Genomic DNA, 576,716 nt, shown 5'->3' with positions numbered 1-576,716 from the left:
CCCCTCCAGGTTTCACTTATCACCTTGTGTTTCTCTCTCCCCTCCCCCACCTTTTAAACCTACTCCATCTTTTTTTCTCCAGTCCTGCCAAAGGACTGAAACGTCGACTGTACTTTTTTCCACAGATGCTGCCTGGCCTGCTGAGTTCCTCCAGCATTTTGTACGTTTTGCTTAGATTTCCAGTATCTGCAGGTTTTCTCGTTTGTGGCCTATAATCTTCAAGATGTCGGTCCACCTCCTCCTCTACTCAAGCTGGAGGAGCAACACCTTATATTCCAATCACAAACAAGATTGTGATTGGAATCAAACAAGAATAGGTTGAGTGAACTCAGCCTTTTCTCCTTGGAGCGACAGAGGATGAGAGGTGACCTGATAGAGGTGTATAAGATGATGAGAGGCATTGATCGTGTGGATAGTCAGAGGCCTTTTCCCAGGGCTGAAATGACTAGCACAAGAGAGCACAGTTTTAAGGTGCTTGGAAGGAGGTACAGAGGAGATGTCAGCGGTAAGCTTTTTTACACAGAGAGAGGTGAGTGCGTGGAATGGGCTGCCAACAGCGGTAGTGGAGGCAGATACAATAGGGTCTTTTAAGAGACTCCTGGACAGGTACATGGAGCTCAGGAAAAAAAGAGGGCTATGGGTAACCCTAGGTAACTTCCAAGGTAAGGACATGTTTGGCACAGCTTTGTGGGCTGAAGGGCCTGTATTATGCTGAAGGTTTTCTATGTTTCTAAGAGAAAATCTGCAGATGCTGGAAATTGGAGCAACACACCCAAAATGCTGGAGGAATTCAGCAGGCCAGGCAGCATCTAGGAAAAGAGTACAGTCGATGTTTATTTTGTATTTTGTTTTTGTCTGAAACAAAACACATCACAATGTCTGTGCCCTGTACTGTCTTAGTGAGAACCCTGAGCCTATAAATTGTTTTACAAGTGATGGAAGTGTTGGCGTTATGTTGCTAAGAGCACCCACAATCATAGCGCACATTCAGTTTATTGTGAGCATTTGTTTTGATGTCAAAAATGCACAAACTGTGATTTCTAACTGATAAACAATCAGGAAAGGAAGAGATACTATTAGTTGCTAAGTTAATTTAGGGGAAACATTTGGTCTGTTAATAAACAGAGATTTTTGTATCCATGCCCTGAAACACAACTCAAGGACCATGTTCTGAAGTTTAACTTCACAGTTCAGTGAAACAACATCTTCTAACTTCGGAAGAAATGGGATCCAAATCCCACCTATGCCTGGCAAAAAAGTCATCATCACAAAATTCAGGTTTCAACTCCTATTTAAGTCGTTTCACATAGTTCACAGCAGGGAAAACTGAGCAACATGCAAGATGCTGCACATTGGCTCTTTATTCCTCTCCATAGATGCTGCCTGACCTGCTGAGTTCCTCCAGATTTCCAGCATCTGCAGGATCTCTTGTGTTTATGATCTACAGCAGGTCAGGCAGCATCTGTAGAGGAAAAAGGACAGTTGTGTTTTGTATCGAGAGCCTTTATCAGGACCCTCTGCTGTTTCTGTTCTCATTAAAAGTCCACCTGCACTTCAAAATCCTCCTTTACACCACATTGCTAGATGAATAGAAAGGATAAGATCAGAATTGGGTTTGTTATGACTGGCATATGTCATGAAATTTGTTACCTTGTGGCAGCAGAACAGTGCAATACATAAAATTACTTTTAATTACAACAAGAATATATAAAAATAGATAAATAAGTAAACAGATAAGTAGATAGATAAATAATAAATAAACAAACAGAAAATAAGTAGATCGATAGATGCAGAAAGAGAGCAAAATAGGCCATTTTACCCATGAACCCTTGAATCTTACCTTACTGCCAAAACAAGGAATGATGTGGAGGATGCAGCAGGTTGTTCTTTCACAGAACAGTCCAACAAGGAGCTGTGGAATAGAGTCACAGTCATAGGACTTTACAGCATAGTATGCTCAACCTTTGAGCATACTATGATGCCTCTCCACTCTCACCCCATTTGCCTTGTATATTTAAGTACCTGTCCAAGTGCCTCCACCACTTCCACTGTCAGCTCATTCCAGATAACTACCAACCTTGGTGTGAAAAACTTGCTCCTCACATCTCCTTGAAGAGCACATACAGTACCACCAGTCTCAAGGACAGCTTCTTGCCCACTGTTATTAGACTATTGAATAGTCCACTATTATGACAGGATAACTCTTGACCTCCCAATCAACCTCGCTTTGATGTTGTACCTTATTGTCTGTCTGCAGTGCTCTTTCTCTGTAACTGTAGCACTTTATTCTGCATTCTGTTATATTTTCCCTTGCATTACTTTAATGCATGGATATACTGAAATGATCTGTATGGATGGCATACAAAACAAAATTTTCACTGTACATGTGACAATAATAAACCAACTCATCATTTATCAATTTAAATTTCTCCCCGTTCACCTTCAACCTATGTGCCAGACTCCTCCTCACTGGCTAAAGGACCCTGACTATCTACTCTATTAATGCTCCTCATAATCTTATAAATCTCTGTCAGCACTCTAATGAGAAAAAAATCTTTCTAGTCTCCCCTTCATTCCAAGTAACATCTGAGTAAAGCTCTTCTGTTACCACATTGCTCCTGTAGTGTGGAGACCAGAACTTTATACAATGAGGCCCTCCTTTGTTCAGGGTTGACCATGGATGTTGTGTGCCAAGTGACTATGTGATATGTGAGCCAGGACAGTATGATATGGAGAGCAAACTGTCCCCCTTGTGGAAGGCTCCCCCTCTCCACACAGCTGATGAATCAAAAGGAACGGCAGAAACTGACACAGTTTGGCCCCAGTGGCATCACACGAGTTGCCAGCTAGCGTTGAACTCAAGTGTTGGACTGCCTTAGGGACTCCAGCTCTGGATTTTTCCTCGGGGTTTACTCCTGAAGCTTTCCCCGTGAGTGGGTATAGCCGCAAGGCAGTGGAGGTTTGAGACCAGAGTTTTCCTTCTCCTAGGTGAGCTGCCAAGCATCTGACAAGCCCGATCTGCCTGAAGCGACTGGTCTTAAGGCACCACTAACGCGCCTTTGCCCTTTCTCCTGTCAGTAGTAGTTCAGCCACACGTGAAGGCCAGGAGGTGGACTTGGTTGTCAGAGGCTATTTGAGATGTACGCTATTTAATAGGTAATGGGAGCTTATCCCCACTAACACCCCCAGCTGTAACAACCTTAAGGAACCCTTACACAATACACACAAGGGATTCTGCAGATGCTGGAGACCTTGAGCAACACACACAAAAGGTGCTGGAGAAATACAGCAGGTCAGGCAGCATCTATGGAGGGCGATAAACAGTCGATGTTTCAGGCCAAGACCCTTCATCAAAATCTTGATGAAAGGGCTCGGTTCAAAATGCGATATTTCAAGCATAGACTGACCAATGTTTTGTAGGGCTGCAACATGGAATCCCAACTCTTAGACCCAAAACCTTATCCTCTGAAGGTAAAGATACCTTCTTCACTACTACCTGTGTCACTATATTCAGGGAAGGAAATAAATAATAAATAATACTGAGATCATGAATTGTAGAGTCCTTCAAAATAAGTCTGTAGGTCATGGAATCAGTTGAGAGTAGTGTTGAGTGAAATTATCCACACTGATTCAGGAGTATAATGCTTGAAGGGTAATAGAACACAGAACAGTACAGCACATTACAGGCCCTTTCGACCCACAATGTTGTGCCGACCCTCAAACCCTGCCTCCCATATAAGCCCCCACCTTAGATTCCTCCATATACCTGTCTAGTAGTCTCTTAAATTTCACTAGTGTATCTGCCTCCACCACTGACTCAGGCAGTGCATTCCACACACGAACCACTCTCCGAGTAAAAAACCTTCCTCTAATATCCCCCTTGAACTTCCCACCCCTTATCTTAAAGCCATGTCCCCTTGTATTGAGCAGTGGTGACCTGGGGAAGAGGCGCTGGCTGTCCACTTTATCTATTCCTCTTATTATCTTGTACATCTCTATCATGTCTCCTCTCATCCTCCTTCTCTCCAAAGAGTAAAGCCCTAGCTCCCTTAATCTCTGATCATAATGCATACTCTCTAAACCAGGCAGCATCCTGGTAAATCTCCTCTGTACCCTTTCCAATGCTTCCATATCCTTCCTATAGTGAGGTGACCAGAACTGGACACAGTGCTCCAAGTGTGGCCTAACCAGAGTTTTATAGAGCTGCATCATTACATCGCGACTCTTAAACTCTATCCCTCGACTTATGAAAGCCAACACCCCACAAGCTTTCTTAACTACCCTATCTGCCTGTGAGGCAACTTTCAAGGAAAGTTGTAATAGCTGTTCCTAAACCTGGGGGTGTGTGACCTAAGGCTCCTGTACCTCCTTCCTGGTGGTAGTAGTGAGAAGGGCACGTGGCCTGGATGGTTGGGGTCTTTGATGATGGATGCTGCTTTCCTGTGGCACTGCTCCATGCAAATGCACTCGGTGGTGGAGAGGGCTTTGCCTGTGATGGACTGGGCTGTATCCATCACTTTCTGTCACCTTTTTCATTCCTGGGCATTGGTGTTTCCATAGCAGGCCTTTGTGCACCTTAAAAGTTTAAAATATGTGATCACTTGGTCATAAGATTCAGTCTCTGAATATAAATGCAAAAACAAATCTATTCAAAACATAATGCCCATCGCCTCCCTCTGGTGCTCCTCCCCCTTTTCTTTCTTCCATGGCCTTCTGTCCTCTCCTATCGGACTCCCCCTTCTCCAGCCCAGTATCTCCTTCACCAATCAACTTCCCAGTTCTTTATTTCACCCTTCCCCTTCAGGTTTCACCTATTACCTTGTGTTTCTCTCTCCACTCCCTCCACCTTTTAAATTTACTCCTCAGCTTTTTCTCCTCTGGTCCTGCTGAAGGATCTCAGTCCAAAACGTTGACTGTACTTTTTTTCATAGGTGCTGCCTGGCCTGTGGAGTTCCTCCAGCATTTTGTGTGTGTTGCTTGGATTTCCGGCATCTGCAGATTTTCTCTTGTTTGTGATCAGATGAGGACCATTCTGTCTCACCAGTGTTTACCTGCCATCATGACCCCTTAAAGAAAGTGGGCCCCTAGAGTAATTGAAGCTGAAGGAAAGATTTCAAATTTTCAATGTTGGCCAATTTGTTTTTGACTTCAATCAGTGTTTTGCATAGTGGGACTGATGTGGTAGGGGAGGAAATCAGGGAAGCCAGGAAAGCTAGGATCCTTTTCAGGAACATCTGGAATTCTCTGGGGAGCCTCAAAATAACTCTTAGAGAGGTGCAATTTCCTGGAGGAGGGGAAATTTAGTCACTGCTTTAATGCTTTCCTTGACTTTTATATGCGGTTTTGTACAGAGCTGTGCTTGCTGACAGTTAAATTGAATGCATTATTATTTTCAACAAGGTGAATCATTACTTGTTTGAGAAGCAAAAAAAAAGGTTTCTTCATCCACATGGAGACAGCATCATTCCCAGAGAATCACGTTTACTCTTACAGAGTAAATGGAGACCGTTCAGTGTTTGGTGTAATTATAAGTGCACCGAGTTCTGCACGCCTTCGCTCTCAGAAGAAAATGCTGCATTTAGAAGGAGTCATTTAATGTCCTAAACATCCAATTAATATTCAAAGATCAAAGTAAATTTATTAATAAAGTACGTATATGTCACCATGAACTACCCTGAGATTCATTTCCTTGCAGGCATTCACAGTGGAACAAAGGAATACAAGAGAATCAATGAGAAGCTGCACACAAACAGCTAATGTGCAAAAAGATGTCTGTGATTAAAAATGAAAAAATCTGCAGACGCTGGAAATCCAGAGTAACACACACAAAATGCTGGAGGAACTCAGCAGGTTAGACAGGCAGCATCTGGGGAGGGGGCATAAGCAGTTGATGTTTTGGACCGAGATCCTTCATCGAGATTGGAAAGGAAGGAGGAAGAAGCCAGAATAATAAATCACAAAATGCTGGAGGAACTCCTTCCATCTTTCTTTCCAGTCTGGATGAAGGGTCTCACCTAAAAAGTTGACTCTTTATTCCCCTCCGCAGATGCAGCTTGACCTGCTGAATTACTCCAATTTATATGGCTCACATTTTTCAAAATACATTTCAGTTAGGATTTTTTTAACATTTGGGGAATTAAAGATAAGTCATACACCCAGTGGCTATTTTATCAGGTACCTCCTGTATCTAATAAAGTGGCCACTCAGTATATGTTCATGGTCTTCTGCCGCTGTACCTATCCACTTCAAGGTTCAATGTGTTGTTCACTCGGAGATGCTCTTCTGCACACCACTGTTGTAATGTGTGATTATTTGAGTTACTGTCACCTTCCTGTCAGCTTGAACCAGTCTGACCATTCTCCTCTGACCTCTCTCATTAACAAGATGTTTTCACCCACAGAACTGCCGCTCACTGGATGTTTTTTGTTTTTCACACCATTCTCTGTAAACTCTAGAAACTGTTGTGTGTGAAAATCCCAGGGAATCTCAATTTCTGAGATACTCAAACCACTCTGTCTGGCACCAACAATCATTCCACAGTCAAAGTCACTGAGATAGCATTTCTTCTCTATTCTGACATTTGGTCTGAACAGCAACTGAACCTCTTGACCATGTCTGCATGCTTTTATGCATTGAGTTGCTGTCACATGATTGGCTGATAAGATATTTGCATTAATGAGCAGGTGTACAGGTGTACCTAATAAAGTGGCCACTGAGTGTAAATGCAAACACAAGGAAATCTGCAGATGCTGGAAATTCAAGCAACACACACAAAATGTTAGTGAAACACAGCAGGCCAGGCAGCATCTATGGGAAGAAGCACAGTCAACGTCTCGGCCTGAAATGTTGACTGTACTTCTTCCTATGGATGCTGCCTTGCCTGCTGCGTTCCATTGAGTGTAGATCTTCCTTTTCAATGTATTTCTACTTAAAGTAACAGAGTGTATGTTCATAAAACCCCCATAAATCTCCTTCCATACAGCTGAAGCCAGACTCTTCCCCACAGGTACTCACTGACTCAGATGTGGTTGCCTGCATCCACACCTTAATGCCCTCCTTCCTTAAGTAGCAAAAAATATGCACTGCATGTCCATAGGTTCCCACAGTCGTCTTGACTATATTTCTACCTACTTTGCCTTCTGCAAGAATGCCACTCCATTCTCCCACTTACCCCACCTCCATCAAGCCTCTGAGATGCCATAGTGCCGAAGAGCTGAAAGCAGATCCCCAACAACCAGTGGCCCATCGACACTAATGCCCGCACTGTGTCCATATCCTTTGTAGTGGTTGTATCTCCTCTGGCAGCATATTCCTGACCTCTGTGTAAAAGAAATAATTCTATCAGATCCTTTTCAAAAGTTCCTCTCACCTTCAACCTATGCCCTGTTACATAGAGTCAGCAAAGAAACAGGCCCTTCGGCCCACCAACTCTACGCCAGCCCGCATGATTATCTATACTAATCTCATTGGCCTGTATTAATTCCATTTCAGAATGAGAAACAGGTCTGTCATCACTGACATACGTCTCTGCATTCCAAAGGCATACAGTTAAGGTTAGTTGGTTCTGGGCCTGCTATATTGGCACTGGAAGCATGGTGATATTTCTGGCTGCCCCTAGCACATCATCGGACTGTGCCAGTCGTTGACGCAAAACGATGCATCTCACTGTATGATGTGCATGTTACAAATAAAGCTGATCTTTAAAGTCTTAAAATCTTTTGTTCCTCTCATCAACTACCTCATCTTATAGCTTTGTTTCTTTGTCTTAGTTCTTTCTAGCTGCCTTGATTATTCTATCAACTAATGACTAAACTAGTCATTGATCATCAAAGATTTTATCCTCATGGCAATCTTGATCTTGTACTATCAGTGATATTTCCTGTGTCCTCTCCATCGCTTCCCCACCTTCTCTGAAACTTAAAACTAGCTCTTTTTCTTTCTTTCTTTCCCAGTTCTGAAGGATCTTCCATATGAAATGTTAATTCTGTTTTTCTACTCCTAGATGCTGCCTGACCTGCCGAGTTCCTCCAGTGTTTTTGGATTTCCAGCATCTGCAGAATCTCTTGTGCTTATCTCTATATCATTAGCCTTTGGGTTACCAGTCCAGTAATTTAACCTCCACATGACAGTACCATCAGTCAAGGAGAGCTATGGCAGTGTTGAAAAACAAACTACATTCCTACAAAATGGAAGAATGGATCATATTCATGCAGAACTTTACCACATTGTACAGTGATGTCTCCAAATGCTTCAGATATGATAAATAATCCCTCACAGCAGCAATTCTTTCCCTGGGCAAAGCGACAGCTATTTAGTGTAGAGAACATTGCATAACTCTATTTGTGGTTTGTTTTGGCTACCTTCAGGTGGATATCAGTCAAAGCACCAGGGATCATCTCCTTGAATATTGCGGCAGAATCCAAAGATCTTGAGTCAGCAGAAAGAGAGGTCTCATCGAGCTCAGTCGGATAAAGATGATAGCTTTCCTTCCCTAAATATTGAGAACTCAAATATATTTAAAAAATTTAATATTTAAAGTAAATGAAAAATAATTTTCCCAGTTCCGGGCTGCACCTCAGAGGTGGGAGTCAATGGAATGAGGAGGTCACTGAAGATTATGGAAGGGGAGGGGTGGCATTAATAAAATCAAAGTGATTTATTTAAAAAGAGCAAAAAAAAGTGAAAATGTATAAAAATATCAGCCTGCTTTTTACTCCTGTCCTGCGATTCCTGGCAGTCTTCTGAATCACTGGAGAGCCCCAGCTCCTTAATAGGAGTGAAGAATGACACACTTGAGCATTTATTTGTGGGAGGTGGGAACGATGCATGTTTTACAGGGTATGGTATGGGCACAATGGGACTGTTGTTGTCAAGGCCCAATGGCCGAAGCCCACACTGGGCCTGTGAGTCTGTGAGTCTACTGGAGGTGGCCTGCCCTGGGATTGGAGGACTGTGTGTGTGTGTGTGTGTGTGTGTGTGAGAGAGAGGGAAAGAGAGAGTTGGGGGTGTGTGTGTGTGTGTGAGAGAGGGAAAGAGAGAGTTGGGTGTGTGTGTGTGTGTGTGTGTGTGTGTGTGTGTGTGTGTGTGTGTGTGTGTGTGTGTGTGTGTGTGTGTGTGTGTGTGTGTGTGTGAGAGAGGGAGTGTGTATGTATGTGAGAGTGAGTTGGTGTGTATGTGCATGTGTGAGAGTGAGAGTGTGTGACAGAAAGTGTGTGTTGGTCTGTGTGTGTGTGCATGTATATGTGAGAGAGTGTGTTGGTCTGTGTGTGAGTATTTGAGTGTGTGTGTGTGTGTGTGTGTGTGTGTGTGAGAGTGTGTGTGTTGGTCTGTGTGTGTGAGTATTTGAGTGTGTGTGTGTATGTGTGTGTGCGTGTGAGAGAGCGAGTGTGTGTTGGTCTGTGTGTGTGAGTATTTGAGTGTGTGTGTGTTTATGTGTGTGTGCGTGTGAGAGAGCGAGTGTGTGTTGGTCTGTGTGTGAGTATTTGAGAGAGAGAGAGAGAGAGAGAGAGAGAGAGTGTGTGTGTGTGTGTGTGTGAGAGAGAGAGTGTGTCTTGGTCTGTGTGTGTGAGAGAGTGTGTGTGTTGGTCTGTGTGTGAGAGAGAGAGGGAGTGTGTTGGTCTGTGTGTGTGTGAGTATTTGAGAGTGTATGTGCGTGTGTGAGAGAGACAGTGTGTATGTGGGAGGGAGGTTGGGAAAGCGACTTGTTTTGCTGTTGTTGTTGTTTGTGTTGTTCTGCTGAACATTGTGGATATGCTATGTTGGTGCGGAATGTGTGGTGACACTTGCGGGCTGCCCTCAGCACACCCTTAGGTGTGTTGGTTGTCAACACAAATGATGCTCTGGCAGGATAGATTAGAGGGCTAGTCTAGGGAGGCTATTTGGTGGAATTCAGGAATGGGAAAGGTGTAGTAACACTTATAGGGGTGTATTATAGACCACCTAATGGGGAGTGAGAATTGGAGGAGCAAATTTGTAAGGAGATAGCAGATATTTGCAGTAAGCACAAGGTCGTGATTGTGGGAGATTTTAATTTTCCACACATAGACTGGGAAGCCCATTCTGTAAAAGGGCTGGATGGTTTGGCGTTTGTAAAATGTGTGCAGGATAGTTTTTTGCAGCAATACATAGAGGTACCAACTAGAGAAGGGGCAGTGTTGGATCTCCTGTTAGGGAATGAGATAGGTCAGGTAATGGAGGTTTGTGCTGGGGAGCACTTCGGGTCCAGTGATCATAATGCCATTAATTTCAATATAATTATGGAGAAGGATAGGTCTGGACCCAGGGTTGAGATTTTTGATTGGAGAAAGGCTAACTTTGAGGAGATGCGAAAGGATTTAGAAGGAGTGGATTGGGACAATTTGTTTTATGGGAAGGATGTAATAGAGAAATGGAGGACATTTAAAGGTGAAATTTTGAGGGTACAGAATCTTTATGTTCCTGTTAGGTTGAAAGGAAAGGTTAAAAGTTTGAGAGAGCCATGGTTTTCAAGAGATATTGGAAACTTGGTTCGGAAAAAGAGAGATATCTACAATAAATATAGGCAGCATGGAGTAAATGAGGTACTCGAGGAATATAAAGAATGTAAAAAGAATCTTAAGAAAGAAATTAGAAAAGCTAAAAGAAAATACGAGGTTGCTTTGGCAAGTAAGGTGAAAATAAATCCAAAGGGTTTCTACAGTTATATTAATAGCAAAAGGATAGTGAAGGATAAAATTGGTCCCTTAGAGAATCAGAGTGGACAGCTATGTGTGGAACCAAAAGAGATGGGGGAGGTTTTGAACAATTTCTTTTCTTCGGTATTCACTAAGGGGAAGAATATTGAATTGTGTAAGGTAAGGGAAACAGGTAGGGAAGTTATGGAAACTATGATGATTGAAGAAGAGGAAGTACTGGAGCTTTTAAGGAATATAAAAGTGGATAAGTCTCTGGGTCCTGACAGGATATTCACTAGGAACTTGAGGGAAGTTAGTGTAGAAATAGCAGGGGCTCTGACAGAAATATTTCAAATGTCATTAGAAACGGGGATGGTGCCCGAGGATTGGTGTATTGCTCATGTTGTTCCATTGTTAAAAAAGGGTTCTAAGAGTAAACTTAGCAATTATCGGTCTGTGAGTTTGACGTCAGTGGTGGGTAAATTGATGGAAAGTATTCTTAGAGATGGTATATATAATTATCTGGATAGACAGGGTCTGACTAGGAACAGTCAACATGGATTTGTGCGTGGAAGGTCATGTTTGACAAATCTTATTGAATTTTTTGAAGAGGTTACTAGGAAAGTTGACCAGGGTAAAGTGGTGGATGTTGTCTATATGGACTTCAGTAAGGCCTTTGACAAGGTTCCACACAGAAGGTTAGTTAGAAAGGTTCAATTGTTAGGCATTAATATCGAAATAGTAAAATGGATTCAGCAGTGGCTGGATGGGAGACGCCAGAGAGTAGTGGTGGATAACTGTTGGTCAGATTGGAGGATGGTGTCTAGTGGTGTGCTTCAGGGATCTGTACTGGGTCCAGTGTTGTTTGTCATATATATTAATGAGCTGGATGATGGGGTGGTAAATTGGATGAGTAAGCATGCAGATGATACTAAGATAGGTGGAGTTGTGGATAATGAAGTAGGTTTTCAAAGCTTGCAGAGAGATTTAGACCACTTAGAAGAGTGGGCTGAAAGATGGCCAATGGAGTTTAATGCTGATAAATGTGAGGTGCTACATTTTGGTAGGACTAATCAAAATAGGACATACATGGTAAATGGTAGGGCATTGAAGAATGCAGTAGAACAGAGGGATCTAGGAATAATGGTGCATAGTTCCCTGAAGATGGAATCTCATGTGGATAGGGTGGTGAAGAAAGCTTTTGGTACGCTGGCTTTTATAAATCAGAGCATTGAGTATAGGAGTTGGGATGTAATGTTGAAATTGTACAAGGCGTTGGTAAGGCCAAATTTGGAGTATTGTGTACAGTTCTGGAAACCGAATTATAGGAAAAATGTCAACAAAATAGAGAGAGTACAGAGGAGATTTACTAGAATGTTACCTGGGTTTCATCACCTAAGTTACATAGGAAGGTTGAAGAAGTTAGGTCTTTATTCTTTGGAGCGTAGAAGGTTGAGCGGGGACTTAATATAGATATTTAAAATTATGAGGGGGATAGATAGAGTTGACGTGGATAGGCTTTTTCCATTGAGGGTAGGGGAGATTCAAACAAGAGGACATGAGTTGAGAGTTAAAGGGCAAAAGTTTAGAGGTAACATGAGGGGGAACTTCTTCACTCAGAGAGTGGTAGCTGTGTGGAACGAGCTTCCAGTAGAAGTGGTTGAGGCAGGTTTGATGTTGTTGTTTAAAGTTAAATTGGATAGGTATATGGACAGGAAAGGAATGGAGGGTTATGGGCTGAGTGCAGGTCAGTGGGACTAGGTGAGAGTAAGCGTTTGGCATGGACTAGAAGGGCCGAGATGGCCTGTTTATATGCTGTAATTGTTATATGGTTATATAATATCACAGTGTGCACAGTACTGGGTCTGCGATTGGATCCCTGCTCCAGTGTCCTGACAGTTAATTTAGTTTACCTAAACTTTTACCAGTGAAACACACTGATTCAGAGGGATGCCACATTCAGTCAGCATTTCCCAGCATCCCAAGATCTGAGTCACGTTTATGTAGTGAAAGGGATCTTTCATAAATGCAGAATTGGCTTTTTATTCAAACAAAATCAGTAAATAAACAGAACTAAATCAGATTTAAATGTGAAAGCTTGTGTTATTTTAGAAGTACAATGAAGCAAAGGTGGCGTGATAGCATAGCTATTACAGTGCCAGTGACCAGTGGTTCAATTCCCACCGCTGCCTGTACATTCTCCCCGTGACCAAGTGGATTTCCCCCTCCCCACCCCACATTCAAAAGATGTACTGGTTAGTAGGTTAATTGGACACAAGTTGTGTAGTACGGGCTCATTGGGCTGGAAGGGTCTGGTAACGTGCTGTTTCCCTAAATATAAAAAAAGTCAATGGTGGATAATGAATTTTTGAGATTGATGTTCATTCTTAAGTGTTCCTGCATGAACACAACTTTGAAGATAGTATTAGTAGAATGGCTCCACAAAGGGAATTTCTGCTGCCTAGTAGCTATTTGCAATGTTTAACTCAGATCATCAGGGTCACAGAGGGTGAGAGAAAATGACTGTATACCTTCAAAAACAATGTTCATAGTCATTTTGTTGTTTCATACTTCTGATTCTTGGAACAATAAAAAAGGCCTGTTGCTAATGTAGCACTTCTCATGATCTCAGTAGATCCAAGGTGTTGTAAAATCCTTTTGTAACTATCTCAATTGTGGTATAAGAAATATAAGCCCCTATGACAACAAGTTGATAATAACCAGATAATGCTTTCAGTAAGGATGAATATGAACCAGGCACAAATAACATAAATACTATGGGATCTTCTGCGTGAGAAAGCAGTCAGATCTCACTTTAATATTTCATTCAATTGCTACCTTATCTCAGTACTGTCATGGAGTGGAGTCAATTTTGGCTTTGCAGAATAAAGTGTAACAGTTAGAGAGTGCAGTGCTGGTAGAGAATAAGGTGCAAGACCACAAGATGGATGATTGACCTCACAATCTACCTTATCAAAGTTAAGACAAAATTTATTATCAAAGTACATATGTTACCATATAATACCTTCAGATTCATTTTCTTGCAGAAATGTACAGGAAAAAGATTCATGTACTAGGGAACCATTCAAGTCTTACAACAATGGGACAGAAGTTGTCCTCGGAGCCTGGTGGTCTGGACTTTCAGCCTTTTGTATGCTGTGCTCAATGGGAGGGGGAGAATGTCTAGGGTGGGTGGGGTCTTTGTTATGCTACTGCTTTTGTGAGGCACTAAGAAGTACAGACAGAATCCACTAAAGACAGTAGCCCTGAAATACAACATGGAGCTTTGTTAGCTTTGGTGTATATGGTTGGACGCTACTTGAGCAGAAAGAAAAAAGCCGGATTGGATATCCAAGATCTCAAAGAATCAGAAGTTCAGACCCTCTGGAAGACCAGTTACTCAAATCAACAACAAACAATTAGTAATTAACTTAAAATATCATTCAGCTTTGTTTCCTTGTGTTTGTGTTTATTTAGTTTTTCATAAGTATAAATTAAGGTGTTATACTTAAATGCACGCAGCACAAGGAATAAGGTGGATGATCTTGTCGTACAGCTACAGATTGGCAGGTATGATATTGTGGCCATCACTGAGACGTGGCTAAAGGATGCATGTCTCTGGGAGCTGAACGTCTAAGGATACACGGTGTATCGGAAGGATAAGAAGGTAGGCAGAGGGGGAGGCGTGGCTTTATTGGTAAGAAATGATATTAAATCATTAGAAGGAGGTGATATAGGATCGGAAGGTGCAGAATCTTTATGGGTTGAGCTAAGAAATCGCAGGGGTAAAAGGACCCTGATGGCAGTTATTTATAGGCCTCCAGACAGCTGCAGTGATGTGGACTACAAATTACAACAGGAAATAGAAAAGGCTTGTCAGAAGGGCAGTGTTATGATAATTGTGGGGGATTTTAACGTGTGAGTGGATTGGGAAAATGATGTTGGCGCTGGATCTCGAGAGAGAATTTGTAGAATGTCTGCGAAATGGCTTTTTAGAACAGCTTGTTGTTGAGCCCACTAGGGGATGGGCTGTACTGGATTGGGTATTGTGTAATGAACCGGAGGTGATTAGAGAGATTGAGGTGAAGGAACCCTTAGGAGGCAGTGATCATAACATGATTGAGTTCACTGTGAAATTTGAGAAAGAGAAGCCGAAATCTGATGTGTCGGTATTTCAGTGGAGTAAAGGAAATTACAATGGCATGACAGAGGAACTGGCCAAAGTTGACTGGAAAGGGATGCTAGCAGGAAAGACAGCAGAGCAGCAGTGGCTGGAGTTTATGTGAGAAGTGAGGAAGGTGCAAGACAGATATATTCCAAAAAAGAAATAATTTTCGAATGGAAAAAGGATGCAACCGTGGTTGACAAGAGAAGTTAACGCCAAAGTTAAAGCAAAGGACAGGGCATACAAGGAAGCAAAAATTAGTGGGAAGACAGAGGATTGGGAAGTTTTTAAAAGCTTACAAAAGGAAACTAAGAGGGAAAAGATGAACTATGGAAGACAGCTAGCAAATAATATCAAAGAGGATACTAAAAGCTTTTTCAAGTACTGTATATAAGGAGTAAAAGACAGGTGAGAGTAGATATAGGACCGATAGAAAATGATGCTGGAGAAATTGTAATGGAAGATAAGGAGATGGTGGAGGAACTGAACAAGTATTTTGTATCAGTCTTCGCTGAGGAAGACATCAGCAGTATACCAGACACTCAAGGGTGTCAGGGAAGAGAAGCGTGCGCAGTCACAATTACGACAGAGAAAGTACTCAGGAAGCTGAATAGTCTAAAGGTAGATAAATTTCCCAGACCAGATGGAATGCACCCTCGTGTTCTGAAGGAAGTAGCTGTGGAGATTGCGGAGGCATTCGCAATGTTCTTTAAAAAGTCAATAGATTCTGGCATGGTTCCGGAGGACTGGAAGATTTCAAATGTCACTCTGCTATTTAAGAAGGGGGCAAGGAAGCAAAAAGGAAATTATAGACCTGTTAGCTTGACATCGGTGGTTGGGAAGTTGTTGGAGTCGATTGTCAAGGATGAGGTTACAGAGTACCTGGAGGCATATGACAAGATAGGCAGAACTCAGCATGGATTCCTTAAAGGAAAATCCTGCCTGACAAACCTATTACAATTTCTTGAGGAAATTACCAGTAGGCTAGACAAGGGAGATGCTGTGGATGCTGTATATTTGGATTTTCAGAAGGCCTTTGACAAGGTGCTGCACATGAGGCTACTTAACAAGATAAGAGCCCATGGAATTACGGGAAAGTTACATACGTGGATAGAGCGTTGGCTGATTGGCAGGAAACAGAGAGTGGGAGTAAAGGGATCCTATTCTGGTTGGCTGCCAGTTACCAGTGGTGTTCCACAGGGGTCCGTGTTGGGGCCACTTCTTTTTACATTGTACATCAATGATTTGGATTATGGAATAGATGGCTTTGTGGCTAAGTTTGCTGACGATATGAAGATAGGTGGAGGGGCCGGTAGTGCTGAGGAAACAGAGAGTCTGCAGAGAGACTTGGATAGATTGGAAGAATGGGCAAAGAAGCAGCAAATGACATACAATGTTGGAAAGTGTATGGTTATGCACTTTGGTAGAAGAAATAAACGGCAGACTATTATTTAAATGGGGAGGGGAATTCAAAGTTCTGAGATGCAATGGGACTTGGGAGTCCTCGTGCAGGATTCCCTTAAAGTTAACCTCCAGGTTGAGTCAGTGGTGAAGAAGGCGAATGCAATGTTGACATTCATTTCTAGAGGAATACAGTATAGGAGCAGGGATGTGATATTGAGGCTCTATAAGGCACTGGTTAGACCTCACTTGGAATACTGTGTGCAGTTTTGGGCTCCTTACTTAAGAGAAGATGTGCTGATGTTGGAGAGGGTTCAGAGAAGATTTACTAGAATGATTCTGGGAATGAGAGGGTTAACGTATGAGGAACGTTTGTCCGCTCTTGGACTGTATTCCTTGGAGTTTAGAAGAATGAGGAGGGACCTCATAGAAACATTTCGAATGTTGAAAGGCATGGACAGAGTGAATATGGCAAAGTTGTTTCCCATGGTGGGGGAGTCTAGTACGAGACGGCATGACTTAAGGATGGAAGGCCTCCCATTCAGAACAGAGATATGAAGAAATTTTTTTAACCAGGGGTGGTGAATCTGTGGAATTTGTTGCCACGGGTGGCAGTGGAGGCCAAGTCATTGGATGTATTTAAGGCAGAGATTGATAGGTATCTGAGTAGCCAGGGCATCAAAGGTTATGGTGAGAAGGCGGGGGAGTGGGATTAAATGGGAGAATGGATCAGCTCATGATAAAATGGCGGAGCAGACTCGATGGGCCGAATGGCCGACTTCTGCTCCTTTGTCTTATGGTCTTATGGTCTAACAGCACCTAATCAAACTCTTCTGTACTTGTGAATGTTCTGGTTATGTTTCTAAAGTATTTTCAGTAAGTGAAATTTGCAATGAAGCTTTCTGTTTTACAATGTTAAATTATTTTTGAAAGATTTTGTGTTTCTTTTTATGAGACCGCAAGAAAAACTCTTAGTGTGGCATTGTTCAGCAGTATAAACAATGGCCTGCTTAACACACCTGAATAAGTCTGAAAGACGTAACAATAGAAATTTTAAGTTGCCTTTGAGGAAAGAAACACAATTGAACTTTCGAAATGGAGTTCGTTGCCTACCACGTTGCAAGCCTAGAACACTAAGATTGGAGGCACTGTGGACAGCGAGGAAGGCTTTCAAAGCTTGCAGAGGGATCTGGACCAACTGGAAAAATGGGCCAGAAAATGGCAGATGGAATTTAATGCAGACAAGTGTGAGGTGTGCATTTTGGAAGGACAAATCAAGGTAGGCCATACACAGTAAATGGTAGGGCACTGAGGAGTGTGGAGGAACAAAGAGATCTGGGAGTTAAGATACATAATTCCCTGAAAGTGGCGTCACAGGTAGACAGGGTTGTAAAGAAGGCTTTTGGCATCCTGGCATTCATAAATCAAAGTATTGAGTACAGAAGTTGGGATGTTATGGGGAGGTTGTATAGGACATTGGTGAGGCCAAATTTGGAGTATTGTGTATAGTTCTGGTCACCTAACTATAGGAAGGATATCAGTAAGATTGAAAGAGTGCAGAGAAGATTTACTAGGATGTTGCCGGGTCTTCAGGAGTTGAGTTACAGGGAAAGATTGAACAGGTTAGGACTTTATTCCTTGGAGCGTAGAAAAATGAGGGGAGATTTGATAGAGGTTTACAAATTATGAGGGGTATGGACAGAGTAAATGTGAATAGGCTCTTTCCACTTAGATAAATACGAGAGGACATGGCTTTAGGGTGAAAAGGGGAAAGGTTTAGGGGGAACATTAAGGGGAACTTCTTCACTCAGAGTGGTGGGAGTATGGAACGAGCTGTCATCTGACGTGGTAAATGCGGGTTCACTCTCAAGTTTTAAGAATCCATGGAGGGGCAGCTGGTTCCAGTGATGTTAGAGGCTCAAAGGTTTCAGCTACAAACTCAAAGGGTGGGAGTGTTACACTGTGCCCCAATTGCAAATGAATTATGGACTTCACATAAGCGTATTAAAGATGATGCTTGGGTGTAGTTCAAGACTTTCCTTCTTTCTTCAATCATATGTTTTTTTTCTTTGTGAGATGATTTCCTTCTGCCATCCACCAGAGTTGTGTTGGGACCAATGACTGAAGATAGTGCAGTGGACTGAAGTGAATCTCACTCCCAGTCTTGTTGCTGGAGACATTGTTGGACTCATGTTACAGGATGGAAATTAATTGGCATGAACCATTTTCCGGTCCGGTGTGATAATACCCTCTACCTTCAATATGGCACAACAATGAGGCAATTGGAAGAATTTTTTTGTTTTTGTTCCATCTGCTTAAGGCTTTAACAAAGTAAAGTGGTATCAATAATCTGTACAAAATCATTACTGTGCAGTAAAGAGTCAAATATCAAAAACAAGCTCAAACCAAAGGTATCTTAGTGGGTAAGCAGGTGAACGCAGTGTGGGAGCAGAGGTGTATCAGTTCAATTCCTACTTATGCAAATGATGCATGAAGCCAAACCATCTTGGACTCAGCAAGCAATCTTGTAAAAAGGCTCTGCTAAACTGTCTACTTGTCATGGTCTGGTCCGTGAAGTCCACATTCCGGTTCACGGTTCGGTCCGTGGACTCAGGATTCTGGGTCTTCCAGCTGACTCTTGTTTTGTTTGAGTTAATCATAGGCACCTGATTCCCATCTTGGGGCTTGGAATATAAGTAGTCTTGGGGTTGAGTGTGGGTGGTTGGTTGGTTTGTCTTGTCAAGATTTCCTGGGAGCAATTTGCTGGTGGAAAGCTAGAGTGGCCACTTGCCATCTTTAGGCTGTGTTGGAGAACCATTGCTTCATGGAACCTTGCTGTCAGTATTTGGAGCTGTCTTTGTGGTATGGATTTGGCTGTTTCTGTAGCCAGCTGAGGTTGCTGGTTGAACTGAGACTTGGAGTAACCCTGAAGCAGAGATGGAACTGTCTGTTGTTCTTTGATGTTTGTCTCTTCTTGTCCTTGCCTCTGTGGGGTAAGTCAGGCTGTACTGCTTTTGCCCTGTGGGGGGATCTGTCTTGTCTTGTCCTTACCTCCATGGGGTAAGTCAGACTGTTCTGCTGTAGCCCCACAGGGGGTCCTGTCTTGTCTTTGCCTCTGTTGGGTAAGTCTGGCTGTTCTGCTGTTACCTGATAGAGGGACCTGTCCCACCTTGGTGTGGAGATGAAGTTGAGTCCTGGCTTGTCTAAGGATAAGTCCTGGCTCTATGTCTATGTACTGTCAAGTCTCATGTTAGTGTCATGTTAAAGATGAGTCCTGGCTTTTTGAAGGATAAGTCCCGGCTCTATGTTGATGTACAGTTCCCAGTCTGTCTTTGAGCCCCAGCCTGCAAGCCTCAAGAGCCAAGACTCCAGCCTGTTTCCAAGCTCAGGCCTCTAGACCACAGACACGTCTTGTCCTGAAGCCATGTCATGTCCTTGCTTGGTTCTGGGGTCCAAGTTCGAGGCAAGACCCAGGTTCTGGGTCCTTGTCCAGTCTCTGGCTCTGAGTCCAAGCCTTGTCTCCTAGTCTGTTTTGTAGTCCTGGTCCTGCTCTCCCTAGCCCAGGCTCCTGGTTCTTAGTTCCTTGTCTGGGTTCCCTGTCTAGTCCATGTCCTAGCCCAAGTCTGTGTTCTTGTCCCTGCTCCTTGTCTGTATCCTGTCACGTCCCTACTCTAGTCAAGTCCTGTTCCTTGTACTTCAGTGTCTGTGTCTTGCATTTGGGTCCACCCTTGCTCCCAGCACTCCCCCATTGTGACACTACTCACCTCTGATTGCATCTTTTGTGACCAGGTTGGGAAATGGCTGTGTATGGAGAAATAGATAAGTACAAATCTCAAAAGTTGCTGGTGAATGCAGCAGGCCAGGCAGCATCTCTAGGAAGAGGTACAGTCGACGTTGGCATGAACATTGACTTAAACTTCTGCTAATGTCCCACCTCCCCCTCGTACCCCATCTGTTTATTTATTTATATACACATTCTTTCTATCACTCTCCTTTTTCTCCCTCTGTCCCTCTGACTATACCCCTTGCCCATCCTCTGGGTTTCCCCCCCCTCCCCCTTTTCCTTCTCCCTGGGCCTCCTGTCCCATGATCCTCTCAAATCCCTTTTGCCAATCACCTGTCCAGCTCTTGGCTCCATCCCTCCCCCTCCCATCTTCTCCTATCATTTTGGATCTCCCCCTCCCCCTCCCACTTTCAAATCTCTTACTAACTCTTCTTTCAGTTAGTCCTGACGAAGGGTCCTGGCCTGAAACGTCGACTGTACCTCTTCCTAGAGATGCTGCCTGGCCTGCTGCATTCACCAGCAATTTTTGTGTGTTGCTTGAAATTCCAGCATCTGCAGATTTCCTCGTGTTTGCGCAAGTACAAATCTTATTACCCCATAGACTTGATTTTCCAGTGCACTCTTGTCTTGCTTTCTTTGTTCCCCCTCAAGAACATGAGGACATCTAAAATCAACCTAGCTCCATGTTAGTTCACATCAAGCCTATTCAGCTCATCTCTAACCTTGTTGACCTTGAAGGCTCTTGGTTAAACCACCAATCTCCCCCTCCTACCTTCCATATTATAATTCCCATCCTGATTTTGAAGTTTGCCAATGGTCTTTTTCCTCCATATCTGTGATCTCCAACAGCTCAACAGCCCTCTGAGATGTCTGCACTTCTCCAGTGCTGAACTTCAGTCCATCCCAGAAGTGGAAAGAAATATAAAGGTAAACTTTAATTGTCACATACATGGAAATACATAGTGAAATGCATTGTTTGCATCATCGACCAACACAGTCTGAAGATGTGCTGGGGGCAGCCCACAAGTGTTGCTGTGCTTCTTGTACCAACATAGCATTGCCACAACTCACTAACCTCAACTCGTCTTTCAAATATGGGAGGAACCCCAAGCACCCAGAGGAAAGCCACATGTTCATGGGAAGAGCATCCAAACTCCTTACAGCCAGTGATGGGAACTGAATCCTGATTGATGGCGTTGTAAAGTGTTCTGCCAACTTCTACACTACTGTGCCTGTGAAGCTGTGTCTTCAGCTGCCACACCTGGAAATTACTTCCCAAAACTTCTCCACTTCACCCTCTCCACTCCTCCTTTTGTCAACCTTTTGGACATCTTAATATCCCTCGATTGACTCAACAATTTATTTTCATAACTTTCCCACAAATCCCCTTAATAAATTTAAGCTGAGTTAATACAAATGGAATATCATTGTTGTAGGGGATTTTTATCATCTTTGATACATTAATAAAAAATATCAGTGGGAGAAACAGACTGCGGTAAATTATCACTGCAAACACACACATATCACCAAAATGGTTACCATGGACACCAAAAGCACTTCCAGTGAGATGAATGTAGAAATACACCTGAAAATGGCACGAAAGAAATTCACTGGTTCAGAGAAAACAAGACAGTAAACAACAAATGTAAAGGCAGCCCTCAGAAAATCAGGAAAATAAATCCAAAATTTCAATTATTTAGTATACAACTGAGGGGAAGAAAATAATACCAAGAAGGCACAAGGAGGAATGACATTTGTTGTTTTAGTATTGATGCACACAATCAGAAGTGGATTTTGTGAGACATGTTGCCAGGAAAGGTCGAACAGGTTCAGACTTTATTCCCCAGAGCGTAAAAAATTGAGAGGAGATTTGATAGAGGTATACAAAGTTATAAGGTGTAGAGATAGGGTAAATGCAAGCAGGCTTTTTTCACTGAGGTTGGGTAGGACTACAACCAGATGCCATGGTTTTGGGTGAAAGGTGAAATATTTAAGGGGAACATGAGGGGAAAATTCTTCACTTAGAGGATGGTGAGAGTGTGGAACTGGTTGTCGGTGGAAGTGGTGGATGCATAAGACCATAAGATATAGGAGTAGAAGCAGGCCATTTGGCCCATCAAGTCTGCTCCGCTATTCAGTCATGGGCTGATCCAATTCTTCCAGTCATCCCCACTCCCCTGCTTTCACCCCATACCCTTTGATGCCCTGGCTAATCAAAAACCTATCTATCTCTGCCTTAAATACACCCAATGACTTGCCCTCCACAGCTGCTCATGGCAACACATTCCACAGATTCACCACCCTCTGACTAAAGTAATTTCTCCACATCTCAGTTCTAAATGGATGTCTTTCAATCCTGAAGATGTGCCTTCTTGTCCTGGACTCCCCTACCATGGGAAATACTTTTGCCATATCTAATCTGTTCAGGCCTTTTAACATTCAGAATGTTTCTATGAGATTTCCCCCCTCATTCTCCTGAACTCCAGGGAATACAGCCCAAGAGCTGCCAGACATTCCAAGAATCATTCTTGTTAATCTTCTCTGAACCCTCTCCAATGTCAGTATATCCTTTCTAAAATATGGAGCCCAAAACTGCACACAATGCTCTAAGTGTGTTCTCACAAGTGCCTTATAGAGCCTCAACATCACATCCCTGCTCTTATATTCTATACCTCTAGAAATGAATGCCAACATTGCATTCGCCTTCTTCACCACCGATTCAACATGGAGATTAACCTTAAGGGTATCCTGCACAAGGACTCCCAAGTCCTTTTACATCTCTGCATTTTGAATTCTCTCCCCATCTAAATAATAGTCTGCCCATTTATTTCTTCCACCAGAGTGCATGACCATACACTTTCCAACATTGTATTTCATTTGCCACTCCATTCCCTAAACTATCTAAGTCTCCCTGCAGGATCTCTGTTTCCTCAACACTACCTGCTCCTCCACTTATCTTTGTATCATCAGCAAATTTAGCCACAAATCCATTAATACCATAGTCAAATCATTGACATACATCGTAAAAAGTAGCGGCCCCAACACCAACCCCTCTGGAACTCCACTGGTAACCGGCAGCCAGCCAGAATAGGATCCCTTTATTCCCACTCTATGTTTTCTGCCGATCAGCCAATGCTCCACCCATGCTTGTAACTTCCCTGTAATTCCATGGGGTCTTATCTTGCTAAGCAGCTTCATGTGCGGCACCTTGTCAAAAGCCTTCTGAAAATCCAAGTACACCACATCCACTGCATCTCCTTTGTCTACCCTGCTTGTAATTTCCTCAAATAATTGCAGCAGGTTAGTCAGGCAGGATTTTCCTTTCAGGAAACTATGCTGGCTTTGGCCTATCTCGTCATATGTCTCCAGGTACTCCGTAATCTCATCCCTAATAATTGATTCCAACAACTTCCCAACCGCTGATGTCAGGCTAACAGGTCTATAGTTTCCTTTCTGCTGCCTCCCACCCTTCTTAAATAGCAGAGTAACATTTGCAATTTTCCAGTCAGCCAGTACAATGCCAGAATCTATTGAATCCTGAAAGATCATTGCTAATGCCTCTGCAATCTCTCCAGCTACTTCCTTCAGAACCCGAGGATGCATTCCATCAGGTCCAGGAGATTTATCCATTAAGCTTCCTGAGCACCTTCTCAGTCATAATTTTCACTGCACAAACTTCACTTCCCTGACGCTCTTGAATGTCCGGTATACTGCAGATATCTTCCACTGTGAAGAATGATGCAAAATACAAAAAGATGAAGCTTTAGAGTAAAGAATAAACAATGGAAACTGAAATGGTTATCAAGCAGCAAATTGAACTGGATATCTCTGAGTAAACAGGATTTGCATACACCTACACTGCAGACTTTGCTAATATGTCAGGCAGCACACCTACCTACGAGACAGTCAGCATACGGGGCACTCAAGAGGCTGTTTTGCATTTTTTTATGCCACTGTTAAGTCAAGGGAAATTTAGTGGAGGGGCAAAAGTTTTCACTGACATGGTTCTTCAGACAAGAACACCATAAACAGTCAGTGCAGTGTCCTTGTCATAAGGCACAGGAGCAGAATTAAGTCACTTGGCCCAATGGGTCTGCTGTGCCATTCCATCATGGCTGATTTATTATCCATCTGAACCCCATTCCTCTGCCTTCTCCCCGTAACCTTTGACACCCTGACTAACCAAGAACATAGCAACCTCTGCTTTAAATATACCCAACGACTTGGCCTCCACAGCCACCTGTGGCAATGAATTCCACAGATTCTCCACCCTCTAGCTAAAGAAATTCCTCATTATCTTCATTCTAAATGGACGTCTCTCTATTCTGAGTTTGTGCCCTCTGGTCCTAGACTCCTGCACTGTAGGAAACATCCTCTCCACATTCACTCTATCAAGGCCTTTCAATATTTAGTAGGTTTCAATTAGATCCTCTGCCTAATATTCTGCTAAACTCCAGTGAGTATAGACCCAGAGCCATCAAACACTTCTCACACATTAACCCTTTCATCCTGGAATAATTCTCATGAACCTCCTCTGGACCCTCTCCAATGCTAGCACAAGCACACCTTTTCTTTGATAAGGTCCCAAAAGTCCAAATGTGGTCTTGACCAGTGCCTTATAAAGCATCAGCATCACATCCTTGTTCTCATATTCTAGTCCTTTCAAAATGAATACAAAGATTACATTTGCCTTCCTCACCACAGACTCAACCTGTAATTTAACCCTTATGGAATTCTGCACAAGGACTCCCAAGTTCCTTTGCACTTCCGGTTTTTGAATTTTCTCCCCCTTTTTTCTATGCTTTATTCCTTTTATTCAAGTGCATAACCATACACTTCCGAGCACTTTAATCAATCTGTCATTTCTTTGCCCATTCTCCCAATCTGTCCAAGTCTTTCTGCTGACTCCCTGCTTCTTCAACACTGCCTGCCCCTCCACCTATTTTTGTATTGTCAGCAGACCTGGCTACCAAGTAGTCAATACTGTCTCCAAATCTCAAAGCATTCCAACAGATTTGTCAGGCAAGATTTTCCCTTGAGGAAACCATACTGACTTCAGCCTACTGTATCATGCGCCTCCAAGTATCCCAAAACTCATCCTTGATAATTGACTCCATCATCTTCCCTCCCACTGAAGTCAGGCTAACTGGCCTATAATTTTCTTTCCCCTGCCTCCCTCCTTTAAAGAGCGGAGTGACTTTTGCAATTTTCCAGTCTTCCAGAACTATCATGCAACTACCTGACATTTACTCCAAGAGGCAGGAGCCTTAAAGCAGCAAATACCACTATGATTGCCCTGTGCCTGATGTCCTGATCTGTATGAAGTAGATAACCAAGGATGTTTCAGGAGAAATAAAATTGGTAAATTCATCATTTATTATTCTCACATGGTCCAAGGTACAGTAAAAAACTTGTCTTGCCCACTGTTCAGAGAGATCAAATCATTATAACAGTGCAGAATCAGAACCATTGAGGAGTTACAAGGGAAAGCAGTAACTGAATGAAGTGTTACTTGTGAGACCCTGTGAATGTCTGAAAGCAAGGGGGACTCACACATGGGCATGGTTGGTTGAGTAAAGGTGACACAAAATGATGCAGAAGTGGACATTATTGTGTTTCATTCCGACAGTCCAATCAGCAGCAAAAGCAGGCCACAGCGATGAGGTTTCTCGCAGGTTGGCGACGCTTGTTTAAAAGTACAGAAGGGATAGGTGGGGCAGCCATTGTTGGAGCGGCCAGTGGTGAGAGTAGGAGTGACAGGCTTTGGCTCAAAAGAGGTGTGGGCTCTGGGTAAGCTTCTGTTAAGGTTCCTTTTTCTCTCTCCTCTTACCTAGTGTACCTAGTGTAGTAAATGGCTGTTCAGTGTTCTTCGTGCCAGATGTTGGAGTCCTGGGAAACCCAGAGTCTCCCAGGGAACTACATCTGCATTGAGTGCATCTGGCTGCAGCTCCTTAAACACCATGTTAGGGATCTGGAGCAGCAACTAGATGACCTTTGGCTTGTACGGGAGAGTGAGGAGATAATTGATCAGAGTAACAGGGAAGTAGTCACCCTGAAGTTGCAGGAGGCGAGAAGCTGGGTGACTGTGAGGAGAAGGGATGGGAAAGTGAATAGGCAGTTAGTGTAGAGCACCCCTGTGGCCATTCCCCTCAATATTAAGTAGACAGTTTAGGATACTGTTATGGGGTTGACCTCCCAGGGGAATGCCACGGAGACCAGGTTACAGACACTGAGCGTGGGTCCGTGGTGCAGAAGGGAAAGAGGGAGAAGAGGGAAGCGGTAGTGATAGGGGACTCGATAGTAAGGGGAACAGACAGGAGATTCTGTGGATGTGAATGGGACACGTGGATAGTATGTTGCTCCCTGGTGCCAGGGTCAGAGGTGTCTCAGATCACGTCCACAACATTTAGGAGAGGGAGGGGGAGCAGCCAGATGTCTTGGTAATGTTGGTACCGATGACATTGGAAGGAAAAGCAAAGAGGTCCTGAAGAGAGAATTTAGAGAGCTAGGTGGGAAGCTGAGAAGCAGGACCTCCAGGGTAGTAATTTCTGGATTGCTGCCTGTGCCACACACCAGTGAGGGTAGAAACAGAATGACTTGGCAGATAAATATGTGGCTGAGAAGCTCGTGCAGAGGGCAGGGCTTCAGGTTCTTGGATCATTGGGATCTCTTCTGGGGGAGGTATGACCTGTTCAAAAGTGACGGGTTGCACCTGAACCCAAGGGGGACCAATATTCTCACAGGCAGGTTTGTTAGAGCTGTTGGGGAAGGTTTAAGCTAATTCGGCAAGGGTGTGGGAAACAGAGTGAGGGGACTCAGGATAGAACGGATGGTAAAAAAGCAAAGATAGCGTGCAGTCAGACTGTCAGGAAGGGCAGGCAGGTGATAGGGCAAAATTGCAGCCAGCCGGGTGAGTATCAGTGCATTAGGGATGTAGAATCAAAAAGGGTAGCAAATGCAGTATCCAAAGTGTTATATCTCAATGTACAGAGTATAAGAAATAAGGTGGATGATCTTGTTGCACTATTACAGATTGTCAGGTATGATGTTGTGGCCATCACTGAATTGTGGCTGAAGGATGGTTGTAGTTGGGAGCTGAATGTCCAAGGTTACATGTTTTATCGGAGGGGTAGGAAGGAAGGCGAGGGGATGGTGTGGCTCTACTGGTAAAGAATGGCATCAAATCAGTAGAAGGATGTGACATCGGATCGGAAGATGTTGAATCCTTGTGGGTTGAGTTAAGAAACTGCAAGAGTAAAAGGCGAGTCAAAAGGGCAATGTTATTGTAGTCATGGGAGATTCCAACATGCAGGTCAATTGGTAAAACCAGGTTGGTGATGGATCTCAAGAGAGTGAGTTTGTTGAATGCCTATGAGATAGCTTTTTAGAGCAGTTTGTCATTGAGCCTACTAGGGGATCAGCTATACTCGATTGGATGTTATGTAATGAACCAGAGGTGATCAGGGAGCTTAAGGTAAAATAACCCTTAGGAACTAGTGATCACAATATGATTGAGTTCAACTTGAAATCTCATAGGGAGAAAGTAAAGTGTGATACAGCAGTATTTCAGTGGAGTAAGGGAAATTACAGTGGTATGAGAGAGGAGTTGGCCAAAGTAAATTGGAAAGAGTTGCTGGCAGGGATGTCAGCAGAGCAGCAATGGTGTGCGTTTCCGGAAAAATGAGGAAGGTGCAGGACGTGTGTATTCCAAAAATGAAAAAAAATTCAAATGTTAAAATAGTTTAACCATGGCTGACAAGGGAGGTCAAAGCTATTGTAAAGGCAAAAGAAAGGGCATACAACAAAGCAAAAATTAGCAGGAAGATAGAAGATTGGGAAGTTTTTAAAAACCTACAGAGAGCAACTAAAAGAATCATTAGGAGGGAAAAGATGAAATATGAATGCAAGCTAGCAAATAATATCCAAGTGGATAGTGAAAGCTTTTTCAAGTATTTAAAAAATAAAAGAGAGATGAGAGTGGATATAGGACCATTAGAAAATGAGGTCGGAAAGATAATAACGGGACACAAGGAGATGGCAGATGAACTAAATGAGTATTCTGCATCAGTCCTCACTATGGAAGACACTAGCACTGTGCCAGGTGTTATAGGGTGTGAGGGAAGAGAAGTGAGTGCAGTTACTGTTACAAGGGAGAAGGTGCTCAAAAAGGTACATAAATCACCCAGACCAGATGAACTGCACCCTAGGGTCCTGAAAGAGATAGTGTTAGAGATTGTGGTGGCATTAGTAATGTTTTTTCAAAAATCATTAGACTCTGGCATTGTGTCTGAGGACTGGAACATTGCAAATGTCACTCCACTCTTTAAGAAAAGAGGATGGCAACAGAAAGGGATTTATAGACATTTAGCCTGACCTCAGTGGTTGGGAAGATGTTGGAGTCAATTGTTAAAGTCATAGTCATAGTCATAGTCATACTTTATTGATCCCGGGGGAAATTGGTTTTCGTTACAGTTGCGCCATAAATAATAAATAGTAATAAAACCATAAATAGTTAAATAGTAATATGTAAATTATGCCAGGAAATAAGTCCAGGACCAGCCTATTGGCTCAGGGTGTCTGACCCTCCAAGGAAGGAGTTGTAAAGTTTGATGGCCACAGGCAGGAATGACTTCCTATGACGCTCTGTGTTGCATCTCGGTGGAATGAGTCTCTGGCTGAATGTACTCCTGTGCCCAACCAGTCCATTATGTAGTGGATGGGAGACATTGTCCAAGATGGCATGCAACTTGGACAGCATCCTCTTTTCAGACACCGCCATGAGAGAGTCCAGTTCCATCCCCACAACATCACTGGTCTTACGAATGAGTTTGTTGATTCTATTGGTGTCTGCTACCCTCAGCCTGCTGCCCCAGCACACAACAGCAAACATGATAGCACTGGCCACCACAGACTCGTAGAACATCCTCAACATCCTCAGCAAAGGATGAGGTTATGGAGTACTTAGTGACACAAGACAAGATAGGACAAAGTCAACATGGTTTCCTTCAGGGAAAATCCTGCCTGATGAACCTGTTGGAATTCTTTGAGGAGATTACAAGTAGGATAGGTAAAAGGGATGCAGTGGGTGTTGTATATTTGGACTTTCAGAAGGCCTTTGACAAGGTACCATACATGAGGCTGCTTACCAAGTTAAGAGCAAATGGCATTACAGGAAATTTACTGGCACAGTTAGGGCATTGGCTGATTGGAAGGAGGCGGTGAGTGGGAATAAAAGGATCCTTTTCTGGGTGGCTATCAGTGACTAGTGGTGTTCCGCAGGGGTCAGTGTTGGGACCGATTCTTTTTAGGCTGTATATCAATGATTTAGAAGATGGAATAGATGGCTTTGTTGTCAAGTTTGCAGATGATACGAAGATTGGTGGAAGGGCAGATAGTGTTGAGGAAACAGGTAGGATGCAGAAGGACTTAGACAGATTAGGAGAATGGGCAAGGAAGTGGCAAATGAAATACAATGATAGAAAATGCATGGTCATGCACTTTGGTAGTAGAAATAAAGGTGCAGACTTTTTTCTAAATGGGGGGGGAAATTAAAAAATCTGAGATGCAAAGGGACTTGGGAGTCCTTGTGAAGAATACCCTAAAGGTTAACTTACAGGTTGAGTCAGCGGTGAGGAATGCAAATGCCATGTTAGCATTCATTTCAAGGGGTCTAGAATACAAGAGCAGGGATGTGATGCTGAGGCTTTATAAGGCACTGGTGAGGCTCACCTTGAGTATTGTGAACAGTTTTGGTCCCCTCATCGAAAAAAAGATGTGCTGGCATTGGAGGGGGTTCAGATGAGGTTCACAAAGATGATTCCGGGAATGAAAGGATTATCGTAGGAAGAATGTTTGATGGCTCTGGGTCTATACTCACTGGAATTTAGAAGAATAAGGAGGGATCTCATTGAAACCTTTCGAATGTTGAAAGGCCGAGACCAAGTAGATGTGGAAAGGATGTTTCCAATGGTGGGAGAGCCTAGGACAAAAGGGCACAACCTCAGGATAAAGGGGCATCCATTTAAAACAGAGATACAGAGAAATTTCTTTAGCCAGAGTGTGGTGAATTTGTGGAATTTGTTGCCACATGCAGCTGTGGAGGCCAGGTCGTTGGGTGTATTTAAGGTAGAGATCAATAGGTTCTTGATTGGACATGGCTTCAAAGATTACAGGGAGAAGGCCAGGAACTGGGGTTGAGGAAGGGAAAGTGGATCAGCATGATTGAATGGTGGAATGGACTCAATGGGCCAAATGGCCTGATTCTGCTCCTGTGTCTTATGGTCTCATGGTCTTATTCCAGTAGGGAAAAACAATCAGATCTCAAATCGAAATCCTGAAAAAAATATGAGGTAATTGAATTTCTCAGCAACACTTTTCATGTAAGTTGCACATAAGTACCTCATCACATCACAGTGTTCTCCCTTCCCTCAGTGAAATTATTCTGTCAAAGTCAGCATGTGCATGCATTAAAATAAGCTTGAGTGTCTGTTGTACAGATAAGGTGCAATGTAGAAAACAGATAAGGAATATTGCACTTGCACAAAGAGGTAAGGGTTTGCCACTGTAATTCCTCCTGGAGCCGATAATCAGGCTGAGTTCTGCACTCTGTGCTTGCACAGAAATGGACTGACCTTATGGAAGCATAAGGTCATTGGGCTGTGGGCTTTCCATGCATGAGAAGCTGGGTCATGTAGTTTATGGTAATGGTTTAGACACAGATAACTATATTCCTTCACCAAAACAAATGAGAGGATGGGTTTAATGGCGAACATATGAAAGACGAGTAGTTTTACTATCCTGCCCCCACCACACAGCATCACTCTGCAGCAACTCAATGAATTTTTTCTTGTTCTAATTAGAACATAAAACTGTATAGCACAGTCCAGGCCCTTCAACCCGCGATGTTGTGCCGACATTTTAACCTACTCTAAGATCAATCTAACCCTTCCCCCTATGTTTCTTTCATCTCTCTCTTGTGTAATTTATGTCTAATTTATCGTCTGAGTATTAGCTGTGATGCTGTTGTAAGCATATTCTTCATTGTACCTGTACCTCACCACCTGTGCACCAGGCAATCAACTCGACTTGACTTGGTCGACGCTGTAAGTGCATGGAACAGGCTGCCAGGGCTGGTGGTAGAGGCAGATACATTAGGGACATTTAAGGCAATCTTAAGAGGTATATGGTTGAAAGAAAAATGGAGGGCTATGTGGGAGGGAAGGGTTTGATTGACCTTGGAGTAGGTTAAAAGATCAGCACAACATCGTGGGCTGAAGGGCCTGAACTGTTCTATACTGCTCTATGTTCGTCTAGACTTTCATGAAACCTCTCAAATCCATCAGAAGATAGATAAACCAACATCAATTCTCTGTCCCAAGCCAAGAAGCCTGTTATTAGAATCCCCACTTCACACTGAAAACGATTACACTGAGGACCAAGAGAATAGAAATCTTTCAAGGACTGCAAGATTCCATTGTTCCTCCTGGAGAGCCGTTGATGCAGATCCCATTAACACCTCACGGCTATGAAGGCCAGATTGCATAGTCTGCATATCTAGAACCAGAATCCTGATACAAGCAATGCACTCAGAGCTAAAGGAAGGTAGAGAAAACACTTTAATAACACACTCAAAGCCTCCTTGAAAGAAGTGTCACATCCTCACTGACTCCGTGGCCTGAAACAGTTCAAAAAGGTGGGAAAGCATTCAAGAATGCTCTCTGATAGGTACACATAGTGGTCAGGCCAACCAGAGGTTATAGCTCTATTTACGTCCTGTGAGACTTCCATACATAAACCAGGCTAATACTCTGCAGTACCAGGTGAGATCTGCATTATCAGAGAGGCTGTCTTTTGAATAAGAATTTAAGCCCCTGCCTCACCTGCTCTCAAGTGAGCAGAAATGACCATATAGCGCAAACTCAAAAATATCCCTGATGCCTGGTCTTTCCATCATTATCAAGAATGCGGATTGGAAGAAGCCAGATGTTCACGATCCAGTCCTCATTAGGGGATCAGAGGTGGAGAGGATTAGTAGCTTTAAATTCCTTGGCATTCTCATATCAGAGAATTTGTCCTGCGACCAGAACATAAGTGTCATCACAAAGAAGATACAACAGAGCCTCTATTTTCTTTGAAGTTTACATAGATTTGGCATGTCTTCTAAAACTTTGACAAACTTCTGTAGATACACAGTGGAGAGTATCCTAATTGGTAGCATTACAGCTTGGTATGGGAACACCAATGCCAGGAATGGAAAAGGCAACAGAAAGTGATGGATACAGCCCAGTTCATCACGCGAAAAGCCTTCCCCACCATTCAGCACATTTACAAGGAGCGCTGACACAAGAAAGCAGCATCCATCATCAAGGATCCCCACCATCCAGACCATGCTCTCTTCTCGCTACTACCATCAGGCAGGAGGTACTGAAGACTTGGGTACCACACCACCAGTTTCAGGAAGAGGAACAGTTATTACCCTACAACGACCAGGCTCCTGATGTGGCATGGATAACTTCAATCACCGCAACTCTGAACTGATTCTACAACCTACAGACTCTAATTCAAGGACTGCTTACAATTTATGCTCTTAGTATTTTTATATTTGCACAATTTGTCTTCTTTTGCACATTAGCTGTTTGTCAGTCTTTGTTCATGTATAGTTTTGTGAATTCTATTGTATTTCTTTATTTTCATGTAAATGCCTGCAAGAAAATGAATATCAAGGTAGCATATGGTAGTATAATAAACTTGGTTTGAACTTTAGTTTTATACTTTTTTGCCATGATAAGGATCTAAGAAAATCTGCCCCGTTGAGAGCCCAATTTCTTGCCATTTTACAAATAGCCCTCTTTTCTGTTATGGGGATAATTTCACGTTTTTTTTTACATTATATTCCATCTGCCTTGTTCTCACCCACTCATTCAGCTTGTCTGGGTCCCCTTGAAGCCACTTTTCATCCTCCTCCACACTCACAATCCCACCTAGTTTAATATTGTTGTATCATTAAAACAGCATTGTGAATCACTCTAACACCATTTGTGAAAGTCACTAAAATGAGTGAGAACTTCAATTGTGAGGTTCACGGAATGACTTTGTTGGGTTTAGCTATATAAGTGCTATGCTGAAGTTGTTGGTTTCAGTGCGGAGTTCTCTAGTGATATAGAACACTACAGCAAAGTACAGGCCATTCAACCCACCATGTTCTGTCGATATTTTAACCTACTCTAGGATCAACCTAACTCTTCCTTCCTACATAGCTCTCCATTTTCCTATAATCCATGTGCTTATCTAAGGATCACAACAATAGAGAATCTGCAGATGCTGGAAATCCAAACAACACACACAAAATGCTGGAGGAACTCAGCAGGCCAGGCAGCATCTAGGAAAAGAGCACAGTTGATGTGTCTAGCCGAAACATTTCGGCAGAACTGGAGGGAAAAAAGCTGAGGAGTAGGTTTAAAAGGTGGAGGGAGTGGAGAGAGAAACACAAGGTAATAGGTGAAACCTGAAGGGGAAGGGTGAAATAAAGAACTGGGAAGTTGATTGGTGAAGGAGATACTGGGCTGGAGAAGGGGGAGTCCGATAGGAGAGGACAGAAGGCCATGGAAGAAAGAAAAGGGGGAGGAGCACCAGAGGGAGGCGATGGGCATTATGTTTTGAATAGATTTGTTTTTGCATTTATATTCAGAGACTGAATCTTATGACCAAGTGATCACATATTTTAAACTTTTAAGGTGCACAAAGGCCTGCTATGGAAACACCAATGCCCAGGAATGAAAACGGTGACAGAAAGTGATGGATACAGCCCAGTCCATCACAGGCAAAGCCCTCTCCACCACCGAGTGCATTTGCATGGAGCAGTGCCACAGGAAAGCAGCATCCATCATCAAAGACCCCAACCATCCAGGCCACGTGCCCTTCTCACTACTACCACCAGGAAGGAGGTACAGGAGCCTTAGGTCACACACCCCCAGGTTTAGGAACAGCTATTACAACTTTCCTTGAAAGTTGCCTCACAGGCAGATAGGGTAGTTAAGAAAGCTTGTGGGGTGTTGGCTTTCATAAGTCGAGGGATAGAGTTTAAGAGTCGCGATGTAATGATGCAGCTCTATAAAACTCTGGTTAGGCCACACTTGGAGCACTGTGTCCAGTTCTGGTCACCTCACTATAGGAAGGATATGGAAGCATTGGAAAGGGTACAGAGGAGATTTACCAGGATGCTGCCTGGTTTAGAGAGTATGCATTATGATCAGAGATTAAGGGAGCTAGGGCTTTACTCTTTGGAGAGAAGGAGGATGAGAGGAGACATGATAGAGATGTACAAGATAATAAGAGGAATAGATAAAGTGGACAGCCAGCGCCTCTTCCCCAGGTCACCACTGCTCAATACAAGGGGACATGGCTTTAAGATAAGGGGTGGGAAGTTCAAGGGGGATATTAGAGGAAGGTTTTTTACTCGGAGAGTGGTTCGTGTGTGGAATGCACTGCCTGAGTCAGTGGTGGAGGCAGATACACTAGTGAAGTTTAAGAGACTGCTAGACAGGTATATGGAGGAATCTAAGGTGGGGGCTTATATGGGAGGCAGGGTTTGAGGGTCGGCACAACATTGTGGGTCGAAAGGGCCTGTAATGTGCTGTACTGTTCTGTGTTCTATTACCCTTCAAGCATTATACTCCTGAATCAGTGTGGATAATTTCACTCAACACTACTCTCAACTGATTCCATGACCTACAGACTTATTTTGAAGGACTCTACAATTCATGATCTCAGTATTATTTATTATTTATTTCCTTCCCTGAATATAGTGACACAGGTAGTAGTGAAGAAGGTATCTTTACCTTCAGAGGATAAGGTTTTGGGTCTAAGAGTTGGGATTCCATGTTGCAGCCCTACAAAACATTGGTCAGTCTACGCTTGAAATATCGCATTTTGAACCGAGCCCTTTCATCAAGATTTTGATGAAGGGTCTTGGCCTGAAACATCGACTGTTTATCGCCCTCCATAGATGCTGCCTGACCTGCTGTATTTCTCCAGCACCTTTTGTGTGTGTTGCTCAAGGTCTCCAGCATCTGCAGAATCCCTTGTGTGTATTGTGTAAGGGTTCCTTAAGGTTGTTACAGCTGGGGGTGTTAGTGGGGATAAGCTCCCATTACCTATTAAATAGCGTACATCTCAAATAGCCTCTGACAACCAAGTCCACCTCCTGGCCTTCACGTGTGGCTGAACTACTACTGACAGGAGAAAGGGCAAAGGCGCGTTAGTGGTGCCTTAAGACCAGTCGCTTCAGGCAGATCGGGCTTGTCAGATGCTTGGCAGCTCACCTAGGAGAAGGAAAACTCTGGTCTCAAACCTCCACTGCCTTGCGGCTATACCCACTCACGGGGAAAGCTTCAGGAGTAAACCCCGAGGAAAAATCCAGAGCTGGAGTCCCTAAGGCAGTCCAACACTTGAGTTCAACGCTAGCTGGCAACTCGTGTGATGCCACTGGGGCCAAACTGTGTCAGTTTCTGCCGTTCCTTTTGATTCATCAGCTGTGTGGAGAGGGGGAGCCTTCCACAAGGGGGACAGTTTGCTCTCCATATCATACTGTCCTGGCTCACATATCACATAGTCACTTGGCACACAACATCCATGGTCAACCCTGAACAAAGGAGGGCCTCATTGTATAAAGTTCTGGTCTCCACACTACAGGAGCAATGTGGTAACAGAAGAGCTTTACTCAGATGTTACTTGGAATGAAGGGGAGACTAGAAAGATTTTTTTCTCATTAGAGTGCTGACAGAGATTTATAAGATTATGAGGAGCATTAATAGAGTAGATAGTCAGGGTCCTTTAGCCAGTGAGGAGGAGTCTGGCACATAGGTTGAAGGTGAACGGGGAGAAATTTAAATTGATAAATGATGAGTTGGTTTATTATTGTCACATGTACAGTGAAAATTTTGTTTTGTATGCCATCCATACAGATCATTTCAGTATATCCATGCATTAAAGTAATGCAAGGGAAAATATAACAGAATGCAGAATAAAGTGCTACAGTTACAGAGAAAGAGCACTGCAGACAGACAATAAGGTACAACATCAAAGCGAGGTTGATTGGGAGGTCAAGAGTTATCCTGTCATAATAGTGGACTATTCAATAGTCTAATAACAGTGGGCAAGAAGCTGTCCTTGAGACTGGTGGTACTGTATGTGCTCTTCAAGGAGATGTGAGGAGCAAGTTTTTCACACCAAGGTTGGTAGTTATCTGGAATGAGCTGACAGTGGAAGTGGTGGAGGCACTTGGACAGGTACTTAAATATACAAGGCAAATGGGGTGAGAGTGGAGAGGCATCATAGTATGCTCAAAGGTTGAGCATACTATGCTGTAAAGTCCTATGACTGTGACTCTATTCCACAGCTCCTTGTTGGACTGTTCTGTGAAAGAACAACCTGCTGCATCCTCCACATCATTCCTTGTTTTGGCAGTAAGGTAAGATTCAAGGGTTCATGGGTAAAATGGCCTATTTTGCTCTCTTTCTGCATCTATCGATCTACTTATTTTCTGTTTGTTTATTTATTATTTATCTATCTACTTATCTGTTTACTTATTTATCTATTTTTATATATTCTTGTTGTAATTAAAAGTAATTTTATGTATTGCACTGTTCTGCTGCCACAAGGTAACAAATTTCATGACATATGCCAGTCATAACAAACCCAATTCTGATCTTATCCTTTCTATTCATCTAGCAATGTGGTGTAAAGGAGGATTTTGAAGTGCAGGTGGACTTTTAATGAGAACAGAAACAGCAGAGGGTCCTGATAAAGGCTCTCGATACAAAACACAACTGTCCTTTTTCCTCTACAGATGCTGCCTGACCTGCTGTAGATCATAAACACAAGAGATCCTGCAGATGCTGGAAATCTGGAGGAACTCAGCAGGTCAGGCAGCATCTATGGAGAGGAATAAAGAGCCAATGTGCAGCATCTTGCATGTTGCTCAGTTTTCCCTGCTGTGAACTATGTGAAACGACTTAAATAGGAGTTGAAACCTGAATTTTGTGATGATGACTTTTTTGCCAGGCATAGGTGGGATTTGGATCCCATTTCTTCCGAAGTTAGAAGATGTTGTTTCACTGAACTGTGAAGTTAAACTTCAGAACATGGTCCTTGAGTTGTGTTTCAGGGCATGGATACAAAAATCTCTGTTTATTAACAGACCAAATGTTTCCCCTAAATTAACTTAGCAACTAATAGTATCTCTTCCTTTCCTGATTGTTTATCAGTTAGAAATCACAGTTTGTGCATTTTTGACATCAAAACAAATGCTCACAATAAACTGAATGTGCGCTATGATTGTGGGTGCTCTTAGCAACATAACGCCAACACTTCCATCACTTGTAAAACAATTTATAGGCTCAGGGTTCTCACTAAGACAGTACAGGGCACAGACATTGTGATGTGTTTTGTTTCAGACAAAAACAAAATACAAAATAAACATCGACTGTACTCTTTTCCTAGATGCTGCCTGGCCTGCTGAATTCCTCCAGCATTTTGGGTGTGTTGCTCCAATTTCCAGCATCTGCAGATTTTCTCTTAGAAACATAGAAAACCTTCAGCATAATACAGGCCCTTCAGCCCACAAAGCTGTGCCAAACATGTCCTTACCTTGGAAGTTACCTAGGGTTACCCATAGCCCTCTTTTTTTCCTGAGCTCCATGTACCTGTCCAGGAGTCTCTTAAAAGACCCTATTGTATCTGCCTCCACTACCGCTGTTGGCAGCCCATTCCACGCACTCACCTCTCTCTGTGTAAAAAAGCTTACCCCTGACATCTCCTCTGTACCTCCTTCCAAGCACCTTAAAACTGTGCTCTCTTGTGCTAGTCATTTCAGCCCTGGGAAAAGGCCTCTGACTATCCACACGATCAATGCCTCTCATCATCTTATACACCTCTATCAGGTCACCTCTCATCCTCTGTCGCTCCAAGGAGAAAAGGCTGAGTTCACTCAACCTATTCTTGTTTGATTCCAATCACAATCTTGTTTGTGATTGGAATATAAGGTGTTGCTCCTCCAGCTTGAGTAGAGGAGGAGGTGGACCGATATCTTGGACTGGGAATTGGGATTGGAATTAAAATGGTTGGCCACTGGGAAATTCTGCTTTTTGCAGATGGGTCATGGGTGCTCAACAAAATGGTTCTTGGGTAATGATGAGTTTGAGTACAGAGGGGAAATTAAGAACCTGGTGGCATGGTGCGAAGACAATAACCTATCCCTCAACGTCAGCAAGACGAAGGAATTGGTTGTTGACTTCAGAAGAAGTAGCGGACCGCACGACCCAATTTACGTCGGCGGTGCGCAAGTGGAACAGGTCAAAAGCTTTAAGTTCCTCGGGGTCAATATCACAAATGACCTGACTTGGTCCAACCAAGCAGAGTTCACTGCCAAGAGGGCCCACCAGCGCCTTTACTTTCTGAGAAAACTAAAGAAATTTGGCCTGTCCCCTAAAACCCTCACTAATTTTTATAGATGCACCGTAGAAAGCATTCTTCTAGGGTGCAACACAACCTGGTATGGAAGTTGTCCTGTCCAAGACTGGAAGAAGCTGCAGAAGATCGTGAACACGACGCAGCACATCACACAAACCAATCTTCTGTCCTTGGACTCACTTTACATCGCACGCTGTCGGAGCAGTGCTGCCAGGATAATCAAGGACACGACCCACCCACCCAACATACTTTTCGTCCCTCTTCCCTCTGGGAGAAGGCTCAGGAGCTTGAAGACTCGTACGGCCAGATTTGGGAACAGCTTCTTTCCAACTGTGTTAAGACTGCTGAATGGATCCTGACCCGGATCTGGGCCATAACCTCCAAATATCCGGACTTGCCTCTCCGTTTTTTTGTACTACCTTACTTTCCCTTTTTCTATCTTCTAGTTATGATTTATAATTTAAATTTTTAATATTTACTATTGATTTGTAATCCAGGGAGCGGGAAACGCAGAATCAAATATCGCCGTGACGATTGTACGCTCAGGTATCAATTGTCTGGCGACAATAAAGTATAAAGTACATCGGGTGTCACCAATGTAGTGGAGGCTGTCGTCATCTGGTTGCTGCTTGATCCTGAGTTCCTCCAGCAATTTGTTTGACATTTTGGGTCAAGACCCTTACCAAAATGCTGACTGTTTATTCCTCTCCATGGATGCTGTCTGAGCTGCTGAGTTCCTCCTGCATTTTGTGTGTGTTACTCTGGATTTCCAGCATCTGCAGAATCTCTTGTGTTTCTGTGTGTTGTTCCAGATTCCAGTATTTGCAGTCTCTTGTGCCTCTGTTGTAATATTAGGCTCTTTCTTCTAAACCTCTCTACTTAGTAAGTGAGTGGCATTTAACAAAATTCCATTTCAAAAGTTACCAGAGATCCTTGAGTAGCTTGGGTTTTTGAAATATATTTTTATGTAGCACTGAAGACAAATACCAAGGAAATTGATCCTTACAAGGGGTAGGTAGGAAGGCAAACTGAAATGTGAAAGAATAAGACAAAGACTTATGGGATGGCAGAGATCAAAAGGGTCCCGTAGATGAGCCATACAGAATGGGCTGATAGAAATCATTAGACAAAAACTAACTTAATTTTATGCCAATAATTGTTTTACAATCACGCCATCACAATTTTAGTGAGATTTAGTGATACTCTTGCATTGTAACAACTTGAACAATAGGAGCTGACATTGAGAGTCACTTTGCTCTATTGATAGGGCGATATTTAAAGGGGATTGCATTGTTAAGATCTTCCTGTTTACAAGAATCACGGTTGCAGCATTGCATCACTGCCTTAATGTCAGAGACAGAGGGCAGGCTGTTTCAAATACTTTTCATGTTTAATAGGTTTTAGATTGTAGGTGTCAAATTGTTACTGTAATAAGCACAGCAAAGTAGAGTTAACATTTAATGTGACAGTATCAGATTGACTGGTGTGTAAATTACCTGAGAGAAGCAGAAGTCTATATTCACTCATTATGAGTGACAAATGAAACAAAAAGGTTTTAGGAAGAACTTGACAAGTTCATCATTTCAAGCTTAACGTGTGAAAACTAACTACAAAGAAATAACCTTCCAATAAACTTATTGTATTTGTGTTCGATGTGGAATTTTTTTTTAAATGGGCACTATTTGTGAAGTTTGATAAAACAGAATATATTCTTAAAACCACCACTTTTTTTGCCTTAGAGAAGCATAACCCTATATTCACTTATTATGAGTGAATGTTGAAGAATAAAAGGAGACTAAAATAATTAAGGAAGAACTCAATTTGTTCCAAAAATTTCAAAGCTTAACGTGTGGAAACAAATTATCTACAGATAAAACACATTCTAATAAACTTGTTATTGTGTTTATGTTCAATTTGGAATAAAAATATCTGTGGTCACTATTTTATAATAGAGAGTACATTCTATTTTTCGACATTTGCTCTGCAGTCGAATTGTCCTACAGGAGTATAATTACTGATAATGTTTAATTTACTTTTAATCTACTTTTTGGTAGTGTATTTCTGAAAAATGCAGAGAAGGAAATATCATCAGAATTTCTATATTATGAACAATTCTACATTTTAAAACTTCATTTACCTTGTAAGGAGGGTTTTATGACCCATCCCCATCCCAGTTTGTGAAAGGTGGATATATAGGCCAGTCTCAGCATGGAGAAACAACAGTTCAATGCACCAAGTGAAGTTCCTTTCATGAACACTAGCAGGTGGTTCCTTTCCTGTGCTTTGCCAACATGACTGCAAGCAGAGAACAAGGTGTCTCTTCCTACGGCTGGCAGGCAGAAGCAGAGGTGAGCCTTAGTCTCATGTGTTCTCCAGCAGCAAGTTGTTTGATGTCTCTGGGTTCCTTGAGGTGATGCACCAGTATGCAACTCCTTTCATGGCGAGACAAAGGGACAAAAGTGCTACTGCTAACGAAGGCCATGCGACCAAGAAAAATTCACAATAACTATTGATTTTTAAAAATATATACAAACTGCTGGAGGAACTCAGCAGGTCAGAGGAATAAAGAATCGATGCTTCTGGCTAAGAACCTTCATCAGGACTGGAAAAGAAGGGTATATTTTAATTGACTTTTCATAACATATCTCATTAAATTGATGGCATCATATAACATGGACAAAAAAGCCTTGGGCCCACCATGCCTGTGCTATCCATCAAACACCCACCTATGCACCACCTTATTCTGGATTCTTCCTCCTTCCTCTCCAGACCTGATGAAGGGTCTCGACCCAAAATGTCAACTCTTTACCCCCCACCATACATGCTGCCTGACCTGTTGAGTTCCTCCAGAAAGTTGTGTGTATTTTTGGGATTTCCAGCATCTGCAGAATCTCTTGTGTTTCTGATTTTTGTTAAACCTGTAGTTTTGTGGGCTTTCTGTATAACATTACTCAGAATCAGCTTTTTCCTATTTCTCTGATCAGGTTCATTGGGGGCAGTTGCAGCCATGGCTTTATTTATTCATCCAGGCTGCAATGTACCCCATTCCCATGCCCTTCTCAGACTCCCGAAATAGGTACAACACTAAGGACCACCTCGGACTGTGTTGGTCATTGACTCAAACAACCCATTTCACTGTATGTTTCAATATACATACGACAAATAAAACTAATCATTAAAAAGTTCTATCTTTAATCTTTGTTCGCTGCAGTCTTTTTTCTCTCTTCACTGTCTGGAGTATTATGTGTGTTCTCTCTACCTAAGTGCCCATAATGTTGCTACAAGGAGATTTTTTTGTTGCACCTGTCCCTCCCGTACTTGTGGGCTTGACAATAAACTCAACTTGACATAAGACTATAAGACCAGAAGACACAGGTGCAGAATTAGGCCATTCAGCCCATTGAGCCTGCTCTAGCATGTGAAGAGTTTATCCAAACGACAGAGGAAAACATTCAATAAGACCATGAGACCATGAGACACAGGAGCAGAATTAGGCTGTTTGGCTCATCAAGTCTGCTCTGCCATTCTATCATGACTGATCTATTATCCCTCTCTATCCCATTCTCCTGCCTTCTCCCTGTAATCTTTGACATACTTACTAATCAAGAACCTATCAAACTCTGCTTTAAATATAGCCAATTACTTGGCCTCCACAGCCACCTCTGGCAATGAATTCCACACATTCACCACAATCTAGCCAAAGAAATTTCTCCTCACATTTAACTGTCATTCATTCTTTGGAGCACTCCTCTGATCTCGTGGATGTTTGCGAAGAAAAAGAATTTCAGGATGCACGTATATTGTATACATTTCTCTGACATTAAATGTACCTATTGAACCTATCAAACCTATTGATCTCTGTTCTAAATAGACATCCTAGACTCGCCAACTACAGGAAACATCCTCTCCACATCCACTCTATCTTGGTTTCTCAATATTTGATTCCATTGTACCTCTTTGTTCTACTTTGAATGCCTGTAAGAAAATGAATCTCAAGGTAGTAGATGGTTACATGTACGCACTTTGATAATGAATGTGCTTTAAACTTGGAAAGTCACAGCAGGCTTCTCTGCTATTTTCCACCTCATATGCTTTTGGAAAATGCTGTCTGTGAGGTCTACCCAAGACCATTTTCTTCCCACACAGATCTTAGTATCTCAAATGATGGAAAACTATTTCTTTTTGGAGTGAAGCCACATGTTTACAAACTTTCAAAGAAAGTTGATTTATAATAAACCAACAAAGTATGAGAGATCTGAAGATTCTGTTGGATACAGTTCAAAAACTGTTTAATAACTTTCATTAAACTCCTTATCAGGGAAGGGCTATTGTAATGATGTCAGAACCCCCCCCCCCTCCCAATTTTCAAAGTGACAGAGAAATTCCTTTTATGGCTTACATGGTCACAGCAATCATGCCGAACTTTCTGAAAATGAACTGTCAGATTAGGCCACAATGACCAATTTTCAGGAGTTTAATAACGGATTTCAAGAAAATAACACCATTAAATGAGTGCTCAAAAACTTGATGAATGTCTTCCTGTTCCATTTTACCTCACATATAAGTGAATCTCATTTACACTCAGTGGCCATTTTATTAGGTACTCCATTACACCTGCTTGTTAATTCAAACATCTAATCAGCCAATCACATGGCAGCAACTCGATGTATAAAAACATGCAGACATGGTCAAGAGGTTCAGTTGTTGTTCAGACCAAACATCAGAATGGGGAAGAAATGTGATCTAAGTGACTTTGAATGTGGAATGATTGTTAGTGTGAGATGGGGTGGTTTGAGTATCCTAGAAACTGCTGATCTCCTGAGATTTTCAGGCATAACAGTCTCTAGAGTTTACAGAGAATGGTGTGAAAAACAAAACATTCAGTGAGTGGCAGTTCTGTGGATGAAAACACCTTGTTAATGAGAGAGGTCAGAGGAGAATGGCCAGACTGGTTCAAGCTGACAGGAAGGTGACAGTAACTCAAATAACCACAACAGTGATGTGCAGAAGAGCATCTCTGAATGTACAACATGTCAAACCTTGAAGTGGATGGGCTACAGCAGCAGAAGACCACAGACATACACTCAACAGTTACTTGTACGTTGTGCTTTTTGGATTACTTTTACATTAATTGTGTTTTTTTATGGTGCATCGAATCCAGAGTAACAATCATTTTATTCTCTTTTACACTTGTGTACTGAAGAATGACAATAAACAATCTTGGATCTTAAATCTTGAAACTTGAACACAAAAAAGAGTATTTTTATATAAAAAATATTTAGAAAAGAGCAGGTGACCCGTTGAGGCCAATAATACAGGTCACAACTGAGGATTCAACAGATTTGGAGTTAGTTGAGCCAAGGAGCAATGAATCAGATACAACACAATGTTGTGAAGTGTAAATTTTAAATGTAGTTTTAGGAGATATTGAAGGAAATCAGAAATTCCAGAGACTTGAAATTTTAGTTATGTATTTTTTTGCATCACAGTCTGGTATGGAAACACCAATGCCCTTGAATGGAAAATCCTACAAAAAGTAGTGGATACAGCTCAGTCCATGATAGGTAAAGCCCTCCCTACCATTCAGCACATCTACATGGAGCATTATCACAGGAAAGCAGCATCCATCATCAAGGACCCCACCACCCAGGCCATGCTCTCTTCTCACTGTCACCATTGGGAAAGTGATGTGGGTCCTGAAGCTCCTGGCAGCTTCAGGCAGTTTGAAAGAGATCTCTAAAAACTCTAATTTCTAATACATACTGTATATCCTTGCAGTTTATGGAGAAAACATTGATCCCATGGTACTGCTCCACTGCACATCTCTGTTGAGATTAATTACACAAATGGAGCATTCATTAAATTCACTAATTCAGTCATTTCCTTTAGTAAATATGATCATGACGTCAGATAATGAAAGTTCAGTTAAATGCATTTGTACTCAGTGACATTCTTTCCTAATGATAATGAACACTCAGTAAGATCACATCATTGAGACAGAATGACATTCTGACTGGAAGCAAAGTTTAACCTTGTTAATTGCATCTGTTACTGTCCAGATGGTGAAATTTATTGTGTGAACAATGCGACTTAACCAGGCTCTAACTGTATTTCTAGATCCTACCAACTTCTGACTTGTTTTGGCACAAAGGTTTTTGAATTTCTTGAACAATACAGCTTCCTCCTGCCAATAACAATTTCTCAGAAAATAATTCATTCAATTTAGGTTAAAAACATCCAGAAAAAGATTACTGCTTGTAATGCTATGGAAATAAAAACCTGTTGTGTAACTGTAACCAAGGGAACAGCCTCCACAATTGTCTTGAAACCCCAAAGCACTTGTACTCTCTAATTTTCCAAATGGTGCACCCCTCTGTTAAAAGTTCAGCTTGTGTTCCAGTGTTGACCTCAGTCAGAAGTGGAGCTAACGTGAACCATGAACGTGAACATGAACTAAAAGCACAATGTTCCCAATTTCACAATGAGGAAGGCTGAATTTTAGGTACATGGGTTCAGATTGAGATGGATGATGGGAAGAGAAAGTTGCAAAAACAAGAACCAAAGAGTGGGGTGTAGCAGTTGGGAATGGAAGAACAGATCAGAGAGTGTACAGAGAGGAATGGAATCTCTTCAAAATGGGAAAGGGAGGGTGTTGGGAATTTGTTTGAATCGGCATAAATTGCAAAGTAACACCTGCAAGATGCAAGAGGAATTCGACAGGTCGGGCAGCACCTATGGTAAGGAATAAACAGTTGACATTGTGGGCTGAGACCCTTCATTGTGAGTCCTGATGAAGAGTCTTGGCCTGAAATGTCGACTGTTTATTCATTTCCATGGATGCTGCCTGGCCTCCTGAGTTCCTCCAGCATTTTCTGTGTGTTGTTCTGGATTTCCAGCATCTGCAGAATCTCTTGTGTTTAGACGTTTTAAAGGGTGATTTGTTAAATACAGAAGCTGTGGACAATGGTGTAGAACTAGAGGAGGTGTGAGCAAGGACTCTCTTTGGTATGGTAGAGGGACAGTGGCAGGTCAGGAAGAAAGAAAGCATTTCAGATCAGATTCAGATTCAGATTAATTTATCACATATACATGGAAACATACAGTGAAGTATATCATTCGTGCTAACAACCAACACAACGTAAGGATGTGCTGGAGGAAGCCCTCAAGTGTAACCATACATTCTGGTGACAACATAGTACACCCACAATGCTCGGCAGAACAACATGGAACACAACAGCAAAACAAGCCCCTTTGCTTATTCCCACCCACAGCTCCAGGGCAGAACAACACAGGTTGTTCCAGCCATTTATCCAGATTGCACTTTCAGGAAGGAAACCTGCTGGGTCTCTTCACTCAAAATTTAGTCAGATGTTCCTTCAATGAAGAAACGTAACACACCAGAGGAGCACCAGAATCATCTCATTCCACGTACAATCGAACGTGGTTTATGCAAGCAGCAGATTCAAATCACTTTCCCACTATTCCATTATTGCTTAAGCCCTTTGTATCCTGTTGTTGGCACACGATGGTACTGCATTGTTTTGGAAAAGATTCAAATTGTTTCTCAGATATTGGTGAATGATTGGAACCAATGTCAACATATTGTTGCAATCACAAAGAAGGCAAGCTTCATGAAGAGTTTGAGGAGGTTTGTTACGTCAGTGATAATAAACCTGACTCTGAGTCTTGTATGTCTAGCAAATTTCTACAGATGTACCATGGAGAGCTCTCTGACTGATTGCATCTCCTTCTGGTTTGGAGGCTCCAAAGCATAGGATTGAAAGAGGCTCTACCAGAGGATTGTAAATTCAGCCAGCTCCATCATTGTCACAACCCTCCCCACCATCAAGGACATCTTCATAAGGCAATGCCTCAAGAGGGTGGCATCTAACATTGATGACCCTCACCACCCAGGACATGCCTTCTTCTCATTACTGCCATCAGAGTGTCATGGTCCGGTCCGTGAGGTCCACGTTCCGGTTCACAGTCCGGTCTGTGGACTCTGGACTTCGGGTCTTCCGGCTGTCCCTTGTTTCAGTTGAGCTTAATCATAGGCACCTGATGCTCGTCTTGGGGCTGGGAATATAAGTGGCCCTGGGTTGGAGTGTGGTGGGGTGTTTGTTTTGTCAGTATCTTGTCCTTGGCTCTGTGGGGTAAGTCAGGCTGTCTTTTCTGTTACCCTGAGGCTTGACTGTTCCCTTCCCTCCTTCCCTCCTTCCCCCCTTCCCCCCTTCCCCCCTTCCCCCCGAAGCCTTGCCTGTAACCTGTGTCTGGAGCCTTTGCCCTGCAACCCTGTCAAGTTCAACCACTGGAGTGCAACTGGAGCCTTACTGTGTCAAGATAAGGAACTGTCTGTTGTTGAGTTGGAACCGTCTCTGTGTCCATGCCTTTGCTAGGTAGGTCTGGCTGTTTGCCGTTACCTAGTGTTGGGAACTGTCTCATTGTGTTCAGCATTCTGTGTAGAACCCTGGCCCCAAGTCCTGTTCCCAAGGAGGGGTCCTGGCTCTGCATTCTGTGTATGAGTCCCAGCCCTAAGTCCTATTCCCAAGGAGGGGTCCTGACTCTGTGTTCCATGTCCCTGTGTTCCTGTCTCTCAAGTCCAAGGCTCCAAGTTCCTGTGCTCTAGACCAAGGCTCTATGTTCCTGTCCTCCCCAAGACCAAGTCAAGGCTTCTGGCTTTGTGTTCTGAGGTTCCTCTTGTCCCAAGTCCAAGGCTTGGCTGTTCCTGAGTACCAAGTCAAGGCTTTGTGTTCTCATCCTGTCCATGTGCCTTGTCCTGTCCACGTGCTTTGTCCTGTGCTGGGGTACCCTCATCCTGTACTGGAGTTCCCTCGCCCTGCCCAGGAGTCTCTTGTTCTGTCCTGTAGCCTCGCCTAGTCCTGTCTCCCAAGACCACGTCATGTCTTCGCCTAGTTCTGGAGTCCGAGCCCAAGTCTAGACCCAGATTCTGGGTCCTTGTCCAGTCTCTGGCTTGGAGTCCGAAACCAAGTCTCGTCATGTCCTCGCCTCGAAGAGCTCAAGTCTTGGAGTCCAAGCCCAGGCTCCTAGTTCCCAGTTCCTTGTCCTGGTCCCGCTTGCCTAGCCAATGTCCTAGCCCAAGTCTGTGTTCTTGTCCCAGCTCTCCAGTCAAGTCCTGTTCCTAGTACTTCAGTGTCTGTGTCTTGCATTTGGGTCCACCATCAATGACGCCCCCATATGACACAGAGAGGGGGTGCAGGAGTCTGAAAACAGTAGTAGGCAGCCGTTGATCCCAGGGGATCATGGGTTTGCGCCTCTGGTGGACTGTGCCCTTTCCCAGTGCAAGCTTGGGCAGGAAGATTTGAAGAACTGGCTGTTGCCCATGCAGTGGGACCTCCCTCTCCACGTCACTGATGTAGTCCAAGGGGCAAGCACTTCTACAGCTTGGCACCAGTGTTGTCGCAGAAGTTGCCAGAGTGAAGTTGTAAACAACATCAAACTGCCTTAGGGACCCTGGCTCCGGATTTCTTCCTTGGGATTTACTCCTGAAGCCTTTCTCATGGGTGGGTGAGGCTGCAAGGTAGCAGAGGTTTAAAATCAGAGTTTTCCTTCTCTTAGGCGGGCTGCCGCCCAAGGCTGACAATCTCCACCTGCCCGGAGCAACTGGTTTTAAGGTGCCAGCGGTCCACATTTGCTCCTTCTCTTGTCAGTAGAAACTGTTCCGCCCGGCCTAGTAGCTAAGCCACACGTGAAGGCCAAGAGTTGGTCTTGGTTGTCAGAGGCTATAAGAGATGCACACCATTGGGAGCACTTCATAGGTAGTGGGAGCTTAACCCCACTACCACCCTGGCTATGACAACCTTAGGAACCATATACTCATATTTTAGGATCAGCTTGTTCCCTTACGCTCTCAGATTTCTGAATGGACAATGAACCAACCTATGAACACTACTTCATTTTTTTACTATTTACTGTTTTAAATTTATTATTGTTTTATTATTATTTATTACTGATTGGGGGATACGGCAGCTCTCAGGTCAGCAAGAGCTACATTTTCCAGTGCCATCAGGAAGAGAAAATACAACCCTTTCTGTGACACCAAAGACACGAGGCACATGTGGGAGGGCATTCAGACCATTATGGACTACAAGTTCTACTGCATGCAATTCATGTGAGGAAGACCCTAGCCAGGATCAACCCATTGAAACGGTGGGGCTTGATAGTCAGGTGCTGAGTGACTGGACAGCCCAGTTAACAGAGGTTCTAACAGATATCTTCAACATCTCTCATGAACAGTGCACTGTCCCCTCAGGCTTCAAGGCAGCCATCATCACCCTGGTGCCCAAGCGGGCAAGGGTAACCTGCCTTAACAACTACCATCCAGTGGCACGGACCCCAACAATAGTGGAGTCCTTTGAGCAGGTGGTTATGGATCACATTAAACCCCGTCTTCCTGCTATATTGGACCTTTCCCAGTTCGTTTATCACTCAAATCGGCCCACTGATGATGCCTTAGCCACTGCACTTCACTTCATCCTGTCCCACTTGGAAAATAGTGCCTCATATGCCAGAATGCTGTTTATGGATTTCAGCTCGGAATTTAATAGGATCATCCCTCGGAAGCTGGTGGGTAAACTGTCCTTGTTGGATCTCAACATTTCTCTCTGTAGAACTGGATTGTGGACTACTTGACAGAAAGACCAGCGTCAGTCTGTGTTGACAGAAACCTCTCTAGCCCATGCCGCTAACATTGCTAGATCCAGTTCAAGCTGAATCATCAGGTTTGCTGATGACACAACAGTGGTTGGCTTCATGAATAACTTTGACATGAGAGTGTACGGAGAGAAGGTACAGCGGCTGGTAGAATGGTGTGTGCACAGCAACTTGAGTCTCAATGTGGGCGAGATCAAAGTGGTGAAGGTGCAGGCTCACCCTTACTCACTGCATGTACACGGTTCCTACGTGGAGTGAATCAGGAGGACTAAGTTTCTGGGAGTGCAGTAATGGACGATCTCATCCAGTCCCTCAACACAGCTTCTTTGGTCAAGAAAGCACAGCAGCGTCTCCACTTCCTGAGGAGGTTGAGATGAGTGAAGCTTCCCACCCCATTCTAATCAATTTTTACAGGAGCATCGTTGAGAGTGTCCTGACCATCTACATCACGGTCTGGTACGGGAATTGCAAGGCATCTGACCGCAAGTCCCTACAAAGGATTGCGGGGACTGTTGAGAGGATTATCAGGGTCTCTCTTCCATCCATTAGAGATATTTATCAGGTGTTATACTATTTACTTTTTAACTTGCAATCCTCTGCAGCTTATTCTGATCCTACATGTTGGTATCTCCATACCAGACAGTGGTGCAAGCTGTCAGAACACAGTGTATCTGTAAAAATGTGCTAGAGTCTTTAGTGACACACCAAATCTCCTCAAATTCCTAACTAATTATCACCGCTGGCATGCCTTCATCCTACTTGCATCATCAATCGTAATTGTTTCCTTTTAACAGCAGGTAGAGTACAAACCCATTTTATTATGGAGACCAAGATGGAGGCATAGTTATACATTCAGGTTCCACTGGCAGCAATATTCAAGTTGTCCAAGGTGCCCATCTTAACCCTTTGGCCTGTACACCATGTGAAATATAACTGGTACTAGTGTGAGTTATTGGGGGAACGGTGCTCAAAGGTCAGAGCTTTCTTTCTTCCTCTCTGGGTGGTTTACAATAGGCAACTCAGTAGACATGTCGATGAAGCGTCCAAATGTTAACCCAAAATATTAACCCTTTTTCCTTCCACTGAGTTCCTCCACCATTTTATACTTACTGCAGCACAGTGGATTCTGGCTAATGAGGCCATCGGTTAACTGGTGCAGCTGTTTATTTGGGACAACTCTTAAAGAACAAAAACTAATTGAGAAAATAACTGGGGTTCCCTTTGTTTATTTGGGACATTGTGCCCCTTAATTAGGACAGGAGATTGTTGCTGAACAGTTTGTAACTCGTGTCAGTCGTGTGTGCTTGTGTGGCTGTTAAACACTACACCATACATTCATTAGGGCAAACAGTTTTTTAAATAGTGTCAGAAGCATGTGTTTGTGTTCAAAAAGCAGTGATTATTATCACTGATAGCTGGTCAGAAATAAGCAGAAGACAATTCAGAACTGTTCCGCTCACTACGGTCAAGCATTCAGCCTTGGAGATGCCTGAAATGGCTGGAAATGAAAATGAAACGATCTCACTACTTCAAGTTAGAAACTAGGCCCAAAAAGTCAACTGTATTCTTTTCCATAGATGCTGCCTGGCCTGCTTAGTTCCTCCAGCATTTTGTGTGTGTTGCTTGGCTTTCCAGCATCTGCAGATTTTCCCTTGCCTGTGGTTGCAAATTCTGTTGGGAAGAGTCCCACACGAGTTCCAAATTAATTTTATGTATTTATTTAGAGATACAGTGTGGAACAGGTCCTTCTGGCCCACTGAGCCGCGCTGCCCAGCAACCCAGCGCGTTAACCCCTAGCCGGATCACAGGACAATTTACAATGACCAATTAACCTACTAATCAGTATTACATCTTTGGACTGTGGGAGAAAACTGGAGCACCCAGAGGAAACACCAACATATACGGGAAGAATGCACAAAATTACTTACAGAGGAAGCCAGAATTGATCTCTGAATTCCAATGCCCCAAACTATGCTCCCATGTGCACAAAGTTCCAATCGAGAATGGTGGTGCCAACAGGAGTGTGGATTGGCACAAAGTCCCAGCTTTGTTCAAGGAAATTATTTCACCAATCACCTCACTTCCTCTTGCATGCACCAATAGGAATGCTGGAAGATCAGCCTATCGAAGCAGCATTTGTAGAAAAGAGGCAAGTTAACATTTCAGGCCATTCTGCCCATTGAATCTGCCTTCCCTTTCCACCATGGCCGATTTATTATCCCTCTCAACCCCATTTTCCTGCCTTCTCCCCGTAACCTTTGATGGCCTGACTAATCAAGAACCTATCAATCTCCACATTAAATATACCAATGACTTGGCCTCCTCAGCCATAAGTGACAATAAATTCCATAGATTCACCACCCTGTGGCTGAAGAAATTCCTCCTCAACCTTGGGCCCTTGGCCTCAATAGGCTTTTCTTTCTACAGATACCACTGGACATGTTGCTCTGTTCTTCCACCATTTCTTTAATTATATAATAGAGTTTAAAAAAATACACATGGACAAAGATGTTAACTGTCCTGTGTTATCACCAGTGGGATCATCAGTTGATCTGCCACCTGTCTTCAGGAGTTTTGGCCCACTTATGATCAAGACTCCCTCGAGGTGGTGGGCCAGCAGTATTTCACTTATCTACCTCTTCCACCATACAAGTCCTGATGAAGGGTCTCGGCCAGAAATGTCAACTGTTTATAGATACTGCCTGACCTGCTGAGTTCCTTTAGAATCTCCTGATTCCAGCACATGCCATTTTTGTCCCTCTCCGCAATGTTGTTCACAGTGGTGATGGCTTCTCCATTCTAATGGGTGCACACTCGCTGCTCCTGGAGTTCTTACAATGCCTCCTGTTTCACATGGAACATCCACCACTCATTGGATTTCAGCAACACTCCCTCCACCATAGCCCAGATTTCCACCGTTTGCAATTTCTCCACAGAGAGAAATTAAACGAGTTAATGCACAATGTATATGAAAAACAGGAACATTCAGGGTGAGCAAACCAGTGCCAATGAGAAAGATTCATAAGGGGCACGGGAAACCTCTTCTTCAGTAATGTAATAAGTTAATTGCATTTGACAATCTGTTAGCGCATCACGTAACGGTTCTGTATTCCATTGTGTAGTGCAGTGCAATCACTCGAGTCGAGTATGCTGTTCTCCTCGGGGGTTGTGTATCAGTGATTCCTCAGGTGTCTCCAGAGGCCGATCCGGGATCCATGTATTCTGGTGCCGTGTGGGCAAGAGTAAGCGGTGGTTGTGTATTCACACCCAAAGAGTGGAAAGGATTGACTTCAACATCTGATCTTTAAACCACATAATACAAATAAACACCAGCCCCTACTCCCTCACACTCACACACCCAGACTCAGACTCACACTCACATTCGCAGACCCAGACTCACACTCGCAGACCCGCACACACAGTATGCAGTTACATGCAGACACTCACTCATACACACACGCACACAGTATGCAGTTACACGCAGACACTCAATCATACACACACACAGTAGGCAGTTACACGCAGACACTCACTGACAGAACCACACACAGTATGCACAGTTACACGCACTCATTCACTCACACACACAGTATGCACAGTTACACGCAGACACTCACTCGCAGACACACACACAGTATGCACAGTTACACGCAGACACTCACTCGCAGACGCACACACACAGTTACACGCAGGCACTCACTCGCAGACACGCACACACACAGTTACACGCAGACACACAAACACATAGTATGCACAGTCACACGCACTCACTGACAGAACCACACACACACTGCACAGTTACATGCACTCACTCGCAAATACACACACACACACACACACACACTCAGTATGCAGTTTCACGCACTCACTTGCAGACACACACACACACAGTTACACGCAGACACTCACTCATACACACACTCAGTATGCAGTTACACGCACTCACTCGCAGACACACACACACACACAGTATGCACAGTCACACGCAGACACTCACTCGCAGACTCACACATTCACAGACAGATTCACTCACATACATACTCACACAGACACACACACACTTGCACACTCCCAGACACACAGTCACACATTGTCACTCACACACACACACTCTCATGCACACATACACGGACACACACTCAGAAACACACATACAGACACACACACTCACATTCTCACTCATGGACATACAGTTACACACGCATACTCGGAGACACACACTCATACATTCACCCACAGACACACACACACATACAGTCACTCACAGACACACAGTCACAGAGTCACTCACACACGCACTCAGACAAACTCACACTAACACCCACAAGCACTCACACTCTCACACACAGAGACACAGTCATTCACTCACACTCATACACTCACAGTCACTAACATACACAAACACACACTGTCAGACTCACACACTCACACTCACATAAACACAATCACTCACATTCAGAAGCAGTCACTCACTCACAGACACATAAAACCACACACACAATTACTCACACACACTCACTCACAGACACACGCACACAGACTCATATACAATCACACACTCACACATACTTACTCACAGGCACCCCCACATACACTCTCACCCACAAACACCCACACACAGACTCACTTTCAGAGACGCAAACCATCATTCACACAAACACACTCAGACATACATACACACCCACTCACTCAGACACACACAGAGTCACACTCACACACTCACTAACATACACACACAAACACCCGCTGTCAATCACACACACATTCACTCACACACTCAGACAGACACAAAAACACATACTCACACACGCGCTCACTGGCACACAGTCACCCTCACACACTCTCACTCACATGCACACAGAGACTCACACACACACACGCACAGACACATACAGTCAGTCACTCACACACACTCACACATACACAGAAACACGAACACTCACACAGTGTCTCGCACACGCACACTCACACAGACACACACACAGATACAGACATGCACCCACACACACAGTCACTCACAAGCACACTGTTACACACAGAGTCACTTACACTCACACAGACACACAGAGGTACTCACATTCACACACACACTGTCACAGACACACACAAACACAGACACACCCCTTCTCTCTCTCTTTCACACACACACACACACACACACACATATCACCAATTTCCCTCTCTGTCTAATTCATTTTCTGGCACTCTATTTGTCAGTGGTATATTTGCCACATTTGCTTTTATGACGCAGGTTGCCCTGGGTAACTGTGAAATTAACCTGAATAATTTAGTTGTTACTCATAGCAACTAACTGCATTAATTTCAGTGGGGAAAGAGTCCAAAGGAAGAAAAAAATCCAATAATCAACATGTCCCAAGTACTGTTTTAATATTGAGAGAAAAATAAGCAACTAGGCAGTTTCAATCTAATATTTGTTATATGATTAAAAATCAAAATGTTCCAAATGAAATACAGTAGAGTTGGTGTCACTTTCTCAAGTGAGGCCTGTACCTAATGAGGTGACCAGTGAGTGGATGTTCATGGGCTTCTGCTGCTTTAGCTCATCCAACCTCCACGTTTGACGCGTGTTCAGAAATGCTCTTCTGCACACCACATCTGCTGCTCACTATTTGACAAAACAATTCACAACATTGGAAGTTTGCATTTGTGAAGCTGTACCCTGATTCCATGCCTCTACATCTATTGTGCTTGTTGCTGTGGTGGTAGAGTAACACTGTTTCACTGCCATAGAAGCATTTGTGAAGGAAAGATAATTTTATTAGCCAGGACGGTTAATAGGGCAAAGGTTTTCAGCCTGAAATGTTGATGGTTTGATCCTTTCCATGGATTCTGCCCTGGCCTACTCAGTTCCTCCTGCACTTTGTGTCTGTTACTCACCATGGTCGCTATGGGCATGCACAGTCATTCGTGCAATGCTTTACAGCACCAGTAATTGGAGCTTCAATTCAAACATAGAACATAGAATAGTACAGCACAGTACACGCCATTTGGTGCCGACCCTTAAACCCTGCCTCCCATATAACCCTCCCACCTTAAATTCCTCCATATACCTGTCTAGCAGTCTCTTAAATCCCTCCGTATATCCTTTTATTGAATAAGATCATGGCTGATCCTATGTCTCATCCACTTTGCTGTCCAATCCTCAGATGAAATGGTTTCCTCAGTGACCAGAAACGTATTCCACTCCACCTTAATTATTCTCAGTAACTGAACAGCCAAAGTGGGGAATTCCAAAGCTTCACAGCCCTCTGCTTGGAGTAATTTCTGCAAATCTCTATTCTTAATGGGCAACTGTTCTCACTCACCTCAACACTGAACTGTTCCACAATCTGTGGGCTCACTGTCTATGACTCTACAACTCATGTTCTCAATACTGTTTCTTATTTATTTTTGATTATTATTATTCTTATTTGCCTTTTCTGTATTTGCACAGTTTGTATTTTTTTGCACGTCAGTAGTTTGTGTGTAGTTTTTCATTGATTCTATTATATTTCTTTGTTCTACAGTGAATGCCTGCAAGGAAATGAATCTCAAGGCAGTGTGTAGTACCTTGATAATAAATTTACTTTGAACTTTTTAACTTTGAATCCCTCTGAGAATTGCTGAGTTACTGGTAAACTTCCTCAGACTGTGGCTTCCTGGTTAGCAAATGGGCATGGCAGCTGTGAGGTTTGTAGCAATATTTGAATTCCACCTGCTTAACATGAAGAGCTTTCACTTGGCATTGAAAAATGAAGAGAAGTGCTGGTGGAAACTATTAAATTCTTTCATCTGAATGCATCTTTTTCATCTTCAGGTGTTCCAAAGAACCCAATGTCTGAATTGTAGTCAGTTTTGTCAGGTCAAACACCTAGCAGCCAGTTTGCATAAAGCAGGGAACAAAGAATGATGTAGTAATACACACAAAATGCAAGTCAGGTAGCATCAATGAGGGGACTAAATAGTTGATGTTTCAAGCTAAACCCTTCATCGGGACTGATTTCCAGCATCTGCAGGATCTCTTGTGCTTCTTCAAAATATCATTTACGTCCCACGATTGTTCACTAGTTGTCAGTATTCAAGGTTGTGTGCACTAGGTTTCTGGGCACTGAGAGTCTAAAGCTGCAAACTTTCTTTCATATCTGACACAAAAAGCAGCATCACTAAAAGCATTACACACCTCCAGTGCTACACTGCAACACCAGCTGAGGATCTCAGCTTGAGCACTAAGCACTCTGACTCAGAGAGGAAAGTGATGCAAACTGATTCATGGCTAAGACTTTCAAAGTAAGTATCAGGTAATATGGAGGTCGAGAGTGAATCAGACAGTGGTAATGGGTGGGTGGGAGTATTTACAGAAAAAGCACAAAAAAAAACTAATCAAGAGATTCCAGGAAAATCATCAAACCTAAGATACCCACTCAAACTCACTTGGTAATTTTAGTACCTATTACAGTTTTTGATATTTACAGGTTTTTGATACTAACATTCTAAATGACTGAGAACGCATGTTCTCAATATTATTTATTTACTTATTTTTTATTTGCACAGTTTGTCTTTTTTTTTGCACATTGGTTGTTTGTCAGTCTTTGTGTGTAGTTTTTCATTGATTCTGTTGTATTTTTCTGTTCTACTGTGGACGCCAGCAAGAAAATGAATCTCAGGGTTGCATATGGCGACATATACGCACTTTGATAATAAATTTACTTTGAACTTTGAAATTTAAACTTGTCACATCCCTGGTGCAAATTGATGGGAACTTAGGCTGGGCTAAATTATTGGTAATTTTATTCACAGTTTTGATTTGGAGTTCACTGGTTTCCAGGACAGTGCTTTTGTCAATTCAAAACTGTGATGGCTACATAAATCTCCAACAAAAACAATTTTAAAAGCCATTGAGTTTTAGATTCATCATACTGGAAATATTTTCATTAACTTTTATTTGATTTTTAAAGTGCCAGCCTGCAGAGATAAAAGGACTCTTCTGGATATGGAAGACATAGTTTACCAAAATTTCCCTCATTCATGCACCTGAAACACTAGTACAAGATGCCATTTGAACTACGTTGCCTACGTTGACCCATATCCTTTTAAACCTTTCATATCCATTACCTATCCCAGAGTCTTTTAAATGTTGTTGTTGTTGTACCTGCCTCAACCACTTTCCCTGGCAGCCTGTTCCACGTATGGACCACCATCTGGGTGAAGATGTTGCCTTCCCAGTTCATATTAAATCGCTCTCCTCTCACTCTAAACCTATGTCCTCCATTTCTTGATTCTCCATCCCTGAGATGAAGACTGTGTGCATTAACTCTATCCATGCCCCTCACGATTTCATACAAGGTCCTGGTACACTTTCTTATGCTCCCAACCTCTTGCCTGTACATCAGAGTATCGTGTGCTGGCAACAGCCTCATTAATCTCCTCTGCACTCTTCCCAGTTCATTCACAGCCATGAGGAAAGTTTGGACAAACTTTGGTGATTCTTCCTAAAGCATCAGGGGATGAGGTAAGACTTGATAGAGGTTTTAAAATTATGAGAAGCTGAGAAAGGATAGACAGTTATAATTCTTTCTCCCCAGGGTAGAAGTATCAAGCACCAGGTAACATGCTAGGGTTGGGAGTGGAAGCTTAAAAGCGACGTGAGGGCCAGTTTTTCCCCACACAGAAGTGCCTGGAATGGGTTAGAAGGGATAGTAGTGGTATCAGGCAGTTTGATATAGACACAGGAATATGAAGGGAATGGACAGATATGGATGACACAGGACTTTTAGTATAAACTGGCACAACATCGTGGGCCAAATGGCCTGTCCTATGTTTACTATTCTCAGATTGTGTTGGTTGTTAACACAAATGAGGCACTTCCCTGTATATTTTGGTATACATGTGATTAATAAATCAATGTATTTTAATCAAATATAATTTATCTGTCCAACAGCAGGGTGAACAAATTTGAACACAGTGTTCCAAAACATCCTGTATTAGTGTTTCAGGTGCGTGAATGAGGGAGCAGTGTCTGTTGACTGCTCTGTCTTCTGAAGTGACAGAGTCTGGAGCAGATCATAAACACGTGAGGTTCTGCAGCTGTTGGAAATCTAGAGCATCACACACAAACTACTGGAGTCTATTATTAAGGATGAGGTTTTGGGATACTTGGAGACTAGTGATAAAATATGTCAAAGCCAGCATGGTTTCTGTTAGTTCTTCGAGGAAGTAACAAGCAGGGTGGACAAAGGAGAGGCAGCAGATGTCATTTACTTCGATTTTCAGAAGGCATTTGATAAGGTGCCACATATGATTCTGCTTAACAAGATAAATCCTATGGCATTACAAGAAAGATGCTGACATGGATAGCGGAATGGCTGACAGGCAGCAAGCAGTGAGTGGGAATAAAAGGGGCCTTTTCTGGTTGGCTGCCAGTGACTAGTGGTGTTCCACAGGGGTCAGTATTAGGACTGCTGCTTTTCATATTGTTTGTCAATGATTTACATAGTGGAATTGATGGCTTTGTGGAAAAGTTTGCGGATGATACAAACTTAGGTGGAGGGGTAGGTAGGGCTGAGGAACCAATGCAATGAAATTGCAGGAATGGACAAAAAAGTGGCAGATGGAATATAGTGTTGGGAACTGTATGAAAATGCATTTTGGTAAAAGGAACAATAGTGCAGAATATTATCTAAATGGGGAGAAAGTTCAATCATCAGAGGTGCAAAGGGACTTAGAAGTCCTCGTGCAAGACTCCTAGAAGATTAATTCACAGGTTGAGTCTGTGGTAAAGAAAGCAAATGCAGTGTTGGCATTTATTTCAAGGGGAATAAAATATAAAAGTAAGGAGATGATGCTGAGGCTTTATAAATCACCAGTGAGGCCGTACTTGGAGTTTCGTCAACAGCTTTGAGCTCCATATCACAGAAAGGATGTGTTGTCATTGGAGAGAGCCCAGAGGAGGTTCACGAGGATGATTCCAGGAATGAAGGGGTTAACATATAAAGAGCGATTGGCAGCTTTGTGCCTGTACTCACTGGAATTTAGAAGAATGCATGTGGATCTCATTGAAACCTACCGGATGTTGAAATGACTAGATAGGGTGGATGTGGAGAGGATCTTTCCTATGGTGGGGGGATCCAGAACTAGGGCGCACAGTCTCAGAATTGAGGGGTGACCTTTTAGGTAAGGAGGGATTTTTTATCCAGAGAGTAGTGAATCTGTGGAATGCTCTGTCACAGACCGCAGTGGAGGCCAAGTCCATAGGTATATTTAAGGTGGAAACTGATAGTTTCCTGATTGGTCAGGGTATCAAGGGATGTGGTGAGAGGACAGGTGTACAGGGTTGAATGGGATCCAGGATCAGCTATGATGGCAGAGTGGACTCAATGGGCTGAATGGCCTAATTCTGCTCCTATGTCTTATGGCCCTATGGTCTAAGAGAACATGGTCTGGATGATGGGAGTCCTCTATGATGGATGCTGCTTTCCTGCAACAGCGCTCCATGTAGATGTGCACAATGGTGGAGAAGGCTGTATGTGTGATGGACTGGGCTGTATCCACTACTCCTTGAAGGATTCTCTGTTCAAGGGCATTGGTGTTTCCATACCAAGCTGTGATGAGGTCAATCAATATACTCTCCACTACATATCAGTGGGAGTGAAGTTTGTCAAAGTTTGAGATGTCACGCTGAATCTTTGTGAACTCCTCAGGAAGTAGAGGTGCTGTCGTCCTTTCTTCGTAATTACACTTTGTTGCTGGGCCCAGGACAGGTCCTCTGACATGATAACACCCAGGAATTTAAAGTTGCTGAATCTTTCCACCTCTGATCCTCTGATGAGGTCTGGCTCATGGACCTATGGCTTCCTCCTCCGGTAGTCAGTAGTCAGCCCTTCCTTGTTGCTGATGTTGAATGAGAGGTGGTTGTTGTGAGAATGAGAGCATGGCCCAGATGGTGAGGGTCCTTCAGACCTTTAAACAGGACTCATCTCTCTCTCACTGTCCTGGTGCTGAACATCAGACATTCCAGCTACTTAACGATTTGTCCTTCAATGCATTTTTCTGCCAGACTCTTCATCGAACAACTCTAAATTCATTTTTACTGTGGGTGATCCTTTCAACTCCTGTAGATATTAAGAAATTAAAATGACGAGGGAGGCATTGGAACCATGATTCCAATGCCATTTGCAAATAATTTAAACTTCATTGCCAGTTTCAGATGTAAGCGTGTGATGCAGGCAGAGTCGTGGCTTTGTGATACGGATTTCTGCTATTTTTACCTCTGTCAAATGCTGCCATATGTTCATCAAAGTAAAAAGAGCTTCAAGTGTCATACACAACATCAATTGGGAATGATCATTCCACGTAGGCAGATCTCAACTTTCTCCTTTTCATTTACATGAGCAACAAAACACATATAGGTATACAATATTTATTTTACAAGTCTTATTCCTCCAACCCAAGCAGATGATGGAATGAAGATTTATTTCAAGATACAGTGTGGAACAAGCCCTTCCATCCTGATGAGTCACAGCGTCCCAAGCCTGATCACAGGATAACTTCCAATGACCAACTGGCTGGTACGACTTCGGACTGTGAAAGGAAACCGGAGTCCCCGGAGGAAAGCCACGCACACACAGGAAGAACAAACAAACAGAGGAAGCCGGAATTGAACTCCAAACTGTAATTACACTATGCTACTGTGGCACTCCCACTCTGTTTAGATAATAATCCCTTGCATGGATCAAGAGACGTTTTATTCCCATTCTCTTGTAGCTTGGAGATTTGGGGTTGGATACTTGCCACACTCCTCAATGAATATTTTCCATAAGACCTAGGAGCAGAATTAGGCCATTTGGCTCATGGAGTTTGCTCCGCTGTTTCATCATGGCTGTTTTATTATCACTCACCACCCCATTCTCCTGCCTTCTCACTGCAACCTTTGGCACCATGATTCGTCAGGAACCTATCAACCTCTGTTTTAAATATACCCAATCGCTTGGACTTCACAACCGTCTGTGGCAATGAATTCCACTGATTCACCACTCTCTGGCTAAAGAAATTCCTCCTCATTTCTGTTCTAAAGGGACATCTCTCTATTCTGAGGCCGTGCCCTCTGGTACTAGGTTCCCCCACTTCTGAAACATCCTCTCCACATTGACTCTATTTGATATAGTTCCAATGAGATCATCCTTGTTTGTCTAAACTCCAGTGACTACATGCCCAGAGCCATCAATTGTTAACCTTTTCATTCCCAGAGTCATTCTTGTGAACTTCCTCTGGACCTTCTCCAATGCCAGTATTTTTCTTGCCAATGGCTTTTCTAACATAAGAGGCCCAAAACTTCTCACAATACTCCAAGTGCAGTCTGACCAATGCCTTGTAAAGCCTCTGCATCACATCCTTCCTTTTGTGTTCTAGTCTTCTCGAAATAAAGGCTAACATTGCATTTACCTTCCTTACCACCAATTCAACCTGTAAGCTAACTTTTAAGGAATCTTTCATGAGGACTCCCAAGTCAGTTTCAAACTAAACATGCAATGGTGTGTCACAGGTAGATAGGGTCATGAAGCGAGCTTTTGACATGTTGGCCTTCACAAATCAAGATATTAAGTACAAGAGTTGAAATATTGAAGTTGTATAATACATTGGTAAACCCAAATTTGGAGTATTGTATGCAGTTAAGGTCACCTACCTTCAGGAATGATATCAATAAGACTGAAAAAGTACAGAGATGTTACCAGGACTTAAGGACCTGAGATATAGGGAAACATTGAAAAGGTTAAGAATTTATTCCCTGGAGAACGAAGGGAGATTTGATAGAGGTATGCAAAATTATGAGGGGTATAGATAGGGTAAATACAAGAAGGACTTTTTCCACTGAGGTTGGATTAGAACGAGAGGTCATGGATTAAGGGTGAAAGGTGAAAAGTTTAAGGGGAACATGACAGGGTGGAATGAGCTGCCGGTGGAAGTTGTGGATGTGGGATTGTCTGTAACATTTAAGAGAAGTTTGAATAGGTACATGGATGGGAGGGATATGGAGGCCTATGGAGGCCTGTGGAGGCCTATGGTCCGGGTGCAGGTTGATCGGACTATGTAGTTTAAATGGTTTGGCACAGACTAGATGGACCAAATGGCTTGTGCTGTAGCACTTTGTGACTCTATAGTATAACAGTAAATGTGGGCATGCTATATTGGCTCCAGAATGTGCAGTGACACTTGCAGGCTGCCCCCAGTGCTGCCTTGGGTGTGTTGGTTCTTAATGCAAACAACACTTTTCACTCTATGATTCAATGTACACATGATAAATAATCTTCAATGTAGATAAACTCTTGAAGGGAACTGATTATGGTTTTGGTGGTTGCTTCCTCTTGAGTCTCTGATCTGTCAAATGAAGGGATAGAGGCTCCTGTGGAACGTAAATGGTGTCAAAGGGCAGTTGGTCTCTGCCCCACAGTTCACTTTACCTGTGGAGGGTGATGAATAATTAATCCATCACCACTAACTCTATAGTGGGCAACACACATAAAAGTTGCTGGTGAACGCAGCAGGCCAGGCAGCATCTCTAGGAAGAGGTACAGTCGACGTTTCGGGCGGAGACCCTTCGTCAGGACTAACTAAAAGAAGAGCTAGTAAGAGATTTGAAAGTGGGAGGGAGAGGGGGAGATCCAAAATGACAGAAGACAGGAGGGGAAGGGATGGAGCCAAGAGCTGGACAGGTGATTGGCAAAAGGGATATGAGAGGATCACGGGACAGGAGGTCCAGGAAGAAGGAAAAGGGGGGGGGGGAAACCCAGAGGATGGGCAAGGGGTATAGTCAGAGGGACAGAGGGAGAAACAAGAGAGAGAGAGAGAGAGAAAGAATGTGTGTATATAAATAAATAAATAACGGATCGGGTACGAGGGGGAGGTGGGGCATTAGCGGAAGTTTGAGAAGTCAATGTTCATGCCATCAGGTTGGAGGCTACCCAGACGGAATATAAGGTGTTGTTCCTCCAACCTGAGTGTGGCTTCATCTTGACAGTAGAGGAAGCCGTGGATAGACATATCAGAATGGGAATGGGACGTGGAATTAAAATGTGTGGCCACTGGGAGATCCTGCTTTCTCCGGCAGACAGAGCGTAGGTGTTCAGCGAAACAATCTCCCAGCCTGCATCGGGTCTTGCCAATATATATAATAATAACAAATAAATAACGGATGGGGTACGAAGGGGAGGTGGGGCATTAACGGAAGTTAGAGAAGTCAATATTCATGCCATGAGGTTGGAGGCTACCCAGACGGAATATAAGGTGTTGTTCCTTCAATCTGAGTGTGGCTTCATCTTATATTCCATCTGGGTAGGAACAACACCTTATATTCCGTCTGGGTTGGAACAATGCCTTATATTCCGTCTGGGTAAAAGATGAAGCCACACTCAGGTTGGAGGAACCTGTGTGAATTCTTTAAAACAAGCAGCAATTACTGTGGCCACACCATTGACACACGAGCATTGCTGAAAAAATTCAAGAAGTGGTGATTGCCCCAATGCCAAAGGGTGTGTCACAGTTGTCGTCCTTTTTAGGATTTGTCAATTGCTAAAGCAGGTTCCTGCCAAACCTGGCTACTGTGCTCCACCCCTTGAACTCATTACTACAGATTGGGAAAAAATGGCAATGGACGGTGGCTTTCAAAAAGGGAAACCTGGAACCTCCAGGTTGAGGCGGTGGTGAAGAAGGCGAATGCAATGTTGGCATTCATTTCTAGAGGAATAGAGTATAAGAGCAGGGATGTGATGTTGAGGCTCTATAAGGCGCTGGTGAGACCTCACTTGGAGTACTGTGGGCAGTTTTGGGCTCCTTATTTAAGAAAGGATGTGCTGACTTTGGAGAGGGTACAGACACGATTCACTAGAATGATTCCAGGAATGAGAGGGTTAACATATGAGGAACGTTTGTCCGCACTTGGACTGTATTCCTTGGAGTTTAGAAGAATGAGGGGAGACCTCATAGAAACATTTCGAAAGTTGAAAGGCATGGACAGAGTGGATATGGCAAAGTTATTTCCCATGGTGGGGGAGTCTAGTACGAGAGGGCATGACTTAAGGATTGAAGGATGCCCATTCAGAACAGAGATGCGAAGAAATTTTTTTAGCCAGAGGGTGGTGAATCTGTGGAATTTGTTGCCACGGGCAGCAGTGGAGGCCAAGTCATTGGGTGTATTTAAGGCAGAGTTTGATAGGTATCTGAGTAGCCAGGGTATCAAAGGTTATGGTGAGAAGGCGGGGGAGTGGGACTAAATGGGAGAATGGATCAGCTCATGATAAAATGTCGGAGCAGACTCGATGGGCTGAATGGCTGACTTCTGCTCCTTTGTCTTATGGTCTTATGGAAATAGTGACGTCAGATACAGTACTCACACGTTATGATCCACATCATCCAGTGAAGTTTACCTTTGACGCCTTGCCTTATGGTATAGGTGCGGTCATGTTATGAGTGATGAAAGTGAACACCCTATAGTCTTTGCATCACATTCCCTTACCGCTGCAGAGAAAAATTAGGCACAGATTTACAGAGAGGCATTGAGTCTGGTTTTGGGTGTGAAACATTTCAATCAGTACTTGTATGAGGGAGAGTTTACCCTCATTATTGATCATCAACCGTTAGGGTCCATTTTCAATCCAGAGAATGGTGTTCCACCAACAGCAGCAGCACGAATGTAGAGATGGGTTCTGTTTCTGGAAGACACAATTACAAGATCAAATTCAAGAGGACAACTAATCATGGAAATGCATATGGATTGCCCCGTTCGCCCTTGGAAAAGGAAATACTTGAAAAATTTACAAAAGAGGACACTCTTCTTGACATATTCTTCCCAATGCGAATCAAAAGTCTCCCTATTACGGCAGAGATAACCCAAAGGGAAATCAGAAAAGACCCCACATTGTCTCAGGTCTATGTGGCAACCCAAAATGGCTGGAAGGTGTGGCAGAAATTCCAGTTCCCCAATATTTACCAGCGCCAGGATAATCTTGATGGAGAATTTGTAGAATGTCTAAGGGATGGCTTTTTATAACAGTTTGTTGTTGAGCCCACTAGGGGATCGACTGTGCTGGATTGGGTGTTGTGCAATGATCCAGAGGTGGTAAGAGAGCTTAAGGTTAAGGAACCCCTAGGGAACAGTGATCGCAATATGATCGAGTTCACATTGAAATTTGGAGGGAAAAAATATAATCCAATGGGTCGGTATTTGAGTAGAATAAAGGAAATTACAATGGCATGAGAGGGGAACTGGCCAAAGTTGACTGGAAAGGGACATTTGCAGGAAGGACAGCAGAGCAGCAATGGCTGGAGTTTCTGTGAAAAATGAGGGAAGTGCAAGACAGATATATTCCAAATAAGAAGAAATTTTCCAAGGGAAGAAGTACACTACTGTGGCTGACAAGCGAAGTCAGAGCCAAAGTAAAACCAAAAGAGAGGGCATACAAGGAAGCCAAATCTACTGGGAAGATAGAGGATTGGGAAGCTTTTAAAAACTTGCAGAAGGAAACTAAGAAGGTCATTAGGAAGTAAAAGATGAATGATGAAAGGAAGCTGGCGACTAATATCAAAGAAGATACTAAAAGCTTTTTTAAGTATATAAAGGGTAAAAGAGAGTTGAGGGTAGAGGACCAATACAAAATAACGCTGGAGATATTGTGATGAGAGAGGCAGGGATGGAGGAGGAACTGAATGAGTGTTTTCCATCAGTCTTCACAGTTGAAGACATCTGCAGTATACCGGACATTCAAGAGTATCAGGGAAGTGAAGTATGTGCAGTGAAAATTACGACTGAGAAGGTGCTCAGGAAGCTTAATGGTCTGAGGGTGGATAAATCTCCTGGACCTGATGGAATGCACCCCCGGGTTCTGAAGGAAGTAGCTGGAGAGATTGCGGAGGCATTAACAATGATCTTTCAACAATCGATAGATTCTGGCATTATACCGGATGACTGGAAAATTGCAAATGTTACTCTGCTATTTAAGAAGGGTGGGGAGCAGCAGAAAGGAAACTATAGACTTGTTATCCTGACATCAGTGGTTGGGAAGTTGTTGGAATCGATTGTTAGGGATGAGATTACGGAGTACCTGGAGGCATTTGACAAGATAGGCCGAGGCCAGCATGGTTTCCTGAAAGGAAAATCCTGCCTGACAAACTTACTGCAATTCTTTGAGGAAATTACAAGCAGAGTAGACAAAGGAGATGCAGTAGATGTGGTGCATTTGGATTTTCAAAAGGCCTTTGACAAGGTGCCGCACATGAAGCAGTTCAGCAAGATAAGATCCTATGGAATTACAGGGAAGTTACTAGCATGGGTGGAGCATTGGCTGGTCGGCAGAAAACAGAGAGTGGGAATAAAGGGATCCTATTCTGACTGGCTGCCAGTTACCAGTGGAGTTCCACAGGGGTCGGTGTTGGGACCGCTGCTTTTTATGATGTAAGTCAATGATTTGAATTATGGGATTAATGGTTTTGTGGCTAAATTTGCCGATGATACAAAGATAGGTGGAATGTTCAGGAAACAGAGAGCCTGCAGAGAGACAAAGATAGTTTAGGGGAATGGGCAAAGAAGTGGCAAATGAAATACAATGTTGGAAAGTGTATGGTCATGCACTCTGGTGGATGAAATAAATGGGCAGACTATTATTTGGATGGGGAGAGAATTCAAAATGTGGAGATGCAAAGGGATTTGGGAGTCCTTGTGCAAGATACCCTAAAGGCTAACCTCCAGGTTGAATCAGGGGTGAAGAAGGCCAATGCAATGTTGGCATTTATTTCTAGAGGTATAGAATATAAGAGCAGGGGTGTGATGTTGAGGCTCTATAAGGCACTCGTGAGACCACACTTGGAGTATTGTGCGCAGTTTCAGGCTCCTTATTTTAGAAAGGATATACTGACATTGGAGAGGGTTCAGAGAAGGTTCACGAGAATGATTCCAGGAATGAAAGGGTTACCGTATGAGGAATTTCTGGCAGCTCTTGGGTTGTATTCCCTGGGGTTCAGGAGAATGAGGGGGGATCTCATAGAAACATTCCAAATGTTAAAAGGCCTGAACAGATTAGATATGGCAAAGTTATTTCCCATGGTAGGGGAGTCCAGGACAAGAGGGCATGACTTCAGGATTGAAGGACATCCTTTTAGAACTGATATATGGAGAAATTACTTTAGTCAGAGGGTGGTAAACCTGTGGAATTTGTTGCCATGAGTGGCTGTGGAGGCCAAGTCATTGGATGCATTTAAGGCAGAGATAGATAGGTTCTTGATTAGCCAGGGCATCAAAGGGTATGGGGTGAAAGCAGGGGAGTGGGGATGACTGGAAGAATTGGATCAGCTCATGATTGAATAGCGGAGCAGATTCGATGGGCCAAATGGCCTACTTCTGCTCCTATAGCTTATGGTCTTATAGTCTTATTGCCTTATGTGGGGATTGAGATCCAGGCGGAGAGCTAAAGTGTTGGAGCTACATGCTGGTCATCCAAACGTGGTCAAAATGAAAGCGTTGGCTCAAAGCTTTGCTGCTGTCCTGGGATAGATCGGCAGATTGAGCAGCTTGCCACGCACTGTTCGGGATACCAACACGTCCCGAAGAAAGTTGTCCAGGGATCCAAGAACCACTTCCTGCAGTCCCAGAGTCAACTCCTGCAACCACCACGGAGGAGGCCCCCGAACCTGAGATTGTTTCACAGCCACAACTCTCACCTGCCAAGCAGAGTGATTCCCTTTGTCAGGAAGGATGTTATCCCACAAGAGTAAGAAATCCTCCACAGGGATTAAATCTTTAGGCCTGAATGGGACAAATAAAAATTTCCTGTGCTGTGGATGTCTATATAGTGTAGTAGTTGTATTATATAGTTTGCTGTGTGTACACAGTGACCAGAGAGCAATAAGTTACACATTTGAGTGGAGATGCATTCTATATTGAGCTGGAGCATATAGATAAGCAGGGAAAAGCATTGTGTATTTAAAATTTCAGTAATATTGTAAATATATTGTTTGATTAAGTATATTGTTTGAATGCTGCATGGTGGGGTTTAAACTAGAGTTGCTGGGGAATGAGAACCAAAGTGCCAGAATAGTTAGTGGAGAGATGGTGGAGGCAGATGTTGATAAGACCTCACACAAAGTCAGGAATCAAAAGTTGAGCATGGTGTGACTGGGGTCCCGAGCTGCGTATATTTCAATGCAAGAAGAATCGTAGGAAAGGCAGATGATAGTGCTGAAGATGAGGTAGCTGGATTACAAACAGAGGCAATGTGTAGCGAGGAGAGGCTGTTGACGAGGCAAAATTGCAGTCGACAGGATGAGTTGCAATGTAAAAGGCAGAAAAAATCAAAACCGGTGAATACAGGACTGAAAGTGTTATATTTGTGCGCAGTGTATGGTATAAGGTAGATGAACTTGCAGCACAGTTGCAGATTGGCAGGTATGATATTGTAGGCATAACTGAATCATGGCTGAAAAACATTAAGCTGGGAACTTAATGTCCAAGGATACACATTATATCGCAAGGACAGGTAGGAAGGCAGAGATGCTGGCGTTGCTCTGCTGGTAAAAAATGAAATCAAATCATTAGAAAAAGGAAACATTGGATCAGCCAAGGAACTGCAAGGGTAAAAAGACCCTGGTGGGAGTTGTATACAGACCCCCATGGAGTAGCAAGGACGTGATCTACAAATTACAACGGGAGATAGAAAATGCATGCCAAAAGGGCAATGTTACAGTAGTCATGGGGAACTTCAATATGCGGGTATTTTGGGAAAATCAGGTTGATGCTGAATTCCAGGAGGGGGGGATTTCTGGAGTGCCTATCAAATGGCTTTTTGAGCAGCTCATGGTTGAGCCCAGTGGAGGATCAGCTGTTCTGTATTGGGTGTTGTGTAATGAACCGGAATTGATTAGAGACCTTAAGGTAAAAGAACCATTAGGAGGAGGATTAATGGTGTCTAATGGCAACTCCTTTGTTTGCATCTTCAGAAACAGCTGGATTTCCATATTTCATATCTCTATTTTTCCCTTTCAGGGTTCTTTTGAAGACCCTGACTTGGAGTTACACGCTGACTACGGTTCTTTGCTGGAATGGGACCCACTCTAGGGGTTTCATGACTGTCTGTTATTCAACATGCCAAAGGCACAGCCTAATAGCTTCGCTCACCTTTGGAGGTTCAAGATTCTGTGGCTCTGGAGACAGGGGTTGGGGTCCGGGCAGGAGATCAGTGTGTCATGGGAGATGGAAGATCTAAGGCTGTGTGCCCAGAGACCCGAGATCTTTGGGCACAGAGCTCAGAAAAAGTGTCACCATGGACTTTTAACATCATAAACCAGCGAGTTGTTTGTTATGTTTCCCACTCTCTGTGAAAACGGAGACACCTGGAGAGAGGGAGCCTGTGGTATGTCGAATGCCGGGTCAACAATGTAGTCTTTGGAGTACTGCAAGTCTGTGTCTTTGCTGTTGCCTTGCTCACACTTGAGTGCCCGGTGGTGGGTGCCGATGCTTTTTTTTGCCAGTGAGGGGAGGGGGGATCGTTGCTTGCTGCCACTTATATGCAGGAGGAAGGGGAGCAGGGGGGAATTTGGGGTTCTAACATTTAACTATCATTCATCCTTTGAGGGCACTCCTCTGTTTTTCATGGATGGTTGCAAAGAAAAAGCATTTCAGAATGTATATTGTACACATTTCTCTGACATTAAATGTACCTTTGAAACCTTTGAAGTGATCATAACATGATTAAATTCACTCTGAAATTTGAGAAGGAGAGGCTAAAGTCAGATGTATAAGAGTGGAGTAAAGGGAATTACAAAGGCATGAGAGAGGAGTTGGCCAGAATTGATAGGAAAAGAACACTGGCAAAGATGATGGCAGTGCAGCAATGGCTGGACTTTCTGGAAGCAATTTGGAAGGCACAGGATATATACATCCCAAAGTGGAAGAAGTATGCTAAAGGAAAGATGACACAACCATGGTGAAGAAGAGAAGTCAAAGCCAACATAAAAGCCAAAGAGAGGGCATATGATAGAGCAAAAATTAGTATTTAGTAAGAGGATTGGGAAGGTTTAAAAACCAACAAAAGGCAACTAAAAAAGTCATTAAGGTAAAGATGAAATACCAAAGTAAGCTAATCAATAATATTAAAGATACCAAAAGTTTCTTCAGATACATAAAGTGTAAAAGAGAGGCAAGAGTCGATTTTGGACTGCTGGAAAACAATGCTGGAGAGATGTTAATGTGGAATACACTAGCAGTATGCCGGAAGTTTCAGGTGTCAGGGGTCATGAAGTGTGTGAAGTTACCATAACTGAGAGAAGGTTCTTGGGAAGCTGGAAGGTCTGAAGGTAGATAAGTCACCTGGACCAGATGGTGTACACCCCAGGGTTCTGAAAGAGGTGGCTGAAGAGATTGTGGAAGCATTAATAATGATCTTTCAAGAATTACTTGATTCTGGAATGGTTCTGGAAGACTGGAAAATTGCAAATATCATTCTACTCTTCAAGAAGGGAGACAGGCAGAAGAAAGGAAACTATAGGCCAGTTAGCCTGACCTCAGTAGTTGGGAAGATGTTGGAGTTGATTATTAAGGGTGAGGTCTCAGGGTACTTGGAGGCACATGATAAAATAGGCCATAGTCAGCATGGTTTCCTCAAAGGAAAATTTTGTCTGACAAATCTGTTGGAATTCTTTGATGAATTAACAAGCAGGATAGACAAAGGAGAATTGGTTGATGTTGTGTACTTGGATTTTCAGAAGGTCTTTAGCAAGATGCCACACATGAGGCTGCTTCACAAGCTACGAGCCCATGGTATTACAGGAAAGGTTCAAGCATGGATAAAGCAGTGGCTGATTGGCAAAGAGTGGGAAGCAAAGAGTGGGAATAAAGGGAGCCTTTTCTGTTTGGCTGCCAGTGACTAGTGGTGTTCCACAGGGGGCTGTGTTGGGACCGATTCTTTTTCCATTATATGTCAATGATTTGGTTGATGAAATTGATGGCTTTGTGCAAAGTTTGCAGACAATATGAAGATTGGTGGAGGAGCAGGTAGTTTTGAGAAAGTAGAGAGGCTTCAGAAGGACTTAAACAGATTAGGAGAATGACAGATGGAATACAGTGTCAAAAAGTGTTTGGTCATGCACTTTGGTAGAAGAAATGAAAGGGTAGACCACTTTCTAAATGGAGAGAAAATACAAAAATCTGAGGTGCAAAGGGACTTGAGAGTCCTTGTGCAGCATTCCCTGAAGGTTCATTTGCAGATTGAGCCTGTGGTGAGGAAGGCAAATGCAATGTTAGCATTCATTTTGAGAGGACTAGAATATAAAAGCAAGGATGTAATGTTGAGACTTTATAAAGCACTGGTGAGGCCTCACTGAATATTGTGAGCAGTTTTGGGCCTCTTATCTTCAAAAGGATGTGCTGACACTGGCAAGGTTTCAAAGGAGGTTCACAAAAATTATTCCAGGATTGAATGGGTTGTCATATGAAGAGCGTTTGATGGTTCTGGGCCAGTATTCATTAGAATTCAGAAGAATGAGGGGTGACCTCATTGAAACCTATCAAATGGTGAAAGACCTTGATAGAGTGGATGTGGAGAAGATGTTTCCAATGGTGGAAGAGTCTAAGACCAGAGGACACAGCCTCAGAATAGATTGTTGTACTTTTAGAATGGAGATGAGGAGCAATTTCTTCCACCAGAGAGTGGTGCATCTGTGGGATTCTTACCACAGGCAGCTTGTGGAGGTCAAGTCATTATGTATGTTTAAGGCAAAGGTTGATAGATTCTTGATTTATCAGGTCATGAAGAGATACGGGGAGAAGGAAGGAGATTAGGACTAAGAGGATCAGCCACAATGAAATGGCAGAGCAGACTTGATGGGCCAAATGGCCTTGTTATAACCCTATATCGTATTAGGCATTCTTTGTTTTTCTTTCAATTAGTTTTATGTTTTGGAGTTCATAAGATTGGATGGCATAAACTCAATGGGTCAGATGGTCCTCCTTGCATTGAAAGGAAAAATTCAAATATTCTGGTCGTCAGGTTTCTTGGGAACTGTGTAACAGACTAAAAGTTGATATCTCAGAGTGGGAATGGGATGGGGAATGGAAGTGTAGGCAGAGGAAGCTCAGGGGCACCCTGCACACTGACGTATTGAGCCAATATGCACTGGCTTTTCCAGTGGACCACATCAAGTGCTGTATGAAATGGAAATCAATATGCTCAGAGGTCAAAGTCATGCTGCAAGGTCTGGGAGCAACTCACTTCATTTCTGACTTCAACTGTTCTTGTTACTCAAACAGAAAGTTGTCATTGTTGAAGCAACAGAAGCTGCTTGCTCATCTAAATACCAAAACACAGGAAGCACTTGGAGCTTTAGGAGCTGAGGAGTTCTTTTGTGCTAGACTGTTTCCAAGTTAAAGAATAATTCTCCCTTTACTTTATAACCTGCAAGTTAACTTTTGCAGATTTCTCTTTAACACACTGGTTGCTTGTAAGTCTGCTGTAAATTCAGCTTTAGATTTATTTATCACATGTATATCAAAACATGCAGTGAAATTAGTCATTTGCATTAACAATCAACACAATCCAAGGGTGAGGGTAGACCAAAGCTGTTGCCACACATCCTGGCACCAACATAGTATGCCCACCATGCTTAGCAGAACAACTCAGAACAACAGCTAAATAAGGTCTGTTCCTTCCTCACTCCCAAATGGTTGAGAAATTGTACCATTGACACAAATGTTCAGTACCAATCCCCTGGCCACTACCCAAAATCCTTTCTTGTTTCCTAGAAAAGGCACAAAAGTTAATAAGTGTTGGATTCCAGGAGCTTCTGTAACTGTTAGTGCTTTGATTGGAAGTTTCTGAGCACCTTTGAACTTGACGCAACAAATAATGTTTTGGATCAACATATTCAGTGGTGAGTCAGCATTTTCATCCAAGCAGTGTTTGTGTTGGTTCTTAACGTAAATGACACATTTCACTGTATATTTCCATGTACACACGATAAATAAATCAATCTAAATCTAATCCTCTTCCTCAGAATATATTCCAGTAACTTCCCTGCTCCTGATATTAGGCTCAGAGATTGTTAACTCCATGTTCGTCCATCATCGTCGTTGATGAGGACCTCGACACCATGCTGATGGTGTCGAGACTAGTGCGTGATTTGGATTTAAGTGAGGGAGAGTTGCGCAGCGTCAGCCTCACTCTCTCTTCCCAATTCCCATCTGGATCCAGTGGCAAGACAGAGTCGAGACAGCTGGAGATGGGACTAGGCACAGTGGATGACCAGGACGTCTTCTGTGTCTTGTCCTGCTCTACACGTTCCACGACGCTTGCAGAGACCACCTTCTTGACCGTTGGACCTTCCATTGGTCTCGTCCACCCCTCCCTGACACCCCATACACCCCGATTGTTAACTACCAGGCTTGAAAAGGACAACCACATAGAGGTCCTCCAGTCATCTTGTAACTTGCTTGTGACCAGCTACTGGGTAGAACTTATATTAAATGAGATGCAGCCACTAATACAGATGTGCCTCCCTATTCTTCAGCCTCTCCCACTGCCCGGGATTGTGTAAACCAAGCCTTCCTTGTCAGCATTAAGCCAAGAGATTCTAATCACATCTCCTATAGAGCTGTATAAAGACACTGTTTGCATTATTCCTGGCATGTGGATGAATCATTGTAATTATTGTGGGGAAGTGTACGATGACTCAAGACTTCAGGACAAAACTTGATTGAACTGAAATTGTAGAATTAACCCACAATTTCATTTATTGTATAGATTCTCCTGATGTCTTAGTAGGGAGATGGTGGGGTGAAGGAGTATGATGAGGGCGGGGAGGTTTCAGACCACCTACAGACATTGTTCTCATTGACAATGCAACTGCATCCCACCCTGCTCCAATGATGATTCTGCTTTCTCTGAAGGACACATCAGTCAGCAATGGTCTCTGGAGTCTCACCATTTTCAGAGGAAAAAAGGTGGTGCCTCATTGGAGACACAAGAGATGGCAGATTCTGCAATCTGCAGCAACAAACAATCTGATGGAAAATCTCATCAGATCAAGCAGGGTCTGTGAATTGTGAATGTTTTGGTTGAAACCCTGCATCAGGACTGAGACCGGGGAGGGGAGATGGCCAGTGTGATGACTAGAGGGGGCATTGTGAGACAGGACCCCAGGGTGACTCGTGATTGGTGGACTGAGGAGGGGTGGATGATGAAGGGCAGGGACGGGAGGGGAGGGGGTAAGAGTTGGAAGAGAGCAGCAGGCGTGATACATGGTGGCAGGTAAAGAGAAATACAAATGGAGAGAGACAGAGTGTGTGTGAAACTGGGGAGGAGGACATTGGAGATGGGGATGAGGAGTAGGAAAAGGGACAGAAATGTGTGAGCAACACACATAAAAGTTGCTGGTGAACGCAGCAGGCCAGGCAGCATCTCTAGGAAGAGGTACAGTCGACGTTTCGGGCGGAGACCCTTCGTCAGGACTAACTGAAGGAAGAGTGAGTAAGAGATTAGAAAGTGGGTGGAGGAGGGGGAGATCCAAAATGATAGGAGAAGACAGGAGGGGGAGGGATGGAGCCAAGAGCTGGACAGGTGATTGGCAAAGGGGATATGAGAGGATCATGGGACAGGAGGCCCAGGGAGAAGGAAAGGTGGGGGGGGGGGAACCCAGAGGATCGGCAAGGGGTATAGTCAGAGGGACAGAAGGAGAAAAAGGAGAGACAGAGAGAGAGAGAGAGAGAAAAAATTAATAATAATATTGAATAAATAAATAACGGATGGGGTACGAAGGGGAGGTGAGCCATTAACGGAAGTTAGAGAAGTCAATGTTCATGCCATCAGGTTGCAGGCTTCCCACACGGAATATAAGGTGTTGTTCCTCCAACCTGAGTGTGGCTTCATCTTTACAGTAGAGGAGGCAGTGGATAGACATGTCAGAATGGGAATGGGATGTGGAATTAAAATGTGTGGCCACTGGGAGATCCTGCTTTCTCTGGCGGACAGAGCGTAGGTGTTCAGCAAAACGATCTCCCAGTCTGCGTCGGGTCTCGCCAATATATAGAAGGCCACATCGGGAGCACCGGACGCAGTATATCACCCCAGCCGACTCACAGGTGAAGTGTCGCCTCACCTGGAAGGACGGTTTGGGGCCCTGAATGGTGGTGAGGGAGGAAGTGTAAGGGCATGTGTAGCACTTGTTCCGCTTACAAGGATAAATGCTGGGAGGGAGATCGGTGGGGAGGGATGGGGGGGGGACGAATGGACAAGGGAGTCGTGTAGGGAGCGATCCTGCGGAAAGCCGGGGGGGGGGGGGGGGGAATGTGAGAGGTTCAGAGGCGGAGTGTTAAGTAATTCCCGAACTGACCATATGTATGCTCATCAAGCAGGGTCTGTGAATTGTGAATGTTTTGGTTGAAACCCTGCATCAGGACTGAGACCGGGGAGGGGAGATGGCCAGTGTGATGACTAGAGGGGGCATTGTGAGACAGGACCCCAGGGTGACTCGTGATTGGTGGACTGAGGAGGGGTGGATGATGAAGGGCAGGGACGGGAGGGGAGGGGGTAAGAGTTGGAAGAGAGCAGCAGGCGTGATACATGGTGGCAGGTAAAGAGAAATACAAATGGAGAGAGACAGTGTGTGTGAAAGAGAGAGAGAGAGAGAGGGAGACAGAGAGAGAGAGAGAGGGAGAGAGAGCGAGAGGAGAGAGAGAGAGAGAGACAGACAGACAGACACACACACACACACACCGACCGACCGACTGAGGGAGGGGGACATTGGAGATGAGTGATGGGGAGTAGGAAAAGGGACAGAAATATGAGAGTTTCAGAGGCCGAGGGTTAAGTAATTCCCGTACTCACCATATATACTATACTTTAAATCTCCATCTCTTGCCTTCCCAAGATATTGTTATATAATATGGGTTATTCATTATGTGAAATATTTTGAATTGATGCATTGTTGTAGAACGAGTCATCTTTACTAAAAGGACCTCAAGACCAATGTCATATTGAAGGTGACACTCCCACTCCCACACCAAAACAATACATGCCTGTACTCCATGTTTCTTGAATGACAAGGTTGTAAATTAGCCATGACAAAATTTAAGCCAAGGTTGGATAGATTTTTGTATAGTCAGGGAAATAAAGGTGATGGGGAAAAGGCAGGCAGGTGGAGATGATTCCACGGCCAGATCAGCCATGTTCTTATTGAATGGCGGAGCAGGATTGATGGGCTAGATGGCCGACTCCTGCTCCAATTTCTGATGTTCTTATGAAAATTGGCCCATTTTAAATGCCCTAATATATCTTTCTTGTTTAAAGTTCATTAGTAGAAGGGAGGGTGTTACCTTTAACTAATATTTCATAATGAGGTTTTGTAAATTAATCTGTGATTGAATGGGGAAGATTCAGTAATTGCAGTGTATTCCTTGTTCTTCTGTGAGTAGTTATCTGATCTACAGGATGACTAAATGTCCTAAAAAGAGCATATGACCATAAAATATAAGAGCAGAATTAGGCCATTCGGCCCATTGAGTCTGTTCCATCATTCCATCATGGCTGATTTATTATCCCTCTCAACCCCATTCACCTGCCTTCTCCCTGTAACCTTTGACACCCTGACTAATCAAGAACCTATCAATCTCCTATCAATATACCCAATAATTTGGCTTCCACGACCTTCTGTGGCAATGAATTCCACAGATTCACTGCCCTCTGGCTAAAGAAATAGTATAAGTGTAGTATAGGAAATAAGGTGGATGATTCTGTTGCACTATTACAGATTGCCAGGTTTGATGTTGTGGCCATCACTGAATCGTGGCTGAAAGATGGTTGTAGTTGTGTGGTCTGTTCATCGCTTAGGCGAGTGAATCCTGTCCAGGAGCACGATGGCTGCAGGGCAATGGCTGTTGGTGCAGGACCCAAGAATCCTGTAGCTCCTGCTCAATGGTAGTAGCCAAAAGAGAGGGAGATGGGTCAAATACAGGTGCACAGTGCTGGACACGTTCATTTTCCGCTCTGGGGGAAACTCAGAGCTAAATCTGTTTTTGGTATTAGCTGAGAGACAAATATCAATCAGGTTTTCAAACAAGCTCGCCAGATTATTATTCTAAAAATGCTTTGGAATCTTCCAGCATGCATTGGAGTTTTATGTCTCATAGAACCTTTACAATTCCAAAGGAAACAGTTCCATACAGCATGTGCAAGTATCTGAAAGCATCACACTTAGTGGTGTAGCAATTCTTCTGCATGATCGGGGACTGCCATCTTCTGCTGCAATTTTTCTACTTGAACTCACAACCATCTGGAGATGACAATGGTGCCTTCTAAGCCACACCTATAGTGAGACTTTATACCTTGAACCAGAGCTTCAGAAAAATCACCATTAAGGAAGTATGCAATATTAGTTTATCTTCTCCATACCTGCCATAGTGGAAGTACTGACCACAAGCAGCCCCACAATCCCTGTCGCCACTGGATTGTGGGATGGGTGTCAAACATCTCTGAAAGGAAGGGACCTTGGAGAGATGTGCTCTCCACACATCCACAACATTCACTGAACCTATAACCAATGCATTACCTTTTCCCACATTTCCCATTTCCCACAATGATGACATAGATTCAGATAAGATTAACTTTATTTGTCACAAGTACAGTGCATCAAAACATGGTGAAATATATTATTTTGCATCAAGGATATACTGGAAGTGGCTTGCAAGTGTCGTCGTGCTTCTGGTGGCAATATAGCATGCCCACAACTCACTAACCCTAACCTGAACATCTCTGGAATGTGGGAAAAATGAGAGCACCCAGAAGAAATCCACGTGGTCACAGGGAGAACGTGCAAACTCCTTACAGGCAGCGTCAGAATTGAATCTGAATCTTACTGTAAAGTGTTTACACTATTGTGCCGCCCTCTACTATGACCAATCAGCATCCCTAGGCAAAAGCTGCTGTCTTCTGCCAACCAGTCTTGCTGCTGTTGGGTTCGAGTACTTCATCCAGCATTAACATCATTTTTTGCCTACAGATCAGAGTTTCTTACAGGATGAAGAAGCGGAAAGGAAAAATCATTGTGGACCCTACCCAGCCAGGAATCTGCCTTTTCCAAAAGCTCCCTTTTGGAAACAAAAACTTCATGCTATTTTAAAAGTTTCTCCCCCAGGCAGTCAATCTGATCAACCATTCTAGTTATTTCTCCCCCTCTATCTCTTACCCCCGTCACTACAGCACACTGTGAACACTTTAAACCACTGTTTACATTGCAGATACATCCTGGTATTTGTGCACATTTTATTCCATATCTGTACTTTAACTTTATTTTTATATGAGTCTGTATTCTTTACAAGTGTTGAATTGTTTTCTGCTGCATCTCACACCCTGACCAACATACCACAACAAATTCCTAATACATGGAAATGTGTACAGCAAATAAAGTTGATCCTTGGTTCTAATGGAGAATGGAAAGCTGCTATCAAACTGAGCCTCTTGGCAGTGTCACTGGAAAGTCAGAGAGAGAAGAAAGATTCCTTACTTCACTTTCAACAAAATAAAAACTGGCACCAAATATTCTCATCTCAAGAGGGAATTCCCTTTCAGCTTTGATACCAGAATACTGGAGGTGATGGGATGGTAATTGACTATGTTCCTCCCTCCTCAAACACCTGTGACTTGAGGCACATTTTTTGCTTCCTTTCAGGCAGTGTTTTTTTCCCCATCGACCACCCTCGAGGAAATGAGTTTTCACAGTGGTTAGTGTGCTGACTGGCAGACCTGAGTTCCTGGACAAGAATTAGAAATGGACACCCACCTTTTTCAGATGGTTATTAATCTCAGATTATGGGAACCTTTCTGAATCATAATGACTATTAACTGTGGGTTTAGCCATGGTTCCTGAACACATTGAGTTCTGATAATCTCAAATCAATACACTGAAACCTGTAAATCCCCCATAATTTTGTTTACTCATAAAAGGATAATTTCAATACATTGATTTTCCCTTAACCACACACCTCCACTGACCTCAGACAATAGGAGAGACTGAGAGAAAAGACTTGTCACCTCCCTCCAGTGGATGGGATCATGAGCAATACACGCAAAATGCTGGAGAAACTCTGCAGGTCAGGCAGCATCGATGGAAATAAACGGACAGTCAATGTTTCGGACCAAGACCCTTCTTTAGGACTGGAAAGGAAGGAGGAAGAAGCCAGAATAGGAAGGTGGGGGCAGGGGACCAAATTTCACAACATATGCCAGTGATAATAAATCTGATTCTGATTCTGAGAAGTTGGCAGGTGATAGGTGAGGAGGGTAAGTGAATGGGTTGGGGAGAGAGAATAGATGGAAAATGGTGATCCAGGGGTCAGAGGGAATGGGCTAGAGATATGCCAATCTTCTGCAACTTAAGTGTCAATCTTCTGGAATATAGTTTATTATTTGTTAATTTATTATAGTAATATTACTTTCTGTGTTGTGTGTGTGAGTTACGTGACCTGTGTTTTGCATCTTGGCCCAGAGGAACGATGTTTCGTTTGGTGGTATACATGTATATGGTTGCATGACAATAAACTGAACTTGATGTAGATCCAGTGAAGAGAGAGAAAAGGGTCAGACAGGGAATTGGTTACATGAAATTGGAGAATTCAATGATCGTGAACTAAGCAGTCTTCTTCACAATCAAGAACAGAGGCAAAACTATAAAATGCAGCAGAGTAATTGAATTTTACTGTGTTACCTGGGTGATGATCTGACAGAACATTGCAGAATCCAATAGAATTTACTTCGCCGATCATTAGATGGAAAACTAATTTGACATGTTCACTGATGGCAACTTTTCACCACGTGCTTTAGAATAGAACCAGAGGATCTACTATAGATGTAGAATAGTGCAGAGACAATAAACCTCTAACAGCACGCAAAGTAAGATGGTGCACATCCATAGCGGGGCACCAAAGTTTGGTTTTCACATCTGTTCCAATGGTTTCTGAGCTCTCCCCCCATCTTCTGGTGGAATGCAGAACTGCAAGGTCTGCAGTTTGCCTTCACAGTATGAACCATGTCTGCTTGCTGGAACTGACTCGTTTAGATGTACTGTAATATGGTGCTTGGCAAAAGTGGAGACAGTTTAGATATCACATAAATTTAAAAAAAAACACTAACTGGAATGAAAAATTTGTTGTAAGTGCACAATTGTATATGTTACCCAGAAAGGAGCAGACAGTGTGAAGTTGTGCATTGTTAGCAAGAGCCAACATTGTTACTTTGGGGATCCTTGTGGAAATCTGGACAGGCCTCTCGTCTCTCCTTGGTGGCACAGACCTGCTCCAGGATAGGCTGTCCTAGGTAGGAGGAAACATGGCAATCTGAGAGTGTGTGTGTGAGCACGATCATATCTAACTATCTCACTCTGAGTTTGTGAATGCCTTGAAATTTGTGACAAGGCTAGCAGATTAGTGTCAGAAGGCCATTAATTCACATTTCCATGGTGATCTTCAGTGCAGTTTGCTTTGATCTTGTTTTTATGTCTCTCAAGTGACATAAGTCCTCTTAATGGGAGGAGATCCAGTTGCAGCCATAAGGGCTGAAAGAGGTCATGTGGAAATTTGGACATCACAAGTACGTATAGTATGATGTAAGTATTAAACGTGTGCATATGGTACAACGTAAGTGTTAGATATTTATCTGAGTGTATAAGCCATAGGAGAAGAATGAGGCCATTTGGCCCATCGAGTCTGTTCTGCCATTTCATCATGGCTGATCCTTTTTTTCCTCTTAGCCCTAATCTCCTGCCTTCTCCCCATATCCCTTCATGTCCTGATCAATCAAGAATCTATCAGCCTCTGCCTTAAACATACATAAAGATTCAGCCTCCACAGCTGCCTGTGCTAAAGAATTCCATCAGAGCCATCAAACTCTCTTCATATGACAAGCCATTCAATCCTGGAATCATTTTTGTGAAACTCCTTTGAACCCTCTCCAGTTTCAGCACATCCTTTTCAAGATAAGGGGTCCAAAACTGCTCACAATATTCCAACTGAGGCCTCACCAGTGCTTTACAAGGTCTTAAAATGCTTTATAAAATGCTAAAATTGCACTTGCCTTCCTCACCACAGACTCCACTTGCAAATCAACCTTCAGGTAATCCTGCACAAGGACTCCCAAGTCCCTTTGCACCTCAGATTTTTGTATTTTCTCTCTTTGCAACAAAGCTATCAATTCCATCATCCAAATCATTGACATATAACGTAAAAAGATTCCGTCCCAACACAGACCCTTGTGACCAGCAGCCAGTCAGAAAAGGCTTCCTTTATTCCCACTCTTTGCCTCCTGCCAATCAGCCACTGCTTTATCCATGCCAGAATCTCTCCTGTAATACCATGGGCTCGTAGCTTGTTAAGCAGCCTCGTGTGTGGCACCTTGTCAAAGGCCTTCTGAAAATCCAAATACACAACATCAATAAATTCTAAAACAACAGGAATTCTGCAGATGCTGGAAATTCAAGCAACACACATCAAAGTTGCTGGTGAACGCAGCAGGCCAGGCAGCATCTCTAGGAAGAGGTACAGACGATGTTTCAGGCCAAGACCCTGACGAAGGGTCGACTGTACCTCTTCCTAGAGATGCTGCCTGGCCTGCTGCGTTCACCAGCAACTTTGATCAATAAGTTCTCCTTTGTCTATCCTGCTTGTTATTTCTTCAAAGAATTAGCCTATCAGTGGCGTCAACAGAGCTCTACAAAGAGGTGTTTCTCGCAGGTTGGCGGTGATTATTTAAAAAGAGAGCTTCAAGGGTGTTTGTCCATTGTACGGGGCCTATCAGTGGCGTCAACGGAGTTCTGAAAACTATATAAAAGTACAGAAGGGATGACTGGAGCAGCCATTGTCAGGAGTAGGTCAGCGGCGATAGTAGAAGCGACAGGCTTTGGCTCAAAGGAGGCTTCGGCTCAGAGGAGGTGTCGGCTCTGTGTAAAGCATCTGTTAAGGTTTCTTTCTGGTTTTTTTTCTCTCTCTCTCTCTCACTGTACCATTTAAATGCCTTCGTGCCAGATGTTGGAGTAGTGGAAGACCCAGAGTCTCCCAGGGAACTACATCTGTGTGAGATACATCTGGCTGCAGCTCCTTGAAGACCGTGTTAGGGATCTGGAGCAGCAGCTGGATGACCTTCGGCTTACACAGGAGAGAGAGGAGATAATTGATCAAAGTTACAGGGAAGTAGCCACCCTGTAGTTGTAGGAGGTGAGTAACTGGGTGACTGTCAGGAGAAATGGAAATAGACATTTAGAGCAGAGCACCCCTGTGGCTATTCTCCTCAAAAATAAGTATACCGCTATGGACAATTTTGTGGGGAATGACCTCCTGGGTGAATGCCACAGGCGACCAGGTTACAGACACTGAGCATGGTTCCATGGTGCAAAAGGGAAAGAGAGAGAAGAAGGGAGCGGTAGTGATAGGGGGCTCAATAGTGAGGGGAACAGACAAGAGATTCTGTAGACATGATGGTATGTCGTCTCCCAGGTACCAGAGTCAGGGGTGTCTCGGATCGTGTTCGCAACGTTTTGGAGAGCAGCCAGATGTTGTGGTACATATTGGTACCTATGACATAGGAAGGAAAAGCAATGAATTCCTGAAAAAAGAATTGAGAGAGCTAAGTAGAAAGCTGAGAAGCAGGACTCCGAGATGGATTCTTAGATCAGCTTGTACTGGAGCCTACCAGAGAGAAACGCAATTCTAGATTTAGTGTTGTGCAATGAACCGGATTTGATCAGGGACCTCGAGGTAAAGGAGCCATTAGGAGGTAGTGACCATAATATGATAAGTTTTAATCTACAATTTGAGAGGGAGAAGGGAAACTCGGAAGTGTCAATATTACAGTTGAACAAAGGGAACTATGGTGCTATGAGGGAGGAGCTGGCCAAAGTTCAATGGAACAATACCCTAGCAGGGATGACAGTGGAACAGCAATGGCAAGTGTTTCTGGGAATAATGCAGAAGGTGCAGGATCAGTTCGTTCCAAAGAGGAAGAAAGACCCTAAGGGGAGTAAGGGGAGGCCGTGGCTGACAAGGGAAGTAATGGACAGTATAAAAATAAAAGAAAAGAAGTATAACATAGCAAAGACAAATGGGAAGCCGGAGGATTGGGAAACTTTTAAAGAGCAACAGAAGGTAACTAAAAAGGCAATACGCGGAGAAAAAATGAGGTACGAAGGTAAACTAGCCAAGAATATAAAGGAGGATAGTAAAAGCTTCTTTAGGTATTTGAAAAGGAAAAAAAATAGTTAAGACCAAAATTGGGCCCTTGAAGACAGAAACGGGTGAATTTATTATGGGGAACAAGGAAATGGCAGACGAGTTGAACAGGTACTTTGGACCTGTCTTCACTAGGGAAGACACAAACAATATCCCAGATGTAATAGTGGCCAAAGGACCAAGGGTAATAGATAAATTGAAGGAAATTTATATTAGGCAGGAAATGGTGTTGGATAGGCTGTTGGGTCTGAAGGCTGATAAGTCCCCGGGACCTGATGGTCTGCATCCCAGGGTACTTAAGGAGGTGGCTTTAGAAATCGTGGACGCATTGGTAATCATTTTCCAATGTTCTATAGATTCAGGATCAGTTCCTGTGGATTGGAGGGTGGCTAATGTTGTCCCTCTCTTCAAGAAGGGAGGAAGAGAGAAACGGTTAGCCTGACATCGGTGGTGGGAAAGATGCTGGAGTCAATTATAAAAGATGAAATTACGACACATCTGGATAGTAGTAACAGGATTGGTCCGAGTCAGCATGGATTTACAAAGGGGAAATCGTGCTTGACTAATCTTCTGGAATTTTTTGAGGATGTAACTATGAAAATGGACAAGGGAGAGCCAGTGGATGTAGTGTACCTGGACTTTCAGAAAGCCTTTGATAAAGTCCCACATAGGAGATTAGTGGACAAAATTTGGGCACATGGTATTGGGGGCAGAGTACTGACATGGATTGAAAATTGGCTGGCCGACAGAAAACAAAGAGTAGCGATTAACGGCTCCCTTTCGGAATGGCAGGCGGTGACCAGTGGGGTACCACAAGGTTCAGTGCTGGGACCGCAGCTGTTTATAACATATATTTATGATTTAGATGAGGGAATTAAAAGTAACATTAGGAAATTTGCTGATGACACAAAGCTGGGTGGCAGTGTGAAATGTGAGGAGGATGTTATGAGAATGCAGGGTGACTTGGACATGCTGGGTGAGTGGGCAGATGCATGGCAGATGCAGTTTAATGTGGATAAATGTGAGGTTATCCACTTTGGTGGTAAGAATGGGAAGGCAGATTATTATCTAAATGGCGTCAAGTTAGGAAAAGGGGAAGCACAACGAGATCTAGGTGTTCTTGTACATCAGTCACTGAAAGCAAGCATGCAAGTACAGCAGGCAGTGAAGAAAGCTAATGGCATGCTGGCCTTCATAACAAGGGGAATTGAGAATAAGAGCAAGGAGGTCCTTCTGCAGCTGTACAGGGCCCTGGTGAGACCACACCTGGAGTACTGTGTGCAGTTTTGGTCTCCAAATTTGAGGAAGGACATTCTTGCTATTCAGGGAGTGCAACGTAGGTTCACAAGGTTAATTCCCGGGATGGCGGGACTGTCGTATGTCAATAGATTGGAGTGACTGGGCTTTTATACTCTGGAATTTAGAAGGCTGAGAGGGGATCTTATTGAAACATATAAGGTTATTAAGAGATTGGACACGCTGAAGGCAGGAAGCATGTTCCCACTGATGGGTGAGTCCAGAACCAGAGGCCACAGTTTAAGAATAAGGGGTAGGCCATTTAGAAGGGAGTTGAGGAAAAACTTTTTCCACCCAGAGAGTGGTGGATATATGGAATGCTCTGCCCCAGAAGGCTGTAGAGGCCAAGTCTCTGGATGCTTTCAAGAAAGAGATGGATAGAGCTCTTAAAGATAGTGGAATCAAAGGTTATGGGGATAAGGCAGGAACTGGATACTGATAGTGGATGATCAGCCATGATCACAGTGAATGGCGGTGCTGGCTCGAAGGGCCAAATGGCCTACTCCTGCACCTATTGCCTATTGTCTATTAACTTCCAGGGTAGTAATTTCTGGATTGCTACCTCTGCCACCTGCCAGTGAGGGTAGAAACAGGATGATTTGGCAGATAAATGTGTGGCTGAGAAGCTGGTGTAGGGGGCAGGGCTTCAGGTTCCTGGATCATCGGGATCTCTTCTGGGGGAGGTGGTGGTGGCATCCGTTAGTCTCGCGAGAGCATGGATCTGCGTCAGAGCAGCGCCTGTTGTGGCTGTAGAGTCCCACACAGGAGTGACAGTCTCGGCTGCAGCGACTGCACTTGAAGGCGCTGTCCTCCAGTGTTGTCTTGGTGCTGTTTTCCCAACGAGTGTGCTTTTCTTCAGCAGCAAGCCTCAGCTTCTCTTCTCCTCTTTTTAGACCTCTGCGTAGTTCCAGCCTCCAGTGAGAGCGATCGCTTGCAATGTCCTCCCACCTCTCAACGTTCATTTTCAGTGACTTCATGTCTCTCTCTTTGAAACGAAGATGGGGCCACCCTTGTGCTCTCTTGCCGGAGGCCAGTTCCCCGTACAGCAGGTCTTTCGGGAACCTCCCGTCTGACATGCGGTGTACATGGCCCAGCCAGCGGAGACGGTGTTGTTGGAGCAGGGTGAAGAGGCTGGGTATCTGGGCACGGGCCAGGACCTCATTGTTGGTGACTCGGTCAGTCCACGTGATGTCCAGGATGCATCTCAGGCTGCGAAGGTGGAAGGCGTTGAGACACCACTCTTGTCTTTAGTAGAGGCTCCAGGTCTCGCTGCCGTAAAACAGTGTGCTGAGGACGCAGGCCCTGTAGACTGCAACCTTGGTGTGCGTTGTCAGCTTTCTGTTCTCCCAGACTCTCTTTGTCAGCTTGGCGAATGTTGAGGCCGCTCGTCCGATCCGTCTATTGATCTCGGGGTCTAGGGAGAGGCTGTCCGTGATGGTGGAGCCAAGGTATGTAAACTCGTGAACTACATAGTTGTTGATGGTATTGGCAGGGGGGTGCTCAACGCCTTGGCCCAACACGTTGGTCTTCTTCAGGCTGATGGTCAAGCTGAAGTCCTGGCAGGCTCTTGGGAAGCTGTCCATGAGGTGCTGCAGTTGCTCTTCAGAGTGTGTTGCCAGTGCCGCATCATCTGCAAACAACATGTCCCTGATGAGTACTTCACGAACCTTGGTTTTCCCCCTCAGCCGGAACAGACTGAACAGCCTCCCGTCCGATCTGGTGTGGAGGTAGACACCATCAGTTGATGTTCCAAAGGCGTGCTTCAGCGTGACTGTGAAGAAGATGCTGAACAGGGTGGGGGCAAGCACACAGCCCTGCTTCACACCGCTGCGGATATTGAAGGCCTCTGAAGAAGAGCCATCGAACTGAACAACACCCTTCATGTCTGTGTGGAATGACTGAACTATCCTGAGGAGCCTCGGGGGACAACCAATCCTGGCAAGGATTTTGAACAGACCGTCTCTGCTCACGAGGTCGAAGGCCTTCGTAAGGTCAATGAAAGCAACGTAGAGTGGTTGTCTTTGCTCTCTGCATTTCTCTTGTAGCTGTCAGAGGGAGAAGATCATGTCGATTGTGGGGCGTTCGGACCTGAAACCGCACTGAGACTCGGGATATACCCTTTCGGCTATTTTCTGCAGTCTGTTCAGGACCACGCGGGCGAAGACCTTCCCAACGATGCTCAGCAAGGAGATTCCCCTGTAGTTGTTACAGTCGCTTCTGTCCCCTTTGTTCTTATATATGGTGACAATGTTGCAGTGTCTCATGTCTTGCGGCACTGCTCCCTCTGTCCAGCACCGGCACAGTAGTTCATACAGGTGGTTTAGCAGGATGCCCTTTGCACATTTGATGGCCTCTGGTGGAATGCTATCCAACCCTGGTGCCTTCCCAGTGGGCAGGCTGTCGATGGCTTTACTCAGCTCTTCGGCAGTTGGCAATGCATCAAGTTCCTCCATGACAGGCAGGCATTCCACGGCGTCTGAGCACTGCCCGAGATGCTGTTTTCTCTGAAGAAGAGTTCAGAGTAATGCTCCACCCATCTCTCCATCTGCTTGCCTTTGTCTCGGATGGTCTCGGCTGTCATGGTTTTCAATGGTGCTGTCTTGCTCTGGGTTGGCCCGATGGCTTTCTTGATCCCCTCGTACACTCCACGGATGTCGCCTGTGTCAAATGATGACTGAATGCTTTTGCATAGTTGTAGCCAGTAGTCATTTGCACAGCGTCTGGCTGTTTCCTGGGCCCTGCTTCTTGCTGTCCTTAGCGCTTGCAGTTTGCCTGGATGGGGTGGTGTTTGTGCTCTAGTAGTGCAACACGCTTCACCTTGATGACAGCGGTGAGCTTACTTGAGCTCACTTCAAACCAGTCCTGTGTCTTGCCCCGTTTCTTCCCGAAGGCGTTGAGTGCAGTGCTGTGGATAGTGTCCCTGAGAGAGTCCCATCTCTGCTGAGCATCTCCTTCTGGTGGGTCTGCAAGGAGAGCATCCTCCAGTGACTTGATGAGCTCTGCAGCTTTGTCTGGGTGTTGTGTCTTACTGGCATCGATGCGCTGCTTGCCTGGAGGCTTGGCGCAGTGCATCTTCTTTGGCCGAAGTCTGATCTTGCAGCAAACCAGAGAGTGATCGGTGTCATAGTCGGCACTCTGAAAGGAGCGAGTCATGAGCACGTTTCTCAGGTGACGGCGTCTTGTGATTATCAGGTCTAGCTGGTGCCAGTGTTTGGAGCGGGGATGCCGCCAAGACACTTTGTGCTGAGCTTTGGTCTGGAAGTAGGTGTTGGTGACACACAATTCGTGGAGCATGCAAAGCTCGAGCAGTCGTTGCCCATTGTCATTCATGCTGCCAATCCCATACCGCCCCAGGCAGCTTGGCCAGGAGTCGTGGTCAGCGCCCACTCTGGCGTTGAAGTCGCCAAGTAGCAGCAACTGTTCCTGACTTGGGATCTCCTGTATCATCGTTGAGAGCTGGTCGTAGAACTTGTCCTTTGTGTCTTGTGTAGAGTAGAGGGTTGGGGCATAGACGCTGACAAGGTTGACAGACCCGTCGGATGTGTGGAGTCGGTGAGAAAATCCACTCTGTCCCTTTCTCTCTAGGCTCTACCATCTTCAGCAGCGAGTTCTTCACGGCAAAGCCGACACCATGCTCTCTGGTCTCGTCTGAGCCCTTCCCCTGCCAGAAGAAGGTATAGTCTCTTTCATGTAGGGCTCTCGATTCTGCGAGACGTGTCTCTTGGAGCGTTGCGATGTCCACTTGGAGTCTCGACAGTTCATTGTTAATCACTGCTGTCTTGCGTGTGACGCTGATCTCACGAAGGTCATCTGAGATACGACCTGTTCAAAAGTGACGGGTTGCACCTGGACCCAAGGGGGACCAAAATTCTCACAGGCAGGTTTGTTAGAGCTGTTGGGGGAGGGTTTAAACTAATTTAGCAGTGGGTGGGAACTGGAGTGAAGGGACTCAGGAAAGGACAGATAGTAAAAAAGGTAGCATGCAATCAGATTGTCAGGAAGGGCAGGCAGGTGATGGGGCTTATTTGCAGCCAGCACGCTGAGTATCAAATCATTAGGGATGCAGAAACAGAAAGGACAGCAAATACAATACTCAAGATGTTATATCTAAGTGCGCATAGTATAAGAAACAAGGTGGACAATCTTGTTGCTTTTTTACAGATGGTTGTAGCCATCACTGAATCATGGCTGAAGGATGGTTGTAGTTGGGAGCTGAATGTCCAAGGTTACATGTTGTATCGGAGGGGTAGGAAGGAAGGCGAGGGGATGGTGTGGCTCTACTGGTAAAGAATGGCATCAAATCAGTAGAAGGATGTGACATCGGATCAGAAGATGTTGAATCCTTGTGGGTTGAGTTAAGAAACTGCAAGAGTAAAAGGACCCTGATGTCAGTTATATACAGGCCTCCCAACAGTATCTGGGATATGGACCACAGGTTACAACAGGAAATAGAAAAGGTGAGTCAAAAGGGCAATGTTATTGTAGCCATGGGAGATTTTAACATGCAGGTTGATTGGGAAAATCAGGTTGGTAATGGATCTCAATAGAATGAGTTTGTTGAATGCCTATGAGACAGCTTTTTATAGCAATTTGCCGGTGAGCCTACTAGGGGATCAGCTACACTGGATTGGGTGTTATGTAATGAACTGGAGGCGATCAGGGAGCTTAAGGTAAAAGAACCCTTAGGAACTAGTGATCACAATATGATTAAGTTCAACTTGAAATTTGATTGGGAGAAAGTAAAGTCTTATGTAGCAGTATTTCAGTAGAGTAAGGGAAATTACAGTGGTATGAGAGAGGAGTTGGCCAAAGTAAATTGGAAGGAGCTGCTGGCGGGGATGTCAGGAAGGTGCAGGACATGGTGTGCTAGCAAATAACATCAAAGTGGATAGTAAAAGCTTTTTCAAGTATGGTAAAAATAAAAGAGAAATGATAGTGGATATAGGACCATTAGAAAATGAGGCAGGAGAAATAATAACAGGGGACAAGGAGATGGCTGATGAACTAAATAAATATTTTGTATCCGTCTTCACTGTGGAAGGCACTAGCAGTGTGCCAGGTGTTGAAGGGTGTGAGGGAAGAGAAGTGAGTGCAGTTACTATGACAAGGGAGAAGGTGCTCAAAAAGCTGAAAGACCTAAAGGTACATAAGTCACCCGGACCAGATGAACTGCACCCTTGGGTTCTGAAAGAGGTAGCAATATAGATTGTGGGGACATTAGCAATCATCTTTCAAAAATCATTCGACTGGCATGGTGCCAGAGGACTGGACAATTGCAAATGTTACTCCACTCTTTAAGAAACGAGGGAGGCAGTAGAAAGGAAATTATAGACCAGTTAGCCTGACCTCAGTAGTTGGAAAGATGTTAAGAGTCAACTGTTAAGGATGAGGTGATGGAGTACTTGGTGACATAGGACAAAGTCAGCATGATTTCCTTCAGGGAAAATCCTGCCTGATGAACCTGTTGGAATTCTTCGAGATTACAAGTGGGATAGATATAGGAAATGCAGTGGATGTTGTACATTTGGACTTTTAGAAGTCCTTTGACAAGGTGCCACACGAGGCTGCTTACCAAGTTAAGAGCCCATGGTGTTACAGGAAAGCTGTTGGAATGGTTAGAGCATTGGTTGATTGGTAGGAGGCAGTGAGTGGGAATAAAAGGATCCTTTTCTGGTTGGCTACCAGTGACTAGTGGTGTTCCGCAGGGGTTGGTGTTGGGACCACTTCTTTTTATGCTGTATATAAATGATTTAGATGATGGAAACTTTGATGCAAACTTTGTTGTCAAATTTGCAGATGATACAAAGATTGGTGGAGGGGCAGGTAGAGTTGAGGAAACAAGTAGGATGCAGAAGGACTTGGACAAATTAGGAGAATGGGCAAAAAGTGGAAAATGAAATACAACGTTGGAAAATGCATGGTCATGCACTTTGGTAGTGGAAATAAATCTGCAGACTATTTTCTAAATGGTAAGAAAATCCAGGAATCTAAGATTGAGGTACTTGGGATTCCTTGTGTAGAACATCCTGAAGGTTAACTTGCAGGTTGAGTCGGTGGTGAGGAAGGCAAATGCCATGTTAGCATTAATTTCAAGAGGTCTAGAATACAAGAGCAAGGATGTGATGCTGAGGCTTTATAAGGCTCTGGTGAGGCCTCACCTTGAGTATTGTGAACAGTTTTGGTCCCCTCATCTTAGAAAAGATGTGCTGGCATTGGAGAGGGTCCAGAGGAGGTTCACAAGGATGATTCCAGGAATGAAAGGGTTATTGTACGAGGAACGTTTGATGGCTCTGGGTCTGTACTCGCTGGAATTCAGAAGGTTGAGGGGGGGATCTTATTGAAACCTTTTGAATGTTGAAAGGCCTAGATGTGGAAAGGATGTTTCCCATGGTGGAAGAGTTTAGGACAAGAGGGCTCAACCTCTGGATAGAGGGGCGTCCATTTAAAACAGAGATGCAGAGAAATTTCTTTAGCTAGAGGGTGGTGAATTTCTGGAATTTGTTGCCATGTGTACATGTGGGGGCCAGGTCGTTGGGTGTATTTAAGGCAGAGATTGACAGGTTCTTGATTGGACATGGCATCAAAGGTTACGGGGAGAAGGCCGAAGAATGGGGTTGAGGAGGAGGATAAAAGGGAGCGGAGCAGACTCGATGGGCCAAATAGCCTTATTCTGCTCCCATATCTTATGGTCTCATAAAAACAAGGAGATAATGCTGACGCTTTATAAGACACTAGTCAGGCCACACTTGGAGTACTGTCAATGGTTTTGGGCCCCTTATCTCAGAAGGGATATGTTGTCATTGGAGAGAGGATGATATGGATGATTCCGGGAATGAAGGGGTTAACATATGAGGAGCGTTTGTCAGCTTTGGGCCTGTACTCACTGGAATTTGGAAGAATGCGTAGGCACTATTTTTAATATGAAGAAATCCATTCAAAAATGCTTGAGTACAATGATGTGTGTTTTAAGCTTATTTATCTTCTACTGATAGGAGGGGGAGATAAGAGAACTCATCTTTACAATCTACTCCATATCATAGTCCATGTATCTTATTGTCTACCAGCAATGCACTTTCTCTGTATCTGTAGTCATAGCACTATCATTTACATTCTGGTTGGGTGGGATCTTTGATTTTACTGGTTGCTTTACTGAGAAAGGAAGAAGTGTAGACAGAGTCCATGGAGGGGAGGGTGATGGACTGAGTTGTGCCCACAACTTTACAATTTCTTCTGGCCTTGGGCAGTTACCATACCAAGGCATTATACATCAAGCACTAGGGATTTGTGTATGGGACAGGGATGTTGCCTGGATTGGGGAGCATGCCTTATGAGAATAGGTTGAGTGAACTTGGCCTTTTCTCCTTGGAGTGACGGAGGATGAGAGGTGACCTGATAGAGGTGTATATGATGATGAGAGGCATTGATCGTGTGGATAGTCAGAAGCTTTTTCCCAGGGCTGAAATGTCTAGCACGAGAGGGCATAGTTTTAAGGTGCTTGGAAGTAGGTACAGGAGAGATGTCAGGGGTAAGTTTTTTTACACAGAGAGTGGTGAGTGCGTGGAATGGGCTGCCAGCAACGGTGGTGGAGGCGGATACGATAGGGTCTTTTAGAGACTTCTGGATAGGTACATGGAGCTTGGAAAAATAGAGGGCTACGGGTAAGCCTAGGTAGTTCTAAAGTAAGGACATGTTTGGCACAGCTTTGTGGGCCAAAGGGGCTGTAATGTGCTCTTAGGTTTCTATGTTCAGTTGAACATGTAAAAGGGGCCTGAAATAACTCAGTGAATCTGCAGGATACACCTGCTCTGCCCTCCCAGTCAGACAGCTCTAATAGATGCATCATTTACACTTCTGATCTCTTCCTGCAATGAGTCACAGAGCTGGCATTAATCAGAGTTCTATGACTCAATGCTAACAGAGACAAATAAAAAATTACATATATCATGAAACATTGTTCAAGGGTAAAGCTTGTGGTTTTGGCTTCCATTCCACACCAGCAACTGCGAACATGGAATGAAAATTTGTCAAGAGATCTTATCAGAGAATTTTAGGAGATGATTTGGCCCATCAGATGTAGGTTAACCCAATCAGAATCAGGTTTATTCTCACTGATTTATGTTGTGACCCACGCGGTCACAGGGAGAGCTTACAATGGGATTGTGATAGGTATTCTAACCCTCTTTAGTCAATATCTCTATTATCCTCAGTATATTTATGGTAGTAAATTGTCCACTTCCAGCCAATTCTGTTTCACAAGTTGAACTTCTCCAAGTACTGTAATCATTATTTCTGTCATGAGAGATTCTTCAGTTACATAGACATGGAGTTGTACACGAGTGAACATGTCCTTTGCCCCATACCGTCTACACCAACTGTTGCAGAATCAGAATCGGGTTTACTTATCACCGGTATGTGACGTGAAATTTGTTATGCATCCATCTGTACTAATGCCAGTTACCCCCCACAATAGATGCACGGCCTTCAGTGTCTTGGAGATTCAGCTGCTTGATGAGATGTTTCTTAAATGTGTCTGTAGGGGGGAAGAGAGAGCAAGAGTGAAGTGTGAGTGAGAGAGAGGGAGTGAGAAAACATACGGGGTGGGAAGAAAGAGAGAGAACAACTGTAATCCAGTTGGTCTGATATCAGTAGCAGTGAGAATGGTATGAAATGTAACAAGGCACCTGGAAGATAAGGGTCTCGGCCCGAAACGTCGACTGTACTTTTTTCCCCACAGACGCTGCCTGGCCTGCGGAGTTCCTCCAGCAATTTGTGTGTGTTGCTCGAATTTCCAGCATCTGCAGATTTTCTCGTGTTTGGTCACAATCGTCCGGTGCTGTACACATTGATCCTGCTCGGTACAATTCGTGTCATCTGCAAATTTACTAACCCACCTTTCCAAGTCACTTAGAAAATTGACAAAGAGCAGGAGTCCCGGAGTCCTCATATCTCCTGCCAGCACTTCATCTTCAGAACGCTTCAGCTTTCACGAGGATGCAGCCTGCTCGCACCAGGAGACGCGCGCTTGCACCGCCAGAGGGCCGAGCAATCCGCGCATGTGCATAGGCCGCCACGCAAAAGATAGAAATAGAAAACTTTAAAATTAAGTCTGTATTTCCCCATCCTCTACAACATTTGCAATGCACTGAATGGATATGGCAAAATGAAACATGACCAGCAACAGGCGATCGCATACAAACTCTGTCTTCATTGAAAACAGATCCTTCTATGATTGACAGCCTATCCCATCAATCACACATCGGAGGTCCAGCAGTGAGGACAGGTGATAGGCCACGGGGGAAAAGGAGGAACAGCGGCCAATGAGAGACGCAGTGAAGGCGGGACTTTTGCCGGTTGATTGACGGGATCGGGCGGAAGTTGGTTGAACGTTGCGACGTCCCCGGGAGGCTGGGTCTGGCGGCGGACACGGTGAAGGCGGGGTTTGTGCCGGTTGATTGACGGGTTCGGGCGGAAGTCGGTGGAACGTTGCGTCGTCCTCTGGAGGCTGGGTCTGGCCGCGGGCTCAACGGGACCGGAGGAGCGGCTGTAGCCCCCGGCGGCTCGGCTCGCAGGTACCTCTTCCACCGCAAACCGAGCGATGCATACCCCTTCACCACTGCATACTCTCCAAACCCGGCCTGCTACTACTTCTTATAACGTTGCTGTCCCTGGCCTGTGTTTGTAGGATGCACATTTTTGCAATGATGTTTCTCCGCAACCTTTCTGTCTTTACGCCTTTTGCTCTCAATGCGCCGCCTGTATCAGCAGCCCGTGCATCCACTGTTCGGGTGGGGAATAGCTGGGGCTTTGGAGTCCAGCGGAAAACCCTTTTCGGAGGGGGCGGGTAAAATTGATGCCATGGAATATGCCTGCAGGTTCAGGAGGCCCGAGAGGGAGCAGCCACCCCACATCCCATAGTCTCGTTAGGTTTCCTTTCGCAGAAGGCTCGTTTTTAATTCGCAAAACCAATGGAAATATTTTGAGAAATTGGATGCTGTTCCGCTGGTGCGACGCTGTGGTTGGGCCGTGGGACCAGTGTTGGGCCAATCGAGAGAGAACTTCACTCCCAAATGTGCTGCCCCATATCTGGGAATACTTGATCCTGACAGTGTGGCATGAGAAAGTATTCAATACCTAGTACTAATCCGAACCCTCGTGGAATTGGTCTATTTGATTAATAAGCCAATTCCACGCAATAAAATAGTATAATACCTAATGCTAATCCTCACCTGCGATTGGTCTATTATTGTTCTGTGCTATAAATTATTATAATACTTAATGCTAACCTACTTTTTGAGGGGTTTTGATAAATAAAGTTAACTCTGGTTTCTTTAAGAGTGCGTTATTGTGAATCCTACCTTGTATTGGGGGTAAATTCACTCACGTTCACCCAGAATCCTTACTGACCTACATTAGGTTCTGATTCTGCAGTGACTCAAGTTTAAAATGTTCATGCTTGCTTTCAAATCACGTGCTTGACTCCCTAACTCTGACCCCACCTCGGCTATGCAGCGTTGACCCTCTGGAACCACAGGCCATTCGTTCAGCTGCTGGAACAGAAATAGAACCTGCTGAAATAAAAACTGGAAATGCTGGAAAGACACAACAGATCAGACCATGTCTCTGGAGAAAAAAAAAGTTATATTTTGGGTCAGTAATTCTACTGTTGTTGGTTTGCACTGTCAGCAATATTGTGTAATCACACAGGATTCCCTAAAAATGAGGCTAATTAAAGACTGGTACTTTGTTGGAACGCGGGAAGAAACAGGAGCATCTAGAGAAAGGCCACGTGGTCATGGGGAGAATGTACAAATTCCTTGCAGACAGCGGTGGGAATTGAACCTGGGAAACTAGCGCTAACCAGTACACTACTATGCCACCCCGACCTTAATTCCCTCAAACGGTTAGGAAATCTAAAGACTGGATGATGATAATGGCCCTGAAAACTTGGTTTCTTGCAATTTATATTCTTTGCTGTGAAGATTAATTTCTAATAACCACTTTTTCCTATCTCAATACTATTATTTAAACAGTGACATCGGCAGGAAAACGTTGGTGGGTCCAAAAAGAACTGAACTGGAATAAGATCGACACAGATCGTCGTTGACACTTGGGTAATTGACTATCATTTCACACATAAGAACATAAGAAATAGGAGCAGGAGTCGGCCATCCAGCCCATCAAGCCTGCCCTGCCATTCAATAAGATCATGGCTGATTTGACCATGGACTCATCTCCACCTCACTGCCTTTTCCCCATCACCTTTAATTCCCCTACTATGCAAAAATCTAGCCAACCTTGTTTTAAATATATTTACTGAGGTAGCCTCCATTGCCTCATTGGGCAGAGAATTCCACAGATTCACCACTCTCTGGGAAAAGCAGTTCCTCCTCATCTCCGTCCTAAATCTACTCCCCCGAACCCTGAGGCTATGCCTCCTTGTTCTAGTCTTACTTACCAGTGGAAACAACTTTCCTGCCTCTATCTTATCTACCCCTTTCATAATTTTATATGTTTCTATAAGATCTCCTCTCATTCTCCTGAATTCCAGTGAGTATAGTCCCAGGTGACTCAATCTCTCCTCATAGGTTAACCCCTCCATCCCTGGAATCAACCTGGTGAACCTCCTCTGCACTGCCTCCAAAGCCAGTATATCTTTCCTCAAGTATGGAGACCAGAACTACACACAATACTCCAGGTGCAGCCTCACCAGTACCCTGTACAGCTGCAGCATGACCTCCCTGCTCTTCAATTCAATCCCTGTAGCAATGAAGACCAACATTCCATTTGCCTTCTTTATAACCTGTTGTACCTGCAAAGCAACCTTTTGTGATTCATGAACAAGCACTCCCAAGTCCCTCTGCACAACAGCATGCTGCAATCTTTCACCATTTAAATAATTGCTCTTTCATTTATCCTTCCAAAGTGGATAATCTCACATTTACCAACATTGTACACCATCTGCCAGACCTTTGCCCACTCACTTATCCTATCTATATCTTTCTGCAGACTCTGCGTATCCTCTGTACAATTTGCTTTTCCACTCAATTTAGTGTCATCAGAAAACTTAGATGCACTACACTCGGTCCCTGCCTCCAGATTGTTAATGTATATCGTGAACAGTTGCGAGTCCAGAACCGACCCTTGCGGCACACCGCTCACCACTGAAGATGATATTTTACATTGAATGCTTAGAGATTATTGGTGCAATAAAGCAGTGGTTCGAGCTACTACCTGGCAGCTCCATTGATGCAGGTTCCCTGCCAACCGTCTCTGTGGAGTTTGCATGTTCTCCCTCTGACTGCCGGTTTTCCCCGGTGCCCTTGTTTCGTCCCACACCCCAAAGGTGTGCAGGTTGGTAGGTTGGCCAGTGTGAGTGGGTGGTTGGGAAATTAGGGTGGAACTGATAGATTACAGGGGATTAAGTGAGGGGATCAAAGTTCAAAGTAAATTTATCACAGTGTGTATCTGCTACCATATACAACCTTGTGATTCATTTTCTGAAAGGTATTTTGTAGGGGGAGGAAAAACAACAATTTATGAAAAACTATTAAGTAATGAGACAGACAAACAACCAACGTACAAAAGAAGACAAACTGCAAATAAAACATAATATTGGGAACATGAGTCTGTAGGTCTTAGTTCAGAGTAATGGTGAGTGAAGTTAGCCACACTGTTTCAGGAGCCTGATGGCTGAGGGGTAATAACTGTTCCTGAACCTGGTGGTGTGGGACCTGGGGCTCCTTTACTGAGAAACTGCAAGGATAAAAAAAACTATTATGGGAGTCATATACAAGCCTCCAAGTAGTAGCCAAAATGTGGGGTTCAGATTCCAAAGGGAGCTGGAAAGCGCATGTAATAAGGGTAATGATACAATTGTATGGGGAACTTCAATATGCAAGGGAATTGGGAAAATCAGGTTCGTGTCGGATTGCAAGAAAGGGAATTTGTTGAATGCCCACGAGATGGCTTTTTAGAGCAGCTTGTGCTTGAGCCTACTTGGGGAAAGGCTATCTTAGATTGGGTATTGTTTAATAACCCAGATCTTATTCGGGAGTTTAATGTAAAGGAACTCTTAGGAGGCAGTGATCATAATATGTCCCACGGAAGAAGTTGTTTGCAAATGGCAGGGGTAGTCAACCGTTGCTGACAAGGGAAGTTAAGGACTGGATAAAAGCCAAGGAAAGGGCACATAAGGTAGCAAAAGTGAGTGGAAAGTTGGATGATTAGGAGGTTTTAAAAGTTCAACAAAAAGGCAACTGAAGTAGCTATAAGGGAAAAGATGAAACATGAGGGCAGAGTAGTCAATAATTATATAGCAGGATGCTAAAAGTTTTCTCAGTTATAGAAAGAGTGAAATGGAGGTGAGAGTTGATATTGGACCACTGGAAAATGATGTTGGTGAGGCAGTAATGGGGGACAAAGAAATGGCAGATGAACTTAATGGGTACTTGGCATCCGTCTTCACTGTGGAAGACACAAGCACTATGCCAGAGATCTGTGAATATCAGGGAGCAGGAGTGAGTGCCATTGCTATTACAAAGGAAAAAGTGCGAGGCAAACTGAGAGGTCTTAAGGTGGATAAGTCACCTGGACCAGATGGACTACATCCCAGAGTGCTGAGAGAGGTTGCTGAAGAGATAACAGATGCACTGGTCATGATCTTTCAAGAATCGTTTGATTCTGATATGGTCCTGGAGGACTGGAAGACTATAAATGTCACTCCATTCTTTAAGAAAGGAAGACAAAAGAAAGAAGATTATAGGCCACAAACAAGAAAACCTGCAGATACTGGAAATCTAAGCAAAACGTACAAAATGCTGGAGGAACTCAGCAGGCCAGGCAGCATCTGTGGAAAAAAAGTACAGTCGACGTTTCAGTCCTTTGGCAGGACTGGAGAAAAAAAAGATGGAGTAGGTTTAAAATGTGGAGGGAGTGGAGAGAGAAACACAAGGTAATAGGTGAAACCTGAAGGGGAAGGGTGAAATAAAGAACTGGGAAGTTGATTGGTGAAGGAGATACTGGGCTGGAGAAGGGGGAGTCTGATAGGAGAGGACAGAAGGCCATGGAAGAAAGAAAAGGGGGAGGAGCACCAGAGGGAGGCAATGGGCAGAAAGGAGATAAGGTGAGAAGGAAAAGGGGATTGGGAAGTGGTGAAGGAGGGGGAGGAGTGGAGGGCATTACTGGAAATTTGAGAAATCAATGTTCATGCCATCAATTATAGGCCAGTTAGCCTAACCTCAGTGGTTGGGAAAGTGTTGGCCCCGGAGGAGTGCTGTTTGTCTGAATTTACAAACGTTTGTATGTGGTATGGTTGAATGACAGTTAAACTTGAACTTGATATCTTCAATAGGAATACAAGGCACCATTTCAAAGTTCCCCAAAATATGGTCCTCAGGGGTCAGTATTGGAAATATATGATAATGCATTCTGGTAAAAGGAACAATGGTGCAGCATCGGTCGCAGGGAATGAACAGTCAGTGTTTCAGGCCAAGATCCTGGTCATTCATTGCCATAGATGCTGCCTGACCTGCTGAGTTCCTCCAGCATTTTGTGTGTCTTGCTCTGCATTTCCAGCTTCTGTGGAATCTCTAGTGTCTCTGATGGTATGTGTTTCCTCTAGGTGTTCCGGTGCACTCCCGCGTTCCAAAGGTTACAATTGGTCTCTGTTCCTGACCTGAGCGCATTGTGCCCAAGAGCAGAAGGTAACTGTTCCAGCATTTTAACTTTAACTTGCTAGTGGTGCTTGAGGTAAAAGTGCTAATGTTGTTCAAGTGTCTGATGATGTTTTAAGGCTTGGATTTCTCTCAGTGGTCAGAAAATGCAGCAGCCAAAATTCTTTGTGAGATGGCTGTGGAGATCTGGAGGGTTTTTACATATAAAGGGATTGTGTCAGGTCGTGAAGCGTTGGTGTTGAGGATAGTGATTTAAACTGCGAGTTGTAGATGATGGTGCCAAGTGAGAGCTGGGTTCCTATTATCTGCTGTTAAAATAATGGGGTAGTTGTCCCTTATGGTGCCTTTGTCAGGTTAATATTGAGCCCTGACCCAGGTCATATTTGAATCAATTTCTCTGATGACTTCTCGTGCTATTCACTTGTTAAATATTCAGTTCTGAAAACATGACAAATATTGTGGACATGGAGAGGAGTCTAGAACCAGAGCCAAATAGCCTCTGACAACCAAGTCCAGCTCCTGGCCTTCACGTGTAGCTTAGCTACGAAGCCCGGAGGAACTGTTTTTACTTACAGGAGAAGGGGCAAAGGCAGGTCACTGGCACCTTAAAACCAGTCGCTTCAGACAGGTGGGGCTTGTCAGCGATGGTGCTAGCTCATCTAGGAGAAGGAAAACTCTTGACCTCGCGGTAATACCCATTCACGTGGAAAGCTTTCGGGAGTAAACCCTGATGAAAAATCTGGAGCTGGAGTCTCTAGAACGGTCCTGCGTTGAGATTAACACTGATTGGCATCTCCTGTGACGCTGTTGGTAGCAAACTGTATCGGTCTCTGCCACTCCTTTGGGTTCATCAGATATGTGGAGCTTGCTACCTGGGCCACAGCTTGCTCTCCATATCATACTGCCCAGGTTGCCTAGCTAGACAACTAGGACGCAATATCCATGGGGGACTCGCTGGGACCAGAGGGCACAACCTCAGAATGGAGCAGGAGCAGGCCATCTGGCCCATCGATCCTGCTCCACCATTCAATAAGAAATAGAGGGAAGTCCCTTTAGAATAGAGAAGAGGAGGAATTACTTCAGCCAGGGGGTGTTGAGTCTGTGGAGTTCATTGCCACAAAGAGTAGTGGAGACAAGTCAGTGGGTATATGTACAGTCGAGATTGATAGGTTCCAGATTGGTAAGGGGTCAAGGGTTATGGGGCAAAGGCAGAAGAATAAGGTTGGGAAGAGGACAGAAAGGGCATTGAGTGAATGGCTCAGTAGACGTGATGGGCTGAATGTCCTGCTTGGACTCCTATATCTTCTGAGCAACGTCTAGTGAGATGGCCAGCACACTTGCGCACACGGTCAGACACCAATCCATCCCATCTGTGTAGTCGACCTCCTCATCCTGCTGAGCTTGAGGTGGTATTGTTGTTGGGTTACTGTAGCAAGCTACAGTGAAAAGCATTTGTTTTGCCTGCCATCTAGACTGATCATTCCATGTAGAGGTACATCAAACCAGCAACAAACAAAAAGATACAGTGTCTAGTGTTACATTTACACAGAGAGTGCACTACAGGAAGGCACAGGCCCCAATAAGGTAGATTTGGAGATCAAGAGTTCACCTTTTAGTGTTTGAGAGGTCCATTCAAGAGTCTGATAACTGTGGGACAGAAGCTGTCCTTGTGCTTTCAGGCTTTTGTATCTTCTGCCCAATTGTGAAGGGGGTGGGGGTGTATAGGTCCTTGATTACGTTGGCCGTTTTCCTGAAGTAGTGGGAAATGTCATCAGACTTAGTAGAGGGGAGGTTGGGTTTTGTGATAGATTGGGCTGTGTTCACAGCTCAGCGATTCCTTGAGGCCTTGAACACTTGCCACGCCGAGCAATGATGCATCTGAATAGGATGCTTTCAATGATGCATCAGTAAGAGTTGGGCTTTGCTCCAACTGTATCTATGGAGTGCAGTGTGTTCCCAGTGTACCTCAACCACACAGATGCTGACCCAGTAAAAGTCAATCGAGTACTCTGCCTCCTGTTAAGTTTCACACTGTATGGAGTACCCAGACTGACTGTGCCTCCCTTGAGTTATGAAAATATACAAAAACCTACAGTGCAATACAGGCCCTTCGGCCCACAGTGCTGTGCCAAACATGTACTTACTTTAGAAATTACCTGGGGTTATCCATAGCCCTCTATTTTTCTAAGCTCCATGTACCTATCCAAAAGTCTCTTAAAAGACCCCATTGTATCTGCCTCCACCATCGTCACCGGCAGCCCATTCCACGCACTCACCACTCTCTGCATAAAAACTTACCCCTGACATCTCCTCTGTACCTACTCCCCAGCACCTTAAACCTGTGCCCTCTTATGGCAGCCATTTCAGCCCTGGGAAAAAGCCTCTGTCTATCCACACAATCAATGCCTCTCATCATCTTATATACCTGTATCAGGTCACCTCTCATCCTCTGTCGCTCCAAGGAAAAAAGGCCGAGTTCACTCAACCTATTCTCATAAGGCATGCTCCCCAATCCAGGCAACATCCTTGTAACTCTCCTCTGCACCCTTTCTATGATTTCCATGTCCTTCCTGTAGTGAGACGACCAGAACTGAGCACAGTACTCCAAGTGGGGTCTGACCAGGGTCCTATATAGCTGTAACATTACCTCCCTGCTCCTAAATTCAATCCCACGATTGATGAAAGCCAATACACCATATGCTTTCTTAACCACAGAGTCAACCTGTACAGCAGCTTTGAGTGCCCTATGGACTCAGACCCCAAGATCCCTCTGATCCTCCACACTGCCAAGTGTCTTACCATTAATACTATATTCTGCCATCTTATTTGACCTACCAAAATGAACCACTTCACACTTTTTTGGGTTGAACTCCATCTGCCATGCATGGGGTACCTTATCAAATGCCTTGCTGAAATCCATATACACTACATTTAGTGTATACTTGGGGGTATGGTATTGATGTGGATAGAGAATTGGTTGGCAGACAGGAAGCAAAGAGTGGGAATAAACGGGACCTTTTCAGAATGGCAGGCAGTGACTAGTGGGGTACCGCAAGGCTCAGTGCTGGGACCCCAGTTGTTTACAATATGTATTAATGACTTAGACGAGGGAATTAAATTCAGCATCTCCAAGTTTGCGGATGACATGAAGCTGGGCAGTAGTGTAGCTGTGAGGAGGACGCTAAGAGGATGCAGGGTGACTTGGATAGGTTAGGTGAGTGGGCAAATTCATGGCAGATGCAATTTAATGTGGATAAATGTGAGGTTATCCACTTTGGTGGCAAGAACAGGAAAACAGATTATTATCTGAATGGTGGCCAATTAGGAGAAGGAGACGTGCAATGAGATCTGGGTGTCATTATACACCAGTTATTGAAAGTGGGCATGCAGGTACAGCAGGCGGTGAAAAAGGCGAATGGTATGCTGGCATTTATAGCGAGAGGATTCGAGTACAGGAGCAGGGAGGTACTACTGCAGTTGTACAAGTCCTTAGTGAGACCACATCTGGAGTATTGTGTGCAGTTTTGGTCCCCTAATCTGAGGAAAGACATTCTTGCCATAGAGGGAGTACAAAGAAGGTTCACCAGATTGATTCCTGGGATGGCAGGACTTTCATATGATGAAGGACTGGATCGACTAGGCTTATACTCTCTGGCATTTAGAAGATTGAGGGGGGATCTTATTGAAACGTATAAAATCCTAAAGGGATTGGACAGGCTAGATGTAGGAAGATTGTTCCCGATGTTGGGGAAGTCCAGAAAGAGGGGTCACAGTTTGAGGATAAAGGGGAAGCCTTTTAGGACCGAGATGAGGAAAAACTTCTTCACACAGAGAGTGGTGAATCTGTGGAATTCTCTGCCACAGGAAACAGTTGAGGCCAGTTCATTGGCCATATTTAAGAGGGAGTTAGATAAGGCCCTTGTGGCTAAAGGGATCAGGGGGTATGGAGAGAAGGCAGGTACAGGGTTCTGAGTTGGATGATCAGCCATGATCGTACTGAATGGTGGTGCAGGCTCGAAGGGCTGAATGGCCTGCTCCTGCACCTATTTTCTATGTCTCTATCTACTGCTCTACCTTCATCAACGTGTTTAGTCACATCCTCTTTCTTAATGTTTAGATGCTCAAGCTTTTCAATCTGCTGTAAGTCATCCCTACAATCACCAAGATCCTTTTCCATAGTGAATACTGAAGCAAAGTATTCATTAAGTACATCTGCTATCTCCTCCGGTTCCATACACACTTTCCCACTGTCACACTTGATGAGTCTGATTCTTTCATGTGTTACCCTCTTGGTCTTCAGATACTAGTAGAATAGCTTGGGGTTTTCTTTACTCCTGCTGGCCAAGGCCTTCTCATGGCCCCTTCTGGCTCTCTTAATTTCATTTCCAGACTCCTTCGTGCTAGCCTTATAATCTTCCAGATCTCTGTCACTACCTAGTATTTTGAACCTCGCATAAGCTTTTCTTCTTGATGAGGTTTTCAACAGCCTTTGTACACCACGGTCCCTGTACCCAACCATCCTTTCCCTGTCTCATTGGAACATACCTATGCAGAACGCCACGCAAGTATCCCCTGAACGTTTGCCACATTTCAGCCGTACATTTCTGCATCACTGTCTGGTATGGAGGAGCTACTGCACAGGACTGAAAGAAGCTGCAGAAGGTTGTAAATCTAGTCAGCTCAATCTTAGGTACTAGCCTGCAAAGTACCCAGGACATCTTTAGGGAGCGGTGTCTCAGAAAGGCAGCACGTAATACATGCCCTTTTCTCACTGTTACCATCGGGTAGGAGATACAGAAGCCTGAAGGCACACACTCAGCGATTTAGGAACAGCTTCTTCCTCTCTGCCACCCGATTCCTGAATGGACATTGAAGCTTTGGACACTACCTCACTTTTTTTTAATATACAGTATTTCTGTTTTTACACATTTTTAATAATCTATTCAATATACATAATTGATTTACTTGTTTATTTATTATTGTTTTATTTTATTTTTTTTCTCTCTGCTAGATTATCTATTGCATTGAACTGCTGCTGCTAAGTAAACAAATTTCACGTCACATGCCGCTGATGATAAATCTGATTCTGAGAACATCTGTTACCAATTTTTGCTTTCAAGTTCCTGCCTGATTGCTTCATATTTCCCCTTACTCCAATTAAATGCTTTCCTAACTTGTTTGTTCCTATCCCTCTCCAATGCTATGGTAAAGTAGATAGAATTAAGACCATAAGATATAGGAGCTGAAGTAGGCCATTTGGTCCATTGAGTCTGCTCTGCCATTCAGTCATGGGCTGATCCAATTCTTCCAGTCATCCCCAATCCCCTGCCTTCTCCCCATACCCTTTGATGCCCTGGCTAATCAAGAACCTATCTATCTTTGCCTTAAATGCATCCAATGACTTGGCCTCCACAGCCGCTCGTGGCAACAAATTGCACAGGTTTACCACCCTCTGACTAAAGTAATTTCTCTGCATCTCTGTTCTAAATGGATGTCCTTCAATCCTGAAGTCATGCTGTCTTGTCCTGGACTCCCCTACCACGGGAAATACCTTTGCCATATCTAATCTGTTCAGGCCTTTTAACATTCGGAATGTTTCTATGAGATCCCCCCTCATTCTCCTGAACTCCAGGGAATACAGCCCAAGAGCTGCCAGATGTTCCTCATACGGTAATCCTTTTATTCCTGGAATCATTCTCGTAAATCTTCTCTGAACCCTCTCCAATGTCAGTATATCCTTTCTAAAATAAGGAGCCCAAAACTGCACACAATACTCCCAAGTGTGGTCTCACGAGTGCCTTATAGAGCCTCAACATCACATCCCTGCTCTTATATTCTATACCTCTAGAAATGAATGCCACTAGAAATTGTGATCACCATCTCCAAAATGTTCTCCCACTGAGAGATCTGACACCTTAACCAGGTTCATTTCCCAATACCAGATCAAGTACAACCTCTCCTCTAGTTGGCTTAATTACATATTATGTCAGGAAACCTTCCTGAACACACCAAACAAACTTCACCCCATCTAAACCCCTTGCTCCAGGAAGATGTCAGTCGATATTTGGGAAATTAAAATCTCCCACCACGACAACCCTGTTATTATTATACCTTTCTAGAATCTGTCTCCCGATCTGCTCCTCGAATTCCCTGTTACTATTGGGTGGTCTATAAAAAAAACACCCAGTAGAGTTATTGACTCCTTCCTGTTTCTAACTTTCATCCACAGAGACTCAGTAGACAATCCCTCCATGGCTTCCTCCTTTTCTGCAGCTGTGACACTATCCCTGATCGGCAGTGCCATGCCCCCACCTCTTTTGCCTCCCTCCCTGTCCTTTCTGAAACATCTAAAGCCTGGTACTCTGAGTAACCATTCCTGCCCCTGAGCCATCCAAGTCTCTGTAATGGCCACAACATCATAACTCCAAGTACTAATCCATGCTCTAAGCTCATCCACTTTGTTCATGATGCTTCTTGCATTACAATAGACACATCTCAAACCATCCGTCTGAGCATATCCCTTCTCTATCACCTGTCTGTCTTCCCTTTTGCACGGTCTCCAAGCCTTCTCAAAATGTGAGCCATCCGCCTCTTCCCCAGTCTCTTAAGTTCGGTCCCCCCCCCCCCACCAGCAATTCTAGTTTAATCTCTCCCCAGTAGCCTTAGCAAACATCCCTGCCAGGATATTGGTCCCCCTCGGATTCAAGTGCAACCCATCCTTTTTGTACAGGTCACTCCTGCCCCAAAAGAGGTCCCAATGATCCAGAAATCTGAATCCCTGCCCCCTGCTCCAATCCCTCAGCCACGCATTTACCCTCCACCTTACTCTTCTTATACTCACTGTCACGTGGCACAGGCAGTAATCCCAAGATTACTACCTTTGAGGTCCTGCTTCTCAACTTCCTTCTTAACTCCCTGTAGTCTGTTTTCAGGACCCCTTTCCTTTTCCTACCTTTGTCGTTGGTACCAATATGTACCACGACCTCTGGCTGTTCACCTTCCCACTTCAGAATATCATGGACACAATCAGAAACATCCCAGACCCTGGCACCGGGGAGGCAACTACCATCTGAGTTTCTTTCCTGCGTCCACAGAATCGCCTGTCTGACCCCCTAACTATAGAGTCCCCTATCACTGCTGCCATCCTCTTCCTTTCCCTACCCTTCTGAGCCACAGGGTCAGTGCCAGAGGTGGGCTGTCCCCCCACAATAGTACTCAAACAGGAGTACTTATTGTCAAGGGGCACAGCCACTGGGATACTCTCTAGTACCTGACATTCCCCCTTCCCTCTCCGGACTGTGACCCACTTGTCTGTCTCCTGTGGACCACCTGCCTATAGCTCCTTTCTATCAGCTCCTCGCTCTCCCTGACCAGGCGAAGGTCATCGAGCTGCATCTCCAGTTCCCTAACGCGGTCCCTCAGGAGCTGCATCTCGACACACCAGGTGCAGATATGGCCTTCCGGGAAGCTGGGAGACTCCAGGACCTCCCACATCTGACACCGAGCACAGAAAACCGGCCTCACACACATACTTCTTCCTATCCGCAATTAACACAGGTAGACCTACTTCGCCTCGTTACCGCCAAAGCCCTATCACTCTGCTACCTCTCACCTTGCTGCCCGCTGGATAAGGCGGTCTTTTTAAACATTTCCCGCTCTACTGCCTGATATCACGCACCTGCGTAGCCTTCCCTCTCTTTACCCCGAGTAGTAAAACCACCTTCACTCGGGATATCCTAAGCCGTTCACCCGCAGCCTTCTTGCTCCGAATCAAAACACTGACACTCGACACCTCACACCGACACTGACACAATCCTCAACACAGGCCCTCACCACCCCCTTCATCCCCCATTCACTGTCACTGTACACTGACACTCCACACCTCATACCCACACTGACACACTCCCCTCCACAGTCCCTCACCACCCCCTTCATCCCCCATTCACTGTCACTGTACACTGATACTCCACACCTCATACCCACACTGACACACTCCTCTCCACAGTCCCTCACCACCCCCTTCATCCCCCATTCACTGTCACTTTACACTGACACTCCACACCTCATACCCACACTGACACACTCCTCTCCACAGTCCCTCACCACCCCCTTCATCCCCCATTCACTGTCACTTCACACTGACACTCCACACCTCATACCCACACTGACACACTCCTCTCCACAGTCCATCACCACCCCCTTCATCCCCCCATTCACTGTCACTGTACACTGACACTCCACACCTCATACCCACACTGACACACTCCTCTCCACAGTCCCTCACCACCCCCTTCATCCCCCATTCACTGTCACTTTACACTGACACTCCACACCTCATACCCACACTGACACAATCCTCAACACAGTCCCACACCACCCCCTTCATCCCCAATTCACTGTCACTCCACACCTCATACCCACACTGACACAATCCTCTCCACAGTCCCTCACCACCCACTTCATCCCCCATTCACTGTCACTCCACACTGACACTCCACACCTCATACCCACACTGACACACTCCTCTCCACAGTCCCTCACCACCACCTTCATCCCCCATTCACTGTCACTTTACACTGACACCCCACAGCTCATACCCACACTGACACACTCCTCTCCACAGTCCCACACCACCACCTTCATCCCCCATTCACTGTCATTTCACACCGTCAGTCTGAGCGCGTCCATTCTCTATCGCCTGCCTATCCTCCCTCACACACTGTCTCCAAGCTTTCTCTATTTGTGAGCCCACCGCCTCTTCCTCCATCCCTTCATTTCGGTTCCCACCCCCCAGCAATTCTAGTTTAAACTCTCCCCAATAGCCTTAGCAAACCTCCTCGCCAGGACATTGGTCCCCCTGGGATTCAAGTGCAACCTGTCCGTTTTGCACAGGTGACACCTGCCCCAAAAGAGGTCCCCATGATCCAGAAATCTGAATCCCTTCCCCCTGCTCCAATCCCTCAGCCACGCATTTATCCTCCACCTCATTCTATTCCTTTTCCTACTGTGGCGTGGCACAGGCAGTAATTCCGAGATTACTACCTTTGTGGTCCTGCTTTTCGACTTCCTTCCTAACTCCATAAAGTCTTTTTTCAGGACTTCTTCCCTTTTCCTACCTCGGTCATTGGTACCAATATGTACCACGACTTCTGGCTGTTCCCCTTATCGTGGACGCGATTTGAAACATCCTGGACCCTGGCACCTGGGAGGCAAACTACCATCCGAGTTTCTTTCCTGCGTCCACAGAATCGCCTGTCTGACCACTTAACTATAGAGTCCCCTATCACTACTGCCATCCTCTTCCTTTCCCTACCCTTCTGAGCCACAGGGTCAGACTCTGTGCCAGAGGCACGGCCACTGTTGCTTCCCCCAGGTGGGCTGTCCCCCCACAACAGTACTCAAACAGGAGTACTTATTGTCAAGGGGCACAGCCACTGGGATACTCTCTAGTACCTGACATTCCCCCTTCCCTCTCCGGACTGTGACCCACTTCTCTGTCTCCTGTGGACCACCTGCCTATAGCTCCTTTCTATCAGCTCCTCGCTCTCCCTGACCAGGCGAAGGTCATCGAGCTGCATCTCCAGTTCCCTAATGCGTTTTCCTCTTCCTTTCCCTACCCTTCTGAGCCACAGGATCAGACTCTGTGCCAGAGGTGCGGCCACTGTTGCTTCCCCCAGGTAGGCCATCTCCCCCCAACAGTACTCAAACATAAGACCATAAGACAAAGGAGCAGAAATCAGCCATTCGGCCCATCGAGTCTGCTCCATCATTTTATCGTGAGCTGATCCATTCTCCCATTTAGTCCCACTCCCCCGCCTTCTCACCATAACCTTTGATGCCCTGGCTACTCAGATACCTATCAATCTCTGCCTTAAATACACACAATGACTTGGCCTCCACTGCCGCCCTTGGCAACAAATTCCACAGATTCACCACCCTCTGACTAAAAAAATTTCTTCGCATTTCTGTTCTGAATGGGTGCCCTTCAATCCTTAAATCATGCCCGCTCGTACTAGACTCCCCCATCATGGGAAACAACTTTGCCACATTCACTCTGTCCATGTCTTTCAACATTCGAAATGTTTCTATGAGGTCCCCCCTCATTCTTCTAAACTCCAAGGAATACAGTCCAAGAGCGGACAAACGTTCCCCATATGTTAACCCTCTCATTCCCGGAATCATTCTAGTGAATCTTCTCTGTACCCTCTCCAACATCAGCACATCCTTTCTTAAATAAGGAGCCCAAAACTGCCCACAGTACTCCAAGTGAGGTCTTACCAGCGCCTTATAGAGCCTCAACATCACATCCCTGCTCCTATACTCTATTCCTCTACAAATGAATGCCAACATTGCATTCGCCTTCTTCACCACTGATTCAACCTGGAGGTTAACCTTAAGGGTATCCTGCACGAGGACTCCCAAGTCCCGTTGCATCTCAGAACTTTGAATTCCCTCCCCATTTAAATAATAGTCTGCCCGTTTATTTCTTCTGCCAAAGTGCATAACCATACACTTTCCAACATTGTACTTCATTTGCCACTTCTTTGCCCATTCTCCCAATCCACCCAAGTCTCTCTGCAGACTCTCTGTTTCCTCAGCACTACCGGCCCCTCCACCTATCTTCATATCATCAGCAAACTTAGCCACAAAGCCATCTATTCCATAATCCAAATCGTTATGTACAACGTAAAAAGAAGCGGCCCCAACACGGACCCCTGTGGAACACCACTGGTAACCAGCAGCCAACCAGAATAGGATCCCTTTATTCCCACTCTCTGTTTCCTGCCAATCAGCCAACGCTCTATCCACATATGTGACTTTCCTGTAACAACCAGAGAGCCACCAAAACCATAAGACCATAAGATATAGACCATAAGACAAAGGAGCAGAAGCCGGCCATTCGGCCCATCGAGTCTGCTCCGCCACATTATCATGAGCTGATCCATTCTCCCATTTAGTCCCACTCCCCCGCCTTCTCACACCATAACCTTTGATGCCTGGCTACTCAGATACCTATCAATCTCTGCCTTAAATACACCCAATGACTTGGCCTCCACTGCCACCCGTGGCAACAAATTCTGTAGATTCACCACCTTCTGGCTAAAAAAATTTCTTTGCAGGAGTACTTATTGTTAGGGGTACAGCCACAGGGGTGCTCTCTTGCATCTGACTCCTGCCCTTCCCTCTCCTGACTGACGCCCACCTATCTGTCTCCTGAGGCCCTGGTTGTGACTACCTGCCTGTGGCTCCTCTCTATCACTTCCCCACTTGCCCTGACCAGACAAAGATCATCGAGCTGTATCTCCAGTTTCCTAACACGTATCTCCCTAAGGAGCTGCAGCTCAACGCACCTGGCACAGATGTGGCCGTCCGGGAGGCTGGGAGTCTCCTGGACTTCCCACATCTGACACCCAGTACAGAACACCGGCTTCACAGACATACTTCCTGTTCCTATTCCTCACAGGTAACTTACCTGGCCTTAACCTGTTATTGCGGAAGCCCAGAGCCCTACCACTCTGTCTCAGATCTCTCCGTCGATGACCACTCTGCTAGGCAGTGTCTCCCTTTTATGCCTGAACCTTCCCTGCTATCTAACTCAGGACTGGTGCTCTGGTTATAGCTACTGATAGGCCACATACAATGGCCTAGCACTCTCAAATCTCCCTTTTTAAATAACTGCCACCAACCTGCAAGCAATCCCTCAGTGCGTGAACTAACGTAGGTCGTGGTAGGGCTGAGACAACTGTTTTTCTGTTTGGTTTAGCAGAGCTTTATCTCCTTCCTTTTACTTTTCTGCTGATTTGCTCCTCTCCCACCCCGTTAGACTATTGTGGCCTTTGGCTGAGGTTGACTACCAGTGATAGTTTCCCCAGCAGTGCAGTGCCTCATGCCATTAAATGACAGAATAATTTAATTGTTGGCTGCATACCAAACGCACACCAGAGAGACTTCTGGAGATGGCAATCTCCAGAGTAGACAGTCAACATTTTGGGTTGAGACCCTTCATCGGGATGGGAAAGGAAGGGGGAAGAAGCCAGATGCCCTCTTCCTTTCTCGTCATGATGAAGGATTCTCGGCCTGTTTACTCTTTTCCATAGATGCTGTCTGACCTGCTGAATTCCTCCAGCATTTTGTGTGTGATTTCTTTCTGAATCTCATTTTAATGTTTACATCTTGTCCTGTTTTCAGGTTGTTTGTAACTGAGCAGCACAAATTCTACAGGGACTTTTGAGTGCTGGTTCCTCATCAGAGTTGCAACTACCAGCTTCGCTCCTGGTCTTTCTCACCAGGGAGACAATGAGTCAGGAGGAATTTAACTCAGCCGCTGTACCTCTTTGTGCGGAGGACGTGCAGGGAGATGGTCGTTGGAAATCATTGGTAAGGATGGCTAACCCCTTTCCATGGACAGGTGGGGCTTTGAACGGAGCTCAGTCTGTCCACCACGCACAAGTAATTCTTTGGAATACTTAGTCAGCTGCAGGAATGGAGTGGGGGTGGGCCATTCAGGCCTTGAAGCCCATTCTTCCATTCAATATGACCTCCTGCTGCTTCTTTGCCCTACTGGGTCCCTCACTTACTCAAACTTGCAGATTAAGGAGATCAGATCTTATCTATTGGCTGTGGTTCCCCATAACTCCTCTCATAAACTTGTGTTCTTCTCTGCCCTGCAAGGTTGTGAGCCTCAGTCACTGAGTTCATTCAGACCAGAGATCGAAAACTTTCTGGATATTAAAGGAATCAGGCAGAATAGGGAATGGAAAATGGATAGATCTGCAATAAGTAACACACACAAAATACTGGAGGATCTGAGCAGGTCTGGCAGCATCTGTGGAAATGAATAACAGTTGATGTTTTGGGCCAAGACTAATGAGACCTAATGAAGGGTGTCTATCTGAAATATAGACTATTTATTTCTCTCCATATATGCTTTCTGACCTGCTGAGTTCCTCCAGCACTTTGTGTGTGTGTGTGTGTCTCTCAAGATTTCCAGCATCTTCAGAATCACTTACATTTCAAGTTTATCATCATCTGACTGTACATATATACAAACAAATGAAACAATGTTCCTCTGGACCACAGTGCACCCACAATACATATATCACAGACAGCACAATAAATAAAATTACCATAAATATGTGAATAAAATATAATTCAAAATGCTTGCAGCATAGGTAAACAAATCAATCATGATTGTGTTGAGTGTCTGGACTGATGAGGGGACCAAGTGGTCGACTGCTGACATTATTTTCTTACAGCACCCTTGGCCTTGTGCAGCTGAGGACTTAGTGAATTAACCTCTCTTCTTTTTGGTGACTTGAAGATAATTTTAAAGCCTTTATGTTGGTGTTGCAATTTCAGTGAGTTTCTTTCCCGTTGCAGCACAGTCGGTTTGTCTTGGACTGCAAGGACAAGGAACCAGATGTTCTGTTTGTGGGGGACTCCATGGTACAGCTGTTACAGCAATACGAGGTGTGTATCTCCACTCTGCCGTCCTGTCCCGAGAATGTGGTCTGAGAACTAAAAGTCCAAAGTGTAGTCTGACATCTGCACGAGTCCGTGTGTTCCCACCTGCCACTTCTCAGCCCAGTTCATTCAGGAGAACTTCTTCGGGCAGTATTTTAACAAATGCAGCAGACGGAACAGGGTTGCAGTTCAGGATTTGAGTTGAGGGAAAGATTTTTTTTTGTGGCAGTTTTCATTGCTGTGCCATGATTGAACTTAATTATGTAAAAGTGCTCGATAAAGTAGCAGAAATTATACATTGGAGTAAGGGCAATTTTGCAGAACAGAAATGATTTAACAAAACAAAATGGAAGTGGCTTCCTTGAGGCAGGAGAGGCAGTTATGGAAATTCAGGGGATTTGTGCTAAATGATCCCACTTGTGGTAAACATTGATATTTTCCTCCTTTGAGTACAGGTACCTGGTATCACCTTCCTGCAGGGACATGCAGACTTTGGTTGGAGTGAGAAGAATTGAACTCTATTTTGCTTCAAATTAAATATTTCTTCTTGCTGCTTACCAAAGAATAATCTAGCAGAGGGTGTACATCTCAAATGAGTTTCCAGATTTGGGAACAGCTTCCTTCCAACTGTGATAAGACTGCTGAACGGATCCTGACCCGAATCTGGGCCGCACCCTCCAAATATCCGGAACTGCCGCTCGTTTTTTTTGCACTACCTTACTTTCCCTTTTCTATTTATGATAAATAATTTACATTTTTAATATTTACTATCGATTTGTACTCCAGGGAGCACGAAACGCAGAATCAAATATCGCTGTGATGATTGTACGCTCTAGTTTCAATTGTTTGGTGACAATAAAGTAAAGTAAAATGCAGCAGGTGCAGGAAGTCCAACATCAAAAAAGAAAATGCCTTTAGTTTCAGCATGTTAGACAGTATCTTTGGAGATAGAAATAGCCGGTATTTTGTGTATCTATTTGATATGAAAAGCGATTGACCTGCAAGTTGACTCTTTTGCTCTGTCCATGGGTAGTGCCTGGCATGCTGAATATTTCTTTTTAGTGCAATATTTGTACTTTTATTCCACTATTCCTCATTCAGAGGGTAGTGCAAGTGTGAATCAAGGTACCAGCGGAAGCGGTGGAGGCCATTTTGATTACAACAATTAAAAGAAGATCGAAAGATGGATGGGAGGGGCATGGTATGATCCAGGTGCTGGTCAGTGTGACTAGGCAGAAAAAGTTTGTCATGGACTAGATGGGCTGAAGAGCCTTTATTTGTGCTTTAGTGCTTTATGATGCTGTTTCCATTTCTAGTGCTATGGAGTAACTCCATTGAGCAAAGAGAACACAAGTTTAAGCACCTCTTTAGTGGTACATCCTGCTGGCTTTGTTTCAAGTAATTCAGACTTACTCAGCTCTTGTCTGACATGGCATGCATTTAAGTTGATCCACAAACCAGCAGATTGAACTGCTGTGCTCTCTGTCTGTTGCAATAGATCTGGAGGGAGCTGTTCTCACCACTTCATGCCCTCAACTTTGGCATTGGTGGAGATACCACAAGGCACGTTCTGTGGAGGTTGGAGAATGGGGAATTGGAAAACATTAAACCTAAGGTAAGGGGGAGAGAAATAATCCCAACCAGTTCAAACCCACCTGGAAGCTCATGGAATTATATTAAAGAGTTTAGCAACTTTTGAGCTTAATGACTGCTTGCAAAATGCTGCTGTGCAAACAACACACATAAAAGTTGCTGGTGAACACAGCAGGCCAGGCAGCATCTCTAGGAAGAGGTGCAGTCGACGTTTCAGGCTAACGTCCTGACAAAGGGTCTTGGCCTGAAACGTCGACTGTACCTCTTCCTAGAGATGCTGCCTGGCCTGCTGCGTTCACCAGCAACTTTGATGTGTGTTGCTTGAATTTCCAGCATCTGCAGAATTCCTCGTGTTTGCTGCTGTGCAAACATTAGTTTCTTATGCTAATCTCTGTGAAGTCAGAGGCACACATCACGGAAATAGGGCTTTTGGCTCTACTGGACCATGCTCAACAAGATTGCCACTGTTGACCTATGTATGGTCCATATCCCCATATCCTTCTAACCTGGTGACATGATACAGCATAGAAACAAGCCCTTTGGTCCAACTCCTCCGTGCTGACCAAGATCCCCATCTAAGGGAGTTGTGTTTGACCCATATCTATCTCAACCTTTTCTTTTTAAAGATTAGCTTTATTTGTCAAATGTACACCAAAACATACATTGTTTTGTGTCAACAACCAACACAGTCTGAGGATGTGCTGGGGGTAGCCCACAGGTGTTACCGTGCATCCAGTGCCAACATACATGCCCAAAACTTCCCAAACCTAACTGTACTTATTTTAGAATGTGGGAAGAAACCGATGCGGTCACAGGGAGAATGTACAAACTCCTTACAGACAGCAGTGGGAATTGAACACAGAGCAGTGACTCTGCAAAGCATTACGCTAACCACTGTTACCATACTGCCCGTTCCTATCAATGTACCAGTCCACTGTGGTTGATTCGTAATTGCTTCCTCAATTAGGAATGGACAGTAAATGCTAACATTACTTGTGAAGTCTGTATCCTGTATGTTCTGTGTTTTATTATTGGTTCCTTTTATACCACATTGATGTACTAAAGTACAGGATGATCTGTCTGCAGGTTATGCAGATAAAAGCTTTTCACTCTTGGTATGCATCAGTTTCAACATTTTAAGACGAATTTGGATAAGTACATGGATGGGAGGGGTTCGGAGGGCTACGGTCCAGGTGTGGGTCGATGGGACCAAGCAGATTAACCGTTTGGCATGGACTAGATGGGCCAAAGAGCCTGTTTCTGTTTTGTAGTTTTCTATGACTCTGTGACAATGACATACTAAGTACCAGATAGAATAGATAGAAACATAGAAAACCTACAGCACAATACAGGCCCTTCGGCCCACAAAGTTGTGCTGAACATGTCCCTACCTTAGAAATTACTAGGCTTACCTATAGCCCTCTATTTATCTAAGCTCCATGTACCTATCCAAAAGTCTCTTAAAAGACCCTATTGTATCCACCTCCACCACTGTTGCTGGTAGCCCATTCCATGCACTCACCACTCTGAGTAAAAAACTTACTCCTGACATCTCCTCTGTACCTACTCCCCAGCGCCTTAAACCTGTGTCCTCTTGTGGCAACCATTTCAGCCCTGGGAAAAAGCCTCTGTCTATCCACACGATCAATGCCTCTCATCATCTTATACACCTCTATCAGGTCACCTCTCATCCTCCGTCACTCCAAGGAGAAAAGGCTGAGTTCACTCAACCTATTCTCCAAAGTCATGCTCCCCAATCCAGGCAACATCCTTTTAAATCTCCTCTGCACCCTTTCTATGCCTTCCACATCCTTCCTGTAGTGAGGCGACCAGAACTGAGCACAGTACTCCCAAGTGTGGTCTGACCAGGGTCCTATATAACTGCAATATTACCTCTCGGCTCCTAAATTCAATTCCACGATTGATGAAGGCCAATACACCGTATGCCTTCTTAATCACAGAGTCAACCTGCGCAGCTGCTTTGAGTGTCCTATGGACTCAGAACCCAAGATCCCTCTGATCCTCCACACTGCCATATTCTGCTATCATATTTGACCTACCAAAATGAACCACTTCACACTTATCTGGGTTGAACTCCATCTGCCACTTCTCAGCCCAGTTTCGCATCCTATCAATGTCCCGCTGTAACCTCTGACAGCCCTCCACACTATCCACAACACCTCCAACCTTTGTGTCATCAGCAAACTTACTAACCCATCCTTCCACTTCCTCATCCAGGTCATTTATAAAAATCACAAAGAGTAGTGGTCCCAGAACAGATCCCTGAGGCACACCACTGGTCATTGACCTCTATGCAGAATATGATCCATCTACAACCATTCTTTGCCTTCTGTGGGCAAGCCAGTTCTGGATCCACAAAGCAATGTCCCCTTGGATCCCATGCCTCCTTACTTTCTCAATAAGCCTTGCAGGGGGTACCTTATCAAGTGCCTTGCTAAAATACACTACATCTATTGCTCTTCCTTCATCAATATGTTTAGTCACATCCTCAAAAAATTCAATCAGGCTTGTAAGGCACGACCTGGCCTTGACAAAGTCATGCTGACTATTCCTAATCACATTATACCTCTCCAAATGTTCATAAATCCTGCCTCTCAGGATCTTCTCCATCAACTTACCAACCACTGAAGTAAGACTCACTGGTCTATAATTTCCTGGGCTATCTCTACTCCCTTTCTTGAATAAAGGAACAACATCTGCAACCCTCCAATCCTCCGGAACCTCTCCCGTCCTCGTTGATAATGTAAAGATCATCACCAGAGGCTCAGCAATCTCCTCCCTTGCCTCCCACAGTAGCCTGGGGTACATCTCATCTGGTCCCGGTGACTTATCCAACTTGATGCTTTCCAAAAGCTCCAGCACATCCTCTTTCTTAATATCTACATGCTCAAGCTTTTCAGTCTGCTGCAAGTCATCACTACAATCACCAAGATCCTTTTTGGTAGTGAATACTGAAGCAAAGTATTCATTAAGTACCTCTGCTATCTCCTCCGGTTCCATACACACTTCTCCACTATCACACTTGATAGGTCCTATTCTTTCACGTCTTATTCTCTTGCTCTTCACATACTTGTGGAATGCCTTGGAGTTTTCCTTAATCCTGCTCACCAAGGCCTTCTCATGGCCCCTTCTGGCTTTCCTAATTTCCTCCTTAAGCTCCTTCCTATTGGCCTTCTAATCTTCTAGATCTGTAACATTACCTCGCTGTCTGAACCTTTTGTAAGCTCTTCTTTTCTTCTTGACTAGGTTTATTACAACCTTTGTACACCACGGTTCCTGTACCCTACCATAACTTCCCTGTCTTCCCAGGGTTTAGATGGGGCAGAGTTTGTTAAGTGTGTCCAGGACGGATTCCTGTCACAGTATGTGGACAGGCCGACTAGGGGGAATGCCATAGATCTAGTACTAGGTAATGAACCAGGTCAGGTCACAGATCTCTCAGTGGGTGAACATCTGGGGGACAGTGACCATCACTCCCTGGCCTTTAGCATTATCATGGAAAAGGATAGAATCAGAGAGGACAGGAAAATTTTTAATTGGGGAAGGGCAAATTATGAGGCTATAAGGCTAGAACTTGCAGGTGTGAATTGGGATGGTGTTTTTGCAGGGAAATGGACTATGGACATGTGGTCGATGTTTAGAGATCTCTTGCAGGATGGAAGGGATAAATTTGTCCCGGTGAGGAAGATAAAGAATGGTAGGGTGAAGGAACCATGGGTGACAAGTGAGGTGGAAAATCTAGTCAGCTGGAAGAAGGCAGCATACATGAGGTTTAGGAAGCAAGGATCAGATGGGTCTATTGAGGAATATAGGGTAGCAAGAAAGGAGCTTAAGGAGGGGCTGAAAAGAGCAAGAAGGGGGCATGAGAAGGCCTTGGTGAGTAGGGTAAAGGAAAACCCCAAGGCATTCTTCAATTATGTGAAGAACAAAAGGATGACAGGAGTGAAAGTAGGACTGATTAGAGATAAAGGTGGGAAGATGTGCCTGGAGGCTGTGGAAGTGAGTGAGGTCCTCAATGAATACTTCTCTTCGGTATTCACCAATGAGAGGGAACTTGATGATGGTGAGGACAATATGAGTGAGGTTGATGTTCTGGAGCATGTTGATATTAAGGGAGAGGAGGTGTTGGAGTTGTTAAAATACATTAAGACGGATAAGTCCCCGGGGCCTGATGGAATATTCCCCAGGCTGCTCCACGAGGCTAGGGAAGAGATTGCTGAGCCTCTGGCTAGGATCTTTATGTCCTCGTTGTCCACGGGAATGGTACCGGAGGATTGGAGGGAGGCGAATGTTGTCCCCTTGTTCAAAAAAGGTAGTAGGGATAGTCTGGGTAATTATAGACCAGTGAGCCTTACGTCTGTGGTGGGAAAGCTGTTGGAAAAGATTCTTAGAGGTAGGATCTCTGAGCATTTAGAGAATCATGGTCTGATCAGAGACAGTCAGCATGGCTTTGTGAAGGGCAGATTGTGTCTAACAAGCCTGATAGAGTTCTTTGAGGAGGTGACCAGGCATATAGATGAGGGTAGTGCAGTGGATGTGATCTATATGGATTTTAGTAAGGCATTTGACAAGGTTTCACACGGTAGGCTTATTCAGAAAGTCAGAAGGCATGGGATCCAGGGAAGTTTGGCCAGGTGGATTCAGAATTGGCTTGCCTGCAGAAGGCAGAGGGTGGTGGTGGAGGGAGTACATTCAGATTGGAGGATTGTGACTAGTGGTGTCCCACAAAGATCTGTTCTGGAACCTCTGCTTTTCATGATTTTTATTAACAACCTGGATGTGGGGGTAGAGAGGTGGGTTGGCAAGTTTGCAGATGACACAAAGGTTGGTGGTGTTGTAGATAGTGTAGAGGATTGTCAAAGATTGCAGAGAGACATTGATAGGATGCAGAAGTGGGCTGAGAAGTGGCAGATGGAGTTCAACCCGGAGAAGTGTGAGGTGGTACACTTTGGAAGGACAAACTCCAAGGCAGAGTACAAAGTAAATGGCAGGATACTTGGTAGTGTGGAGGAGCAGAGGGATCTGGGGGTACATGTCCACAGATCCCTGAAAGTTGCCTCACAGGTGGATAGGGTAGTTAAGAAAGCTTATGGGGTGTTAGCTTTCATAAGTCAAGGGATAGAGTTTAAGAGTCGCGATGTAATGATGCAGCTCTATAAAACTCTGGTTAGGCCACACTTGGAGAACTGTGTCCAGTTCTGGTCGCCTCACTATAGGAAGGATGTGGAAGCATTGGAAAGGGTACAGAGGAGATTTACCAGGATGCTGCCTGGTTTAGAGAGTATACATTATGATCGGAGATTAAGGGAGCTAGGGCTTTACTGTTTGGAGAGATGGAGGATGAGAGGAAACATGATAGAGGTGTACAAGATAATAAGAGGAATAGATAGAGTGGATAGCCAGTGCCTCTTCCCCAGAGCACCACTGCTCAATACAAGAGGACATGGCTTTAAGGTGAGAGGTGGGAAGTTCAAGGGGGATATTAGAGGAAGGTTTTTTACTCAGAGAGTGGTTGGTGCGTGGAATGCACTGCCTGAGTCAGTGGTGGAGGCAGATACACTAGTGTAGTTTAATAGACTACTAGACAGGTATATGGAGGAATTTAAGGTGGGGGGTTATATGGGAGGCAGGGTTTGATGGTCGGCACAACATTGTGGGCTGAAGGGCCTGTACTGTGCTGTACTATTCTATGTTCTGTCTCATTGGAACGTACCTATGCAGAACTCCACACAAATATCCCCTGAATATTTGCCATATTTCTTCCGTATTTTGCCCTGAGAACATCTGTTTCCAATTTAAGTTTCCAAGTTCCTGCCTGATGGCCTCATATTTCCCCCTACTCCAATTAAACGCTTTTCTAACTTATCTGTTCCTATCTTTCCCCAATGCTATGGTAAAGGAGATAGAATTATGATCACTGTCTCCAAAATGCTCTCCCACTGAGAGATCTGACACCTGACCAGATCCATTTCTCAATACCAGACCAAATACAGTCTCTCCTCTTGTTGGCTTATTTACATATTGTGTCAGGAAACCTTCCTGAACACACCTAACAAACTCCACCCCATCTAAACCCCTCACTCTAGGGAAATGCCAATCGATATTTGGGAAATTAAAATCTCCCATCAGGACAACTCTGTTATTATTACACCTTTCCAGGATCTGTTTCCCTGTCTGCCCCTCAATATCCATTTTACTATTGGTCGGCCTATCAAGAACACCCAGTAAAGTTATTGACCCCTTCCTGTTCCTAACCTCCACCCACAGAGACGCCATAGACAATCCCTCCATGGTGTCCACCTTCTCTGCAGCCGTGACACTATCTCTGATCAACAGTGCCACACCCCCACCTCTCTTGCCTCCCTCCCTGTCCTTTCCGAAACATCTGAAGCCTGGCACTTGAAGTAACCATTCCTGCCCCTGAGCCATCCAAGTCTCTGTAATGGCCACAACATCATAGCTCCAAGTACTGATCCAGACAAATAAGTTTGGTCTATATTTGGATTTTGGGGTTATTGAGATTATTATAATGTACATTCAGTACTTCCTCTACTTAATGAACTGGGCACTGAGTGTTTGTTTGTGGCCTTCTCCTGTATCCGATCCATTTCAAGGTTCGACATGTTGTACATTCAGAGATGCTCTTCTGCACACCACTGTTGTGGTTATTTGAGTTACTGTCACCTTCCTGTCAGCTTGAACTAGTCAGGTCATTCTCCTCTGACCTCTCTCATTAACAAGGTGTTTTCACCCACAGAACTGCCACTCACTGAATGTTTTTGTGTTTTTCACACCATTCTCTGTAAACTCTAGAACTGTTATGTGTGAACATCTGAGGTACTCAAACTACCCCATCTCGCACCAACAATCATTCCACAGACAAAGTCATTTAGATCACATTTCTTCCCCATTCTGATGTTTGGTCTGAACAACAACTGAGCCTCTTGATCATGTTTGCATGCTTTTATGCATTGAGTTGCTGTTACATAATTGGCTGATTAGATACTTAGTGTACAGGTATACTTAATAAAGTGACTGCTGAGTCTATGTCGAATGCAACTAATCCAAATTCAAACTTCTTTCAGGTGATTGTCCTGTGGGTGGGGACCAACAATCATGAGCACACGGCTGAGGAGGTGGTCGGTGGGATTGAGGCCATCATTCAGCTCGTTAGTGCACGGCAGCCTCAGGCTAAGGTGGTGGTTTTGGTAAGTGTGTGTTTCTTCTCTTCCTGTACAAAACCTGCTTTTCTTCTGCTTTGGTTAAACTGTTCAAGTGGGATGGCCTATGTATGGTTATGCACAGGCTATTATTTAAATGGGAAAGAATTCAAAGTTCTGAGATGCAACGGGACTTGGGAGTCCTCGTACAGGATACCCTTAAGGTTAACCTTCAGGTTGAGTCGGTGGTGAAGAAGGCGAATGCAATGTTGGCATTCATTTCTAGAGGAATAGAGTATAGGAGCAGGGATGTGATGTTGAGGCTCCAGAAGGCACTGGTGAGACCTCACTTGGAGTACTGTGGGCAGTTTTGGTCTCCTTATTTAAGAAAGGACGTGCTGACGTTGGAGAGGGTTCAGAGAAGATTCACTAGAATGATTCTGGGAATGAGAGGGTTAACATATGAGGAACATTTATCCGCTCTTGGACTGTACTCCTTGGAATTTAGAAGAATGAGGGGGGACCTCATAGAAACATTTCGAATGTTGAAAGGCATGGACAGAGTGGATGTGGCAAAGTTGTTTCCCATGATGGGGGAGTCTAGTACGAGAGGGCATGACTGAAGGATTGAAGGGCACCCGTTCAGAACAGAAATGCAAAGAAATTTTTTTAGTCAGAGTGTGGTGAATCTATGGAATTTGTTGCCACAGGCAGCAGTGGAGGCCAAGTCATTGGGTGTATTTAAGGCAGAGATTGATCTGAGTAGCCAGGGCATCAAAGGTTATGGTGACACACATCAAAGTTGCTGGTGAACGCAGCAGGCCAGGCAGCATCTCTAGGAAAAGGTTATGGTGAGAAGATGGGGGAGTGGGACTAAATGGGAGAATAGATCAGCTCATGATAAAATGGTGGAGCAGACTCGATGGGCCGAATGGCTGACTTCTGCTCCTTTGTTTTATGGTCTTATATTAGCTAAATGCCTCTTTTGTGGTGATGTCCTCTATCAGAGTCTGCTGCCTCGAGGAGAGAAGCCCAACCCACTGCGAGAGAAGAATGCACAAGTCAACACATTGCTGAAGAGGTCCCTGGCGAGATTTCCCAAAATGCAGTTCCTGAACATCGATGCCGACTTTGTGCACTCGGACGGCACCATTTCCCACCATGACATGTTTGATTACTTGCACCTCACCCACATCGGCTATGCCAAAGTCTGCAAACCTGTCTATGAACTGCTCGTTCAGCTGCTGGAGGAGACACCCGAGGAAAAGCAAGCCATCCTGGCGTGATGGGTAATAGACCCCGTTACCTGCCCTCACTACGATCTGAGTGAAGCCATCTGTAGAATCCTGCAACAACCTTGCCTGGCACACCCAAGTAGAGGCACATTTGTATTATGAATTGTAGGGTTCTTACCAAATTGGATGCATTAATTTTCCACAGCAAAGCAGCCCATTCTTTCTGCTAATAGAAACATTGTTCTTTCACAGTGATTAGACAGAATGTCTTTCCTGTTAAATATGGTGTGCGCCTGCTGTAATTGGCCAGTTGTTTGCATATATTAGGAATAAACACTCATTGCTCTCATTCATGTTAGAGCTGCCTTGAATTAATGGACTTGCATACAGCCAACTCTTTTAAACATAGTGCAACCAGAGCAGTTAAAATATTTTTTTGGTATAGTCCAGGCATCCTGTCTCTGCCCCTTTTGCACAACTGGGTTTCAATAATTGGCATTGCCTTGTGGGGTCAGAAGACCTCTAGTGGTAGTGAGTGGAATACACGAGGCAACCTCACCATTTTGGATGTTGCCTCAGGCATGTAATGCAAAATGACACTGAGCAACTTTATTTCCTTTTCCTTTTTTTAAATTTCCTTTTCCCAGATTATTGGGAGAAGAGAGAATTTTGAGTAATTTAGGCTTTGGCCCTCCTGAGGGAGAATAAACTCCTATCATTCTTGCCGACATGCTGAATCCATGGCATTTGCCTGGGTTCAGTCTGAGCAATGGTACAAGGAGGGGCCACGGTTTACAACACTGGGGGGAGGGGTTCTATGTGCAAGTGATTGAGAGAAAGGTGCTGGAGCATCTTGCATTATAATTGGAATTATATGAGGCCTGTTTATAGGTGCGAGTATGGCCTGATTTTAGAACTTTTTTTAGTTTAATCCCATTTCACTCCATCACTGCTTTTTCCAAGAATGCAGGTAGAGACCACTGGAGTGTAGTGGTTACGTTATTCGATCATCAGTCCAGAGGCACGAGTTCAAATCCCACTGTGACAGCTAAATTAAACAAAATAAAATAAATCTGGAATTTGTTGAACAAAAACAGGTCTCAGGAAATATTGCAATCAAAACCCATCCTTCTGAAGGTGAGAGGTTTTCCTTGGCCAGTATGCCCTTCACTACAGTGCCATTAGGCAGCATTCACGTCCCCTGAGTAATGCAAAACAAAATATGGGCCCTTTGTTCCCAGATCTCTGCTGAAACCAGGTGGCCCGGTAATCTCAGTAGGTAAGGAGACACAAGGCAAGGTAGAGAGAGCAGCCCCAGGGATTTTAAGGTGGTGGGGAAGACAGTGTAAGTGAATTTTCCTCAGCGTTTTACTTGACAAGAAGTTATTGAACTGTAGTCTGTTGTTCAGCCTGAATCCATTCCCTATTATAAGCACCAAGCTGTTACAGTTGGGTTGCATTGTTCATAGACAAAAACTGGGCACTCTCGACATTTAACTCTACCTTCTCTTTACTGTACTGTGACTTTGCTAATCTGTTAGCTACTGACTCACCATTCACTCTGAATTTTAATTGAGCAACATTTTAATTAGTTGACTCTTGATGAGATATAGACCAGTCTGTTTAGATGTATGAGTGCTCCTATTTGAAGTTAGGTGTCCACAATTCAGGGACAATTTTTGTTAGCGAATCTGAAATCCAACCCAAATATGCAGAGATGTTCAAGAAGAAATTAATTACTGTCTGAAGCAGCACTGTTTCAACTGTATTGACACAAAACCAGTGATCCTATGCTAGCTGAATTTTTTTCACACCAACCAGTTTTTTTTGACATTCTAAGAAAAGTTCTTAGATTGTCCATTTTTTAAATGATTGAAATCATCATTTGTAACCAAATGAACACGGCTGAAGGATGCTGCAAGGCATTGATTGCAGGGTTCTTTATGATGTTGCAGAGACTCAGCTCTCCCAGGACCTAACTACACCACTCCACCTTGAAGTGTATAAGTTATCAAGTATTAACATTGGCTGGTTACTCCATTAACACTGCATAAAACAGATACCCAAGTGTATCTGAAAATGCCTGCAGTAATGGTATTTTTATATTTTACTTCCAACCCCTTTCAGGTTGCAGGTTTGTTTGGTTATGGAGTTGTTGTAATAAACAGACTTTGGCAGTGGGTACTCACTGTAGGGATAACTTTACACCTGTGTTCCACACCTTTGGAAATATTTACACATTAGAAGGGGACTGATGCACAGGATCTGGACCGAGCAGAGTGAGCGCTATCATTTGCTCAGGTGGTCGGGATTAGCTTATGGGGGGGGGGGGGTCAGAAGCTTGGGAGAAGTCTTAAACACATACAGACCACTGTCTGAATAAAAACTTCACTTAAATGCTTCACTTATACAGGAAAGTAGACTGTAATAAGTAAAATTCTTTTCAATTAAAGGTTCACCAGAAGCCAACTTTATAGTTACCTGGAATGCAGTAATTATGACTTTCATTTAAGAGGTTAATTACATTGAAAAGAACCATGTTAACTTTATTCTGGCAAATTATGCCATTTTGGGCACCACATTCTCATGTATAAAATATTTGGTTAGGGGACAAGATGGATTAGTGTTGCAGAGAGGAAGAAGAATTGTGCTCTGTTGTGGCATCTACCCAGAATTCTAAAGAGAAAATTATCCAACAACTTCCTCAACCCGAACATTCCAGCTAAACAGTGGGGGCTAGTAGAGAGTCACTTTAGTGAAAGGCATCCTATTCCAATTTGCAGTTTATTTTTCTGAATTGGATGTTGAATCATCTGAATCAGAGGGGCTGAGCCAGTTCCTGTGTATGTGAAGCCTGAACGAGTCAGTGTGCAAGAGGCGTAATGCAGCAGCTGCCTGTACTTTATAACTGCCCATTTACTTTGAATGTATCTAAAATAGTTTAAAATGTATTTCCTCACTTACCCTGCAGCTTGGAAAGAGACTGCTTTGACTTTACAATATCATCTGAAATCCTTTTCTTGAAATTATCAGGGATTTTCACACTTGCTTCCCTCCCAGTCATTGTGTAGTCTCCTATATTTGCAACAGGAGGCCATTCAGCCCATTGTACTCCTACCTAATCCCACCTTCCAAATACTTGGTCCACAGTCCTGCAGTTGATGTCTCACTTCATATACATCCAAATTCTCTGTCTTGAATTCAGGTAATAATGAATTAATTGCAATAGTATATAAAGTACATTGTGTGAAACCAGAAGCTCAAAGTACAGGTGAATGTTTTTTGTGGGCGAGAAATGTTTGTTTCTGCTCATGTCACGAGGTATCTTGCTCCTCTTCCCACCCTCATCAAAAATGAAGCTACATTATTTTTTCAATGTATGATTATGAAGGGATTTCTAAAACACAGGACCATGTTTTGTCAACTGTTGACACACTACATGGATTGGGAAAAATAAACCCTCAATTGTTCCCTCCATCCTCATATTTTCCTATCAGCATGTATGATCTCAGCATAAAATTATGCTTCCAGAAACACATTGTATAGTAATGCTTGATAAAACCGTGCTGTAGCCAAATATATCCAGGAGTGAAGAAAGCGTACAGTACTCTTTGTGTCTTGTTTGGGTGACTTGCAGAATGGTAGTATATAAGCTTATTTAATAAACATGAATGTGTAACTGTCATCAGATATCTGAGCAGTGATGTGTTGTGCTTAAATGTACTGTAATTTATGCTTTAATGTACTGTAATATTAAAAACAGTTTGAAACTTTTCAGTTGTTCCTGATGTATAATAGAGATAATCTCAATTTTCTGCATTAATGAACAATTATGTTTCATTGAACTCTGCACCACTGTGTTCAGTTCTGTTGGCTGGAGAAACAAGCTACATCATTAATGATCCATTAAAATGTGCACAAGCCCTCAGTTAATTTATTATTATTATATGTCATCATATACAACCCTGAGATTCATTTTCTTGTGGGTATTCACAGTAAATACAAAAAAATGCAATAAATATCAAGAGCATGAGATGAAGACTCCTTGAAAGTGAGTCCGTTGATTCCGGGAACATTTCAATGATGGGGCAAATGAAGTTATCACCTTTGGTTCAAGAGCCTGATGGTTGAGGGGTAGTAACTATTCCTGAACCTGGTGGTGTGGATCCTCAGGCTCCTGTACCTCCTCGATAGAAGTAATGAGAAGAGAGCATGGTCTGGATGGTGGGGGTCACTGATGATGGAGGCTGCTTTCCTACACCAGTTTCGTTCCATCCTTGAAGCACACACCCATTCCCCCAGTGCCATTGTCCCTGCAACTTAAAACACAATGTCAGGTTGTCATCTTAAAACAATCCATACAGTTCTTCTGCAGGTTTTACTGTCAGTGAGTGTGCCCACCCTCCTCACTCCCCGCACCTTCGTTCCTCTGCTTTTCAAGGAATCTGGTGGCAGCAGCGAGAAAAGCTGCAAATAGGCATTGGGACAATTGGACACGTGGATCATGGTAAATCTATGCTAACAGTTGCCATTAACAAAGGTAGAAGTGTTTCTTAAGACCATAAGATGTAGAAGTACAATTAGGCCATTTGGCCCATTAAGTCTGTTCTGTCATTTCGTCATGGCTGATCTATTTTTTCCTCTCAACCCCATTCCTCTGCCTTCTCTCTCCTTCACCTTTCACACCCAGAACCTATCGAGGGGAATAGAATATAAAAACAAGGAGATAATGCTGAGGCTTTATAAGACACTAGTCAGGCCGCACTTGAGTATTGTCAACAGTTTTGGGTCAGTATCTCAGGAAAGACGTGTTGTCATTGGAGATGGTTCACGACGATGATTCCAGGAACAAAGGGGTTAACATATGAGGAGCATTTTGCAGCTTTGGGCCTGTACTCACTGGAATAAGAAGAATGTGTGGGGATCTCATTGAAACCTATGGAATGCTGAAAGGACTAGATAGGGTGGATGTGGAGAGGATGTTACCTCTGGTGGGGGTATCCAGAACTAGAGGGCATCGCCTCAAAACTGGGTGACCCTTTTAGAACAGAGGTAAGGAGGAATTTTTTATATATCAGAATCAGGTTTATTATCACCGACCTGTGACGTGAAATTTGTTAACTTAGCAACAGTTCAATGCAATACATAATATAGAAGAAGAAAAATAAAATAATAATAAATAACTAAATCAATTACACTATACATATGTTGAATAGATTAAAATTGTACAAAAAAATAGAAATACTGTATATTAAAAAAGTGAGGTAGTGTCCAAAGATTCAATGTTCATTTAGGAATCAGATGGCAGAGGGGAAGAAGCTGTTCCTGAATCGCTGAGTGATGCCTTCAGGCTTCTGTACCTCCTACCTGATGGTAACAGTGAGAAAAGGGCATGCCTTGGTTGCTGGAGGTCCTTCATAATGGACGCTGCCTTTCTGAGACACCGCTCCCTAAGGATGTCCTGGGTACTTTGTAGGCTAGTGCCCAAGATGGAGCTGACTAAATTTACAACCCTCTGCAGCTTCTTTTGGTCCTGTGCAGTAGACCCCCCCCCACCTCTCCATACCAGACAATGATGCAGCCTGTCAGAATGCTCTCCATGGTACAACTATAGAAGATTTTGAGAGTATTTGTTGACATACCAAATGTCTTCAAACTCCTAATATATTCGCTGTCTTGCCTTCTTTATTACTACATCGATATGTTGGGACCAGGTTAGATCCTCAGAGATCTTGACACCCAGGAACTTGAAACTGCTCACTCTCTCCACTTCTGATCCCTCTATGAGGATTGGTATGTGTTCCTTTGTTTTACCCTTCCTGAAGTCCACAATCAGCTCTTTCATCTTACTGACATTGAGTGCCAGGTTGTTGCTGTGGCACCATTCCACTAGTTGGCATATCTCACTCCTGTACACCCTCTCATCACCACCTGAGATTCTACCAACAATGGTTGTATCGTCAGCAAATTTATAGATGGCATTTGAGCTATGCCTAGCCACACAGTCATGTGTATACAGAGAGTAGAGCAGTGGGCTAAGCACACACCCCTGAGGTGTGCCAGTGTTGATCGTCAGTGAGGAGGAGATGTTATCACCAATCCGCACAGATTGTGGTCTTCCGGTTAGGAAGTCGAGGATCCAATTGCAGAGGGAGGTACAGAGGCCCAGGTTCTGCAGCTTCTCAATCAGGATTGTGGGAATGATGGTATTAAATGCTGAGCTATGGTCGATGAACAGCATCCTGACATAGGTGTTTGTGTTGTCCAGGTGGTCTAAAGTCTTGTGAAGAGCCATTGAGATTGCATCTGCCATTGACCTATTGTGGCAATAGGCATATTGCAATGGGTCCAGGTGCTTGCTGAGGCAGGAGCTCAGTCTAGACACGACCAACCTCTCAAAGCATTTCATCACTGTCGATGTGAGTGCTACTGCCGGGCGATAGTCATTAAGGCAGCTCACATTATTTTTCTTCAGCACGGGTATAATTGTTGCCTTTTTGAAGCAAGTGGGAACCTCTGCTCGTAGCAGTGAGAGGTTGAAAATGTCCTTGAATACTCCTGTTAGTTGGTTGGCACAGATTTTCAGAGCCTTACCAGATACTCCGTCAGGATCTCTGCCTTGCGAAGGTTCACTCTCTTTAAAGACAGCCTAACATCGGTTTCTGAGACGGAGATTACAGGGTCATCAGGTGCAGCAGGGATCTTCACAGATGTAGTTATATTCTCCCTTTCAAAGCCTGCATAGAAGGCGTTGAGTTTATCTGGTAGTGAAGCATCGCTGCCATTCATGCTATTGGGTTTCGCTTTGTTGGAAGTAATGTCTTGTAAACCCTGCCAGGGTTGTCATGCATCTAATGTCGCCTCCAACCTCATTCAAAATTATCCCTTCGTCCTTGAAATAGCCCTCCGCAAATCATACCCGATTTTCTGGGTCGCCAGACTTGAATGGCACAGATCTAGCTTTCAGCAGATGGTGTACCTCCTGGTTCATCCACTGCTTTTGGTTTGGGAATGTACAGCAAGTCTTTGTGGGCACACATTCATCCACACAGGTTTTAGTGAAGTCAGTAATAACTGCAGCATACTCATCACCAGGTTTGAAGATGAATCCCTGAATACAGTCCAGTCCACCAATTCAAAGCAGTCCTGTAGACACTCCTGTGCCTCCCTTGTCCAAATCTTCTTGGTCCTCACGACTGGTGCTGCAGTCTTCAGTCTCTGCCTATACTCAGGGAGTAGAAGTACAGCCAGGTGATCAGACTTCCCAAAGTGAGGGCATGGAATAGCACGGTAGGCATTCTTGATGGTGGTGTAGCAATGGCTCAGTGTGTTGTTTCCTCTGGTATTACAAGTGATCTGTTGATGGTAATTGCTTAGTGATTTTTTTCAAACTGGCCTGGTTAAAATCTCCCAAAACGATGGTGAAGGCATTAGGGTGCGCTGTTTCATGCACGTTGATCCCATTGCTCAGATCATCTAAAGCCCGAATGACATTAGCCTGAGGTGGAATGTATACTGCTACCAAAATGACCCCAGAGAACTCCCGTGGTAGTAAAAAGGACGGCACTTAACTGCTAGATATTCCAGGCCTGGTGAGCAGAATCGGGACAGCACTGATACATTTATGCACCAAGAAGAGTTGAACATGAGGCATACTCCTCCACCCCTGCTTTTGAGAGACTCTATAGATCTATCCTGATGGTGTATCGTCAACCTGTAGATCTGAAGCATTGCATCCAGTACGGAAGGGGTTAACCAGGATTCCGTAAAACAAAGGACACACGTGGTCCTAATGTCCCTCTGAATCAGCACCAAAGTTCTGAGGTCATCGATTTTATTCACCAGAGACTGCACGTTTGCCAGCAAGATAGTCAGTACTGGCAGTTTAAAACCCCGTTTCCTTAAACGCACTTGTATCCATGATGTACAGCCACGTTTCCTCCATGGAATCCTACGCTTCCGTCCACAATCAGTGTTTGTTTAGCCAGAGAGTAGTGAATCTGTGGCGTGCTCTGCCACAGACTGCGGTGGCGGCCAAGTCTGTGGGTGTATTTAAGGTGGAAACTGATGGTTTCCTGATTGGTCAGGGCATCAAACGTTAGAAGGGAATGTATGGGGTTGAGTGGGATCCGGGCTCAGCCGTGATGAAATGGTGGAGCAGACTCCATGGGCTGAATGGCCTAATTCTGCTCCTATGTCTTATGGTCTATCAACCCCCACCACAAATACACCCAATCCAGAATAGTTTTTCCCCTAGTGGGCTCAACCACAAGCTGCTCTGAAAAGCCATCTCATAGGCATTCTACAAATTCACTCTCTTGGGATCCAGCACCAACCTGATTTTCCCAATCTACCTGCATTTTGAAATCCCCCATGGCTATCATAACATTTCCTTCACATTGCACTTCACCTCATCCCATTGACTGCAATTTTGCCCTATCATCTGCTTGTCCTTCCTCACAGTCTGCCTTGTTACAGTTGAATTTATTGTCAAATACTCAAATGGTAGGTTGAATGTCAGCACAATAACGTGGGCTAAATGGCCTGTATTGTGTTGTACTGTTCTATGTTCTGAATTTCCCATTAATATGGTAGACCAAAGGATCGGATCAGATCAGATCTGTGATTATGAGTGACTTTGAATCGGTTTGCCATTGTCTTCTGGGCAGTGCCTTTACAAGACAGGTGACCCCAACCTTTATCAAAACTCTTCAGAGATTGTCTGCCTGGTGTCAGTGGTCACATAACCAGGACTTGTGATATGCACAGTTACGACCATCCACTACCTGCTCATATGGCTTCATATGACCCTGATTGAGGGGCTAAGCAGATGCTACATCTTGCCTGAGGGTATCTTGCAGGCTAGCGGAGGGAAGGAGCACCCTACACCTCCTTTGTTAGAGATGTATCTTTAACCCGCCACCCACCCTGTAAAGTGCACATCAAAAAAATTACTATAGTTTGCAATAAGAAATGCTATATATGAAAACAAAAGGTGCAAAAAGGTAAGATAATTGTGAGGTGGTGTTCGAGGACCCTTCAGAAATCTAATTGGAGAAGGGTAAAAGCTGTTCCTAATTAATTGAAAGTAGGCCTTCAGGTTCCTGTACCTCCTTCCTGATGGTAGCAATGCAAAGACAGCATATTCTGGATGGTGAGGGTCCTTAATTGATAAATGCCACCTTCTTGACACATTGCCTGAATAGTGAGGAAGCTGATACCCATGAGCTGGCTGGGTCTGGGAGTAACTGCAACTTTTTCTGATTCTGTGCATTGGATCCTCGGTGCTCCACTGCTCTCCACAGGAATTTACTAGAATGCTGCAGTAACCAAAGAGTCACAGAGTAGTGGGTTAATTGGTCACATGCATAATTGAGCGGCACAGGGTCATTGGGCCAGAAGGGGCCCATTACCGTGCTGTATCTCTAAACAAATAAAATATAAATAAATAAATAAATAATACTGAGAGCATGAGTTGTGGAATCCTTGAAAGTGAGTCCATAGGGTGTGGAGCTAGTTCACTGTTGAGGAAAGAGTTGCCCATGCTGGTTCAGGACCCTGATGGATGTAGGATAATAACTTGCTGAACCTACTGGTGTGGGTCCTAAAGCTCTTGTACCTCCTGCCTGAAGGCAGCAGTGAGAAGAGAGCATTAGATTAGATTAGATTAGATTAGATTCAACTTTATTGTCATTGTGCTGAGTACAGATACAAAGCCAATGAAATGCAGTTAGCATCTGACCAGAAATGCAAAGAATAGTGTTATTTACAAAATAACTGCAAATAAAAAGTAAGTGCTACAGCACACAAATATAAAAGTACTGAGACAGTACAATACGGGTGCAATACTGCTTAGTGCTGTGATGAGAGGTTCAGCAGTGTCACAGCCTCAGGGAAGAAGCTCTTCCTGTGCCTGCTGGTGCGGGAGCAGAGGCTCCTGTAGCGCCTACCAGATGGGAGGAGAGTAAAAAGTCCATGGTTAGGGTGAGATGCATCCCTGATAATGCTTTTCACCCTGCCCAGGCAGCGTTTATGGTAGATGTTCTCAATGGTGGGCAATTGGGTGCCGATAATCCGCTGGGCAGTTTTCACCACACACTGGAGTGCTTTGCGGTCCGTTACGGGACAATTGCCATACCACACTGAGATGCAGTTGGTGAGTATGCTCTCAATGGTACAGCGGTAAAAGTCCGTCAGTATCCTGGGACAGAGGTGAGCTTTCCTGATGCTCCGCAGGAAATAAAGGCGCTGTTGCGCCTTTTTGATCAGGATGGAGGAGTTCAGGGACCAGGTGAGATCCTCGGAAATGTGGACACCAAGGAATTTGAAGCTTGCTACACACTCCACTAGTTCCATTGATGTAGATGGGGACGTGAGTGTGACTCCTGGTGTGCCTGAAGCCCACAATGATCTCCTTGGTCTTCTGGGTGTTAAGGGCCAGATTGTTGTTGGCACACCATGCAGCCAGGTGCTGGACCTTGTCCCTGTAGACCGTCTCGTCATCCCCTCTGATCAGACCAACCACCGTGGTGTCGTCTGCGAACTTGATTATGGAGTTAGAACCATGTACAGGAACGCAGTCATAGGTGAAAAGGGAGTACAGAAGAGGGCTCAGCACACAGCCTTGAGGCACGCCGGTGTTCAGGGTGAGAGTGGAGGAGGAGAGGTTGTCTAAATTAACTGATTGGGGTCTGTTGGTCAGAAAATCCGAGGTCCAATTGCAGAGGGATACACTAATACCAAGCTGGCAAAGTTTAACGATCAGCTTGGAAGGGATCACATCATTGAATGCCGAACTAAAGTCAATGAACAGCATTCTGATGTAAGAGTTGGGGCTGTCCAGGTGGGTCAGGGCAGAGTGAAGTGCCATGGAGATGGCATCCTCTGTTGACCTGTTGGTGCAATAGGCAAATTGATGAGGGTCCAGGGTAGAGGGCAGACAGGATTTCAGATGTGATAGAACCAGTCTCTCAAAGCACTTGGCCTGGATAGTGGGGGTCCTTGATGCTGGATGTCAGTTCGGTAGTGCTTCACATGAGCTGAAGTGGAACCATGAAAGCTGAATGTTGCAGTTGGTATAAAGAAGGGATTGCAGTGAGCCTGTATCCCTGCTGCTGCTGTGTATAATTGCATTGTTTTCTGCTCCAGGTAGTTACTGTGATCATTTCCACAGTGGCTCTTTCTTCCATTTTTATATGAGGAACTGAAGCAGAGGTATGTTCAAAGTTTGAAATAAATTCATTATCTAAGTATGTAGTATATAGTATCACCATATGCTATCTTGAAATTCTTTTTCTTGCAGGCATTTACAGGGAAATAAAGAAATACAATAATTTATGAAAAACTATTGTTGGTCAAAAAGAATAACCTGCAAATCAGTGAACAGGAATAAAACAAGGGTGGTGGAAAATGGTGTATATTAAAAGTTTTTGTTCTTGCCATGTGATGACAGGAAAGTAGGTGGCCATTTTGTGAACTATTCAGTGAATTGATTCTTGCTATGGGATAACTTAATCAGAGCAGTTGAATGTAAACACAAGGAGTTTCTGTTAATGATATGCTAAACCTGAGGCCATCCTCAGATAAGAAGCTGTTTATTATGCATGGCAAGTTTGCAGAAGGACCAGCTTGTGATCTGACCAGCTGGGCCTGCTGTTTGGATGACCTGGTTGAACTGATTTGAACAAGTCTGAGTTGGACAGAACAAAAGAAATCACCCAAGGCAAGAGCCATGAAAAAAACTGCTTGTAGCCCTGGGCTAAATCTGAATCAGAATCAGGTTTATTATCACTGGCATGTGTCATGAGATTTGTTAACTTAGCTGTTTAATGCAATGCATGATAATATAGAAGAAAAAAATAATAATAAATAAGTAAATCAATTACAGTATACATATAATGAATAGATTAAAAAACATGCAAAAAACAGAAATAGTGTATATTTAAAAAAATGAGGTAGTGGCCAAGGGTTCAATGTCCATTTAGGGATCTAATGGCAGAGGGGAAGAAGCTGTTCCTGAATCACTGAGTGTGTGCCTTCAGACTTCTGTACCTCCTACCTGATGGTAACAGCAAGAAAAGGGCATGCCCTGGGTGCTGGAGATCCTTAATAATGGACGCTGCCTTTCTGAGACACCGCTCCCTAAAGATGTCCTGGGTACTTTGTAGGCTAGTGCCCAAGATGGAGCTGAATAGATTTACAACCTTCTGCAGCTCCTTTCGGTCCTGTGCAGTAGACCCTCCCCCACCCCCACCATACCAGACATAATTGACACAATACCAATGAGAACATGCACACATCAGTCAGATGACCTCGAGGCAACAAAATTGATAAAGAAAATAATAAGAATGGAGATTTCGGAAGCACAGGCAGTGACAAATCTGTGGAGACAAACAATCACAGAAGTGGATGATCCCACATTGGAAACATGGAGAATCCAACTGCAATTTGCCTAGCACAATAGTTCTACAGCAGATGCAATCTGCTTTGGATCACCTGGGCAATAGTAATACCTACGTCTGGCTATTGACTACAACTTGGCATTCAATGCAATCATACCCTCAGTTCTAATCAAAAAGCTCCAGAACCCTGGGTCTCTGCAACCGGATCCTTGACTTCCTCACCAAGAGACCACAGTCAGTGTGGATCAGAAATAGCATCTCCTCCTCACTGACACACCTCAAGGATGCATGCCCACTACTCTACTCTCTCTACACCCACGGCTGTGTGGCTAGACAGCTCAAAGGCTATTTGTCAACGACACAACTATTGTTGGCAGAATTTCAGATGGTGACAAGGAGGTGCACAGGAGTGAGATAGATCAGCTGGTTGAGTGGTGTTGCAACAACAACAATGTCAGTAAGAACAAGGAATTGTTTGTGGATTTCAGAAAAGGGGAGTCAAGGGAACACTCCCCAGTCCTCACTGGGGGAACCAGAAGTGGAAAGGGTGAGTAGTTTCAAATTCCAGGTGTCAACATCTCTGAAAATCTGTTCTGGGCCCAACACAGTGATTCAATTACAAAGAAGGTGCATCAGCGCCTGTATTTCATTAGGTGTTTGAGGAGACTTGGCATGTCACCAAAAACACTCGCAAATTTCTACAAATATGCTGTGGAGAGCATTCTAACTGGTTGCATCACCATCTGGAAAGGAGGGGCTACTGCACAGGATCGGAAAAAATTGCAGAAAGTTGTAAACTCAGCCAGCTTCATCATGGACACCAGCCTCACCAGCATCAAGGACACCTTAAAAAGGCAATGCCTCAAAAAGGCAGTGTCCATCATTGAGGACCTCCATCACGCAGGACATGCCCTCTTCTCATTGCTACCATCAAGGTGGAGATAAGAATGGTAACATTCTGGTGAACCTGTTTTTGCATCCTCTCCAAAGCCTCCACACCCTTCCTATAAAAGGACAACCAGAACTGAATCCAATACTCCAGATATGGTCTATAACCAGTTTTATAAAAGCTGCAAAATAACTCCCAGACTCTTCAATCAGTGCCTCAGCTAATAAAGACCATAAGATAAAGGATCAGAATTGGGCCATTTGGCCCATCGAGTCTGCTCTGCCATTTCATCATGGCTGATCTAATTTTCCTCTCAGCCCCAATCTTCTGACCTTCTCCCGATATCCCTTCATGCCCTCACCAATCAAAAATCTATCAACCTCTGCCATAAATATACATAAAGACTTGGCCCCTACAACCGCCTGTGGCGAGGAATTCCACAGATTAGAATGTGTATACCAATATACACTCATGACTGTCATGGACCAGTTGAGCTGAAGGCCTGTTTCCGTGTAGTGAGACCGTATGATCACCGTGCAAGGCTGCGGGTAGGAACGTAACTGCTCGTTCCTACATTGGACATACTTCAGTTGTACAAAATGGTGTTTTTCCATCAACGTGGGAATGTGGGGCAGGACCTCCGTTTAACGTCTGATAATACAGCGCTCTCTCAGTATTGCCAGAATAGTTTTTTTTGTGCAAATGACTCTGGACAACATTTTCTGCACACTACTATTGGAACCGAGACAGAGTTGACAATGTCGATCGTTCTTTTCCATAGGTGCTGTCTGACCTGCTGAGTTCCTCCAGCATTTTGTATGTGTTGCTCTAGATTTCCAGCATCTGCACAATCTCTAGTGTTTAAACCAAGGAAATTGTTTTTTAATGCATTAAAATTTTGCAAATCTTTGTCCCGCTGTAAAGGAATTAAGCCCCGGGGAAAAATAACAGGCCGGCTCTTCGCGATGGTTGGAACAGGGCTGGCGGATGACGTCAACCCAGCTCAGTCAGCATTTGTTTACACGGGCCCGCTTGTTGCTGCAGCCCGGAGATGCGACGTGTGACCTCAACATTTAATCGGAGGGAGAGGGCTGGACAGCCGAGAACCTCAGAGGCGAGCAGGAGATAAGAGACAGACAAGCAACGGGTCTGAAACTGAGTGGTTTCATTGACTTCCTGGTTAGAGCGCAAGGACCATTGTCTCTGACCAGAGTCTGAACATGATTGGTCCAGGCTAGAATGATACATTCTCCAGTCGGTGTAGCAGTTTTTTATGACTCCGTTTTCAGTCGCTGGCAATATTTTGCCTCGCTGTTTGTGGGGTTTCTTCGCTGCTAATGGTTGAGGACACGGCTCCTCACCGCCCTGAAGGCTAGGGAAGCTGCCGGGCGGAGAGAGGCATTGCTTCGGCGCCACTGCTTGCGCAATGCCGCTGGATAATTCGGCATTGCAAGGCAGCATTATGCGACGGTTCTGGAGCCAAACTCGTTGCCGGTTAGGCTGGACTTTTTTAATGAATGTATTTCTGCTGGGCTCCTTCGTGCCTTCAGATGTTGGAAAGGGAGTTCTAGGCCAAGAAATTATCCAAGTGAACGGTGCTTTCGACAAAGTCTATCTCGTGGTCGTCAATAACAGCGTCCAAAACATATTCGCTTTCAATCACACGGTTTCTCGGGACAAGGTATTTGTATGTTGTTTAACTTGTTGTAGTTACTATTTCCATCTGTCTGAAGTTTTGCAGCCCTCCCCCAACCTTCCTGTGCTGAAATCACAAGACGTGGACCGATTCTATATCGTGACAGTAGCGGCGGCCTGGAAGCTGCGCGTTGGCCGGTCGCTGTGTCAACCCGGATCCGGTAGGATCGGACCCGACTCAGCGGCAAAGCCTTGCAACATTTCCCTACAACCGCTACACGCAGTTGGTTTTTGGTGGGTACTGGTGAAAACATACAGAGTAGGGAAACGACCTAGTCTCCTGCACTGTACTTCCAATAGTCCCTGCTCATTAATATTCCAATTTGTTGAAAACGAGGATTGAAGCTTCCGCCGCCCTTGCACAAAGTTTTTTTTTAAAAAATCCGTGTCCTATGTTTATAGACAATTGAAACGGTTTCTGATTAGTCATTTAGTTTAAGCCTCTGATGCGAAATGCTGCCTGCGGAGAGAACTGCTTCCACACAGCTGAAAGCATTCTGGTAAAATTTCCCAGCAACCACACGAGAGCCTTCCCATCATTTCTAAAGCGCAAAGTAATCCCCAGTTGTTGGGAAAACGCTATTTAAATAAAGACCATAAAATATAGGGGCAGAATTAGGCCAGTCGGTCCCTCGAGTCTGCTCCGCCAGTAAAAAAAAAATGGCTGATTTATTTTCCCCTTCTACCCCATTCTCGGGCTTTGATGGCCCTGGGCCTGTACTTGCTGAAGTTTAGAAGAATGAGGGGGATCTCATTGAAACCTATCGAATGTTGAAAGGCTTAGAGTGAATGTGGAGAGGATCTTTCCAAAGGTGGGGAAAGTCTAGGATCAAGAGTGCACAGCTTCAGACTAGAGAGATGAAGCACTTCTTTAGCCAGAGGGTGGTAAATCTATGAAATTCATTACCACAGATAGCTGTGGAGACTAAGTCTTTGGGTATGTTTAAAGCAGAGATTTGTAGGTTCTTGATTAGTAAGGGTGTCAATGGTTATAGAGAGAAGCCTTATGTTGGATTTAACACTAGAAAGAATAGGGGGTACGTCGACAGAGCCAGTGTTCTGTTCTGGGTATCAGATGTGGGATTTCCAGGAGACTTCCAGCCTCCCCAATGGCCACATCTGCTCCAGGTGCATCGAAATGCAGCTCCTTAGAGACTGTGTTAGGGATCTAGAGGTGCAGCTCGATGCTTCAGCTTGTTAGGGAAAGTGAAGCAGTACTAGACAGGAGCTACAGGCAAGTAGTCACCCCAGGGCCACAGGAGACAGATAAGTGGGTGACTGTCAGGGAGGGGGAAGGGAGAATGTCAGATAGTGGAGAGCACCACTGTGGCTGTCCCCCTCAAGTACTCCATTTTGAGTACTGTTGGGGGGTGGGGAACCTACTCAGGGGAAGCAACTGCAGCCATGCCTCTGGCACAGAGTCTGGCCCTGTGGCTCAGAAGGGAAGAGGATGGCAGCGGTAACATGGGACTCCATAGTTAGGGAGACAGATAGGTGATTCTGTAGATGGGAAAAAGAAACATGGATGGTAGTTTGCCTCCCAGGTACCAGGGTCTGCGATTTTTCTGTACACATCTACAATATCCTGAGAAGGGAGGGTGAGCAGCTAGGAGTCATGGTACATATTGGTACCAATGGCATAGATAGAAAAAGGGAGGAGGTCCTGAAAAAAGAATACAAGGAGTTGGAAAAGAAGCTGAGAAGCAGGACCACAAGGGTAGTAATCTCAGGATTGCTGCCTGTGCCACGCGACAGTGAGGATAGGAATAGAATGAGGTGGCAGATAAATGTGTGGCTGAAGAATTGGAGCAGGGATTCAGATTTCTGGATCATTGGGACCTCTTCTGGGGCAGGTGTGACCTGTATGAAAGGGATGGGTTGCATTTGAGTCCGAGGAGGACCAATATCCTTGCGGGCAGGTTTGCTAGAGCTGTTGGGAGTGGTTTAAACTAACATGACAGGGGGATGGGAACCAGTGTGATAGAGCTGAGGATGAGCCAGCAGGTTTACAAGTAGATGATGGGTGTAACATGAATGTAAGGAAGGACAAGCCAATGACTGAGTATAAATGCAGACAGAGCAGAGAGTTCGATTGTACCACAGAGGCAAAATTCAAAAGGGTGAAGAATGCAGGACTGAAGGTGCAGGAAGGCATAGGCGGTGGTGTGGCTTTATCGGTAAGAGATGGAATTATGTCTTTAGACAGGTCAGAAAATGTTGAATATTTGTGGATGAGTTAAGAAACTGCAAGTGTTTTAAAAAAAAAACACATGGGAATCATATGTAGACCTCCAAAAAGTAGCCAAGATGTGGGGTTGAGATTGCAAAGGAAGCTGGAAAGGGCTTGTAATAAGGGTAATGCCACAATTGTAATGGGGGGCTTCAATATACAGGAGGATTGGGAAAATCAGTTTAGTGTTGGATTGCAAGAGAGAGAATTTGTTGAAGGCCTGTGATCAGCTTTTTAGAGCAGCTTGTGCTTGAGCCTACTTGGGGAAAGACTATCTTAGACTGGATGCTCTGTAATAACCCAGATCTCATTAGGGAGTTGAACGTGAAAGAACCCTTAGGAGGCAGCGATCATAGTATGATTGACTTCATACTGCAGTTTGAGAGGGAGAAGCATAACTGACATGTATCAGTATTGCAAATGCAATAAAGGGAATTACAGAGGCATGAGAGAGGAGCTTGCCCAGGTGGATTGGAGGGGGATACTGGCGGGGATGATGGCAGAGCAGAGACGGTTGAAGTTTCTGGGAATAGTTCACAAGGTGTAGGTTAGGTATGCCCCACAGAGGAAGTAGTTCTCAAATGGCAGGGGTAGGTGACAGTGGCTGACAAAGGAAGTTAAGGACTGCATAAAAGCCAAGGAAAGGGTAGCAAAAATGAGTAGGAAGTTGGATGATTGGGAAGCTTTAAAAATCCAACAAAAGGCAACTAAAAAAGCTATAAGAAGGGAAAAGATGAAATATGAGGGCAAACTAGCCAATAATATAAAGCAGGATACTAAAAGTTTTTTCAGTTATATAAAGAGTAAAAGGAAGATGAGAGTTGATATTGGACCACTGGAAAATGATGCTGGTGAGGTAGTAATAGGGGACAAAGAAATGGCAGATGAACTTAATGGGTACTTTGCATCAGCCTTCACTGTGGAAGACACAAGCAGTGTGCCAGAGATCCATGAGTGTCAGGGAGCAGGAGTGAGAGCCATTGCTATTACAAAGGAAAAAGTGCTAGGAAAACTCAAAAGTTTTCAGCTGGGTAAGTTACCTGGGCCAGATGGACTACATCCCAGAGTCCTGAGAGAGGTTGCTGAAGAGATAATGGATGTATTGGTCATGATCTTTCAAGAATCACTTGATGCTGACATTGTCCCGGAGGACTGGAAGATCGCAAATGTCACTCCATTCTTTAAAAAGAGAGGAAGGCAAAAGGAAGGAAATGATTGGCTAGTTAGCCTAACCTCGGTGGCTGGGAAAGTGTTAGAAATATAGAAAGCCTACAGCACAATACAGGCCCTTCAGCCCATAATGCTGTGCCGAACATGTACTTACTTTAGAAATTACCTAGGGTTACCCATAGCCCTCCATGTTGGAGTCCATTATTAAGGATGAGGTTTTGGGGTACTTGGAGACTAATGATAAAATAAGTCAAAGTCAGCATGGTTTCTGTAAAGGGAAGTCTTGCCTGACAAATTTGTTGGAGTTCTTCAAGGAAGTAACAAGCAGGGTGGACAAAGGAGAGGCAGTGGATGTCATTTACTTGGATTTTCAGAAGGCATTTGATAAGGTGCCACACATGATGTTGCTTAACAAGATTAAATCCTACGGTGTTACAGGAAAGATACTGACATCGATAGAGGAATGGCTGACAGGCAGGAGGCAGCAAGTGGGATGAAAAGGGGCCTTTTCTAGTTGGCTGCCAGTGACTAGTGGTGTTCCTCAGGGGTCAGTATTCAGACCGCTACTTTTCACATTGTTTGTCAAGGATTTGGATAATGAAATTGATGGTTTTGTGGCAAAGTTTGTGGATGATACGACGATAGGTGGAGGGGTAGGTAGTGCTGAGGAAGCAATGTGATTGCAGCAGGACCTAGACAAATTGAAAGAATGGGCAAAAAGGTAGCAGATGGAATACAGTGTTGGGAAATGTATGATAATGCATTTTGGTAAAAGGAACAATAGTGCAGACTATTATCTAAATGGGGAGAAAGTTCAAACATCAGGGGTGCAAAGGGAGCGAGGAGTTGGCCAGAATTGAATTAGAAAAGAACACTGCCAGGGATGACGGCAGAACAGCAATGGCTGAAATTTCTAGAAGCAATTTAGAAGGCACAGGATATATACATCCCGAAAGTAGAAGTAGTATTCTAAAGGGGAAATGACACAACCGTGCCAAACAAGGGAGGTCAAAGCCAACATAAAACCCAAAGAGAGGGCATATGATAGAGCAAAAATTACTGGAAAGTTAGAGGATTGGGAAGCTTTTAAAAACCAACAGAAGGCAACCAAAAATATCATTAAGGTAAAGATGGAATAGGAAAGTAAGCTAGCCAATAGTATTAAAGAGGATACCAAAAGTTTCTTTAGATACATAGTGTAAAAGAGAGGCAAGAGTGGATATTGGACTGCTGGAAAATGATGCTGGAGAGGTAATAATGGGGGACAAGGAAATGGCAGACGAACTGAATAAGTATTTTGCATCAGTCTTCACTGGAGTACACGAGCAGTATGGTGGAAGTTCCAGGTGTCAGGGGTCATGAAGTGTGTGAAGTTACCATTACTGGAGAGAAGGTTCTTGGGAAGCTGAAAGGTCTGAAGGTAGATAAGTCACCTGGACCAGATGGTCTACACCCCAGCGTTCTGAAAGAGGTGGCTGAAGAGATTGTGGAGGCATTAATAATGATCTTTCAAGAATCACTTGATTCTGGAATGGTTCTGGAAGACTGGAAAATTGCAAATATCATTCTACTCTTCAAGAAAGGAGACAGGCAGGAGAAAGGAAACTATAGGCCAGTTAGCCTGACCTCAGTAGTTGGGAAGATGTTGGAGTTGATTATTAAGGGTGAGGTCTCAGGGTACTTGGAGGCACATGATAAAATAGGCCATAGTCAGCATGGTTTCCTCAAGGGAAAATCTTGCCTGACAAATCTGTTGGAATTCTTTGAAGAAATAACAAGCAGCACAGACAAAGGAGAATTGGTTGATGTTGTGTACTTGGATTTTCAGAAGGGCATTGACAAGATGCCACACATGAGACTGTTTAACAGGCTAAGAGCCCATGGTATTACAGGAAAGGTTCTGACATGGATAAAGCAGTGGCTGATTGACAAAGGCAAAGAGTGGGAATAAAGGGAGACTTTTTTGGTTGGCTGCCAGTGACTAGTGGTGTTCCACAGGGGTCTGTGTTGAGACCGATTATTTTTACGTTATATCTCAATGATTTGGATGATGGAATTGATGGCTTTAGACTTTTAGTAATAGACAAAGACAACTGTGCTGCTCCAAAGAGCGCTTAATGAGGTCATTCTTACCTCTCGGCTATTAGGCTCAATAATGAGTCAACCTATAGCGGGGGAAGTGATGACCCCGCCCCCCCACCCCGTTAGACTGTTTGAGATAACATTTTTTAAGATAAGATAAAACTGTATTTATCCAGAAGGAAGTTATTGTTGCAAGGTTGCTCAGTCAGAAATGTATACTTTAAAATACAAAATGTAACCATTGAGGTACCAAAAAAACAAAATGTTTATTAAAAAGTAATAGTACAAAATAGCGATTTGCAATGAAACCATATACTTATATACTCAAGGAGGAGGATTTGTGGAGTCTTATAGCCAGAGGGAGAGAGGATCTCCTGTGTTGTTCATGGTGCACCTCAGTGGAGTCAGTCAGTTACTAAAGGTGCTCCTCTGTTTGTCTAGTATGTCATGGAGGGGGTGAGAGGGATTGTCCATAATGCTCTGTAGCTTCTGCAGCATCCTTCTCTGAGACACAGCCACCAGGGAATCCAGTTCCACCCCCAGAGCAGAACCAGCCTTCCTGACGGGTTATCAATGGTCTTGGCGTCAGCTGCTGTCACCCTGCTGCCCCAGCAGACGACGCCGTAGAACAGAATGCTGGCTCCCGCTGAGCTGCAGCATAGCACTGGAGACCTTGAATGACCGGAGCCTCCCCAGGAAGTACAGTCATCTCTGTCCGTTCTTGTACAGTGCCCCTGTATTTTTAGTCCAGTCCAATTTATTGTCCAGGGGAGTTCCCAGGCATTTGTAGTTTTGGACGACTTCCAAATCTATTGCTTTTCTTACTTCTCTTCTAATATTTGTATGTTTGTCTACTTGTGCACTTGCAATGCTACTGTGTCACTGTAATTTCCTTTGGGATCAATAAAGTATCTATATCACCACATTTAAAAGACATTTGGACATGGATAGGACGGTTTTGAGGGAGATGGGTTCAATGCAGGCAAATGGGTCTAGCTTAGTTAGACAAATTGGGCTGCATGGATGAATTTGGCTGAAGGAGCTATTTCTGTGCACATCACTCTGTGATGCTGCCTGTGTACTGTATATTTAGGGCTGAGATTTAGTATAATGGAGATGGTGGCCATCCTGTGGAACTTTATTTTTACAAGTGTCTGTGGAGGGTGAGCAGCTTGGGGTTTGGGAGAGAATGGGGGTGACACAGTAGCATAGTGGTTAGCATAACACTGTTCCAGCACCAGTGACCCCGGTTCAGTTCCACCGCTGTCTGTAAGGAGTTTGTACATTCTCCCTGTGACCGTGTGGGTTTCCTCCGGGTGCTCTGGTTTCCTCCCACATTCCAAAGACATACGGGTTAGTAGGTTAATTGGTCACACGGGGGTAATTGGGTGGTGTGGGCTCATTGGGCTGGAAGGGCCTGTTACTGTGCTCTATCTAAATAATTAACATAAAAATAACTAAATAAACAATTGAATTGAGTGGAACAACAGGTTGGCAAGGGCTGAATGGCTGTTCCTATTTTCTCTGCTTGCATGTTTCTAGCTGGTAGCAATTACTTCAGCCAGGGGGTGGTGAGTCTGTGGAGTTCATTGCCACAAAGAGTGGTGGAGACAAGTCAGTGGGTATATGTACAGTCGAGATTGATAGGTTCCAGATTGGTAAGGGGTCAAGGGTTATGGGGCAAAGGCAGAAGAATAAGGTTGGGAAGAGGACAGAAAGGGCATTGAGTGAATGGCTCAGTAGACGTGATGGGCTGAATGTCCTGCTTGGACTCCTATATCTTCTGAGCAAAGTCTAGTGAGATGGCCAGCACACTTGCGCACACGGTCAGACACCAATCCATCCCATCTGTGTAGTCGACCTCCTCATCCTGCTGAGGTGTTGGGTCACTGTAGCAAGCTACAGTGAAAAGCATTTTAACCAATTTCCCCCGGGATCAATAAAGTATGACTATGACTATTTGCTTTGCCTGCCATCTAGACAGAAAGGCAGAACATTGTGGGCCAAAGGTGTAATGTGTTGTAGATTTCTATGTTCTATTTTCTAGACCAATCATTCTATGTAGAAGAACATCAAGGCAGCAACAAACAAAATGATCTGGATAGAGTTGATGTGGAGAGGATTTTTCCTATGGGGGGGAAGTCTAGGACTAGAGAGCACAGCCTCAGAATGAGGAGGAATTTCTTTAGCCAGAGGGTGGTGAATCTGTGGAATTCATTGCCACAGTCGCCTGTGGAGGCCAAGTCATTGGGTATATTTAAGGGGTTGATGGGTTTTTGATTAGTCGGGGCATCGAAGGTTACAGGGAGAAGGCGGGAGAATGGGAGTGAGAGGGATAATAAATCAGTCATGATGGAATTGCATGAGCAGACTTGATGGACCGAATGGCCTAATTCTGCTCCTATGTCTTATGATCTTTTATTATCCATCCCTCATTGTCTACCGTACCTGTTGCAAAAGGCACTTGAAGCAACCATAGAGTGCTGGGTCAGAGGTCAGGTTAGCAGAAAGGTATCAACAAAACTTGATTTTTTTTTGGTAACAATCCAGTAAGCCTTTAGTCCTTTTTTAATGAATCCATTTTTAGGTGTGATTTCAAAATTATTTGTGTTCTACAACAGCCACTTGTTTTCTTTTATCGGGGATTGGAATTGCTAAATGATTAATTTAATCGGTAATATTTTCTACTTTCCAAAACTGCAGCATTGCATACACCCTGACACTGCAAGGTCAGATCTTGTGTTCAGATTCAGGTTTATTTATTGCGCGTAGTTGAAACATTCAGTGAAATGTGTTGTCTGCGTTAACAGTCAGCACACCCAAGAATGTGCTGGGGACAGCCCACAAGTGTCACCACTCATTTCAGCAACAGCATAACATGTCCTCAGTGTTCAGCAGAACAACACGATGACCATAACAATAATACCCTTTCTCTCACATACACAGGCCTCCAATCCCAGCACGGGTCCTGCACTCGCAGACTCTCAGTCATCAGGCCTCTGGCTTCCAGACTATCTGACCCAGCAGCTTGTTTGGGAAGAAAACTTATTTATTGAATTTTGAAAAGTTTATCCAATCATTATTTGATATGTTTCTCAGCCATTTGAAAAGTTACATATTTGCAATTCCATTTGACTAAAGTAAAGATACTTACTACTTATTTGCATTTTAACTTTGTACATTAACATGTCGAACTGGAAATGTGGGTTGGGATTATTTAAACCGAGCACTTTAATGTATTGAACAATGAAGAGAGTTTAACAATGCGCAGATGTTGTGTTGCTGGACTTGTATTCCAGTCTATTGATTTTGTGACATGAATCAAAGTCAAGTTTATTGTCATATGCACAAGGAGTGCAAATTGGCTGGTACTCCTTCCCCTCCCCCTACCTCCTTCCAGCATCTTCCCCCTTCCTTTCCAGTCCTGACAAAGAATCTTGGCCCAAAACATCAACTATTGATTCCTCTCCATAGATGCTGCCTGACCTGCTGAGCTCCTCCAGCATTTTGTGTGTGTTACTCTGCATTTCCAGTATCTCTTGTGGTACATATAAGCACACTCATAGTCCCCTGCCCAGGGAGAGTTCGTGGGATTCTGGATCACGGGTGAAGATCAGAAACCTGCAGATACTAGATATCTGAAAGTCTTGGTTGTGCTCAGCAGGTCAAGTAGTGTCTACAGGTGCTTGATCTATGTACATTTTTATTATGGCAACAGAGAGATTTATTGTTTTTTCAGCAGGGTGTGGAAGATGCTCATTCCAAAGGTTTGTTTATTTTTTCTGCAGAGGTGGCCCTTCCAAAATTTGAGGCTAGGATTTCTATCATTGAGCTTGGATTTCTGCTTAAAATCATTTTAATCGTGACCTACAAACTTTCAGGGTCACTTTAAGGAATTTCTCCCGATGGGGTATAACAGTAGTGTAGTGGTTAGGGTAATGCTGTTGCAGGACCAGTGACCCAGGTTCAATTGTGTCACCGCTGTCTGTACGTTCTCCCTGTGACCATGTGGGTTTCCTCTGGGTGCTCCGGTTTCCTCCCACATTTCAGAAATGTGCAGCTTAGGTTCATTACTCACATGGGTGTAAATGGGCAGCACGGGCTTGTTGGGCTGGAAGAACCTGTTAGCATGTTGTATCTCTAAATAAAACTGCCACTTACTGAAGGCTGGTGGAACGCAGCAGGCCAGGCAGCATCTATAGGAAGAGGTACAGTTGACATTTCGGGCTGAGACCCCTCATCAGGTCTTGGCCAGAAACATCGACTGTACCGCTTCCTAGAGTTGCTGCCTGGCCTGCTGCGTTCACCAGCATTTTGTGTGTGTTGCCTGAATTTCCAGCATCTGCAGATTTCCTCCTGTGTGCCACTCACTGAATGTTTTGTTTCTCGCACCATTCTCTGTAAACTCTAGAGACTGTTGTGTGTGAAAATCCCAGGAGATCAGCAGTTTCTGAGATACTCGAACCACCCTGTCTGGCACCGACAATCATTCCATAGTCAAAGTCACTTAGATTAAATTTCTTCCCCGTTCTGATGTTTGAACTGAACAACAACTGAACCTCTTGACCGTGTCTGCATGCTTTTATGTATTGAGTTGCTGCCACATGATTTGCTAACTGGATACTCACATTAACAAGAGGGTGTACAGGTATACCTAATGAAGTGGTTACTGAGTATATATGTGTGCACAGGTGCAATTAAGAACCTGTAGCAGTGTCACACATCACATCAGATACATAACAATCAGAAGAGAAACATAAATTAATGGTGTAAATTATACAAGAAAGAACACAATTAGAATCAAAGTCCATTGTTGTATGTGTGGAAAAAGTGGGGCTTTCATTCAGAAAGATGGGAGCTGCTGTTCCAGCTGAATTGAATGTAAAACTAACACTAGCCTCTGAAAGGATTAATTCTCCGTCTGTCTGAATTAACAGTGTTTTGTCCTTTCTGCAGACTGAGGGAGTGCGTGTCCACGTAAATGTTCTCTCCGAGCAAGCCAAAAGTCCGGTTCTCTTTGTGATCCGACAGCAGAAAGCGGTGGTCTCCTTCCAGGCACCGCTGATGCTCAGGGGACTGTGAGTATTGCTGGAGTTCCTCATTTCATCCTACTCCCAGTGGCTTGTAAACCCAGCCGTGCTGCGCCTCTTTTCCCGCTATCTCCCACGTTACTGCATTGGTTCAGTATGGACACACTGGCCTTCCAGTGATGGCAAGGAAACAACAGACACAGGAGTCTGTGAATGGTGAAATCTAATGCAAAACAGAACAAATTGCTGGAGGAACTCCCATCAAAATTCAGGCAGCATCTGTGGATCAACGCCCTGATGCAGAATTGTGTCCTGAACCATCAAATATCTGACTCCCTCTACAGATGCTGTTTGATGTGTTGTCATCCTCCAGCAGTTTTTTTTAAAGAAAATAACATCAGTTTGTATCAACACGTCAAGCAGCACCTACGACGGGGAATACACAATTGATGTTTCGGGCCTGCTGAGTTCCTACAGCATTTTGTGAGTGTGAATCTGGATTTCCTGCATCTGTAGAATCTCCCATGTTTATGAAATGCATTTAAATAGTTTATTTTACAGCCTCAGGATGTTCTGGCTTTCAGTCACCTTATTGAGTACAGGGTTTGGAATGTTATGTTGTTGTGTATGAGACATTTGTGAGGCTTAGAGTATTGTCTACAGTTTTGGTCACCTTGTTATAGGAAAGACGTCAAGTTACGAAGAGTGCAAAGAAGATTTACCAGAATGTTGCCAGGACTCGAGGCTCTAAGTTAAAGGCAGAGGTTGGAAAGGCTGTGTCCTGTTGAAGGGCCTTGGCCCGAAATGTCGACTGTTTATTCCCCCTCCATAGATGCTGCCTGACCTGTGAGCTCCTCCAGCATTTTGTGTGTGCGTGCTTGGGAAGGCTCAGATTTTATTCCTTGAAGAGTGGGAGACCCTTATAGATGTGTATTTAAAAAAACACATGAGGGCACAGACTTAGTGAAAGCACACAGTTTTTTTCCCAGGGTAAGAGAATCAAAAATAGAGGGCATGGGTCTGGGGGTGAGAATAGAGGGATTGACGTGCACTCGTACAGCTTGAGGCATTCCGCAGTTCAGAGTTCAATGTCAGTGCTGTCTGTAAGGAGTTTGTATGTTCTCCCCGTAACTGCCTGGCTTTCCTCCCACAATCCAAAGGACGTGCGGGTTAGTAGGTTAATTGGTCACTGTAAATTGTTCAGTGATTAGGCTAGGGTTAAATCGGTGGGTTGCTGGGTAGTGTGGGCTTCTTGGGCTGGAAGAGCCAGTTCCACACTGTATTTCTAAATAAAAATAACAGGGACCGAGGGGGTGATAATTTCATATAGAGGAGTGATTTGCCAGAGACAGTGGCCAAGGCAGGTACGACAGCATTTGGAGGGGTACGTGGATAAGAACGATATCGAGGGGTATGAGCTGAACGTGGACAAATACGACTATCTTAGTTGGGTAGCTTGATTGGGCTGAAGGGCCTGTACTTGTTTGAAACCACTCCCTGGCCAGTGAAACACCTTTCGAAGCGTGATCAAGGAAAGAGAGCAAAGCACTGCTGAATCCTCACTTCAGCAGTTTGAAAATCTGAATTTAATTCATGAACTGAATTTGTGAAAGGTCAGATTGTCATGAGCAGAAGTGAAAGTTTCGAACTGGCCAACAGAAGAAGTGTTGCCTCTTTGCATGTAATGGATACCCGGGCACTTTGCAATATGGAAGGTATGCGAAACAGATACTAGTATTGGATAAGCAGTGCAGTGATGTAGTGGTTAGCACAACGCTCTACACCATGTTGGCCATCTGCGGCAATAATTTCCACAAAAGAGATTCCTCCTCATCCCTGTGCTAAAGAGACATCTCTCTATTCTGAGCCTGTGTCCTCTGGTCTTTGACTCCCCACTATAAGAAACATCCTCTCCACATCCACTCTATCTAGACCTTTCAATATTTGAAATGTTTCAGTGAGATTCCTACCTCATTCTCCTAAACTCCAGTGGGTACAGACCCAGTCGTCAAACAGTCCTCATATGTTAACCCTTTCATTCCTGGGATCATTCTCATGAACCTCCTCTGGACCCTCTCCTGTGCCAGCACGTCTTTTCTTAGATAAGGGGCCCAAAACTGCTCAAAATACTCCTAAGTGCAGTCTGATCAATGCCTTGTAAAGCCTTAGCATTAAAGTTCAAAGCAAGTCTTTTATCAAAGTACATATACTCCCGTGTAGGCCTCTACAGCCACAACAGGCGCTGCTGTACCAACACAGACTGAAGCAAGACTTTCCAGGCGCAGATCCATGGTCTTGCGAGACTAACGAATGCCACCACATACTGTATGTCATCATATACAACCCTGAGATTAATTTTCTTGAGGGCATGCTCAATAAATCTACAGAATAATAATTAACAGAATCAGTGAAAGACCGCACTAACTTGGGCACTCAACCAGAATGCAGAAGACAACAAACTGTGCAAATACATAAAGAAAGAAATAATAATAAGTAAGCAATAAATACCAAGAACTTGAGATGAAGAGTCCTTGAAAGTGAGTCCATAGGTTGTGGGAACAGTTCAGTGATGGGACAAGTGAAGTTATCCCCTCTGGTTCAAGAACCTGGAGGTATGAGTCCTGAGGCTGCTGTATCTTTTTCCTGATGGCATCAGTGAGAAGAGAGCCTGGCCCAGGTGGTGGGGTCCCTGGTGATGGATGCTGCTTTCCTGAGACAGTGTTTCGTGTAGATGTGCTCAATGGTGGGGAGGGCTTCACCTGTGATGGACTGGACCATATCCATTATTTTTTGTAGGGTTTTCTGTTCAAGGGCATTCGTGTTTCCATACCAGACTGTGATGCAGCCAGTTAGTATACTCCTGGACCCAGGACAGATCCTCAGAAATGATAACGCTGAGGAATTTAAAGTTCCTGACCCTCTTTACCTCTGATCTCCTGATGGGGACTGGCTCGTGGACCTCTGGTTTCCTCCACTTGAACTCAATAATCAGTGTCTTGGTCTTGCTGACATTGAGTAAGAGGTTGTTGTTGTGAACCACTCAGCCAGATTTTCAATCTCCCTCTTGTATGCTGGTTCCTCACCGCCTTTGATTCAGTGAATGACAGTGGTGTCATCGGCAAACTTAAATAAAGCATTGAAGCTATGCGTAGCCACACGGTCATAAGTGTAAAGCGAGTAGAACAGGGAGCTAAGCACACAGCCGTGTGGTACGCCTGTGCTGATGGAGATTGTGGAGGAGATGTTGTTGCCAATCCAACTGACTAGGGTGAGGAAATCAAGGATCCAATTATATAAGGAGGTATTGAGGCCAAGGCCTTGAAGCTTATTGATTAGTCTTGAGGGAATGATGGTATTGAATGCCGAAATATTACATCCTTTTATATTGTAGTCATCTCAAAATGAATGCTAATGTCACATTTGTCTCCCTCACCACAGACTCAACCTGAAAGTTAACCTTCAGGGAATCCTGCACAAGGACTCACAAGTCCCTTTGCACCTCTGATGTTTTAATTTTCGCCCCATCTATAAAGTAGTTGCTGTGGGATTGAAATTGGCCATCACAGATCGAGAGAGAAATAATGGATGCTGAGATGCAGGGACTTGCTTTCTCTGCAGTTTGAGTGTGTGTAGGCCCTGAGAATTGAAAGTTGTGTTAAATTTCATGCTGTGTTGTTTTTTTTTTTGAAAACTGGATGGCAGCCCAGGCATGTAGAGATGCCTTCCTGCTGTGTGTCTTCAATTGTTATTCGTTTTCCTGTATGTGTGTGACGCAAGGCAAGGCAATCTGATATCATCCATCTTGAACTGCCTTTGAGAAGGTGATGCTGGTCACTGACTAGGTTTCGAGGTGAAGGTCCCCTCAGCACTTTGACACAAAGAGGTGAAGGAAAGCTGTGATGGGACATGATTTGTTGACATCGGGGAGGTGCTGATGTTATTATATACCTGCTGCTCAGATCCATTGAAGTAGTTTGTGTTTAAGAGTTTCTACCAGACATGTAAACAAGAAACTTCTGAAAATGAAGTAATCTGTTAAAGGTGTACAGTATATTTAAGCCAGATACATAGCACTGGAAGAACCCAGCATCTAAAGATAAAGATTAGCTTTCTTTGTCACATGTACATCAAAATATACGGTGCAATGCATTGTTTTGAATCAACGACCAACACAGTCCAATGATTGTGCAATGATTGACCAACGCAGTCCAATGATTGACCAACGCAGTCCAATGATTGACCAATGCAGTCCAATGATTGACCAACGCAGTCCAATGATTGTGCAATGATTGACCAACGCAGTCCAATGATTGTGCAATGATTGACCAACGCAGTCCAATGATTGTGCAATGATTGACCAACGCAGTCCAATGATTGTGCAATGATTGACCAACGCAGTCCAATGATTGTGCAATGATTGACCAACGCAGTCCAATGATTGTGCAATGATTGACCAACGCAGTCCAATGATTGACCAACGCAGTCCAATGATTGTGCAGTGATTGACCAACGCAGTCCAATGATTGTGCAGAGGGAGACTGCGAGTGTCGCCACACTTCCAGTGCCAAGTTAGTGTGCCCACAACAGATAGTGGGGCAAAATGGACATAAAAACATTTCGGTTTGAAACCCTTCATCTTGCCCACAGGGAACGAATATCAGAACTTTGTGACTTAATCAAACATTTCCATTTATTATGTGTCCCAGCACATAAAGCTTCCTGTTGGTCGTTCGTAAGATGAATCTATATTAACTTTCCTACAAAATAAGGACTTGTTCATTAAAAATTAAGGTGTGATGAAATTTCTTTATTGGGGTGAATCTCTGGAATTCTCTGACCTCGAGTAGTGGAGCCACATCATTAGAGACCTTTCAGGAAGAGTTAATAAATATTAGGGTGCCACAGTAGCGTAATGGATAACACAGTGCTATTACAGTTCACGGTTTCAGAGTTCAGAGTTCAATTCCGATGCTGTTTGTACGTTCCTTCCCGAGACTGTGTGGGTTTCCTCCAGGTGCTCCGGTTTCCTCCCACAATCCAAAGATGTACTGGTTAATTGGTCATTGTGAATTAGGCTAGTGTTAAATCAGTGGGCTGCTGGTGGTTTGGCTCATTGGGTCGGAAGGGTTTGTTCTGTGCTATATCTCTAAATAAAATAAAATATTTGAAAGGTTTAGGCAGTTTGGGGTTATGGGTAACTGGTAATATTTACTAGCAGTGCCGCCCAATTAACCTCCGGAACGTGGGAGCACCCAAAGAAAACCCACATAGCCACGGAAAAGCCTACAAACTCCTTACAGTGGTGGGAATTGAACCTGGATCACTGGCGCTGTGATAGTGCTACCCTAATTATTAAATAAGGTTAACTGGCTCCTGGTGTGCAGATGGAAGCTGATTTGAAATTTGGGGAGAATACTATCAGATGAGTGTGGGATTACTGTAAATGTGTGCGTGATGGTTGTCATGAGCTTGCTGGGCTGAAGGACCTGTGTCTGTGCTGGATAACGCTCATACTCTGGAACCAAATGCCTGAGATATCCTCACACTGATCCAACACGGAAAACCGGAATGGACTTTCTCCCCAGTGAATTCCACACAACACTATACAGAACTACTTGCTCCCAAGGTAAAGAGATTAGCTAATTTACTTACTGCCTGTTATACCACCAGTGTTTTGGGCAACAATGAAGGTCCTTCATCTCTCTGTTCTTGGCTACTTCGATGTAGAAGGATTCTTCATTGCTGTATCGGTAACTAATTTGTTTGACCAGTTGGGGTTGTTCATCCTGAGCTGAACCCCTGAACCCAGAGGACCGGTGGACCACTCTTAGTCTGGCCTCTGCCCTTTGACCTATTTGACATGGGTGACCCTACCAAGAGCCAAAGCATAAAGCAAACACAGCTCTCTGGGTCATTGAGGCATGCAAGTCTCTAAGCCCTACAACAAGGTTGTGGCCCTCTTGGAGAGGGTAAAGAGATTAAGGGTCAGCTTTATTTGTCATCTGTACATCGAAGCACACAGTGAAATGCGTGGCTTGCCCCAATCCAATCAATGAGGATCGTACTGGTTAGCTCGGATGTGTGGACATGCTTTCAGCACCAACGTAGCATGCCCACGACTCACCAACCCTAACCCGTACGTCTTTGGACTGTGGGAAGAAACCGGAGCACCCGGGGAAAACCCACACAGTCCACGGGGAAGACGCACAGACTCCTTACTGGGGATGATGGGATTGAACTCTGAACCCCGACACCCTGAGCTATAATAGTGTTTGTCGCAGTACGGCACCCTCTTGCACAGAGCAATCTGGTGAAGTGGAAAGACAGGAGAGACTGGTGTCAGTCTCCTTGGTATCAAAAACAAGATCAACGTTGTAGCCAACAGTGAGATTTGGTTGCAGGACTGGCAGCTCAACACCCCAAGGTTCCATAGTTTTAGACGTGACAGGGTGGGAGGCATTGAAGGAGGAGAGGTGGCCTTTCGAGTCAGGGCAGTGCTCAAGTCAGGACAGACTGGAGAACTCAACTAGTGAGGTGTTTTGGGAGGAACTGGGAAGTAGGAAAGTTATGACCACAGTAATGGGGCTGTATTACAGACCACCCAAAAGTCTGAGGGATGTAGAGGAACAAGTTTGTAAAGCGATCACAGACTGTTGCAAGGAACACAGGTTTGTTATAGTAGGTGTTTCTAACTTTCCACATATTGACTGGGACTCCCATACTGTAAAAGGACTAGATGGGATAGAGTTTGTCAAATGTATTCAGGAAAGTTTCTTTCATTAGTATGTAGAAGTCCCTGTGAGAGAGTGTGATACTGGATCTGTTATTAGGGAATGAGACAGGGCAGGTGATGTGCATCTTGTGACCATAATGCCATTAGTTTCAAAGTAAATATGCTAAAAAGATAAGTTTGAGATTCTAAATGGGAGAAAGGCCAGTTTCGATGGTATCAGAAATGATCAGGCAAGTGGGACAGGCTGCCTAATGACAAAGGTGTAGTTGGTAAGTGAGAGGCCCTCAAAAGCGAATTTTTGAGAGTACAAAGCTTGTATGTGCCTGTCAGAATAAAAGGTAAAGATAACAGAATTAGGAAATGTTGCTTTTCAAGAGATATTGAGGCAGTGGTTTTTAAAAAAAAAAAGGAGATGCATTGCAGGTATAGGCAGGTAGGAACAAATGAGGTGCTTATGGAGTACAAGAAATTCAAGAAAATACAAGAAATCAGGAGGGCTAAAAGGAGGCATGAAGTTTCCCTGGCAGACAAGGTGAAGGAGAATCCTAGGGGATTCTACAGATATGTTGAGAACAAAAGGATTGCAAGGGACAAAATGGTCCTCTGGAAGGTCAGAATGGTAATCCATGTGTGGAGCCAAAAGAGATGGGGGAGATCGTAAATGTATTTTTTGCATCTGTATTTTCTTGGGAGACGGACACTGAGTCTACAGGTGAGGCAAAGTGGCATCAACTTCAAGGACCCTGGACAAATTACAGAGGAGGAGGAGGGATCTCATTGAAACCTTTTGAATGTTGAATGGCCTAGACAGATTAGATATGGAAAGGATGTTTCCCATGGTGGGAGAGTCTAGGACAAGAGTGCACAGCCTCAGGATAGAGGGGGTATCTATTTAAAACAGAGATGTGGAGAAATTTGTTTCGCTAGAGGGTGATGAATTTGTTACCACAGGCAGCTGTGGAGTACAGGTCGTTGGGTGTATTTAAGGCAGAGATTGATAGGTTCTTGATTGGACATGGCATCAAAGGTTACGGGGAGAAGGCCGGGGAATGGGGTTGAGGAGGGGATAAAAGGATCAGCCATGATCAAATGGTGGAGTAAATTCGATGGGCCAGATGGCCTAAATCTGCTCCTATGTCTTATGGGATCACACGGACAGTTGGCACGCAACATCCATGGTTGACCCTGACCAGTGGAGGGCCTCAGTTAATCTGCTCTACTTTTGATCTATGGTAGTTCTGTGTACTGTTCATAATAGACCAGTTAGTCTGCCCTCAGTGGTTGGGAAGATGTTGGAGCCAATTATCAAGGATGTGGTTTCAGTGTACTTGAAGGCACATGAAAAAATAGACCATAGTCAGCATGGTTTTCTCAAGGGGAGGTCTTGCCTGAGAAGTCTGTTGGAATTCTTTGAAGAGATAACAAACAGGAGAGACAAAGGAGAATCGGTTGATGTTGTGTACTTGGATTTTCAGAAAGCCTTTGACAAGGTACCACACAAGGCTGATTAACAAGCTACAAGCCCATGGTATTGCAGGGAAGATTCTGGCATGGATAAAGCAGTGGTTGATGGGCGGGAGGCAAAGAGTGGGAATAAAGGAAGCCTTTTCTGACTGGCTGCTGGTGACTAGTGATGTTCCACAGAGGTCTGTGTTGGGACAGATTCATTTTATGTTATATGTCAATGATTTGAATGATGGAATTTTTGGCTTTGTTGCAAAGTTTGCAGATGATATGAAGACGGGTGGGGGGACAGGTAGTTTTGAGGAAGTAGAGTGACCACAGAAGGACTTAGACAGATGAGGAGAATGGGCAAAGAAGTGGCAGATGGAATACAGTGTTGGGAAATGTATGGTCATGCACTTTGGCAGAAGAAATGAAAGGGTTGACTATTTTCTAAATGGAGAGAAAATACAAAAATCTGAGGAAGGAATGTGCTGAAATTGGAGAGGATTCAAAGGAGGCTTGTGAAACTGATTCTGGGATTGAATGGCTTGTCATATGAAGAGCATTGATGGCTCTGGGCCTGTGTTCACTAGAATTCTGAGGAATGAGGGGTGACCTCATTGAAACCTTTCGAATGGTGAAAGGCCTTGATAGAGTGGATGTGGAGAGGATGTTTCCTATGGTGGGAGAGTCTAAGACCAGAGGACGCAGCCTCAGAATAGAGTGGTGTCCTTTTAGAACAGAGATGAAGAGGAATTTCTTTAGCCAGAGAGTAGTGAATCTGTGGAATTCTTTGCCGCAGGAAGCTGTGGAGGCCAAGTCTTTATGTATATTTAAGGCAGATTCTTGACTCATCGGGGCATGAAGGGATATAAGGGGAAGACAGGAGACTGGGGCTGAGAGGAAAATTGGATCAGCCATGCTGAAATAGTGCAGATTTGATGGGCCGAATGGCCTGATTCTGCTCCTATATCTTATGGTTTTATAATACCTTGAGGCACTGAGACCTTTCGAGTGCTTTCCAAGAAGCAGAGGAGAGATTTGTGTTGGAGATGAGCAAGACTTTAGAAAAGTGGCAAAGCAGGAAACAGAGAGGGTTGAGACCTTTAAAGGAAGAGGAAATGACATCAACGCTGAACGGTTCAGGAAAGTTGAGAATGGGAAAATTGTTCCACCGTTCCAATGGTTAAGAGACGAAATTTGAACAAAGAGCCAGATTTGGATCCCTGATCACGGTGGGTTGTGATAGATAAGGTTCAGATGTTTGCATTAAGTTGTGATTAGGGTTCTTAACGAGGCATTGCCTTTTGAAGATGTCCTCAGTGGTGGCGAGGTGAGTGCCAATGACTCAGGGTTTCTTTTCCTGAGGTACTTTCTAACTCACTGGTTATTTTCAACATTCTCTTACTTCAGTTTTCCAACAGCACGTTCTACAGCTCACAATTCCAGCATTCCCTCCTCCTCCCCACTTAAACTTTCTCAGTGCTGATGTGAGGTCACTGCCTGCCAGTAGTCTATATATGGAACCAACAGCCAAAGGGAAAGGTTGAGCGAGCTATTTCTTCTCTTTGGAGAGAAGATGCAGAGCTATGTTGGAGGGAAGTATTTGATTACTCTAACAATCAACCTAACCCTGAGAGTGGGTTAAAATGTTGACACAACAACATGAGTCAAAGGGCTTGTACTGTTCTATGTAATGGATGGACTAACTCTGTAATGGGTCCTTCCTTCCCCTTTGAATTTAGCTGAACCAATTTGGTAGGAATTGCTTGGCTCCTGACCTTGCTGGTAGCAGTGTGCTGCTGATCTGTCCAGGCGGCAGACAAATGCTTTATCACTTGAACTTTATTAGGCCTGTCAGGAGTACAAATGCAAGTCACCAACCTTTGCAGTGAAGCTCTGTAAGGAATGATTCTGACCTCGTCATAGTCATACTTTATTGATCCTGGGGGAAATTGGTTTTCGTTACAGTTGCTCCATAAATAATAAATAGTAATAGAACCATAAATAGTTAAATAGTAATATGTAAATTATGCCAGTAAATTATGAAATAAATCCAGGACCAGCCTATTGGCTCAGGGTGTCTGACCCTCCAAGGGAGGAGTTGTAAAGTTTGATGGCCAACCTCATTTTATAGACAAAAGCTGTTTCAATAGTCCACTGAGCAAATATGCGGCTGTTCAGAGTCCAGTTCTTGCCTCCAAACCTGAGAGAGAGAATTGTAAAAAAAAAATAAATCATCTGGTGCAGATCCAAGTTTCTGAGAAACTTCACTCTGTCTTGTTATCAGGCCAAGTGCATATTCCTCTGTTACCTTCCTCGCTCCTGTTTACCTGGCTGCCATTGATTTATTATTGTCACATCAGACTAGATGGGCTGACGGGCCTGCTTCTGTGCTGTAGTGGTTTATGACAGATTTGGGAGGGGTATAGAGGACTACGGTCTAGCTGTGGGCCGATGGGACTAGGCAGAATAGCAGTTCAGCATGAACTAGATGGGCTGAAGGGCCTATTTCTGTGTTGTACTGCAATACAGTGAAATCTTTGTTTTGCCTGCCATCTATACAAATCGTTCAAAGCATCTGTGCATTAAAGAGGAAAGCAATAACAATGTAGAATATAATGTTATGGTTACAGAGAGTGCAGTACAGGTAGTCATAAGGTGCAAGAGCCATGACAAGGTAGATTCACAGATCAAGAGTTATCTTTATTGTACAAGAGGTCTTACAACAGTGGAGTGGAAGCTGTCCTTGAGCCTCCTGTTATGTTTTCAAGCTTTTGTACCTTCTGCCCAATGGAAGTGAAGAAATCAGAGTGTCTTTGATTACATTGGCTACTTTCCCGAGGCAGCAGGAAGCGTAGACCGAGTCAGCGGAGGAGTAGCTGGTTTTCATGAATGTCCAGCCATGTCCACAGTCTCTTGCGGTCTTGGGCAGAGCAGTTGTCATAATTCCTTTGTAGAGAACCTTCTCCAGAGTTCCTAATTGGATCTAGTACTGGGTTTTATCTCTGCCATGTTGTCTCTCAGTCGAGACACTAGATCATTAGATTTAAAAAGGGAGATGTGGGGACACAGGGTTTAACAATAGCCTGTTAGCTTTTTCCTGATTATGGTCTGTTAATGGTGCTGGGCTCATTTGTGATATTCACAAGATTGAGGAGCTTGCTGGCATTCTTTGCATGAGCAAACAGCTGAAGGGCAGGGTGGGAGCTTCTCTCAGTGTGTTTAGGAAGGAACAAGTGATGTCGAGCTAATTATTTTCTAATTGGATGATTCTCTCTCCAATATTTCTACTGCAGTACCCACACTGTACCCACACTGTTTGCTCCAGCTGTTAATGCTTTATTAGAGATAAGCTGTACTTATCACATGTACATGGAAATATACAGTGAAATGTGTTGTTTGAGTCAAGGACCAGCAGAGTTCGAGAATGTGCTGGGGCCAGTCCAAAGGGGTCGCTAAGCTTCCGACAACAGCTCACTCACCCTAACCTGTACACTTTTGGAGTGTGGGAGGGAACTGGAGCACCTGGAGGAAGCCCACGGTCATGGGGACAGCGTGCAGTGGGGACTGAACCCAGCTTGCTGGTGTTGTTGTCACGCTGCCATGCACGATGGAAGTGTAACGTAATCTGCCTGTACCTCTCCACAGGTATCAGAGGAAATACATCTATCAGGATGTGAGTCGCACACTTTGTCAGCCAGAAGTTAAAAGTGAATCGAAGATGCAGTATTTCTATGTGGATGTCTCAACACTGTCGGAAAAGAACGCCTCGGTCCAACTCTACGTGAAACGCATCCAGCACTTTGTCCTAAGGTGGGTGATAATGATTCAGCATTATTGCCTATGCTTCAAGGAAGGTTTAGAGCTCCTGTTATCTTCCTGTGTTCTCCAGGCACAATACTGCTTCATCAATTGTGGATAAGTATAGTTTGCTTGGTTAAGTATTGTGGTTTTGCCTTTGATGTACAGAAGGAAAACATTTTGGGTCAATGACCCTGTCCTCGGTCACAACCTGTACCACTCTTTGTTTCGAGCACCCTGTCTAGTTTAGATTTCTAACATCTGTGCTTTTCTGATTTCCCATTTGACCTGCACTCGTGCAGCTATTGTATATCTGTGCTGAGAGTTCCTCAGAACGTGGCTATCTGTTTATTGTTAAGAGTCCAGCAGCATAGAAACAGGCCACTTGGCCCGTCCCATCCATGCTGTATCTATACTAGCCCCACTCATGGCCTTCATGCCTTGGATTTATAAATAGAGTGCTTGTCTAGACACACGGTAAACTTACCTTCTCAGCCCGCAATCACTCTCTCGTACCTTGTCTATATCCTTCATTAACTTGTCTCTTGGAGCAGAGGTGTAATTTGTGTGGTTCTTTGTACTTTTGTGTGGAAGATGGGGTGAATTAGTCTAGCTCCTCTCATTTGAATTTTTATTTATTTAAAGATGCAGCATGGTAACAGGCCCTTCTGACCTAATGATCTGCACTGCCAAATTAGACCCATGTGACTTGCTTTGAAATGTGGGAGGAAACCAGAGCACCCTGAGGAAATCAATGTGGTCACGGGGAGAATGTATATACACATATAGCAACAGAATTGAGCTGGCACTGTAGTAGCTACACTACCTCCTAACTCAAAGTGTAAAGTAAATTTATTATCAAAATACATATGTGTCACCATATGCAACTGTGAGATTCATTTTCTTATGGGCATTCTCAACAATCTTTAGAATAGTAACTATAACAGAATCAATGAACGACTGCCAAACTAGGGCTTCAACCAGAGGGCAGAAGGCAACAAGCTGTGCAAATGCAAAAAGAAGAAACTGTAATATAAATAAGCAGTAAATATCGAGAACATGATAAAGAGCCTTGAAAGTGAGTCAATAGATTGTGGGAACATGATGGGGCAAGTGAAGTTATCCCATTTGGTTCAGGAGCCTGATGGTTGAGGGGTAATAACTGTTTCTGAACCTGGTGGTGTGAGTCCCAAGGCTCCTGTACCTCCTTCCTGATGGCAGCAGCAAGAAGAGAGCACGTCCTGGGTGGTGGGGTCCCTGATAATAGTTGCAGCTTTCCTGCGACAGTGTTTCATGTAGATGTGCTGAATGGTGGAGAAGGCTTTACCCATAGTTCAACTTGCATATACAGTTAAGATCTCTATCTAGTTAGCCACTCATGGAATCAATAAACAGAATCAGAATCCTTTATTATCACCAAGTATGTGGACACATACAGGGAATTTGATGCCGGTTTCTCTGAGCTCTTGCTGTACAGAATCAAAAAGCAAACAAAACAATAGTGCAAGTAATCGTGAACTATATACAATGAGGTATACCTGTGTATGTACAGGTGGACTTGGTTTATAATAGACTAAAATTCAAGTGTTCATAAGACTGATGGCATACGGAAAGAAACTGTTCTTGTACCTATTTGTCCTGGCATTCAGTGGTCTAAAGCGTCTACCAGAAAGAAGGAGTTGGAGCAGTATAATATTTTGACCAGCAAAGGTGCTGACAGCCTCCACTATTTGATCTATTTCACACCCTGCATTTGGCAATTTACGAGAGATCGACTCATGATTGCCCTGTGTTCTTGATTCACTGTTTACCTTCTACGTGGCTACACCCACAGAGTGAATAAGTAAACTATTAAATTTCATAGAACAGCCAGAGATTGTGAAGTTCTAATTGCACATTAATCACCTGTGGGCAGTATGGTAACAATTAACCGAGCTAGTGACTGGGTTCAATTCTGCAGCTGTCTAAGGAGTTTGCACTCTCCCCATGACCACATGGGTTTTCTCCAGGTGCTCCAGTTTCCACCCGCATTCCAAAGACGTACACGATAGCGTTAGTAAGTTGCACGCATACTGTGTTGCCACTGGAAGCACAGTGACATTTACAGGCTGCCCCCAGCACATCCTCGGACTGTGTTGGTCACTGATGCAATGTTGCGTTTCACTCTGTTTCAATATACGTGTGACAAATAAAGCTAATCTTTAAAATCTGTCATTTTACATTTTTTTTATTTATCAAACAGAACTGCCGAACCGTTCAGATTTAATGCAACGCCTTCTCAACCTCAGGTAAGGACAGACGTTTAACATTTTAAGGAGCTGTACTGAGAAGCTTTCAAAGGGAATTTCCCCTCTGTTCTCGCCTTTGAGCATGTGACGTGTAGACATCTTCCCTGCCCACCATGAGCAAAGCCTCCAGAATTTTGGTTGTATTGACATCTGCAGAACAGAATGTCGGGTGAATACACCAGCACCCATGTTCAGCACTAATGACTCAGCTAGCGTTTCCCCTCAGGAAAGGGGCAAAATAAGGAACCAGGTGATGGTGCGTGGGAGTGAAATGGGGAACTGAACCCCATTTCTTAATATTGTCTGAGAAGAGCTTGAGAGGGTCACGGCCTCCTGTGAAGAATGGAATAGAGTCCTTACAGGAAGTGGAACATAGAACAGAAAAAGGCTCTTCGGCCCACCACGGTGCCAAGCTAACTAACCCATCTGCTCTATATCCCTCCATTCCCTGCTGCTCAGAGCCCTCCATTTTACTTTCATCCACTGTGAGTCTCTTAAATGACCCTAATGTATCTACCTCTACTACCAACCCTGGAAATGTGTTCCAGGTACCCAGCACGCTGCATTTTTTTTTTAAAAGTACCTCTGACACTCTGCACTCACCCACCTTCCTTCAATCACTTTAAGATTAAGCGGCCTACAGTATATTTGGCCATTTCCACCCTGTCCTCGCTATCAAGTCACCTTTCATCCTCCTTTGCTCCAATGAGTAAAGCCTTAGTTTACTCAACCTTTCCTTATCAGGCATGCTGTCTAATCCAGGCAGCATCCTGGATTAAATCTCCTCTGCACCTTCTCCAAAGCTTCCACATCCTTCCTATAATGAGGCGACCCAAATTGAACAGTTGCGTAGCAGTTAGCATGACACTATTGCAGCTCGGGGCGTTGGAGTTCGGAGTTCAGTTCTACTGTCCTGCCCGTGGAATGTGTGGGCTTCCTTTGAGTGCTCCAATCAACTGTTTATTCCCCTCCATTGATGCTGCCTGACCTGCTGAGTTCCTCCAGCATTTTGTGTGTGTGTGTGTTACTCAAGACTTCCAGCATCTGCAGAATCTCTTGCGTCTCATCCTCTATAATGTGTGCTTGCTAATGTCTGTAAAATGATGTACCTGAGGTTGAAAAGTCTCGGTAGTTTATGATGTCTTCATTGTTTTCCTGTTGTCCCTCCTCAGTACTTCAGATACAAGTTCTCCGATGGAGAAGAGTCTGTAATAGTTAAAGTGAGCTCGGATTCTGCATTTCCTTGTTCTGTGGTCTCAATTCAGGATGTCCTGGTAAGTGAGGAACATCGGCTTGGGAGGTCCATGTGAGCGTTGTATGTTTGGCATGGAACTGCAGCAATTTAGACATTTTGTCAACCGTGCTGAGGAAATTTAGCAAGTAAGTGAGTTAGTAGCCATGATAATTGTTCCAAGAGAGTTAACAGTCAAACATGAAGCAGAGAATAGATTGATGGTGATCTGAAGCAAAAAACCCTTCATCAGCCTCACTGTTTCAGTCCTTGCATGATCCTGTGCTCCCAAAGCTAGTTTGCACACCTACTCCAGAGCAATCTCTGTTCCTTTCCAATACCAATGAATGAGAGAGAAGGATAAACATTGCAGGTTTTGTGCAAGGAATTGTTCAGAAACCTGATTTTACATTTTGCCGATCTCCCAGTTATTTCTTTGTGTGTCCAACCGTCTCCACACTTGGAGTGTTGAACTATTCCAAGGTGTGGAGAATTTTGCATAAAATCAGTCAGGAGAGAGCAGGATCCTGGATTGTTTGGATTCTCTGCATTATGTTAATGTATAGTGTCACACCATAAAGTATAAGGGCAGAATGAGGCCATTTCAGCCTATCGAATCTGCTCTGTCTTTCAATCATGGCTGATTTATTATCCCTCTCAACCCCATTTTCCTGCCTTCTTCCTGTAACTTTTGACACTCTGACTATTCAAGAACCCATTAAACTCAATTTTAAATATACCCAATGGCTTGTCCTCCACAACCATCTATGACATTCACCATCCTCTGCTAAAGAAATTCCTCTTCATCTCTGTTCTAAACGAGCATCCCTCTATTCTGAGGCTGAGCCATCCTTAGATAAGGGGCCTGATGGGTGTTGTCTTTCAGCAAAGCTCAGTGCCACCATGTTGATGGTGGTGCCTTTAGCAAACATTTTGAACAGTAGGTAGTGCTGCGGTCTGGTCCCTCAGCTCCAGGGACGGAGCCTCCTGTGAAGTTTGTATATTCTCCCTGTGACAATGTGGGTTTCCTTCAGTTCTCCTCATGTCTCAAAGATGTGTTGGTAGGTTAACCGATTACTCTAAATTTCCCCTTGTAGATGGGGCAACACAGCAACATCTTGTGCTGTACTGTTTTATGTTCATAGTTAATAGTCAGGAGTTGTGGACCTTCATTTAAAAGCTTGAACTGATCTGCAGTGTGAGCTTGTTTACTGATGCTACTTGTATTTCTTCCAGTGCCCTGTCAATGATTTGGACAACAATGTTGCATTTAGTGGTACCTATCAAACTATGACAAAGAAAGCAGCCATTACTGTACAGGTAAGCAGCACTGCAGTGCTCTGTCCAGTGTGTACTGAGAACCAATGTGCTTGACTTCTGTCAGTGTCTGCTTCACCGTGGCTCAGTTGGTAGTTGGTAGAAGGTTGTGAAAAGAAACATGGCATTTGTCTCTGAGTTCCAGCTCTAAATCCTGAGGCACTATGCAGTATCAGGAGAGCCATCTGAGGAATGAGTTGTTGGATCATAAGATCATAAGACATAGGAGCAAAATTAGACCATTTGGCCCATCGTGTCAGCTCTGTATTTCTATCATTTATTATCCCTCTCAACCCCATTCTCCTGCCTTCTCCCTGTAACCTTTGGCACCCTGATTAATCAAGAACCTATCAACCCCCACTTTAAAAATACCCAATGATTTCACCGCCACAGCCATCTGTGGCAATGAATTCCACAGATTCACCACCCTCTGGCTAAAGAAGTTCCTCCCCCTCTTCATTCTAAATAGATGTTCTATTCTGAGGCTGTGCTCTCTGGTCCTAGACTCCCCCACTATAGGAAACATCATCTCCACATCCACTCTATCTAGGCCTTTCAATATTTGAAAGTTTTCAATGAGATCCCCCCCCCTCATTTTTCTAAACTCCAGTGGGTACAGGCCCAACATCATCAAATGCTCCCCGTACGTTAACCCTTTCATTCCTGGGATCATTCTTGTGAACCTCCTCTGGATCCGCTCCAATGGCAGCACATCCTTTCTTAATATGGGGCCCAAAACAGGTCACACTACTCTTTGGTGCAGTCTAACCAGTGCTTTATAAAGCCTCAGCATTACATGCTTGATTTTATATTCTAGTTCTCTCGAAATGAATGCTAGAGTTATTGTTTATCACCAGGACAGATTTTATTTTTGAAATTCCATCTCTGCATTTTAATGTGCAATGGAGGAGCAAGCCAGACAATTTCACTAAAAGTCAGAAGTCAAAGTTCAAAAGTCAAGAAGTTATGTTGCAGCTTTATAAAACTCTGGTTAGGCCGCATCTGGAGTATTGCGTACGGTTCTGGTTGCCTCACTATCTGAACAATGTCAAGGCTTTGAAGAGGGTGCAGATGAGGTTTACCAGGATACTGCCTGGATGTGCTATCACGTGAGGTTGGACAAACTTGGGTTGTTTTCTCTGGAGTGGCAGGGACTGAGGGGAGATCTGATGGAGGTTTATAGGATTAGGAGAGGCATAGATAGAGTAGACAGGCAGTATCTTTTTCCCAGGGTTGAAATGGCTGATACCAGAGGGTGTGCATTTAGGGTGAGAGGGGATAATTTCAAAGAAGATGCTGGGGATAAGTTTTTTTCCACAGAGACTGATGGGTGCCTGGGGTGGTGGTAGAGGCAGGTATATTATTAGGCTTTGAAGAGACCTTTAGATAGGCACAAGAATGTGAGGAAAATGGAAGGATATGGGCATTGTGTAGGCATGTCCTATGTTCTAAAACTTTGGTCACTCATGTCAACAGCTCTATTCTATACACAGGTACCTGACAGAGCTCAACAGTGGATAGGCACAATCCTTTCTTTCCCATTGATAATTAATTTTCTTACTGCCTGCTGAGCTGGACATGAATGATCCCATGACACCAGTGTAGAAAGAGCAGGGAAGTTTCCCAGTTTCCAACCAGGACATTGCTTTCTCAATCAGCACTATCAAAAGAACTGGATGTTCCTTCATTTGTTGTGAGTGGCATCTTCCTGTGTATAAATTGTGTGTGGGCTTCATCTAAAGAATAAAGTTGTGTAGATATGAAAGCTGCAGTTCACTGGATAAGGTGTTATGTGGGTCCAGTTTTGGTTGTTTATTTCCCCATCACATACAGAAGTGTTGATCTTCACCTTCGGCTATTGGCATTGACCACCGACTTACCTCTTGGCATTCAAAACCATTGATATCTGATTTATTGTTTTACCCCTCCTGTGCCTTAGACCATTAGACACAGAGCCCATCGAGAATGTTCCGCCATTCAATCGTGGCTGACTTATTATCCCTCTCAACCTCATTCTCCTGCCTGCTTCCTGTAACTTTTGATGTCCTGACTAATCAAGAACCTATCGACCTCTGCTTCAAATATACTCAATGACTTGGCTTCCACAACAGTGTCTCACCACCCTCTGGCAAAAGAAATTCCTCCTCATCTCTTCTAAAACGACGTCCTTCTACTCTGAGGTTGTGCCCTCTGTCCTAGACCCCCCCACTAATGGAAACATCCTCTCCACGTCCAGTTTATCTAGGCCTCTTAATATTCGGTACTGGCAATGAATATTGCAATATTGTTGGATTGTGTCCAAGTCGTCCTCTGTGGGACCCTGGGTTCTGCAGTGTAATCCTATTTGTTTGGTCTTGATTGAAAGGCGTAGAGGTAAACATTGCCAAAAATGGTGTCAAAATTTGCTGTCAATCTCTCTGTTCTGAAATAACTATCAGAATCAGGTTTATTATCACCAGCATGTGTTGTGAAATTTGTTAACTTAGCAGCAGCAGTTCAATGCAATATAGAAAGTATAAAAATAAACAAGTAAATCAATTACAGTAAGTGTATATATGTATATTAAATAGATTAAAAATAATGCAAAAACTGAAGTAAAAAAAAATATATATTTTTTAAAAAAAAAAGTGAGGTAGTGTCCAAGGGTTCAATGTCCATTTAGAAATCGGATGGCAGAGGGGAAGAAGCTGTTCCTGAATCGCTGAGTGTGTGCCTTCAGGCTTCTGTACCTCCTACCTGATGGTAACAATGAGAAAAGGGCATTCCCTGGGTGCTGGAGATCCTTAATAATGGACGCTGCCTTTCTGAGACACCACTCCCTAAAGATGTCCTGGGTACTTTGTAGGCTAGTACCCAAGATGGAGCTGACTAGATTTACAACCTTCTGCAGCTCCTTTCGGTCCTGTGCTGTAGCCCCTCCATACCAGACAGTGATACAGCCTGTCAGAATGCCCTCCACGATACATCTATAGAAGTTTTCGCGTGATTTAGGTGACAAACCAAATCTATTCAAACTCCTAATGAAGTATAGCTGCTGTCTTGCAGAGATTCTGTCAAAAGATTTCTCAGTACTTGATGAAAAGGAAGGTAGAGATAACAACAGACTTTTATAACCTGAACCTTGTAGAAGGTGGAAAGGCTCTGGTGAGTGTTAAAATGTCTGGCTTGGTTGAATTGCTGGTCAGTGGTGACCCCTGGAGTAATGGGTTCAGGCTTGTGTATGTCAAGAGGAGATGATCGGACTCTCTCTTGTTGGGGATGGTTGTGTGGGGTGAATGCTCCTTCCAGTTTATCAGCTCAAACTAATACAAGGCAGCAGATGTTCAACTCAGCAGCTGAATTCAACAGATAAGCTCCACAGTCCTCCACATTGCAACAGAATCCTCAGACTCAGAATCACGTTTATTATCACTGACATATGTTGTGAAAATCGTTGTTTTGTGGCAGCAGTGCAGTCCCTCGTACGTTGAGCAGTCCGTCCTCCCATTGCGACACCTGAAGAAGTCAGACTTGAGCTGATCCTTCACTGGTGTCTGAGAAGCTCTGTTAATTATGTCAAGGCAGACTGCTTTTTGACGTCCATTTCTACCATTGTAAATGTTCACAACTTCCACCACTGATGTCTCAATGCACCTTCCAAACACACACTCCACCACCTAGTAGGCCAAGGAGAGCAGTCACATGGGACATCAGGCTTACATCACTGGTGATCAACTAGAGCTCAAGAAAAGCAGCTACAATCTGTGCAAAGCTATCAAGACTGCGAAACAACAATACAGGGACAAGACTGAGTCAAGATTCATAACGACTAGCACACGTGACTTGTGGTGAGGACTGCATACCATCTCAGACTTCAAAGTCAAACGTCGTGGTGCTGCCAACATCACAACCTCTCTCCCAGATGAACTCAATCGCTTTTACGCTCGTTTCGATGTCGCTAACTCTGAGCCTCCGAGGAAACCCACCGCCACAACCTACAACCGGTCATCTCTGAGGCTGAGGTACTCAGATGTTTCCAACGGGTGGACAGTCGCTAGGCTGCGGGACCGGACAGCATCCCAGGGCGAGTACTCAGGATGTGCACAGCACAACTGGCAGGTGTGTTTACAGACATTTTTAATCTCTTCCTCTCCCAGTGTAAAGTGCCCTCCTACTTCAAACATCCACCATTGTCCTTGTACCAAAAAAGGCCAAGGTAACATGTCAAGACCAAGGCGTCCTGTCACACTCACCTCAATAATAAGCAAATGCTTTGAGAGGCTGGTCAAGGACTACATCTGCGGCTTGCTACCATCCAAACTGGACCCCCTACAATTCACCTACTGATACAACCGATCTACTGACCGATCGACAGCCACTGCTCTACTTACCATCTTTACACATCTGGAGAAGAAGGATGCTTACGTGAGAATGCTGTTCTTGGACTACAGTTCAGCATTCAACACCATAATTCCATCCAGGCTTGTCCAGAAGCTCAGAGACCTCGGCCTTCACCCTGCCTGGATCCTGGACTTCCTGTCAGATCGCCGGCAGGTGGTAAGAGTGGGCTCCCTCACCTCTGCCCCTCTGACTCTCAACACAGGAGCCCCTCAGGGCTGTGTCCGAAGCCCCCTCCTTTTCTTTCTGTCCACCCACGACTGTGTCACCACCCTCAGCTCTAATCTGCTAATTAAATTTGCGGACGATACTATATTGATTGGCCTCATCTCAAATTATAATGAGGTGGCCTACAGGGAAGAAGTCATCTCTCTGACACAGTGGTGTCAAGAAAACAACCTCTCCCTCAATGCCACAAAAACAAAGGAGCTGGTTGTGGATTACAGGAGGAATGGAGACGGGCTAACCCCTATTGACATCAATGGATCTGGGGTTGAGAGGGGGAACAGCTTTAAGTCCTCGACATAAACATCACCGAGGACCTCATGTGGTCTGTGCACACCAGCAGTGTGGTGAAAAAGACACAACAGCACCTCTTTCACCTCAGACGGTTGAGGAAGTTGGGTATGGGCCCCCAAATCCTTAAAAACTTTCGACAGGGTCACAATTGAGAGCATCCTGACTGGCTGCACACTGCCTGGTATGGGAACTGTACCTCCTTTAATCGCAGGACTCTGTAGAGAGTGGTGCAGACAGCCCAGCGCATCTGTAGTTGTGAAATTCCCATGATTCAGGACATTTACAAAGACAGGTGTGTAAAAAGGGCCCGTAGGATCATTGGGGACCCAAGTCTCCCCAACCACAATCTATTCCAGCTGCTACCATCTGGGAAGCAGTACTGCAGCATAAAAGCCAGGACCACCAGGCTCCGGGACAGCTTCTTCCACCAGGCCATCAGACTGATGAACTTATGCTGATTTGAGTGTACTCTATATTACACTGCCTGTTCTATTTATTATAAATTACTGTGATTGCACATTCACATGGAGATGTAATGAAAAGATTTTTACTCATGTATGTGAAGGATATAAGAAATAAAGTCAATTTAATAATTGTACATGAGTGCAAACTATTGGTGTGTGTATATATATATATATATATATATATATATATATATACACACACACACACACACACACACACACACACACACACACACACACACACAGCTGGTTGTATGTACGTGTGTGGGCACGTGGCCAAGTAGTTACGGCCATTGGACTAGTGACCTGAAGGTCATGAGTTCGAGCCCCAGCTGAGGGAGCGTGTTGTGTCCTTGAGCAAGACACTTAGTCACACATTGCTCTGCGACGACACTGGTGCCAAGCTGTATGGGTCCTAATGCCCTTCCCTTGGACAACATCGGTGTCGTGGAGAGGGTCTTCCATACAACCTTGCCCAGGCCTGTGAAGACTTCCAGGCGCAGATCCATGGTCTCGCAAGATGGACACGGACACACACACACACACACACACACACACACACACACACACACTCTCCCTCTCTCTCTCCTCTCCGAGGGTCGACTTGGAATTTTCCTCGTGGTAGTTCCTCATTCGGATTTCGGGAGACTTAAGACTTTCCTCTGGGGCAGAGTAGAGTAAAGGTGGGCTTCCTTCCCCCACCTCCTCCCTCAGCGAGGGGCTTAGACTGGAGGTGTTTGCTAATCAGCTGGGGAAGGGGATATATTGAGTACTTTATACTTTATTGTCGCTAAACAATTGATACTAGAACGTACAATCATCACAGCGATATTTGATTCTGTGCTTCCTGCTCCCTGGATTACAAATCTATAGTAAATAGTAAAAATTTAAATTATAAATCATAAATAGAAAATCGAAAAGGGAAAGTAAGGTAGTGCAAAAAAACCGAGAGACAGGTCCGGATATTTGGAGGGTACGGCCCAGATCCGGGTCAGGATCCGTTCAGCAGTCTTATCACAGTTGGAAAGAAGCTGTTCCCAAATCTGGCCGTACGAGTCTTCAAGCTCCTGAGCCTTCTCCCGGAGGGAAGAGGGACGAAAAGTGTGCTGGCTGGGTGGGTTGTGTCCTTGATTATCCCGGCAGCACTGCTCCGACAGCGTGCGGTGTAAAGTGAGTCCAAGGATGGAAGATTGGTTTGTGTGATGTGCTGCACCGTGTTCACGATCTTCTGCAGCTTCTTCCGGTCTTGGACAGGACAACTTCCATACCAGGTTGTGATGCACCCTAAAAGAATGCTTTCTACGGTACATCTATAAAAATTAGTGAGGGTTTTAGGGGACAGGCCAAATTTCTTTAGTTTCTCAGGAAGTAAAGGCGCTGGTGGGCCTTCTTGGCAGTGAACTCTGCTTGGTTGGACCAAGTCATTTGTGATTGACCCCGAGGAACTTAAATCTTTTGACCTGTTCCACTTGCGCACCACCGATGTAAATTGGGTCGTGCAGTCCACTACTCCTGAAGTCAACAACCAATTCCTTCGTCTTGCTGACGTTGAGGGATAGGTTATTGTCTTCGCACCATGTCACCAGGTTCTTAATTTCCTCTCTGTACTCAAACTCATCATTACCCGAGATACGGCCTACAATTGTTGTGGCATCAGCAAACTTATACATTGAGAGAGAGGAGAAGAAAGGATGGAGTTTGAATTTGATTGCTGATGTTTAACAACTATGTGAGTATCAGGCATGGGATGAACCCTCACTCATACACTCTCATTCATTTTGCCGAAGCTGACTGTGCTTATTAAAGTAGTCAGTGGCAAGACCTGCAGAAGTGACCCAAGGAGAATTTCAGAATCAGGTTTATTATCACCGGCATGTTACGTGAAATTTGTTAACTTAGTAGCAGCAGTTCAATGCAATACATAATCTAGAAAAAAAAAGTAAATCAAATACAGTACAATAGATTAAAAATCGTGCAAAAAAACAGAAATTATATATATTAAAAAGTGAGGTCGTGTTCACGGATTCAATGTCCATTTAGAAATCAGATGGCAGAGGGGAAGAAGCTGTTCCTGAATCACTGAGTGTGTGCCTTCAGGTTTCTGTACCTCCTACCTGATGGTAACAGTGAGAAAAGGGCATTCCCTGGGTGCTGGAGGGCTCCTCTCTTTCTCTCCCCCCACCCTGCCCCCCAAATATTAAAAGACTATTTTCTGTTTCTATCAAGGTTGTCTAGGGCAGTGAACTGCGTGATAGTCAGCACCTTTGTGATAATCAAGCGTGTCTTGTTTCGTCCTAACAGCGGAAGGATTTCCGAAACAGCAGTTTTTATGTGGTGGTGGTGGTGAAGACTGAGGACGAGGCGTGTGGTGGTGCCCTGCCCTTCTACCCACTGAAAGAAGGTACGAACGGGGGCGCTGTGTAAGGAAGGTGGGGTGGCGGTGATAAACACAAGGGTTTGTCTTCTGGAAGAAGGCAGAGAAGGGCAAAGAGCACCTCCAGCTATTGTGGAAGTAGGTAACAGGCACCTGACTAAACCAGACTGTCCGGGGGGAAGGGGCCATACCCCAGCACTCTGACTCAACAATATATCGCACTCAAAAGCTTCAGTTGTTGTTCAGACCAAACATCAGAATGGGGAAGAAATGAGATTGAAGTGACTTTGACTGTGGAATGATTGTTGGTGCCAGACAGGGTGGTTTGAGTATCTCAGAAACTGCTGATCTCCTGGGAGTTTCACACACAACAGTCTCTAGAGTTTACAGAGAATAGTGCAAAAAAACAAAAAAAAACATCCAGTGAGCAGCAGTTGTGTGGGTGAAAATGCCTTGTTAATGAGAGAGGTCAGAGGAGAATGGCAGGACTGGTTCAAGCTGACAGGAAGGTGACAGTAACTCAAATAACCACACGTTACAACAGTGGTGTGCAGAAGAACATCTCTGAATGCACAACATGTTGAACCTTGAAGTGGACGGGCTACAGCAGCAGAAGACCATGAACACACACTCAGTGGCCATTTTATTAGGTACCGGAGGTATCTGATAATGTGGCTACTGGATGTATATCATTGGTAATAAACCTGACTCTGATTCAGCCATTTCTTAGGTACTATGTGACTCAGATTACAAAGTGAGGGGGAAGGGCCAGCACTTCGGCAACTTAAACTGGATGTCTGTGACCTTTTACTGGAGACAGTTCAGAGAAGGTTCACCAGGATGATTTATGAGCTGGTGGGAGGGTGTGCCCTTTCTGCACTCTCCGTCTCCCCATTCCTTACACACTCCCCTGAAGTCTGGACAATAAGAATGATTGAAAACCTAATAAATGAAGTCTGCAGTGGAAGGGAATTCTGTTTTTCTTCCCTCAGATGCTGCCCGACCAGTTGAGTGTTTCTAGCACTCAATGTTTTTATTTGATGCCCAACATCTGCAGTTTCTTAAAAATTATTTCTGTCTGCTGCTTGGAGTTTGTTTTTATTTAGATAGAGTCATAGAGTAATATTGCACAGAAACAGGCTCTTCTGCCAATCTAGGCCATGCCAAACTTATTCTGCCTTTTCCTATCAACTAAACACAAGGAAAAGGGATTTGTTCAGGTAGGCACCTTGACTAGCTTGGACCAGTTTGGTCAAAGGACTATATAACTCAGTGACTGAACTTGCAGATTTTCTATTGTTGAATGTCTCAATCTGATGTTAGAATATATTTCTTTTTTTCTCTCTTTCCAGATGAGCCGATGGGTTTGGGGAATCGAACTAAAATCCTGAATGTGACTGTGGTGCCAGCTGTGAATTGTGAGCATTTCAGCTTGGAGAAAGTTGTGTAACCAGTTCTCAAGGGCAACCAAAGTGCCAGAGAATTTGTGTTCAACTAAATCTCTAATATTCAAAACTCCTTGTGTCCCCATACACAGCTTGTATGAACAACACAGATATCATTTACACATAGTTAATGCTGCTCTCTGTGTCCTCAAGCCCTGCCTCATTGGGATATGGTGTTCCATTTTGTGAATTCATTCACAAGGTTGCTGGCATAGCTTGTAGTTTCAACCCTACCTTGATGTCTTTTCTCTGGACTGATGGCTTTCTTGGCTGCTGGTCTGGAGTTATACACAGACCAGACCAGGTAAGGGTGCGAGATGGAAATGGATTTAACACTGCAGGTCCAGTGCCCTTCCTCATATCTTGGACCTGAAACATTATCTCTATTTCTTCTTTCCAGAGATGCTGCTTGACCTGCTAAGTGTTTCCAAAATTTTCTGCTTTTTATTTTAAATTTCCAGTAACTGCAGTTTTTTTTTATTTTTCAAGGATAGGAGAGTTCCCTTCCTGAGGGACTTCAGTGAAGCAGATGGGATTTTCCTCCCCTGCACAATGTCGAGATTTGAGTTCCTGACAGTCCTTCAGGAATTATTAGCCCTGACCTCTCATCTCATCTCGGTGACATACTGTTGTGATAGCATGCTATTCTTGTTGCCTTTGACTGAAATGTATGGTGTTCTGCCTCTTGAACTCAATCCCCCAACTAATGAAGGCTGTGAGGTGATGTTACAGCTCTATAAAAGTCTGGTTAGACCACACATACAATATTATGTTCATTTCTGGTCATCTCATTATAGGAAGGATGTGGAAGCTTCAGAGAGGGAGCAGAGGAGATTTACCAGGATGCTGTCTGGATTAGAGAGGGTGCAGAGGAGATTTACCAGGATTCTGCCTGGATTAGAGAGGGTGCAGAGGAGATTCACCAGGATGCTGCCTGGATTAGAGAGGGTGCAGAGGAGATTCACCAGGATGCTGCCTGGATTAGAGAGGGTGCAGAGGAGATTTACCAGGATTCTGCCTGGATTAGAGAGGGTGCAGAGGAGATTCACCAGGATGCTGCCTGGATTAGAGAGGGTGCAGAGGAGATTCACCAGGATGCTGCCTGGATTAGAGAGGGTGCAGAGGAAATTTACCAGGATTCTGCCTGGATTAGAGAGGGTGCGGAGGAGATTCACCAGGATGCTGCCTGGATTAGAGAGGGTGCAGAGGAGATTCACCAGGATGCTGCCTGGATTAGAGAGCATGTTTTATGAGTAGAAGTTGAGTGAACTAGGGCTTTTCTCTTTGGAGCGAAGGAGAATGAGAGGTGACTTGATGAAGATGTATAGGTGGACAGCCAGCACCTTTTCCCCAAGATGGTGATGGCCAATACCAGAGCACATCCATTTAAAGTGACTTGAGGAAGATTTAGGGGAGAAATCAGAGGTGTGTTCTTTCTACAGAGACTGGTAAGTGCCTGTAAAGTACTGTCGGGACTGATGGTAGAGACTGATACAATGGAGACATCTAAAAGACTTAAGCACATGGATATAAGGAAAATGGAGGGTTGTGCGCTGTTTAAGGGGGAATGGTTACACCAAGTTGATATAGGTTGGCACAAGGACCTTTACTGTTCTGTTCTGAAAAGACAATAGGGAGGTGAGATCTGACAACTCAGCAGAAGCATCAATCATTGTCTCTGTCACTGTTTATTCCTGCAAGTTCTTGGGCTGCTTCAACTTGTCTACCAAATGCAGGAGTAATGATCAGCAACAGTTGTTGCATGTTGGCCATGGCATGGTGTGAATTGTTTGTCTAGAATAATTCTCAATATCTTCGATGCTATTGAGAAGATATAACCTCCAATGCCTCATATGGACATAGGCATATAACCATAGAGTAGTATAATCCAGAATCTTGGATTATCAGTATTCCCTTCATTGATGAAGACTTTGATCTCTGTAATATCATACTCTTGGGAAGATTTTCAGTGCTGAATCAGTCCTCTTCTGTTTCCTCTTATAGCAGTGGCCTACGTCAATGGGGTGCTCTTCAGTCTGGGGATTTTCCTGGCATTTTACCTGCTCACACTTCTCATTGCATGCTGGGAGCATAGAAGGTAAGTGTATTGGCACTTCAAATGTTTTGAGGAGAAGGAGACTTTGAAAGGGATCAGTGGTCCTTATTTGGAAGATTTGCCTCTGTCACTGCATCCACAGTTTTGTAATCTCTGTTCTTGCTGTGTTGATCTCTTTACTTGATTATTGGAGACTTGGAAAGGAGGTGCTCTCTGCTTACAATGGATAACACAATAGAAAAGTACGTGTTATTGCAGCCTTCCCATTCCTCACTTCCAACCTCCTATTCCTCCTGCACACTGGGTTATGACGATATTGGACAAGGAACTAACTTCCGTGACTGGAAGTTTGATGAGCTGTAGGTGCCTAAGCACTGTCCACCGTACTGGAACAGGTAAAAATTTAGGTGTTTAAAGCAAATGCCTGCACCTGGAGTTAAACACTTTGTAATAGCAGATAGGGGCCCAGATCCTCTATATTTGCTTAGATTGACATAGGAAAGCAATGTTTTTCATGTGGCCTGGTGAAGTGACTGCAGGCATTGGCTCTGAATGCCAACATTTGAGGTTTTAAAGCATCCTGTTTTAACAGTTAGCCACTCAAACTAAGGGTTCTTGTCAACAGCTGATCATCAGATTCGGCCACCATTGCCATCTTCTTGTTTTAAAGTCCTCACCTCCACGCCTGGTGTTGGAGATCTTCTTCATCAGGGTCCACGGACTTATCCTGCTTCCCCAAAGCAGGAGGAAAATAACTCAAGCAACACACATCAAAGTTGCTGGTGAACGCAGCAGGCCAGGCAGCATCTGTAGGAAGAGGTGCAGTCGACGTTTCAGGCCGAGACCCTTTGTCAGGACCACACATACAATATTATGTTCATTGTTATGTCCTGACGAAGGGTCTCGGCCTGAAATGTCGACTGCACCTCTTCCTACAGATGCTGCCTGGCCTGCTGCGTTCACCAGCAACTTTGATGTGTGTTGCTTGAATTTCCAGCATCTGCAGAATTCCTGTTGTTTGAGGAAAATAACTCGCTATTTTTACTCCTCATTTGCAAAGTGTTTCGAGTCACAGAGTGCTACAGCTCAGAACCAGGCCCTTTGGCCCGTCCAGTCTGTGCCGACCTGATCTTCTGCCTCGTCCCGTTGACCTGCACCCAGGCCACAGCCCTCCAAACCCCTCCCATCCATGTACCTGTCCAAACTTCTCTTAAATATTGCAATCGAACCCGCATCCACCACTTCTGCTGGCAGCTCATTCCACACTCTCGCCACTCTCTGAGTGAAGACGTTCTCTTTCAATGTTTCACCTTTCACCCTTAATCAAGGACCTTTAGTTCAAGTCTCACCCAACCTGAGGTTAAAAAGCCCATCCTATCTATACTCATCATTTTGTATACCTCCCCTCATTCTCCTGCGCTCCAGAGGATAAAGTCCTAATTTATTCCACCTATCCCTGTAACTTGAATCCTCAAGTCCCGGCAACGTCCTTGTAAATTTTCTCTGTACTCTTAGAATCTTATTGAATTGACTTTATTTTTCTTACATCCTTCACATACATGAGGAGTAAAAATCTTTACATCTCCATCTAAATGTGCAATCATAGTAATATATAATAAATAGAACAGTCAATGTAATATACAGTACACTCAAATCAGCGTGAGTTCATCAGTCTGATGGCCTGGTGGAAGAAGCTGTCCCGGAGCCTGTTGGTCCTGGCGGTCCTGGCTTTTATGCTGCTATACCGTTTCCTGGATGGTAGCAGCTGGAATAGATTGTGGTTGGGGTGACTTGGGTCCCCAATGATCCTTCGGCCCTTTTTACACACCTGTCTTTGTAAATGTCCTGAATCATGGGAAGTTCACAACTACAGATGCGCTGGGCTGTCCGCACCACTCTCTGCAGAGTCCTGAGATTGAGGGAAGTACAGTTCCCATACCAGGCAGTGATGCAGCCAGTCAGGATGCTCTCAATTGTGCCCCTGTAGAAAGTTCCTAGGAGTTGGGGGCCCAAACCAAACTTCCTCAACTGTCTGAGGTGAAAGAGGTGTTGTTGTGCTTTTCTCACCACACTGCTGGTGTGTACAGACCACGTGAGATCCACGGTGATGTGGATACCAAGGAACTTAAAGCTGTTCACCCTCTCAGCCCCAGATCCATCGATGTCAATAGGGGTTAGCCCGTCTCCATTCCTCCTGTAATCCACAACCAGCTCCTTTGTTTTTGTGACATTGAGGGAGAGGTTGTTTTCTTGACACCACTGTGTCAGAGAGATGACTTCTTCCCTGTAGGCCACCTCATTATAATTTGAGATGAGGCCAATCAATATAGTATCGTCCGCAAATTTAATTAGCAGATTAGAGCTGAGGGTGGTGACACAGTCGTGGGTGGACAGAAAGAAAAGGAGGGGGCTTCGGACACAGCCCTGAGGGGCTCCTGTGTTGAGGGTCAGAGGTGTGGAGATGAGGAGCCCACTCTTACCACCTGCTGACGATCTGACAGGAAGTCCAGGATCCAGCTGCACAAGGCAGAGTCAAGGCTGTGGTCTCTGAGCTCCTTGTTGAGCCTGGATGGAATTATGGTGTTGAATGCTGAACTGTAGTCCAAGAACAGCATTTTCACATCAGCATCCTTCTTCTCCAGATGTGTAAGGACGGTGTGTAGAGTTATGGCTATTGCATCATCTGTTGATCGGTTGTATCAGTAGGTGAATTGTAGGGGTCTAGTGTGGGTGGTAGCAAGCTGCAGATGTAGTCCTTGACCAGCCTCTCAAAGCATTTGCTTATGATTGAGCTGAGTGTGACAGGATGCCCTCATTCAGATATTTTTCCTGTGGGTAGGTGACCAGAACTGTACACAATAGTCAGTGATTTTCTGCCTAACCAGCCTATTACTGACTGGAAGAGATTGAAGCTTTGTATTATTTGTCACATGTACATTGAAACCTACAGTGAAATGCATCATTTTTTTGCCAACACATTCCAAAGATTTTGCTGGGGGCAGCTCACAAGTTTGGCTGTATTTCCGGTGCAAACATAACATGCCTGTAGTTAACTGTACGTCTTTGGAATGTGGGAGAGATCCCAAGCGGTCACAGGGAGAACATGCAGACTCCTTACAGACAGTGGTGGGAATGGAACCCCAATCGGTGATCGCTGGTGCTGTCAAGTCATTGTGCCGTGACGACAAACAAGTTATCAGAAGATTGATGCTGATGAGAGAGATAAGGGAGACAATGGAGAAACATTCAAAATGCTAATAAGAGAGAAGAGAGAGTTTAATGAGAAAGAAACACATTTGAGCGTATTGACAGGCTGGTTGCTTTGAACCGGAACTGTTTGAAGTTTGATGGACAGGCGATACCCCAGCAGGGGGTAAAAAGAACAGGTTCGCTAAGGCATGACACACACCACGAGATCACGAGATAACAAGACCCTGGAAGAGCGGTGTGCCCCCACAAGTTGGTGGGAGTTTGGAGGTCTGATCGCGGGAACCGACCATAGACACACAGGGTGAAAAGGTACGATCGGCGGGAACCTGGTGTGTGTGTCCGCCCTTGCCTGGGTGCCAGGTTCACCGCGGAAGAACGGTCGTATCGGGAACGGAGGGGTCACAGTCGGTGACCACAGAAGACATTAAAAGGGTTCGCCCGAAAGCAAACTGCGAAGAACATCAAAGGTCTGTCTGAATCAGATTTGCATATTTTCCCCCTCTCCTCCCCCCTCTCCTCCCCCCTCTCCCCCCCCTCTCCCCCCCCTCTCCCCCCCCTCTCCCCCCCCTCTCCCCCCCTCTCCCCCCCTCTCCCCCCCTCTCCCCCCCTCTCCCCCCCTCTCCCCCCCTCTCCCCCCCTCTCCCCCCCTCTCCCCCCTCTCCCCCCCTCTCCCCCCCCTCCCCCCCCCTCCCCCCCTCTCCCCCCCCTCTCCCCCCCCTCTCCCCCCCCTCTCCCCCCCCTCTCCCCCCCCTCTCCCCCCCCTCTCCCCCCCCTCTCCCCCCCCTCTCCCCCCCCTCTCCCCCCCTCCCCCCCTCCCCCCCTCCCCCCCCTCCCCCCCCTCCCCCCCTCCCCCCCCTCCCCCCCTCCCCCCCCCTCCCCCCCCCCTCCCCCCCCCCTCCCCCCCCCTCCCCCCCCCTCCCCCCCCTCCCCCCTCCTCCCCCCCCCTCCCCCCCCCTCCCCCCCCCTCCCCCCCCCTCCCCCCCCCTCTCCCCCCCTCTCCTCCCCCCTCTCCCCCCCCCAACGGCACAACAGCGATTACTGCGAACTGTACTAAGCTGAACTGAACTCTGCGTCACTTGAGACTGATCATTTTACCCCTAGACTGCGATAGAGCTTGGGCAATTCCTATTACCCTAGTTCTGTGTACATGTGTGTTTTATCATTGCTAACCTGTTGCATTTATATCCTTATGATTAGAATACTGTGTTGCTTATTTCTTTAATAAAACCTTATTAGGTTCTGTTAAACCAGACTCCAACTAAGTGGTCCATTTCTGCTGGTTTGGCAACCCAGTTACGGGGTACGTAACATAAGTGGGGATCTCGTCCGCGATTTTGAACGCCAAATTTGGGACTGGGTAAATTGATTGGGTTAAAATTCCCGAAAGAAAGGAAGGGCAAACAGCAGAAATGGAGATTGAGGAATTTATAAAGGTGCCGACCTTGGAGGCATTAGAGGATGCCAGGAAATTAGAATTGGCAACTGTGGCCAAACGGTTGAATCTTTTTAAGGGGAAGTCGACAATGAGGACAGCGGAGATGCACAGAGCTATCATTGAGCATTATGTATCTAAAGGTGTGTTTCCCCACGGGGAGCTGGAGGTTGTATCTATGGGCAAACCTGGTGGAGAAGCAGTACAACCGCAGATTGAAAAATTGAGGCTTGAGCACGAGTTCCGGGTAAAACAGTTAGAACAAGAAGAGGAGCAGTTAGAACGACAAGAGAGAGAGAGATACAGAGGGAAAGGGAATTTGAGCTGGAGAAGTTAAGGATGAGGCTAGCGCAGGGGCCCATGCTGAACCAAGGTGGAGGGTTCCGGGCAACCCAGGAGGTTAGGCTGGTTCCCCCATTTGACGAGACCGATGTTGATCGGTACTTTCTCCACTTTGAAAAAGTCGTTGCAGGTCAGGACTGGCTGAGGGATAAGTGGGCTGTTTTGCTTCAGAGCGTACTTAAAGGAAAAGCTCAGCAAGCTCACTTGGCATTGTCTGCAGAAGATGCCCAGAGGATGAATGAGGTGGTGAAAGAGACCATCCTCAGGATTTATGAGTTGGTCCCGGAGGCATACCGGCAGAGGTTCCGGAATGCGAGGAAGCAGTGGGACCGCACGTATTTAGAGTTTGCCTGTGAGATGCAGATGTATTGTGAGCATTGGTGTGCCTCGAAAGGGGTCAAAGGGGATCAGGACAGGCTGCTACAGCTAATACTGATTGAGCAGTTTAAAGGTTGTGTCCCTGAAGGTATGAGGCCCTATCTAGATGAGAAAGAGGCAGAAACCTTGGCCGCAACTGCTAAGTTTGCGGATGAATACGCGTTAACGCACAAAGCGAAGTTTACCCCGAGTAAAAGCTACCAGAAGGGTAGTCAAGAGGGCGGAGACTAGTAAGCCAGGGACTAGTGAGAAGGATAAGGTAGACCGGGAGCAGTTTGGTAGGAAGTCTCCTGGGGTCATATGCTATAATTGTGGGAAAGCCGGTCACTTTGCGTCCAGGTGCTTTGCCCCAAAGAAGGAGACGGGGAAAGGAAAAACTACGGTTCTGACTGGCTGTATTGAGCTGGCAAACAAACCGCTAGGGGAGAAGAGGTCTGATAAAGTTCAGGAAGGGCGCGAGAAGTTTATCTCGGCCAGATTGGTGTCGATGAAGGAGGAGTTAAACCCAGTTCCAGTGTGGATCTGGAGAGACACTGGAGCTTGTCAGTCATTGATCTTAAAGAGTGTGTTAGACTTTAGTTCAGAGACCCAGACTAGGGAGGTCAGGGTGATAAAAGGCATTGGGAAAGGGACTGAAGCAGTACCTTTGCACCAGATACACCTAAAAAGCGACTTGGTCTCCGGACCGGTCACGATCGGGGTGAGGCCCGAACTACCGATGGAAGACGTGGAAGTCTTACTCGGTAATGACCTCGCCGGCGGAAATGTGTTCTCAGCAGTAAAACTGACAGGCCAGCCTGCCAGCATTGAGGCCCCGCCCATGGACTCACAGGTTTATCCCGTTTGCGCAGTGACTCGGCGCATGTCCAGAAAGGCTGCCGAAGCGAATATAGATTTAGCTGAGACGTTTTTACCAGCCTCATACCAGGAGGGGTTAGAAAGTGAGAAGGGGCATAGTGAAACAGAAGGAAGTAAGGGAGTTGAGGTAGATTTATCATTAGCGAGGAAGGAATTTGTACAGACACAGGAGCGAGACGAGGATCTGATGGTTTTGATGGAGACAGCTCTCTCTGAAGCAGAATTAAAAAGGGAGCCAGTGGGCTATTATGTGGAGGAGGGAGTACTAAGGAGGAAATGGAGACCAAGTACCGTGCCCACAGATGAGGAATGGGGGGTGGTGCCGAAAATTTATGGGGATGAGATTTTTAACCTCGCCCACAAGATACCCCTCGGTGGACAGTTTGGGGTAAGGAAGACAGTCGATAGAATCATGAAAGAGTTTTACTGGCTGCACAGGAGGAAGGATGTTATTGACTATTGTAGACGTGAGCTAACACAGTTACAGTCTATTAACATGTTAAAAGCTTACCATGATCAGAAAACAGATCTAGTTGGTGTTATCACGAAAATTAATGAGGCTAGGGTGCCACCTGATAAGGGGAAAACCCATTTTGAAAAGATAAGTATGGTGCCGACCAGATGGGAGAACTCTATTGTTTTGGCCAACTTTGCTGACGAGTTCTCTCAGTTAACCCCCGAACAAAGCGAGCCGCTGAGAAAGCTAATTAACCGACACACACACGTATGTCCGGATGTCCCGAGGCGATGCAAAGAGCCGGGACATGGTGTTGTTGTCACATCAGGTCAGCCTAGTGAGCAACACCCCTATAGGATGATTAATTCAGTGACAAAAGGGCTAAAGAACACAGAAGTGTATATTGGCGATTTAGTAGTCTGGAGTGACATGTGGGAGGGGCACATTGTGGCAGTAGAGGAACTGTTTAAAAAGCTGTTTGAAGCCAGCCTGACAGTGAACCTCGCAAGAAGTGAATTCGGCCGCGCGAAGGTCACTTATCTGGGATTTGTGGTAGGACAGGGGCAGCTGGCTCTGATGCAGGCTAAGGTGCGGACTATCTCTGAAGCCCCCACCCCGACAGACAAGAGAGCCCTGAGAAGGTTCTTGGGGATGGTGGGGTACTATCAGAAGTTTGCAAAAAAAAAACTTTGCAGATATTACCCTCCCTCTTACTAAGCTCTTGCAAAAGAATGCGAAGTTTGTGTGGGACGACCTTTGTAGTATCTGTCCGGCACGGAAACCACTAATAATTTACACTGATCACAACCCATTAGTGTTTTTGGCCACTATGAAGGATAAAAACAAAAGGTTGCTAAGTTGGAGCCTGGTCTTAGAGGGACTTGATATTCAAATAAAACATATAAAAGGAACGGAAAATGTGATTGCTGACTGTCTGTCAAGGTGTTGACAACTTTAAGTTCTCTGTATTAGCCGAATAGCTGATGACCCTGTATATTAGTGTGTATCGAATAATGTATTCATGCCTATAATTTTTACCCCGGTAAAAATCCTTTGAAGGATAGGGGTCTGACGACAAACCAAGTTATCAGAAGATTGATGCTGATGAGAGAGATAAGGGAGACAATAGAGAAACATTCAAAATGCTAATAAGAGAGAAGAGAGAGTTTAATGAGAAAGAAACACATTTGAGAGTATTGACAGATCGGTTGCTTTGAACCTGAACTGTTTGAAGTTTGATGGACAGGCGATACCCCAGCAGGGGGATAAAAAGAACAGGTTCGCTAAGGCATGACACACACCACGAGATCACGAGATAACAAGACCCTGGAAGAGCGGTGTGCCCCCACAAGTTGGTGGGAGTTTGGAGGTCTGGTCGCGGGAACCGACCATAGACACACAGGGTGAAAAGGTACGATCGGCGGGAACCTGGTGTGTGTGTCCGCCCTTGCCTGGGTGCCAGGTTCACCGTGGAAGAACGGTCGTATCGGGAACGGAGGGGTCACAGTTGGTGACCACAGAAGGCATTAAAAAGGTTCGCCCGAAAGCTAACTACGAAGAACATCAAAGGTCTGTTTGAATCAGATTTGCATATTATCTCTCTCTCTCTTTCTCTCTCTCTTCCCCCCCCCCCAACGGCACAACAGTGATTACTGCGAACTGAACTGAACTCTGCGTCACTTGAGACTGATCGTTTTACCCCTAGACTGCGATAGAGCTTGATTGATCCTATTATCCTAGTTCTGTGTACGTGTGTGTTTTATCATGGCTAACCTGTTGCATTTATATCCATACGATTAGAATACTGTGTTGCTTATTTCTTTAATAAAACTTTATTAGCTTCTGTTAACCAGACTCCAACTAAGTGGTCCATTTATGCTGGTTTGACAACCCAGTAACGGGGTACGTAACAGTGCTAACTTCTATGCTACCGTGCCTGTCTACTTTGAACAGTTTATTAATCTGTTCCACCATGTTACAAGTGACTGGTTGTTAACTCCTGAGAATGTTGTATCCACTAATAGAGTGAGTGGTGGAAAGACATCTTGTTCTGTCGGGATATGTGACCGTTGTAATGATTGCTTTAAACAAGCCCCATTATTGTGTTTCCTGATCCTGCTCTCTCTACTTTCCCTCCTCAGGCAGCAAAGGAAAAGAGAGAGACTCTTGGGGAAAAGCATCTCATCTCCGGATCAGTGTGGTAACTAAGGAGATAAATTTACTCTTTGGAAAATGAACCTGATCATTTTGGGTTCCCAAGTTTCCACAGAAAAGCAGCCATTATTAGATTGCTTTTGTAATTCTCCACACCTGGTGCGCAGCCCATTGTGTCTCGCGTGTTATACAATATATCAAACTCTACAGCACACTACAGAGCCTTCAGCCCACGATGTTGTGCCAACTCTTTAATCAAATCTAAAGTCATTCTAACCCTTCCCTCCATCTTTCTGTTATCCATGTTCCTATCTAAGAGTTTCTTAAATGTTCCTAATCTTATCTGCCTTTGCCACCGCCCTGGCAGGGTGTTCCATGCACCCACTGCTCTCCATGTTTTGAAAAAAAAAACTACCCATGACATCTCTCCCCCCCCCCCCCGTACTTTCCTCTCATCACCTTAAAATGATGTCCCTTTGTATTTGCCATTTCTGCCCTGGAAAAAGGTCTTTTATCACAAAAGTTATTGCTTGTGGTAACAAGCCGGTGTGTCTGGATGCTAATAACTGTAGCCGCTTCACTTTGCAGGAGTGAAATGCCAGTATTTTGGTCCATTCTAGGCATGGAGACACAACAGACTGCAGATGCAACACAGTTTGCTGGGGGAAACCAAATTGTTGATTGTTTGCGTCAAAACCTTGCATCAGGAGCTTGGCCTGACTTTAGGATTGTTGTCCTGATGCAGGATTTCAACTCAAAATGTCAACAGTTCCTCCCCCCACCCCCAGAATTTTCTCAACTCACTTAGTTCCTCCCCTCGGTTCTTTGTTGCTCTTTGTGCTTGGCTTGGCCTGGACTGGCCTGGTTGAGGATTTTGCCGTGTATAGAGAGGCAACCCCAGCAACAGGGCCTGATCTGTATACATCTGGAGTTACTTCAGAGAACGTGAGGCTCTGGTCTTGAGGTCCCACTGCTGTCCTGGGGCAGAGCTTGCTCTGAGGTGCCATCTTTTTGAGAAGTTACTACACATCTTAAGTAGATAACTACCTTACACAGCTTCCTTAAGGATTTAATGCTGAGGCTTTATAAGGCACTGATTAGGCCTCAGTTGGAGTATTGTGAGCAGCTTTGGGCCCCATATCTAAGAAAGGATGTGCTGATATTGGAGAGGATTATGATTCTGGGAATGAAAGGGTTAACGTACGAGGAGTGTTTGATGGCCCTGTTCCTGTACCTGCTGGAGTTTTGAAGAATGAGGTGGGGGACGGATCTCATTGAAAGGCCTAGATAGAATGGATGTGGAGAGGATGTTTCCTATAGTGGGAGAGTCGAGGACCAGAGGGCACAACCTCAGAATTGAGGGACGTCCCTTTAGAACAAAGATGAGGAGGAATTTCTTTAGCCAGAGGGTGGAGAATCTGTGAAATTCATTGCCACAGGCAGCTGTGGAGGCCAAGTCCGTGGGTAGATTTAATGCAGAGGTTGATAGGTTCTTGATTAGTCAGGGTGTCAAAGGTTACAAAGAGAATGCAGGAGTATAGGGTTGAGAGGGATAATAAATTAACCATGATAGAATGGTGGACCAGGCTTGCTGGGCCATATGGCCTAATTCTGCTCCTATATCTTATGGTCTTAACATTGTAAAAGGTCTACAGGCATACACAGGAGCATTATCACAGAAGCATTCTTTGGCATAAGGCCTAGATAGAGTAGACATGGAGAGGGTGTTTCCTATAGTGGGAGAGTACAAGAGCAGGCATGAAATTTGTTGTTTTGTGGAAGCAGTACAGTGCAAAACATAAAATATACTCTAAATTATTTTATATATCAAACCTAGTGGAGTATGGTTCATTGTCTATTCAGAAATCTGATGGTGGAGGGGAAGAAGTTGTTCCTAAACCAATGTGTGTGTGTCTTCTGGTTCCTGTCCCTCCTTGATGGTAGCAAGGAGAAGAGGCCATGTCCAGGATGGTGAGTGGCCTAAATGATGGATGCTGCCTCTCTGAGGCATTGTGTTTTGAAGACGTCCTTGATGCTGGGGAGGCTAGTGCCAATGATACAGCTCTTAAAAGATTGATCTTAGAGTAGGTTAAAAGATGAGTACAATGTCGTGGACAGAAGGCCCTGTACTGTACTGTGCTGTGCTATCTCTGTTTTACATTTCTACACTCAATGTGGAATTGCACCACCATATTGTAATTCTCATTCTCCCCAATTCTGCTGTTCCACTACATCTTATGCTAACTTATGACTTAAATACTTGGGTTTGTTTCTGTGTTCCAAGTAAATTTCTTCTTCCCTCTGACAATTCTGAACAATAATCCTTCTCTCTTTGTATTTTGTGGCTGCTGATCTCTCTGGCTACAGATCCATTACTCGGTAAGATTTGTTTCTCAGTCACTTTATGGCAAAGCACGGTGGATGGAAAGAAGGACTTGGGCTGGTTCACATTCAGATATCATGTTGAAGATAAGAGCAGCCCATCATGTCTGCTCCATCATTCCATCTTGGCTGATTTATTTTTCCTCTCAACCCCATTCTCCTGCCTTCTTCCAGTAACCTTTGACACCCTGAGTAATTAAAGGAACTGTCAACTTCTGCTTTAAATATACCCAGTGACTAGACCTCCACAGCCGGTTGTGACAATGAATTCCACAGACTCTCCATCCTTTGGCTAAAGAAATTCCCTTTCATCTCTGTCGGAAGATGCAGCAGATTTGGCCTTTTGCCTCACTCCTTGACATATCATGACACAAATGGAGAGACTTGCTAAAGACTTGCCTGTAATGGGGAGCTCTCCATTTGTTTGGATGAGTACAGCACCATGTTCACTCACGGATTGAATGGAGTGCTGTCCATTTGTTTGAATGAGTGCAGGGATGGAGTGTCTTCATCTACAACACTTACTCATCCAGGCAATTACCACCTCCAAGAAGCAGCGGGGGGGGGGGGGCAGGCACCTGGAAATCTGAAGGTTCCATCCCCCTTGTCACAACCAACCTGGTTTAGAAATGTATCGCCATTCCTCTATCCTCACTGATTCCTGGAACCGCATCCCCAACAGCCCTTTCACCAGTCACTATACCATTAGAACTGAATTCCAGTTTGTGCTTCTGTTGCTGGCATTCTCACTTTTTGCAGTCTGATTGTACATTGTGGTCTTTAATGCCTTCCCTATAACACTATCAGATGTCAGAGCTCAAACCCATTTAAAGCTTTCCATACCTTCTGTTTTGCTTTTATGTTGGTTTTGACTTCTCTTGTAGCCATGGTTGTGTCACTTTTCCTTTAAAATACTCCTTCCTCTTTGGGATGTGTATATATCCTATGCCTTCTGAATTGCTTCCAGAAATTCCAGCCATTGTTGCTCTGCTGTCATCCCTGCCAGCGTTCTTTTCCAATCTACTCTGGCCAGCTCCTCTCTCATGCCTCTGTAATTCCCTTTACTCCACTCTAATACTGATACATCTGACTTTAGCTGCTCCTTCTCAAATTTCAGGGTGAACTCAAACATGTTATGATCACTTACCCCTAACGGTTCTTTTACCTTAACCTCTCTGATCAATTCCGGTTCATTGCACAACACCCAATCCAGAATAGCTGATCCCCTAAGAATAGTTGATCCCCTGTTGGGATCAACCATGAGCTGCTCTAAAAAGCCATCTCGTAGGCATTCTAGAAAGTCCCCCCTTGTGATCCAGCACCAACCTGATTTTTTTTCCCCAATCTTTTTGCGTATTGAAATCCCCCATGACTATTGTAACATTACCCTTTTGACATGTATTTTGTAATTTGTAGGCCATATCCTTACAACTGTTTGGGGGTCTGCATACAACTCCCATCAGGGTCTTTTTACCCCTGCAGTTCCTTAGCTGTACCCACACTGATTCAACACCTTCTGACCCTACGCCACTTCTTTCTAATGATTTGATTTGATATTTTACCAACAGAGCAATGCCACCTCCTCTGCCTTCCTGCCTGTCCTTTTGTTACAATGTGTATCCTTGGACATTAAGCTCTCAGCTGTAATCTTTCAGCCATGGTTCTGTGATGTCTACAACATCATACATGCCAATCTGCTATTATGCTGCAAGTTCATCTACCTTATACCATATACTGCACACAAATACAACACCTTCAGTCCTGTATTCACCCTTTTTGATTTTGTCTGCCTTTTACTTTGCAACTCGTCCTGTTGACTGCAATTTTTCCCTATCAGCAGCCTCTCCTCACTACACACTGCCTGTTTGTAAACCAGCTGCCTCATCTTCAGCACTATCATCCGCCTTTCCTACGATACTTCCTGCATTGAAATATACACAGCTCAGGACGCTAGTCACACCATGCTCAACCTTTTGATTCCTGACTTTGTCTGAGGTCTTAATAACATCTGTCTCCACAACCTCTCCACTAACTGTTCTGGCACTCTGGTTCCCATTCCCCAGCAACTCTAGTTTAAACCCCATCATGCAGTATTAACAAACTTTCCCACTAGGATATTAGTCTCCCTCCAGTTCAGGTGCAAATTATCCCTTCTGTACAGGTCCCACCTTCCCTGGAAAAGTGCCCAATGATCCAAAAATCTAAAGCCTCCCTCCTACACCAACACCTTAGCCATGTTGTTAAACTGTATAATCTTCTTAGTTCTGGCCTCACTAGCACGTGGCATGGGTAGCAATCCTGAGATCACAACCCTGGAGGTCCTGCCCTTCAACTTAATACCTAACTTCCTGAACTCACTTTTCAGAACCTCGTCACTTGTTTACCATGTCATTGGTACCTATGTGGACCATGACCTCTGGCTGTTCACCCTTCCAGTTAAGAATGCTGAGGGCTTGATCCGAGATGTCCCGGACCATACAGGAATTTTGTTCTCGCTCACAGAACTTGCTATCTATTCCCCTAACAAATCCTCTATCACCACAGCTCGCCTCTTCTCCCCCCTTCCCTTCTGAGTCACAGAGGCAGACTCAGTGCCAGAGACCCGACCACTGTGACTTTCCTCTGCTAGGTCATTCTGTAAGACCCTGGGAGGGTGTAGGTGAATCTCAGCTGACTTATTGGTGTCTGCCCATAGTTATGGCTATTAGATTTACTCTCTCCACGAGAAGAAACAACACCACTGTGTCTATCGTATCAGATCCTCTCATGACCTGAAGGGCTTCCAATATCAGTCCAAGTCTCATTCTTCAGCTGCCCTGTGTCAATGTTGAATGTCTGATGCACGAGAGAGACCTGCAAAAGATTTCTCATTGAGAATGTGTTAGGTACCTAATAAAATGGCCACTGAGATTTGGAAACATTGGCCAAGTCTTTTCCTCTTGACATGTTTTGGAATGGGTAATCGGTGATCCATCCCAAACCAGCCAATGATAAATCTTGTTACAGGTACACCTACTTGTTAATACAAATATCTAATTAGAAAGTCATGTGGCAGCAACTCAATGCATAAAAGCATGCAGACATGGTCAAGCAGTTCAGCTGTTGTTTAGACCAAACATCAGAATGTGTAAGAAATGTGATCTAAGTGACTTTGACCATGGAATGATTGTTGGTGCCAGACGGGGTGGTTTGAGTATCTCAGAAACTGCTGACCTCCTGGGATGTTCACACATAACAGTCTCTAGAGTTTACAGAGAATGATGTGAAAAACACAAAGACATCCAGTGAGTGGCAGTTCTGTGGGTGAAAATACCTTGTTAATGAGAGAGGTCAGAGGAGAATGGCCAGGCTGGTTCAAGCTGACAGGAAGGTGACAGTAACTCAACTAACCATACGTTACAACAGTAGTGTGCAGAAGAACACCTCTGAATGAACAACATGTTGAACCTTGAAATGGGTGGGTACAGCAGCAGAAGACCACGAACGTACACTCAGTGGCCACTTTATTAGGTGCAGGAGACTCCTAATAAAGTGGCCACTGAGTTATTTTTGTAAAGTGACAATCCAGGTTGTTTTGGTCGGGGCCCATTTTTGATTCCCCACTATTTCACCAACGTTCACTGTTTGTTAAAATGGTTGAATATCTGGTATCGGAAACTGAGTCACCCTTGCTAATGGATTTATTGGAGAAAATTAAATTTGTTGCTGAGTCTAAGTGGTTCCACATAGACCTACCTCGTGTCTTTTTCATCTGTTCCATGCTGGCAAAGCAGTAACCTCCTTTCCACTGGCCAATTAAATTACTCAATAGGAAATCCGTTATATCAAAATCCAGCTAAGCCAAGTCATGTGCCAATGAGATATTTAATAAGTCCATCAAGTTTATATTCTCTCTGGGTCAACGTTGTTTTTGTTTTCCGTGAGAAATGTTGCTAGGGAATGGGAGTGCTTCATTTCAGGGAGTAAAAGGAACGACATGGTTTATTTCAAGATACAGCACGGTAACAGAGCCTACGTTGCCCAGTTTCACCCATGTGACTAATTAACCTACTATCCTATGTGTCTTTGCAATGTTGGTGGAACCCCACGTGGTCATGGGATGAACGTACAAACTGCTTACAGACAGCAGCAAGAATTGAACCCAGGACACTGGTGTTGTAAAGTGTTATGGTGGCCACTACGCTACCGTGTTATAAAGTCGTACGGTAGCCGCTACGCTACTGTGTTGTCCATCTTGCCCACGATCAAGGGAACTCTTCCAGTCTGAAACGTTCCCCTATGCCCAGCCTCATTTCACACGCCAGCACAACAATCATGATAGCTGTATTCTGACCTCTCTTTGGAGAGGAAGAGGAGGAGAGGTGACTTGGTACAAGATGATAAGAGGTATAGATAGAGTGGACAGCCAGCACCTTTTCCCATGCTAATGGCTGATATGACAGGGAATACCTTTAAGGGTTGGGAGGAGGGTAGAGGGGGAGTATCAGGGATAGGTTTTATCACAGAGAGTGATTGGTTCATGGAACATACTGCCAGGGGTGCTGGCAAGGACAATTAAGAGATCCTTAGATAGGTACAATAGTGCTGGAAAGTTTATGAACCTTGCAGAATTTTCTCTATTTCTGCATAAATATGACCTAAAATGTGATCAGATCTTCACGTGTCCTAAAAATAAAGAGAACCCAATTAAATAAATAACACAAAAACATTATACTTGTTCATTTAGTTATTGAGAAAAATGATCCAGTATGACATGTATTTCTTGGAAAAAGTATGTGAACCCTTGCTCTCAGTAACTGGTGTGACCCCCTTCTACAGCAATAACTTCAACCAAGCATTTCCGGTAACTGTTGATCAGTCCTGCACATCAGCTTGGAGGAATTTTAGGCCATTCCTCTGTACAAAGCTGTTTCAGTTCATCAATATTTCTGGGATACCTTGCATGAACAGCCCTCTTCAGGTCATGCCACAATACCTCAACTGGGTTAAGGTCTGGATTCTGACTTGGTCATTCCAAAACACAAATTTTCTTCTTTTTAAACCATTCTGTTATTGATTTACTCTTGTCTTTTGGATCATTGTCTTGTTGCATCATCCACCTTCTAATAAGCTTCAGGTGACAGACTGCTACCCTGACATTCTCCTGTAAAACGTCTTGATAGAATTTTGAATTCACTGTTCCCTCAACGATTGCAGGCTGACCAGGCCCTGAGGCAGCAAAGCAACCCCAGACCATGATGCTCCTTCCACTGTGCTTCACAGTTGGGATGAGATTATGGTGTTGGTGTGCAGTGCCCTTTTCCCTCCAAATATAGCAGTGCGCATTTCTGCCAAAAAGTTCAACTTTTGTCTCTGTCCACAGAACAATGTCCCAGAAGCATTGTAGAACATCCAGGTGGTCTTTTGCAAACTTGAGACGCGCAGCAATGCTTTTTTTTTAAGAGAGTAGTGGTTTCCTCCGTGGTGTCCTTCCATGAACACCATTCTTGTTCAGTGTTTTTCTGATAGTAGACACATGAACAGAGACTTTAGCAAGTTCTCGAGATTTCTGCAGGGCTTTTACTGTTACCCTTGGGTTCTTATTCAACTCCTTCAGCATTGCACGTTGTGCTCTTGGTGTGACCTTTGTAGGACACCCACTCCTAGGGAGAGTAGCAATAGTACTGAATTTTCTCCATTTGTAGGCAATTTCTCTTACTGTGGACTGATGAAGACTCAGGTCTTTAAAAATGCTTCTGTAACCTTTTCCAGCTTCCTGCATCTCTACAATCCTTCTAAGGTCCCCTGAAGGTTGTTTTGATAGGGACATCGTGCCCATAAAGAGATCTTTCTTAAGAAGAGCAGGCTCTGTCAGTAACCTGACTTTGTGTGTCTTTTTTTTTATAGGACAGGTCATCTCTACAACCCACACCTCCAATCTCATCTCATCTCATTTGAATACCCGATCCAAATAGCTTTTGTAGAAAGCATTATCCCAGAGGTTCACAGACTTTTTTTGTGTGTTTATTAGTTTAGGCAGATGGTGTTAGTCTATTATTGTGACTTAGATGAAGATCAGACCACATTTTATGAGTAATTAATACAGAAAACCAGGTCATTGTAAAGGGTTCACAAACTTTTTCTTGCAGCTGTACGTGAATGAATGAAAAATGGAGGGCTTTGTTGGAGGGAAGGGTTAGAATGACTTTGAGTAGATTAAGCGGTTGTAACACTCAATGGCCTGTATTCAGCTGTAATGTTCTGTGTTCCAAGGGCAACTTTTCTGACATCTGACACTTCTGTAGTACTCTCCTTTCAGTAGACCAAGTCCTGGACTATTATCGGTCTGAGTGGAGTTAGCACCATACTCCCACGTGAATTTATATGAAATTATTCATGCATTCCTTCAAACTTAGTACTGTATTCTATTTCAGCTGGTGGTTATACTCCCCAGAGTCCTGACTTCTACACTGGAAGCTCAGCTTGTCAAAGCTATGGATCCTTTGGTGAGTCTCACTATTAATGATGTATTAAGGGGTGCAATAGAACAGCGACTTGCTGCATTAGTAACCCAGAAACTAATTGTTGATTAATCCAGATACATGAGTTCAAATCCTATGTGTGAAAATTAGCTGGGGAATTTTAGCTAAGGAAACTAGATTTATGTGATAACTTCACTTGCCCCATCACTGAAATGTTCCCACAACCAATGGACTCACTTTCAAGGACTCTTCGTCACATGTTCTCTAGTTATTTCTTATTTATTTATTATTATTATTTCTTTCTTTTGGTATTTGTACACTTTGTTGTCTTTTGCACACTAGTTGAATGCCCAAGTTGTGATTATTCTATGGATTTATTGATTGCACCCACAAGAAAATGAATCTCCGGTACATAGTAACATATCTGTACTTTGATAATGACATTTACTTTGAACTTTGAATTTTTAAAAAGCTACCTGTGGCAACCACAAAACATCCTGTAAAATACATGTGCTTTATTGACACTTAAGGAAGGAAATCTATCTCTTACCTGCTGTGCCTTCAGAATTTCTCAGCAAGCTTTGTGATATCATTCTACACTTTCTGATCCAAGCCCCCACTGGGGAAACTCAGCAAAGTGTCCCACAACTCAGGATCCTAATCGGTTGATTCTCTGGCTATGCATCTCTTGATGAATTGTGCAGCTGAGAGCTGGCCATTATTTTGGTTTGTGTATTTTTGATTTGGCAAAGATCTGGTTCACAACCAGGATCAGGCAGGAGTCAGACTCATCAGTGTGCACGATGGGAGTCACACATCACTCCAAATCAGTGGTTCCCAAACTTTTTTGGGTTACCGCCCCCTTGGCTCCCAGACCACATCCCCAGCAACCCCTCTCTTCCTTTCTGGTCATTACATAAAAGCTATAAAGAATTTTGATTTACGATGCACAGTGAAAGCGTGTAGGAACTGCAAATTCAAAGCAGTGATACATAATTGCAAAAATTATTCAAATCTAGTAAAGCTACAAATAAAATTATTTCTTACAGTAAAAACAATTTTCATCAATAATTTTAGAGTCAATAATTTTTTTATTGCTCTGAGAAAGTTGGGCAATGGTAATAAAACTGTGCTCTGCTAAATGTGATGTTGGAAAGGCAATAAACAACATTTTGACCTTTTTTTCCCACAGTGCAGGATAGTGTTCAGAGATTCCTTTCTGCAAACAAAAGACTTTATGATTTTTTTTGAATCTCGGCTTCAGCTCAAAGTCATTTTGTAGCGAGATCCGTCTTTCCTCCATCCTTCCTGTTAATTCCTCATTACAAGAGTTCAAGAATGGATTTGTTAATCTCAAATTTGGATCAAGCGAAGATTCTGAAATCTTTCTGACATGTCTTTATGCAGCTCACCCAGATGGGCACAGTATACCTGAAGATCATCATCTGGTATTCTTTCTTTCTCCTCCAACTCAGCGAGGCTTGGAAATTGGAAAAGGTCATGACGGCCAGTGTTGCACTTAAATAGGGTTAATTGGACAGAGATGTGGAGACAAGCAACTCTCACAAAAAGCTGGATGAACTCAGCAGGCCAGGCAGCATCTATGGAACGGAGTACAGTCGACGTTTCGAGCCGAGGTCCCTTGATAGGACTGGAGAAAAAAGATAAGGAGTAGAGTTAAAAGGTGGGGGTGGGAGAAACACAAAGTGATAGGTGAAACCGTGAGGGGGAGGTGTGAAGTAAAGAACTGGGAAGCTGATTGGTGAAAGAGATACAGGGCTGGAGTAGCGGGAGTCTAATACAAGAGGATAGGAGGCCATGAAAGGGGAAAAAAGGGAGGAGCAACAGAAGGAGGCGATGGGCAGGCAAGGAGATGAGGCACTTATCCTCCCTAAACCCCGTCCTCTCACCCTCTCCCACGCATGCACACACAGGCCTCCTGCCCCAGGCCAGGCTGTCTCCAGGCCTCTGGTTCAGGTTAATTGGCCACTGTAAATGTACCTTGTGATGGGAATGTGGGATTATTGGCTGATGGTCAGCATGGACTAAACAGGCTCAAAGGCCTGTTTCTTTGCTGTATAAGCAACTTTTATGTGTGTTGCTTGAATTTCCAGCATCTGCAGAATTCCTGTTCTTTGCTGTATAGTCTATTATCAAACGTCATTGATATAGTGCAGCTAGAAAGTTTGTGAACCCTGTAGGCTTTCTACAGGCTTCACAAACACTCTGGCACCACTGAAGTGCCTTTTATTAAACTAACACTCTCGTCGTAGTCCAAGGCAGTGGGGTGGTCTGCTGAACTCAGCTTGTGCATTACTGTTCTGAGAGAGCCCTTGTACAGGTGATGGCAGGTTCAAAGTGAATTTATTATTGAAGTATGTTAACTGTGTGTCACCATATACAACTCTGAGATTCATTTTTTGCAGGCATTTACAGTAGACCAGAAAAATACAATAGAACTAATGAAAAACTACACATAACTAAAGCCTGACAAAGAACCAATGTGCAAAAGAAGACAAACTCTGCAAATCGTAAATAACTAATACTGAGAGCATGAGTTGTAGAGTTCTTGCAAGTGAGTCAGTAGTAGGTTGTGGAATCAGTTCAGTATTGGGGTGAGTGAAGTTATCTACGCTGGTTCAGAACTCTTCCTGAAGCTGGTGGTGTGGGTCCTGAGGCTCCTGTACCTCCTTCCTGATGGTTGAGGGGTAATAACTGTTCCTAAATCTGGTGGTGTGGGTCCTGAGGCTTCTGTACCTTCTTCCTGATGGCAGCAGCAAAAGGAGAGCATGGTCTGGATGAATTGTCTTGTTTTCAACCCTCCTTTAATGTTCCCCAACTATGACTCAATGCTTTGCAACCCTGCTGCAACTTCTCTGCCACTTTCCAACCCACTGGGGCCCATGTGGGAGGGAGAGTTTGCAGTTACTTGAGATTTAACTCTGCGGCTTCTGCCTTCATTGTGTGTTGCAGAGAATGGCTCCGTTCTTGGGTCAGAGGCTGTTACAGACAGCATGGAGTCTGATTCCACCTGTGGATATATGGGTAAGACGATGACTGTTTCCCTGTGCCCTAGATTAACACACACAGCCAGGTGATCACAGTGTACACGTGTGGTCCCGGTGGAAAGACTAAATTAGAGCCAGTGGTGCAAAAATTAAAAAAAGTCCTTTTCTTCAAATGGTTGTATTTCAATTTACCAGGACTCTTGGAAATAACCAAAAAACAAATTCTACTGGAAGATAACATGCACAAAGTGCTGGAGGAACTCAGCATCTGTGGAGGGAAATAGTCGACATTTTGGGCCAAGGCCCCTCATCAGGACTGGAAAGGAAGGGGGCAGAAGCCAGAATAAGAAGGCGGGGGAGAGGAAGAAGGACAAACTGGCAGGTGATAGGTGAGACCAGGTGAGAGGGAAGGTGGGTGGGTGGTGGAGGGGAGATGAAATAAGACTGGACTGGAGAGTTGATAAGTGACGTAATCCTGCAACTGTATAGGTTTACCTGCACCTCAGTAACTGCAGCAGTTCAAGAAGGCAGCTCTCCACCTCCTTGGCCGAAAATGTCGACTGTTTATTCATTTCCATAGATGCTGCCTGACCTGCTAAATTCCTCCAGCATTTTGTGTGTTACTCTGGTTTTCCAGCATCTGTAGAATTCACCATCACCTTACAGTTTGGACTGGCTCAGGCTGCAAAGCCCACGTCCCTGCTATGAACACAATGTGGCATTGAACACGTCCGCCCCAAGGTGATACTTGTGTTTCTGAGGTGCAGCCGGTTAAGTTGTTAGAATATTGATGACCAGGAACAGTAAGGATTCTTTCACCTCAGCCATGGCCTGTACCTGCCACACTGATTTTAAAATGATTGTGAAGCTTTTCCAGCAGTCGTTTATTTGTATCCTTTAATGATCAAGCAGGGTAACTGATTTTAAAGCTGTGGGTAGAAATTTGTCCTTGTTTTCTATGTATGTCCGTTGAACTCTTTTTCTCAGATGGGAGATTACTGTGAGGAAGAGGTTGCCAGGAGACAAGCGTCTGTTGAACTGAAAAAAGTTCACATTGGGCAAGAGCAGCCACACACCCTGCCTGTGTTCACTGTCTTATATGCAACAAAAAGACTGGATGATACCTTTGGATTAGTTCCCCGGTTACCGAGTTAGCATAGCGACACCTCACGTGTGTCTGTCTCTGGGCAATATGAACAAATTTAGAGCTTTTGTTGAGCCTGCAGTTTATAGAGAGGAAGAAATTTATATTACAGAGGATACTATAACGAGTGTCACAGTAGTGTAATGGTTAGCATAGCGCTCTTACAGCGTCAACAACCAGTTTCAATTCCTACTGGTGTCAGTAAGGAGTTTGTACATTCTCCCAGTGACTGCTTGAAGTTCCCCTGAAAGCTCCGGGTTCCTCCCACATTCCAAAAATATGCAGGTTTAGGAGGTGAATTGCTCACATGGGTGTAATTGGGCAGTGCAGGAGGATAGTAGGGCCAGAATGGCCTGTTACCACACTGTATCTCTAAATCAAGTGTTGTGAATGTGGCCTGGTTACACAACAATGCTATTAATGAAAACGCTGCAGATGGGAGCTAAGTTTCATGGTTCTTTACTGGCATAATCCGAACTCGACGCACACATACAGATCAATGCATGCCTAATAGTGCATACTCAATATATGCGTCTAATAGCGCATTCAACGATGTGTTACTGAAACATAAAGTCGTCCCTTATTATACTGTAGGCTATACGGTACATAAAGTAAAATTCTGCCCACACCAGCTGTAAAATAAGTCTACCCAGAATAATCCTACTTGCCAATCATTAGCTCATAATCATCAGTGCAATGTCTATCCTGTCTGTTTCCTCAATCCTTCTGAGGTCAGATCCTGGCAACCCTGCAACACCAAAGGTCGTCCTTACATTCTCCATTCCTCTTTCCTTAACTCTATGGATCCTGCCAGTGACACTATTGCTAAAGAAAACAGATTTTCACTCTCTCACCCATCTGGACCTTTGAAACTTTACATGCTGCATCCTCAGTCATCTGAGAATATTGTATTTGCACCTTTACCCTCTTGCCCTGTTCTTCACAGAGAAACCACTGGACAATGTGATCCGACCTCGCCTCGATTCTCTCAGCTCCATTGAAGAAGACGAGTATGACACACTGGCAGACATTGATTCCGATAAAAACGTTATCAGAACCAAGGTAAGTGAGCTGAAATCCAGCAGGTAGTTTTAGCTGGGTATTCATGCTGAGGAAGCGGATGCCGCTGGAGAGATGAGTATTCATTATTTCAGCTGAAGCCCTTGTACTCTGTCTACCTGCACTGTGGCTTGAAATACTATCCATTGATGTACTTGAGTGCAGAGCAATCTATCTGGATGACACTGGAGCAAAAGCTTTTCACTGTATCTTGGCACATGTGACAATAATGAACCAATTATCAAATAAAGTAAAGCAAAAATTACCTTGGAACTTGGAGAAGAATTTACACTTTTGTATTGTGCTTTTCTGTACAGGACATATAGCAGGCAAGCTTTACTGAAACTGTATCATTTCAGTTTTGGGTGATTTACTTATTGTTATTTTAGGTGATACACTTTGCAAAGATCAGTCGATGAGCTTTTTTATAGAGTAGCTCCTCCCCAACGCCTTACAATTATTTGCATTTTGGTTCTAAGTAAGTGACTCAGGCTGCGTCCACACTAGACCGGATAAATCCGTAACCGAAGCTTTTTCTCTTTGTTTTGACCCTCCGTCCACATTGAAACGGCATTTTCCTCCCCTGAAAACGGAGCTTTTTCAGAAACACACCCCAGAGTGTTTAAATCTGAAAACGCTGGTTGGGCATTGTACTGCGTACGGGGTAACTGGCTATTTTTAAAACGCTGTCATGACGTGCCGGAACAAATGGTGGCGGCAGCGCAACATTTCATTGTTTTCTTGAACGCAACCTCCAACACCATAACAACAGTATCTGACAATGGATGTGTAACAGCCTAATGTAACATTGTATGGAAATACAAGGTAACACTGATGCAGACATGTTTTATACATTTAACAAGGTGCTTTAGTAACGTATTGCTTGTGCAAACATTCAATAGATGCAGTTGTCACTTTTGCCCAGTAACTCGTTTTATTGCACATGTTAAATACAGCAAAATAATACACAAAGACTCGGCAAAAGTAAAGGCAAACGAATGAGGTAACAGCAAATTTCACTTTCGCCCAGTAACAAGCCTTATTGCATTTAGTTGTAGCTGTCGTCCCTTTCATCGGTGAAGAGACTGTGGCTGTAGGAAATGTTTCTGGACAAACACGCACCAAGTCTTTCGTTTGGCAATTTCCTTAAGTTTTTCTAGTCTGTAACTGGACAAACGCGCACCAAGTATACCGTTTCCTCCTCGCTTGTTTTCTGTGTGTCCTGTGCATGCCCAGTAGGAGGAGATTTGCCCAAATATCTGTTTTAATGTGGACAGAGGTATTTTTAAAAACGCCTGGTGTGGATGCCTGTTGTTTTTACGCAAAACCGGCATTTTCAATATTATCCGGTCTAGTGTGGACGTAGCCTGAGTTACTGTACTGACCAGCATTATATTTTTCACACTGTGTAGGGGATGAGGTTTTGTTTGACATGCCTGGGAAATGACAAGGCACAAAGAAAGAGCAACAGACCTTTTTTAAAAAAAGATGTTTCTCTCTGTCCTGTTTGCAGAAGTTTCTCTATGTCTCTGACCTTGCAAGGAAGGACAAGCGAGTTCTCAGCAAAAAATACAAGATCTACTTCTGGTTAGTTGGTTTTCTAATGTGGGGGTGGGTGCCAAATGTTTTATTGTGGTCCTGGTGTTTCACCTCTCTCCTCTGCCAAAACCTGAGGAAAAGACATTTGGTTGTATAGTGTGTTAAATACATAGAGTAATGTAGCATGGAATCAGGCCTTTCGGCCCCACTCATCCATGCTGACCAAGTTAGTTTCATTAGCAAATATTTGGCCCATATTCCTCTCAATCCCTCCTGTCCATGTACTTATTTAAATGTCCTTTAAATATCATAATTGTACCTGCCTCAACCACTCTCTCTGGTAGCTCATTCCATATACGGACCACCCTCTGTGTGAAGAAGTTCCAGATTCAGATTCAGACTTATTTTTTGAGTGTATGTGGAAACATGCAGTGAAATGCATCATTTGCATTAACAACCAACACAGCCATGATGTGCCGGGGGGCAGGCCACAAGTGTCACCACACATTCTGGTGTCAGCAACACTCCCACACTGCTCAGCAGAACAACACAGAACTCAATATGTGATAAGAGGTCTCCTTTGATCTCTTTTAAATGTTTCCACTCTCGCCTTAAACCCTTTAGTTTTCAGTCCCCCTTCCCTGGAAAGGCTGTGCATTCACCCTATCTAAAGATAAAGATTAGCTTTATTTGTCACCTGTACATTGAAACATACAGTAAAATGCATCATTTGCACCAAATCAAATCATTGAGGATTGTGCTGGGCAGCCCCAGATCTGACGCCAACATAGCATGCCACAACTCATTAACCCTTAATGTACAACTTTAAAATGTGGAAGGCTGCATTACGGGAACACCAATGCCTTTGAGCAGAAAATCCTACAAAATGTAGTGGATTTGGCCCAGTACATCACGGGTAAAACCCTCCCAACCGCTGAACACATCTACATGAAACCTTGCTGTAGAAAAGCAGCATCCATCATCAAAGATCTTCACCACCCAGGCCATGCTCTTTTCTCACTGTTACCATCAGGTAGAAGGTACAGGTGCCTCAGGACTCGCACCACCAGGTTCAAGAACAGTTACGACCCCACAACCATCAGGCTCTTCAACAAAAGGGGATAGCTTCACTCATTTAAGGACCCTTTTATCTTGTTACTTCATGCTCGTTATTTATTGCTATTTATTTATTATCTGCACTTGCGCAATTTGTTCACAGTTCCTGATGTTTTTAGTTTACAGATCCTGTTTACAGTTACTATTCTATAGATTTGCTAAGTGTGCCCACAGAAAAAGAATCTCAGGGTTGTATGTGGGGACATGTATGTACTCTGATAATAAATTTTACTTTGAACTTTTTGAAGAAAACCTGAGCATCTAGAGGAATTGCACACAGTCACAGGGAGAACGTACAAATTCCTTACAGGCAGCAGTGGGAATTGAACATGGCTTGCTGGCACTGAAATAGCGTTGTGCTAGCCGCTATACTACCATGCCTCCCCTTATGCCTTTATACTACCTAAGCCCCTCATGATTTTATACACCCCTCAGTCTCCTAGACTCCAAGGAATAGAGTGGATAGCCAGCGCCTCTTCCCCAGGGCACCACTGCTCAATACAAGAGGACGTGGCTTTAAGGTAAGGGGTGGGAAGTTCAAGGGGGATAATAGAGGAAGGTTTTTTACTCAGAGTGGTTGGTGCGTGGAATGCACTGCCTGAGTCAGTGGTGGAGGCAGATACACGAGTTAAGTTTAAGAGACTACTAGACAGGTATATGGAGGAATTTAAGGTGGGGGCTTATATGGGAGGCAGGGTTTGAGGGTCAGCACAACATTGTGGGCCGAAGGGCCTGTACTGTGCTGTACTGTTCTATGTTCTATGAATAAAGTACATGCCTGCCAAAGTCTCTCTGTAACTCAGGTCCTTGAGTCCTGAGAAATGTTTCACAGACAGGAGGTAGTGAAGCTCGATCTGATTTGGTAAGTAACATCAGGAGCTTCAAATAAGCAACTTGAGTGACACTTGGTGATGTGGAAGTGATGGGTCTGCCCTCTTCTACACCTGTGGGGAGCCATGACATCTAACACACAGAACAACACAGGAACAGGCCCTTTGGCACACAGTGTTGTGCTCATATCACCAAATTATTTCTTTCTGCACGTAATCTCTTGAAAGAGGTGTCACGGGTAGGAAGGCTGATAAAGAGAGGTTTTGGCACACTGGCCTTCATAAGTCAAAGTAATAAGTACAGGAGGTAGCATGTTGAAGTTGTATCAGACATTGGTGAGGCCTAATTTTGAGTATTGTGTGCAGTTTTGGTCACCTACCTCCAGGAAAGATGTAAATAAGGTTGAAGGAGTACAGAGAAAATTTACAAGGATGTTGCGGGGTCTGGAGGACCTGAGCTATAAAGAAAGATTGAATAGGTTAGGACTGTATTCCTTAGAATGTAGAAGACTGAGGAGAGATTTGATAGAGGTATACAAAATTATGAGGGGTATAGATAGGGTTAATGCAAGCAAGCTTTTTCCACTGAGGTTGGGTGGGACTACGGCCAGAGGTCATGGTCAAGGGTGAAAGGTGACAAGTTTAAGGTGAACCTTAGGGGAAGCTTCTTCACTCAGAAGGCCATGTGAGCATGGAATGAGCTGCGGTGGATACAGGTTCAATTACAACATTTAAGACGGGCATGGATAAGCACATGGATGGGAGGGGTATGGAGGGCTGTGGTCTGGGTGCAATACGATGGGAGTAGGCAGAATAACATTGGCATGGAATAGATGGGCCACAAGGCCTGTTTCTGTGCTGTAGAGCTCAATGACTCTAAGACTTGGCATTTTGATATGATTCTGTTTTCTTTCAGGAAGTACTAGAGAGGGATTACAAGCCCTTACTTCCAATTTGGTAGATTAGGAAGAAAGTATCAGACATTCATGATCTTTCCTCTCGTGATGTTACTGGAGTGTGTTGGTTCACAGGAATTGACTTTGTCGCCTTATTTTTATGTGCCAGGAATATTGCAACTATCGCAGTTTTCTATGCCCTGCCGGTGATTCAGCTGGTTATCACATATCAGACGGTAAGAAGCTGAATTATTAAAGACTGATTGATTAATTTGATTAGCTTTACTTGTCAATTGTGCATGGAAACATGCAGTTAAGTGCATCGTTTGCATCACATCAATTCAGCGACGATACGCTGAGGGTAGCCACGTTTCTGGTGCTAACATAACATGGCCACAGCTCTCTAACCTTGACCTCTATGTCTTTGGGACGTGAGAGGAGACTGGAGCACCTTTAGGAAATCCATGGGGTCATGGGGAGAATGTACAAGTGACAGGTTGCTAGCACTCTAATAATGTTACAATAATGCTACGCTACTGTGCCAAGCGTAGTTTAAGTAGAGAAGTTGGTTAGGGCAAATGAGTGAAGCTCCTTTACCTGGTAGTGTTGTGGGAATGCTATTTTGGCATCAGAAGTGCTAACACTTGCCCAGCACAATCGACACTGATATGGAATGTACAAAGAGATCTCGTTATCCTTTCACGCTAATCACTGAAAGCAAATTTATGGGTGCAAAAAGCAGTTGGGGAGGTAAATAGTGTGATGGTCTTCAAAGCATACACACAAGTGAATCTGCAGATGCTGTAACACACAAAATGCTGGGGGAACTCATCAGGTCAGGCAGCACCTATGGAAATGAACAGACAGTTGACATGTCAGGCCGAGACCCTCCATCAGGACTGGAAAGGAAAGGAGCAGAAGCCAGAATAAGAAGGGGGGGGGGGGGGGAAGGTGATGGGTGAGAAAGGTAAAGGCCTGAAGAAGGAATCTGATAGAAGAGAAGAGTGGACCGGGGAGAAAGGGAAGCTGGGGGGGGGGGGGGGGCGCAGAAGTGGGGAACACCAGTTGGAGGACTTCATCACAAGAGAACTTCAGTACCTCAGCAAGATGTCTAGCTACAATTATGTAAGATTTTTTTTGGTGGGAGCACACTTAGGGTTTTGTATACAGTTCCTGTCTCCTTACCTGAGAAAGCACTTACTGGTGATAGAGTGTAGCCAAGGTTTAACATATTGATTCCTGGAATGACAGCATGACTCTGTGGTTGACTATGTATTCACAAAAGTGAAGGGATTTAATTGATACTTAAAAATTCCAACAAAGCTGAGACAGGTCGGATGTTTCGACTGAGAGATTACTATTCTGGGTTAAGGGGCAAGAGGTTTAGGACACAGATAAAAGTGTGATTGATAATTTTCCCCCTCCCCCTTCCCTCTTCCATTCTCCACTCTGGCTCCCCTCTCACCCCTTCTCTTCTCACCTGCCCATCACCTCCCCTGGTGCCCCTCCTCCTTCCCTTTCTCCCACTCTTCTCTCCTATTAAATTCCTTTACCTTTCCCACCCATCTGGCTTTACCTATCACCTAGCTATCCTTCCCCTCTTCCCACCTTTTATTCTGGCATCTTCCCCCTTCCTTTTCAGTCCTGAAGAAGGGTCTCGGCCTCAAATGTTGGCTGTGTATTCATTTCCGTAGACGCTGCCTGATCTGCTGGGTTCCTCCAGTGTTTTGTGAGTGTTGCTCTGGATTTCCAGCACCTGCAGAATCTCTTGTGTTTATCATTAAGAAAAAGGCTCTTCACACGTTGGGTGACTCTCACAGAGAGAGAGAGAGAGAGAGAACACACATTGGCCACCATTGCATTGAATGCATAGATTGAGCTTGGGGGGTCAAGTAGTCTACTCTTGCTTCTATTTACCAGGTTTACAGGTCTGGGAAGTGGAATTTAATTTATAGTCCATTTTTGGTGGCTTGGAATGAAGGGTAGAATGGCTTCTGTTCTGACCCGTCTTCTTCACAGCTTTGTCAGTCTGGGATTTAATAAAAGTGGTTTTGTCTTTGTAGTCGATTGAGGCTCATTAGGTGGCTTTGTGTTTATAGCTGACTGGTTCAACAGTTGCCCTGTACACTGCTTGTTTTGAGCCTGGAGGTTAAATGTTCCAGTTGTGAATTTTTGAGTCCTGCTGGCTTCTGTGTCTTGTGTGATTCCGGGGAGCTGACCTCACTGACAAATGATCTGATGACGTTATGAGCAAGTGTTTTCTGCTAGTCACATTCATTGTCTTCCTCTGACAGGTTTTCAATATCACAGGGAACCAGGATATCTGTTACTACAACTTCCTGTGTGCTCATCCCCTGGGAGTGCTGAGGTTAGTCATCACCCCCACTCTGCCATGACAGCCTGTTTGATGTGGTTTTCTCTGTCGGTGAAAGGTATCCGCTTGATGGTGACAAGAAGGCAAAGCTCTCCTGGTTTGGACCAATTGTTCTTTGCCTTTGTTGTGGTTGTATCGCAGGGAATAATTAGAGGTCTCAGGAGAACAGGCCCTTTCGAATCTTGCCTTCACATGCAGGAACTCAGTAACCCTCCTTGCCAGTGTTGAGCCGTGAACAGAAGTACTGTCATCTACGTATTCACAGTGCAAGACCAGAGCTGTTGGATCCTGATACTTCTGTGATTCACTTTCCAAAAAATTAAATGTTAGAGAAATGTGTATATTTTGTTAAAGAAAGTAAGATATTAAATAATAGACCATTTATGGGATAAAAAACTTGATGACTTTGCAGGTATATAACCCAGTACATGATTAAACAGAGATAACAAGCAGGAGGCGAATGGTCAATGACATAATGAGTTGAATGAACTAAACAGAAATGGGTGGAGAAGGAATCAAACTGCACAAAGGACAACCAAACTAAAAAGGTGAAGGTGTGACGAAGGGTCTTCAAATCATCAATTCTTACACCATGGCAAAAGTGAGCAGAGCAACAAGACACAAGGTGGTCACCCTGCATTAGCAAGGTCTCTCCCAAGCAGAAATTTCATGGCAGACAGGAGTTTCGTTTCAAGATCAAAGGGATAATCTGCAAATGCTGGAAATCCAGGTAACACACACAAAATGCTGGAGGAGCTCAGCAGGCCAGGCAGCATTTATGGAAAAGAGTACAGTTGACGTTTTGGGCTGAGACCCTTCAGTGAGACTAGAGAAAAACATGAGAGGTCAGAGTCAGAGGGGAGAGAGAAACACAAGGTGATAGGTAAAACCTGAAGCGAGAGGGTGAAGTAAAGAACTGGGGAGTTGATTGGTCAAAGAGATACAGGGCTGGAGCAAGGGGCATCTGATAGGAGAGGACAGAAGGCCATGCAAGAAAGAAAAGGGGGAGGGGAAGCACCAGAGGGAGATCATGGACAGGCAAGGAGATAAAGTGACAGAGGGAAAAGGGGATGGGGAATAGAGAAAGGGGGGGGGCATTACTGGACATTCGAGAAATTGATGTTCATGCCATCAGGTTGGAGGCTACCCAGATGGAACATAAGGTGTTTTTCCTCCAACCTGAGTGTAGCCTCATCGCGACAATAAAGGACACCATGGATGGACTTGTCGGAATGGGAACGGGAAGTGGAATTAAAATGGGTGGCCATTGAGAGACCCCACTTTTTTTTGCAGACGGTGCATAAAGCAGTCGTCCAATCTACGTCTGGTAGAAAGATGTAACAGTTACTTATAAAAATGCCATCCCCCTTCTCTCAATTACTCCATCTCTGCTGCATCGGCTCTCAGGATGAGGCTTTTCGTTCTAGAGTGAAAGAGATGTCCTCCTCCTTCAAAGAAAAGGGCTTCTCCTCCTCCACCATCAACGCTACCCTCAATCGCAACTCTTCCATTTCATGCACGTCTGCCCTCACTCTATCCTCCTGCCACCCCACCCAGGATAGGGTTCCTTTTATCCTCACCTACCACCCCAACAGCCTCCATGTCCAGCAAATAATTTTCCGTAACGTCCGCCATCTCCAACAGGATCTCACCACCGAGCACATCTTTCCCTCCCACAAACCTTCTGCTTTCTGCAGGGATCGCCCCTTACGCAACTCCCTTTTCCATTCATCCCTTCCCACTGATCCTCCTCCTGGCACTTATCCTTGCAAGCGGAACAAATGCTACACCTACCCCTACACCTCTTCCCTCACTAGCATTCAGGGCCCCAGACAGTCCTTCCAGGTGAGGCGACACTTCACCTGTGAGTCTGTTGGGGTCATATACGGTGTCAAGTCAAGTTTATTGTCACTTTGACTGTAAGCTGCTGGTATAGTACACAGTAAAAACAAAACAATGTTCCTCCAGGACCATGGTGCTACATCAAACAACACAAAACTACACCAGACTATGTGAGACAGCACAAGGCTACACTAGACTATGTAAAACAACATAAAAACTTCACTAGACTACAGACCTGCACAGGGCTACATAAAGTGCACAAAACAGTGCAGGACAGTACAATAATTAATAAACAAGACAATAGGCACAGTAGAGGACAAATTACAATATAATAATAAATGATGTAGATGTCAGTCTAGACTCTGGGTATTGAGGAGTCTGATGACTTGGGGGAAGAAACTGTTGCACAGTCTGGTCGTGAGAGCCCGAATGCTTTGGTACCTTTTGCCAGATGGCAGGAGGGAGAAGAGTTTGTGTGAGGGGTGCGTGGAGTCCTTCACAATACTGTTAGCTTTGCGGGTGCAGCGTGTGGTGTAAATGTCTGTGATGGCGGGAAGAGAGACCCCGATGATCTTCTCAGCTGACCTCACTATCCGCTGCAGGGTCTTGCGATCCGAGACAGTGCAATTCCCGAACCAGGCAGTGATGCAGCTGCTCAGGATGCTCTCAATACATCCTCTGTAGAATGTGGTGAGGATGGGGTTCCTGGTGTGGTCTCTTGTACATCAGTGAGACCTGACATAGACTGGGAGACCACTTCGCTGAGCACCTACGTTCCATCTACTAAAAAAAGCGGGATCTCCCAGTGGCCATCTGTTTTAATTCCACCTCCCATTCCCATCCCAATATGCCAGTCCATGGCCTCCTCTACTGTCATAATGAGGTCATATTCAGGGTGGAGGAGCAACACCTTATATTCCGTCTGGGTAGCCTCCTACCTGATGGCATGAACATCAATTTCTCAAACTTCCAGTAATGGCTCCTCCTTCTCTATTCCCCATCCCCTTTCACCAATCAAGTGGTGGAGGCAGATACACTAGTGAAATTTAAGAGACTACTAGACAGGTATATGGAGGAATTTAAGGTGGGGGTTTATATGGGAGGCAGGGTTTGAGGGTCAGCACAACATTGTGGGCTGAAGGGCCTGTACTGTGCTGTACTGTGTTCTATGTAATCAACTTCGCAGCTCTTTACTTCACCCCTCCTCATCTCCCAGTTTCCCCTATCACATTGTGTTTCTTCCTCTCCTCCCCTCCACCTTCTAGCTCTGACACCTCATCTTGCTGAAGGGTCTCGGCCCGAAACATCTGCTGCACTCTTGTTCATAGATGCTGCCTGGCCTGTTGAGTTCCTCCAGCATTTTGAGTGTGTTGTTAGGAGCCTCAAGATGTGCTGTCCAAGCTCTTTTGAAGAAGCACAAAGAAACTGTCAAGGTTGAGGACCAGAAATGCAGTGGTCAGCCACGGAAATGTAGTGCAGCAGACGAGAGATACATGAAACTGACGTCCCTCCTCAATCGGAAGCAGTACAGCACTGCTATCAGCTCTGAACTCACAGAAACCACTGGAACCCAAGTACACCCCTCTTCAGTCCGGAGAAGTCTTGTCAGAAGTAGTCTTCATGGAAGAGTTGCTGCCAAAAAGCCATTTCCCTGAAGTGGAAACAAAGCCAAGAGACTCACGTACGCACAAAAACAAAGGACTGGGGTGCTGAAGAATGGCAGCAGGTGCTCTGGACTGAAGAGTGTAAATGTTTGGCTCAAACAGGAGGCAGTTTGCCCTCAGAAGAGCTGGAGAGGACTACGTGGATGAGTGTCTGCAGCCAACAGTGAAGAACGGAGGAGGTTCCCTGCAGGTTTGGGGCTGCATTTCTCTAAATAGAGTTGGTGATCTGGTCAGAATTAATGGAATCCTCAATCCTCTCATCCATCACACAATACCATCAGGGAGACATCTGATCTGTCCCAACTTCATTCTGCAGCAGGACAATGATCCCAAACACAGGGCCAAGGCCAAAGAACTACCTTCAGTGAAAAGAACAAGGATTTCTGCAATAGATGGCACAGCCTCCACAGAGCCCTGATCTCAACATCACCAGGCTGTCTGGGATTACCTGGAGAGACAGAAGCAAGTGAGGCAGCCAGCTTCTGCAGAACTGTGGCAAGTTCTCCAGGATGCTTGGAACAACCTGCCAACTGATTTTCTTATTAACCTGCATGACAGTGAACCTTAGAGAATTGAGGCAGTTTCAAAGGTAAAGGGCAGTCACAACAAATATTGATTTGATTTGCTGTTTACTGCTCTTTATAGTAAATTCTTGGATATTTAGAAATTTCATTTTTATTTTTGAAAGCACATTGGCTTTATAAATTTTTTTTTACATGTGCCTAAGACTTACAAAGTACTGTATATAGGTGATTATGTAAAACTACAAGAAAAATAATTCTCTATCACTATCGAACAGAGCCCAGGTTTAACATGAGAAGTAAGTTTTTCCAAGGGAATACAAGAACACTTCCATTTCAGAGTTCATTGCTGGTTATAGTGGTCGTCAAAAGATGAGCACGTTAGAAGTCCATGCTGACCATCAAGTACCCATTTCTACTAATCCTGCTTCCTAGCATGTATGTTGGTGATCCAAATGAACATCTAGGTCATGTTCAGTGTCCATCTCCACCATCTTATCCAGCAGTACACTCTAAACACCAAGTACCCTTGCAAACCCTGGAAGCTGCTTACTCCTCGCCTTAAACTCGGGCTCTCTGGTTTTAAACCATGAATGTATAAACCACCAGGTTCAGGGACAGTTATTACCCTATAACCATCAGGCTCCTCAACCAACATGGATAACTTCACTCACCTCACCACAGAACTGATTCCATAGCCTATTGACTTGCTTTCATGTTCTCAGTATTATTCATTGCACAGTTTGCCTTTTTTTTTTTTGCAAATTGGTTGTTTGTCAGTCTTTGTGTGTAGTTTTTCATTGATTCTGTTGTGTTTCTCTGATCTACTGTGGATGCCTGCAAGAAAATTGATCCCACACATTTGTGACACACATGTTCTTTGATAATAAATTCACTTTGAAGTTTTTGAACTTGGATAGTTAAATTCTTGGGTCAAGAACAGATCCAATATAATGTCCCATTCATGACTCCACACAGTTACCTGAACCCCAGTATGGTGGAGGAGTTTACTCCGGCAATAATGTTCACAAGTGGGATGTGGCAAAGGGGATCCAGGTCAGCAGTTAGCACCCAAAGCAGAGGACCCTTATTAAAGTGGTAGTGCATCACCTGACGAAACCACTGTAGTTTGCTTGGGTACGTGTCCAAGCATGGTATATGAATTTGGAGTTGATGGAATTTCCAGTTTAACTGCTGTTATGGAGTCATATGGGTGTGGAATCAGGCCCTTTGTCCAACTGGGTCTGTGCCAGCCATCAGCCGCCCAGTTACACTAACCCCCATTTTATTCTCCCCAAGTTTCATTCAGTTCTACCCAGATTCTACTGCTCGTCTGTTGAGACCCTCCATTGGTCAGGGTCAACCGTGGATGTTGCATCCTAGCTATCTATGTGATACATGAGCCAGGGCAGTACCTCTTCACGCAGCCGATGAACCCAAAGGAACGGCAGAGACGGATGTACTTTGGCACCAGCAGCATAGCAGGAGTTGCCAGTCAGTGTTGAACTCAACGCAGGACTGTCTTGGGAACTCCAGCTCCAGATTTCCTCCTGAAGCCTTCCCTATGAGTGGGTACAGCTGCAAGGCAGAGGAGGTTTGAGATCAGGGTTTCCCTTCTAGATGAACTGCCAACACAGCTGGTAAGTCCCATCTGCCCAAAGTGGCTGGTTTTAAGGCACCAGTAACCTGCCTTTGTCCCATCTCCTATCAGTAGAAACTGTTCCACCGGGCTTAGTAGCTAAGCCACACATGAAGGCCAGGAGCTGGACTTCGGTGTCAGAAGCTATCTGAGATGCATGCCATTGGGAGCATTTAATAGGTAGTGGGAGCTTATCCCCCCTACACCTCACAACTCTCACCCCCATCCCCTGTCCCAGTTATGACACCATGCATACCTTTAGGGGAACACAAAACCCAGAAAAAACCCTGCATTTTTTTTTAAATTTAGAGATACAGCACGGTAGCCGTGCCTTCTGGCCCAGGGTGCCCATGTCGTCCAATCACACTGCTGTGACCTATTACCCTACTAACCCATATGTAGAAATGCACACGGTCACGGTGAGAACGTGCAAACACCTTACAGACTGCAACAGGAATTGAACCTGAGGCACCGGGGCTGTACTAACTGTGATGCCCTTTTAGGAGAAGGGACAAACTACCCAGACAGCGCTGGAGGGTGAAATTGAACCCAGGCTGCTGGAGCAGAAAGGTAGCAGGCCTTTTAGCTGGGCTTGTACCGTCCATTGTTCGTGGTGCGTATGTGAAACTGTAGTGTGGAAATTATCCACATACATTCTGTTGGTTCATCATTTTCTCCTGCTTGCCCAATTGGAGTTGATAATCTCCTCTTCCACCAACAGTGCATTTAACAACATCCTGAGTAACCTTGGATACCTGATGCTGGGACTGCTTTTCCTGCTGATTGTCCTGCAACGTGAGATTCTGCACAAACGAGCCCTGATGCGGAATGACGTCTATGCTCTGGTACAAATCCAGCCAACTCTTTTCTGTGTGTTTCGTTACTGATTGATCTTTAACAGGGCTGCAGTAAACGAACAGTTTTGGGATGATGTTGGTGTTGGAGAACCACAAGGCTGTGTTCAACCACCTTTCAATTAATGAAATTGTGCTGTGCCACATTATCATCAAACGATGTTTGTAACGGCTTTGCATAAATGAAAATGTACCTGTGTACATTATGGGGATAAAAAGATGAGGTGAAGCCATTGGGATTTGGTGTTAAAAATGTATTGGCATAGTACCTAAGACACATCTGAGTTCTTTCAATTTATTTATTTTATTTTTATTTAGAGATACAGCATGGTGACAGGTCCTTCTGGGCCAGTGAGCCCACTCCAGCCAATTACACCCACGTGACCAATTAACCTACTAACCCGTACATCTCTGGAATGTGGGAGGAAACTGGAGCACCCAGAGGAAACCCACACTTTCCTGGGGAGAGCATGCAAACTCCTTACAGACAGCAGTGGGAGTCGAATCTGGGTTGCTGGGGCTAAATGCTATGCTACCGTGCTGTCCCACTTAATGCTCTGGGTGATGTGGGTTTGATCCTGGTCACAGGTCTGTGTGCTTGTTATCCCTGTGAACCCCTGGGTACTCCAGTTTGATCCCACACCTCAGTGATATGCTGGTAGTTTAATTATCCACTGTATGCTGAGTGGCCACTTTATTAGGTACACCTGTACACTTGTTTGTTAATGCAAATATCTAATCAGCCAATCATGTGGCAGCAACTCAATGCATAAAAGCATGCAGACATGGTCAAGAGGTTCAGTTGCTGTTCAGACCAAATGTCAGAATAGAGAAGAAATGCGATCTCAGTGACTTTGACTGTGGAATGATTGTTGGTGCCAGACGAGGTTGTTTCAGTATCTCAGAAACTGCAGATCTCCTGGGATTTTCCCGCACAACATTCTCTAGAGTTTACAGAGAATGATACAAAAAAAACATCCAGTGAGCGGCAGATCTGTGGATGAAAATGCCTTATTAATGAGAGAGGTCAGAGGAGAATGACCAGACTGGTTCAAGGTGACATTAACTCAAATAACCACGTGTTACAACAGTGGTGTGCAGAAGAGCATCTCTGAATGCAAAACGTGTCGAACCTTGAACTGGGTGGGCTACTTGCTGGCCACTGAATGTATATTACACCTCAGTTTTGGTAAATGGCAAAAAGACTTGAAGGGGAGTTTATGCATATATCATTGAGTCATACAGCATGGAACAGACCCTTTAACCCAACTGGTCCATGCCAACCAAGATATCTTGATGAGCTAGCCCCATTTGCTTGCATTTGTCCCATTTCTCTTACCGTCCATGTCCCTGTCCAAATGTCTCCTCAACATTGTACCTACCACTACCGCTTCCTCTGGCAGTGAGAAGGAATCGCAAGGGAATGAACAGAGGAAATTAGAACACTTGAGATTGCTCTGTTGTGTACTGGATTGGACTTCAGTCTGCCTCCTCATAAATAATGGCTGTGAGCTTAACGTCAATTGGAACTTGAACAAGAAAGAGGTTTTAAGCAAGTGCAGGAACTAGGAAAGGACAAGAGGCTATAAGACCATAAGATATAGGAGCAGATTAGGCCATTTAGCCCATTGAATCTGCTCTGCCATTTCATCATGGCTGATCCAGTTTCCTCTTAGCCTCAATCTCTTGCTTCCCACACACCCCCATATCCCTTCATGCCCTGACCGATCAAGAATCTACCAACCTCTGCCTTAAATATACATAAAGATTTGGCCTCCACAGCTGCCTGTGGCCAAGAATTCCACAGATTCACCACTCTCCGGCTAAATAAATTCCTCATCTCCATTCTAAAAGGACGCCCATTCATTCTGAGGCTGTGTCCTCTGGTCTTAGACTCTCCCACCATAGGGAACATCTTCCCCACATGCACTCTATCAAGGCCTTTCACCATTCGATAGTTTTCAATGAGGAGGAGAAAAAAAACAATTACAACAGTAAAGAAGGGATTAAGCAAACACCAGAGCTGGTGCAAGCATCTGCCATCTGTGATAGAGGGAGAGTGGTTCGAAACACAAGAGAATCTGCAGATGCTGCAAATCTTGCACAACATGCACAAAATGCTGGAGGAACTCAGTAGGTCAGGCAGCATCTGTGGAAAAGAGTAAACAGTTGATGCCTCAGGCCAAGCATCCTGATGCTGGAGCTTGGCCCGAAATGTCAACTGTTTATTCTCCTCCATAGCTGCTGCCTGACCTGCTGAGTGCTTATAAAATTGCTGGTGACAAATGGTGATGTTTTGATCTTAACTTCCATTGAGCTTTGAGGCGATAAAGAGTGTGTTGTGGAGTATTAAACCAGTAGGCAGCCCAAGGCTGAGGTTCTGCAGGTAAGTAGTGCAAAAGAAGAGCAGAAATAGTGAGGTAGTGTTCATGGGTTGGTTCATTATCCATTTAGAAATCTGATGGTGGAGAGGAAGAAGCTGTTCCTAAAACATTGACTGTGGGTCTTCAGGTTCCTGTACCTCCTCCCTAATGGTGGCAATGAGAAGAGTGGTGGGGCTCTTTAATGATGGATGCTGTCTTTTAGATGCATTGCCTTTTGAAGAGGCCCTCAGTGAAGGGGAGGCTGGTGCCCATGATGGAGCTGGCTGAGTTTACAACTTTCTGCAGCTTTTTCCAATCCTGTGCAGCGGCCCCTCTGTACTAGACAGTGATGTAGCAGTTAGAATGCTCCCCATGGTACATCTGTAGAAATTTGCAAGTGTGTTTGGTGACAGACCAAATCTTTTCAAATTCCAAATGAAATATTGAAATGCAGGAGCGGGTTGGAAGGGAAATAGAGAATGTTTGAGCACTGATTCATTTCAGGGCTAGTGAAGGGACCAGAATTGCTCAAGTGCAGATACCTCTGAGATACACAGATCTCCAAGGGTTATAGAGTTAACCCTTAGAGTCAATGGAGGAACAACAACAATGCCATGGGAAATTGGACAATGTGGGATTGAACCTGATCTTGGGGGCAACAGGTATTAGTCATTCAGAGTCAAGTAGTCAGTGGCAGCAGTTTATTACATTTCAATCAGTATTTTATCCCTCTGCCCTTGTAGGAGTGTGGAATTCCGAAGCACTTTGGATTATTTTACGCAATGGGAACTGCGCTCATGATGGAAGGTCTCCTCAGTGCCTGTTACCATGTGTGCCCGAACTACACCAATTTCCAGTTTGGTGAGTCTACTTGTCACATCCAAGGACAATGATCAATGGGTCTAGGATCTGGGATTGGGCTCAGGCCATTCCATAGTTGAAGCCTATTCAAACTGCAAAAATGTCGAGCAGTTCAACAGCACGAGATGCAGAAATAAAACAAACCTGCTGCTGGGGAACTCACTGGGTCAAAGTTCAAAGTAAATTTATGTATATGTCACTATATACAACCCTGAGATTCACTTGCAGGCATTCATAAAGAAATACAATGGAATCAATGAAAAATTGCACACAAAAATATTGACAAACAATTGATGTGCAAAAGAAGGCAAACTGTGCAACTACAAATAAAGAATAACAGTGAGAACATGAGTTGTAGAGTCATTGTAAGTGAGCCCATAGGTGAGTGAAGTTATCCACACTGGTTCAGGAGCCTGATGGTCAGGCTGAATGTTTAGAAGCAAAGGAATAGTTGACATTTCAGATTGAGACACCACATCAGAACAGCTGCTTGACCCACTGGCTCCCTCCAGTCGTTAATTGTTTGCTCCAGTCACATAAACATTATTCTGGATCAGTGGTAATCTCAAGGTGCTTTAAGAGCAGAACACATTGGAGGGAGTCACTGAGAGAGAAAAGACAGCAAGGAGGCTTCAGTAGGAGTATGAAGAATCAATCTGACTGCTCTCAAACCTCCTCAGGTCCACAAGAAATAATGCCTTGCCATTTAGACAACAAATGTTTTATTATTTCGGGCGGCACGGTAGCACAACACTTCACAGGTCAATTCCTGCCACTGTCTGTAAGGCGTTTGTACTGTGCGCTCTCCCCGTGACCATGTGGGTTTCCTTTGGGTGCTCTGGTTTCCTCCCACAGTCCAAAGATGTACTGGTTAGTCATACGACATACGTTGCATCTTATGGAGCCGACTTAATGAGCCAAATGGCCTGATTCTGTTCCTATGTCTTGTGCTGTAGCAGCTTAATTGGTTACATGGGTGTAATTGGGTAGCGTGGGTTCGTTGGGCCAGAAAGGCCTGAGGCCTGTTACCGTGCTGTATCTCCAAAATAAATGGTGTGTGCATGTAGGGATCAAAATCCAAAGATGGTCTCAAAGCAGAAATAGTTTTCACACCAGTGACAAACTACTTAGTAGTTGATCTATCCCTGTTTTAACTCCTTTAGACCAAACCAATTATACAGTTGCTCATACAACCTGAAGAGCTAACTCCACAGATGCTGACCATCTCCAGCATTCTTTTTCTTTCAGATTTATAACATCTGCAGTCTTTCACTTTTCAGTAACTGGGGAGAAGTCAGATTCAACCTCCCAGTGAAATTGGAGTTGATTTCCCACTTCTAGCATAATCACTGAACTTCTATAGAAAAATAATTCCAATAATCGGGTTGTTCCTTACTGTCCCCTGCACTCAGAGGGTTTTTTGAGGACAAAAGTGACTACAGATGCTGGAACCTGGGGGAGCTCAGCAGGTCAGGTAACATCTGTGGAGGCAATGGGATGGTTGATGTTCTGGGTCATGACCCTGCATCAGAACCAGAGGAATTTTTGATTGTTCCCAATTCAGTGTCAGTTTGGTTCTGACAATGGCCATTGTACAGGCTCATTTTAAGTATTGATGGAGGAACCTTGTCCCCGTTCTGATGCCTCGTTCTGTTTGGTGCACAGACACGTCGTTCATGTACATGATAGCTGGCCTCTGTATGCTGAAACTCTACCAGAAGCGCCACCCAGACATTAATGCCAGTGCCTACTCTGCCTACGCCAGCCTTGCCTTGGTCATATTCATCTCCGTATTGGGAGTGGTGAGTTCAGCTTCTCTTTGAAATACTCTTCTGGTTAAAGGAAACAAACTTGTTCATAACGGCTGTAATGTCATGAGAATGAAGTTCAATTTATTGTCATAGTTACATAGGGTATAAATGCCATGAAATTCAGCTTTTTGCAGATAATTATAAGGGCAAGACAAGTTAGCATAAACCTAAATTAACACATAAGTAACTTCCACAAAAATAAGTAACAAGATAAACATAATGACAATAGTGCAAGAAATTACAGCACCAATGACCTGGGTTCAAATCCCACCGCTGCCTGTAAGGAGTTTGTATGTTCTCCCCATGACCGCGTGGGTTTCCTCCCACAGTCCAAAGACATGTGGGTTAGTAGGTTAATTGGTCACATGGGGTAATTGGGTGGCGCGGCTTGTTAGGCCAGAAGGGCCTGTCACCGTTCCATATGCCTAAGTAAAAATAAATGTCCTCTGACCAGTGCTGAAAGAACTTACCAAGTAAGTCAGCATCTATGGAGAGGAATAAACAGATGACAACAGGATTGATGAAGTCTTGGCCTGAAACATTGGCTGTTTATTCCCCTCCGTAGATGCTGCCTGACCTGTTGAGTTCCTCTAGCATTTTGTGTGTGTTACTCTGAATTTCCAGCATCTGCAGAATCTCTTGTGTTTATGATCCCGATTTTTTTTTTTTTTGTCCTCCTTTCTCTCCAGGTCTTTGGAAAGGATTACATTGTATTCTGGGCTGTTTTCTCCTTTATTCACATCCTTTCAACGCTTCTGCTCAGTATCCAGCTCTATTACGTGGGCCGCTGGAAACTGGGTAAGTTCTCTGCGGCAGTTCCATCTCCCTGCTTATTTGGTGTTCTTGACTAACGTCTTGGGCTTGCTTCCAAAGCTGTACACCTTGGACCTCCATCTCACAGCAGCCACGGCTGTGAAGAAGGGATTGCATTTCTAATGCACCGTTCACATTCCAAATGACAGCACTGTTGAATTAGTCTTTCCCTGGCTTGGGAGTGGGAGCCCATTGCAGGCATTGTCCTTCCTCAGTTTTGTTCAGGATATTTATGTATTTGTGGCAGCTATAACCTGTAGACTTGGTGGTTCCTCACTGCACACAAACAGCTCTTTCATGGAGAGAGTTAGGAGCACCAAGTTTCTTGGAGTGCACATAATGGACAATCTCACCTGGTCCCTCAACACCACTTCCTTAGTCAAGAAAGTACAGCAGCATCTCCACTTCCTGAGGAGGTTGAGGCAAGTGAGGCTCCTCTCCTCCCCCCCCCCCGCCCCCATTCTAAGCAGTCTTTACAGGAGCTCCATCGAGAGTGTCCTCACCAGCTGCATTTTGCTGATTTTCTGTCTGCCCTTTCTGAGAGTCTCACTGCACACTGCATCGACTTGTATACCAACTGCCCCATCCTCAGCCCTATCACTCTCATTCCCATCCTCTTGCCTACTATCTGATAGCAAGGGACAAAATTGGCCCATTTGAAGATCAGTGTGGTCATTTGTGTGTGGAGCCAAAAGAGATGGCAGTGAGTTGAAATGGATTTTTTTGCTGGGAGATGGGCACAGAATCTATTGCCTCTATGTCTCTCAACTCTTCTAATGCCTAAACAGCAGGTCAACAATGGCTGTAACTATCCCCCACCCTATCCAACACAGTCTGTTAGCCCCAACTCCCAGCAATGATGAAGTCCTGCCATGAACTGATTCTCCCCAGCTTCTGGCATCGGAGAGCATTTTAAATGGTGCATCTTTTCTTTTGCAGATGCAGGAATATTCAGAAGGATAATTCATGTAATTTATACTGACCATGTCAGACAGTGCAGTGGTCCTGCCTACATAGTAAGTGCTCCTTTGTTGCTTCACAGTCTACAGCCAAGACATTTTTTTTAAAGATTAGGTTTATTTGTCACATGTACATTGAAACATCCGGTGAAATGCGTTGTTTGCGTCAATGAACAACACACAGGCCGAGGAAGTGCTGGGAACAGTCCGCAAGTGTTGCCATGCTTCTGACACCAACATAGCGGGCCCACAACTCATTAACCCTAACCTGCACATCTTTTGGAATGTGGGAGGTAACCAGAGCATGCTGGGAAAACCTACAGGGAGAACTCCTTACAGACAACGGCAGGAATTGAACCCTGATCCAGATTGCTGGCACTGTAAAGCATTACACTAACTGCTACACTACTGCCGAGTTCTGACATTGGTAGTGTTCTTCAAGTATTTCCCCATGGTTTTTAATTCCTGGTCTGTCCCTCTGATTCTATCATTTCTACACCTCTGACTCCCAACCTGAGCCCTCTTTTAGCCAGTGTGTGGTAACTTTCCTGACATGATGTTTCAACACAAACATATTAAATAATTAACTACAGTTTCACCTGCTATATTTTAACATTTGGAATATAGTCATTTGGAATATTTACAGAATAACATATTTACAATGGCAGCACATCCCAATTAGCAGAATCCCTTTGAATTTTCAATATTGGTGTTTGTTCCTAAAGCCAAGCATGCAAAATATAATCTGTTTTACTGACCCTCGCTCTCACACTCACTCTCGCACACACAAAATGCTGGAGGAACTCAGCAGGTCAGGCAGCATCTATGGAAATGAATGAACAGTTGACGTTTCAGGTTGAGACCCTTCACCTACTCCCTTCAGACTCCCCATTTGTTCAAGTTCCACATGAATTTACAACTAACTAGAATGTTAATTGACAGAACAGGTGACTGAATTGTGTATTGAGTGGCGGGGATACACATTTAACAATGTGCTAATAGCAGGAGCATTCAGCTATTGTCTTCCCTTGTGTAGACAGAGATGTCCCACACCCAGTAATTGGTTTCACTAACCACCACAAAACATCAGTTCAAAGTTAAATTGTGTACAGTAAGGTTTTATTTCTGAAGACTGGTTCTCATTTTAGTCAATCCATAATTTCATAACTAGAATGACCCCCAACTCTCTCCCAGCCATGTCCAGTGTTGTGATTGTGTGGAAGCAAATAAACACTAAATATGATCATGATTCACGATAATGTTGTGTGCTCTGATTCACTGACTTGTGGCAGTCATGTCGGCTTCTTTTGGACATGTTCTATTAAAGTCCTCTGCTTTCTGCTCTCAGGATCGAATGGTGTTGCTGATCATGGGGAACATTGTGAATTGGTCATTGTGAGTACTTGACAGCTCCACCTCTACCAGTACATGTCTGTCCCTCCTGTCATCTTGCAGCTCTCAGACCGTCTAGCCCATTCCTTTTGGGGGTGGGGGGGGACAGAGACTGAAGATATCATGATATTCGTTGAGTACCTGGTTGGGTCAGGTGCCTGGAAATTAGATTAGGCAGCATCAGGTTGCTACGGTTGTGATTTAATTCCTTAAGAAAGTTTTTTAAAACTTAACTGTAAATCACAAACTTGCAGTGTGTGTGATGGTTCTGTTTCTCTTCTGGGTGTGGAGCATAATGCAGAAGAATGTGGGCGTGCCTAAACATCACACTCTGGGTACAGTGTTGTCAAGTGATACCTCTTCTGTAAATTACATTGATGGCCTACAGGTGTACAGCTCAGAGCAGAGCTCTCTGAGCCATAACCTGCCAGCTGATATGAATCTGACCCAGGGAGGTCCCCTTTAAGTAATTGATATAAAGATGAAGATTTGTTTTATTTATCAAAGGTTCAAAAGTTAATTTATTATCAAGGTATACAACTCTGAAATCCTTCTTCTCCAGATAGCCACGAAACCAAGAAAGAAAAGATCATCAACCCCCAAATCCCCTTCCCCTGCACACAAAAAAACGAGAAAGATCAGGCGAAAAATACAGAATACAAAAATAAACATAAGACTGCGGGGAGGAAACAATTCACATCCAAAATGCAGAAAACCTGGGCTATATTCTCCCTGGATCATGGTTTATAATTAGTTTTCTGGGCTCTGGACGGCAAACATCAATGTAATTGTGTGAGAACACTGTGCAAACCTTGGGGAGACTGTTGTTCAACAGGTTGTGTTTTGAGTTGCCCCTCCTAGTTTAATGCAGTACGAGCTAAATTGATCTGCCTGTTGTTTTTCAGAGCTGCGTATGGGCTTATTCTGAGACCCAAAGATTTTGCCTCTTATCTGCTGGCAATTGGGATCTGCAACTTGCTGCTGTATTTTGCTTTTTACATCATCATGAAGGTAAGAGTACAACTCTTTATAAACACTCTATTAACTTCTGAGAGCTCAGAAAGAAGCCATTCAGCCCCAGGAATCTGTTCCAAAGGGTTATGCTCCACAGAAGTCTCCATTCACCACCTGTTCTTCATCCAACTCCTTTTGCACTGCTCAGTTATTTATCTTTGTGTATATGTATCGTAACTTCGAGAATGTTTTGTGTATTGCTCTGTGCTGTTGCCCCAAAATAACAGATTCCACAATGTATGTCAGGGCTAAATCAGATTCTGCTTTGTTAGTGAGGCATTGTGTGTGGACAGTCAATGAAGGGGAGGGGAGGCAGGATTTTGGTGTGATTTAATGACTGTTTGCTGTTTGTGCCCCCAGTTGAGGAGTGGTGAGCAGATCAGACCGATTCCACTGATCTGCATTATCTGCACAGCTGTGGTCTGGGGTTTTGCTCTCTTTTTCTTCTTTCAAGGTCTCAGCACGTGGCAGGTAAGACCATTGTTATCAAACCAGTGGACTGAGATTCAGTCTGCCACTTATTCAATAGCACCCTGAAATGGTTTCTTCTTCCACCTATGTCGATCCTGTTAACGCCACAACCTTCCTTTAGCCAGAGATCACCTGACCCATCGAATTAGAACATAGAAACACAGAAAACCTACAGCACAATACAGGCCCTTTGGCCCACAAAGCTGTGCCAAACATGTACTTACTTTAGAAATTACCTAGAGTTACCCATAGCCCTCTTTTTTTTCTAAGATCCATGTACCTATCCAGGAGTCTCTTAAAAGATCCTATCGTATCCACCTCCACCACCGTTGCTGGCAGCCCATTCCACGCACTCACCACTCTCTGCATTTAAAAAAAAAACTTACCCCTGACATCTCCTCTGTACCTACTTCCAAGCACCTTAAAACTGTGCCCTCTTGTGGCAGCCATTTCAGCCCCGGGAAAAAGCCTCTGACTATCCACACGATCAATGCCTCTTATTATCTTATACACCTCTATCAGGTCACCTCTCATCCTAGCAATTGTTGGTCTGTGAGTTTTATGTCAGTGGTGGATAAATTGATGGAAAGTATTCTTAGGGATGGTATATATAATTATCTGGATAGACAGGGTCTGATTAGGAACAGTCAACATGGATTTGTGCGTGGAAGGTCATGTTTGACAAATCTTATTGAATTTTTTGATGAGGTTACTAGGAAAGTTGACGAGGGTAAAGTGGTGCATGTTGTCTATATGGACTTCAGTAAGGCCTTTGACAAGATTCCACACGGAAGGTTAGTTAGGAAGGTTCAATCGTTAGGCATTAATATCGAAGTAGTAAAATGGATTCAGCAGTGGCTGGATGGGAGACGCCAGAGAGTAGTGGTGGATAACTGTGTGTCAGATTGGAGGCCGGTGACTAGTGGTGTGCCTCAGGGATCTGTACTGGGTCCAATATTGTTTGTCATATATATTAATGATCTGGATGATGGGGTGGTAAATTGGATGAGTAAGTATGCAGATGATACTAAGATAGGTGGAGTTGTGGATAATGAAGTAGGTTTTCAAAGCTTGCAGAGACATTTAGTCTGGTTAGAAGAGTGGGCTGAAAGACGGCAGATGGAGTTTAATGCTGATAACTGTGAGGTGCTACATTTTGGTAGGACTAATCAAAATAGGACATACATGGTAAATGGTAGGGCATTGAAGAACAGAGGGGATCTAGGAATAATGGTACATAGTTTCCTGATGGTGGAATCTCATGTGGATAGGGTGGTGAAGAAAGCTTTTGGTATGCTGGCCTTTATAAATCAGAGCATTGGGTATAGGAGTTGGGATGTAATGTTGAAATTGTACAAGGCATTGGTGAGGCCAAATTTGGAGTATTGTGTACTGTTCTGGTCACTGAATTATAGGAAAGATGTCAACCAAATAGAGAGAGTACAGAGAAGATTTACTAGAATATTGCCTGGGTTTCATCACCTAAGTTACAGAGAAAGGTTGAACAAGTTAGGTCTTTATTCTTTGGAGTGTAGAAGGTTGAGGGGGGACTTGATAGAGGTGTTTAAAATTATGATGGGGATAGATGGAGTTGACGTGGATAGGCTTTTTCCATTGAGAGTGGGAGAGATTCAAACAAAAGGACATGAGTTGAGAGTTAAAGGGCAAAAGTTTAGGGGTAACATGAGGGGGATCTTCTTTACTCAGAGAGTGGTAGCTGTGTGGAACGAGCTTCCAGCAGAAGTGGTTGAGGCAGGTTCGATGTTGTCATTTAAAGTTAAATTGGATAGCTATATGGACAGGAAAGGAATGGAGGGTTATGGGCTGAGTGCAGGTCGGTGGGACTAGGTGAGAGAAGAGTTCGGCACGAACTAGAAGGGCCGAGATGGCCTGTTTCCGTGCTGTAATTGTTATATGGTTACGTGGTTATATAAGGTCGTTGTGAGAATTGGATGGGAAATTAAAGTGACAGGAGGTTCGAAGTTAAAGGTTACTCTTGCAAATTGAACATGGGTCTTTGGGCCCTCCGTATCATGAGCATCAATACAATACACAGAATATTGAGTGCAGGAGTTGTGATGTCATGTTGAAGTTGTATAAGATGTTGGTGAGGCTAAATTTGAAGCATTGCGTGCAATTCTGCTCACCAACCTACAGGAGAGAGATCAACATGCTTGAAAGAGTGCAGAGAAAATTTATAAGGATGTTGCTGGGACTTGAGCACCTGAGTAATAGGGAAAGAATGAATAGGTTAGGACTTTTTTTCCCACCTTGAGCATATGAAAATGAGAGGAGATTCGATAGTGGTATACAAAACTATGAGGGATATAGATGAGGTAAATGCTAGTTGGCTTTGTTGTTGGGTGAGACTAGAACTAGAGGTCATGGGTGAAAGGTGAAATATTTAAAGGGAGCCTGAGGGTGGTATGACACTGGAATGAGCTGCCAGCACTAGTGGTGGATATCCAATCTGCCTTTGAGCTCTCCATATCACGAGCACCAATGCAACACACTAAATGATTCCTGGCACATCAGCCTTCATAAATCAGAGCATTGAGTACAGAAGTTCAGATGTTGTGTTGAAGTAGTATAAGACATTAATGAGGTCGATGGGACCAGGCAAAATAGTTTAGCACGCAGTAGATAAGAGCTTGTTTCCAAACCACAGTGCCTCCTAGATAAACCTCTTCCCCGCTCTGCATTTGATAAATTCCAATGTACTCTTCACTTCCTGTCTAGCTTGGTATCAATAGCCTGCCTGTGAAGCGCATTGGGTCATTTTATCTCGTTTAATATAAATACATCTTTGACCATAAGTTATAGGAGCAGAATTAGGCCATTTGGCCCATTGAGTCTGCTCTGCCATTTCATCATGGCTGATCCATTTTCCTCTCAGCTTCAGTCTCCTGCCTTCTCCCCATATCCCTCCATGCCCTGACCAATCACAAATTTATCAACCTCTGCCTTAAAAATAACCAATGACTTGGCCTCCTCTTTCTCCTGACCATCACCCAGTCACCTGTCTCCTGCACCCTAGGGGTGACAACCTCCCTGTAGCTCCTGTCTATCACATCCTCATTCTCCCGTATGAGTCGAAGGTCATCGAGCTGCAGCTCCAGTTCCTTATACACGTTCTCTCAGGAGCTGGAGCTTGGTACACCTGGTACAGATGTGGTTATCTGGGAGGCTGGTGGTTTCTCAGAGTTCCTCATCTTAGACACAGAACAAGACACAACCCCTGGAGCCATTCTCACTGCGCTAACTGTGCCCCTACAGACAAGGGATGAGGAATAACGAAGAAGAAACTTACCAGACACTTGCCTCACCCAAGCCTGATGAGCCAAAACCACTCCTACACTGGCCCTCTCACATAATGGCCCTTCCACTTGCCCCACCTTATTTTTATTTGCCCTTTCTAATGAATCCCGCTGTCTGTTTAACTCTTCAGCCGTGGACCTAAGTGAAATCGCTGCTTCTTATGGTGCTCCTGCTCACTGATTGGGTGTCGTCTGACTCTGAAAACTGCCGCAAAGCGCTCCCATTTTTAATCTTCAGCCCGGATCTAAGTGAAATTGCCGCTTCTTCTCATCCTCCCGCTCACTGGGCTCAGTCCAACTCCAAAAACTGCCGCAAAGTGCTGCTGCTTTTAATCTTCAACCGCAAATCTAAATGAAATTGCCACTTTTACTCGTGTCCCCGCTCACTGATTAGGCGCAGTCCAACTCTGAGAACTGCCGCAAAGCGTTGCCTTTTTTAAAAAAAAAAATCTTCAGCTGCGAACCGAAGTAAAATTGCTGCTTCTACTCGTACCCCCGCTCACTGGGCACAGTCCAACTCTGAAAACTGTCGCAAAGTGCTGCCTTTTTTAATCTTCAGCTGTGAAATCACCGCTTCTACTCGTGCTCCCGTTCATGGATTGGACACAGTCCAATTTTGTTGTTATTTAATTGCAATATCTACAATAGCAGCTCGTTTAACATTCTGAGTAAACGTCTGCTTCCTTTCCCGTTTTCAAGAAAACTCCTGCCGAGTCCAGAGAGCACAACAGAGAATGCATCCTGCTCCAGTTCTTTGATGATCACGACATTTGGCACTTCCTATCCTCCATCGCGCTGTTTGGCTCGTTCCTTGTAAGTAAACGTCTCCGCTGTCTTGCTGCCCATTTGAGTTTTCAACCATCTTCCCAAAGCCCCCTTCATGTGCCTTGGTGTCAAATTTTGGTAATTCTCCAGTCGGCATTGTTGAATCCTGATGCTTTTGCAATCCAAAAGTTCTTCATAGGTTAAGAATGATTGTCATATTAAGCATTACAAGAACAAAGAATAGAAAGGAGAGGCAGGGGAAGAGAGTGAGCAAAGGTGGTCTGGTCATCTTAGACCACTGATTCCAACTGATAACAGTCAACCAATTAAATAGCCAGATTCAAGTTGCCACCAAAACCAAGAAGTTTTCAGAAAAAGAGGCAACTGTAACCTGTGAAAATTTCATATATACTATATATATATATTTATACTGTAGGTGATTTTATAAAAATACAAACAAGCATATAGAAGTTAAACTACAAGGAAAATTACAATTCTACAATCCAACAGCATTCTGCATAGTACAGCACAGGATCAAGTCCTTCGCCTACAAAGACTGTGCTGAACATAATGCTGAGTTAGACTAAATCTCTTCCTCCTGCACATGAACAAGATTCCTCCATATTCACGTGTCTAACAGCTTCTTAAATGCCACAGTCATATCTACTTCTACCACTACCCTGGCAATCTGTTCCAGGCACCCATCACTCTGTGTGTTTAAGAACACATCACCCCCTCACATTTACTTTAAATTTCCCCCCTCTCACCTTAAATGCATGGCCTCTAGTATTTGACATTTCCATACTGGACTGTCCACCCTATCATTGCCTCATAATTTTAATAAGCTTTTATTGGTTCTCCCCTCAGCCTCAAATGCTCTAGAGAGCAACTCGACCCAAGTTTGTCCAAGCTCCCTTTACAGCTCATACCCGAAATCCAGGCAGCATCCTGGCGAACCTCTTCGGTACCCTCTGCAAAGCTTCCACATATTTCCTGTAATGGAGTGAGCAGAAATGCGCACAACATTAAAAGGTGTTTTATGCCTTTTGGTTGTTGAAATGGTTTAACTGTTCTGAAGAAAGTCCAAAAAAGCAAACAAAGAAAGGACCTCTTTTGAAGGCCTTGGAGAAGTTGAAGAAGAGGTTTAAACTAACCAAAAAATAAATAAATTAACATAGATGCTGTAAATCTTAAATAAAGACAGCAAACTTTGTAAATAGAGCCTGTCCCTGTTTATTACCTGAACTGGTCATAAGTTGGAGATGAACACCCCCAATGGTTGAGAGGGTCACAGAACCAGCAGTGATGGGGGAGCATGCTGAGGATGTTCTACGAGTCTGTGGTGGCCAGTGCTATCATGTTTGCTGTTGAGTGCTGGGGCAGCAGGCTGAGGGTAGCAGACACCAACAGAATCAACAAACTCATTCGTAAGGCCATTGATGTTGTGGGGATGGAACTGGACTCTCTGACGGTGGTGTCTGAAAAGAGGATGCTGTCCAAGTTGCATGCCATCTTGGTCAATGTCTCCCATCCACTACATAATGTACTGGGTGGGCACAGGAGTACATTCAGCCAGAGACTCATTCCACCGAGATGCAACACAGAGCGTCATAGGAAGTCATTCCTGCCTGTGGCCATCAAACTTTACAACTCCTTCCTTGGAGGGTCAGACACCCTGAGCCAATAGGCTGGTCTTGGACTTATTTCCTGTCATAATTTACATATTACTATTTAACTATTTATGGTTTTATTACTATTTAATTATTTATGGTGCAACTGTAACGAAAACCAATTTCCCCCGGGATCAATAAAGTATGACTATGAAGAATGGCCAGCAGCTGTCCTCAGTGACTTGGTCAGTGACGGAGTTGCCTCAGCGATCCCAGCTCTGTGGGGCTCGGACAGGGGGAGGGATGTTCTGGTGAGCTGAAATTCTCCAGTGTGTGGTTCTTTTGAGAAAGGCTGCAGTTTCCAGCACTGTTACAGTTCAGCTGAGTGGACATAGGATTAACAACCATCATATGGGGTGGGGGTGCAGAAATACTGAAGAAAAGAAGTTTATGTTTCAACTCAATCAGCGCAGTCCATCACAGGAAAATCCCTCCCCACCACTAAGCACATCTACAAGGAGTGCTGCCACAAGAAAGCAGCATTTGTTGTCGAGGACTCCTCGCCCCCACCCCCCTCACCACTCAGACCATGCTGCTGCCATTGAGGCATCTCATGTTCCACCCCACCAGGTTCAGCAAGAGTTATTACTCTTCAACCAGCAGGCTCCTGAACCGACATGGATAATTCCACTCACCTCAACTCTAAAATACCTATGGACTCACTTTCAAGTACTCTACAACTCGCGTTCTCAATATTACTTATTTTTTTTTACATTTTCAGTTTGTCTTTTGCACATTGGTTGTTAATATTTGTGTGCAGACTTTCATTGACTCTATTGTATTTCTTTGTACCGACTGTGAATATCTGCAAGAAAATGTAACTCAGGGTAGTATATAGTGACATATATGTACTTCAATAATAAATTTACTTTGAACTGCAGATCAGTGTTCTGTCATCAACTTTGAAAGAGCAACTCTCTCCTCGGCTGCTGCCTGAGTACCGGTCCTTCCCAGGATGCAAACCCCTGATTTATGGCCACCCTGAAAATATGGAGCGTTTGGAGACCAACAGGATGGATGGGGAGGGATTTGACAGCTGCTGTGGGCATCCTCTGCTATTCAATCTCTCCTGGTAATTATAACCATCCAGTTGTATTATCATCCTTGTGAATGTTATATGTCTCTTCCTCAGATCTTGCTGACCCTGGATGAAGACCTGGATGATGTACCAAGAGACAAGATCTACGTGTTCTAATCCCTGTTCAGCTAATGGACGGTAACAGACACTGTACTGCAGACCCTCTGCCTCCATCCTCTTTGGTTCACTCCTTTTGAGCCAAAAGAAGAGAAACAGAACTCACAGGGCAGTTGCAAGCAAGCCCGACGCAGTGGAAGCAGTTGCGACCCATATGCCCAAGAGCTGCCTTGTTTTTGCGTTTCAAGCAACGAGTTTTTGTTGTTGATCCTGGTCACTTTGCATGGACCTTCAGCTCAAGACAGACAGATGTCGGCTTCTCCAGTGTTGATGGGTGCCCAGTCTTTTAAGACTCAACATCATTGTCATCCGGTTTTACAATTTTACTTTCAATAGATGACTAGAGTTTGAAGAATTCGATTTTTATGCAGAAATTTTGGAATAAATTCAGGCTGTGGCAGAAAATGTGGAAACAATATTTTTCAATGGCAACATATTTATCACCAATTTTTTCACTATTTGAGTCCTAACCAAAGCTCTATAGCCATCAGGAGAGGAAGATAACAGAAAACAACATGCCTGGTTTTAAAAGTAAACTAGCCTTTTTGTGTTCTGTCACAACCTTGCTAATGGAAAGCTACAAATAATATGTTTGTATATTCATATATTGGTCTAGGTGGTGGCTTAATATTGTATCCTGCCTGTTGGAGGTCATGAAGCAAGTGTAACACAAAGATTCATTGTAGTCTATTTGTCTTTGAGTTCCTGGTGACCAATCTGTGGGGCACAGTTGGCTTTAGAAGTTTTGTCAAAACCCAAGGCCAGTGCATTGGTTTAGCCTCAGTGTAGACACTAGAGAAAGTAAAATTAGACAATTTGCAGAGATGAAGTGATCATAGGAAAAGTTAGTCTCAATACAGAATCTAGCACAAAACTGGCACTAATTATTGTACCTTGTCAAAGGGGATAATGAAATAATGATTAACTTGGTGCTTTGCTATGCTGATGGTTTAGAATTGGAGTTGTGGTGCACTGTACGGGGAACTCTGTATTCAATTAGCACATGCACAAATTATATTTGATACCTGCCCAATGTGCAAATAGATGAGCCCTAAAAATTGATCCCTGGTTGCTCATTTTACAGAACTGAATTTCAAGGGCATAGTGCAAAATGCTGTTTTGCTGCACATTGGTAACCGTGTTACAAATTGGGATTGAATTTCTAAGCAATTTTACTTTTGCTAGGCATAATGTGGAAATTATCTCTCCCTCACCTTTATGTTATGCTGTGAAGAAATGTCCCCAAAGGAGAGTTTATGTGTTACTCTTTTTCCCAAAGGATCAGTTTTAAACTCTATTTTACGTTGTAAGCTCTGTTATGGATTGTATCAGGGTTAAATTTTGCCTACAGCTGATGTGCTGAGTTGGTGTTAATCTATGCCTTGTCATTGTGGTCCCTTTAATGTCCTCAGGTTAATTTTTGCTGAGTTTCCAAAAACCTATCTGGGAGATGGCCACATGGGTCAATGTGATATCACATAGTGGGCATTTCCAGTGTATTGCATCTGTTAGACCCTCAACACTTGATGTCTGTGCACTTACTCACAAAGGCTTGTAGCTGTTTGGCATTCATGGCTATACAGTAATGGTGTGCCTGATAATTTCAAGGGTGCAGTTCTAATCCACAGAGATCACTTCAAATTGTGACACTGATGACAGTATCCTTTTTGAGGACCTTACCGGTTGAAAATGTGGCGAGTCTCCATAATGATTGATGTATAAATTTTCATTTTAATATTTTTCATTTTAATAATTGTTCTTTGTGGGTGAGGTGACAGAATTTTTGCATGAATTCGCCCCCCCCCCCCACTACCGTCAAGATATACAAAGTACAGTATGTAATTTACAAGGTTTATCAAATCCCATTTTCTGCAATAGGACCTCTTATAGAAACATACTAGCTCTCATTATAGCACAATCCCCATACTTGTTATGCACAAAAGATGTTTGAATAGAATGCTAAATCTTTACAAAGTTCCAGTGCTGTTTAATCCTCTATTAATTGGATAGCCAGAATGCACCTTTTTAAAAAGCAGTAATCACCATTTGTTGATGTAAACTATATAAAGTCTACATGCTATGGTTGGGGTTAGAATTATAATGTGCCTAAATTTCTAGCAGTAAACTCTGATCTTAGCTGGCTCAGGAAATTGTATTATATTTTAAGAAAAAATAGTTAATTAAACAGCAAACTTTTGTTTTGATACTTTATAGTTACAAACACTGGTAGTGAGTTAATTTCATTGGTATTGTATGTGAAGAGTTTGTTGGGCACTGGAAGAGAGTGAATCCGTGGGTCATAAGGTGCTTCGTAGCAAGGCCCAATTTCTGGAAATGTTGGCTGCTACTACTAGGTAGGACTGTTGAACCTTTGGGTATATGGTCATTGGTCTGTTTCTGATTTTCATCTGGATAAGTGGGCCTCACTGCCTTTCTACTGTGGGGTAGGGGGTAAATTGAATATCTCTGTTAAAATTATTAAAAGTGAGAAGGGGCAAAGTCAGAAACCATTGATCAGACCGCATGAGATCAGAAAAAAATCTCTTGTACCCAGAAGTGCAGAGATGTGAAACTTGTTTCTACAGCAAGGGAGAGGAGGATACAGGATTGTACTGATTTAACTTGAAACAAGGTTCAGGTAATCACTGGGCTGCTCACACAGATTTCTCTCTGCAGAGTTATATATATGATGTAATTCTGTAGAGATGTACCAACCTTGCTGCTCTCAGTTGTTAGTCAACTGCTTGGGAATAAATTGTGCTAGCTCATTTTAAAATTTCACTGGCCAAATCCCACCCAATACCGTCTGCAATATTGGGCTATAAAATGGCAAACTGTAGAGAAATGCTGAAACAGTAGAACTCCACCTCAGGCTGGCCTTAGTTCATGGTTTCCACACCCCACAGCGATGCAGGCTGCACAGGCAGATTGGGAAAGTCTAGCTCTCTGTGAAACTGTGACATTTTAGTTTCTCACCACATCTGGCAAAAACTCTGGCTAATGGTAATCCTTTAGAGAATCAGAATATGTCCACTAGCCAGAGGGTGGAGATGAACTGATAGTTACGTTGTATCAATGTGGTACTGTAACTTAAACCCACTGAGACTGGAACATTGCCTACAAACATTATCTTACAGAGATTGCCAAGGGAAAAGGGATGAGGATTATCCCACTTAATGTACGATGCAGAAAACTACAGAATAATGTATAATGGTTTTAGCTGTGTTTTAGTCCAATAACTCTGGGAATGTGACATTGCCATTTAATGCTACCCTTCTTTAGACAGGAAGGACAGGAATTATAATGCCCCTATTCAAAATTAAAGAAGCAATCTTTTATGAAATATATTAAACATTTTCTTAAAGAAACAAATCTAAATGATTTCCAAATTACTAAAAATATTACAGAAAATACAAATGATAATTTAATTATATAACACTGAGTTCAAATCCAAGTGAGGGAAAAATGGCTAAGGATCAGACCATTTCAGCAAAGATTAATAGTGATGTGAACAGCAATTTTAGATTCTGCTCATTTCCAAGCAATTCAGTTGTTCAGCCATGTGGTGAATTTATAGCAACACACACAAAATGCTGGTGGAACGCAGCAGGCTAGGCAGCATCTATAGGAAGCAGTACAGTCGACAGCCAGTAGTCCTGCCGAAGGTTCCCAGCCCAAAACGTCCACTGTACTACTTCCTATAGATGCTGCCTGGCCTGCTGCGTTCACCAGCATTTTGTGTGTGCTGCTTGAATTTCCAGCATCTGCAGATTTATAGATTGTTGCTATTGGTGTGGCTCATCAGCAATGGGGGCATTAAACTATCATTAAGGTGATGGGCACTCCATACTGTACTATACTGTTTAATTCCAAGCTATTGGCAGACAGATTTCTCAAAGTGGAGGTGTTTAAAACACTTTCAATTAATGATATGAAACCCTGAATCAGGCTAGTTTAAAAATTACAGATGCATCTCAGCCACCCAGAGGTAGTTCAGACTGTGTTAACTGTAATCAAGTTTGTGCATAACTGTCTTCAATCTTCCAGGCCTAGTGAAGGCTAAAGGTTGAGGGGCTCATTTTGTTAATAAAAACCTCAAAGAATGATCTGGCCTTTGTTGAGAAGTGGCTCAGATTTTCAACTTTTTACAAAATATTTGTCCAATTCATTTACTGTTAACTTTACAACTTGCTGTGCGGCATTGTTACAGTAAAGCATATGATGTCATAGAAAATCGTTACAATAAATCTTAAAGCCTATTTTGTGTTTTAGAGCCTTGTGTTTTATTTTTCCTATTAGATCCATGGCAGCAACATTCATTTCAGTGTCTTGGCAGCTGATCCTTGTTTGACCCAGTGAACCTGTACCATGTTTATTTATGAAACACCATTTTACTGGGCATCTCTGGAAATGCAGCTCGTTAGACCCCCACTAACAGCCCCTGGACACTGCAGCGAGAAACCCACCTTTCTCAGGCTCTGTACATTGAGGGTGGATACGACCTTGGTCCCACCAAACCCTAGACTGTGTGAATACAATAGGACTTACTATCTCCTGTCCCCCCGCAATCACCCGTCGGCAAGAAATAACACATCATACAAGTATAGTTATGAACGTTAACTTAACCAAAGAGTTATTAAAGAAAAGAAAGGACTCATTATAATTAAACAAGTCAAATGTGCACATAGGTTGGAGCTGATCTCCAACTTGTCTGTCACTCACGTGCTGGATCTTTGGTCTGCATGAAATAACTCACCACCTTCTGAATGTCGCTCAAATTCCATCTTGAACAAACCTACTCCCCATGGTCAATCCTCCTTGAAAGCCATTCATTTGCACAAAGCAACAGGACCAACCTCCTTAGCCATCTTCCTTCACTTTTCCCAGATTCCACCAAAAAAGACCTCAACATACAGCAGTGTCCCTCACAAAACCTCTCCGCCCAGTGTTCTCCAGAACCTTCTCTCATTTCCACCATACTGACTGGATGATAATCACATTCCTAAATTGAACAACTAAGTCTCTTATCTCAGCTTAAACCCAACCAGGCTGAAAGCAGAACAGACTGCTGTTATAGAACTGCTAAAATGAAGTAACTACAGCACAGCAGTAATAATCTTATAGTCTTTAAAAATTCTAGATTATGTATTGCATTGCGCTGCTGCTAAGTTAACAAGTTCCACAACACATGCTGGTGATAATTAACCTGATTCTGATCATTGATACAAAGCTGTGGGTGGATTCAATGCAAAAAGCACAGCATGTCCACTTTACCTCTCTCTAGAGCATTAACAGTTCCTGCTTGAAGGCCTGGGACCAATGGCCAGTGTCTGATTTTGAATGTACATTTTCCATGGCAAGTCATAATAGGATGAAGGCTCCTACAGGAAATATCAAATGATCTGAAAAGCAGCCTTGCTTAACACCAATGGCAGCAAACACAGAACATGAAGCTAGGTTGAGCAAGTGAGCGCTTTCCACTTAGGAGCAAGGGAGGATGAGAGGTGACTTGATAGAGGTGTGTAAGATGATAAGAGGCATAGACTGAGTGGACAGACAGGGTGGAAATGGCTAATAAAGAGGGGACATAACTTTGCAGGAAGGTATAGGAGAGATGCCACAGGTAGAATTTTCTTTTTACAGAGTGGTAAGTGCATTGTATTCGCTGCCAGGGGGTGGTGGTAGAAAGAGATTTATACAGGTAGATGGATGAAAGAAAATTCGAGGGTTAGATTGATCTTGGAAAAGGTCAAAGGTTTGGTACATCATGGACTGAAGGGCCTGTACTGTGTTACATTCTGTATTTTAAGTACAGCACAGAAACAGGCCCTTTGGCCCATGCCCAAACCATTAAACTGCCTACTCCCATTGACCTGCACCAGGAACATAGCCCTCCATATCCATACCCCTACCTATCTCAACTTCTCTTAAACTTTGAAATCAAGCTTGCATGCACCATGTATGCTGGTAGCCCATTCTACACTCTCATGACCCTCAGTGAAGTAGTTTACCCTCCTGTTCCCCTTAAACTTTTCACCTTTCCCCCATAACCCATGACCTCTGGTTGTAATTCCATCCAACTTCAGGGGAAAAAGCTGCTTGAATTTACCCCATCTAGACCATTCATAATGTTGTATGCCTCCATCAAATCTCCTCTCCATCTTCTACATTCCAAGGAATAAAGTCCTAACCTATTCAATCTTTCCTTATAACTCAGGTCCTCCAGATCCAGCAACATCCCTGTAAATTTTCTCTGTACTCTTTCAACCTTATTTACATCTTTCCTGTAGGTAGGTGACCAAAACTGCACACAATACTCCAAATTAGGCCTCACCAACGTCCTATACAACTTCAACATCACATCCCATTTCCTGTACTCAATACTTTGACTTAAGGCCAATGTGCCAAAAGCTTTCTTTCTAACCCTATCTACCTATGATGCCATTTTCAGCAAATTATGGACCTGCATTCCCAGATCCCTTTGTCTACCACATTCCTCAGTGTCCTACCTTTCACTGTGTAAGACCTATCCTGGTTGGTCCTATCAAAGTGCAAAATCTCACACTTATCTGCATTAAGTTCCACCTGCCAGTTTACAGCCCATTTTTTCAGCTGATGCAGATCCCTCTAAAAGCCATGTTAGCCTTCTTCACTGTCCACTACACCCCCAATCTTGGTGTTATGTGCAAATTTGCTGATCCAGTTAACCACATTATCATCCCAATCATTGATATAGATGACAAATAACAATGGACCCAGCACTGATCCCTGCAGCACTCCACCAGTCACAGGCCTCCAGTCAGGGAGACAACCATCTACTACCACTCTCTGGCTGCTCCCACAAAGCCAATGTCCAATCCAATTTACTACCTCATCTTGAATACTGAGCAACTGAATCTTCTCGACTAACCTCCCATGCAGGACCTTGTCAAATGCCTTGCTAAAGTCCATGTAGACAACATCTACTACCTTGCCTTCGTCCACTTTCATGGTTACTTCCTCTAAAAACTCTGGTTAGACATGACCTACCACGCACAAAGCCATGCTGACTATCCTTAATCAGTCCATATCTATCCAAATACTCATATCCAGTCCCTCAGAATATCTTCCAATAACTTTCCCACAACTGATAATTCCCTGGTTTATGTTTAGAGCCTTTTTTAAACAGCAGAACAACATTGGCTATTGTCCAGTCCTCTGGTACCTCTCCTGTAGCCAAGGATGATATAAATATCTCTGCGAGGGCCCTAGCAATTTCTGCACTTGCCTCATAGGGTCTGCGGGAACACCTCGTCAGGCCCTGGGGATTTATCCACCCTAATCTGCCTCAAAACAGCAAACATCTCCTTCTCCATAATGTGTAGAGGGTCCATGAAGTCGATGTTGCTTTGCCTCACTTCTATAGACTCTGTGTCTATCTGCATCTCCATTCATTGCACAGTCCATGCAGTTCCCCCAGAAACTAAATGAAGCACATTAGCTTCAGTCCATTTGTGTAAATCTGCCATAGAATTCTTTGCAAACAAGTGCAACATTCCTAGTTCTAATCAATCACTATGGATTCATTCACTGAAGAGGCAAGTAATAAATCCCACCTGCTTTGTTGATAAAACAAATTCTTTCTCTGTGAATCCAGTTCACCATGCAATATGATACCAGGAGCATAAATACAATTTTCATTTTCTCATACTAACCTATACTGTTCCAAGTCCAACAAGCTTGAGGAACTATGCTTCACCTTTCAAATAGATGTATTACAACTTTCAGGACTCAACAGAAAGTATAATGATTTCAGATAATGATTCTGCTATTACTGTTTACACCCATCGGCAGGTTCTTTACATCTCACTGCCTCCCACTTGGCGCTATCTATCTTCTTTGGTCATTTAATATATTCTCTCATCAGTTTATTCCAACTTAAAAGATCATTACTAATGCCTCCACAAACTCTTCAGCTACCTCTCAGAACCTGGGGTGCATTCCATCTTTTAATCTTTCTGCAACCACCTACTCAAACAGCACTGAACCACCAACATTCACTGCCATCTTCTCTAGGGTAATAATGAATAGACAGCAAGTACTGGCCTTGTCGAATACTATGAACATGAAATACAATTACCTTGAATACTTGATCAGAAGGAGAAATATTCCCAACTGTTCTGCAGGAACAAACATCAACTGTGCATTCCTCTCCATTGTTGATAGCTGACCTGCTGAGCTCCTCCAGCATTTTGTAAGTGTTACACAGTCCAGCTTTATGTTTTCACATCCCAGAACTGAAACAAACTGCTGATGGTCAGTAATCAAAGGCCTATAAATACAAATGGTACATAATGTCCCTTTAGAACAGAAATGAGCCAGAATTTTTTCAGCCAAAGGGTGGTGAATCTGTGTGATTCATTGCCACAGATAGCTATGGAGGACGTCATTGGATATGTTTAACACTAAGGTTCATATGTTCTTGATTAGTCAGCGCGTTAAAGGTTATAGGTTGCCACCCTGGTGCCAGCGTCAGGGATGTCTCAGATCGGGTCCATGGCATTCTCAAGGGCGAGGGTGAGCAGTCAGAAGCCTTGGTACATATTGGCACCGATGACATAGGTAGACAAGGTGAGGCCCCGAAGAGAGATTTTGAGGAGCTCAATAGAAAGCTGAAAAGCACAAATTCCAGGGTAGTAGTCTCTGGATTGCTGCCTATGCTACGTGCCAGTGAGGGTAAGAATACAATAATTTGGCAGATGAATGCATTGCTGAGGAACTGGTGCAGGGGGCAGGGATTCAGATTTATGGGTCATTGGGTTATCTTCTGGGGAAGGTATGACCTGTATAATAAAGACAGGTTACACTAAATCCAAAGGTGTCCAATATCCTTGCAGGTAGGTTGGCTAGAGTTGTTCGGGTGGGTTTAAACTAATTTGGCAGGGGGATGGGAAATGGAATGATTGTGCTGAAGATGAGGTTGTTCGTTTACAGAGGTAATGTGTGGTGAGACTGCTAGAAAGGAGAGGCTGGTGATGGGGCAAAATTGCAGTCAACAGGATGAGTTGTAATGTAAAATGTGGACAAAATCGAAAAGGGTGAATACAGGACTGAAGGTATTATATTTGAATGTGTACAGTATACAGAATAAGACTGATGAATTTGTAGCAGGTAGGCACGTATGATGTAGACATCACTGAATCATGTCCAAGGATACACATTGTATTGAAAGGACAAGCAGAAAGGCAGAGTGGATGACATTGCTCTGTTGCTGAAGAATGAAATCAAATCATTAGAAAGAGGTGACACAGAGCTGGAAAGCATTGAATCACAGTGGATGGAGCTAAGGAGCTGCAAGGATTAAAAGACCCTGATGGGAGTTGTATACAGACCCCAAAGAGTAGTAAGGATTTGGCCTACAAATTACAACGGGAGATAAAAAATGCATGTCAAAAGGGCAATGTTACAATAGTCAAACGGGATTTCAATATGCAGGTAGATTGGGGAAATCAGGTTGGTGCTGGATTCCAAGAGGAGGAATCTCCAGATTGCCTACAAGATGGCTTTTTACAACAGCTCCTGGTTGAGCCCACTAGGAGATCAGCTATTCTGAATTAGGTGTTGTGCAATGAACTAGAACTGATTAGAGAGTGTAAGGTAAAAGAACCCTTAGGAGCAAGAGATCTTTATATGATCAAATTTAAACTGAAATTTGAGGAGAAGCTAAAGTCAGATGCAGTGTTATAGCATAGTAAAGGGAATTATAGAGACACAAGTGAGGAGTTGGGCAGAATTGATTGGAAAAGAACACTGGCAGGGATGACAACAGAGCCAAAATGGCTGGAATTTCTGGAAGCAACTTGGAAAGCAGAGGGAGTAGGGGGCAGAGATTCAGATTTCTTGGTTATTGGGACCTCTTTTGGGGCAGGCATGACCTGTACAAAAAGGACGGGTTGCACTTGAATCCGAGGGGGACCAATATCCTGGCAGAGAGGTTTGCTAAAGCTATTGGGAAGAGTTTAAGTTCGCAGACAACACCACGGTAGTTGGTCAGAGGGGATGATGAGACGGCCTACAGGGACGAGATCCAGCACCTGGCCACGTGGTGTGCCAACAACAATCTGGCCCTTAACACCCAGAAGACCAAGGAGATCATTGTGGACTTCAGGCATGCTAGGAGTCACACTCACGTCCCCATGTACATCAATGGAGCTGTAGCAGAGCGTGTATCAAGCTTCAAATTCCTTGGTGCCCACATTTCCGAGGATCTCACCTGGTCCCTGAACTCCTCCATCCTGATCAAAAAGGCGCAACAGTGCCTTTATTTCCTGCTGAGCATCAAGAAAGCTCACCTCTGTTCCAGGATACTGACGGACTTTTATCGCTGTACCATTCAGAGCATACTCACCAACTGCATCTCAGTGTGGTACTGCAATTGTCCCGTATCGGACCGCAAAGCATTCCAGCGTGTGGTGAAAACTGCCCGGCGGCTTATCGGCACCCAAATGCCCACCATTGAGAACATCCACCATAAATGCTGCCTGGGTAGAACGAAAAGCATTATCAAAGATGCATCTCACCCTAACCATGGATTTTTTACTCTCCTCCCATCCAGTAGGCGCTACAGGAGCCTCCGCTCCCACACCAACAGGCATAGGAAGAGCTTCTTCCCGGAGGCTGTGACCCTGCTGAACCTCACATCACAGTGTTAAGCATAATTGCACCCACATTGCACTGTCTCAGTATTCAGTTATTTTGTAAATAACACTATTCTTTGCATTTCTGGTCAGATGCTAACTGCATTTCATTGGCTTTGTATCTGTACTCGGCACAATGACAATAAAGTTGAATCTGATCTAATCTTTCTTTCTTTTTAAATCTTTTTATTAATTTTCCAAAGTTATAAACAAAATAACAATGTTGATAGAGATTGGAATAATCGTATTGCTAATAAGCATATACGAAAAAGATTTCAAATAATACAAGTATAATAGACTTCCAAACTCATGATGTAATTAATCATAGAGAAAAAAGAAATAAGAAGAAAAAATATAAAGAAAACCCCCAAAAAGAAACAACAAAAAAAACTAAATACTAAACCCGAAAAAAGCAAATGGAACAAAACAAGGCTAGACCATTATCTAAAAACGAACACGTTCAATTATACCATGCTGCCTACCTTCCCGACCTCATACCCTACTGATATCATCGATAAAATTTTAGGTTTAAATCCTCTTCAGAAGGGATTAATAGCATCCATCTGTGATATAATTATGAAATTACAGCCAGGTATATCTGATAAAATTAAAAATGAATGGGAAAGGGAACTTCAACTTTGCTTACCTATAGAGAAATGGGATAAAATTTTTCAGTTAGTCAGTACTTCCTCTATATGTGCTAAACGTACATTAATACAATTTAAAGTAGTGCATAGGGCCCATATGTCTAAAGATAAACTAGCCCGTTTTTATTCCCGAATCTAATCTAATCTAATTAAACTAGAATTGCTGCGGGGTGGGAACCGAACTGAAGAGACGGAGGAAGAGGCAGTTGGTTCACAAATAGAGAAAGCTTGGAGACAGTGTGAGAGGGAGGATAGGCAGGTGATAGAGAAGGGATAAGCTCAGATCGATGGTTTGAGATGTGTCTATTTTAATGCAAGAAGCATCATGAACAAAGCAGATGAGCTTAGAGCGTGGATCAGTACTTGGAGCTATGATGTTGTGGCCATTACAGAGACTTGGATAGCTCAGGGGCAGGAATGGTTACCTACAGTGCCAGGCTTTAGATGCTTCAGAAAGGACAGGGAGAGAGGCAAAAGAGGTGGGGGCATGGCACTGTTGATCAGAGATAGTGTCATGGCTGCCGAAAAGGAGGAAGTCACGGAGGGATTGTCTACTGAGTCTCTGTGGATGAAAGTTAGAAACAGGAAGGAGTCAATAACTCTACTGGGTGTTTTTTTGTAGTCCACCCAATAGTAACAGGGACATCGAGGAGCAGATAGGGAGACAGATTCTGGAAAAGTGTAAAAATAACAGGGTTGTCGTGGTGGGAGAGGGATAGGAACAGACAAGTTAGGGAAGTGTTTAATTGGAGTAAGGGGAAATATGAGGCAATCAGGCAGGAACTTAGAAGCATAAATTAGAAACAGATGTTCTCAGGGAAATGTATGGCAGAAATGTGGCAAATATTCAGGGGATATTTGCGTGGCATTCTGCATAGGCACGTTTCAATGAGCCAGGGAAAGGATGCTAGGGTACAGGAACCGTGGTGCACAAAGGCTGTAGAAAATCTAGTCAAGAGGAAAAGCTTACGAAAGATTCAAAAAACTAGATAATGATAGAGATCTAGAAGATTATAAGGCTAGCAGGAAGGAGCTTAAGAATGAAATTAGGAGAGCCAGAAGGGACCATGAGAAGGCCTTGGCGGACAGGATTAAGGAAAACCCCAAGGCATTCTACAAGTATGTGAAGAGCAAGAAGATAAGACGTGAGAGAATAGGACCAATCAAGTGTGACAGTGGAAAAGTGTGTTTGGAATTGGAGGAGATAGCAAAGATACATAATGAATACTTTGCTTCAGTATTAACTACATAAAAGGATCTTGGCGGTTGTAGGCATGACTTACAGTGGATTGAAAAGTTTGAGCACATAGATATTAAGAAAGAGGATGTGCTGGAGCTTTTGGAAAGCATCAAGTTGGATAAGTCTCTGGGACCGGATGAGATAGAAACATAGAAAATAGGTGCAGGAGTAGGCCATTCGGCCCTTCGAGCCTGCACCATTTATTATGATCATGGCTGATCATCCAACTCAGAACCCCGCCCCAGCCTTCCCTCCATACCCCCTGATCCCCGTAGCCACAAGGGCCATATCTAACTCCCTCTTAAATATAGCCAATGTACTGGCCTCAACTGCTTCCTGTGGCAGAGAAATCCACAGATTCACCACTCTCTGAGTGAAGAAGTTTTTCCTAATCTCGGTCCTAAAAGGCTTCCCCTTTATCCTCAAACTGTGATCCCTTGTTCTGGACTTCCCCAACATCGGGAACAATCTTTCTGCATCTAGCCTGTCCAATCCCTTTAGGATTTTATACGTTTCAATCAGATCCCCCCTCAATCTTCTAAATTCCAACGAGTACAAGCCCAGTTCATCCAGTCTTTCTTCATATGAAAGTCCTGCCATCCCAGGAATCAATCTGGTGAACCTTCTTTGTACTCCCTCTATGGCAAGGATGTCTTTCCTCAGATTAGGGGACCAAAACTGCACACAATACTCCAGGTGTGGTCTCACCAAGGCCTTGTACAACTGCAGTAGTACCTCCCTGCTCCTGTACTCCAATCCTCTCGCTATAAATGCCAGCATACCATTCGCCTTTTTCACCGCCTGCTGTACCTGCATGCCCACTTTCAATGACTGGTGTATAATGACACCCAGGTCTCATTGCACCTCCCCTTTTCCTAATCGGCCACCATTCAGATAATAATCTGTTTTCCTATTTTTGCTACCAAAGTGGATAACTTCACATTTATCCACATTAAATTGCATCTGCCATGAATTTGCCCACTCACCCAACCTATCCAAGTCACTCTGCATCCTCCTCACAGCTAACACTGCCGCCCAGCTTCGTGTCATCCGCAAACTTGGAGATGCTGCATTTAATTCCCTCATCCAAGTCATTAATATATATTGTAAACAACTGGGGTCCCAGCACTGAGCCTTGCGGTACCCCACTAGTCACCGCCTGCCATTCTGAAAAGGTCCCGTTTATTCCCACTCTTTGCTTCCTGTCTGCTAACCAATTCTCCATCCACATCAATACCTTACCCCCAATACCGTGTGCTTTAAGTTTGCACACTAATCTCCTGTGTGGGACCTTGTCAAAAGCCTTTTGAAAATCCAAATATACCACATCCACTGGTTCTCCCCTATCCACTCTACTAGTTACATCCTCAAAAAATTCTATGAGATTCGTCAGACATGATTTTACCTTCACAAATCCATGTTGACTTTGTCCAATGATTTCACCGCTTTCCAAATGTGCTGTTATCACATCTTTGATAACTGACTCCAGCAGTTTCCCCACCACCGACGTTAGGCTAACTGGTCTATAATTCCCCGGTTTCTCTCTCCCTCCTTTTTCAAAAAGTGGGGTTACATTAGCCACCCTCCAATCCTCAGGAACTAGTCCAGAATCTAACGAGTTTTGAAAAATTATCACTAATGCATCCACTATTTCTTGGGCTACTTCCTTAAGCACTCTAGGATGCAGACCATCTGGCCCTGGGGATTTATCTGCCTTCAATCCCTTCAATTTACCTAACACCACTTCCCTACTAACAAGTATTTCGCTCAGTTCCTCCATCTCACTGGACCCTCTGTCCCCTACTATTTCTGTAAGATTATTTATGTCCTCCTTAGTGAAGACAGAACCAAAGTAATTATTCAATTGGTCTGCCATGTCCTTGCTCCCCATAATCAATTCACCTGTTTCTGTCTGTAGGGGACCTACATTTGTCTTTACCAGTCTTTTCCTTTTTACATACCTATAAAAGCTTTTACAGTCAGTTTTTATGTTCCCTGCCAGTTTTCTCTCATAATCTTTTCTCCCCTTCTTTTAAGCCCTTTGTCCTCCTCTGCTGAACTCTGAATTTCTCCCAGTCCTCAGGTGAGCCACTTTCTATGGCCAATTTGTATGCTGCTTCTTTGGAATTGATACTATCCCTAATTTCTCTTGTCAGCCACGGGTGCACTACCTTCCTTGATTTATTCTTTTGCAAAACTGGGATGAACAATTGTTGTAGTTCATCCATGCAACCTTTAAATGCTTGCCATTGCATATCCACCGTCAATCCTTTAAGTGTCATTTGCTAGTCTATCTTAGCTAATTCACGTCTCATACCTTCAAAGTTACCCCTCTTTAAGTTCAGAACCTTTGTTTCTGAATTAACTATGTCACTCTCCATCTTAATGAAGAATTCCACCATATTATGGTCACTCTTACCCAAAGGGCCTCTCACGACAAGATTGCTAATTAACCCTTCCTCATTGCTCAAAACCCAGTCCAGAATAGCCTGCTCTCTAGTTGGTTCCTCGACATGTTGGTTCCAAAAACCATCCCGCATACATTCCAAGAAATCCTCTTCCTCAGCACCTTTACCAATTTGGTTCACCCAATCTACATGTAGATTGAAGTCACCCATTATAACTGCTGTTCCTTTATTGCACACATTTCTAATTTCCTGCTTAATACCATCTCCGACCTCACTACTACTGTTAGGTGGCCTGTACATGGCTCCCACCAGCGTCTTCTGCCCCTTAGTGTTACGCAGGCTCTACCCATATCGATTCCACATCTTCCCAGCTTATGTCCTTCCTTTCTATTGCGTTAGTCTCTTCTTTAACCAGCAACGCCACCCCACCTCCCCTCCCTTCATGTCTATCCCTCCTGAATATTGAATATCCCTGAACGTTGAGCTCCCATCCTTGGTCACCCTGGAGCCATGTCTCTGTGATCCCAACTATATCATAATCATTAATAACAATCTGCACTTTCAATTCATCCACCTTATTACGAATGCTCCTTGCATTGATACACAAAGCCTTCAGGCGCTCTTTTACAACTCTCTTAGCCCTTATACAATTATGTTGAAAAGTGGCCCTTTTTGATGCTTGCCCTGGATTTGTCGGCCTGCCACTTTTACTCTTCTTCTTAGTACTTTTTGCTTCTACCCTCACTTTACACCCCCATCTCTCTGCACTGGTTCCCATCCCCCTGTTGTGAACTAACCTCCTCACGCCTAGCCTCTTTAATTGAGATGTACCCAAGGTTACTGTTGGAGGCGAGGGAGGAGATTGCTGAACCTCTGACAATGATCTTTGCATCATCAATGGGGACAGGAGAGGTTCTGGAGGATTGCAAGATTGCAGATGTTGTTCCCTTATTCAAGAAAGGGAGTAGAGATAGCCCAAGAAATTATAGACCAGTGAGTCTGACTTCAGTGGTTGGTAAGTCGATGGAGAAAATCCTGAGAGGCAGGATTTATGAATATTTGGAGAGGCATAATATGATTAGGAATAGTCAGCATAGCTTTGTCAAAGGTAGATCGTGCCTTACGAGCCTGATTGCATTTTTTGAGGATGTGAATAAACACATGGGATCCAAGGGGACCTTGCTTTGTGGATCCAGAGCTGGCTTGCCCACAGAAGGCAAAGAGTGGTTGCAGATGGGTCATATTGTGCATGGAGGTTGGACACCAGTGGTGTGCCTCAGGGATCTGTTCTGGGACCCCTACTCTTTGTGATTTTTATAAATGACCTGGATGAGGAAGTGGAGGGATGGGTTAGTAAATTTGCTGATGACACAAAGGTTGGGGGTGTTGTGGATAGTGTGGAGGGCTGTCAGAGGTTACAGCGGGACATCAATAGAATGCAAAACTGGGCTGAGAAGTGGCAGATGGAGTTCAACCCAGATAAGTGTGAGGTGGTTCATTTTGGTAGGTTAAATATGATGGCAGAATATAGTAGTAATGGTAAGACTCTTGGCAGTGTGGAGGATCAGAGGGATCTTGGGGTCCGAGTCCATAGGACACTCAAAGCTGCTGCGCAGGTTGACTATGTGGTTAAGGCGGCTTACAGTGTATTGGCCTTCATCAACCGTAGGATTGAGTTTAAGAACCGAGAGATAATGTTACAGCTTTATACGACCCTGGTCAGACCCCACTTGGAGTACTGTGCTCAGTTCTGGTCACTACAGGAAGGATGTGGAAGTTATAGAAAGGGTGCAGAGGAAATTTACAAGGAAGTGCCTGGATTCGGGAGCATGCCTTATGAGAATAGGTTGAGTGAACTTGGCCTTTTCTCCTTGGAGTGACAGAGGATGAGAGGTGACCTGATAGAGGTGTATAAGATGATGAGAGGCATTGATTGTGTGAGTAGTCAGAGGTTTTTTCTCAGGGTTCAAATGAGGACATGTCAGGGGTAAGTAGTCATTGCTGTTGTTGTTTTAAAAAAAAACGCAGAGAGTGGTGAGAGCGTGGAATGGGCTGCCGGCTACGGTGGTGGAGGCGAATATGATAGGGTCTTTTAAGAGACTCCTGGATAGGTACATGGAGCTTAGAAAAATAGAGGGCTATGGGTAACTCTAGGTAATTTCTAAAGTAAGTACACGTTCGGCACAGCATTGTGGGCTGAAGGGTCTGTGTTGTGCTGTAGGTTTTCTATGTTTCTATATACACTTCCCAAACAGGAAGAAGCATTCTAAAGGAAAGATGACATAATCGTGGCTGACAAGAGAAGTCAAAGCCAACATAAAAGCCAAAGAGAGGACATAGAAAAGAACAAATATTATGGGGAAGTTAGAAGATTGGCAAGCTTTTAAAAACCAACAGAAGGCAAATAAAAAAGTAATTAAAAAGGTAAAGATGGAATATGAAAGCAAGCTACCCATATTAAAGAGAATACCAAAAGTTTCTTCAGGTACATAAAGTGTAAAAGAGAGGCAAGAGCGAATATTGGCCCGCTGGAGAGGTAGAAATGGGGGACAATGAAATAGTAAACAAACTGAATAGGTATTTTGCATCAATCTTCACTGTAGAAGACACTAGCAATATGGTAGAAGTTCTAGGTGTCAGGGGTCATGAAGTGTGTAAAATTACCATAACTAGAGACAGGGTTCTTGGGAAACTGAAAGGTCTGAAAGTATGCAAATCAGCTGGACCAGATGGACTACACCCCAGAGTTCTGAAAGAGATGGCTGAAGAGATCGTGGAGGCATCAGTAATGATCTTTCAAGAATCACTAGATTATGGAACGGTTCCGGAAGACTGGAAAACCGCAAATGTCACTCCACTCTTCAAGAAGGGAGAAAATTAGAAGAAAGGAAATTATAGGCCAGTTAAGCCTGACCTCAGTGATTGGAAAGATGTTGGAGTTGACAGTTAAGGATGTGGTTTCGGGGTACTTGGAGGCATATTTTAAAATAGACCGTAGTCAGCAAGGTTTCCTCAAGGGAAAATCTTGCCTGACAAACCTGTTGGAAATCTATAAAGAAATAACAAGCAGGATAAACAGCTTCTGGACACATATTCAGTGATGTCCCTGGAATCATCGGGTGTTTCGGGTCTTTCAACATCATACAACCTCCTCCAGGTGACCCAGCCGGGGCTGATCAGACCCTAGCTTGTGTCCAGATGGCTAGCTACTTATGACTCCATGACTCCCCTCTTTTGAGCCACAGCCATCTCGAGGCCCTCTCTGCCACATCGGTGGTACTGCGGATGGCTCTCCTCTTCCTCTCCCCCTCGATGCCCAAATTACTGAAAATCAGTTGATGCTGTGTACTTGGATTTTCAGAAGACCTTTGACAAAGTGCCATATACGAGACTGCAGTGATCACAATATGATTGAGTTCAACTTGAAATTTGATGGGGAGAAGTAAAGTCTGACGTAGCAGTGTTTCAGTAGAGTAAGGGAAATTACAGTGGTATGAGAGAGGAGTTGGCAAAAGTAAGTTGGAAGGAGCTGCGGCAGGGATGTCAGCAGAGCAGCAATGGTGTGCGTTTCTGGGAAAAATGAGGAAGGTGCAGAACATGTGTATTCCAAAAATGAAAAAATATTCAAATGGTAAAATAGTACAACAGTGGCTGACAAGGGAAACCAAAGTTAATGTAAAAGCAAAAATTAGCAGGAAGATAGAGGATTCAGAAGCTTTTAAAAACCTACAGAAAACAACTTAAAGAATCCTTAGGAGGGAAAAGATGAAATATGAAATCAGGCTAGTAAACAATATCAAAGTGGATAGTAAAAGCTTTTTCAAGTATGTAACAAATAAGAGAGATGAGTGTGAATATAGGACCACCAGAAAATGAGGCCGGAGAAATAATAACGGTTGATAAGGAGATGGCAGATGAACTAAATAAGCATTTTGCATCAGTCTTCACTGTGGAAGACACTCGTGGCATGCCAGGTATTGAAGGGTGTGAGGGAAGAGAAGTGGGTGCAGTTACTATTTAAAGGGAGAAGGTGCTCAAAAAGCTGAAAGAACCAAGGGTACATAAATCACCCGGACCAGATGAACTGCAGGCTAGGGTTCTTAAAGAGGTAGCGGTAGCGATTGTGAAAGATTAGTAATGTTTTTTAAAAAATCATTGGACTCTGGCATGGTGCCAGAGGACTGGAAAATTGCAAATGTCATTCCACTCTTAAAGAAAGGAGGAAGGCAGCAAAAGGGGAATTACGGACTAGTTAGCCTGACCTCAGTGGTTGGGAGGATGTTAGAGTTAATTGTTAAGGATGAGGTTATGGAGTACTTGGTGACACAGGACAAGATAGGACAAAGTCAACATGGTTTCCTTCAGGGAATATCCTGCCTGACAAACCTGTTGGAATTCTTTGAGGAAATTACATGTAGGACAGATAAAGGGGATGCAGTGCATGTTGTATATTTGGACTTTCAGTAGGTCTTTGACAAGGTGCCAGAAATGCCAAGTTAAGTTGCTAACATTAGGAGGCAGCAATTGGGAATAAAATGATCTTTTTCTGGTTGGCTGCCAATGACTAGTGGTGTTCTGCAGGGGTCGGTGTTGGGACTGCTCCTTTTTATGCTGTGTATCAATGATTTAGATGATGGAATAGATGGCTTTGTTGCCAAGTTTGCAGATGATATGAAGATTGGTGGAGGGGCAGGTGGTGTTGAGGAAACGGGTGGGTTGCAGAAGGACCTAGACAGATTAGGAGAATGGGAAGAGAGTGGCAATTGAAATAAAATGTTGGAAAATGCACAGTCATGCTCTTTGGTAGTAGAAATAAATGTGCAGATTATTTTCTAAACAGGGAGAAAATCCAAAATTCTGAGATGTAAAGGGACTTGGGAGTCCTTGTGCAGAATTAACTTGCAGGTTGAGTCAGCGGTGAGGAAGGCAAATGCAATGTTAGCATTCATTTCAAGGGGTCTAGAATACAAGAGCAGGGATGTGATGCTGAGGCTTTATAAGGCACTGGTGAGGCCTCACCTTGAGTATTATGTACAGTTTTGGGCCCCTCATCTTAGAAAAGATGTGCTGGCATTGGAGAGGGTCCAGAGGAAGTTCACAAGGATGATTCTGGGAATGAAAAGGTTATCATACGAGGAGCATCTGATAGCTCTGAGTCTGTACTTGCTGAAATTTAGAAGGATGAGGGGGTTGGGGGGGATCTTATTGAAAGCTTTTGAATGTTGAAAGGCCTAGACAGGGTAGATGTGGAAAGAATGTTTCCCATGGTGGGGGAGTCTGTGAGAAGAGGGCACAGCCTCAGGATAGAGGGGTATCCATTTAAAACAGTGATGCGGAGAAATTTCTTTAGCCAGAGGGTGGTGAATTTGTGGAATTTGTTGCTATATGCAGCTGCGCAGGCAAAGTCGTTGGGTGTACTTAAGGCAGAGCTGTCAGTGAAAGTGGTGGATGTGGGTTTGATTTCAACATTTAAGTTTGGATATGTACATGGATGGGAGGGGTATGGTGGGCTGTGCTCCAGGTGCGGGTGGATGGGACTATAAAGAATAACAGTTCAGCACAGACTAGATAGGCTATAGTGATCTATGACTTTACAACTCTAGAAGGGAAATTCATCCCATGAGATACAAACTCCACACAAGTAGGACCCGAGGTCCGGATTGAATGTGGATCACTGCAACTCCAAGGCAGGGCTAGTCACTTCAGATCTTTCTTTGTTAACTTGTGCAGAAGGTCGTCAACGACAGCAACAAGCAGCTTCAAGTCATCAGGCTGTGACAGGCGGTGATCTCCGTTCTTCCGGAGAATGACATCGACATCATCGCTTACAAGCTGTTCCGCAACAGTAATGGAGATCTGCCATGGGACCACATTATCCATCATTCCATGGAGAAGCCGCACTGGGCACGAGATTGGGATGCTGCCCTGTAGCAAACAGTGCACCTCTGCCTCCTTTATAAAGTCATACTTCATGGTTTCGTAGCCAGTGGCACTGTACCTGGAGGGCATGTTGTATTGGCCCATCACCTCAGCTTCTTTCTTCAACTGAAGGGCAAACAACAAAGCAAAGAGCAAAGGCAAGGTTAGGTACATAGAAACATAGAAAATCTACAGCACAGTACAGGCCCTTCGGCCCACAATGCTGTGCCAAACATGTCCCTACCTTAGAACTACCTAGGCTTTACACATAGCCCTCTATTTCTCTAAGCTCCATGTCGCTCCATGTGTAACAAGCACAGGAAAATTCTTTTCCATTAATTTTTCAGTACCTGGCCATTTCTGAGAGCTTCTGGCACATAAAACAGAGTACCGAGTTATGTTGAAGTTGTATAAGACATTGATGAGACCTAGTTTGGAGTATTGTGTGCATTTTTGGTCACCTACCTACAGAAAAGATCTAAATAAGGTTGAAAGAGTGCAGAGAACATTTACAAGGATGTTCACTGAGGCCATCTCCAATGGTATCCCACCACCAAGCCAATTTTCCCTCCCCCAACTTTCTGCTTTCCGCAGGGATTTCTCCCTACGCGACTCCCATGTCCATTTGTCCCTCCCACTGATCTCCCTCCTGGCACTTATTCTTGCAAGTGGAACAGATGCTACACCTCCTCCCTCACTACCGTTCAGGGCCCGAACAGTCCTTCCAGGTGAGGTGACACTTCACCTGTGAGTCTGTTGGGGTCGTGTACTGTGTCCAGTGCTCCTGGTGTGGCCTCCTGTATATCAGTGAGACCTAATGTAGTTTGGGAGACCACTTCGCCAAGCACCTACACTCTACGTGTTAGAAAAGGCGGGATCTCCCAATGCACACCCATTTTAATTCCACTTCCCATTTTCATTCTGATATATCCATCCACAGCCTCCTCTACTGTCAAGATGAAGTCACACTCAGGTTGGAGAAACAACACCTAATATTCTTTCTGGGTAGCCTCCAAACTGATGGCAAGAACATCGACTTCTCAAACTTCCAGTAATGCCGTCCCCCCTTTCACCGTTCCCCATCCCCTTTTCCCTCTCGCATCTTACCTCTTGACAGACTCCCCCTTCTCCAGTTCTGAACATTTTTTACCAATTTCCCAGCTCTTTACTTCATTGCCTACCCCCTCCCAGTTTCACCTATCACCCTCCTCTGCCCCAACTTTTAACCCTACTTTTCAGCTTTTATTTCTCCAGTCCTGCTGAAGGGTCTCAGCCCGAAATGTCGACTGTTCACTCTTTTCCACAGATGCTACCTGGCCTGCTGAGTTCCTCCAGCATTTTGTGTGTGTTGCTAGAACTAGAGGTCGTGCATTAAGGGTGAAAGATGAAATATTTAAGAAGAACCTCAGGGGAACTTCTTCACTCAGAGGGTGGTGCGAGTGTGGAACGAGCTGACAGCAGCAGCGATGAATGCAGGTTTGGTTGCAAGATTTAAGAGTAGTTTGGATAAACATATTAATGGAAGGGGTATGGAGGACTATGGTCCAGGTGCAGGTGGATGGGACTAGGAAGAATAATGGTTTGGTGTGGACTAGAGGGGCCAAAGGGCCTGTTTCTGTGCTGTAGTGCTCTGTGACTCCAGCAGTCACATCTGATACATGAATGCCCGTGAGAAACTTGCTTGCAACACTGCCCCCTTTTTTGTGAAGATATTGCCATCTTCAAAAGGTGGTGCCTCAAAAAGGTGGCCCCATTAAGGACCCCCATTATCCAGGATGTGCTCTCTTTCATTACTATCATCTAACCCATTACGCCCATCAGAGAGGAGGTACAAGAGCTTAATGGCACACACTCAACGTTTTAGGAACAACTTCTTCCCCTCCACCATCGGATTTCTGAACAGACATGAATATGACCTCACTTTTTGCACTACTTGTTTTTTTTATACATTTCTTATTATAATTTATAGTATATTTTATCTACTGCACTTTTCTGCTGCTTCAAAACAACAAATTTCACGACATAAGTCAGTGGTAATAAAGCTGATTCTGGTAACACTGTCAAGAGGTGGCTGTAGGATTGAAACCCACCATCAATGAATGCTTGGCGATACATTTCCAAGTCATAATGGTGGGTGATTTGGGTTGGGCTGCTGTTCCTGTGTATCTGCTACCCTGATTCTTCTTGGTGGTAGTGTTTTGGATGGCAAGTTTAGTTTCAACTGGACTGAAATTCATTTCTTTACAAAATTAGACTGATTTTTATAAAGTTTAAAGACAAAAGCAGGACAAGAACAGCAGAGCTATCCAGTTGAATTGGAAGCAGAATTAAACAAGTAAATGGATGGAAAGATGTAATTTACAAGGTTACTTAGTGGGTGCGGCGAAGTATAGTGAGACTGAGAAAACACCACACATTTCACCAGAGTATTTGTTTGTATGTTTGCAGAAGGTGTCACCAGACTGGTAAGTCTGTTCTTAGTGTGGGTATGTAATTATACAAACTGAAGGGAAAAGATACGGATGTAGAAATTTATTAGTGCTCAGGGAAGATGTGCCACTGTTTCACAGTCCCCTATAACTGCTATAACAAAATATTTATCAATTTACTCACAGAATGTGTACAACATGGTTTCTGCAAAGGGAAGTCTTGCCTGACAAATCTGTTAGGATTCTTTGAGGAAGTAACACACAGGGTGGACAAACGAGAGGCAAAGGATGTCATTTACTTAGATTTTCAGAAAGCAAGATAAAATCCTATGGTGTTACAGGAAAGATACTGGCATGGATAGAGGAATGGCTGACAGGCAGGAGGCAGTGAGTGGGAATAAAGGGGCCTTTTCTGGTTGGCTGCCAGTGACTAGTGGTGTTCCTCAGGGGTCAGTATTGGGACCGGTACTTTTCACATTGTTTGTCAATGATTTGGATAATGAAATTGATGTCTTTGTGGCAAAGTCTGCAGATGATATGAAGATGGGTGGAGGGGTAGGTAGTGCTGAGGAAGCAATGCGATTGCAGCAGGACTTAGACAAATTGGAAGAATGGGCAAAAAAGTGGTAGGTGAAATACAGTGTTGAGAAATGTATGATAATTCATTTTGGTAAAAGGAACAATAGTGCAGACTATTATCTAAATGGGGAAAAAATTCAAACATCAGGGGTGCAAAGGGACTTAGGAGTCCTCGTGCAAGACTCTCAGAAGGTTAATTTACAGGTTGAGTCTGTGGTAAAGAAGGCAAATGCAATGTTGGCATTTATTTCAAGGGGAATAGAATATAAAAACAAGGAGATAATGCTGAAGCTTTATGTTACTAGTATTGTCAACAGTTTTGGGCCCCTCAGCTCAGAAAGGATGAGTTGTCACTGGAGTCCAGAGGTGGTTTACGAGGCCAATTCTGGGAATGAAGGGGTTAACATATGAGGAGCGTTTGGCAGCTTTGGGCCTGTACTCACTGGAATTTAGAAGGATATGTGGGGACCTCACTGAAACCTGCTGAACGTTAAAAGGATGAGGCAGGGTGGATGTGGAGAGGATATTTCCTCTGGTGGGCATATTCAGAACTAGAAGGCACAGCCTCAAAATTGAGGGACGACCTTTTAGAACATAAGTAAGGAGGAATTTTTTAGCCAAAGAGTGGTGAATCTGTGGACTGCTCTGCCGCAGACTGTGGTGGAGGCCAAGTCTGTGGGTATATTTAAAGTGGAAGTTCGAGATTCCTGATTGGTCTGGGAATCAAAGGATACAGTGAGAGGGCAAGTGTATGGTGTTTAATGAGATCAGGGATCAGCCATGATAAAATGGTGGAGTGGACTCGATGGGCTGAATGTCTTATGGTCTAACATGAACCGTATATTTATTCCCATTAGCTCTTGAACACAGGTGTTTAGCAGTCCAGGGTGGTGTATTGATAAGACCAGGCAAGGGCAGTGGACACAGTGCAGAAAGAAGCCTTTTGGCACACTGTCAACCAAAGTTACCAGATATTGTAGTGGGATTTGAACTCATGACTCTTGATTAGGAATACTAACCCCAAAGCCCAACCACAATGCTGCAGTAACCCAGCAGCACTCACCATCCATGGTATCGGTCATTATTAAGTACTGGTAACGCACTTTAGGGAAGGGCCAAGGCAGATAGTGAGATAGAATACTAGAGGGGGAAGAAGAAACAGATGGACCAACACTTTGGCTGGGGATTCAGTCAAGCTGTTGAGAATGGGAGAGGTGGTACTGATGAGAAAGCTGAGGTCCACAAGAGAGTTCACAGAACTTAGAACACAGAAACCTACAGCACAATACAGGCCCTTCGGCCCACAAAGCTGTGTCAAACATGTACTTACTTTAGAAATTACCTAGGGTTACCCCGTAGCCCTCTATTTTTCTAAGCTCCATTTACCTATCCAGGAGTCTCTTAAAAGACCCTCCACCACTATCGCCGGCAGCCCATTCCACGCACTCGCCACTCTCTGCGTAAAAAACTTACCCCTGACATCTCCTCTGTACCTACTTCCAAGCACCTTAAATCTGTGCCCTCTCATGTTAGCCATTTCAGCCCTGGGAAAAAGTCTCTGACTAGCCACACAATCAATGCCTCTCATCATCTTATACACCTCTATCAGGTTGCCTCTCATCCTCTGTCGCTCCAAGGAGAAAAGGCCAAGTTCATGCAATCTATTCTCATAAGGCATGCTCCCCAATCCAGGCAACATCTTTGTAAATCTCCTTTGCACCCTTTCTATAGTTTCCACATCCTTTCTGTGGTGAGGTGACCAGAACTGAGCACAGTACTCCAAGTGGGGTCTGACCAGGGTCCTATATAGCTGTAACATTACCTCTCGGCTCTTAAACTCAATCCCATGGTTGATGAAGGCCAGTGCACCGTATGCCTTCTTAACCACAGAGTCAACCTGCGCAGCAGCTTTGAGTGGTCCGATGGACTCGGACCCCAAGATCCCTCTGATCCTCCACACTGCCAGGACTCTTACCATTAATACTATATTCTGCCATCATATTTGACCTACCAAAATGAACCACCTCACACTTATCTGGGTTGAACTCCATCTACCACTTCTCAGCCCAGTTTTGCAACCTGTCAAAGTCCCACTGTAACCTCTGACAGCCCTCCACACTATCCACAACATCCCCAACCTTTGCGTCATCAGCAAATTTACTAACCCATCTCTCCAGTTCCTCATCCAGGTCATTTATAAAAACCATGAAGAGAAGGGGTGCCAGAACAGATCCCTGAGGCACACCACTGGTCACCGGCCTCCATGCAGAATATGACCCATCAACAACCACTCTTTGCCTTCTGTGGGCAAGCCAGTCCTGGATCCACAAAGTAATGTCCCCTTGGATCCCATGCCTCCTTACTTTCTCAATATGCCTTGCATGGGGTACCTTATCAAATGCCTTGCTGAAATCCATATACACTACATCTACTGCTCTTCCTTCATCAATGTGTTTAGTCACATCCTCAAAAAATTCAATCAGGCTCGTAAGGCACGACCTGCCTTTGACAAAGCCATGCTGACTATTCCTAATCATATTATGCCTCTCCAAATGTTCATAAATTCTGCCTATCAGGATCTTCTCCATCAACTTACCAACCACTGAAGTCAGACTCACTGGTCTATAATTTCCTGGGCTATCTCTACTCCCTTTTTTGAATAAGGGAACAACATCTGCAAAACTCCAATCCTCTGGAACCTCTCCCGTCCCTACTGATGATGCAAAGATCATTGCTCATGAGGGGATCTACCCAAGATCTGTAGCTACCCAAGGCTCGGTAGCATAGTGGTAAGAGTGTTGCTTTACAGTACCAGCAATTACTGATCAAGGTTCAATTCCCGCCGCTACCTGTAAACAGTTTGCCTGTGACTGCATGGGTTTCCCCCAGGTGCTCTGGCTTCCTCCCACGTTCCAAAAAAGGCGTACGGTTAGAGTTAGTGAGTTGTGGGCATGCTTTGGTGGTACCGGAAGCATGACGACACTTGTGGACTGTCCCCAGTACAGAATAATGTATTTCACTGCATGTTTTGATGTACATGTGACAAATAAAGCAAATCTTTAAAATATTTTTAAACCTTTAAAGATGGTTCCCCAGTCCTGTGCTAGAACCTTCTCCAGAAATAGCACAATTAAAACATGATTGTGTAGAATATCTCCAATGACAGGCACACCTCAAAACATGAGCTGACTCCTGAGGCCACACTCTACAGCATTGTTACAAGGCCAGAATAATGTCCCCACACATGTCCTATGTGGAAATCTTTTCACTGACGTCTGTGCAACTTGTGACTACAAATGTGTGGCTGAATTTCTAGAAAGGTGAAACGTGGCTACAAAATTTTATTTTTGTAACATACACAAAATGCTCGAGGAAATCAGCAGGTCAGGTAGCATCTGTGGAGAGGAATAAATAGTCTAGGTTTTGGGCCAAGACCCTTCATAGATGCTGCCTGACTTGATGAGTTCCTCCAGCACTTTGTGTGTTGCTTCAGAATTTCAGTACCAGCAGAATCTCTTGTGTTTATGAACGATTTTCATATGTGTGGCACTGGTTAAGAACAAACCAGGCAGCTGAATTACGAGATTGCAGTGTCTCGGGAATGCACTCTTCAAAAAGGTCTAAGGTTTCAGATTCAGTGAAATTTCCAGTGGGAAAAGAAAGAAAAACGTGAAAAAATTATAAAGATTCTAGGATCTCGGCCTGAAACATGGACTGTTTATTCCTATCCACAGATGCTGTCTGACCTGCTGAGTTCCTCAGCATTTTGTGTGTGTTGCTTTAAATATACTTGTGATTAGGTTTATGTAATAGCCCATCAACAAAGGACTTCTGTGATTAGAAGGGTTTTCCAGCAGAGATAAGTTAGTTCAGCGCGTAGAGATGTTGTTGCAGTTTGTAGACAGGAGAGCATGTCATGTTCCAGTAGCAGCACTAAAGGAAATGTTGAAGGAGCCCAGACTGAATCAGATTTATTATCACTGATTCAAATTACATGAAATGTGTTGTTTCGAGGAAAATGCACAGTGCAAAGACAAAATAGCTATAAATTGTGAGTTCCTCCAGCATTCTGTATGTGTTGCTCTGGATTTCTAGCTTCCAAAGAATCTCTTGTGCTTATAAAGATTTTTATATTTTATCTGAGGATGTTCTAAAGCACTTTGGAAAAACAGTCACTGTTGCAACTGGACTACACAGCGGCGAATGATAATAACCAGAGAATCTGTCTCTCAGACTTATCCCTCAATCCACAGCAGTGGCACTCCGCAGAATCCAAAATCTCCCTTTATATCATGCAAGTATTAGTGCGGATTCACTTACCTCTGCGGGGAGCTGTCTAAACGCTGTTACAAGGTGATCAGCAGCTGTTGCTATGCCAACCATTCCAGCTACTTTCTCTGGTCTGGCAAGGGAAGCCAGTAACATGAGCCATCCTCCCATGCTGGAGCCCACCAGAATCTGAAGAGTTGGAGGCAGAGGAGAGCCAACTGAGGCTTAATGTTTTTTTTTCCACACAAACTTTTCAAAGCCCAGTCTATCACAGGTCAAGTCCTCCCCACCATTAAGGACATCTAGAAGGAGCGTTGCCACAAGAAAGAAGCATTCATCATCAAGGACCCTCACCATCCAGGCCACACTCTCTTCTTACTGCTGCCATCAGAAAGGAGGTACGGGTGCCTTAGATCAGGAACAGTTACTACCCCTCAACAATCACGCTCCTGAACCAGTGTGGTTAACTTCACTCACCTCAACAGTGTACCGATTCCACAACCTATGGACTCACTTTTAAGGACTCTACAGCTCATGTTCTCACTATTATATTATCTATCTATCTATCCATTTATTATTCTTTTTTGTATTTACACAGTTGTCTCCTTTTACACATTGGTTGTTTGTCAGTCTTTGTGTGTAGTTTTCCACTGATTCTATTGTATTTCTCTGTTCTTCTGTGAATGCCAGCAAGAAAATGAATCCCAGGGTAGTATTCTACTTGAACTTTTGAACTTTGTACCAGAAATGTTAAAGAATCAGTGAAAAGTGAAGGCCTAGACATTCTCTCTTCTTCCCCCTCTTCCATCGGGCAGAAGATACAAAAACCTGAAAGCACGTCCCATCAGGCTCAAAGACAGCTTCTATCCCACTGTTATAAGACCATTAAACAGTTCCCCTAGTACAATAAGATGGAATCTTGGCCTCACAATCTATCTCATTGTAACTTTGCACCTTATTGACTACCTGCACTGACTCAAGAAATCAGCACCCTAAATACTGAAGGCCAACACACCATATACCTTCTTTAACAACCCTCCCAATTTGCATGACAACTTTGAGGAATCTATTGGTACATACCACAAGATGCCTCTGTTCCTCGACACTGCGAAGAATCCTGCCATTAACCCTGTATTCTGCCTTCAAATTCAACCTTTCAAAATGAATCACTTCAGAATATTCCGGGTTGAACATCACCTGCCGCTTCTCAGCGCAGTTCTGCATCCTGTCAATGTCCCGTTGTAATCTACAACAACTCTCCACACGATCCACAACACTACCAACCTTTCATGGTCATAGTCATAGTTATATTTTATTGATCTCAGGGGGAAATTGGCCTTCGTTACCGTTGCACCATAAATAATAAATAGTAATAGAACCATAAATAGTTAAATAGTAATATGTAAATTATGCCAGTAAATTATGAAATAAGTCCAGGACCAGCCTATTGGCTCAGGGTGTCTGACCCTCCAAGGAAGGAGTTGTAAAGTTTGATGGCCACAGGCAGGAATGACTTCCTATGACACTCTGTGTTGCATCTCGGTGGAATGAATCTCCGGCTGAATGTACTCCTGTGCCCACTCAGTACATTATGTAGTGGATGGGAGACATTGTCTAAGATGGCATGCAACTTAGACAGCATCCTCTTTTCAGGCACCACCGTGAGAGAGTCCAGTTCCATCCCCACAACATCACTGGCCTTACGAATAAGTTTGTTGATTCTGTTGGTGTCTGCTACCCTCAGCCTGCTGCTCCAGCACACAACAGCAAACATGATAGCACTGGCCACCACAGACTCGTAGAACATCCTCAGCATCGTCCAGCAGATGTTAAAGGACCTCAGTCTCCTCAGGAAATAGAGACGAGGGCCTACTGCAGTGATGGAGCCTCGGATTCAGGTTGGATCTCCTTCCGAGGAGACACATTTTATCTCTGGCGTAGGAGAACAGGGAGCAATGGCGGCGGTAGTGGTCTCTCGGAAGAAGATGCCGGAAATGCGCATGCGCAAAGAAGTACGCATGCGCAAATCGACACAACTTAAACTACAAGAACCAACGGCCACTGCAATTGAAAATGACTCAGAGTCAGAATTGGATTCCGCAGAGAATACAGATGAAGAGGAGGAGGAAGAACTGGAAGAGACTGGAAGTAAAGGAGACGACGGAGACATAAGAGAGGCTTTATTGCAATTAACGGCTGAACTAAGAAAATTAAGAACAGAGCTTAGAGACATGAAGATGTGCTATGATAAAGCTATGAAAAGACAGGATAAAATAGATAAGAAACTTCAGAAGATGGAAAGAACAATGGAGCATATTAACGATAGAGTGGAAAAAACAGAAAATGATGTGCTTGTCTGGAACACGGAAAGAAATCGACTCTTGGAGAAAGTGGACGTGTTGGAAAATTTTAGTAGACGTAATAATATTAAAATTGTTGGTCTTAAAGAAGGTATAGAAGGAGATAATCCAATAGAATTTTTTCAAAGATGGATCCCGAAAACCTTGCAAATGAAAGAGGAAGACCGATCAATTGAAATTCAGCAATAGATGACCAATATCCACGATCAATTTTAATAAAATTCTTAAGATTTCAAGACAAAGAAAGGATTCTACAGGCAGCTGCCAAGAAGAGAAAAGGGCCACTGATGATAGAAGGGAAGAAAATTTTTTTCTACCCTGACATAAGTTATGAACTTTTGAAGAGAAGGAAGAAATTTAATCCAGTGAAAAAAGCCCTATGGGATCACGGTTATCAATTTATATTGCGTTATCCTGCAATCTTGAAGATTTTTTTAACTGGTGGAAAAAAAAGATTTTTTGACGATTACCGGAAAGCGGAGGAGTTTGTGCGAGATTCTTTGAATATTCACCAGATACAAGAACAAACCCAGAGGAGCGAGATGGATTGAAGATGAAGACTAGATCAAGGAATAGGCCTGTTGGATTTTTAGGCTGATGAATATATAAATATATTATTAATTATATGAGGGAGGGGAAGAAAGGTTAAAATTTGAGGAATACTAGCTGGGAATAATGACATTAATATCTTTTTTATAATATATATACATACACACACAATTTTTTGTTACGGGGGAGCTGGAAGAAACACTGACCAATCGCTACGTTATTCATGTGTGCAAACATGGCAATAGCCACGACCCGCAAAATGGAGGGGGGTAGTATTGTGTATCTTTTCATTCACAACATTAGTGGGGGGGTATTTTGTTTTTTCTTTTTTTGTATCTCATCTATTATTTTTCCTTTTTGCCTGGATGATTGGGAGGGAAACACTTGCAACATAGTGAAGTTCAAAGAGATTCCCCAGGGAACTATGAGAGTTGAGAAGCTAAGTAATGTTTTAGATATGATAAAGATCTTGGTTCCTTGGGGAAAGTAACAAATATATATAAAATTTATTTTTAATCCCATGGAGCATGTGGAAACCTTCCAATATTCAGGCGGTTCTTCTTTTTTTTCCTCTTTTTCTTTTCTTTTCTCTTTAGGTAGTAGTATATATCGGGGGGAGGGTTAAGGGGAGGGGGGAGGGTAGATTTTTTTTTCTCTTGTATTTACTTTGAAAATTCAATAAAAATTATATATATAAAAAAAGGAAATAGAGACGGCTCTGACCCTTCTTGTAGACAGCCTCAGTGTCATCTGCAAACTTACTAACTCACCCTTCCACCTCCTCATCCAAGTAATTTATAAAAGTCACATAAAACAAGGATCCCAGAACAGATCCCTGTGGAACAGCACAGGTCACTAACCTCCAGGCAGAATACTCTCCACCTACTACCACCCTCAGCATTCTGTGGGCAAACCAATTCTGCATTCACACAGTCAAGTCTCCCTGGAATCCATGCCTCCTGACTTTCTGAATGAGCCTGTTATGGGGAAACATTTTACTAAAATCCACATACAACACTTCCACAGCTCTACCTTCATCAATGTGCTTTGTCACATTCTCAAAGAATTCTCAAGACAGAAGAGACCACAGGTGCTGAAATATGGAGCCACAATATTCAGGAGGAACTCACTCACTGAGTCCCTCCAGCAGATTAGTTGTTGCTCTTCATACATATACAACAGAATTCCACTTTGTTTCGTAAGGCCCTCATTATCACCCGGTTTCAACTTTCTTTTTTTGAAAAAAGGCTCTATATAAATGCAAGCAGCTATGAGATACAAAAGCCATGAGCGGAACACAAAAGAGAAAGTCCACAATTGATAGCCTAATATGCCTTGTGACTTCCTCTGTATATTTTATTTCAATCATTCACTGGATGTGGGCGAACCCAACATTTATTGTCCAGACTTAATTGCCCAGGAAGCAAATTCAAAATTTTTAGCTGCTGTGATGGGATTTGAACTTGTCTCTCTGGCTTCTGTTATTGGTAATAGAACTGCTATGCTAGTGGATCCTTGAAGCTTCTGTTTTGTGTATAGCACCATACATACACACACCACACACACACACACACACACACACACGTAAAGCTGATCACACACCAACAATCGACGAGCCTTCGCACATTGTCCACTCAGTAGCCACCATATTAGGTATACCTGTAGAGCTGCATATTAATACAAATATCAAATCAGCCAATCATGTGGCAGTAATTCAATGCATAAAAGCATGCAGACATGGTCAAGAGGTTCAGTCCAAATATCAGAATGGGGAAGAAATGAGATCTGAGTGGAATAATTGTTGATGCCAGATGGGGTGGTTTGTGCATCTCACAAACTGCTGATATGCTGGGATTTTCACACACAACAGTCTCTAGAGTTACAAAGAATGGCGCAAAAAGACCAAAACTAAAACATCCAGTGAGCAGCAGTTCTGTGGGAGAAAATGAACAGAGATGAGGAGGAATTTCTTTAGCAAGAGAGTGGAGAAGTTGTGGAATCTGTTGCCACAGGTGGCTGTGGAGGCCAAGTCATTGAGTATATTTAAGAAAGAGGTTGATAGATTCTTGATTAGTCATGACATGAAAGGATATGGGGAGAAGGCAGGAGATTGGGGCTGAGAGAAAAATTGGATCAGCCATGGTGAAACGGCGGAGCAGACTCAATGAGCCAAATGGCCTAATTCGGCTCCCATGGTCTTACAACCATGCACTACAACAGTGGTGTGCAGAAAAGTATCTCTGAACACACATGTCAAACCTTAAGGTGAATGGGCTACAGTAGCAGAAGGCCATGAATTCTGTTCACCAGACCTGCAATATCTCGCAATTAAGCACCATCCAATTTACCTACCACAGGAGTTCTCTGGGGTCATTTTGGTAGCAGTTTACATTCCACCTCAGGCCAATGTCAATCAGGCTTTAGATGATCTGAGCAATGAGATCAACATGCACGAAACAGCACACCCTAATGCCTTCACCATCGTTTTGGGAGATTTTAACCAGGCCAGTCTGAAAAAAATCACTAAGCAATTACCATCAACAGATCACTTGTAATACCAGAGGAAACAACACACTGGACCATTGCTACACCACCATCAAGAATGCCTACTGTACTATTCCACGCTCTCACTTCAGGAAGTCTGATCACCTGGCTGTACTTCTACTCCCTGAGTATAGGCAGAGACTGAAGACTGCAGCACCAGTAGTGAGGACTAAGAAGGTACGGACAAGGGAAGCACAGGAGCGTCTACAGGACTGCCTTGAATCAGTGGATTCAGGGATTCATCTTCGAATCTGGATGAGTACGCCGCAGATGTTACTGACTTCATTAAAACCTGAGTGGATGACTGTTCCAATGAAAACATGCTGTACATTCCCAAACCAAAAGCCATGGGTGAACCAGGAGGTGTGTCATCTGAAGAGGGCTAGATCTGTGGCATTTAAGTCTGGTGATCCAGGTCTGTACAAGAAAAACAGGTATGACTCATGGAGGGCTATTTTAAGAGTGAAGAAACAATTCCAAGCCAGGTTGGAGGCGACATTGGGTGCACATCAACTCTGGCAGGGTTTAAAGGACATTACTTCCAACAAAGCAAAACCCAATAGCATGAATGGCAGACACGAGGAAATCTGCAGATGCTGGAAATTCAAGGAACACACATCAAAGTTGCTGGTGAACGCAGCAGGCCAGGCAGCATCTCTAGGAAGAGGTACAGTCGACGTTTCGGGCCGAGACCCTTTGTCAAGACTTCGTGAGTCCTGACGAAGGGTCTCGGCCTGAAACGCCGACTGTACCTCTTCCTAGAGATGCTGCCTGGCCTGCTGCGTTCACCAGCAACTTTGATGTGTGTAGCATGAATGGCAGTGATGCTTCACTCCCAGATAAGCTCAACGCCTTCATGCCCACTTTGAAAGAGAGAATATAACTACAGCTGTGAAGATCCCTACTATACCAGGTGACCCTGTGATCTCTGTGTCAGGGGCAGATTTCAGGAGGGTAAACGTTTGTAAGGCTGCAGGCCCTGATGGAGTACCTGGTAAGGTTCTGAAAACTTGTACCAACCAACTGGTCGGAGTATTCAAGGACATTTTCAACCTCTCATTGTTCTGGTCAGAAGTTCCCACCTGCTTCAAAAAGGCAGCAATTATACCAGTGCCTCAGAAGAGTAATGTGAGCTGCCTTAATGACTATCGCCCAGTAGCACACACATCCACGGTGATGGAATGCTTTGAGAGATTGGTCATGACTAGAATGAGCTCCTGCAAAGACCTGGACCAACTGCAATTTGCCTATCGCCACAATAGGTCTACGGCAGATGTAATCTCAATGGCTCTTCACACAGCCTTAGATCTCCTAGACAATACAAACACCTACGTCAGGATGCTGTTCGTTAACTATAGCTCAGCATTTAACATCATTATTCCCACAATCCTGATTGGTAAGACACAGAACCTGGGCCTCTGTACCTCCCTCTGCAATTGGATCCTCGACTTCCTAACCAGAAGACCACAATCTGTGAGAATTGGTGATAACATATCCTCCTCGCTGACAATCAACACTGGTGCACCTCAGGGATGTGTGCTTATCCCACTGCTCTACTCTCTATATACCCATGACTGTGTGGCTAGGCACAGCTCAAATACCATCTATGAATTTGCTGATGATACAACCATTGTTGATAGGATCTCAGGTGGTGACGAGAGGGCGTACAGGAGTGAGATGTGCCAACTAGTGGAGTGGTGCCACAGCAACAACCTGGCACTCAACGTCAGTAAGATGAAAGAGCTGATTGTGGACTTCAGGAAGGGTAAGATGAATGAATATATACCAATCCTCATAGAGGGATCAGAAGTGGAGAAGGTGAGCAGCTTCAAGTTCCTGGGTGTCAAGATCTCTGAGGATCTAACATATTGATGCAGCTATAAAGAAGGCAAGACAGCGGCTATACTTCATTAGGAGTTTGAAGAGATTTGGTTTGTCACCTAAAACACTCGAAAACCTCTATTGATATACCGTGGAGAGCATTCTACCAGGCTGCGTCACTGTCTGGCATGGGGGGTGGGGGCGAGGCTACTGCACAGGACCAAAAGAAGCTACAGACAGTTGTATTATTAGTCAGCTCCATCTTGGGTACCAGCCTCTATAGTATCCAAGACATCAAGGAGCTGTGCCTCAGAAAGGCGGCATCTATTATTAAGGATCCCATCACCCAGGACATGCCCTTTTCTCACTGTTACTGTCACGAAGGAGCTACAGGAGCCTGAAGGCACACACTCAGAGATTCAGGAACAGCTTCTTCCCCTCTGCCATCCAATTCCCAAATGGACATTGAACCCATGGGCACTACCTATTTAATATATATCATTTCTGTTTTGCACTATTTTTGATCTATTTAATATATACCTTCTGTAATTGATTTACTTATTATTTTTTCTTCTAGATCATGTATTGCATTGAACTGCTGCTGCTAAGTTAACAAATTCCACGACACATGCCGGTGATAATAAACCTAATTCTGATATATGGAAGTACACTCAGTGGCCACTTCATTAGTCAAAGGAGGTACCCAATAAAGTGGCTAGAGTGTAGATCTTTACAGAACCATTGTGCGAATTTCCAAAGCATTTCCCAGCACTACTGAGAAAAGCAGTGACACTATCTCCAGTGAGATAGCTCTGCGCTACTTTTCTCTCTGGTCTGTCACACTTGTCGAGTGGTTACTTACTTCATAAATATAAGATCCTTCTTTTTGAAATGTCCAACATTTCCTTTTGGCATTTTAAAGACTTAAGACACATGGATGAAAGAAAAATGGAGTGTTTTTGGGAGGGAAGGGTTAATTGATCTTAGAGTATGTTAAAAGGTTGGTACAATATAATGCGCTGTAGTGTTCTATATTCTATGTTTATTTTTGTGAAGCCCTAGACTCATCAGCTCCAACAATTCGTAGCGGTCCCTTAAAAATTACAAATGACATGCTTGTCCATCAATAGAGGGAAGGGATTTTCATAAAATAATTCACTCAAAAGTCCATCAGCCTTAGGCCTGTGCCAATTCATCTCACCCAAGCATCTTGAGTACAAACTCTGAATATTTGTCTCTTGTACATATTTAACCAATTAACATTTGAAAGATATTAATGGATTATTCTCAATTAACATTGGGAAAATGAAGTTCATTACAGCTCAGTGAATACAGGTAGTTAATAAAACAGAAATAGCAAAAGGGTTCCCAGTACTGACCTGCGGTCCTGTGGTAAGATTATCCAAGACTGTTAGTACATCATTCTTCCAATCCCTTAACAAGCAATCCTCAGAATTTCCTTCTGAGCTACCACAGCCGGTGTAATCAAACCTGAACAGAGAAACACCAACAACCCAAGTAAGTTATAGACTTAATTCGAAAAATCAGATCATCATAATCATACAGCAAGGTAAAAGACCCTTCAGTGCAACTAGTCCATGATGCTCCCTGTCAACCTCATACCATTTGCCAGGATTTGGCCCATGACTTTATAAAACTACAGATTCCCGAAGAAGGGCCTTAGCCTGAAACGTCAACTATTTACTCCCCTCCGTAGATGCTGCCTGACCTGCTGAGTTCCTGCAGCGTTCTGCATGCTTACTCTGGATTTTCAGCATCTGCAGATTCTCTTCTGTTCAACCTTTCTAATTGACAAACACATCCAACTACCTTTTAAAAGTTGTGATTGCACCTGCCTCATCCACTTCCTCTGACAGCTGATTCCACAGAGATACCACCCCATGTAAAAAAAAATTCCTATTAAATGTTTCACCTCTTAACTTAATGCCCTCTAATTCTTGATTCCCCAACTCAATCTTAGACCAAATTTAATTTTCAATTTGATCTATATTACAACCTTCGATTTAAACCAAAAGCATAGTCGTGCTACATTCAAAACATGCAAAAAGGCTACCTAGCAGCTACAGACTAATGGATCTCATTAGAGTTGATATCAACATTACAACCAGTAGGTGGCCTAGTGGCTCTACTGTATCCAATTCAGTGGATTCCAGTTAATTGGGCCATCGGTTAACTGGTGCAGCCGCTTATTTGGGGCAACTCTTAAAGAACAAAAGCTAATTGAGAGAATAGCCAGGATCCCCTTCATTAATTTGGAACACTATGCCACTTAATTGGGACAGGAGACTGTTGCTGAACAGTTTCTAACTTGTGTCAGTCGTGTGTGCTTGTGTGGCCGTTAAACACTACACCATACATTCATTAGAGCAAACAGTTTTTTTAAATAGCGTCAATTGCATGTGTTTGTGTTCAAAAAGCAGTGATTACTATCACTGATTGTTAGCAAGAAATAAGCAGAAGACAATTCAGAAATGTTTCCTGGTGCCGAAGAAGAGCAAGGTGGCATGCCTGACTGACTATCGACCTGTGGCTCTGACATCAATTGCTATGAAGTGCTTCAAGAGATTGGTTATGGCACACATCAACTACAGCCTCGACGCTTTGCAATTCGCCTACCGGAGCAACAAGTCAACGGCAGATGCCATCTCTCTTGCCCTACATTCCTCCTTAGAACACCTGGAGAATAAAGACAAATACGTTAGGCTCCTCTTCATTGACTACAGCTCTGCCTTTAATACCATCATTCCAAATAAACTGATTCCTAAGCTCCAGAACCTGGGCCTTAGCACTCAGATCTGCAGCTGGATCTTCAACTTCCTCACAGACCGGACCCAGGCTGTAAAAATAGGGGACAAGCTCTCCTCTACAATCACTCTGAACACCGGTGCCCAACAAGGCTGTGTACTCAGCCCCCTGCTGTACTCACTGTACACCCATGATTGCGTAGCCAAGTTTCCATCAAACTCAATATATAAGTTTGCTGATGACACCACAATTGTAGGCCGTATCTCAGGTAATGATGAGTTTGAGTACAGAGAGGAAATTAAGAACCTGGTGGCATGGTGCGAAGACAATAACCTATCCCTCAACGTCAGCAAGACGAAGGAATTGGTTGTTGACTTCAGGAGTAGTGGACCACACAACCCAATTTACATCGGTGGTGCGCAAGTGGAACAAGTCAAAAGCTTTAAGTTCCTCGGGGTCAATCACAAATGACTTGGTCCAACCAAGCAGAGTTCACTGCCAAGAAGGCCCACCAGCGCCTTTACTTCCTGAGAAAGCTGAAGAAATTTGGCCTGTCCCCTAAAACCCTCACTAATTTTTATAGATGCACCGTAGAAAGCATTCTTCTAGGGTGCATCACAACCTGGTATGGAAGTTGTCCTGTCCAAGACCGGAAGAAGCTGCAGAAGATCGTGAACACGGCACAGCACATCACATCACACAAACCAATCTTCTGTCCTTGGACTCACTTTACACCGCACGCTGTCGGAGCAGTGCTGCCAGGATAATCAAGGACACGACCCACCCAGCCAGCACACTTTTCGTCCCTCTTCCCCCCCGGGAGAAGGCTCAGGAGCTTGAAGACTCGTACGGCCAGATTTGGGAACAGCTTCTTTCCAACTGTGATAAGACTGCTGAACGGATCCTGACCTGGATCTGGGCCGTACCCTCCAAATATCCGGACCTGCCTCTCAGTTTTTTTTTTGCACTACCTTACTTTCCATTTTTCTATTGATGATTTATAATTTAAATTTTTAATATTGACTAATTTTTATTATTTTTAATATTTAATATTTGTAATCCAGGGAGTGGGAAGCGCAGAATCAAATATCGCTCTGATGATTGTACGTTCTAGTATCAATTGTTTGGCGACAATAAAGTAAAGTAAAGCATTGTGGTCAAGCATTCAGGGTTGGAGATGCCTGAAATGGCTGGAAACAAAAATGAAACGATCTCACTACTTCAACAAGTTAGAAACTATGAAGAATTTGAAGGGATCAACATTCATCTTGAATGTTACAATGAAAATGAAGATTTGGAGGATACAATCATCAAAAGCTTTGTGTGTTCTCCGCACTAGAGGTTGATTTTGTTCATTGTACTGTAGTAGTATTGCTAGTGTTCCAATTTGTTCTGTACTTCATTTACATACATAATTTGTTACTCTAACAGTAGTTTGTCTTTTTTAGACCTTTTTAACTATTTCCATGAGCCTTCAGCTAATTGGGGCAGCTGCTTAACTGGGCCAAAATGTACTGGTCCCAGTGTGCCTCAATTAACTGGAGTTCACTGCACTGGATTGAAACTGCTGACACGATGAAGGAAGCCCTGAACACCACCAGAGATGGAGGACCTGTATCGCTGCCCTAAATGCCAGTGGCTTAATAGGCAGAGAAGAAGACTGTGCTGGATTATTACACAGATTTTTTTTACTTCTATTTTCATTGGGGTCAATCTTCAGATGGATGAGAGACCACCTTTTGGCAATGCCCATTGTCACAGCTTGTGAATGCAACACTATGGTCTTAGCTGGACAGATAAAGCAAACCGCCCCCCCCCCCATTATTTTTTGCCCAGAGACAAAATGCTTAGCCATGTTATTGTAAATGATCTTGAGTTTAGAATTCAAGACCCAAAATGGATTCCATTTGGTAGTTTAAATTGTTCTAAAATTGTCAGTGGCATTTTCTATCACAGAAGCAAAAACAATCTTTCACTTGAATGTAAATTTGATTGTGTATTTTAAACTGTTGCAAATTAATGTTAGGATCACAGTATTTGACATTAATGAAGTGTTAACAAATGAAATAGAAGAGTACAGCACAGGAAGAGGCTCCTCCAGCCCACAACATTGTGCTGATCTAATTAAACTAGTAATTAGACTCAGTGGCCACTTTATTAGGTGCACCTGCACAGCTGCTCATTAACGCAAATATCTAATCGGCCAATCACATGGCAGCAACTCAATGCATAAAAGCCTGCAGACATGGTCAAGAGGTTCAGTTGTTGTTCACACCAAACATCAGGATGGGGAAGAAATGTGATCTGAGTGATTTTAACCGTGGAATGATTGTTGGTGCCAGACAGGGTGATTTGAGTATCTCAGCTTCTGGGATTTTCACACAGAACAGTTTCTAGAGTTTACAGAGAATGACACCCAAAAAAACCCACAAAAAACATCCAGTGAGCAGCAGTTCTGTGGCTGAAAATGCCTTGTTAATGAGAGAGGTCAGAGGAGAATGGTCAGACTGGTTCAAGCTGACAGAAAGGTGACAGTAACTCAAATAACTACGCGTTACAACAGTGGTGTGCAGAAGAGCATCTCTGAATGCACAACATGTTGAACCATGAAGTGGATGGGTACAGCAGCAGAAGACCAGATCGGGTTCCACTCCTGTACCTAATAACGTGGCCACTGAGTGTAAATGCTCATTGAAACTAATCCCTACAGCCAACACAATGTCCAAATCCCTCCATTATCCACCCATTCAAAGATGCAAAGTATATTATCGAAGTACATATGCAGTATACAACCGTGAGATTTCTCACCCCACAGACAGCCACAAACAAACACCGCGGAACCCATTCAAAGAAAATCATCAAACCCTCAATACACAAAAAAAGCCAAATGGCGCAAAAGGCATTTAAAAAAACTAGCGAAAAAATACAGAACATAAAACATCAAACCACCAGTCATCGAAAGAGTCTAGGCATATTCAGCCCAGCTCAGTTCAACCAACCCAGCGCTGTTTCATTCGTTATCTTCAAAATTCCTGATCAAAACCACACGAAATAGCAACAAAAAAAGGAGTGACCCCAAAAACCAGAAACACATCATAACGTGGACTACAGAGTCCAATCCACAAACCCCATCGATTAAACCTTGCCCAAGACCCAGAGCTCCAGCACCATCGAGGAGAGAGAGACCATATGGACGCAGGGACCCTCCTTCAGGAGCAGCAGATGACAGGGAAAGAGAGACCATCACACACAGACACCTCCCTCTGGCAGCAATGAGCGAGAGGCTGGTAGATGGTGCTGAACAACCGCTCGCCTTCATGAGTTCAATCTTGCTCGACACTTTAATCAGTGAGATCAGTGAAAAAATGGAGCTGATCATGGGCTCCAGACCTCTTGGCCTTGAGGCTGCACACTTTGCTTGAAGCCTCACCAAACATCCCCGGAGACAGATAAGTGCCAGATTGCTCAATCAGCCCGATAACACACCACCAAAATGTAGATCACAGGCTCCAACTTTAGCAGGATTACATTTGAAAGAAAAAGATGTAAAAGAAGTGAAAGAAGTCATTTTGTGAACCGTCGGGAGGAGGCCGCCTTAGTCATGTTGTTCGCTGGCATCATCTTCTTCCAGAGGAAAAAAAAATCTAAGATCCTCTCAAATGCCTCTGTCGTATGTGCCTCCACTACCACCCCCAGGCAGTGTATTCCACGCATCAACCACTCAGTGTAAAAAAACATGTTCCACACATTTCTTTTGAACACGTCTTCTGTCACCTTACTACCCTCCAGTATTAGACACTTTGTCCCTGGGAAAAAGATACCAGCTATGTACCCTATCTAAGCCTCTCATAATCTTTGAATTTCTATCAAATCTCTACTCAGCCTCTGCCACTCCAGAGAAAACAACCCACATTCGTCCAATGTCTCTTCATAACATGTCCTCTAAACTAAGCAGTATCCTGGTAAACCTCTTCTGTATCCTTTCCAAAGCCAACACATCTTTCCCATTATTAGGCAACCAGGACTGAATGCAACACTCCAGATGTGGTCCAACAAGAGTTTTATAAAGCTGCAACATAACTTCCCAACTCTTGAACTCAATGCCTCAACTAATAAAGGCAAGCTTGCATTATGCCTTCTGAACCACTCTATCAACCTGTGCAGCCATTTTTAGGGAGCTATAGACTAGGACCCCAACATCTGTATGTACATCAACACCATGAAGCGTCTTACCTTTAACAATGCACTGTCCCTTTACATTTGCTCTCTCAAAGGTCAATACTTCCCATTTGGCTGGATCAAACTCTATCTGCCATTTCTCTCCCCATATCTGCAATTGACTTGTATCCTGCTGTATCCTTTGGCAATCTTCTATGCTATCCATATCATCACCAATCTAGGCTTCATCTGCCAGCCTACTAACGCACCCGCCTATATTTTCATCTAGTACTGTAGCAAAGGTCCCAGTTCAGATGCCCCCAGAACTTCATTTGTCATAGACAACATTCACTGTGACCTTATAATATGCCTGATACAAACCTAGAATACGACCATCACTGTTATTGTCCTATACAAGAGTATTATTACTCTGACCATATTTAATTAATAGCTATTCCTTCCAAAGGAACTAAAATTTATTAAAAAAAACATTTTGCTGATATTGACATTACTGCTTTGCTTGGATTTTCAAATGTGCAAAGACAGAAAATAGCAACCCAAGCCTCTGGAGATGAAAAATAGGCCACACTGCCTGTTGTACACTAGTACACACACACTCTTCCTTTTCACAGTAAACACAGGGCAAACTGCTATTCTGCATGTGATTCAGTATTAATATATCTCAGGAATTCCAGAAACTTTTTATCATATGACATTATTTTAGGATGTGAGGATGCTACAATTTTATATATATATGCAATGAAGAAAGATCTAAAATCATCTATGGGAAAAACAATATTAGTAGGCTAATTTTACCAATAAAATACTAAGCTTAAATAACCTCTTGTAAACCACTGAATAATTTTTGTTTCACTTTTTAAAAAATAAAATTATAGCCCTGCATAGTATTAATCTCATATTTTTCATTACAAATTATATACTGTAATTGCAAATATATTTTAGTTGGTTTAGTCTATAGAAAAATTTTAAATATTAAAGTTACAGTGAAAACAATTGAAATCAGGGCTAATTATTATAAAGCCTGTCATGTTAATTCCAGGCAGAAAACAGAATACATAGAGTTATAGAACACTGCAGCACAGAAACCAGCCCCTAGGCCCATCTTGTCTGTGCCAAACTGTTATTCTGCCTAGTCCCATCAATCCGCACCTGCATCATAGCCCTCCATACCCCTCAACCCTCCCACCATTTACTTATCTAAACTTCTATTAAATACATTCCATCAATACTGATTAATAAAAAGAACAGGCATTTCTATAGCATGTGTCACATCACAAAGTACTTTCAAACAGTAAAGTACTCTTATAGGAAAGATGGCAGCCATTTTGTGCAGAGTAAGCATTGAAAAACAGCAATATGATAACTGTTAGATAATGTGTTTTGTCTAGAAATGTTGAAGGATAAACATTGTGCAAAACAGTGATTCCATGTAATAATACAACCAGAGAATATGTAATGAAGTTGGAGTTCCTGCAGGGAAGGTCAGCCTTAAATCTTGTGCACCAACCTACATCCTCAGACTTTACACATGTAAAGTCAAGATTAGTTTTATTTGCCATCATAACATGCCTTGCCACAGTAGCGTAGCTATTACAATTTGGGGTGTCGGAGTTTGATGGTCAATTCCAGCACTGTCTGTAAGGAGCTTGTGTGCCCTCCCCGTGAATACACGGGTTTCCTCCCATGTTCCAAAGATGTACCAGTTAGTAGGTTAATTGGCCATTTGAAATTGTGTTGTGATTGGGTTGGGGTTAAACAGGTGGGCTGTTAGGCAATGCGGCTCATTAGGCCGAAAAGGTCTGTTCCATGCTGTACCCCTACATAAAATAGAATAAGTGTCATTTGCATCAAATCAAGTCAGTGAAGATTTGATGCAACTGTTGCCACATTCCCAGCACCAACATAGCATGACCACAACTTCCTCACCCTAACCTGAACGTCTTTGAAACGTGGGAGGAAACCAGTGTGTACCTGGAACTGAGATAGGCCTGTCACTGTGGCACAGAACATCCTTTACCCATTTTCACACACATGAAGTGTAGGAATTCATATTACGGAGACAGAACAGGCACCCTCCCATTTTTCTCAGAAAACAAACATTTTTATTCCTTATGGCTTCCAGCATCTGTCAAAAGCCATTACATAATGAAGATTAAATGCTGACTGGTGAGGTAGTGCTCAGGGAAGCCTTTCCCACTCATCACCACCTCGTCCCCTGGGTCTGATTTGTATGCAGATGTTTCAAATTTATTTTGAACATTACATGTGCATTTCATAATAACTCCTTATGCAATCTACTTTCTGGTAATAGCCTCGCAGATGCAGATACAGGGTGTAATATAATTTTCATAACCCTTTATTACAGATAAAAGCCATTACCATTACTGCATAACTTAAGTGATATGCAAAATCTTAACTGCACGTTCTAACCACCTATTCATTATCCTACCGTAATAAGTACGAGTCTTGGGTTAGGAGCAGCAAATGCAGCCTCAAATGAGAAGGTTAAAATTTGAAGCCCATTCCATTGTTAAACATCTAATCCAGGCTAAAAAGTTAGCTGTAAGAAGCTGCCATCTTGTCTGTGAGAAGTTAAAATCAGGCTCTAACCACTTCCCATTTCATAAGCATACATGTTCTTCTTAAGGAGGAGGAAAGTCTCCAACACTTGCTAGCTAATATTAATCCCACAACTATCAAACACAAATCAATACCAGACTCTCCTCTATCTCTCTCTTTCCATTCCCCATCCTGGTTACCCTCTCATCTCCCCTCATGACTTACCCATGACCTCCCTCTGGTGTCCCTCCTCCTTCCCTTTCTTCCATTGTCCACTCTCTTCTCCTATCAGATTCATTCTTCTTCAGCCCTTTATCTCCTCCACCTATCACTTCCCAACTTCTTACTGCATCCCCCATTCCCTACCCACCTTCTCCCTCACCTGGTCTCACCCATCATCTTCCAGCTTGTCCTCCTTCCTCTCACGCCACCTTCTCCTTCCCTTTTCCTTTCCAGTCCTGATGAGATGTTGAATGTTTAATCCCTTTCATAGATGCTGTCTGATCTACTGAGTTCCTCCAGCACTTAAAGATTAAAAGTTTATTTTATTTATCACACATACAGCAAAAAGTTTTGTTTGCATCAGCAACCAACAGAGCCCAAGGAAGTGCTGGGGGCAGTCTACAAACGTCGCCATACTTCTGGCACCAACTTAGCATGCCCACAACTCACTAACCCTAACCCATACAGCTTTAGAATGTGGGAGGAAACTGGAAAACTCAGAAATCCACATGATTATGGGGAGAATGTACAAAATCATTACAGATAGTAATGGGAATCGAACCATCAGGTGAGCATTATGCTACCATTTTGTGTGTGTTGCTCAGGATTTCCAGCATCTACAGAAACACTTGTGTCAAGACCTGACTGGTTGCACTATGGTCTGGTATGGCAACATGAATGAACAGGAAAGCAAGAAGCTGCAGCCAATAGTGGATTCATCCCAATACATCACAGGCACATCCCTCCCCACCACTGGACCATGCTATTGAGCAGCTATCATGGCACAGGAGGCACAGAAGCCTAAAGTCACACACCACCAGGTTCAAAATCAGCTACTTCCCTTCAACCATTCACTTTTTGAACCAACCAGCACAACCTTAATCACTCCTTCAGTATAGCAACACTTTGAACATGCTACACTACAATGGAGTAAAACACACAAAATGCTGGAGGAACTCAGCAGTCAGGCAGCATCTATGGAGGAGCATAAACAGTCAACGTTTCAGCTGAGGACTGGAAAGGAAGACCATAAGACAGAGGAGCAGAATTAGGCCATTCAGCCCGAGTCTGCTCTGCTATTCCATCATGGCCAATTTATTTTCCCTCTCACCACCATTCTTCTGCCTTCTCCCCGTGATCTTTGACACCCTCACTAATCAATAATCTATCAACCTCCACTTTAAATACACCCAATGACTTAGCCTCCACAGATTCACCACCCCTTGGCTAAATAAATTCCTCCTCATCTCTGTCCTAAAGGGACGAACTTCTATTCTGAGACTATGCCCTCTGGTCCTGGACTCTCCCACTATATGAAACATCCTGTCCATATCCACTCTGGCTAAGCCTTTTAATACTCATTTTTCTTTTAAAATGAGATCCCCTTCACTCTTCTAAGATCCAGTAAGTACAGGCCCAGAGCCGTCAAACACCATCAAATGGAAGGGGGCAGTAGCCAGAAGGTGATGGGGGGGTTGTGGTAGGAGTACAAGCAGAAAGGTGAAGGGGAATGAAGCCGTTAGTGGTCAAAAATGCTGTTTAGTTTTCCTACCTAGAAGACCTTAATTGCTTCCTTTATTAAAATATTTCCATCTGCTATTAACACGTGCAATTGCGAAGAAAGCACAGCGCTTCGACTTCCTTAGGAGTTTGTGGAGATTCGGCGTGACATCTAAAACTTTGACAAACTGCTATGGATGTGTAGTGGAGAGAGTATTGACAGACCGCATCACAGCCTCGTATGGGGATATCGATGCCCTTGAACAGAAAATCATAGGTAAAGCCCTCACAACCATTGAGCACATCTACATGAAATATTGCTGTAGAAAAGCAGAAGGTACAAGAGCCTTGGGACTCACACCAGCAGGTTAGGGAACAGTTATTACCCCTCAACCATCAGGCTCTTGAACCAGAGGGGTAACTACACTTGCCCCATCACTGAGATGTTCCCACAACCAATGGACTCACTTTCAAGGACTCCTCATCTCATGTTCTCATTATTTATATTTGCATTTGCGCTGTTTATTGTCTTCCGCACTCTGGTTGAACGCCCTAGTTGGGTGGTCTTTCATTGATCCTGTTATAGTTACTATTCTATAGACTTATTGAGTATGCCCACAAGAAAATGAATCTCAGGGTTGTATATGGTGACATATATGTACACTGGTAATAAATTCACTTTAAACTTTGAATACTCTGGATGTTCAACAGGGTATTTACAGGTCAAAGATATCTTCTGTAAACGCTAAGTAAAACATTCAGAGTAGATTTAATTCAGAGGTCAATGCTATAAACAGTGATGGGAACCAAATAACTTGGCAACAATAATCAAAAATGATTTTTAATTTAAGCATGAAGCATTTTGGACATTAGGTCAGTAAGACTGAATGCGTCCAATCTCTATTAATCAATTGCATTTGCAAGATTGCTCATTTTAATTGACTGAGTTAGACATAGGAACATTTGAATATCAAGTGTTGTGGGACAGTTAATTGAAGTGACACAATTATTAGATTGGTTTCCATATTGTAAATTTCTAACAATTAGAATCTTTTAATTCAATCTCATTATTCATTTCCCACGAATAACCCTTTCTGTCTCACAGCCCCACAGCATGAATAATTCAGACAGATGACTGCAATCCCACCAGAGCAGCTCGAGAATGTACATTCAGTTAATTAAATAAAAGCCAGCACTGGAAAAATACCAACATCAATAATGTGACCATTAAACTACTGGATTGTCATTAAAGAACTGAAATTTGATTCACTAAGGACCTTCAGGAAAGGAAGTCCAACTTCCTTACCCAGCCTATCCTACATCTGACTGCAGACCAACAACAATACTACAATGATACATTGCCTCATTGAGACCACACACATTCAGCATTGTGGGTACTTTGGATTTCTTTACCCAAGGAAGAATAGGCAATAAATTTCTGACAACCCAGCACCCTCAGCGCGTTGGCAGTGGCAAATTGGCAGATTTATCAGACTACTGGAGATTATGCCTAGAAATACACTAATTTATTTCAAATTCACTTTTCCCTCCAAAAGATAAAAGATATTATATAGCAGTATAATAGATTTTCTGAAGAACCCAGTGAGTTTAAAGAGAGGGCTGTGAGTTTAAAGACAACATCGAAAATGAGGGCCCAGAAAGCCACTGGAATTCCAACAAGGAAAAGCAGATTAACAGTGTTTTACTGAGGTTTGAAAGATTAGCTTTATTTATCATATGCACATTAATATACAATGCAATGTGTTGTTTGTGTCAAATTAAATTAAGGATTGTGCTGAGCAGCTGAAATTGTGCTTCTGTGTTTAACATAGCACTGTGGGAGGAAACCGGAGCACCCAGAGGAAACCCACACAGTCACAGGGAGAACATACAAACTCCTGTCAAACGGTGGTAGGAATCAAACCCTAGTCTTACACTTGGCACTGTAAAGCATTGCACTAGCTGCTATGCCATCATGTTCCCACCCCGTAGAGGGAGTGCAACAAAGTTTCACCAGATTAATTCCCAAAATAGCAACACTATCGAATGAGGAGGGATTAGGTCAACTGGATCTTCAATTCACTGTAGTTTCAAAAAAAATGAAAGAACATACAACATTCTGACAGGGCTCAACAGGACAATTCCTGGTCCAGAACCCCAGGGATTACCTTAGGATACAAAGCACAATATTCCAGACTGAGAAGAAATTTTTTCACTTAGAGGGTGGTGTACCTGTGGAATTCTCTACCATAAAAGGTTCAAGCTGTTGAATATTATTAATACTTCTAGATACAAAAGGCAAAGGCAAGGGAGAGAGAACAGTATCATATTGAGGCAAATCTGCCAATATTGCATTGACTAACTGAGCTGCAGTAAAGAGCTGAATGGCCTTTTATATTTTTTATTAAAAACAAAATTCATAGAACAGAGAACAGTACAGCACAATATAGGCCCTTCGTCCCACGATGTTGTGCTGACCTTTTAACCTACTCTAAAATCAAACACCTCCCTCCCCGTAGCCCTCCATTTTTCTTGCATCCATGTGAATATTTAAGAGTTTCTTAAATGCCTCTACCATGACTACTTTTCACACACTCACCACTCTCTGTCTAAAAGCTCTACCCCTGACAGCCTCCCTGTAGCTTCCTCCCAACACCTTAAAGTATACCCCCTTGTATTAGCCTTTTCCGCCCGGGAAAAGGTCTTTGGTTGTCCACTTGATCTATTATTCATCTTGTACACAGATGTGTAGATGTGGAAATGTGAAATAAAAATAGAAAATGCTGCAGATGATCCACATCAAACATCTCAGCAAAGAGAGAAAAAGCAGATTTAACAATTCAGGTCAGGAAATATCATCAAGCTGAAATATGGCTCCACTTCTCTCTTGAGATGCTAACTGAGATGATGGGTACTCAGCATTTTGTTTTGAACCCACAGCAATATTCAAAGTATATGTCCATTTTGTTGCAGGCGATCACAGTGAATACAAAGAAGCATAATTGAATCAATAAACAACTACACACAACCAATATGCAAAAGAAGATTGTAGTGGACTGTTAACTGTGGAATGAATCTCGTGGGCAGTAAGTGGTGACTTCACCTACAGCAGACTACAGTCTTCAAATGATTTTAGACAAGTTATATTCTTGTGTTGACGATCATTCAAGCCAATCGTTCCGTGGCGGCAATCACCATGAAGAGCTGTGCTTTCCAGTGTGCAGGGAGAGGCAACACCATGATAAGCTTCATTCAAGAACTTAAGGCTGAGAATTTTTATTTTCCTGGAAGACAGCATGGTAGCTTAACAGTTAGCATAACACTATTATAGAACCAACAACCCAGGTTCAATTCCTTCGCTGCCTGTAAGGAGTTTATATGTTCCCCCTGTGACCGCATGGTTTCCTCCCACAGTGCAAAGACATGCACAATAGGGTTAATAATTTGTGGGCATGCTATGTTGGCACCGGAAGTGTGGCGACATTTGCAGGCTGTCCTTGCACATCCTTGGACTTGTTGACACAAATGACACATTTCATTGTATGTTTTGATGCACATGTGACAAAGCTAATCTTTCTTTTCTTAATGTCTTAATTCTTGAACTTCATTGATTTAATTAAGACCCTAAGACATAGGAGGAGAATTAGGCCAAGTCTGCTCTGCCATTTCATCATGGCTGATCCATTTTTCCTCTCAGCCTCAATCTCCTGACTTCTCCCCAGATCCCTTCATGTCCTCACCAATCAAGAATCCACCAACCTCTGTCTTAAATATACATACAGACTTGGCCTCCACAGCTGCCTGTGGCAACGAATTCCACAGATTCACCAGTCTCAGGCTAAACAAATTTCTCCTCATCTCTGTTCTAAAAGGATGCCCATCTATTCTGAGGCTGTGTCCTTTGGTCTTAGACTCCCCTATCATATGAAACATCCTCTCCACATCCACTCTATCAACCGCCTTCTTGCCCGAACTGAAACCATCCATCAACCTATTCTCGAGCTATTATATGCAAGTAACTGTGCTCTTTTCTCTCTCTCCCTCTCAAAGGATGCAATACAGGCTGTAGTCACTCAGTTTGCCAAGGCTGCAAGGGCTTTTGGGTTAATAGTCAGTCTGAAGAAAACAATGATCCTCCACCAGAAGCCCCTTCGTGGTGTTTACAACGCACCTCGGATCACCATTGACGACCACCCTCTCACCACAGTTGAGCAGTTCACCTACCTGAACAACGTCATCTCCAGCAGTGGTATGGAAGTAAGAGACGTAGATAATCAACTTGCCAGAGCCAGCAGTACCTTCGGACACCTCCAGAAACGTGTGGAAGAGCCACCAGCTGTGTCTGTCCACAAAAATCCAGGTGTACGGGGCTGCCATCATCATAACACTGCTATAAAGCTCCGAAGCCTGGGGTTTGTACCGCAAGCAAATCCAGTTGCTTGAGCGCATCCATCACGGGTATCAGCTGGGAGGATCGTGCCTCCAACAACAAGGTCCTGGAGAAGGTTCAACTTCCAAGCATTGAAGCCACTTTGCTACTCAGGCAGCTCCGCTGGCCAGGCCACGTGTCTCGTATGGACAACCCCATACTGAAAGCAGTACTCTACGGAGAACTCTATCAGGGCAAGAGAGATTGTGATGTCCCGGACAAGAGGTACAAAGACTAACTTAAGCAGCATCTCCCTTAGGCAAATATCGAGGTCAACAAGTGACAGCAGCTGGCTTGTGATAGAGACCACTGATCCATGTTGCAGCCAAGAATTTTACAGAAACCAGAAGAGTTACTGCTGAAGAGAAGAGGAGACACAGGAAGGATCTTACTACCCAAGCGCTCACATCCCAGCTGTTCCAGAGTCTGCAGATCCAGAATTGGCCTCTACAGTCACCAACGATCGTGCTGTCGCTCCTGAGGACTCCTCTTCCCCCCGATCTTCGCAAGCGAAGCACCAGTCATCATCATTTGATTGATTCATTGGGTCACTGCTATTAATGGGAGCTCTCAGTGGGAAAATTGGCTCTCACCTTTTCTGAACTGCAAGTGTAAAAACACTTCTAAAAATAGTATAATGGCTACAAAGCACCTTGAAACTTCTTAAGGGTTACGAAGAATGAGGAATTTTCCCCAGAAATGTTATCAGAATCAGGTTTATTATCACTGACAAATGTCATGAAATTTGTTGTTCTATGGCACCAGTACAATGCAATACATTTAAAAAACTGTAACGTACAAGTAAGAAATAATATATTAAAAACTAAATTAAATTAGCAGTGCAAGAGAGCAAAAAATAGTGAGGTAGTGTTCATGGATTGGTTCACTGTCCATTCAGAAGGACGTTGAAAAAGGAACTAGTTAAGACAATCCAGCCATATTAGATATAGGATAGACTTATTGGACTTGCACACAATTTCTACATATTCAATGCCTTTCAGGAAAACCTACCAGATTCCAAGTAGCACGCTTCGTGTAAAGCGCATGTGCTTTTAGAACATTGTGGCATTACCTGACAAAGGAATAGCCTGCTGAATCACAAAATGCTTCCAAAGCCAACGCTTTCTCCCCATTCATGTTGGATTTGAATCCCGAGAGGAACATAACTCCAGGGTTTTTTGCTGAGATCCTATGATAGGCCAGGCGAGGCAAGGATAACCTTCTGAGAAACTGCATGGAAGACATGGTTCTGCAACAAGAAAGAAGTAAAACCATGGAGTTATCATTCCAAAAACTAGGGAAACATTGCTTCTAGTTCAGTGGAACAACTACAGCCTACCAGTTTCAGTGAAATGGGTTCGATCCTGACTTCTGATGCTGTCAGCGTGGAGCTTGCATGTTCTACCTGTGAGTATGCAAGTTTTCTCGGGGAGCTCCAGCATCCTTCCAATGACTTATGGGTTATTAGGTTAATTATTCGCTGTAAATTGCTGAGAGTATGTAGGTGAATGACAGAATCTCGGGATTGATGAGAATAAGACCATAAGTCAAAGGAACAGAATTAGGCCATTTGGCCTACCGAGTGCGCTCCGCCATTTCATCATGGCTGATCCATTATCCTTCTCAGCCCCAATCACCTGCCTTCTCCCTGTATCCCTTCATGCCCTGATCAATCAAGAATCTATCAGCCTCTGCCTTAAATATACCCAATGACTTAGCCTCCACAGCTACCTGTAGCTACGAACTCCATAGATACACCATTCTCTGGTTAAAGAAATTCTGAATGGCCACCCCTCTATTGTGAAGTTGTGTCCTCTGGTCTTAGACTCTCCCACCCTAGGAAATATCCTCTCCACATCCACTCTATCAAGGCCTTTCACCATTCAACAAGTTTCAATTAGGTCACCCCTCATCCTTCTGAATTCTAGTGAATAGAGGCTGAGCCATCAAATGCTTTTCATATGACAAGCCATTCAATCCTGGAATCATTTTTGTGAACTTCCTTTGAACCCTCTCCAGTTTCAGCACATCCTTTCTAAGATAAGGGGCCCAAAACTGTTCACAATACCCCAAGTGAGGCCTCACCAGTGTCAACATTACATCCTTGCTTTTATATTCTTGTCCTCTGGAAATAAATGCTAACATCGCATTTCCCTTCCTCACCATAACTTAACCTGCAAATGAACCTTTAGAGAAACATAGAAACATAGAAAATAGGTGCAGGAGTAGGCCATTCGGCCCTTCGAGCCTGCACCGCCATTTATTACGATCATGGCTGATCATCCAACTCAGAACACTGTACCAGCCTTCCCTCCATACCCCCTGATCTCCATAGCCACAAGGGCCATATCTAACTCCCTCTTAAATATAGCCAATGAACTGGCCTCAACTGTTTCCTGTGGCAGAGAATTCCACAGATTCACCACTCTCTGTGTGAAGAAGTTTATCCTAATCTCAGTCCTAAAAGGCTTCCCCTTTATCCTCAAACTGTGACCCCTCATTCTGGACTTCCCCAACATTGGGAACAATCTTCCTGCATCTAGCCTGTCCAATCCCTTTAGGATTTTATACGTTTCAATCAGATCCCCCCTCAATCTTCTAAATTCCAACGAGTTCAAGCCCAGTTCATCCAGTCTTTCTTCATATGAAAGTCCTGCCATCCCAGGAATCAATCTGGTGAACCTTCTTTGTACTCCCTCTATGGCAAGGATGTCTTTTCTCAGATTAGGGGACCAAAACTGCACACAATACTCCAGGTGTGGTCTCACCAAGGCCTTGTACAACTGCAGTAGTACCTCCCTGCTCCTGTACTCGAATCCCCTCGCTATAAATGCCAGCATACCATTCGCCTTTTTCACCGCCTGCTGTACCTGCATGCCCACTTTCAATGTCTGGTGTATAATTACACCCAGGTCTCGTTGCACCTCCCCTTTTCCTAATTGGCCACCATTCAGATAATAATCTGTTTTCCTATTTTTGCTACCAAAGTGGATAACTTCACATTTATCCACATTAAATTGCATCTGCCATGAATTTGCCCACTCACCCAACCTATCCAAGTCACTCTGCATCCTCTTAGCATCCTCCTCACAGCTAACACTGCCACCCAGCTTCGTGTCATCCGCAAACTTGGAGATGCTGCATTTAATTCCCTCATCCAAGTCATTAATATATATTGTAAACAACTGGGGTCCCAGCACTGAGCCTTGCGGTACCCCACTAGTCACCGCCTGCCATTCTGAAAAGGTCCCGTTTATTCCCACTCTTTGCTTCCTGTCTGCTAACCAATTCTCCATCCACATCAATACATTACCCCCAATACCGTGTGCCTTAAGTCTGCATACTAATCTCCTGTGTGGGACCTTGTCAAAAGCCTTTTGAAAATCCAAATATACCACATCCACTGGTTCTCCCCGATCCACTCTACTAGTTACATCCTCAAAAAATTCAATGAGATTCGTCAGACATGATTTTCCTTTCACAAATCCTGCGTGAGGACTCAAGTCCAGTTACACCACAGATTTTAAAATTTTCCCTCCATCTAAAAGTAGTCTACACTTTTATTTTTTCTACCAAAGAGCATGACCATACACTTCTTGACACTGTATTCCACCTGCCACTTCTTTGCTCATTTCCTAATCCAAGTCCTTCTGAAGCCTCACTACTTCCTCAAAACTACCTGCCCCTCCACCTATCTTCATATCGTCTGCAAACTTTGCAACAAAGCCATAAATTCCATCATCCAAGTCACTGACATATAACGTAAGAAGATTTGGTCCCAACACAGACCTTGTGGAACACCACTAGTCACCGGCAGCCAGTCAGAAAAGGCTCCCTTTATTCTCACTCTTTCCCTCCTGCCAATCAGCCACTGCTTTATCCATGCTAGAATCTTTCCTGTAATACCATGGGCTTGTAGATTGTTCAGTGGCCGCATGTGTGGCACTTTGTCAAAGTCTGTCTGAAATTCCAAGTACACAGCATCCATTGATTCTCTTTTGTGTATCCTGCTTGTCATTTCTTCAAAGAATTCCAACAGATTTGTCAGGCAAGATTTTCCCTTAAGGAAATCATGCTGACTACAACCTATTTTATCATGTGTCTCCAAGTGCCCTGAAACCATATCCTTAACAATCAACTCCAACATCTTCCCAACCACTGAGGTCAGACTAACTGGCCTATAGTTTCCTTTCTTCTGCCTCTCTCCCTTCTTGAAGAGTGGGGTGACATTTGCAATTTTCCATTCCTCCAAAACTATGCCAGAATCTAGTGAATCTTGAAAGATCATTACTAATAGCTCTACAATCTGTTCAGTCACCTCTTTCAGAACCCTGGGGTGTACACCACCTGGTCCAGGTGATTTATCTACCTTCAGACCTTTCAGTTTTTTTCCTCCAATCAATTCTGGCTAATGTTCTCTTTATTCCACTCTCATACTGATACACCTGACTTTAACTTCTCCTTCCCATACTGCAGGGTGAATTCTATCATATTATGATCACTGGCCCCTAAGGGTTCTTTTACCGTAAGCTCTCTAATCAATTCTGATTCATTGCACAACAACCAATGGAGAATAGCTGATCCTTTAGTGGGCTCAACCATGAGCTGCTCTAAAAAGCCAACTCATAGGCATTCCAGAAATTCCCCCTCTTGTGATCCAGCACCAACCTGATTTTCCCAATCTACCTGCATATTGAAATCTCCCATGACTATTGTAACATTGCCCTTTTGACATGCGCTTTCTATCTTCCGTTGCAATTTGTAGTCTACACCCTTACTATTGTTTGGGGGGTCTGTATGTAACTCCCATCAGGGTCTTTTTACCCTTGCAGTTCCTTAGCTCTACCCACAAGGATTCTACATCTTCTGATCCCATGTCACCCCTTACCAATGATTTGATTTCATTTTTTTTTTAAACCAACAGAGCGATGCCAGCCCATCTGCCTCCCTGCCTGTCCTTTCAATACAATGTGTATCCTTGGACATTAAGCTCCCAGCTATAGTCTTTCCGCCATGATTCAGTGATGCCGACAACGTCATACATGCCAATCAGTAACTGTGCTACAAGTTCATCTACCTTATTCCGTATACTGCAGGCATTCAAATACCTTCAGTCCTGTATTCATCCTTTTTCGATTTTATCCGCATCTTACGCTGCAACTCATCCTGTTGACTGCGATTTTGCCCCATCATTAGCCTCTCCTCACTACACATTGCCTGCTTGTAAACCAACTAACTCATACTCAGCCCTATCACTGCAGTTCCTAGCCTCATGCCAAATTAGTTTAAATTCTCCCGAACAGCTCCAGCAAACTCGGCCGCAAGGATATTGGTTCCTCTCAGGTTCAGGTGTAGCCTGTCCCTGTTGTACAGGTCGTACCTTCCCCAGAAGAGATCACAATGATGCATAAATCTGAAACCCTGCCCCCTAGACTAGTTTCTCAGCCATGCATTCATCTGCCAAATCATCCCATTCTTACCCTCACTGACAAGTGGCACAGGCAGCAATCCAGAGATTCCTACCCTGGAGTTCCTGCTTTTCAGCTTTCTACCTTGCTTCCTAAAATCTCTTTTCAGGACCCCCTCACCTTTCCTACCCAAGTCATTGGTGCCAATATATACCAATACTTCTGGCTGTGGGATAAGAAAACGGGATCAGTTTAATTGGGGGCTTAATGGTCAGATGACATCTAGGGGCTTGTTTCCATGGTGTGTGATGCTATGACAAACTGGATGTGCAAGAAACAAACTAATCTCATTTGCTTTAGTTCCACACAGTGTGACGGGATCCTGAATTACCCCTACGAACTGTGCTCGTTTACCCCTATTAACTGTGCTTTTGAAAAGAGAGAGAGAGAGAGAGAGAGTTATTTAACACCAACAACTTGTTTTGAAGAGAGAGAGAGACGAAGACTATCATTTTAAAGCATTGGAAGTCACTTTTGGATTTCTGCTGAGTTGGAGAGCGAGATGGCACCAAGCAGCTAGTAAGTTGCTATGGTGACCGAAGGGATGTTATTTGGTGGACACTGGATGTTATGATTTTCGGCAGGTTGTTGATACTTCTTAAGGACTTTTGCCTGCTTGCATTTCTTACAGAGAGAGAGGAAGGAGGAGTTATTTGAATGACAGCTAATGCTCAGCACAGGAAGATAAAATAGGAGGTCAGATGATAGACATCAGACACGTTTTGGACACTGAATGAGTGTTGTTCCCGCAGAAAAAGTGGGTTTTTGGAGGATCAATCAGGCAGGTCGATCAGTTGCTCTTGCAGTGGAAAGGGGAAAGGGGTTCACTGGTGGGGAGTTGTCCATGTGTCCACCTTCGCTTGGGGGATAGCTCCACCACAGAAAACCAGACCCCTTTGTTAAAGTCACAGTCGGTGACTTTTAAAAGATTTCGAAGGACAACGAGGAGATTGACGGCATCAGCTCACCTGAAGACTCAAATCTCTCCCTCTCTCTCCATCACTACTCGACTCAATACCACGAACTGAACTTTACTCATCATCGTAAGACTGTATCTTTTTACCCCTAAACTTAAAGCAGCTTGGTTTTTCATATATATGTTTCCACACTTACTGATATACACATATATATGTGTGTGTGTGTGTGTATATATATCTATACACACACACACATATATACATATATAAATAAGATCATCGCTAACCTGTTTGATTTATCTACATTTATATTACTGTATTGCGTAGTTACTAATAAATATTAATAGTTTATAGCAATACTGGACTCCAAAGTGTTTTCCATCTCTGCTGGTTCCTTGTTCCCGTCACGGGGACTCAAACCATAGTTCTAGTATCAGCAAGAAAATGTCTGTCTGTTCTGTCACCTCTCCCAAAAGACTCCCAGTGGTGTGAGATTGAAAACATATTCAGTTAAGACAATTAAGTGTAGGACAGGGTTGTGCTTATCATTAATAAAATATCTCATTAGATGTAAAGCATATCCTCAGATACTGACGAGCAGCACATCACATCTTTGTTAATACTTTCTGATATGGCCTCCAATTTGCATTATTTGGAATTAGTTTATCATCACGTGTACCAAGATACAGTGAAGGATATTTTTGTTTGCATACCATCCAGGCTTATCATAGAGGTGGTTTTAAAGAAAACAGAATATAGAATATAGTGTTACAGTTATAGAATGCAGTACAAGTAGAGTGCCACAGTGGGGTAGATAAGATCAAGAATTCATCTCTGCATAGAATTAAGGAATAGTATAATATTTCACCTCTAGAGACGCAGAAGAGCAGATAGTAGAGATGCTGCCTCACTGCAACAAGGAGGCGTGTTTAATCACAAAGCTTTAATCAGACAGTCACTGTCGGCATAGGGTTTACAGACTTGGGTTTTCTCTGTGTTCATTGGTTCCTACCAGGACCCATAGAGGTGGGAGTTTAAATGGCTAATGTAAATTCAGTCTAGTGTGTAGTGTCTAGTGTACAAGTGCCACAGTGGAAGATTATATTGGGGCAAGTGTGTGCACAGGCTCACTGGCACAGGGCTAGGAATGAGCTACCAGATGGTTTCATTTACTATTGCTGGTGCCACAGCTCGCATTCACATCGATTAAGCTTTTTTTAAAATCATATACTTCATTTTATAAAATTATTCAAAAACACTTCACTGTGAGATTTGGGCAATATAATTCCAAACCACACTTTTCTAATCATATGCTGTGTCATCCCATAACTTACAAGATTAAAAAGATAGGTTGCCCTTAATGTTTACATTTCTCATCCATTGCTCACAGCCCAAACATAGATGATTTACTGTACAGCACAAGCTGGATTCAGATACAGGTTCTGAGGTGAAAAAGATTTAAAGATTAGCTTTATTAGTCACATACATCTAAACATGCAGTGAAATGTGTGCTGTTTTGCATCAAATCCAATCAGCGAGGATTATGCTGGGTAGCCTGCAAGTGTTGCCATGTTTCCGGTGCAAACATAGCCAGGCCACAACTCACTAACCATACATCTTTAGACTGTGGGACGAAACTGGAACACCCGGAGGAAACTCACACGGTCATGGAGAGAATGTACAAACTCCTTATAGGCAGCAGCAGGAATTAAACCCTAATCTGTTATTGCCGGCTGGCACAAAAGAATGATGTATTAAGCACCATGCTACTGTACCATCCCATTGAGTCCCAACCTTGGGTGATTTGTTACATAAAAACTGAATGATGCCATCAGGCTAAATTACCTGTTTTTCGTTTAAAACAAATGGTATAATCCAAATTCTCTTTTCAGGAGCTTGCTAATTTTAAAACAGCAAACCAGATTCTGTCGATGAACTAAAAAAAACACAAAATGAATTTGAAAACAAGGTTCTTGCTCCACAAATATCCACAATGAAAACACAAAAGTTTACACAGTTCAACAGATCACTGAATTTGAATCTGCAACTGTTCATCTACCTCTCTACTAAAAAACCCGAGTCATAATTGATTATACCTCTTCAGGAAAAAAAAACTAGCCTTTCTATACCTTTCATCACAAATAAATCATGTCCGGTCAACACCCTGAAATACCTAACTTGAATCCTCAGTAGTGCCCCTCTCCGATATCCCCTAACCTTTTCACAGCCTTCCTGAAATAGGACAGAGATTAGAGATTAGCAATTAGCTTTACTTGTCATATGATAGGCAGGGGGAGTGCAGGGAGGGAGAGGCAGGCGGAGAGGGGGAGTGCAGGGAGGGAGAGACGGGTGGGGGGGAGCAGAGGGAGGGAGGGAGGGATGGGCGGGGGGAGCGGAGGGAGGGAGGGAGGGACGGGCGAGCGGAGGGAGGGAGGGAGAGACGGGCGGGGGGGAGCGGAGGGAGAGCGGGAGAGACGGGCGGGGGGAGCAGAGGGAGAGAGGGAGAGACGGGCGGGGGGAGAGGAGGGAGAGAGGGAGAGACGGGGAGCGGAGGGAGGGAGGGAGAGACGGGGGAGCGGAGGGAGGGAGGGAGAGACGGGGGAGCGGAGGGAGGGAGGGAGAGACGGGGGAGCGGAGGGAGGGAGGGAGAGATGGGGGTAGTGGAGGGAGGGAGGGAGAGACGGGGTAGTGGAGGGAGGGAGGGAGAGACGGGGGAGTGGAGGGAGGGAGGGAGAGACGGGAGTGGAGGGAGGGAGGGAGAGACGGGGGAGTGGAGGGAGGGAGGGAGAGACGGGGAGCAGTGGGAGGGAGAGACGGGGAGGAGCAGGGAGAGTGGAGGGAGGGAGAGACGGGGGAGTGGAGGGAGAGACGGGGAGTGGAGGGAGAGACGGGGAGTGGAGGGACGGAGAGACGGAGGGAGCGGAGGGAGGGAGGGAGAGACGGGGGGAGCGGAGGGAGGGAGGGAGAGACGGGGGGAGCGGAGGGAGGGAGGGAGAGACGGGGGGAGCGGAGGGAGGGAGGGAGAGACGGGGGGAGCGGAGGGAGGGAGGGAGAGACGGGGGAGTGGAGGGAGGGAGGGAGAGACGGGGGAGGGAGGGAGAGACGGGGGAGTGGAGGGAGGGAGAGACGGGGGAGTGGAGGGAGGGAGGGAGAGACGGGGAGTGGAGGGAGGGAGGGAGAGACGGGGAGTGGAGGGAGAGACAGGGAGTGGAGGGAGGGAGAGACGGGGGGAGCGGAGGGAGGGAGGGAGAGACGGGGGGAGCGGAGGGAGGGAGAGACGGGGGAGCGGAGGGAGGGAGGGAGAGACGGGGAGAGCGGAGGGAGGGATGGAGAGACGGGGGGAGCGGAGGGAGGGAGGGAGAGACGGGGGGAGCGGAGGGAGGGAGGGAGAGACGGGGAGTGGAGGGAGAGACAGGGAGTGGAGGGAGGGAGAGACGGGGGGAGCGGAGGGAGGGAGGGAGAGACGGGGGGAGCGGAGGGAGGGAGAGACGGGGGAGCGGAGGGAGGGAGGGAGAGACGGGGAGAGCGGAGGGAGGGAGGGAGAGACGGGGGGAGCGGAGGGAGGGAGGGAGAGACGGGGGGAGTGGAGGGAGGGAGGGAGGGAGAGGGGGAGCAGTGGGAGGGAGAGACGGGGAGGAGCAGGGAGAGTGGAGGGAGGGAGAGACGGGGGAGTGGAGGGAGGGAGAGACGGGGAGGAGCGGAGGGAGGGAGAGACGGGGGAGTGGAGGGGAGAGAGTGGAGGGAGGGAGGGACAGGGGGAGCAGTGGGAGAGAGGGAGAGACAGGGGGAGCAGAGGGAGAGACGGGGTAGTGGAGGGAGGGAGGGAGAGACGGGGTAGTGGAGGGAGGGAGGGAGAGACGGGGTAGTGGAGGGAGGGAGGGAGAGACGGGGTAGTGGAGGGAGGGAGGGAGAGACGGGGTAGTGGAGGGAGGGAGGGAGAGACGGGGTAGTGGAGGGAGGGAGAGACGGGGTAGTGGAGGGAGGGAGAGACGGGGTAGTGGAGGGAGGGAGAGACGGGGTAGTGGAGGGAGGAAGGGAGAGACGGGGGAGTGGAGGGAGGGAGGGAGAGACGGGGAGTGGAGGGAGAGACGGGGAGTGGAGGGAGAGACAGGGAGTGGAGGGACGGTGAGACGGGGGAGCGGAGGGAGGGAGGGAGAGACGGGGGGAGCGGAGGGAGGGAGGGAGAGACGGGGGGAGAGGAGGGAGGGAGAGACGGGGGGAGCGGAGGGAGGGAGGGAGAGACGGGGGAGTGGAGGGAGGGAGGGAGAGACGGGGAGTGGAGGGAGAGACAGGGAGTGGAGGGAGAGACAGGGAGTGGAGGGAGGGAGAGACGGGGGGAGCAGAGGGAGGGAGGGAGAGACGGGGGAGTGGAGGGAGGGAGGGAGAGACGGGGGAGTGGAGGGAGGGAGGGAGAGACGGGGAGTGGAGGGAGAGACGGGGAGTGGAGGGACGGAGAGACGGAGGGAGCGGAGGGAGGGAGGGAGAGACGGGGGGAGCGGAGGGAGGGAGGGAGAGACGGGGGGAGCGGAGGGAGGGAGGGAGAGACGGGGGAGTGGAGGGAGGGAGGGAGAGACGGGGGAGGGAGGGAGAGACGGGGGAGTGGAGGGAGGGAGAGACGGGGGAGTGGAGGGAGGGAGGGAGAGACGGGGAGTGGAGGGAGGGAGGGAGAGACGGGGAGTGGAGGGAGGGAGGGAGAGACGGGGAGTGGAGGGAGGGAGGGAGAGACGGGGAGTGGAGGGAGAGACAGGGAGTGGAGGGAGGGAGAGACGGGGGGAGCGGAGGGAGGGAGGGAGAGACGGGGGGAGCGGAGGGAGGGAGAGACGGGGGAGCGGAGGGAGGGAGGGAGAGACGGGGAGAGCGGAGGGAGGGAGGGAGAGACGGGGTAGTGGAGGGAGGGAGGGAGAGACGGGGTAGTGGAGGGAGGGAGGGAGAGACGGGGTAGTGGAGTGAGGGAGGGAGAGACGGGGTAGTGGAGGGAGGGAGGGAGAGACGGGGTAGTGGAGGGAGGGAGGGAGAGACGGGGTAGTGGAGGGAGGGAGGGAGAGACGGGGGTGATGGAGGGAGGGAGGGAGAGACGGGGGTGGTGGAGGGAGGGAGGGAGAGACGGGTAGTGGAGAGAGGGAGAGACAGGGGTAGTGGAGCGAGAGACAGGGGTAGTGGACGGAGGGAGGGAGAGAGAGACGGGGGAGTGGAGGGAGACAGGGGTAGTGGAGGGAGGGAGGGAGAGACAGGGGAGTGGAGGGAGAGACGGGGGAGTGGAGGGAGAGACAGGGTAGGGGAGGGAGGGAGAGACGGGGTAGTGGAGGGATGGAGGGAAAGACAGGGGAGTAGAGGGAAGGAGGGAGGGAGAGACGGGGTTAGTGGAGGGAGAGACGGGGTAGTGGAGGGAGAGACGGGGGTAGTGGAGGGAGAGACGGGGGTAGTGGAGGGTGGGAGGGAGAGACAGGGTAGTGGAGGGAGGGACGGGGTAGTGGAGGGAGGTAGGGAGAGACGGGGGTGATGGAGGGAGGGAGGGAGAGACGGGGGTGGTGGAGGGAGGGAGGGAGAGACGGGTAGTGGAGAGAAGGAGAGACAGGGGTAGTGGAGAGAGAGACGGGGGTAGTGGACGGAGGGAGGGAGAGAGAGACGGGGGAGTGGAGGGAGACAGGGGTAGTGGAGGGAGGGAGGGAGAGACAGGGGAGTGGAGGGAGAGACGGGGGAGTGGAGGGAGAGACGGGGGTAGGGGAGGGAGGGAGAGACGGGGGTAGGGGAGGGAGGGACAGACGGGGGTAGGGGAGGGAGGGAGAGACGGGGGTAGGGGAGGGAGGGAGAGACGGGGTAGGGGAGGGAGGGAGAGACGGGGTAGGGGAGGGAGGGACAGATGGGGTAGGGGAGGGAGGGAGAGAGAGACAGGGTAGGGGAGGGAGGGAGGGAGAGACGGGGTAGTGGATGGAGGGAGGGAGAGACGGGGTAGTGGATGGAGGGAGGGAGAGACGGGGTAGTGGACGGAGGGAGGGAGACACGGGGTAATGGAGGGAGAGACGGGGTAGTGGAGGCAGGGAGAGAAAGACAGGGGAGTGGGGGAAGTGGAGGGAAGGAGGGAGGGAGAGACGGTGGAGTGGAGGGAGACATGAGGTAGTGGAGGGAGAAACGGGGCTAGTGGAGGGAGAAACGGGGCTAGTGGAGAGGGGGAGGGAGAGACGGGGGAGCGGAGGGAGGGAGGGAGAGACGGGGTAGTGGAGGGAGGGAGGGAGAGACGGGGTAGTGGAGGGAGGGAGAGACGGGGTAGTGCAGGGAGGGAGAGACGGGGTAGTGGAGGGATGGAGGGAAAGACAGGGGAGTGGGGGGAGTGGAGGGAAGGAGGGAGGGAGAGACGGGGGAGTGGAGGGAGAGACGGGGTAGTGGAGGGTGGGAAGGGGTAGTGGAGGGAGGGAGAGATGGGTAGTGGAGGGAGGGAGAGACGGGGTAGTGGAGGGAGAGAGAGACGGGGTAGTGGAGGGAGGGAGAGACGGGGTAGTGGAGGGAGATAGGGAGAGACGGGGGTGGTGGAGGGAGGGAGGGAGAGACGGGTAGTGGAGGGAGGGAGGGAGAGACGGGTAGTGGAGGGAGGGAGGGAGAGACGGGTAGTGGAGGAAGGGAGGGAGAGACGGGTAGTGGAGGGAGGGAGGGAGAGACAGGGGTAGTGGAGCGAGAGACGGGGGTAGTGGACGGAGGGAGGGAGAGACGGGGGAGCGGAGAGAGGGACAGACGGGGGAGCGGAGGGATGGAAAGACGGGGGTAGTGGAGGGAGGTAGGGAGAGAGGGGGTAGTGGAGGGAGGGAGGGAGAGAGGGGGTAGTGGAGGGAGGGAGGGAGAGACGGGGGAGAGCGGAGGGAGGGAGGGAGAGATGGGGGAGTGGAGGGAGGGAGAGACGGGGGTAGCGGAGGGAGGGAGAGACGGGGTAGTGGAGGGAGGGAGGGAGAGAGGGGGTAGTGGAGGGAGGGAGGAAGAGAGGGGGTAGTGGAGGGAGGGAGGGAGAGAGGGGGTAGTGGAGGGAGGGAGGGAGAGAGGAGGTAGTGGAGGGAGGGAGGGAGAGAGGGGGTAGTGGAGGGAGGGAGGGAGAGAGGGGTAGTGGAGGGAGGGAGGGAGAGAGGGGGTAGTGGAGGGAGGGAGGGAGAAAGGGGGTAGTGGAGGGAGGGAGAGACGGGGTAGTGGAGGGAGGGAGAGACGGGGTAGTGGAGGGAGGGAGAGACAGGGTAGTGGAGGGAGGGAGGGAGAGATGGGGTAGTGGAGGGAGGGAGGGAGAGACGGGGTAGTGGAGGGAGACACGGGGGTAGTGAAGGGAGGGAGGGAGAGACGGTGTAGTGGAGGGAGACACGGGGAAGTGGAGGGAGGGAGGGAGAGACGGGGTAGTGGAGGGAGGGAGAGACAGGGGGTAGTGAAGGGAGACACAGGGGTAGTGAAGGGAGGGAGGGAGAGACGGTGTAGTGGAGGGAGGGAGAGACAGGGGGTAGTGAAGGGAGACACAGGGGTAGTGAAGGGAGGGAGGGAGAGACGGGGTAGTGGAGGGAGGGAGGGAGAGACGGGGTAGTGGAGGGAGGGAGGGAGAGACGGGGAAGTGGAGGGAGGGAGAGACGGGGTAATGGAGGGAGGGAGAGACGGGGTAATGGAGGGAGGGACGGGGTAGTGGAGGGAGAGACGGGAGTAGCGGAGGGAGGGAGAGACGGGGTAGCGGAGGGAGGGAGAGACGGGGTAGCGGAGGGAGGGAGAGATACGGGGTAGCGGAGGGAGGGAGAGATACGGGGTAGCGGAGGGAGGGAGAGAGATACGGGGTAGCGGAGGGAGGGAGAGACGGGGGTAGCGGAGGGAGGGAGAGACGGGGGTAGTGGAGGGAGAGACGGGGGTAGTGGAGGGAGAGACGGGGTAGTGGAGGGAGAGACGGGAGTAGTGGAGGGAGAGACGGGAGTAGTGGAGGGAGAGACGGGGCAGCGGAGGGAGGGAGCGAGAGACGGGGCAGCGGAGGGAGGGAGCGAGAGACGGGGCAGCGGAGGGAGGGAGCGAGAGACGGGGCAGCGGAGGGAGGGAGCGAGAGACGGGGCAGCGGAGGGAGGGAGCGAGAGACGGGGCAGCGGAGGGAGGGAGCGAGAGACGGGGCAGCGGAGGGAGGGAGCGAGAGACGGGGCAGCGGAGGGAGGGAGCGAGAGACGGGGGAGTGGAGGGAGGGAGCGAGGGATGGGAGAGTGGAGGGAGGGAGGGAGAGACTGGGGAGTGGAGGGAGGGAGGGAGAGACGGGGAGTGGAGAGGGAGACGGGGGGAGCGGAGGGAGGGAGGGAGAGACGGGGAGGAGCAGAGGGAGGGAGGGACAGGGGATTGGAGGGGGAGAGAGTGGAGGGAGGGAGGGAGAGGGGGAGCAGTGGGAGGAAGAGACGGGGAGGAGTGGGGAGAGTGGAGGGAAGGAGAGACGGGGGAGTGGAGGGAGGGAGGGAGACACGGGGGAGTGGAGGGGAGAGAGTGGAGGGAGGGAGGGACAGGGGGAGCAGTGGGAGAGAGGGAGAGACGGGGAAGCGGAGGGAGGGAGAGACGGGGGAGAGCGGAGGGAGGGAGGGAGAGATGGGGGAGTGGAGGGAGGGAGAGACGGGGGTAGCGGAGGGAGGGAGAGACGGGGTAGCGGAGGGAGGGGAGAGAGGGGGTAGTGGAGGGAGGGAGGGAGAGAGGGGGTAGTGGAGGGAGGGAGGGAGAGAGGAGGTAGTGGAGGGAGGGAGGGAGAGAGGAGGTAGTGGAGGGAGGGAGGGAGAGAGGGGGTAGTGGAGGGAGGGAGGGAGAAAGGGGGTAGTGGAGGGAGGGAGAGACGGGGTAGTGGAGGGAGGGAGAGACGGGGTAGTGGAGGGAGGGAGAGACGGGGTAGTGGAGGGAGGGAGGGAGAGACAGGGGGTAGTGAAGGGAGACACAGGGGTAGTGAAGGGAGGGAGGGAGAGACGGTTTAGTGGAGGGAGACACGGGGAAGTGGAGGGAGGGAGGGAGAGACGGGGTAGTGGAGGGAGGTAGGGAGAGACGGGGTAGTGGAGGGAGGTAGGGAGAGACGGGGTAGTGGAGGGAGGGAGGGAGAGACGGGGTAGTGGAGGGAGACACGGGGGTAGTGAAGGGAGGGAGGGAGAGACGGGGTAGTGGAGGGAGGGAGGGAGAGACGGGGTAGTGGAGGGAGGGAGGGAGAGACGGGGTAGTGGAGGGAGGGAGGGAGAGACGGGGTAGTGGAGGGAGGGAGAGACGGGGGGTAGTGAAGGGAGACACAGGGGTAGTGAAGGGAGGGAGGGAGAGATGGTGTAGTGGAGGGAGACACGGGGAAGTGGAGGGAGGGAGGGAGAGACGGGGTAGTGGAGGGACGGAGAGACAGGGGGTAGTGAAGGGAGACACAGGGGTAGTGAAGGGAGGGAGGGAGAGACGGGGTAGTGGAGGGAGACATGGGGGTATGGAAGGAGGGAGGGAGAGACGGGAGAGTGGAGGGAGAGACGGGGTAGTGGAGGGAGGGAGGGAGAGACGGGGTAGTGGAGGGAGCGAGGGAGAGACGGGTAGTGGAGGGAGGGAGAGACGGGGTAGTGGAGGGAGGGAGAGACGGGGTAGTGGAGGGAGGGAGAGACGGGGTAGTGAAGGGAGCGAGGGAGAGACGGGGTAGTGGAGGGAGCGAGGGAGAGACGGGGGTAGTGGAGGGAGGGAGGGAGAGACGGGGTAGTGGAGGGAGGGAGAGACGGGGTAGTGGAGGGAGGGAGGGAGAGACGGGGTAGGGAAGGGAGGGAGGGAGAGACGGGGTAGTGGAGGGAGGCACGGGGGAGTGGAGGGAGGGAGGGAGAGACGGGGGAGTGGAGGGAGGGAGGGAGAGACGGGGTAATGGAGGGAGAGACAGGGGTAGTGGAGGGAGGGAGAGACGGGGTAGTGGAGGCAGGGAGAGACGGGGTAGTGGAGGGAGAGACGGGGGTAGTGGAGGGAGAAACAGGGGTAGTGGAGGCAGGGAGGGAAAGACAGGGGAGTGGGGGAGTGGACGGAAGGAGGGAGTGAGAGACGGGGCTAGTAGAGGGAAAGACGCGGGTAGTGGAGGGAGGGAGGGAGAGACGGGGGAGTGGAGAGAGAGATGGGGGAGTGGAGGGAGAGATGGGGGAGTGGAGGAAGTGACGGGGGAGTGGAGGGAGTGAGGGAGGGAGAGACGGGGGTAGTGGAGGGAGACACGTGGGTAGTGAAGGGAGACACGTGGGTAGTGGAGGGAGGGAGAGACGGGGTAGTGGAGGGAGGGGGAGACGGGGTAATGGAGGGAGGGGGAGACGGGGTAATGGAGGGAGGGGGAGACGGGGTAATGGAGGGAGGGGGAGACGGGGTAGTGAAGGGAGGGAGAGAGAGACGGGGGAGTGGAGGGAGGGAGAGACGGGGTAGTGGAGGGAGACACGGGGGTAGTGAAGGGAGGGAGAGACGGGGTAGTGGAGGGAGGGAGAGACGGGGGAGTGGAGGGAGACACGGGGTAGTGGAGGGAGGGGGAGACGGGGTAGTGGAGGGAGGGGGAGACGGGGTAGTGGAGGGAGGGGGAGACGGGGTAGTGGAGGGAGGGAGAGACGGGGTAGTGGAGGGAGGGAGAGACGGGGTAGTGGAGGGAGGGAGAGACGGGGTAGTGGAGGGAGACACGGGGGTAGTGAAGGGAGGCAGGGAGAGACGGGGGAGTGGAGGGAGGGAGAGACGGGGGAGTGGAGGGAGGGAGAGACGGGGTAGTGGAGGGAGACAGGGAGAGACGGGGGAAGTGGAGGGAGGGAGAGACGGGTAGTGGAGGGAGGGGGAGACGGGGTAGTGGAGGGAGGGGGAGACGGGGTAGTGGAGGGAGGGGGAGACGGGGTAGTGGAGGGAGGGGGAGACGGGGTAGTGGAGGGAGGGAGAGACGGGGTAGTGGAGGGAGGGAGAGACGGGGTAGTGGAGGGAGGGAGAGACGGGGTAGTGGAGGGAGGGAGAGACGGGTAGTGGAGGGAGGAGAGACGGGTAGTGGAGGGAGGGAGAGACGGGTAGTGGAGGGAGGGAGAGACGGGGTAGTGGAGGGAGGGAGAGACGGGTAGTGGAGGGAGGGGGAGACGGGGTAGTGGAGGGAGGGGGAGACGGGGTAGTGGAGGGAGGGGGAGACGGGGTAGTGGAGGGAGGGAGAGACGGGTAGTGGAGGGAGGGGGAGACGGGGTAGTGGAGGGAGGGAGAGACGGGTAGTGGAGGGAGGGGGAGACGGGGTAGTGGAGGGAGGGAGAGACGGGTAGTGGAGGGAGGGAGAGACGGGTAGTGGAGGGAGGGAGAGACGGGTAGTGGAGGGAGGGAGAGACGGGTAGTGGAGGGAGGGAGAGACGGGGTAGTGGAGGGAGGGGGAGACGGGGTAGTGGAGGGAGGGGGAGACGGGGTAGTGGAGGGAGGGGGAGACGGGGTAGTGGAGGGAGGGGGAGACGGGGTAGTGGAGGGAGGGGGAGACGGGGTAGTGGAGGGAGGGGGAGACGGGGTAGTGGAGGGAGGGGGAGACGGGGTAGTGGAGGGAGGGGGAGACGGGGTAGTGGAGGGAGGGGGAGACGGGGTAGTGGAGGGAGGGGGAGACGGGGTAGTGGAGGGAGGGGGAGACGGGGTAGTGGAGGGAGGGAGAGACGGGGTAGTGGAGGGAGGGAGAGACGGGGTAGTGGAGGGAGCGAGGGAGAGACGGGGTAGTGGAGGGAGCGAGGGAGAGACGGGGTAGTGGAGGGAGCGAGGGAGAGACGGGGGTAGTGGAGGGAGGGAGGGAGAGACGGGGTAGTGGAGGAAGGGAGGGAGAGACGGGGTAGTGGAGGGAGGGAGGGAGAGACGGGGTAGGGAAGGGAGGGAGGGAGAGACGGGGGAGTGGAGGGAGGCACGGGGGAGTGGAGGGAGGGAGGGAGAGACGGGGGAGTGGAGGGAGAGAGGGAGAGACGGGGTAATGGAGGGAGAGACAGGGGTAGTGGAGGCAGGGAGAGACGGGGTAGTGGAGGGAGAGACGGGGTAGTGGAGGGAGAAACAGGGGTAGTGGAGGCAGGGAGGGAAAGACGGGAGTGGGGGAGTGGACGGAAGGAGAGAGTGAGAGACGGGGCTAGTAGAGGGAAAGACGCGGGTAGTGGAGGGAGGGAGGGAGAGACGGGGGAGTGGAGAGAGAGATGTGGGAGTGGAGGGAGAGATGGGGGAGTGGAGGAAGTGACGGGGGAGTGGAGGGAGTGAGGGAGGGAGAGACGGGGGTAGTGGAGGGAGACACGTGGGTAGTGAAGGGAGGGAGAGACGGGGTAGTGGAGGGAGGGAGAGACGGGGTAATGGAGGGAGGGGGAGACAGGGGGTAGTGAAGGGAGACACAGGGGTAGTGAAGGGAGGGAGGGAGAGACGGGGTAGTGGAGGGAGACATGGGGGTATGGAGGGAGGGAGGGAGAGACGGGAGAGTGGAGGGAGAGACGGGGTAGTGGAGGGAGGGAGGGAGAGACGGGGTAGTGGAGGGAGCGAGGGAGAGACGGGTAGTGGAGGGAGGGAGAGACGGGGTAGTGGAGGGAGGGAGAGACGGGGTAGTGGAGGGAGGGAGAGACGGGGTAGTGAAGGGAGCGAGGGAGAGACGGGGTAGTGGAGGGAGCGAGGGAGAGACGGGGGTAGTGGAGGGAGGGAGGGAGAGACGGGGTAGTGGAGGGAGGGAGAGACGGGGTAGTGGAGGGAGGGAGGGAGAGACGGGGTAGGGAAGGGAGGGAGGGAGAGACGGGGTAGTGGAGGGAGGCACGGGGGAGTGGAGGGAGGGAGGGAGAGACGGGGGAGTGGAGGGAGGGAGGGAGGGACGGGGTAATGGAGGGAGAGACAGGGGTAGTGGAGGGAGGGACAGACGGGGTAGTGGAGGCAGGGAGAGACGGGGTAGTGGAGGGAGAGACGGGGGTAGTGGAGGGAGAAACAGGGGTAGTGGAGGCAGGGAGGGAAAGACAGGGGAGTGGGGGAGTGGACGGAAGGAGGGAGTGAGAGACGGGGCTAGTAGAGGGAAAGACGCGGGTAGTGGAGGGAGGGAGGGAGAGACGGGGGAGTGGAGAGAGAGATGGGGGAGTGGAGGGAGAGATGGGGGAGTGGAGGAAGTGACGGGGGAGTGGAGGGAGTGAGGGAGGGAGAGACGGGGGTAGTGGAGGGAGACACGTGGGTAGTGAAGGGAGACACGTGGGTAGTGAAGGGAGGGAGAGACGGGGTAGTGGAGGGAGGGAGAGACGGGGTAGTGAAGGGAGGGAGAGAGAGAGACGGGGGAGTGGAGGGAGGGAGCGACGGGGTAGTGGAGGGAGACACGGGGGTAGTGAAGGGAGGGAGAGACGGGGTAGTGGAGGGAGGGAGAGACGGGGGAGTGGAGGGAGACACGGGGTAGTGGAGGGAGACACGGGGTAGTGGAGGGAGGGGGAGACGGGGTAGTGGAGGGAGGGGGAGACGGGGTAGTGGAGGGAGGGGGAGACGGGGTAGTGGAGGGAGGGGAGACGGGGTAGTGGAGGGAGGGGGAGACGGGGTAGTGGAGGGAGCGAGGGAGAGACGGGGTAGTGGAGGGAGCGAGGGAGAGACGGGGGTAGTGGAGGGAGGGAGGGAGAGACGGGGTAGTGGAGGAAGGGAGGGAGAGACGGGGTAGTGGAGGGAGGGAGGGAGAGACGGGGTAGGGAAGGGAGGGAGGGAGAGACGGGGGAGTGGAGGGAGGCACGGGGGAGTGGAGGGAGGGAGGGAGAGACGGGGGAGTGGAGGGAGGGAGGGAGAGACGGGGTAATGGAGGGAGAGACAGGGGTAGTGGAGGGAGGGAGAGACGGGGTAGTGGAGGCAGTGAGAGACGGGGTAGTGGAGGGAGAGACGGGGTAGTGGAGGGAGAAACAGGGGTAGTGGAGGCAGGGAGGGAAAGACAGGGGAGTGGGGGAGTGGACGGAAGGAGGGAGTGAGAGACGGGGCTAGTAGAGGGAAAGACGCGGGTAGTGGAGGGAGGGAGGGAGAGATGGGGGAGTGGAGGAAGTGATGGGGGAGTGGAGGAAGTGATGGGGGAGTGGAGGGAGTGAGGGAGGGAGAGACGGGGGTAGTGGAGGGAGACACGTGGGTAGTGAAGGGAGACACGTGGGTAGTGAAGGGAGGGAGAGACGGGGTAGTGGAGGGAGGGAGAGACGGGGTAATGGAGGGAGGGGGAGACGGGGTAGTGGAGGGAGGGAGAGACGGGGTAATGGAGGGAGGGGGAGACGGGGTAGTGAAGGGAGGGAGAGAGAGACGGGGGAGTGGAGGGAGGGAGAGACGGGGTAGTGGAGGGAGACACGGGGGTAGTGAAGGGAGGGAGAGACGGGGTAGTGGAGGGAGGGAGAGACGGGGGAGTGGAGGGAGACACGGGGTAGTGGAGGGAGGGGGAGACGGGGTAGTGGAGGGAGGGGGAGACGGGGTAGTGGAGGGAGGGAGAGACGGGTAGTGGAGGGAGGGAGAGACGGGGTAGTGGAGGGAGGGAGAGACGGGGTAGTGGAGGGAGGGAGAGACGGGGTAGTGGAGGGAGACACGGGGGTAGTGAAGGGAGGCAGGGAGAGACGGGGGAGTGGAGGGAGGGAGAGACGGGGGAGTGGAGGGAGGGAGAGACGGGGGAGTGGAGGGAGACACGGGGTAGTGGAGGGAGGGAGGGAGAGACGGGGTAGTGGAGGGAGACAGGGAGAGACGGGGGAAGTGGAGGGAGGGAGAGACGGGTAGTGGAGGGAGGGAGAGACGGGGTAGTGGAGGGAGGGGGAGACGGGGTAGTGGAGGGAGGGGGAGACGGGGTAGTGGAGGGAGGGGGAGACGGGGTAGTGGAGGGAGGGGGAGACGGGGTAGTGGAGGGAGGGAGAGACGGGGTAGTGGAGGGAGCGAGGGAGAGACGGGGTAGTGGAGGGAGCGAGGGAGAGACGGGGGTAGTGGAGGGAGGGAGGGAGAGACGGGGTAGTGGAGGAAGGGAGGGAGAGACGGGGTAGTGGAGGGAGGGAGGGAGAGACGGGGTAGGGAAGGGAGGGAGGGAGAGACGGGGGAGTGGAGGGAGGCACGGGGGAGTGGAGGGAGGGAGGGAGAGACGGGGGAGTGGAGGGAGGGAGGGAGAGACGGGGTAATGGAGGGAGAGACAGGGGTAGTGGAGGGAGGGAGAGACGGGGTAGTGGAGGCAGGGAGAGACGGGGTAGTGGAGGGAGAGACGGGGTAGTGGAGGGAGAAACAGGGGTAGTGGAGGCAGGGAGGGAAAGACAGGGGAGTAGGGGAGTGGACGGAAGGAGGGAGTGAGAGACGGGGCTAGTAGAGGGAAAGACGCGGGTAGTGGAGGGAGGGAGGGAGAGACGGGGGAGTGGAGAGAGAGATGGGGGAGTGGAGGGAGAGATGGGGGAGTGGAGGAAGTGACGGGGGAGTGGAGGGAGTGAGGGAGGGAGAGACGGGGGTAGTGGAGGGAGACACGTGGGTAGTGAAGGGAGACACGTGGGTAGTGAAGGGAGGGAGAGACGGGGTAGTGGAGGGAGGGAGAGACGGGGTAATGGAGGGAGGGGGAGACGGGGTAGTGAAGGGAGGGAGAGAGAGACGGGGGAGTGGAGGGAGGGAGAGACGGGGTAGTGGAGGGAGACACGGGGGTAGTGAAGGGAGGGAGAGACGGGGTAGTGGAGGGAGGGAGAGACGGGGGAGTGGAGGGAGACACGGGGTAGTGGAGGGAGGGGGAGACGGGGTAGTGGAGGGAGGGGGAGACGGGGTAGTGGAGGGAGGGAGAGACGGGTAGTGGAGGGAGGGAGAGACGGGGTAGTGGAGGGAGGGAGAGACGGGTTAGTGGAGGGAGGGAGAGTCGGGGTAGTGGAGGGAGACACGGGGGTAGTGAAGGGAGGCAGGGAGAGACGGGGGAGTGGAGGGAGGGAGAGACGGGGGAGTGGAGGGAGACACGGGGTAGTGGAGGGAGGGAGGGAGAGACGGGGTAGTGGAGGGAGGGAGAGACGGGTAGTGGAGGGAGGGGGAGACGGGTAGTGGAGGGAGGGGGAGACGGGGTAGTGGAGGGAGGGGGAGACGGGGTAGTGGAGGGAGGGGGAGACGGGGTAGTGGAGGGAGGGGGAGACGGGTAGTGGAGGGAGGGAGAGACGGGGTAGTGGAGGGAGGGGGAGACGGGGTAGTGGAGAGAGGGGGAGACGCGGTAGTGGAGGGAGGGGGAGACGGGGTAGTGGAGGGAGGGGGAGACGGGGTAGTGGAGGGAGGGGGAGACGGGGTAGTGGAGGGAGGGAGAGATGGGGTAGTGGAGGGAGGGGGAGACGGGGTAGTGGAGGGAGGGGGAGACGGGGTAGTGGAGGGAGGGGGAGACGGGTAGTGGAGGGAGGGGGAGACGGGGTAGTGGAGGGAAGGAGAGACGGGGTAATGGAGGGAGGGGGAGACGGGGTAGTGGATGGAGGGAGAGACGGGGTAGTGGAGGCAGGGAGAGACGGGGTAGTGGAGGGAGCGACGGGGTAGTGGAGGGAGACACGGGGGTAGTGAAGGGAGGGAGAGACGGGGTAGTGGAGGGAGGGAGAGACGAGGGAGTGGAGGGAGGGAGAGACGAGGGAGTGGAGGGAGACACGGGGTAGTGGAGGGAGACACGGGGTAGTGGAGGGAGGGGGAGACGGGGTAGTGGAGGGAGGGGGAGACGGGGTAGTGGAGGGAGGGGGAGACGGGTAGTGGAGGGAGGGAGAGACGGGGTAGTGGAGGGAGGGAGAGACGGGGTAGTGGAGGGAGGGAGAGACGGGGTAGTGGAGGGAGACACGGGGGTAGTGAAGGGAGGCAGGGAGAGACGGGGGAGTGGAGGGAGGGAGAGACGGGGGAGTGGAGGGAGACACGGGGTAGTGGAGGGAGGGAGGGAGAGACAGGGTAGTGGAGGGAGACAGGGAGAGACGGGGGAAGTGGAGGGAGGGAGAGACGGGTAGTGGAGGGAGGGGGAGACGGGGTAGTGGAGGGAGGGGGAGACGGGGTAGTGGAGGGAGGGAGAGACGGGTAGTGGAGGGAGGGGGAGACGGGGTAGTGGAGGGAGGGAGAGACGGGTAGTGGAGGGAGGGGGAGACAGGGTAGTGGAGGGAGGGAGAGACGGGTAGTGGAGGGAGGGGGAGACGGGGTAGTGGAGGGAGGGAGAGACGGGGTAATGGAGGGAGGGGGAGACGGGGTAGTGGAGGGAGGGAGAGACGGGTAGTGGAGGGAGGGAGAGACGGGTAGTGGAGGGAGGGAGAGACGGGTAGTGGAGGGAGGGAGAGACGGGGTAGTGGAGGGAGGGGGAGACGGGGTAGTGGAGGGAGGGAGAGACGGGGTAGTGGAGGGAGGGAGAGACGGGGTAGTGGAGGGAGGGGGAGACGGGGTAGTGGAGGGAGGGGGAGACGGGGTAGTGGAGGGAGGGGGAGACGGGGTAGTGGAGGGAGGGGGAGACGGGGTAGTGGAGGGAGGGGGAGACGGGGTAGTGGAGGGAGGGGGAGACGGGGTAGTGGAGGGAGCGAGGGAGAGACTGGGTAGTGGAGGGAGCGAGGGAGAGACGGGGGTAGTGGAGGGAGGGAGGGAGAGACGGGGTAGTGGAGGAAGGGAGGGAGAGACGGGGTAGTGGAGGGAGGGAGGGAGAGACGGGGTAGTGGAGGGAGGGAGGGAGAGACGGGTTAGTGGAGGGAGGGAGAGTCGGGGTAGTGGAGGGAGACACGGGGGTAGTGAAGGGAGGCAGGGAGAGACGGGGGAGTGGAGGGAGGGAGAGACGGGGGAGTGGAGGGAGACACGGGGTAGTGGAGGGAGGGAGGGAGAGACGGGGTAGTGGAGGGAGGGGGAGACGGGGTAGTGGAGGGAGGGGGAGACGGGTAGTGGAGGGAGGGGGAGACGGGGTAGTGGAGGGAGGGGGAGACGGGGTAGTGGAGGGAGGGAGAGACGGGTAGTGGAGGGAGGGGGAGACGGGGTAGTGGAGGGAGGGGGAGACGGGGTAGTGGAGGGAGGGGGAGACGCGGTAGTGGAGGGAGGGGGAGACGCGGTAGTGGAGGGAGGGGGAGACGCGGTAGTGGAGGGAGGGGGAGACGGGGTAGTGGAGGGAGGGGGAGACGGGGTAGTGGAGGGAGGGGGAGACGGGGTAGTGGAGGGAGGGGGAGACGGGGTAGTGGAGGGAGGGGGAGACGGGGTAGTGGAGGGAGGGGGAGACGGGGTAGTGGAGGGAGGGGGAGACGGGGTAGTGGAGGGAGGGGGAGACGGGTAGTGGAGGGAGGGGGAGACGGGTAGTGGAGGGAGGGGGAGACGGGTAGTGGAGGGAGGGGGAGACGGGGTAGTGGAGGGAAGGAGAGACGGGGTAATGGAGGGAGGGGGAGACGGGGTAGTGGAGGGAGGGAGAGACGGGGTAGTGGAGGCAGGGAGAGACGGGGTAGTGGAGGGAGAGACGGGGGTAGTGGAGGGAGAAACAGGGGTAGTGGAGGCAGGGAGGGAAAGACAGGGGAGTGGGGGAGTGGACGGAAGGAGGGAGTGCGAGACGGGGCTAGTAGAGGGAAAGACGCGGGTAGTGGAGGGAGGGAGGGAGAGACGGGGGAGTGGAGAGAGAGATGGGGGAGTGGAGGGAGAGATGGGGGAGTGGAGGAAGTGACGGGGGAGTGGAGGGAGTGAGGGAGGGAGAGACGGGGGTAGTGGAGGGAGACACGTGGGTAGTGAAGGGAGACACGTGGGTAGTGAAGGGAGGGAGAGACGGGGTAGTGGAGGGAGGGAGAGACGGGGTAGTGGAGGGAGGGGGAGACGGGGTAGTGGAGGGAGGGGGAGACGGGGTAGTGAAGGGAGGGAGAGAGAGAGACGGGGGAGTGGAGGGAGGGAGCGACGGGGTAGTGGAGGGAGACACGGGGGTAGTGAAGGGAGGGAGAGACGGGGTAGTGGAGGGAGGGAGAGACGGGGGAGTGGAGGGAGACACGGGGTAGTGGAGGGAGACACGGGGTAGTGGAGGGAGGGGGAGACGGGGTAGTGGAGGGAGGGGGAGACGGGGTAGTGGAGGGAGGGGGAGACGGGGTAGTGGAGGGAGGGGGAGACGGGGTAGTGGAGGGAGGGGGAGACGGGGTAGTGGAGGGAGGGGGAGACGGGGTAGTGGAGGGAGGGAGAGACGGGTAGTGGAGGGAGGGAGAGACGGGGTAGTGGAGGGAGGGAGAGACGGGGTAGTGGAGGGAGGGAGAGACGGGGTAGTGGAGGGAGACACGGGGGTAGTGAAGGGAGGCAGGGAGAGACGGGGGAGTGGAGGAAGGGAGAGACGGGGGAGTGGAGGGAGACACGGGGTAGTGGAGGGAGGGAGGGAGAGACAGGGTAGTGGAGGGAGACAGGGAGAGACGGGGGAAGTGGAGGGAGGGAGAGACGGGTAGTGGAGGGAGGGGGAGACGGGGTAGTGGAGGGAGGGGGAGACGGGGTAGTGGAGGGAGGGAGAGACGGGTAGTGGAGGGAGGGGGAGACGGGGTAGTGGAGGGAGGGAGAGACGGGTAGTGGAGGGAGGGGGAGACGGGGTAGTGGAGGGAGGGAGAGACGGGGTAGTGGAGGGAGGGGGAGACGGGGTAGTGGAGGGAGGGAGAGACGGGGTAATGGAGGGAGGGGGAGACGGGGTAGTGGAGGGAGGGAGAGACGGGTAGTGGAGGGAGGGAGAGACGGGTAGTGGAGGGAGGGAGAGACGGGGTAGTGGAGGGAGGGGGAGACGGGGTAGTGGAGGGAGGGGGAGACGGGGTAGTGGAGGGAGGGGGAGACGGGGTAGTGGAGGGAGGGGGAGACGGGGTAGTGGAGGGAGGGGGAGACGGGGTAGTGGAGGGAGGGGGAGACGGGGTAGTGGAGGGAGGGGGAGACGGGGTAGTGGAGGGAGGGGGAGACGGGGTAGTGGAGGGAGCGAGGGAGAGACGGGGTAGTGGAGGGAGCGAGGGAGAGACGGGGGTAGTGGAGGGAGGGAGGGAGAGACGGGGTAGTGGAGGAAGGGAGGGAGAGACGGGGTAGTGGAGGGAGGGAGGGAGAGACGGGGTAGGGAAGGGAGGGAGGGAGAGACGGGGGAGTGGAGGGAGGCACGGGGGAGTGGAGGGAGGGAGGGAGAGACGGGGGAGTGGAGGGAGGGAGAGACGGGGTAGTGGAGGGAGACACGGGGGTAGTGAAGGGAGGCAGGGAGAGACGGGGGAGTGGAGGGAGGGAGAGACGGGGGAGTGGAGGGAGACACGGGGTAGTGGAGGGAGGGAGGGAGAGACGGGGTAGTGGAGGGAGACAGGGAGAGACGGGGGAAGTGGAGGGAGGGAGAGACGGGGTAGTGGAGGGAGGGAGAGACGGGGTAGTGGAGGGAGGGAGAGACGGGTAGTGGAGGGAGGGAGAGACGGGTAGTGGAGGGAGGGAGAGACGGGGTAGTGGAGGGAGGGGGAGACGGGGTAGTGGAGGGAGGGGGAGACGGGGTAGTGGAGGGAGGGGGAGACGCGGTAGTGGAGGGAGGGGGAGACGGGGTAGTGGAGGGAGGGGGAGACGGGGTAGTGGAGGGAGGGAGAGACGGGGTAGTGGAGGGAGGGGGAGACGGGGTAGTGGAGGGAGGGGGAGACGGGGTAGTGGAGGGAGGGGGAGACGGGGTAGTGGAGGGAGGGGGAGACGGGGTAGTGGAGGGAAGGAGAGACGGGGTAATGGAGGGAGGGGGAGACGGGGTAGTGGAGGGAGGGAGAGACGGGGTAGTGGAGGGAGGGAGAGACGGGTAGTGGAGGGAGGGAGAGACGGGGTAGTGGAGGGAGGGGGAGACGGGGTAGTGGAGGGTGGGAAGGGGTAGTGGAGGGAGGGGGAGACGGGGTAGTGGAGGGAGGGAGAGACGGGGTAGTGGAGGGAGGGGGAGACGGGGTAGTGGAGGGAGGGGGAGACGGGGTAGTGGAGGGTGGGAAGGGGTAGTGGAGGGAGGGGGAGACGGGGTAGTGGAGGGAGGGGGAGACGGGGTAGTGGAGGGAGGGGGAGACGGGGTAGTGGAGGGAGGGAGAGACGGGGTAGTGGAGGGAGGGAGAGACGGGGTAGTGGAGGGAGGGAGAGATGGGTAGTGGAGGGAGGGAGAGACGGGGTAGTGGAGGGAGGGGGAGACTGGGTAGTGGAGGGTGGGAAGGGGTAGTGGAGGGAGGGGGAGACGGGGTAGTGGAGGGAGGGAGAGACGGGGTAGTGGAGGGAGGGGGAGACGGGGTAGTGGAGGGAGGGGGAGACGGGGTAGTGGAGGGAGGGAAGGAGAAACGGGCGGGAAGGGGTGAAGAGACAATACTACGGGAATATATGATCACCTCGCTGAAGCAACTGCGCAACTACAGGTCGTCAACTGGAACAAAATACCAGGGCGTTCGACTCGTTTGCAATCGACCTTTGTTCTGTATCTCCGATGATATCATCGGTGTTTCATTATCACTCCGTGTTTATCGCAATACTCCCCATGCAACAGCACTGTGACAAAAATTCATAGAGTAACCAGAATAGTATAGAATGGCGGTTAGATTCTGTTCAGGATGGAGCAGTTGTAAAGCACCCACAATGTCACCATCTCTTTGTTAACAGGCAATTAAGGATGAGCAATAAATGCTGGTCTTGCTTGCAACACCAACATCTCCGAAATGAATTCAAAATAAATTTGAACAATGAGTTATTTTCGGGGGTCAGGGTTCTGAATGGGGTCGTTTCACCCATCCCTCAGTCTCTTTGACCCACTATCATCGGGAAGGAGGTACAGGAGCATCAGGACTAGAACTGCCAGACGGGGTAACAGCTTCTTCCCCAGGCTGGGAGACTAATGAATGGCCTGCCACCACCAAGGGCTTTTCACTTGGACAGTGAGCTGTTTACTGTTTACCTGTGATGTGTACTACATGCATTTTGAATTATATTTTATTAACTTATTTGTGGTAGCATTTTATGTACTGTATGTGATATACGTTTTGTGGGTGCACCATAGTCCAGTGAAACATTATGCCTTTTGATTGTATATATGTATAGTCATATGAAAATGAACTTGAACCTGAATTTGAAACTGGGAAATTCACTATTAAAATTAGTCTGTGAAGCCGTGGATTGAGGAAAAAGGGAGGCTCAGGATGTTCAGTTCATTTGTGGAGGCTTGCAGTGAAGATAGTGTCATATTTGTTACCTCAAAATGTACCTTGAGACACATGTGGTTAAACAACTAAACTCCTCTTGGGCTTCTAGCTGGGTACAGATATCGGTTTTAACTGGCGTTTCGTGACTAACTCTGCCATCTTCATCAGATATGATGCCTGGGCATGTCTGGTCTGCTGGTATTTAATCCTCCATCATCCGTCCCTCCTGATTAGTTAGTCCTCGTCCAATCAGGTTCCTGCTGTTCCCCCTTGCTTACAGTTGTATTCCAGTTCTTTCTTGGAGCAAGACTTTGGTCTTTGTTAAAATTCTTTTCCTCTAGTTTTATTTCAATGGCTTCCTTCAACAGGCAGTCCCAAAAGCCATTGGCGTGGCACACTAGTTTTGTACCACTGAAGTCATTATAAATCAGGACAGCTGGCGTTTACAGAATTCCCTGTGAATGCGGAGTGGCGTCTATTGGCCAGACAGGATGCATGGTTGAAACGCGCAACAAGGAGCACAGGTGGTGTACCCGTTTGGATTACCTGAAGAAATCGGTGGTCGTAGAACAGTGGAAACCTGATTGGATGATAACTAACCAATTAGGAGGAATGGAAGATGGGGGTATAAATACCACTGGACTAAGCATGCCCTGGCATCATATCTGATGAAGTTGTCATGGTTTGTCATTGAAATGTCAGTTAAAATTGATACCTGTAACCATCTGGAAGCCCGAGAAGAGTTTATTCATTGTATACACTGGGAAAGCACTAGATCCTTTTTTATGTGTAGTTAAATTACGAGAGGCAGTGTTTAAAGCACTCTTAAAAAGAACATAGTAAAGCAATCTTTTTAAATGGTGCAGCTGTTTTCTTATGTATGTTTTAAGACCCATCGTTTAAGCACAATGTTGGGTTCAGTCACAATTAGAATCATGATTTCATTGTAATTGGAATAGCTCTAATTAAAGCAGCTTTCTTATGCAAAGGCAAGCATTTTCCAGCAATGAATGTCATGAGAAGGCAGAGGAATGGAGAATGTAAAAGTTATTGGAGAAAGAAAAGACTTAATTCAGTCAAGTGTGAGGTGCTATGCTTTGAAAGGTGAAATGTGGGTGGCACGGCAGTTCACAGAATACAATTACAGCGCCAGTGGCCTGGATTCAATTGCCACTGCTGTAAGGAGTCTGGTGTGTGCTCCTTGTGATTGTGTGGGTTTCCTTTGGGTACTCCAGTTTCCTCCCACATTCCAATGACATTCCTAGATTAGTAGGTTAATTGCTCACTGGGTGGTGCAGGCTCATTGGACTGGAAGGGCTTGTTACCGTGCTGTGTCTCGAAATAAATGGAAAAAAAGGAGGAATTATATGGTTAATGGTAGGCCCTTTAAGAGCATGAAAATACAGAGAGATTTGGGGTTCAAGGCCAGAGTTTACTGAAAGCAGCTATGCACGGAGAAGATGGTAAAGAAGGCATATCGTATACTTACCTTCATTGGTAGAGGTGCTGAATATTCGGGTATGGAGTCATGTTACAGCTAAACAAAACTTCAGTCAGACCATACTTGGAGTATTAAGACCTTTGAGTTTGCCAAGCACTTTTTCCTTTGTCATAGAATGGCACTCACTCCTGTTCACTGACGTCAGAATCAGAATCAGGCTTATTATCACCGGCATGTGACGTGAAATTTGTTAACTTAGCAGCAGCAGTTCAATGCAATACATGATCTAGCAGAGAGAGAGAGAAAAATAATAAATAAAATAAAACATAATAAATAAACAAGTAAATCAATTATGTATATTGAATAGATTATTTTTAAAAATGTACAAAAACAGAAATACTGTATATTCAAAAATGTGAGGTTGTGTCCAAAGCTTCAATGTCCATTTAGGAATCAGGTGGCAGAGGGGAAGAAGATGTTCCTGAACCACTGAGTGTGTGCCTTCAGGCTTCTGTATCTCCTACCTGATGGTAACAGTGAGAAAAGGGCATGCCCTGGGTGCTGGAGGTCCTCAATAATGGACGCTGCCTTTCTGAGACACCGCTCCCTAAAGATGTCCTGGGTACTTTGTAGTCCAGTACCCAAGATGGAGCTGACTAGAAGTTGTATTGTTCTATGTTCTATGAATCTAGAGCACATGAGCAACAATTTAAAAGATTAGCTTTATTTGTCACATGGACATTGAAACATGCAGTGAAATGCAGTGTTTGTGTGAACATCCAACACAGTCTGAGATGTGTTGGGGTCAGCCCGCAAGTGTCATGAAGGATTTTGACCTGAAATGTTGACTGTTTATTCATTTCCATAGATGCTGCCTGACCTGCCGAGTTCCTCCAGCATGTACTTTGGATTTCCATCAGCAGATTTTCTCATGTTTATCATTTCTGATTACTACATTTTAGGAAGGAGCAAAGATGGTTGAGTGGAGATCTGCAGGGTCATGATGGGTTTATATCGGGCAAATGGGGAGGCACTGCCGCATCGCCTTGGTGGTGTGAATACCAGGGCACTTAGATTTAACAGGAATGTGTGAGGAAAGAGGACTGGTAATGATCAGGAACTCACTGCTTAAAGTGGTGGCAAAGAAGAGTCAATTAATGGATGCAAGTAAACTGGTTGATTCATGAAAAGGGGATATGTTTAAAACCTAAATTCTCATCCTTCCTAACATTTCTTTTGCACCTGAGTTTTGGGAATTAAACGTTATGGTTGCCTGCACAGGAGCTGTTATTTGGGTGTCAGCAGGTCCATCAATACAGAGATCTGTCACATGCTTCGGGAACAAAGCAAGGATAAAGAGCAAGGCAAGTTTGATGTTATGGATGCTTGACAACTTAAGGAACATTCAGCCAGAACAGAATGTAATTAGCTTTTGAAAATATGCAACTTTTCAAATTCCTTTGACTGTGGTCATGAAAACATTCTCAGCATAGGCTTCACTCAGGCTGATGAAAATGTACTTCAGGGAGGAAAATATGTGTGGTATTTCAGGGGAAAGATGGTTTGTGTTGAAAAGAGTTCCTGTACAAATGTTCAGTTTAAAAAAAAAAGTGACAGTACAATCTAGCTCCTTCCAGTTTAAACTTATTAAGTCTAAAATTATAAATATAGTGAAAGAAAAACCGCTCCACCACAGAGTGTTGACGGTCAGCAGAGCCCCACAGAACACAACTTAGCACTAGTGGACAACGCAACCTAAGGCGACATCCTTCAGACAGTTCACAAAACTAATTATTTTACTTCTTCTTCTTTCAAATATGATTCTGCTACTATTGGAATGTGTGATCTGCATTTTGATGTGTTTTCAGACCGATTGAGCTATCTGGCGCTTTGTTATCTCCAAGGGAGTTGGGTGAGGTTTGGAGTGGAGTGTGCAGCCTGGAGACGGGTGTGAGCCCATAATCGATTCCATTTCTTGCTTATTAAAGCATCAAGGAAGATTGAAATCAACGAGGATGCGAGCGGAAGGTGAGTGACTATGTCCAGCACCATATGCCTGCAATTGACCAGTCTCTCTCTCCCTCTCACTTACTGCTGCTGCAGTCCTGGGTCTTAGGCAAGGTTTAATTGACATGTTTTGTGGATTGGACTCTGTAGTTCATGTTTCGCACCATCCTCTGAGTGAAGTTCTCCCTCAGGTTACCCTTAAATATTTCACAGTTCACCCTTAACCTCCGACCTCTAGTTCTAGTCTCATTCAACCTCAGTGGTAAAAGCCTGCTTGCATTTACCCTATCTATACCCCTCATGATTTCATATACCTCTATCAAATCTCCCCTCAATCTTTTATGCTCCAGGGAATAAAGTCTGAATTTATTAAACCTTTCTGTGTAACTCAGGTCCTCAAGTCCCGCCAACATTCTTGTATATTTTTTCTGTAACTCTTTTTTTCATTTTTACTTTAAAGGCTACAGTTTAATACCTCTATCAAAAGGGCATTTCCATCGGAAATCCTTGAAGTGCTCAGTAATGCTGAGCTCATAGAGTAGCACTTGAACACATGCCTTTCTCCAAAGTTCAAAGTAAATTTATTATTAAAGTACCGGAGCCCCAGGTCAATAAGGGAAGGGTCGGACCAGAAAGTAGATGTCAGGGAAAGTATTGAAAGGCAAAACCAAAATAGCAGGTATGATGGTGGGATAGTTTGAAGTGTGTATATTTTAATGCTTGGAGTATTATGGGTAAGGGCCTGGTGGGAATTACCCCAGGTTATTGAAGGAGGCAACAGGTGAGTTCGCTGGGCCCTTGACCTCTGTAGGCACAAGCGAGGTCCCGGAGGACTGGCAAGTGACTAACGTTGTACCTCTATTTAAGGAGGGGAGAAGGGAAAACCCTGGGAACTATAGACTGGTGAGTCTCACATCAGTTGTAGGAAAATTGCTGGAGAAAATTCTTAGGGATAGGATATATATTTGGAAACTCATGGCTTAATTAGGGAGAACCAGCATGGCTCTGTGCGTGGCAGATCATGCCTTACCAACTTGACTGAGTTTTTTGACAAGGTGATGAGGGTAGGGCAGTGGATGTTGTCTACATGGACTTTTAAGGCATTTGACAAAGTCCCTCATGGGAGTCTAATCCAGAAGATTAAGCTGCATGGGATCCACTGCAATTTGTCTGTTTGAATTCAGAACTGGCTTGTGCATAGAAGACAGTAGTGGTTGAAGTTGTGATTAGTGGAGTTCCCCAGGGATCTGTGCTGGGACCTCTGCTCTTTGTAGTGTATTTAAATGACCTGGATGAAAATGTAGATGGGTGGGTTGGTAAATTTGTGGATGATACCAAGATTGGTGGAGTTGTGGATAGCGTAGAAGAATGGCAAAGAATACAGCACGATATAGATCAGTTGCAGATATGGGGTGAGAAATGGCAGATGGAGTTTGACCCAGATAAACGCAAGGTGTTGCATGTTGGTAGGGAAAATACAAGGAGACAGTACACTGTTACAGGCAAGTTCCTTAACGGTGTTGCTGAGCAGAGAGATCTTGGGATCCAGGTTCATAGTTCCATAAAAGCAGCTACAGAGGTCGATATGGTGGTTAAGAAGGATTATGGAATACTTGCATAATCGAGGCATTGAGTTCAAAAGTCAGGAGGTTATAAAACTCTGGTTAGGCCACATCTGGAGTATTGCGTACAGTTCTCTAGGAAGGATGTTGAGGCTTTGGAGAAGGTGCAGAGGAGATTTACCAGGATGCTGCCTGGTTTAGAGGAACGTGCTATCACAAGAGGCTGGACAAACTGGTTTGAGACTGAGTTGTTGCCTCTGAAGCACCAGAAGCAGAGGGGAGATCTGACAGAGGTTCACAAGACGATGAGAGGCAGAGACAGAGTGGAGAGAGGATCTCTGTTTCCCAGGGTTGAAATGTCGAATACCAGAGGGAATGTACTGAAGGTGGGGGGGGGGGGGGGCAGATTCAAGAGGATGTGAGGGGTAAGTTTTTCACTCAGAGAGTGGTGGATGTCTGGACTGCACTGCCTGGTATGGTGGTAAAGACAAATACATTAGAGGCTTTTAAGAGACGTTTGGATAGGCACATGGATATAAGGAAGATGGAGGCATATGAACACGGTTGTAGGTAGCAGGGATTGGTGCTTGGGTGATTTTGATTTAATTTTTATCTGGTTTGGCACAACACTGTGGGCTGAACCCTGTTCCTGTGCTGTACTCTCCTCTGCTCTGTGTTCTATGTTCTATTTCACCAGATACTACTGTGAGATTCATTTTCTTGCAGGCATTCACAACAGAACAAAGAAATACAACAGAATCAATGAAAAACTCCACACAAAGACTGACAAACAACCAGTGTGCAAATAGGAAAAAAACAAATGGTAATAAAGAAAATAAATAAATGAATAATTCTGAGTTGTAACACCATTGAAAGTGAGCCCATAGGTTGTGGAATAAGTTCAGTGTTGAGGTGAGTGAAGTTATCCACACTGGTTCAGGAGCCTGATGGTTGAAGGGTAATAACTATTCCTGAACCTGGTGGTGTGGGACCTTAGACTCCTGTACCTCCTTCCTGGTGGCAGGTCCCAAAAACTCTCTGTGCCATATTTCTGTGCTAAGATTTCAAATGAAGCCAGAATTACCTTCCCCCTCACCTGTTCTCACCTATCCCCTGCCAGTTTGTACTCCAACCACTCCCCCACCTTCTTATTCTGACTTCTGCCCCCTTCCTTTCCAGTCCTGATGAAATGTCTCAGCATGAAACATCATCTGTTTTTTCCCCTCCATTACATGTTGCCTGACCTGCTGAGTTCCTCCAGCATTTTGTATGTGTTACTCTAGAAAATTAAGGGTTTATTTTGGAGGTAGTGATCACAGCTCTATCTCCTTCACCATAGCGCTGGAGAGGGACAGGAGCAGACAATTTGGTAAAACATTTAATTGGGGCAGGGGGAAATATGATATTAGGCAGAAACTTGGGAGCATTAATTAGAAGCAGATGTTCTCGGGAAATGCACGGCAGAAATGTGGCAAACGTTCAGGGAACATTTGCATGGTGTTCTGTATAGGTATGTTCCATTGAGGCTGGGAAAGGATAGGAGGGTAAAAGAACCATGATGTACAAAGGATATAGAAAATCTAGTTATGAAGAAAAGAAAAGCTTACAAAAGGTTCAAGAAACTAGGTACTGTCAGAGCTCTAGAAAATAAGATTGCTAGGAAGGGGCTTAAGAATGTAATTGGGAAAGCCAGAAGGGGCGATGAGAAGGCCTTGGCAGACAGGATTAAGGAAAACCCCAAGGCATTCTACAAGTATGTGAAGAGCAAGAGGATAAGACGTGAGAGAATAGGACCAATCAGGTGTGACAGTGGGAAAGTGTGCATGGAGTCGGAGGAGGTAACAGAAATACTTAATGAATACTTTGCTTCAGTATTCACTACGGAAAATGACCTTGGTGATTGTAGTGATGACTTACAGTGGATTGAAAAGCTTGAGCATATAGACATTAAGAAAGAGGATGTGCTGGAGCTTTTGGAAAGCATTAAGTTAGATAAGTCACCTGGACCGGACGAGATATACCCCAGGCTACTGTGGGGAGCGAGGGAGGAGATTGCTGAGCCTCTGGCTATGACCTTTGCATCATCAATAGGGACAGGAGAAATACCAGAGGATTGGAGGGTTGCAAATGTTGTTCCCTTATTCAAGAAAGGGAGAAGTGATAACCCAGAAAATTATAGATCAGTGGTGGGCAAGTTGTTGGAGAAGATCCTGAGAGGAAGGATCTATGAGCATTTGGAGAGACATAATTCGATTAGGGATAGTCAGCATGGCTTTGTCCAACAGAAGGCAAAGGGTGGTTGTAAATGGTTCGCATTCTGAATGAAGGTTGGTGACCAGTGGTGTTCCGCAGGGATGTGTTCTGGGACCCCTCCTCTTTGTGATTTTTATAAATGACCTGGATGAGGAAGTAGAAAGGTGGGTTAGTAAATTTGCTGATGACACAAAAGTTGGGGGTGTTATGGATAGACTGGAGGGTTGTCAAAGGTTACAGCGGGACATCAATAGGATGCAGAACTGGGCTAAACAGTGGCAGATGGAGTTTAACCCAGGTAATTGTGAGGTGGTTCATTTTGGTAGGTCAAGTTTGAAGACAGGATATAGTATTAATGGTAAGACTCTTGGCAGTGTAGAGGATCAGAGATCTTGGGGTCTGTGTCTGTGCACAGGTTGACAGTGTTGTTAAGAAGGTGTATGGTGTGTTGGCCTTCATCAACCGTGGGATTGAGTTCAAGAGCCGTGAGGTACTGCTACAGCAATACAAGACCTTGGTCAGACCCCACTTGGAGTACTGTGCTCAGTTCTGGTCGACTCACTAAGGAAGCATGTGGAAACCATAGAAAGGGTGCAGAGGAGATTTACAAGGATGTTGCTTGGATTGGGGAACATGCCTTATGAGAATAGGTTAAATGAACTTGGCCTTTGCTCCTTGGAGTGACAGAGGATGAGAGGTGACCTGATAGAGGTGTATAAGATGATGAGAGGTATTGATCGTGTGAATAGCCAAAGGCTTTTTCCCAGGGCTGAAATGGCTAACACGAGGGGGCACAGTTTTTAGCTGCTTGGAAATGGGTACTGAGGGGATACCACACAGAGTGGTGGGTGCGTGGAATGCACTGCCAGCAATGGTAGTGGAGGCAGATACAATAGGTTTTTTATAGACTCTTAGGTAGGTACATAGAGCTTAGAAGAACAGAGGGCTATGTGGTAGGGAAATTCTAGGCAGTTTCTAGAGCAGGGTACATGGTCGGTACAACATTGTGGGCCAAGGGCCTGTAATGTGCTGTAGGTTTCTATGTTTTATGTTTAAGGTTTTATGTTTCATGTTTTTGTATAATTTAATTGGTCTTTAACTTTTAGCTAATGCTAACATGATACAAAAAAAGAGAACTTCACCACTTATAAAAATCAAGAGATACAAAACTGAATTAAAATGAAGAGTAATGTGAAATTTAAAGAACTACAGTGGGAGGGCAGGAAGGTGACTTGTATTCAGATATTCCCATTCTCAAGACATTGGATGGCTGCTACAGGAACAGGATTGGGTCAATTGCCGATTGGCTGTGTGAAGTTAGAAGTATAAAGCCTTCTCATCGCAACAATCACTGAGAGCTGTTGCCATTACAAATCAGTCCTTTCTAAGCAAAGCAGCTTTCTCTTGTATTGATGACATTCAGTGCAGAACTGAACAAATGGTCAGTCACCTTTCCAGAAACCCAGGCTGTCTCCAGTGCTTAATGCTTGGTCAGAGATTTCCCCACCCCCACCAGAAAACCAAACGACAATGCTTTTTGATTGTTAGCAGAACTAGGCCATTTGGTCCTCTCAACCCCATTCTCATGCCTTCTCCCCGAAACCTTTGACGCCCTGACTAATCAAGAACCTATCAACCTATGAAGACCCCTACCTGCCTTAAATACACCCAGTGACTTGGCCTCCACAGCCGTCTGTGGCAATGAATTCCACAGATTCACCACTCTCTGGCTAAAGAAATTCCTCCTCATCCATAAATAATCTAAACTCAGTTCTGATTTCTTCTCTGGCACAAATGAATGAATTAACAACTTTATTCATTTATTTAGAGATACATCATGGTAACAGGCTCCTCTGGCCCAACAAATCCATGCAGCTTGATTACACCCATGTGACCGATTAAGCTACTAACCCTTACGTCTTTGGAACAGGTGTGAAACCCGGAGGAAACCCACGCGATCACAGCGAGAATATACAAAATCCTTACAGACAGTGCCTAGAATTGAACCCAGGTCACTGGCATTGTAAAGCATTGTGCTAACAGCTACATTGCCGTTAAAGATGACGGGTGTTGTGTCGATAGGGTGAATGCAAGCAGGCTTTTCCTCCTCTTGGTGGGAGAAAGTAGAACTAGAGGCCATAGTTTAAGGAAGAAAGGTAAAATATTTAAAGGGATCCTGAGGATGAACTTCTTCTCTGAGGGCGGTGCAACTGTGGAATGACCTGCCAGAGAAAGTGGAAGATATGGATTCAATTGTAACATTTAAGAGAAGATTAGGGAGGTATCTGGAGGGATATGGTCCAGGTGTAGGTAGACAGGACTAGCTATCGGCAGAGACTAGATAAGCTAAAGGGCCTGTTTCTGTGCTGTAGAGGTCTATGACTCTATGACCATTGAGCCCCATGAGACTATGTCCCACTTTCACTACACTATGGCCAATTTGGTGATTTTTCTCATTACTCTTTGTGCTAGTTGTTTCTGTGAATATCTAAATTACAACAATGACTTAAACTTCTAACGTACTTATTTTGTATTCAGAGATACAGTGCAGAACAGGCCCTTCTGGCCCGATGAGCTGCACTGCCCAGCAACCGACTGATTTAACCCTCGCCTAATCACAGGACAATTTACGATGACCAATTAACCTGGGAACCTGAATGTCTTTGGACAGTGGGAGGGAACTGGAGTACCTGGAGAAACGCATGCAGTCACGGAGAGAACGTACATCTCGAGCTGTATTATCGTTGTGCTGCTGCACTACAGTAGCACTTCTTGGCTAGGAAAGTACATTAGATTTATTGAAAACTTGGCTATAAATACCAGTCCTTTGTCTCTTTTTCTAAAAGTACAAGTAAACAAATTGCCGGCCGATTCCTGAGAGCTGTCCAAGAACATTGTGTGCAGGATCGTGCACAGCTGACATGCAGTAGGTAGTCTGACTGTTTCCCAATAGGTCAAAGACCCGAGGACATAGGTTTAACATTTTGGGCATAAAACACAAAAAGGGGGAAGGGGAGGGAAAATGTTTAATTTACTCAGTTATCAAAATTTGGAACTCACTGCCAGTGGAATTGAAGTCAATGATCAGAGAACTGAAAAGGCATGAGAGAGGATCAAGGATCAACTTTATTTGCTGTACACATTTCCATGTATTAGGAATTTGTTGTGGTATGTTGGTCAGGGTGTGAGATGCAGCAGAAAACAATTCAACACTTGTAAAGAATACAGACTCATATAAAAATAAAGTTAAAGTACAGATATGGAATAAAATGTGCACAAATACCAGGATGTATCTGCAATGTAAACAGTGGTTTAAAGTGTTCACAGTGTGCTGCAGTGACGGGGGTAAGAGATAGAGGGGGAGAAATAACTAGAATGGTTGATCAGATTGACTGCCTGGGGGAGAAACTTTTAAAATAGCATGAAGTTTTTGTTTCAATAGCCCTGTAGTCCTGACCCTTGTACTTTATTTGTTTCCCTGCACCGCACTTTCTCTGTGCCTAGAACAATCTATTCTGTCTTCTTTTAACAACTCCAATGTCATGATTTCTAGACGGTGCACAAACTAAAGCTTTTTACTGCATGGCAGTACTTGTGATTCCAATAAACCACTTCCAATTCCAAGATAACAAGTGCCATCATTCAGAGCTTTGAATAGGATTGTCTACACTATAAACAGCTTCTTTGATCAGGTTTCCCCCTCCCACTCCCATAGGAGAAAGCAGTTTTCTTGATTTTGATCATTTCCTGTGGCCATCGTCCATCTCTCCTCCACTACAGGTGGTTCTGGCTGCATTAAGTGATATCTGCAAGATGTACTGTCACAATGACGTGGTAGTAGGGGATGGGCACGGTTAGTCGAATGGTTTAAATTAGTTTCCTATGGCGGGAGCTAGAGAGCACAGCCTCAAAATTGAGGAGGGACCCTTTAGAACAGAGGCAGGGAGGATTTTTTTTTAGCTAGAGAGTAGTGATCCTGTGGAATACTCTGCCAGACTGCAGTGGAGGGCAAGTCCGTGGGTATATTTAAAGCATAAGTTGATAGATTCCTGATCGGTCAGGGCATTAAAGGATGTAAGACATAGAACCATAGAACACTACAGCACAGAAAACAGGCCATTTGGCCCTTCTAGTCTGTGCTGAAACTTTATTCCGCTAGTCCCATTGACCCGCACCCAGTCCATAACCCTCCAGACCTCTCCCATCCATGTATCTATCCAATTTGTTCTTAAAACTTAAGAGTGAGCCCACGTTCACCACGTCAGATGGCAGCTCGTTCCACACTCACACCACTCTGAGTGAAGAAGTTCCCCCTAAACCTTTCCCCTTTCACCCTAAAGCCATGTCCTCTCGTATTTATCTGTCCTAATCTAAGTGGAAAGAGCCTATTCACATTTACTCTGTCTATACCCCTCATAATTTTGTAACCCTCTATCAAATCTCTCCTCATTCTTCTATGCTCCAAGGAATAAAGTCCTAACCTGTTCAATCTTTCCCTGTAACTCAACTCCTGAAGACCTGGCAACATCCCAGTAAATCTTCTCTGCACTCTTTCAATCTTACTGATATCCTTCCTATAGTTAGGTGACCAGAACTGCACACAATACAGTATTCCAAATTTGGCCTCGCCAATGTCTTATACAACCTCGCCATAACATCCCAACTCCTATACTCAATACTTCGATTTATGAATGCCAGGATGCCAAAAGTCTTCTTTACAACCCTGTCTACCTGTGACACCACTTTCAGGGAATTATGTATCTGAACTCCCAGATCCCTTTGTTCCTCCACACTCCTCAGTGCCCTACCATTTACTATGTATGTCCTACCTTGATTTGTCCTTCCAAAATGCAACACCTCACACTTGTCTGCATTAAATTCCATCTGCAATTTTCTGGCCCATTTTTCCACCTGGTCCAGATCCCTCTGCAAGCTTTGAAAGCCTTCCTCGCCATCCACAACGCCTCCAATCTTCGTGTCATCAGCAAACTTGCTGATCCAATTTTCCACATATTCATCCAGATCATTGTTATAGACAACAAACAACAATGGTCCCAGCACAGATCCTTGAGGCACACCACTAGTCACAGGCCTCCAGTCTGAGAAGCAATCATCCACTACCACTCTCTGTCTTCTCCCACACAGCCCATTTCAAATCCAGTTTACAACCTCTCCATGGATACCTAGTGTCTGAACCTTATGAACTAACCTCCCATGTGGGACCTTGTCAAAGGCCTTACTGAAGTCCATGTAGACAACATCCACAGCCTTTCCTTCGTCTACTTTCTTGGTAACCTCCTCAAAAGCTCTACAAGATCGTTAAACATGATCTACCACACACAAAGCCATGCTGACTATCCTTAATCAGCCCTTGTCTGTCCAAATACTTGAATATCCGATCTCTCAGAACACCTTCCAATAATTTACCGACTACTGATGTCAGGTTCACCGGTCTGTAATTGCCTGTTTTACTTTTAGAGCCTTTTTTAAACAACGGAACAACATGAGCCACCCTCCAATCCTCCGGCACCGCACCGGTGGCTAAGGACATTTTAAATATTTCTGCCAGGGCCCCTGCAATTTCTACACTAGTGTAGAAATGAAAAAAAAAAACAGTTTAAGATCTCCCCCATCTCGTGAGGCTCCACACATAGACGACCACTTTGATCTTCTAGGGGACCAATTTTGTCCCTTACTATCCTTTTACCCTTAATATACTTGTATAAACCCTTCGGATTTACCTTCACATTATCTGACAAAGCAACCTCATGTCTTCTTTTTGCCTTCCTGATTTCCTTCTTTCGTATTTTCTTACATTTTCTATACTCTTCAAGTACCTCATTTGTTCCTAGTTGCCTATACCTGCTATACACCTCTCTCTTTTCCTTAACCAGATCACCAATATCCCTTGAAAAACCAAGGTTCCCTATGCCTGTTAACTTTGCCTTTAAAACTGGCAGGAACATGCAAATCTGCACTCTCAAAATTTCGCCTTTGAAGGCCATCCAATTACTGAACACATCCTTGCCAGAAAACAACTTATCCCAATCCACTCTTCCTAGATCCTTTCTCATCTCCACAAAATTAGCCTTTCTCCAATTTAGAACCTCAACTCGAGGACCAGATCTATCTTTATCCATAATTAACTTCAACTTGTCACAGACAGAACCCAGGCTGTAAAGATAGGGGACAAGCTCTCCTCTACAATCACTCTGAGCACCGATGCCCCACAAGGCTGTGTACTCAGCCCCCTGCTGTACTCACTGTACACCCATGATTGTGTAGCCAAGTTTCCATCAAACTCAATATAAGTTTGCTGATGACACAACAATTGTAGGCCGTATCTCGGGTAATGATGAGTTTGAGTACAGAGAGGAAATTAAGAACCTGGTGGCATGGTGCGAAGACAATAACCTATCCCTCAACATCAGCAAGACGAAGGAATTGGTTGTTGACTGCAGAAGGAGTAGCGGACCGCACGACCCAATTTACATCGATGGTGCGCAAGTGGAACAGGTCAAAAGCTTTAAGTTCCTCGGGGTCAATATCACAAATGACCTGACTTGGTCCAACCAAGCACAGTCCAATGCCAAGAAGGCCCACCAGTGCCTTTACTTCCTGAGAAAACTAAAGAAATTTGGCCTGTCCCCTAAAACTCTCACTAATTTTTATAGATGCACTGTAGAAAGCATTCTTCTAGGGTGCATCACAACCTGGTATGGAAGTTGTCCTGTCCAAGACCGGAAGAAGCTGCAGAAGATCGTGAACACGGCGCAGCACATCACATCACACAAACCAATCTTCTGTCCTTGGACTCACTTTACACCGCACGCTGTCGGAGCAGTGCTGCCGGGATAATCAAGGACACGACCCACCCAGCCAACACACTTCTCGTCCCTCTTCCCTCCAGGAGAAGGCTCAGGAGCTTGAAGACTCGTACGGCCAGATTTGGGAACAGCTTCTTTCCAACTGTGATAAGACTGCTGAACGGATCCTGACCCGGATCTGGGCTGTACCCTCCAAATATCCGGACCTGTCTCTCGGTTTTTTTTTGCACTACCTTACTTTCCCTTTTCGATTTTCTATTTATGATTTATAATTTAAATTTTTAATATTTACTATTTTTTACTATTTTTAATATTTAATATTTGTAATCCAGGGAGTGAGAAGCGCAGAATCAAATATCGCTGTGATGATTGTACGTTCTAGTATCAATTGTTTGGCAACAATAAAGTATAAAGTATTACATTATGGTCAAAATGTTCACCTACACATACTTCTGTCAACTGACCTGTCTGGTTCCCTAACAGGAGATCCAATATTGCATCCTCTCTCGTTGGTACCTCTATATATTGATTTAGAAAACTTTCCTAAACACATTTGACAAACTCCAAGCCATCCAGCCCTTTCACAGTGTGAGAGTCCCAGTCAATATGTGGAAAGTTAAAATCCCCTACTATTACAACTTTCTGTTTCTTACATCGGTCTGCTATCTCTCTACAGATTTGCTCCTCCCATTCTCTCTGATTATTGGGCGGTCTATAATACAACCCTATTAGTGTGGTCACACCTTTCCCGTTCCTCAGCTCCACCTATATGGCCTCTGTAGACGAGCCCTCCGGGCTGTCCTGTCTACACACAGCTGTGATATTCTCCCTGACTAGTGATGCCACTCCTCCCCCTTTCATCCCTCACCCCCGTCACGTCTGAAACAACTGAACCCCGGAACATTAAGCTGCCAGTCCTGCCCCTCCTGCAACCAAGTCTCACTAATAGCAACAATGTCGTAATCCCACGTGCTAATCCACGCCCTGAGCTCATCTGCTTTACCTACAATACTCCTTGCATTGAGATAGATGCACCTGAGAACATTTCAAGTCAAGTCAGGTCACTTTTTATTGTCATTTCGACCATAACTGCTGGTACAGTACACAGTAAAAACGAGACAATGTTTTTCAGGACCATGGTGCTACATGAGCAATACAGAAACTACACTGAACTACATAAAACAGCACAAAACTATACTAGACTATAGACCTACCCAGGACTACATAAAGTGCACAAAACAGTGCAGGCATTACAATAAATAATAAACAAGACAATAGGCACAGTAGAGAGCAGTAGGTTGGTGTCAGTCCAGGCTCTGGGTATTGAGGAGTCTGATAGTTTGGGGGAAGAAACTGTTACATAGTCTGGTCGTGAGGGCCCGAATACTTCGGTGCCTTTTGCCAGATGGCAGGAGGGAGAAGAGTTTGTATGAGGGGTGCGTGGGTCCTTCATAATGCTGTTTGCTTTGCGGATGCAGCGTGTGGTGTAAATGTCTGTAATGACGGGAAGAGAGATCCCGATGATCTTCTCAGCTGACCTCACTATCCGTACATTTCTACCTCGTACAAACCTTTGATTTCTGTCTATACTCGCAGTTCGCGCATGACCTTTATCCTCCTCCACCTCACTATCTGCTCTAACACCCTGGTTCCCCTCCCCCTGCAAATCTAGTTCAAAGCCCCCGGAGCAGCACTAGTAAACTTTTCTGCAAGGATGTTAGTCCCCCTCGAGTTCAGGTGCAACCCGTCCCGTCGCAACAGGTCCCACCTTTCCTGGAACAAGGCCCAATTGTTCAGAAACATGAAGCCCTCCCTCCTGCACCAACTCCTTAGCCACGTATTTAGCTGCATTATCTTCCTATTTCTAGCCTCACTAGCACGTGGCATGGGTAGCAATCCTAAGATTGCAACCCTGGAGGTCCTGTCCTTCAACTTAGCACCTAACTCCCTAAACTCTCTTTGCAGGACCTCCTCCTCCTTCCTACCCACGTCATTGGTCCCTACATGGACCACGACATCTGGCTGCTCACCCTCCCTCTTGAAAATACTGAGAACTGGATCTGAGAGATCGCGGACCCTGGCACCAGGGAGGCAATAGACCATCCGGGATTCTCGATCTCTTCCACAGAACCTCTTATCTGTCCCCCTAACTATCGAATCCCCTATCACTACTGCTTCCTGTTTTCCCTCCTTCCCTTTTGAGCTGAGGGTCCAGTCTCGGTGCCAGAGATGTGACCACTACAACTTGTCCCTGGTAGGTCATCCCCATCAACAGTATCCAAAACGATGTACTTATTATTGGTGGGAATGGCCACAGGGGAGCTCTGCTCATTCTGTCTATTCCCCTTCCCTCTCCTGACAGTCACCCAGCTACCTGTCTCCTGACTCTTAGGGGTGACTATCTCCCTGTAACTCCTGTTTATTTCTGCCTCTGCCTCACAAATGATCCGAAGTTCATCCAGCTCCAGCTCTAGTTCACTAACTCGGTTTGTCAGGAGCTGCAGCTTAATGCACCTTTTACAGGTGTAGTCATCAGGGACAATTGTGCTCGCCCTGACTTCCCACACACTGCAAACGACTACCCTAACTGCTGCCTCCACTACCTACTTCTAAGTTAATTAAATTAATTAAAGGAGCTTAACCGGCCTTACCTCACTGGGAGCAAACTCGTCCTCTGCCTCTGCTTGCCAAAGCCTTCCTACTGTGTCTCCCATGACTCCGTCACCCGCTCTGTTAATCTGCTCGCTTTTTAAACTCTACTGTTGTTCTCACAGGCTGACCTTCACGCGCTTGCGCAGTCGTGCCCCGTTCAAACTGCCGAAGAAATGACCCGGAGCAGAATTAGGCCATCTGGCCCATCGAGTCTGCTCCACCATTCAATCATGGCTGATCCTTTCTTTTATCTCCTCCTCAACACCAGTTTCCAGCCTTCTCCCCGTAACCTTTGATGCCATGTCCAATCACGAACCTATAAATCTCTGCCTTAAGTACACCCAATGACCTGGCCTCCACAGCTGCCTGTGGGAAAAAATTCCACAAATTCACCACCCTCTGGCTAAAGAAATTTCCCCACATCTCTGTTTTGAAAGGGTGCCCCTCTATCCTGAAGCTGTGCCCTCTTGTCCTAGACTCCCCCACCACGGGAAACATCCTTTCCACATCTATTCTGTCTAGGCCTTTCAACATTCAAAAAGTTTCAGTGAGAACCCCCTCATCCTTTTGAATTCCAGCGAGTACAGACCCAGAGCCATCAAATGTTACTCGTATGATAACCCTTTCATTCCTGGAATCATCCTTGTGAACCTCCTCTGGACCCTCTCCAATGCCAGCACATCTTTTCTAAGATGAGAGGCCCAAAACTGTTCACAATACTCAAGGTGAGGTCTCACCAGTGCCTTATAAAGCCTCAGCATCACATCCCTGCTCTTGTATTCTAGACCTCTTGAAATGAATGCTAACATGGCATTTGCCTTCCTCACCATCGACTCAACCTGCAAGTTAACCTTCAGGGTGTTCTGCACAAGTCCCTCTGCATCTCAGACTCCTGGGTTTTCTCCCCATTTAGAAAACAGTCCGCACATTTATTTCTACTACCAAAGTGCACTTTGCCACTTTCTTGCCCATTCTCCTAATCTGTCTAAGTCCTTCTGCCTCCTACCTGTTTCCTCAACACTACCTGCCCCTCCACCAATCTCCGTATCATCTGCAAACTTGGCAACAAAGCCATCTATTGCATCATCTAAATCATTGATGATGGCCGGCTGGTGGTGCAATGGCATCAACGCCAGACTCTGGAGTGAAGACTTCCGGGTTTGAATCCAAGTCGGGCCACCCCCCCCGCCCCCGAGCACGCTTTCCATCCGTGCCGGGTTGAGCGCCGAGCTAGCTACTTGGCCTCGTAAAAAAAAAATGGGTCGAGTCAGGAACATTCATATCGTGACCTGGTTAATCTGAAAGGAGACCAATCCTGACACCACGCGCCAGACAAGAATGGCTGACTGTCTGGTGCGACACGCTAAAAAAAATCTAAATCATTAATATACAATATAAAAAGAAGTGGCCCCAATACTGGCCCCCGGCAGAACACCACTAGTCACTGGCAGCCAAACAGAAAAGGATCCTTTCATTCCCACTCACTGCCTCCTACCAATCAGCCAATGCTCTAACCATGCCAGTAACTTTCCTGTAATACCATGGGCTCTTAACTTGGTAAGCAGCCTCATGTGTGGCACCTTGTCAAAGGCCTTCTGAAAGTCCAAATATACAACATCTATTGTATCCCCTTTACCTATCCTACGTGTAATCTCCTCAAAGAATTCCAACAGGTTCATCAGGCAGGATTTTCCCTGAAGGAAATCATGCTGACTTTGTACTATCTTGTCCAGTGTCACCAAGTACTCCATCACCTCATCCTTAACAATTGACTCGAACATCTTCCCAGCCACTGAGGTCAGGCTAACTGGTCTATAATTTCCGTTCTGCTGCCTTTCTCCTTTCTTAGAGAGTGGATTAACATTTGCAATTTTCCAGTCCTGTAGCACTATGCCAGAGTTGAATGATTTTCAGAACCCTAGGGTGCAGTTCATCTGGTCCGGGTGATTTATGTACCTTTAGGTTTTTCAGCTTTTTGAGCACCTTCTCCCTTGTCATAGTAACTGCACTCACTTCTCTTCCTTCACACACTACAACACCTGGCACACTGCTAGTGTCTTCCACAGTGAAGACTGATGTGAAATACTCATTTAGTTCATCCGCCATCTCCTTGTCCCCCGTTATTATTTCTCCTGCCTCATTTTCTAGCGGTCTTACATCCACTCTTACTTATCTTTTATTTTTACCATATTTGAAAATACTTTTACTATCTACTTCGATATTATTTGCTAGCTTGCTTTCATATTTCATCTTTTCCCTTTCAATTTTTTTTTAGTTGCTCTCTGTAGGTTTTTAAAAATTTCCCAATCCTCTACCTTCTCACTAATTTTTGCTTTGTTGTATGCCCTTTCTTTTGCTTTGACTTCTTGTCAGCCACAGTTGTACTATTTTACCATTTGAATATTTTTTCATTTTTGGAATACACATGTCCTGCACCTTCCTCATTTTTCCAGAAACGCACACCATTGCTGCTCTGCTGACATCCCTGCCAGCAACTCTTTCCAATTTACTTTGGCCAACTCCCCTCTCATACCACTGTAATTTCCCTTACTCCACTGAAATACTGCTACGACAGACTTTACTTTCTCCCTGTCAGATTTCGAGTTGAACTCAAACATATTGTGATGACTGGTTCGAAGCTCGCTTATTGCCTCTGGTTCATTACATAACATCCAACCCAGTGAAGCTGATCCCTAGCTGGCTCAACGACAAACTGCTCTAAAAAGCTGTCTCTTAGGCATTCAACAAACTCACTCTCTTGAGATCCATTACCAACCTGATTTTCCCAATCCACCTGCATGTTGGAATCTCACATGACTACCATAACATTGCCCTTTTGGCTCGCCTTTTCTATTTCCTGTGGTCCACCTCCCAGCCACTGTTGGGAGGCCTGCATATAACTGCCATCAACATCCTTTTATCCTTGCAGTTTTTTAACTCAACCCACAAGGATTCAACATTTTCCGAACTTATGTCTCATTTTTCTACTGATTTGATGCCACTCTTTACCAGTAGAGCCACACCACCCCCTCTGCCTACCTTCCTATCCATCTGATATAATGTGTAACCTTGGACATTCAGCTCCCAACTACAACCATATGGTGAGAAGGCAGGTGTACGGTGCTGACTGGGATCTGGGATCAGCCATGATGGAATGGCAGAGCAGACTCAATGGGCTGAATGGCCTAATTCTGTTCCTATGTCTTAAGGTCTTATGGTCTTACAGTGCCAGTGATTGAACTTCAATTCCTGCCACAGTTTGTAAGGGGTTTGTACGTTCTCCCCATGACAGTGTGGGTTTCCTCCACATTCCAAAATCATATGAGTTAGGGTTCGTAGGTTGTGGGCATGCTATGTTGGTGCTATAAGCATGGCAACATTTGTGGGCTGCCCCCAGCATATCCTCGGACTGTATTTGTCATTGATGCAAATAATGCATTTCACCATATTTTTTGATGTACATGTGACAAATAAAGCTAATTGTGAATTCGAGTTTACAGCAACACTAACCTCTGGACATCAACCAGTGCCTCCAGGTTCCCCTCAGGCACACAGATGGAATTGAATTTGGTTTATTATTGTCATGTGTACAGAGACACTGTGAAACGTTTGTCTTGCATATCATTACACAGTGCATTGAGGTAGAACTAGGTAAAACAATAACCAAATGTGGAATAAAGCGTAACAGCCACAGAGAAAGTGCAGCGCAGGCAGACAGTAAGGTACAATGTTGTGATTCAATGTAAAACAATAAAACATGAAAACTTCCAAGGGGTGTTTTAAATCTATTCCTCAGCCTTTTCCTCCAGCCCTGCCGAAGGGTTTCGGCCTGAAACGTTGACTGTACCCTTTTCCTAGCTGCTGCCTGGCCTGCTGAGTTCCTCCAGTATTTTTGTGTGTTGCTGGGGGGGGGGGGGTTGAATACTTTTTATAAGCACAGCACTATATATTTCAAAGATGCAAGAGAGTGCAGATGCTGAAATCTGTAATGAAAAATAATCAGGGCTCAATAGGTCAGGCAGGATCTGTGTCGTGAAATGGGCTGTTAAGATTTTGCACTGAGACCCTTCATCTGGACTGCAAGACAACATAAAGAGGTGACAAATTCACAGTGAATGAGAACTTCAGTGATAGACCAGAAAATAACAAGCCAGGAGAGAACAGAAGCTAAACACATCAGGCACCAAAGTAAACTTTACGCAGGGAGAGTGAAAGCGAGGAGCAATTGGTTGAGACTGGCTGCAGGTGATAAATTTGAAATGAGTAGCTACGCGGAGACTGGGAGGCGTCAGCGGGAGCAGGCCTGACATTGGGAGGTGATAAGCAAAAGGGCCGAAGATGATGGATAAAGTGACAGAGGTGGGAAGAGTAGGTGGGAACAGTGGGGGAGGGGAACCAGAGGGAGGAGACGGAATGGAGGAAGGTTGAAAGAGGAGAAAGAAACTGGATTATGGGGGGGGAGTGGAGTGAGAGTAGGAAAACAGTTAGATCAGGAGAAGAGAGGGGGAGCAATTTACCCGAAACTGGAAAATTCATTGCCCAAATGGCATTGTTGCATTTAGTCTCACCCTGGCAGCAGAGGACAGACCAGAGTAAGAAGAAAAGGTTGTAAAAATAGGAGAATTACTAATAAAATTAAAACATTAGATGGTGCAGACTCACAGCAGAGTGAGCTGGTGGGGGGGGGGCGTGAATTCAGCAGGTATTGGAATTGGTTTATTATTGTGACATGTACTAAGATACAGTGAAAAGCTTCTCTTGCATATTGTCCATACAGATCAAATCATTACACAGAGCATTGAGGTAGAACTAAGTAAAACAATGACTGAATGTAGAATAGAGTGTAACAGCCACAGAGAGTGTGCGTTGCAGGTAGACAGTAAGGTGCAAAATCATAATGAGGCAGATTGTGAGGTCAACAGTCCATCTTGTCATACAAGAGTCTGGTAACATTAGGCTAGCAGATGTCCTTGAGCCTCATGGTATGTGCCCACAAGCAGCATCCGTGGAGGGAAATAAACAGTCAACATTTCAGGCTGAGATCTTTCATCGGGACGCTTCAAGTCGGTGACCTTTCATCATAGAGTGACCTTTCAAAAGACTCCTAGATAGGCACATGGATGATAGAAAAATTGAGGCCAATGTGGGAGGGAAGGCTTAGATTGATTTTAGAGTAGGTTAAAAGGTTATAGTCATAGAGCACTACAGTATGGAACAGAAATATTAATCTGTTTGGTCCCATTGACCCACACCTGGACCATAGCCTTCCATACCCTCCCATCCATGTACTTCTCTAAATTTCTCTTAAATGTTGCATTCAAACCCAGATCCAGCACTTCCACTGGCAGCTCATTACACACTGACACAGTGATTGGGAAAATCGGTTCCTCTCCAGCCAGAGCACATACATTTAACACAGGAAGACTAAAAGTGTCACAAGGGACCACAGATGCTGGAATCTGGAACGAAAATTAAATGCTAGAAGAGCTCAGGCGGCCAGGCAGTATCTGTGAAGGGAAGTGAACAGTTAACTGTTTCCTGTCGGGACCCTTATCACGTTGATCGTGTCAGGATATGGGTCACACACCATTGTGACTCAAAGCGACGTTTACAGATAACATTCCGTGCCACATGCATTTGGAGTTCAATATCGGCCGAACAGCGGATGAGCCAGCAGACGTCCGCCTCTCCGCGGAATTATGACAGCCCCACCCGTGCGGCGCACAGGGGCAGCACATTCCATCGGGTGGGAAGAAGCAGGGATACATAGGTAACTAAAATTATTTCAAAACCCAGGAATCTAAAGTAAGACACCGTGTCTCTGTATTGGTTATTCATCAGGAGTTTTAGATGTTGACAAACTTTGACTAGCATGTTCAGAGTCACTGTTTCCTTACCCAAAGTCAATCTGTTTTAGAGCCGCATCAACACGTTAGTGGTTCTCGAGTCAAAACTTTGACGCTCACACAAGAGGATATTGACGACGGCATTGAAAGATATCCTCTTTCAGTCGTGCAATTATATGAACAAAACCTGTCACTCTTGACAAGTAACCAACATTTTGGGGGTTTTTCTTTACAACCACTGTTTTAAGAGAATACCTTTTTCAAAAGAATCTAGTTTTTAGCTGTCCATAAATGGGCTAGGCTATAGGATGACGTTTTGCGCTAAAACCACTGGCTCTGTCGTGAGCATAAGTTTGGAATCTGGAGAATGCGTCAATTTTAATGAACCAACCTCTTGCTTATTGTCTCTTTGTGCCTTTCACCAAATAAGGATTCAGCCTCAATACTCAGAGTCCATGTAAGGCGTTACTTTCCTTTACTTAATAAACTGACGTCATGGTGATAAGGAGATTTTTAGGCGGTTCCAGGCACAGCAGTCGTACTCTGTGGTCAGCACTGAGTTTGTGAACATCTGTCTGTCTGCCTTGTGGAAAAGTAAGTGCGAAAATAAGTTACTGCATTTTTTATTGTTTCTTAAATGTAACCCATGCCTCGTAGCTGAATTTAATTGAAATGGATTTCTTTTCGTTATGGTTTAACAAGTTTGGCAAAATAATTTAATGTAATTATAGATTGTTCAAACTACTAATCCTCGCAACACGAATCATTTCTTTCTACGAACCAAACCTAACTCACAGCATTTCTAATTTGTGTTATTCCAAATAACAAGTTTCTAAACTTTATATCGTTGTTAGTCCGTCTTGTATTCCAAAAGCGGCGATAGCTCCCCGCCGCGTTGAGTAGTTTGTTTCAGATCTTGGGTGTGGCAGTCAGGATGTAGTGAAGTTCTTCCTTCAGAAATCTGTGGAAGTTCGCTGTAGATTTTTTCGTGAAAAAGAACTGTAAACTCGTGTAAACTCGTGATTCTAAAAATTCCAGAAAGAGTTGGTTTTCAACTGGTAATTGTGACTGTGAAGGAATGACCACACCTGCGAATGAAGTATACTGACTAGTATAAAATGGTAATTTGCAAAACAAATTACTTCAGAGAACTACACTCAGATCCAACATTGGAAAATGCTGAAAGTACTCGGCATGTCTTTGACCTAGAACGTTGACTCTGATCATTTTTCTTACATAATCTTGTCCATCTGAGCCAGAATTTTATTTGATTTCACAACATGTAATTTTCCTATCCGAATCGCTCTTATTTCTCGGCAGAGTGGGCTTTCCTTGTTCACTATTGACTTTCGTTTCTCTGGATGGGGAGGCTCCTTTGAGTCCGTATAGAAACCCAGGATCCTGGTCACGACGATGGGGCAATTCTCGCTCGTCTTGTTCCGTCAGTATTAACTCGGGAGACAGGAGTGTCCCTGTACCCAAAGTATTTCTCATTTGCAAATTTTATGCCAAGTACTTGCAACGTTTACAATGCAACCCAGCAAGTTCTGGCACGTGATACGAATATTTAGTTTGGATTTTTAAACAACCGTGATGATATCTACCTGTCTCTGTTCCATCTGTTTTATTTAACCTTTCTCCCCTCCCACATCTGTCACTAACCTACACCTTTTCCAACTCCCCGCGCCCCTTCACCGAGAACACTCGCGTCTTTAAACCCAAGAACAGTGGGGGATATCATATCTCCGAATGTATTCGTTCAACGCACTTTCTATCCCACCAATTCCCTCCGTCCCCGCGCATTGTGTTTTGCACCTCTACGTGCTGGGATACCAGTGTTGAATTTGAAATAAACGTGGCTCGTATGTTTGTCTCAAAGTCCAAAAAAAAAACTTTTAAATGTTGGAAACTGGCAGGTTGTTAAATCTTGCAACAATACCAAAATGCGCCAATTTAGTTGTTTAAAATATAAATTCAAGAGATTCTGCAGATGTTGAAAATCCAGAATCACAGACACGAAATGCTGTGTTGAATGAACAAAAGTAAGTGAATAAATAGTCGACGTTTCGGACAGAGTCAAGAGGCTCGACCCGTCAGTCGACTATCCATAGATGCCGCCTGCCCTGACTTGCTGAGTTCCTCCAGCATTTTGTGTGCTACTCTTAATTATTTCATCCCCCCCCCTTTTTGTTGGGTTCTTGAATCTATTTTGCAGCATTTAATGTTGGTACAGCCATGCGTTTTTCATCCTGAGCTGGAAGGGAAGGAGTGGGTTGCAGGATAGATTCTGCGAATTTTCTTTGATCCGGGAGCGAGGGAGATGCCGAGAAGACCTCCGGCTCTCCCACAGCAGCGAATGGCGCCATCTAGGGGCAGGCCAGGTTACTGGAGATTTGTGTTTCAAGATTACCCAGCGCTTTGCAGGCAGTGAAGTAGAATGATGATATAGAGCGTACGCGGCAGTATAACGAAAAACGCATACAAAATGCTGGAGGAACTCAAGAAGTCAGGCAGCATCAAGATTACCAGCATCTGCAAAATCTTTTGTGTTTGTGAATATTAATCACAGAGCACTACAGCACAGAAACAAGCCCCTTGGCCCACCTAGTCCATGCTAAACTGTTACTCTGCCTTGTCCCATGGCAGCTGGACCATAGCCCTCCGTATCCCCACTATCCATGTACTTATTCAAGCTTCCCTTAAGTGTTGAAATCGAGATTGCATGCACCACTTGTGCTGGCAGCTCATTCCACTCTCTCAGGACTCTCTGAGTGACGAAGTTTCCCTTATGTTCCCATTAAGCTTCTCACCTTTCACTGCCTAGGGGAGTAATGGCAGTTAAGGGTGACATTCCCTCAAAAAAATCTCGAACAAGAGATTTTTGGAGAATGATCCCAGGAATGGAAGGGTTAACACATTAAGGGCGTTAGATGTTCTGGGCCTGTACCCACAGGAGTTTAGAAGAATGGGGGGGATCTTATTGAAATCTATTGAAGGTTGAAAGGCCTTGATAGAGTGGAAGTGGAGAGGATGTTTGTTTTTGTGGGGAGGGCACAGAGGGCACAGCCTCACAATAGAAGGACATCCTGTTAGAACAGATGAGGAGGAACTTCTTTATGAGTTCCGCATGTACTTCATTGTCAGATGCTCATACTTTTGTAGATGCAGGCAATGATTAGTGAACACAGTGCAGAGAAAGAGCTTTGACGTAGTGCTTGTTATAGGCACAGGTACAATGAAAAGCTTTGCTTGCAGCAGCAATATAAGTACAGTACAAGAAATGCAACATTTCCAAGAAAAACATGATTATAAACATAAATTACGCTATTCCCAGCTTATATGTTTGATGTGCTGTGTGGACAAGGCTGGAGTGTTAACCATATTTGTAAAAGAACCTTACAATCTTATTGTTGTACAATATTATTAAATGGCAAATTGACTTTTGGACATTAGAAGCTAAGGGGGATTTTAAAGAGAATACTGGGTAGAGATTTGTTACACTTCTTAAAATGGTTATATACACTCAGTGGCTACTCTTGGGTACAGGAGTGGGACCCAGTGTGGTCTTCTTCTGCTGTAGCCCATCCACTTTACAGTTTAATGTGCTGTGCATTCAGAGATGCTCTTCTGCACACCACTGTTGTAACGTGTGGTTATTTGAGTTACTGTCACCTTCCTGTCAGCTTGAACCAGTCTGGCCATTCTCCTCTGACCTCTCTCATTAACAAGGTGTTTTCAGCCACAGAACTGCCACTCAGTGGATGTTGTTTTTTGTTTTCCACACCATTCTCTGTAAACTCTGGAGACTGTGTGTGAAACTCCCAGGAGGTCAGCAGTTTCTGAGATACTCAAACCATCCTGTCTGGCACCAACAATTTTTCCACAGTCAAAGTCACTTAGATCACATTTCTTCCCCATTCTGATGTTCGGTCTGAACCTCTTGACCATATCTACATGATTTATGCATTAAGTTGCTGCCGTATGATTGGCTGATTAGATATTCGCATTCATGAGCAGGTGTACAAGTGCACCTAATAAAGTGGCCACTGAGAATATAATGATTAACATTTGGCTCCATTTACTTTGCCTGAATGTTGTGACTTACCAGGGCCATTGCAATGAGCTTGAACAGAACTGTAATCAGACTTGAAAAGTCAAAGGTTTTGGTGAACTAAAATTAATCTGAGAGGAAGTGAGGCTCCTGTATAGCAAGAGTAAACTCCAACTTGCACTTCTCCCCGTGCTGCTCATCAGAAAATCACAATTTGAATCATAATGTTAAGTGTTGAGTAAAAAACAATGCAGTTTCTCTTCTCTTCTCACTTGTCCTTGTATTATCTACTGCACGAAGCCCCAGAAGAGTATGGGAGTTGTATTCTCCACACATTCCCATTTACAGTACTGCCCTGGGATCTTACTGCTCAGCTACATAGTGGGAGCTACTAACAGCAGGCAGTTAACCAACCAACTTCCATGTGTTTTGGGATGAAGAAACTGCAGCTCCTGAGCTGAAAGACCATGCAATCACATAGTGAACGCAGTGCACTGGAGGTCAGGGCTGAACATGGGTTTCTGAAGTTGTAAAGCAGCATTTCTGTGCTGCTTGGGACCCTATAGGTCTATACACTCCATCCCACTCAACATGCGGAGTTTGTGGAGTCCCCCATTAAAAGACCATTCCAAAATCTAGGCCTATGGCAGACGTAAACCATAAGACCTAGGAAGAGAATTGGGCCATTCCCTGGAATCTTTGACGCCCTTACTAATCAAAAACCCATCAACCTCCACTTTAAATATACCCAATGACTTGGCTTCCTCAGCCATCTATGGCAATGAATTCCACAGATTCGCCACCCTCTGGCTAAAGAAATTCCTTCTCATCTCTGTTCAATATCCCCCCTCATTCTTCTAAACTCCAGTGAGTCTGGACCCAGAGCCATAAAACCCTCCTCATACATTAACCCCTTCATTCCTAGGATCATTCTGAGCATCTCTCCTGGACTTGGTCTTTCCACCCTAACACATCTTGTTTATTCTCTCATTGATTTTAAAATCCTCTTTGGACCTGAATGAAGAATAGATGTAGGCGTCTTTTGCCTGTGTATTGTTACCAGCAAAGGAACGACATTTAGATAGCTCTATAGTACTTCGTACCAGAGAATCGCGGTGATATTTCCAATGTGTGCTCTTGGGAGATCCATTTCTTAATTCTGAGTTCTATGTTTTGATTGGATGGTGACAGGGAGGAGGAGGTGAATATTGTCACTGAAGATCAGAATTTCTTTTGCAGGGAGGGCTTTTCCTCTGATGGACTGAGCTTTGTAGGCTTTTCTGTTCTATTATTTATAGAGTTACGCTGGTTAAAAGAAGTGTCTGAAGTCTGATTAGTCTTGAGTCTTTCAGTTGAGATGAAGATATTGTACCATGAATGCCACTTGAGGCTTTGAACTCTAACTTAAACTCGATATCCAAAACCAATGTTCATTGTGGGAAAGCATGTTGAAGAATGAAATGCATTTCCTCCCTTGGTACCTTAATTTTTCTTTAAGAATTTGGTTCCTATATAGTTTAAGGGATTGAATAAAACCATCAGAAGTCCAGTCTAATATTGGTGATGTGCAGCAGCTGCCTGATCAAACAAAAATGAATACTCCCACCTCTCTGACTTTATGCAGCATATTTGTTATTTTAGTATACTGCACTATTAATTTTTTCTCAGACAAACATGCCATGGGTACGGCTCAGTATTCCGGTCGCATTCTCATGGGAGTCTGGCAAATGGATGGAAAATTGGAATTTTAGGCTATTACATCTAACATCAGAGAGACCGTATGGACTCTGACTGTCTGTCTGCCTGTAGTTTACATTGATATTTCAACTCATCAGCTCAACCATCAGACTGAAGACCTTCTTGATTTTATATGATTTTTTACTGGAAGGATGGCAGGGCAGAGGCATGAACTTATCAACTTTATGAGCTACTGATGCTGAAACACTTCCTCAACCTGGTGCTATTAGTTTAAAAATTCTCTGCTACAGATGTAGAAGCCATATAGAGTCATAGAATAGAAACAGGCCCTTTGGCCCATCTAATCCATGCTGAACTGTTATTCTGCCTCGTCTCATCGACCTGCTCCTAATCCGTAGCCCTCCAGATCCTTCCCATCCATGTATTTATCCAAACTTCTCTTAAATGTCGCAATGAAATCTGAATCCACCACTTATGCTGGTAGCTCGTTTCACACTCTCACCATCCTTTAGGTGAAGAGGTTCCCCTTAAACATTTCGCCGTTCACCCATAACCTATGACTTCTAGTTCTCGTCTCACCCAACCTTAGTGGAAAAAGCCTGTTTACATTTACCCTGTCTACACCCTTCATAATTCTGTATACCTCTATCAAATCTCCCCTCATTCTCCTGTGCTCCAGGGAATAAAGTCCGAACCTTTTCAACCTTTTCCTATAACTCAGGTCAAGTCCAGCAACATCTTCTAAATTTTGTCTGCACTCTTTCAATCTTATTGATATCTTTTCTGTAGATAGGTGATTAGAATGGCATACAATACTCCAAATTTGGGTTGACAAATGTCTTATACAACTTCAACATAACATCCCAACTCCTGTACTCAATACTCTGATTTGCGAAGGCCAATGTGCTAAAATTTTCTTTACGACTCTATCTACATGTGACACCATTTTCAAGGAATTAAACTAACAGCTTGCTCGTTCAGACTAGTACATTGACATGTTTATATAGGTAACTCTCTGAAAGTACTTTACCTGAACTTTATTTATACTGACTGTTCACATTATAGGAACATATCTTGACTTCAGCTTTTGAAACGCCTTGAGCTTGAATCTGTGTCCTAGGGTTCAATTTAAAGTACAATTTCAATTTTTTTCTTAATACATACCCAAGTATCTCTTTTCTGCCTTGTCTTTAACATAGTTTATTGGTATTCCAGCTGTTCCCTGCACTGCCTCCCAACTGTTGAATTTGTGTCTCATGGCCTATTTGAAGTTGTGCTCTAACCAGGGTACCAATGAAATTTGCACATTGCTTCCTTTGACTTGCATTGGCTATGTGATTGGATATCCTTGTCCTGAATCCAACCCCCTTCAGCTGTTTATTATTGAACTTCTTTGCATAGCACCAGATAACAATATTCCATTCCTTCCACAATTTTCTAGCACATAAAACAATTCATATCAGCAACCTTTGCACGGAGGCTTAAAAAAAAACCATTTCCTCTCACATGTGTCATCTTTTAATGATCAATAAGGGGGTCTAACCACTAAACCTTGACAATGCTTTGCCTGGTCTCCCACCATCAACACTTTGGAAGTTGCCATGAATGAGGATCTCAACCAGACAATCACACACACACACACACACACACCTTGTGGATGCAGGAGCCGGCCACAAACTGTGCCTTGCCTCTCGACACCTCAGAGTTGTTCCATACTCTACAACTTGGGAATGTGATGGGATATTCTCCACTTGCGTGAATGCAGTTCCTGCAACATTTCAACACCATGCCCATGATACACTTGGAGTATCAAATATGTCTAAATTCTAGAACACTTTACCAGGCTATGGTAGTTCAAGGTGATAGCTCATCACTGAGGGTACCTGGTTATGGGCAACAAATTCTGGTTTGGCAGTGATATGTAAGTTCTGGTACATAGATCATATTTTTCCTACTCCAGCAAGCTTGGAACAATTGAACAGAATGTTTTCAGGATTTAATTCAGCAAAAAAACTCCAGCCAGTATTGTGCAGGAGCATTAGGCAATGATTTGTGGTGATCTACACAGTTTTGACTTAAAGATTAAAGAGAGATTAGCTGCATTTATCACAGTGAAAAGTATCATTTACATCAATGATGAATACAGGCTGAGGAGCATCATACTTGAAATGTGGGAGGAAACCAGAGCATCGGGAGGAAACCCACATGGTTACATGGAGAACGTACAAAGTCTTATGGATAGTGGTGGGAATTGAGCCAGTTTGCTAGTGCTGTAATAGTCACCTCTGACTGCTATGCCCATCAATTCTGCATCAAAACTGCACAATTTTGATATTTCACTTGTAATCCAATGATTTACAAGCACTGCACTAAACCTAGAAAATGAGAGGTTATAAACTTGGAAGGACAAACAAATAAAAAAAGAAAGTTGAAAATGGTGAATTCCTTTTTCAATATTGGATCTTTCCTTTGTTCCTATCATTTACAACAGCTGTCTTTTAATTTTGAAATATCATAACTATAAGTGAATTAGCTGAGGCCCTAAGAAGAACAAATGATACATAGTGAAAATCTTACTAAAACTAATACATGCTTCTCATTTGTATATGAACTCCATCTCTTGTACTAAGCTTGCTTTTGGTTGCCTGATCTGTGAACTGTCAAACACACTTTTGTTTTTATTTTACAATCCTGCTTGAGCTGGCGGTTCTTTTTCCGCTGGTCTCTTAAATTGTAACAATCTCCGTCAAAAAATAATTGGCAGGTCAACTTATGAACTATGCTCCTAAACTGTGGAATTCAATTCCTGAAACTATAAGAGATGTAGACTCAGTTGACACTTTTGAATATTGGCTCAAAACCTATTTATTTAACCTTGCTTTTAACTAACATCTTTCTGTCTTTTATTGTCATGTTTTTTATTTTAATTTTTGTGTTTGCACTTTATCCCATTATAAAGCACTTTGAACTACATTGTCTGTATGAAAAGTTCTCTATAAGTAAGTTATTATTGATGCAGTGCCTTCAACATTGTGCAAAATCCACTTCATCATGCTTCCTTAACTCTTCTGTTGCATTGCAGACTTGCCTAACCAATAAACATGGCCAACCATGGACCCAGTTATGGATTTAGTAAGCTTGTACAGAACAAGATCGAGAAGAAGTATGAACCAGAGCTGGAGGAGCGGCTAGTCGAGTGGATTATTGCCCAGTGTGGGCAAGATGTCGGCCGACCTGAGTCTGGGAGGGTGGGTTTCCAGTCCTGGCTTAAGGATGGCACAGTGAGTATTCATTTAATTGGAATGTAATCCCTTTCCGGATTATTGAAGGATTAATCTAGATCTAATATGGCAGAGGCTATTAAACACTGCATGCAATTATCAAGAATTCAGTTTAGAGGCGGGCACATTAGGGATATTAAAGAGACTCTTAGAAAGGCACATGAGATGATAGAAAAATCGAGGGCTATGTGGGAGGGAAGTGTTAGATTGATCTTGGAGTAGGTTAAAATATTGGCACAATATCATGGGCTGATTGGTTCTATATTCTTAAAAAAACTGACAAACCATTCAACTTTTGAAATAAAGTACCTCAGACTTTAAAGAAATTGATGCACTTAAGTCATACACTCTAATTTGTGTAATTCATGCTATAATCAAAATAACAATGTTTCCTTAACCATTCAAGACTTAGATCATAAGATATAGGAGCGGAAGTAGGCCATTCAGCCCATCAAGTCTGCTCCGCCATTCAATCATGAGCTGATCCAATTCTTCCAGTCATCCCCACTCCCCTGCCTTCTCCCCATACCCTTTGATGCCCTGGCTAATCAAGAACCTATCTATCTCTGCCTTAAATGCACCCAATGATTTGGCCTCCACAGCCGCTCATGGCAACAAATTCCACAGATTTACCACCCTCAGACTAAAGTAATTTCTCCGCATCTCAATTCTAAAAGGATGTCCTTCAATCCTGAAGTTATGCCCTCTTGTCCTAGAATCCCCTACCATGGGAAATAACTTTTCCATATCTAATCTGTTCAGGCTTTTTAACATTCGGAATGTTTCTATGAGATCCCCCCTCATTCTCCTGAACTCCAGGGAATACAGCCCAAGAGATGCCAGATGTTCCTCATATGGTAACCCTTTCATTCCTGGAATCATTCTCGTGAACCTTCTCTAAACCCTCTCCAATGTCAGTAAATCCTTTCTAAAATAAGGAGCCCAAAACTGCACACAATACTCCGTGTGGTCTCACTAGTGCCTTATAGAGCCTCAACATCACATCCCTGCTCTTATTTTCTATACCCCTAGAAATGAATGCCAACATTACATTCGCCTTCTTCACCACCGACTCAGCTTAGAGGTAAACCTTTAGGGTATCCTGCACTAGGACTCCCAAGTCCCTTTACATCTCTGCATTTTGAATTCTCTCCCCATCCAAATAATAGTCTGCCCATTTATTTCTTCTACCGAAGTGCATGACCATACACTTTCCAACATTGTATTTCATTTGCCACTTCTTTGCCCATTCCCCTAAACTATCTATAAGTCTTTCTACAGGCTCTCTGTTTCCTCAACACTACCCTCTCCTCCACCTATCTTTGTATCATCGGTAAATTTAGCCACAAATCCATTAATACCGTAGTCCAAATCATTGACTTTCTGCTGTAAATTTGGACTTGAGGGAACTGAAGGACAGGGTTGGAAAGTTGCATTCAAATCAAAGCATGACTTTTCCAGTGGATTTAAGGATATATTATCAGCATAGAGGTAACTATAGTCGTAGAGCTCTACTGCACAGAAACAGGCCCTTCAGCCCTTCTAGTCCATGAAAAATTGTTACTCAGCCTAGTACCATCAACCCGCAACCCTGACCACAGCACTTCATATACCTCCCATCTATTCACCCTTCCAAACCTTTCTTAAATCAAACCCAGATCTACCACTTCCATTGGCAGCTCGTTCCACAGTCTCACCACCCTCTGAGTGAAGAAGTTCCCCCTTATATTCCCCTTAAACATTTTACCTTTCACCCTTAACGTATGACCTCTAGTTCTAGTCTTACCCAACCTCAGTGGAAAAAGCTTGTTTATATTTACCCTATCCATATCCCACATAATTTTGTACACCTCTATCAAATCTCCCCTCATTCTCCTATGTTCCAGGGAATAAAGTTCTAACCTATTCAACCTTATAAATCAGGTCTTCAAATCCTGGCTACATCTTTGTAAAGTTTCTCTGTACTCTTTCAATCTTATTGATATCCTTCCTGTAGGTAGGTGCCCAAAACGGCACACAATACTAAACACATTGATTTATGAAGGCCAGTGTGCTAAAGCTCCTCTTTATGACTCTACCTCCCTGTGGTGCCATTTTCAATGAATCCCAGATTCCTTGGTTTGCCGCACTCCTCAGTGTCCTCCTGTTCACTGTGTAAGACCCACCCTGGTTGGTCCTACTGAGGGGCAGCGCCTCGCACTTATCTGCACTAAATTCCATCTGCCATTTGCCAATTATTTTGAAGATACTGAGAATTGAGAGAACATAGAATTTGATTCTTTGTAAATAGAAAAACAAATGGTGGGCTTAAGACCAGAAACACTCAGCTAGTTTGTACTGTGCCATACTGTTCTATGTTCTATTATGGAGAAATTTAAGGTGGGGGGTTATATGGGACAACATTGTGGGCGGAAGGGCCTGTACTGTGCTGTACTGTTCTATGTTCTATGTTCTAGTCAGGCAGCTCCTGTGGAGAGGAAGTTAACATGTTGGGTCAATGGACCGTTCAGTCTTTCACACTGAGAATGCTGCCTGACCTGCTGGGCATCTCCCGAATTTTCTGGTATTCTGGGTCAACTGTATTAGCTACAGGAATTTCAGTGTGGATGCACAAATCGCATTATTCTCTGCATTTGTTTCAATTCAATGAAGACGGCTGCTCCTGAGGTTGGAGGACTGTGTGTGTGTGTGTGTGTGTGTGTGTGTGTGTGTGTGTGTGTGTGTGTGTGTGTGTGTGTGTGTGTGTGTGTGTGAGTGGGGGGAGGGGAGGGCTGGAAATCGGGCTTGTTTTGCTGCTGTTGTTTGTGGTGTTCTGCTGAGCAGGAATGTGTGGTAACAGTTGCAGTTTGCCCCCAGCACATCATTAGATTCAGAATCAGGTTTGTTATCACTGACATGTGTCATGAAATTTGTTGTTTTGTTTTGTGGCAGCAGTACATTGCAATACATTAAAAACTATAAATTACATTAAGATATATATAAAAGACTAAGTACTGCAAAATTATCTTTGTTGTGTTGGTTATTAATGCAAACAACGTTTCAATGTACATATGATAAAAATGGAATCTGAATGAAGTAGCTGATGTAATGTTAAAGAGTGTTGGTATTCGCTGTCTGTGTTTTGTGATTTGTCACAACATCTTTTGAAGTTCACTATCATCTGCAGGTACTCAGCCAGCTGATCAACAGCCTCTATGCTGATGACAAGAAACCAATCAAGAAGATTCAGACCACTGATAAGGCTTTCAAACAAATGGAACAAGTTTCGGAATTTCTGAAAGCTGCTGAGAGATATGGCGTCAACAAGACAGACATCTTCCAAACCGTGGATCTTTGGGAATGTGAGTACTGTAATGCAATTCTTTTATTGGTGTTAATCTGGAAGTTACTTAAGTCTCCAGTCCAATAATTTGACCAGTGTATTTGTGAATGGTCTCTGGTGATGAATCTGTAGTTGGGAGTTGGGAAAGTTCTTTAACTCAATTTTTCCCAAAAGACAACTGGGGCAAAATAAGGGAGAAACAATACCTGCACACTGTTTTATTGATGCAAGCCAGATTTGAGCATGTGGTATGGCATGCAGGTGAGGAGGGGGAGAAGGATGTGATGGTATAATCATCGATATTTTACTCTCGTGTCCAGTAAGTATGAACGTTACAAGCCTCTAATGGAAATGTGAAGTTTTTCATGCTGAGTATCATCTTGTTGGCTTTGAGCAGGCTAGGCTTGTAGTTGTTTTGAATTTGAAGTTGAGATCTGGCACAAATTGTTGCGACTGAATAGGTAGGTGGCCTACTCAATAGATCTTAGTGCCTCTTTAGTGCAAAGGTTCTACCATATTTAACTTCTAAATACAGCTATCTACATACTACTAAAACTCTCATGCTCTGTCTGTCTGTGACCTCCAATTAGCGCAAACTGTGCATTACAGCGGCACTTTTTTTGGCTAAATCAAATTAAAATGCGCTAACTTACAGAATGCAGGCAAAGTTCAAGGTTATATATTCGTATAAAATTGCTTATTCGCAAAAATCAACAGGCTCCCTTTTAACCTGAGAGCCGATCCGCCATCATGGACATCGGGACGCGACAGCACGACGCATGCGCACAGCCAGCCTCAGCAGCGGCACCTACTGGAGCAAAAGGGCAGGGCAGCTCTATTTCGAGGGGTCACATTCTGCTAATCGCCATCAGCATGTGCAGGATTGGGACAGATCTAACTGCCTCCCATCAATAAGAGACAATTAAATCTTATTGTAATGACGTACTTCGAGACACCCATAAAACCCTTTGCTGCAGGCAAAGGACAGCGGTGACTATATCACGTCCATTTAGGAGAGCGCCAACCACATCATCAAGAATAATCAGCATCCTTTGGTGTTAGTGCTTCATATCTTCTATCCAGCATTAGGGTAAAAGAAATGGTCAGCCTAATTATGCCGTGTGGAAAGGGAAGGGAGACATTATGGTCAAGAGATAATGCCAAACATCATCGGGAAGCGGCAAGGAGAGAGAAAGAACAAGAATCGGATGAGGCCGGGGCCGCACGACTCCAGGATCAAAGAGTCAGGACAAAAAAAGATGAGAGAAGAAGAGACAGAAGAGGAGAGACATGCACGTCTCCAGGATCAGAGACAAACAACAAACAGCAGAAGAGCTGAAGAGACGGGGGATGAAAAGGCTGCACGTCTCCAGAATGACAATGAGAGGCACAAGGGTGGCAGATAAACCAGAAATGATGCCATCAAAAGTGTACTTCGTTAAATGAGGAGCAGCTATATTTGCTTTGCTACGCATTGTTCTTCTTTAATAAACTGAGGTTTTCTACTTCAGTTTCCAAAGCAAAGCGATACCAATAGCATTCAGGAAAATTTAATGTTCATTCTGGTCACATCAGACTGCACTACCCTTCTCTCAAAGGGTGCCCCAACGGGTCACCCCGTTGTCTAGTATCCACTAAAACTATCCATAGCTATTTTCTGATGAGTGCAGAACCAGGTTTATTATCACAGTAAGTTGTGAAATTTGTTCTTTGACAGTACAATGTGAGACATAAGAATATACTGTAAGTTACAATAAGAAATAGTGTAAGAGAGGAATAGTGAGGTAGTGTTCATTGACCATTCCAGAATCTGATGGTGGGTGGGCAGGAGGAATTCATTCCTAATACATTGAGGGTGGATCTTCAAGCTCCTGTACCTTCTCCCTGATGTGAACCGGGCATGTCCTGGGTGGCGAGGATCCTTAGTGATTGATGCCGCTATCATAATCTTCATTTTGAAGATGTCCTCTTCATGGATTGTGTCCGTAATGGAGCTAGTTGAGCTTGCAGCCCTCTGCAGCCTCTTTTAATCCTGCACCTTGGAGCCTCCGTAGCTGGCAATGATGCAACTAGCCTTGTTGCATCATTGCTTTAAGATTTTTTTTGCCTCTCAGCACACTTGAGCCAATAAAGACTCAATTAGGGGCCTCTTAGAACTGGAAGTAAACTCTTTTGGCAGGAACTTGACAAGGTAGTTGGCACCCTGGAGATGTAGTCATTTGTAGTTTTATTGATGTCTATAGCTTTTTGACTGGTGCAAAAACCACAAATGTGCTTTGTAGACCAGGTGAACAGAACTTGAAGAATGAACATAACTGATGGTCATGTGCAGATTTCCATCTATTCAGACTCAGCATGAAGTTGACCATACAGGGTTCTTGTAGCTGGAGTTTGGACTGGAAGTCTGCCCCTCTCTCTGCTTGAGAATTGCCTAGTTACAGGCTTGCTTGTTTGCTGCTGGATCTCTATACATCCCTGTGATATACTTGCCCAAGACACTTCAACTTTTCCAATTCTCTTGCAGCTAAGGATTTGGCTGCTGTGCAAAGAACCCTCATGGCCTTGGGAAGTATTGCAGTAACAAAGGATGATGGATATTACCGTGGTGATCCAAACTGGTTTCACAAGTAAGTAGCAGAATTGGTTCTTTGGTTAATTGGTGCAGATTAAGCATTAATTCCAAGATCCATGGTTGGTCTGATGAGCTTTATTGAGAAGAGATGCAGCATAAATCTGGTTACCACCTCAGATTACCCAAATGTGTACTGCTTGTATTACCCACTTTCTTGTTGCCCAGGTAAAAGATTGTACCTGATGATCATTCTCCTCTTTATCTTGCCCCACATCATCTTTTTAAGAGTAAATGTTTCCTCTGTCATTCAACACCACAAGCATTAAATGTTCTTTGGAATTTTCCACAAGACTACTGATATTGTAGACTATGCCAGACATTAAATGTTAGCCTGAAACATCCTCTGTCCATTCCCCTGCACAGATGCTGCCTTAACCTACTAAGTTCCTCCAGCAACTTGCATTTTGGTTCAGATTCCAGCATCTGCAGTCTTTTGTGTCTCTGTTCACGATGGGATCTAATGTCCTTTAAATCTGTCATTCTGTTTCTGCATAATAAACAGAATGGATGTTCTGGAAGCGTATCAGTTAGCAAGACACTATTCATCTCGGGGTGTGAGAGTTCCGAGCTCAAGCCCAGTGTCCTCTGTTTAGGAGTTTGTACGTCCTTTCTGTGGAATGTGTGGGTTTTCCCCAGGTTCTCCTGTTTCCTCCCACAGTTCAAAGACGTACTGATTAGTAGGTTAATTGGTCATTATAAATTGTCCCGTGACTGGGTTAGGGTTAAATCGGAATTGTTGGGGATTTCTGGGCAGTGTGGATCGAAGGGCTGGAAGGATCTATTCTGCACTGTATTTCTAAAAAATGAATAAATAATTACTGACCCAGTGACAACATTTTTCATCTTTATTGGAAATATGATTTGGAGTGTTTAACAGTAAACGTTTTCTGTGGTGGTGAGGGTTTCTTTCTGAACAATTCAACACCTGGTCACCTTGTGGTGAATGAGTCTTGCAGGTGACCTCTTGCTCTATTTAATATTGCTTCAACATGTTGCATCTGAGAGGAGGGCATTCTATCCAAATGAAAAGGGCATAGTTTAGATTCTATCCCTCACTTACCCCGTAGCATGGAAGGGATTAATGTAATGTACTAGCGGGATGTTTCAACTTTTCTTTGCATTAAGGCTGTAGAAGGAGATTTGGAATAACTTAGGAGTGAAATACAACTTTGCACCTCATTACTTTATGCTCATGGTTCTTCTTGAAATCCACACCATTTACATTTACAGTACAAGAGGGCACAGTTTTAAGGTGCTTGGAAGTAGGTACAGAGGAGATGTCAGGGGTAAGTTTTTTACGCAGGGAGTGGTGAGTGCGTGGAATGGGCTGCCAGCGACTGTGGAGGAGGCGGATACGATAGGGTCTTTTAAGAGACTCCTGGGCAGGTACATGGAGCTTAGAAAAATAAAGGTCTATGGGTAACCCTAGGTAATTTCTAAGATAAAGACATGTTTGGCACAGCTTTGTGGGCTGAAGGGCCTGTATTGTGCTGTAGGTTTTCTATGTTCCATGTTACATTTGGAAATTGAGATCATTCATTGAATAGAAGGAGCTCAATTGAAGTCCTGATGAGGGTCTTGGCCTGAAATGCTAACTGCTTATTACCCTCCATCGATGCATCTATGGAATAGAGGGTAGTCGACATTTCGGGCTGAGATCCTTTGGCGGGAATGTTGACCGTACTCTTTTCCATCGATGCTGCCTGGCCTGCTGAGTTCCTCCAGCATTTTTTGTGTGTTGCTAAGACAACTCTCAACCTCCTTTTCTCCAAAGAGAAAAACATTATCTAAGAGTTTCTTAAATGTATCTGCCTCTACCACCATCCCAGAGAATGTTCCATGTACCTGCTGTTCTGCGTAAGTTAAAAAGAAACCACCTCTGACATCTCCCCTATACTTTCCTCCCAACATCTTAAACTTATGACCCCTTATATTAGCCATTTCTATTCTGGGAAAAATCGGTGGCTTTCCACTACACCTCAAGGTTTCCAGCACCTGCCAAATCTCTTGCGTTGGAGCTTGTTGAAGTGTTGCCATTCTCTCATGAACTCTAAATGAGTGCATTCTCATTAGCGTTTATCTACATTTGCTCCCCTGCTGTAGGAAAGCACAAGAGAACAAACGTGAATTTACAGAAGAACAACTACGCCAGGGGAAGAACATCATTGGCTTACAGATGGGAAGCAACCAAGGAGCATCACAGGCCGGAATGGCTGGCTATGGACTTCCCAGGCAGATTATCAGCTAAAAAAATCTCTTAGCTGAACTCTTTGTAAAGCAAGGTTCTACCATTTCAAAGTGAATAGAAGTCCAAACAGCCCAAAACACTAAAACCTTCAACAAAGTAAATGGTGTGATTTAGGCAGGTAGTATTTATTATTTGGCAGTTTAAAAAGGTGTCCTTTGTCCTTTTAAAGTCTTGCAACACTTATTCCCCCCCCCTCCCCGATATGGGCTGTAATGTGGACATATGTTACATTTGCTCTAGTACACGGACCTTTCCATCACGCATTTATTCATTAAAAATTACCGATGGCTGCAAGGACTGCTGTCACTTTGCTAACTTGTCGCTTCAACCCTGATGTGGAATTGTATAGATGTATTACAGCACGCGGGCAAAGCTTATTGGTTGTACGGCTTAACCATTCTGCTTTATGTTGCTTCATTTTAAGTCTTAACACTCTGTCTAGTTGGTAAAGAGATTTCCTTTTTATGTATTAAAAATGTATGAAGATAAGTTTGAAATTAATAAAATTGTCCTTTTTTTTCTTATTGAAAGTCACCTTTGGAATAATTAGCATGTTGATCAAGAAAATGTTTTGTTAAATGGCCAAAGGAATTCAAAGGGAACACCTTAATTATCAGAATTCCAGTTATTTTTTAGCAATGGGGAAAGTCTCTTGGTGCTCGGTTTATCTTGCATTGGGAAATTACTTCAAATGTTGCTACTTGTCACGTACAACATGACTGATTCAATGGGAGACTTGTGTACTTTCAGGTAAACCTAGTTTCCAGTGCTGCACCTTACATTGTAAGTGCATGCTAAAAGTGACTTGCACAAGTTTGACCAAAATAATCACTTGCTTTAGTGTTCTGGATGCCAGTGTTACAACTATTCTGGTCCAGAAGTCATAAAAAGGCTGAAGTTGTGGAGTAATCAATAGCAGGTTATCTTGTGGGAAGAAACAAAAATTCTAAAATCACATTGTGCAAGTGCCCCTGCTGAAAAATAACTTTTGTTTCAATGTTGTACATTTTTTTTTGCTTTTATAATTCATTGGCCCTATATTTTGTACATTATTTTTTGCTTGTCAATTGAAACAGTACCAACTTGAATAAAAACTTAAGATGGAGAGTTGTGGTTTAAATTTATTGGATGCTATGGATTGGTTGTAGACAAAAATTACTGATTGGGGTGGGGGGGGGGTGTTGGAAATCATTTGGCCATCAGTCCCGGGGGAACATAGAGCATAGAACACTACAGCACAGTACAGGTCCTTCAGTCTGTGATGTTATACCAAACTTTTAACCTACTCCAAGATCCATCTAACCCTTCCCTCCCACATAGGCACATGGATGAAATAAAATGGGGGGGGGGGCGCTATCTAAGAGCCTCTTAAATGTCCCTAATATATCTACCTCTACCATCATGCTCAAGAATGCGTTCCATACACTTAGAACCCACTGTGGTTTGGGGGAAAAAGCTACCTCTGACATCTTCCCCACCCCAGTACTTATAATCACCTTCAAATTATGCCCTCTGTTATTAGCCATTACTGTTGTTCACTCTATCTATGCTTCATATCTTGGACACCTCTATCAAGTCGCCTCTCATCCTCGTCCGCTCCAAAAAGAAGAGCTCTAACTTACTCAAACTATTCTCATAAGACATGTTCTCTAGTCCAGGCAGCATTCTGGTGAATCTCCTCTGCACCCTCTCTAATCCAGGCAGCATCCTGGTCAATCTCCTCTGACCCCTCTCTGAAGCTTTCACGTCCTTCCTATAAAGAAAGTGACCAGAACTGAAAATGATATTCCAAGTGCAGTCTAACCAGGGTTTTAGAGAGCTGCGACATTACCCACGGCTCTTAACTCAATCCCCTGACTAATGAAGACCAACACACCATATAGATTTAAATAGCACACTCTCTGCACTAGCTTTCACAGCCTGTGTATCCTACAGAAGGTCTAAAATCTGTTAATTGTGCAGCACAGCAAGAATACGCAAAGTAATGATCAGGGAATCGAAACGTGAGATTCTGCAGCTGTTGGAAATCCACAACAACAGGCACAAAGTGCTGGAGGAACTCAGCAGGTCAGGCAGCATCTCTGGAAAATAAGAAGCAGCTGACATTATGGGCTGAGACCTTTCATGATGAAGCATCTCAGTCTGAAACATCAACTGTTATTCCTCTCCATTGATGCTAAGTTCCTCCAGCATCTTATGTGTGCTCTATAAGAGAATTAGATGTGCAACAAAATGGTTTCTTTGGTTTTATTAACTTATTTTTTCGATGTTAATGTTAAATAATTCACAACTCTTCATAATCACACATTATCTAAAACACTTTCTAAAAAATATTATGCCGCTCTGACTTTCATGCCATCCTGAAAGGGTTGCTCTATGCCAGGGGTTGGCAACCTTTTTGCCTCAGTGGGCCAGATCGTGTATTAATGAGCAGTCGGTGGGCCAGATAAATGCCATAAAAAACTTGAAATATGGGAGTTATCCATTTAAATACATCTAGTTATGTTTTGCCTCAAATTAATGAATTTACAACAATGTCCATAACATCCTTTAATTCCAAAGACTTGGCACATAATGCCTCTTGATGGATAATGCAATGAATTTTAACCAGTTTCTGTGCAATTCCAAGGTTTTCTGTTTGTCCTTACAGCAATGCGATGATGCCTTTTTTCTGTCTCGCCATTGCTGGTGCCCCATCAGTTGTGATACCAATTAGCTTCGACACATTTAGTTTCATTTTTGACATTATTTTCAACAAAGCTTCAAAAATGTCTGCTCCAGTAAATGCGTCCTTCATAGGAATTAATTGAATAAACTCTTCAAAAATGTGAAAAGTTGAGGTCACTCCTCGCACAAACACTGCAAGTTGAGCAGTGTCTCTCAAGTCTGTACTCTCATCAAGCGCAATTGAAAAACAATCGCAATTCGTTGCAGGCATCCCTTAAACAACTTTTAACATCTGCTGACATTTCTTCAACTCGCTGTGTGATCGTTCTTGCTGACAGGCTGATAGATGCAAATAAATATTTCTTTTCAGGACAAACAATATCCACCACTGCCAGAAAACATATTTTGACAAACTCTCCATCTGTAAAAGGCTTCATTTTTTTCTGCAATACGTTTTGAGACTTCATAGCTGGCATTGATATTTCCTTCATTTTCACTGCTTTTCTTGGCAAAAATTGACATTTGTTTTCTGAAACTAGCCTTCATTGGCTCAACTTCATCTTTCCTTGCTTGTCCAGTAAACTTGTTAAAATTTCCACTATGGCGGGTCTCGTAATGTCGCCTGATATTTGCCACCTTCTTCACAGCAACATTTTCTAGGCAAATGAGACAAACTGGTTTCCCAGCTTGCTCGATGAAGAAGTAATCTAGTGTCCAAGTGTCTTGGAAATTTCGGCACTCAGTGTCTACCTTCATGCGTTTTGCATTCATTGCCATTGGAATTTTTTTCTTCGATTTTATTTTGAAACGCAAGTTATTCAACAAGTATCGTAGCACATTTAAATATTTGGATATTTAGCGTGGATTTCTTGTTAAAACACAGTGACACTGTTTCTGTTTACAAATTTGAATGATCCCATCTGAAAACCTGTGCGTGCACGGAGAGTATCTAATACATATTAATAAGGTAGTCTGCCTTCCCGTCATTTGTATATACCAGTGTTTGGTTTGGAACAAAACGGAACCTGAGGCCAGTGTAACAAGACGCTAGGCCTGTCCATCAGTGTGGTCGCGTGAAACACTCAGAATAAGGAAAAATCACTCGCGGGCCAGACAAGCATAGTATCCCAATGTTTGCTCGCGGGCCGTGGGTTGCCTACCCCTGCTCTATGTCAATGGGTTTGGTTATCTTCCTGTGACTTTCCAGAACTTAAAGCACTCATACCTCCAGGGAGCTCAGCAGAGAAGAAAGGAATTGAAACATAGATAAGAACATAAGAAATCTGGGTGTTTTCATCATTTGTGTTTCATCTTCCATGTGAATCCCAGCATCCCTTTCGCAGTAAGTGAAGGTACCCAATTGTATTGAGATGCTTTCCCACTTCTGTCTGACATTAAGATGTGAATATCTATTACCATGTTTAGCTGTTACTATGGGATGACACAGTAATGTAGCGGTTAGTGTAACAGTATTACGGTGCCAGCAACCCAGGTTCAATTCCGGTCATTGTTAGGAGTTTGTATGTTCTCTCTGAGGCCAGACGGGTACTGCAGTTTTTCCCATGCTCTGAAGTCATACAGGTTAGGGTTAGTGAGTTGTGGGCATGCTATACTAGCGCCAGAAGTGTGGCGACACTTACGGGCTGTCCCCAGCACATCGATGATGCAAATGACATATTTCACTGTATGTCTTGATGTACATGTGACAAACTAACTTTGCATTTAATTATGTGTTATGATGTGTTTCCTTGTACAAATACACTTAGTGGCCACTTTATTAGGTACAACAGTACACCTCATTAATGCAAATATCTAATCATGTGGCAGCAACTCTGTGCATTAAAGCATGCAGACATGGTCAAGAGGTTCAATCGTTGTTCAGAGCAAACATCAGAATGGGGAAGAGGTGTGAGCTAAGTGCCAAACAGGGTGGTTTGAGTATCCCTGAAACTGCTGATCTCCCGGGATTTTCACACAACAGTCTCTAGAGTTTACAGAGAATAGTGCAAAAAACAGAAAAAAACATCCAGCGAGCAGCAGTTCTGTGGGTGAAAACACCTTGTTAATGAGAGGTCAGAGGAGAATGGCCAGGCTGGTTCAAGCCAACAGGAAGGTGACAGTAACTCAAACAACCACATGTTACAACAGTGGTGTACAGAAGAGCATCTCTGAACACACAACATGTCAAACTTTGAAATGGATGGGCTACAGCAGCAGAAGACACATCGGCTTCCACTCTTGTACCCAATAAAGTGGCCACTGAATGTACATTCCAAGTCAATTATTGTAGTCAAGACTGAAATAGTAAACAGGGAAGTTCAGGGAATCTAAGATATGAGCTCTACTTGAACATTGATAGTGAGAGAAATGCTATTACTTATGAGCATCAAGCACTCCCAGATAAAGTATCCAAATGGAAACTTGCTTGATACCAGCAAGTTTGTTGTGAGATCAGGCTCCGGAAAATAGTATTTGCAAGACTGGGAAGTTACAAGTTGGTGCTTGATTCCAAGAGAAGGCATTTATAGAATGCCAACAAGATGGCTTTTTGGAGCAGCTCATGGTTAAGCCCACTAGAGAAAAGACAATTTTGGATTGGGTGTTGTGTAATGAACCAGATTTGTTTAGGGAGGCTAAGGTAAAGGAAACCTTAAGAATCAGTGTTCATAATATGACAGAATTCACCCTGCAGTTTGAGAGGAAGAAGATAAATTAAAATGTATTAGTATTACAGTGGAGTAAAGATAATTACAGAGGCATGAGAGACAAACTGGCCAAAGTTGATTGTAAGGGGACACTAGCAGGGATGATGGTGGAGCAACAATGGCTGGAGTTTCTGGGGGAAACTCAGGAGGCGCAGGATAGATACATCCCAAGGATGAAGAAGTATTCTAAAGGGAGGGTGAGGCAACTGTGCCTGACAAAGGAAGTCAAAGATGGTATAAAAGCAAAAGCGAGAACATATAATAGAGCAAAAATTATTGGGAAATTAGAGGATTGGGAAGCTGTTAAAAACCAACAGAAGAAAACTAAAAAGGCAATAAGGAGAGAGAAAATGAAATATGAAGGTAAACTAGCCAATAATATTAAAGAGGATACCAAAGTCTTTTTTCAGATACTAGCATGGATATCAGACTGCTGGAAAATGACTCTGGAGAGGTAGTAATGGGGGACAAAAGAAATGGATGAACTGAGTAAGTATCTTGCATCAGTGTTCACTGTGGTTGACACCAGCAGTATGCCAGAAATTCTGAGAGAGATGGCTGAAGAGATTGTGGAGGCATGAGTAATGATCTTTGAAGAATCAATTGATTCTAGCATCATTCCGGACAAGTGGAAGATTGAAAATGTCACTCCACTCTTCAAGAAGGGTGGGAGGCAGAAGAAAGGAACTTATAGGCTAGTTAGCCTGACCTCAGTAGTTGGGAAGATATTGGAGTCGATTGTTAAGGATGTGCTTTTAGAGTACTTGGAGGCACGTGATAAAATAGGCTGGTTTCCTCAAGGGAAAATCTTGCCTGACAAATCTGTTGGAACTCTTTGAGGAAATAATAAGCAAGACAAACAAAGGCGAATTGGTGGATGTTGTTTACTTGTTAGATTTTCAGAAGGCCTTTGACAAGGTGCCACACATGAGGCTGCTTAACAATATAAGAGCCCATGGTATTACAGGAAAGATACTAGCATGGATAAAGCAGATTGATTGATTGACAGCAGGCAGCGAGTGGGAATAAAGGGAGCCTTTCCTGGTTGACTGCCAGTCACTAGTGGTGTTCCGCAGGGGTTTGGTTTGGGACCACTTCTTTTCACATTATATGTCTATGACTTGGATGATGGAATTAATGGATTTGTGGCCAATGATAAAAAGATAAGTGAAGGGGTAGGTTGTGTTGAGGAAGCAGGAGTCTGCATAAGGACTTGTACAGATTAGTAGAATGAACAAAGAAGTGGCAGATGGAATATATTGTCTGGAACATCGTTTCATTTGGTTGTATGTGTGTGTATATATATATATATATATATATACATACATACATACACACACGCGCACGTGCGAGGGGTGATTGATAAGTTCGCGACCTAAGGTAGAAGGAGTCAATTTTAGAAAACCTCGCACATTTATTTTTCAACATAGTCCCCTCCTACATTTACACACTTAAGGCTGATTTATACTTCTGTGTCCAATTGACGCCGTATGTACGGTGTAGCCGCGAACCCTACGCAGTGCCTACGTGGATCCCTATGCCGTAGCCTGACGTGCACCTCTCCCGAAATGTGACTATGTGTCGCAGCAATGCAGGCCGCAACAACTGTGATTGGTCTGCTTGGTAGCATCGCATCTCCTCTTACGCTGCAATAGCTTCCCATTGGGCGACTGAAGGGCAGGGAAGGAACTCTGGGTGCAATGCTTTCCATAAAGCTTTACAGACCTCCGAAATTATGGAGGACACATTCCGCTTTTACGAAAAAAGACGCTCGCTTTAAACTTGTTTACCCTGAGAAAGACTACCATGACCATGAAGCCTTGCATGGGCTGGTGTGTGCGCATGCGTGACGTGCGCAAATTGCAGAGAAATGCAGACACACCAACGCACAAGTATAAATGCTCACAACGCGTGTAGGCCACTTGCGTAGGTTACGGCCTCCATTTGACACGCAAGTATAAATCAGTCTTCAGTCCAGCGGACGTGGAGCATACAGATCCCTTCTTTGTAGAAGTCGGCATCTTGGACCTCCAGAAAGTGGTCCACAGCAGGGGTGATTGATAAGTTCGTGGCCTAAGGTAGAAGGAGATGAGTTATACAGCTCTCATTACATGCACGTGCAGTTCAACTCTTTGAGTGATTATGCAGAAAGTTTGAAGTTAATAACTCAAATCTCCTTCTACCTTAGGCCACGAACTTATTAATCACCCCTGCTGTGGACCACTTACTGGAGGTCCAAGACACCGACTTCTACAAAGAAGGGATCCGTATGCTCCATGACCGCTGGAATAAGTGTGTAAATGTAGGAAAAATAAATGTGCTAGGTTTTCTAAAATTGACTCCTTCTACCTTAGGCCACGAACTTATCGGTTACCCCTCGTCTGTGTGTGTGTGTGTGTGTGTGTGTGTGTGTGTGTGTGTGTGTGTGTGTGTGTGTGTGTATGTGTGTATGTGTATATATGTCAGATGACAATAAATTTCAACTTGAACTTGGAAGTGTATGGTAATACAGTTTGGTAGAAAAAGTTAAGGCATAGGCTATTTTCTAAACACGTAGTGAAATCAGAGATGCAAAGTGACTTAGGAGTCCCAGTGTGGGATATATTTCACATTTTTATTGTAAACTGATACCTCTAGTATTGTATAAAAATCAGACGCACAGAATTAATTTTGCCTGAATAAGCTTTATTGCCTTTAGTTTCGATCACAGTATCATGGTTAGTACTGTACAATCTTGTGGTAACTTCACTGAACAAAAGCCTTCCCTCTCTCTGAAGCTCAGTATTCAAAATTTTTTTTTTAACCATCACAAGACAAAGGAATAGAAGTAGGCCATTCAGCCCATCGAGTCTGCTCCACCACTCCACCATGAGCTAATCTATTCTCCCATCTAGTTCCAATTTCTGGCTTTTTCCCCATATCCCTTGATACCCTGATTAATCAGATACCTATCAATCTCCTCCTTAAACACACTCAATGATCGGGCCTCCACAGCTGTATGTGGCAACGAATTCCATAAATCCACGACCCTCTGGCTAAAAAAATTTCTCCTCACCTCTGTTTTAAATGTGTACCCTCTAATTCTAAGACTGTGGCCTCTTTTCCTGGACTCACCCACCAAGGGAAACAGCCTTTCCAGATCTACTCTGTCCAACCCTTTCAACCTTTGAAATGTTTCTATGAGATCCCTTCTCATTCTTCTATACTCTAATGAATACAGTCCAAGAGCCAACAAACGGTCCTCATATGTTAGCCCCTGCATTCCAGGAATCATCCTCGTAAATCTTCTCTGAACTCTCTCCAACATCAGTACATCCCTTCTAAGGTAGGGGGCCCAAAACTGCACACAGTATTCCAAATGAGGTCTCACCAGTGTCCCATAGAGCCTCATCAACACCTCCTTACTCTTATACACTATTCCTCTTGAAATGAATGCCAACATAGCATTTGCTTTCCTTACTGCCGATCCAACCTGGTGGTTAACCTTTAGGGTATCCTGCACAAGGACCCCCAAGTCCCTTTGCACTTCCGATTTTTGAATTTTCTCCCCATCTAAATAATAATCTGCCCAATTATTTCTTCTTCCAAAATGTACAACCGTACATTTCTCAACATTGTATCTCATCTGCCATTTCTTTGCCCACTCTCCTAAACTGACTAAGTCTCTCTGCAACCTATCTGTTTCTTCAACACTTTCTGCTCCTCCACATATCTTGGTGTCATCTGCAAATTTAGCCACAAAACCATTTAATCCATAATCTAAATCATCGATATACATTGTAAAAAGAAGCAGCCCCAACACCGACCGCTGCAGAACACCACTAGTAACCGGCAACCAATCAGAATAGGATCTCTTTATTCCCACCCTTTGCTTTCTGCCTATCAGCCAATGCTCCACCCATTCCGATATCTTTCCTGTAATTCCATGGGCTCTCATCTTATTAAGCAGCCTCTTATGCGGCACCTTATGGAAGGCCTTTTGAAAATCCAAATACACAACATCCACAGCCTCTCCCTTATCAATCTTATTTGAGGTTACCTTAAAAAATTTCAATAGGTTGGTGAGGCAGGATCTTCATGAAACTATGCTGGCTTGGGCCTACCTTGTCATGCACCTCGAGGTATTTCATAACCTCGTCCTTGAGGATCGACTCCAATAACTTTCCAACTACTGATGTCAGACTAATAGGTCTGTAATTTTCTTCTTGCTGCCTCCCTCCTTTCTTAAACAGCGGAACTACATTTGCGACCTTCCAGTTTTCCGGAATCATGCCAGAGTCTATTGATTCCTGGAAGATCATTTCCAATGCCTCCAAAATCTCCAAAGCCACCTCCTTCAGAACCTGTGGGTGCACCTCATCTGGTCCGGGAGACTTAACTATTCTTAGTCCATTTAGCTTCCCAAGCACTTTCTCTCTAGTAATCTTGATTGTACCTAATTCTATTCCCTGAGACCTCTGGCTATCAGGTATGTTGCTAATGTCTTCCACTGTGAAGACTGATGCAAAATACTCATTTAGTTCCTCTGCCACCTCTTTGTTACCCATTATAATTTCCCCAGCATCATTTTCAATCGGTCCTATATCTACCCGTGTCACTCTTTTACTCTTCATATATTTAAAAAAACTCTTAGTATCCTTTTTTATGTTAATTGCCAACTTCCTTTCATAATTCATCTTTTCTTTCCTAATGACTTTCTTAGTTTCCTTCTGTAAGTTTTTAAAGGTCGTCCAGTCCTCAGTTTTCCCACTAATTTTTGCTTCCTTGTACGCCGTCTCTTTTGCTTTTATTTTAGCCTTAACCTCTCTCGTTAGCCACATTTGTGCCATTTTTCCATTCATGATTTTCTTTTCTCTTGGAATATATTTTTCCTGCACTTTCCTTATTTCTTGTAGGAATTTCATCCAATTCTGCTCTACCGTCCCTCCATCTAGCTTACTCTTCCAATCTACTTGGGCCAGTTCCTCTCTCATACCACTGTAATTTCTCCTGTTCCACTGAAATATCGATACACCTGATACCAGCTTCTCCTTTTCAAATTTGAAACTGAACTCAATCATATGATGATCACTACTTCCAAGGGGTTCCTTTACCTCCAGCTTCCTAATTGCCTCAGGTTCGTTACACAGCACCCAAAACAGCCGATCCCCTGGTGGGTTTCTGGACAAGCTGCTCCAAAAAGCCATCCTGTAGGCATTCTACAAACTCCCTCTCCTGAGATCCATTACCTTCCTGACTTTCCCAATCCACTTTCATATTAAAATCCCCCATAATTATCTTGACATTTTCCTTCTGACACGCTTTTTCGATTTCCATCTGTAACTTGTAGTCCACATCCCGGCTGCTGTTTGGAGGCCTGTATATAACTGCTATTAGTGTCTTTTTACCCTTGCCATTTCTTAACTCAACCCATAAGGATTCTAACTCTTCTGATCCTATGTCCCTTCTTTCTATTGATTTGATATCGTTACTTACCATCAGGGCCATGCCACCCGCTTTACCTACCTTCCTATCCTTCCTGTACACTGTGTATCCTTGGATATTCAGCTCCCAATCACACCCATCATTTAGCCATGACTCGGTGATGGCCACAATGTCATATCTTTTAACCTACAGCTGTGCAGCAAGGTCATCCACGTTATTTCTAATGCTGCGTACATTTAAGTACAGTACATTTAGATCAGTATCTGTTACCGATTTTGCTATATTTCTATTGCACAGCAAATTATCCTGTCTATTCATCTGCCTGTCCTTCTTGCCATCTTTGCTGCACAGTATCTATGACTTATTTCTATTTTCCTCTTCCTCGACCCTAACACCCTGGTTTCTTTCCCCCTGCCAACTTAGTTTAAACCCTCCCTAACAGCTATATTAAACAATCCTGCCAGGATGTTAGTACCCTCTGAGTTCAGGTGTAACCCATCGTTTTTGTACAAGTCATACCTCCCCCAAAATAGATCCCAATGATCCAAGAATTTGAAGCCCTGCCCCCTGCACCAGTTACTTAGCCACACATTCATCTGCTTAATTCTGCTATTCTTACCTTCATTAGCGCGTGACTCAGGCGGTAATCCTGAGATTATTACTCTGGAAGTCCAGCTTTTCAATTTTCTTCCAAGCTCCCAGTAATCTTTCTTCAGGACCTCCTCTCTTTTTTCTGTCTATGTCATTGGTATCAACATGTACCAAGACCTCTGGCTGCTCGCCCTCTCTCCTCAGAATATTCTGGACCCGATCTGTGACATCCTGTACCCTGGCACCAGGGTGGCAACACACCATTCGGGTATCCTTGTCCGGCTTGCAGAATCTCTTGTCTGTTCCCCTCACTATGGAATCCCCTATAACTACTGCATTTCTCCTTGCTCTCTTGATCACGGCACTGGGCATAACATCTTGGGACATCTCTTAGTGCAAGCAAAGACAAGTCATAACTCATAATTCATCGCTATGTACAAGAGAATCAAGTTACAGCATGTTAAATTAGATATAAATGCGCAGAAACAGACCCTTCGGCCCATCTAGTCCATGCTGAACCATTAATCTGTCTATTCTCTTTAACTTGCACCTGGACCATAGCTTTTTTTAACCGAAACATTTTTTTGAAAACAAAAACCCAGCACAGAATTTAACTACTTTTTCTCCCCCTCATCCTGATAACAAAAAGAATCACTGTTAACCTGCTAATTTTCATTACATAAAAACTTGTCTCTGCATCAAATGTTAGTTGATGGAGCAGTAGTTAGTTCCCTGTCTACCAGTGATTGGGGCTCAATTCCCACTTTAATCTTAATCTTGAGTTAGGTTTTAATGTAACAAGCTCTGGAGAGGTCAGAGTGGAAGTGGGACTGCAAATCAACATGGCAAACAAACAGGAGCTTGGGGTCATCCCATGGACAAAACATAAGCATGCTTCGACACGATCACCCATCTGCCTTTGGCTTCTCCAACGTGGAGGAGACCACATTGTGAATAATGAATGCAGGTCCCTAGATAGGAAGAAATGCAGGTGATTTACTGCTTCACCTGGAGGAACTGCTTGAATCCCTAGACAGTGGGAAGGGAATAGGTGAAAGGTGAGGTGCTGCATCTCCTAAGGATGCAAGGCAGAGATTAAAGAGGGATTAGCTTTATTGGTCACATATACATCAAAGCATACAGTGAAGTATGTTGTTTGCATTCATAAGCCATCTCTGCCACCACTGAGGCAGCCTGGTCCAGATTCTAACCCCTCTCTGTGTGAAAATTATCCTCTCACATCCTATCTCTCACTTTAGGCTTCTTGTTTAGACCATGGTGAAAAGGTTCTTAATATCTACTCACCTATTCCCTTACTGATTTTGGATACTTCTATAAGGCCACCCCTTGGCCTCATGTCCTCCAAGGAAAATAAACCCAGCCAATCCAATCTTGTTTTACAAAGAAAATGCTCTAACACCCTGGTGAAACAAACCCAGAATGCTGGAGGAACTGAGCTGTAGTCCAGATGAAGGGTCTCAGCCCAAAACATTAACTGTTTATTTCCCTCCATAGTGTTACGTACCCCGTAACTGGGTTGCCAAACCAGCAGAAATGAAACGCTCGTTGGAGTCTGTGATTACTAGGAACTAATAAAGTTTTATTAAAGAAATAAGTAACACAGTACTCTAATCGTATGGATATAAATGCAACAGGTTAGCTTGATAATACACACATATATACAGAACTAGGGCAATAGGAATCAACCAAGCTCTATCACAGTCTAGGGGTAAAATGATCAGTCTTAAGTGAAGCAGAGTTCAGTTCAGTTTAGTGCAGTTCGAAGTAGTCGCTGTTGTGGTACCGTTGGAGAGAGAGAGAGAGAGAGATGCAGTTGGTTTCAGGCAGACCTTTTGATGTCTTCTAATCCCGCTGTGGTCACCGACTGTGACCCCTCCGTTCTGGATACGATCGTTCTTCCGCGGTGAACCCGGCACCCAAGGGCGGACGCACACCCCAGGTTCCCACTGATTGTACCTTTACACCCTGTGAGCCTCTGATCGGTTCCCGCGAACTGGTCCTCCAAACTCCCACCAACTTGTGGGGCACACTGCTCTTTCCAGAGTCTCGTGGCGTGTCTTGTGCCTTAGCAAACCTGCTCTTTTTATCCCCCTGCTGGGGTATCACCTGTCCATCAAACTTCAAACAGTTCAGGTTCAAAGCAACCGGTCTGTCAATATCTGAATTGTGTTTCTTTCGTGAGTAATCCTGGGTTCGAATCTGGCTGGCTCTTGGCATGCTTTCCATCTATGCAGGGTTGAGTGTTGAGCTAGCAACTCAGCCTCATAAAATACAGACAAAACCGCCAAAGAAACGGCAAGGTTGCCACCTGCTGTGCGGAAAGGACTGACGACAACAATAGATGCTGCCTGAGCTGCTGAGTTCCTCCAGCATTCTGTGTGTGCTGCTCTGGATTTCCAGCATCTGCAGAATCTCTTGTGTCTCTGATTTGCAATATCCTGGCGAATTTCCTCTGCACCCTTTCCAGTACAATCACATCCTTCCTATAGTGTGATGACCAAAACTTTGTATAATACTACAGATGCGGCCTGAACAATGGCTTTATAAAGTTGTAACATGACATCCCTACTCTTCTTTCTATGCCACGGCTGCTGAAAGCAGGGATCCCATTGGCCTTCTTCACTACCTGACCTATCCTGCCAGTGTTAAGTGTTTTTGGACTTGTACACCAAGCTTCCTCTGTTCATCAGCATTTCCTAGGGCCCTGACATTTATTGATTATAATTATGTAACCTTCCAAAATGTATTATTTCACAGTTGTCAGGATAAAATTCCATCCACTATCAGTCTGCCCAAGTTTCTAGGTGATATATATCATACAGTAGCTGAAGACAATCCTCTTCACTGTCTACAAGGGAGAACAGTCAGGGCATCAAAGGTTACAGTGAGATGGCAGGAGAATGGGGTTGACAGGAATAATAAATTAGTCATGATGGAATGGTGGGGCAGACTTGATGGGCCGAATGGCCTAATCTTAGTCCTATGTCAAAATCCACAATGGACTACATCAAGAGGCACAAACTGAAGGTTTTGCCATGGCCCTCACAGTCCCCTGACTTAAACATCATCAAGAATCTGTGGATAGACCTCAAAAGAACAGTGCATGCAAGACGGCCCAAGAATCTCAGAGAACTAGAAGCCTTTTGCAAGGAAGAATGGACGAGAATCCCCCAAACAAGAATTGAAAGACTCTTAGCTGGCTACAGAAAGCATTTACAAGCTGTGATACTTGCCAAAGGGGGTGTTACTAAGTACTGACCATGCAGGGTGCCCAAACTTTTGTTTTGGGCCCTTTTCCTTTTTTGTTATTTTGAAAGTGTAAAAGATGGAAATAAAAAAGTTTTCTTGCTTAAAATATTAAAGAAATATGTCATCTTTAACTTTATGCCGTTTGGAAATCAGTTCATCTTTTACTCGCTTAGCTATTCACAGTAACAAATTTTGACCAGGGGTGCCCAAACTTTTGCACGCCACTGTATACACGGAGCGCTGCGGCAGCAAATCAGCGTCTGTCATCAGGGACCCCCACCACCTAGGCCATGCTTTCCTCCTGCTGCTGCCGTCAGGAAGAAGGTACAGGAGCAACAGGATTCACACCACCAGGTTCAGGAACATTTATTAGCCCTCAACCACCAGGCTCCTGAACCAAAGGGTCACTCAACTTCACTCACCCCAACACTGAACTGTTCCCACAACCTATAGACTCACTTTCAAGGACTCTATAGACTCACTTTCAAGGACTCTTTATCTCATGTTCTCCATATTTATTGCTTATTCATTTATTATTATTATTTTTTGATTTTTTTCTCTTTTGTATTTGCAGTCTGTTGGTTTTTGCACATTGCTTGTTTGTCCATCTTGTAAGTGGCTTTTCATTGTTTCTATTGTGTTTCTTTGTATTTACTGTGAATGCCTGCAAGAAAACAAATTTCAGGGTTGCATCTGGTGATATATATGTACATTGATAGTAAAGTAGTTTGAACTTCAAATTTTAAATACACCAGTACGAGTTGTGCCTTGATGACTGGCAGCTCATGAAACTGCTCTATCCATTCCTCCACTGAACAATAACTTTCAACAATGTTGTTGTGGGTCCATCCAACCTTCTTCATTGTGGTGGAATTCAGCTGGGCAGGAAAATCACAGCTTCTCCCATCCTGGGCAAAGATTGATCGATGCAAGCACATTCGGGAAGGGTCCTGAGCTATAGCTCCAGATCAGTACAAGAGGATTTGACTCCCAGGAATAACTCTCATCATATTTATCCAGCCTTGGTATGGAGTTGGACATCTAAAAATATTCTCTTGATTTTACTGCCTAACAACGGCTTGGAGAAATGCACACAATAGTCGTCTGATTTATATGTCAGTGTGCCAGGTCAGATTTCAACCACAGGAAGTCATTTTAAAATATTTACAAATTTGTCTAGCGAGAAGTTGATAAAATAAAATAAAAATTGCGTACAAGTTACTGCCTTATGCAATGGACACTGTTTTGTTAAATATCTTTGACAGGCACATGGATGAGAGAAGAATGGAAGGTTTGTTTCGAGGTGACAGACTGGCAGGCACTCTGTGAGCCACATGGAGAGGATATTGATGGGCTCACAGAATGCATCACTGATTACATCAGCTTCTGTGTTCCGACAAGAACTGTCCTTTGTTATTCAAATAACAAGCCATGGGTAACAAAGGACATTAAGGACATCCTGAACACTAAAAAGAGGGCGTTTAGAGATGGAAATAGGGAGGAGCTGAGGGCAATACAGAGGGACCTGAAAGCCAGGATCAGGGAGGCTAACAACAGGTACAGGAGGAAGCTTGAGTGGAAACTCCAGCAGAACAACATGAGAGAGGTCTGGAGGGGGATGAGGACCATCACTGGGTTTCGGCAAACTAGCAACAGAGGAGCGGAAGGCAGTGTGGACAGGGCCAACGAACTTAACCTGTTCTTTAACAGATTTGACATTGTGACCCCTGCCCATCCCCCACATGAGCCATCTGTTGTCGGCCCCCAACCAACACATATTCCACTACCCCCTCCTATCCCTCCTCACAGTCCCCCACCCCGCTCTCATGACCATATCCCTTCCCTACACGAAACCACCACGGTGGGCTTCACAGCTGAACAGGTGAGAAGACAGCTGAAACGTCTCAACCCAAGCAAGGCTGCAGGACCGGGTGGTGTCAGTACCAGGGTGCTCAAAGCCTGTGCCCCTCAGCTATGTGGAGTACTTCACCATGTATTCAACCTGAGCCTGAGGCTCCAGAGGGTTCCTGTACTGTGGAAGACGTCCTGCCTCGTCCCTGTGCCGAAAACACCGCGCCCCAGCGGCCTCAATGACTACAGACCGGTAGCATTGACCTCCCACATCATGAGGACCCTGGAGAGACTTGTTCTGGAGCTGCTGCGGCCTATGGTCAGGCCACACTTAGATCTCCTCCAGTTCACGTACCAGCCTCGACTAGGAGTTGAGGATGCCATCGTCTACCTGCTGAACCATGTCTACGCCCACCTGGACAAGCCAGCGAGCAAGTTTTTTGACTTCTCCAGTGCGTTCAACACCATCCGCCCTGCTCTGCTGGGGGGAGAAGCTGACAGCGATGCAGGTGGATGCTTCCCTGGTGTCATGGATTCTTGATTACCTGACTGGCAGACCACAGTACGTGTGCTTGCAACACTGTGTGTCCGACAGAGTGATCAGCAGCACTGGGGCTCCACAGGGGACTGCCTTGTCTCCCTTTCTCTTCACCATTTACACCTCGGACTTCAACTACTGCACAGAGTCTTGTCATCTTCAGAAGTTTTCTGATGACCCTGCCATAGTTGGATGCATCAGCAAGGGAGATGAGGTTGAGTACAGGGCTACAGTAGGAAACTTTGTCACATGGTGTGAGCAGAATTATCTGCAGCTTAATGTGAAAAAGACTAAGGAGCTGGTGGTAGACCTGAGGAGAGCTAAGGTACCAGTGACCCCTGTTTCCATCCAGGGGGTCAGGGTGGACATGGTGGAGGATTACAAATACCTGGGGATAGGAATTGACAATAAACTGGACTGGTCAAAGAACACTGAGGCTGCCTACAAGAAGGGTCAGAGCCGTCTCTATTTCCTGAGGAGACTGAGGTCCTGTAACATCTGCCGGACAATGCTGAGGATGTTCTACGAGTCTGTGGTGGTCAGTGCTATCATGTTTGCTGTTGTGTGCTGGGGCAGCAGGCTGAGGGTAGCAGACACCAACAGAATCAACAAACTCATCCGTAAGGCCAGTGATGTTGTGGGGATGGAACTGGACTCTCTGACGGTGGTGTCTGAAAGGAGGATGCTGTCCAAGTTTCATGCCATCTTGGTCAACGTCTCCCATCCACTACATAATGTACTCGGTGGGCACAGGAGTACATTCAGCCAGAGACTCATTCCACCGAGATGCAACACAGAGCATCATAGGAAGTCATTCCTGCCTGTGGCCATCAAACTTTACAACTCCTCCCTTGGAGGGTCAGACACCCTGAGCCGATAGGCTGGTCCTGGACTTATTTCCTGGCATAATTTACATACTACTATTTAACTATTTATGGTTTTATTACTATTTATTATTTATGGTGCAACCGTAACGAAAACCAATTTCCCCCGGGATCAATAAAGTACGACTATGACTATGTAGGAGAGAAGGGGTTGATTGATCTTACAGTAGGTTAAAAATCGGCACAACATTGCAGGCCAAAGGGCCTGTACTGTGCTGTGGTGTTCTATGCACCAAAGACCATTCTAACGTCCCTCTCTTCGACAAGCTCCCTCTTCTGCTGGCTCAGCTTCCTCTGGGTAGCACACTGGACTGACACAATTTCTTCGATATAATATTTTATTATGTTAAGAATCAAAGGGATAACAATTCTGCCAAACCTGTGGGCAGTGACATGAAAACATTGATCAGTGCATTCCTCGAGACAATTAAATTCATGATGACCAGTGACTTACATTCACTCATGTCAATAAACTGATTGCACAACTTTAAACAATTTAATATTTATACCCCTAAAATAAAAACCCGTCACCATTGGATATCTGGTTCTGCAAACCAAGAGGCAGAAGTTTGACTGATCCACATGTTGTAATTAGTCAGACAATTAATTTCACAAAAATTCAAACAGCAACCCTGAGTGACACAGCGATGATTCCACTTTTCAAGATGTTAGTGATTTAGAGAAAACTCTAGGCTCTGTAACACAGACTGAGATGCCTGCTTCTCTCCTGAGAGCCAGCTGTTACGAAACTCCTGGAATATTTGATATTACCAGCTTTCACTCATATACCACAAAGAAATTAATCTAATTTGACTAGCCCTCTATGTCAAGAACATGGAAATGAACAAGCAAAAAAAAATCACAATACTCAGAAATTGTAGAAAGTTTCTCATCTTTGAACAACGATTCCATAATATATGGAAGTAAGATAAGCCAATAACAGCCTCCCCAGTCAGACTCCAAACTCCACAGGAAGTCTGTTAGATTTTGTTAGAGATTTGGACGATGAGGATAAGCTTGAAGAATGGACTGAAAACCCTCCCAGGCTCTCTCCACCCTTTACTGTAGCAGTTCCTTGGATTAACTTCTTTGTTGCATATTCTATGTTCACTACTGAATGAAAGACAAGTCAAACTGCTGCAATGACATTCGCTGGGGTTCAATCACCTTAAATCTAGACTAGAAATCCCAGAAGACACTGTGTTGGACAATGATGCTCTTTCGTAGAGGGAACATTTGCTGTTTGAGCAAAAGATAAAATGCTGGTCATGACAGGACCAAACAACTTTCAGCAAAAGATGACAATATCTCACTCACCCATGGGTTTACGCACTCTCCCTTTTACCCCTGTTTATTAATGTAGACAAATCCAGTTTAACCAGTGATGCTCATCTGTATAATCACTGGTTAAATCACTGTCTGAGTCACTGCTAATGAACAGAATCCATTTCTGAAATGGGGAAGGTTATGGAAGCTCCCAATTACATATTTAGGAAAGCACCGGAAATACTGACTTTTCAATTAATCACCTTGCCAAAGTGAATTGCAGATTTACCATCATATCTAACTACTAATTTGAGGTACTTGGACAATTTTCACTGTAATTGTACTGTCTAGTATTGGTTGTCTTGCTGAGGTTATACAGAGAGATGACTTGTACCATATTAGTAAAATAACCAAGTGTCTCCCGGAACTTATTGCACTGTGTCATTATTTGGAATATGTCTCAGCTAATTTATCATCTAACTCTGCCATGGACAGTCCCAGGCCCGGCTGTGAAAGAAAGAGGTTTGGGCAAGGGGCTAGCAACCCCATCCTGTAAAAAACCAGAGCTACAGAAACACCAACAGAAGCTGGAAAGGCCTCATTCCTGGGAGAGAAAGGGAAAACGGGCCCAGGTCAGAGGACTCCGGCAAGCTGAAATCACCAGCCTATGGCCCAGTAGGGGAAATGGCCTTAAGGAATTGGTCTTTCTGTTTGAAATAAAAGACAAAACAAATAGGATTTGTGTCTGTACAATGTGATCACTCACTGTTCTCTGAGGGATTCCAATGACAAAAGCCATTTTATACCAAATATGTGTAATAGACTTCATCCTCTGATTGGCATGAATGTACCGCTAAAAGTAATCTCAAGTACATGCACAAAATATGATATTTTGGACTGCATTTCACTCACGTAAAAGCCTGAATTCAAGTGAGCAGTAATTTGAAACGCAGCTTCCATTCTGACTAGGAGGACAGCAAAGTAAATTATTACATAACCCACAATGATCAGGAGGCTGTATCTGCATGGACAGGTTCCATCTCACATCAATTTACCATTTCAGGCTGTAGAAGGGTGAATGCAACGTCATGTATAGCAAGTCCAGTGACAAACAGAAACTTTCCAACTGATAATCACAGTCAGAATGAAGGCAGACCTTTTTTAAAAATAAAGTTTCATGACCTACTGTAGCACAATCTCTTGCAGAGACTTGCCACTGAAATGGCAGAGATGGAGGTGGGAATGATGGATGGATGAGGAAAGGCGGAGGGAAAGAAAGGGAGAAATTAATGGATAAGGAATGGATAAGGAAAGGTAGAGGGAAAGATGGAAGGAAGAGGAAAGGCAGAGAGGGAGAGATGGAAGGAAGAGGAAAGGCAGAGAGGGAGAGATGGAAGAAAGAGGAAAGGCAGAGAGGGAGAGATGGAAGGAAGAGGAAAGGCAGAGAGGGAGAGATGGAAGGAAGCGGAAAGGCAGAGGGAGGTGGGAATGATGGATGGATGAGAAAAGGCAGAGGGAAAGAGAGAGAGATGGATGGATGAGGAAGGGCAGAGAGAGGTGTGAGAGATAGAAGGAAGAGGAAAGGCAGGGATAGAGGTGGGAGAGATGAAAGAAAGAGGAAAGGTAGGCAGAGAGAGAGATTGATGGATGAGAAAAGACTGAGAAAGAGTGGGAAGTAAAGCAGGAGGTATAGGTAAGGTGTAGAGAGGTGGAATAGAGAATGGAGAAGAAGTCATGTGGGAAAGAACACAGAGGAATGGAAGCAAGGGGGGCAAAAAAACTGAAACAAAAGAGTTAGGTATACCGTGTTGACTGTTCTATAATGATAGGCCTGATCCACTTGGCAAGCAGACAGTTAATATCCACATCCAATTTGTTGGTCCGTGTTGGTTGAATTCCGGCAGCCATTGCGGATCTGCCTTATTTTCACGTGTGATCACAGTAGATTCACTGACTGGTTAGTTGTTTTATTGTCAAAGGAGCAAAGCAGGGTTGTCTTCTCACTGTCCTTATGATCGTCTTGATTGTTTGGAACTGACCGTTCTTCAGCTAGTCCGGTGTCAGTTACAGTTAAGGCGACATTTTGCATGCTGTAATTAGGATTCACTTCCTCCATTTTAAGCAGACTGTCTTCCTCGTTGTCCGTTATCTGCTGTTGCCCATTGTCAGTGCAGTTCACACTTTGCAGTGGGATTAACTCAGACTGATACTTACCTGCCTCCACTCCACGCAGCATTCGATAGGGTCCCCGGCTAGAGTTATACTGCAGGCTGAACTTGAAGTCTTTCCTGGGGTAGAAAATAACCTCTAGGGTGTAATATATGGACCAGAAAATGGTAAAACAACCCAGGAGTAACAGCATCTGAGAAGAGAAACATTTTGTATTCTATTATTGCTTATTTCCCAGTTAACTGACCAATTTTGATACTCTCCCACCCCCGCCCCCTTGCCACTGGCACGATGGTGGTGATCTTGAAGCTTGTGGGGACAACTGCCTGGGCCAGGGACAGATTGAAAATGTCCATGAAGACCTCGGCCAACTGCCCTGCACAGACTCTGAGCACACGGCCAGGTATTCCATCTGGACAGCTGCCTTCCGTACATTCACCCTGCTCAGGGTGGTGTGAACATCGGAGGTGGAAAGTGAGAGAGGCAGTTCACCAGGTGGGAGATCCGCTTTGAGGGTGACCTCCTTGTTCTCTCGGTCAAAGCGAGTGTAGAAGTAATTGAGCTCATCAGGGAGGGAAGCAGAGCTGGAAGGGGGCACAGTACTAGGAGGTTTGAAGTCTGTAATGACCTGTACGCCATGCCACATGTGCCGGGGGTCGGAGGAGTTGAAATGCTCCTCGATCCTCTGTCTGTATGTGTGTTTAGCCTGAGAGATACCCCTCCTCAGGTTGGCCCTGGCTGAGCCGTCAGCCCCCGGTCTCCAGACCCGAAGGCTGAATCTCTGGCTTTGAGCAGGAGGCAAACCTCTCTGTTCATCCATGGTTTCTGACTGGGGAAAACTTTTATTTGTTTTAGTGATGTCACTCTACCTACACACTAGGACAGAGTTGGTATACAAGTCAATGTTAATCTGAGAGTCTGTGGTGGCATGGGCAGCAAACGCGCTCCAGTCTGTGTGCTGGAATTGGTGCTGAAGAGCAGAGTCAGCCCCCTCCAGCCAGATCTTAATAGTCTTCATTGTGGGTTGCAGGCGTTTACTGACCGGGCTGTACTTGGGAAGCAGAAACAATGCAAGATGGTCGGACTGTCCCAGGTGGGGGAGGGTAGTGGCTTTCTAAGCATCAGCCACATTTGTGTAGACATGATGTAAGGTTTTATTACCCCTAGTGGTGCATGATACATTTTGGTAAAATCTTGAAATCACGGTACATAGGTTACAATGATTAAAGTCCCCAGCGACAGTAAAGGCTCCATCTGGATGCAATGTCTGCAGCTTGCTAATGGCGGCACTGAGGTCTTTCATGGCTACTTTAGCATTAGCATCTGGTGGTACATAAACTGCGACAGCAATGATGCATGTAAACTCTCGAGGTTGATAAAAAGGTCTGCACTTAATAATCAGGTAGAGGCAGACACATTAGAGACTTTTAAGAAACTTAGATAGCCACAAGGATGAAAGGAAAATGGAGGGTTGCACAGGAGGGAAGGGTTAGATTGATCTCAGAGTAGGTTAAAGGGTTGGCACAATATCATGGGCCAAAGGACCTGTACTGTGTTGTACTGTTCTATGTTCTAAAGCAGGGGTGGCCAACCTTTTACATTCCATGTGTCAATTTTTTCACGCACGAGTTCTATATTAACATATATTTACAAGAATTGAATGGGGGTATAAGAATTGTATGGCGTATCTGAACTCGTGAATGAAAAAATTGACGCATGGAATGTGAAAGGTTGGCCACCCCTGTTCTAAAGTCTATTTATTCAGCTGATATGGGGCCACTGCATATTTGTTACCTATCAACAATTACCCTTGAACTGAGTAACTAGAGGCCAGTCAGTCATACACACTATGATGGGTCTACAGATACATAAACCAGAGCAGGTAAGGATGACAGGACTCTTGCCCTAAATGCCAACTATGAACTAAAAGATATTTTAGGGATAATTTGACAGCTTCATTGTTTAATTCTAGAATTAACCAAATTTAATATCTAAATTGAATTGTGCCAGGATTTGAACTCAGATTTCTGGAGCTCATCCAATACCCATTGTTCCATGCAAGGTTAAACCAACTTCCAACCGAATGCCACACAACTGCATCTTTCAGCAGTACTACTGCAGATTAGGGCAGGTATCATGGACACTCATTCCCAGATAAATAGCCCTGGAGCCAATTACAGCTCATTGGCTGATACTTCAATGTTTTAGACCTGTATAGCATTGAACAGGGGACTACAGTAATGGTTAACTCTATAAGCAGATTTTAATCAAAGGCCCAAGACAAGTGCCATTTCCTCTCATATGAAGTGAAAAATTGAGAAACAAACCAGGGGTTTTGTCAGAATTTGAAGGTTCGTGTTTCAGGTGTAATTAGATTGGTTCTGATCAGTGTTTCCCTTTGAAACATTAACCTGACTCATTTATTCAGATGCTGCTTGAGACGCTGTGTATTTCTAATATCTTTTTTTTAAAAACATGATATTTTTTGACTTAATACCTTTTATTTTTATAGAGTCATACAGGAATACAGCACAGATACAGGCCCTTCAGCACAGTGAGACTATGCTGACTAGGCTATCCACCTAGCTAGTCCCAATTCAGCCCATGTCCCTCCAAACCCCTCACCTCCATGTACCTATCCACCAGGTACTTATTAAATGATATTATTGTACTTCCTAGTACTCTGGCAGTACTTTCTCTTCCAGTACCAATCTCACAATCCCAAGGGTCAGGTGCACAGTCCTGTCCTATTGCGGTGTGCAAGAGGTGTTGAGATGCTATGATAAATGTTACCTTGAGTGTGTTGGGAGTCATATAATTCCATTCCTGATCTGAGATCTCCAGTCCAGGGGGACAAGGCAATGAAAAGCTGTCGTTCAGGAATTGTCCACTCATAGCTTCTTCAACCACCCTTGGTAAAGTCAAGAAGCACACAGTTAAACACGGTGGTTGCTTCACTAATGAATGTTTTGATGCATGGCAGGCTCTTCCCACCAAATGAGCTCTCTGAAGGCAAATCATGGCTCAAGCTTTCTCGGGAGAATGAGAGGGATATGTTCATTAATTTATTCAAGAGATTCGTTCAAAATCCAATCCTGATGCAGGGTCTCAACCCAAAACACTGGCCAACCCTTTGTCTTCATCTGTCTGACCTGCTGAGTTTTTTTTAGCACATTAAGCACTTAAGACACATAAATCTCAGTCACCTCTGTGAGAAGAAGTGCCAAGGATGTGGGTTTTGAGGAGGAAGGTCAAATCACGGCCACTGTGGCCAGACCCAAGAATACAAAAAGAATTTTTAAAATTAAAAACTACAAAACAGTGAAAAACATACAGTCTTACCCCTCCCTGCCCCCAAGCCACCTTTATCCATTTCACCCCCATCCCCATGTGATTGTCAACTGGGCAGGAAAAAAGAATATCTTGGGGGAGAATGTTACTCTGTCAACATGTGACCAAGGGTTTACCTCTGGCGTTGCTTGACATCTTCAAATGACCAGGAAGAACCATACAGTGTGAGCTGCCATTGATTGAGGAATCCACCCTTCCGCTGAGGGTCGGTGTCTGAGTGAAGACAGAGAGCAGAGAGAGGATGAGCACTTTAGATCGGAGCAAGATGTAACATGCGCCATGGTAGCGTAGTGGTTACAGTGACACTTGGGGCGTCCAAGCTTGGAGTTCAATTCCACATCCTCTGTAAGTAGATATTGTACATCCTCCCCACGGGATGAGTGGTTTTTCTCCAGATGCTCCGGTTTCCTCCCACAGTCCAAAGACGTACCGTTTAGAAGGTTCACTGATCAGTGTAAATTGTTCTGTGATTAGGCTAAGGTTAAATTAGTGGGTTGCTGGGCAGTGTGGCTTGAAGAGCTGGAAGCGCCTGTCCCATGCTGTATCTCTAAACTAAAATAAAATCTGTGGCCAAATATCATACTTTTGTAACAGATTAATGCTTAAAATCATCCTTCAACTGTTTTATGTTATTAAGTATTAATCCACAAAATTCTGCGTCTACTCTGAACATAAGAATATAAGAAATAGGAGCAGGAGTAGGCCATCCGGCCCATCGAGCCTGCCCCGCTATTCAATAAGATCATGGCTGATCTGTCCGTAAACTCAGCTCCATCTACCTGCCTTCTCCCTATAACCCTTAATTCCCTTACTATGTGAAAACCTATCTAACTGTTTCTTAAATATATTTAGTAAGGAAGCCTCAACTGCTTCCTTGGGCAGAGAATTCCACAGATTCACCACTCTCTGGGAAAAACAATTTCTCCTCATCTCCGTCTTAAATCTTCTTCCCTGCATTAAGAATTTTCTGTGCTTAACTGAGATGTACCCCAGGCTACTGTGGGAGGCGAGGGAGGAGATTGCTGAGCCTCTGGCGATGATCTTTGCATCATCAATGGGGATGGGAGAGGTTCCTGAGGATCGGAGAGTTGCGGATGTTGTTCCTTTATTCAAGAAAGGGAGTAGAGACAAGCCAGGAAATTATAGACCAGTGAGTCTTACTTCAGTGGTTGGTAAACTGATGGAGAAGATCCTGAGAGGCAGGATTTATGAACATTTGGAGAAGTATAATATGATTAGGAATCGTCAGCATGGCATTGTCAAGGGCAGGTAGTGCCTTATGAGCCTGATTGAATTTTTTTGTAGTATATATGGATTTCAGCAAAGCATTTGATAAGGTACCCCCTGCAAGGCTTATTGAGAAAGTAAGGAGGCATGGGATCCAAGGGGACATTGCTTTATGGATCCAGAACTGGCTTGCCCACAGAAGGCAAAGAGTGGTTGTAGACGGGTCATATTCTGCATGGAGGTCAATGACCAGTAGAGTGCCTCAGGGATCTGTTCTGGGACCCCTACTCTTTGTGATTTTTATAAATGACCTGGATGAAGAAGTGGAGGGATGGGTTAGTGAGTTTGCTGATGACACAAAGGTTGGGTGTGTTGTGGATAGTGTGGAGGGCTGTCAGAGGTTACAGCGGGACATTGATAGGATGCAAAACTGGGCTGAGAAGTGGCAGCTGGAGTTCAACCCAGATAAGTGTGAAGTAGATCATTCTGGTAGGTCAAATATGATGGCAGAATCTATACCTTACTAAAATTCTCATTCTGTTTATCTGTTTGTCGGTTTGTCTGTTTGTGCCCTCAAATTAGCCCAAACGCTGCATTAAAGCAGCACTTTTTGACTAAATGGACTTAAAATGCGCTAACTTACAGAATGCATGCAAAGGTCTGGGTTATAGTCATTTAAAATTGCTCATATTCATTTAAAATTGCTCACTTTCCACACCTGATTCCAGCTTTCATGGAAACTGCGACGTGACACCACGACGCATGAGAAGGGCCAGCCTCAGCAGCACCTCACGATGCTCACAGCAGTGACACCAACCGCAGCAAAAGGGCAGGGCAGCTTACTTTGAGCAGTCACATTCTGTGAATCACCATCAGCATGTGCAGGATTGGGACAGATCAAACTGTGACCCATCAATAAGAGGTAATTAAATCTTATCGTAATGAAGTACTTCGATACACCCTATTTCCAGATTCTACACTTGGACTAATAAGAGATGGGAAAGAAGGATGGGGAAATGAGTGGAGGACTACTCCGGGATTTTTGAAGCAAATGTTCTGGCTTGAGTGTACAGTACTATATACTAAGACAAACATTTGACTAACTGATGCTAAATAATACCGGATGTACTTGTTCCGACTTACTTAGTAAGAGAACTTACGTTTTTTTTCGATCCCGATCCACAATAACCTACGCACATCCTCCCGTATACTTTAAATCATCTCTAGATTACTTATAATACCTAATACAATGTAAATGCTATGTAAAATAGTTGTTATACTGTGTTGTTTAGGGAATAATGACAAGAAGAAAAAGTCTGTACAGGTTCAGACAACAAATGCTGGAAGAGCACTTCCGGGTTTTCTCGATTCGCGGTTGGCTGAATTCGCACATGTGGAACTCGCGGATAAGGAGGGCCGACTGTATATGAATATGTGTGCGACTGCTTGGAAAGGAATCTCCCTTCAATGATTTTCATTGATGCACCAGGAGGAACGGGCAAGACATTTATCATCAACTTGATCCTCGCTAAAGTTAGGGGAGATGAAGGTGTTGCTATTGCTGTAGCATCATCCAGTATTGCCTGGTGGTAGGACAGCGCATTCAAGATTCAAGATACCCCTCAAAGACAATGACCATGCCCTTTGTAACATCGATATAAACACCACTACTGCAAATTTACTCCGAAATGAGAGGCTTATTGTCTGGGATGAGTGCCCCATGATTCGGAGGGAGAGCTTCGAAGCCGTGGACCGGACTCTTCGTGATGTATGCAGCGAGAATAAGGCCTTCAGGGGTATTTTAACCATTTGCTGTGGCAATTTCTGACAGCTTCTAGCAGTTGTGAAACGAGGAAATGATGCTGATGTGGAGAATTCATGCATAAAAAAATCCTAGTTATGGAGAAGCTTCATCAAGTTTCAATTGAAGAAAAACATGCAATTGAGTGAGGGAGAAGGACGATATTCTGAGTTCTTATTGGATGATAGAGAAGACAAGATTGAGAAAAATGAAAACGATGAAATTGAATTACCTGAAGATATGATTCTACCAGCAAAAACTATGGAAAAATGTATTGATTTCATCTACCCGACATTCGACAATCCTGCAGAACCGTTCTCGAGGAATTCTATCTTGGTTCCTCTCAACGAAATGATGAGAAAAATAAACTTCACATGCATTAGACATTTCCCTGGAACCATGAAAGAATACTGTTCCTTCAATGCCATAAGTGAAGGAGCTAACGCCACTCATTTTCCAACAGAATTCCTTGATTTGGTTGAACTCTCTGGATTGCCACCACAGAAACTGGAATTGAAGAGGGGATCTCCCATCATTTCCATGAGGAACTTGGATCCACCAAGGCTTTGCAATGGAACGTGAATGATGGTGGAAGAACTGCACGACAATCTCATTGTAGCAAAGATAAACATTGGTACGTTCAAAAATGACATTGTCATGATCCCAAGAATTACTCTCAGTTTATCAGAAGGGGAAGATGTCCCTCTTCAGCGGAGCCAGTTCCCGATACAGTCATGCTGTGCTGTGACTATACATAAGGTGAAGGCCAAACCATGGAGAATGTGCTGACTTATCTGGAGAAACCGGTATTCCAGCATGGTCAGCTGTATGTGGCTTTAAGCCGGGGAAAAACATTGAACATAGAACATAGAACAGTACAGCACATTACAGGCCCTTCAGCCCACAATGTTGTGCCGACCATCAAACCCTGCCTCCCATATAACCCCCCCATCTTAAATTCCTCCATATACCTGTCCAGTAGTCTCTTAAACTTCACTAGTGTATCTGCCTCCACCACTGACTCAGGCAGTGCATTCCACGCACCAACTACTCTCTGAGTAAAAAACCTTCCTCTAATATCCCCCTTGAACTTCCCACCCCTTACCTTAAAGCCATGTCCTCTTGTATTGAGCAGTGGTGCCCTGGGGAAGAGGCGCTGGCTGTCCACTCTATCTATTCCTCTTATTATCTTGTACACCTCTATCATGTCTCCTCTCATCCTCCTTCTCTCCAAAGAGTAAAGCCCTAGCTCCCTTAATCTCTGATCATAATGCATACTCTCTAAACCAGGCAGCATCCTGGTAAATCTCCTCTGTACCCTTTCCAATGCTTCCACATCCCTCCTATAGTGAGGCAACCAGAACTGGACACAGTACTCCAAGTGCGGCCTAACCAGAGTTTTATAGAGCTGCATCGTTACATCGCGACTCTTAAACTCTATCCCTCGACTTATGAAAGCTAACACCCCATAAGCTTTCTTAACTACCCTATCTACCTGTGAGGCAACTTTCAGGGATCCGTGGACATGTACCCTGAGATCCCTCTGCTCCTCCACACTACCAAGTATCCTGCCATTTACTTTGTACTCTGCCTTAGAGTTTGTCCTTCCAAAGTGTACCACCTCACACTTCTCCAGGTTGAACTCCATCTGCCACTTCTCAGCCCACTTCTGCATCCTATCAATGTCTCTCTGCAATCTTCGACAATCCTCTACACTATCCACAACACCACCAACCTTTGTGTCACCTGCAAACTTGCCAACCCACCCTTCTACCCCCACATCCAGATCGTTAATAAAAAATAAATGAAAATGTTAGAGTATTCTCGAAGGGTGGCAGATCAACCAGAAGTGTTGTCATCAAAAGTGTCCTTCGTTAAACGAGGGGGGTCTATATTTGTCTTGCTACGCATCTTTTTTCTTTAAAAAACTGAGTTTTAATTCTTTAATTTCCAAAGCAAAGCGATAGCAATAGCATTCAGGGAAATTTAATGATCATTCTGGTCACATCAGACGCTCAAAGCAGCTGCGCAGATTGACTCTGTGGTTAAGAAGGCATACGGACACTGTTCGGTTTTGAAATACTCAAAGAGAAACACTTATTACAAAAACAAGGCTTTTACCGGTATTTACAGATGTGACAGTATGTTAATAGGACAGTTAAAAATGTAACCAAGGCAAGTACATGTCTGATAGAACTACTTAGAAAAGCATATAATTCAGACAACGGTAATAGAATCATTTCAAGTGTGTACAAGGGTTTGTCAAATCTTAAAACACATTCGACTGCATACATTAAAACAAAATGGGAGAAGGAAGGAGGGATAATAATATCTGAGGAAGAATGGACAATAATATGGAGGTATCAATGGAAGTGTACCAGTTCACAGAAATGGAGGGAGTTCAGGTGGAAAAACTTGATATTTTATTATACCCTCTCAGAAATCCCATTATGATAGTAACCCCCACTGTTTGCTGGAGAAATTGTGGAAATCAAAATGTGAACCATTATCATATTTTCTGGGAATGCTCCATTATCACAGACTATTGGAGTGGGATACACAATACCCTACAAGACATCTTTAAATGTGAAATACCCTTAGAGAGCAAGACCATATATTTTGGGTATATACCTCAAGAATGGTTGAAAAGAGATAAATATTTAATGAATGTACTGCTGGTGGCTGGTAAAAAGACCCTTACCAGGAAATGGTTATCACAGGAGAGCCCAACTCTAAATGTATGGATGGAAATTACAATGGACATTTACAAAACGGAGAAGATAACAGCATCTGTTAATCATAAGTTGGAACAATTTTATTCATACTGGGAAAAATAGTTTAACTACATAACACCTCATAGGCCCGATTTTATTCTCAAATCAATGAATATGTTTTAAAAAAAAGATCACTCCCTACTCTGTACATAGTTTTCTCCTTTTGCTTGTTCTTTCTTTCCTCTCTTTTCTATAAGTGTATACCTCAGATAAATATGTGGAGATTTGTGGCAAATATGACTATATGATATATATGTACAGTATCTGAAATACATCTTATGGAAATGTTTGTTTGATGATGAACTTCAATAAAAAATAAATTAAAAAAAAAAGAAGTCATACAATGTATTGGCCTTCATCAATCGTGGAATTGAATTTAAGGAGCCGAGAGGTAATGTTACAGCTATATAGGACCCTGGTCAGACCCCACTTGGAGTACTGTGCTCAGTTCTGGTTGCCTCACTATAGGAAGGATGTGGAAACCATAGAAAGGGTGCAGAGGAGATTTACAAGGATGTTGCCTGGATTGGGGAGCACGCTATATGAGAATAGGTTGAGTGAACTCGGCCTTTTCTCCTTGGAGCGACAGAGGATGAGAGGTGACCTGATAGAGGTGTATAAGGTGATGAGAGGCATTGATCATGTGGATAGTCAGAGGCTTTTTCCCAGGGCTGAAGTGGTTGCCACAAGAGGACACAGGTTTAAGGTGCTGGGGAGCCGGTACAGAGGAGATGTCAGGGGTAATTTTTTTACTCAGAGAGTGGTGAGTGCATGGAATGGGCTGCCAGCAACAGTGGTGGAGGCGGATACGACAGGGTCTTTTAAGAGACTTTTGGATAGGTACATGGAGCTTTGAAAAATAAAGGGCCATGGGTAAGCCTAGTAATTTCTAAGGTAGGGACATGTTCGGCACAACTTTGTGGGCCAAAGGGCCTGTATTGTACTGTAGGTTTTCTATGCTTCTATGTTTCTAAGTGAGATTACCTCCTATCCCTCTAGATTCTGGAGAGTATAGGGCCAGATCTGATTAATCACCCTCATACAACAATCCCCACATACTGGGAATGAATGCGGTGAACCCTTGTGCATTCTATTGTAAATATCTTGCCTTGTTGATAAGGAGATCATCCACACAATATTTGTGCTACACTCTCACCAGTGCCCTGTAGAATTGCATTTAGCCATCTTTACTGTTTAAATCCCATTGCAATAATGTCCAAAATACCACTTGCCTTCCTTTTTGCTTACTGTACCTGCACATTACATTTTCAGTGGTTCCTTTACTAGAAGACACAGCTCCTTCTGTTCAGCAAGTCACTATATTTTTTCACCAAAATAATGATCTCAAATGTTTCTGCATTATAGTCCATCTATCAGGTTCCCATTTTTTCAGTTTGCCTTTCTATATCCCCCCACCCACGAAGCTTCCTTACCATCAACCTCCTTGTGCAACTGGATCCTGGATTACCTCACTTGCAGACCCCACTCAGTACGGATTGGCAAAAACACGATCTCCACCAGCACAGGTTCACCACAAGGCAGTGTGTTTAGCCCCTTTCTCTACTTGTTTTATTCTTATGACTGTGAGTCTAAGCACAGCTCCAATGTCATATTTAAGTTTGTTGACGACACCACTGTTGCTGGCTGAAACAAAGGTGTTGAAGAATCAGTTTATAGGAGGGAGACTGAAAATCTGGCTCGGTGGTGCCACAATAACAACCTCTTACTTAAAGTCAGTAAGACCAAAGAGCTGATTATAGACGACAGGAGGAAGAATCTAGTCCCCATTGAGGGATCAAAGGTGGAGAGGGTCAGTAACTTTACATTCCTTGGCATGATCATATCAGAGGATTTGTCATGGGTCCATATAACCATATAACAATTACAGCACGGAAACAGGCCACCTCGGCCCTTCTAGTCTGTGCTGTACTCTTACTCTCACCTAGTCCCACCGACCTGCACTCAGCCCATAACCCTCCATCCATTTCCTCTCCATATAGCTGTCCAATTTAACTTTAAACAACAACATCGAACCTGTCTCAACCATAAATGTCATTACAAAGAAGGCTCAACAGCACCTCTACTTTCTTAAAAGTTTGCATAGATTCAGAATGTCATCTAAAACTTTGACAAACTTCTATAGATGCACAGTGGAGAACATCCTGACTGGCCATGTACAGCCTGGTATGGAAACATCAATGTCCAGAAACGAAAAAGTCTTCAGAAAGAGGTGGATGCAGCCCAGTCCATCATAGGTAAGGCTTCCCCCACCATTGAGTATATTTACAAGGAGCGCTTCCACAAGAAAGCAGCATCTGTCAATGATCCCACCATCCAAGCCATGCTCTCTTCTCACTTCTACCATCGAGTAGGAGGTAAGATGCCTTATGTCCCACACTACCAGGTTCAGGAACAATTATCACCCTACAACCATCAAGGTCCTGAACCGGCGTTGATAACTTCACTCACCTCAACACTGAACTGATTCCACAAACTACAGATTCGCTTTCAATGACTCTACTACTCATGTTCTCAGTATTAGCTTTTTAAGATTTGCATAACTTGTCTTTTTTATGTATAGCTTTCATAAATTCTATTGTATTTTTTTATTTTCCTGTAAATGCCTGCAAGAAAATGAATCTCAAGGTAGTGTATGCTGACATAAACAGTATGTACTTTGATACGTTTGAGAAATCGATGCTCATGCCATCAGTTTGGAGGCTATGCAGGTAAGAATATGAGGTTATTGCTCCTCTAACCTGAGAGTGACCTCATCATGGCAGTAGAGGATACCATGAACAGACAAGTCAGAATATGAATAGGAAGTTGAATTGATATGGTTAGCTATTCGGTAATTTCTCCCCCATCTCTTCTCTGCTTTTCCATTCCCCATTCTGATTTCCATCTTACCCCTTCTCTTTTCACCTGCCTTTCACCTCCCACTGCTTCCCCTCCTCCTTCCCTTTCCTCCATGGTCCACTTTCCTCTCCTATCAGATTCCTTTGTCTTCAGCCTATCACCTCCCAGCTTCTCACTTCATCACATTTCCCCGCACCCACCCATCTTCCTCCTCACCTGGTCTCACCTATCACTTGCCAGCTTGTAAACCTTTCACTCCTCCCTTCCTCCTTATTCTGAATGCTGTTTCCAGTCCTGACGAAGAATCTTTGCCCAAAACATTGACAGTTTATTCTTCCCTCTATAAATGCTACCTGATCTGCTGAGTTCCTCCAGCATTTTGTGTGTGTTGCTCTGGATTTCTAACAGCTGCAGAATCTTGTGTTTGTGATGTTACGGGATTCTGTGTTGAGTTACTTCATTTCCTATGGCCTCCGCACTTACCCAAATCACAAATGACCAACTTGTAGATGCCTTGTGCCCTCTCACCCCAGCATCGCACTGTGGAATACATCCAGTCAGTGAGGCCAGAATCATCTCTGTAAGGAGGAAAGCAAGGCCTGGAGTTAATCTACCTTCACAGTTAAATGGGTGATTTGTAAGCTCACTTAGCAAAACTGTTTACAAATCATGGTGCGGGCTGTTAATCCACTCGAGTTCGGCTACACATCTTGGCCTGTTTCTGTGCTTTTAGTGCTCTACGACTCTATAACCATTCCCTTCCCATGCCACATTCATTACTGACCGCATGAGTAAATGATTACCACACCTAGAGAGGCAGAATTGAACACTATGGCACTCAGTAACCAAAATATCATTTTACTCAAACTAATCTGCCAAATGATCAGAATCAGAATCAATCCAGTTTAATACCAATGGCATACAGTATGTCGTGAAATTTGCTAACTTTACAGCAGCAGTACAATGAAATACATGATAAATAAGTATAGAGAAAAAATTGAATTACATTAAATATATTTGTGTTACGCAGGTGAGAAACTACTGGAAACTTCAGCAGTCTAATGAACAAGGAGGCAATTAAATGAGAGAGAGACAGTATGGCGCGAGCTGAGACAGGAGCTGGGAAGTCACCATGGTAACAGCTCAGAGTGGTTGAGCTAACGGACGCTGGAATTTTGGATGGATTATAAAAAGTTGATCCTTCGGTCTGATAACGACAGAGGAGATACGACATGAGAGAACTGCGGAAGCTACCCGAGAAACCACTGGTGGAGTTTAAGACCACCACGAGGGTGGAGGCGATGGACCGATTAATTTCGACCCATGATTACCAGTGCGGGTAAGAGCTTGCCTGTGGGGGTCTGCTGGTGGTGAACTCGTGCCCTGGGTTAGTAGACCGTTCCCTAGAAGGGGCTCTGTCCATTTGTGTCTGTGTGGGGGTCACACGGAGTGACTCTGAAGACTTCGGAAGCAAGAACAACTAAAGCTGCCAACTTGAACATCAACTCAATTAACTCTCTCTCTCTCTCCATCAACTCGACTCGACGCAACACAAAGTGAACTGAACTGCTTAAACTTACCTGACACCGTAAGACTGGTATCTACCTCCTGGACTATTATTTTTTGTATCCACACACTCATTTACGGATATATATATATAAAAAATAGTTTATAACCTGTATTTTATTATTTGGTTTAATCATATTAATTCGTAGTAGCAATAAATATAGTCTTAATTTATAGTAAATTAGACTCCAGGTGTGTTCCATTTCTGCTGGTCCTTTTCAACCCATCACGGGGTTCGTGACAAAATTGGGGCCTGCGTCCAGGATCTGAACAAGTTTGGTTGGAGCCAATTTTCGAAATTGTGTGGGGGCTTGTCTTGATTGGGGAAATCCCTTGTAATTAATCTGTGTGTGGAAAACAGCAGAAATGGAAGCTAGTGAATTTATAGAGAACTCTACTCCTGTTTTTGAGGAGAGCCAGAAAGGAGGTGCTATGTGACATTGCTAAGAAATGGAAACTTTCCGGAATACAGAAGAGTATGACGAAGGCAGGAATTCAGAGGAAAATAGCTGAATATTGTGTTGGGAAAGAGTTATTTGAGGAGGAGTCGCTACAGGAGTTTCCGATAGGTGACGAGGAGACCCTGTTACGACTAGAACATTTAAGAATGGAGAGACTTAAGGTCGAGGCTGCAGAGGCAGAGAAACAGAGGGAGTTTGAGAGGGAGATGCGGCGTCAAGAGGGTCAAGTGTCAGGCCGTGGTGACGAGAGGGGTGTATCAATTAATGTCAGTCAGGAAGTTAAGTTGGTACCTCTGTTTGCTGAAAAAGACGTTGATAGGTACTTCCTACATTTTGAGAAAGTGGCTGAGAACAGGAAGTGGCCGAGGGAGGACTGGGCAGTATTGCTGCAAAGTGTGTTAAAAGGGAAGGCGCAGCAAGCATATTCTGCCTTATCTGTGACCGAGTCGACTAATTATGATACTGTGAAGGAGGCTGTGCTTAAGGTCTATGAAATGGTGCCAGAAGCGTACCGACAGAAGTTTCGGGGTTTGAGGAAGTCTGGGAACCAGACATATATAGAGTTTGCCCATGAAAAGGAGAGGTATTTTGATCGGTGGTGTCCCTCGAAAGAGGTAGACGAGGACTACCACAAAGTGAGACAGCTGATGCTGATCGAGGAATTTAAAGAGTGTGTCCCTAGTGCGATACAGACATACGTAGAAGAGAAAGAGTTTGAGACTCTTTCCGCGGCCGCTAGGAAAGCGGATGAGTTTGCCCTGAATCACAAGATTAAGTTTTTCCCGAGCAAGTGTTATCAGAAGAGTTACCGGAATAATCCACCGAGTAAAACAGAACACAAGGCAGGAGCTAGGTACAGAGGTAAAGAGGAGGGGAAACCAACCAAAAATAAGTTTTCCAGTTTTACCTGTTACTACTGCAGAAAGCCTGGCCATGTGGCATCTAACTGTCTTATTCGGAAGAAAGAAATGGGAAAGGAGAGGGGGGAAACCTCCGACACGTGTGCGCCGGTGGCTGAGACCACACGAAGGAAGGTGGGGTCTGGCCGAGTTCAGGAAGGGATTGAGTGGTTTATTATCAAGGGTTTTGTGTCTGAGAAGGAGGGGTCACCCCTAGTTCCAGTGAGAATCTGGCGCGATACTGAAGCCTTTTTTTTATAACCTTTTCCATTTTTTTATATGTATAAAACTACAATTATTTATACATTCTTAAGTACACATTGAGATGATATAAAAGGAAAATAAACATTTAAATAGATAATTATGTACTGTGGTAAATCTAACCTATCAGGCTAAGTAATGGAATTAGTTGTTAAGAAAAATAGTAATAATAGTTTCCATATAACCCTTCTGGACCATTTCCACTGGTCCAAAATGTTGTATATAAGCCTATGTATCAACCATTGTAGGTGTTTATATCCTAATTTGTTCATGCTTGCTCCTGCCCGCAGACATAATTATCCAATCCCTATGTACTTATTTACTTAATTTTTTCATTTTTTATCCCTTTCCCAAATCTTTCCCTTTACTTGTGTTAATTCTCTATTTTCCAAAAGAAAACGAAAAAAAAAACATTTAGACTAGGGGTGCTTACGTTAGCAATATTACTGTGTTGATGAGAAGAGCAGTATAAATCATTAGGAGAGTCATCTGAAGTCTGCTCGCATTGGGGTTATATATTCAATCCATTTATTCCAGATTTGATAAAATTTTTCTTTTTGAGTTCTCAGGGAGTAAGTCAACTTTTCTATTTTAAATATTTCCAAGATAATTTCGTACCAATCTTCTAATGTAGGTGGTATTGGATTTAGCCATTTTCTAGTGATTGATTTCTTACTTGCCGCTAAGAGGGCCTGCAGCAACTTTATATCTTCCTTCTGTTCAAGAAACAATACATGCCCCAAATAGAGCGTCTCAAAGTTCAGAGGTATCTGGGACCTAAGTACCTTAACTAATGTTCTATGAATACCTTCCCAAAATAGACTTAATTTAGGGCAATCCCAAAAAATATGAAAATGATTTGCCTCCTTGGAGCCGCACCTTCTCCAACACATCACATTTGTATCTTTATATTTTTCCTGATATGGGGTCTTGAAGTATCTTATAATATTTTTCCAACAATGTTCTCTCCAAGTCAAAGAATTAGTCGAGGACCATTGAAAGCTGCAGATTTTCCCCCAAGCCTCCTCTGAAAGTACCAACCCCGCTTCTTTCTCCCACTTCTCTTTAATATACAGTGTATTTACATTTTTAGCATGGGAGAGTGCATTATATAATCGAGAAACTGATTTACTAAGTATTGAACTGCAAGCCGAATTCAGAATCTTGAAAATTCTAATTCTACTGTTGATAGGTCTGTATATCTACAACTCTGGTTAACATAGTTTCGTACTTGAAGGTACCTAAAAAAGTCATTATGTTCTAGGCCATGTTTGTCCTGCAGGATTTGGAAACTTTGTAATACTCTTTTATCTATAAATGAGAGGTAGGTTGTAAGACCTTTCTTTATCCATAGCTCAAATCTTTTATCTCCTCTGTTAGGAAGGAATTCGGTATCACATGCACACCATCTAAAGAGTTTTAACATGTTATTAACTCCACATGAATTAACCACCTTCTGCCATACTTTTAATGTAAGATTTATCCAAGTGTTTTTAAATTTTTCCAACTGGGCCATCAATCCTTTGTCAGTTATTGAGGCCTGAAGAGGAAAACTGTCAACTAATCCAAATTCTATTTCCTTCCATCTAGCCTTATATTCCCTATTACACCAATATAACAGAGGGGTTATCTGTGAAGCATAAAAATAATTTCTCAGGCAAGGAAGAACCATACCTCCTTCTTCCTTCGCTAACTGTAAGGTGTTATATCGAATTCTAGGTTTCTTTCCTTGCCAAATGAAGCGGGAAATCCATTTGTCCCATTCCCTGAGTTGATTATCATCCACCTCCACCGGTAAAGTACGGAAAAGATACAATAACCGAGGAAGAATATTCATTTTTATAGTATTTATCCCTGAATTTAAACTTAAAAAGGGGATAAGATTCCATCTATGCATATCTGCTTTTATCTCTGAGATTAATGGCCCATAATTTACCTGTGACAGTGTTGAAAGATCCTTCGGCAGGGTTATTCCTAAATATTTTAATGATTTAGCTTCCCACTTAAGATTATATGTATCCTGCAACTTTTTGGATGGTGTATAATTTAGGGACATAACCTGCGTTTTCTTTACAGTTATTTTATAACCTGATATTTTCCCAAAGTCATCCAACAGTGTAAACAATCCTATAAATGATTTTTCTGGTTCACTCAGATAGACCAAAACATCATCTGCGAATAACGCCACTTTCTGTTCAATCCCTGCCACCTTGATACCTTTTACGATTTCGCTCTGTCTTATTAGTTGGGCAAGCGGTTCAATATATAGCGGAAAAAGGAGAGGAGAAATTGGGCATCCCTGTCTAGTGCCTCTCTCTAAGATGAAGGAGTCAGAGAGGTCCCCATTTATCTTAATTCGGGCTGTAGGGCCGTCATATAGAGTCTGAATTACTTTAATAAACTTTTCTTGAAAGCCGAATCTTCCTAACACTCTGTATAGGAATGCCCAACTAACCGAATCAAAAACTTTCTCAGCGTCCAATCCTACTACCATTGTCTCTGTCTCGTTCTTATTAACCTGTTCTAATATGTGCAGAGTTCTCCTTATGTTGTCCTGTGTTTGTCTTTGTTGAATAAATCCAGTCTGGTCTAAGTGGATTAGGCCAGGTAAAAGCTTTTCCAATCTGCGCGCTAATATAGATGTAAATAGTTTGTAATCTAAATTAAGAACACTAATTGGCCGATAATTGCCACATTCTAGTTTATCTTTACTCTCTTTAGGAATAACTGAAATAATCGCTTCTCTCCAGGAAGGTGGAGTTTCTCCTCTCTGCAAGATCCAATTAAAGGTGTTAAGTAGTAATGGGGCTAACTGTGTCTTCAGGGACTTGTACCACTCTGAGGTAAACCCATCAGAACCCGGGGACTTTCCAGCCTTTAACCTAGAGATGGCCACGTTCAGTTCTTTGGCAGTTACTGGTTCTAATAAACTTTCATTTTGTAAATCTGTAAATTTAGGTAGATCTAAAAAATTCAATACACTGTCTATATAGGGCTCATTGGGGGCCCGGGGTTGGGAGTACAGCTCTCGATAATATGTTTCAAAACTCTCTTGAATTTTCCCTATTGTACTCTCCACAAGCTTTGTCTTTGGATTCTTTATTTTATGAATTGTATTGTCTGCTTGTTGTTTTCGTAATTTATATGCTAATAATCTAGCTGATTTACCTCCTACTTCATAATTCTTTTGTCTCAGGTAAAGAAGATTTCTTTGAGTTTCCAACGTATAAATATCGTCAATTTCACTTTGCAATTTCCTAATTTCCTGTTTTCGATTTGAATTACTTTTGTTGCTATCTACAACTTGAAGTTGTTTTAATTTTCCTTGAAGGTCTGCTAATTTTTGTGCATTGATTTTTTTCATGTGAGTGGTAATGGAAATAATCTTCCCTCTCAGTACAGCTTTCAATGTATCCCATAAGATCACTGGTGATGTTTCTCCCGTGTCATTAAGGTCTAGATATTCTTTGATTTCTCCCCTTAATCTCTCCATTACTTTTGGGTTATTGAGTATATGTGAGTTTAGCCTCCATAGTGTTTTCCTCATTTTCCTTTCCAGGATTAGAGACATAGAGACTGGGCTATGATCCGACAGATCAATTGTTGCAATATTACAGTTTTTTATCCTGAGTCTATCTGTATTAAAGATAAAGAAATAGTCTATCCTTGAATAGGCTGAATGAGGGAAAGAGTAATATGTATAATCTTTACTAGTAGGGTGTAATTCCCTCCAGACATCTATAATTCCCAACTCCTCCATCAATGAATTCACTTTCCGAGTCAGAGGTTTATTCTCAGTAACTATTCTTGAAGAATCTAATATAGGATTTAATCTAATATTAAAATCCCCTCCACAAATTACTACCCCTTGAGAACTGACCATTAGGTCAAAAATGTGTCTATAAAATGACCATTCACAACCTGGAGGAGCATAGACATTCAGCAATGTTATTTCTGTACCTTCTATTCTTCCTGTGATTTTTACGAACCGCCCTTCTTTGTCTCTAGTCTCTGAAATATGTTCATAATTAAGAGTACTTGATATTAAAGTAGCTACCCCTCTTTTGTGACTCAATTTATATGATGAATAAAATACATGCTTAAAGCCCATTCTTTTTAATTTTCCATGTTCAGATTGGCTCATATGTGTTTCCTGGAGGAAAGCTATTTGTGCCCTTTTTTCAATTTAGACATAATCTTATTTCTTTTAATTGGATTCAAAACCCCATTAACATTATAGGAAATTATTTTTACCAATTCAGTTTGCATTTTTCTCTAGTAGAAAAAAAACTCTCCTTTTCTAACCAAACAGTAAGCAATCCCTTCTCAACAGTAAACCAAGACATATAACCACACCCTAGACATTTTTGAACGTGCAACATTTGAAAATTTTTCCCGACTTCCCACAGTGAGGCCTGAGCACCGACCCGCCTCAGTTCAGAGGGATAACCTCTATCTTCACCCTGTGTTAGAGGGCCCTCAGCAGTTTGAATAATCATAGAGAATTTTCTCCTATTTATGTCTCGACCATATTGCTATCATTCAAGTTATTCCATCTAGTTACCAGTTAAGTTCGATTTACTCTTTTCAGTCATTTCTCTTAATTAATCTGTGTTCTCTGTACATTTGCGTCTGAGTATTTGCAGCTTTTCCTTGTAGTTTGACACTCTGGTTCGTGTGGAGCGTCCTCGCCCCACTAACTGCCACGACTTCTGCCGAATCCTCTCCAGTAGCGACTCCGGTTGGGTGATAACCTTAATAGGTAGTCCCCGGTCCGCCAGGTCCAACGTTGCCTCCTCCACCGTAGCGTAAGTTTTTGTCCCTTCGTCGTAAAAGACTCTCAGCCGAGCTGGATACAGGGTCTGGAATCTGATGTTGTTTTCCTTCAGGACTCCCCGCGTTTCCGTATATTCCTTCCGTCTGGCAAGAAGCCCCGGTGCGTAGTCGTGGTCTAAACTGATTTTACAGTTGTTCCACATGAAACCTTTCTTTTGCCATGCCCTTTTAAGCACCTCTTCCTTCGTTCTGTAACTGAGAAATCTGACCAGAATCGATCTGGGCTGGGCGCCTGCTGGAGGCTCTGGTGCCAACGCGCGGTGAGCTCTTTCTATCTGTAGGTCTTTTGCGGCCGGTATATCAAGGTTCTCTCTAAGTAGCTTCTCCACGAAGGGAATCATCAATCCGGGTTTACCTTCAGTTCCTTCGGGAACTCCGTAAATCCTCACATTTTCCCTTCTCGAGCGGCCTTCTTGATCTATTAGTTTCCACTGGAGCTGGTCTTGCAGCTTCAGCATTTCTGCTATCACCTCCTCTGCGTTTTGTAGCTTCTCTTCAATTCCAACAATCCTCGCTTCGGCTTCATCTATCCGCGAGTTAGTTTTTACTATTTCTCCTTTAATATCTTCCAGCTGTTTGCTGTTATCTTGTCGGAACTCGCGAACCTCTCCGAGAATCAAGGACAGAGTCACCGATTCCCCCTCATTATCTCCGTCCTGGCTTGCCGTGGGGGAGCTAGGCCCGTCGCCTTGCTGCGTCTCTTTATGTTTATCAGCCTTCGGAGTGGACTCTTTAATCTTGTTCTTAGACATCATCCTTGCCCCTTTTATTAATATAGTTATGCAATATTAAGTATTTGTCTAAATTCGATTATGGGGCAGTTTACCTTCTTTTTTGTCGAGAGACCTTTTCCTTACGCCGCCATTCCCTTGATGACCCGGAAGTCACTGGAGCCTTTCAGTCACTGATATTAAGTGATGTCTTAGAATTTGGTGACGAGATAACAACAGAGCAAGTGAATACTCTGGAAGGTATTGGCAAGGGAACAAAGGTTGTGCCTTTGCACAAAATAATTTTGAAATGTGACTTAGTGTCTGGACCAATTGAGACAGGGATACCACCTAAATTACCAATAGCTAACATGGATGTCTTGTTGGGAAATGACCCGGCAGGAAAAGATGTATACCCAGGGTTACAGCTAACACGCTGGCCTGCTGTTAGTGAGACAAGCACAGACAGTGAACTTTATCCCGCATGCGCGGTCACAAGAAGTATGACAAGGACGGCTGCAGAAGTGAAGCGATCTGGACGGGGAGGGGTCAGGTGCCCACGATAGCAAAGACAGGGGTACGGATCCTACTGACTTATCTGAAATTTTTCTACCGACTGTGTTCGACCAGGACCCAGGTAGTGAGGTGGATAAGAGGGGTTTGTCATTGTCCAGGCGGAAGCTTGTGGAAGAGCAGGATAGGGTCCTGAGATTGCAGTTTTAAAAGAGACAGCTCTTTCTGAGGATGAAATTCAGAGGGAGTCAATGGGTTACTATCTGAAGGATGGGGTATTGATGAGGAAGTGGAGACCACCAACGGTACCTGCCTTTGAGGATTGGGCCGTGGTGCACCAGGTGGTGGTTCCGAAGGGTTACCGTACAGAAATGTTAAAGGTGGCTCATACAATGCCTTTAGGGGGACATCTTGGAGTTAGAAAGACAGGGCACAAGGTTTTGAAAAAATTTCGTTGGCCGGGTATAAGAAAGGATGTGGCGGGTTTTTGTAAAACTTGTCACACATGTCAAGTGGTAGGGAAACTGAATCAGACCAGCCCAAAAGTGCCACTTCGCCCCATACCAGCTTTTAACGAACCTTTCTCCAGGGTCATTGTGGATTGTGTTGGCCCACTGCCAAAGACTGCAGGTGGCCACCAATACCTGTTAACCATTATGTGCGCTGCCTCTAGGTTCCCAGAAGCAATACCCCTCAGGAACCTAAAGGCTAAAACAGTGGTGAAGGCACTTATTAAGTTCTTCACATTAGTGGGTCTGCCCAAGGAGATACAATCAGATCAGGGCAGTAATTTTACATTGGGTGTATTCCAACAGATAGTTACGGCACTGGGAGCAAAACAAATTTTGTCCACGGCATACCATCCCCAATCCCAGGGTGTGACAGAGAGGTTTCACTCTACCCCAAAAACCATGATTAAAACGCGCTGTATGGAAAACGGGAAACATTGGGATGAGAGTATACTTTTACTCCTATTTGTGATAAGAGATTCGATCCAGGAATTGTTGGGGTTCAGTCCACTTGAGCTCGTGTTCGGTCATAGGCCTCAAGGACCTTTGACCTTACTGAGAGAGCAATGGTCTGATAAGGAAGTGCGAATTGGTATATTGGATTATGTCTTGTGGCCTTGCGAAACACAATCTCCAAGACTCCCAGGCTGATATGAAGCGCTGGTATGACAGACAGGCGAGGTTGGAGATAAAGTCTTGGTTTTGTTTCCCTTGGAGAATAACCCTCTCCAGGCTCAATTTAGTGGACCTTACGAAATAATGAGGAAAATTGATGAGCTGAACTATGTTATCAGGACAACTCGTAGAAGGAAGACCACTCAATTAGTGCATGTGAACCTGATCAAACCTTATTTTGATTCTAAACCTGTATCAGTTGGGGTCACGACCAAACAAGACCCAGCTGCAAAGACTAGCCCAGAGATAACGGGGGAGTGTAATGAGCAGTGTCTGGTTTCAGCTCGACTCAAGAATGCTAGTGTTTTGGAGAATATAGACAGTAAAATTAACCACCTGGAACCGAAACAACAGCAACAGATAAAGGAGCTAATTGGGAAACATTCCGATCTATTCCCAGATACACCAAGGCAGTGTAGTATAGCCACCCATGATGTCATTGTGGGGCAGGCTGATCCAGTGAAACAGCACCCCTACAGGATGAATTTAGAACATAGTAAAGTAGTGGAACAGGAAATCGAATATATGTTGGCCAATGGTATAATCAGGCCATCCACCTCTGCGTGGGCTTCCCCGTGCGTGATAGTTCCCAAGCCCGATGGTACAATGAGGTTTTGCACAGATTATAGAAAGGTCAATGCAATAACTAAAACAGATGCTTCCCCTATTCCCAGAATAGATGACTGCATCAATAGGGTGGAAAAGGCTAAGTACCTAACAAGAATTGACCTGCTAAAAGGGTACTGGTGCGTTCCTTAACCAATAGGGCTCGAGAGATATCGGCATTTGTCACCCCCTCGGGGTTGTATGAGTATAATGTGATGCCTTTCGGGATGAAGAATGCCCCGGGACATTCCAACGTGTGATAAACTCTGTGATTCAAGGCTTGAAGAATACTGGGGCATACATTGACGATTTAGTAGTATGGAACGACACGTGGGAGGAACACATTGTAACAGTAGAGAAATTATTTGATCGGCTCTCTAAAGCTAATCTGACAGTGAACCTTGCCAAGAATGAGTTTGGTCACGCCAGGGTCACATATCTTGGTTACGTAGTGGGTCAGGGTCAACTGGCACCTGTGAAAGGGAAAGTTCAGGCCATCGCTGATGTACCCATTCCAACGGGTAAGAGAGCCTTGAGAAGGTTTTTAGGTATGGTGGGGTAATATCGAAAATTTTGCAAGAACTTTGCGAATATTGCCCTTCCACTGACAAGATGTTGAGAAAGCGTGGACGATTTGTGTGGGATGAGCGTTGCCAAGAGGTGTTCGAATGGTTAAAGGGTATTCTGTGTCACCATCCAGTGCTAAAGGCACCGGACTTCACCAAGCCGTTCTCCTTAGCGACGGACGCTAACGATGAAGCTGCAGGGGCGGTGCTATTACAGAGAGGAGATGATGGTATTGAACATCCGGTGGCATACTTTGCCAAAAAGTTTAACGTGCACCAGAAAAATTACTCAACAATAGAAAAGGAATTGCTGTCCCTCATTTTGAGGTGTACGTCAGTCCCGCACAAAAGCCGGTAGTGGTGTACACTGACCACAACCCTTTGGTGTTTTTAGATAAGATTAAAGATCGAAATCGATGATTATTAAACTGGAGCCTGTGTTTACAGCGGTTTGATATTGAGATAAGACACTGAAGGGGTACGGACAATGTCATTGCGGATCGCCTATCCCGCTGTTAAAAATGCTGACGAATTGTGTAAATGCTTAATGTACACTCTGTGAAGTAGAATGTAGTGCTTGGTGTGTAGAATCTGTGAGTGAACAAAATTTTGCTCGAAGATCAAAATTTTCCCAAAAGGGGGAAGGTGTCACGCCGGTGAGAAGCTCCTAGAAACTTCAGCAGTCTAATGAACAAGGAGGCAATTAAATGAGAGAAAGACAGTATGGCGCGAGCTGAGACAGGAGCTGGGAAGTCACCATGGTAACAGCTCAGAGTGGTTGAGCTAACGGACGCTGGAATTTTGGATGGATTATAAAAAGTTGATCCTTCGGTCTGATAACGACAGAGGAGATACGACATGAGAGAACTGCGGAAGCTACCCGAGAAACCACTGGTGGAGTTTAAGACCACCACGAGGGTGGAGGCGATGGACCGATTAATTTCGACCCATGATTACCAGTGCGGGTAAGAGCTTGCCTGTGGGGGTCTGCTGGTGGTGAACTCGTGCCCTGGGTTAGTAGACCGTTCCCTAGAAGGGGCTCTGTCCATTTGTGTCTGTGTGGGGGTCACACGGAGTGACTCTGAAGACTTCGGAAGCAAGAACAACTAAAGCTGCCAACTTAAATATCAACTCAATTAACTCTCTCTCTCTCTCTCCATCAACTCGACTCGACGCAACACAAAGTGAACTGAACTGCTTAAACTTACCTGACACCGTAAGACTGGTATCTACCTCCTGGACTATTATTTTTTGTATCCACACACTCATTTACGGATATATATATATAAAAAATAGTTTATAACCTGTATTATTCAGTTTAATGCATTTCTGCTGGTCCTTTTCAACCTGTCACAGGGTTCGTGACATATGTCTATTAAATAGTTAATTTAAAATAAGTAGTTCAAAATCAGAAATAAAAAGGTAGTGAAGCAGTGTTCCATGTCCATTTAGGAATCGGATGGCAGAGGGGAAGAAGCTGTTCCTGAATCGCTGAGTGTGTGCCTTCAGGCTTCTGTACCTCCTACCTGATGGTAACAGTGAGAAAAAGGCATGCCCTGGGTGCTGGAGGTGCTTAATAATGGACGCTGCCTTTCTGAGACACCGCTCCCTAAAGATGTCCTGGGTACTTTGTAGGCTAGTGCCCAAGATGGAGCTAGCTAAGTTTACAACTCTCTGCAGCTTGTTTTAGTCCTGTGCAGTAGCCCCTCCGTACCAGACAGTGTTGCAGCCTGTCAGAATGCTCTCCACGGCCTTCTTTATAACTACATTGATATGCTGGGACCAGGTTAAATCCTCAGAGATCTTGACACCCAGGAACTTGAAACTGCTCACTCTCTCCACTTCTGATCCCTCTACGAGGATTGGTTTGTGTTCCTTCGTCTTACCCTTCCTGAAGTCCACAGTCAGCTCTTTGGTCTAGCTGATGTCCTGTTTGGATTTGATCCTGATGATAAAATGGTTACATCCTGTTTGGATTTTATACACAGGAGAAATATCCAATCACAACCAAAAATCCAAAATACAACAGAAAATGCTTGGAAGGCTTAGAATGTCAAGCAGTATCTGTGGAGAGAGAAATGGAGTTAAACATTCCATTCTGCTCCCCTCCCTTCTTTATACCTTCTCATCCCACTGGTCCTTACCACCACATCTCTTTCCCCTCTCTCACCCTCTCCATCTGCTTATTCCTCCCACTGGTTCCCCTTCCCACCTCCCTCCCTTTAATCTGTGGCCCACTGTCCTCTCCTATCAGATTTCATTTTCGTCATGCCTTTGTCATTTATATCTCTCACCTCCCAGCTTCTTCTGTCATTCCCACTCTGCCTCTCCCTCATCTGCCTCTCACCTCCCTCCTCCTCACCTGGATCCACCCATCTCCTGCCAGCTCTTGCTTCACCCCTTTCCCCCACCTTTTTATACTGGCCATCTCCCTTTCTTTTCAGTCCTTGACCCAAAACATTAACAGTCTATTTTCCTCCACAGATGCTGCCTGGCCTGCTGAGCTCCCCTAATTCCTTTGTGTGTTGCTCCAGGTTTCCAGCATCTGCACTTTCGTATGTCTTCAAAGGTGTTAATGTTTCAGGGTGAGACCTTTTCACTGGAACAGACCTGATACAATTATATCAAACGCAAAACATAAATCATTACAGCACAGTACAGGCCCTTCGGCCCACAGTGTTGTGCTGACCTTTTAACCTACTCTAAGATCAATCTAACCCTTCCCTGCTACATAGCCCTCCATTTTTCTATCATCCGTGTGCCTCTGCAAGAGTTACTTAGATGTCCCTAATATATCTACCTCTACCACCACACCTGGCAGGGTGTTCCCTGCACCCACCACTCTTTGGGTAAAAAACGTACCTTTGACATTCCCCCTATACTTTCCTCCAATCACCTTAGAATTATTCCTTTCATCTTAGTCATTTCTGTCCTGAAAAAAGTTTTTGGCTAGATCTATGCCTCTTGTCATCTAGTACACCTCTATCTAGTCACTTACATCCTCCTTGGCTCCAAAGAGAAAAGCCCTATCTTGTTCAACCTATCCCTATAAGGCATTCTTTCTAATCCTGGTAAATCTCCTCTGCATCCTCTCTAAAGCTTGCACGTACTATATAATGAGGCAACCAGAACTGAACACAATATTCCAAGAGTGGTCTAACCAGAGTTTTACAGAGTTGCAACATTACCTCATAGCTCTTAGACTCAATTCCAATGAAAACCCATTAAAATCTCTCTGCATAGATGCTGATTTTCTGGATGTTTTCAGCATGACATCCCACACCACCAGTTCAGGAACAGTTACTACCCCTCAACCATCAGGCTATTGAACCAGAGCCGATATCTTCACTCACCCCATCACTGAACTGTTCCCACAACATATGGACTCACTTTCAAGGACTCTTCATCTCATGTTCTCGATGTTTATTGTTTACTTATTTATTATTATTATGATTTATTTTTTCTCTCTTCTTGTATTTGCACAGTTTTGTTGTCTTTTGCACACTGGGTCAGTGCTGTTGGGTGTGGTCTTTCACTGATTCTATTGTGTTTCTGGTATTTCCTGTGTATGCTCACAAGACAATGAATCTCAGGGTTGTATATGGTGACATACTGTATATGTACTTTGATAATAAATTTACTTTGAACTTTGAAATAATTATGTTGCTTGCATTAACCTTACATCTTTTCTTTGAATAGGACATCTTATTAATTATTTCTGCTTGGGTTCTAGCGAACATTATGCAACTAAGTAACCATATTAAATGTTCCAGTGCAAACATTTTGCCTTTGGAGTGAATGTTGTTATCTTGATGCTAGACTGCACATAATAACATTATACACCATGTCCTTCATTACCTTGCATTGGAGCAAAATAAAAAAAAATACTTACAGTAAGTATAAGCAAAACCCAAGGCTAAGATTATTAAAATGTGCACACAACCAGAAATAATGTAGACTACATTCTTAGCAGTGTTCAGCAACACAAGAGGAAGTTTTTTAAAAAAACAGTTCTCTAAGAGACAAATTGCTTGCTGAAAAACAGCAAGAAGAATATCAGACTTATTCAAATGTCTCAGATTTGAGACATTCCTTGTGGGTTCTATAAATTTTATGGGCAAGCTTGATACTCACAAATATTGGCTATTGTATAAACATTTTAAAATCTCAGATTGCTTCATCATAACAGTTTGTTGAGTTTAACCATTGTGTGCCCACCAACGCTTTCAAAAGTGAGTGGATACATGCCACAAAAGTTATACCACTGAAGAATCCCGTTCAGCCAATGACTACTGCATCAACACACTTCATTGGAGATTTCGATGTACATGTGATAAATAAACCTGAATCTGAAGACAAAGCCCAATATCTGTGAATTTGCAAGTCCACTGGAGGCTGGAGTCGGCCTCTCCTGGTGTTGGAAGACCATAAGATATAGGAGCAGAAGTAGGCCATTTGGCCCATCGAGATTGCTCCGCCATTCAATCATGGGCTGATCCAATTCTTCCAGTCATCCCCACTCTCCTGCCTTCACCCCATTCCCTTCGATGCCCTGGCTAATCAAGAACCTCTCTATCTCTGCCTTAAATACACCCAATGACTTGGCCTCCACAGCCGCTCGTGGCAACAAATTCCACAGATATACCACCCTCAGACTAAAGTAATTTCTCCGCATTTCTCTTCTAAATGGACTTCCTTCAATCCTGAAGTTGTGCTGTCTTGTCCTAGACTCCTCTATCATGGGAAATAACTTTGTCATATCTAATCTGTTCAGGCCTTTTAACATTTGGAATGTTTCTATGAGATCCCCCCTCATTCTCCTGAACGCCAGGGAATACAGCCCAAGAGCTGCCAGACGTTCCTCATACGGTAACCCTTTCATTCCTGGAATCATTCTTGTGAATCTTCTCTGAAACCTCTCCAATGTCAGTATATCCTTTCTAAAATAAGGGGCCCAAAACTGCACACAATACTCCAAGTGTGGTCTCACGAGTGCCTTATGGAGCCTCAACTTCACATCCCTGCTCTTATATTCTATACCTCTAGAAATGAATGCCAACATTGCATTTGTCTTCTCCACCACCGACTCAACCTGGAGGTTAACCTTTATGGTATCCTGCACAAGAACTCCCAAGTCCCCTTGCACCTCTGCATTTTGAATTCTCTCCTCATCTAAATAATAGTCTGCCTGTTTATTTCTTCCACCAAAGTGCATGACCATACACTTTCCAACATTGTATTTCATTTGCCACTTCTTTGTCCATTCCCCTAAACTATCTAAGTTTCTCTGTTTCCTCAACACTACCCGCTCCTCCAGTTATCTTTGTATCATCAGAAAATTTAGCCACTAATCCATTAATCCTATAGTCCAAATCATTGACATATATCGTAAAAAGCAGCAGTCCCAACACCGACCCCTGTGGAACTCCGCTGGTAACCGACAGCCAACCAGAATAAAATCCCTTTATTCTCACTCTCTGTTTTCTGCCTATCAGCCAATGCTGCACCCATGCTAGTAACTTCCCTGTCATTCCAAAGGATCTTGTCTTGCTAGGCTGCTTCATGTGTGGCACCTTGTCAAAGGCCTTCTGAAAATCCAAGTACATCACATCTACTGCATCTCCTTTGTCTACCCAGCTTGTAATTTCCTCAAAAAATTGCAGTTGATTCGTTGGGCAGGATTTTCCTTTCAGTCCAAAGCCAGGATGGTTTCTTATCTTGTCATGTGCCCCCATAGCACATCTCTCATTGCTCCTCAGATGTTGCAGGTGAGTAATTTTCCTGATCTACTGGGTTCTTTTGGAGAGGCTACCAACATAATGCTGTTGGGAAGAGGTTTTCAGGACCTGGACCCAGAGATGATGAAGGAACAGCAATATATTTCCAAGCAACACACACAAAATGTTGGAGGAACTCAGTAGGTAAGGCAGCATCTATAGAGAGGACTAAACAGTTGACTTTTCCAGTCAAGTCCCTTCGTCAATATATTTCCAAGTCAAGAGGAGTGTATGTCTTGAAGGAGAACATACCAGTGGTGGTGTTTCTCTATGCCTTCTTGGTGGTAAGGTTCAGAGTTCAAAGTAAATTTATTATCAAATGTGGTAATGAATCAGCTTATAGGAGAGAAACTGAAAATCTGGCTGAGTGGTGCCATAACAACGATCTCATTATTATGTTATTATTTCAGAGTACCTGTCCTGGACCCAGTATGGAAGTGCAACTATGAAGAAAGCACGAAAGCACCTCTACCTCCTTAGTTTTCAAAGATTTGACATAATATCTAAAAATTTGACAAACTTATATAGATGTGTAGTGGAGAGTATATTGACTGGCTGCATCACAGTCTGGTATGGAAACATCAATGCCTTTGAATGGAAAATCCTACAAAAAGTAGTGGATATGGCCCAGTCCATCATGGGTAAAGCCCTCCCCATCGTTGAGCACATTTACAAGGAGTGCTGTCACAGGAAAGCAGCATCTATCGTCAGGGACCCCACCACCCAGGACATGCTCTCTTCTCACCGCTGTCATCAGGAAGAAGGTACAGGAGCCTCAGGACTCACACCACCAGGTTCAGGGACAGTAATTACCCCTCAACCATCAGGTTCTTGAACCAGAGGGAATAACTTCACTCAACTTCACTTGCTCCATGATTGAAATGTTCCCACAACCCAAGGACTCACTTCTAAGGACTTTTCATCTCATGTTCTTGATATTCATTGCTTATTTATTTATTATTATTTCTTTCTTTTTGTATTTGCAGTTTGTTGTCTTGTTGAACACCAAGTTGGTGCAGTCTTTCATTGAATCTATTATGATTAATATTCCATGATGGATCTATTGAGTATGCCTGCAAGAAAATGAATCTCAGGGTTGTGTATGGTGGTATATATGTACTTTGAACTACCTATATACAACCTTCAGATTTGTCTCCTTACAAACAGCCACAAAACAAAGAAACCTATTAGAACCCATTAAAAACGGTTTTCTTTTTAAAATCAAAACCCCCACGTGCAGACAAAAAACAAATCGTAGGTTTGGGAGGTGGTGTTGGTGTGGCGTCAGCAAATATCTGCAGTGCATTTTGTACGTGCTACACACTGTAGCCACTATGGTGGCATGTTCCCTCTAATTTGTAATGACAAGTGTGCGCAAAAATCTTGTGCTGTGCAATTTTTTGTCCAGTGACAGTAACATGCAAGCCCTGAATTTTATATATAGAGGTATTCATTTTAACAGCAAGCAAAACATTGTCAATAAGAACTTTGATCTCCTCTGGGTTTGATTGTTTTCACTGTTGTTCATCTGCACTCTCACAAAATATACACAGCAGGCCTGTAGTGGGTAATAAAGGATTTTATCGCCAGAGCTTTTGCACATCGTCCATATGCGATTTGCGTGTCCTCATAATCTAATCTAATCTAAATGATGCTTTAAAAAAGTCAAGTTTCCAAATATTACTCCAGTTCTTCCAACTTGCATATTCTCCAGCAACTTTTGCATTCTGACAATACACACAGGTAACACCAGTTTCTGTATTGCACATAAATATTTCTCGCAACTGCACGTTCCTGACCTCATTGCTCATGTTGTTCCATTGTTTAAAAAGGGTTCTAAGAGTAAACCTGACAATTACCGGCCTGTGAGTTTGACGTCAGTAGTGGGTAAATTGATGGAAAGTATTCTTAGAGATGGTATATATAATTTTCTGGATAGACAGGGTCTGATTAGGAGCAGTCAACATAGATTTGTGCATGGAAGGTCATGTTTGACAAATCTTATTGAATTTTTTGATGAGGTTACTAAGAAAATTGACAAGGGTAAAACGGTGGATATTGTCTATATGGACTTCAGTAAGGCCTTTGACAAGGTTCCACACGGAAGGTTACTTAGGAAGGTTTAAACGTTAGGCATTAATATTGAAGTAGTAAAATGGATTCAGCAGTGGCTGGATGGGAGATGCCAGAGAGTAGTGGTGGATAACTGTTTGTCAGTTTGGAGGCCAGTGACTAGTGGTGTGCCTCAGGGATCTGTACTGGGTCCAATGTTGTTTGTCATATACATTAATGATCTGGATGATGGGATGGTAAATTGGATTAGTAAGTATGCAGATGATATTAAGATAGGTGGAGTTGTGGATAATGAAGTAGGTTTTCAAAGCTTGCAGAGAGATTTAGGCCAGTTAGAAGAGTGGGCTGAAAAATGGCAGATGGAGTTTAATGTTGATAAATGTGAGGTGCTACACTTTGGTAGGACTAATCAAAATAGGACATACATGGTAAATGATAGGGCATTGAAGAATGCAGTAGAACAGAGGGATCTAGGAATAATGGTGCATAGTTCCCTGAAGGTGGAATCTCATGTGGATAGGGTGGTGAAGAAAGCTTTTGGTATGCTGACCTTTATTAATCAGAGCATTGAGTATAGGAGTTGGGATGTACTGTTGAATTTGTATAAGGCATTGGTAAGGCCAAATCTGGAGTATTGTGTACAGTTCTGGTCACTGAATTATAGGCAAGATGTCAACAAAATAGAGAGAGTACAGAGAAGATTTACTAGAATGTTACCTGGGTTTCATCACCTAAGTTTCAGAGAAAGGTTGAACAAGTTAGGTCTTTATTCTTTGGAATGTAGAAGGTTGAGGGGGGACTTGATAGAGGTGTTTAAAATTATGAGGGGGATAGATAGAGTTGACGTGGATAGGCTTTTTTCCATTGAGAGTGGGGGAGATTCAAACAAGAGGGTATGATTTGAGAGTTAAAGGGCAAAAGTTTAGTGTTAACATGAGGGGGAACTTCTTTACTCAGAGAGTGGCTGTGTGGAACGAGCTTCCAGCAGAAGTGGTTGAGGCAGGTTGGATGTTGTCATTTAAAGTTAAATTGGGTAGATATATGGACAGGAAAGGAATGGAGGGTTATGGGCTGAGTGCAGGTCGGTGGGACTAGGTGAGAGTAAGAGTTGAGCATGGACTAGAAGGGCCGAGATGGCCTGTTTCCGTGCTGTAATTGTTATATGGTTATATATGGTCAAGCAGTTTCTACTGTTTCATTAACCTATTCCGCTTTAAATGAACTAACAGTTCTTTTGCGCTTCACGGCCTTTGCTTCTTTGAAATTCGACACAGTGAATCAATAATTTCTTCAATAAAAACAGTACAAATCAGCCAGTTCTAAAATTTGCAGACAAATCATCGCAAACGCCACGTTGTCAACACCGTCCGCATCAGAAACCGGAAAGGAAATGTGATTGTGTACAATTGTGAAATATACTTAACATGCCAACAAGGTGGAGGGTGACAACCTTTTGTGCACAGTTTAAATTCCTTTGTGTGCTAGTGGCAAAAGATGTGCGCACATGCACACACGCAAACCTTAGAGAGATCATTGGTGGGGCAAATGAATGAATAGGACAGCATACCAATCAAACAGGTTGCTTTACCCAGGAAGATGTCAGGTTTCTTGAACATAATTGGAACTGCATTCATTTGGTTAAGTGGAGGGAACTCCATTACATTCCTGACATGCCTGTAGATGATGGTGTCAGAAGGTAAATCATTCACTGCAATATGTCCAATATCCCAGAACACATCTTACACAGTCAAGGCAGTAGAAAGGGACAGCTCCTGGACATCCACATCTCACAGGATCTATTCTGGGTCAAACATATTGATGCAATCACACCAATGACAAAACATCATTAGGAATTTGAGGGGATTTGGTCGGTCTAGCAAATTTCTACAGATGTACTGTGGAGAGCTTTCTGACTGGAGGTATGATTATCTGGTATAGACTCCAATGCGTAAGATCGGAAAAAGCAGCAGGAAGTTGTAAATTCAGCCAGCCCCATCATGGGCACGAGCCTCCCCAGCATCAAGGACACCTTCAAGAGACAATGTCTCAAAAAGGTGGCATCCATGAGTAAGAACCCCCATCACCCAGGTCATGCCTTCTCATTGCTGCCATCAAGGAGGAGGTACAGGAGCCTGAAGACACACCATTAGATTTCTGAATGGTCCATTAACCCAAGACCATTTTTGCATATTTACTTATTTTTTATATATTTCTTATCATAATTTATATTTTTATGTATTGCACTGTACTGCTGCCACAAAACAACAAGTGTCAGTGATATTAAATCTGATTGTGATTCTGCTCTCATAGTCAGAGGATTCTGTGGTTGGTTTGGTAATGGTGGCCCACAGGAATTTGACAATGGTAATGCTACAGAATATCAATAATAGTTATTTACCCTCTCCTTTATTGGACTGTGACAACAATCTAGGAGTTACAAGCATACTGCTACCAGAGTTATTTAAGTACTTGAATTTAAGTGTTTTTGCTTGCCATGATGGGACACTGTGGATGCTGGTCAGGTAAATTGAATTAGATGACAGCAAACCGAGGTGGAATATGATGTGCTGCTCCTTCAGCCTGAGTTTGGCCTCACAGGAGGCCATGGACACACATGTTAGAATCACCCCCCTTCCCTCTCACCTGGCTTCATATATCACCTGTCAGCTTGACCTCCTCCCCCTGCCCCCAGCCTCTTATTCTAGCTTCTTCACCCTTCCGTGGAAACCACAGAAAGGGTGCAGAGGAGATTTACAAGGATGTTGCCTGGATTGGAGAGCATGCCTTATGAGAATAGGTTGAGTGAACTTGGCCTTTTCTCCTTGGAGCGATGGAGGGTGAGAGGTGACCTGATAGAGGTGTATAAGATGATGAGAGGCATTGATCGTGTGGATACCCAGAGGCTTTTCCCCAGGGTTGAAATGGCTAGCACAAGACGGCATATTTTTCAGGTGCTTGGAAGTAGGTACAGAGGCGACATCAAAAGTAAGTTTTTTTTACGTAAAGAGTGGTGAGTACGTGGAATGGGCTGCCGGCGACGGTGGTGGAGGCGGATACGATAGGGTCTTTTAAGAGTCTCCTGGACAGGTATATGGAGCTCAGAAAAATAGAGGGCTATGGGTAACCCTAGATAATTTCTCAGGTAAGGACATGCTTGGCACAGCTTTGTGGGCCGAAGGGCCTGTATTGTGCTGTAGGTTTTCTACGTTTCTTCCTTTCCAGTCCTGATGACGTGCTGGTGTTGGAAGCATAGCAACATTTAGGGGCTCTCTAGGCACATTGCCTTATTCATGTGGGAAACGTTAAACATTGAAGAGGGGTCTAACAGCTGAAGAGCTGTGAAGTCACAGCCCGGTGGTCGGTGGCATTACTTGAGCCATCACTTTGTGGCAATGCTGCTATATTTGTCTGTGTTTTTCCCCACTCTTTAAAGTTTACACTACATAATGCACTGATCAAGAACGCAAGGTTATTTTGCACTGTATTTCTTGTGTATATATACTCACTCAATGACCGTACCTTGGACACCTGCTCATTAATACAAATATCTAATCAGCCAATCATATGGCAGCAACTCAATGCATAAAAGTATGCAGACGTAGTCAAGGGGTTCAGTTGTTGTTCTGACCAAACATCAGAATGGGGAAGAAACATGATCTAAGTGACTTTGACTGTGCAATGATTGTTGGTGCCAGACAGGGTGGTTTGAGTATCCTGAGATTTTCACACACAACAGTCTCTAGAGTTTACAGAGAATGATGTGAAAGACAAAAAAACATCCAGTAAGTGGCAGTTCTGTGGGCGAAAATGCCTTGTTAATGGGAGAGGTCGGAGGAGAATGGCCAGACTGGTTCAAGCTGACAGGAAGGTGACAGTAACTCAAATAACCACACGTTACCACAGTGGTGTGCAGAAGAGCATCTCTGAATGCACAACACATTGAACCTTGTGATTCATTTTCTGGCAGGCATTTACAGGGCAATAAAGATATACGATAGAATTTATGAAAAAAAATTACACATAAACAGAGACTGATGAACAACCATTATGCAAAAGAAGACAAACTATGCAAATACAAAACAAAATAATAATTAAGTAATTCTGAGAACATGAGTTGTAGAGTCCTTGAAAGTGCGTCTATAGTTTGTGGAACCAGTTCAGTGTTGAGGTGAGTGGAATTATCCATACCAGTTCAGGAGCCTGATGGTTGAGGGGTAATAACTCTTGCTGAACCTGGTGGGGTGGAACATGAGGCTCTTGTACCTCCTTCCTGATGGCAGCAGTGAGAAAACAGCGTGGTCCGGATGGTGGGGGTTCCTGATGATGGATGCTGCTTTCCTGTGGCAACACTCCTTGTAGGTGTACTCAGTGGTGGGGAGGTAGACAATATTGACAAGAATTAGGCCTAAATGACAGGAAAATGATTGATGTGCAAGTAGATGAACGTAATTTGAGATACAGCTGTTAAAAGAAGCCTCTGTGTGGCCAATAGCTCAGTACTGCGTTGTGTACATGAGGTAAAAAAGCTCCAGCAAAAAATGTCTAAATATCGTAAGTCAGGCCTGTACATTCTGTATGCCTCTGGTGCAATTAGTTCCTGCAGTGTGCGTCAGTCAGGAGAAATGTTGTCTGTTCCAGACAGGACACTCTATCCACTGTCAGTAAACTGTGGCTTATTAATTCTTACCTTACCGCAATGAGCTGCTTTCAGGCAGAGAATAGCTACAGCTGGTTTCCATTTCTGCCCAGGGACTGGGCTTTTGGTCGGTTCAAGCACAGCAGTAATTACCTGGTTCTTTTTTTCATATTTGAATTAGAATGAGATTAGTTGCTTCACTGCCAACATGATTGTAATGTCAAAACCAGATTTATCTTGCTTCCCCTCGCCTTCCCCCACCCCCACCACCAATGAAAGAAAGTATTACGTCCGCTGGATACAGCTAATGGCCATATGTCACCCATGGAACATGCTGCCTGGTCCAAAGGCTTCTGACCATGGAGATGAGTTTGAAGTACAAACACAAGAAAATCTGCAGATGTTGGAAATCTAAGGAACACACCAAATGCTGGGGGAGCTCAGTAGGTCAGGCAGCATCGATGCAAAAGAGTAAACAGTTGATGTTTCAAGCCGAGACCCTTCACCAGAAATCGATGTTCATTCTGATACGTCAATCCATGGCCTCCTCTACTGTCATGGTGAGGCCACACTCAGGTTGGAGGAGCAACACCCTGTATTCCATCTGGGCAGCCTCCAACCTGATTGCATGAACATCAATCTCTCAAACTTACAGTAATGCCGGCCCCTTCACCATTCTCCAACCCCTCTTTCCTCTCTCACCTTATCTCCTTCACCAATCGACTTCTCATTTCCTTACTTCATCCTCCCCCCCCACCCTGGTTTCACCTCTCATCTTGTGGTTCTTCCTCCACTCCCCCCACCTTCTTACTCTGGCTTCTTATCCTTTTCTCCAGCCCTGACGAAGAGTCTTAGCCCGAAACGTTGATTGTTTACTTTTTCCCATAGATGCTGCCTGGTCTGCTGAGTTCCTCCAGCATTTTGTGTGTGTTGCTCTCCACATTCACTCTATCTAGGCCTTTCGATATTCAAAAGTTTTCAATGAGATCCTCTCCATCATTCCTCTAAATTCAGGCGAATACAGGCCCAAAGCCAACAAATGCTCTGTATATGTTAAGCATTTCATTCCTGGGATCATCTCCTCTGGACCCTCTCTAATGCCAGTGCATCCTTTCTTAGATAAGGCGCCTTCACGGGAAAAATTCACTGGCCTGCTGCACTTCATCCATTTAATACTTCTCTTCTGCCTTGAAGAAATTTTGTACAAGGGTAGCACACACAGCAACAGCTCATTTCTCTCGGCTTATCTGTTAAAACCAGCAGCTGCAGAAGTAGAATTAGATAATCTTTCCCTACTAAATGCCAAGCAAGTGCAATCCTATTATCAGTACATTGATGACAATACTAATCATGCGAAATGAAAAACAAGGCAGACAGTCTTCATTTCAACCTGTGTTTGGGTTTACCACACAAGGTTTAAAGATTGTGTTTCAGAGCTTTGAAGCAAGATGTTGTTCCCCACCCCACCTCCCCCCATGATGACAGGATCATGCTGGATATATTGGTAGTGAATGTCTGTGTGTGTGTACATTTAACAGAAGTAGTATTACCTCAGGGGAAAAAAAAGTTAGACAACGTCCTCCCCCAAACTTGATATCCTGCCAGAAAATTTATTAAAACTAATTCAATTAAACCAACATATTTCTAAAAATTCAAAGAGTAAACTAATGAAAATCCTACAAACATTCAACCATGCATGAACCTGATCTCAACTATTCAAATGAAACCCTCTCTACATACAGTATTGAAAACCTATATTGCTGCCAGATGACATTAATGAATATTGTAAATGGATCTACATAATAATCTGCTGGAAATATTAGGAAGTGGACTTCCGGTAGAGCTCATGGAGTGAAGTCGTGTTCTTGACTCGCTCCATTACCTCTGAGTTTTTTTTCTATGATCAGCTATATTAAGCTAACCATTAAGGCATCGATTTTTATAATACTTTGAAACAAATTGTGTTTTTTGATATTCGGATGCTCTTACGGTCTGCTATGTCTAAGAACGGGAAAAATGGGAAAGACAGCAAACCTCCGGTTAGACTGAAAGGTACCGATCTTCCTCCGACTGAACCACCGTTAACTTTGAAAGCTATATCGGATCTAATTCAAACGGAAATTTCAACCTCTATAACGCAGCTGATTCGTGCGGAAATTTCAATTAATCTCCAGAAAATTGCCGATGCAATCGATAAAATGCAAACATCTATCACAGAACATCAGTCTGTTATATTTAATCTTCAAAAATCCACGCAACAAAATGAACTCAAGTTGGGGAAAATTGAAGAAACAATTACTGCAATGAAGAAAAAACTTGACTTTCTGACTTTTAAAAACTCTGACTTAGAATGCGACGGCAGAATATTCGAATTATTGGTATTCGTGAAGCTGCTGAATCTGACAACCCTATAAAGTTTTTTTCTCAACTTTTAAAAGATACATTTCCTACCGTATTTCCTGACCAACCACCTTTATTGGATCGGGCTCACAGAGTTCCATCATATTCGTCTAAGTCAGATAAACCTCGACATGTTATTGTACAATTTCATTACTTTCAAGACAAGGAGAAATTGCTTCGATTCGCTCGACCTAAAGGTTACATTGATTTTTCGGATCTTCATTTTCGGTTCGTGGAAGACTTCAGTAAACAGATTCGGGATCAATGTGTTCGTTACAGATCTGTGATGTCGGAACTCTACAAGATAGATTTAAAACCAGTGCTGCTTTACCCAGCGCGTTTAAAGATTCACATGCCTGATGGGGCTCCCCGTTTTTTTGATTCTCCATAGGATGCCCAGAGTTACCTGGATCAATTTTCACCTTCAACATCTTAATCATAATTTTTAATTATCTCCGTTTGATCGGAGGCTGTTAATCTGTTGGGTTTAAATTTTTTTTTGCTTTATATGGGCAGAAAAGTTTAGTTTTGGTTAATTAATATGCTTGCCAAACTTTTTCTCAACTGCGTCATTCCTTTCTTTTTCCCTGGGGACTCTGGGTGGTTATTCCCTCAGCATCATTTCACGTATTTCCTTTGAGGCCTTAAACTTTGTAGTTTTCAAATGTACTTTTTGTAGTTTTTCCTAACTAGTCGATGTTAATTATCTCATTTCTTTTTTTTTGTTTAATCATAGGGTCTGTTGTTGGTTACGGTTTTCTTTATATTTACTGGCTTTTTCTTTGTATTATATCGTGTTTGTCTTAATTGGTCTTTTTTTTATTCCTTTACTGTTTTATAACTTTAGCTGATTTTTTTATATTTACACTTTTTTTTAGTGAGCGTCTATTGGAAGTCATGGGGGTAGTCTTAGTGCTTGCTTCTTTCTGGCTGGTCTGCTTTAGATTTAGCTTTGTGGTCATGGGGTTGGGGGTGGTGGGAGGGGCTTCACTTTCTAGTTTTTTTCTTCTTGGGCTATTTACATTACTGAAGCATTGGTTGCGTTCTCCTTCCTGTTATCTCTTGTTTGTTCTGTTCCCTTTCCGGGTACGTGGGTCAAACCTATTGTCAATCCTCTTTTTTGTGGGTTGACTTTAGGGTTTATGGAGTCTATTATTAATTTTGTCTCTTGGAATACTAACGGTCTTAATCATCCAATTAAAGGAAAAATGTTTTTAAAGTATTCTGGAGACTTAAAGCACATGTTCTATTTTTACAAGAGACCCATGTGCGGAGGGGCGACAGACTACGTTTTTTAAATTTTGGAAGGATCAACAGTTTCATTCGAACTCCAACGCTAAGATTCAAGGTGTCTCTATTTTTATAGACCCCTCAGTTACTTTTGTACAACATCATATTATTTCTGATCCGAATGGTAGATTTTTATTGGTTAGTGGTCTACTCTTTAATAAAAAGGTAGTTTTGGTTAACATTTATGCTCCCAATATGGACTGTCCGGAATTTTATAAATCACTATTTAATCTGTTCCCGAATTTGAATGAGTTTTCACTGATCTGGGGCGGAGATCTTAATACTTGTTTATCTCCGGTTTTGGACCGTTCGGCTCCTTTACGGACCTTACCCAATAAATCTGCAACTTTGATTAACTCATTCCTCTCTGATTCTGGGTCGACGGACATTTGGCGTTTTTTGCATCCTCAGGAAAAAGATTTTTCTTTTTTTTCACATGTTCACCATTCCTATTCAAGAATTGATTATTTTTTTTATTGACTCTCGTCTTATTTCTTCAGTGGTTAAATGTGAATATGACTCTATAACCATTTCGGATCATGCTCCACTTAAGCTTTCTATTAAAATTCAGGCCAATACACAAAATAATAGACAATGGCGTTTCAATTCGCTGTTGCTTCAGGACTTGGATTTTGTTAACTTTATGAATGAACAGATCGATCTTTTTTTTACAATCAACTATACAGAAGATATTTCTATGACCATCCTTTGGGATACTTTTAAAGCTTATATTCGTGGTCAGATTATCTCGTATTCTGCTGCTTTGAGGAAGAAGCTGAAGCAGGAGGAGCTGGTAATTGTGAACAAGATTAAGGAAATTGATAAGAAATATGTTACAGCTCCCTCTGAGGAGTTGTATAAACAAAGAACTGAACTTCAAATGGAACACAGTTTATTACTTTCGTCCTCGATTGTAAATCAATTAAAGAAAACAAGAAGTGAATTTTATGTACATAGTGACAAAGTTGGTAAACTGTTGGCTAATCAGTTGAAGACTAATTATACTAAATTTCAAATTAATCAGATTTATAATCAAAATGATCAACTGATACTTGATCATACTGAGATTAATCAAGCCTTTTTTGATTTTTATTCCTCCTTATATCAATCAGAGTCCTTACGAGACTCTAAATATATGAATGACTTTTTAGATAACCTAGATTTCCCTAAGATTTCACAGGATATATCCTGTATGCTAGATACTCCCATTACCACTGATGAGATTAAGAATGTTATCTTTTCTATGAACCTGGGGAAAGCTCCTGGCCCTGATGGGTTTACCGCGGAATTTTATAAATTTTTTGCACCTTCAGTAATCCCTTGGTTTTTTAGGGTTCTGGAGGCTTCATTAAAACTTGGTAAACTTCCCGAATTCTTCTATAGAGCGTCAATTTCTATAATATTAAAGAAGGATAAAGATCCTGCTCAATGTGCATCTTATAGACCAATATCTTTATTAAATATTGATTCTAAAATTTTTTCTAGATTATTAGCAAACAGATGAGAAAAAGCACTTCCTTATATTATTTCGGAAGACCAAATGGGTTTTATTAAAGGACGTTACTCTTTCTATAACATCTGCACACTCTTAAATATTGTTTATATTCCTTCACAAAATGTTCCTGAGTGTGTTATTTCTTTAGATGCTGAAAAAGCCTTTGACAGAGTAGAATGGCCTTACTTATTTAAGGTGCTCGAAATGTTTAACTTTAGCTCGAAATTTATATCCTGGATTAAATTGTTATATTATCCTCCTATGGCCTCAGTTCGTACTAACTCTTTAAGTTCACCCTTTTTCCCTCTTTCTCGAGGTACTAGACAAGGCTGTCCTCTTAGTCCTTTATTATTTGATATTGCATTAGAACCTCTTGCAATTGCCATTCGAGAATCTCCAAATATTATTGGGATAACTCGTGGTTTAAAGTCTCATAAAGTATCACTTTATGCTGATGACTTACTTTTATATATTTCTAATCCTCAAAAATCTATCGTTGCTGCTTTAGATTTATTAGCACAATTTAGTCTCTTTTCCGGTTACAAGTTAAATCTCAGTAAGAGTGAACTTTTCCCGATTAATAAGCAACTTCCCTTGTATCATAACCTTCCGTTTAAACTGATTAATAATTGTTTTTCATATCTTGGGATTAAAATTACTTGTAAACATAAAGATCTATTTAAGACTAATTTTTTACCCTTAATTGATCATATTACTCAACTTTCATTTAAGTGGTCTCCATTATATTTAACTTTGATCGGTCGTATTAATGCAGTTAAGATGTTTATTCTGCCAAAATTTTTATATATATTTCAGGCATTACCGATTTTTGTTCCAAAATCTTTTTTTGATAAAGTTGACTCTAAAATCTCTTCATTTATTTGGCAAAATAAAAACCCGAGACTGGGTAAAATACATTTACAGAAAGCTAAGAGAGATGGAGGTTTAGCATTACTTAACTTTAGATTCTATTATTGGGCAATTAATATTCGACACATGAAATTTTGGTTACTTGACCAGGATACACTATCCATTCCTAAATGGGTAGCATTGGAATTACAATCTGTTCAAGGTTATGCACTTGGCTCTATTTTAGGTTCTTCTCTTCCTTTTGATTTGAAACGCTACAAGCAGGTCTGTAACCCGATAGTAAAATATACCTTACGTATTTGGTTTCAATTCAGAAAATTTTTTGATCTTAACCAATTTGGGCTAGCGATCCCTATTTTAGGTAACATATTTTTTCCTCCCTCTTTCACGGATCGTGCTTTTCAAATTTGGAAGACTAAGGGTATTTCACGGTTTTTGGATTTATTTTTAGATGGTTCCCCTAAGTCTTTTGAACAATTATCTAATAAATATAGTTTACCAAGAATACGTTTTTTTAGATATCTCCAAGTTAGAAATTTCCTAAGTACTATACTTTCTTCCTTTCCAATGCTCCCTCCTACATATATTTTAGATACTATAATTAACCTAAATCCATGTCAGAAAGGTGCAACGGCTATTATTTATAATATTATTATGAAACTTAAGAAAGCTCCATTTGATAAGATTAGGGTAGATTGGGAACAGGAATTGGGTTTTATTATCTCGGCGGATGACTGGTTGCAGATTTTACAACTAGTCAATACTTCCTCTATCTGTGCTAAACATTCTCTAATTCAATTTAAAGTTGTCCATAGAGCACATATGTCCAAAGATAAAAATTAGCTCGTTTCTATTCTCATATTAATCCTTTTTGTGATAGATGTCAGGGGCAGATAGCCTCTTTAACTCATATGTTTTGGTCCTGTCCTACTCTGGAAACTTTTTGGAGAGACATTATTAATATTATCTCAAAGGTATTGAATATAGATATCTCTCCTCATCCTATTACTGCTATCTTTGGATTACCTAAAATTTCCAGTAATCTTTCTCCTTCAGCCCGTAGAATGATTGCATTTCTTACTTTAATGGCGAAAAGATGTATTTTACAACATTGGAAAGAGACTAATGCTCCAACTATGTTTTTTTGGTTTTCCCAGATGATATTATGTTTAAATTTGGAGAAAATTAGAAGTAATCTTTATGATTCTTCAGTTAAATTTGATCAGACCTGGAGATCTTTTATTCAACATTTTCATTTAATGTAATTTTTTTTCTCTCGGTCCATATTTATATTCCCTTCTTGTTTTTTTTTAACTGTTTTTAATGGAGGTCGGGTTTGAGGATGTGATTTTAAGTACTTTAACTCTACTTGTTTCCTAGTGAGCCCATTGCTTTGCTTTGCTTTTAGTTTAGTTGCACGGTGGGTTTTTTTTGGGGTTTGATATATATAAAAATTAGTATACTATTATATTACCTTGTCATTTTATGTTTAAATTGCACTGTTTGTATTAATTTTTTTCTGTATTAATATTTCCTGTAATATATTATATTCTAACAGTGTATTAGTGCCTGTATGGCTTAACTTCTGTGTACTTATTCAATAAAAAGATTTAAAAAGAAAGAAAGGAAATATTAGGAAGTAATTCTAGTCTTAAGCATCAAAGCCTGTATCATTGGTACTTGATCTCAGTGAAACCATCATTTCTGAAACGGATATAAGGGAAGTATCGATATGCACATTTCCTGTGAAGCCAGTGAATATGGCAGGCGTTCGGGGAACGGGCACTTGAGTGCACCTATAGAGTCCATGTTGCAGGTGAACCTTCCTGATAAATGAAAGAAGTTCCACTCAAACTGGCAGCAATCACTGCTGCAAATGCACCCCTGTATAAGTTCTGGATTTGTACAGTCACTCATGTAAATGCAAGAAAGTTCTGGATTCACAGAGGAATGTATTCACAGACCCTGCACCAAATTAGACCTGGTGAAGGACACAAAGAGTCCTCATTTCAAAAGGGATCTTACATCTATGAGGAAGTAAGTATTGGGTTAGAGTGTGAAATTATTATTTTTCATGTAGTTTAACTTTCCTATGCTTGCTTATCATCTTATACACAGTAATTATCTATATTTGTGTAATTGTTCAGTGAGCTTTCAGTTATTGTAGTATAGGTGATTTTGTATTTTTCTAGAAGTTTTTCTGCAGACTGCGTCACACCTAAACCTAGCTATTTCATATGCTACCTCTTATCACTGGAATGTGCTTTATCTCTCTAGTGAATTAGTTTTAATATAAGATGACCACAAATTCTTTGTTTTTTTCTTTCCTTGCTTGTCTCTTTTGCTTTCTCTCTCTCTCCCTTACAGTAAGTTGGTTATCATTATTTTTATTATTACGAACACCAAACAAAACTGCTATAATTATGAGATTTACACCTCATTCTTGACTTCCAAAGAACCTCTGGATCAAAATTTTCAGATTCATCATCAGGTGAAATAAGATAGGATACCACATTTGCTTCAATTTAAACGTATTTTAATTGCTTGCTTGTTATTGTTTTTGAAGCTTTCTAAAATTAAGCCCATTCAGATGTGTCCCAAAAATGTGACAATTGGCAAAGCTGGAGACTTGAAAGCCCTCTGATAAAGGTCACTTCAATTGTTTGCGGGCAGGACTAATCTTGGCCTATCTATGGGACCTCGATGAACACATAGTCATAGAGTCATAGAAAACTTCAGCACAGACACAGAAACAGACCCTTCAGCCCAGTTAGTCCATGTCAAACTATTATAACAGAAACACTAACTCGTTATTTCTTTTTGTTTGGCACTAGTTATTTAATTTTGTAATCAATAGTTTTTTTTATATCTTTGCCCTGCACTGCTGCCACAAATCAACAAATTTCTTAAGTTTTAAATCTGTGATAATGAACCTGATTCTGATTGTTAAACAGTGCAAGGTCTTAGTTCTGTGCAGGGCCCGAATGACTGGGCCCATTTTCTTCAGCCGGCATGTTTGGTGCTACCAATCTGAATCTGGTAAATGTGGGACAAGGAGGAACTGACTGCAGAGCAGCACTGGGTCTCCCAGTAAAATCTGATGTAAATGCAAAATGGAAATTGGGAGCAGTACTTACACTCTGGAGATGTGCAAAACCGAAGTTGCCGCGCAAATTGATAGGGTGGTTAAGAAGGCCTTCATTAATCAGAAGATTGAGATCAAGCTCCACGAGGAAATGTTTTTATTTTATTGTATTTAGAGATAGAGTACAGAACAGGCCCTTCTGGCTCAACATGCTACACCACCCAGCAACCTCTGTTTAACCCTAGCCTAATCACAGGACCTGCTAACTCGCATGTCTTTGGATTGTGGGAGGAAACTGAAGCACCCGGAGGAAACCCAGGCGGTCACAGGGAGAACATACAGACTCCTTACAACTAGCGCTGACAGTGAACTCTTAACTGCGGAACGCCTCCAGCTGTTTGAGTGCTGTGCTAATTGCTGAACAAATCTATAAAACTCTGGTTTGACTACACTTAGAGTATTGTGTTCAGTTCCTGTTACCTCATTATAGGAAGGATGTGGAAGCTTTCGAGAGGGTGCAGAGGAGACTTACCAGGACGCTGCCTGGATCAAAGAGCATGTCTTATGAGGATAGGCTGAGTGAGCTATGGCTTTTCTTTTTAGAGCAAAGGAGAATGAGGGGCAATTTGACAGAGGTGTATAGATGATAAGAGGCTTAGATCCTTTTACCAGTGCCTTTAACCTTGGATGGAAATAGTTAATACGAGAGCACATAATTTTACGGTGACTGGAGGAAAGTATAGAGGAGGGGTGTCAGAGGTAGGTTTTTTCACACAAAGAATGGTGCACTGCCAGGGGCATTGGCAGAGGCACATAGAGTAGAGAGAGTTAAGAGACTCTTAGATTGACACATGAATGTAAGAAAAATGGAGGGTTATGTGGGAGGGAATAGTTAGATTGATCTTGAGTAGATTTAAAGGTCGGCACAACATTGTGGGCCGAAGGGCCTGTACTGTCCTGTACTGTTCTATGTTCTAAAATACAGCTGACTAATGTGTAAACTCACTCCAACCTTGACGCAAATTACTTCTCAATTACACAGAAATTCCAGAGATGAGGGGGTAAACCTATGAAGAGAGAATGAGTTGCCTGGGACTATATGCACTCGAATTCTGAAGGATGACAGGGGATCTTATAGAAGCATATAACATTATGTAAGAGATAGATAAGATAGAGGCAGGGAAGTTTTTTTTCCACTGATAGGTGAGACTAGAACTCGGGGACATAGCCTCAAGATTTAGGAAGGAGATGAGGAGAAACTTCCTTTCTAAGAGAGTAGTGAATCTGTAGAAATCTCTGCCCAAAGAAGCAGTAGAGGCAACCTGATTAAATATATTTGAGACACAGATACATTTTTGCATAGCAGATCAATTAAGTTTTATGGGGAAAAGGCAGGTAGGTGGAGCTGAGTCCACAGTCAGATCAGCCAGATCTTATTGATTGGCGGAGCAGGCTCCTAGTTTTTACGTATTTATGGTCTAAATTCCCTCAGATAACCAATTTTTACCTGGTGTTAAGCAATTTCATTCATTCACCAATAATCCAACAATGGACTATATAACTTCATGTAACAAAGATCTACTTTTTAATACACATAAGATGCTGGAGGAACTCAGCAGGGAGGGCGAAGTTAAACATGTTGGCCATCTGAAGGTTTAGGAACACAATCAATATTGGACTGCTACGTTTCTTAACTTTGGGTTAGCAATTGAGAACCCAATTTTAATTTTTTGTTAATGTTTTCAATGATTCTGAATATTCCTCAGTCAGAGACATCTGGAACTCTTTAAGCAATCTAACAGAAGGCAAATCTGGGGTATAACATTGAAACCTATCAGTCCTCAACCATTTCATGAGCAGTAAAATAAACTTCAGCATTAAGTTGATGAAAGCTGGGAAGTTTCCCGAAAGGCAAAACCTTGTTCAGAATTAAACATATCAAAGGCTAAAATCTTCATCTAATTAGTCACATCAGGGAGGTTCCCTGCTACTGACGACAGTGGCATTTTTTTTGATAATCCATCTCTCACCAATGTGCTATTGTGGTTTTTGCTGAGGAGATAAAACTCTTGTCTGCTCCCTAATATTATCCTGTGCACAAACAGAAAATTCTGGAGGGACTCAGCAGGTCAAAGTTAACATTTCAGGCCAAGACCCTAATTTCTTCAGATATAGCTGCAACACTCCACAATCATTTAGAAATTCCCACTCCAATTTACTCTTGATACACTTCCACTTCCACCAGACTCTGACCAATTTTTATCAATGTAACAGTCTGTCTGGATGCATCAGAGCTCGGTATGGTAACTGCGGCGCACACGACCACAAGAAACTGCAGAGAGTTGTGGACAGAGCTCAGCACTTCACAGGAACCAGTCTCCCCTCTACGGACTCTGTCTATACTTCTCACCGTCTCAGTAAAGCAGCCCCACACACCTGGACATTCTCCTTCACCCATCTCCCAGCAGGCAGAAGAACCTCATTATGATTTTGCACTTTATTGCCTTTTACACTTAAATTCTGCATTGTTATTGCTTTACCTCAATGTGCTGCATAATGATTTGATCTGTAAAAACAGTATGCAAGACAAGCTTTTCAGTTGCAACAATAATAAGCCAATAAACCTTTTACTCCTGGTATTCCAGCAGTGCTAAGTATGCCAATCCCTGTCCATTTCAGCCACAGCACTTTCCTCCTGTGATTTCTGGGGAGGTGCTCAGGAAGCCTCTGCGACCAGCCCACTTACCTGTCCATCAGGCGTTTCGCTCCAATAAGCGACGACATCCCACTGGGGCAGTAGAGTGTCAGCTCCAGGGCACCACGAGCTGGGTGTGATATGGTCACGGTCACGGCCACGTGTTCCAGAGTCTTCATGCCCGACAAGTGCAAGTCATCGGCAGTTACTGTGGAGAACAACGACCTTTTTACATACATCTGCAGATAACCTGAAGCCAATCAGCCCATCAGGTCCATGATACCTCCCAGAAGAGCCATCCCATCAGTCCCATTTTACGCCAACACGAGGAAATCTGCAGATGCTGGAAATCCAAGCAACACACACAAAAAATGCTGGTGAACACAGCAGGCCAGACAGCATCTCTAGGAAGAGGTACAGTCAACGTTTCGTGCCGAGACCCTTCGTCAGGAAAGAAGAGATAGTGAGAGATTTGAAAGTGGGAGGGGGAGATCCAAAATGATAGGAGAAGACAGGAGGGGGAGGGATGGAGCTAAGAGCTGGAAAGTTGATTGGCAAAAGGAATATGAGGCTGGAGAAGGGAGAGGATCATGGGATGGGAGGCCTTGGAAGAAAGAAAGGGGGAGGAGAGCACCAGAGGAAGATGGAGAACAGGCAAGGAGTTATTGTGAGAGGGAAAGAGAGAGAAAAAAAAATTAGGAATGGGGTACGAAGGGGAGGAGGGGCATTAACGGAAGTTAGGGAAGTCAATGTTCATGCCATCAAGTTGGAGGCTACCCAGACAGAATATAAGGTGTTGTTCCTCCAACCTGAGTGTGGCTTCATCTTGACAGTAGGGGAGGCCATGGATAGACATGTCAGAATGGGAATGGGACGTGGAATTAAAATGTGTGGCCACTGGGAAATCCTGCTTCCTCTGGCGGACAGAGCGTAGGTGTTCAGCACAGAAATGGGCCCTTTGGCCCATCTAGTTCATGGCAAACCACTTAAACTGCCTACTCCCACCGACCTGCACCATGTACCTATCCAAACATCTGTTAAACATTGAAATCGAGTGCGCATGCACTACTTGTGCTGGCGGCTCATTCCACACTCCCACCAGCTTCTGAGTGAAGAAGATTCCCCTATTCCCCTTAAACTTTCACCCTTTTTAAGGTTTTCACCCTAAACCCATGACCTCTGGTTGTAATCCCACTCAATCTCAGCGGAAAAAGCCTGCTTGCATTTACTCCTCATAATTTTGTACACCTCTATCAAATCTCCTCACAGTATTCTACGTTCTAAAGAATACAGTCCTAATCTGTTCAATCTTTCCATATAACTCAGATCCCCCAGACACAGCAACATCTTTGTAAATTTTCTCTGTACTCTTTCAACCTTGTTAGCATCCTTCCTGTAGGTAGGTGATCAAAACTGCATACAATACTGTACACCAGATTAGGCTTCACCAATGTCTAATACAAATTTAACATCACATCCTATCTCCTGTACTCAATACAGTGATTTATGAAGGCCAATGTGCCAAAAGCTTTCTTTATGACCCCATCTACCTGTGACACCACTTCAATGAATTATGGACCTGAATTCCCAGATCCCTTTGTTCTACCACACTCCTCAGTGCCCTACCGTTCACTGTGTAAAACCTACCCTGGTTGGTCCTACCAAAGTGCAAAGCCTCGCACTTGTCTGCATTAAATTCCATCTGCCATTTTTCAACCCATTTTTCCAGCTGATGCAGATCTCTCCACAAGCTCTGATCATCTTCATTACTGTCCACTCTACCCACAATCTTGGAGTCATCTGCAAATTTGCTGATGCAGTTAACCATATTATCATCCAGATCATTGATACAGATGACAAACAACAATGGACCCAGCACTGATTCCTGCAGCACTCCACTGGTCACAGGCCTCCAGTCAGAGAGGCAAACCCTCTACCACTACTCTCTGGCTTCTCCCACAAAGCCAAATTCTAATCCAATTTATTACATCATTCTGAATGCTGAGCGACTGAACCTTCTTGACCAGCCTCCCATGCGGTACCTTGTCAAGTACCTTACTAAAGTCCATGTAGACAACATCCACTGCCTTGCCTTCATCTACTTTCCTGGTAACTTCCTCGAAAAGCTCAGTAAGACTGGTCACACATGACCTACCATGCATGAAGCCACGCTGACTATCATTAATCAGTCCATCTCTATCCAAATATTTCGCTATCCGGTCCCTTAGAGCACCTTCCAATAACTTCCCCACAACTGATGTCAGACTCACCAGCCTATAATTTCCTGGTTTATGTTTAGAGCCTGTTTTAAACAGTGGAACAACATTGGCTGTCCTCCAATCTTCTGGTTCCTCATCTGTCGCGAAGGATGATTTAAATATCTCTGCTTGGGCCCTGGCAATTTCTGCACTTGCCTCCCATAGGGTCCGAGGGAACACCTTGTCAGGCCCTGGGGATTTATCCACCCTGATTTGCTTCAGAACAGCAAACACCTCCTTCTCTATAATCTGTAGAGGGTCCATGAAGTTGATGCCACTTTGTCTCACTTCTATAGAGTCTGTATCTATCTCCCGTGTAAATACAGATGCAAAGAATTCATTTCAGATCTCCCCATTTGCTTTGCTACACACAGGATTACCATTCTGGTCTTCCAGAGGACCAATTTTTTTCCTTGCAATCCTCTTAACATATCTGTAGAATCCCTTTGGATTCTCCTTCATCTTGCCTGCTAGAGCAAATTCATGCCTTCTTTTAGCCTTCCTGATTTCCTTAAGTTTTCTCTGCATTCATAAGCCCTTAATTTGTTCCTGTTTGCATCTTATTTTTCTCTCTCAACCAGGGTCTCAACATCTCTTGAAAACCAAGGTTCCCTGCACTTGTTATCTTTACCTTTTATTCTGACAGGCACATAAAAACTTGTACTCTCAAAATTTTGTTTTTGAAGGATACATACAGAATACATTGGACCACAATTTTTTCAGAAACATGTTTTCCTTTTGTGGTTTTGATAGACTGCTTGAAGCTGAACACAACTATAATTTCAGACTACTTGTATCACGTAGGAACTTGGAGAAACAAGAAACTAACTTTTATTGAATATAATGTGTTTAATTGCATAACGGTGCTGATGCTTTTTGCAATAGTTCAACTAAACTAAAAATGTTTTGTTGATGATTTTTGCTTGTACTCAGTGTCTGAGGCTTCTTGCTTAAGTGTCCAACAATAATCAGCCAGCATTGATGGATTTCAGTTGCCCTGATACTGTTTCTCCATGACGGCAATATCTTTGTGAAACCTTTCCCCATGCTTGTCACTGACAGTGTCAAGATTTGCAGGGAAGGTGTCTAAATGGGAATGCAGAAAATGAATCTTTAGTGACATGTTGCACTTCATGATTTTGTGTGCTTGAAGCATGTTGTCAACTAGCTGCACGTAGTTTGTTACTCTGTACTTGCAAAGAAAATTTTCAACAACATCCTTGAATGCCTTCCATGCAATTTTCTCTGGTCCCACTAGAAGTTCTTCAAATTGCCTCTCGTTGATGACCTGTTTGATTTGTGGACCAACAAAAATGCCTTCCTTAATCTTGGCATCAGTTATTCTGGGAAACATCTGTCTCAAATGTTGAAATCCTTCACCTTCCTTGTTCATCACTTTCACAAAATTTTTCATAAGCCCCAGTTTTATATGAACAGCAGGCAAAAATACCTTTGCTGGGTCTACAAGTGGCTTACATACTACAGTTCCCTGCTTATGGAGTGGCCAATCGTTTTTAATGTAAAGAGATTCTTTAGCGTGGATGTCCGATTCACAAATGAAACAACAGTACTTGGTGCATTCCTAGTAGCAGATCACCACAGATGTTCCAGTTGTAGTCGCTGTGATCTATGCGTTTTCACAAGACTTCCAGATTTCAGTAGTTTTCTTTCATGTGTACAGCATAGTCGATTGGTATTGAAGGGTGGATGGGGGGCACGAGGGGGGGTGAGAGGTGGGTATGAGAGGGGGAGAGGGAGAGGGATGGAGAGAGGGAGGGATGGAGAGGGGGAGAGGGGGAGAGGGGGAGGGGGAGAGGAGGAGGGGGAGAGGGGGAGGGGAGGGGGAGAGGGGGAGGGGAGAAGGAGAGGGGGAGAGGAGGGGGAGGGAGAAAGGGGGAGAGGGAAAGGGGAGAGAGAAAGGGGAGAGGGAGAGGGGGAGGGGAGAGGGGTGGGGAAAGGGGAGAGGGAAAGGGGAGAGGGGGGGAGAGGGAGGGGGAAGAAGGAGAGGGGAGAGGGAGAGGGGGAATGGGGAGAGAGGGATCGGGAAAGAGGGAGAGGGAGAGAGGGGGAGGGGGGAGAGGGAGAGAGGGAAAAGGAGAAGGTGACCTGTCAAACACAGACAGAACACCCGCTTTCATCCTCATTGATTTTAATCTTGCTCGACGCTTTAAACAGCAAGTAATGGAACTGATAATGTGTTCATGCTCCACCGTTAGGCTGCGCACTCCGTTCTCAACCACCCCAAATTCCATCGCAGACATCAAAAACGCCAGATTGCTCACTCATCCCAAAAACACATGATCAAAATGCATTCACAAGCAAGAGAAAATCTACAGATGTTGGAAATCCAAGCAACACACACAAAATGCTAGAAGAATTCAGCAGGCCTGGTAGCATCTGTGGAAAAAAAAGTACAGTCAACATTTCAGGCCAAAACCCTTTGGCAGGACTGGGGAAAAAATGCCGAGGAGTAGATTTAAAAGGTGGGGGGGGGGGGAGAAACACATGGTGATAGCTGATACCGGGAGGTGGGGAGGAGCGAAGTAAACTGATGGTTGATTAATCAAAATGCAAATTACCACACACAGATTCGTAGTAGAAGTCTAATTAAAAAAGGAAGGAGGAGGAGAAGTAGTAATAGTTTTGTGAACTATCTACAGGATGTCTCTATTAGTTGGGTTGGTTGCTGGCACCATCTTATTGAAAGATGTGGATCATGTATAGGCAAAAGAGATTTAAATTGATATTGTTCTGGCTCATCCAGACACCACCTCTCATTTCCTTTACACCACCCCCCCCCCCACCTCTAACCCATGTATACCTACCAAGCTTCCCTTTCATGCCTGGGTGACTCTTTAGCTATAGTGAATAGGCCAAGGCTGCTCCATTACCTGATGGTTCAAGAATTGTGCACGCAGGTTTTAAACATTAGGTGAAAGGTGCAAGGGAGATGATGAAGAAAAGTGTGTTTACTCAGGGTGAGGTTGTGATCTTGAATTCACCGTGTGCAAGGATGAAGCAAGCTAGTATTGATCGATTCTTAAGATGGTGGAGGAACTCAGAAGGTCAGACAGCTTTTATAGTGGGGAATAAACTGTGAACATTTCAGGCCGAGACCCTTCATCAGGACTGGAAAGGAAGGGGGCAGAAGCCAGAATAAGAAGGTTGGGGGGCGGGGGAGGAGGACAAGCTGGTAGGTGATAGGTGAGACCAGGTGAGGGGGAAGGCAGGTAGGTGGGGGGGGGGATGAAGTAAGATGTTGTGAGGGGATGGTGGAAAAGATAAAGAGCAGGAGAAGAAGGAATTTAAGAGGAAAGAACATTAACTGCTTATTTCTCTCCATTGATGTTGTCTGACCTGCTGAGTTCGTCCAGCATTTTATGTGTGTTGCTCAAGATCTCCAGCATCTGCAAAACCTCATGTTTGTGATGAGATAGCAGCAATCAGTGCTTTCAAAAGGTAACTGGATTGACACCTGTGTGGAATAATCTTCAAGGCCAAGAGGCAAGTATGAGAAGGGATTGTTGTTTTTTGAGCTGGCAAGGTCTCTTAAATCACGACAATTGTATCCATCTTCCCCCTCACTTGATCTCACCTCTCACCTGCCAGCTTTTACTCCTTCCCCTCCCACCACCTTCTTATTCTGGCATCTTCACCCTTCCTTTCCAGTTCTGGTGAAGGGTCTCGGCCCAAAACATCGACTGCTTGTTTATTTCCATAGATGCTGCCTGAGTTGCTGAGTTCCTCCAGCGTTTTGTGTGTGTTACTCTGGATTTCCAGCGTCTGCAGAATCTCTTGTGTTTACCATTTACTTGAGTTGTTCTCAGCCCACACGGAGGGAGAGAAGCATTTATAAAAAAAGCTGCGGATGCAACAATGAGTTGGCAGTCTCTTGCCGAGTGTATTGGAAAGGCTCTGATAATTCAAGTTCTGGGTGCTCTTTGACAGCCAGCCTCCATCTACATTTTATTATCACCCGTGTTTGGAGCACTAACATTGCCTTAAATGGTCAAGAAGCAGAGTAACTTGGCTGTCGACCAGCAACAACACTGAAGCAGCCTCTTGTTTAATTTAAAAGTTTGCATCACATTTCCTCCCAGATAAATTTTCAGTAGAAATGTTCCTTCCACTGTCTTTAAGCCAGAAGTGATAAATAACAATTAGATATTAAACCCAGTGGGCAGGCATGAGATCGCTTGACTGCCGGTGGTAACCATTTGAAGGTGGGCTTAGTGTTTACTTCATCCCAGAAGAAGTTAGACAACAGCTTTCTTTCCTCAGACTCAGCTCCTGACACTATTAGCCAGTGGTTTCTGCCGGTACACCATGCCTTCCCTGGTTGAATGTACTCATAGTCACTTCAAGATTCAAGATTATTAGTATTATTTATCACATGTACACCGACACATTCGGCCTGCTGATGACTCATTAGCCTAGCCGGGGGGGGGGGGGGGGGGTCATTCGTCCACTCTCTGCCAGTCTGACATCCAACAAGCGCGACTGTGTAAGCGCATAGAAGTCAGCTAGTTAGAACAGCGAGAAGAGTTTAAAAAGAGACTGTTGTGTATGTGGCCTGGTTACACAACAATGCTATTAATAAAAACGCTGGAGACGGGAGATAAGTTTCATGGTTCTTTACGGGCAGAGTCCGAACTTTAACGCACATATATACAGATCCATACGCACCTAATAGCGCATGCAATGACATATTACTACAACATAAAGTAGTCCCTTATTCTACTGTAGGCTATACAGTACACTCCTCCCTTTTTACTTTAATAGTGCATCAACTGTTTTTTTTACTGGAGCACTATGCAAAACAAATATGTTTACCCTTAACATACCAATGCCTACCATTTGTTTACTTAGTAACTTAATAATGTTAAATTATAACAAAGTAACATAATAATATCAAATTATAACAAGCCTTTTTTTTTACTTTTGGTGTAAGACCCACTTATAACTCAAGTCTCTGGCGGGGGGGTCTTCTCTGCCTCTCCGGTTAATGTCTGTCAATAAACTTGTTTGTTTTAATACAGATTTCCGTATAAAAGTCATGAACAGTTGACCTCTGAGCATAGGGAGTTAAGAAGATGTGCGCCTCCAACTTGCTAAGAGTTCTAGGCAGCAGATCACCTCCATATAATGAAGACTGCTCTGTGCAGCTGTCCTAGATATATACGCATCTTTGTGCTATCACTTGTCTTCCTTACCCATGTCTCATTTCTTCCAACTGAGCTAATTACACAGCTAATCTTCGTATTCTCCTTAGATTCCGAATAGATAGCCTGACCTTTATGATACCTTCTCTTATCGTAATATAACTTTCCATCTTCTATTCGTGCTCCATATCTTTGTGCTGGTGATTCAGCAGGAGTGCTGGGAAGATGCTCAGGAGAAGACGGAGATGCTGGACTTTTCAGAGATTTAAGCTTATTGAGAGTTTGCTGATCTTCCATTATCTGTTCATCTGTTAACAAGTAATTTAACAGTGCAGGTGCAGGTTTTTGTCTTTTGTCTGTAATTGGAGCAGGGTCATTAGGTCCCCTACTTAGTTTCCTAGTCATTATTGGCTTTACCTCCATAGAATCTCCTGTGAGTTCCATTGTTAGCCTCTCATTCTCAATCATCTTTTACTTTTCCTCTAACTCAATCTTCAGATTCCTTCACAGCTGCTTTCTTCTCTTTAATATAATTCCTTTCCACTTGTTCTGTCTCCAGTTGCAGAAAAAGCTCTGCATTTCGTATTCCTTCCTTGTTTTGTTGACCTAGTTTCTTCATCCTTTTCTGACACTCCTGTAAAGTGCCTTCCTGTAACTGCAGTAGCTGTCTTTTGAAAGATGTCAATTTCTCCTGGTACATCTTCTCTTTTACTTCCAGGTGGTCTTCATCATCCTGCTTATTGGCAATATCTGTCTCCCTTGCATCCTCTGTATCTTCATCCGAGTCGCGGCCGCGGATACTGCATTCGGCCTCGTCGTCGACGCTGGCTAGCTCCTCCTCATCGTTGTAATAGTCGACAATGGGTGAGAGGAGAGCTGCAGATATCTTCCCCGCCGAGCTGCCCTCCTTTGTTGACACATCTAGTGCCTTGATGGTGTGCCAATCCAACTGGATTTTCCTGAGACATTCACGTCCCAGCAATGGTGGTCCTCCATTTTTCCGTACATAGAGGTTCAGCTGCTGTGTTTTGTCTCCATAGGTCACTGTCACTTTAATTTTACCTTTGGGACGCACTTTCTGTCCTGGGTAAGTCTTTAGCAGTAGTTTAGTTCATTTCAGAGGTATGTGAGAAAACAGTCGTTTGTAGTCGTGTACAGAGATCACTGTTAAAGCTGAGCCTGTGTCCACCTCCATTTTCAGTCTCACGCCCGCCACTTGTGGAGTGATCCTTATTACTCTTCGATCATCTGTCTCTTTCACGCTGTGAAGTTGCAGACAAGACAATTCACTTTCATCAGAACTGCTTTCATTGGAACTGCCTTCTTCCATTTTGTGTACATTGTTGTATTTTCCTTTCTGGGGTTTTTTGTTTCTCTGTATTTTGCCCTTTTTCTGCTGTTTACTAGCTTTGCATACTCTGCCAGTGTGGCCCTGTCTGCCACAGTTTCTGCATTCTTTATCTTTAAACCAACAGTCGTCAGGGTCATGTGACCTGTTCCCACAACGGTAACATTTCCTTCCTTCATTTCTGTTCAGTGACATTTTATTTGTGGCATATTCCAGAGATTTTTGTTGTATCTCGGAAGCACCCTGTGCTGCTGTTTCCATTGATATTGCAATGTTTAGCGCTTTCTCGAATGTAAGGCCTCTTTCACACAGAAGCTTCTTCTGTGTGGTTTCACAGTGCATGCCACACACTAACCTGTACCTCAATGCGTCTGATAGACCAGCCCCAAATTGACAATGTTCTGATAATTTGCGCAATTCAGCACAATATTCAGAAATGTTTTCATTTTTGCCCTGATTCCGACTGTGAAATTTAAATCTTTCAGCAATGACCAGTGGTTTGGGGTTTAAGTGCTGTTGGAGAGTGTCTACTATTTGCTTGAACATTTTGTCAGCTGGCTTTTCAGGGGCTAACAAGCTCCATAGCAGGCCGTATGTTTTTGCTCCCATAATACTGAGGCTACGTCCAGCTACTAGACCGGATAATTTTGAAAACGCAGGTTTCGTGTAAGAACAACAAGCGTCCACATCAGGCGTTTTTAAAAATACCTCTGTCCACATTAAAACAGATACTTGGGCAAAACTTCTCCTACTGGGCATGCACAGGACACACAGAAAACAAGCGAGGAGGAAACGGTATACTTGGTGCGCGTTTGTCCAGTTACAGACTAGAAAAACTTAAGGAAATTGCCAAACGAAAGACTTGGTGCGTGTTTGTCCAGAAACATTTCCTACAGCCACAGTCTCTTCACCGATGAAAGGGATGACAGCTACAACTAAATGCAATAAGGCTTGTTACTGGGCAAAAGTGAAATTTGCTGTTACCTCATTTGTTTGCCTTTACTTTTGCCGAGTCTTTGTGTATTATTTTGCTGTATTTAACATGTGCAATAAAACGAGTTACTGGGCAAAAGTGACAACTGCATCTATTGAATGTTTGCACAAGCAATACGTTACTAAAGCACCTTGTTAAATGTATAAAACATGTCTGCATCAGTGTTACCTTGTATTTCCATACAATGTTACATTAGGCTGTTACACATCTATTGTCAGATATTGTTGTTATGGTGTTGGAGGTTGCGTTCAAGAAAACAATGAAATGTTGCGCTGCCGCCACCATTTGTTCCGGCACGTCATGACAGCGTTTTAAAAATAGCCAGTTACCCCGTACGCAGTACAATGCCCAACCAGCGTTTTCAGATTTAAACACTCTGGGGTGTGTTTCTGAAAAAGCTCCGTTTTCAGGGGAGGAAAATGCCGTTTCAATGTGGATGGAGGGTCAAAACAAAGAGAAAAAGCTTCGGTTACGGATTTATCCAGTCTAGTGTGGACGCAGCCTGAGTAAGAAGCCGGGTTTCTTTCATCCTTAACACCGTTAGCGTCACAAGATAACTCCACTCTTTCAATGTAAATTGCCCAACCTTCAATGCCACTATCAAATGCTGTAATGGTTCCAATCATCGCCATCTTTGTTATGTTAATTAAGCCCTGTTCTCCTCTTATTTTCCTTTTTGCCTCACGTGTCCTTTTTGCTAGCGCCACGAGTGCACTCCATCTAGATGTGTGTGTGTGTCGCTCCTTTTTATCTCCTTCTGGGACAGGCAGACCCTCAGTCCCTGGGGGTCAGCACCGGCTGTGGTCTTGGCTGGACGTGCTGCGGCTCTGACTGTGTCTCTTGGTCTCCCGACGTTCCCGACCCCGGCTGTGCTCCCACTTCCTTTCCGACTCGCGGTCTCACTCTGCCTCCTTCTCCCGCTCCTTGGCTCGTTCAAGGGGAGAGTTTAAACTAGAATTGCTGGGGAGTGGGAACCAAACTGAAGAGACGGAGGAAGGGGCAGTTGGCTCACAAATAGAGAAAGCTTGTAGACAGTGTGAGAGGGAGGATAGGCAGGTGATAGAGAAAGGACATGCTCAGACCGATGGTTTGAGATGTGTCTATTTTAACGCAAGGAGTATTGTGAACAAAGAGGATGAGCTTAGAGCGTGGATCAGTACTTGGAGCTATGATGTTGTGGCCATTACAGAGACTTGGATGGCTCAGGGGCACAAGTGCCAAGCTTCAGATGTTTCAGAAAGGACAGGGAGGGAGGCAAAAGAGATGGAGGCATGGCACTGTTGATCAGGGATAGTGTCACGGCTGCAAAAAAGGAAGAAGTCATGGAGGGATTGTCTACAGAGTCTCTGTGGGTGGAAGTTAGGAATAGGAAGGGGTCAATAACTCTACTGGGTGTTTTCTATAGACCACCCAATAGTAAAAGGGACATCGAGGAGCAGATAGGGAGACAGATTCTGGAAAGGTGTAACAATAACAGGGTTGTCGTGGTGGGAGATTTTAATTTCCCAAATATTGATTGGCATCTCTCTAGAGCAAAGGGTTTAGATGGGGTGGAGTTTGTTAGGTGTGTTCAGGAAGGTTTCTTGACACAGTATGTAGATTAGCCTACAAGAGGAGAGGCTGTCCTTGATCTAGTATTGGGAAATGAACCTGGTCAGGTGTCAGGTCTCTCAGTGGGAGAGCATTTTGGAGATAGTGATCACAATTCTATCTCCTTTACCATAGCAGTGGAGAGGGATAGGAACAGACAAGTTAGGAAAGCGTTTAATTGGAGTAAGGGGAAATACGAGGCTATCAGGCAAAAACTTCGAAGCATAAATTGGGAACAGATGTTCTCAGGGAAATGTATGACAGAAATGTGGCAAATGTTCAGGGGGTATTTGCATGGCATTCTGCATAGGTACGTTCCAATGAGACAGGGAAAGGATGGTAGGGTACAGGAACGTGGTGTACAAAGGCTGTTGAAAATCTAGTCAAGAAGGAAAAAAGAGATTACAAAAGGTTCAAGAAACTAGGTAATGATAGAGATCTTGAAAATTATAAGGCTAACAGGAAGGAGCTTAAGAATGAAATTAGGAGAGCCAGAAGGGGTCATGAGAAGGCCTTGGCGGAGAATATTAAGGAAAATCCCAAGGCATTCTACAAGTATGTGAAGAGCAAGAGGATAAGACATGAGAGAATAGAACCAATCAAGTGTGACAGTGGAAAAGTGTGTATGGAACCGGAGGAGATAGCAGAGGTACTTAATGAATACTTTGCTTCAGTATTCACTATGGAAAAGGATCTTGGCGATTGTAGGGATGATTTACAGTGGATTGAAAAGCTTGGGCACATAGATATTAATAAAGAGGATATTAAGGAGCTTTTGGAAAGCATCAAGTTCAATAAGTCACCGGGACCGGATGGGATGTACCCCAGTCTACTGTGGGAGGCGAGGAAGGAGATTGCTGAGCCTCTGGCAATGATCTTTGCATCATCAATGGGGACAGGAGAGGTTCCAGAGGATTGGAGGGTTGCAGATGTTGTTCCCTTATTCAAGAAAGGGAGTAGAGATGGCCCAGGAAATTATAGACCAGTGAGTCTGACTTCAGTGGTTGGTAAGTTGATGGAGAAGATCCTGAGAGGCAGGATTTATGAGCATTTGGAGAGGCATAATATGATTCAGAATAGTCAGCAAGGCTTTGTCAAAGACAGGTTGTGCCTTATGAGCCTGATTGAATTTTTTGAGGATGTGACTAAACACATTGATGAAGATAGAGCAGTAGATGTAGTGTATGGATTTCTGCAAGGCATTTGACAAGGTACCTCATGCAAGGCTTATTGAGAAAGTAAGGAGACATGGGATCCAAGGGGACATTGCTTTGTGGATCCAGAACTGGCTTGCCCACAGAAGGCAAAGAGTGGTTGTAGATGGGTCATATTCTGCATGGAGGTTGGTGACAAGTGGTGTGCCTCAGGGATCTGTTCTGGGACCCTTTCTCTTCATGATTTTTATAAGTGACCTGGATGAAGAAGTGGAGGGATGGGTTAGTAAGTTTGCAGATGACACAAAGGTTGGGGGGTGTTGTGGATAGTGTGGAGGGCTGTCAGAGGTTACAGCAGGACATCGATAGGATGCAAAACTGGGCTGAGAAGTGGCAGATGGTGTTCAACCCAGATAAGTGTGAGGACGTTCATTTTGGTAGGTCAAATATGATGGCAGAATATAGTATTAATGGTAAGACTCTTGGCAGTGTGGAGGATCAGAGGGATCTTGGGGTCTGAGTCCATAGGACGCTCAAAGCTGCTACGCAGGTTGACTGTGTGGTTAAGAAGGCATATGGTACATTGGCCTTCATCAACCGTGGGTTTGAGTTTAAGCACCGAGAGGTAATATTACAGCTTTATAGGACCCTGATCAGACCCCACTTGGAGTACTGTGCTCTGTTCTGGTCGCCTCACTACAGGAAGGATGTGGAAACCATAGAAAGGGTGCAGAGGAGATTTACAAGGATGTTGCCTGGATTGGGGAGCATGCCTTATGAGAATAGGTTGAGTGAACTCGGCCTTTTTTCCTTGGAGCGACGGAGGATGGGAGGTGACCTGATAGAGGTGTATATGATGATGAGAGGCATTGATCGTGTGGATAGTCAGAGGCTTTTTCCTAGGGCTGAGATGGCTGCCACAAGAGGGCACAGGTTTAAGGTGTGTGGAAGCAGGTACAGAGGCGATTTCAGGGCTAAGATTTTTACGCAGAGAGTGGTGAGTGCGTGGAATGGGCTGCTGGCAATGGTGGTGGAGGTGGATACAATAGGGTCTTTTAAGAGACTCCTGGATAGGTACATGGAGCTTAGAAAAATAGAGGGCCATGTAACCCTAGGTAATTTCTAAGGTTAGGACATGTTCGGCACAGCTTTGTGGGCTGAAGGGCCTGTATTATGCTGTAGGTTTTCTAAGCAACAATGATGAATGAGCCATGTCCACATTGCTGGTCTTTGAATATGGAGCAGAGACTTAGACTCTGGCATGATCTCTAATTTCCCCACATTCCTGTCCCTAAATCCTAACTCCCCTTTCTGAACCCCCAAACCATCCTTACAAACCTAAAAAAAATTGAAAAACAACTAAATCTGAGCTGTGATGGAAGTCACAGATCAGCACCACCTTGGAACATCATCATGGAGAGTTTGGGAATTCACCAGCGTTCCAGGAGGTGGATCCTCTGCGGCTGGACAGGGCTCAGGATACAAGAGGTTAGAAGGGGTAACGGCTGCAGGTGTTTCCAGGCGCGTGCATATTCACTGCTGCAGAGTAGAGTATGTACTAAGGTTCACATTGAACCCTACACAGCCAATGTGAAAGCTCCATAGGGAAGGATGCTACTCTTCTGGCACTCGAGAGTGAGGGGCTGGATACTGCAAACACCAGAGGGTGCATAAACACAATATTTTGGAAATCTGGAGTAATGCACACAAAACGCTGGAGAAATTCAGCAGGTCAGGAATTATCTATGGAGCCGAATAAACAGTTGACATTTCAGTGTGAGACCCGATATCAAGACTGGAAGGGTGCATTATTCAAATAGGCTGCAGGAGTATACTGCTGCTCCATATACCGTAGAGAATGTGTATTAACTTGACAACATTACAAAGGCACTGATCTGGGCCTCAAGCTTTATTAAAAGTGGTACAATTGCTAATTGATTGGCACATACCCAGCAATGAGGCAGTACTCAACCTAGCCTGGGTTTGATATTTCCTGTCAGTCATGTCAAACTCATCCCCATCAACTGACTCCCTGCAGCATCAGGATGTCTATGGAGGCCAAGTCATTGGGTATATTTAAAGTGGAGGTTGATAGGTTCTAGATTTATCAGAGCATCAAAGGTTATGTGGAGAAGACAGGAGAATGGGGTTGAGAAGGGAAAAAAGAGCCATGATGGAATGGTGGAGCAGACTCAATGGGTCAAATGGCCTAATTCGACTCCTGTGTCTTATGGTCCTATTTTACTCCTCTCTCTGGCATCAGCTGATGTTTCTGCTTGGCAGGTTCACAATCCATAACTACGCATTTTGTTTATGATACAGAAACATCTGGCTGTTTGCCACATTTCTGTATCTGGCTCTGGAAACATCTGAGGAACTTTGTGTGCTCAATTGCCAATCACTCATGGCAATAACCCTCTACTGCGGGGTTAAAGGAATTGGCAAATAATACTCAAATGTACTGCAATCCGAATAAAATCACTTCTCTGTTTGGTTGGGAAACCAAGTCTCGGAGTGGTCAGTTTAGCACATTCAAAAAAAATCAGAAATGTTAACAATTTAGTACAAAGGATAAGATAATAATGTTCAGAACACAAGTGGTGGAAGAAGTCAACCAGTCCAAAGAGCAAGAAACAAGATGCTGGAGCCATCTAACCAGTCCAGGAGAGCAACAAACAATTCTTGGCTTCCGGTCAAGATGGCGCCAGTGAAGAACCATTCCTCAAGTGACATCTTCCATATAGTCAATCTCTTCAATTATTTCATTGTTTCTACACCTTCTTTTTGTCTTGATTGTGTTTCGCCTGTGACATGCAGCTTGGAGTTCGGTCGAATGACCTAACCTTATGCTGTCCTCGGAAAGGACCATGAGTATGAGTTGCCTTTTGCAAAAGACCAGAGACAGGGCACGGGGCCACAATTGACTCCACTTCGAAGCATCAAGGAAGGTTGAAGCACTGAAGCAAATGTGGAGGTCAGTGGTCACTCTCCATGGAGGGCACGGGCCGGCAGTTGGTAGCCAGGTTGGCAGCATTTAGAAGGCCACAGGTCGACAGTGTGGTGGTGGCTCTACAGGGAAGTACTGAGTTCGAGCGTCCACTTTCCTTGATTCTGACAGGAGAATGTTTTCAAAATTCTCAGATTTATGTCATTATTGGACTGTAGCTTATATTGCTCTCTTTCAATTTTTGGTGTTTTTTTTCTTGTTGCCGATTGGCGGGTTGGGGTTTCGGGGGGGGGGCGCGATATATTAGTTTTTGTGCAAGGGAGAGGTTGGGGTATTTGGGGTCTGATGTTCTTGTTGGATTTTCTACGTGGGTGATCTGTTAGATTTTGTGTGTGAGAGAAGGGGTTGGGGGGTTTGATGCTTTTGTTTCTGTTCTTTTTTGCAAGGGAGGGGGTTGGGGGTTTGGGTATTTTGATGTTCCAGCTGCCATTTTTCATGTGGGCAATCTGTTAGTTTTTTGTGCAAGAGGGGGGTGGTGCTTGGGAGTTCTGTTTCTTTTTTCCTTTTCGTGCAGGGAGGAGGTTGATGCCTTTTCTCGTGGTTTTTCTATGTATCATGGCTTTCTGGAGAGGATGAATACCAGAGTTGTATTGTACATGCATACTTTGTCACTAAAATAAACATTTGAACAAACAAGATGCTACAGGAATTCAGCGGGTTGAGGAGCATCAGTGGGAAGCAAGGAATTGTTGAAAGCCTGCAGAAGGAATGAGACTTCAATGCAGAGATTCTCTGTCAGTCCAGAAACAGGGGTTTGACAGGAAAAACTGATATTTACTTTCTTCCACCTCACTGAGTTCCACCAGCAGATTGTGAGCTGCTCCTGATTCCAGCATTGCAGTCTCTTGTATCTCCAGAATTCTTAAGGCTATCAGACACCTTCAAACTTCTCTCCATGGTCTCTTCCCTCCCTGTAATCTCTTGCAGAGTCCAGAACTACAGAAGATCTCTGCACTCCTTAGGTAATGCCCTCTTGCTTATTCTCTATTAATTTATCTTTGGAAAGAGTGTATCACTGGTAGGACCCATCTCTAGTTGCTGACCCTCCCTGAACCACAACTGTCCTCCTAGAGAAGACATTTCTGCAATGCTGTTGGGTAGGGAGGTCCAAGGTGGAGATGATCAAGGAAAGACAATATATTTTCTGCTCAAGGTAGTTTGCAGTTTAAAGAGGAACCCATAGGTGACAACAGCAATACACGTAAAATACTGGAGGAACTCAGCAGGGCAGGTAGCATCTATGGAGAGGAATGGACAGTCAATGTTTCGGACTTAGACCCTTCTCAAGGACTGGAAAAAAAGGAATAAGAATAAGATGGTGGGGTGGGGAAAGAGTCCAAGATGAAAGCAGGTGAGCGGGGAGAGGCGGCAGAGGGGGACAAACTGGGAAGCTGGGAAGTGGAAGAAGTAAAGGACTGAAGAAGAAAGAATCTGTTAGGAGAGTGGATCAGGGGAGAAGGGAAAGGTGGAAAGGCACGAGAGGAAAGTGATGGGCAGGTGAGGAAAAGAGAAGGGGTAAGAGGGAAGCCAAAATGGAGAATGGAAAAAAAGAGAAGAGGGAGGGGGAGAAATGGCTAGAAGCTAGAGAAATGGATTTTCATGCCATCAGGTTGGAGGCTACCCAGACAGAATATGAGGTGTTGCTCCTCCAACTTGACAGTGGCCTCACCTTTGCAGTAGTGGAGGGCATGGACCAAATGACCAAATGTCGGAAGGGAATGGGGATTGGAATTAAAATGGCCACTGGGAAAGCCTGGTTTTTCTGGTGGATGTAACAAAGGTGACAGAGTCCCCATTTGCCTGTATTCCTTATCCTCTTGATGGTATACATCCTGGGTTTGGAACAAAGGGCGAGAAACTGCAGCGCATTTTATAGATTTTAAACATTAAGTCACAGTGTGCAAATGGTAAAAGAAATGAATTGTTAAGGTGGTAGATGTGGCCCAATCAATCAGCTGCTTTGTCCTGGATGGTCTGGCTTTTTGAGTGCTTTTGGGACTGCACTGATCCAGATAAGCAAAGAACAATCCAGCACAGTGCTAGCTTATGCCTTGCAGATGGTGTGGAATAAGACTGGGTGTCCAGGAGCCCAGCCAGCTTCTGCAGGATACCTAGACCCTCACTTGTTCATGTAGATACTGTGTTTATGTGGCTAATTCAGCTGGTTAATGCTGATCTCCAGGAAGTTGAGGGTGAGAGGTTTGGTAATGGATACTAAGGGTAGGTTATATCTGAGTATCTGTCTTGTGGCAGACATTTCTTGCTGGCACAAATATTATTTGCAACTTATCAGCCAATGCTGACATGTTATCTTTCTGCCAACAGGCATGGAATGGTCCACTTGCTCAGAGCTGAGATTGGAATTGAAGATTGTGCAATCAATGGTGAATATCTCCATTTGTGATCCTACGTAAACAAGATGAGGTGATTGATGAACCAAGTGAAGGTGTTTTGGCTCAGGAACACTGCCCTGAGGAACTCCTTCTAGGGGCTGGGATACTTGGCTTCCAATGATTGTCATCATTTTCCTTTCTTCAAGGTAGAACTCCATAGTCTTTTCCCTTAGATGTCCACTGATCTCATTTTTAATGGAACTCTTCAATACCACTTGTCTTGATATTAAGGGCATTACTCTTATCTCATATTTGGAAGTCAGGTCTTTAGACTGTATTTACAGCTGGGATGTGATGATACCCTGCAGAACCCAAAGTAGGTATCCATTGGCAGCTGTGCCAACGCTACATGTGTCTATATATCTGTTTATTTTGAGATATGGCACAGTGACAGGCCTTTCTGGCCCAAAGATCCCTTGTGAACAATCAACCTTTCAACCCATACATCTTTGGAATGTGTGTGGAAAACGGAGCACTTGAGGAAACGCATGCTACAAGCTTCTTACAGACCGTGGCGGAAGTGAAATCAGGTCGCTGGCACTGTAGTAGTGGTATGTAACTGTTATGTTACCACGCGGACCTGCTGAAATTCCCTCATCCTCCAAGTCACTCTTTGAAACCCACTTAATTGACCAACCCTTCATTCACTCTGTCCACCCTTCCCATTGCCTCAGGAAAGCAGGCAACCTCTCCTACCTTGGTCATTCGTTCTTCCTTCTTCCATCAGGCAGAAGATACAAAAGTATAACGTGTACACTGGTCTCATGTTTAGTTCGATCCCACTGTTATAAGACTCTTAAGTGATAAAGATGAACCCTTGATCTCTCAATCTACCCTTGAACTTTAATTGTCTACTAGCATTGCACTTTCTCTGTGACCCTAACAACACATTTGAAAGACGTACATGGATAGGAGGGGTTTAGAGGGATTTGAAACAAACACAGGCACTTGGGGCCAGCTGAGAGGGAACTGTGATCGGCACGGATGAGTTGGGCCAAAGGCCCTGCTTCCATACAGTATGACTCAATGACTTTGTAACTGTATCACAGCATTCTTCCTTCTGCTTTGCTTTCCTTTTATACTAACTTGATGTACTAATGTGCAGAATGATCTGTCTGGATGGCATGCAAGCAAATGCTTTTCACTGTATCTTGGTATCTGTGCCAATAATCAACGAAGCACCAAGATCTCCTTATGTGGCTTGGTGACCATTTTAAAATTATACTTCTTCCATGGAGGATCTTGGAACATTTTTGCTACATAAACGAGTTGTGGTTGTTTTCTAATGGTGGCGACAAATCATTAACGCCTTGAAATCCATTCACCATTGGGACCATTTACATGCTATACAACAGCTCCAGCATGCTCTTTTATTGTCTTCATTGGAATGACACTTACAAGCAGAGAATGACACTGCAATTTTGTGTGTGTAGAACTACAGTCGAAGGATGAATTTCTTGGTGAAATTTTTGGTCGGTTAAGTGCTAACCACACAGCAAGTGTCAGAGACAAACCAAACTTGTAAGGGCAGCAAATTTCCTTGCTTAAAGAACAGTGCTGCTGAAGAGTCTCTTCCTTTATTCCTCTCCATAGACGCTGCCTGACCTGCTGAGTTCCTCCAGTACTTTGTGTGTGTTGCTTAAGATTTCCAGCATCTGCAGGATCGCTTTTGTTTACGAGTAAACCAAATGGGTTTTGGTGACATTTCAGAATTTCATGTTAATGTCAAACCCTATCTTGAGATAAACTGAGCATAACTACAAACATAACATAGCCATCCCTGATATTTTATACCAGATTTATTTAGTTAACCAAAGTTAATTTCCAAACCACTTTTGAGATGGAATTGAACTCACTTCACCAAATCTTTAGTTCATGCCTTCATATTACTGATCCAGTAACAACCATTAAGCTACCATTTCACTTCAATCTGAGGATTCAAACAGGTGACCTGGTCTGCTGTTCGACACTCAGTGGCCACTTTATTAGGTACACCTGTACATCTGCTCGTTAATGCAAATATCTAATTAGTCAATCATGTGGCAGCAACTCACTGCATAAAAGCATGCAGACATGGTCAAGAGGTTCAGCTGTTGTTCAGACCTAACATCCAGAATGGAGAAGAAATGTAATCTAAATGACTTTGACCGTGGAATGATTGTTGGTGCCAGATAGGGTGGTTTGAGTATCTTAGAAACTGCTGACTTCCTCTGATTTTCACACACAACAGTCTCTAGAGTTTACAGAGAACGGTGTAAAAAAAAACAAAAAAAAAATCCAGTGAGTAGCAGTTCCATAAAGAAAATATCTTGTTATTGAGAGAGGTCAAAGCAGAATGGCTAGACTGGTTCAAGCTGACAGGAAGGTGACAGTAACCCAAATAACCACATGTTACAACAGTGGTGTGCAGGAGACCATCTCTGAACACACAACACATTGAAACTTGAAGTGGATGGACTACAGCAGCAGAACATCATGAACATACACTCAGTGACCACTTTATTAGGTGGAGGAGGTACCTAATAAAGTGGCCACTGCATTGAGTGTGTATTATGACTGCTAAATGATCCCAGATCTTTAATAATGAATACCCAATGACTGTGAATAGGATTTTCTGAGCTCTCTTGTATTTTATATCAAAAGGACTATTCTATTGTACATCAAAAATAACAGCCAGAACTTGAAGGGTTAATTACAGAGTTTGTCTGAACTTCTGCAAATGAACAAACAGATGGGATGAATCCAAACTGCTTCGGATATTTTATACTCTTGCTGCCAAGCATTTTTCAGATGCAAAAAAATGACCAAAGGTGCTCTGGAAAGTGAGACGGAGAGGAAGAATGTTCTGCACGAAGTATTAACCACTCGGATACCGAGTAGACCTTGCAGGAGCTTCCTGGTTCCGTTTTGTTTGTAGTTATGCTCGGATTACCTCAAGATGGACTTTGTCACTGGCCCAAGTTTTTTACTGAATTCTCTCACTGGAACTTAGAAGAATGTGGGAGGATCTCATTGAAACCTACTGAATGTTGAAAGGACTAGATAGGGTGGATGTGGAGAGGATGTTTCCTGTGGCGGGGGTATCCAGAACTAGAGGGCACAGGCTGAGGGGAAGTCTTTCAATACAGAGGTAAGGAGGAATTTTTTTAGCCAGAGAGTAGTGTATCTGTGGAATGCTCTGCCACAGACTGCGGTGGAGACCAAGTTCGTGAGTATATTTAAGGCGGAAATTGATATTTCCTGATCAGTCAGGGCATCGAAGGATATGGCAAGAAGGCAGGTGTATGGGGTTGAGTGGGATCCAGGATCAGCCATGATGGAATGGCAGAGCAGATTCGATGGGCTGAATAGCCTAATTCTGCTCCTATGTCTTATCATCTTATGGTATAATTCAGCCTTCTCTCTTGTATAAAGGATGGAAATCCAAACTTGGTACACCTCACCACCCCTGAAACAACTCCATCCTCTAGGCAAGCCTCAGGCAGGAGCCCTAACTAGCAACAGAGCATGACTATGCTCTCATCTCTGTTCATAAAGCTGGTTGCCAGCCATTTTAACTCTTCCAACCACCTTCACATTGATCTTTCCACTGTCAGAGCAAGGCCAAACACAAGCTCAATGAACACTACCTCATTTACATGGGTGTAGCCTCTAGCTCAGTGGCATGAATATTGAGTTCTTCCATTACAGGTAACCCTATGTCCATCCCTTTCTCCTACCCATTCCACCAGCTCCAAGTTCTCCCTTTCCTACTTCTTCCACTCAATCCATCTTCCACTTCCACACCATCCCTGCTATCCACTCCTCCCCATCACTATCTTAGAGTCATAGAATGAAAACAGGCCCTTCATCTCAACTGGTCCATGCTGACCACATCATCCTCCCTGCTAATCCCAATTATCCACACTCAGTCCATAGCTCTGCAATCCCCTCCCCTCCAGGTACCTATCCAAATGCCTCTTATTTGTTGCAACTGTATTCACCTTGACCACTTACTCTGGCAACTCATTCCAGGTATTCACTGCCCTGTGTGAAGATCTCACCTCTCAGGTCTCTTGTAAATCTTTCCCATCTTATTTTAATCGGTGCCCTCGAGTTTTGGGCTCCTCAGTCCTGGAGAAAAGACTATGACTGTCCACCTTATTGGCACCGCTCACGATTTTATAAGCTTCCTATGAGGTCACCTCTCACTCTCCCGAGTTCCAGGGACTAAAGGCCAACCTCTTCCTATAACTCAGGCCCTCTAGTCGAGGCAGCATCCTCGTAAATCTCTCCTGCACCCTCTCCAGCTTGACAATGTCTTTTCTACGGCAAGGTGACCAAAGTTGTACACAATCCTTCAAGTGACTGAAGGCAGCACGGTAGCGTAATGGTTAATGCAAGCGCTATACAGCACCACTGATCACCAATTGCCATTCGATTCCCACCGCTGTCTGTTAGGAGTTTGTACGTTCTCCTCGTGACCGCGTGGGTTTCCTCCGGGTGCTCCGGTTTCCTCCCACGCCTACGGTTCAGGTTAGGGAGTTGGCGCTGGAAGCATGGTGAAGTTTGCAGACTGTCCCCAGCACAATCCTTGCTAATTTTTATTTGGCGCAAATGATGCATTTCACTGCATGCTTAGATGTTTTGATGTACGTGTGACAAAGCAAGCTAATTTTTATCTTTATAACTGCACCTCACCAACAATTTATATAACTGCAAGATAATATCCCTGCTCCTCCACCCTCTGTATTTCCTTCTAATAATCCTGTCTCAGCAGCCCTTCACACTGGATTATCTTCAAACCTGTAGAGTTATCACTGCATTATGCCACATGGTTGTCTCCACCCTGCCTTTGTCCAAATACTCACCCACATTTCACTATATGCACCTGCTTAATGAGATTTACAGGAAGATATTTCCTGCTTGGCCTTGCTGCCTCCCACACATCCAACATTGCTCCAAATTTCCAGCACCTGCAGGATTTCTTGTCTCTATGCACCTATCACCGCTGGCTATGGATACCCACCCTTCCATCCTCCACCCACCCCTCCGTCCTCAACTCTCTGCTATAACCTGAGCATCCCCTCTCCTCTCCTTCAGTCCAGATGAAGGGTCTGGGCTCAGCAGTGTAAAGGACCACACTGAGGGGCAGGAATTGGGTGGGGAAGCCCGCAAACAATGAAAGGGGGTCATGATGCAATGTCTGTTTGTGTTTTCCCCCTCTCTCTTTAAAGTTTACAAAACATAATGTACAAGAATGCAAAGTTTGTTTTCCACTGTTTCTTCCTTTTGTGTATTTTTTTATTCATAAATAATATCTATTTTGAAATAAAATAAAAAATCCCCCCACTGATGCTGACTGGCCTGCTAAGTTTCTTCAACAACACACACAAAATGCTGGAGGAGCTCAGCAGGTCAGCCAGTGTCTCTGGAAAAGAATAAACAGTCGACGTTTTGGGTCGAGACCCTTCGTCAGGACTGGAAAGGAAGGAGGAAGAAGCCAGAATAGGAAGGTGGGAGGGGGGAGGGGCAGACTAGCTGGCAGGTGATAGGTGAAGGTGGGGGAGGGGGAAGGTGTGGGGTGGGGGAGGGGGAAGGTGTGAGGTGGGCGAGGGGGAAGGTGTGGGGGGGAGTGTGGGATGGGGAGGGGGAAGGTGTGAGGTGGGGGAGGAGGAAAGTGTGGGGTGGGGGAGAGGGAAGGTGTGGGGGGAGATGTGAGGTGGGGGAGAGGAAGGTGTGGGATGGGGAGGGGGAAGGTGTGAGGTGGGGAAGGGGGAAGTGTGGGGGAGGAAGGTGTGAGGTGGGGGAGGGGGAAGGTGTGAGGTGGGGGAGGGGGACTGAAGTGAGAAGCTGGGACAGAACAGTTGGAAGAGATAAATGGCTGAAGCAGAAAGAATATCACAGAAGACAATGGAATAAAGGGTAGGAGGTGGGGAACTGGAGGAAGGTAATGGGCAGGTCATAATGACAGGTGAGGGGAAGAGAAGGGGCTAGAGGGGCCCCCAGAATTGGGAAGAAAACAAAAAAAGTGGATGTGGGGATAGAGGGGAGTGGCTACCAGAAGTTGGAAACATTGACTGTTTATTCTTCTCCATAGATACTGCCTGACCTGCTGAGTTCCTCCAGCATGTTGTACGTGTTACTCTGGATTTCCAGCATCTGCAGAATCTCCTACGTCTCTGAATTTCTCCAGCAACCTGTGGTTTGCTTTGTACGCCCAGTTGGCCTGGCAAAGCTGAGTAGACTGGACAATGATCTAAAGGTACCCGTCCCATACTTTCTTCTTCCAATATAAGACCATGAGGCCATAAGACACAGGAGCTGAATTAGGCCATTCGGCCCATCAAGTCTTCTCCACCATTCCATCACGGCTGATTTATTATCCCTCTCAACCCTGTTCTCTTGCCTTCTCCCCGTAACCTTTGATACCCAGACTAATCAAGTACCTGTCAAACTCCACTTTAAATATACCATGGCAATGAACTCCATCACCTCCAACTCTTCTAATGCTACCCCCAACACTCTTCTCCCCGTCCTCAACACTCCATCAAGTAGTGAACAAGATGTCACTTTTAGTAGCAGTATTGATGAACTGCAGTGGCTGGAATCTGGAGCAACACACAGCCTGCAGACAATAAGACAGAGGAGCAGAATTAGGCCATTGTCCAGTCTACTCAGCTTTACCAGGCCAACAGGCCAATTGAGTCTGCTCTGCCACCGTGGCTGGAGAATCTCTGTGAGAGGTTGCTTGACCCAAAACCTGCAGAAAAGTTGCAGCCCAAAACATTGACTATTCCTTTCCATAGATGCTGCCTGATCTGCTGAGTTCCTCCAGCATTTTGTGTGTGTTGCTCTGGATTTCCAGCACCTGCAGAATCTCCTGTGTTTTCCAGCAGAATGTTTGCTGCTTGTTGAAACAAGGTTTGTTCTTTCGAGTTTCTTCTCCAAGCGTAGTAAATGACTGCAACACACACAAAATGCTGGAGGAACTCAGCAGGCCAGGCAGCATCTATGGAAAAGAGTACAGTCGATGTGTTGGGCTGAGACTGGAGAAAAAAATGATGAGAAGTCAGAGAAAGGGGTGGCGGGAGGGGAGGGAGAAACACAAGGTGATAGGCGAAACTAGGAGGGAGTGGGAGGGATGAAGTAAAAAGCTGGGAAGTTAATTGGTGGAAGAGATACAGGGCTGGAGAGGGAGGAATCTGACAGGAGAGAACAGAAGGCCATGAAAGAAAGAAAACGGAGAGGACCACCAGAGGGAGGCAATGGCAGGTAAGGAGATAAGGTGAGAGAGGGCAAAGGAAAAGGAGATGGAGAATGGCGAGGGTGGGGGGGCATTACCAGAAGTTCAAGAAATCGATGTTCATGCCACCAGGTTGGAGGCTACCCAGATGGAATACAAGGTGTTGTTCCTCCAACCTGAGTGTGACCTCATCGCGACAGTAGAGGTGGCCACGGACTGACACATTGGAATGGGAATGGGAAGTGGAATTAAAATGGGTGGCCACTGGGAGATCCTGCTTTCTCTGGCGGATAGAGCGTAGGTGCTCGGTGAAGTGGTCCCCCAATCGATGTTGGGTCTCACTGATATACAGAAGGCTACACCAGGAGCAACTGACCCAGTATATCACCCCAACGGACTCACAGGTGAAGTGTCGCTTCATCTGGAAGGACTGTTTGGGCCCTGAATGGTAGTGAGGGAGGAGGTGTAGCACTTGTTCTGCTTGCAATGATAAGTGGCAGGAGGGAGATCGGTGGGGAGGGATGAATTGACAAGGGAGCCGCGTAGGAAGCAATCCCTGTGGAAAGCAAAAAGTGGGGGGGGGGCGGGAGGGAAAGATGTGCTTGGTGGTGGGATGTCGTTGGAGATGGCAGGGGTTGCAGAGAATTATGTGTTGGACGCGGAGGCTGGTGGGGTGGTTGGTGAGGACAAGAGGAACCCTATCCCTGGTAGGGTGGCGGGAGGATTGGGTAAGAGTAGACGTGTGTGAAACGGAAGAGGTGTGGTTGAGCGTAACATTGTTGGTGTCGGAAGGGAAGCCCCTTTCTTTGAAAAAGCAGGACATCTCCTTTGCTCTGGAATGAAAAGCCTCATCCTGAGAGTAGATGCAGTGGAGATGGAGGAATTCAGAGAAGGGGATGGCATTTTTACAAGTAATAACGTGGGAGGAGGTATAGTTCATATAGTTGTGAGAGTCTGTCAGTTAGTGATAGACATCGGTAGGTAAGCTGTTTCCAGAAATAGAGACAGTGAGATCGAGGAAGGGGAAGGAAGTGTCAGAAATGGACCAGGTCAATTTGAGGGCAGGGTAGAAGTTGGAGGCAAAGTGAATGAAGTCGACGAGTCAGAATCTTCAAAAACTGTTTACCAGTATCCTTGGCAGCAAGACCCAAGTCCTGACATCAGCAGCAATCAAGAAATAAATTAACTTTCTTCTGAAACTGTGCATTAACAGAGCTGACTTAAACGCCAAGAAGTCGTGACAGGAAAGAACATTCAGACTCTCACATTAAATCAGCGTTTGCAGTTCCAAAAAACGCACACATTTTAGAGGCCACACCTTCTGTACCGGATGTTAATGACACTGGGCAAGTCTCCATCGGCTCTGGGCATTGAGGAGGTAAGCAGCAGACTTTTACCGGGTTGTGTTACAGAACACTACAGCACAGTACAGGCCCTTTGGCCCATGATGTGTGCCTGACCTTATAACCTACTCTATAAGATCAGTCTAGCCTGTCCCTCCCACATAGCCCTCCATTTTCCTTTCATCCATGTACCTACCTAGGAGCTTCTTAAATGTTTCTTAAATCTACCACCACCTTGTGCAACATGTTCCACACACCCACCATAGGCATCCGTTAGTCTCGTGAGAGCATGGATTTGCGCCTTGGAAGGTTTCCAGGGCGCAGGCCTGGGCAAGGTTGTGTGGAAGACTGGCAGTTGCCCATGCTGCATGTCTCCCCTCTCCACGAGACCAATGTTGTCCAAGGGAAGGGCACTCAAGCTGATACAGCTTGTCACCAGTGCCGTCGCAGAGCAATGTGTGATTAAGTGCCTTGCTCAAGAACACAACACGCTGCCTCGGCTGGGGCTCGAACTAGCGACCTTCAGATCGCTAGTCCAATGCCTTAACCACTTGGCCACGCACCAACACCACACATCCACCACTCTTTGTGTAAAAAACAGACCTTTGACCTCCACTCTATACTTTCCTCCAATATTATGCCTCCTCACCTTACCCATTTCAATCCTGGCCTATCCTCTTGATCTATGCCTTTTATCATCTCGCTCAACTTGTCCTCATAAGACATGCTCTCTAATCCAGGCAGCATCCTGGTAAATCTCCTCCGCACCCTCTCAAAATCTTTTGGAACATTTGGAAAGTCAAACCAGCTTACAGCTTATACTATGATAGGTTGAGCGAGCCAGGGTTTTTCTCTTTGAAGTGAAGGAGGATGCGAGGTGACTTGATAGAGGTGTACAAGATGATAAGAGGCAGACAAGAGTGGACAGCCAGAGACTTTTCCCAGAGTAGAACTGGCTAAAACTAGGGGGAAATAACTCTGGGGTGATGGGAGGAAAGGGAAGGGTGGAAGTCAAAGGTCTGTTTTATACACAAAGTGTTGGGTGAGCAGAATGCCCTGCTAGTGGTGGTGATAGAAGATGATACATTAGGAGCATTTAAAAAACACAGGTGACAGAAAAATGAAGGGTTATGTGGGAGGAGAGGATTAGATTGATCTTGGAGTGGGTTAAAAGGTCAGCACAACATTGTGGGCTGAAGGGCCTGAACTGTTCTATATTCTATGACCGGTAGAGCACCAGCAAGTGTCATGGTACAGGGACCCCAGGAGAACAAGTGCATAATTTGTTGAAAGTGGCATCATAGGTGGACAAGGTGGTGAAAAAGATATTTAGCACACCAGCCTACATCAGGCCGGGCACGGAGTATAGGAGTTGGAAGATCATGTGTCAGTTCTATGAAGTGAGGCCGTACTCGGAGTATTTGATAAAGTTTTGGTCACCCTGTTATAGTAAAGACGAGGTTAAACTGGAAATAGTACAGGAAAGATTTACGAGGATGTTGCCGGGACTAGAGGGCCTACAGGAGAGGCTTGCCAGGCTTGGCCTCTATTCACTGGAATGCAGGAGAATGAGGGGCAGCCTTAAAAAAGTGTTCAAAAATTATAACATAAGGTGGATGGTGAAAATCTTTTCCCCAGGATAGGGGAGTCCGCAACTAGGGAGCCAAGGTTCAGGGTGAGGGGGAAAGATTTGAGTGGGACCCAAGGGGCAACGTTTTCACACAGATAAGACCATAAGACATAGGAGCAGAGTGAGGCCATTCAGCCCATCGAGTCCATTCCACCATTTCATCATGGGTGATCCCAGATCCCATTCACCCCATACCCCTGCCCTCTCACCATATCCCTTGATGTCCCAACCAGTCAGGAATCTATCAACTTCTGCTTTAAATATACGCATGGAATTGGCCTCCACCGCAGCCTGTGGCAGAGAATTCCACAGATTCACAGGATCAGAATTATTATCACCGGCATGTGTCGTGAAATTTGTTAACTTGTCACCATTCTTTGGCAAAAAAAAAAATCCTCCTTACTTCTGTTCTAAAAGATCGCCTCTCAAATTTGAGCCTGTGCCTTCTATTTCAATGAGATCCCCACGCATTCTTCCAAATTAGACCATAAGACACAGGAGCAGAATTCGGCCATCTGGTCCATCGAGTCTGCTCCACCATTCAATCATGGCTGATCCTTTTTTCTATCTCCTCCTCAATTCCAGTGAGTACAGGCTGAAAGCTGCCAGACACTCCTCATATGTTAACCCCTTCATTCCCGGAATCATCCTCGTGAACTTCCTCTGGACTCTCTCCAATGACAACACATCTTTTCTGAGATATGGGGCCCAAAACTGTTGACAATACTCCAAGTGCAGCCTGACGAATGTCTTCGAAAGCTTTAACATTATCTCCTTCCTTTTATATTCTATTCCCCTTGAAATAAATGCCAACATTGCATTTGCCTTCTTTACCACAGACTCAACCTGTGAATTAACCTTCTGGGAGTCTTGCATGAGGACTCCTAAGTCCCTCTGCACCTCTGATGTTTGAACCTTCTCCCCATTTAGATAATAGTCTGCACTATTGTTCCATTTACCAAAATGCATTATCATACATTTCCAAACACTGTAATCCATCTGCCACTTTTTTGCCCATTCTTTCAATTTGTCTAGGTCCTGCTGCAATCGCATTGCTTCCTCAGTACTACCTACCCCTCCACCTATCTTCATATCATCCGCAAACTTTGCCACAAAACCACCAATTCCATTATCCAGCAGTCACTGGCAGCCAACCAGAAAAGGCCCCCTTCATTCCCACTCACTGCCCCCTGCCTGTCAGCCATTCCTCTATCCATGCCAGTATCTTTCCTGTAACACCATAGAATTTTATCTTGTTAAGTAGCCTCATGTGTAGCACCTTATCAAATGCCTTCTGAAAATACAAGTAAATGACATCTACAGTCTCTTCTTTGTCCACCCTGCTTCTTACTGCCTTGAAGAAGTAACATTTGTCAGGCAAGATTTCCCTTTACAGAAACCATGCTGATTTTGACTTATTTTATCATTAGTCTCTAAGTACCCTGAAACTTCATCGTTAACAATAGGCTCCAACACTTTCCCAACTACTGAGGTTAGGCTAACTGGCCTATAATTTCCTTTCTTTTGCCTGCCTCCCTTCTTAAAGAGTGGAGTGATATTTGCAATTTTCCAGTCCTCCAGGTCTGTGCCAGAATCAAGTGATTCTTGAAAGATCATGACCAATGCATCTGTTATCTCTTCAGCAACCTCTCTCAGCACTCTGGGATGTAGTCCATCTGGTCCAGGTGACTTATCCACCTTAAGACCTCTCAGTTTGCCTCGCACTTTTTCCTTTGTAATAGCAATGGCACTCACTCCTGCTCCCTGACACTCACGGATCTCTGGCATAGTGCTTGTGTCTTCCACAGTGAAGACGGATGCCAAGTACCCATTAACTTCATCTGCCATTTGTATGTCCCCCATCACTACCTCACCAGCATCATTTTCCAGTGGTCCAATATCAACTCTCACCTCCCTTTTATTCTTTATATACTGAAAAAACTTCTGGTATACTGCTTTATATTATAGGCCAGTTTGCCCTCATATTTCATCTCTTCTCTTATAGCTTCTTTAGTTGCCTTTTGTTGGATTTTCAAAACTTCCCAATCACTTTTGGTACAATATATGCCCTCTTCTTGGCTTTTATGCAGTCCTTAACTTTCCTTGTCAGCCACAGTTGCTTAGCCCTGCCATTTGCGAACAACTTCTTCTGTAGGATATATCTATCCGGCACCTTGTGAACTATTCCCAGAAACTTCAACCACCTCTGATCTGACGTCATCCCCTGGGCAAGCTCCCCTCTCACGCCTCTGTAATTCCCTTTAAATTCCCTTTATTCCATTGGGATATTGATACATGTAATTTATGCTTCTCCCTCTCAAATTGCAGAATGCATTGAATCATATTATGATCACTGCCTCCTAGGGGTTCCTTTATGTAAAGCTGACTAATAAAATCTGGGTTATTACACAACACTCAATCTAAGATAGCTTTTCCCCGAGTAGGCTCAAGCACAAGCTGCTCTAAAAAGCCATCCCGTAGGCATTCAACAAATTCCCTCTCCTGCAAAATGACACCAGCCTGGTTTTTCCCAATCTCCTTGCATACTGAAGACCCCATTACAATTGTGACATTACTCTTATTACATGCCCTTTCCAGATCCCTTTCCGATCTCAATCCCACATCTTGGCTACTATTTGGAGGCCTATATATATATATGCTTCTCGTAATGGTTTTTTCACCCATGCAGTTTCTGAACTCCACCCACAAAGGTTCAACATTCTCAGACCCTATGTTACCTCTTTCTAAAGATGTAATTCCATCTTTTACCAACAGAGACACATCACTGTCTATGCCTTCCTGCCTGTCCTTTCAATACATAGTCTATCCTTTGATGTTAAACTCCCAACTATGGCCTTCTTTCAGCCACGACTCAGTGATGCCCACAACGTCATACCGACCAACCTCTAATTGCACCACAAATTCATCCACCTTATTCCGAATGCTAAACACATTTAAATACAACATCTTCAGTCCTGCATTCTTCACCCTTATGAATTTTGCCTCTGTGGTACAATCGAACTCTCTGCTCTGTCTGCATTTATACTCAGTCATTGGCTTGTCCTTCCTTACATTCATGTTATACCCATCATCTACTTGTAAACCTGCTGGCTCATCCTCAGCTCTATCACACTGGTTCCCATCCCCCTGTCATGTTAGTTTAAACCACTCCCAACAGCTCTAGCAAACCTGCCCGCAAGGATATTGGTCCCTCTCAGATTCAAGTGCAACCCATCCCTTTTGTACAGGTCACACTTGTCCCAGAAGAGGTCCCAATGATCCAGAAATCTGAATCCCTGCCCTCCGCTCCAATTCTTCAGCCACACATTTATCTGCCACCTCATTCTATTCCTATCCTCACTGTCGCGTGGCACAGGCAGCAATCCTGAGATTACTACCCCTGAGATCCTGCTTTTCAGCTTCTTTTCCAAATCCCTGTATTCTTTTTTCAGGACCTCCTCCCTTTTTCTACCTGTGTCGTTGGCACCAATATGTACCACAACCTCTGGCTGCTCACCCTCTCTTCAGGATATTGTGGACATGTCCAGAAACATCACGGACCCAGGTATCTGGGAGGCAAACTATCATCCATGTTTCCTTTTCACGTTCCCACACCAGAGATGGGAATGAGTAGATGGAATGAGCTGCCAGAGGAAGTGGTTGAGGCAGGTACAATAGGGTCATTCAAGTAGCACTGGAGTGGAGCTTAGAGCCGTATGGGCTGTAGGCAGGGGCTATTTGGGTGGGACAATGAAATAGAGGAAAGGGGGTGGTTTATGGAGGAAATTCCAAAGCTTTATGTCTTGACAGATGCAAGCTGGTGATCAACGTAGACGGATTTAGCTTCAAGAAGAGTAAGAGCCCAGAATGAGAGGAGGGTGTTGATCTTGGGTTGGGGCACTGGGGAGAATTACAGAAAGAGGAAGAAGCGAGACCATGGAGGCTCCAAGTTCAAAGTAAATTTATCATCAAAGTATGTACTCTACCTGGTACCTTGAGATTCATTTTCTTGCAGGCATTCACAAGGTAAAAAAAGAAATGCAACAGAACTTTACGAAAAAAACTACGCATTAACAAAGACTGACAAACAACCAATATGCAAAAGAAGACATACTGTGCAAGTAAAAACAAGATCCTGAGAACGTGAGCTTTTTTAATCACGAGCTTGAGAATTTTAAAATCAATCTATCACCTACCCAGGTATGGGAAACAATAGAAAATAAGGAGGCACATCGGGGGAAAGAAAATGTAAAAATAAGAGGTTGAAGTGCAGAGGCAGTATGAGGTGAAGTGAGAGTGAAAATCGGGAGGGTACGTGTGCAAATGAGCGAGTGTGAGATGAAGTGAGAGTGAAAATCGGGAGGGTACATGTGCAAATGAGCGAGTGTGAGAATATGTGAGTGTGAGAGCACAATAGGTACAAGGACACACAGCAATGTTTAAACAAAAACAGGAAGAAGGCGGCATATGTTATCAGCTGTCTGTTAAATCAATTCTTAATTGCTGGGCATAAAGTCTACTGATTTAAAAACTGAAAAGATGTTCTCAGGTGCTAAATAATGCCTGATGTTAAACGAACCCATGTGCCTAAGTAACTAACAACCCTTACAAATTGTTACAAAAACACTGCTGCCGTTCGCATGATGATAAAATGATGAACTAACTTTTATGATTCATACTCGCAAACTACCTTTCATCAACTCATTCAGGGGGATGGAAAGCCACAGATTCAACGATGACACAGAGATGGGTGGACACTGTAGCTGTGTAGATGGAAGCAATTAATTGGAAAGAGGTAATAGTTGCATAAATAGCTGTATTTCTAAGTCCGGAAGTATGAAATCATACTCTGAACAGAAAAAGAGTGGAACAAAGCATATTCTAAATGAACAGAGCCTATTGCACATGAATCAGTAAAATGTCCTGGAAAAGATAAAGATTAAAGGTAATAAAGATTAATTTTTTTTGTCACACATACATCAAAACATACAGTTAAATGTGTCATTTGCGTCAGCAACCAACACAGTCTGAGAAAGTGCTGGGGCAGCCCATAAGTGTCACCACACATCTGGCACTAACATAGCGTGCCCACAATTTACTTACTAATCCCAATACACACGTCTTCAAAATGTGGCAGAAAGTCAGAGGAAATCCACATACAAACTCCTCACAGACAGCAGCGGGAATTGAACATGAGACAGAATCAAAGTGATCGCTACGCTCCTGTACCACAGAACATAGTCTAAATTATTGACAAATAGATGGCCTTATATCTAGAGTATGTAACAGATAGGTTAGACAATGCATGAACCACACCACAGAAAGCATGACTGTTCTTAGTGGAACAGCAATATTAGAATGACAGCTGAGTACCAAGGATTAAATTGTAATGAGAGGATATACCCAGTAGCCACTTTATGAGGTGCCTCCTATACCTGATAAAGTGGCCACTGAGTGCATGTTTGTGGTCTTCTGCTGCTTCAAGGTTTGATGTGATGTACATTCGGAGATGCCTTTCTGCACACCACTGTTGTAACATGTGGTTATTTGAGTTACTGTCACCTTCCTGTCAGCTTGAACCAGTCTGGCCATTCTCCTCTGACCTCTCTCATTAAAAAGGCATTTTCACCCACACAACTGTCAACCACTGGATATTTTTGTTTTTTGTACCATTCTAAGTAGACATTACATAACGGCGGGAGGGGAAGATGGCAGCACACTGCGCATGCGCAGCTCTCCAGTGAAAAATGATATCATATCCGTTAAATAGGGGCCGTGGACAATTCTGATTTGATGGAGAAGGGACGTGAAAGCACAGAGGAACATCTGGAGAAATTTCTGAAATGCCCGTTCGCTGCTGTTGTTACTACATGATCAGGAATCTTTCTGAGGATAGGCCTCAAAATCCCCGGCCTTGCCTGTTTTTGGCGACCGAGAAGGAGGTCGAATCGCTCGGACAGAAATGGCACTCAGTACTCGGTGTCAGAGAGCCGATCAGAGCTTGAAATTTTTGGATGACTCAGAGTTGGATTGTGGTCGGCATGGCAGGGAGAGTTTTTCTTCCTTCTCCCGTCTGCATGAGATGTGGGACATTTGAGAAACTTTGAACTTTACTGTGCTCACGGACTTCTTCATCAAGTTATGGTATTGTTGCACTGTTGTAACTATATGTTATAATTATGTGGTTTTGTCAGTTTTTTCAGTCTTGGTCTGTCCTGTGTTTTGGAATATCACACCGAAGGAAATAATGTATCATTTCTTAATGCATGCATTACTAAATGAGAATAAAAGAGGACTACGTGGCTTCATAATCATATAAACATTAGAAACTGTTGTGTGTGAAAATCCCAGGAAATCAGCAGTTTCTGAGATACTCAAACCATCCTGTCCGGCACCAACAATGAGTCCATGGTCAAAGTCACTTAGATCACATCTCTGTACCTCTTCCTAGAGATGCTGCCTGGCCTGCTGCGTTCACCAGCAACCTTTATGTCACATTTCTTCTAGATTTCTTCTACATTTCTAGATCACATTTCTTCCCCATCCTGATGTTTGGTCTGAACAACAACTGAACCTCTTGACCATGTCTGCATGCTTTTATGCATTGAGTTGCTGTCACGTGATTGGCTGATTATATATTTGCATTAATAAGCAGGAGTACAGGTGTACCTAATAAAGTGGCCATTGAATGTATATAAACTAGAACACAAAGGCAGAGTACTGAGAATACTGACAGATCAAAACAAAAAGAAACAGCGATATTCTGTTGGCCAGGCGGCATCATTCGAGAACATTTCAGGTCAATGATGTAGTTTTGAAGAAACATCGTTGTCCCTAACTTGCTCTGTCTGTCTGTGTCTCTCTATCAATCTACTTAGAGATATAGAATGGTAACAGGTCCCTCTGATCTAATGAGCGCGCACCAACCAATTACACCCAAGTGACCAATTATCTTACTAACCAGTATGTCTTTAGACTGTGGGAGGAAACTGGAGCACCTGGAGGAAATGCATGCCGGCACAGGGAGAATGTACAAACTCCTTACAGGCAGTGGTACTGTAACAGTGTTACACTAACTGCTATGCTACTGTGTCGCCCTATATATCCTCTTCTGAATACTTTCAGCCATTCCACAAAACGTAGTCAAGTTTTGAAATTATTAGGGGTAAACAGGGTGAATATATTCCTGTTGTTTGGAGCATTGTCTAAATATTAAAACCAGGATTATCAGAAGTGCAGTTAAGAAACCCTTATGGACAGAGAAGATCTGAAAATTGTCAATTTTAATGCTGAGAGTAACAGTCCTGTTACCTCAGATTTTAAGGGATATGGAAGAAAGGCCCCATGTGGAGATTGGTCACAGGTCAGCCATGATCTCATTGAATGGTAGAACAGGTTTGAGGGGCTAAATGGTCTCATCCTTCTCCTTTGTTCCAAATACATTGCACAGCAGCACTTACCTTAAGAATGCAGACTGCAAGACAGGTTTTTCTGAAGTATTCCCAGACATTATATGATGTTAATTAAGATCGCTTTATTAAATGCACACCACTTAAAGCTTCCAAACTCAACTGTCAACAAGTCAAAAAGGACACGATGGGCGGAACAGCCTCCTTCTGTGCCTCAGCATTCTTTGACACTTCGAGACCCAGATGGGTGGTTGTTTGTGTGTAGTGTTTCATTGATTCTATTTTATTTCTATGTTCTACTGTAAATGCCAACAAGAATATAAATCTCAAGGCAGTGAATGGTGTCATATACATATTTTTACTTTGGACTTTACTTCCTGAACAACCTGGAGCTTATGGATTGCAGAGGTGAGTAAGGAGAAGAATCGAGATGGTGATGCTAGCTTTGAAGTGATTCACTGTTGTCAGTTTCTGAACACCCCAACGCTGTACCATTGAGAGCATACTCACCAACTGCATCTCAGTGTGGTATGGCAATTGTCCCATATCGAGCCACAAAGCACTCCAGCGTGTGGTGAAAACTGCCCAGTGGATTATCGGCACCCAATTGCCCACCATTGAGAACACCTACCATAAACGCTGCCTGGGCAGGGTGACAAGCCTTATCAAGGATGCATCTCACCCTAACCATGGACTTTTTACTCTCCACCCATCCGGTAGGCGCTACAGGAGCCTCTGCTCCCGCACCAGCAGGCACAGGAAGTGCTTCTTCCCTGAGGCTGTGACCCTGCTGAACCTCACATCACAGCGCTAAGCAGTATTACACCCATATTGCACTGTCTCAGTACTTTTATATTTGTGTGCTGTAGCACTTACTTTTTATTCGCAGTTATTTTGTAAATAACATTATTCTTTGCATTTCTGGTCAAATGTTAACTGCGTTTTATTGGCTTTGTATCTGTACTTGGTACAATGACAATAAAGTTGAATCTAATCTAATCTAATCTATTTAACAAATGCAGAAGCTCATTACGTACCGTTCCATGTGATCTCCAGCTTGTGAGGGTGAAGGGGGATGAGCTTTCCCTCTTTCTCAACAGGACTGGCGTAAGAGCTGAGGAATGGCACTGACTCCCAGATCTGGAGTGGAACAAGACAAATAACCAGCTCATCACCAAGCACAGGCTTTCACATTAATGGTTCTGAAGAAAACAGCTTTACTCAAGATATCTTGAAAGCAAATAGCAAAACCAGTGGGGTTAAACAACAGATCCTATAAAAGTTAGAGAGCATGGTACAAATGCGCATTTACACAGGTACACACACCCACACACGGACTTAAGTCATACCCATACACAGATGTACATATACACATTAACATCTGTGTACATGCAGACAAGAACAGATAGAACACTACAGCACACTACAGATCCGTCAGCCCATGATGTTGTGTTGACCTTTTAACCTACTCTGAGATCAATCTAACCCTTCCCTCCCACATGGCCCTCCATTTGTCTATCATCTATGTGCCCATCTAAGAGTCTCTTACATGTCCCTAATGTCTGTGCCTCTAACACCACCCTGGGCAAAGACACACAGAGTCAGACAAGCACAGGAGAAGGCCTTTTGTTCCACGTTGTTGTGCTCAACTAATGGCAGCTAAACCCTTCGGCTTGCACAAAGTCCATAGCCCTCCATTCTCTGCAAATTTATAAGAAGCTCTGACAGTTCACGGACTAATGCACATACATGCGGAAGCATGTAGGGAAACTCATACATGGGTGCACGCACACACACACACACACACACACACACACACAGGTATAAGAAAGCACCTCATTCACAGGTACGTTTGAAATTGAAACTTGATGATTGAAAAGGTGAATTAAATGTTAATCTTGTAGTTTACATCTTCTCTTTGACTGGAGTTCAGTTAGACCACCTCCCTCCCCCTGTGGTCTCGGCTGCTCGCCGTCTCTTCACCTCTCACCTGCCAGCTTGCACCCCTTCACCTTCTTCTTCTGGCATCTTCCTTTCCAGTCCTGATGAAGGGTCTCGGCCCAAAACATTGACAGTTTATTCCTTTCCACAGACGCTGACTGACCTTTTGAGTTTCTCCAGCACATTGTGTATGCGTTACTAAAGCTTTTCGCTATACCTTGGTACACATGACACTAATAAACCAATCATCAATGGCTCAGCATCCATAGATCCCTGGGTAAGAGGTTTCATCAGAAAATGGAGCTCTCCTTATCTCTGCCTGGAATAAACCCTGAGGAAGCGAAGATCAGCACTGGCTGCCAATTTGCTTTTCAATTCCCCCCACCATCCGCCCAAGGGCAATTAAGAGACGAACCAACAGAAAAAGCTCTTCAGGAAGTTGGCTCCAAGGCACCACTGAATAAGGAAGTGTGAGGAAATAAAGTTGTTAGAAGCAGCAAACCCATTGAGCCCAGGATGTGCTGGCGTCCTTGCTTGGATATCAGAGAAAACAGAATAGGAACACGAGTTGGTCATGTGACCTTTGAATTCCTCCCATATGATTTGATCTTGATTTTCCTGCCCTGATGCCCACAATCCCCAATTCCTCTGCAGTTCAAAGATCTTCCTCAGTCTTGAATATACTTAACAACTCAAGCATCCTCATAGTATGATCATCCCTTGTAATTCTGCATGGGTAATTGGTTTACTATGCTCACATTTACTGAGATACAGTGAGAAGCTTGAATTTGCATGCCATCCAGACAGATTAAACCAAACATAAATACACTGAGGTAGAACAAAGGGAAAGCAATAGCAGATTTACAGTTAAAGAGTGAGTGTAGTGCAGAGTGCAGAGTGCAAATGAAGTGCAAAAGCCATGACAAGATAGGTCAAGAGGTCACAATTTCATCCTTATTATTTAAGAGGTCAGTTCAGAAGTCTTGAACAGCAAGACAGAGAGGGCTGTACAGATGTGCAGTGGAGAGCATTCTGACAGGATGCACCGCTGCCAGGTATCGAGGGTCCAATGGACAGGATAGAAAGAGGCTGTAGACAGTTGTAGACTCAGTTAGCTCCAGAGCCGGCACAACCCTCGCCACCATCGACGACTTCAAATAGTGGTGCCTCAAGATGGTGCTGTCCACCATCAAGGAGTTTCACAATCTGGGATATGCTCTTTTCTAATCACCAACATAAAAGAGGAGATACAGGAGTTCTGACGTGGCTTACCTGACGCTCTGTCCCTGTGACACTGTTTACCTGACGCTCTGTCCCTGTGACACTGTTTACCTGACACTCTGTGTCTGTGATGCTGTTTATCTGATGCTGTGTCCCTGTAACGCTGTTTATTGCATCTGTGAGACTGTTCACCTGAGGATCTGTCCGTCTGACGCTCTGTCCCTGTGACACTGTTTACCTGACGCTCTGTCCCTGTGACACTGTTTACCTGACACTCTGTGTCTGTGATGCTGTTTATCTGATGCTGTGTCCCTGTAACGCTGTTTATTGCATCTGTGAGACTGTTCACCTGAGGATCTGTCCGTCTGACGCTCTGTCCCTGTGACACTGTTTACCTGACGCTCTGTCCCTGTGACACTGTTTACCTGACACTCTGTGTCTGTGATGCTGTTTATCTGATGCTGTGTCCCTGTAACGCTGTTTATTGCGTCTGTGAGACTGTTCACCTGAGGATCTGTCCGTCTGACGCTCTGTCCCTGTGACACTGTTTACCTGACGCTCTGTCCCTGTGACACTGTTTACCTGACACTCTGTGTCTGTGATGCTGTTTATCTGATGCTGTGTCCCTGTAACGCTGTTTATTGCGTCTGTGAGACTGTTCACCTGAGGATCTGTCCGTCTGACGCTCTGTCCCTGTGACACTGTTTACCTGACGCTCTGTCCCTGTGATGATGCTGCGATTAAGTTTTTGTAATTGTACATGTATTTATGCTTTTGACAATAAGTTGAAATTTTGCTTTGAATTTTCTTGACCCTGACTGAGACCATCCACTGGATATCACCTTAGTGCCATTAATACACACCTTTGCTACATTCACCATGCGCCAGGCATTGAGCAGTCCAAATCCATGCTGGTGACTGTGGCTGAATCCAGCTTCATTTACTTCCCATCTCGCGACAAGGTCAAACTGAAGGAAAAGTAAAACCTCAATTAAAAGAATGCATTCACACGTGGACTTGTGGTGTCTCCTCCACAGCCTTTGAAAAACTTAGCACGACCTTCCCAACGTTTAGAAAATCCTTTACCTTTCCTGACTGTCTGCAGAAAAGTGGTGGATACAGCCCAGAGTCTATCGAATGTGGCAGATGCAGTCTGGCCCAGTCCATCACAGGCAAACCCCTCCCCACCATTGAGCTCATTTACATGGAGTCTTGCCACAAGCCAGCACCAGCCATCATCAAAGACCCCACCATTCAGACTCTTCTTGCTTCTACCATCAGGCAAGAGGTACAGGAGCCTTTGGTCCCACATCACCAGGTTCAGGAACAGCTTTTACCCTTTAAACATCAGGCTCTTGAACCAGTGTAGGTAACGTCATTCACAAAAACGATGAACTGATTCTGTAACCTGCAGCCTCACTTTCATGGGCTCTACAACTCACGTTTTCAGTATTATTTACTGATTTACATTTTTGCACAATTTGCATTCTATCGCACATTTGTTATTTTATACATAATACATAAACATTTATTTATTTGTTTATGTGTAGTTTTTAAAAAATAAATTCTGTTCTATTTCTTTATCCTCCTGTGAATGCCTGCAAGAAAATGAATCTCAGGGTAGTTTATGGTAACATGTTCATACTTTGATTAGATGGATATAGAGATAGATATATACAGTGGCATGCAAAAGTTTGGGCACCCCTAGTCAAAATTTCTGTTACTGTGAATAGCTAGGTGAGTAAAAGATGACCTGATTTCCAAAAGGCATAAAGTTAAAGATGACACATTTCTTTAATATTTTAAGCAAGATTACTTTTTTATTTCCATCTTTTACAGTTTCAAAATAATAAAAAAGGAAAAGGGCCCGAAGTAAAAGTTTGGGCACCCTGCATGGTCAGTACTTAGTAACGCCCCTTTGGCAAGTATCACAGCCTGTAAACACTTTCTGTAGTCAGCTAAGAGTCTTTCAATTCTTGTTTGGGGGATTTGTGCCCATTCTTCCTTGCAAAAGGCTTCTAGTTCTGTGAGATTCTTGGGCTATCTTGCATGCACTGCTCTTTTGAGGTCTATCCACAGATTTTCGATGATGTTTAGGTCGGGGGACTGAGAGGGCCATGGCAAAATCTTCAGCTTGCGACTCTTGAGGTAGTCCATTGTGGATTTTGAGGTGTGTTTAGGTTCATTAATCTGTTGTAGAAGCCATTCTCTTTTCATCTTCAGCTTTTTTACAGACGGTGTGATGCTTGCTTCCAGAATTTGCTGGTATTTAATTGAATTCATTCTTCCCTCTACCAGTAAATGTTCCCCGTGCCACTGACTGCAACACAAGCCCAAAGCATGATTGATCCACCCCTGTGCTTAACAGTTAGAGTGGTGTTCTTTTCATGGAATTCTGCACCCTTTTTTCTCCAAACATACCTTTGCTCATTGCAGCCAAAAAGTTCTATTTTAACTTCATCAGTCCACAGGACTTGTTTCCAAAATGCATCAGGCTTGCTTAGATGTTCCTTTGCAAACTTCTGATGCTAAATTTTGTGGTGAGGACGCAGGAAACGTTTTCTTCTGATGACTCTTCCATGAAGGTCATATTTGTGCAGGTGTCGCTGCACAGTAGAACAGTGCACCACCACTCCAGAGTCTGCTAAATCTTCCTGAAGGTCTTTTGCAGTCACAAGGGGGTTTTGATTTGCTTTTCTAGCAATCCTACAAGCAGTACTTTGGAAAGTTTTCTTGGTCTTCCAGACCTCAACTTGACCTCCACCGTTCCTGTTAACTGCCATTTCTTAATTACATTACGAACTGAGGAAACAGCTACCTGAAAACGCATTGCTATCTTCTTATAGCCTTCACAAGGAAATCTGCAGATGCTGGAATTTCAAGCAACACACATAAAAATTGCTGGTGAACACAGCAGGCCAGGCAGCATCTCTAGGAAGAGCTACAGTCGACGTTTCGGGCCGAGACCCTTCGTCAGGACTAACTGAAAGAAGGGTGTGCAGAGAAAGCAGGATCTCCTGGTAGCCGCACATTTTAATTCCACGTCCCATTCCCATTCTGATATGTCTATCCACTGCCTCCTCTACTGTAAAGATGAAGCCACACTCAGCTTGGAGGAACAACACCTTATATTCCGGCTGGGTAGCCTCCAACCTGATGGCATGAACACTGACTTCTCTAACTTCCGCTAATGCCCCACCTCCCCCTCGTACTCCATCCGTTATTTATTTATTTTTTATTATTAATTTTTTTTCTCTCTATCTCTCTCCTTTTTCTCCCTCTGTCCCTCTCATTATACCTCTTCCCATCCTCTGGGCTTCCCCCCCGCCTTTTCTTTCTCCCTAGGCCTCCTGTCCCAGGATCCTCTCCTATCCCTTTTGCCAATCACCTGTCCAGCTCTTGGCTCCATCCCTCTCCCTCCTGTCTTCTCCTATCATTTTGGATCTCCCCCTCCCCCTCCCACTTTCAAATCTCTTACTATCTCTTCTTTCAGTTAGTCCTGACGAAGGGTCCCAGCCCGAAACGTTGACTGTACCTCTTCCTATAGATGCTGCCTGGCCTGCTGCGTTCACCAGCAACTTTGATGTGTGTTGCTTCTTATAGCCTTCTTCTGCTTTGTGGGCATCATTTATTTTAATTTTCAGAGTGCTAGGCAGCTGCTTAGAGGAGCCCATGGCTGCTGATTGTTGGGACAAGGTTTGAGGAGTCAGGGTACTTACAAAGCACTGAAATTCACATCACCTAGCCTTTCCTAACAATGTCTTACTGACGTTGAGTGCCAGGTTGTTGCTGCAGCACCATTCCACTAGTTGGCATATCTCACTCCTGTACGCCCTCTCGTCACCACCTGAGATTCTACCAACAATGGTTGTATCATCAGCAAATTTGTAGATGGTATTTGAGCTATGCCTAGCCACACAGTCATGGGTATATAGAGAGTAGAGCAGTGGGCTAAGCACACACCCCTGAGGTGCGCCAGTGTTGATCGTCAGCGAGGAGGATATGTTATCACCAATCCGCATGGACTGTGATCTTCCGGTTAGGAAGTCGAGGATCCAATTGCAGAGGGAGGTACAGAGGCCCAGGTTCTGCAACTTCTGAATCAGGATTGTGGGAATGATGGTATTAAATGCTGAGATATTGTCAATGAACAGCATCCTGACGTAGGTGTTTGTGTTGTCCAGGTGGTCTACAGCCGTGTGGAGAGCCATTGAGATTGCGTCTGTTGTTGACCTATTGTGGTGACAGGCAAATTGCAATGGGTCCAGGTGCTTGCTGAAGCAGGAATTCAGTCTAGTTATGGCCAAACTCTCAAAGCATTTCATCACTGTAGATGTGAGTGCTACCGGGTGATAGTCAATCAGGCAGCTCACATTGTTCTTCTTAGGCACTGGTATAATTGTTGCCTTTTTGAAGCAAGTGGGAACTTCCACCCATAGCAGTGAGAGGTTGAAAATGTCCTTGAATACTCCTGCCAGTTGGGTGGCACAGATTAGGTGATCAGACTTCCCGAAGTGAGGGTGTGGAATAGTACGGTAGGCATTCTTGATGGTGGTGTAGCAATGGTCCAGTGTGTTGTTTCCTCTGGTTTGCAGGTGATCTGTTGATGGTAATTGCTTAGTGATTTTTTTCAGACTGGCCTGGTTAAAATTTCCCAAAACGATGGTGAAGGCATTAGGGTGTGTTGTTTCGTGCATGTTGATCCCATTGCTCAGATCATCTAAAGCCTGATTGACATTGGCCTGAGGTGGAATGTAAACTGCTACTAAAATGACCCCAGAGAACTCCCATGGTAGGTAAAAAGGACATCACTTTACTACCGGTGGGAGGAAAGAGAGCAGCGCGCCACGCGTGCACAGCCCTCCTGTGAAAAATGATATCGTATCCGTTAAGTAGGGGCTGTGGACAATTCTGATTTGATGGAGAGGGACATGAAAGCACAGAGGAACATCTAGAGAAATTTCTGAAACACTCGTTCGCTGCTGTCGTTACTGCGTGGTCGAGAATCTTCCAGAGGGTAGGCCTCAAAATCCCCGGCTTTGCCTGCTGTTGGCGACCGAGATTGAGGTCGAATCTTTCGGACGGAGATGGCGCTCAGTACTTGGTGTCAGAGAGCTGATTCGGAGGCTCGAAGTTTTCGGATGACTCAGGGACGGATTGTGGTCGGGCATGGCAGGGAGGGTTTTTCTTCCTTCTCCCGTCTGTGTGAGATGTGGGACATTTGAAAGACTTTGAACTTTTACTGTGCTCATGGACTTCTTCATCAAGTTATGATATTGTTGCACTGTTGTAACTACATGCTATAATTATGTGGTTTTGTCAATTTTTTCAGTCTCGGTCTGTCCTGTGTTTTGTGATATCACACCGGAGGAAATATTGTATCATTTCTTAATGCAGGTCTGGTGAGCAGAATTGGAACAGCACTGACATATTTGTGCACCAAGAAGAATTGATCATGAGGCATACTCCTTCACCTCAGAGGCATGAGAGAGGAGTTGCCTAGAATTGATAGGAAAAGAACACTGGCAGGGATGACGGCAGAGCAGCAATGGCTGAAATTTCTGGAACCAATTCGGAAGGCACAGGATATATACATCCTAAAGAGGAAGAAGTGTTCTAAAGCAAAAATGACACAATTGTGGCTAACAAGAAAAGTGAAAGCCAACATAAAACCCAAAGAGAGGACACATAATAGAGTAAAGATTAGTGTGAAGTTTGAGGATTGGGAAGCTTTAAAAATCCAACAGAAATCAACTAAAAAGTCTTTGAGAAGGTAAAGATGGAATAAGAAAGTTAGCCAGTAATATTAAAGAGGATATTAAAAGTTTCTTCTGGTAAAGAGTGTAAAAAGAGGATACAGGAGTGCACATCGGACCGCTGGAAAACAAAGCTGGAGAGGTAGTAATGGGGAACAACGAAATGGCGGATGAACTGAATAAGTATTTTGCATCAACCTTCAATGTGGAAGACACTAGCAGAATGATGGAAGCTCCAGCTGTCAGGGGTCATGAAGTGTGTGAAGTTACCATTACTAGAGAAGGTTCCTGGGAAACTGAAAGGTCTGAAGGTAGATAAGTCACCTGGACCAGATGGTGTACACCCCAGGGTTCTGAAAGAGGTTGCTGATCTCAGAGGCTGGGAAGGTGTTGGAGTCGATTGTTCAGGATGTGGTTTTGGGGTACTTGGAGGTACATGATAAAATAGGCTGTAGACAGCATGGTTTCCTCACTGATTCTTTGAAGAAGTAACAAGCAGGATAGACGGTGGAGAATCAGTCAGATTTTCAGAAGGCCTTTGACAAGATGCCACACATGAGGTTGATTAACAAGCTATGAGGCTATGGTATTAGAAGAAAGACTCTGACATGGATAAAGCAGTGGCTGATACGCAGAAGGCAGAGATTGGGAATAAAGGGAGCCTTTTCTGGTTGGCTGCTGGTGACTAGTGGTGTTCCACAAGGGTCTGTGCTGTGACCGATTCTTTTTACGTTATATGCTAATGATTTGGATGATGGAATTGATGGCTTTGTTGCAAAGTTCGCAGATGATATGAACATAGGTGGCGGGGCAGGTAGTTTTGAGGAAGTAGAGAGGCCACAGAAGGACTTAGACAGATTAGGAGAATGGGCAAAGAAGTGGCAGATGGAGTATTTGTGTCCGGAAGTGTATGGTCATGCACTTTGGTAGAAGAAATGAAAGGGTTGACTATTTCTTAAATGGTGAGAAAATACAAAAATCTGAGGTGCAAAGGGACCTGTGAGTCCTTGTGCAGGATTCCCCTAAGGTTAATTTGCAGGTTGGGTCTGTGGCAACTGCGATGTTATCATTCATTTCAAGAGTACTAGAATATGTAAGCAAGGATGTAATGTTGAGACTTAATAAAGCACTAGTGGGGTCTCACTTGGAGTATCGTGAGCAGTTTTGGGCACCTTATCTTAGAAAGGATGTGCTGAAATTGGAAAGGGTTCAAAGGAAATTCACTAGAATGTTTCCAGGATTGAATGACTTGTCATATGAGGAGCGTGTGTTGGCTCTGAACCTGTATTCACTGGAATGCAGTACAATGAAGGGTGGCCTCATTGAAACCTATCAAATGGTGAAAGGCCTTGATAAAGTGAATGTAGAGAGGATGTTTCCTATGGTGGAAGAGTCTAAGACCAGAGGACACAGCCTCAGAATAGAGAGGTGTCCTTTTAGAACGGAGATGGGGAGGAATTTGTTTAGCCAGAGAGTGGTGAATCTGTGGAATTCTTTGCCATTGGCAGCTGTGGAGGCCAAGTCTTTAAGGCAGAGGTTGAAGGATTCTTGATTGGTCAGGGCATGATGGGATACGGGAGGAAGGTAGGAGATTGGGGCTGAGAGGGAAATTGGATCAGCCATGATGAAATGGAGAGAAATAAGAACATGAACATCTGTCTCAAAGCCAGATGTGCAGAACGGATTTCCTTGAATGATGTCAAAACTGAGTGGTATCGCTTACCAAAATATACTGGGCAGGGTTGGTTTCTGTTCCTCAGGAAGGAAAGGATTGGTTTGATGGAGGTCTTTAATGTTATGAAAATGTTTTGTGGGGCACAGATAGAGGAAAAGTTGCATTTTCTTAAGAAGACCAAGACAGTTTTTTTTATTTAGAGGTAAAGCACAGTAACAGGCTTCTTCCTGCTCAATAAGCCTGCGCTGACCAATTACACCCATGTGACCAATTACCCTACTGACCCGCACGTCTGGAATGTGGGAGGAAACTGGAGCACCCGGAGGAAACCCACATTGTCACAGGGAGAACGTACAAATTCCTTACAGACAGCAGTGGGAATCGAACCTGAGTCACTGGTGAAGTGATAGCTTTACGCTAACTGGCCAAATAAGTACGATAATCATTAATAGTGCCTATTGTTAATTCATGAGAATTTCTTTGACTCATAGGATTTGAGAACATGAAACTGACTAATGGATAAATACCTCAAATGATTCATGTAGATGCATCTAAGTAGAAAAATGCAGAATAAGGGAGTGCAAAGGTATGGTAACAGGATGATAAAGTGGGTAAAATTGTTAAATTGGTTTATTATTGTCACATGGACCAAGGTACAGTGAAAAGCTTGGTTTTACGTGCAGCCCACTACAATTGAGGTAGTACAAAGGAAAGCAGTAAAGTGTTCCAGCCACAGAGGAAGTGCAGGGCAGGCAATCAATAAGGTGCAAGGCCATAACGAGGACTCTGGATAATGAAGTCCAGAGTCCACTGAATTGCACTAGGGGAGTTGGCCTTAAAGATAAAGATTAGCTTTGATAAAGATAAAGATTAGCTTTGTTTTCACATGTTCATTGAAACATACAGTGAAATGCGTCATTTGTGCCAATGACTAACACAGTCCGAGGGTGTGCTGGGAAAAGCCCACAAGTGTCACCATGCTTCTGACACCAACATAGCATGCGCACAACTTACTAACCCTGACCTGTAGGCTTTTGGAATGCGGGAGGAAACCCACGTGGTCACGAGGAGAATGTACAAACTCCTTACAGACAGCGGTGGGAATTGAATCCTGATCGCTGATCAATGGTGCTGCAAAGCGTTATGTTAACCACTACGCTACCGTGCTAGCATTGAGTCTGGTGGTAGAGACTGAAGCTGAGTATGAACACCAGTATGAGTCTGTTAGGCTGATTAGCTGCATGAGCTGTAAACACCATGTGAAGATGCCAGTTATGCTCTATCCTTACCCGTGTAGCAGTGAAGACAATGATGTGCTGGACATCCCGCCACGTGAGACATGGGCGAACCTGGAGCATTAACGCAATCATTCCCGCTGCCAGTGGGGCAGCAGCAGAGGTCCCAGTGTGTCCGTCTGTGCAGCCAGTGCCCTCTTGCATGTCCCAGTCGGTGGTCACCTGGGTAGATACAGCAACAAAAACAGGTAAGACAGATCAAACACCAGTACATTCCTGAGAAACCTGCACTGTTCTGAACTGGGAGATGTGGAACCATGATTAGCACATCATCTGTATTAGATCCTGGTGATTTTGTGATCCAGAGGTTCTTTGGAGGTCAACAACTGAGGCATAAAACTTGTGCTTATGGGCATTTCAGTAAGTGTTATAAGAACCAAGAAAGAAAAAAGAAAAAAAGGCAAATAAGTTGTGGTCATGTTACACAAAACTAGCTCTGAATAAAAAGATAACAAAATTCCAGTGATAACAATCAGCCTATGGAATAGACAGACTCAAGTGCAGTGACACCTGCTACAGATAAACTCCAGTCCTGAAGAAGGGTCTCGGCCCAAAACATTGACTGTTTATTCATTTCCATAGATGCTAAGTTCCTCCAGCAACTTGTGAGTGTTGCACAGAAAAACTAAGAAGCTTCTAGAAAAATACAGAAGTAGCTATACTACAATTACTGTAAATCTCACTGAACAGCTATACGTATATAGATTATATAAAAATACAAGCAAGCACAGGAAGTTAAACCATAAAAAAAAACAAGAAAAAGAACAGTTCTACAGCTGCTACTGATGATTATATTTGCATCACCCAAGTCAGTGCAGCACACTGCAACTTGGAAGTTTCTGATTAAAATCCATTCCAGAGTAAGGGAAAGAGTGTAAAGAAATACTTGGCTTTTGATATGCAGATCCCTGCACTTCAAGTTGCAGTCCAACATAAAGAGGTAGTTTCATTTACAAGTAACAGAGCAGTTCAAATGCTTTGCATAAGAAAAGGCAGAAGGTATGTTGTGTCAGCTTCTACAACAAACTGAATATATCCCTCGTTTAGATTGCCAGACATTTCACATTCCCTTTTCCAATAGATTACAGAATGGCACGGTAGCATAGCGGTCAACATAACACTTTGTAGTGCCAGAGATCAAAATCAGGATTCAATTCCCACTGATGTCCGTAAGGACTTTGACACACAATGTAATGTAATGAGTGTCAGTGAGCTGTGCACATGCTATGTTGGCGCTGGAAGCATGGCCACACTTGCTGGCTGCCCCCAGTACATCCTCGGACGGTGTTGGTTGTTGACACAAGACAACTCATTTCACTGTATGTTTGAATGTACATGTGACAAATAAAGCTAAACTCAGTAATGGTTTCAGGCACGGTAGTGTAGCTATTAGCGCTATACATCAGAGTGCCGGCAATCATGGTCAGGGCTCAATTCCTGCTGCTGTCTGTAAGGAGTTTGTACATTCAATGTAACGGTTAGGGATAGGGAGTCGTGGACATGCTCTGTTGGCACTGAATGCACAGCGACTTTTAATGGACTGCCACCAGCACACCATTGGGCTGTGTTGGTTGCTGACGCAAAATGACGCATTTCACTGTACGTTTCAACGTTTCAATATACATGTAACAAATAAAGCTCATCTCACCAATGGTTTTAGTTGGAATGGACTCACAAGCTTACTGCTGGTGATAACCTGAAGTGGAACTTGTCCATATCCAACACTACTCACACCTGACCTCAAGGCCAGAAAGAACTCTGTGCTGTGCCTAATGGGCTACAACCATACAAATTCCAAAATCCTTTAAAATAAGAACGCAGAGACTTTAAGTGTAGAGAAATGACAATTCTGCTGCAATGATATCTCTTTAATCTTCACATTTTGCTCTTCACCGCTCCTAATGTGACTCTATCTTTTGTTCTGGCCTCTCTGGAAGATGGTGCTCCATATTGTTCCCTGATAGAATTCAGCTGATCTTCAGAAGTCACTTCACTGAATTACCAGAGACTTGTTTTAAGGAATAAACATGAGAGATTCTGCAGACGCTGGAAATCTTGAGCAACACACACAAAATGCTGGAGGAACTCAGTACATCAGGTATCATGAATGGAAAGGAAAGAACAGTCGACGTTTCAGGCTGCGACTCTTTATCAGCACCGGAAAGGAAGGAGGGAGAAGTCAACTACGCCCTTCTTTCTTAGTCCTGAAAAAGGGTCTCAGCCTGAAATGTCTATAGTTTATTCATTTCCATAGATGTTGCCTGAACTGCTGAGTTCCTCCAGCATTTTGTGTTTATTTTAAAGAAATGTCACCATGCACAGTGGTCTTGCTTCCTTCTTCCTTCAAATGACTCAACTGTGAGACTGCTGCCATTTACCCTCACGCAAGCTGACAAGACACCAAGTCCAGGCACCATACTAATGCAACAAATGGGTCAGGAAAAACTGGATTATTAACATGAGTTACGAAATACATTACAGTCAGATCAAAGCCCTGGAGTGTAGGAGATTGAGGGGAGATTTGATGGAGATATACAAAATTATGAGGGGTATAGATAGGGGCAATGCAAGTAGGCTTTTTTCCATTGAGGTTGGGTGAGACTACAACTAAGCGTCATAGGCTATACGTGAAAGGTGAAATATTTAAGGGGAACGTGAGGGGAAACTTCTTCACTCAGAGGGTGGTGAGAGTGTGGAATGAGCTGCCAGCGGAAGTGGTGGATGTGGGTTCGATTGGACAGGTACATAGATGGGAGGGATATGGAGGGCTATGGTCCTGGTGCAGATCAATGGGACTATGCAGAATAACAGTTTGACACAGTCCAAATGGGCCAAAGAGTCTGTTTTAATACTGTAGTGATTTATGACTCTATTTGTGATGCAGGTCAGTTTAAGTTGATGCCTGTTCCCTGCCCTGCATAAACAGTATTTTATAGAGTCTCTACAACGAGTAGTCAAAACTGGTCAATGCATCGCCAGCACCAGCCTACCCGCGATCAAGGACATCTATACAGAAAGGTGCTGGAAGAGGGCCTGTAACATCATGAAGGATGCCACCCACCCTGCTCATGGACTGTTTGTCCCACTCACATCAGAGAGGAGGCTACGTAGCATCCACGCCAAGACCACCGGACTCAAAAACAGTTACTTTCCCCAAGCAGTAAGGCTGATCAACACCTCATGAATTCTGTAGCATTTGAAAACCTTTCGATAAGTGTTCTGCTTTCAGACCCAATCAACCTCAGAACACGAGACATGGTGAAAAATGTCAACACTAGAATTTCACAGCAGTTCATCTCTTTAACAACCTGTTGATCAAAGGCTTGTTGAGATCAAAGTGACCACAGAGTAGTAACTCCAGTGTAAAATGCTGTTCCACCTTCTTTCTATGACAAAGAAGATAAGGTACTAAGGTGCCTCTGGTTAAACTTCAACTTGCTCCCAAGTATTTTGTATTAAAGGCCCAGTTTACATTTACTATTCTTAGACAAGCCCTTGAATCCTTATCTTATTATTTTGCAAATAGAAGCATGCTAAATATTGTAACAGAATGGGCATGGCAGTGTAGGAGCTGCTGTGATGCTTTACAGATTGTGAAGATTGGGGCTCGACTGCTGCTGCCTGTGGGAGTTGGTCCGTTCTCTCCGTGATGGCATGGGTTTCCTCTCACAGTCCAAAGACGTATGGGATAGGGTTATTAAGTTATAGGGATGCTATGTTGGCACCACAAGCATGGCAACACTTGCGGGTTACCTCAATGCAAACAACGAATTTCACTCTATGTTTTGATGTACATGTGACAAATAAAGCTAATCCAATTTTATCTTTGTTTTATTTTCAGGACATATAATAGGATGACAAAGACCAGGCGTAGGTTTAAAGAGGTACAGTTGACGTTTCAGGCCGAGACCTTTCGTCCTGATGAAGGGTCTCGGCCTGAAACGTCGACTGTATCTCTTCCTAGAGATGCTGCCTGGCCTGCTGCGTTCACCAGCAACTTTGATGTGTGTTGCTTGAATTTCCAGCATCTGCAGAATTCCTCGTGTTATAGATTTAAAGAATTTGTATCAGTAACTCTGGGCAACCAGAGAGCGCATAAAATCACAATTCATTTTATCCAAATGAGGGTCCTTAGTGGAAGGCAGAATTATGCTAAGCAAGTAAGATGCTATATATAGTGCACTGCGGATCAATGTGGTCAGACAGGTACATTACTTACAAAGTAGACTCTGACATGATTTCTTGACCCACAGGGTCACACTGATCTTAGAATGGAGATGAATCAAAGTTTGAATTGCAATTGCATGGCTGAGTCCATGCCGAAACTAGTTTTAATGGTGCAAATATAGAGATGTCAACCATCCACCTTGCAATAACATCCCTTGAGACAGTGAGAAACGGTGATGAATTGGTCTCTCCAGTCCCCATACTTTAATAAAAACACAAAATAATCTGCAGATGCTGGGGTCAAAGCAACACTCACAACACGCTGGAGGAACTCAGCAGGTCGGGCAGCGTCCGTGGAAACGTCGACTGATCGTTTCCACGGATGCTGCCCGACCTGCTGGGTTCCTCCAGCGTGTTGTGAGTGTTCCCATACTTTAATACTTTGAAAGAAGCCACTGAGATGCAATTCAAACTCTGAATTACAGCGGTTCCTTTATGTATGAACATTTTGATTTATGATTGTTTGCAATAATGCCATTGGGTACATGTCATTGATTTGCTAAGCTAGTTTTAGTTATAACAATGCACCACACCCTACACAAAGCAATGTGTTGTACCAAAATGGCTATAGTAAATTTTGCCCAGGCATTTAATTTACTAATTTGTGCTTAACAATTTTTGGGGGGCGGGGGGGAAACACCAATAAAAGTAGTTGGCAAGTCGTACTTGAAAGGTGGCAAGACAGAGCCAAATTATCATAGTAACCACTGCCGATAAAAAGACAACCCTCCAATCCTCCGGTACTTCTCCCATCCCTATTGATCATGCAAAGATCAACGCCAGAGGCTCCTCTCTCACTACCCACAGTAGCCTGGAGTCCCGGCAACTTATCTAACCTAATGCTTTTCAAAAGCTCCAGCACATCCTCTTTCTTAATGTCTATGTGCTCAAGTGTTTCAGTCGGCTGTATGTCATCCCCACAATTGTCAAGGTCCTTTTCACTGGTGAATACAGAAGCAAAGTATTCATTAAGTACCTCAAGTCAAGTCAAGTTTATTGTCATTTCGACCATAAGCTGCTGGTACAGTACACAGTAAAAATGAAACAACGTTCCTCCAGGACCATGGTGCTACATGAAACAACACAAAACTACACCAGACTATGTGAGACAGCACAAGGCTACACTAGACTATGTAAGATAACATAAAAACTGCACTAGACTACAGACCTGCACAGGACTACATAAAGTGCACAAAACAGTGCAGGGCAGTACAATAATTAATAAACATGACAATACGCACAGTAGAGGACAAATTACAGTATAATAATAAATGATGTAGATGTCAGTCTAGACTCTGGAGTCTGATGGCTTGGGGGAAGAAACTGTTGCACAGTCTGGTTGTGAGGTACCTCCGCTACCTCCTCCGACTTCATGCACACGTTTCCACGATCGCACCCGATTGGTCCTATTCTCACACAGCTCATCCTCTTGCTCTTCACATACTTGTAGAATGCCTTAGTGTTTACTTTAATCCTGCTCGCCAAGGCCTTCTCATGGCCCCTTCTGGCTCTCCTAATTTCATTCTTCAGCTTCTTCCTGCTAGCCTTATAATTTTCTAGAGCTCTAACAGTACCTGGTTTCTTGAATCTTTCATAAGCTTTTCTTTACTTCTTAACTAGATTTTCTACTTCCTTTGTACACCGTGGTTCTATTATCCTACTATCCTTTCCCAGCCTCAATGGAACATACCTATGCAGAATGTCATGAAGATGTTCCCTGAACATTTGCCACATTTCTGCCATGCATTTCCCTGAGAACATCTACTCCCAATTAATGCTCCCAAGTTTCTGCCTAATAGCATCATATTTCCCCCTACCCCAATTAAATGTTTTCCCAAATTGTCTGCTCCTATCTCTCTCCAGCGCTATGGTGAAGGAGAAAGAGTTGTGGTTACTACCTCCAAAATGCTCTCCCACTGAGAGACCTGACACCTGACCAGATTCATTTCCCAATACCAGATCAAGTACAACCTCTCCTCTTGTAGGCTTATCTACATATTGTGTCAGGAAACCTTCCTGAACACACCTAACAAACTCCACCCCATCTAAACCCCTTGCGCTAAGGAGATGCCAAACAATACGAGGCAAGTTAAAATCTCCCAACACAACTGTGATTGATCAATCAGAAAAATTGGATTACCATTTGGGGGATTTAGGCTTAAACTTGATCATTACAGAATAGCAGGGGTAGAGGACATGAGAAGAATGAGCTAAACTCATTGGAGTCACCGAGTCATACAGCACAGAAAGAAGCTCTTCAATCCTCACCCAGCAAGCCTGTGCTGACCTGTATTCATTAAGCCCCCCCCCCCACCCCAGATTCTATTCCTCACGCCAATTACACAGGCACATTAAGCTACTGTTGGATTAAGGTCTAAATTGCTATTTAAATTATTATTTTTTGAAGCTTAACCTTCTTTATTCTTGATTATATGTTTGTATAATCACCTCTTTGTAAATTTTTGGTAGCTTAAGATTTTTATCTGTAAGTCTGAGATGTCATGGCAACGTAAATCAACACTGTTCTTGCTGTTCACAGACAGTCGCTATCAGAGAAGACTCCCATATTTAACCAGCTTAATCTAGGGTGCAGTACAGGTATAAAGGGAGAACACAAGGAGCTGGCTGAGGGCTGCCTTCGTGCATGCTCAGACTGTGTTAAAATGATGCATTTTACTGTATGCTTCAATGTTTTGATGTACAGGTGACAAATAAAGGTAATCTTTATCTTTATTCCTCATTACTTCTTTACTTGCCTTGCTTGACTCTGGCTGACCTGCACTAAGATGAACATCTCTTAAAACAGACGTAACCATAATATTTACTCCTTATCTTTGATTTCTGCAGAATCTTTTTTGGCAATATCATCTCTATAATCAGACACCACCAAACCATGTCTTTGCTACACAGGTAGAAATCAGAGCAGCCAGGGAAATCCATGTGGTCACAGAGAAAATGTGTAAACTGGATGCTCTGGCACTGGAGAGGGCCCAGAGAGGTTCCTCAAGGATGATGCTGAGAATGAAAGGGTTAAAGTATGAGGAGTGTCTGAAGACTTCTGGGGCTGTACTCACCGGAATTTAGGAGAATTGGGAGGGGGGGGGATATCATTGAAACTATCAAATATTGAAAGGCCTAGACAGAGTGGAAGTGGAGAGGATTTTCCAATATTGGGGGAATCTGGGATCAGAGGACTCAGCCTCAGAATAGAAGGACGCCCCTTTAGAGCACAGATGAGGAGGAATTTCTTTAGCCAGAGGGTGGTGAATCTGTGGAATTCATTGCCACAGACAAGTCCAAGTCATTGGGTATATTTAAGGTGGAGGTTCTTAATTAGTAAGGGCATCAAAGTTAAGGGGAGAAGTCAAGGGATGGAGTTGAGAGGGATAATAAATCATGATGGAATAGTGGAGCAGACTCAATGGGCTGAATGGCCTAATTCTGCTCCCATGTCTGATGGTCTTATGGATAGGTGCCAATGGAACCAAATACAGTATGCACTTAAAACGATAATGTCCCCTGGGTTTTATGCGAAATACTGAAGGTGAAATATTTCCTGTAGAGTTGCCAACTCAATATCATTCTGCACAGAACATCTTCAAACAGAGGCACAAAAATAGAAATAAAACATACAAACGCAAGTTCTCAAGTTAGGGATGTGAAAATGGTACAAAAGTGAAGCCAATTCCTAGGCTGCTGTGCAGTTTCCGCCCTCTGGTGAGACATTCTGTTGGCGGTGACTGAACATCACACCCAGAGCAAACAGCCAGTTGGGGTTCACCATTACTCTGTTCCAGCCAATGACCTTTCCACATTGGTTTCCTGGCTCAGTATTAATGCAGTAGGTTCCCAAATGCCTGTTAAAAAACAATGACCAGGAAATTCTCCCTTGGTGAGTAACTAATCATACTTAAGGTATTGAATACTGTGTGTGCCTTCTGACACCATTAAGATTGCCCATTAATGCTGGTATGGGGTATGTCAAACAATATCTAATCTGGTGTTTGCTAATTTATGACAAAAGCGTAAAGAATTGATCTCTGACAACTCCCACTGCAAGCAACAGTCATTCTGACTGACATGCTAATGTTATAACCGATGCCTCTTTGTTGAATTACTATCCCTTAATTCATCAATTCACTGGATGGCACAGTAGTGTTGTGGTTAGTGCACTGCTTTACAGCACCAGCTATAAGATCAGGTTTTGATTCCCGCCACTGTCTGTAAAGAGTTTGGGTGTTCTTCCCGTGACCATGCGGGTTTCCTGTGGGTATTCCGGTTTCATCCCTCATTCCAAAGATGTACCGGTTAGAGTTAGTGAGCTGTGGCACTGCAGGATGCTCAGCACAACCCTCACTGATTTGATTTGACACAAACGACACATTTCACTGGATGTTTCGATGTACATGTGACAAACAAAGTTAATCCCTGAACATTACAATGGTAACTTTGACTGGCATCAGGGAGGATAGACTGGGTTCAGTTTACTATCTTAACAGAAGCATATCTTGCACTGTACCACACTGCATTCCCAGCTTAGAAATTTCTGCTCAGATACTCTGGGGTGGGATTTGAACTTGCTACCTGCAGTTGACAGAAGATGGCAGGTGTGACCCGGGACATTTGAAGAGGTAGGAAGCAGTGACTTTGATATTTATTGTAGAATCCCCATTCTTTTGAAGCATTTATTCAACTTCTCAGTACACTTAACCCTGAGCAGCAAATATCAGAGACCAAAACAGACTGAGGAGAGACTTGTATAAGCTACGCCAGTATTTAGACAACCATAAAGTAAACATCAGCAGCCAGAAGTGAAACAAGTGAAGATCTCCAAGAACATCTGAGGAAATGCCTGACCTTGTAACTTCCTGTTCAAAGTTACTCAAAATACACACCCAGTGACCACTTTATTAGGTACACCTGTACACCTGCTCGTTAATGCAAATTCTAATCAACCAATCATGTGGCAGCAACTCGATGCATTACAGCATGTAGATATGATCAAGAGGTTCAGTTGTTATTCAGACCAAACATCCGAATGGGGAAGAAATGTGATCTAAGTGACTTTGACCATGGAATAATTGTTGGTGCCAGATGGGGTGGTTTGAGCATCTCAAAAACTGCTAATCTCCTGGGATCTTCACACAAAAGTCTCTAGAGTTTACAAAGAATGGTGTGGAAAACAAAAAAAAATCGAGTGAGCAGCCGTTCTGGCAGTGAACATGCCTTGTTAATGAGAGATGTCAGAGAATAATGGTTCAAGCTGACAGGAAGGTGACAGTAACTCAAATAATCATGTGATACAACAGTGGTGTGCAGAAGAGCATCTCTGAATGCACAACATGTCAAACCTCGATGTGGATGGGCTACAGCAGCAGAAGACCATGAACGTACACTCAGTGGCCACTTTATTAGGTAAAGTAGCTACTCAGTGTATACTGCATAATGAAGAATGTCTAAGCACACAGTCAACACCGATGAACGCAGTGTAAACTTGTTCAGACAACAGCAGGGATGGGAAACCTCCAATTAACAGGAAATCACGACATTACTTTGTACTGGCATGAAAATTCACAAAAGATAGTAAAGTGGAAAAATGTAGAACTTTGCCTCATCATCAGCAAGAGATGATCACTAAACCTTCATATAAGAAAGCTATATGACCATTTTATTGATTGGTTCTAATCTTGCTCTCAAAGTTTATTCCAGGTCCCCTTGCCGCACTCTCTATTGTCCATCTCCCACATTACTGCCACCCTATGTTAGATACCTGTTCCCCAATAAAAATTAGCTTTAGTTGTCAAATGTACAGTATGTTGAAACATATTGCTTGCGTCAATGACTAACACTATCTGAGGATGTGCTGGGGGCAGCCTGCAAGTGTTGCCATGCTTCCAGCACCAACGTAGCATGCCTACAATTCACTAACCCTAAATGGTGCGTCTTTGGAATCTACAACATAGAACAGTACAGCACAGTACTATGTGGGAGGAAATTGGAGCACCTGGAGGAAATGCATGCCTTGGTGAGGAGAACGTGCAAACTCCTTACAGCAGTGCAATTGAACATGGATCACTAGTGCTGTCAAGTGTTGCACTAACTGCAGTGCTACTATGCAATAAGTATGAAGACCTCCTTGTTCAAGTCAAATCCTTCCACAGCCTGACTCTTCATCAGCACCGATATCTCATTCACTCTCCGTTCTCTTCCCACACTGCCCCCACTCTCCTCATTGCTTCTTCAACTCATTATTCCATCGGTTAGCCATATAAACTCTGACTGTCTCAGTTCTCCCTTCTTTCTCTCTCTCTCTCTCTCTCTCTCTTTCTCTCACTCCGTCCCTTGTTTCCATCCAAAATTGTCACCCTCCAGTTTAAAATAATTTCAGAATCAGAATTATTATCATTGAGATGTGATATGAAATTCATTGTTTTGCAGCAGCAGAACAGTACAAAGACAAACAAATCTATTAGTTACAAAAATGAACAAATTATGCAAAGAAAAAAAGGAATAATAAGGATTTTCCCAAATATTATTTGGAACAAGATTTTCAGTCTTGCTTTCTCTCGCTCTCTCTCTCTTTATCTCATGTGCACACACTCACTTTCTCTCTCTCTCTCTCTCTCCCTCCCTCCCTCTCTCACAGTAAATCTTTCCTACCTTGACAGTTCCAGGTGGAAAGGAATTGTGTTATGAGGAAAGATTAAGGGGACTTGGACGATACTTTTTGTAATTTAAAAGACTCTGTGAAGGCTTGACAGCACAGATGTTAAAAGGATGTTTCCCCTTATCAGTGAATCCAGAACAGGAATAAAGCATTAATACTCCTCTTCAGCATGTAACTGCTGTAAACACAAAACTTCTTCAATGGTAATGAATAATTGACTGCTGGAAACAGCATTGTTATGACTTTTCAGATGCTCTCACAACATCTTTTGAACAACTGAATGCACAGGGCCCAGTTCTTCTGAACAGAACAACTCGATTTAACATACTGGGGACGTGCAAAAGCATTGGGATTTTCCTCCTTCAGAGTTATCTTGGCTATGGGACCTTTCACTTTAGATCTTTGAAACTGTAGTCATGGGCCACAAACACAAGGAAAGTGGCACGGTTGCACGGCAGTCAGTGTAACACTTTACAGCACCAACGATCAGCAATTGGGGTTCAATTCCTGCCGTTGTCTGTACATTCTCCCCATGACCATGTAGGTTTTCTCCAGCTGCCCCTGTTTCCTTCCATATTCCAAAGTCAGGTTGGGGTTAGCGAATTTTGGGCATGCTGTGTGACAGCAGAAGCAACATTTGTGGGCTGCCCCCAGCACATCCCTAGACTGTGTTGGTTGTTGACACAACGACACATTTCACTGTATGTTTCCATGTACATGTGACAAATAAACCTAACCTTACCTTACCTTATCACATAGTAAATCACCAGTGAACAAAAGCAATTTGAATGGTTTAGATTTCTTTCTAAACCCTGTAACTCCGCCATTTTGGAGAGCTATATTCTAGGAGTGTGTGGACATACCTTCCTGAACGTTTACTGTGTGATTACTATGTACACGTTGGGTAGGTAATCCACCAGTTCACAACAGAGCAATTTTAAAGCCTTTCTACATTTGGATCACCTTTACCATTCAACTGAACTTTAACAGCTCCTTATTAATATTTTATGATTCTGTGATCAGTTTCTTTTTATTATTTGCACAATTTGTCTTCTTTTGCACATTGATTGCTTATCTTTATTCATGTATAGTTTTAGTTCGTAAATTCTTTTCTATTTTTTCTGTAAATGTCTGCAAGAAAATGAATATGGTAATATATATGTATATTAATAATAAATTTTACTTTGACTTTATGTTGTTGCAAACCTGGATCAAAAATAAATTCAGGAATCAAATCTATTTTGTTTAATCCATTTTCAGATGCAAGAGACTAAACTTATCCCACAGATTAGTGCTTTACTCCATAGGTGAAACTCAAACACACTAATTATTTTGGAATGGGTTTCCTATATTATAACAATGACTGGCTTTTGGGTTTCCTGAATTACAAGGTATTTTATATATATATGGAAGTCTTTCCTCTTTTTAAGAATATCACTCTCTGGGATTCCTATAACTGTTTTCACAAATCTGATGGCACAGTGCAAATATTAACACTCTTTGAGATTTCCAAGTATTGGCTTAATTCTAGAGATACCCTACAAATACTTAATGACTTCAATGAACCCCTATAAACATTAGTAGGCTCCTTAGGATTTCTTGTAGATGCAAACACACTTACAGAGACCCACAGTAACATTAACACACTTCTAAAGACCATTTGCAAATATTATCATACTCCCAGGGATACTTTGTAAATTATGACTTTTTCCTGTAAAACCCAGCAAACAAACCCTTGGAGAAGACAAAGCTGGGGAAGCCCAAACTCAAATCTTGAAAGCCAAGAGGAAATTTTGTCAAATACAATTACCCTTTCATAAAACCGTGCTGACTCTGAATCATTGTCTTGTGATTGTTTAAAATTATCTAGTTATTACCTACTAGATTACAGCATTTTCCAAATGATAGGCCTTCGTCTAAATGGCCGAATCTTTCGTGCTGCAGGAAACAAGATGCTGGAGGAACTCAGCAGGCCAGGCTGCATTGGTGGAGACAGTTACCATTTCAGATTAGAGATTGGGTTTATTTGTCACATCTACATCAAACCATCCAAACGTCCAGGGAAAAGTGTTTTTTGCGTCAACAATCAACACAGTCCAAGGATGCAACACACATAAAAATTGCTGGTGAACGCAGCAGGCCAGGCAGCATCTCTAGGAAGAGGTACAGTCGACGTTTCAGGCCGAGACCCTTCGTCAGGACTAACTGAAGGAAGAGTTAGTAAGAGATTTGAAAGTGGGAGGGGGAGGGGGAGATCTGAAATGACAGGAGAAGACAGGAGGGCAAGGGATGGAGTCAAGAGTTGGAGGTGAACAGTGAGAGAAGGCATACTGCGAAGCCTCTTCCAGTGATGCCTACACTGAAGAGGTTTAAATCTTCTCTTCAACGGGAGTTCAGAGAAACCATCTCTCACTGCTCCTCATCTGTAATTTCTTCGGCTCTTCAACTTTTCGACCACATTTTGACTCAGACTCGTTATCACAGCCATATATCCTTTCTTAGAACATGACACTGTCCAGCTCTTAGCTCCATCCCTCCCTCTCCTGTCTTCTCCTGTCATTTTGGATCTCCCCCTCCCCCACCCACTTTTAAATCTCTTACTGACTCTTCTTTCAGATAGTCCTGACGAAGGGTCTCAGTCCGAAACGTCGACTGTACCTCTTCCTAGAGATGCTGCCTGGCCTGCTGCGTTCACCAACAACTTTGATGTGTGTTGCTTGAAATTCCAGCATCTGCAGAATTCCTCGTGTCAGTCAGAGGATGTGCTGGGAGCAAGTGTCTCCATGCTTCCGGCGTCAACATAACATGCCCACAATTTATTAATCTGTATGTTTTTTCAATGTGGCAGGAAACCAGAGAGCAGTGGATTTGACATCTCTCCCTCTCTCTTCTCTCTGTTTCTCTGTCTCTCTCTCCTTTCTTGAATATGCTAAGTTCTCGAATAGTGCTGGTACATCTGTGATTCCAGGGTTTACAACTAATACTTCCACCATCTCTGCACCACTACCTTTAAAAGCTTCAGGTATAAGCTATCAGTTCTAGGGAAACTTGTTGGCCTTCAGCCCTCACTCAAACAGCATACAATCAGACAACACAGAGGTGTATTCAAAAGCCTTAGATGATGCAGATATTGAATCTCTCTTCAAAAAAACAGAACATGAAGAGTCCTGGAAGCAAGTTAAAACCTGTGACACAAATAAACATGATCTTTAAACACAGAACAAAAAAGTCCGAAAACTGCATATGTATAAAAGGCTTTTTCAGGCAGTAATGTAAAACATAAAAAGAAAAGCCAATGTTCTGCATAGCTCCTATTGTGTTGCACTGTTAGAAGTTAAACAGAATTTAATGTCAAAGGCATAATGGTTTAACTCAAAGGGACGGACTCATTCTTTTCAAAGGAAGCTAATGGCCTCGTACATTTCCTGTCATTGGGCGTTGACAGAAGATTTCCCACTCCCGCTGTATTATGTCACTCTCATAGCAAACCACCCTGAACCTGAGGTGAGTTTGAAAAATGTAGCAGACCAGAACCAAGAGGCTTTGTGTCAGACAGGCAGAACAAAAGATGGTCTATTCACGCTGTAGTCAGTTCCAAAGCATCTGTCCTTTTCAATAAACTGGAGTTTAAAGGACTGGCTGATATGTAGGGAATTGATTACGACTTTGCAACTAGAGTTGTATCAGTAAGGATTATCACAGAACAGCAGAACCATTCTGAAAATTGTTGGAGTGTAGAGAGCATCAAGAAATAACTTGGTTTCATGACACTCATTTGAAGAATTTAATTTCTCTCTAATATGCATTTTACTGTAATATTAGTTAATTTCCTGAAGTATTTTGAAGTGTCACTGTCACTTTGAAAGAGGTATTTGGAAACTATTCAAGTACATTGTGTTGTTGTTCCCCTGACTTGGAATTGGGACAGGGGTACCTGGAAAAGTTCTCCCAAAGTAGAATGAAAAAATGAAAATTTAAAAATTGTTAATTTACATGTTTTTGGTATTTTTTAAGTAAATAAAATTGAATATAATTAGCATTTAATTGAAATTTGGTTTTGTAGGTAATTGAAAATCAATTAAAATCACAGATGCTAAAAACATTAAAACAGAATTAGATTAAATTAATTAAAACAGAAAATACCAGAACCTCTGAGCAGGTTAGGCAACACCTGTGGACTGAGAAAAGGAGTTAATATGTCAGGTCTTTTGTTTTTATCATCTTAAATATAGTTCCATACAGAAGACAGTTTTAATCTTCCATTGATCATGATCTCATTAGCCATTCCTGTCTCATTTGATGTCAAAATATAGTTTTGTTCAATATGTTTGGTAAGGGACTCTGAAGTGGTTTGTCTTGACTGTTACGGTTTGTAGACCCTTGGGGACATCAGTGGAAAAAGTGTGCACAAACTATGTTCAGCCGCTATTCAGGAATAGCAGCTGAACATAGCAAAGCCCAAAACAAGAAAGCCGTCCATATTGTGCCTGTAATACATATAGTATATGAAAAATGTCTCAGGTTATTTTACAGGAATATAATCAAACAAAATAGTAATGGAAATCCCCAGAAAGAGCTATTACAGCAGATGGTTACGACCTTGGACAGAAAGGTTTGTTTTGAGGATTGTCCTTATTAAAGGAGAGAGGGCAGAGGAGATTGCGGGAAGGAAATCAGGCACAGGACCTTAGCAACCTTATTGGTAGAGTGGTTAAATACTTAAGGAGCCAAAACTAGAGAATCAAAGAGCCTGCAGGATTGTAGGGCTGGAGATTTCAGAAATAGGGAAGAAGCTAAGAAGGGATTAGATAAGTGGTTACCTTGTCAAATGGCTCTTATGGTGTTATCAGGGAGAAGACAGGAGAATGGGGTTGAGAGGGATAATAATGATGAAAGGGCGGAGCAGACTCGATGGGCTGAATGGACTATGTCTTCTGGTCAAAATGAGCAAGCTGAATGGGACTTGGAGAAAAATTAATGTTAGCAGCAGAGTCTGGATGAACAAGGGAGAGAGCTGGAATACTTAAGCCCAGAACTAAAAAAAGAAGTTTGAATAAGGTTTCAAACTTTTCCCTGAAACCCTTATATAATTTTTTTGTTTTTAGTTCTGGATAAGCTCAGGCAAAGGAAGTGCCAAAATATACTATGGAGAAGTAAAAGGTAGTATTAGTGATGGCAGGAACTTCAAGGTCCAATGCTCAACTTGGGGCTGAAAAATGAGACCCAAGTTGCTAACCAACTGACGGCTAATGAATGTGGAAGAGGAGGAGTGAGTGCAAAATAGGAGGAGGAAGAGCAAGGCAGGGAGATGAAGAGGTAGAGGGAGAGAGAAGGAAAGGGGGGAGAAGGAAAGGGGGGAGAAGGAAAGGGGAGAAGGAAAGGGGAGAAGGAAAGGGGAGAAGGAAAGGGGGAGAAGGAAAGGGGAGAAGGAAAGGGGGAGAAGGAAAGGGGAGAAGGAGGGGGGAGAAGGAAAGGGGAGAAGGAAAGGGGGAGAAGGAAAGGGGGGAGAAGGAAAGGGGGGAGGAGGAAAGGGGGAGAAGGAAAGGGGGAGAAGGAAAGGGGGAGAAGGAAAGGGGAGAAGGAAAGGGGAGAAGGAAAGAGGGGGCAGAAAGGGAGAAGGAAAGGGGAGAAGGAAAGGGGGAGAAGGAAAGGGGGAGAAGGAAAGGGGAGGCAGAAAGGGAGAAGGAAAGGGGGAGGAAAGGGGGGAGAAGGAAAGGGGAGAAGGAAAGGGGGAGAAGGAAAGAGGGGGCAGAAAGGGAGAAGGAAAGGGGGGAGAAGGAAAGAGGGGGCAGAAAGGGAGAAGGAAAGAGGGAGAAGGAAAGGGGGTGAAGTAAAAGGGGAGAAGGAGAGGGGGAGAAGGAGAGGGGGAGAAGGAGAGGGGGAGAAGGAAAGGGAGGAGAAGGAAAGGGAGAGAAGGAAAGAGGGGGCAGAAAGGGAGAAGGAAAGGGGGAGAAGGAAGGGGGAGAAGGAAAGGGGAGAAGGAAAGGGGGAGAAGGAAAGGGAGGAGAAGGAAAGGGGGAGAAGGAAGGGGGAGAAGGAAAGGGGAGAAGGAAAGGGGGGAGAAGGAAAGGGAGGAGAAGGAAAGGGGGGAGAAGGAAAGGGGGGAGAAGGAAAGGGGGAGCTAAGGAGAGAGGAGAGAGAGAGAGGAAGAGAGAGAGAATGAGTTGAAGCTGAATGTCATCAGTGTACACGTTTCACCTTGCAGACCCCAGTCAGTTCAGATTGGCAACAAGATCTCCTCCACAATCTCCATCAGCGCAGGTGCCCCACAGGCTGTGTGCTTGGCCCCCGCACTACTTGCTTTACACTTATGACCGTGTGGCTAAGTATAAGTCCACTGAATATTTCTTATTGAGTACATTTATAAGTCCCATCAAGAAAGCAGTATTCATCATCAAGGACCCTCACCATACAAGCCATGCTCCCTTATCACAACTACAATCAGGCAGGAAGCAAAGGAGCCTTAGGTCCCATACCACCAGGTTCAAGAACAGTTATTATCTTACAACCATCAGGCTCCCGAACCAGAGCGGATAACTTCACTCACCTCAACAATAATTTGATTCTACAACCTACAGGCTCTTTACAACTCATGTTCTCAGTATAATTTTTATTTGCACAGTTTGTCTTCTTTTGCACCTTGGCTGTTTGTCAGTCTTTGTTTATGTATGAGTTTTTGAAGATTCAATTGTATACCTTTATTTTTCCTGTAAACGCCCATAAGAAACTGGATCTGAAGATAGTATAAGCAACATATACAGTGGTAAACGCAGTGAAGTGAGCTTCTTGTCCTCAATTGTGTCAAGCTTCCAACTTGTGTGAACTTGCTTTCTTAACTTGCATTGCAGCTCCTTCGCTCATCACCCTGTGTTTGCTGCCACCCACCAATACCCAGTACAGTCATTTCTCAATTTTAAAATTTTCATCCTTTCCTCAGATATCAACATATTTTCACACTGCCTTGAATTATACTCTCCTCCTGCCCCACAACCAAGAGGGCAGTGGTAATGGTGTTTCCATACCAAGTTGGCACCGGTGATGAAGAGCACTGCGGCTAGCTCACGAAACTGCTAGATATACGAGGACTACTATCGCTGCAATCTGCAGCCTGTAATTTTCCTTTAACAAACCAACTTTCAAATCACCTAAACAAACTGGTGATTTTATAATCCCTGAAGGATTAAGCAAATTTGACCCTCAGGAATGCAGGTATGGCACCTTGAAGCAGACAAAGGTCAGCCATCATTGGAAGAAAGGGTGAACTCATGTTCTCAATGTTAATTTCAGTTATTTATTTATTATAATTATTTGTTTTTTGTATTTGCACTGTCTTCTTTTCACATTGCTTGTTTGTCTGTCTTTTGTAGCGTTTTGTTGATTCTATTGTATTTTAAAGTTCAAAGTACATTTATTATCAAAGCATGCATACATTATACAGCCTTGAGATTTGTCTCCTTACATGCAGCCACAAAACAAAGAAACCCAAAAGAACCCATAAAAAAAGACCATCAAACACTCAATGTGCAGAGAGTTCTTTGTATCTGCTGTGAATGCCTGCAAAAAATGAATCTCAGGGTGTATCACAACCTGGTATGGAAGTTGTCCTGTCCAAGACCGGAAGAAGCTGCAGAAGATCGTGAACACGGTGCAGCACATCACATCACACAAACCAATCTTCCATCCTTGGACTCACTTTACACTGCACGCTGTCGGAGCAGTGCTGCCAGGATAATCAAGGTCACGACCCACCCAGCCAACACACTTTTCGTCCCTCTTCCCTCCAGGAGAAGGCTCAGGAGCTTGAAGACTCGTACGGCCAGATTTGGGAACAACTTCTTTCCAACTGTGATAAGACTGTTGAACGGATCCTGACCCGGATCTGGGCCGTACCCTCCAAATAGCCGGACCTGCCTCTCGGTTTTTTTGCACTACCTTACTTTCCCTTTTCTATTTTCTGTTTATGATTTATAATTTAAATTTTTAATATTTACTACCGGTTTGTACTCCAGGGAGCGCGAAGCGCAGAATCAAATATCGCTGTGATGATCGTACGTTCTAGTATCAATTGTTTGGCGACAATAAAGTATAAAGTATTGTGTGTGTGTGTGTGTGTTTGCGTGCGCGCACGCCCTTAACTCTCCTGGTGGAGTCGTCGGGGTGCCATCATGACAAGCTTTTTGCTGTGCTCATCGTACGGCATGACTTGGGCACCTGAAACCTGGCGGATCCCATCCCTCTCCAGAATTTCTTTTTACGAGGTCGAGTTGTTCGCTCGACACTCAACCCAGGCACGGATGCACAGCATGCAAGGGAGCTGGCTGGATTCGAACTCGGGACCTCTCAGCCCAAAGTCTAGCGTTGATGCCACTACGCACATTGTGACATTTGCATATTTTGATTAAAAAAAACACTTTGAACTTCTCATCCAGTTATGACTTTGTCTCAATCCTGAATTTAATTACTTCCCCACTGGTGCCTCCACTGAGATTTCTAGAATTCCCTCCTAAAATTTCTGCATCACTCCACCTTTTTCTCCTGCCTAGTTGCCCCCTCAAGACCTTTTGATCTGCCTAAAGGTTCCTTCTGCAGTCCTGTAATTTGTTTAATAACAGAGCCAGCGGTTATTACGGCGCCTGTGACCCAGGTTCAACTCCGCTGCTATCTATAAGGAGTTTGTACCTTCTCCCCGTGACTGCTCAAGTCTTCTCCAGGTGTTTCGGTTTCCCCCACCTTCCAAAGACATACCAGTTAATTGGTCACATGGGTGTAATTGGGTGGTGCAGGCTTGTGAGCCAAAAGGTCCTTTTACCATGCTGTATTTTGAAATAAAAATAAAATTTCACTGAAGCATATTGATGTAATTTTGCCCCATTACAAAAATTAAAATTGTTGTTATATATAAAGTTGTGTATATATATATATATATAACTTTAGGGTGGTATATAGTGACATATATGTACTTTGATAACTTTGAACCTGCAAAGGTGATGTAATAGTGTCACATTTTGTTTTTCTTTACACTTTTTCCGCTCCAGATTAGAGTTCAAAGTAAATTTATTATCAAAGTTCGTATATGTCACCACACACAACTTTGAGATTCATTTTCTTGCAGGCATTCGCAGTAGAACAAAGAAATACAATAGAATCACTGAAAAACTACATACAAGCAACAACTGACAAGCAACCAATGTACCAAAGAAGACAAACTGTAAATACATAAAAAATGATAAAAATAGTAAATTAATAATATTGAGGATATCACTTTGGGTCAATAGGTTGTGGAACCAGTTGAGTGTTGAGGTGAGAGAAGTTATCCACTCACCTTAACTGCTGTACAATAGCATGCAAGTTGGCGTTATGTAAGTCAGTTACATTGGCAGCCCAAGTGGGCAAGAAAATAACAAAGGATTAAAACTTGTCTTTTAGCTAGGTAATGTTTTGATGGTCTGTCAGGAATGTTTACCGACTCTTCTGAAAATTTTATCTTTATTGAGATTTTTCAGAATCCAGTTTCATGCAATCTATTTCTCCTTTATTAAAATAGGAGGAAATTACCAACATGACAACGATTAGGAAACCTTACAGGAAGTGACTCGCACAAACTGAAGCTCTTTGTGTTTTGTAAAGCTGTGGTAGTTTTTCTTCTCAGGCTTGTTGCCAGGGCAACAACAACAACAAACCACAATATTAACTCTGGGTAGCCTTGGTACCAGACTTTGCTTTGGGATGTCTTCCTTTGCACTATGACTCATTCCGAAGGGACCATTACCAAATCAAAACTTGATCAGAAACATTACCAGTGCTTGCAAAACAGTTTGAATGATTTGTTTGCTGTATCTCTGCTTTTTATGGAATGTGCATGCCACAGGCAATGAGATCATATACTGTCATTCTTCACTGGAACACACACAAAATGCTGGAGGAATTCAGCTGGTCAGGCTAATTAGGAGTTCAAGGGTTCACAGGTTAATTTATTATCAAAGTATGGATGCAGTATACAACTCTGAGATTATTTCTTTAACCAACACACACAAAATGCTGGTAGAACGCAGCAGGCCAGACAGCATCTCTAGGAAGAGGTACAGTCGACATTTCAGGCCGAGACCCTTCGTCAGGACTAACTGAAGGAAGAGCTAGTAAGAGATTTGAAAGTGGGAGGGGGAGGGGGAGATCTGAAATGATAGGAGAAGACAGGAGGGGGAGGGATGGAGCCAAGAGCTGGAAAATTGATTGGCAAAAGGGATACAAGGCTGGAGAAGGGAGAGGATCATGGGACGGGAGGCCTAGGGAGAAAGAAAGGGGGAGGGGGGAAGCCCAGAGGATGGGCAAGGGGTATAGTCAGAGGGACAGAGGGAGAAAAAGGAGAGAGAGAGAGAAAGAACGTGTGTATGTAAATAAATAAATAACAGATGGGGTACGAGGTGGAGGTGGGGCATTAGCAGAAGTTTGAGAACTCAATGTTCATGCCATCAAATGGTGACATGAACCTCCTGCCTCCTGTCCCATGATCCTCTCATATCCCTTTTGTCAGTCACCTGTCCAGCTCTTGGCTCCATCCCTCCCCCTCCTGTCTTCTCCTATCATTTCAGATCTCCCCCTCCCCCTCTCAAATCTCTTACTAGCTCTTCCTTCAGTTAGTCCTGACGAAGGGTCTCAGCCCAAAATGTCGACTGTACCTCTTCCTAGGAATATAAGGTGTTCTTCCTCCAACCAGAGTGTGGCTTCATCTTTACAGTAGAGGAGGCCGTGGATAGACACATCAGAATGGGAATGGGACGTGGAATTAAAATGTGTGGCCACTGGGAGATCATGCTTTCTCTGGCAGACAGAGCGTATGTGTTCAGCAAAGCGGTCTCCCAGTCTGCGTCGGGTCTCGCCAATATATAGAAGGCCACATCGGGAGCACCGGACGCAGTATATCACCCCAGCCGACTCACAGGTGAAGTGTCGCCTCACCTGGAAGGACTGTCTGGGGCCCTGAATGGTGGTAAGCGAGGAAGTTGTTAGGGCATGTGTAGCACTTGTTCCGCTTACACGGATAAGTGCCGGGAGGGAGATCGGTGGGAAGGGATGGGGGGGGGGGGGTCAAATGGACAAGGGAGTTGCGTAGGGAGCGATCCCTGCAGAAAGCAGAAAGAGGGGGGTAGGGGAGGGAAAGATGTGCTTGGTGGTGGAGGCTGGTGGGGTGGTAGGTGAGGACAGGGGACCTTATCCCTATCCCTATCAAAGTGAACTCTGCTCTCAAACGCATCTCTCCCATTTCACACACATCTGCTCTCACCCCATCTTCCTGCCACCCTACTAGGGATAAGGTTCCCCTTGTCCTCACCTACCACCCCACCAGCCTCCAGGTCCAACATATAATTCTCCGTAACTTCCGCCACCTCCAACGGGATCCCACCACTAAGCACATCTTTCCCTCCCGCTCCCCTCTGCTTTCCGCAAGGATCACTCCCTATGTGACTCCCTTGTCCATTCGTCCCCCCCATCCCTTCCCACCGATCTCCGTCCTGGCACTTATCCTTGTTAGCAGAACAAGTGCTACACATGCCCTTACACTTCCTCCCTTACCACCATTCAGGGCCCCAGACAGTCCTTCCAGGTGAGGCAACACTTCATCTGTGAGTCGGCTGGGGTGATATAATCACCAACAGCAGAACCCAAATATTGGTGCTGGAAGCATGGCAACAATTGCAGGGTGACCCCAGCACAATCCTCAGATTGTGTTGGTCGTTAACACAAAATGACACATTTCATTGTGTGTTTTGATGTAGATGTGACAAATAAAGTCAATCTAATCTAATAAAGCTAATCTACAATTTCTCTCGCCAGCATTTTCTACTCTTCGTGCGACAGCAGCTGGAGCAGCTCAGTTGAATTTCCAGAGTGACGCAAGACAATCAATTTCACTGAGCAGTAAACCACAATGTAAAGTGGGCAGTGATATTCTGATATGCAATCAAATTGCCAATCATAATCAATGCTAGTTTCTCTTTGGAAACATAAGCAAGATCTCATAAACACAAGGGATTCTGCAAATGCTGGAAATCCAGGGCAACACACACAAAATGCTGGAGGAACTCAGCAGGTCAGGCAGCATCTATGGAAAGGAATAAAGAGTCGACATTTTGGGCCGAGACCCTTCCTTAGGACCTGGAAATAAACAGCAACTTTGCTCTGTCCGCAAAAAGCAGGATCTCCTGGTGGCCAAGCATTTTTAATTCCAATCCCCATTCCCATTTCAAATTGTCGCCCCATGACCACACTCAGGTTGGACAATCAGCACCTCATATTTAGTCTAGACAGCCTCCAACCGGGTGGCATGAACATCGATTTCTCAAACTTCTGGTATATTCTGGCAGCATTAACAATGCTGATCAGTGTGGCTTGCTGTGCTAAACTACATTCCCCTTGACCTCAAGGATAGGCCTCATCTTCAGGAACAAGAGAAAGAGAAGGATCCATGAAAGTTGGGATATAATTTCCATTTTATAAAGCTGCTGAGCATCTGCTGTTAATGACCGCCCCCCCCCCCCCCCCCCCCCCCCCGGGAGCTCAGTGCATTCTTGCTTCATGGCCAAATCCACAGATTTCATACAGCTCAGTTTATCTGGAGAATCTTCAACAATCAAGTTTTGCAATTGCATCTTGTTAAAAACAAAACATATTTAGAAAGGATCTGTAGACCAGGGGTTAAATAATTTTGAAGTTGGAACATACTTATACACTGGCATCTTTGGAGTGACTCCATCCCAACAGATCCTAGCTGGGAGAGTTCTCCCACATTTATTTTGGAAAATGTTCTCCTTTCATTTCCTCCTCTCCTAAGGGAATGGAGTCTAAGTATGAAACATCAACTGTTCTTCTCACGTGAAGCAGGCCAGGAGAATCCATATGTTTCTCTATTGCCACATTAAGCGTCAGCCTACTCCCACTATACTACTTGGGAGTGTTTTGAGCAGTTTTGGGGCCCCTTATCTAAGAAAGGATGTGCTGGCATTAGTGAGGGTCCACAGGAGATTCATGAGTTTGATCCCAGGAATGAAAGGGTTAATGTTTGAGGAGTGTTTGATGGCTCTCGGTCTATACTCACAGGTGTTTAGATGAAAGAAGGGGGATCTCATTCAGACTTATTTAATACTAAAAGGACGAGATGGAGTGGATGTGGAGAGGATGTTTCCAATAGTAGGAGAGTTTAGGGCCAGAAGACACAGACTCAGAATAGAAGGATGTTCCTTTAGCCAGAGTTTGGTGAATCTGTGGAATTCATTGCCATAGATGGCTGTGGAGGGCAAGTCATTGAGTACATTTAAAGCGGAGGTTGATAGGTTCTTGATTAATCAGGACGTCAAAAGTTACGGGGAGAAGGCAAGAGAATGGGGTTGAGAGGGATAGTAAAGCAGCCATGATGGAATGATGGAGCAGACCCAATGGGCTGAATGGCCTAATTCTGCTCCAATGTCTTATGGTCTTATTCCTGCCTCTTGCACCGGTGCTAGAATCCCATTGTAACATAAATCTCAAATGTGTCCCTGATCTCCAGCCTGTCTTAGCTCTACAGCCTGGTAATAACCTTTCTCCCCTCCCTCCATCTCTGTCACAATTAGAACCAACAACTAGGCAGAATAACATAAACACAAGAGATTCTGCGGATGTATGAGAAGTCCCTATGCTCTCTGAACAACATCTTTCAATCTCTCACCATTTAAAAATAACCAACTTGGTTATTTTACTTTACTTTATTGTTGCCAAACAATTGATACTAGAGTGTACAATCATCACAGCGATATTTGATTCTGCGCTTCGCGTTCCCTGGAGTACAAATCGATAGTAAATAGTAAAAATTTAAATTTAAATCATAAATAGAAAATAGAAAATGGAAAGTAAGGTAGTGCAAAAAAACCGAGAGGCAGGTCGGGATATTTGGAGGGTACGGCCCAGATCCGGGTCAGGATCTGTTCAGTAGTCCTATCACAGTTGGAGAGAAGCTGTTCCCAAATCTGGCCGTACGAGTCTTCAAGCTCCTGAGCCTTCTCCTGGAGGGAAGAGGGATGAGAAGTGTGTTGGCTGGTTGGGTTGTGACCTTGATTATTCTGGCAACACTGCTCCGACAGTGTGCGGTGTAAAGTGAGTCCAAGGACAGAAGATTGGTTTGTGTGATGTGCTGGGCTGTGTTCACGATCTTCTGCAGCTTCTTCCAGTCTTGGACAGGACAACTTCCATACCAGGTTGTGATGCACCCTAGAAGAATGCTTTTTTTCTACCAAAGTGGACCGCCTCATATTTTACACATTATATCGCATCACTCTCACAGTCCCTTCTGCCGCCCACAGTTTGTACCATTAGCAAATTCAATTTCATCCCTTTATCCAATCTAGGAGCAGTCGGAGGCAGAGTACCAATTCCAACCAGTCCCAGCCTCCTAACTCCAAACTGAACAGATCATTCTGGCCCTGTTAATATCCATCGCTCAATCCTCCATCACTATTGGACTTGGTTTATTATTGTCGCACGTACTGAGATTCAGTGAAAAGCCTGTCTTGCATACTGATCATACAGATCCGATCATTACACAGTGCATTGTCCTAGAATAAGGTCAAACAATAACAATGCAGAATGAAGTGTAATAGTCACTGAAAGAGTGCAATGCAGGTAAACGATAAAGTGCAACACCATAACAAGATAGATTGTGAGGCCAAGAGACAATACTATCTTTTTTGATAATGTTGATTCAAAAATTTCCTCATATATATGGCAGAACAAAAACCCTAGGTTAGGTAAGAGGCATTTACAGAAATCTAAAAAAGAGGGGGGGGGGGGGGGTAGCGCTCCCGAATTTTAGATTTTACTACTGGGCAATTAACATCCGATACTTAAAATTTTGGTTACGGGACTTGGATGTAATTTCAAATCCACATTGGGTAAATCTTGAATGTAATTCTTTACAAGGGTTTTCATTGGGTTCTGTTTTAGGGACTTTGTTTCCTTTTACTCTTTCTAAATTGTATAAACAAATGAATAACCCAATAATTAAACATACTTTACGTATATGGTTTCAATTTCAAAAATTTTTTGGGTTGAACCAATTTATTTTAGCAAGTCCTATTATATCTAATTTCTTTTTTCAAGCCTCCAGTATGGATCAAGCTTATTTAGATTGGAAAATCAAAGGTATAGTATGATTTCGTGATTTATTTTTGGATACTTGTTTTATGTCCTTCGAACAACTATCTAATAAATATAATTTGCCTAGATCTCACTGTTTTAGGTATCTACAGGTTAGAAACTTTTTAATTACTGTTTCTCCTAATTTTCCACATTTATATCCAATGGGTATTTTGGAGAAAATTTTAGATTTAAATCTTTTTCAGAAAGGTGCTGTAGCAATTATTTATAATTATGAACTTATGTCCTGATGTATCTAATAAAATTAAAACTGATTGAGAAAGAGAACTTAAGATCACTGTACCGATTGAAAAATGAGAAAAAATTCTACAATTAGTTAACTCATCCTCCATATGTGCTAAACATGCGTTGATACAGTTTAAAGTAGTGTACAGGACTCATATATCCAAAGATAAATTATCTCGTTATTACTCTTATATAAATACTATATGTGATAGATGTCATTCCGAGATAGCTTCTTTAACTCACATGTTTTGGTCATGTCCTTTGTTGAAAAAATATTGGAAAGATATTTTTGATATTATTTCAATGGTTTTGAATATAAACGTACAACCTCACCCAATTACTGCTATTTTTGGGTTACCAATGATAGAATCAAATCATTTAACCTCTTCAGCCCGTCGGATGATTGCATTTCTTACTTTAATGGCTAGAAGATCCATTTTGCTGAATTGGAAAGAGATTAATCCTCCTACCACATTTCATTGTTTTTTTCAAACTATGCTGTGTTTAAATTTGGAAAAAATTAGAAGTGTTGTTTATGATCCCTCTATCAAAGTTGAAAAGACTTGGAGGCCATTTATTCAACATTTTTATATGTCGTAATTTGACCTTTTCCAAACTTATTTTATTTCTGTGTAATGTTGATTGAGAGGAACGGAGTCGTCGACACTAAGGTTTTCTCTTTTCTCTTTGTTTACGATGTTACAAAACAGCCCGTCATTTTTTTTTGTTTTTTTTTCCTTTTTCATGATTTTTTTTCAGATATTTTTCTTTGTTTTATATTATTCATCTGTATCCTATATGATTGGGAGTTTTATCATTTAAGTGTTATCTGGCTTTATAATCACTTATGTTAATTATAACAATGTATTCCCAATAACTTTGTACTACTACCATGTTATGTTTATTTCTCTGAAATTAATAAAAAGATTGAAAAAGAAAAAGAGACAATATTATCATAGAAGAAGTCTAGAAGACATAGGAGTGGAATGATACCATTCAGCCTATTGAGTCTGTTCCACTATTCCATCATGGCTGGATCTATTTTCCCTCTTGACCTCATTCTCCTGCTTTCTCCCCGATACCTTTCAAGCCCTTATTGCTCAAGAACCTATCAACCTCTATTTTAAATACACTCAATGACTTGGTCTCCACAGCCTTCTGTAGCAATGGGTTTCACGTATTCACCACCTTCTGACTGAAGAAATCTTCCTTATCTCTGTTCCAAAGGGATGTTCCTCTGTTCTGAGTCTGTGCCCTCTGGTCCTAGACTCCCCCAATATAGGAAACGTCCTCTCCACATCCACTCTACCTAGACCTTTCAATATTTGATAGGGTGTAATAAGATTCCCCCCCCCCCCCCATTGTTCTAAATCCAGCAAGTACAAGCCCAGAATTATCAAACACTTCCCATACATTAACCCTTTTATTCCCAGAATCATTCTTGTGAACCTCCTCTGGACCCTCTGATGCCAGCACAATGTTTCTTAGATAAGGGCCCCAAAACTGCTCCCAATACTCCAAGTACAGTCTGACCAATGCCTTATAAAGCCTCAACATTACATCCTTGAGCTTGTTGGTATGTGGTTTCAGGCATTTGAATCTTCTGCCCAGTGGGAGAGGGAGAAGACAGAATGTCCAGGTGGGTGGGGTCGTTGATGATGCTGGATGCCTCACTGAGGCAGCAAGAAGAATAGACAGAGTCCAAAGAGGGAGGCTGGTTCCTGTGATGTGTTGAGCTGTGTCCACAACTCTCTGAGGTTTCTTGCAAAGCAGGTCCATACCAAACTGTTATGCATCCAGACAGAATGCTTTCTATAGTGAAGGTTGATGGGGAGAAGCCAAATGTATTTAGCCTCCTGAGGAAGTAGAGGTGTTAGTCAGCTTTCTTGGCTGTGATGTCAATGTGGTTGCACTAGGTGATGTTCACATCTGGGAACTTAAAGATCTCAACCTCAACATCATTGATGTAGACAGAGGCATGTGCACCATCCCTATTTCTAAAGTCAATAACCAGCTCTTTTGTTTTGTTAACATTGAGGGAAAGGTTTTTGTCATGACATGACATCACTAAGCCCTCTATATCCTTCCTGTACGCTGACTCATTATCTGTTACAGCACACACTGATTTTGTTTAATGCTCTGTATGAAACCTTATCAAAAGCCTTAGAAAAGTCCAAGTATATCACACCAGCTGGCTCACCCTTATCTGCTTGTTACAATATCAACAAACACATACAGATTTGTTAGACAGGAGCAGAGATTCCACAGATGCTGGAAATCCAGAGCAACACACACAAAACGCTGGAGGAACTCAGTAGGTCAGGCAGCATCTATGGAAAAGAGCAAACAGTTGATGTGTTCAGGCTGAGACCCTTCATCAGGATTGGAAAGTAAAGGGCCAAAAGCCAGAATAAGGTGGTGGGGGAGGGCGAGGAGTACAAGCTGGCAGGTGAGAGGGGAGACCAGGTGAGAGGGAAGGTGGGTGGGTGGTGAAGAGGAGGGGGATGAAGTGAGAAGCTGGGAGTTGATAGATAGAAGGGGTAAAGGGGTGAGGAAGGTGGAATCTGATAGGAGAGAAAAGTGGACCATGGGAAAAAGGGAATGTGGAGAGGCAGCAGAGGGAGATGATAGGCAGGTGAGAAGAGAAGGGGTAAGAGGGGAACCAGAGTGGGGAATGGAAAATCAGAGAAGGGGAAGGGGGTAAAAAAAATACCGGGCTTGATTTCACTTTCATAAACCCATGCTGACTCTGACCAATCCAATTATTTTCTACATGCCACATTAACACTTGCTTTATAATAAATTTGAAATTTTCTCAACTATTTATGTCAGTCTAAGTGGTGAACTCCTGCTGTGCAGCACAGTGGTAACCTAAGTTTGATGGTGACCTCTGGTACAATCTGAACAGTGCCTGTAGGCTCCTACGGTCTCCTCTGGAATTCGCCTGGGTAATCTTAGTTTCCTCCCATATTCAAGTTTGCTGACGAGGCCACTGTCGTAGGCTGAATCAAAGGTGGTGATGAATGAGCATATCGGAGGGAGATTGAAAATCTGGCTGAGTGATGCCACAACAACAACCTCTCACTCAATGCCAGAAAAACCAAGGAGCCGATTATTGACTTCAGGAGAAGGAAACTGGAGGTCCATGAGTCAGTCTCCATCAGAGGTGGAGAGAGTTAGCAACTTCAAATTGCCAGGTGTTATTATTTTGGAGGGCCTGACCTGGGCTCAGCACGCAAGAGCAATTACGAAGAAAGTACAGCAGTCCCTCTGCATCCTCAGGAGTTTGCGAAGATTCAGGTGAGATCTAAAACTTTGAAAAACTTCTGCAGATGTGTGGTGGAGAGTATATTGATTGGCTGCATCACAGCCTAGTACGGAAACACCAATTCCCTTGAACAGAAAATCCTACAAAGAATAGTGAATTTTACGGCGCAGTACATCACGGGTAAAGCCCTCCCCACCATTGAGCACATCTACACGAAACGCTGTCACAGGAAAGCAGCATCCATCATCAGGGCCCCACCACCCAGGCCAAGCTCTCTTCTCACTGCTGCCATCAGGAAGGAGGTACAGGAGCCTCAGGACCCACACCACCAGGTTCAGGAACAGTAATTACCCCTCAACCATCAGGCTCCTGAACCAGAGGGGGTAACTTCACTCGCCCCATGATTGAAATGTTCTCACAACCTAAGGACTCTTCATCTCAAGTTCTTGATATTTATTGCTTATTTATATTATTAATATTTCTTCTTTTTGTATTTGCACAACTTGTTGTCTTTAGTACACTAGTTGAGCGCCCAAGTTGGTGCTGACTTTCGTTGATCCTGTTATGGTTATTATTCTATGGATTTATTGAGATTGCCCGCAAGAAAATTAATCTCAGGGTTTTATATGGTAACATGTATGTACTTTGATAATAAATTTACTTTGATCTTTAAACAATACTGTAAATAAAAATAGTAAATATCATAAACTTAGCAGTGGAGAGAAAACCATGGTTAATATTTTGGGTTGAACACTTTGTGAACTTCTGATTGCTTTATTCGCTTCTGATTGTCACTGCTGAGTGACAAGATATTGAAAATGTCATATTCCTGTCAAAAAAAAACTAGGACTTGAAGTGCATGATGTTCCAAAACATGATAGTGAGAAACATTAATCACAAATTCACAACCTTGTCTTCAGAAAGATCTCTTTTGGACCTCTGAGATTATCTTCCAAAAAAAGAGTTAAATCTAAATACAGAATGACCAATTTTTTTTTGATAGATATTGCTAGGGTCCTCCTTGACTACCGTTTACAGTGTGGTGACATACAGTATATGTACTTTGAAAATTTACTTTGAACTTTGATCTTGGTGACATTGACGGAATGATTGTTGGTGAAAGACAGGGTGGTTTGAGTATCTCAGAAACTGCTAATCTTCTGCAATTTTCACACACAACAGTCTCTACAGTTTACAAAGGATGGTGCAAGAAACAAAAAAACATCCAGTGAGTGGCAGTTCTGTGGGTGAAAACACTTTGTTAATGAGAGAGGTCAGAGGAGAATGACCTGACTGGTCCAAGCCGACGGGAAGGTGACAGTAACTCAAATCACCACACGTTACAACAGTGGTGTGCAGAAGAGCATCTCTGAATGCACAACATGTCAAACCGTGAAGTGTGTGGGCTACAGCAGCAGAAGACCATGAACACACACTCAGTTGTCACTTTCTTAGATACAGGAGGTACCTAATAAAGGTGAGTGTAGTAACTGAGTAACTGAGCCCCTTGGTATGAACATAGAATTCTCCAACTTCCGGTAATTCCCTCCCCCTCCCTTCCCCTATCCCTATTTCACTCTGCCCCCTCCCCCAGCTGCCTATCACCTCCCTCATGGTTCCGCCTCCTTCTACTACCCATTGTGTTTTCCCCCATTCCTCCTTCACCTTTCCTGCCTGTCCCCTCCCTGCTTCCCCTCCCCCACCCCTCTATCTTTCCCCTTACTGGTTTTTCACCTGGAACCTACCAGCCTTCTCCTTCCCACCCTCCCCCCACCTTCTTTATAGGGCCTCTGTCCCTTCCCTCTACAGTCCTGACGAAGGGTTCCGGCCCGAAACGTTGACTGATCGTTTCCACGGATGCTGCCCGACCTGCTGAGTTCCTCCAGCGTGTTGTGAGTGTTGCTATTAACTGAGTGTAGTAAGCCAAGAATTTACTGACCCTAACCTGTACATCTTTTTTTGAAACGTACAGTGAAATGCGTTGTTTTGCGTCAACAACCAACACTGTCCGACGATGTGCTGGGGGCAGCCGGCAAGTGTCACCATGCTTCTGCGGCAACATACTGTGTCCACAAGTAACTAACCCTAACCCGCATGTCCTTCTTGTTCTGTGGGAGGGAACCGGAGCAGAGGGAAAACGTACCTCTTTACAGACAGTGGCGGGAATCAAACCCCGATTAGTGCTGTAAAGTGATTGGGCTAACTGATAAGAGGTGTATAAGAGGCATAGATTGAGTGGACATACAGCACCTATTCCCCAGAGCAGTCATGGCTAATACGGGAGGGCATAATTTTAAGATGATTGGAGGGAGGTATGGGCGGGGGGGGGGGGGCCAGAGGTAGTTTTTTTTTAAAGCAATGTTGAGTGCCTGAAACACGCTGTCAGGGGTGGAGGTAGAGGCAGATACGTTAGCAACAGTTAAGAGACTCTTAGATAGGCACATGGATGAAAGAAATGAAGGGCTATATGGGAGGGAAGGGTTAGATTGATCTTAGAGTAGATTAAAGGGTCAGCACAGTATTGTGGACCAAATATTATTATTCTGCCCCATGCCTCAATTACCTTCTCTGGCAGTTCACTCCATGGACACACTAGCCTCCGGGAGAAGGAGTTTATCCTTGGGTCCCTTTTAAATCTCTAACTTCTCACCTTAAACCTATACCCGCTGGTTGCTAGTCCCCATCCCCTGGTTCAGCGTCCATTTGGAAGTCTTGGGTGTTCATCAGCTTAAAGGAAGGGGGGAAAAAAAAGCTGCAAATCAATATTTGCACTGGGTATGGTGAGTTGTGCTGGAAACAGTGGATTATACACACAGATGCAGGTAGACAAAATCAGGTGTTGTTCCATGTGGAAAAGGATGACATCATGCAGTTGTGATGTGAAAATTACAATTTATAACGTGTTCACAAAAATGCTAGTCCATAAGGTTCAAAAGAACTTGGGTGTGTAATATTACTGAGGTACAAAGACGAATGGAATGTTGGCCTTTCTCTAGAGATGGTGAGAAATTAGTCAACACCTAAATCTAATTATGGTTAGAAAGCCTTCAATTCAGGCATCAAATCTCGGGAAAGATAAATTGCCTTTCAACAGAGGTCAGTGCAAATTCATCAGAAAGTTACCAGTATTTAAATATTTCAATTCCTGGGAAAAGTAGAAAGCTAGCTTGCAATCCCAGGCATGCAGACAATCGAGGGTTGATCTGACCGTGATACTAAAAGGAGTCAATGCAGAGAATATGCAGTTTCTCCTGCTGGGGGAGAGCCAGAAGAAAGGACACAACCTTAAAATTAGAACTGGATTATTCACAAGTGAGAGCATGAAGTGTTTATTTTGGCAAAGTGTTGAAGAAACCAGAAAGTCACTCATCCAATGTTGGGTTAACTGAATTAAATTTGAGACACAGACCACCACTGATCAAATATGAAAAAGGCAAGGTGTGGTATACTCCCGTCCAGTGCAATTCAAAGCTTCAACATTGCGGGGAAATTTTTCTGCATTGATGCCAGTTCTTATTCCAGAATTTCCATGGGGAAGTTCCAGTTTCTTTGCATGGGCTGAAATCAGTGGAAGGGTTGGGAATTTATTCTTTGGAGCATAGGAAACTGAGGGGTGATCTTAGGGGTAATTTTAATTAATAATCCAGCTACCTACTCATGGACACTAAGGAACCACTTGCGAAAATGAAGGAAGTTCCCTGATGACCTGGTCAAAATTCTACACTCAACCAATATGAAATTAATAATCTATTTTGAGATTACCTAGCTTGTTGATGCTCTGTAGAGCACAAAAACTTTTTCTTAGCATTGGGGACATAGGTTTAAGATGAGAAAGGAGAGACTTAATAGGAACCTGTAAGGCAACTTTTTCACCTAGAAAAGGTTGCATGGAGTAAGCTGCCAGAGAAAGTAGTTGAGGCAAGTACATTAAAAGTTAAAAGCTATATGGACAGGAACATGAATAAGAAAAGTTTAAAAGGATATGGGCTGTACATGGGAAAATGGGAGAAGGTTAGGTGGGGCATCTTGCTCGGCGTGGACCAATTGGGTTGAATGGTCTGTTTCCGTGTTGTATGTCTTCAAGAGTCCAATAGTGACTATGAAATATTGGAGGTTCACAATGATAATCCTGGGAATAAAAGTGTTAACGTATGAGGAGCGCTTGATGGCTCTGGGCCTGTACTTGCTGGAATTGAGAAGAATCAGGAGAGATCTCGTTTAAACATATTGAATATTGAAAGGCTGAGATAGAATGGATGTGGAGAGAATGTTTCCTATAGTGGGAAAGTCTAAGACCAGGAGCCACAGCCTCAGAATACAAGGACGCCCCTTTAGAACAGAGATGAGGAGGAATTTCTTTAGCCAGAGGGTGGTGAATCTGTGGAATTCACTGCCACGGCGGCTGTGGGAACCAAGTCATTGGGTATACTTAAAACGGAGATTGATAGGTTCTTGATTAATAAGGGTGTCAAAGGCTACAAGGAGAAGGCAAGAGAATGTGGTCAAGAGGGAAAATATATCAGCCACGATGGAATGGTGGAGCAGACTTGATGGACTGAATGGCTTAATTCTGCTCCTATGTCTTATGGTCTTATTGAAGTACCAATCTCTTTAACAGAGCAACAAACAATGGCAGCTTTATCAGCTGGTGACCTGGGGATGAGGCCTTACTGACATTGTGTGAGAGCACTGAGATGATCCCCATACTCCCCTTGCTGGGATCTCAGTGAAGCCTCAGGCCACACTGATGCAAATGGCCTGGCCTGGAATCAGGTATCCAGCATTTTGGGGCAACAGAAGATCTACTCCTTTAAGCACACATGCAAAACTATATTTTAAATTGAGGATGGAGACATAAGCACGCTATTGCATCTATTTAGTATGGCAAGTACTCAGAACCGCAGAGTGTTGAGTACACAGACTAATCCATCATGCAAACCAGCCTCTCCTCCACTGACTCTGAGCCAATTTAACCAAAGGCCCCTCCCATCCCAGCCATTTTCTCTCCTCCCCTCTTCCATCGAGCAGAAGATACAAAAAGTTTGAAAGCACAAACCAAACCACCAGACCCAATCTGCAATACAGCTGGAAGAAGAAAAGCACAATACCCTGCTGTATCAGACTTCAGAGCAGACCTCTCATATGCTAAAGATGGTTTCTTAATCTCCTAGTCTACCTCGCTGTGGCCCTTGCACTTTATTTGTTAACTTGTACTGCACATTCTCTGGAGCTGCAGCATGATATTCTGCATTCTTTCTTCTTGATGATCACACTGTATATTCATACATGTGACAATAACAAACCAAAACCAATTCATCTCCTTCACTAATCAGTAATCTTCCTCTCATACCCTTGTCAGAGAAGTGAACAATTTTATTTGGAATTATATGCCGTCAGTGTTAAACATCTCCTATTCTTGGCCCCTTCTGTAATGAGGCTGCTGAATTGGATGCCAATCCAATTGCAGTACTCTGCTGTGAATAATATCCAACATCTGGAAGACTTGAGACTTTGATTGCCCTTCAGCTCAGGAGGGTAACCAGCACTAACCAACAGACCCAGAAAAATTCCAGTTTTCAGCTGTCCACAAAATAAACTTGTGCTTTTCTTCTTTCAGCTGCATAGCAGATTTAACCCTTCGGTTCATCTTTGCAAACTCAGGGAGTAGACACCTCTGGAGAAAACACAGCTCTTTAAGACTAAACAAGCCCCATAGCCCAGACAGCATAGCAAGCCACCTCCTCCAGCTCGCACTGGCTGGCTCACTAACCCTCAGAATCAGAATCAGATTTAATATCACTGGCATAAGTCATGAAATTTGTTGTTTTGTGGCAGCAGAACAGTGCAATATATAATAAAAATCTATAAATTACAGTAAGAAATATATATAAAGTTACATAGGTAGTACAAAAAGAGAGCAATAAAAAGTGAAGTTGCTTAATTTTATTTCCCCTTTGTTCTAGACTAAGCCAAAGTTGAGACCAAGTTACCGAAGAGTTAAAAGAGATTAAAATAACATGGGTGATCAAGGGCAACTGGGAGAGTAAGCCCCTTCCTCTTGGGCAATATACCATCACAAAATATCTTGATTACAAATTAACTTTGATTAGAATGATATAAAGATATTGTTTACTTTAGTCTAGTAAGAGCTGCAACAAAAGTGCTGACAGATCCAAAGAAAGCTGGCTTCTCGACAACTGTTTTAGGGAGTGTTTCAAATGGCAACATATCAAAATGCAGTTCATGAAGCAGCAAGCAGCAGTCACTGTGACCTGGTCCTAGGAAAGTCTGTTTGGAAATGGGACTGCAACATTACAGGGGGGAGACAGGATGACAAGGTGAAGTTCAGAGGCAATATAGTACACTGTGCTGAACTACAACAATTCAGGATATGTGGATATTGAATATTTCCCAACTTTATCCTCTGTAATTAATCTCTCTCCCTTTCCCACTACAATTTAGCATGAGAGGCTTCAGTTTACTGGATAACTGGATGAGAGAACATGCTTTATGAGAAGTGTACAAGATCACAGGCATAGATCGAGTGGGCAACCCGAGACTTATTCCCAGGGCAGAAATGGAAATACAAGAGGGCATCATTTTAAAGTAATTGGGGGAATTTAAGTTTTTTTATATATACAGGGTGGTAGGCATGTGGAACATACTGCTAGGGGTGGTAGTAGAAGCAGACACATCAGGGACATTTAAGACACTCTTAGATAGGCACATGGATGATAACAAAAATGGAGGGCTGTGCAGGAGTGAAGGGTTAGATTGATTTTGGAGTACGTTGAAGGACTGGTACAACATCGTGGGACTGTGCTGTACAGTTCTACTGGGGAACCACTATGTAGGCTGGCGGTAATGCATGAATGACATTTACCAATAGTCTTTTCTTACACAATCCTCCAATTTCATAAAATGGAGTTTAACTTGTACTGTGCTTTACTGTTTTATGTTCTATGTTCTATAACTCCAGCTCAGCGCCTCTGTTTGCAAAAATCTTGCCACTAGAGGCAGAGCTGCAGTACTGCATAGGTGTGGCCCATCAGAGAAGATTTTAAACCAAAGGCCTAACTGACCAGTCAAAAGCAACTACTTCAGTGGACAGCATGGTTTACCATGGCACTGGCCACATAAGGGAGAGGAAGGAAGAAAGTACCTGGTCACTATCAGTTGCTATTTAAGGGATTCTGCTGTATGAAAAGCAATTAGAAACATAGAAATAGAAACCTACAGCACGTTACAGGCCTTTCGGCCCACAATGTTGTACCGACCATGTACCCTACTCTAGAAACTGCCTAGAATTTCTCGACCACATAGCCCTCTATTTTTCTAAGCTCCATGTACCTATCTAAGAGTCTCTTTAAAAGACCCTATTGTATCTGCCTCCACCACCATCGCTGGCAGTGCATTCCACACACCCACCACTGTCTGTGTGAAAAACTTACATAGAAACATAGAAAATAGGTGTAGGAGTAGGCCATTCGGCCCTTCGAGCCTGCACCGCCATTTATTATGATCATGGCTGATCATCCAACTCAGAACCCCGCCCCAGCCTTCCCTCCATACCCCCTGATCCCCGTAGCCACAAGGGCCATATCTAACTCCCTCTTAAATATAGCCAATGTACTGGCCTCAACTGCTTCCTGTGGCAGAGAATTCCACAGATTCACCACTCTCTGAGTGAAGAAGTTTTTCCTAATCTCGGTCCTAAAAGGCTTCCCCTTTATCCTCAAACTGTGACCCCTTGTTCTGGACTTCCCCAACATCGGGAACAACCTTCCTGCATCTAGCCTGTCCAATCCCTTTAGGATTTTATACGTTTCAATCAGATCCCCCCTCAATCTTCTAAATTCCAACGAGTACAAGCCCAGTTCATCCAGTCTTTCTTCATATGAAAGTCCTGCCATCCCAGGAATCAATCTGGTGAACCTTCTTTGTACTCCCTCTATGGCAAGGATGTCTTTCCTCAGATTAGGGGACCAAAACTGCACACAATACTCCAGGTGTGGTCTCACCAAGGCCTTGTACAACTGCAGTAGTACCTCCCTGCTCCTGTACTCAAATCCTCTCGCTACAAATACCAGCATACCATTCGCCTTTTTCACCGCCTGCTGTACCTGCATGCCCACTTTCAATGACTGGTGTATAATGACACCCAGGTCTCGTTGCACCTCCCCTTTTCCTAATCGGCCACCATTCAGATAATAATCTATTTTCCTATTTTTGCTACCAAAGTGGATAACTTCACATTTATCCACATTAAATTGCATCTGCCATGAATTTACCCACTCACCCAACCTATCCAAGTCACTCTGCATCCTCTTAGCATCCTCCTCACAGCTAACACTGCCACCCAGCTTCGTGTCATCCGCAAACTTGGAGATGCTGCATTTAGTTCCCTCATCCAAGTCATTAATATATATTGTAAACAACTGGGGTCCCAGCACTGAGCCTTGCGGTACCCCACTAGTCACTGTCTGCCATTCTGAAAAGGTCCCGTTTATTCCCACTCTTTGCTTCCTGTCTGCTAACCAATTCTCCATCCACATCAATACCTTACCCCCAATACCATGTGCTGTAAGTTTGCACACTAATCTCCTGTGTGGGACCTTGTCAAAAGCCTTTTGAAAATCCAAATATACCACATCCACTGGTTCCCCCCTATCCACTCTACTAGTTACATCCTCAAAAAATTCAATGAGATTCGTCAGACATGATTTTCCCTTCACAAATCCATGTTGACTTTGTCCGATGATTTCACCGCTTTCCAAATGTGCTGTTATCACATCCTTGATAACTGACTCCGGCAGTTTCCCCACCACCGACGTTAGGCTAACCGGTCTATAATTCCCCGGTTTCTCTCTCCCTCCTTTTTTAAAAAGTGGGGTTACATTAGCCACCCTCCAATCCTCAGGAACTAGTCCAGAATCTAACGAGTTTTGAAAAATTATCACTAATGCATCCACTATTTCTTGGGTTACTTCCTTAAGCACTCTAGGATGCAGACCATCTGGCCCTGGGGATTTATCTGCCTTTAATCCCTTCAATTTACCTAACACCACTTCCTTACTAACAAGTATTTCGCTCAGTTCCTCCATCTCACTGGACCCTCTGTCCCCTACTATTTCTGTAAGATTATTTATGTCCTCCTTAGTGAAGACAGAACCAAAGTAATTATTCAATTGGTCTGCCATGTCCTTGCTCCCCATAATCAATTCACCTGTTTCTGTCTGTAGGGGACCTACATTTGTCTTTACCAGTCTTTTCCTTTTTACATACCTATAAAAGCTTTTACAGTCAGTTTTTATGTTCCCTGCCAGTTTTCTCTCATAATCTTTTTTCCCCTTCCTAATTAAGCCCTTTGTCCTCCTCTGCTGAACTCTGAATTTCTCCCAGTCCTCAGGTGAGCCACTTTCTCTGGCTAATTTGTATGCTGCTTCTTTGGAATTGATACTATCCCTAATTTCTCTTGTCAGCCACAGGTGCACTACCTTCCTTGATTTATTCTTTTGCCAAACTGGGATGAACAATTGTTGTAGTTCATCCATGCAACCTTTAAATGCTTGCCATTGCATATCCACCGTCAATCCTTTAAGTGTCATTTGCCAGTCTATCTTAGCTAATTCACGTCTCATACCTTCAAAGTTACCCCTCTTTAAGCTCAGAACCTTTGTTTCTGAATTAACTATGTCACTCTCCATCTTAATGAAGAATTCCACCATATTATGGTCACTCTTACCCAAGGGGCCTCTCACGACAAGATTGCTAATTAACCCTTCCTCATTGCTCAAAACCCAGTCCAGAATAGCCTGCTCTCTAGTTGGTTCCTCGACACGTTGGTTCAAAAAACCATCCCGCATACATTCCAAGAAATCCTCTTCCTCAGCACCTTTACCAATTTGGTTCACCCAATTACCTCTGACATCTCCCTTGTACTTACTTCCAAACACCTTAAAACTGTGCCCTCTCATGTTAGCCATTTCAGCCCTGGGAAAAAGTCTTTGGCTATCCACACAATCAATGCCTCTCATAATCTTATACACCTCCATCAGGTCACCTCTCATCCTCCGTTGCTCCAAGGAGAAAGGCCAAATCATGCAATCTGTTCTCATAAGGCAACATGCTTGTAAATCTCCTCTCTCTATAGTATCCACATCCTTCTGCAGTGAGGTGACCAGAACTGAGCACAGTACTCCAAGTGGGGTCTGACCAAGGTCCAGTAAAGCTGTAACATTACCTCACGGTTCTTGAACTCAATCCCACGGCTGATGAAGGCCAACACACCATACACCTTCTTAACAACACTGTCAACCTGTGCAGCTTTGAGTGTCCTATGGACACATACCCCAAGATCCCTCTGATAGTCCACACTGCCAAGAGCCTTACCATTATTACTAATATTAATTGCTATACGTCCTCTATTATATCAGGACCAAAAGAAGCTGCAGAAGATTGTAAATTTAGTCGGCTCTATATTGGGCACTAGCCTACAAAGTACCCAGGACATCTTTAGGGAGCGGTGTCTCAGAAAGGCACTGTCCATTATTAAGGACCTCCAGCACCCAGGGCATGCCCTTTTCTCACTGTTACCATCAGGTAGGAGGTACAGAAGTCTGAAGGCACACACTCAGTGATTCAGGAACAGCTTCTTCCCTTCTGCCATCCGATTCCTAAATGGACATTGAACCCGTGAACACTACCTCACTTTTTAATATACAATTATTTCTTTTTGCACAATTTTAACCTATTCATTATACATATACTGTAATTGATTTACTTATTTATTTATTACTACTTTTTTCTTCTATGTTACGTATTGCATTGAACTGCTGCTGCTAAGTTAACAAATTTCACGACACATGCCAGTGATAATAAACCTGATTCTGATATCAGTGACACACTTAAAGTTCATCACTGACTTGGTGAGACCAGACTTGGAATACGTATTAGAACACAGAACAGTACAGCGCACTACAGGCCCTTTGGCCCACAATGTTGTGCTGACCTTATACCCTATTCTAAGATCAATCTAACACTTCCCTCCTACATTATTCTATCAACCATGTGCCTATCTAACAGATCCTAAAAATGTCTCTACTGTATCTGTCTCCCTGACAGGGTGTTCTGTGCACCTACCACTCCCTGTAGAAAACTTACTTTTGGCAATCACCCCCACCCCCTCAATTTCCTCCAATCACCTTTAAATTATGCCCCCTCGTATTAGCCATTTCTGCCCTGGGTAAAAGTCTCTGGCTGACCACTCTATCTATGCTTCTTATTTTGTACATCTCTATCTAGTCACCTCTCATCCTCTTTCACTTCAAAGAGAAAAACCCTAGCTTGCTCAACATTTCCTCATAAGACATGCTCTTTGTTCCAAGAAACATCCTGGTAAATCTCCTCTGCACCCTCTCTAAACCTTCCACACCCTTCCTATCATAAGGTGACCAGAACTGAACACAATATTTCAACTGTGGTCTATCTGGGGTTTTATAGCTCTATAAACCCCAATATGACAGCCAATATTCTGTGCAGGTCCAGTTGCTATTCCACATGAAACGTGCAATTAAGCAACAGAGGGTGCAGAAAAGATTCACAAGGATGTTGCCAGGAGAGTTCAAGTTAAAAGGAGAGACTAGATATGTCTTCTGTGGAGTGAAGAAAGCTGAGGAATGACCTAACTGAGACTTTTTTAAAAAAATGAGAGTAGAGAGATAGGATAAATGGTCAGAATAAGGAAGTCTCAAACTGGAGGGCATAGGTTTAAGGGGTGAGGGGAGAGATTTAAAGGGCAGCTGAGGGGCAAGTTTTTCCACACTGAGGGTGGTGGGTAAATGGAACGAGAAGCCAGGAGAAGTAGCTGGGGTGGGTACAATTAGGTTCATGGATAGAAAAGATTTAGAGGGATAATGGGCCAAATGGGATGAGCACAAGTTGGGCCAAAAGGCCTGACTCTTTGCTGCATAACTCACTGACTTTAAAGCCAGAGTTCTGAAAGATGTTATACAAATGTATCCTTCTTTCAGAGAAAAGGAAATCTATCCTTGACACAAGCAATTCTGCAGATGCTGGAAATCCAGAGTAACACACACACACACAATGTTGGAGGAACTCAGCAGGTCAGGGAGCAGTGATGAAAATGTATAAATTGTCGATATTTCAGGCTGAGACCCTTCATAACGATTCCATTCGCCCAATGTTCCATTCTGGTTAGGGGATGGTGGATGTACATAACTCAGTGCAGATAAACAAATAAAGTGCAAGAGCCACAACTAGGCAGATTGGGAGTTTGAGAATTCATCTTTAGTGTACAAGAGGTCCATTCAGGAGTCTGATTGCAATGGGATAGAAGCTGTCTTTGAGCCTAGTGGTACACGCTTTCAGGTTTTTGTATCTTCTGCCTGATAGGAGAGAGAGAAGAGAGAGTGTCTGGGGTGGGTGGGGTCTTTGATTATGCTGGCTGCTTTCCTGAGAGAGTGAGAGTACAGACAGGGTCCATACAGGAGAGGCTGGTCCTTGTGATGTGCTGAGCTGTGTCCAGAACTCTCCGCAGCTTCTTGTGGTCATGTGCAGAGCAGTTAACAAATCAGGCCACAGTGAAAAATACAGTGTAACCTTGTCTTGCATACAGTTCATACAGATCAAATCATTACACAGTGCATTGACGTAGAATAAGGCAAAATGTTAACAATGCAGAATGAAGTGTAGAAGCTACTGAAAGAGGATGATGCAGGTAAACATTTAAAACAAGACAGACTGTTCGGCCAAGTGTCCACATTACAGTACAAGACGTCAGTTCAAGAGTCTGAGAACAGTGGGACAGAAGCGATCTTTGAGCCTAGTGGTACATGCTTTCATGCCTTTGTATCTTCTACCCTATAGGAGAGGGTAGAAGAGAGAATGTCTGGAATGAGAGTGAGGGATGAGGATCATGATGAAGTGAAACTCATGGGTTATTAATCTCTCGCCAAATAGGTACTGCTTAATTTCACACAGCAGTTTTGCTCTCAGCCGTGTTGCCAATGCTCCCACGATGTCCTGAGCCCTTCAGGAATTAATTATTATTCTCCACTACTGCAGTTAGCCAAAGGAAAAGCAGCACAGAGATATTAAAAGCAAATTCTCTGTTATTCATTGGCTTTCTTATATTAGCTATAGAAATAACAGAGGTGAAAAAGGCTGCTGTTTGCCTGGGTGGGATTAAAGAGACACATTGTGCCATGAATGAAGTTCAACTAGAGTTGGTAATAATTCACAACATGAGTCTACCCCCCGGCAACAAGTCCACCCCAGTAAGAGACCTACAACAGCTAAAATAGCTTCTGTATTCACTGTTCTGAGAAACACATTTTATTGTCAGTAAAAGATATTGTGGGTTACAAAATTTATAGTTCACTGTAAGGTTTATGTTGACGGTTCTGTAAAAATATGCTTTGAATGCAGCAAACTCAAGCCCAAGCCTATTTCATCTCATTGACCACAGGGTGGTCAGTTCTTAAATAATTCTTCCCTTTAGACAAACATATAAAGAGAAATTGTGTGCCCCAACTCACTGCAGAAAGTCAGCTTGTTACTATACAGCCTTGCTATTGGAGGAATGGATGAGTGTAGTGTGGTTGTTCTGGGCCATAAACATGGGCTGGACAGGTAGTTCTGCTACATCACGTGTTTCTATAAGGCAAACTGATGATAATGTGACTGATGGATTAGGGAGCACCATTTGTATTATTTATTTAAGAGAATTTCATGGTAACAGACCCTTAAAGCTCAAAGACCCTGCGCCACCCAATTACACCCATATGACCAATTAACCTATTAACCCTTTTGTCTTTAGAACGTGGGAGGAAACCATAATACCCAGAGGAAAGCCATGCAGTCCCGGGGAGAATGTACAAACTCCTACTCTAATGTGAGGTTATAAAGCCTCAGGAAGGTAACTGTCATGTTATAACAAAACTTCTGACCTCTGTGTCTTTGGAGACTTGCACTTTTGCAAAACAACACAAGATGAAGGAAAAGCACCAGGCATCTTCACAGTGCTGAGGGTTGAATTTAACTATTTCAGTTAACCACCCTTTCCAGTTCCTGTTAGAAGGTCACCAACCTGCAATGCAACACTGTTCTTCCCTCTCCACAGATGCTGGCTGACCTGCTGACAATTTTCAACATAGAAACATAGAAAATAGGTGCAGGAGTAGGCCATTCGGCCCATCGAGCCTGCACCATCATTCATTACGATCATGGCTGATCATCCAACTCAGAACCCTGTACCAGCTTTCTCTCCATACCCCCTGATCCCTTCAACCACAAGAGCCATACCTAACTCCCTCTTAAATATAGCAAATGAACTGGCCTCAACTGTTTCCTGTGGCAGAGAATTTCACAGATTCACCACTCTTTGTGTGAAGAAGTTTTTCCTCATCTCAGTCCTAAAAGGCTTCCCCTTTATCCTCAAACTGTGACCCCTCGTTCTGGACTTCCCCAACATCAGGAACAACCTTCCTGCATCTAGCCTGTCCAATCCCTTTAGGATTTTATACGTTTCAATCAGATCCCCCCTCAATCTTCTAAATTCCAGAGAGTATAAGCCTAGCCTATAACATCTCAAAGTTCCAGTTTTGTTTCACTTCCTCTCTCCTCAGTCATAAATTCATAGCATGAAAACAGGCCCTTCGGTCCAACTCATCCAAGCTGACCAAGATGTCCAGCTAAACTAGTCCCATTTGCCCACATCTGACCTGAGTCTACACCTTTCCTATCCACCTCCTGCAGACATGCTATTACTGCTCTCAGTCAGCGCCACCACCATTCGCATCACTCAGTCCCTCTTGTTCTTCATATTCTCCACCCCTCCACCTTCTCTACCACTGAAGAACATTGACTTTTTAATTTCTTCAAGTTCTGGTGGAAGATTCCACAACCTACAGACTCACTTTCAAACACTCTACAACCCATGTTCTCATAGAGGAGTACAGCACAGAAACAGGCCCTTCGGCCCATCTAGTCCATGCTGAACATTCAAATTGCCTAGTACCAAAACCTGCACAGTGACCACAGACCTCCATACCCCTACTGTCCATGTACCTATCCAAACTTCTCTTCAATTGGAGATTCGATTGGGAGAAGTGCGCAGATGCAGTAGCTCATCATTGCACAAGGCTGCTGAGAAGGTTCCGGGATAAAAGGGAGACAATGCCCAGAGGAGTGGACAGGCCTAGGTGAAGTAAGGAGTGCTATTCCACACCCTCACTTCGGGAAGTCTGATCACCTGGCTGTACTTCTACTCCCTGAGTGTAAGCAGAGACTGAAGACTGTAACACCAGCAGTGAGGACCAAGAAGGTATGGACAAGAGAAGCACAGGAGCGTCTACAGGACTGCTTTGAATCGGTGGACTGGACTGTATTCAGGGATTCATCTTCGAACCTGGATGACTATGCTGCAGTTGTTACCGACTTCATTAAAACCTGTGTGGATGAGTGTGTGCTCACAAAGACTTACTGTACATTCCCAAACCAAAAACCATGGATGAACCAGGAGGTTCATCGTCTGCTGAGGGCTAGATCTGTGGCATTTTAGTCTGGCGACACAGGCCTGTACCAGTAAACCAGGTATGATTTACAAAGGGCTATTTCAAGGGCGAATATAACTACAGCTGTGAAGATCCCTGCTACACCTGATGACCCTGTGATCTCCATCTCAGAGGCTGATGTTAGGCTGTCTTTAAAGAGAGTGAACCCTTGCAAGGCAGAAGGTCCCGATGGAGTACCTGGTAAGGCTCTGAATACCTGTGTCAACCAACTAGCGGGAGTATTCAAGGACATTTTCAATTTCTGCTAAGAAGCAGTTGGCAGAGGGGAAGAAGCTGTTCCTGAATTGCTGAGTGTGTGCCTTCAGGCTTCTGTACCTCCTACCTGATGGTAACAGTGAGAAAAGGGCATGCCCTTGGGTGCTGGAGGTCCTTAATAATGGACGCTGCCTTTCTGAAACACCGTTCCCTAAAGATGTCCTGGGTACTTTGTAGGCTAGTGCCCAAAATGGAGCCGACTAAATTTATAACCCTCTGCAGTTTCTTTCGGTCCTGTGCAGCAGCTGCCCCCACCCCCCCCTGCCCCATACCAGACTGTGATGCAGCCTGTCAGGCAAGTAGTCACACCAGGGTCAAAACAGAATACAGAGAGTTAGGAAGGAAATTGAGAAGCAGGACCTTAAAGGTAGTAATCTCGGGATTACTGCCTGTGCCACGTGACAGTGAGCATAGGAATGCAATGAGGTGGAGGATAAATGCGTGGCTGAAGAATTGGAGCAGGGGGCAGGGATTCAGATTTCTGGATCATTGGGACCTCTTTTGGGGCAGGTGTGACCTGTACAAAAAAGACGGATTGCACTTGAATCTGAGGGGGACCAATATTCTGGCAGGGAGGTTTGCTAAGGCTACTGGGGAGAGTTTCAACTAGAATTGCTGGGGGGTGGGAACTGAAGTGAAGAGACAGAGGATTGGGCGATTGCCACTCAAGTAGAGACAGCTTGTGGGGAGTTTGTGAGGAAGGATCAGCAGGTGACAGAGCAAAGATGCACTCAGCCTGATGGTTTGAGATGTGTCTGTTTTAATGCAAAGGGTATCATAAACAAGGTGGATGAACTTAAGAGTGTGGATCAATACATAGAACTATGACGTTGTGGCCGTTACAGAGATTTGGATGTCTCATAGGCAGGAATGGCTGCTGAGTGTGCCAGGCTTCAGATGTTTCAGAAAGGACAGGGAGGGAGTCAGAAGAGGTGGGGGCGTGGCACTGCTGATCAGGGATAGTGTCACGGCTGCAGGAAGAGAGGAAGTCATGGTGGGATGGTCTACTGAGTCAGCGTGGGTGGAAGTCAGAAACAGGAAAAGGATAATAATTCTTCTGGGTTTTTTTTTAAAAATAGACACCTCCCCCCCAATAGTAACAAACATATCGAGGAGCAAATAAGAAGGCAGATTTTGGAACAGTGCAATAGTAAGAGGTTGTTGTGATGAGAGATTTTAACTTTCCTAATATTGACTGGCATCCTCTCAGAACAAGGGGTTTAGATGGGGTGGAGTTTGTTAGGTGTGTTCAGGAAGGTTTCCTGACACAATATGTAGATAAACCAACTAGAGGAGAGGCTGTACTTGATCTGGTATTGGGAAATGAACCTGGTTAGGTGTCGGGTCTCTCAGTGGGAGAGCATTTTGGAGGTAGAGATCACAACTCTGTCTCCTTTACTATAGTGCTGGAGAGGGATAGCAACAGACGATTTGGTAAAACATTTAAATGGGGTAGGGAGAAATACGATGCTATTAGGCAGAAACTTGGGAGCAGATGTTCTCAAGGAAATGCACAGCAGAAACGTGGCAAGTGATCAGGGAATATTTGCACGGTGTTCTGCATAGGTATGTTCCACTGAGGCTGGGAAAGGAAAAGAAGCTTATGAAAGGTTCAAGAAACTAGGTACTGCTAGAGTTCTAGAAAATTACAGGGTTGCCAGGAAGGAGCTTAAGAATGAAATTAAGAGAGCCATTAGGGGCCATCAGAAGACCTTGGCGAGCAGGATTCAGGAAAACCCCAAGGCATTCTACAAGTATGTGAAGGGCAAAAGGATAAGACGTGAGAGAATAGGACCAATCAGGTGTGACAGTGGAAAAGTGTGTATGGAACTGGAGGAGATGGCTGAGGTACTTAATGAATACTTTGCTTCAGTATTCACTACCGAAAAGGACTTGGCAATTGTAGGGATGACTTACAGCAGACTGAAAAGCTTGAGCATATAGACATTAAGAAAGAGGATGTGCTGGAGCTTTTGAAAAGCATTAGGTTAGACAAGCCACCAGGAATGAACAAGATATACCCCAGGAAGTTTGGCATGGGCCCCCAAATCCAAAGAACTTTCTACAGGGGCACTATTGAGAGCATCCTGACTGGCTGCATCATTGCCTGGTATGGGAACTGTACTTCCCTCAATCGCAGATGTGTGGGAAATGGAAGAAATGTGTAGTGTTCTCCCTGTAACCTTTGACACATTTACTAGTCAGAACCTATCAACCTCCTCTTTAAATATACTCAATGATTTAGCCTCCACAGCCATCCGTGACAATGAATTCCACAGATTCACCACCCTCTGGCTAACGAAATTCCTCCTCATCTCTGTTCTTAAAGGTTGCCCCTCTATTCCGAGGCTGTGCCCTCTGGTCCTAGACTCTCCCACTATTGGAAACACCCTGTCCATGTTTGATCTGGGCCTTTTAATACTCAATAAGTCTGAATGAGATCCCCCTTCATTCTTCTAAACCCCAGAGTGTATAGACCCAGAGCCATCAAACGCTCCTCAAACGTTAACCCTTTCATTCCTGGAATCAAACTCGTGAAGGTCTTGTGGACCCTCACCAATGCCAGCACATCCTTTCTTAGATAAGGGGTCCAAAACTGCTCACAATACTCAAAGTGTGATCTCACCAATATCTTATAAAACCTCAGCATTATATTTGTGCTTTGTTCCAGCCACTCTTCCTCTTTCCTCTCAAGTATCTGGAGCAAGTTAGTTGTGTAAAAAGGATGGACTTTACAGAGGCTCATAAAAGGAGAAGGAAGAGAATTCCAGACAGAAGGAATTCCAGACCTTATTCATGATTCATAAAGATAAACAGAACATACCTCAGAAGCAAGCCAAACGATTTGGCTTGGAAAGATGTTTAGCGATAACCCCACATAATTCTCCACTGGATACTCTAGTACTGCAATCAATGTTTAAGCAGTGTGCCAAAACCAGGCGGTGTACGATCACCACATCTAGTCGGCTCACACAGCCAAAGTCAGTATTCAAGTTTATTGTACAACTTTGGCATTGGAGGCGTACGGAAACCACTTGACACAACACTTAACACTGCTCAGTTTGAGCCACAGGCTCACAAAGCAAGAATTTCACTTTGAACTAAATAACCTGTTGAGGTCAGTGATTTAACTGTACACAACCAAGATCAAAGACAACTGCAATCCTTACTTCAGAGAGCAGGACTCCTTTGAGAGTTTTGAAATAGCCCTACTATGACATTCAGGTCATGATGAGGTCATGCTTGTCAGAGGTAGCTGTGCACCAAAGTTCGAAGTTCAAAGTAAATTTATTATCATACATATATGTCACCAAATACTACCCTGAGATTCATTTTCTTGCAGGCATTCACAGTAAATATAAAGAAATATCATAGAATCAATGAAAAACTAGCCACAAAGATTGACAAACAACTAATGTGTAAAAAAAACCAAATTGAACAAATAGATAAATAAATAAGTGAGAAACATAGAAAAACTACAGCACAATACAGGAAACACATATAAAAGTTGCTGGTGAACGCTGAGTCACTCTTCCTTCAGTTAGTCCTGACGAAGGGTCTCGGCCTGAAATGTCGACTGCACCTCTTCCTAGAGATGCTGCCTGGCCTGCTGCGTTCACCAGCAACTTTTCTGTGTGTTGCTTAACATTCTAGTAAATGTTCTCTGTACTCTCTCTATTTTGTCGACATCTTTCCTATAATTTGATGACCAGAACTGTACACAATACTCCAAATTTGGCCTTACCAATGCCTTGTACAATTTCAACACTACATCTCAACTCCTATACTCAATACTCTGATTTATAAAGGTCAGCATACAAAGAGTAGGGATTAACAGGTCCCTTTCAGAATGGCAGGCGGTGACTAGAGGGGTACCGCAAGGCTCGGTGCTGGGACCGCAGCTATTTACAATATACATTAATGACTTAGATGAAGGGATTAAAAGTAACATTAGCAAATTTGCAGATGACACAAAGCTGGTCACTGACCTTCATGCAGAATACAAACCATCAACAACCACTCTTTGCCTTCTGTAGGCAAGCCAGTTCTGGACCCACAAAGCAATGTCCCCTTGGATCCCATGCCTCCTTACTTTCTCAATAAGCCTTGCATGGGGTACCTTATCAAATGCCTTGCTGAAATCCATACAAACTACATCTACGGCTCTCATTGTGTTTTGTTACATCCTCAAACAATTCAATCAGGCTTGTAAGGCATGACCTGCCTTTCACAAAGCCATGTCGACTATTTCTAATCATATTATGCCTCTCCAAATGTTCATAAATCCTGCCTCTAAGGATCTTCTCCAAAACTTGCCCACCACTGAAATAAGACTCACTTGTCTATAATTTCCTGAGTTTTCTACACTCCCTTTCTTGATTAAGGGAACAACATTTGCAACCCTCCAATCCTTCTCCAGTCCGTATTGATGACGCAAAGGTCATTGCAAGAGACTCAGCAATCTCCTCCCTCACTTCCCAAAGTAGTCTGGGGTATATCTCATCCGGTCCTGGAGACTTATCTAACTAAATACCTTTCAACAGCTCCAGCACATCCTCTTTCTTAATGTCTATATGCTCAAGCGTTTGTCTCCTGTAAGTCATCCCCACATTTGCCAAGGTCTCTTTCCCTGGTGAATACTGAAGCAAGGTATTCATTAAGCACCTCCTCTACCTCCTCCGACTCCACGCATATATTTCCTCCATCACACTTGATTGGTCCTATTCTCACACAGCTCATCCTCTTGTTCTTCACATACATGTAGAGTGCCTTGGGGTTTTCCATACTCCTGCTCACTAAGGCCTTCTCATGGACCCTTCTAGCTCTCTTAATTCCATTCTTAAGCTCCTTCCTAGCAACCTTGGAATTTTCTAGAGCTCTAGCAGTATTCTGAACCTTTCGTAAGCTTTTTTCTTCTTAACTAGATTTTCTACATCTTTTGTACACCATGGTTCTTTTACCCTGCCATCCTTTCCCTGCCTCAATGGAACATACCTATGCAGAACACCATGCAAGTGTTCCCTGAACATTTGCCACATTTCTGCCGTGCATTTCCCGAGAACATCTGCTCCCAATTAACGCTTCCAAGTTTCTGCCTAATAGCATCATATTTCTCCCTACCCCAATTAAATGCTTTCCCAAGTTGTCTGCTCCAGCACTATGGTAAAGGAGATAGACTTGTGATCACTACTTTCAAAATGCTGTCCCACTGAGAGATCCGACACCTGACCACATTCATTTCCCAATACCAGATCAAGTACAGTCTCTCCTCTTGTTGGCTTATCTACATCTTGTGTCAAGAAACCCTCCTGAACACACATAACATACTCCACCTCATCTAAACCCCTTGCTCTAAGGAGATGTCAGGAAAGTTAAAATCTCCCATCACAACAACCCTATTATTATTGCATTACTCCAGAATCTGACTCACTATCTGCTCCTCGATGTCTCTGTTACTATTGTGGGGTCTATAAAAAACACCCAGTAGAGTTATTGCCCCCTTCCTGTTTCTGACTTCCACCCACACTGACTCAGTAGATAATGTCAATGGCTCTGCACGTGGCTTTAGACCACCACCAACACCTATGTCAGGATGCTGTTCATTGACTGTAGCTCAGCATTTAATACCATCACTCCCACAATCCTGATTGAGAAGCTGCAGAAACTGGGCCTCTGTACCTCCCTCTGCAAATGGATCCTTGACTTCCTAACCGGAAGACCACAATCTGTGTGGATTGGTGATAACATATCCTCCTCACTGACGATCAACACTGGCGCACCTCAGGGGTGTGTGCTTAGCCCACTGCTCTACTCTCTCTACATACCCATAACTGTATGGCTAGGCATAGCTCAAATACCATCTACAAATTTGCTGACAATGTTGTTGATACCAATATGTACCATGACTTCTGGCTGCTCACCTTCCCATTTCAGGATATTGCGGATGTGTTCAGAAATATCGAAGACCCTGACACCTGGGAGGCAAACTACTATCCGTGTTTCTTTTTCACACCCCAAATCGCCTATCTGTTCCCCTAACTATAGAGTCCCCTTTTACTGGTGCCTTCCTCTTCAGTTCCCTTCCAATAGACAATAGGTGCAGGAGTAGGCCATTCGGCCCTTCGAGCCAGCACCACCATTCACTGTGATCATGGCTGATCATCCACAATCGGTATCCAGTTCCTACTTTATCCCTATAACCTTTGATTCCGCTATCTTTAAGAGCTCTATCCATCTCTTTCTTGAAAGCATCCAGAGACTTGGCCTCCACAGCCTGCTGGGGCAGAGCATTCCATATATCCACCACTCTCTGGGTGAAAAAGTTTTTCCTCAACTCTGTTCTAAATGGCCTACCCCTTATTCTTAAATTGTGGCCTCTGGTTCTGGACTCACCCATCAGTGGGAACATGCTTCCTGCCTCCAGCGTGTCCAATCCCTTAATAATCTTATATGTTTCAATAAGATCCCCTCTCAGCCTTCTAAATTCCAGAGTATATAAACCCAGTCGCTGTTCCATTCCGAGCCACAGGGCCAGACTCTGCCAGAGGCACAGCTGCTGTTGCTTCCCCCAGGGTTGGTCATTCCCCACCCACCCCCCACCAACTGTACTCAAAATGGAATAGCTATTGTTCAGGGAGACGGCCAGAGGTATTCTCTCCACTGTCTGGCGCTCTCCTGACTGTCACCCACTGAAAAGCACACAATCAAAGGGAGATTCCACAAATCCAGCACTCTGAGAGGGTCAGGTAGCAGCAACAAATACACAGTACAGAACAACAGTTACTGTATTGATGGAGGGAAGTTAGTAAATAGGTCATAGTGTTGCATTAGGCTTGTGTCAATTTGTTCAAGAACCAAATCGTTGAAGGGTAGTTGCTAATCTTGAGCTTCAGGCTTCTGTACCTCCTGTAAGAAGATTTCATGGATAGTGACGAGGGAGTTACGGTATTACAAGGAAAGCACTGACAGTGTTGCACAGTTTCAAGGACAGTCTTAAACAGCTGCCGCAAAGGCAGAGAGCTGATATTGAGGAAACACTGCACATCTGAGGTGTTGTTCTATTAATTAAACTAAGGCCATGTCTGTGCTCTTACATAGGATCCAAATACCCCATAACACCATTTCAAACAGCAGGAAGGTTTTCTCTGACACCTTGGACAACTTGTATCTCTCAAACTCCATCACTGAGAATTGAATATCTGACTATTGTTGCACTGCCATTTGTGGGGTTTTGTGTCACAAATTGACTTCCATTTACCTCACTTGAAATGGGATTTAAAATTCCTTGGGACAGGTCATATTCAAAGTTTAGAGTAAATTTATTGAAAAAGTGCATATACTGTATATCACCATATACAACTCTGAGATTCATTTTCTTGCAGGCATACTCAATAAATCCATAATAGAATCAATGAAAGACCGCACCAGCTCGGGTGCTCAACCAGTGCACAAAAGACAACAAACTGTGTAAATACAAAAAGAAAGAAAGAAGAAGAATAATAATAAATAAATAAATAAGCAAGCAAGCAAGCAATAAATATCAAGAGCATAAGATGAATTGCCCTTGAAAGTGAGTCCATAGATTGTGGCATCTCTAGGAAGAGGTCCAGTCGACGTTTCAGGCCGAGACCCTTCGTCAGGACTAACTGAAGGAAGAGCTAGTAAGAGATCCCTCCCCCTCCTGTCTTCTCCTATCATTTCAGATCTCCCCCTCCCCCTCCCACTTACAAATCTCTTACTATCTCTTCCTTCAGTTAGTCCTGACGAAGGGTCTCGGCCTGAAATGTCGACTGCACCTCTTCCTAGAGATGCTGTCTGGCCTGCTGCGTTCACCAGCAACTTTGATGTGTGTTGCTTGAATTTCCAGCATCTGCAGAATTCCTGTTGTTTCCATAGATTGTGGGAACATTTGAATGATGGGGGAAGTGAAGTTGAATGAAGTTATCCCGATGGTTGTGGGTCCTGAGGCTCCTGTTCCTATGGTAGCAGTGAGAAGAGAGCGTGTCCTGGGTGGTGCGGATCCCTGATGATGGATGTTGCCTTCCAGCAACAACGCTCCATGTAGATGTGCTCAATGATGGGGAGGGCTTTACCCACGATGGAAGGTGCTACATAAAATTAAGTCTTTCTTTTTCTCTGCCCCCCCACCCCCCAATCAGTGGATATTTGCGATTAAGGTGCTACATAAATTTGTCTTTTCTTCCCCCGCATCAGTGGATATTTGAGATTAATGACACAATTCACATCAAACAGATCCATCTGGTTATTTATTAATACTGTGAGAACAACTTTAAAACTAACGTCTATCAGGGTGCACACATTATCCCAATCCCATGCCCTTCACAAAAGCAATTCTCAGAAGACAAGTCATGCAAATATTTCGGGGGTTTGATTATGTTTCTGTCGAATTAGTGAAAACAGTAACACTAATACCTCTTAAAAAAACAAAGCAAACCTGCTGGAATTGGAGCAAACCACTGCCAGTTGTTGAAGAACTTTCTGTAATAGAGCTGACAGCTCTGAGATACAAGAAGTTTGTGAGACCAGAGTATGTCTATTATCAGCCCCCTAACCCTTCTCCAACCCCTCCACTACCATCTCATAAGTGCATACAACTGATATTCAATTGACGTTTTACAACACAAGCTCTCATTTGAAAAGGTCACATCAACAACTGAATGCACATAAGTGCTCAGTTAATTTACGGAGTCAGGTTATTTAAATCTTTATGGGCTAGATGGTCACATCGTGGAGACAGAGCATTTAAATCTTTATGGGCTAGATGATACATGCATAAAACATCTGTTATAACAACAGCTTGCATGTCTGCTATAATACTTCCCTTCTGTGTGAATAGCCAGCAGAGACACACAGGCTATGGTTTGGACTCTAACCTGAGACAGAGTGTTGGGTGACAAGGACTGGGGCAAGTCCATCCACAAGGGTACAATAATATAACTGTCTAGATACAAAACTAAGTTAATGATCCAATTTATTCAATTAAACCATTGATTCAGAGATATAAGATACACAAAATGCTGGAGGAACTCAGCAGGTCAGGCAGCATCTATGAAGGGGAATAAACAGTCAACCTTTCGGACCAAGACCCTTCATCAGGACTAGAAAGAAAGGGGGAGAAGCTAGAATAATAATGTGGGGGAAGGGGAAGAAGTACAAGCTGGCAGGTGACAGGTGAAACCAGGTGAGAAGTAGGGTGGGTGGGTGAGTGGGGGAGAGGGGTTGAATTAAGAACCTGGGAGGTGCTAGGTGGAAAAGGTAAAGCATTGAAGAAGAAGGAATCTGATAGGAGAAAAGAGTGGACCATGGGAGAAAGAGGAAGGAAAGAGAAGAAATTTCCAGCATCTGCAGAATCTCTTGTGTACAAAAATCTAAGTTTGCTTCTCACTGTGCCAGCTGGGAATTTAAAATCAGTGATTAAACATATTTGAAGTTGGTATCAGCCTCCATAGTAATCACTGTAAAATGAATGGATTCTTGTAAAAACTTGTCTGCATCACTATTGCCTTAAGGAACATTAATTAGTGAAGGAAATCTGCAATCTTTACCTGCTCTGGACTTTACGTGACTACAAATCCACCAGCTTGGTTGGTTCTTAATCATTTCCTCAGTGCAGGGGCAGTTATGGACAATAAATACTGGTTTTACCACAACAATTACAAAATCTTTTTTTAAAAATCGCACTATGAGAATCCTGTACTGTTGTATCACGCAATTGCTGGGAAAAGCGCAGTGATCCTGCCCCCCACTGACTCTCCGGAGGTAAACCCAACCTCTAATAATCCTACACCCACCCCTGCCCCAAACTACACTGAGGTTCCCAAAGCTGGACTGTCAGTGTCTCCCAAAAACTCGTCAGTATGTAGGGCTGAACATAAATCACTGGTGCGAACCTGTAATTGTATTACTGAAGAAGCTAACAGTTTCTTCACCTACAGATTGATGAAAGCTCTTTGCCTGAAAAAATCATAGACACAGAAACCTTAATTACATTTAAGCAGTACTTGGGTGTGCACTTGAAGAACCAAAATTTCCAAGGCCACAGGTTGAGTAACAGAAGGAGGGAATGGGTAGGGGAGCTCTTCCTGTGACCAGCACAGATGTGATGGAGACTGAGCTGCCTCCTCCTGCACTGTAAAAGTTCTATAGTTCTGTAAGCCCAGCCTGTCAATAAGAAAACAGGAGAGTAGAAGCACGGTCACCAGTCCTTTAAGTTTGCTCTGGCATTCAATATAACCTTACCTGAACATGGATTGATTGCGTTTCACTCAAATCATATCCCTCAACCTCTTGAGGCTCCAAAAATGTATCACTTTCATTCTTGAATATATTTAATGAACATCACGAGCCCTCAGCAGTAATGAATACCAAAAATTCAGAACGGTCAAGAATTGAGTAATCTCTCCGCACATCCATCTATCTAATCCCTACTCAACATCACAACCACAGTTCCTGACTCTCTAACCAGAGGACACAGCTCTCAGCATCTGATGCATCAAGCATATACACTCCACAGAATAAGAGCCCTTCCTGCTTAAACCACCCATCCCAGGAACTAAATCACTGCACACCTTCCAGGCAGGGATATTCTTGGGTAATTATCGCAAAGAGTACTCAAATAAGATTCAAAAGGTGATGCCTCAGAAAGGTGGCATCCATCATTAAGGACCCTCTACCACCAGGACATGCCCTCTTCTCATTGCTACCATCAGGGAGGAGGTACAGGAGCATAAAGACACAAACTCCATGCTTTAGGAATAGCTTCTTCCTCTCCATCGGATTTCTGAACAGACAATGAACCCATGAATACTACCTCATTATTTCTGCTCTCTTTTTGCACTACTTATCATTACTGTATATATTTCTTATTATAATTTATAACAAAAACAAATGCATAAGATTCCCAGATTTTACTGTAATAATGCTTTTCATACTTTCAGTGAAATGAAATTGGCAGCTACAGAAAGATCCTGCCTTTTGAGGCAGACAAAGCAAAGGTGCTCAACAAGGCATCTGCTTCGTCAAGACAAAGCTCAATCTGCATCAGGTCTCACCGAAGAAGAGGAACCCATACTGGAACTTCGCTTCAGCTGGAAAGACTGTTTCAGGCCCTGACTGGTGGTGAGGGAGGAGATGTAGGGATAAGTGCCAGGAGAGAGATCTGCAAGGAAGAACAAGTGGACAAGCAGACTCCACTTCCTCAGAAGATCGAGGCAAGCAAGGTTCCACCCACCTCTCTCCCCCATCTTAACTGCCTTTTACGGAGCACCATTGAGACCATCCTGACAAGCTGCATCTCCATCTGGTATGGGAGCAGTCAAGCATCGACCTGAAGCCCCTTAAAAGGACTGTGAGAATAGCTGAGAGGATCATAGGGGGCTGTATATGTTTGTGTATACTGTGCTTTGTATTGGCGCATGGCCAAGTGTTTAAGGCGTTCGTCTAGTGATATGAAGGTCTCTAGTTCAAGCCTTGGCTGAGGCATCAGCGTGTTTGTGTCCTTGAGCAAGGCACTTAATCACACACTGCTCTGTGACAACACTGGTGTCAAGCTGTATGGATCCTAATGCTCTTCCCTTGGACAACATCGGTGGCCTGGAGAGGGGAGACTTGCAGCATGGGCAACTGCTGGTCTTCCATACAATCTTGCCCAAGCCTACGCCCTGGAAACCTTACAAGGCACAAATCCATGGTCTCACGAGACTAATGGATGCCTATCATCACTGTGCTTTACACACTGGGTTGAAGAAACGTCTTGTTTCTATATACATTATATAGTTATATATGTTATATACATGTATATAGGTAAATGGCAATAAACTTGACTTAACTTGATAAGGGTGTCATATCGAGAGTTGATCCTAATGAGGGGGGGGGGAAGAAAAGATGTGCTTAGTGTTAGGAAGTTATGGAGAATGATGTGCTGGATACCGAGGCTCATGGGGTGGTAGGGAAGGACAAGGGGAATCCCGTCCCTGTTATGAAAATGGGAGGATAGGGTGAGGGCAGATGTGAGGGAAATGGAGGAGATGCAGGTGAGGGCAGCATTGTGTTTAAGGGTGGTGTTTAAGGAGACAATGGTCAACAATGAGTCAACAATTTAAAAAAACTTGCATGGTTACATGAATGGAGAGGTTTGGGACATGGGTCAAATGCACGTAAATGGAACCAACTTGAACTAAACAACTTGGTTGGCATGGATGAGATGGGCCCAATGGCATGTTTCTGTGCTCTATAACAGTGTTTCCCATCTTTTTTTAGACCAACGTTCCCCAAAGTACTCTCATACTTGCCAACACCCCCCTAAAGCACCTTCATACTTGTCAACACCCCTCCTGGACGCAATATACTCTCAGGGGCCCCCAGAGTGTAAAGACATGTCTAGCATATGCTAACATGAGAAAAATGATTCTACTTTAATTTTTTACCTATCTTTAAACCTAGCTTACACAGTACCTGGGCACTGTACAGCAGCTCTGATACCAGTCTGATCCTTGACCAACACACATCAAAGTTGCTGGTGAACGCAGCAGGCCAGGCAGCATCTCTAGGAAGAGGTATAGTCGATGTTTCAGGCCGAGACCCTTCGTCAGGACTAACTGAAAGAAGAGTGAGTAAGAGATTTGAAAGTGGGAGGGGGAGGGGGAGGGGGAGGGGGAGATCCGAAATGATAGGAGAAGACAGGAGGGGGAGGGATGGAGCCAAGAGCCGGACAGGTGATTGGCAAAAGGGATATGAGAGGATCATGGGACAGGAGGCTTAGGGAGAAAGAAAAGGGGGGGGGGGAGGGGAACCCAGAGGATGGGAAGGGGTATATTCAGAGGGGCAGAGGGAGAAAAAGGAGAGAGAAAGAATGTGTGTATATAAATAAATAATGGATGGGGTACGAGGGGGAGGTGGGGCATTAGCGGAAGCTAGAGAAGTCAATGTTCATGCCATCAGGTGGGGCATTGATGAACACTGACTTTTCAAACTTCCGCTAATTTTGCCTATCACCTGTCCAGCTCTTGGCTCCATCCCTCCCCCTCCGGTCTTCTCCTATCATTTCGGATCTCCCCCTCCCCCTCCAACTTTCAAATCTCTTACTAGCTCTTCCTTCAGTTAGTCCTGATGAAGGGTCTCGGCCTGAAACGTCGACTGTACCTCTTCCTAGAGATGCTGCCTGGCCTGCTGCGTTCACCAGCAACTTTGATGTGTGTTGCTTGAATTTCCAGCATCTGCAGATTTCCTCGTGTTTGCGTGATCCTTGAGCTTGATGGCTTTTAACAAGAGTTGAAATATCTGGTTCAAGTTGTGACAACAAAAGCCTTAAGGCTGCACACGAAACAATGGCCAACTGGTTTTTTGTTTTTGTGACTATGTGGTTCACCGCACTGAGGCCTCTTTCAACAAAGTAGGTGGATGGAAATGCAATGAAGAGCAGTTTGGCTCTTCTCCAAAGACCAGGAAACTTCGTATGGCAGTGTAGCCACATACCACAAAGGCTGACATTTTTGAAAAGTATTTTTGCTTCTTCATCATTCTGAATTTTGATAATTTCTTCTTGCAAGCTCGATTCCTGTTCTTCCACCTTGCAAAGAAATTGGTTAATTACCCAGTTTGGAATTTCCAGATCGTTCAAATCCTTGAATTGATTCTGAAAATCTTTCTTCAGAGGCTGCAGGTGTAAGCAGTACTCTTGCAAATCACAGTCTGTGAAAGAGAGTGTCATACTTTCTATGCAAGGAAACTGTGAGAACATTCTTCTCCAGATTTTCTGCATATACATTTCCAATTTTCTGATGAAAGTGGACTGCACTTTTTGCCTGGATTAAATTGAAATTCTCACCCTGCAGTTTCAATGTTCATATTGTCATACAGATCACTAGGTATGTCACATCTGCACGTAGAAGTTCAATCTTGTTTCTTAAGCTCTTGTTGACCTTGAGCAGAAATTCAACCACAGTGTCAAAAAGATCAAAGAAACATTTTAAGCAGCAACCTTTTGACAGCCAATGCACTTCAGTGTGAAGAAGCAAGCATTCAAGCTCTTCATCATCATCTTGGCATAACTGGTGAAATATTCTGCTATTTAATGGATGAGCTTTAATTTTGTTGATAGTAGATATTACAAGAGTCATGCTTGATAAAAAGTCACTGGCTGAGGTTTTTGGCACAAGATGTTGACGGTGAATTACACAATGAATTGCAAACAGACTCAGAATTTCTTGTTTTCATAAATGCCACTAAACCAGCATGGCAACCTATCATATATGGTGCTCTGTCACACAAGAAAGCATGTTCCTAATTGGAATACTTTTATCCTCAATATACATTTTCAGCTCATCGTGGATTGATTCTCTATTGATACTTGTTTCTTTAACTTTTTACAAAAGAGAATATCTTCATGAACTTATCTATTTTTAATAAACTGTACATATGCCATTAATAATGCCTCATTGTCTTGCACTGTTGACCCATCCAGATGTATCCCAAATTCTGTTTTTTGTAGCTCTGTGCATAGTTGACACTCAGTGTCTTCACTCATTTTGTCAGTACGACGAGCTACAGAGTTATTACTCAGAGGAATTGATTTTAAAAATTGGTATCCATTTTGAGAACAATGGTGAGCACTTCTGATACAGCAGGCATTATTAATCTTTTGCCAATTGTATGGGATTTTCCACACTTTGCTATCATTTTGGAAATGTTATAAGAAGCAATGAGACCACTATCAAGGTCATTATTAGCTTTCTTGGCAAATGACTCGAGTGTGCAACACTTTTCAAATGCTCCATTCATCTTCTGGAACTGAATAATACCATAAGTAGCCTTTTCATGGTGTAGTGTTCCTGCAATCTTGATGATTTAATGGCTTCATTAGACAGTACAGTATTACAAATAAGACACATGGGGTGTCACTGATCTGACAGGAAAGGAATAAAACCATACGCCAGGTATGTAACATTGTATTGACACACTTCCTGTAGTTTCTGTTTCTTAGCAGGATTAGAACTCAAGGCTTCACCGCCTTCAGACTCATAGACATTGTGCAGTGTGTATTTATCCATCATTAACAGGGCTAAATTAAAATGAAAAATTAGCACAAACTGGGAATGTCTATCAGATGTTGACGATGATAGTGAGATGGAATGATGGTAGCGGCATGTGAGGTGAAGATGAAGACGATCACAACAGCAAAGATTACTTTGACAACAATTCAGATTGGAATCTGAATATTAGTCGAGATAGAGCTGGTGTTCGGCAAGCTACCTTTATACTATTCCAGTTAGCATCCCCTATAACGTCCGTTTGGTTGGTAAGGTCGGATGGGATTGCCGAGTTTCAGACGTGTTGTGACGAGGAGTGCTCACCGCCTGCAGAGCTGTGGATCTTCCTGTGTTCCAGTGCCTCATCCTGATTTTTTGGAAGTGCCTGCTCTACTAACGGTCGTTCATGTCTCGTGCCTCAAGTTAGGGTGCCGCTTACCGCCCCTGACGACTTCTATTTCCCCGAACACCCCCTTAGGACGCGTAACTGCTCCCCCATTGGGAAACACTAGTCTATAGCTTGAGGCCGACAATAAAGATAAACTTCACTGTTGACCCTCCATCATTTCTCCCTACCCTGGTTCCCTAACCTGCTCCAGCTGTTTTAGGACAGCTTCTTCCCCTCTGTCATCAGTTGTCTGAACGATCCATGAACACGTGAACACTACCTCGTTAATATTACTCTTTCTGCACTACTTATTGAATTTTTGTAAACGACAGTACTGTGCAAAAGTCTTAGACAAATACACAGTATATAGCTCAGGTGCCTAAGACTCTGTACGGTACTGTAGTAATTGTATGTATTGCACTGTACTGCTAATTTCATAACATATGTGAATGATGATAAACCTGATTCTGATATGGGTCTCTATTGTGGACTGAGAATAGGAAGAGGGCAGAGAGCGGAGAATCGTGGTTGGGAAAAAGGGAAGAGAGAGGGGAGCGAGTGGGAAGCAATAGAGAGACATTCTATAATGATCAATAAACCAATTCTTTGGAATCAAATGGCCTTGCCTGGTGTCTCAGAGCTGGGTGTGTCTGCACCCACGTTACCCCCATGCCACCCTCACCCCCATCCCCGGCACTTCTTCTCTGCCCCCTGTCCCACACCCCTCCCGCGGCATTCCACCCTCTCCATTCCCAACATCCTTTGCTCCCACCAGATTTACATACTTGCTCTCTACTTCATATTGACTAATACAGCACTGTGCAAGTCTTAGGCACACCATAGCTCATATACCATGCCTTCAGCTGCAAGGCCATAAAATGCCAACTTCTCTCCCCACTCTCTGCCTCTACATCTTTCTGAAGCTCCTTAAAACGCAGATTGCCTGCGCCGATATCTCCATGTCAATTTTTTTTTTGATTTGCTCCTTGGAATAGTCTGTCTTATTAAGCATACTACATAAATGGAAACTGTTACTGTTGTTGTCAGTTAAAAAAAATACATTAGTACTTCAAAGCGGTATAAACACACTCCACAGCTTTTTTTGTATCAGGGTCTCTGATTCTCATGCTATCCCATGGGTTGCAGAAACATTTCCAGAAATATGTAATTATGTTATGCAAATAATGGATTTATTTATTTGGAGTTGTCAGTCCAAAAATATCATAGTTTCCATCTGGCTGTCAGAGTTTAAAATGGGCGTTTTCCTAATCTTGATATGTCTGTGGCTTTCCTTAAATTTCCAGTCCAGCAGCAGAGCTGAAGTCAGTCTCTCTTCACACTGACCTTGAATTCCATCCGGATAATTTCCTAATAAGACTATTTTTCTCCTGAATCTTCAGTGAGCATCACGGGTGATGCCAGTAATATGATCACCAGTAAGCAAAGGCTTAGAGGAAATGAAACTTGTTAACCATGTGCGGTCTTCCGATCTCAGCTTTTGTCAGTTTGTCACCTACCAACAACCCAACAACCTGGCTCCACTACCCCACAGTTGCATTTCTTTGCAAGGTCCTGGCCTCCATTTAACAGAATAAAGACAGACACTGTTGAAAATACTCAGCAGGTCTGACGGCATCAGTGGAAAGTGAATCAGTTAACATTTCACCAAGATCCTTCATCAGAACTCAGAAAGGAAAACAAAGTTAAGACCAGATAAAGTGCAGAACCTGGAAATCAATATTTTTGCTCCCTTTTTGCTCTACTTACCTAAAAGTTTATATATGCAGTGGATTCCGATTAATTGGGTCACATCAGGATCAGTATATTTTGGTCCAATAAAGCAGCTGTCCCAATTATCCAAAGTTTCATGGAAATAGTTAAAAAGGTATAAAAAAAGACAAACTACTGTTTAACAAAGCAACAAGCTATGTATTTAAATGAAATACAGAACAAATTAGAACACTACCAATCGTACTACTAAACTATAAAACTGTGCATTAGTTCCTAATAGTTATCGATGGAGGAATTCATCCAGTGTACATTGCCGTGTTCTTCCGATTAATTGTAAATGAAAAAAATTAGTGCGGACACCTAGTGCAGATAATGGACTGCCTTCATACATTGCTTTCAACGATTGCATCCTCCATATCTTCATTTTCATTGTAACTTTCAAGATGATTGTTGATACCTTCAAATTTTTCATAGTTCTAACTTGTTGAAGTAGTAAAATCATTTCATTTTCACCTCCAGCTGTTTCTAGCATCTCCAAGCCTCAAAGCTTGAAACTGCAGTGAGCAAAACAGTTCTGAATTGTCTTACTGCTTATTTCTCGCCAACTATCAGTGACAGAAATCACTGCATTTTGAACACATGCCACTGATGCTGTTTTAAAAACTGTTCGCTCTTAGAATGTTGTAGTGTCTTAATGGCCACACAAGTACATGCAACTGCCACTAATTCAAAACTGTTCGGCAACAGTCTCCTGACAAAAATTAAGTGGCATAGTGTCCCAAATAAATTAAGGGAATCCCAGCTATTTTCTTGATAATTTTTGTTGTACAAGACCATAAGGCATAGGAGCAGAATTAGGCCATTCAGCCCATCAAGTCTGCTCCACCATTCCACCATGGCTGATCTGGGATCCCACTCAACCCCATACACCTGCCTTCTCACCTTATCTTTTGAAGCCCTGATCGATCAGGAACTATGAACTTCTGCCTTAAATATACCCACGAACTTGGCCTCCACTGCAGTCTGCGGCAGATCATTCCACAGATTCACTACTCTCTGGATAAAAAAAATTCTCTGCACCTCTGTTCTAAAGGGTCACTCCTCAACTTTGAGGCTGTGCCCTCTAGTTCTGAATAACACCACCAGAGGAAACATCCTCTCCCAATCCACCTTGTGGGTTTCATTCTTCTAAATTCCAGTGAATACAGGCCCAAAACTGCCAAGCGAACGTCTTATATTAACCCCTTCATTTCCAGAATCATCCCCGTGAACCTCCTCTCGACTGTCTCCAATGACAACATACAACATATCCTTTCTGAGATATGGGGCCCAAAACTGTTGACAATACTCTGAGTGCAGCCTGACTAGTCTCTTATAAAGCCTCAGCATTATCTGCTTGTTTTTATATTCTATTCCCCTTGAAATAAATGCCAACGTTTAATTTGCCTTCTTTACCACAGACTCAAACTGTAAAGTAACCTTCTGGGAGTCTTGCACGAGGACTCCCAAGTTCTCCTGTGATGTTTGAAACTTCTCCGCATTTAGATAATAGTCTGCACTATTGTTCCTTTCACCAAAATGCATTATCATACATTTCCAACACTGTGTGCTGGACGCGGAGGCTGGTGGGGTGGTAGGCGAGGACAAGAAGAACCCTGGTTGGGGTAAGAGCAGACACGTATGAAATGGAAGAGATGCGGTTGCGGTCAGCGTTGATAGTGGAGGAAGCAATGCCATTTGAAAAAGGGCTAGAATGAAAAGTCTCATCCTGAGAGCAGATGCAGTGGAGACGGAGGGATTGAGAGAAGGAGAGTTATAGTCCGAGTAGCTGTGAGAGTCCACGGTTTAAAATAGACATCAGTAGATAAGCTGTCTCCAGAGATTGAGACAGAAAGATCGAGAAAGGGGAGGGAGGTGTAGGAAATGGACCAGGTGAATTTGAGGGCCGGGTGGAAGCTGGAGGCAAAGTGGATGAAGTCGATGAGTTCAGCACAGGTGCAGGAAGCAGCACCAACACAGTCGTCGATGTAGCGTAGGAAAAGTGCAGGACAGTCACCAGTGTAGGCTTGGAACGTAGACTGTTCATGTAGCCGACAAATAGGCAGGCATAGCTTGGACCCATGTGAGTGCCACGGCTACCCCTATTATTTCTGTGCTGTAGTTTCTATGGTTTATGGTTTGAAGGAAGTGGGAAGGGCCAAAGCAGAAATTATTGAGAGTGAGGACAAGTTTCACGAGGCGGAGGAGAGTGCTGGAAGAGGGAAACTGGTTAGTTCTGGTGTCCAGAAAAGAACAGAGAGCTTTGAGGCCTTCCTGGTGGGGGATGGAGGTGTACAGGGACTGGACGTCCATAGTGAAAATAAGATGATGGGGGCCGGGGAACTTGAAATCCTTGAAAAGATCAAAAGTGTGTGAGGTGTCATGGATGTAGGTAGGAACTAGGGGGATAAAACAGAGTCGAGGTATACGGATATGAGTTCAGTGGGGCAGGAACAAGCTGAAACAATGGGTCTACCTGGACAAGCAGGTTTGTGGATCTTGGGTAGGAGGTAGAAACGGGAGGTGCGGGGTGCAAGAACTATGAGGTTGGTAACAGTGGATGGGAGATCCCCCAGAGTCAATAAGGTTGGTGATGGTGTGGGAGGCAATGGCTTGGTGTTCCTGAGTGGGGTCCTATTCAAGGGGTAAGTAAGAGGAGGTGTCTGAGTATTGTCACTGAGGCTCAACAAGGTAGAGATCATTATAACAGACTATACAGCACCTCCCTTATATGTGGGTTTGATGGTGAGGTAAGGATTGGTGCAGAGGGAGTGGAAAACGGAGCATTCAGAAAGGGTGAGGTTGGAATTGGAGAGGGGAGTATTGAAGTCGAGACGGTTGATGTCTCGTCAGCAGTTGGCAATGAAAAGGTCCAGAATAAGCAGAAGACCAGGACGGGGTGTCTAGGAAGAGGAGGAGGGTTGAAGACAAGACTGCCGAAGGGTTTCAGCCCAAAACGTCGACTGTACTTTTTTCCATAGATGCTGCCTGACCTGCTGAGTTCCTCATTTTGTGTGTGTTGCTCGGATTTCCAGCATCTGCAGATTCTCTGTCATTTGGTGAAGCTTGTTTATATTTCAATGTGTATTGCCCATCACAAAAGCGAAGATACACACACAAGGTGTCAGTTCATTGAAGTGTTTGAATCAAGAAGTTGTTTTCTTAGTTTAAAGAGGATCCAAAGGAAATAGATGGTGTTCTGACTTATATTAGGAAGATCTGGAAACTTTCCTGCTCATCTACTAACTGTGAACATTTTGTCTCAAGATGACAATATAGGAGCAGAATTGGGCCATTCAGCCCATCGAGTCTGCTCCAATTTACTATCCCTCTCAACCCCAATCTCCTGCCTGTTCCTCATCACCTTTCATACCTTAACTAATCAAAATAAGACAATAAAACATAGGAGCAGAATTAGACTATTTGGCCCACTGAGTCAGATAAACACAAACTGGAATTTTCACAACACACTCAAAATGCTGGAGGAACTCAGCAGGCCAGGCAGCATCTATGAAGCAGAATAAAGAGTTGGCGCTTCAGACTCAAACCCTTCACCAGGACATCAGGACTGGAAAGGAAGGGGGAAGAAGTCGGAATAAGAAGGTGGGGGAAGGGGAAGGATTACAAGCTGGTAGGTGACAGGTAACACCAGTTCAGAGGGGGAAGCTGGGTGGGTGGAGGAGGAAAATGACGTAAGAAGCTGGGAGAGGATAGGTGGAAGGCATAAAGAGCTGAAAAAGTAATCTAATAGAAGTGGTCAATGGACCATGGAAAAAAGAGCAGGAGGGAAACCAGCGAGGCAGATGAGGAGAAGAGAATGGGGAAAGAGGGGAAACGGAATGGGAGATGGAAAGAGAGAGGAGGCGGCTTTATTGTATCCGGTGTGGCCTCCTCTACGTCGATGATTGCAGATTGTAGACCCTCAGATTGGAAGATGCCTTGCTGGACATCTTCACTCCGTCTGCCACTATAGGTAAACTCTCTCAGTGGCCATCCATTTCAATTGGTCTCTGATTATGCTGGCTACTTTACCAAGGCAGCTACAAATGTAGATCAAGTTCACAGAGGGGAGGCTGGTTTTCCTGATGGCCTGTGTCCATAGTTGACTGCAGTTTCTTGTGAGCCAGATTGAGTGGATAGCCAAAGACTTTTTCCAAGGTGGAAATGGATAATATGAGGGGGTTTAATTTTAAGGTGATTGGAGGAAAGTATGAAGGGAATGCCAGAGGTATTTTTTTTAAACACAGAGAGTGGTGAGTGCATGGAACATGCTGCCAGGGGTGGTGGTAGAGGCAGATATATTAGGGACATTTAAGAAACTCTTAGATAGACAAGTAGATCAAAGAAAATGGAGGTCTATGTGGGAGGGAAGAGTTAGATTGGTCTTAGAGCAGGTTAAAATGTCGGAACATTATTGTGGGCTGAAGGGCCTGTAGTGTGCCGTACTGTTCTAATGTTGTACATCCTGAAGTTTCTGGCAGTCTAGGGCAGAGCAAATGCCATTCCAAATTGTGATGCATCTCGATAGGATGCTTTCTATGGTGCATCAATAAAAATTGGTGAGGGTCAAAGGAACCCCGGCTCGCGTGATTACTGCTCCAGGTTTGCGACTTCAGTTTCAAAAATTGAAGTGAAATGATCCAAATGGTGTTGGGGGAATTTTCATCAGCAGTGAGACTTCAAACTTCTCTTCAGTGAGTCAAAACAGCAGTGGTGATGCTGCTGCCAAAGCATAGTTTTGTTCTGGTTGTGAAACAACATTTTCAGATTTCAAAGGCAAACTGTAATGCAAATCACAGCTAATAAACCAGAAATTTAAAAAATGGGTTGACATCTGAAAATGGAATTTAGGCTGACATGCCAATTGATTTTGTATTTATACAACGTTAAATAAAAAATATCCTGCACTATCCAGACATCGACCTTTTCAGAAACATTTGAACTGAAGTCTCATCCGGCTTTTCATCCCGTTTAACCCTCAGTTAATTAAAGTCCTGTATGGCTGCCAGTTAGATACAGTTTCCAAATTTGTGATAGTAAACAGACTGTGACAGAAAAATCTTGTTAAGTAAATCTCTGAACCACATTCAGCTGTATGCTCCAAAAACCTTTACCTAATTAGGCCTCTGCTTGAACTTTAAAGCCTATTATCACATCCCACAGGAATGAGATGGAGGTGTTAAATACTCTAGTTTAAGGACACAGCACTGCCTTTGCTATTAAGCCGAATCAGGTTTTTTATCACTGACATAGGTCCTGAAATTTGTTCATCGCAGCAGCAGCAGTACATTGCAATACATACAATATACTATAAATTACAATAAGAAATATATATAAAATATGTAGTGCAAAATGAGAGCAAAAATAGTATTTGTGTGGTCATGAACCATTCAGAAATCTGACGGCAAAGGGGAAGAAGTTGTTCCTAAAATGTTCAATGTGTGTCTTCAGGCCCCTGTACCTCCTCCCATTTGTAACAATGAGAAGAGGGCATGTCCTGAGAGGTGGGGGTCTTTAATGATGGTTGCCACCTTTTTGAAGATGTCCTCGATGCTGGGGAAGCTCGTGCCCATGATGGAGCTGGCTGAGTTTACAACTTTCTGCATCTTTTTCTGATCCTGTGTATTGGCTCCACCATACCAGACAGTGATGCAGCCGGTCAGGGTGCTCCCTGCACAGTACATCTGTAGAAATTAGCTATAGTCTTCTCTAAGGCAAACTCTGGTGCTTGATATTAAGCGTCTGGGTAACCTGCCATCAAATTTCTCCTCAGTGTTCTCTTCTAACTCATTTGGTGACAAGCCCACTCAGATTGTTGTGGATTGTGGTTGTATTTTGGAATCCCAGTTTCACTTAGGGAGTGCTGTGTTGTTGGAGATGCTGGCAAAGTTCAGAGGTCGAAGCCCAGGGAGCTGCGTGACTGGAAGTCGAAGCCCCTGGGTCAGTGTGTTTGGAGGCGTGAGGTCTGCGAGTGTTAGAGTCCAGAGCCAAAATGTAGGTGGCCTGTCCTGGGGTTGAAGGCCTGTCTTTGTGAGGGGAAGGTAGGAAAGGGGCTTGTTTTGCTGTTGTTGCTTGTGTTGTTCTGCTGAACGTGCTGAACATGCTACGATGACACCAGAAAGTGTGGCCACACTTGTGGGCTGCCACCAAAACATCTGTAGCTTGTACTGGTTGTTAATGCCAATGACACAATTTCACTGTTATGTTTCAGTGTACATGTGATAAATAAATGATTCTGAACCAGAATCCCTTCCTTCAGGAGAGAAGTTTAATCAATGTCATGTGTGTATTCTCAAACTGTTGTGAAATATCCCACGACTATCTGAAAGTGAGGAAGACATCACTATGAACGCCACAGACCTCTCACATGATATAATGAATTCTTGACCTTATTTATTTACCTGCACTGCCCTCTCTCTGTAATTGTAACACTAGATTTTGCATTTTTTTTCCACTTTATACTACATTGATGTACTTTTGTTGGGAATGATCTGTATGGATAGCATGAAAAACGTTTCCCCACTGTATTGTGACAATAAACTAATTACCATTTACCCTCAGAAATTGGACAGCAATTGGATCCAGCTGCTTAAACCGTCCTCCACAATTTTCCATGTCCAACGTTGACTACTTCATAAGTAAATAACTGGCTGTAAGATGTTCTAAATATATGAATTCTGACATGAAAATCCAATCTTCTTAATAGCCTTGCAACTTATCGACTCCTCTGAGGGACAGCTGGTCCAACTGGACAGGTCTCATCCAATCAGAGAGATTTCAAAAGAAAAAGCCTCAGCTCACATTTTCGTGTACTTTCTGAATCCTCTGCAGAGCCACACATTTTAGCCAAACAATAAAGCAACTTCACAGAGTTAAAACCAAAAATATGGCATGAGTATGTAATAATTAAGCCATTGTTCCTCTTTGACATTAATATACAGTACATATTAATTTATACATTCTGAAAATGCATATACCCGATAAAATATCTAGTATTGAAATAATAGATTAGCTGGGTGTAGTTGAGATTGTTAGTGTTTCAGGCAATTATTTCACTCCTTTTAATTCTGACAGGCACAAAAAAAGCTCCTAAACATTTAAAACTGTTAATCTATAGTTGATTTGCAAGAAGCACAAAAAGGATCCCAAGGTGAAATGGCAACTGAAATGGTAGGTCGTACACATGATCTCACAGGTTTCCGGCTCAAAGGTCAGCCCCAGTCCAGGGACAGGACCACAAGAAACCCAAGCGACTTTCTCTCTGAGAGAAAGTTACAGTGCCAGAGGTGCCATCCTTGAAATAAATCCTTTGTTCAAAGATCATTTAGAAACACTTGGGTCATCAGAATGGGCATCAGCTTAAAGCAAATACCAGCCTCTCTTCCCGCTGGATACAAGATATTTCCAAGTGCTATTTCAAGAAAGAGAAAGGTACCATCTCTAATGCTAAAAAATAAGGACCAGACACTGGCCACTCAGTGCCTCAAATGTGCTTTCTCCATTCAATAAAATGGCTTATCTAAGCATTGTGTCAACATTACATTTCCACCTGTAGCAACACACACCCACCACTCTCTGCGTAAAGATCTTACCTCTGACACCCCTCCCCCCCCCCCATACTAACTGTAAAGGTAGGGCCTTAACAATCAGAAACTAGGGAACAAAGAAATGGCAGAAAAATTGATCAATACTTTAGGCTAGTTTTCAGAGGAGGGCACAAAGAACCTCAAAATCAGAATCAGGTTTAATCTCGCTGTTGTTTACAATGTGAAATTGTTGGTTGGTGGCAGCATACAGTGCAAAAAGATATAACATTACTACAAATTACAAAATAAATAAATAGTGCAACCATGTTAAGTATCTGCAGAGGGGGGAAATGAAGGAAATTAATATTAGTCAAGGAATTGTGGCGGGAACGCTGATGGAAGTTTAGGCTGACAAGTGTCCTGGGCCAGAATGATTAGACTAGACGACACAGGTTTAAGGCGAGGGGTAGGAGAACGAGAGGGGATCTGAAGAGTATCCCTTTTCACTCAGTGACTGAAATTTAGAAAATTCTGACAGGATTGGACAGACTAAATGCAGGAGAATTGACGGTAGCCAAGCCCAGACCATTGGTCACAGCCTCAGATTCTGTGAATGCTGGAAATCTGGAGCAACACACATAAAATGCTGAAGGAAATCAGCAGGTTGGGTAGCATCAATGGAGAAGAATAAACCGTTGATGTTTTGGATTCCATTGAGCACATCTACAAGAAACGCTGTCACAGGAAAGCAGCATCTATCATCAGGGACACAACCACCCAGGACATGCTCTCTTCTCACCGCTGTCATCAGGAAGAAGGTACAGGAGCCTCAGGACTCACATCACCAGGTTCAGGGACAGTAATTACCCCTCAACCATCAGGTTCCAGAACCAGAGGGGATAATTTCACTCACCTTGTGCCATCACTGAACTGTTCCCACAACCTGTAGACTCACTTTCAAGGATTCTTCATCTCACGTTCTCCATATTTGTTGCTTATTTATTTACTGATTATTTATTTATTCATCTATTTATTATTAGTATTATTTCATTGTTTTCTTTCTTTTTGTATTTGCACAGTTTGCTGTCTTTTGCACACTGGTCACTCACTCTGTTGGTGTAGTCTTTCACTGATTCTATTATGGTTATTGGATTTATTGAGAATGCCCACAAAAAATGAATCTCAGGGTTGTATATGGTGACATACTGTATATGTACTTCTGTGGCGGCCCGCAAATGCGGGACTTGAACCGCCATCGGGAGCCGCGGGCAGACACACGGTAGCGCGTTTGGAACTACCCACTCGGGGCAGACCTTCCGGGGACAGTCTGACATCACGTCCGCCCCACAGGTTGCAGGGGCCCATGGGAGGGGAGATTTAAACGCACGATTTTGAATCAGAAAAGGCATTCTGAGTTCAGCTCTCTCTGCCTCCGTGTGTTTCTTTAGTAGTGTGTTTGCGTGCGACTACACTTTGATAATAAGTTTACTTTGAACTTTGAAATTCATCAGGACTGGAGGGGAAGAGGGTAGAGCCAAAATAAGAAGACAAGGAGACGGGAAGGAATACAAGCTGACCAGGTGAGTGACTGGGGGTAGGGGAGGATGAAGTTAGAAGTTGAGAGATGATAGGTGGAAAAACTAAAGGGCTGAAGAAGAAGGAATCTGACAGGACAGTAGAGTGGACCATGGGAGAAAGGGAAGGAGGAGGGACACCAGAGGGAGGTGATGGGATTACCTCCCTCTTCCAACATGTACATCTTTGAGATATATACTATGTCATAAGGGAGAAAAATGGCAATCATTTACCCTTCTTAGATTACTGTCATCTTTGTCCTTTATTATACATAGTGTAGACACATAAACAAAATGTAGTTATAATTTGTCAGGGAGGGTAGAGGTAAAAAAAATTGTAAGACCTTTAACTTGACATATACTAGAAGCAGACCCTAATTATAAATGGATAAACAGGTTAACCATTCCCTCTGCCCCTCACACAGATGGCCACAGTTTAAACAGATAAAGGAACAGCATATTCATTCTGTGAATCAGGTAGTGGAGGCTAACTGCTCAAGGGAGCCTGTTGCAAATGATTGTATGATCAACTTCTGCATCAACCACTAGGAACCACAAACCCAAGAAACAGTAATAGCTTGGAAATAAACCCTTCGTCCCAAGTCTTCACCAACCATTAAGCATTCTGTTACAATGGTCTGACACTAATCCCATTTTTAGTCCCTGCCAGAATTTTATCTAAATCCTTTGTACAAAGTTTGGTGGAAACCGGTGCTGTGGGAACACTATCATTTTCCTGGTTTCTTCATTATAGAGGGAGAAATTAGTCTTCAGTCATCTAAAGTAATGTGAGAGAACTGATTACTGGACTTAATCGCTGACAACACGGTGACTGATACATATCATAATGACCAAAGGCAAATTTCTACATCCCAACTACCATGCCTCTTACCAAATTCACGATGCATCAGTCCAGACTCTTTATTTCAAAGTTCAAAGTAAACTTATTATCAAAGTACGTATATGTCATCATATACTACCCTGAGATTCATTTTCTTGCAGGCATTCACAGTAGAACAAGGAAATCCAATAGAATCAATGAAAAATCTACACACAAAGACTGACAAACACTAATGAGCAAAGGAAGGCCAACAGAGCAAATGCACATTAGGATCTAATATGTGAGTGATGGTAGGTGTGTAGGGTTTGATCGCCCATCTCCAGTTGGAAATAACATTACAGCAATCAGAGACCTGTCATAATCTACTCTCCATTTGTGGAGAATGCAGAAAACCAAACTGAAAGAAATGCAGAGACATGCTAGGTACAGAGCTTCCACTGAGCCATCTACGGTGCTGAACAGGTCACGTCGGTTTTCAAGATTTTTTCAGGTAATTTTTACTTATGCAATTCATCTTACTTAAAGCACCGTGCTTTGGTGTGGATATTGCCAAAAGCTACCAAATAGCTCATTCTATGTCAGCAATGGAATCACTGTGAACTACTCCTTGCACTATAAGGGACTTGCAGTGAAATGTGTTTTTATGACACTACTGCCTTGTGTTGCCTCGCTGTCTTGTGTAATTTATGTTCTACGTTGTCTGAACTTATCAAACTTACAATGCTTCGCATCATCTTGTCACCACTGCTGAAGGTGACTGCCAGCATGGCAGCACACTCCTCAGCGTAGAATGGCATGTGACCTTCTTCATTCACTGCCCCTGCAGAGAGACAGAATCAAATCAGACTACAGACAGGGCACTTCAGAAAACAATGCACAACCAAGTACTCCCTCTGCAAATTCAGCATCACGAATTAAATCACAGCACCCAGGCTTTTCGAAAAGAAGCAATAAACATAAACACATTAGTAAAATCACTTTACAGTACCACTGATCACAAATGGAGTTTAAGGAGTTTATATGTTCTCCCTTTGACCATATGGTTTCCTCCAGGTGCTCCAGTTTCTTCCCACATTGCAAAGATGTATGGGTTTAGCTTAGTGAATTGTGGGCATGCTATGTCATAACCATATAACAATTACAGCACGGAAACAGGCCATCTTGGCCCTTCTAGTCCATGCTGAACTCTTACTCTCACCTAGTCCCACCAACCCGCACTCAGCCCATAACCCTCCATTCCTTTCCTGTCCATATATCTATCCAATTTAACTTTAAACGACAACATCGAACCTGCCTCAACCACTTCTGCTGGAAGCTCGTTCCACACAGCTACCACTCTCTGGGTAAAGAAGTTCCCCCTCATGTTACCCCTGAACTTTTGTCCTTTTTTTTTCCTGTGTTGTCACAGGAATTATGGCAACATTTGCAGGCTGCCCTCAGCACAATGCTTGTGCTGCGTTGGTCATTGATGTAAACCAGCACGGTTTACTGTATGTTTTAATGTACATGTGACAAATAAAGCCAGTCTAATATAAAAAATGCTTACAGCAATTTATATTTTCCACTACTTATCATCTTTCATATAAGAATACAGTATATTGGCAAGGTAATTATTGACAGAGTGCACTTTCCTTCAAGTTGACAGCAACCACTTATTGCTATCTCCTCTCTCCGGGGGTGGGGGGTAGGGGGGAGACACTCTAAGCCAGGCTGAAACACAAAGGGATGATGCCCCCTCTACCCAGCATTTTGCTAGCAAATGTGTAGTCACTGAAGAACAAAGCTGAGGACCCACAGGAAGGGCAAGATTGCTGTACTGAAGGGAAATAAGAAATTGTTGTATACTGAGTTTTACAGAGACGTGGCTTACTCAGTGTATGCCAGATTCGGCGATCAGACCTGAAGGCTTCTCAATACATAGGATGGCCCGAATTGCTGATTCCGAAAAGGCAAAAGATGGAGGTGTGTGTTTCATGATAAACTCTCTGTGGTGCTCCGATGTGATGGTTTTGTCTAACCTGTGTTCCCCAACCTTGAACACCTCATGATCAAGTGCCAGCTGTTCAATTTACCAAGAGAGTTCTCCTTTGTGATCCTGACCAGAGTTTACATATAACCAGTAGATGACTATAATCAAACGATTGAGATACTGCATGATGCAATTACCAAACAAGAAACAAACCATCCTGACACATTCCAAATCATAGTCGCTGATTTCAATCAGGCTTTTTTGAAGAAAACCATGCCCAATTAGCATCAGCATATAACCTGTAGCACCAGAGGTCCCAACACACTTGACCACTGTTATACCAACATAAGGAATGCCTACTGTTCCATGCCTGGACCACATCTTGGTAAATCGGATCATTTGGCTGTCCTTCTCCTATCTGCATACATGCAGAGGTTAAAGAGCAAGGCTACAGAGATTAGGACAACAAATGGGGTACTTGGTCAAGTACCAAAGATCTGTGCAGATCAACTGGCTGGAGTTCACTGAGGTCTTTAACCTTTCACTTCAGAAGTCTGAGGTACACACCTGCTTCAAGCAGGATTCAATTGTACCAGTGCCCAAGAAGAACGTGGTGATCTGTTTCAATGATTATCATCCAGTAGCACTTTCATCCACAGTGATGAAGTGTTTTGAGAGGTTGGTGATGAAACATATCAACTCCTGCCTGAGAAGCGACTTGGATCTGCTCCAGTTTGCCTACCGGAGCAACAGGTCCTCACAGATGCCATCCCATTTGACTCTGCACTCAACTCTGGAACGTCTGGATAGCAAAGATGCATACACAAGGATGCTCTTTATTGACCACAGCTCAGCATTCAATACCATCGTCCCCTCAAAACTAATCAATAATCTCCAAAACCTTGGCCTCAGTATCTCCTTGTGCAATTGGATCCTCGATTTCCTCACTTGTAGACCACAGTTATTTTGGATTGGCAAAAACATCTCCATGATCTCCATTAGCACAGGTTCACCATGAGTCTGTGTGCTTAGCCCCCTGCTCTACTTGCTTTACACTTATGACTGTGTGGCTACGCACAGCTCCAATGCCATGTTCAAGTTTGCTGATGACACCACTGTCGTAAGCTGAATCAAACGTAATCATGAATCAGCATATAGGAGGAAGATTGAAAATCAGGCTACGTGGCGCCATAACAATAACCTCTTACTCAATGTCAGCAAGAACGAGGAACTGATCTTTGACTTCAGGAGGAAACCAGAGGTCCATGAGCCAGTCCTCATCATGGGATCAGAGGAAGAGAGGGCCAGCAACTTTAAATTCCTTGGTATTATCATTTCAGAGGACCTGTCCTAGGCCTAGCATGCAAGCACAATCACGAAGAAAGCACGACAGTGCCTCTACTTCCTTAGAAGTTTGTAAAGATTCAACATGACATCTAAAATTTTGACAAACTTATATAGATGTGTAGTGGAGAGTATATTGTGTCACAGCCTATGTTCCCTCTAAGCTGTGCGTGTGTTCGCACGCACACACATTTTTCAACCAGCACATAAAGGAAATTAATGTGCGCACAAAAGGTTAGTTACCTAAAATAACATAGTAATTAATAATTATACTTATTGAAAATAATCTTTCCGCTAAATGTTTCTGTTAACTAGTTAGTCGTTTTTTCAAATACCACAATGCACGTCACTAATTTACACCACCTCACTTTTCCTGTTCTGGGATCTGGGAGACAATGTTTCGTGGAGTGACAAAGTTAAAGTTTTGCTAAGCCAACAACATGAAGAAAACGTCACAGTAGATACAAGTTCGCTGTTGACTTTTATAAATAGTCTTTGTGTTCATTTAGAAGAAAGGTTTCCTGAAGATGAGGTACAAGAATGGTCAGCTTTTGTTTTCTCCACAATTGCAGATTGTGACTTCACATTTGGCGATGAAAAAGTTAATACCTTATGTCAAAAATATCACCATTTTCTAGCTGAAAATACTGTAATAGTTAGACAGTTTAATGATTTCAAATTTTCCGTGCAGAGAAAAAATTAAATCCGAACCGATTTCAAACTTTGCTCAAATGGTGGCATTTGCACTTCAAAATGAACAGTTTTGCCACCTTGCACAGTTGATGGACATTGGGGGAACCTTTCTTGTGTCTAGTGCGGACTGTGAGCGAGGTTTTAGCCTAATGAATCAACTCAAAAACAAGCTGAGAAACCGTTTAGGTGAATGTCATTTGGATGTTAATGAGAATCAAAAGCTTCAATGGGATGGAAGTTCTATTAGTCGAGATAGAGTTTACAAAGAATGGGTAAATGCCAAAGACAGGAGTGAGAAAAAAATAACTGAGTGACTTAAATATGTATGTTATTTTGTTGTTATTCTGTGCAGTTTTATGTCAAATATTTTGTAAACCTACATAAACTGTGCCATGTGTGCATTCAGTGCACAACATAAGATTTTTGCGCACACTGACTACTAAAAACTAGAGGGAACATTGATCACAGCCTGTTATGGAAACAACAATGCCCTTGAATGGAAAACCCTCTAAAAAGTAGTGGATACGGCCCAGTCCATCACAGGTAAAGCCCTCGCCACGATTGAGCAAATTTACAAGTAGCGCTGTCGTAGGAAAGCAACAATCCTCAGGGACTCCCACCACCAGGTTCAGGGACAGTTATTAAGACCTGTGTGGATGAGTGTGTGCCTCCAAGAGCATATCGGACATAGCTACACCAAAGACCTGTTTGAACCAGGAGATTCATTGTCTGCTGAGGGCTAGATCATTCAAGACTGGTGATCCAGTCAGGTACGAAACAGGAAGTCCAGGTACAACCTCTGGAAGGCTATTTCAAGGGCAATAGGACATTTCCATTGAGGGTAGAGATGGAATCAGATGCACGTCAGCTCTGGCAGGCTATTACTTCCTACAACGTGAAACCTAACATCATGAATGGCTGTGATACTTCACTCGGAGATGAGCTCATCACCTTTCATGCATGCTTTCAAAGGGAGACTAAAACTACACTTGCGCAAATCCCTAGAGCATCTGGTGACCCTGTGATCTCTGTCTTGAAGGCTGACATCAGAACATCTTTCAAAAAGGTGAACCCTCATAAGGCGTCAGGCCCTGATGGTATACCGGGGGGGGGGGGGGGCGCGGGTGGCCTTGAAACCTGTGCCAGCTAACTGGCGGGAGTGTTCAAGGACTCAACCATCAGGGTCTCAAATCAGAGGGGTTAACTTCACTTAACTGTACTTGCCCCATCACTATCCTGTGCTTAATATATCAATGCAGTTACAAAGAAGGCACAAGAGCGACTATATTTCATTAGCAGTTTGAGGAGATTTGGTATGTCACCAAAGACACTTGCAAATTTCTACAGATGTACCGTGGAGAGCAGCAAGCAGCACCTCCATCATTGGCTGAAGCACTATCTGGTTTGGAGGGGGGAGTACGTTAGGATAGTGATAGGGCAAGTAAAGTTGAGTGGAGACACTGGTGGTTGAGGGGTAATAACTGTTCTTGAACCTGGTGGTGCAAGTCCTGATGGCAGCAGCAAGAAGAGAGTATGACCTAATAGATAGATAGATAGATATAGTTTATTGATCCCGAGGGAAATTGGGTTTCGTTACAGCCGTACCAACCAAGAATACAGCATAAATATAGCAATACAAAAACCACAAACAATCAAACAGCAAAATGCAAACTATGCCAGATGGAAAATAAGTCCAGGACCAGCCTATTAGCTCAGGGTGTCTGACCCTCCACGGGAGCAGCTGCAAGTTCGATGGCCACAGGCAGGAACGACCTCTCATGCCGCCCAGCGTTGAACCTCGGTGGAATGTGGCCGAAGTCCAACAGTAAAAAGTTCAATATCCGGTCTATAAACACGTTCCTTGATCGTAATATGACCCAGATTGCACCGTCTGTTGTTAACCAGAACAGTAAGCACCCAGCTCCTTTACGCTTACCGCTCTCAGTGCACTTCCGGTCAGCCCGAACGGTCTGGAAGCCATCTATGGAGAAGTTTTGATCGGGTATGTCCTCGTGCAGCCCCGCTCCAGTGAAACACATAACACTGCGGTCCCGAAATGTTCTCTGACACCTGGCTAGCGCCGTGAACTCATCCATTTTATTACCCCCCGAACTCCTCTTCTCCATAAGTCTCTGTAAGTGGTGGGGTTCCCTGATCAAGGACATCTTCAAACTCTCATTGCTGCAGTCAGTAGTTTCCACTTGCTTCAAAAGGGTGACAATTATACCAGTGCCCAAGAAGAGCAGGGTGAGCTGCCTCAACAACTATCACCCAGTGGCACTCACACTTATTCTGATGCACAGCTTTGAGAGGTTGGTCATGGCTAGAATTAATTCCTGCCTAAGCAAGGACCTGGACCCACAGGCTTACAGTGGATGTAATCTCACTGGCCCACCACTCAGCCTTGTATCGCGTGGACAGAAGTAATACTGACACCTCCTCTGTTATTGACTACAGCTGAGCCATCAACACAATCACAACCTCAGTACAAATCAACAAGCTCCAAACCCTGCCTCTTTGAAGAGAAGACGGCGCGACGCAGCGCGCAGCGGCCACTCCGGTGATGAATATCTGTTATCTGTCAAGTAGGTACCGTGCACAATCCTGATTTGATGGAGACAGACGTGAGAGCACGGAGGAACATCTGGTGAAACTTTTGAAATGCCTGTTTCACTGCCGCTGCTACTGTGCAATCCAGAATCTCCGGAAGTGAAGGCCCCGAATCCTCGGCTTTGCCTGTTGCTTGGCGGCCGGGGCCGGGGTCGAAGCGCTCGGTGCCTGGTGTCGGAGGGCTGGTCGGAGGCTTGAAGTTTTCGGACGGACTCAGAGTCCGCTGCGGTCGGGTGCTTCCAGGGTGCTGCATCGGCAAGTTTGCGGCGCTGGAGGTTCATGGCAGGGAGAGTTTCTCCCTTCTACCATCTGCGTGAGATGATGGGGCTACCGGGATTTTGAGACTTTTTTTTTAACCGCGCCCATGGTCTGCTTTTATCAAATTACGGTATTGCTTTGCACTGTTGTAACTATATGTTATAGTTATGTGGTTTTGTCAGTTTTAGTCTTGGTTTGTCTTGTGTTTCTGTGATATCATACTGAAGGAACATTGAATCATTTCTTAATGCGTGCATTACTAAATGACAATAAACGAGAACTGAGTGTCCTCATAATCTAATCTAATCTGTACCTCCCTTCACTTCCTCACCGGGAGGCCACAGTCTGTGCAGATTGGAAATAACATCTTCACCTCACTGACAATCAACACTAGTGCACCTCAAGGATGCATGTTTAGCCCACTGCTCTGCTCTCTTTACACCCATGATTGTGTGGCTAGGCACAGCTCAAATGCAATCTCTAAATTTGCTGACGACACAACTATTGTTGGCAGAATTTCAGATAGTGATGAGGAGGCTTACAGGAGCGAGATAGATCAGCTGGTTGAGTGGTGTTGTAGCAACAACCTTGCACCCAACATCAGTAAGAACAGGGAATTGATTGTGGACTTCAGGAAGGGGAAGTCAAGGGATCACACACCAGTCCTCATCGAGGGATCAGAAGTGGGAAGAGTGAGCAGTTTCAAGTTCCCAAGTGTCAACATCTCTGAAAATATATCTTGGGTCCAACATATTGTTGCAATTACAAAGAAGGCACATCATTTCTTCAGATGTATTGTGGAGAGCATTCTAACTGGTTGCATCACCATCTGGAAAGGAGGGGCTACTGCACAGGATCGGAAAGAGTTGCAGAAAGTTGTAAACTCAGCCAGCTTCATCATGGAGAAAGTTGTAAACTCAGCTTCACCAGCCTCACCAGCATCAAGGACACCTTAAAAAGGCAATGCCTCAAAAAGGCAGTGTCCATCATTGAGGACCTCCATCACGCAGGACATGCCCCCTTCTCATTGCTACCATCAAGGAGGTGGTACCGGAGCCTGAAGACACACGATCATTGTTTCAAAAACAGTTTCTTCCCCTCTACCATCAGATTTCTGAACGGACAATGAACCCATGAACAATATTTCAGTGATTTTTTCCCTCTCTTTTTGCACTGCTTATTTAATTTAATGCTTTTTATACTGTATATACTTTGTACTGCACTTATAGTTTTTATGTATTGTTATGTACTGCTGTCACAAAACAACAAATTTCACGACACGCCAGTGATATTAAACCTAATTCTGATTCTGTTTCTAAAAAATGAAAACTGTTGCTATTTTAGATTTCAGCACATCCATTTTCTCTGTGAAAACCAATCTATGCAGTTGAAAACCTAACTCCCTCTCAACTAAACTACAACAGACTAGAGGAAGAGACAGGAGAAAATTCCAACAAAGATTCTTCCACACAAACTGCTTGCTTTTCATTGGCAGAATTGCAGCCTTCAGTCACAAGAAGGACAAAGGTCTCACTAAATTACTATGGAGCAGTTGGGCACCAGAGATTCATGACATAAGCAATTACAACTAACCACTCCTGTTACTATTGTTCATTCGCTGTGGACACTTCAAGTTGAAATATGTACTTGGATACTGAAGGATACGGCCAAGAAATTAATTATACTTTCAGTCACTTGGTGCAGTATATTCAAAAAGAGCCAACATTCCAAAGTGGAATTCTGGCCGGGGAACTATAAATAAAAGGTCTGCTTTTCTTAAACGTAAAAGCTGTAAGAGTTTACACAATCATATAATGTCTGTCTGTCTCGGTACCATATCCGATGTGGACTTTGGTGACCATGGTTTTCCATATTGATCCATCCTTCGTTTTTTGGATGACTTCCATTTCCTCAATGTGTAGCCACCTGGCTATGCTTTTGATGTCTTCCTCTAGGTTTGCTCCCCTCGTTCTTTCCAGAGAGTATGAGTTTTTCTAGTTCATCTTTCCGCATGATGTGTCCAAGGAATCTGAATTGTCTTTCTCTTATTGCTGGTATGAGTGATCAAACTGCTTGGGCTCTTCTGAGAACTTCTTCATTTGATGTGTGTGTGGTCCATGATATTTTTAACATTCTCCTGTAGAACCATAATTCAGCTGCTTCTAGTCTCCTTTCCATTGCTGGAGAAATGGTCCAGCATTCACTTCCATAAGTCAGGATAGAATAAATGTAGCACTGCAGTATTCTGTTTTTAGTGTACGTGCTCATCTTTCTGTCTGTTAATACGGGCTTCATTTTTTGGAAAGCTTCTTTCGCCATTGCTATTCTGTATTTGATATCTGTGTCGCACCTGCCATTACTTGTTACTAGGCTGCCAAGATATCTGAATTTGTTGACCTGTTTGATGTTTGCATTTCCGATTTTGATCACACATTGTGGGATGTTGTCTTTCTGGAGCTGACCATGCTTTCTGTCTTCTTGGTGTTGATTGAGAGGCCTCTGTGATTACTTTCATATAATATTCACAATAAAAGCATGCATTTATATAGCATCTTTCTCATTCTTTTCAGATGGCCATAAAGAGTTTTAAAGCTAAGTAAAACACTTTTTGAAATATAGTTCCAAACCTAAACCTGCAACGGTCAAGGAGGCCAAGGGCTTCAGATGCCTGCAAGCGTTCCCACCTGCAGGTTCTGCTCCAAGTTGGAGAGATATTGCTGTTCCTTCATTGGTAAATCCTGTAACTCACTGGCCAAAAGTACTGAGGAAGTACATGCACCAGGAAGAGTGGCTGCAGTTCACTACCACCTCCTCATGGGCTACTAAGAATAAATAGTAAATGTTGGCTTTATTATTAGTGCCAATACAAGAATAAATAAATAAGTTTTTGTTGTATTCATGGCAGCCAAACTATGCACACTAAATCACATTAACAACAATAAGATAATAAACAGATATTGGGTATGCCTACAAACTTTAGTGTACCCAATTTCTAAAGCACTTAAAATTAATCTACAACCTAATAAATTAACTGCGCTTTTTGGAATAACTCCTCAAAGTATTCATGGTATTTCTGTGTCTGACCAACATGTTATTGCATTTGTTACATTGATAGCTAGGAGGGCCATTTTGTTGAAGTGGAAGGATACATCACCTCCCACTTTGTCACAATGATTCTCTCAAGTGATGTTATGTCTTAGTTTGGAGAAAATTAGAAGTCGAACCTTTGAACCTTTATTTGACTTTGAGAAAAGATGGGGCTCACTTGCTCGTTATTATCATTTGAGCTAATTGATAGATTTTTTCCACGATCTAATTGTAAATTTTTTGGTATATTTTCTTTTCTTGCTGGCGGTTTGGTGTTTATTTTTAGAAGCTTTTTGTATGACACATGGCTCCAGGGTTGTACATCTATTGTTTTTTTTTCTCACTTTTTCTGCTTAGTAAGTTTTTTTTGTTATCACAAATATTTTTTCAATCTTTAAGATGTCTTTTTTGAGACATTGTAAGTGTTGTTACTTCAATGTACTTGTGTTATTTCTTTTGTACAATATAACAATAAAAAGATTTGAAAAGAAAGAAGGAAACTTTAGTGTACCCTGATGCGGTATTGCACAGTTCAAATCCAACTGCTTCAGCTGTGGATTTGTTGCTGTAGATTTTAGGACTGTCACAGAGCAGGCTTTGCACTTCCCACAGAGAGCAAGATGATACTGCCCAGAGATCGATGATTGGAGTGCTGAGTGGAGAAAGAGGGAGCCAGTGGTTGTAGGTCTGACCCAACAGCAAAGTTGGATTAAAGAGGAAATTAGAATTCTTTGTCACATGTACATTGACACATGCAGAGAAATGCATCGTTTGCATCAACAACCAACACCGTCCGAGGATTGTGTTGTGAGCAGCCCACAAGTGTTACCATGCTTCGGCGCCAACATAGCATGTCCCCGTACGTCTTTGGAATGTGGGAGGAAACTGGAGCACACAGAGGATATCCATATGGTCATGGGGAGAACGTACAAACCCTTTACGGACAGCAGGTGGAATCAAACCCCAATCATTGGCACTGTAAAGCATTGAGATATCCACTATGCTACTATGCCTTGCCAAGTTGGGGAAAAGATTATTTTATTTTCTCAGGCTATGAAAATGAAGAGACTGCATGAAGCTCTATTTATTTAGAACGGTCGGTGGGGTGGTGTTTGGAGACCATATTCCAATCTCAAGGCAGGGTCAGAAGATTCCACTCTTGGGACATAAGGCACAAGCAACTTTAATATCCTTTGCAAATCATTTACTGAAACAAAAGTATTCAGCATACAGCTTCCGCTGATCATTCTGTGAAATAAAACTGCCATCATCACAAGAGGTTCTGCAGATGCTGGAAATCCAGAGCAACATGTACAAAGTGCAGGAGGAACTCAGCAGGCCAGGCAGCATCTGTGGAGGTGAATAAACAGCTGATGTTTTGGGCTGAGACCCTTCATTAGGACTGAAAAGGAACAGGAGAGATGGCCAGTATAAAAAGGTTGGGGAGGAGTGAAGCAAGAGCTGGCAGGTGATAGGCAGATCCAGGTGAGGGGCATGATAGGTCAGTGAGGGAGGTGGAGACTGATACAGATTCCTGATAAAGGGTCTCAGCTTGAAACATCAACTGTTTATTTCCCTGCATATACAGTATACTGTCTGACTTGCTGAGTTCCTCCAGCATTTTGTGTATGCAGTCGTCAACTTACAGCCTGGAATTAGTATAAAAACATTCAGGGGACCCACTTTGCTTGAATCATACACAACTCTTCATTGAATCATCAGAATACCATTGGCAGATGTCACCATGAATACTTCAGCAAATCCTTCCCCCCCCCCACCTTGATCTGATTGTGCGATTCACCCAGTGTGAATGCTTGAATAGCTACATACCGATGGTAACGGTGTAGATGGAGTTTGCGTAACCATCATAGTTACAGTTGTCCTCATACTGCCCTCCATTGCCACTGGCCACCACGAAAATACTTCCAAAGCCCTGACGGCCTGCCATGACACCATGCTGTAATGCAGCCTAAGTGAAGGAGTTAGAAATCAATTGTTAGCATGAAAAATATTCTCATAGGTTAATGATGCCCTCATGAAGTGTGATAAATATTCATAGAGAATGCCAATCAATTCTTTCGATGGTTATATATTTTCATAGCTCCTATTGAGGAAAGTTCCAGGACAGACCAACATAACCAAAGTAAATGCATATAAAAAGTTTTACTTGGGATACAAGACCCTCACTGGTCCGTGGCACAGGCAGCAATCCAGAAATTACTATCCTGGAGGTCCTGCTTCTCAGCTTTCTACCTAGCTCTCTAAATTCTCTCTTCAGGACCTCTTTGCTTTTCCTTCCAATGTCATCGGTACCAACATTACCAAGGCAGCTGGCTGCTCTCCCTCCCTCTACAAAATGTTGCAGATGTGATCTGAGAAACCTCTGACCCTGACATCTGGGAGGCAACATACCATTCGGTTGTCCCGTTCACGTCCACAGAATCTCCTGTCTATTCCCCTCACTATTGAGCCCCCTATCACTACCGCTTCCCCCTTCTCCGTCTTTCCCTTCTGAAGGCAGAGTCAATATTTCAGGTTGTTGAGCAATTTTTCAAAGAGAAGTAGAGTCTGCTCACCAACATTGTTGTTTGTGTAGCAGATGGGGCAACATCAATGATAGACCACTGTGGGGTTAATACTTTCCTGAAAAAAGCCATACCTAACACATTTACCTTTCACTGTGCAAGTCACAGATACCATCTTGTCACAAAAACCTAAGTGATCAGCTGCACAAATAATTAAATACTGAGTTGGAGGAGAAAGGAAGAATACCAGATGATGAACTTCAGGTATACTGTGCCCATTTGGGTGAGCTGCATAAAGACATGTCAGAAAGATTTCAGGATCTTCGCTTGATCCAAATTTGAGATTGTGTAACAAATCCATTCTTGAACACTTGTAATGAGGAATTAACAGGAAGGATGGAGGAAAAACGGATCTTGCTACAAAATGACTTTGAGCTGAAGCCGAGGTTCAAAAAATCATAAAGACTTTGCAGAAAGGAATCTCTGAACACTATCCTGCACTGTGGAAAAAAAGGTCAAAATGTTGTTTATTGCCTTTCCAACATCACTTTTAGTGGAGCGTGGTTTCAGTGCAGTCACCCAACTTCTTTCAAAACAAAACAGGCTGCAAATTCCTGAACATGGAGCTCTGAGACTCCTCCTAAGTGTCATTCGGCCTGATGTTGAGAAGCTGATATCATTGCACCAAGCCCACCAGCTCATTGAAAGGTAAAAAAAAAGAGCAAAGAAATACTGAATAGTTGGACTACTAATGTACACTGTAAAATTACTGATGAAAATTGTTTTTACTGTAATTAAAGACATAATTTTATTTGTAGCTTTAATAGATTTGAATATTTTTTGCAACTATCTGTCACTGCTTTGAATTTGCAGTTTCTATTTTCTTTCACTGTGCATTGCAAATGGAAATTCTTTATAGTTTTTATGTAATGGTCAGAAAGGGAGAGGAGTTGATGGGGATACGGCTTGGGAGCCAAACCAGTGGTAACCTACAAGAGTTTGGGAACCAGTCATCTGGTCTTTGGTGCTCAAATCTTTCCCAGCAGAACTTCATTACAGCAATGATTCACTGGCAAGAAAGTTTGGAGAAACAGAAACAAGATGAGAGCTAGATTAGTTTTATTTGCCACATATATATTGAAACATAAAGTAAAATGTATCATTAGGCATCAATGACTAACAGTCTGAGGATGTGCTGGTGGAGGCCCACAAGTGTCGCCATGCTTCTCACGCCAACGTAGCATGTCCACAACACTAATCTTAACTTGCACATCTTTGGACTGTGAGAGGAAATCAGAGCATCTGGAGAAAACCCCACACAACATGGGGAGGTGACAGACAACAGAGGGAAATAAGCCCCGAATGCTAGTACTGTAAAGCTTTACTTTAACCGCTATGCTACCATGCTGCCCTTGGGTGGAACTGAATTTATTAGACAGTTTTCCCTTCATCTGTGTGCAGTATGATCATTTTAAACAGCCAATGAAATGCTTTGTAGATGTTTGTGGAATGTGGTTTGGTACCCTCCCTGTGTACCAAAACAGAGGAAACAGTCATAATTCCACAAACGACAACAACACCCCAACCCAACACCTCCAACACTACATTTCCTTCAGTCTTCCAACTCTTCAATCAGGGCGTTGCCAGGTGGTCGTGCACATGTGACCAATGTGAATATCAATTTCTCTAACTTCTGGTAAATTCTCCCTCCTCACCTGTCCCTTTGGTGGCCTCTTCCTTCCCTTTTTTCCATGGTTCACTGTCCTCTCCCACCATCTTCCTTCTTCTTCTTCAGCCCATTACCCCTTCCATCTATCACCCCCACTCCACCACCTTTTTATTCTGGCTTCTTCACACTTTCTTTCCAGTCCTAATGAAGGGTTTCAGCCTGAAACTTTGACTATTTATTCCTCTTCATATTCCTGCCTGACCTCCAGCATTTAGTACTTGAATGTGCCAGAGTTAACTGCTGCATGATACCAGTAAACAACACATTCATCATTAATGTTAAATTTAATAAAAGTAGTCAACAAGACTGGAAGAGTCAGAACAAATAGTATAAAATTTGAAAAGGGGGGTCAGCTTGTAGTTAAGGCAATGGTGGGTGTTGTCTGAAGGCCTCAAGAATGTGAACACTTGAGAGGGCAGAACATGTGTAGATACAGAAATCTCCAGAGCACATTTGAAAGGAACTGTGATTGTCATGGGGATTTTAGTCTACTTATTAATTGGATGAACCAAACTGGCAAGAGTAATGTAAAATAATTTGTGGTGCATGTCAGCATCTGCTTCTTTGAACTAAGTATTGCACAACCTACCCAAGAACAAGCAATTTCACATTTGGTCATGAGGATTGAGGAAGAATTAATACGAGATCTGGCATTTAAAGATCCACTGGGAAGTACTGACCACAATATGATTGGACTGAAGACACAATTTGAGAATGAACAGCACAGAATCAAAACCACTATTTTTAAATTGAAGAGAGACAATTAGATTGGTACAAAGATGGTGATGTCGAAGGTGGACTGAAAATAAAAGCTAAGAGGCAAGTTTGTAGAACGATAGCAGCCCTAACTTGCTCAACCTACCTTCATAAGGTATTATCTCTAATCCAGGCAGCATCCTGTTAAATCTCCTCTTTTTAAAACTATAAAACTCCTCAGAAGAGAAAGTTGAATTTGAGAGAAATTTTTATGCAAATTCAGAGCAAATAGTAAGAATTTCTGTGGATAAACAAATGGGAAGAAGGCAGCTGAGGTAGTTGTGGGAGTACTTAGAGAATGAGCTGATGAAATAACAGGAAGCAAAAGAGGCAGATATGCTCCATCAGTTTTTTGCCTCAGTCTTCACTGTGAAGGATTCTGCAAGTATTCCTAAAACAGCAGATGGGCTAATTTTAAATAAGTGAGAGTAACATGTAAAAAATTCCAATCACAAAGATAAAAAAAAAATCAGAAAAATGCACAGGCTAAAGTTGGTCACATAACCAAGGAAAAATGGCCTGTGCTGGTTACTGGTTAAAGGAGGTAATCAGACCCTTCGGCTGAAGTTTTTTGAAACTTGTTTAATTCTGTGAGGGTATCATAAGATTGAAAAATCAACCAATGCAACTCTAAGACATAGGAGAAGAATTAGGCCATTTGGCGCATCGAGTCTGCTCTACCATTTCATCATGACCGATACAATTTTCCTCTCAGCCCTAATCTCCTGCCTTCTCCCTGTATCCCTTCGTGTCCTGACTAATCAAGAATTTATCGACCTCTGCCTTAAATATACATAAAGGTTTGGCCTCCACAGCTGCCTGTGTCAAAGAATTTAACAGATTCACACCCTCTGGCTAAAGAAGTTCCTCCTCAATTCCATTCTAAAAGGATGCTGCTCTATTCTGAGGCTGTGTCCTCTGGTCTTAGACTCCCACACCATAGGAAACATCCTCTTCACATCCACTCTTTAAGGACTCTATCAAACTCCTTTGTTTAGTGCTATTTTTATTTTATTTAGAGATGCAGCACAGTAATAGGCCTTTTCGGCTCAACAAGCCTTCACCACTCAATTACACCCATATGTAACCAATTAATCTAATAACCTGTACATTAATAAGGGATTAAGACAAAAAGTGGGGAACTATAGGTCAGTTAGTTTAACATCTATTGTTGGCAAGGTGCTGGTGTCAATAACTAAAGAGGAAATATCTGGTCAATATGGCTTTATGAAACGCAAATTATGTATGTCAAATTTGCTTGATAGCTTTTGAGGATGTAACACGTGCCCCTGTAGATGTAGTGTATTTAGATTTCCAAAACGGCACTTGAAAAGATGCCACATAAATGGTGCATAACTTAAGAGTCCAAGGTATTGAGGAAGTTTGTAAGAATGGAATGAAAACTGGTAGTCTCACAGAAAACAAGAAAAACTGGAACAAATAGATCCTTCTCAGACTGGAGGAATGTGACTACTGGAGGACCCCAAGTATCAGTTTGTGATCCCCTTAAGTGTTTACAATTTACACTAATGACCTGGAGGAGGAATAAAATGCAAGGTTTCCAGGTTTTCTGCTGATATAAAAAAAAGATGGAAATTCATGTTGTGATGAGGACATTTGAGATTTTGCAATGGGATATGGAATAGATTGACAGAATGGATAAAATGAGCAAGTGGAGGAATTAAATGTGGGAAAGTGTGAGTTCATGCACCAGTCAGATAAATCAAAGGTGGACTATCATCTAAATAAGACCATAAGACATAGGAGCAGAATTAGGCCATCTGGCCCATCGAGTCTGCTCCGCCATTCAATCATGGCTGATCCTTTTTTTCTCTCCTCAACCCCATTCCCCGGCCTTCTCCCCATAACCTTTGATGCCATGTCCAATCAAGACCCTATCAATCTCTGCCTTAAATACACCCAATGACCTGGTCTCCACAAGCTGCATGTGGCAACAAATTCCTCAAATTCAAATGGACAGAGCTTGCAAATGAGTGAAGTTCAGAGGGGTGTAGGTGATCAAGCAGGCAGATCCAACAAGTAGTTAAGGAGGTAAACAACATCTAACCCTTTATAGTCATAGTCATACTTTATTGATCCTGGGGGAAATTGGTTTTCGTTACAGTTGCACCATAAATAATAAATAGTAATAAAACCATAAATAGTTAAATAGTAATATGCGAATTATTTATGCAGGAAATAAGTCCAGGACCAGCCTATTGGCTCAGGGTGTCTGACCCTCCAAGGGAGGAGTTGTAAAGTTTGATGGCCACAGGCAGGAATGACTTCCTATGACGCTCTGTGTTGCATCTCGGTGGAATGAGTCTCTGGCTGAATGTACTCCTGTGCCCAACCAGTACATTATGTAGTGGATGGGAGACATTGTCCAAGATGGCATGCAACTTGGACAGCATCCTCTTTTCAGACGCCACCGTCAGAGAGTCCAGTTCCATCCCCACAACATCACTGGCCTTACGAATGAGTTTGTTGATTCTGTTGGTGTCTGCTACCCTCAGCCTGCTGCCCCAGCACACAACAGCAAACATGATAGCAATCATGGCTGATCATGGTTGCTGATCATGAGCAATCATAGCAATCAACTCTTTATTGTGAAAGAGTTGGAAAATAAGAATAGGGAGGTTTTGTTACAGTTGTATAGGATGTTTGTTTCAAAGCTGTGTCTCAAGTATTGTGTACATCGAAAAAAAATGGATATAGTTGCACTGGAAGCAGTCAGAGGAAGTTCACTGGGCTAATCGCTGGAACGAGAGTGTTGTTCTACCAAAAGAGGTTAGATAGTTTGGGTCCGTATTCTTTGGAATTTAGAAGAATAAGCGGTAACCTTATTTCAAACATGAAAGATCATAAGGGAGATTGACAAAGTAGATACTAAGACGTTTCCACTAATGGGAAAAGCAGAAACATGGGGACATAGCTGCAAGATAGAGGCAGTCACTTAAAACGGAAGTGCAGTAGAAACTTCATGAAGGGTAGTGAATCTCTGCAACTCACTGCTCCCGAGAGTGATAGAGGTCTGATCATTAAGCCAGAGATATTTTAATATTTGAAAAATCAAGAGAAGTTGAGATCAGCATAGAGCAGCCATGATTGTATTGGATGGTGGGATAAGCTTGACGTACCGAGTATCCTACTCTTGCTCTTATTTTCTTGTCATTTTTAATATAGCAAATAGGTTATTTTATTTCCTTGTAGCATCAGATGTGGCTGATTTGGCAGCACTTTCAACTGAACCCGTTGTTTGTGGATTCAAGACCCACTCCAGAGCCTTGCAATGTAGCAATGAGGAATTGTTTGAGCTAATCAAAGACAGGACAAAAAATTAAGACCAATGTAAAAAAAGAGTGGATACTTGAAAAAAAGACATTTCTCTTACACAGAGAACAAAATTCTCTGTTTTAAAACATTGTTTGAAAAGTTCATAATGAAGTCATTAAAAGGAGATTCTGTTGAAATGACTCTAAAAGACAGCTTTTTTTTATTGTGCTCTCTGACTCACTCTTTGGGGTGCCTGTTTGCTTTAAGATCCCTGGTTGATGGGTTAGATGATGCTGTTCTGATCATTAATGGAGTTGATGCCAACAGAGCATTCCTATCATCCAAACTCAGCCACCTTAAAAAGCACACTTGCGTAATCTAATCAGAAGTGTACAGTTACCGTTCCAAACCCTATTATGTGATAATTCCAGTTGTTTCTTTGCTTGGTTCACACTGCCACCTTTACAAGTGCAAATGGTAGCTGTTTTCCATGGTATATATATCATTGAGCTCATCTACAAGGAACACTGCCACAGGATCCATCATTAATGACCCCCACCATCCCTCACTATTACCACTGCATAGGAGGTATAAGAGCCTTAGGCCCCATAGCACCATCTTCACGAATAGTTATTACCAACAACAAAAGTTCAAAGTAAATTTCTTACCAATTCTTCTTCTTCGGCTGTCCATCGATTTTCGATGTTGACTGAGGCCTGGGCAAGGTTGTATGGAAGACAGGCAGTTGCCCATGCTGCAAGTCTCCCCACTCCACGACACCGACGTTGTCCAAGGGAAGGGCATTGGGACCCATACAGCTTGGTACCAGTGTCGTCGCAGAGCAATGTGTGGTTAAGTGCCTTGCTCAAGGAGACTATATGCTGCCTCAGCCAAGGCTCGAACTAGTGACCTTCAGATCACTAGACCGACGCTTTAACCACTTGGCCACTTGCCACACATAATCTCTTATGAAAGCATATGCACGTCACCATATATTATCCTGAGATTCATTTTCTTGCAGGCATTCACGGTAGAACAAAGAGGTACAATAGAATCAGTGAAGAACAAAGACTGACAAACAACCAACATGCAAAAGAAGACAAACTGTGCAAATACAAAAAACAGAAATAATAATCAATATGTGAATAATTAACTAATACTGAGAACACAAGTTGTAATGTCCCTGAAATTGAGTCCAAAGGTTGTGTTCAGGCTCCTGAACCAGCGTGGATAACTTCACTCACCTCAACGCTGAACTGCTTCCACAACCTATGGACTTACTTTCAAAGACTCTTCAACTCATGTTCTCAATATTATTTATTTACTTTTTAAAAATTATTTGCATGATTTGTCTTCTTTTGCAGATTGGCTGCTTGACAGTGTATGTTTATGTGTAGTTTTTCATAAACTCTATTGTATTTTTTGTTTTCCTGTGAATGCCTGCAAGATGAATCTCAAGGTAGAATATGGTGATAAATGCATACTTTGATAATAAATTTACTTTGAGCTTTTGAACTTTGATTCTTTCGATCATTCTTATAACTTGCTTCTATTCCATTAAACACAAGCTTATTAAAAATCAAGAACTGCACTGGAAATAAATTTCTCAAGTGAACATTAACATATACCACGCCTCGTGGACTGCAGCAGTTCAAGGCAACAACTCACCAGCACCTAGTACGTCCCTTGAATGAATAACAAGAAAGCGGCGCCATGATAGAGTTTCAGACTTATAAACTGTTACCGTCCACATCAGGATATTTGGTCTAGGTCCCATGCAACAGTTCTGTAGTTGCACTGTTGAGTACACTCAAAGAATTAGAGAAACTGTCGTGAGAGAAATAGCCCACTGAGTCTGCACTTGCCAGTCACCCACTTATACAAATCCTACGACGATCCCATATTTTGCCGACACTTGTTATCTAAGCTTGAACCACTGGAGAAAGACCCAGATAGGTTGAAAGCACATGTCCACCCAAGAATCAACTCCTCCAGAGCAAGCAGCCAGGAAAGACAGGTGTTCAACTGCATTGTGCATATTTTGTTGGACTTTTCACTATCTATCAAATGTTTCAAATAATTAGATTGAGGAATCTCAATAATTGAGGAAGTAATTTTGGGCTTAACAAATCTTTAATCATTATCTGAAATGACTGAGAGTTCCCTTTAAAAATGACCTCAGAAAGAGCAGTTTTCTTTGTTTCAGCCCAAGGCTTCAGTTGCTGAGATCACAGCCATCCAGCCAACAGCAGCTACAATAACTGCCCTAATTATTTCTTTCCAATAAAAAGGGGGAAGAAATACAATACAACTTCAAAGCAATCATGCCAAGTCATGCTCAACTAGAGCCAGCAGTACCAATCAGTAAATCTAAAAGAGCACTCCATTGTTAGCAGGTTCATTCAAACGCTCTTCCCGGATACCCGCTCATTTGAGGTAAATTTGTGACGCAGAGATAGCAGAGGAACTGAATGTATATTTTGCATCATTCTTCACAGTGGAAGATGTCTGCAGTATACCGGACATTCAAGAGTATCAGGGAAGTGAAGTTTGTGCAGTGAAAATTACGACTGAGAAGGTGCTCAGGAAGCTTAATGGTCTGAGGGTGGATAAATCTCCTGTACCTGATGGAATGCACCCTCGGGTTCTGAAGGAAGTAGCTGGAGAGATTGCGGAGGCATTAACAATGATCTTTCAAGAATCGATTGATTCTGGCATTATACCGGATGACTGGAAAATTGCAAATGTTACTCCACTATTTAAGAAGGGTGGGAGGCAGCAGAAAGGAAACTATAGACTTGTTATCCTGACATCAGTGGTTGGGAAGTTGTTGGATTCAATTGTTAGGGATGAGATTACGGAGTACCTGGAGGCACATGACAAGATTGGCCAAAGCCAGCATGGTTTCCTGAAAGGAAAATCCTGCCTGACAAACTTACTGCAATTCTTTGAGGAAATTACAAGCAGGGTAGACAAAGGAGATGCAGTAGATGTCATGTACTTGGATTTTACAGAAAGCTTTTGACAAGGTGCCACACATGAGGCTGCTCAGCAAGATAAGATCCCATGGAATTACAGGGAAGTTACTAGCATGGGTGGAGCATTGGCTGATCGGCAGAAAACAGAGAGTGGGAATAAAGGGATCCTATTCTGACTGGCTGTCGGTTACCAGTGCAGTTCCACAGGGGTCGGTGTTGGGACCGCTGCTTTTTATGATGTATATCAATGATTTGGACTATGGGATTAATGGATTTGTGGCTAAATTTGCCGATGATACAAAGATAGGTGGAGGAGCGGGTAGTGTTCAGGAAACAGAGAGACTTAGATAGTTTAGGGGAATGTTCAAAGAAGTGGCAAATGAAATACAATGTTGGAAAGTGTATGGTGATGCACTTTGGTGGAAGAAATAAATGGGCAGACTATTACTTAGATGGGGAGAGAATTCAAAATGCAGAGATGCAAAGGAACTTGGGAGTCCTTGTGCAGGATACCATAAAGGTTAACCTCCAGGTTGAGTCGGTGGTGAAGAAGTCAAATGCAATGTTGGCATTCATTCCTAGAGGTATAGAATATAAGAGCAGGGATGTGATGTTGAGGCTCTATAAGGCACTCGTGAGACCACACTTGGAGTATTGTGAGCAGTTTCAGGCTCCTTATTTTAGAAAGGATATACTGACATTGGAGAGGGTTCAGAGAAGGTTCACAAGAATGATTCCAGGAATGAAAGGGTTACCGTATGAGGAACATCTGGCAGCTCTTGGGCTGTATTCCCTGGAGTTCAGGAGAATGAGGGGGGAGGGGGGATCTCATAGAAACATTCTGAATGTTAAAAGGCCTGAACAGATTAGATATGGTAACGTTATTTCCCATGGTAGGGGAGTCCAGGACAAGAGGGCACGACTTCAGGATTGAAGGACGTCCATTTAGAACAGAGATGCAGAGAAATTACTTTAGTCAGGGGGTGGTAAACCTGTGGAATTTGTTGCCATGAGCGGCTGTGGAGGCCAAGTCATTGTACGTATTTAAGGCAGAGATAGATTAGCCAGGGCATCAAAGAGTATGGGGAGAAGGCAGAGGAGTGGGGATGACTGGAAGAATTGGGTCAGCCCCACTCAATGGGCCGAATGGCCTACTTCTGCTCCTATATCTTATGGTCTTAATATATTCACCTCCTAACAAAAGACAGCTTCTCAGGGTTCTAGAACTCAGAACAACCGTTGTCTTCTTGGTACAGAGTGAATACTATATTGAGTGTGTGAGAACAAAAGTGAAGTGGCAGTTGCTGCAATTGATGGCACGGCATTGGAAAGTTATCCCTGCTGTCAATACTCACATCTGAGCCAACACTGGGAAGAGAAAAGTAGCACAATGAGCTGACTTTATTCACAGGGGTCACAATTCCTATACATTCTTGATCAGCTGTAAAGAACTAGGGGGTGTAACACAATTTTATTTTTATTTTTATTTAGAGATACAGGACAGTCACAGGCCCTTCTGACCCAATGAACCTGCACCACCCAATTACACCCACGTGACCAATAAATCTGCCAACCCATGTGACTTTGGACTCTGGGAGGAAACTAGAGCACCCGGAGGAAACCCATGGGGGAACATACAAACTCCTTAGTGAGTAGCAGGAATTGAATCCAGGTCACTAGCACTGTAATAGCATTACACTAATGACTCCACTACCATGCTGCCCCAGTTAGCCTCAGAGTGAAGGAACAGCAGAGACTGAGACGGCAAAACTTGATTTTGCATTCACCTCATCCCATGCATTGCCCGTGCAGGTAAGAAGTTGGGGTAATTCTCACCACTTTATTGAATAGCTGCTAGCACTTATTGTTCACAGCAAGAAAGTCACAGAATACTACAGCACACAAACAGACATTTTGGCACACCTAGTCCATGCCAAACTATTAATCTGCTTGGTCCCATTGACCTGCACCTGGATCACAGCTCTCCATACCTCTCCCATCCATGTACTTAACCAAACTTCTCTTAAATGTTGCAGTCAAACCCGCAAAACCACTTTTGCTGGCAGCTCGCTCCACACTCACACCGTCCTCTGAGTGAAGAAGCTCCCCCTCATGTTCCCCTTAAACATTTCACCTTTCACCCTTAACCCATGACCTCTAGTTCTAGTCTTACATAACCTCAGAAAAAGCCTGCTGCATTTACCCTATCCACAGCCTCATAATTCTGTATACCTATATCACAGCCATACCATACCACTTCCTGCCAGCAGTACCTCTTCCAGCTTTATAGATGTGCCGGTATGGAGCGACCATTGCACCCTGGTAGGGTGGCAGGAGGTTGGGGTAAGAGCAGACACGTATGAAATGGAAGAGATGCGGTTGCGGTCAGCGTTGATAGTGGAGGAAGCAAAGCCATTTGAAAAAGGGCTGGAATGAAAAGTCTCATCCTGAGAGCAGATGCAGTGGAGACGGAGGGATTGAGAGAAGGAGAGTTATAGTCCGAGTAGCTGTGAGAGTCCACGGTTTAAAATAGACATCAGTCGATAAGCTGTCTCCAGAGATAGAGGCAGTGAGATCGAGAAAGGGGAGGGAGGTGTAGGAAATGGACCAGGTGAATTTGAGGGCCGGGTGGAAGCTGGAGGCAAAGTGGATGAAGTCGATGAGTTCAGCACAGGTGCAGGAAGCAGCACCAACGCAGTCGTCGATGTAGCGTAGGAAAAGTGCGGGACAGTCACCAGTGTAGGCTTGGAACGTAGACTGTTCACGTAGCCGACAAACAGGCAGGCATAGCTCGGACCCATGTGAGTGCCACGGCTACCCCTATTATTTCTGTGCTGTAGTTTCTATGGTTTATGGTTTGAAGGAAGTGGGAAGGGCCAAAGCAGAAATTATTGAGAGTGAGGACAAGTTTCACGAGGCAGAGGAGAGTGCTGGAAGAGGGAAACTGGTTAGTTCTGGTGTCCAGAAAAGAACAGAGAGCTTTGAGGCCTTCCTGGTGGGGGATGGAGGTGTATAGGGACTGGACGTCCATAGTGAAAATAAGATGATGGGGGCCGGGGAACTTGAAATCCTTGAAAAGATCAAAAGTGTGTGAGGTGTCATGGATGTAGGTAGGAACTAGGGGGATAAAACAGAGTCGAGGTATACGGATATGAGTTCAGTGGGGCAGGAACAAGCTGAAACAATGGGTCTACCTGGACAAGCAGGTTTGTGGATCTTGGGTAGGAGGTAGAAACGGGAGGTGCGAGGTGCAAGAACTATGAGGTTGGTAACAGTGGATGGGAGATCCCCCAGAGTCAATAAGGTTGGTGATGGTGTGGGAGGCAATGGCCTGGTGTTCCTGAGTGGGGTCCTATTCAAGGTGTAAGTAAGAGGAGGTGTCTGAGTGTCAGCGCCGGGCCTCAGCAAGGTAGAGATCAGTACGCCAGGCAACTACAACAACCCCCTTATCTGCGGGTTTGATGGTGAGGTTAGGATTGATGCAGCTGGAATGGAGAGCCAAGCGTTCAAAAGGAGTGGGGTTGGAATAGGAGATGAGTGTTAAAGTCTGGACCCCGTCGGCAGGTGGCACTGAAAAGGTCCAGAGCAGGCAGAAGACCAGAGCAGAGTGTCCAGGAAGAGGAGGAGGGTTAAAGACAGGAGAAGGGCTCATTGGTGGGAAGTCCTTTCCAAAGAAATAGGCTCGGAGGCGGAGGCGGCGGAAAAAGAGCTCAGTGCCATGGCGGTCGAGGATCTCACTGAGGTCTGGGCGCAGGGGGACAAGGGTGAGGACCTTATTGACGATGGAACTTTCTGCCTCAGAGAGCTGGGATTGGAGGGGGGAAGAGGATCGGTAGGGTCTGAGGAGAGGGGAGGATTGGGGCTTTCAGGGAAGGTGAGGTGGGAGGAAGATGAAGTCTCTGAGGACCCAAGAGCTGTTAGTTGGACCTGAGAGCCACGGGACTGCAAAGTGGTGGTCAGGGAAAGGGAGACGGGGTTTTTCACCCAGAGAGTTGAAGATCAGTGGAATGCTCTGCCTCAGAAGGCAGTGGGGGCCAATTCTCTGGATGCTTTCAAAAAGGAGTTAGATAGAGCTCTTAAAGATAGCGGAGTCAAGGGATATAGGGAGAAGGCAGGAACAGGGTACTGATTGTGGATGATCAGCCATGATCACAGTGAATGGAGGTGCTGGCTCGAAGGGCCGAATGGCCTACTCCTGCACCTATTGTCTATTGTTCCAGCAGAGCGTGTAAAGTCCCAGTGCTGTCGGTCAAGGTCCAGGATGGAGGTTGGACAATAGGCATTTTGAAAGTGTCCGGTGTCATTGGAATGTACAATGAAGGAGTGGAGTCCGGGTTCTGATTCTGCTCGAGAATATTAGACGGCAGCAGGGATCACCCTCTGGGACAATCGTGGCTGCCGGCATTGGAGATACAAAATACTCTGCAAATGCGTTGTGAGCCGGCATTGGAGATGGCAGGTTCTGTCTTCCAATCCTTGCCGGACATGAGAAAGACGAAGAATCAGCGATTGAAAGCATGGATCCGATGGAGGATAAAGTATCGGACAGGTCCATTGCAGGCAGTGGAGAGAGAATCCCGGAGTTGTGGAAGTGACTGGGATAGGGACACAAAGTATCTCCTCACGGCGGAAAGTGTGGCGCGTAAAACGCGGTGGGAGAAGCAGTCGACTGAGTGCAAGTACCTGGGGGTCCTCAGAGGGTCCAAGTCAAGAAGCTTGAAAACAAATCTGGAGCCCATGTGGCACAAGCTGGCGGGAGAGACATGCTCCCAGGAAGGATACATGGCTGTGGTAGCGGGATTGGGTGAGCACGTGGTCGAAGGGTTGGAGAGTAGCAGAGATCACAGAAGGGGAGCAGTGAGAGAGGGTTTCACTGGACTCCCGTCAAAGGGATGGTTTAAATTTCTTCAGGGTAAGCACCCCTGGAAGAGACTTTGCAATGCAGTAATCCAATCACAAGCAAGAGAAAATCTGCAGATGCTAGAAATCCAAGCATCACACACAAAATGCTGGAGGACAATGGTCACTCCCTAATATACGTGACTGTACCTGAGGAACAAGAGACTAGAAGCATTGCAGATTGTGGGTCATTGAATAAAAATGGGGCACCTACATTGCAGAGATCAGTTCCATTGCTCAATGTATAAAATGTACTGGTAAACGATCAGAAACATCCAAGTTGTGTTGCTGGGACGCGGCGAGCTTCAAGGTAAATTTATTTTCAAAGTGGGGTGTATGGGGTGTCAGGGAGGGGTAGCACCTCTGGTGGGGGAACATGTCGTGTCCTTTTCAGGGCGGTTAGTCCACCTTTGGTCCCCACCTGGCACTCAGCTCTCACCTGTGGCTCCCCATAGCTGTTTGCAAGCGACAGCGGCCACACCCCGGGCAACGGCTTCAACAAGCCGGCTAAACCAGCTGAGGGTAGCCGACGGGTCTCAAACCCTCGGTGAGATAGGGAGTTGTCTATCCCAGCATGAGAAGACAGACTCCAGCAGATTGAGCGGACGAGACCAATGGAAGGTCCAACGGTCAAGAAGGCGGTCTCTGCAAGCGTCGTGGAACGTGTAGAGCAGGACAAGACACAGAAGACGTCCTGGTCATCCACTGCGCCTAGTCCTATCTCCAGCCGTCTAGACTCTGTCTTGCCATTGGATCCAGATGGGAATTGGGAAGAGAGAGTGAGGCTGACGCTGCGCAACTCTCCCTCACTTAAATCCAAATCACGCACTAGTCTCGACACCATCATAATGGTGTCAAGGTCTTCATCAATGATGACAGACGAACCTTCAATTATCAAAGTACATACATAACACCATATACCACCCTGAGATTCATTTCCTTGCAGACATTCACAGTAGAACAGAGAAATAAAATAGAATCAATGAAAAGCTACACACAAAGACTGACAAGCAACCAATATGCAAAAGACAAACTGTGCAAATACAAAAATAATAATAATAATAATAATGTACTTTGAACTAATGAAAATTTGTAAGCACCAAACAGGACTAGTGCATCTTAGTGGACAATAGTTTTCAATTGGGGTCGACATATGTGCTATGTGGCTCTGTATAAAACCTGTGAGACATTGCAAGTTGCAGAATTCAGCAAGGATATTTGTTGCCTGTAAGAAGGAGGAAAGAAACTCAGATGGTAGTTTGCCTCCCAGGTGCCAGGGTCCGGGATGTTTCTGATCACATCCACGATATCTTGAAGTGGGAAGGTGAACAGCCAGAGGTCGTGGTACATATTGGTACAAACGACATAGCTTGGAAAAAGGAGGAAGTCTTGAAACCAGACTACACGAAGTTAGGAAGGAAATTGAGAAGCAGGGCCTCAAAAGGTAGTAATCTCGGGATTACTGCCTCTGCCACGTGACAGTGAGCATAGGAATAAAATGAGGTGGAGGATAAATGCGTGGCTGAGGGATTGGAGCAGGGGGCAGGGATCATGGGGACCTCTTTCGTGGCAGGAGTGACCTGTACAAAAAGGACAGGTTGCACTTGAATCTGAGAGGGACCAATATTCTGGCAGGGAGGTTTGCCAAGGCTATTGGGGAGAGTTTAAACTAGAATTACTGGGGGATGGGAACCAAACTGAAGGGATAGAAGAAGGGGCAGTTGGTTTACAGATAGAGAAAGCTTGTAGGCAGCGTGAGAGGAAGGATAGGCAGGTGATGGAGAAGGAATGCGCTCAGACCGATGGTTTGAGATGTGTCTATTTTAATGCAAGAAGCATCATGAACAAAGCAGATGAGCTTAGAGCGTGGATCAGTACTTGGAGCTATGATGTTGTGGCCATTACAGAGACTTGGATGGCTCAGGGGCAGGAATGGTTACCTACAGTGCCAGGCTTTAGATGTTCCAGAAAGGACAGGGAGGGAGGCAAAAGAGGTGGGGGCGTGGCACTGTTGATCAGGGATACCAGATGTTCTCAGGGAAATGTATGGCAGAAATGTGGCAAATGTTCAGGGATATTTGCGTTGTGTTTTGCATAGGTACGTTCCAATGAGACAGGGAAAGGATGGTAGGGTACAGGATCCATAGAGTACAAAGGCTGTTGAAAATCTAGTCAAGAAGAAAAAAGCTTACAAAAGATTCAAAAAACTAGGTAATGATAGTGATCTAGAAAATTATAAGGCTAGCAGGAAGGAGTTTTAGAATGAAATTAGGAGAGCCAGAAGGGGCCATGAGAAGGCTTTGGCGAGCAGGATTAAAGAAAACCCCAAGGCATTCTACAAGTATGTGAAGAGCAAGAGGATAAGACATGAGAGAATAGGACCTATTAAGTGTGACGGTAGAAAAGTGTGTATGGAACTGGAGGAGGTAGCAGAGGTACTTAATGAATTCTTTACTTCAGTATTCACTACGGAAAAGGATCTTGGCGATTGTAGGGATGACTTACTGCGGATTGAAAAGCTTGAGCATATAGATATTAAAAAAAAAAGAGGATGTGCTGGAGCTTTTGGAAAGCATCAAGTTGGATAAGTCACTGGGACCGGATAAGATGTACCCCAGGCTACTGGGGGAGGCGAGGGAGGAGATTGCTGAGCCTCTGGTGATGATCTTTGCATCATCAATGGGGACAGGAGAGGTTCTAGAGGATTGGAGGGTTGCTGATGTTGTTCCCTTATTCAAGAAAGGGAATGGAGATAGCCCAGGAAATTACAGACCAGTGAGTCTTATTTCAGTGGTTGGTAAGTTGATGGAGAAGATCCTGAGAGGCAGGATTTATGAACATTTAGAGAGGCATAATATGATTTGGAATAGTCAGCATGGCTTTGTCAAGGGCAGATCGTGCCTTACAAGTCTGATTGAATTTTTCGGGGATGTGACTAAACACATTGATGAAGGTAGAGCAGTAGATGTAGCGTATATGGATTTCATCAAGGCATTTGATAAGGTACCTCATAAAAGGCTTATTGAGAAAGTAAGGAGGCATAGGATCCAAGGGGACCTTGCTTTGTGGATCTAGAATTGACTTGCTCACAGAAGGCAAAGAGTGGTTGTAGACAGGTCATATTCTGCATGGAGGTTGGTGACCAGTGGTGTGCCTCAGGGGTCTGTTCTGGGACCCCTTCTCTTCGTGATTTTTATAAATGACCTGGATGAGGAAGTGGAGGGATGGGTTAGTAAATTTGTTGATGACACAAAGGTTGGGGGTGTTGTGGATAGTGTGGAGGGCTGTCAGAGGTTACAGCGGGACATCGATAGGATGCAAAACTGGGCTGAGAAGTGGCAGATGGAGTTCAACCCAGATAAGTGTGAGGTGGTTCATTTTGGTAGGTCAAATATGATGGCAGAATATAGCATTAATGGTAAGACTCTTGGCAGTGTGGAGGATCAGAGGGATCTTGGGGTCCCAGTCCATAGGACACTCAAAGCAGCTGCGCAGGTTGACTCTGTGGTTAAGAAGGCATACAGTGTATTGGCCTTCATCAATCATGGAATTGCGTTTAAGAGCCGAGAGGTAATGTTGCAGCTATATAGGACCCTGGTCAGATCCCACTTGGAGTACTGTGCTCAATTCTGGTCACCTCACTACAGGAAGGATGTGGAAACTATAGAAAGGGTGCAGAAGAGATTTACAAGGATGTTGCCTGGATTGGGGAGCATGCTTTATGAGAATAGGTTAAGTGAGCTCAGCCTTTTCTCCTTGGAGCGACGGAGGATGAGAGATGACCTGATAGAGGTGTATAAGATAATGAGAGGCTTTGATCGTGTGGCTAGTCAGAGGTTTTTTCCCAGGGCTGAAATGGCTGGCACAAGAGGGCACAGGTTTAAGGTGCTGGGGAGTAGGTACAGAGGAGATGTCAGGGGTAAGTTTTTTACGCAGAGAGTGGTGAGTGCGTGGAATGGGCTGCCAGCGACTGTGGTGGAGGTGGATACGATAGGGTCTTTTAAGAGACTCCTGGATAGGTACATGGAGCTTAGAAAAATAGAGGGCTATGGATAACCCTCGGTAATTTCTAAAGTAAGTACATGTTTGGCACAGCTTTGTGGGCCGAAGGGCCTGTATTGTGCTGTAGCTTTTCTATGTTTCTAAGAACAAAACAACAAAGCTTGTCAGCGTAATGAGTCATGGTCCAATAGGTTCCTGAGATATCGAAGGAAGGGCTAGTTATTTTCACTGACACCAGTAATGGAATCAGCTTTATGATCTTCATACTCTGTTGGGATTGAACCTGCATCATACCAGTTCCTGCCAGCAGTACCTCCTCCAGCCTTATCTAGATCAACTGGAGGAGGCAATGGACAGCAGCCAAGCTGTGGTTATTGCTGCAGCTTGCCCAGCCACTCTCCCTTATTGGGAGAGTAAAGATTGCTGGGAATAAAATTGCCAAAACAATCAATAACAACACTCAGTCCCATTTACCCACTTAAGTCAAAAACCACAATCTCTTTGGAATGTATCTAACCACAACCTGGGCTTGTTCATACTTCCTGGTTCACTGCCCTTATCAATTAGCTCATTCTATAAATCCATTGGTACACAGGGAGGCCTTCTGTTAGACAAGGGGTTAATGGTAAGGCTCCATATCATAAAAAAGGTTGGGAACTCCTGTGTTAGACTCTTTGCCTTCATTTTGGGGAACATTACCTCAATCAGATCTGGTGAAGCACTTTAGCGTTAAGCACTTTAAAACCAGATTGTAGTCTCTCTGTAACTGAGGTTTTATAAGATATTGGTGAGATCGCACTTGGAGTATTGTGAGCAGTTTTGAACTCCTTATCAAGAAAGGATGTGCTGGCATTGGAGAAGGTTCAGAGGAGGTTCACAAGAATGATCAGAAGAAGGAAAAGGTTAAGGTATCAAGACATTCGATGGCTCTGGGCTGGTACTCGCTGGAATTTAGAAGAATGAGGAGGGATCTCATTGAAACATATTAATTATTGAAAGGCCTAGATAGAGTGCATGTGGAGAGGATGTTTCCTGTAGTGGGGGAGTCGAGGACCAGAGGGCACAGCCTCGGAATAGAGGGATATCCATTTAGAACAGAGATGAGAAGGAATTTCTTTAGCTAGGTGATGTATCTGTGGAATTCAATGCCACAGGTGACAGTGGAGGCTAAGTCATTGGGCATACTTAAAGGAGAGATTGATAGGTTCTCATTAGTCAGGGTGTCAAAGGTTATGGGGAGTAGGCAGCTGAATGGGGTTGAGAGGGAAAATAAATCAGCCATTATGGAATGGCGGAGCAGACTCGATGGGCTGAACGGCCTAATTCTGCTCCTGTATCTTGTGATCTTTTGTTTTTAAAAACCAGACTGTGGCTCAGTTGGAAACACTTTATCGGCTTCACCCATTTGAGAAAGAAAGTAGTCTGACTCTGTAGTTCAGTACTGAGATCTGCAAAATGTGAGATGCCAATTGCATGTGATGTTAAAACTAAATTCTTTTGACTGCTCTGTCAAAAATATCAAGACACTGTGCTCAGGGTCAGTCAAGGGAGCGAGCTCTTCCCAGTATCACAGCCTAAAACTCAACCCAAGATAAGTAGGCATCCGTTAGTCTTGCAAGACCACGGATCTGCACCTGGAAAGTCTTCACTCTCCAGGGCACAGGCCTGGGCAAGGTTGTATGGGAGACCAGCAGTTGCCCATGCTGCAAGTCTCCCCTCTCCACGACACCAATGTTGTCCAAGGGAAGGGCATTAGGACCCATACAGCTTGGCACCGGTGTCGTCGCAGAGCAATGTGTGATTAAGTGCCTTGCTCAAGGACACAACGTTGCCTCGGCTGGGGCTCGAACTCACAACCTACACGTTGCTAGTTGAATGCCTTAACCACTTGGCCACGTGCCCACAACCCAAGATAGTCCATTGGTTTTAAGCTACTTGGATATTCTGAACATGCGAACAACATTAAAAAAATAAATCAGAATAATATTTTCTCTTTAACTAGCAAAACTGCTCAACCCTTGCCTCAGGGTTTTGCTATTCTTTCCATCCAAGGCTAATGGGTGTGGAGGAGAATGAAAACAAGCCGCAGCACAGCCTGCCTTATCTAAAGTCACTTCCTCCACCCCCAGCTGCAATAAGATGCCATCCACTCCCTTGGCTAATAGTGAGAGTGTGCAGCAGAGCCATGGATGCACCCAACACTAACTGCAAGTTAGGACCAGGAATACTTCCGTCTCTCCCTTGTGGAGATCAGAGCTATGAATAGGACAGGCCAGGTGCCTTCATGGCAGCAAAAAGAATATAGGACACAGTGGTTATGTTACTAGACTAATTACCCAAAGATTTGGACTATTGATCCACAGACACAAGTTCAATTCCCACCAAATTCCCGGCATCCACCACTCTGTGTAAAAAAAAAACTTGCCCTCACATCTCCTTTGAACTTGCCTCCTCTCACCTGCAATGGAACATAAAACATAGAAATCTACAGCACATTACAGGCCCTTGGCCCACAATGTTGTGCCGACCATGTAACCTACTCTAGAAACTGCCTAGAATTTCCCTAGCGCATAGCCCTCTATTTTTCTAAGCTCCATGTACCTATCTAAGAGTCTCTAAAAGATCCTATTGTATCCACCTCCACCGGCAGCATATTCCACACACCCACAACACTTTGTGTGAAAAACTTACCTCTGACATTCCCCCCCCCATACATACTTCTAAGCACCTTAAAACTGTGCCCCCCCCCCCCCTCATGTTAGCCATTTCAGCCCTGGGAAAAAGCCTCTGACTATCTACACAATCAATGCCTCTCATTATCTTGTACACCTCTATCAGGTCACCTCTCATCCTCCGTCGCTCCAAGGAGAAAAGGCCGAGTTCACTCACCCTATTCTCGTAAGGCATGTTCCCCAATCCAGGAAACACCCCTGTAAACACATGCCCTCTGGTATTAGGTATTTCAACCCTGGGAAAAAGATACTGTCTGCTCTATCTATGCCTCTCAAAATCCATCTTGCTCATTAAAGGAAGTGGTTAAGATAGATACAATAGTATCAGTTAAGAAGTCAAAGTAAATTTGTTGTCAAATTATGTACATATCACCATATTCTACCTTCAGATTCATTTTCTTGCAAATACTTACAGGAGAATAAAGAAATACAATAGAATATATGAAAAATTATAAATAACAAAGACTGACAAACAACCAATCTGCAAAAGAAGACAAATCATGCAAATAACAATACATAATTAAATAATACCGAGAACATGAGTTATAGAGTGAGTCCATAAGTTGTGGAATCAGTTCAGTGTTGAGGTGAGTGAAGTTATCCACACCGGTTCAGAAGACTGATGGTAGTAGGGTAATAACTTGTCGCTAAGCACGTGGATAGGTCCATAGAGGGAGGGTTGGGGAAGGTGGAGGTCTTCGAGGGATATGAGCCAAATGCAAGAAATTAGGGCTAGATAGATGGGCACTGTGGTCAGCACATACTTGTTGGGCCATGCTACATTGCTGTGTGACTCTATTGAATTCTCCTTGGGAAAGGAAAGCTTCTGTCCCTTATCCGGTCTGCATGTACATCCTCCACTCCAACCCTTGGAAATGGCTCGACAAGCAGTTGGGACACCAACATTCTGTGATGGATGGGTGATGACAGCCACTGCAGACCTCAGTGACAAAAAAAAAGGCGATTGACCCATCAAAATTCTTCCAGCTCTGTGCTCAAGATATCCAACAAATCACACTGCCTCAGCCTGCAAGGCCTTTCCTTTCAAATTCTCCTTTAAATGTGCTCCTAAACCCCCCTGCCCTCTAACAATATATTTCACATCCCAGCCACTCAGTACATAAAAGAAAAATTCTCCATGTCATTTTTGTCTGGTCTGCCAATGGCCTTAATTTTTCATTTCCCTAATCTGTGTCTCCCTACATAAGGAACATCCAGAATCACCTTGGCTTTGGGAACCTCCCGAACCCACACCCAATCCCACTTCTCTAACCCAGGCTACCCTACCCCAAAATAGCCAGCACCTTCAAAGAGTAACACAACACAGAGACTGGCCTCTCAGCTCAGTTCATCATGCTAATTGAGGTGCCTACCTAATGAGCTAGTCTCACTTGCCTACATTTGGTCTATATCCCTCTAAACCTTTACTGTCCATTTGTCATTGTACCCACCTCAACCACTTCCTCAGGGAGCTTGTTCCCTGCATAAAATTGCCCCTCAGGTCTCTGTAAAACTTCCTCCTCTCATCTTAAACCTATGCCCCCTAATTTTTGATACCCTTTCCTGGGGGGGGGGGGAAGGTTTGTGTTAACCTACCTATGTCTCTCATGATTTTATAAACTTCTATAAATCACTTTTCACCTTTTATATTCTGAGAAATAAAGTCATAGCTTGCTCAATCTTTCCCTGTAGCTTGGTCCTTCGAGTCCTGGCAACATGTTTGTAAATCTTCTTGGCAATATTTCCAGTTTGATAATGTCTTAGTGGATACGGCCCAGTCCATCACAGGTAAAGCCCTCTTCATTATTGAGCACATCTACAAGGAGTGCTGTCACAGGAAAGCAGCATCCATCAGGGACTCCACCACCCAGGACATGCTCTCTTCTTGCTGCTACCATCAAGAAGAAGGTACAGGGGCCTCAGGAGCCACACCACCAGGTTCAGGAACAGTAATTACCCCTCAACCATCAGGCTCCTGAACCGAAGGGGATAACTTCACTCGCCCCATCATTGAAGTGTTCCCACAATCTATGGAGTCACTTTCAAGGGCTCTTCATCTCATGCTCTCGTTATTTATTGCTTTTTATTTATTATTATTTCTTTCTTTTTGTATTTACACAGTTTGTTGTCTTTTGCGCACTGGTTGTTCGTCCATCTTTCATTGATGCTATTATGTTTCTTGGATTTACTGCAAATGCTCACAAGAAATTGAATCTTGGAGCTTATATGGTGATTGTACTTAGACAATAAACTTACTTTGAACTTTCCTATAAACAGGGCATTCGAAACTCTACAGAAGACTCCAAGTGTGGAGTTTTCACTTGGGTATCACATGATCAGCAACGACACCGAGTAGAAATATAAAACTTTATACATGAGTGTTGCCGTCAGCATAATGCTATTACAGCATCAGGGACCAAGATTCAATTCCATTGCTATAAAGAGCTTGTATATTCTCCCCATGACAACGTAGATTTCCACTGGGCGCTACATTGGTGCCATAAGCATCGTGACACTTGTGGGCTGCCTCCAGCACATCCTCGGACTGTGTTGGTCTTTGACAGGAACGACACATTTCACTATATGTTTCGAAAGACATGACAAATTAAGCTAATCTTTAATCTTTATAAGTTTAGAGAGTTAGGACTATGTCTTACTCTACCCTCTCCTTATGCCAAACTGCCTCTGTAAATGGGCATTTGACAAAACACTCATCTCTGCTGCAGGGGTCTTCATGATCAACCATGGAATGGTTCTAGCAGGCACCAAGTCAGCATGATGTACAAGAAATGCGAGGGATGCAGCATCTCAGGGAGAAGCTGGGCTCCCTCATTCCCTATTTTGGAAATCACTTCTAACAAGTATGCAAAGCTCCTGTCAAAACACAGCACTAGCTGCCCACAGGCTTCAACAGAAACGCTCCAAATAAACTAGTTAGGATCACCCAGTGTTATATATTCAACACAGAGTTTTGGCCAATTCCAGCTTGCTCCCAAAAAAGGATGATAGGACATATTTCAACAGCTCATGAAGAAAATAAATTTGTAGGCTATAGCAAGCAAGAAGTGTATGGAACTTGTCAGGAGTCATGCAAGCAGGGGCTGCCTAATTACACACCAAATTTTCAACAGATTTGTCTCCACTTCATAGTTTTAACTGCTCCCCCCCCCGAGCCAAACATTGAAAATATTGTTAAATCTTCACAGCAAACCTTTTTATACCCACCCCCAAAGTATTTAATATCTGTGCAAAGACAGATTCGAACCCCGTTGTAACCTCACCTCTCACTGGGAATAGTTTCAGTGAGATATCAGACATTCACTGGTTGAAATGACAGTTAACTTTTGGAGTATCAGAGGGCAGCCAGGCACTGAGGATTAGGTATTTCAGTACTTAAATTCAGCAAAAATCAAAAAGGAAAAATAAAGTCATCACAAACAAGAGAAAATTCGCAGATGCTGGAAATCCCAGCAACACACACAAACGCTGGAGGAACTCAGCAGGTCAGGCAGCATCTATGGAAATGTTGATGTCTACAGTCAATGTTTCAGGCTGAAACCCTTCATTAGGACTTGAGAAAAAAAGATGAGAAGTCAGACTAAGAAGGTGAAGGCAGTGAAAGAAGAACCACAGGGTGATTGGTGAAACTGGGTGGGGGGTGGAGGGGTGAAGTAAAGAGCTGACGGAGATAAAGGGCTGGAGAAGGGCAAATCTAATATGAGAGGACAGAGGGCCATGGAAGGAAGGAAGGAAGGTGGCAGAACAGCAGGTGGAGATGATGGGCAGGTAAGGAGATAATGTGAGGGGGAGGGGAAATGGGATTGGGGAATGGTGAAAGGGGGGGGGCCATTAGCGGAAGTTTGAGAGATCGATGTTAGAGGCTACGCAGACAGAATATAAGGTGTTGTTCCTTCAACCCAAGAGTGGCCTCATCACAGCAGTAGAGAAGGCCGTGGACTGACATGTCAGAATGGGAATGGGAAGTAGAATTGAAACGGACGGCCACCAGGAGACCCTGCTTTTTCTGGTAGACAGAGTGTAGGTGCTCAGTGAAGCGGTCGCCCAATCTATGTCGGGTCTCACCCATATACAGTAGCTCACACTGGGAGCACCGAACACAGTATATGACTACACAGGTGAAGTGTCGCCTCACCTGAAAGGACTGTTTGGGGCCCTGAATGGTGGTGAGGGAGGAGGTGTAGCACTTGTTCCACTTGTAAGGATAAGTGCCAGGAGGGAGATCAGTGGGGAGGGACGAATGGATAAGGGAGCCACGTAGGGAGCGATCCCTGCGGAAAGCATAAAGTGGGGGGGGGGGGGAGGGAAAGATGTGCTTGGTGGTGGGATCCTGTTAGAGATGCCAGAATTATTTGCTGGATGCGGAGGCTGGTGGGGTGGTAGGTGAGGTGAGGATAAGAGGAACCCTATCTCTGGTAGGGTGATAGGAGGAGGAGGTGAAGGCAGGCGTGTGTGAAATGGAAGAGATGTGGTCATGGGCAACGTTGATGCTGGAGCAAGGGAAGCCACTTTTTTGGAAGAAGGAGGACATCTCCTTCGTTCTGGAATGAAAAGCCTCATCCTGAGAGCAGTTGCGGTGGAGGCGGAGTAATTGAGAGAAGGAGATGGAATTTTTACAAGTAATAGGGTGGGAGTTAGAGGCAAAGTTGATGAAGTCAACATGCAAGAAGCAGCATCAATGCAGTTGTCGATGTAGCGGAGGAAAAGTTGGGGAGTGACACTAGTGCAGGCTTGTAACATACACTGTTCCACATAGCCAACAAAAAGGCAGGCATAACTGGGTCCCATGCGATTGCCCAAACACCTTTTGCTTGAAGGAAGTGGGAGGAACCAAAGGAGAAATTATTGAGAGTGAGGACCAGTTCCACCAGAGGAAAGTGGTGATGGAGGGGAACTGGTTAGGTCTGGTGTCCTGATGGGGGATGGAGGTGTATAGGGCCTGGACATCCATAGTGAAAATAAGATGAGCAGGGCCAGGGAACTTGAAATCATTGAAAAGATCCACAGCGTGTTAAATGTCACAGATGTAGGTAGGTAGGGATTGAACCAGAGGGGATAAAACAGAGTCGAGGTATACAGATACAAGTTCAGTGGTGCAGGAACAAGCTGAAACAATGGATCTACCTGGACAGGTGGATTTGTAGATCTTGGGTAGGAGGTAGAAATGGGAGGTGCAGGGTGCAGGAACTATGAGGTTGGTGACAGTGGATGGGAGATCCTAAGATCTAATAACGTCAGTGACGATTGCGGAGACAATGGCATGGTGTTCCTTAGTGGGGACCTGGTCGACGGTTAAAGTTATCCTCCATTTTGAAGACACACTCAGCGTGTTAGGACCAGCTTCCTCCCGTCCACCATCAGATTTCTGAATGGACCATGAACCCATGAACAATATCTCACTATTTTTGCTCTCTTTTTGCTCTACATACATTTCTTATTGTAATTTATACTGTAGTATGTTATTTTATGTATTGCACTGCATTGTTGCCACAAAACAACAAATTTCACAACACATATCAGTGATTATTAGCAGCATGGATTTGTATAAGAGTTGGGGAATTTAACGTAGAACACGGAATAGGCTCTTTGACCCATAACGTTGGTGCCAAACGCAATGCTGACTTCAACTACATCTCTTCCGCCTGCGTGGGATCCATATCCCTCCATATTCCCAGTCTTTCTAACACTCTCTTAAATGTAACTGTCATATCCACCACTACCTCTGGCAGTGCATTCCAGGCCCCTATTACTCTGCCCCACACCTCTCCTTTAAACTTTCCCCCTCTCAGCTTAAAACTATGTCCTCTAGCATTTGAAAAAAAATGTAACCGTTCACTCTATCTACACCTCTCACAGGTTTATGAACTTCTATCAGCTCTCCTCTCAGATTCTGCAACTCTAGAGGAAACAACACAAGCTATCTATGAAACATCTTTTCATTCAGAGGGTTTTGAAGATTTAAAAGATTAGAGGTAGAACCTCTCATCACATAGAACATAGAAAACCTACAGCACAATACAGGCCCTTCGGCCTACAATACTGTGCTGAACATGTGCTTACTTTAGAAATTACCTTGGGTTACCCATATTTTTCTAGACTCCATGTACACATC

The 576,716-nt window shown here is 44.2% G+C and overlaps 6 protein-coding genes and 2 long non-coding RNA genes across 39 annotated transcripts in view; 6 read left to right on the top strand and 2 right to left on the bottom strand.

Annotated features, from left to right (window-relative positions):
* Positions 1-94,121: 94,121 nt before the first annotated feature.
* pafah1b2 (platelet-activating factor acetylhydrolase 1b, catalytic subunit 2) lies at positions 94,122-126,595 on the top strand. Of its 3 annotated transcripts, XM_072283865.1 has the most exons (9): positions 94,122-94,246; positions 95,187-95,324; positions 95,708-95,788; positions 99,298-99,379; positions 111,539-111,727; positions 112,730-112,819; positions 114,312-114,428; positions 121,513-121,635; positions 122,595-126,595. In XM_072283865.1, the coding sequence occupies exons 5-9, from the start codon at positions 111,647-111,649 to the stop codon at positions 122,871-122,873; spliced, it is 690 nt and encodes a 229-aa protein (XP_072139966.1). In that variant the 5' UTR covers positions 94,122-94,246; positions 95,187-95,324; positions 95,708-95,788; positions 99,298-99,379; positions 111,539-111,646; the 3' UTR covers positions 122,874-126,595. The 3 variants fall into 3 exon arrangements, with proteins under 3 accessions (XP_072139966.1, XP_072139967.1, XP_072139968.1); XM_072283866.1 differs by lacking the exon at positions 95,187-95,324; XM_072283867.1 differs by lacking the exon at positions 99,298-99,379.
* A 10,535-nt stretch (positions 126,596-137,130) lies between these two features.
* On the top strand, positions 137,131-232,759 carry sidt2 (SID1 transmembrane family, member 2). Of its 7 annotated transcripts, XM_072283832.1 has the most exons (26): positions 137,131-137,793; positions 148,246-148,367; positions 160,150-160,314; positions 162,545-162,590; positions 163,763-163,864; positions 165,058-165,141; positions 172,800-172,899; positions 174,225-174,290; positions 176,322-176,415; positions 185,192-185,250; positions 194,000-194,071; positions 197,021-197,092; positions 199,146-199,261; positions 200,772-200,845; positions 203,809-203,875; positions 205,934-206,007; positions 212,401-212,524; positions 215,640-215,757; positions 217,423-217,559; positions 218,258-218,366; positions 219,321-219,397; positions 220,689-220,735; positions 221,638-221,743; positions 222,107-222,217; positions 226,234-226,347; positions 229,102-232,759. In XM_072283832.1, the coding sequence occupies exons 1-26, from the start codon at positions 137,539-137,541 to the stop codon at positions 229,162-229,164; spliced, it is 2,574 nt and encodes an 857-aa protein (XP_072139933.1). In that variant the 5' UTR covers positions 137,131-137,538; the 3' UTR covers positions 229,165-232,759. The 7 variants fall into 7 exon arrangements, with proteins under 7 accessions (XP_072139933.1, XP_072139935.1, XP_072139934.1 ...); XM_072283834.1 differs by lacking the exon at positions 165,058-165,141; XM_072283833.1 differs by lacking the exon at positions 197,021-197,092.
* Positions 194,398-331,560, bottom strand: LOC140212728 (palmitoyl-protein thioesterase ABHD10, mitochondrial-like). 13 transcript variants are annotated; one of them, XM_072283857.1, is made up of 13 exons: positions 331,277-331,560; positions 310,127-310,364; positions 288,491-288,581; positions 281,333-281,509; positions 267,243-267,302; positions 265,985-266,096; positions 257,383-257,520; positions 250,134-250,180; positions 239,552-239,684; positions 237,284-237,450; positions 227,229-227,292; positions 211,456-211,618; positions 195,614-195,698 (listed from the first exon to the last, which is right to left on the bottom strand). In XM_072283857.1, exons 4-12 carry the CDS (start codon positions 281,503-281,505, stop codon positions 211,460-211,462), a joined length of 1,053 nt encoding a protein of 350 aa, XP_072139958.1. In that variant the 5' UTR covers positions 281,506-281,509; positions 288,491-288,581; positions 310,127-310,364; positions 331,277-331,560; the 3' UTR covers positions 195,614-195,698; positions 211,456-211,459. The 13 variants fall into 13 exon arrangements, 11 of the variants coding, with proteins under 11 accessions (XP_072139953.1, XP_072139955.1, XP_072139959.1 ...); XM_072283852.1 differs by lacking the exons at positions 211,456-211,618; positions 227,229-227,292 and having other exon boundaries at positions 194,398-195,698; XM_072283854.1 differs by lacking the exons at positions 211,456-211,618; positions 227,229-227,292; positions 310,127-310,364; positions 331,277-331,560 and adding exons at positions 288,824-288,877; positions 307,834-307,911 and having other exon boundaries at positions 194,398-195,698.
* LOC140212731 (uncharacterized) lies at positions 308,090-314,464 on the top strand. The gene is made up of 3 exons (XR_011889791.1): positions 308,090-308,373; positions 311,947-312,106; positions 314,374-314,464. It is a non-coding gene; the product is annotated as an uncharacterized lncRNA (long non-coding RNA).
* Positions 331,048-349,562, top strand: LOC140212730 (transgelin-like). 2 transcript variants are annotated; one of them, XM_072283864.1, is made up of 5 exons: positions 331,048-331,149; positions 340,057-340,255; positions 343,422-343,596; positions 346,102-346,204; positions 348,313-349,562. In XM_072283864.1, exons 2-5 carry the CDS (start codon positions 340,076-340,078, stop codon positions 348,455-348,457), a joined length of 603 nt encoding a protein of 200 aa, XP_072139965.1. In that variant the 5' UTR covers positions 331,048-331,149; positions 340,057-340,075; the 3' UTR covers positions 348,458-349,562. The 2 variants fall into 2 exon arrangements, with proteins under 2 accessions (XP_072139965.1, XP_072139964.1); XM_072283863.1 differs by lacking the exon at positions 331,048-331,149 and adding an exon at positions 331,711-331,819.
* A 17,145-nt stretch (positions 349,563-366,707) lies between these two features.
* The window catches only part of LOC140212725 (proprotein convertase subtilisin/kexin type 7-like), a 316,994-nt gene continuing 106,985 nt past the window's right edge, over positions 366,708-576,716 (bottom strand). For all 8 annotated transcript variants that reach the window (XM_072283841.1, XM_072283845.1, XM_072283842.1 and 5 more), the window contains 10 exons: positions 549,520-549,658; positions 538,448-538,548; positions 465,153-465,320; positions 457,296-457,400; positions 454,308-454,410; positions 417,809-417,965; positions 382,318-382,412; positions 373,290-373,386; positions 372,616-372,733; positions 366,708-370,015 (listed from right to left, as the gene is read on the bottom strand). In XM_072283841.1, the coding sequence (XP_072139942.1) occupies positions 369,590-370,015; positions 372,616-372,733; positions 373,290-373,386; positions 382,318-382,412; positions 417,809-417,965; positions 454,308-454,410; positions 457,296-457,400; positions 465,153-465,320; positions 538,448-538,548; positions 549,520-549,658 (1,509 nt within the window). In that variant the 3' untranslated portion in view covers positions 366,708-369,589. The remainder of the gene's footprint in view (positions 370,016-372,615; positions 372,734-373,289; positions 373,387-382,317; positions 382,413-417,808; positions 417,966-454,307; positions 454,411-457,295; positions 457,401-465,152; positions 465,321-538,447; positions 538,549-549,519; positions 549,659-576,716) is intronic.
* LOC140212726 (uncharacterized) lies at positions 375,154-385,121 on the top strand. 4 transcript variants are annotated; one of them, XM_072283848.1, is made up of 4 exons: positions 375,154-375,322; positions 375,693-376,835; positions 381,119-381,230; positions 382,865-385,121. In XM_072283848.1, exon 4 carries the CDS (start codon positions 383,879-383,881, stop codon positions 385,019-385,021), a length of 1,143 nt encoding a protein of 380 aa, XP_072139949.1. In that variant the 5' UTR covers positions 375,154-375,322; positions 375,693-376,835; positions 381,119-381,230; positions 382,865-383,878; the 3' UTR covers positions 385,022-385,121. The 4 variants fall into 4 exon arrangements, with proteins under 4 accessions (XP_072139949.1, XP_072139950.1, XP_072139952.1 ...); XM_072283849.1 differs by lacking the exon at positions 375,693-376,835; XM_072283851.1 differs by lacking the exon at positions 381,119-381,230.
* On the top strand, positions 432,847-441,901 carry LOC140212732 (uncharacterized). The gene is made up of 3 exons (XR_011889792.1): positions 432,847-433,237; positions 435,596-435,654; positions 441,743-441,901. It is a non-coding gene; the product is annotated as an uncharacterized lncRNA (long non-coding RNA).

This window comes from Mobula birostris, chromosome 20, assembly GCF_030028105.1.
Source record: "Mobula birostris isolate sMobBir1 chromosome 20, sMobBir1.hap1, whole genome shotgun sequence".
Taxonomy (NCBI): domain Eukaryota; kingdom Metazoa; phylum Chordata; class Chondrichthyes; order Myliobatiformes; family Myliobatidae; genus Mobula; species Mobula birostris.
Note: the sequence above shows the minus strand (reverse complement) of the source record. Positions and strands in the feature narration are given on the sequence as shown.

Excerpts from the sequence above, each read along its gene's own strand:
- pafah1b2 (XM_072283866.1), top strand. The coding sequence starts at position 111,647 with ATGAGTCAGGAGGAATTTAACTCAGCCGCTGTACCTCTTTGTGCGGAG. Across the intron at positions 111,728-112,729 it reads ATGGTCGTTGGAAATCATTG|CACAGTCGGTTTGTCTTGGA; the intron begins GTAAGGATGGCT and ends TTCCCGTTGCAG. Across the intron at positions 121,636-122,594 it reads AGGCTAAGGTGGTGGTTTTG|AGTCTGCTGCCTCGAGGAGA; the intron begins GTAAGTGTGTGT and ends GTCCTCTATCAG.
- sidt2 (XM_072283832.1), top strand. The coding sequence starts at position 137,539 with ATGCCGCTGGATAATTCGGCATTGCAAGGCAGCATTATGCGACGGTTC. Across the intron at positions 199,262-200,771 it reads AAAACGTTATCAGAACCAAG|AAGTTTCTCTATGTCTCTGA; the intron begins GTAAGTGAGCTG and ends TCCTGTTTGCAG. Across the intron at positions 212,525-215,639 it reads GGAATGACGTCTATGCTCTG|GAGTGTGGAATTCCGAAGCA; the intron begins GTACAAATCCAG and ends CTGCCCTTGTAG.
- LOC140212728 (XM_072283852.1), bottom strand. The coding sequence starts at position 281,505 with ATGTCTTCCATGCAGTTTCTCAGAAGGTTATCCTTGCCTCGCCTGGCC. Across the intron at positions 250,181-257,382 it reads TTAGACAGCTCCCCGCAGAG|TTGAAGAAAGAAGCTGAGGT; the intron begins GTAAGTGAATCC and ends TTTGCCCTTCAG. Across the intron at positions 239,685-250,133 it reads CAATACAACATGCCCTCCAG|GCAGCATTTATGGTGGATGT; the intron begins GTACAGTGCCAC and ends CGTTCTACCCAG.
- LOC140212730 (XM_072283864.1), top strand. The coding sequence starts at position 340,076 with ATGGCCAACCATGGACCCAGTTATGGATTTAGTAAGCTTGTACAGAAC. Across the intron at positions 340,256-343,421 it reads CCTGGCTTAAGGATGGCACA|GTACTCAGCCAGCTGATCAA; the intron begins GTGAGTATTCAT and ends TATCATCTGCAG. Across the intron at positions 343,597-346,101 it reads AACCGTGGATCTTTGGGAAT|CTAAGGATTTGGCTGCTGTG; the intron begins GTGAGTACTGTA and ends ATTCTCTTGCAG.
- LOC140212726 (XM_072283850.1), top strand. The coding sequence starts at position 383,879 with ATGACGAAGGCAGGAATTCAGAGGAAAATAGCTGAATATTGTGTTGGG.